Here is a 576,716-nt window from a genome sequence, read left to right on the forward strand (position 1 = left end):
ACCTTTCTCATAAGACAGTTCTGTCTGTACTTAAATAGTTGAGATTATAACACCCTCACTTTCAAGATAAATTCCAGGGTATTTTATCTCCTAATTTCCAGATTTTTTTTTTTAAATTGTGTAAGCACATAGAGGACCTCATATCAGGTAAAGTTTCTAAAGTTTACTTCGAGCTACCTCTCTTATATGATTTTTTGATTTTTGCATGGGCAATCCCAGATCGGCTTCTTAATTGTCAACTCCACTTGGAATTGTTCCAGTGTTTGCCAGTGTTCTATTATGTTCTTTTCCACTTGTCCAGCTTAATGACAGCTGTTTTTCTTCAAAAAAATAACGTTTGGGTAAGGCCCGAGTTGGGATGACATTTTCTCTTAATATAATTTGCATTCTTAAAATCAAACACATTACCAGCAGATTGGCTTAATTGAACACATGCATGTATGTGTAAGAAACCATGTCTTTCTTTCCTTGATCTAAAGTTTTGTATTTCACCACACTGGCCAACTCCCAAAAATTTAACTGAAATCAAAGAATTGATTCATTCTAAGATGGCTGGAGATATGTATATATATTCATCTCTATCTATCTTCCTCCTGTGCTTTTTCCCATATCACACAAAACACAAACACAGATACAGTCTGAGTTTACTTGATTCCTCCAGTCCTCAGGTTGACTAGATGACTGAGGAAAATTTGAAAGACAAGAGATCTATCTACAGTCTTTCCTAACTTCCTAGTCCCTTTAGCAGATTTTTCCATGAGGATTTTTCTTCCTTTTTTCCTTGAGGAAGCCAACTCCTGTGGGCTACAAAACACTTATTTCACCCTGTGTCTCTAAAAGATAAGAACATTTGATAAACATAATCACACTACCATTACCACATCAAAAAAAAAAAGTTATTTTTTAAGAGCAAACATCGAGGCAGTGTTCCTAATGGTTTCATAAAGTCAAATGTTTGACTTTTTAAAACAAATTCAAAATGCAAAGAAGTTCCACACCTTGTAATTGGTTATCATGTCTTTTAAGTCTTTTTAAATTATAGATTTTCTCTCCATCTCTTTCTTTCCTTGAAACTTATTAAAGAAACTCAGTTGTTTGTTGAGCAGCATTTCCCATGGCTGAATTTTGCAGAATATATCTTCCTGGTGCAGGTCAACATTCACAGGATTCTCAGATTCAGTTGGAGGCACGTTTATCTACACTTTAAGTCATCAAGTAATTTGAATATATTAATATAAATCCCATATGCTCTTTTCCCCCCAGAAATACTCCAGATGATTCCTCAAATAACCTTTCATTCAGTAAGTTCCCCGTTGTAAATTTCCAGTTGGGTAATTTTCTTTATGTTTGATGGGTGCGCACAACGAAGAAAAGGCGGGGCGGGGAAATCTTTCTGAAATTCTTTAAATATATCCATTAGAGGGCGACATTGCCTTTAATATTACATTTACCCAATAAAGTTTTAAATTGCATAAAATTTACTTTTGTATTTTTGACAAGTTGGACCTCATTGCCTACTTTAACTTCTAATCTCACGTCTGTAAAGTGTGACTGTGTTCTCCTTTGTTAATTTGATCTCTGCTGACTTGTGTCTTTGATATTACAGTACTTCCATCTTTGACTCTGTTCCCAATTCTAACCATCGGGCGGCGATGTTGCATAAATAAAGACCCGTGGAAAGGCAAAATTAGGCGAAATTGCCAAATAAAAAGCAGTTTCGCCGGGGGTAAAGGCCATTAATTTCAGAAGGAAAGAGACAAACCAGACATTTCTAGTTCATATCCAACTCACAGCCCAAGGTCAGAACTGTGTAAAATGCAACACAAAGGAGCCATTCAGGAGTCGGGGAGGCTGACTTGAGAAGAGCGAACGCACAATCCCCGCTTTGAGTCTGCGGTTCCCGTGGAGGGGGCACAGGTCCGTTCGCGCACGTGCGTGTGAGTAGCCACAGGGCAGCGGCGGGACGTGCCTGGACCGGGCATGGGAGTGCTGAACTTACAGAGCTCTGGCGGACCGCTTGGGGACACCCGCCCCGCGGTAAGTTGGCACTGGCGCTGCCTGGAGGTCAGCCACTCATTGTACCCCGGCGGAACTGGGTCCCGCGGGGGCATACGGCTCGCCCACCAGCACGCGTTAGGAGGCGAACACCTGCATCCAGCTAGGTGTTCCGAGCGGAACCCAGGGCTAGGGACCGCTCTGCCACCTTCTTCTCATTCTTCCTGTAAGAACACTCTCTACCTCGGACAAAAAGGATCCACCTGACAGCAAGTGGTATCGTCACACAGCGGTAACAGAAAACTCATGGATACTCTCGAGAATCTGACAAAAGTTGGGGCCTCCTCCCCATAGTAGCACTCAGAAAAGGGCAGGTGAAACTACAAATGGGCGGAGGCACTCACAGGCTTTCTGGGGCCCGTCCATTGATCAGATCCCAGGTTAAGAAATTCTGTCCTGATTGGAGCCTAGACAGCCGCGCAAAGAAGCCAGACGGACTTGGGAAGAGAGGCAGGGACGTCCCTCCTCCCTCCAAACACAGCCAGCGTTTCATTTCGGATTGCGGGAGGGGCCTGGCCGAAGGTGGAGGAGAGGTGGAGCGCCTGGCTGGGGCCCTCCCCATTCTCCTGGCCCCCACCCCGGAACGCCTGGCTGAGAAGGGTTCCAAAGCGAGCAGCGAACGCCCAAAGCCTGGGCTGCGGGAAGGTGGCAGCGCTCTGTAGCTTTTCCTTTGCATTTTTCTTTAAATCGTGAGCTCCGGAGCTATGGTTTCGACCGCTGCTTTCCCGTCTCCACCTCCACCTCCCAGTTCGCTGGCTCGCCCTTCCCCCTCCCCCACCCCACCCCCACCCCCCACCCCCCACCCCCCACCCCCCACCCCCCCAACCCACCCCCCACCCCCCCAACCCACCCCCCATCCCCCCAACCCACCCCCCACCCCCACCCCCCCACCCCCCATCCCCACCTCCATCTCCACCCCCATCCCAGCCGCGTGCCCGGCCCTCCGCCTCCAGCCCCGCCTCCGCCGCCGCGGGGTTTCACCCAAGGCAAAGTGAAATCTGCATAGTGACCGCCCCCTCGAAGATCATTGGTGCATCCCCGCCCATCGCGGCCGGTGATTGGTGAGCTGCCCGAGGTTATTTGCATGTCGGACGCAGCCTGGTACCCAGCTGTGCCGCCGGCCGGCGCCGAGCAGAAGTTTGCCGAGCGCTTTCTCGCCGGCTGGTCCCGGACTCGCGCTGCGCCCTGCGCCCTTCGCCGCCGCCCTGTTCTCCCGGGAGTCCTTCTCTGTGGAGGACTGACGCTCCGCTTGTGGGAATTAGAGGTAGACAAGGGGGAGTGCCGAGGGGGAGCGGCGAGGATCTTTCCAGTGACAGCTTCGAGTCGGGACGCCAGGAGCGTGGGGCTCCGGCTGGCCACGGATCTCGCCCGCCTTCCCGCGGCCTCCGGGCTGGCAATGCGGCCGCCGAGCCCCGCGGCACAGAGAGGAAAGAGGGTGGCTCGGAGAGCCTAGAGCTTGTTTCTGCCCACTTGGGGAAGAGCGCATGGAGTTGTGAGCGCCCCTCGCTCGCTCGGCGACGCCGCCCGCGGCAGGCTCCCCATGGCCGGGACGTACAGCTCGACTCTGAAGACGCTGGAGGACTTGACCTTGGACTCCGGGTATGGGGCCGGGGACTCGTGCCGCTCGCTCAGCCTCTCGTCCTCCAAGTCCAACTCGCAGGCGCTCAACTCTTCGGCGCAGCAGCACCGCGGGGCGGCCTGGTGGTGCTACTCCGGCTCCATGAACAGCCGCCACAACAGCTGGGACACGGTGAACACGGTGCTGCCCGAGGACCCCGAAGTGGCCGACCTCTTCTCGCGCTGCCCGCGGCTCCCGGAGCTGGAGGAGTTCCCCTGGACCGAGGGAGACGTGGCCCGGGTGCTCCGCAAAGGTGCGGGCGGTCGGCGGCTGCCCCAGTTCTCCGCCGAGGCGGTGAGGCGCCTGGCCGGGCTGCTCCGTAGGGCTCTGATCCGCGTGGCCCGCGAGGCGCAGCGCCTGAGCGTGCTGCACGCCAAGTGCACCCGCTTTGAGGTGCAGAGCGCCGTGCGCCTGGTGCACAGCTGGGCTCTGGCGGAGAGCTGCGCGCTGGCAGCCGTCAAGGCGCTGTCCCTGTACAGCATGAGCGCCGGAGACGGGCTGCGCCGGGGCAAGTCCGCGCGCTGCGGCCTCACCTTCTCAGTGGGCCGCTTTTTCCGCTGGATGGTGGACACCCGAATCTCCGTACGCATCCATGAGTACGCGGCCATCTCGCTCACCGCCTGTATGGAGAACCTGGTGGAGGAGATCCGAGCCAGGGTGATGGCCAGCCAGAGCCCTGATGGCGGAGGGGCCGGAGGCGGGGAGGTGTCTGCTGAGGCCCTGGAGATGGTCATCAACAACGACGCCGAGCTCTGGGGCGTCTTGCAGCCCTATGAGCATCTCATCTGCGGCAAGAACGCCAATGGTAAGCGCGCGGGCCTCGGACTGGCAGACTGGGTAGGCAAGAAATCCCGCCCTGGGCTACTGGGGGAGTGAATTTCCTGAGACAAAGCTGGTGGCTGTGCCAGTACTTTGGGAGAAAGCGTTGGGTCTGAGGATAGGGTTCATTAAATGTCACTTGTCAGAGATTGTTCTAAGGGTAACTGACTTTTGGAGGGCAAACTCGTGAATGATCTACATCCTGTGCTGCGTGGCATTGTTACTATCTGCGGGCCGTTCATTGATTGGGTGAGATTGAATCTCTTGACCAAGCCATTCCTGAACCTCTCTTGAAGTGAAACTTACTGCCCCGTGGCTCTTTGCCGTGCTTAACTAGATCTCTAGTTGCTGTCTTTTCCCAACAGCTGGGCAGATTGACTGATTCTGCCCCCTAGTTTTCCCCAGCCCAATAGCAGCAGCCAAAGGGTCCCAGCTTAAAGACCTGAGCCTTGGATAAGTGAGATGAGGGGAGGGGAGTGGGAAGCCCGAGATCTGGCGCTGCGCCTTGTGCTTTGCTGGGCTGAAGGATGCTGTCAGGCGCTAGAGGGGTGGTGGCGCGCTCTTAACTATATGTGCCCAGGAATGATGAAACCTGGGGACCCCCGATTCCCCTTCCCGGAAGGGTACAGGTTGTCTCCTGGGACCTGATTTTCCAAGCTGTCACCAACCAAGTGAGCCATTGCTTAAAACCTTGCATTGTATTAAATGTTCTTTCCTGAAAAGAGTGATGGCCCATCAGGGGGAAGAGATCCAGGGATAGGTAACGGCTTGGGGTCAAGTCTGGGAAAGGAACCATTGGGTGGTTGCACTTCTCTGAAGATGGCATGGATTTAGTGCAAAGGATGGAAGCAAAGCACTTGACCTTTTCCCTGACAATGTTAGGGGGTGTGACATTGCATTCAACTCCAAACTACCTACAATACTTCAGTTTCAGGAATCAGCACCATAAACTGTTCAGAATGGTATTATGGTTAAACAGTCTTACAATCTGATTGGAAGGCCACCTGGGGGGCAGCTTTCACTGGCAAATAAGCAGGCAGTGGTAGAGGTCAGGTGGGGACTGGAAAGGGATAAAAGAAGTCAAAACGTGGTTTAACATAATCATAATAGCTGAAATGTAAAATAACACTTAATGTGTCATCATTGTTCTTAGCACTTTAACTCAAGTACTCCTAGCAAGCCTATTAGGTAGGTACTTACTGTTTAGTATTATGCCCATTTTACAGATAAGGAAACCAAGGTTCCCAGAAGTTATATAATCTGCCCAACATTACATAGATGTTAAATGGCAAAACTGGAATTTGAATCCGGTTTGAATACAGGTAGGCCCCTTTAAGGTTTTAGCCGCTGGTGGAGAAGCAGCAGCTTTGTTTTTCTGGGGGTTTGTTGTTGTTGTTGTTGTTGTTGTTGTTTGTTTTTCCTACTGAACTGTAGCTCTCAGATCTTATGCTTTGTTTTTGATTGGTCCAGTTTTCAAGGAGAACAGTTGACATGTTAGGACCATTTTGAAGATACTCTGTACCAAGCATGGGTTACTTTGACATTATTGGTTTTGTTCTTAAATTCTGACACTGCCAAAGGAGATGCCAGGAATTGAAGAGCATCTGCTTCTTAATTTTCTTCCTCTTAGGTCAGAGCTAAGGTCAGTCCCGAATCTCAGTTGATGATGTCACAGCTGCTTGTTGTGCCTCACCCTCCAGGTTTGTGGCATCAACGCTGGGAACAGCAGCTCCAGGGCAGGAAGTGGAGGGCCAGGGGATTTCCATCCAGTGGTCATAACTGAGGGAAAGAGTTCAGTACTTTTGGCTAAGCGGAGGCCCAAACTGAACTCAAAGAAGTAAAGGCTCGTAGAAAAGACTGAAGACCTAACCCTATAAGCCAAACAAGAATAAGGGTGGAACCGTAGATGCAAAACAAAACAAAAAACATATCTTTCATGCAGAACAGGTGCATTGAGAAGCTTCTCCCAGCTTTTCTAACTGCAAATTGAAGCAAGGAAGACCATCTCCCTGCCCAGGACACCCTGAAGATGCGAAGTGGCCTGAAGCTGCTAGAAAACAGATTCCTTCTGCTAAAGGGCTTCCAATAAAAGAACTATTCCTTATCTAGGGTCAGCATTCCTTGGGATTTCCTTTATAAGTTGGTCTTTTGACCACCGCCTCCACCCACCCCCCGCCTTTTGTTTTTTTAAGATAGAAACAGGGTTTCGCTATGTTGCCCAGGCTGGTTTCAAACTCCTGGGCTCAAGCAGTCCTCCTGCCTCGGCCTCTCAAAATGTTGGGATTACAGGCGCGAGCCACCCCACCCAGCCACGACCCCATGTTTTAACCTTCTCCTTGCCCCCTCCCCTTTCCAAACAATCCTCCTTAATCCTTGGTAGTCAAGACAGCAGGATTCTCTGTGGCAGACAACAAAGCTCCCTGGATGCTCAGAGCCAAAGTGTCTCCCTCTGTACATTCTCAGGTCTCCAGGGAACTCTCTTGCAGGCGAGGTGACCATTCACTTCCACTTAGCAACTGGATGCTCATTTTTTATACATGAAAACCGGGGGGTGGCCACATTAAACAATAACCAGGCTGATTTATTAAGTCCCTTTAGACAAAGTAAAATGAATGTTTAGTAAAGGGGCAATGAATTACTTATGCCTGAAAGCTGGTTCAGAGGGAAGCATAAACTGCTTAGGAACAAAATGGAGTGGTCCAAACCTTTGTTATATTAAAATTACCCCAAGGCCAGCAAGGTTACAGTTTACACAGCTGAAGACCAACTGGGGAATGACTGCGTATGGGAGGGAGAGTGCTGGTTAGAATTCTTGTCCTGCTGGTCTTCCCTTTAAATTATATATTTATTGTTGTTATGCCTGCTAATTATACAGCATGGGCACACGCATTTGACTCAGCTATATAGGGCTTTTAAACTTAATGTCTTCCAACCAAGAATTTAAGGGCCCTAATCCATCTATTCCTGTCCATTACTCAGAATGCAGGACAAATATGGTTTTGCTCAGCACAAGATGGGTAATAAAAGTTCTGCAGTGTTTATAAAACATGATCCCAGCTCTGTAGAGCAGCAGGAGTTATATATTGTTGTTCATTTGGTATTGATGTCCCCAATCCCATGGCAATGCCATTAAATGATGATATCTTCATGACTTCCTTACGGGAGGTAGAGAAACCAATTTAATAGAGTAGTATTTATGAACAGGGAGTTTGCAGAAAATAGAAACTTTTTGCGTCCACGTGTCTCCCTCCCTACTCTCCTCTCTCTGCTCTCTCCCTCCCCTCCCCCATCACTCCCCATATGTGAGTTTGATGCTGAGCATCACTACTAGGTTTCTTCTTGGTCATTTTTCTTACTAAGCGTTTGTGAGTGTGGCGTTTTAGAAAATCCTCCTCAATTTCTAGATTCTTGATTAAGTGATAGGATATTGGTGAGAATATCCTTGCTCCAAAGAATTACCCAGGGTGTACAAAAGGATTGCTCTCGCCTAGTGGTAACATGCACAAGATTCACCACGAGGGTTTGAAGCCTACCTTTGCCATTTTTAAAATTTTATTTTGTTATTTGTTTATTTATTTTGAGACAGGGTCTTGCTGTGTCGCCCAGGCTGGAGTGCAGTGGTACAATCATAGTTCACTGCAACCGTGAACTCCTGGGTTCTAAGGGATCCTCCTGCCTCAGCCTCCCAAGTAGCTGGGACTGTAGGCACATGCCACCACACCCAGCTAATTTTTTTAATTTTATTTTTGTAGAGACGGGGTCTTGCTATGTTGCCCAGGCTGGCCTTAAACTCCTGGGCTCAAGCGATTCTCCAGCTTCAGCCTCCCAGAGTGCTGGGATTACAGGCATGACCCATCAGGACTGGCCATACATACCTTTGCCATTCACATGAGCGGCCTGGCGCAATTTTCTTAACCATTCTAACCTTCAATTTTGTCATCTGCATAATGGGAACTAGTAAGAGCATCTAGCTTATATGGTTGGTATGAGAATTAAATGAGACAATAGATTTAAAGATCTTAGCACATAGTAAATGTTCAATAAATAGTAAATTCATTCAACAATTATTGAGCACTGACCCTGTACCCACCACTGTTAAAAGTGCTGTGGACTAAGTGATGAGCAAGAAGAAAAGCTGTCCTCTCATGAAGTTTATAATCCAGTGGAGGAAATGAGAAAACGTGAATAAGTAAGGATTTTCTCTTCGTAGTGAATGTTGTTTAAAATATATTTTTTTTTAAAGGGCAGGGTAATGGGATGGTGTGACGGGGCTAATTTAAATGACAGTCAAGGAATGCTTCTCTGAAGGTTTATTAGTAATCGCCAGTAACATCAATACTGCTAAGGACCTTTAGGCCAAAAATAGTGACTGAGGACTTTTCTGAATGATTCAGTTATTCACCAGCTGAGAGAAGTCTCAACATCTCACTTAGCGCTGATAAAGAAAAGGGCTGCGTGTAGAGCAGGGATAAAACCTCTTTGGGTTGTAGGATTTATTTAGCGATGAGATTTAGGATGAATTTCTACTGAGAGAATCAGCTGAAGCAGCAAGAGTTGATTGGGCTTCTTACGTGTTGTTTAATCGCTTTCCACACCTGCGTAGTCTGAAGGATGAAGGCAGCTTCCCATCTCTTTAACCATTTTCTTAAAGCCAAGAGAGTTGGTAAAACTGAAACAGAGCAAGCTTTGGAAACGAAATTTTTTTTTTCTTGCATGCCTGAGAAGGGCAACCCTGGCCTTAAGTAGTAAGAGGAACAAGGTAGAGTTGTTCCACTTGCTCCTTCTGAAAGCTCTACCTGACTCCCCGAACTGGAAGAGTCACCCCTTTGTGATGTTTCCTTAGCACCCAGGGCATATTCTTAAATCATTTCCTGCTTATGTGTGTCTCTCCCATCCAACTGTGGACTCGTAGGCATTGTTGTCTTCCCTGTACCTCTCACAGTGTCTACAATACGTGCTCTATAAATGCTAGGCAAAGGATAGATCCTACCATACAGGTTTAAAGTTTGTACTTGAATTCCTTTGACACATCAGAAGAACCGTCCCCCATTTCTACCAAGGCAGAAAATTTCCAAGTTGTTCTTAATGCACAGAGTCAGCATTTTGGGGCTACCTTCAACCTTTGGGTACTCTGATTTCTAGCAGGGTTCCCAAGTCTGGCTTTGATGTGCAAGATGTGAGCTGGGGGAGTTTTCAGGTTAGGAGAATGTCTTCAGTGTATGATACCCAAAGAGGAAGGGCTTCACAACAGACGTCTAGTAGAGCAGGCTTCAGATAAGTCAACAGGATTGAGTTGAAAGCTTCTTTAAGAATGGAAATACCGGCCCGGCGTGGTGGCTCATGCCTGTAATCCCAGCACTTTGGGAGGCCGAGGCGGGCGGATCACGAGGTCAGGAGATCAAGACCACAGTGAAACCCCGTCTCTACTAAAAATACAAAAAATTAGCCGGGCGTGGTGGCGACGCCTGTAGTCCCAGCTACTCGGGAGGCTGAGGCAGGAGAATGGTGTGAACTCGGGAGGCGGAGCTTGCAGTGAGCAGAGATCCGGCCACTGCACTCCAGCCTGGGCGACAAAGCGAGACTCCGTCTCTAAAAATAAAAATAAAAATAAAAAAATAAGAATGGAAATACCAATCGCCCCCTTGCCAACAGAGCTGCCCCAGAGGACACTTTATGTTGATGACTGTTGCTCGGAAGAGTTTACATCTGTGTCCCACTCCGTCTGCCTCCGGTCTGAGGATTGAACCAAGGTAATCAATTGCCAAGACATTCCTGGGTTGGCATCCCAAGAATGGGAAGTTCTGAAACAAACCAGAGACACTTCGTTGCACATCCTCAGCTTTGTCCTTATCCCACCTCACCACCAGTATTCATCCTTTGTCCGACAGGACAGTGGGTAGATGCTTCGCCTCTATTTCTACTCTTCTGCAGCTGTAGTAGTAGGTCTGACTTTTCTGCAACACCTCACGCTTATTCTCGTCTGTGAGCTTTCTAGGTCCCCATAAGAATCCTGTGAATGTGTGTCCTTTCACTGAGAGGTCTCCGTGAGTCCAGAATTCACAGCTCAATAATAACTAAGCTCAATAATGACTAAGTCCCATTTTGCTCAAGCCCCAAGTCTGTGCTTTTCCTATAAAGAATTACAGAATCCAAGGTAGCAAATACAGGTCAGTACTTGGCTCCCTTCAAATGGCAGCTGGGTCAAACTCGTAGCAAGAACAACACTTGTTATAGGTCTTGTTTGTTAATGGCCTGTGATGTCCAGACACTTTACATTTGTTAGGCCAGTGAGTGTTCGTGACCACAGTGAAAGAGCAGGCACTGACACCCAGGGGTGTATCTTCCTCCAAAGGATGCTGTTACTCTGTTTAAATGCTGCTTGCTGGCTCTCCCCACCCTAAAGGTGCCATTGATTTTACAGAGCCGTTATTGCTGCTCCTGGGGGTGGAAGAAGGGGGCACACAGAGCTCTGCTGCCCAGGGAGAGCCTTTATAAGTGTCACCTGCTGGTGACCAATAAGCTCAGCTGAATAGAGAAGCTGCAGAGTCCACTGCGATGCTCTTCTAAAGGAGGGGTGAGTCAGCTCAGCAAAGGTGAATACATGAAGGAGGGAAGGCACCAAGAGGGATTTGAGTCTAAGTCACTGGTCTCGGGGAGCTTGGTGCACCTGTCCCGGAGTTGGCAGAAGAGCCTTTACGAAGCGGGCTTTGATTTCCTCCGAGTCCCCCATGGTGTCCAGCTGCTGACTCCATCTCAGTGTTTAAAGCACAGGGAGAGAATGAGTCAGCGATGTAGCAAAGTGCTGAAGGGCCCAGGCTTTGGTGTCTGAATTGAGTCCCAAATTGATTTGCCTCTTACTGACCTAGGCCTTCAAGCAAGTCACACTAAGTTTCTATTTCCTCTACCGTAAAATGAGAGGCTTATACACATGCGGTTGTGCCTTGTGCATACTCAGTGCCCTAGGATGTGAGAGATGCAGCCAGGCTTGCTGGTGAGAGCCAGCACGGGGTGGAGCTGCCTGGCTGTAATTCCTCATAACCTCACTTGGGAGCTGTGTGACCCTGGGCAACTTGTTTCACTTCCGTGCCTTAGTTTCTTCCTGGATCACAGGGCACTATTGACATTTTGGACTGGATCATGTTTTGTCACAGGGCTCTCTTGGGCGTTGTAGGATGCTTCATAGCCACCACCAGTTGAGGCCATCAAAAATGTCTCCAGACTTTTCCAGATGTTCCCTGGGGAGCAAATTCACCCTTGCTGTGAAACACCACTCTATAAGATAGGACTGAAAATAGTACCCAACTCATAGGATGGTTGTGAGGATTTCATAGTAGTCTCTGTGAGGAACTTTGTGTTATACCTGACACATAAAATATTCTAATTGTTTTTAACAAACTTGTGTTGGATGCAGTAATTGTGTTCATTTTTGCCAAAGTCTCTAGTGCAAGGAGGGTCATGACCCAGATCTCAGGGAGATGGGTATTACTCACAAGGCTTTCCTTGGTGGCTAACAGTTTGTTTGTGGAGGTAGGAGGAAGTTATGGAATCTGGAAAAAGCACCCTTGCACCTTGCTCAGTTGCAGCTCAATGGTCCCCAACAACAAGTGGTCTGGCAGTGGGCAAAGAGATCAGATCTCTCCCTCTGAGCTCAGGCCCACCTCTGCCAGAATGACAGCGACAGTGCACATTCAAAGCTCCAGGCCCCCAGAGAGAAATTCTGCTGTGGATATTGGACCCTGCTTGTGGCAGCCGCCAAATCCTCAGCCACAGATCATAGCAGGTGTTTTCTGTTTTGCTAGCCTGTCATGTAAACACACTTTGTGGTCTTCTTGCTTGTTTTAAAAAAGGCTTAAGTGGTTTTGCAGCTTTGGTTGTATACTTGGAGCTGCATGCAGGATTGGGAGGAGTGACATAAGGAACACAGCCCAAGTACTCCCAAGGAATGCCACGCCAGCATTATTAATCAGCTGCTCACTGAGTGCCAGCTACATCCGAGGCAATGGAGACAGATTAGCAGGGGACAAGAATCTTGCCTGTTCAGAGTTTAGAAGCATTCAGAATCTAGTAGGGAAAGCAAAGCATATGTACAGATAGTTACAAAGAAGTTTGTAATCACTGCCTTCAAACAAAGAGGGGAGCAATGGCAATAGACTCCACTGTCTAGTCTACATTGCTGGTTCCCCATCGTGGGTGCTTTTCAGGAGCTGTTTCATTTAATCCTCCCAGCCCCTCTGGAAGGTAGATATAACTTCCGTCCCATAGCTGGGGACCTTAAAGGTTCTGGTGATTAGAAAGCTTAAAGGGAAGAGATGACTCCTGGCTGGCTGCGTGGAAGGAAGTCAGGGTTTCTTTGTGGAGGATGTGGCAGGTGTGCCAGTGATTTGGGCAGGTAGAGCTGCAACTGCGGAGGCGGAAAGGGATGCAGAGCCTCCAGAGGCTTCCAGGCAGAGGGAACAGTGTGAGCAAAGACCTGGAAGCCAACGCGTATGTGTTGGAGAACAGCAAGTTCTCCTGTTTGGGTGGAAGGTTCAGATACATGACAAGCAGGAACAGTGGAGATAACACAGGAAAAAGGAAAGCTTTCCCACATCTTTTATCCAGATGTTAAGAAGCCTGCCAGAGTACAGGACGAGAGTTTTCCAAAACTTATTTTCATAATTCAGAAATTGAGTGTGTCTTCTCCCTAGCTCATCTTAACCATGGCCTCAGACCTCCAATTACTCCTCTTGGTGATTGAAAGCTTGACCTCAAAAATGCACCCGTCTGCTGTCCTAGCAGTAAAAGCATTAAAAGAACCTTAACCGAGCAAACTTGGGTTGAGAGAGGATGAAGAACAAGGCTTTTATCAACCCTTCTTTTCTTGTTGAATTTGGCTCTGACTTTGCATTTCTTCCATGGCCCTGAACGTAGCATTTCAGTCCAAAGCAATCCCAGTACAGAATGAAGGTCAAGACTGGCAAACGTGTTAAATGAGGCCATTGGATTGACTCTTGCCAAAGCAGGATTCTTAATTGTGGAAGGAGAGAGCAGCATAAAACAGGGTGAGAGAAGATGGTCCCAGAACTTTTTTTGTTTTTTGCTTTTAAGTCTGACTGATATTTACAATATTCAACTTCCAGTTTAGGGTTTATTATTTTGGACAATGAAAGCTCAATTCTCAGAGATGCTGACATTTTAATTCTTAGTTAATGTGTTTCCAGAGCATTGATAATAAAGATTTCAAGCATATTAAGTGCTTAATATTGTGGAACCACCTTATAGCTAATTGTCATCTGAATTGGAGTCCCTAAGGTGCAGCTGAATTCTGCTGACAATAATAAAATGTGATAGGTCATCAATGGCTTAGCTAATAACTCAGGTGTTGGTCTTTTTTGTGACTCCAGTGTCATGAAGGGAAGGAATTTTCTTGTCACTTGACAAAGAGAAACGTCATGAACATATTGCAAAAATACATACACAGTCATTTGTAGTGACTTGAGGCCCATAGTTCTCTTTCTTTACTTTTTTTTTTTTTTTTTTTTTTGACACGAAGTCTCACTCTGCCAGCCAGGTTGGAGTGCAGTGGTGTGATCTCAGCTCACTGCAGCCTCCACCTCCCAGGTTCAAGCAATTCTCCTGCCTCAGCCTCTCAATTAGCTGAGATTATAGGCAGGTGCCACCACACCTGGCTAATTTTCAAATTTTCAGTAGAGACAGCGTTTTACTATGTTGGCCAGGCTGGTCTCGAACTCCTGACCTCAAGTGATCTGCCCGCCTTGGCCTCCCAAAGTGCTGGGATTACAGGTGTGGCCACTGTGCCTGGCCCATGGTTTGCTTTCTAAAAGTAAGCTGAGGAGAGTCAGGCCCATGATGGAAAAATTAAATAGGAAAACTAAACTTGGAAGTCTGGACCTATAAGGTTAGAGTTGACAAGACATTAAACTGGACCTCAAAGAGTTTGAAATGGGCCTCTCAGTGCATGAAAACCCTCCCTACAGTTGAAGCCAAGCTTTTATTGAAACTTTTACAACTTTTTTTAGTCTGTACCTTTAAAAATATGAAAATTAGTATTTGCTATGAGGAGAGCTATTAATAAACACAAGCCTGAGGCTCACATACCAAGCGGGTGTACATGCACAAGCATCCGGAACAATCCAGTACAGAGATGTGAGGATTTGGATCCAGAAAATCCTGGGGTAGAGCTTGCCCTGTCTGTGACCTGGCGTGAATCCTTCCATCTCTTGGATCTGTTTCCTTATCTGTGGTGTGGAGAGGTGGAACTCGATTCCCCAAGGGCCTTTCTGTCTCCGATAATGTTTCTAGATCCCACATGGACACTGTGCAGTCATTTTCCTAATGTCGAGCCCTAGAATTAGTATCCTTGGGAAAGAAACAGCCCAGGATGGTGCTGGACGAGCTCTCCGAAGACCTGGCTTGGTAATAGGGCTGGACACTGTCTTTTTAATATTAAGATTAACTGCGATTACTGTACTTGGGGGTTTTCCTGTGCCCCTTTCCCCAGAAAAATGAGTGCTACATGCTTTTGACCGACCTCATGCTTCAGTGCTTGACAGCTGCGTCCAGGCCCTGGCAGGCCGGCACTGTGGTGAGATCCAGCTCCGAGGTGACTTCATACAGCCTGTGCTTGAAGCCTGCCTACCCAGACTTGGGTATTTATAGCAGGGGAGCAGCTAGAAAAAAAAAAATTAAATATGCTACACCCTTCTTTATACGATGTGGGACAGAGACAGGCATTGTGAGGAATTTCGAAGGCAGAGCTGTATAATCCAGCAGGATATTTTTAAATGCTGTTTGTTGCCGTTGGCAGGGCCGGTGTTTCAAAGAGGAGGGAAAAAGAGTAACTGAGGATGACAGGCTGCCAGGAATGCTGAAGGCCGAGACATGGAGCTCCATGCTCCGAGGTACACAGGCTCTGAACCCTGATCTACTTCACAGTCACATAGCTTGAACGGGGCTTGGGCAGGTCAGTATGAGAGGCTAGGGAAATGGGGTGGCTTGCCTGTCTCTCTTCCCCAACCAGCCCATCCACCCTTCAGATCCCAAGTTGAAAATCGATGAAACCTTCTGGACAGGCAGAATATACGGCAAAAAAAAAAAAAAAGAGTTGCTTTTGTGAAAGCCAGGGACCTGGTTTTTTCTTCTTCAACCCATCTCGGCAGCTGAGTAATTAAAGTCATACATGGGGACACAATTTGGAAGCAAGTTGCTTGCAGCTGTTCTTCTGGACTTAATCAGCTTGAGTACCAGCTGGGCAGGCCAGGACTATGCTGGGACCCAATTCAGTAGCAGGTGAGAAGGCCTTAGGGGTAGGGCTGCCTCTGAGAAGGCATTGCAACGTCCCCCACCTGTCCAATGGGTGCTTGTAAAGTATCCTAACTAGTGTTTTCTACCACCACAAACACTGTTCTTTGAGGAGACAAATGATGTTGGAGGGGGTGGGGAGTCTGAGGACTGGGTAGGGGAGAGGCCGGGAGTTCTGTTTGGGGTACATCCATTTGTTCATCCAACAAATATTTATTGAGGACTGTGTACTGAGCACTGTTCCAGGAGCTGGTGATGCAACAAATAAATAAAAGGGGCCTGAAGGAGGGCAGGGTGCAGTCCCTGTGGATAACGAGGCAGAGCGAGGGGAATCACATGAGGCCAGCCTGGCTGGAGAAGACAGCTCCAGGCAGAGGGAATAGCAAACGTTCCTGGTGGGTTCGAGGAGCACCAAGGAGAAGCTCCTTGCATGTGGCTGGGGTGAGTGAAGCAGGAGATGTGGTTGGGAGAGGAAATGGTGGGGTGGTTAGTGGGGTAGACCATTGGGTAATCATTCATTGACTTTTAGTTCTGAGTAAGCTGAAAGGCATTGGAGGGACTCAAGCGCAGAGTGACTTGATCTGATTTGTATTTCCGCAAGGTCACTCTCTCTATTGTGTTGGAAATTGACTTTAGTATCAAGTGTGGAAGCAGCAGGACCAGCCACTGGCATTTGCCAACAGCTTGGATGTGTGAGGTATAAGAGCGGAATCAAGGGTGACACCAAGTTGCTATGGTCTGAGCAACTGGAAGGAGAGAGTGACCATTGACGGAAGTGGGGAAAGCGATGTATGGAAGAAGCAGGACTGCAGCAAAGATCCCAGTGTGGTTTTAGTTGTCTGTCTCAAGTCACATACAGATATCAAATAGGTTGGGCTGGGCACAGTGACTCACACCTGTAATCCTAGCCCCTTGGGAGGCCGAGGCAGGTGGATGGCTTGAGTCCAGGAGTTCGAGATCAGACCAGGCAACACAGTCAAGCCTTTGTTTCTACAAAAAAATACAAAAACTAGCTAGGTATAATGGCACACATCTGTGATCCCGGCTACTTGGGAGGCTGAGGTGAGAGGATTGCTTAAGCCCAGGAGGCAGAGGCTGCAGTAAGCCAGTATCACACCACTGCACTCCAGCCTGGGCAACAGAGTGAGACCCTGTCTCCAAAAAAAAAATAGGAAGTTGGCTGGGAGACAGGCCACCTTGAAGTTCATTAGTCATATGATGGATTGAAACATCGCCCTTCTTTGCCCTTCCAGAGGGTGGGCTCATTATAGCAGGGCTGCATAGAGATTCAGACAATAGAGATTTAATTTTCAGTCTTACAATCTTTGGCTGATGGCCATAAGAGCCCCTAAATTTTGCTTTCCAGCTTTTTTATAGGCAGCCAGCAGCCTTTAATAAAGATCATCAACTCTGTTGTTTCCTGTCATTAAAATGGGGCCTGTTTAATTAGTCCTATTGTTCTGTGGATCATTGTGACTTTGCGTCTGTGTCCTTCAATGCTGGGAAAGCAAGACTCCATTTTTCAGGCAGCTTTGGATTCCTGGAGGTCAAGTCTGGGTCTAAAATTTGGCCAGAAAAAGAACGCTCTTAGGTGATTTGAGAAGGCATGGGGCCTGGAGTGGTGTCTGAATGGTTTGGGAGTGTCCAAGTGCCTGTTGGATGCTTTGACCTCTGCTTCTCAGCAGGGGCAGGGTGCACAGGGGGTCTAAGAGATGGGGTCTGAAGGAGTTGTCACTGTCTGATTGCCAGCTAGATAGCTGGTGTCTCTGCCCTCAGTTTTCCTCTTCTGTTAAATGGGGTTGCCATAGTTTCTAGCTCATAAGGTTGTTGTTTCAGTGATTTTCAATCCTAGATTCACATTAGTATTACTTGGATAGCTTAAAAATAAAAGTGTCTGCCAGGTGTGGTGGCTCAAGCCTGTAATCCCAACACTTTGGGAGGCCAAAGCAGGCAGATCACCTGAGGTCAGTAGTTCGCAACCAGCTTGGCCAACATGGTGAAACCCATCTCTACTAAAAATACGAAAATGAGGCAGGTGTGGTGGCAGGCACCTGTAATCCCAGCTACTTGGGAGGCTGAGACAGGAGAACTACTTGACCCTGGGAGGCGGAGGTTGCAGTGAGCGCAGATCACACCACTGTACTCCAGCCTGAGCAATAGAGCAAGACTCCGTCTCAAAAGAAAAAAAGTGAGTGTATGTGTGTCTGTCTGTCTTAAGGCCCTACCTCCAGATATTCTGAAATAAATGGTCTGGCATGAGGCCCAGACCATGTGGGTAGCATTCCTGGGAGAGCCTGGTATGTAGTGAGGATGCAGACATTAACTATTATTAGTGGTAAAAGATCCTTGTTCTGGAGTATGTCTTTTTGCCCCACCTAGGATGGTGACTTTCCTTTACTTCACAGCCACAGCGGCTTTGGCTCACTCATCTGGAGGGATCACCAAAGAACACTCCAGAGAAGCTTGAATTGTTAGGTTTACATGAAAAAGGCAGGGCTAGATCTAAAATGGGAGCAACATATTAGCCCAGAGTGGTGGCGCACACCTGTAATCCCAGCTACTCGGGAGGCTGAGGCAGCAGGATCACTTGAACCCAGGATGCAGAGGTTGCAGTGAGCTAAGATCGCACTACTGCCCTCCAGCCTGGGCGACAGAGTGAGACTCCATCTCAAAAAATGAATGAATGAATAAATAAATGAAATGGGAGTGACACCATATGGTATTATTTACCGCACTGGCAAATGAAGTGAATACTGTGATTCCCATCTTTAAGAGGAGGAAACAAAGTCACAGAGAGGTTCGGTAGCTTGCTCACGGTCATGCAGGTGACAAGTGGTGGAGACTGTAATCAAATCCAGGCAGCTTTACCCCTGATTCTCTACTCTTCAACCTTGCATGTTCCCTCCCCAGCCAGAGAAGCCAAGAGACTGAATTCTCAACTCTGATACCCAGCACAGACCTACCCTGGGTCAAACTTTTACAAAGCACCAGGCCCCGGCCCGTGTGCTTCACATGTATTATATCATGTGATTCTTACCATCATATATACTCTATTCCCATTTTGCTGCTGAAAAAACCGAGGCTCAGAGAAGTTCAGGTGACATAGCTAGTCAGTGACACAGCCGGGCTCTTTGAGCTCTGAAGTCCTCATTTGCCCTGTGGCCTCCTGACCTCAGGAGTGGCCTGGGTGGGGACAAAGCACATGCAGTGATTTCCTGAGCAAAGAAATGAATGGGTTGGCCCAAGAGGACAAGAGGAACTGAAGCGAGGCCAAAGCACCCCTCGCTGCGTCTCAACAACCAAGCTACCGGGGGGCTGAAAATAGTAACATCGCCCAGTGGGGTGGCCAGCCAGCTGGGCCTGAGACCTGTGGGGTAGGTATTTGTTTCTCTGCGTGTTTAAAGATAATACCCTATGAAGCACATTGCTTCTCTTCTGTTAGTGTGAATGAAATTGCCTCTGAAATGTTGTGTGTGTGGGTTGCTTAAAATAGCTCAAGAGGAAGAATGTTTGGAAGCTGTTAGCTCCTTGAGTCTATTTCCTTGATTTATGATACCTCGGAGAGTGTAGGACCTCTTCTTGTTTACCCTTCTGGCTTTTCCTTTCTACCATGTTTGAGTGTCCTTGTGTCATCATAAGCCAAAGGCATTTGTCACCAGAAAATGTAGCGACCTTTCCTAAGTAATTTAATGGGGGACGCTTTACACGTTTAATCTTTTTCCTTTAAAAGGGGGGAAAATGGGGAGAGGTCATTTGTTTTGGAAATGGCCATTTCTCTCTTCCAGCTGAAAACGTTCCAAGATCAGAGCAATGGCATTTACTTGGGAGTAAGAAAAATTTATTTTATTTTTCCTTTCACACTGAGGCCTGGCCTGGGAAGTCATGAGTTTTTGTAGAACTTTTTCATCTTGTGGTGCTCAGGAGACCTGACAAGCTGTGAGTGAGAGGAGCCACAGAGCTGCTCTGTTCAGTATGGCGGCCACTTGCCACATGTGTATATTTAAATGTATTAAAATTTAATAAGGTTAAAAAAAATCATTTCCTCAGTCATGCAAGTCACATTTCTTGTGCTCCCTCGTCATAAGTGGCGAGTGGCTACCATATTGGACAATGCAGATATAGAACATTTCCATCATCGCAGACAGTTCTGTGCAACAACACAGCCATTAGAGTGGGTCAGCGGTGGGTCACTTGGGGCCAGCTTTCTGGGTTTTCACAGGTCTAAAAATTTTAACCATTCCCCAGCTTCTCAGAAGCCCTCTGTTTGCAGAAACAAGAAGATTCATGGAAGTGGAGATTAAGGCCATTGATTCTTGTGGCTCTAACCTCTGGACCTTTGACACAAGGTTGGGTTTTATGATTTCCAAGCTGCATGGCCTCGGGCAAGTCACTTAGCCCCTCTCAAGTTGTTTCCTTGTCAGCGAAATGGTGTTTTTAAAAATACCTCCCAGGGATGATGTGACTATTTAAACAAAATAATAAAATGTATATAAAACAGTTAGCATAAGGCTTAACACATAGTAAGAACTTAGATGTGTTACAATGTTTTACCTGCATTTTCTTCTTCGAGCCACACAGTATCCTGCAGAGGTAGATGCAGTTGCTGATTTCAAGATGATGGAAGGGGCTTTGAGGAGTGCTATTGCTGCTATCACTGCCACCGTACTGTTGCTTGGTTCTGCTTTTTTCCTAGGCTTGGGTTCTGTGTTTTTCCTCTAAGGCTCATCTTTTCTACTGAGCTTGTTGATTGGCTTCTTGTCATAAATCAGAGGATGTTTGTTTGTTTGAACTAGGAGCTCTTCTGAGCCTTCATCCAGGGACTGTTTCTTCCACCATGGGAGGTGAGCTCTCTTCGGAGGTGTTTGCCTAAAGCTGGCCTATTGGTATCTACTTGGAAAGCTGCCACCAGGAAAGCTACTGCCGGAATCTGAGGCTCCTCGAAACTTGAGGTTAAAGTTTTTAGTGCTTCACATGCCCTGTGGTCCTTTGGCATCCTTTGCCATGAGGACTGAGTCTAACAGAGCCTTCAGTGAAATCTTAGCCAAGGGTGGCTTTGGGAGGAGTATCTTTGAGAAGAGTAGGACCAAGAGAGGCCTCTCTTGAGCTGGAGAAAGGATCCTTCTGAAAAGATATTTGGTCACACCTGGGTCCTGGGTTCGCACCTTGACTCCACCACTCACTTGGCTAGATCATGTAGCTAATTATTTAACTTTGCAATATCTCAATTTTCTCATCTGCAAAATAGAGATTATACTAAAACTACCTGGCAGCCTGGTTGTGCGAATTAAATGGGATGATGCTAAGTAAAGCATTCAGCCCAGCACATGGCAGGTAGCAGCCACCAGCTATGAGCTACTGTTGCCGTCTTCATCATTGTTGCTTCCCAGCAATGGCATTTGGTACATTTTTTTATGTGTTGTTCGCGTTTTCTCCTTGAGAATGTATTATCTGTCTAGTCAGAAAAAGCGACCCAGAAGGGGTTTAGTGTGTAAAGTGAGTGTCTAAGTTAAACTTGCATATTATGGACTCTATGTGGTCTTTTTATTCTTCCTTCTTCCCTTCCTTTTTTTTTTTTTTTTTTTTTTTTTGGAGGATAGTGGGGCTAAAAATTATGACTGTGCAGTTGTCATAAAGCATGACTGTGCAGTTGTCATTTTGGTACCCCACATGGTGACCAGCCTGCCGCCTTCCTGCTGGTTCCAGCTGTATAACAAGCACTACCCAATCAAACAGTATAATCAGAGCTGGATTATTTCTATAGGATTAATTTGTGGTGTGAAGTGCTCATGTATTTATGCAATTGCCACTCATTTGCCGGCATCCAAAATGTGCTAAATCTGCCACTAGTGATGAAATCCAAATAACTTGGAACCATATGTAGGGAATCCAGTAATTTTCATCACCATTGTTACAAGAGAGGAGTTTAAAGTGGGGGAATCCAAATGGCACCAAAAAATGATGATATCCCTACTTTCCAGGGATGGTTCTACTCAGAGAGGCACCAATCTCAAAGAGAAAACAGGAAGGACACAAGGCCAGGATATTGCATGACTGTGTTGCCATTGGTGTAACTGGGTCCTCACTGAGGGCCCCCCCTCCCCATGAACCACACCATCATCTTTTGTGAGACTTCTCTGGCACTGACAGATCACTCGTAGTTAATGGGTAACTCGGACTCTTCTTGCCAAATAGTTGCTTTGTTTGTCATCTGTGCTGTGGTCGCCTTCATTGTCCCCACAGCCCTTCAGGCCTCAGAAGGATGTGCTGTGGGGTGGGGTGTGGCAACCTGTAGCATAAGCCCACATACTTCTTCCCCTTTCCCTTAAGTCACTCCTTGCCGGAGCTGGCTGGTTGCAGAAACATCTTGAAGCACTTTAAAAATTGATTCTGGACTGGGTGCAGTGGCTCATACCTGTAATCCTAGCACTTTGGGAGGCCTAGGTGGGAGGATCACTTGTGGCCAGGCGTTCGAGACCAGCCTGGTCAACATGATGAGAAATGATGTTTTAAAAAATACCTCCCAGGGATGATGTGACTATTTAAACAAAATAGCAAAATGTATATAAAACAGTTCACATAAGGCTTGACACATAGTAAGAACTTAGATGTGTTACAATGTTTTACCTGCATTTTCTCCTTTGAACCACACAGTATCCTGCAGAGGTAGATACTGTTGCTGATTTCAAGATGATGGAGGGGGCTTTAGGGAGTGCTATTGCTACCCTCACTGCCACTGTTCCTGCTGTTGATATTCCTAGGCTATGGTTCTGCTTTTTTCCTCCAAGGCTGGTGAGACCCTGTCTCTCTATAAAAGTAATAGTAATAAATAAGTTTTTAAGATAAGATTCATATTCTGGAACCCACTCTGAATCTATTAAGTGAAAACCTATAAAAGTGGGGCTAAGACATCTGTTTTTTTGTTTTGTTTTGAGAGGGAGTCTCCCTCTGTCACCCAGGCTGGAGTACAGTGGCACGATCTCAGCTCACTGCAAGCCCTGCCCCTGTTCCAGCGATTCTTCCACCTCAGCCTCCCAAGAAGCTGGGACTACCCCCACGCCCAGCTAGTTTTTTGTTTGTTTGTTTGTTTTTGTTTTTGTTTTTGTTTTGTATTTTTAGTGGAGGTGGGGTTTCACCATGTTGGCCATGCTGGTCTCAAACTCCTGACCTCAAGTGATCCACCCGCCTCGGCCTCCCAAAGTGCCAGGGTTACAGGCGTGAGCCACCGTTCCTGGCCAGAACACCTGTTGTTGTTGTTTTTTGAGAAGTAGTCTCACTCTGTCGCCCAGACTGGAGTGCAGTGGTGCAATCTCAGCTCACTGCAACTTCCACCTCCTGAGTTCAAGCAATTCTCCTGCTTCAGCCTCCTGAGTAGCTGGGATTACAGGCGTGCGCCACCACATCCAGCTAATTTTTGTACTTTTAGTGGAGACGGGGTTTTGCCATGTTGGCCAGGCTGGTCTTGAACTCCTGACCTCAAGTGATCCACCCTCCTCAGCCTCCCAAAGAGCTGGGATCACAGGGGTGAGCCACCATGCCTGGCCAACATTTGTATTTTTAAAGCAGCTCTTGTGGCAATTCCAGATAAACGGGCAGGTTTGTGAATTCCATCTACATCACTGGGAGGTGGGTTTTATTCTGCGCTCCCCTCAGAGTATATATGGGGCAAAGGACCCTCTTGACGATGTACAGTATGGGAAAGGCCGGGCAGAGAGCAGGCTGATCTTTAAGGATCTTCTCTGTGGGTGGTAAGGTGGAGATCATGGTTAGGGTGATTTGAATAGGGGGAGGTGGGGAGAGGTGTTAGAAAAGATGACCAATGTTTATTGGATGCTCTGTCATTTAATCTTTCCAACCAAATATGATGAGTTGGTGGTGATAAAAATACAGGTTGATATTTGCCAAATGCCTACTATGAGGTGACCAGGACACTAGTGATTTGTATGCAGTATCTTGTGGAATCCTCACTACAGCCTATGAGCTGTAGGTCACATTATTTATCCTCATTTTACAAATGAGGAAACCGAGGCCTTGAGATAGTTGAAATGTCTTGCTCGAGGTCGCACATACACAGCAAGTAGCAGAGCCAGCATTTGAGATTAGTACTGTCAGACTTCAAAGCCCACGTTTTCCATGCTGAAAGTTTTAATCAAAAGCATGAGGCTATTGGGTCAAATAAGAATCCTGCATTATAAGTAACAGTGTCAGAATTTTTTTGAGAAAGCTGCTTGTGCCATCTTTCCTCAAGGTACTGCCCTTTGGCCCTTCCAGTCCTGGCTTTGAGAACCTTGTTATTTCCTCAGGCTGAGACCAGCCGCCAGTCAGCTGTGCCCGTCCTTGAGGCTGTCCATGTTATGGTCTGCTCTTCTTCCTCCTCAACCCCTGCCTCCTTCCCTGTACAGCCCCTGCATGCAACTCTTCTCCCCAGACAGAGGCCCAGAATCGGGGCCTTCCTTAACAAATAAGCCAGGTTCCAGGAGTGCTGCAGTTACCACCCAGGTGCAAGCCCAGCACAGGCCTCCTCTCAGCCAGCACTCGTCCGAATCCACTCACCCACTCAGGTGGTTGTCCTCCTCGGTGAACTGGGAAGCAGTAGGGCCTTGTGATTGATGGTGTGGATATGAAGCTGGACCGCCTGGGTTCAAATCTTGGATCCACTTCTTCTTTGCTTCCACAAATTGCAATCCACAAATTGCTTCATATCTCGGTGCCTCAGTTTACTTGTCTGTAAGATACTTACCTCATATGTTTACTTGTCTGTAAGATGCTTACCTCATATGATAGTTGTGGACAAGATTACATGAAGTACACCTCCTAAAATGCTTGGAACAGGGCCTGGCGCATGAGTCTCCAGTATGTTAGTCATGATGATGGTGATGATGATTACCAGTTGGGGGGTTAGCTCTGGCTACCCTTCCCTTGGCATGGGGAGGGAGTCCACCCATATGTGAGCATTAACCCTGAGTCTTACAGTAGGGAAATAAGGGCTTTGGAAGCAAACCTGGGTCTAACTCCAGGTAAGCCGCTTTGTTTTTGGTTTTGGTTTTTGGTTTTGGTTTTGGTTTTGAGACAGGCCCTCCCTCTGTCGCCTAGGCTGGAGTATAGTGGTGCAATCATGGCTCATGACAACCTCAGACTCCTGACCTCAAGTGGTCTTTCCACCTCAGCCTCCCAAATAGCTGGGACAACAGGCACAAGTCACCATGCCCAGATAATTTTTTAAAATTTTTTAAAAATTTTTTGTAGAGATAAGATCTCACTATGTTGGCCAGGCTAGTCTTGAACTCCTGGCCTCAAGCAATCCTTCTGCCTCAGCTTCCCAAAACGCTGTGCCTGGTCTGGCTGCTTTTTTAATGTGATGCTGGGCGAGTACCTCAACCTATTTGTTTTTTAATCTATAAACTGGGAATGACAGCAGTACCTGCCTTATGGGGTTGTAAAGGTGAAATGCAAAAGTGTAAACAATGCTTCTCATAAGGTGCATGGGCTCAGCTGACATTGAATGAATAGGAGGAAAAATGTGAGTTGAATAAGCTTTAGTAATAAGTGAAAAAAAGTAAGCTCAAAATATTATATACAGCATGATACAACGTAGATAAAGTCAAAAACAAATATTGGATGGCAGGAATAGTCAGGTTCTGGGACAGCTGGAGACAGTGGTGGTTACTGGAATAACTTTACCAAAGGAAAGCTATTTAGTGAACTGTACTCTCCGGTAGAGTTGGCCAATGTGCTTTGTAACAGAGCCAGACTGGTTTCCTATCTCCCAGGACTTTGCTCTTCAGTTAAAACGTTGTCAATCCCAAAGACTTTTCAACTGCAGGATCATCAGGTTCAGATGAGTCTCACGTGGCCACTGCACCTCCAGATATATGCTCTCAAACCGTGTGGCCTGATGAAACTGTGGGACCATTTGGACCTCAAGATGAGAGGTTCCAGCTTCCTGGGAACGTAGGTTGTGATTGTCACCTCAATGGGACTGCTTCACAGAAGAAAAGCCTGGTTTCTAGCAGAAACTTCATCAAGTGAAAGACACGAGTTTGTGATGACACAATATGTGAATGAATTTCAGGGTAATGATGCACCTGTTGAACAAGAAATTAACAGTGCAGAAACTTAACTTTGAAAGTGCCAGAGTAGGGTGTGCAATACAAACATGTCCAGAATTGCGGCGAAAAGATTTTGAATCACTGTTTCCAGAAGTAGCTAATAGCAAAGTAATCATTCTGACTGTAACACAGAAAGCTAAGAATGATATGACTGTTTAGAGTGAAGAAGTAGAAACTGAAAGAGAAGTGCTCTTAGAAAAGTTCATCAATGCTGCTGAGGAAATTTGCTGTGCTCTTTTAGCTGAGGGATATTGGGCTGACTTTACTGACCCATCATTTGGTTTGGCATTTTTTGGACCATATACAAACAACACTCTTTTCGAAACCCTTGAATGCTAACAACATTTAGGATTCTGTTGATGACCTTGAATGCTATAAAGTGATTCATTATAGTCTCTGGGGTACCCGTGTAGTTGTAGGAAGCATCTTCACTAATGCAACACCAGACAGCCATATTATGAAGAAATTAAATGGAAATTAGCAAAAATGTCCATTCATGTGCTGTATTATTTGTATGTAATATTTGGGTTGATGTATAAATACCGTCAGACTAAAGTTTTTAAAATATACTTATTTCTAAGTATTTCAGCATTTATGAATTTACAACACTGGCAAGTGATTTAGGATTTTAAAATTGCAAATGTTCATTATTCATATCATTGAATACATGTTGAGCACATCCACATTGTATAGGATGTGGTAATTAGCTTGTAACCAGGGTATTATCTGTTATTGTTATTTCTCCCCTTTACTGGAAAAAGTCCTCAATTTTAAATACTTTCTTCCAAAAATAAATCACACATTTGGTTACGAAAAAAAAAAAACCCGAAATATTAAGATGTGCTGACGGAGTACATTACAGGCACAGTAAATACCATATAAGAGAGAAAGTGAGGAGATGGTAAACACAGATAACGGTTATGCGTCATGGGAAGAGGGAAAGGGAAGGATTAGGGGAGGGAGGGTCATATGGTTTAGATGCATGTAGATGGTTGCCAAGGCTCTAGCTTTTGTTTGGGAGTTGAGTTCACATTATAACTAATTAAAAATGGTCATGAACCAAGGATTATGATAAATCCAATTTGTGCACCTGAGGTTAAAAAATTAGTGGGTTCTCAATAGGTGGTAGCTATTTATTATCCCATGAACCACCTGAACCATGCCACAGGCCACCATTCATACCCTTTCTGATTGCCTCTCATTGATGCAAAATGCTCTGAGAAGTGAGTTTTTCTCCTCCAGCCACAGTGGCTTTCACATGGAGAACACAGCACAGTAGGGATATTTAAGTTGCCTGGATTCTTAGGTTGGGGCAGGTCTTAGGCATAAGCTCCCGTATGTGTCTAAAATAGTTGAACAAAGACAGGGTTGTTTTTGTCCTTACTGTGCCAGATGTAAAGGCTTTCATTAGAGTCACCTTAGGAGTATTCATGTTAGCCAGGAGATTTTCCTTCCGAGAGAAGGAAACATTTGGGTTGGATCTGATGGTGTTTGCCTTGGTGTGATTTTAGACCTTTCTGTTTCCATCGTCACCACTCAGCATCATGACTTTTGCCTATGCCTTTTTTTTTTTCACCTATGGCTCCCTTCCTTTAGTGGAAAGGGGAGGCACCGAGATGTTTGAGACACCTCAGTCGTGTGCTTGCAGATCCACGTATCCTCGTGTGCTGCCCCTGTCTCCTGAATTTGACAAAGTAGAGGAGACAAGAACATAGGTTTTGGAATTATGGAGACCTGGGTTCAATTTTGGGGTCTTCACTGTGTGATATGAGGTGGAGGCATTGCTTGTTTTTCCTCTATCTTATTATTTTATTGTATTTTATTTTTTGAGACAGTCTCACTCTTGTCGCCCAGGCTGGAGTGCAGTGGCACGATCTCGGCTCACTGCAACCTCTGCCTCCCGGGTTCAAGCGATTTTCCTGCCTCAGCCTCCCGAGTATTACAGGGATTACAGGTGAGCACCACGACACCCAGCTAATTTGTTTATTTTAAGTAGAGACAGGGTTTTGCCATGTTGGCCAGGCTGGTCTTGAACTCCTAACCTCAAGTGATCTGCCCACCTTGGCCTCCCAAAGTGCTGAAATTCCAGGCTCGAGCCACCATACCCAGCCTGTTTTTCCTTTATTTTATTTTTAGTTTTTGGGAATTTTGTTTGTTTTGTTTTGTTTCTCCTTTATTATAGATTAGGATGCATAAAGTCCAGAGTCTTAAATACACAGCTTGATGAATTTTTGCCCAGACATGCCCCTATGTAACTTACCCAGGTCAAGATCAAGATTTAAAACACTCCTGCTTAGGAGACACCCTCATGGCCATTCCTTGTTAGTGTCTACCCCACATAACTATTATTCTGACTCTTGCCACCTTCAATTGCTTTTGCCTGTTCTTGAACTTCTGGGGGTAGGTAAATTATTAAACCTTTCTGAGCCTCGGTTTATTTTTTAAAGTGATAGTACTTGTGCTATAGGGTTGAATTAGGAGAATCAACTGAGACAACACATGTAAAATCATTCGAGAAATATTTGTAAAACCCTTAATGCTTAATAAGGTAAAGCTGTTTATGGATGGCCACTGTTAACCTCAAAGTTTTTGCCTGTGTCTCACCCAGACAAAGCAGGCATTTCCCCAGTGCTCACAATAATTCATGTTCCTGTGCTCTCCATTTCCTTCCATGTCCTGTGACTCCCTGAATGCACTTCAGAGACTGTTCCATCAGTGGCTTTCAGGATTTTTTTTTTTTTTTTTAACTGAAACCAGTTCTTCTTGCTTAATAAGGCAGAGGAAATGGGCAGGAAAGCAGAGTTCTGCTGCCTTTGCCTCTTTTTCAAAGAGGGTCTGTTTGCTCTATTAGCAAAATCAACAGAGGCATTGCTGGACAGCGGGCTGGGCTGGACCAACTCCCCTGGGCTGGGGGGGTCCCTGGATGCTGGGTTTGCTGAGGGCCAGGAGTGGGTCACTGTGTGCTTTCAAAAGCAGCAGGAGGAGCCAGTTTTCCTTCTCAAAAAACCCAACCAAAATATCTACCCCTGTGATTGGCTAAAATTATCCAATTATAACTTAATTCCCTTAGGTGGAGGGTAGATGGGTGCATAATAGCCTGAGTGTGAGTGTGGGGGTTACATTTTTGGAGGGAATAATTTTGCATGTAGGATTCTATTTGACCTTAGTCTGAATGATGAATAGTGTAGCCTTTCCTTAAGGTAGGTCTTCATGGAGGAGAAGGGAGAACTGTGCAGTGGGTAGGTGGCAGTGAAGATGCAGGAGGCTGGGACAGGTTAGAGGGTGAATGCTCCAAATTTGTGATGTGGTCTAGGGCTAGGTCTGCCTACAGCCACATCACGTGCACTTACAGATGCCTCCTTTATGTCAAGCGCTGCATCAGAATAGAGGTGAAAAGTTACAGTCCTGCCCTTCAGGAGCTCTAGGTCAGAGAGCAAGAATCAAACAGGCAGTTGTAATACAGGCTATCGCATACTATACTGAGAAGACCATGGCCACAAAATCAGATTGGGGGCAAGGAGTTGTCACAGTCCCAGAGGTGGTCATTTGTGTTGAGATCTGAAAGATAAATAGAAGTTAGCCCTCAGGCTTGTAAAACCTGTGACTCATATCACCATATCCTTGGGACTCTTACCAGGAAATACATTTCCAAGGATAACTTCTGCTCACTCCACAAATGAGGTTTGGCTTTTACTGAACTACTTAACACTTTTGCTAGCGGCAAAGCTGGGTTTTTTAATGTTTCTTTTTCCCGCAGTCTTGCAACCCTTCTACCCCATGCAATGTGATCTTGAATACGCGGATCTTCTGGCTCTGCGAAAGACTATCATTGCCTTCTGGGTGAGTGAAGGAGGCTGGATGGGAAGATTTATTTATCAACTGAAGACTTTATTAGTAAGAGTTTATGAGTAAGAGAGTAACCTCTTTACAGAGCCAGAAGAGAGAGATGTTTGTTATGGAAGAGATACCCACTTGGCATCCCTCACATGGCCAGTCATGGTGTATGGGGCCAGCATGCCAAATTGCTCCAGTTACCATGGGACCCAGACTTAGACCGGAAATCATGGTAGGATGGGAAGGAGTCCAAAATACACATGGCTGGTGTATAGGCTACAGTTAGAAAAGAGAATAAGAGAACAGTGTATCTATTTTCCTGAAGGAGTATTGTAACCTCAGATGGGGTTGTTTTTCCACAACTCCTTACTCCTTGCATTTTATGGTCCTGATTTTTCAAGCTTTAATTTTTTCCATGTTAAGCAATACTTACGTGAGTTGAAGTGACCCTTTTATATGTTTGTGGTAAGCACTTTTTAGGCTTGTCGTGTATGCTTTTTAAAATGCCTCCAAACCGAAAAGGAGCCAAAGTCCCTTCAATCAGGAGGACTTTATTCTTCAACACCTGGAAGGAATATCTTTTTGGTTTTGCCACAGCTGTGTCTTTCCTGCAAGCGGCCCATTCGAAACCCAGCACTCCCTCATTTTATGGGATGTGCTGGTGGAACATAGGAGGGGGTCCACTGGAAGGCTAGATTTCTTGGAAGTCTCTGCTGCCAAGCTCAGCAACTGAAATTTCTCATTCATAAAGAAGCACATTTGCATCCTGCCCATGAAGTTGTTAAATGAAACTGGAAAATCAGGAAGGGGATCTTACTTGTACTTTTGCAGATGTAGCTCTGGAAAAGTTCCGAAGGGATCTAACTGCATGCACACAGCTTGGGAACAGTTCCAGGCCTCCAGGGGAACATTTAACAGGTCGCTATTGATAGCATTTTCCATGAACCACCCGAACATATTTCTTGGGAGTATTCGAAACTGTTGATGAAATGACAGTTATAGCATGGGGTTTGCACCCCTATGCCTCATTGACAACTATCTTTCTCTGCTGGATTGGGTATAATTTATCAATTGAATTTATTTCATACGTTTACTACCTTTACCCCACACTATGATGTTATAACCATGGCCAGTTTAGGAATGAGAGGTGATGACAATAATCCCTAATATAGGTACAGTTTCTGATGCTTTTTACAAAGAACTTTCACATTCTTTCTCATTTGATCTCAAAGCTATTATAGCTACCATTTATTGTGTCTTTCTATATATTAGGCGCCTTGCTAAACACTTTAGAAACTTTACCTTATTTAATTCTTAAAATAACCCTGTGAAACAATACTCTGATTTGTTCCCATTTTACAGAGGACGAAACTGAGGGTCAGAGAGATTGGGCCTCTTGACCCAAATCCTAATCTTGGATCTAGGGTAGACTAGAGATTTGAACCTAGATCTACCCAACTCAAAGCCCAAAATACCAGGCAGTGGTGGCTCCTAGTCTCCCTGTGTTAGAGGCAGGGGGCTTGGTTTTTCCTATAGAAGAAAATGAAGTGCAGAAGGGTTTACTTGGGGTTCCATGGTTACAAGAGTGATCCAGCAGGGACCGGAAGTCAGGAATCCTGTGAGATCAGTGCTTTGTCATTACCCAAGACCTGTTTATCTAAGCAGTATTCCCTGAGTGAAGTCCCTGGCACTTCCCAGCCAGCAACCACTTGGTCAGAAATAGCCAGTCCTGGACTCATACTTGGGCACAGAGATGGGAAGGAGTTCTGGGAATCCAGTGCATCATTCTCATTTCCTAAGTAATTTATAGCTAAAAAACCACAAAGTTGCTTCTAAGTACACTTCGGTTTACCATTTCTGTGTCAGGACTCTTTGCAGGCTACAGACACAGTTCAACCATTTGAAGCAGAGGAAATTTACTGGCTTGTTTAAAAGTCCCAAAGTAGGGTTGGCTTCAGGTACACTTTGATTCAGAGGTTCACTGGTACCTTTGGGACCCTGTTTCTTTTGCTTACTCTTCCTTCTGGATTCTGCTCCTGGGTGGGCTCCATTATCTGGCAGCCTTTCTCCTGTGGTTATAAAGTGGCTGCAGCAGCCTCAGCTTTGAAGCTGAGTAGGAAAGGGGACCAGTTGGCTTCTTCTGATAGCTCAAAGATTCTGGACTTCAGTCTTATTGTCTATGATTGGCCTGGCCTAGGTCATGTGCCTCATCATTGAACCAGTCCTTGTAGTCCATCGCCACATGCTCCACCCCATGCTGAGAGGGAAGGTTGGGAGCCCTCATGGCCTGAGAACTGTAGGTGGGCTGTGGATAGAAGAGGAAGATTGGATGCTGTGGAGACAAGATGCTGGGTGATCTGGACAGGGCGGGTAGAGTGGGAAGTGGGAAAGGAGATGGATCTGGAAGGAAAAGTGGAATGGAAAAATCAGTCTTCTAGAGAAACACATCTTCACATTAAGTAGGGCAAGGGTAACTTCTGTATTTGAAGAGTTTCAACAGACCATTAATGAGAGTATCTTGCTGCTGTTAGAACAATTATTTGTTATATTCACTGACTTCAGTGTTTATTTGTTCTAATGAAACCTTTCCTCTCTGAAAGAGAAGCACTTCTTTAGAGTGTGTCTTAAATATTCAGATTACAGGTTTGAAGGAGAGAGCCATTTAGGTGCTGAATAGCTTGCAGGCTGGGTTTATTGCTGTCTTAATGGGATCTTAAATTGTGCCAGTTGAATTAAAATGTTAATTCTCTTCTAGTCTATCTCTGATCCAGTGCTACCTTGACATACTTGAAGTTTTAGTTAGACTGTTTGGTCTAAACTGAGTGTTGACAATTATTATTGAAAAGTTCATCTTAAAGATTTTTGCTTGTAATAAGCTGCAGATGCAAATAGAAGGTGTGACCATATGAGAGGCCACGTGTTTTCAGGATTCTGGATGGCTAAGTGGCCAATTTGCTTTCCAATTCAGAACTAAACCAGACAAGGAGGGGTGTTATAAAATGTTTCTTTTGAAGTACCTACAGCTAACTAGATCCAGATAGTGTGAATGTTGAGAGCCAGTAAGGGTTCCTTGAATGCCTGCCCTGTGGCCTGCATCTCTAGAGGCATCATGGAGAACAAAAAGGTGGTTTCTGCTCTGGAGGAATGAATGATCCTGTTGCAGTAATAACAGAAACTGTTTATTCAGCACTTACTAGCTCAGGTACAGCGCTAAGAACTTTGCATACGTTGTCTCATTTAATCCTCATCACACCAGTAGAAGGGCAGATACTATTCTCCTCAATTTTCAGAGGAAGCAGCAGAGGCTTGGAGAGGTTAAGCAGCCTGCCTCCAGTCCCCAAGCAAATGAGCATCAAAGCCAGCCTCACACCAGGCTCTCTCCAGCTGCAAAGCCTGAATCCCTCACTCTGATGCTGTGGATAGAGACTGTCATTGCAGGATTTCTCGCAGTCAAAAAAGCAAGTACTCCCTTGATAAAAGATTTCATCACTCTTAAAACTGGAAGCCTGGGAAGAAGGAAGATTGCGTGAATGCTGAGGCCAGTGTCTTTCCAGAAGGGGGGATACTGAGTGGGCCTCCTTCCAACCTGTCTGACCCACGTGGTCTCTCCATCTGTCTGACTTTGACTGCCAATCCAGCCTGTCTGCAGTCTGGACAGCAGGACCAGTCCTAGCACAAACCAAATCTTTATTCTGGAGTTGGACAGAGTCAGAATTGCTTAGGGCTGATGAGGCCACCTTAATCTCAATATTTTCACACGCTGTGCTAGATGACACATTTCAGAGCGCAGGCAGAATGAGGGTTGGAAATGTGAAACAGCCAGCGAGGAGCTGGGTCTGGGAGTGAGACAGCAGACAGAGTGCATTCTAACCATGTACGCGCGGCTGCCGGGGGCTTGTTTAAACCAGATTCTGCCAAGGTCATAGAAGCAGAAAACATGATCCAGAACTCCTCCTCCCAGGCAGGATAATTTGGTTTCTAAAGTTTTTTCTCTATAGTTTCTTTTGGGAGAAATATATCTGGGAAAGGGGGAAGAGTGAAAATAAGGGAATTTTCTTTCAAATCCTTAGGAACATACATATAGAGTCCCATGTATAGGACGATGCTATAGAGTTGACAGTTTACCCCCAAGGAAGGAGTATGTAATCCTGGGCTGAGGATGACTTTTTCCAACAAGGTCCCTGACTCCTGTCACTTTTGGGGTTGCTTTCCTTCAAAAGCTAATTGAGAGTGGAAAGGCACCGGGGGCGAGTGAAGATAACCAAATGTGCCTGAGGCCTGGGAGTGAGAGCCTGCTACTGGGCCCCTGCTACTGGGCCCTCAAGTGGCTAGGGGTGTGAATTCCTAGGGTGGGACACAGAGGATCATCTTCTTTGATGTTTATATAAAAAGTAGGATTGCAATGTCCCTCTTTATCCCTAGTAATCTTTGCTGTGAAGTCTACTTTATCTGATATTAGAGTCACTCCAGCTTTCTTTTGATACGTTTGCATAATGTGTTTTTCCATACATTTAATTTTAACTAGCCTCTATTGTATTCCAAGTGAGTTTCTTGTATGCAGCAAATAGTCACATTTTGTTGTTTATCTATTCTCATAATCCATTATCTCCTAACTGGTATGTTTTCTATTATTTTATTTTATTTTTGAGATGGAGTCTTTCTTTGTCGCCCAGGCTATAGTGTAGTGGTGCAATCTCGGCTCACTGCAACCTCCACCTCCTGGATTTAAGTGATTCTCCTGTCTCAGCCTCCCAGGTGGCTAGGATTACGGGAACCCACCACCATGCCCAAATACAAAATAATTTTTGCATTTTTAGTAGAGACAGGATTTCACCATGTTGCCCAGGCTGATCTTGATCTCCTGACCTCAAATGCTCTGCCTGCCTCAGCCTCCCAAAGTGCTGGGATTATAGGCATGAGACAATGCACCCAGCCCTAACTGGTATGTTTAGAACACTTACATTTAGCCTAATTCTTTATATATTTGGATCTAGGTTCTATTATTTTATTATTTGTTTCTGCTTGTTCTGTTTTTTGCTCCTCTTTTTCCCCTTTCCTGCCTTTAGATTTTTTTTTTTTTTTTTTTTTTTTGAGACGGAGTCTCACTGTGTGGCCCAGGCTAGAGTGCAGTGGCCCGATCTCGGCTCACTGCAAGCTCCATCTCCCGGGTTCGCCATTCTCCCGCCTCAGCCTCCGCGTAGCTGGGACTACAGGCGCCCGCCACCACGCCCGGCTAGTTTTTTGTATTTTTTTAGTAGAGACGGGGTTTCACCATGTTAGCCAGGATGGTCTCGATCTTCTGACCTCGTGATCCACCCGCCTCGGCCTCCCAAAGTGCTGGGATTACAGGCTTGAGCCACCGCGCCCGGCCCTTTAGATTATTTAAACTTTTTTTTTCGAGACAGGGTCTCACTCTGACGCCCAGGCTAGAGAATACAATAGTGTGATCTCGGCTCACTGCAACCTCCACCTCCCAGATTCAAGTGATTCTTGTACATCAGCCTCCCAGGTAGCTGGGACTACAGGCACGTGCCCCCACACCTAACTAATTTTTGTATTAGTATTTTTAGTAGAGATGGGGTCTCACCATGTTGGGCAGGCTGGTCTTGAACTCTTGGCCTCAAGTGATCCACCTGCCTTGGCTCCTCAAAGTGTTGGGATTACAAGTGTGAGCCACTGTACCTGGCCAGAACATTTTTTAGTATTCTGTTTTAATGTATCTATTATGGGTTTTGACTATATCTCTGTGGTTTTTTTGGTGGGTGGTCTAAGGATTAAAAACTACAAACTTAAGTTTCCATTGTCAACTTAAAATTGGTATTTTCCTAGACGTTTAAGTGGAATGTATAGAAAGCTCACCACTATCCCTTTACCCTTTGTATAAAATCTAACATTGTAGGAGACTGTGCTAGCCTGTCAGAGTACAGAGAGAAGAGAAAGACCTGGAAGGAATTAAGAGTTGAATTAAGAAAGAATTAAGGTTTTACCTCATTCTTTCATTCATTTAGTAAACATTTATCCAGCTTTTTTATTTGAGACTGTCTCGCTGTGTCACCCAGGCTGGAGTGCAGTAGTACAATCTCAGCTTACTGCAACCTCCACCTCCTGGATTCAAGTGACTCTCCTGCCTCAGCCTTCCAAGTAGCTGGGATTATGGGTGTGTGCCACCACGCCTGGCTAATTTTTGCATTTTTAGTAGAGATGAGGTTTTGCTGTTTTGGCCAGGCTGGTCTCAAACTCCTGGCCACAAGTGATCTATCTGCCTCAACCTCCCAAAGTGCTGGGATTACAGGCATGAGTCACTGCACCTGGCCTATCCAGCATTTGACCAGGCAGCAGAATCCTCTCTCTCCTGGGCTGGCTAATCTATAGATCAATACAGTAGTAAGAGTAGTAATAGTAATAGCTGACTTCATTAAGCATTTACTATGTGCCATGCACTGTTCTAGGTTCTTACAGGCAGTATATTGCCATTTCAACAATGCTATGATGTTGGTGCTATGATTATCTGCACCTTAGAAGTGAGGAAACTAGGGAACAGAGAGCTTAACTTGCCTAAGGTCACATAGCCAGCAAATGGCAGAACTGTGGACCCACTGATTTTCAATCCTGCATTATCACAGGACCTCCATGGGGAAATAACACATACTGGAAGGTATAGTACTGGTTCTGTCTTGGAGAGCATTTATTCTCCACCACATTCAGACCTTCCTCTGATAGGAGCCACTGATGGACCACTTAAGAGGCTCTTATTTTTCCTATCCTCCTGTAAATATTCATAGGATATCTTCTTTGTGCCAGGGATTATGCACATAATACCAGAGCTCTAAGAACTATGACTTTGAATCTGAAGTTAAAACTGGAAAGAGTCCAGGTATGGTGGCTCTTACCTGTAATCCCAACACTTTGAGGGGGCCGAGGCAAGAGGATTGCTTGAAGCCAGGAGTTTGAGACCAGCCCAGGCTACATCAACAACAAAAAAGGACAAACCAGAACAAGAACTGGAAAGCACTCTGTGACCGAATCAGTGCACTTTTCAGATGTGGACTTTGAGGTGGAGGGAGGTGATGCAGCCTGCCACGGGCACTCCAGTAGAGGCTGAGCCTGCCTGGACGTAGGCCCCTGACTCCTGCTTTGGTGTCTTTGTGCCTCTTTGTGTTGTCTTGGCAGAAGTGTAGGGGAAGCTAAAGAGTAGCAGAGCTGGAAATTCTGATCTGTAACTGACAGGGACAGCCAGCGGTCCCCACAGAGGAGCCCCTACTTGCATGCCAAGCCTCAGAAGGCTTTGGCAGCTGGGCTGTGCTATTTAATAACCTCCTGGAGGCTGATCCAGTGGTCTGGCAGCATTACTGACCAATGCTGAGGTTTATTTGTAGGCTTGGGTTTTGCATTTCCTGAAGAGGCAGGAGTAGACCCTAGGAAGAACTGTTGGAAAGGTAGCTCAGTCTAACTGGCACCTGTTTTTTAACAGCATGACTTATTGTGGGAATGACAAGTAGATATCACCTCATGGACCAAGCCCGGTCAGTCATCACTGTCTGGAGCACTGTGGTGAATTCAGCCTCAGAAGAAAGAATTCAGAAATCCATTGATGATGCCTATCATGGGCCCAGGAATAGGGGCTGGAAACTTGTCTGGCAGTTATTTACCACTAGTGTGAGGGTTAAAGTAAGCCTGGGATTTTAATTGTAGCACAATAATATCTGTCCTCATGGGACTGTTGTGCGGACTAAATAAGAATTTATGTAAAGTAGCTGGGCATGGTGGTTCATGACTAATCCTGGCACTTTGGGAGGCTGAGGCAGGTGGATCACTTGAGGTCAGGAGTTCGAGACCAGCCTGGCCAACATGATAAAACCCTGTCTCTACTAAAAATACAAAAATTAACCAGGTGTGGTGGTGGACACCTATAATCCCAGCTACTTGGGAGGCTGAGGCAGCATTGTTTGAACCCAGGAGGCAGAGGATGCATTGAACCAAGATCATACCATGGCACTCCAGCCTGGGCAACAGAGTGAGACTCCATCTCAAAAAAAAAAAGGAATTTACGATGATGTAAAGTGCTCATTAGCTTGTAGTCATTTGTTTTGCTTTGTGTTGGTAAGGGCTGTTCAGAAGAAAGAAAGTTCAGTTTATTCATTCAAATATTTGAGTGCCCTCCATACACCTGGTACTAATTTGGCCCTGGAGAAAGATTGTGCATGCTATACTAGGTCACTCTTCTCGTGGAGATTGTTCTACGTGGAAGACATAGACAATAATTAGTAAATAAACAAGCAGGATGAATTCACATAGTGATAATGGTATTGAAGAACAACAAAAATTAGGCTAATACGAGAGAGGATTATGCAGGGGGAGGAAGCCCCTGTGACAGGGTGACATTTGAACAGAGGAGCCGATAGTGCAAAGATCTTGGAAAGGGAAGAACAAATGCGAAAGACTCCAGGAGAAACAGCCTTAAAGTATAGTGAGCTTACAGAAGGCAGGCCAGAGATACCATGCCCTAGTTGCTAAATGCTTTTAAAGCTTTTATTATAAAAATTTAAAAACATTTAAGAAGTATATAGGCTTGTGTAATAACCTCTGTATATCCATCACATAGATTGAGCTGTTAACTCCGTTTTGACGCTTGCTATCTGCGCCTCCCTTTTCTGGCTGTACTTGGTTAAAGCAAATCCCAGACATCATGACATTTTATCCCTAAATACTTCAGTATGTATCCTTTAAAAAATAAGCATTTGCGGCCAGGCGCAGTGACTCACGCCTGTAATTCCAGCACTTTGGGAGGCTGAGGCAGGCGGATCACTTGAGGTCAGGAGTTCGAGACCAGCCTGGCCAACATGGTGAAACCCCGTCTCTACTAAAAACACAAAAATTAGCCGGGTGTGGTGGCAGGCACTTGAAATCCCAGCTACTCAGGGAGCTAAGGTACAAGAATTGCTTGAACCCGGGAGGGAGAGGTTGCAGTGAGCTGACATCGTGCCACTGTACTCCAGCCTGGGCGACAGAGTGAGATTCAGTCTCATACATACATACATACATACATACATACATACATACATACATACATAAGCAAGTAAGCATTTGTTCCCATCTAGGCAACATGGCGAAACCCCATCTCTACAAAAAAAATACAAAAATTGGCTGGGTGGGGTGGTACGCATCTCTGGTCCCAGCTACTGGGAGGGTGGGGGGCTGAAGTTGGAGGATCACTTGAGCCCAGGAGGCAGAGGTTGCTGTGAGCCAAGATTGCACCACTGCATTCCAGCCTGGGTGACAGAGAGAAAAAAGCGTTTCCTTACAACCTAATGTAGTTTCTTGCTTTAATTCTCACAATGCCATTGTCATGATTAATAATTTCTTCTTTTTCTTTCTTTTATTTATTTATTTATTTAATTGAGATGGAGTCTCTCTGTGTCACCTAGGCTGGAGTGCAGTGGTGCAATCTCAGCTCACTGCAACTTCTGCCACCCAGGTTCAAGTGATTGTCCTGCCTCAGCCTTCCGAGTAGCTGGGATTACAGGTGCATGCCACCATGCCCAGCTAATTTTTGTATTTTATTAGACACGGGGTTTCACCATGTTGGCCAGACTGGTCTCAAACTCCTGACCTCAAGTGATCTATCCTCCTCAACCTCCCAAAGCGCAATTAATAATTTCTTAACACAACGTAGTACTTACTCAATGTTACCTGCTTGCCTCAAAAATATAAATTAGTTTGAATCAGATTCCAAACAAGGTCTGTGTGTTGCATCTGGTTATTATCCAGATCATGTGCTTTCATGATGAAGAAGGTATTTGACATCAGACTCATCTTATTTGGATGGGTTTTGCATGCCTTTCTGGCCAGGTATGTAGCTTAGATTGTTAGAAGCCCTGAAGGGCTGTGAAACCCTGTCGATACTGTCAGGTTATTTCCCAGAGGGATATTCAGAAATCCTCTGCCCTGCCTTCATTATTGCTAGCAAAACTGTGGCTCTTTCAGTGTCAGAAGCAATGGGTGTATAAGTTTGGGCTTTCTCTGCTGGCTCAGAGGTGAGTCCCGACTGTCCTGAATGCTGTCATGATTCTAGCCCCTTGAAAGTGATTGATTTCAGAACAGGCATGTGACCCAGTTCAGACCATCAAGGCCTGAGGGAAGGATGCTAGGTGGAGCTTCTCTGGAAGGATTTCTTTACCCTCGGTTTGGGGTCTTCTCTTAAGACTTTTGAATGGCATATGCGAACATCATGTCTAGAGCTGCGGCAGCTGCCATCTCATGACTGCAGGGAAAATCAGGCAAAACCCAACATCTTGATGCAGGCTGAGGTGGGAGAAAGGACATGACTTGGGTCCTTGGTGACACTGTTGAGTCACAGAACCAACCAACCCTGAAACTACCCTACCCAAGTCTTCTTATAGGAGACAATCACGCCCTGGCTGTTTAAGCCACTTTTTGTTGCTTTTTGTTGTTGGCTTTGCATCCGGGTGCATCCCAATGATACATACACTCAATTCACAGGCATCTTTCTGGATAAAGCAATATTGTCTCTAATAGGTTTTCATTTTCTTTGAGATAGAAAAGAAGTAGTAACCTTTAAAGTCTATCCTTACTCTCTTGCTTAAACCAGTTTTTTTTTTTTTCCAATTGGTCGGTGAAATGTTTCTCCTTTTTCCTGTTGAACTTCAGTTGAACATAGCACACTCTCATGAGTTGTCTAGAAACATTTAAGAAGCTTTGGCTTCTGTGGAATAAGAAATACGCAGCTGTTCATTCTCCCTTGCAATGACTTGACCCAAAGTAAAACATCCTTGTTTGTTTGTTTGTTTTTGAGATGGAGTTTTGCTCTTGTTGCCCAGGCTGGAGTGCAGTGGTGAGATCTCAACTCACTGCAACCTCCGCCTCCTGGATTCAAGCAATTCTTCTGCCTCAGCCTCCCGAGTAGCTGGGATTATAGGCGCCTGCTACCATGCCTAGCTAATTTTGTACTTTTAGTAGAGACAGGGTTTCTCCATGTTGGCCAGGCTGGTCTTGAACTTCTGATCTCAGGTGATCTGCCCACCTCAGCCTCCCAAAGTGGTGGGATTACAGGTGTGAGCCACCATGCCTAGCCAGTAAAACACCTTTAAATGGCGCAAAGTAAAATTTGTGGAAGATTTTGGTGCACATTGGCTGAAAGAAAGATACAAATGGTGTTGGGGAAGATTGGCAAGCTTGAATGTGCTGCTTGCTAACCAGACGTAAGGCATTCTCAGTAGTGAGCTGAGCTTTTCCAGGGGACATAAAGTTAGTCTGGTATGTTCTAGAGAGTTCCACAGACCTCTAATGTGGACACACATTAGAGTCCTGCCTGTGGGGTAAGTCTTCAGTGAAGGTTAGGCAAGAGAATTCAAGAGGCAGCCAGCCCACCCTGGCACCTTGGGCTTCCAAGCTCTACTTTGCTTTGGAGAAGAGATTCTGCCGTGGTGAGGTATGTCCATCCAAGTGACTTTTGTCATAAATCTCTGTACACCGGTGGAGGCACTGAAATGGTCTACAGCTGAAATGGCCTTTTCAGCTCGGAGATCATCCAGGGATAAGGTTTTAATCATCAACCAGACTGCTTCGGCCACTGAGTACATTTTTTAGGACCCTGCCTTCTGACTTTGATTCCCCAGGAAATACAAAGTATTCAAATGTTAGCCCAAGGGTAGCATCCTTAAGAAATAAAATCTGCTCTTTTCTCAGAAACCTGAGTGCCTTCCAAAGCCAGAACTAAAATTATATTTGGGTCATCTGTGCACATATTTGGGGGAGACATAAATCGTATGCAGCTCTGTTAGAGATCTCAGGGAGTGAGCTGTGTGTTAAGACTAAAATAAAATTAAGTAACGTGTGCTAAGGGATTAGTATGTTCCAAGTACTGAACTAAATGCTTTATACTCACTAGCTCATTTTAATACACCTGCTCTCTAAAAAGTGGCCAGACATGGTGGTCATGCCTGTAATCCCAGTACTTTGGAAGGCTGAGGTGGGTGAATCACCTGAGGTCAGGAGTTCAAGGCCAGCCTGGCCGACATGGTGAAACCCCATCTCTATTAAAAATACAAAAATTAGCTGGGCGTGGTGGTACATGCCTATAGTCCAACCTACTTAGGTTGAACCCAGGAGGCAGAGGTTGCAGTGAGCAGAGATCATGCCCCTGAACTCTAGCCTGGGTGACAGAGCAAGACTTCATATAAAATAAGATAAATATAAAATAGTTGTGGTATCTCATTGTCCAGGTGATAAGAGAGAGGCTGGGAGGGGTTAAATAACTTACCACACATTGTGAAGAGTGACAGTGGGAAGCTCACACTCAGGTCTGGCCAACTCCACAGTCCGCCTTGATAATGACTTCAGAGGTGACAGACAGCACTGCATGTACTTGGTGTATGTTGGCTGTTCCTTTTTTGTCCCAAACCTGTCCTTGACTTGGAGCTATCTCACACCTAGGTTTCTCCTTCACTGCTGCCTAGATACTGGCCAGCACAGGCATCAGCTGGTCCTGATGGGACCTGCCCCTTTATGATAAAGCCAAAAGAGGCCCCGCTAAGCTTTGGGGTCTCTTCTGACTTTATCATAAAGGGGCAGGTCTCTGTGACCTTCTTCACCTGGCTGTATAGTGACCACCTGAAGTCGGTGGGGTTGTGGGGAAGAAGTCCTGAGCCAAGGCTTCTTGTGTGTCAGATCCAGGAAGCATTTTCTTTCATTTCATTGCCTTGCCCTGGGTCATCTGTTCTAGAGTTCGAGGTGGTGTCTACTCCAGTGCTGTCCCTGTTACTCTGTAGGGCTGACCAGATGTTATCCCCCAGCTCCAGGGGCCTTGGCCATCATCCTTGCTAAGACAGTGCCAGTCTCTGGCTCCAGGATTTCAGGCTGGGAAGAGGTGCTTTTGACATTACAGCTGACTCAGGGTAATAACTGGGCAGTTCCTTTGAAAGGCATGCAAGCTTCCTTCCTTAGCCCTGAGATGACACTTCTTGGTATTTCTCCATCAAAACATCTTGTTTCTCCAAACAGTGGGGTTTATAGATTACTTGGACTAGTGGTTAAGCTGCCCAAGGATGACCTGAGAGCAGCAGCATGCTGGATCCTTATCACATTGTGGGTCACCTCCTGACTCAGAACATTGAGTTCTGACTCCCCAGCTGGCATTAAATGGAAAATAATCCCCTGGACTCTTGGACTGTGTACTTACTGGCTGATTCACAGTCCTGTAAAACCACCTTCTTTCAACTGCCTAGAAATCTAAGTTGGAATTTTGATTATGACATCGTTGTATATTTAATAGCTGAGACTCAGGTCTGTCCTGGCCCTGCCACGAGCCAACTGAGTGTCCTTAGACCGGTCCCTTGGTCCCTCAGACCCCATGCTTCCTCCTTGGGAAAGTGTTGGGGATGACTTTTCTAAATGATCTCTGGGTTGCCTTTAAAATAAGTCATTCCTTGGGATCATGTCTTTTGCAGTAACATGGGTGGAGCTGGAGGCCATTACCCTAACTGAACTAACTCAGAAGCAGAAAATCATGTATCACATGTTCTCACTCAAAAATGGGAGCTAAACAATGGGTATGCATGGACATAAAGATGGGAAAAATAGACACTGGGAATTACAAAAAGCGGAGCTAGGCATGGTGACTCATGCCTATAAATCCTAGCGCTTTGGGAGTCTGAGGCAGATGGATCACCTGAGGTCAGGAGTTTGAGACCAGCCTAGCCAACATGGCGAAACCTTGTCTCTACTAAAAATACAAAAAAATTAGCTGGCCATGGTGGCACATGCCTGAAGTCCTAGCTACTTGGGAGGCCGAGGCAGGAGAATTACTTGAACCCAGGAGCTGGAGGTTGCAGTGAGCCAAGATTGCGCCACTGCACTCCACCCGGCCTGGGTGACAGAGCGAGACTATGTCTCATAAAAAAAGGTGGGCAAGGGGGTCTTGGGGAGGGCAGGAGTTGGGGTGAGGGTTGAAAAGTTACCTGTTAGGTAAAGTGTTCACTATTCGAATGACAGGTATGCTAGAAGCCCAATCCCCACATTATGTGTGTGATACCCATGTAATGAACATGCACATGTATCCCCAAATCTGAAATAAATTTTTTTTAAGCCATTTTTTAAATTTTATTTTTACGTGAGACAGGGTTTTGCTCTGTCGACTTGGCTGGAATGTGGCGACAACATCTTGGTGCACTGCAACCTCGGCCTCTCGGGCTCAAGTGATCCTCCCACCTCATCCTCTCGAGTAGCTGGGACTACAGGCACCTAATTTTTGTGTTTTTTTTGTACAGATGGAGTCTTGTCATGTGACCCAGGCTGGTCTCGAACTCCTATACTCAAGCAATCCTCCTGCCTCAGCCTCCCAGACTGCTGGGATTATAGGTGTAAGCCACCATGCCTGGCCCATTGCTAATTTCATTGGCCAAGGGTTTCTCTTACTATGATTGCACTCCCATTGCCAGTGCCCCCTTGTTGAGCAGTCTGTGGGCCGAGCATAATCAAGGGAAAAATACAAGCTGTGAGAGAGGCGACAAACCCCAGCTCCCTTGCTCAGGAAGATTAGAGTCTCCAGGGTAGAAAGCCTGTAAACAGTATACTAATGATTGTGATGAGGATCTGAACAGAGGGCAGTGGAATCAGAGGGCAAGATTGCCTAAGCCAGGCTCATCAGGCACATCTAGAATACAAACAGATGGCAAAGGTAACATGTTTAACTTGCCCAAGAGAGGCCGTGTCTTTATTAAACATCCAAAAACCTATGGCGTGAAGTACCAGGGGTTCTTGCGTGTGTCTCTGGTTGGAATTGTTCTAGTTCTGTTGGTTTCGTAGTCAGTTACCTATGAGCGGAGCAGAATCAAACAGGCTTTGTGCCTCTCCCGCCCTGAGTACCTCAGGCACGGTAGTTTTGAAGCAGACACTGCTGGGGCCAGAGTGTTTCGTCCAGATCTTTCTGTTCTTTCCCATGTGCCTCCCCGGGCTTCCCCAGTGAGGTCATTAGTGTGTCCAGGGTAAGAACTGTATCACAAGCTTCCCACAAATCTTCCGTGCTACCACTGTCTCGGGCACACACAGGTCCTTTGTATACCCTTAATGTAGTCAATTAGGACAGGCCCAGCCAAGCTTTATTTATTCTTGGAAACTCTGTGTGTGCAGTTGTTATTGTTGTGCTTTTTATCACATTCAAGTACACACTGTATTTTTTTTTTTTTTAAAGACCATATTCTGGGGCTCATAGATTATCTTAATGCTGGGCTTCAGCAGCACCAGTGGCAACAGTAACTTGGCCTTGCTATTTCCACTGCTCAGCCTGGTAGTTGATGATGAAATATTTGCGGCAAACACATGTTTGCCACTCAGTCACTGACAAGCCTGTGGGTTTTGGGGTAGCAAAAGAGCAGAGTGCAGGAGACGATCCAGTGAGTATCTCTTACCTCCCAGAGGAGCAGAAGGCTCAGCCCATCCACTCTGATTATAGTCAGCTGGGCTGGACTGAAGTTGAGTCTAAAATGAAATCATTGCTGAAAGGCAAGTGCCGACCTACTGTGAGGAGTTCCTGTGTATCCAGAGGGCCCTGGTTTGCTGGTGGTTGAAAGAGAGGATGAAAGGGAGCCGTTTGCGACTTTTGCAGTGTCCGTGTGATCAGTGCCACTCTGATGGCTAGAATCTGGGACTGACCACAAAACACAGGCTCACGTTGGGTGCCGTCAGTGAGGGCTGTCTCCCCTCCTCCTCGGCATTTTTAGCCTTGTTCTAGCAGCCCTGGCTACTTGATCCCAAAGTTAGTTCTTGTCATGTCAAGTGTTGGATGAAACAAAGCAACACATTTTTTCTTTTGTTCTTAACATTTTAACTGCAAACGTTTAATCAGCAGTTTGACGATGACTGATTAGAAATTGCCACATAAGCTCACCTTGAAGTAGTTATGCTAAGCTACCTCCACTGTGAAGGGTAGATGCCCGGCACCTGGCTGGCACAGGTGTTGGGAATTCTGTGTGTCAGAAGCACTGAGATCCTGCCATGAAAGGCAGCCGGAAACCTGGAGGGTGGCTGCTCGTGTCATTTCTGATAGGAAAAGGGAAGTTGAATTTAAGGAGACCTGCGCATTTCAGAACTATACTTACCACAGTAAAGCCTCCGGGCCACGGCTAGCCAGAATGTGCCCTTCTCTCCCTGCCCATGGCTGCCCAGCGCCGAGGGTGAGCTATGATTGAGGCAGGGGAGGAGGGATGGAGGAGACAAGCACTGGATGCCAGGAGAGGAGAATGGGAACCCAGAACACATCCCTGGAATCAGTCTAATTGTTTCCATTCCTCCTCATGAATGATTGGGGCCTGTACTCCCCAAAGCTTTTTAGCTGACCGAATACAGCTCTGCTTTGTCTCAAGAGTCTCCCAAAGATGGGCTTCTAAACCTCAGAGAGCCAAGCCCCAGACCCTCAGAGCCCTGGGTCAGGATGGCCCCAGACACAGGTTATTTCAAATAGACTCATTTCTCCCCATCAGCTGAAACCAGTCAGCCTGAACTGGGTGTGTTTATTCAGTGAAACCCAGGAACCTCAGTGCCCTGGTTTTAATCAGGAGACTTGCTCTGTGGTAACTGGGGCTCCTCGACCAAGGGTCTGGTCCCAGTTAGTTTCCAAATGCCAGGCGAGCTTGTTTCCACAGACAGTGTCTGTGCTCACGTGACCTCATGCAAATGCACACCGTCCAGAAGGCAGGCTCGCGCGAGTGCAGGCCTCTTTTTAATATGGAATTTTGAGCTCTTCTGGTGAGGATTTTTCCAGTCTTTGTTTTTTGAAAGGAGGGTAAGATAATCTGCAGCGGCCTTTCTGGAGAAGTCATTTGGAGAGTTGGGCTGGAGCTTGGCAACATGGAAACCATTAGGGCCATCATGGGGGCTGACTGTGCCTTGTAAGTGTGGCATCACCCTCAGCCTCTCAGACAGGGTTAGCCTCATGGACACTCAGCCTGTGCTGTCACACGGGGTCCCCCACTCAGAAGGGCTCCACACTTGACTTGATGATCAGCTATCCCTGCCTTGAAATTCTTAATTTTTGAACAAGGAGCCTCCCATTTTCATTTTGATCTGGACGCTGAAAATTAGCCAGTCCTTCTAAGAGGATCCATACAGCAGCATCAGAAACCTGGGGGAGGTTGAGCTCTGCCACCCACCAGTCATGAGCCCTTGGTCTGAGGGGACACTGACCTCCTAACCTCAGTGTCCTTCTCTTAAAGGAGAGCCATAAGCACCTCTCCCTTGCGGCTGTGTGCAGAGAAGAAATGATCATGCCCCTGTGGCACCTAGCGCAGGTGTGTCACATGGTAGGTCCTTAAAACACACACATCTATTTGGCTTTTCTAGTCATTCCTTTCTTCATGCGACAAATACTGTTGAACATGGACTATGTGCCAAGTGCCGACTCAGCCTTAGAGTACAGATACCCTAGTAAGTAAAACAGACCCGGTCTCACCTTCATCGAGGTTACAGTCTAATCTCAGACCCGCTTAGTGAACAGGTTGCAGAAGCCTCTTCTCTGTGTCAGCATATCTGGGAAGAAGCAGCCTCAAGTCTGGTGAGACCAGCTGCTCTGGAAGATCTCTAGGGCATGCGACATGGTCATCTGTCTAGCCTTCCACATGGCCCTTGAGGGTTTGGGGATGCTGGAGATCAAGGAATTAAAGCCACATGCATGGGAGTATCTCAGGTAGTAGTTTCCCTCATCACTCTGTGACCAGCATCAGCCCCTCCCCTTTGCTGTTGTAAATTTTGGGACCTCAAGCCCCCTCGGTTTCCAGAGCATGTTTATCCATTCACCACATAACAGGCAGCACCCACACCCTAGCACCGTGTGGGAACCGGGTCGTGGCCTCCAACCTGCCCCACCTTGGAGGAGAACTCAGCCTTAACGTCAGCAGTGCTGGGGGAAGTCCCTTGCTGAGGACAGTGAGGATGCCTTTTACACAGAAAATCTATGATTTCTTATTACTCATTATAGGGGTGGTAAGAAATAGTAGTAAAAATAGCTGGACATAATGAGTGTGTGTTCATCATCAGACACTGAGTGCTTCACACAGATCCACTTGTTTCTCCATAGAGTTGCAAAGTCCTGTCATAACCTCTATTTGACAGATGAAGAAACTGAGTCAGGTGCGCCCTCCCGGTGGCATCTCTCCCACTTTCGTGGCATGACTGATATCACCGTCTACATGAAATGTGTGTTGTAACAACTCCACCTCTCAGGGCGTTTGAGATATTCTCCAGACATCCTCCTTGTCCGATGGTCTGGGTTACAATGACTGGGCTGTGTATGAGGCCAAAAGAGCCTCTGCATCTCCAGGGAGCCTGGGCCCCAAGGGGCAGGAGGTGGCACTCTCTGGGGGGCCTGATGGTGGTGCAGGTTGCTGCTGGAGTGCTGGCTTGCCTTCTCAGGCAGGTGGCTTGTAAGGAGCTACCATACACTTAAAAGAATGTGGTCAGACCACATCCTACCCGGGAGACCGCTGAGGTGCTCGGGAGCCAGCCCAATGGGACGCTCTGTCTGTCCGGGAGCCAGCCTTTCAGAGCCAGCGCCAGAAGCGGTTGGGGTGTCTGGTCATTCTGTTACTCCTCTTTCCACTGCTAGCTGCTCTCCAGCTGCTGACCTAATTCCAGGGAAGGTTCCAGAACCCCTTGAGCAAGAAAATGCACATGGGCTCCTGTATAAATTGTTCCACTGACAGTGAGCTATTGTTAACTCTTTCAGTTCCTGGACCATTTGTAAATCAAGAATACAGATTTAATTTTAGTGCATGTAGTTTCACTTGCTAAGAAATTGGGCCTTTTCTGTTCTTTCTTTTTTCTCTCTCTTTCTTTTAATAACATGGTTTTAGAATCATTTAGGCCTGTGTTTCAGGCCCCAGCTCTGCCACTTGCTAGCTTTGTAACCTAACACCAGTTACCCCTTCTGAGGCGATTTCTCCTATAAAATGAGAATAGTAGCCCAGCATAGTGGCACGCGCCTGTAATCCCAGCACTTCGGAAGGCTGAGGTGAGAAGCTTGCCTGAGCCCAGGAGGTCAAGGCTGCAATGAGCCATAATTGCACCCCTGCACTCCAACCTGGGTGACAGAGTGAGACCCTGCCTCCAAAAAGAGAATAGTAGAACCTCATACACAGTATTGTTCAGAGGACTGGGATTATTTTCTCTTAGACCAGCTGAGAGATGAAAGAACAAATGGGAACTCTGAGGACTGCAAACCAATCTGACCCTGAAAACAATTTAGAGAATAACCTTTTTGATCCAGAAATAATAAGGTACTGAATGCTCTCCTGGGCACAAAAGCCAGAAACTGGGTTCCGAAGCTGCGTATCCCTGTCAAGCCCTGTGGAATGGCCATCAATGTGCTTTCATCTTGTTTATCCCTTATAATTCTCAAGGTGACCCCCACAGCAGTCACCACCCTGGGTTTATAGTGCAGAAAACTCACCAATTTGAGCCTGAATCTTCTTGTCCTAAGTCCAACATCACTTGCCTCGTAGAGACCCTCTGAAATGAATGGACAAGGTGTGTTTTCTTGGGATTCCAGTGTTTAACCAAAAAGGGACCGTTTAGGGGTATCTGGAGATGCTGTGTCAGGTTGAAGATCCCTTTCCAGGCAGAACCACCTGCTGTTCCATTGACTGGCTGGCTGGCTGGCTGGCTTGCTTGCTTGCTTGCTTGCTTTTGTGTGTGTGTGTGTGTGTGTGTGTGTGTGTGTGTGTGTGTGTGTGTGTGTGTGATGGATTCTTGCTCTGTCGCCCAGGCTGGAGTGCAGTGGTGCAGTGTCAGTCCACTGCAACCTCCACCTCCTGGGTTCAAGCGATTCTCCTGCCTCAGCCTCCTGAGTAGCTGGGATTACAGGCGTGTGCCACCATGACCTGCAAATTTTTGTATTTTTAGTAGACACGAGGTTTCACCATGTTGGCCAGGCTGGTCTCCAACTCCTGACCTCAGGTGCTCCACCCACCTTGGCCTCCCAAAGTGCTGGGATTACAGGTGTGAGCCACCACACCCGGCCCCCACTGGCTTTCTCTGAATGAACAGGTCATTAGAAGTCCTGCTCCAGCAGAGTGGTTGTTGATTGCTCACCTGTAGCACTTGTTCCATCCTTTGCTGTAGGCTTTATCTCAAAAGAGAAAAGGTGTGATAATTACCCTAGGGAAGAATACTAGTAACTGGGGCTGAGCTTAAATAAGTGCCTCCCGTATAAATGGACACCTTCTTTTCAAAAAAGATTTTATACTCGGCCCTGGAGAACAACCTCAGCTTATCTCTGAAAGTAATATGTGTTCTCTCTCTCCTTCTCTCAAAATATTAGCAGCGGCTTCAGCATTTCTATTTACATGAGGCGCTCTGCCTTAATCTGGTTTTGGGAGTGGCCGAGGGACTTGTTTGAAGAACCCTTATATGCTGCAAGATGAGATGTTTTAGAGTGAGCTTATTCGGTTTGGTTTGGAGCTGAGGGTAATGATGAGGACAGCTGAGGCCTATCCCAGCCACTCTGGTGTTCTCAGGACTAAACATCACCTTTGGTATTTTTAGATTTCTCGCCAGCAGATAAATTTAGAAGCACTTGCAATGTGCTTTTCTGGGTCTGCAGCATGGAAGTGTTATGTTCCTGTCCAGCTTCACCTCACAGGTGGCGGCTCTTAGCGGGTCAGGCAGCCCTTCCGGGGCCTGACAAGCCAGGGTGTGTGTGAGGCCTGTCAGGGTCCCCTAGAACGAGATGCAGCGTCCTGGAGCCAGCGAAAGCCAGAGCACTGAGGAGCCGCCTTTTCTCCAAAGGCCAAGAAGGTCAGAAACTGAGGGCAGTGGAAGGGGTCAGGCTGTGCGTAGGGGCCCCTTCAACATGGAGAAACAGCGTCTCTCTGTGGTTTCCCCAGGACCGGCGCCAGTTTAACTGGTATCCTCCATCAGGACCTTGGCTGAAGAGAGGGACCACCGGGGAAATTGCTTCCCTTCCAAAAATAGCACAAACGCACACATTTACTCTCACAGCCATGTTTGAGTGTGTCATGTGGGGAGCTGTGCGAGGGACTAAGGATATGAGATGTAGGTGACCGTCAGTGGATTAGTGAAGGAGACGCACATTAAACAGCATAACCTCCATGCAGTCCACCCATAGAGGAGAGCCATGTGCCTTCTTAAACAGGGGCCTGTGACCCAGTTGGGTAGGAGGACTTGACTAGCAGAGGGAGGGTGCTGCGGGGGTGAGGGAGGTACAGGGAAAGGGAACAGCATGTGTGAGGGCCCTGAGGCTGAAAAGAACAGGAACTTAAAGGCTGGAGGGATGCAGCAGAGGTTGATGTGGTCAGAACTGTGCTCTGAAAGGAGGGCTTGCTCTGGCTGGAGAGAGAGGGGTGTGAGGAGGAAACCCGCAAGGGCGCCATGGAGTACTCCAGGGAAGAGGCGAGGCAAGGCAAGCTTGGGGACGTGAGGGTGGCTGTAGAGGAAAGCAGCAGTGACAGATTTGGAAGTTGATTCGCAACTTGGAGGGTTGCAGGGAGGGGTAGGTGAATGGGGACTCACATTTCTGGCCCTCACAGCAGGGTAGATGCTGGAGCTTCAGTGGAGAGAGGGAGGGACACAGGACAGGGGCCAAGTTTGGGGTATCTGTGGAATAATAAAGTGGTAAAGTAAAAATTGGATACTGGATCTGAAGATAAGGATTTGAAAGTCATCTGCATATGGATGAGGGATTACTTGTCGAGCCCTTCCTGGGCTCTCAGTGCTTTCCTCCCTGGGCTCATGACATTGATGAGCAGGAGACATACATACTCCGTACTGCGCTCCTCCCCCTTTTAGACACAGTGCGGTTGCTCAATATAATAGAAGTTACTATCACTGTTACTCAATGTCAAGGTCAAGCCCACGTGATCACTAGGCCACTGTCAGGAGTGATCCAGGTTTCCTGACACCTGAAGTTAATATAGTTAAGGAAAAGAATCCAAAATTACAAATGCACAATGAGATGGAAAAGGGAACATTTATTTAAAATAAGAAAAAATTTTTAAAGCTGACACATATCACAAATCAATAACTTTAACTGCCTTACACACCTTGACAATACTATTTTCCCCATCTTTTTTTTTTTTTTTTTTTGACTCTGATCACCTCTTCCTATGACAATGATTCTGTACTGTTTTCTAAAGGAACAATTCAGTCTTCCCTTTAAAATAGTTAACCAAAAGTTTTTCTTTTCTCCAGTGGTTTTGAAATTTTCTTTTAACTTAATAACTCACTATTAGTGATATCAAGTATTAGGATTATTGTCAAATTTGGGGGAATTGTGGCCACGTTTCTTTCATTTCTGAGTAGTGAGATTTGGAAGAACTTTCCACAAGCCTAGCTTCTGACTCCGTCAGTCATGAGTTTCGTTTCTCCTCTGCTCCCAGCAGCGCCTCTGGTGTTGAGCACGGTAATGCCCGTTCGTATCTTGATATAACCTCTGACCTGAACCCTTGTGTCATAACATATTTTGCAATAGGAGTCCTTCTGGATGTCATTGGTATAAGGGATTGTTAGTGATATATTAACTCTAAGTGGACGTGACTGCTAACCACTGAGCCCAGCTGACTGTATCCCCAACTCAATTTACTTCATCAAGGTCCCCAAAATGCCCACCCGATGCATGGGGGCATGTGGTCAGTTGCAGTGGAAAGAGACAATGGTATCAACTGACAGTGACTAATCTTACTTTGGCAAACACACACGTCCGTGTGAACACATTGCCAGGCTCCCTCCAGAAGTTTTGGAATCAACCTGTACAAGTAGAGGCTGCCTGAAGTTTACGCTACTTTGGCTTCGTAGTAATCTGCCTCTGCTGAAATCTCAGCCCATCAGACCACAGAGGCATTCAGGATTGCAGCACATTCGTGCCTTGTAAGTGCCAAAACACTGTCATTGCAATAAAATTTTAACTCTTCAAGACCAAAGCATTTGAAAAGCATTTCACACAGTTTCCTATTTTCTTTTTTTTCTTTCTTTTTTTTTTTTTTTTTTTTGAGACAGTTTCCTCTCGTTGCCTAGGCTGGAGTGCAATGGCATGATCTCAGCTCACTGCAACTTCCACCTCTTGGGTTCAAGCAATTCTCCTGCCTTAGCCTCCTGAGTAGCTGGGATTACAGGCGCCTGCTACCCACGCCCAGCTAATTTTTGTATTTTTAGTATAGATAGGGTTTCACCATGTTGGCCAGGCTGGTCTTGAACTCCTGACCTAAGGTGATCCACCCCCCTCGGCTTCTCAAAGTACTGGGATTACAGGTGTGAGCCATTGTACCCGGCCAGTTTCCTGTTTTCTTAAACAGAGCTGAGTAGATCTGACTATGTTCTTGATGACTCGAGATCCATGAGTGTTCTTACAGTGCTTGTGCCCTCAGGGAGTGACTCCAAGATGTGATGAACGTTGGTCCCAATGTTAAACGGCCCCACACTACAGTGTTAAGTTTTTATGCCTGCTTTTTGTGTTATAAATTTTTAAGCCCTTCTAACGCTGTTAGCTGTCATTTCTTGCTGCTTTGAACAAGCTGTGGCCTGAGAAATAAAATCCTCCAGCTTCCTTTAGTCAGTAGGCTGTTTTGAGGACTTGTTATGTGTCAGGTGATGGGCTGGAAATGTACACATAGTAGCAATGACTAATAATCACAAACATCCATTGAGTGCTTCCCCTGTATCCCGTATTCTAAGCTCGTCACATGTGTCCACTCATGTAATCCTCACAGTAACATAGAAGGTCGGCACTACTGTTGTTATCCCCATTTTGCAGATGAGAAGGCCCAGACACAGAAGTGAAGTAACTTGTCCATGGTCACAGAGCAAGAGGGGACAGGGCTAGGATTTGATCCCAGGCAGTCTGGCCCCAGAGTCACACTCTTAACCACTGAGCTCCATGGCTTTTCAATGTGTAATCTCTCATCTCACAAAATCCCTAAAGGAAGTGAAAAGACTGTATTTTCAGAAAAAGGAAATGGAGGCTTGGAGAAGTTCAGTAACTTGCTGAAAGGGTGCTGATTCCAAAAAAATCCACCTTTTTGATTTCACCATATTGTGACTTAGAGAGTCATCTAGCCGGGCACGGTGGCTCACACCTGTAATCCCAGCACTTTGGGAGGCCGAGGCAGGCAGTCACGAGGTCAGGAGTTCAAGACTAGCCTGACCAACATGGTGAAACCCTGTCTCTACTAAAAATACAAAAATTCACTGGGCATGGTGGCGCGTGCCTGTAATCCCAGCCATGTGGGAGGCGGAGGCAGGACAATCACTTGAACCCAGGAGATGGAGGTTGCAGTGAGCAGAGATCACGCCAGCCTGGGCAACAGAGTGAGACTCCATCTCAAAAGAAAAAAGAGAGCCATCTAACTATGGGGCCAGACTGAAACCATTAATATAAGAATCAGACCAAGAGAGCACAATCTGTGTCCCCAGGGAAATTACACTTTGGAAAACGTGTGAAAGGAAAGAATTTGTAGTGCCCTGTCTCAGGAGAGCCATGAACAGGATCTATGGCGTTTCTGTTGACCGCTCAAACTCTTTCCTTCATTTCCTGCTCATTGGCTGCATTCTGGATGGTGGAGACTGCTGAAGAGCTGGGTACTGGGGGTGTGAGCTGTTCTCCAAGCATGTTAGATGTCGTGGTAATACAGGTTATGCATATGAGGAGGCGGGGAAAGATGTAGGGCTAAACATGGGATCTTGTTGGGAGAACGTGGCTGGTTGCTTCTCAGTTCTGATCTCACAGGTGCTTTAGAGAAGTGACCTAATTGTGCTGGACTCCTCCTTTTTGTGACCTAGCAACCTGTTACCTTCGGGGAGCACTGAGAGCACTGGTTGCTGTTCAACAGTTCTCACAATACCAGGAGGGAGGGCTCTCATCCATAGCAGCATAGGCCTGCAGGAGCCTAGGTGACTTGGGTTGTCCTTATGCCTTAGGATACCAGCATCTAACAGAGGAATTCATTCAGGGAGGTGTGCAGGGAAGTCTACCCTACTACACACAGTGGCCCTTTACTGAGTCGTCTTAAAGTTCGTCTGCTTTCCTTTTTTTTTCTTTTTTTAAGTCTCCTGACATGGTGCTAGCTGTCATTGCTTGCTATGGCTGGAAAACCAGTAAGCAAGCTTTACTTTAGTCCAGAGGCATATTTAAGTGCCTGCTATGTGTTGAACTCATCAGAACTTTCACACAGCAGAATTTCCCAAATAACTTCTTCGAAAAATTCTATAAAGTAATATTTGTCTATAAAAAGGAAAAGATAAGAAAGTGATGTACCTTCCAGTCTTTCTTTTCTATGTTTTACCTGTTTATTGTTTTTTAGAGACAGGGTCTCACTCTGTCACCCAGGCTGGAGTGCAGTGGTTCAGTCATGGCTCACTGCAGCCTCACACTCCTGGGCTCAAGCCATCCTCCCACCTCAGCCTCCTGGGTAGCTGGGACTACAGGCACGCACCACCACATCTAGCTTGGAATGTCTTTTTAAAAAACAACTTTCCAGTCCAGGTGCAGTGGCCCACGCCTGTAATCCCAGCACTTTGGGAGCCCTAGGCAGGCAGATCACCTGAAGTCGGGGGTTCGAGACCAGCCTGACGAACATGGTAAAACCCCATCTCTACTAAAAACACAAAAATGAACCAGGCGTGGTGTTGCATGCCTATAATCCCAGAGACTCAGGAGGATGAGGCAGGAGAATCTCTGGAACCTGGGAAGCAGAGGTTGCAGTGAGCCGAGATTGTGCCACTGCTCTCCAACCTAGATGACAGAGCAAGACTCCGTCTCAAAAAAAAAAAGCAGCTTTCCAGGTGTCTAGTGGGAGCCATTTGCTTCAAGCTTTGTCCTCCCCTGTTGGGTCTACAATGTTGTATAAGGAGAAAATTAGTTTAGAGTCATGGTGCTGAGACCTGTAAATACCTAACTGCATTCTTAGAGAATATGACTATTAACTTCCTGTTCTTAGAGAATGGACTTTGGTATGTTTTAGAATTTTTTTTTTATACGAACAAATGAATTGAATCTAAATTGGATCATTTTATTTAGCTGAGGTTTTGCTGACTCTTAATATTATTAAGAGTTAATATAATGATGTGGCGTGATATTAGATAACATTACTGTGTCAGTATTAACTTTCTTGACAATGGCAATGTGACATAGAAGAATGTCTTTTGTCTTAGGTGATACATGTTGAAATATTGATAGAGGAAGCCACGTGTTTGCAACTTTCGAATTGTTCAGAAAATAAAAGGTGTTAACAATTGGTAAGTGTAGGTAAAGGATATATGAGTATTTATTGTGTTATCCTTTCTATTTCTCTAAGTTTGAATATGTTGAGAATGAAGGTTTAGAGGGAGGAAAAAGTAAAATTCTACTCCCTTGTCCTCTCTTAACTGTCTCTCTCTGAAGGTGGAAATCATCATGAATGAAATATATTAAGATATCAGATCTTTTGCCTCTGGTTCCCTTACTCCACACATTTCCTGTCAAGCTCCAAAGCCACCTGTGGAATGTTTATTCAATGCGCAAGATGATTTTCTGCCAGGAAGGTGAAACCTCAATAATCGCTCCGTTGACTGGCTATTTCAGTTTGCTGGGAGGCCCATGTGGTGTTACTGCCGCTCTGGTGATACCTTCATGCGTAGTGAATGTTTCAAACTGCAAGATTCTCCTCTTTGAGGAGAGAAGTGTGCCCAGGTATCAGAGCGAATGTGTGCATGCAGGAGCAAGCCTGTCCCGTAAAGCCACTGCCGTTTACACATTTAGGAAAACACTGCCGAGAATAAGCATATGGCCTGTGCAAGGTCTCTCAGGCATGTGCTGATGAGTTTAGTATGGAGACCTAGCTTAACGTTTTGATTTGAAGCTGGGGATGTGAGAGCCTCCCAACTGTAGAGCAACTGTACCTATGTGGGGTCTTCATTCAGAGCCCATGTTTTCTTTAGCCTGAGATGTGTGCCCCGATGTGGAAGGTGCTTGTCCACATAGAAGCAGACACAGAGGAATATTACCTTGCTTAGGTGTTAGGCTTGGATGTCAGCACAAATTGCACGTGGCCAGAATAACTCCTGAAGACACTTTGAATGGCCCATGAATTACGCTGACAGGCGCCTGGGAACTGAGGCTGGCAGAGGAAACACGTTCACTCTGGGTATATGCCCTTGGAAAAGACTGGCAGCCAAAACTCCTACGCCACGTCAGCCAGGGCCACTGTGGCTTTTGGTTGGTGAAGAGCCCTCTGCAGTGGACTGCCCGAGTTTGAATCCTGGCCCCACCACTCCTACCTGTATGTCCATGAACAAACTACTTAACTCCTCTTAGTCTCTCTCACTTCCTTCCCCTCCCCACCCCTCCCCTTCCCTTCCCTCCCCTCTTTTTCCTCCTCTCCCCTCCCCTCTTTTTCCTCCTCTCCCCTCCCCTCCTTTTCCCTGCTCTCCCCTCCCCTCCTTTTCCCTGCTCTCCCCTCCCCTCCTTTTCCCTCCTCTTCCCTCCCCTCCTTTTCCCTCCTCTCCCCTCCCCTCCTTTTCCCTCCTCTCCCCTCCCCTCCTTTTCTCTCCTCTCCCCTCCCCTCCTTTTCCCTCCTCTCCCCTCTCCTCCCCTCCCCTCTCCTCCCCTCCCCTCTCCTCCCCTCCCCTCTCCTCCCCTCCCCTCCCCTCCCCTCTCCTCCCCTCCCCTCTCCTCCCCTCCCCTCTCCTCCCCTCCCCTCCCCTCCCCTCTCCTCCCCTCCCCTCTCCTCCCCTCCTCTCCCCTCGCCTCCCCTCTCCTCCCCTCCTCTCCCCTCGCCTCCCCTCATCTTCCCTCCTCTCCCCTCTCCTCCCCTCCCCTCTCCTCCCCTCCCCTCTCCTCCCCTCCCCTCTCCTCCCCTCCTCTCCCCTCGCCTCCCCTCATCTTCCCTCCCTTTCCGTCCCCTTATCTCCCCTCCCTTTCCGTCCCCTCCCCTCCCTTGCCCTCCTCCTCCTACTCTTCTCTTTCTTTTCTCATGTGGTTTGCCTCCCCATATTGCTTAGGCTGGTCTCCAACTCTTGGGCTCAAGCAATCCACCTGTCTTGGCTTCCTGAAGTGTTGGATTACAGGTGTGAGCCCCTACGCCCAGTCTCTGTGTCTGTTTTCATCTGTGAAATGGGAATGATACTTAGCTCATGGGTTATTCAGAAGATTAAATGCATTCATTTGTAGGAAGCACTTGTAACAGTATTGGCACGTAATTACTTAAATACAATAACTGCCAGGTGCAATGGCTTACACCTGTAATCCCAGCCCTTAGGGAGGCAGAGGCCAGAGAAGTTTGAGGTCAGAAGTAGCTTGAGCTCAGGAGTTCAAGGCCTGCCTGGGCAATATAGTGAGATCCTGTTCTCCATAAAAAGAAAAAATAAAGACAACAACAAAAAAATACAATAATCTTTTATCCACAAAGCATACGTTGGACCTCTGGTGTATGCCTGAAACTGCGATAGGACTGAGCTCTAGATATGCCATGTTTTTTCCTGTACACCAATGGGCAGATAGCATATACAGCATGGACCAGTTGGACAAAGGGATGATTCAGTCCTGGGCACCGCAGAGCAGGACTGGGCAAGATTTCATCATGCTACTCAGAGCGGCACTCAATTTAAAACTTAGGAACTGTTTATTTCTGTATATTTCCCATTTAATATTTCCAGACCATAGCTGACCTCAGGTAACTGAAACCACAGAAAGTACCCGTAGTTGAGTCCAGGCGCGGTGGCTCACGCCTGTAATCCCAGCACTCTGGGAGGCCGAGGCGGGTAGATTACCTGAGGTCAGAAGTTTGAGACCAGCCTGGCCAACATGGTGAAATCCCGTCTCTACTACAAATACAAAAATTAGCCGGGCAAGGAGGCACACATCTGTAATCCCAGATACTCGGGAAGTTGAGGCAGGAAAATTGCTTGAGCCCAGGAGACAGAGGCTGCAGTGAGCTGAGATCACACCACTGCACTCCAGCCTGGCCTACAGAGCGAGACTCTGTCTCAAAAAAAAAAAAAAAAAGTACCCATAGTTCTTTGTGGATGGGGGGACAGCTGTATAAGAATTTATGACTATTTTTTTTTTCATTTAAGTTAAATGCATTCAAAGTGTGGCTCTACTATAAAGGGTAAAAAGTGTGCATTAGAATTGGCAGTTAAAGAAGAAAACATTTGATTTCTTCCTCCTGTGGGTAGAAGCCTCTACGTGATGCTGCTCTTGTATTCCTTGCAATTGATTAAGAGTGCCTTAGATGTGGGAAAGCTGTTTCTGATCCTCTTATCAGAGTGTAAAGTGAAACATGCTTGACTGGTTAATAAAAACAGAAGACAGTTAGAAAACCTCTGTAGGCTGTGCGATGGAGTGGTCCAGAATTGCAGCCGGTGGTCGGTGTGCTGGCCTGTGGTTGGGTGCTGCTCTAGGAAGTGCTCAGCACAGGAAGTGACCTTTCTATTTCTTCCTAGCCTTCCTGTAGCTCTCTCTCATGACCAACGAAGTGAGCTGACCACTGCCATCTTCCTCAATACCATAAATCCAACAGCACGGTGGCAAGTGGGAGAGGCTAATTGTGCGGTCTCTTTGGTTCCTACCTGAGAAAGTGTTCTGTGGTCTCTGCCTAAAATCAAAGGCCTGAAGGACAGGAATGTTGAGAAGGAAAGCCATCAGGAATAAATCTGCCAGAGCCAGGAAATTGGGTTGGAGGTGTCTTATCAGGTCCTTATCTTAACCCTGCCCTCCCAGTGAAGCACCAACTACCCTAGATAGAGATCTGGTTCCCATTTACAACTGGGGACTTTGCAGCCCCAGACCCCTGAGTAGCTCACAATCCCCTGGTGAATCTGGGTAATGAACTAAACTGCTAGGAATGCCCCAGCTTCCCTTCTGACTGGGCCTTTGATTATGTCACCTAAACCTAATACCCCTCACAAGCGCTAACGAGGCTGTGGTCCGGCGGGAGTGAGGCTCCTTGGCCTTAGCTGATCACAGGAACATCATTTTTTGCTTGCTGCCTTTGAGGTATTTTTTAAAGCCACAAACACTGACTCATTCAAGGGTCACAGCCTCAATGACCAACAAAGTGTTGAGAGAAATAGCAGGCCCAGGTCAACCCTTGGTTTCAGGTCTTGGCAGTGTTTCTGGCTGCAGCGTGAGCCCCTCTGTGGTCTGGGGAGTGAGCGGGCCTTCTCACACCAGAGGCTCAGGGCAAGAATTCCCGCTCTCAAGTTTCCCAAGTAGAGTATTCCTTGATGAATTAGAATCTGACCAGTCATGAGTTTCAGATAGGAAGAGGTAACAGTTTAATTTTAGTAGCGATGCTAGGGAAAGATTAAAATCCTGTCTACATCTGAGAATGGTTAAATAAATCATAGCACTTGGATATGGTGAAATGTATGCAGCCCTCATTAAACATTACATCTTTGAAGGAAATGTAATAGCATACGAAAATACTCATGAAATATCCAGTTGTGGGGAAGAGAGTGGAGACGAGAAACTAGCTGTATTATGGTCCAGTTCTGTAAAAGCATACACATATGTGAGGAGTAGAAGTATACCAGGGTGTTACCTAGTGATTATCTTGGGGGTGTACACACATGTGATTTTTATCATCTATGTATTTTCTATTATTTGCCAAATGTTATACCCTGACATGTATTGTTTGTGATGTTTATTTTTTTTTTTTTACACAGAGTCTCACTCTGTTGCCCAGGCTAGAGTGCAGTGGCACCATCTTGGCCTCACTGCAGCCTAAACCTGTGGGCACAAGCAATCCTTTTGCTTTGGGCTCCCAAGTAGCTAAGACCACAGACATACTCCACCACACCCGGCTAATTTTTGTGTTTTTTTGTACATATGTAGTTTTGTCCAATAATTGTCCAGGCTGGTCTCGAACTCTTGGGCTCAAGCCATCCTCCCGTCTTGGCCTGCCAAGGTGTTGGGATCACAGGCACGAGCTGCTGCATCTGGCCTATATTATGTTTAAATGTTTTTTTATGTTAAGCCTCCCATAGCAAGAGGAAACTGAAGAGTTCTAAATACTCAAAGGTGGATCCATCTCTGGGCCACAGGCAGAGGGGGATGCTAAAACGTGTTATTCAGAGAACAAAATTCAACAGCATTTATCTATTCTCTTCTTTCAGTGTTGAGGCTAGGCCTTCATGCTTTGTTGGTAGATCTGATTGCCCCAATTTATGTAAGCTCATTGTTTATGCTAGCTTTTTGTTTGGCAGGAAAATTACATATTCATTGATTTGGATTTTTTTTTTAAATCTTGTTTATAGTCAAGTGATCATTCGAAATATCTAGTTCAAGTACACAGGGCCTTATCTGCTATCCCAGGACCTGAAAACACAGGTTTTTTTCTTTAATTCATTTGATGGCAAGATGATGTTCTTTGAAAAACACTAACTATGGGAAAAGAAGGAAGCGCTGTTTAGAAGCATGTGGGCAGCTCCCTTCTCTGACTTCCTTCCTAACTGCAAGTGACCCAGGTGGACCAAGATGCTGTTAGAGGCCTTCAAGGCTGAAAGTCCATTTTCTGTAACAGCTTTGGGGCTGGAAGGCTAACCAGCCACAGAAACATCTGGCAATCAGACAGAAAGACATGAGACCACAAAGATGTCAATAAAGCTTTTTATCCTCTGCTTCCCCCAGCCTCCTTATTAATGGCAAATATTGAAGACAATTATATCTACCCACAGGAACTAGATGGATCCTCCTCTGCCCTCCACACCAGCCCCCCCAAGAAATTGGGTGGATGAATGTATCAGTAAAGTTAACCCAACTGGGAAGGAGTTTATGATTCGCTTTCACTTCATGAAAAACAAATCCAAAATGCAGAGCAAAGGAAAGAAAACAAAAGGGGAAGCATTTACAGTCCTTAGCGGGTTGCTTCAACCTAAAACCCCTTCTCATTGGTTATCTTTATTGAGTACCAAGACTTGGAGCGCCTCCCCCACGCCCCAGTGTTCTTTTTTTAAAAGAACAGAAGATGAAAACACTATGAGATGTATGAGCCCTGATTATGCCCAATTACATTTGGCAAGCCTAAGACAAAAATTAATGGGACCAGATTATTCTTCTGCGTGAGATGTGGTATTGCCCAGCCTAACTATTTTAGCTCTTGCCATGCTGTAGATCGTCAAACAAATTAATAGCATGCTAATGGGTGCCTTTCAGGCTTCTCGTTTATATTAATGAGTTCCACTCCATCCGATAACCGGTGATTTATAGCACTGGAACTTGCAGCCTGGCTGTAAAGATGGTCTTTTGTCACTCTTTCTGGGGTGGAGCAGCCAGCCTAACAAGCTAAATGGTAGGGTTTTGTAATTGAATTCTAAAATGTGAAAACGCCTGCTGCAAGGACATTTCATTCTGATCATGGCTTTGGAAATTGAAAGGCCTTCAGTACGTCTCCCACTACCCAACGCTGAATGCAGTCTGATTTGGGTTTCCACAACTTGTGAAGCAAGGGTGTGACAAGATTCTTAATGGAGGGTATTCATGCTGAGCTAGCGTGGCAGTTAGATTCAGCGGGCTGTAAAATAGCTCCTCTAAAGAAAACAATATATTCTTAAGAGCCATAAAAGAGACCCCTTCCTCACCTTGAAGGTATTCCCGCCCCTCACCTTCCCCCCACCAAGCGTAGGAGGCAGAGAGCTCTGACTCTGTGCCAGGCACTGTGCTAACTACTTTATTCTTGACTCCTTCAGTCCTCTGTGTGCCTTTATGAAGGAGGCAGCCGTGTTACTCCCATTTGACAGAGATGAAACTGGAGCACAGAGAGGTGAACTAGCTGACTCATTCTGAGAGTGGTGGAGCAAGGCTGCCAGCCCAGGCAACGTTCTGCTCCTTTCCAGCTCACCCGCTGCTTCTGGCTTTGTAGCCCTCTTATTTCTAATGTAAGAGCAGTGCACACTGGGAGCCCCAGATGAGCAAACTCCAAATGCCTTGGCTACGAGGGCCCCGAGAGTAGTTGCTGTCAGTTGAGCCTGGGAAAAGAAGAGCCAGTTAACAAATGAAAAAGTCCGTCCCCCTGAAGGTTTCCGTGAGGGTTCATGTGCTCGTCTAAAATGTCCCATCAGGAGTGGTGGGCTGGCAGGCTCCTAATGGAGCAGGACAGGCCGAGCTGCCACCTCCAGCAGCCTGCAGCCTCCTTGGGCTTTGCAAACAACCGCCTCCATTGTTTTCTGGGAGGAGTATACGACCATGGCTTTCCAAACGCGCAGTTCCTCCAAATAAGGGAACCTGATACCCTTGGAGATCTTGGCTTAAACATCAGAGGAACGTCTTGCTTAAATGATTATTTTTTTAAAAAACATCAATTTGGATTTCATTTTCTTTGGTCCATGACCATCGTGTATAGCTGTGTCCCAGAAATGATCCAAAGACAGCTTATTTTTCATAAGCAACAGTCTGGAAACTTAATTGATATGCCATTCCTGCCCCCTAGTCCAAACCCCTGCCCAATCTATCCTTTTTACCCACTTTGACTTTGATTCTTTTAGTTCTTCCTATTTTACAATCACCAACCATTCCAGAAAAACATCTGCTAAAAAGATCCATTCCCTGTAGTGGGAATTAAGTACATATTTTAACTTCAGACAATTTTACTTAATGTTTTCTACATTGCATGGAGCAGAGGATTAATGCAGACGTCCCTGAAAAGCTCCTATGAAACCTTAAGCTGTGTCTTCAATCATTCAAACTGTTCAAGGGCTGGAATTTGAAAGAGGGTGAGGAAGTACAAAGAATGAAATTAGATAAGGGATCTTTATTAATTTAAACATCTACGCAGGCCCGGTTGTACATAGGAAACACTGAACTCTTTTGCTTTGGTGTCCCCAGGCCCACCAGTTTTTTATCAGAAGATCACAAATAAAATGACTTTTAAAAGTAATCGGTTTAAGCCGGGTGCTGTGGCTCACACCTGTAATCCTAGCACTTTGGGAGGCCGAGGCGGGCAGATCACTGGAGGCCGGGGGTTTGAGACCAGCCTGGTCAGCGTGGTGAAACCCCATCTCTACTAAAATACAAAAATTAGCCAGGCGTGGTGTTCTATGCCTGTGGTCCTAGCTCCTGGGGAGGCTGAGGCACAAGAATCCATTTGAACCCAAGAGGTGGAGGTTGCAGTGAGCTGAGATCATGCCACTACACACTAGCCTGGGCAACAGAGTCTCAAAAACATTTTTTTTGAAATTTTTTTTAATTTAAAATAAAAAAAAGTAATTGGTTTAAAAAAAAGAAGAAACAAGACCATTCCTCACCGCCACCCCAAGTTTCTTTCTATAATTTTTTGCATTTTGAAATCAGAAATTAAGGCCATAGTTTTGTGCTAAGGCTATGCCATGAATGATTGAATCTGGTTGGTAATTGGCAATGAAATGTGGACATGGATTTTGTGGTGTGTATTGGAGTAGTTGATAGCCAAGAGTCCTGGGTCTGGTTCCATTTCATACTCACCAAGTGAGATCTTGGGCAAGTCAGTTTGGTTTCTCTGAGTGTCTTAGTCTATGCTGTTGTAACAGAACACCTGAGACTGGGTAATTTATTTAAAACAAAAAAAACAAAACAAAACAAAAAAACAGACATTCATTTCTCACATTTCAGGAGGCTAGGAAGTCCAAGATCAAGGTGCCAGCTTGTTTAGCTGTCTGATGAGGTCTGCACCCTCCAGAGGGGAATTACAGTGTTTGTATATGGTAGAAGGCAGAAAGGCAGGATAGCTGAATGGCCCTGGGAAGCCTCTTTTCAAAGGGCCTTAATCCTCTTCAAAAGGGAGGAGCTTTCATGGCATAATCACCTCTTAAAGACCCCACCCTTTAATACCATCACATCGGCAACACCTGGAATTTTTTTTTTTTTTTTTTTTTTTTTGAGATGGAGTTTCACTCTTGTTGCCCAGCCTGGAGGTCAATGGCATGATCTCAGCTCACTGCAACCTCCACCTCCCAGGTTCAAGCAATTCTTCTGCCTCAGCCTCCTGAGTAGCTGGGATTACAAGTATGCGCCACTACGCCCGGCTAATTTTGTATTTTTAGTAGAGACAGGGTCAAACTCCTGACCTCAGGTGATCCACATGCCTCAGCCTCCCGAAGTGCTGGGATTACAGGTGTGAGTCACCACGCCCAGCCAACACCTGAATTTTGGAGGGGACACATTAAAACCATAACACTGAGTCTGAGCGAGATGATAAAAATTGGATAGATTGTCTGGGTTTATCCAGCTCGGAAATCCTCCAGTAGGGATATGTTTTTGTTTCACGATATTCTATGCGAAAGCACATTAGAAGAAGTTCACCAGAATTTGGCTGGTATTCTTTAGGTTAACCACTTAAAAAATATGTAGTTGAGAAGACTGGAGAGAAAGCAAGCTCTAGGTACAAAGACTAAAGAGAAGCAGGTGACCTTAAGGAAAAGCAAATCATTCATAAAATCCGTGGAACACCTACTGTGTGCCAGGTACCAGGCTAGGAAGTGGGGATATAAAATGAATGCGGACCGCCTACTGTGTGCCAGGCACCAGGCTAGGAAGTGGGAATATAAAATGAATGTGGAACACCTACTGTGTGCCAGGTACCAGGCTAGGAAGTGGGGATATAAAATGAATGTGGAACACCTACTGTGTGCCAGGTACCAGGCTAGGAAGTGGGGATATAAAATGAATGCGGACCGCCTACTGTGTGCCAGGCACCAGGCTAGGAAGTGGGGATATAAAATGAATGTGGAACACCTACTGTGTGCCAGGTACCAGGCTAGGAAGTGGGGATATAAAATGAACACGTACAGAAAGTGCCAAGACTAAATCTAGATTGCCTTAATGAAATGCTTTTAAAACGTGTTCCTTTTCACCGTAAGTCCTTTTCTGGCTACACTGTATGTACAAATAAAAGCCTCACTTGTTGAAAGTCTTCTTAAAACTCATGAATAGGATAGGTGGTAAATTTCTCTAGGTCTTCGAGCAAGTCACAGGTCAGAGCTGTGCGGAAGTCAGGCCTTTTTAAAGCAAAACATTTTCTTCTCCATCGTGCCCTAACTGAAACCCGAAGCCTGGAAGACATCACTGTCCCTACAGCCTTCTCCAACTGTGGCGATTTATTTCTGCAAGGTCTAGATATGGGCCAGGACCCTCCTTATTGCCATTTCCAGACCATTTCTCTGTTTACTCGTTTAAAAGAAATACAGTCTTTTTGAAGCGTACAGTATTTCAGATTATGCCACCGGCTGTCTCTCCTTATTTCAGTGGTATGCAGGTCTTAGGTTCCCGTCCCTGCCCCTTCCTGGAAGATGCTGGCCTCTGCCTCACTGCCTTGCTTTGCACAACTCCCACCTCATTCTTGGCAATGTCAACATCCACAGAGCACACTGGTCTTGTGATTCCTTGACCTACTGACTTCCAATGGTCCTGTCCTTTATCTGACCTCAGCTACCTGCCCTCAGGGTTATACCTTGGGCCTCGTGACCAGTAACTGCATCATCTCTGAAATTATATTATTAAGCTTCCTTCTCTCTGACTACCATTCCCATCTTTCCAGCTTAATTTTCTTGGTCCCAACACTCTAGTGGGATCTTCCACTATCCATGAACTCTCATCCTCCTCCTTCTTTCCTTCCCCTCCTTAGATTTTATGCCCCATCACACTGCCTTGCCTTTCATTCTCTTTCACCGTTTCTGGAAAATCCTAACCCTAGTTAAACCCAAGTCTGCCCTCTCCCTGCTGGCACCAAGGGAGCTCAGTGTGGCTGGAGAATAGGCACACACCAAGCTGATTGGATTCACTTTATTTTCATTTACTTCTTTAGAGACAAGGTCTTTTTTTTTTTTTTTTTTTTTTTTTTGGCGGAGTCTCGCTCTGTGGCCCAGGCTGGAGTGCAGTGGCCGGATCTCAGCTCACTGCAAGCTCCGCCTCCCGGGTTCACGCCATTCTCCTGCCTCAGCCTCCCGAGTAGCTGGGACTACAGGCGCCCGCTACCTCGCCCGGCTAGATTTTTGTATTTTTTAGTAGAGATGGGGTTTCACTGTGTTAGCCAGGATGGTCTTGATCTCCTGACCTCGTGATCCGCCCGTCTCGGCCTCCCAAAGTGCTGGGATTACAGGCTTGAGCCACCGCGCCCAGCCTAGAGACAAGGTCTTGCTCTCTCGCCCAGGCTGGAGTACAGTGGCATGATCATAGCTTCCTGCAGCCTTGATCTTCTGGGTTCAAGCAATACTCCCGCCTTAGCCTCCTAAGTAGCCGGGACTACAGGTGCACATCACCATGCCTGACTATGAATTCACTTTCAATTTTTAGCCTGTTATGGACTGAACACTTGTGTCACCCCCAATGTGATGGTATTTGGAGATGGGACCTTTGGAAGTGATTAGGTCATGAGGGTGGAGCTCTTATGAAAGGAATTAGTGCCCTTATAAAAGGGACCCCCAGTGGCTCCCTAGCCCTCTTTCTGCCATGTGAGGACACAGTGAGATGCTGGCAGTCTGCAACCCAGAAGAGGTCCCTCACCAGAACCCAGCCATGCTGGCACCCTGATCTCAGACTTCCAGCCTCCGGAGTGGTGAGAAATAAACTTCTGTTGTTTATAAACTGCCCAGCCTGGGACACTGGTTATAGCAGCCTGGGCTGACTAAGGCATGGTCATGGTCACAGTCACACAAGAGAGCTTTCTGCTTTGCCTGACCATGCCATTCATTCCATAGCCAGCTCACTGTATTTTCCCACACCTCTTCTTTCTGAAACCTTAAAAGCCTGCCATCCCTTCACATTCAACTGAAAATATATTACAGAAGCAATCAGAAGAATTTCCTTCTATTACCTTTCCCAAATAGAGCACTCTTCCTGCATCTGTCTCCATATACCCTGTCAGCCCTCCAGCAGTGCCTCGTTCCTCCTCCTGTCTCTGGCCAACCCCCAACTTGTACGTCAGGGTCCCACCACCTCTAGCCTCCACCTCTAGCCTGTGGAAGATCATTGCTCCTGTACTTCTCCTCTCTCTGCTGGATCATTCTCATCAGCAACAAATATGCTATCTTATATAAGAATATTTTTATTTCAATTTTTTTTTTTTTTTTTGAGACAGAGTCTTGCTTTGTCGTCCAGGCAGGCTGGAGTGCAGTGGCGCCATCTCGGCTCACTGCAAGCTCCGCCTCCCAGGTTCATGCCATTCTCCTGCCTTGGCCTCCCTAGTAGCTGGGACTACAGGCGCCCACCACTATGCCTGGCTAATATTTTGTATTTTTTGGTAGAGACAGGGTTTCACTGTATTAGCCAGGATGGTGTCAATTTCCTGACCTCGTGATCCACCCGCTTCAGCCTCCCAGAGTGCTGGGATTACAGGTATGAGCCACTGTGCCCAGCCTTATTTTTAATTTTTAAGGATAGGATCTTGCTCTGTTGTCCAGACGAAAATGCAGTGATGCAATCACGGTTCGCTACAGCCTCAATCCTAGGCTCAAGTGATTCTCCCACCTCAGCCTCCCAAGTAGCTAGGACTACAGGCTTGCACCCCCATGCCTGGCTAATGTTTAAATTGTTTTTGTAGAGGCCGGGCATGGTGGCTTATGCCTGTAATCCCAGCACTTTGGGAGGCCAAGGCAGGTGGATCATGAGGTCAGGAGTCGGAGACTAGCCTGGCCAACATGGTGAAACCCTGTCTCTACTAAAAACAAACAAACAAAAAAAGCTGGGCGTGGTTCAGGCACCTGTAATCCCAGCTACTCGGGAGGCTGAGGCAAGAGATTCGCTTGAACCCGGGAGGCGGAGGTTGCAGTGAGCCAAGATTGCGCCATTGCACTCCATCCTGGGCAACAGAGTGAGACTCAGTCTCAAAAAAACAAACAAACAAACAAAAAACCTGTTTTTGTAGAGACACGAGGACTCACTATGTTGCCCAGGCTGGTATCGAACTCCTGGCCTCAAGGGGTCTTCCTGCTTCAGTCTCCCAAAGTGCTGAGGTTACAGGCGTGAACCACCACACCTGGCGAGAACCATCTTCAAAAGTCTTTTCACTTGGCCTCGTGTGCATTGTCTTTCAATTTCCATGTTCTGACTCATAGCGATACTCCTGGGAAGCATTGGCCATAGTCAGCACCATCATTTTCCCACTGATTCTCTCCTGCCAGCAACAATCAAGGTCTCATCGCCACTGCTCCTTTGAAGTCGCTCTTCTGAGGGTATCAACAAGTTGTGTATTGTCAGACTCAAAGGCCCATTGTCACTTCTTCTTTCTTGATCTCTCTCTTTTCTTTTTGACAGGGTCTCGCTCTGTCACCCAGGCTGGAGTGCAGTGGCGCAATCACTGTTCACTGCAGCCTCAACACCCCCAGGCTCAAGTGACCCTCCCACCTCAGCCTCCCAAGTGAGTGGACTACCGCCTTCCACCACTCCTGGCTGACTTTTTAAATTTTTTGTAGAGATTTTGCCATGTTACCCAGGCTGATCTCAAACTCCTGGGCTCAAGGGATCTGCCCACCTTTGCCTCACTTAAAGGCTTGAGTCACTTGTACCCTACCATTTTCTTCTTTTAACATTTATTTTGACTTTTCAGATGTATAGAATGTTGCAAGAATAGAACAAAGAATTTTTATACTTCATTTACCCAGATCCCCAAATATTAACATTTTACTGACCAGCCTGGCCAACATGGTGAAACCCCGTCTCTATTAAAAATACAAAAGATTAGCCGGGCATGGTGGCGTGCACCTGTAATCCGAGCTACTTGGGAGGCTGAGGCAGGAGAATCACTTGAACCCAGGAGGCAGAGGTTGCAGTGAGCCGAGATCGCACTATTGCACTCCAGCCTGGGCAACAGAGGAAGACTCCATCTTGAGAAAAAAAAAGAAGAAAAAAAAAATTTTACTCTGTTTGCCTTACCGTTAACCCAGTCTCTGTCACAGGTGTGTGTGTGTCCACATGTGCAAATTTTCTTCTGCACCTTGGAAGGGCATCTCAGCAGCATTTGACACAGCTGGTCACTCATTGCTTCCCCAAACAGTTCCTGCACTTGGCGCCTGGGGCATGACACCCTTGACTCTCATCTTTCCTCAATGGCTTCTCCTTCTCAGCCCCTTTTAAGAGTTCTTCCTTCTCCTTAGGGTTGAGAGAGCTCTCTAGGCCCACCTTCGGGCCTCTCCACCCTGCAGCCTCTTCTTCATCTGCTCCAGTTCCCCAGGTGACCCCATCTGGCTCTGAGAGTCACGTCGCAAGCACTACCAGCCAGGACGCTGCCCTCAGCCCTGACTCTCCTCCAGCCTCCTCATGTTCCATCAGGTGTCCCCTGCCCAGAATTGCAGTCCTAGTCTCACCTCCCCTGCTTCTCTCCCAGGCGCCCCCCTACATCAGTAAATGGCAGGATTAATAGTTACTCTGCTGAAAACCTAGCAGCTATCCTCGATTCTTCTTTCTCACACACCATACCCAGGCTGTGAGCCAGCCTGCCAACTCTGCCCTCAGAAAACACTGTTTCCACTGCTGTTGCTCTAGTCTGAGGCACAACCCTCACCCTTCCACTGCATCCATGACCTCCTAACCTGTCTGCTTGACCCCACTCTTGCTCCTCAAAACCAGAGCCAGGTTTTAAAAGTTCAGCTCTTACCATGCCACTGGTTCGTTACACTTAGAGTAAAATCCAAGGCCCTTCCACAGTAGACCAAGTCATTTGTGATTTGGCCCCTACCTTCCTCAATGACTCCGTTATTACCACCCCTTGGGGGTTTGTACCTGCTGTTACCTTACCCAGGTGGCCCCATCACAGGCTCCCTGACTTAGTGCAAGTCTCTGCTTCATTGCCACCTCCTCCAAGAAGCCCTCCCTGACCTCCCTATGAGGGAGCTCCGCTCCCCTGTCCCTCTCCATTCGCTCTCCTGGCTTGACTTTTCTTCCTATCAACAACTGCTATCTGCCATACCTGTATTTTCTTATTGTCTATCTTCCACCCACTAGAATATAACATCCTTAAGGCGGGACTTTGGTCTGTTTCATATCAAGTAAATACCTTGCCGCATAAGAAGTATTTCTTAAATATTTGTTAAATGGACAAGCCAGTAGGCAAAGGCAAGATGACTGACTGGATTCTGACCACAGTAGAGACCAGTGGCCCTGGCCAGCCTCCACATGGTCTGCGAACGCTGCCATCTTCACAGACCATGACTAAAAGAACCCAAGGAAAACTAGCTGTTTTGAGGCCAAGGCCAACATCTTAACACTTTGCAAAGTAGGAAAGATCATCTTTGTGCCATAAGGCATGTAGCTTCTGCAGCTGTTTTAGAAGTTTCCGAGTGAGTCTTTGCTAAATCACTCTCAGTCCTCTCAGAGAACACTGTGGCTTTTCCTTCCCTCATTACTGGGGGAGGGAGTGGGGTATAGGATGAACAGAAGGAATTCAGCCTTGGATCCAGGGGACTTAGGCCAGTGTCTCAAGCAGAATGAAATACACTATATGCTTGACTTAAGGTCTATTTAGATTTGCTCCTCCCTTCCCTAGTTCAGTAGATCTCGAAAATATATGGGCTAGGGTCAGGACTTGGCAAATTAGTATATATGGCTTATGTTTTAAATGTGTAAATCAGTTGCATTCAGGTTCCTAGTGCATTCGTTTAAACGATACCTTTGTATTATTGGTGTAAGTCACTCTAAAAGCCAAAAAAAACACCCTCCTATTAGCTACAAGCAGGGATGTTTCTTTTCAGACCCCTTTGCCCAACCAAAAGCAGCCCATATATGTTAAATTTTAAAAAATTTTAAAAATAAACATATCAGCCCGGGCGTGGTGGCTCACGCCTGTAATCCCAGCACTTTGGGAGGCTGAGGTAGGTGGATCACCTGGGATCAGGAGTTCGAAACCAGCCTGGCCAACATGGTGAAACCCCGACTCTACTAAAACTACAAAAATTATCAGGGCGTGGTGGCAGGTGCCTGTAATCCCAGCTACTCGGGAGGCTGAGGCAGGAGAATCGCTTGAACCCAAGAGGCGGAAGTTGCAGTGAGCCGAGATCGCACCATTGCACTCCAACATGGGCAACAAGAGCAAAACTCCATCTCAAAAAATAAAAATAAACATATCAGTTGGAGGGATAGTTTTCAGTCCTGTGCCCCACTCCCAAGAACCCTGTGCCACCTCTGTTCTACTCTGTGATCTTGGAGACTAGAATTGCCGGTTTTACAGCCCATGTGTTCTGCTGACAGACGGGTCTTCAGCTTTCCCTCCTCCGCATTAGGAAGGTGCTTACAGACCCCTGCATCCCGGTGGGAGAGGCTGGCCGGGAAGCAAAAGCTGGTCCACTTGGGATGAAGACATCAAAGCTGATTCTGATCCAATTAGAAAACGAGACTATTGTCCCCTTCATTCCCAAAGTTATCAGGCTGTTACGAACACTTAGCCAGTTTCCTTGGGGATTGCTATGGCATTGACTTAGATCTGAAGCTCATTGATATTCACACATAATGACAAACCCCGTTCCCCCATATGTGCAGGGAGCCTGGGAAGCCTGGGAGCCACTTGCTCTGTTTCCTCTGGCAGATGAAGACTTTCAGATTTGCACAGTGGCTGTAAAATGCTATTTTTCCTCAGTTGGTCTTAAATGAATGTTAGTCTCTTGTGTCTCAGAAAGAAGAATGTGAGCACTTTATTGGGAAAAAAATTTATAACTGTTTCCATTTATAGCACTTCAGAGAATGAACATGAGAAATCGTTTAAGCTGGTAATTTTAGCTATTAGTCCTGTCTGTGGAAATCCCGGAGACACTTATCCATCCGTGTTCAAGACAAAATGATTCCCTCCTCTGCAGCACACACTTTTCTTTTGTTCCATGGTGTTTCTGCCTCTGGTTTTTCTTTCTTTCTTTGTTTTTCTTTTTTCACCTTTTATAGAGACAAGGATTTTGCTGTATTGCCCAGGCTGGTCTTGAACTCCTGGCCTCAAGCGATCCTCCCACCTTGGCCTCCCGAAATGCTGGGATTACAGCTGTGAGCCACAGCACCTGGCGCTCTGGTTTTTCTTGAAGCCATCCTGCCCTTGATGTCTCTACATGATTTTCATATCTGCCATATGTGGTTAATGAGCTTCTTAAACTCTCTGCTCTCTTCGATTACTATCACCTATTACAGAGAAGAACCGCACATTTAAAGTTTACCAGATATTTTCCTGGAGTTACTGGGATTGGCATGGACTGCTGAGGCCAGGGAGGAATTAGATACAATCTTGGCAAAAGGAACTTTCGGCCTTCTCTGCTCCATGGCCACAAGGTAAACCTTAAGTCCAGCTACAGTTTTGACAATGCAAATTATTCATGGGATCATGCAAGGCAAGACAGCTACTTTGACACAAATGTAATCTAGAAAGACATTTGCTGTATTTCTGTTTCTTCTATACTTCACCATTTGATTATTTCGCATCCAAAATTCCATCCTAAGGCCAATACAACTGATTTGCCGCAATTTAGGAATCCCTTTCAAATGTCTTCAGGGACTAGGTCATTTATCTATGTTAATTTGTTTTAAAGAAGTTGTTGGAGGTGAAATAACTGGAAATTGTGTAGGACAATTGGGAAGAGGGAGGACTGTAGTTAGTTCCAGGCCTTGCCTAAAAGCTACTCAAATATAAACCTTAAAAAGGCTGTGTGGCCAGGCGCGGTGGCTCACGCCTGTAATCCCAGCTCTCAGGGAGGCAGAGGTGGGAGGATAGTTTGAGCCCAGGAGTTCGAGACCTACCTGGGTAATATAGCGAGACCCCGTTCTCCACAAAAAGGAAAAAAAAAAAAAAAAAAGGCTGTGTGGATCAACCAACGCACATCTGATGAGGCCCAGGAGCTGGTTCTTTCTGGGGTACTCTTTGCCTAGAAGGGTGTGTTTTTATCATCTCTCAGGATTTGTTTACCTGTCCCCAGGCCTCCTTTGTTCTGGCCTGAGGGTCTTGTGCTCAGGGCAAGACCCAGCCTGCCTAAGGCGGGTGTCTCATGCATTGACTCTGAACTCCAGAAGAAGCCATATTTGGATGGGAAGGAAGACTTGAGGTCAGGGTAGCTTCAAGTTATGACCTGAGCAGAGCTGGTTTGTGGGCTCATGAGAAATGCCATTAGTTTCCTCCCTACAGTCCTGGAGTCAGGCCTGGGTAAATTCCAACTCAGCTGCTTACAAGTTGTGTAGCTTTAGGAGGCATATTGCGTGGCCTCTCTAAGCCTCATTTTCTACCTTTGAGAATGGGATAATGGTAATTGAGTTGTCATGAGATTAAATAAAACAATGTAGGTCAAGCACTTAGCACGGTGCCCAGTGCATGGTAAGCACGACATTAGCATTAACCATGGCTGTTGGGACTTAGAGGCTGTAGATGTGCCTTGGCGAACTCCTGAAATTAATTGCAAAATGCTGTGTTGATGTGTACTTTGTTTCTTCCTGCTCTATTACCCTTCATCAGATTCTAAGTTTGGACCACGATAGAATAGGAACTTGGATGTTAAGGGAAGCTGAGTAAGTTGTTACAGAACTCAGATGTTTGAGAACTGACAATCAGGTCCTCCTGGACCTAGAAAGTTTAAGAGTTCTGTTAGATAGCTCTTGCCGCCCCTGTCAGAACTTAACTGATCATAGATTTATGTTATTGACCCACTTTCTTCAAGGGCAGAGGCAGTTTTGCAGGCAGTGCTGATGCCAGAATTGGAAAAGCAGATTCTCATTTAACAAACACGACCTCAGTAAAAACAGCCATGTTGTTGGTCTCCATTTGAAGGCAGAGGTGGGGATTGGAAGTATGTGATTAATAAACCCAGAGGGACGGTGAAGGTCATTGCTGATGTTATGACCAGATGCAGGAACGTCCAGAGGAAGACTGTGCTTCGTATCAGGGCCGTAGAGTGTTTCCATGTATCTTCTGTCGCAGCCCCTATGCCTTCCTTGTGCACCCAGGAGTGATTTCTGCAACAACATAGAGGTCTGGCCTGCAAGAGAGGGACCTTGGAAACGTGGTTGAGGGTCATCCTTCATTGTCATCTCTCTGTGGGCCTGTGAGCTCCCTAACTGCCCCCTCCCGCCCCTATCCTCCTCCTGGGCCAAAAACGACCAAGAGACTAATGAGGCGATGGAAGAATCACACTCTGTCTGTTCTGGGCCCTATCTGTTCCGTTACAATTTTTTCAGACCTGATTTCAAGTGCTCAGAAAACTTGCAAGGGGCACATGGCTTCTAGGGGACCCGGCTATTGGAAATCTTTGATTGTTCTTGTGCTTAGGATAACTCTGAAGAGTGATCTTTTGTTTGTTTTCCTTGTTTACGCAATGGGGTGTTTTTAGGTGCTTGAATAGAAATTGGTGAAGAAAAAGTAAGATGGATAAAAGGATGGATAGAAGAACAGACCTAGCTAAGTAGATAAGACAAGTATAGCAAAATGTAAATGAAAGGCTATAGTCTAAATAGTGGTTATAAAGGTCTTCACTGTAAAAAAAGCTTTCAACTTACTGGCTTTTTTCTGGAGTATGTGAAAAGAAATGCTTTCAACTTTCCTGTATGTCTGCAATTTTTAATAATAAAATATTGGGGGAAATGAGCTGAAATATCTGGAAAACTAAAACTTAGATAATGGCTAGAGAAAATTGTCATGGATTTGGGTTTCAACATACCACTCCCGGCCCCATTATTATCCCCATCGTGTTCAGGCTCTCTCTTCCTCATGGCTTATTCATTCGGTCTTGAGCATCTCTGGCCATCACGTTCTAAGTGATGTGGATACAGTGGAGGAGCAGGGTGGCTCTCTGACTGTGGAGCATCCTTTCACTTTTCTAGGGGAGTGGAGACAGACAAGCAATAGTGAGATGTTCCACAAAAAAGAAAAAAAAATACCGTGGAAACAGAGTGAGGAGAGGGTTCGGCCGCCTTACAGAGAGGGCTCAGGAAAGGCCTCTCCAAGGTCAAATAGAAGAGGACCCTTGAAGTCAAGTAATACCTGGGGAAGCCCTAGCTTGTGTAGAGAGGCTCTGTATGTCATGCAGAAAACTGTCTTCAAAAATTGGAAGAATTCTGAAGAAGTGGCTCTATTTGGTGCTCATTCATAATTGCAGAATTGCTCCGGCTGTATAAAGAGGAGATCTTTTTTTTTTTTTTTTTTTTTTTTTTTTTAAAGCAGAGTCTTGCTCTGTCACCCAGGCTGGTGTGCTGTTAGCTCACTACAGCCTCCACCTCCCACATTTAAGCAATTCTTCCACCTCAGAGCCCTGAGTAGCTGGGACTACAGGCGCACGTCACTACGCCTGGCTAATTTTTGTATTTTTAGTAGAGGTGGGATTTTGCCATGTTGGCCAGGCTGCTCTCAGGCTGGTCTCAAACTCCTGGCCTCCCAAAGTGCTAGGATTACAGGCATGAGCCACCACACCTAGCCAAGAGATCTCTTCTTTTACTGTATATATTTTTTAAATTGTCATACAGTAAGTTTGACTTTTAGAGGTGTGTATACAGTCCTATGAGTCTTTTTTTTTTTTAAATAAAGATGGGGTCTTGCTATGTTGCCCAGGCTGGTCTTGAACTCCTGGGCTCAAGCAATCCTCCCACCTCAGCCTCCCAAAGTGCTGGGATTACAGGCATGAGCCACGACAGCACCCAGACCAAGTCCTATGAGTTAACACATGTATTCATTTGTGCAACCACCACCATGATGAGGAGGCAGAACAGTTCCATCCCTCCAGAGCTCCCTCCTGCTATGCTTGATAGTCACACCCTTCCCTCCCCCAGCCCCAGCAACCACCAATCTGTTCTCCATGGTGGTAGTTCTGTCTTGTGTGAATATCATATAAATGGAGTCATGCGGTATGTAAGCTTTTGAGGCTGGTTTCTTTCACTCAGCATAATATCCATGAATATGTTTCTAAGTCTCCAAGGGGAGACATGTTGAGAGTCCTAGCTAAAAGGCTTTTGTTTTGCTGGGAATGATGAGAGGAGCAGAAACAGCATGAAAGTGGTGATGGATGGTAAGAACCAAAAACAGGAATGGGAGATCTAGAGGTGGATGCTGGAAGAAGGATGCTGGGGAAGGAACCTAGGCACAGAAAGAGGGATCTTTTAAAAAATATTTTGAGGCTGGGTGTGGTGGCTCATGCCTATAATCCCAGCACTTTGGGAGGCCAAGCCAGGTGGATTGCTTGAGGCCAGGAGTTCAAGACCAGCCTGGACAAGATGGTGAAACCCTGTCTCTAGTAAAAATACAAAAATTAACTGGGTGTGGTGGCAGGCACCTGTAATCCCAGCTACTTGGGAGGCTAAGGCAGGAGAATCGGTTGAACTGGGGAGGCAGAGGTCGCAGTGAGCCGAGATTGCGCTATTACACTCCAGCCTGGATAACAGAGCGAGACTCCGTCTCAATAATAATAATAATGAAGTAGGGTCTCACAGTGATGCCCAGGCTGGTCTTGAACTCCTGGCTCCAAACGATCCTCCTGACTCTGCCTCCCAAAGTGCTGGGATTACAGGTGTGAGCCATCACCCAGCCTAAAATTTTTATTTACTAATTTTTTTTTTTTTTTTTTGAGATAGGGTCCTTTCTATGTTGCCCAGGCTGGCCTCAAACTCCTGGGCTCAGTCATCCTGCCTCTGCCTCCCAAGTAGTTGAGACTACAGGCGATTATAATGTTTCCTTCTATAAATGTGCAATGTAAATCTCTTTTGTTTTCCCCAACTGTAGTATTGGGTCATTGAGTTGAATTTATGTGGGAGATGTACCAAGAGACTCCTTTCCCAAGTGCAAGCAGGCCCAGGACAGAGGCTGCCCGTCAAGTTTAGACCATCCCAGTTACAGACACAAGATGCAGGAGGGGAACTTTTAGCTTAGTAATAGAAGAAACAACGGAGTAAAAGGATCATAGAAGGGCTTGCCTCTCAGTAACCTGGGTGTCTCTTCCCAAAAAGCAGTCAGAAGCACCCAGTCAATTGAGATGCCATAGAGGCCCATGCTGGGAGAGCAGTTGGAGAGCACTACCCAGTTCTTAAAAAGACTGAAATCCCTCAGTGAATCTAGCATTTTGTGCACGTGTGACAGGGTTCCAGGGTAGAGCAGCAGGTCCCTGTGTTCCCAGCTGTGGTATCTTAAGGATGAACCCTCGCCTGGCCTCCCTAAGATTGCACGTGTAGAATGGCCTTGTAAACTACAAACCTTTTGAGGTGTTTTTATTATTACTGTCCATTTCTGCACCTTCGTGGTTAAGAAGCCTGCAAGATAATTAAAAGAGGGGGGAAAAAGGGTCACTCTGTTTTCCGTTGGCAAGGATGCATTGCCATGTTCCTCTGGTTACCGCCACAGCAAAGCATGCACCAGGTCCTGCTACATAATGATGAATCCTCAGGGACCCCCGATAGTGATCGATAGCACCCGCCTAGCTCTGGGGCTTGCATAATGAGCTGCATAGCCCTGCCAGAGTCATGAGCCAGCCTCGGGGAAACCTCCCCTCCCCCACTGTCCACTTGTACAGCAAATGTCCCCCTCCCCACCCGTCCCCTCGGTTGGGTTTCCCTTTGATTGGCAGAGGCCCTGTGATTTCCGCCTAGATTGCCTGACAGACCCTCCGCCTGGTCTAATTATGCCAGGGCTGTTCTCGGGCCACAGCGACCCCAGGAAGGCTTTATCAGATTGTCCAACTGACCGTGACCAGATCTCTAGCACCTGCCTCTTTTGCTGACTGAGGATGGAAGGTGTTTATACACAGCGGAGCTGGCGGCTGATTGACTGGCCAGGCTCCTGGGCTGAGGACAGCCAGTCTGAGTGTCAGTGATGAAAAATGGGGTCTGCCTCTCCACCCAGCCTCATTAACACCCCTCCGGCTCCAGGCGGTATCAGGTGGGGTGTGTGCAGGCACACAGCCTGCTGCCAGTATTCAGGGCCTCCTGACAGATTTCTGGCTGCAGTGCTGGACTTGGGTCCATCTCTTACCATTTTAATTTATTTACAAATAGTTATTTATTTTATAAATGTTCCTATGTATGTTTAAGCCCTCCGCTTTCTCCATCTTTCTGGTTACAGTTACCCATTCCCTGCTTCTTGTTCATCCGTCACCAATTCACCCTAAGTATGACCTCCTTACGTCTGTCTTCCACTCTCACACCTTTTCTTCCAACGTCAGCTTTCATGGAAGCCAGTCAATAATTACTCTTTGGAGGCTGATTTATTAGTGTGATTAAAGTTCTGTTTCTGAATAGAATCTTTGGTGTTGCCTGCCTTTTCCAGGTACCCACGGGTGATTCTGGTTATACAAAGAGGTCCTGTAAGGGAGCTCAGACATTGGGACCAAGGCTTCTGGTCACTGTGGCAAATGGCCCATTTTGATAAGAACATTAAATCATCCAGATCCGTTAGGGCTCCACGGGGGTCATTTGCTCATTAATCACCAGTGGCCTGAGAACCAAAGCTGAGCCATCTCTGCCCTACAGGATGATGCGATGTGGCCCATTGTCTCAGTTCAGCTCAGCATCCCTGGGCCGAGCCCAGTCCTTCTATCTGAGACGTGGATCGGGCCTTACTGCTCAGAGTGAGGTCTCTGCAGCAGCAGCAGCATCGGCATCACCTGGGGGCTTGTTAGAATGCAGACTCTCAGGCCCCACCACAGACCTGCTGTATCAGAGCCCTGTTTGGACAAGATCCCAGGGATTCATGTGCGTGGCACAGTTTGAGATGCTCTGCATCTGGACATTATCAATCCAGGTAGGGAAGCCCTCCTTTAAATTCACCAAGAAGTCAGAGAACTCAGCAACTTACTTCCATAAAACTGGCTACTGAGGCATTCTCCCTTCCTTCTGGCTTTAAGAAGGATCTTATTAGGAGATAAGAAAGCCAGTTGGAAGCCTGGTTGCTGAGAGTGAGGAACCAAATGTGGCCCCTAGGACTAAGTTTCCTGGCAACTGCATCTCCTTATTCCTGGGGAAATATTTTGCAGTTGAAAGACCACCTACAAAAATAGTGCCCTCAAGGGTCACCTTGTGATGCTCCCCTCTATGCTGGCTGGCATTTAGTTATAATGTTCTGTCTGACCCATGTTCTAAATTGCCTTTGATTAAATTTGGAACTCGGAAGCTTAGATTTATGAGATTGTGTTTTTCCTCAATATATACTTTGATACTTGCTAAATGGATATATGCTGCTTCTTTAATCAAGACTTTTTTATAGGCCAGGTGCGGTGGCTCACACCTGTAATCCCAGCACTTTAGGAGGCTGAGGCAGGCAGATCACTTGAGGTCAGGAGTTCGAGACCAGCCTGGCCAACATGGTGAAACCCCATCTCTACTAAAAATACAAAAATTAGTTGAGTGTGGTGGCATGTGCCTGTAGTCCCAGCTGCTCGGGAGGCTGAGACATGAGAATCACTTGAACCCAGGAGGCGGAGGTTGTAGTGAGCCGAGATCATGCCACTGCACTCCAGCCTGGGCGACAAAGTGAGACTCCATCTCAAAAAAAGAAAAAGACTTTTTTTTACAAATTTTATAACTTGTATTTTATAATACATTCAACATAGACAAACTTAAAAAATATGGATAATGAAAAGCACATTACAAGGCCAGGCATGGTGGCTCCTGCCTGTAATCCCAGAATTTTGGGAGGCCGAGGTGGGTGAATCACCTGAGGTCAGGAGTTCGAGACCAGTTTGGCCAACATGGTGAAACCCCATCTCTACTAAAAAATAATAATAATAAAATAAATAAACAAATAAATAAATTACCCAGGTGTGGTGGTGTATGCCTGTAATCCCAGCTACTTGGAAGGCTGAGGCAGGCGAATTACTTGAACCTGGGAGATGGAGGGTACAGTGAGCTGAGACTGCGCCACTGCACTCCAGCCTGGGCAACAGAGTGAGATTCCGTCTCAAGAAAAAAAAGAAAAAAGAAAAGTACGTTACATTAATCTATAATCTCACTGTTTGGAGTTTGTGTCAAGATGTTGATGTGCGTATAGATATTTTCTTTACAAAAATGTGATCTCACTTTCAATACTATTTTAAAACCTGCTTTTCATTCAATGTATTATAAATATCTTTCCAAATCAATAAATACACCTCTTCTACATGTTCATTTTTAATGCCCTACAAGGTATTTCATTATATGAAATGTTCTATATTACAATGGTCTGAATGTTTGTGTCCCCTCCCCACCCCAGATTCATATGTTGAAACCTAATCAGCAATGGGATTATATTAGGAAGTGGGACCTTTGGGAAGAGGCCCCAGAGACCTGCCTCGGCTCCTCCATAATGTGAGGATACAGCGAGAAAGTGCCATCTATGAACCAGAAAGCAGGCCCTCACTGGACACTTACCTCCCTCGATCTTGTACTTCCCAGTCTCCAGAACCATGAGAGATGAATTTCTGTTGTTTCTAAGCCTAGACCTACATTATGGTATTTTGCTAGAACAGCTCAGATGAACTAAGACATATATAATGGACTTATGTAATCCATCACATATTACTAGGCATTTTGATTTATAGTTTATTTGTCCTCTGTTATATCAGCACTGCTGTGAACTTCATCTGTACCAAAATATTTCCATACGGTCTCAATGACTTGTTTGGGATAATTTTTTGAATAATATAAAACTGTGACATTCGAATAAGAGAAGAGGCACAGTGTTCCAAGAGCTAGAAGGTGAAGGTAAGCCTTGCTTCCATCCTGCGATGTAGCTTTGTGTCTGTGAACAGCAACTTCAGATGAATAAACTGTCAACATACTGGAACTCGGTGGTACAGCTTCCTTGTGGGGATGACTCTTGGGAATCATCAGGATTTTCTGAAGAAAACAAATAATTTGGGTTCTGGCTTTCATTGCCCGGCCCAGCGGGAGTCCCCGAAGGGCTGTGCTAGAATTTCAGAGCTTGGTTGGCACAGCGTCGGTGATGGTTACAGGATTGTCTAGACAAAAGGGCCCAGGGGAGGCACAGAGGCTCTGTCAGTGGGTGGAAGGGATGATGCTGTGTGTACGTATTGAGCCACACCCTGGATTTCAGTAGGAGCCAGAATAATTCTGAGGCTTGGGTGTGGGCAGCTGTGCTAAACAGGGAACTTGGGGTGGTTTCAAGCCAGTACAGAGCTAGGACCCGAGATCTAAGATTGGAGCGGACACACACGGAGAAGCAGATAGCAGAACCAGGATCAACTGTCTGAGTGGGAAGGTCTTAGAGGACCCTGGCTAGGTGTTCACCAGGAAGATGTCCACACCTGGGCACTGGATGGAAGTGCATGTTCCTGGGCCAGGAGGGACCATGGTGGGTGTCCTGCTTGCTGAGACAGTGGTTTGGGTGGAGGTTCCCATTCCTGGAATGCTTAGAACTTTGCTGCTTGGCCCAGTATGTTCTGGGCTCTCCCATTTAAGGCAACTATGACCACTTTCAATGCCACCACCTCCTCCTAGCTTGAAACGACCTCCCCTGCTTTGCTCTATCTGTGCCACAATTAGGGAGCTTCCCATTTTCTTCATTATACGGTGGGTAGTTATATACGTATCTTAGGAAAAGTAGTATGGTGTGAGGAAAGCACCCAAGGATTTTGAGTCCACTGCTTCTTCACTTAATGTTCTGGCTCCTCCAATTACTGCCTCACCCTTGGGTAAGCTAATTAACTTCTCTGAGCTTGAGCATCCGCATTTATTAAACAGGGATTAGATACCTACCTCGAAGGGTGGTTATAAGGATTAGAAGTAATGACATATAAAGTACCCCTCCCACACTTTAGTGTCTGGCCAGATGGTGAGTGTTTAGATTGTCCATTATTGAGGACTTAATGTGGTCTAGTCTGTAAGGGTTGACAGATAATTGTGGCAGATCCTCCAGACATGCTCATTATGTTAGCAGTAGGGGCCCTGAGGTCAAAAGGCTTAGGACAGCTAACCTGTCTCCCAGACCTGGGAGGGCAAGAGAGAGAAAGAGGGGCTTCAGGGCAGTTGTCAGAGCTAGGAAGGTGCTGAGTCACCACAGGCATCAGAGGAGGACTTTCTGAATGGGTACAGTGAGGACCGGGTGGTGCTCTCTCCTCAAACCTACCTGTTGGGAACCAGATCAGCCCAGCAGGCCGGTAGCAGAGCCATGGCCTGGGAAGCTGGGTCAGCCTCACTGTCTTAGCTCCAGACTCACCCACTCCCTTCTTTGCAGTGCTGTGCTGTGTAGTAGTAAAGCCTCCACACGCTGGGTCCCATCCCTGCTCCATTCTTCCTGCTTGTGGGACCTCAGGCAAGCCCCCAACTACCTTGTGACTCAATGTTCTCATCTGTACAATAGAGATTATGGCACCTATCGCATAGTGTCCTTGTGAGGATCAAATGTTTATGAAAAGCATTTAGAGGCTAGGCATGGTGGCTTACACCTGTAATCCCAGCACTTTGGGAGGCTGAGGCAGGTGGATCACGTGAGGTTAGGAGTTTAAGACCAGCCTGACCAACATGGTGAAACGCTGTCTCTGGCCGGGCGTGGTGGCATACACCTGTAGTCCCAGCTACTTGGGAGGCTGAGTCAGGAGAATCGCTTGAACCCGGGAGGTCGAGGTTGCAGTGAGCTGAGATCGCGCCATTGCACTCCAGCCTGGGTGACAAGAGTAAAACTCCATCTCAAAAGAAAAGAAAAGAAAAGCATTTAGAATAGTCACTGGCTGTAAAAGTTATTTTCTCTATAAGTGTTAGTGAGTGCCTTCTGGAATTTAGATCTTTATGTCTCGGGCCTTTCATCTCAACATCTGATTTCTTCTTGAGAATAGAATCCCTGGTCCGACTTCAAGTCTGGTCCATTTAACCCCCACTGTACATAGTATAAAGTTAACAATTCATAAAGAAGTGTCAGACAGATAGGTTGGGGAAGCTCAGGCTATGACACTAAATAGATCTGAGTTCAGATTCTGGCTTTGCCCCTGACTGTCTCTGGATCTTTAACTTCACTGGCCTCATTTCCTCATCTGTATAATGGAATAAAATAGTAGAGTCTCTATAGGGTCACAGTGAGGATTAAAGTAAAGAACAGACCGGGCATGGCAGCTCACTCTATAATCCCAGCACTTTGGGAGCCTGAGGCAGAAGGATGGCTTGAGCCCAGGGGTTCAAGACCAGCCTCAGCAACATAGCAAGACCCCATCTCTTTAAAAAGATAAATATAAATATGTAAAGAACACATTGCAAAGCATGTGGCAGTAGTGAGCTTTCAGGAACTGGTGGTGCTAATGAATAAATAGCACCTTAGTAATACTCATTCTATCTCACTCACAAACTGGACAGTTCATGCATTTGCTCAGGTTTCATTTTGAAGTAAGAGGATGGTTTGTTTCTGCTTAGTTTTCCCCAGTGACTGAGGACCCTAGGAAGAAAACGAAACACCTGTGCATACACATTATACCCATGGAGTTGCATTTCTGTATGTACTTTTCACAGGCCATTATCAGACATTACACTGCCCCAGAGGTTAATTGTAGTCTCCAGAGTCCATTGAACTTCCACAGTGGCTGGGATCTTTGGCCACTTTCCCAGCCTGTTTATGGGGAGCCTGACTTGAAGCACATCTCCTAAGTGTTTTCCAAGTTGGCGCTGAGTCTCTCTGACTTGGAAATGCCAGCACACAGCTTTGTGTGTGCAATGATTTAGCTCTTATGAAGGCGCCAGTGAAATGCCCACTCCTACCCGGGTGTTGGACATTTTGGAGACCTAGAAAGAAGCAAGCAGTGTTATTGACAAGCGCAGGTCCTGTAGGGAACTGTGGGAAGTTAGGTGTGATTCTGTCCCTTGTGCCCCAACAAGGACTGGTGAGGACACTCAGCCATTCCCAGCACATTGTATAGCCTTATTTTTTCTATCAAGGATTAGGGTGATAATGATTAACCAGAGGACTTAGGGTCAACTAATCCCCAAAGTGGTTCTCAGAATACTATGAAAATGTAGCACAGGAAAAGGTTCCATGGCCAAATATATTTAGAAAGTGCAATGCACTGTCTTTCCTTCTTGGCATTTTATAATATACAATTTGCATATTCAAGGCCCTGAGAAGTCCTGCAGTAAGGAAACAAACTCAATCATGTTAAATCCAGCAGCACTCAAATCGAATTCCCATGAGCACCTTTCTCCTTTTAACATCCCCAGGAGCTAGGAAAAACATTGAAGAAATTCTGGATTATCTAATTATCCCCAAAGTTAAAAAATAAAAAAATAGAAATAATTTTTTAACTTTTTTTTTTTTTAGTTTTTTGTATTATATCCTGCTCCTTCTGCAGATCGCAAACGTTTATAACAAGTGATATGAGAATATTAAGAAAAGAGACTCTGAGACAGGTGCGGTGGCTCACACCTGTAATCCCAGCACTTTGGGAGGCTGAGGCGGGCAGATCACAAGGCCAGAAGTTTGAGACCAGCCTGGCCAACATAGCGAAACCCTGTCTCTACTAAAAATACAAAACTTAGCCAGGTGTGGTGGCAGGCGCCTGTAATGCCAGCTACTCAGGAGGCTGAGGCAGGAGAATCACTTGAACACAGGAAGTGGAGGTTGCAGTGAGCTGAGATTGTGCCATTGTACTCCAGCCTGGGCAATAAGAGCAAGACTCCATCTCAAAAAAAAAAAAAAAAGAGAATCTGTTGTTTTGTTTTGTTTTGTTTTGTTTTTGAGACAGAGTCTCGCTCTGTCACCCAGGCTGGAGTGCAGTGCTCACCGCAACCTCTGCCTCCTGGGTTCAAGTGATTCTCCTGCCTCAGCCTCCCGAGTAGCTGGGATTACAGGTGTGCACCACTACACCTGGCTAATTTTTGTATTTTCAGTGGAGATGGGATTTCACCATATTGGCCAGGCTGGTCTGGAACTCCTGACCTCAAGTGATCCACCCACTTTGGCCTCCCAAAGTGCTGGGATTGCAGGCATGAGCCACCGTGCCTGGCCAAATCTGTTTTGTTTGTTTGTTTGTTTGTTCCAAATAAGACATTTAGGAAATGAAATGAAAAGCATTTGATAACTTGTTTTGTAGCCACTCACTTTTAGATTTTATCATGAAGAATTGCATGTCTTACCCAATCCACTACCATCTTGAAATACCAGAGTCATGACATGCTAAAAGCTACCTGTAGGGGCTAAGACCAGAACTTGAGTAACAAAGGTAAAATTTGAAATTTCAAAGATGTTGTTTATGAGACCCTAGATTAACTGGGTTTACATCCAAATAGTTTCATTTGAACTTTTAAATACATACTTCTGGCCGGGCACGGTGGCTTATGCCTGTAATCCCAGCACTTTGGGAGGCCAAGTCGGGTAGATCACCTGAGGTCAGGAGTTCAAGACCAGCCTGGCCACCATGGTGAAACCTTGTTTCTATGAAAAATACAAAAATTAGCTGGGTGTGGTGGTGGGTGACTGTAATCCCAGCACTTTGGGAGGCCAAGTCGGGTAGATCACCTGAGGTCAGGAGTTCAAGACCAGCCTGGCCACCATGGTGAAACCTTGTTTCTATGAAAAATACAAAAATTAGCTGGGTGTGGTGGTGGGTGACTGTAATCCCAGCTACTCAGAAGGCTGAGGCAGGAGAATCACTTGAACCCGGGAGTTGGAGATTATAGTAAGCCAAGATCACACCATTGCACTCCAGCCTGGGGCAACAGAGCAAGACTCCATCTCAAATACATACATACATACTTCTCAGCCAAGTGGGCACCTACTGTTCTGCTAAGGGATGGAGACATGGACCTACAAGTTCGCATTCTCTTGGATCTGAGAGGTTATTAGGTCACGTCTGAAGCCTCCACGCCAGCTAAACAAGGAACAGTGGATCAGTGGCGCACCTTGTTTATTATTGTAGTGCCCCAGTTGTCCATCCCTCTCTCCCCTTGTCTTCTGTGACTGGTCAAGCTAATTTGATTTGACGTCCTGGCATTCGAGATTTGTCAAGTATCGTAACCTTAAGCAGTACTAATATTGAAACCCATGCTTGAAATTTATGTAATCCAGATGTGCATGCCAATAAAGCAGAGATGAAATGGCAGGCCTGGGTGGGGGAGGGCCGGGCTGGGTGGGGAGTGTGTGTGGGGAAGAATTCTGTGGCCCTGTGTTTTTTCCACATGGTATATATAGCCAAGTAGGATTTTAGGAATTAATATTTTCCCTTAAGAATAGTAACTGGATTATGAAGTATAGCTTCAAGTGAGTACCAGTATTGGTTTTTATTTATAGCCAAGAATAACTGATGAAGTTTTGAGGAGAAGGAAGGCAATCTATTTTGAGTGCTTTTTAAAACTTTTAAATTGGTTAGGACCCTTCAACAGTGTGATCTTGGGACTTATTAGTCACACCAAACCAGAACTTTTTTTTTTAACCAAACAAGAAGCACTGGTGAACCAGGATTTGTGACATGGCTCTCTGATGTTGAATTTTTTCTATTTGAGGATATCATTAGAAGTCCCCCCTAAGACACAAAGACTGTGACCCCTGAGTTGTCAGTTCAAAGCCCTCCCACACTGGTAATACCCAAATGCCGTTTCTATTTTCTGAGAGCTCAATGAGTAGGTGGATTAAATGTGAAAAGGTTTCTGTTCAGGTATTTGACAGTGGCCTTGATTGGAGCCTCTCTACCCTCCAGCAATGGCCCTGTTGTGTGACTTCCAGCATGACAGCTGTCTTCTCAGGCCATGACCTCTTCCACCTGTAGGATCCAGGACTGTGGCCAGCTGACCCAATGAGAATAGTACAAGTGCTTTATCTCACAGGGAGTTCTGAGTCAAAAAGTTTGGTGTTCTTGACATGAAAGATTGGCAGAGTGTATTATTATTCCTTAGTGTTCTGTGCATAATTAACAACCACCCTTAACTAGACCTGGTAGCCCAGGGAAACTGGTCAGACCAGCTAGTGAAAGCAGGTGGAAAATGATCTTGAGGGAAGCACAGAGTCGAGATCCACGTGAGTAGAGGTGACTTGTAGTGGATTAGAGTGCTCATAAAAACCGTGGTTGCAGTTGGTGCCAGTGTCATCAGTGGCTATTTCTAGGCAGGATATCAAGGGTCAGCTTGCTACTTTAGCCCCCTCTTAAGGCAGGATACAAAAAAAAGAGAGAGCCCTGTATTCAGGGGAGGCATGTGGTCTTCCGTGGTCCCCTACTTCCCCTGCCCTCAACATCTCTGGAGAACGTCGAGTGTGTGTGGCTTCTACAGCAGGGCTGGATGTCTTTCCCTGGGGTAGGAGGGGCATTTACCTGCTTTTCTTTAGCCATCATTAATAGGGCTCATTCCAGGAGGGGAGGAGAATGGTGCCTGTAACTTAGACTCCCCAGCACAGCCTTGGCCTGCAGGTTTCAGCCCTGTTCCGAGTCAGGGCTTGCTTAAGGAATGCTGTCATGGATCCAAGCCAAATAGATTCCAAATGATGGAATCTGATGTTTCCTGTGGAGTTTGGGGAAGGGAGTCAATGTGGTGTGGGCTGAGGTCCCTGTAGTTTACCTCAGAAATAGTCAAGATGCAGGGAGCTGAATGAGGACTCTTGAGGCAGCTTTGCCAGCCTGGAGCACAGGTGAGTCACTACCACCTCAGAAACGTCCTTCAGAGGCCAGGATCCAGGCCCCAGGCAGGAGTCAGAGCATCCAGGCTGCTGGTCCGGTTCTCTCCACTGACGTCATCACCCTTGCTTAGTCTGGAATGGCTGGCAGCCTCTGCTTGAGGATGAGAGCTAGCTGGAAGCGGAAAAGCAGGAAATGTTTCCAGATTGGAAACTCAAGGCATGTTTGCGCAATACTGCACTGGGCCAAGCCTGTATGGCTGGCCTGCATGGCTAATAGGATCCCAGGTCTGAAACAGGGTTCTGCAGAACCATTGGTCTGACCTCATACCTCCCAACCAGAAACAAGGATATCTTCTTGGCCAAGAAAAAAATGACCTGTATTTTTCTTTTCTTTTTTAATGTTATCCAGCTGAGGTGTGCCTTTAAAAAAATGTGTGTGTGTGTGTGTGTGTGTGTGTGTGTGTGTGTGTGTGTGTGTGTATTCCAATCCACTACTTTAATGCAGGGATACAAAGATCATATTAGAAGGGCTATAACCAGAAATGAGCCAACTAAAGGAATCATAGCATTAAAAAAGGGCAAACTGAGAGTCCAGGTGAGAGGAACTGCAGTCTCTGGCGATGGAGCGATGGAGTGCAGCCTGGTGGTTTAGAGCTCCAATGTGGAGGCCCATCAGCCTGGGTTTGAATCCTGGCTCTGTGGCTTACTAGCTGTGCCCTTGGCTTCTGTCATCTTCTGTTCTTTTACTTATTGGAAGAAAGGGTGATAGTGCCACATCATGAATTAGTCTAAGACTTGAGTGTATTTCCACACAAAGTAAGTGCTTAGTAAGTGGTAGCTGTTATCACAGTTAAATGTCATTATTTCTGAGGCAGGGTCTCACTTGTTATAATTATTGTTATTCCTTCCCTCCAGCCTGTTTTAGAGTGATGTCTATGATGCAGTCAAAGGTGTCTGAGTTCATTTCACTTTCCTAGATCATTGCCCCAATACTAGTGCATAAGGGAATGCAAGGTTTTAGGAACTTTGACCTTGAAACCAGATTGTGTAGTCACCATCACTTCTCTCTGGGAGGCTGTTGTCAGATCAGGCCCCGTTCCATCCCTCTCCTCGGAGGTCTGCCAGCGTTCCTCAGCCGTGAAGCCCATCAAGGGGCCACAGTTCAGATGGAGGAGGAGTCTCTAAGAGGAAGACAGAGTGCCTGGGGATGCTGTTGTCTGGGGTCACATGCTGGCTTCGTCCACTGGAGAAGTGAGCAGAACCAGGTCACTGTATCCCTTCTGCATCCCCTGCCAGCTTACTCTCTGAAGCAGCAAGCCTGGAGTCAGTCAAGGTTCCCCAAGAGAGAGACCCCGGGCCTTCCAAGAGCAGGCCTGGACAGCCTGGAGTTTTCTCTCAAAATCGTAACATGGGTTTATTCCAAACCAAAGCAACGAAAGTAGACCCCTGGTGTATCCTTGGCTCACTTCCATAAAGCATCACAACCATTAACCAAAGGACAAGAAGGCCTGAGCCCTGTGACGGAAGTCAGGCTGAGATTTTCCTCACTCCCCTCCCTTTCTGAGACCCAGGAATAGTCAAAATAGTAAACATAATAATAGCTAAAAATTAAAAAAAAAATTTTTTTTTAATTTAACAAAAGCTAAAAATCATGGAGTGTTTGCTACATGTCAGGACAGTTTCAGTACTTTATATATATTAAGTTATTCAATCCTTCTGCCCTATAAGAAACGCTATTATTGTTTCCCTTTTACAGATAAGGAGACTAGAGCACAGAGCAGTTATGTAACTTGCTTAAGGTCACACAGCTAATAGTGGCCATGCCAGCTTTAGAACTCAGATAGTCTGGAATTAGAAGCTGCACACTTAACCACAGCTCTGAACTGCATCTCACGATAGTTATCAAGTTGTTACAATTATAAAAACAAACGATGTATATGATAAGATGACATCAAACTATACATACACATTATTCCAGTGTGTATGGTTTTTTAAGTTTTGCTATTACACTCTACTTGTGTGAGATTTAACCATCTGGGACAAAGTGGGCAAAGAATATACGGGACCTTTCTGTATTCTTTTTTTTTTTTTTTTTTTTTTGTAGCTTCCTGTGAATCTATAATTATTTCCGAATAAGAAGTCAAAACAAAAGCAAACCACAATAAACAGTGTATTGAATTCTTATTGTATGCCAAGCACTGTGATAAACATTTGACATTTATTCTTTTATTTATTCCTAACAGCAACCCATTAAGATGTGGGTACTATTATTGCCTTTAGTTTCAGATGAGGAAACTGAGGGTTGGCAAGTTAAATAAGTTGGATACCATCAATAGGAAGTGGTATGACCACTGGATAGTACCCACCTAGATTTATTACAAACATCAAATGAGGAAAAGCCCCTGGTATCTGGACGCTCTGTAAATGTTGATTTCCATGTGTTTGCTCGGCAAGCACAGAGCCCTGCTAGGTGCCACCACACAGTCTAGCATTAGCCAGTCCAAGCCTGTGCTGGTTTGGCTCACAGGATGCTAGGGATATAAGGACAAGTACGACATGTTTCCACCATCAAGGAGCATATAGTGGGGGGACAGTGACTTCCCTGGTTCCAAAGGCACGTTGTATGCATGTATTTGAGACAGGGTCTCACTCTGTTGCCCAAGCTGGAGTGCAGTGGCACAATCACAGCTCATTCAGCCTCAACCTTCTGGGCCCAAGCAATCCTCCTACCTCAGCCTCCCCAGAAGCTGGGACCACAGGTGTGTGCCACCATACCCAGCGAATTATTTTTTGTAGCGATGGAGTCTCCCTGTGTTGCCCAGGCTAGTCTCAAACTCCTGGGCTCAAGCAATCCTCCCATCTTGGCCTTCCAAAGTGCTGGGATTATAGGCGTGAGCCACCAGGCCTTGCTAGTTGTATGTATTTACATGAACCCAGAGGAAGTACCCTCCTACCTCAGAGCTCCCTCCCCTGAAGCCAGAGTCTGGATGGTTGGACCCAAGCCAGGCACCTTCCTGGGACTCAAGGACACGGTGAGGGTTTGAAAGAGGGAGCATTATCAATCACCATGTTGGATGGCATCAGTGATTATTATCTTCATTTCCATCAAAGGTGTCTTGTGAAAGGGTATCGTCAAGTTCAATTTAGTCTGAATCAGGACATGGCAAGGACTTATTTTCTATTTCTGCCCTGGGCTGAACCTGTCTTGAATAATTCAGTGTTCATCATCTACTTCTAAACACCGAGCTTCCTGCACCTCCCCACCACCGCCCATCCCTATACAACTTCATCCAGGGTCATGTGGCTGCTTGTCTCGTCTCCATCAGAAACCCACCCATCCCCACCTCTGGCTGCTAGTAAATGAGTGTTTTCAGGAAAGAGAATCAACTTTGTGTATGTAGTACAAGGTATCAGCTGCCTAAAGTCAAGAGGCAGCCCTCAGGGCAGAAGGCTGCACATAGTAGCCTAGGGATGTCTTTTAACCTAGCACTCTAAAAAAGCGAAGAAAACCCAAAACTTGACCATATGCTATCATCTAAAACTTGGGAGAGTTCCTGATCTGGCAGCAGCTGGCTAGAGCTGAATAGCTTCTGCACCCTCTAGATAGGCAAATGCTGTCCCCATTCCCCAAACTCCACTTGTTTACCTTGCATGCCTGGCCCCCGAGAGCATTTAGTTGTCCACCTCTGACGTGGAGGAAGGAAAGCCCTCAGACTGGACACAGTGGCGCACACCTGTAATCCCAGCACTTTGGGAGGCTGAGGCGGGCAGATCACCTGAGGTTGGGAGTTCCAGAACAGCCTGGCCAACATGGTGAAACCCCATCTTTACTAAAAATACAAAAATTAGCTAGGTGTGGTGGTAGGCACCTGTAATTCCTGCTACTCGGGAGGCTGAAGCAGGAGAATAGTTTGAACCCGGGAGGTGGAGGTTGCAATGAGCCGAGATTGTGACACTGCACTCCAGCCTGGGCAACTGAATGAGACTCCATCTCAAAAAAAAAAAAAAAAAAAAGGGAAGGAAAACCGTCCACAGTGGTGAACAGATTACATGCTTTAGAAGGGACGTGGGCCATGTTTGGTCCTGAAACCATGCAGGAAGCGCCCTACCCACCCTTCCGAGGCCAGTGTTACATCTAGTCCTCTTGGTCGGGGAGCTGGGATTCTAGAGGAGAATTCTCAGCGCTGCATCAACACCCTGACTGCAGCAGGATTTCTGAAAGAGCCGTCGGGAGAATGACTTGCTGACTTGTATTGTGCATCCGTGCATGAAGCATCCTTGAGAAAGGAGCTGGTCTGGAGTGTTTCTGGGTGATGATGGTCACCAGATAAGGAGCCAGAAGATGTAAGTTTCAGTCTGGCTGTACCACTTGCTAAGTGGGCATTTGACTTGTATGATTTTCTTATCTGTAAAATGGGGATAATGTCCACTGTGCCTACCAACAGGGTGGATGAGAGGATCGAGTCACGTGATTGTAGGAAAATGTTACGAATTGTGGAGCTGTATTGAAAAATTAGGTGGTGTGACAGCTATGGTAGCTTGTGGAAGCACACACAACCTCTCTGAGTGTGGACATCAGGAGTTGACAAGCTGGGGACAGTGGGCCAAATCCCGTCCACTGCGAATGGTTTTTATATTTTGAAATGGTTGAAAGATAATCAAAAGATAAACGATGTTCCATGGCACAGGGCATTTGTGTGGCGTTCACATTTCTCTGTCCACACATGAAGGCTCGTTGGTACACAGCGTCACCATTTGGTTGCGAGTTGTCTGTGGCTGCTCTTGCTCTACAGCAGACGAGGTGGGGAGTTGCGACAGAGACCACATGGTCCACAAAGCAGAAAGTGTTTGCTCCCTGACCCTTGGAGAAAGCTCACCAAGCTCTGGCCTAGGTCATGGAGGGGCAGCAGCTGAATCCCCTCCCTTCTTTTCCTTTGTTTCTTCTGCCACCTAGATGCAGGTGCTGCTGCAAATGGGTGGTCCAGACAAGGAATATCTTCAGATCTCAGACCACAGAGGCAAATCCGCTGTGACCCACAGCAAATTTGTCCTAAACAACAAAGCCAGGAATTTCTCCCAGTTTAATTCCTATCGAGCGCTTCCATCCTCTGGGCTCCGGCTTAGAGGCACTTCCCGATGAAAACCACAGCACGTTTTTGTAAAACCAATCACCCTTTTAGCAACAACCACAAGAAGAGAAGGGGCCGTTCCTGTCACAGTGGGCATTTCTCCATCGTGTTCACCACCCCAGGGGCCTGGTCGGTGGTGCTTCCTGTCCTTGGCCACAAACTGGCAAGAAACACAAAGGGCAACTGCTGTTCTGATAAGGCTGAGGGCGGCACCAGCGCTGAATTATGTCCCCCAAAAGATATGTTGAAGTCTTAACCCCTAGGACTTCAGAATGTCACTTTATTTGGAAATAAGTAGGTGTGGATGTAGTTTGTTAAGATGAGGCCCTACCGGGATAGGATGGGCCCCCGATGGGCCCCCCGTCCAACATGCGTGGTGTCCTTACAGTAAGAAGGGCATTTGAATACAGGGTCAGGCACACGTGGAGGATGCATGGGATGTGGAGGGCTGTGTCTAGCAGATGAGGAAGCTGGGAGGAGGCAACGGAAAACCTACCAGGGTCTCAGAGGAAACAGGGCCCTGCCGACACCTTGATTTCAGACTTCTTGCCTCCAGGAGTATAGCAGAATAAAGTTCTGCTATTTAAAGCCTCCCAATTCATGGTACTTTGTTACAGAAGCCCCAGGAAACTCATGCAGTGGCTGGCCCACCCTGCTGGTGCAGCATTCCAATACCTTTCCAGCACCTGGCATTATCCCTGTTCTGCAAATAAGGCGGTAAAGGCATGGCAGGTTCCAATAACTGCCTGAGGTTTTGGCTAGTGGCAGAGCAGGATTCAAACCCAGGCCCTCTGATTCCACGCTGCTGCAATGGATGATCTGGGAAATGGCATCCGTCCTGTCCCTATCCGTAGCATCCACTAAGAGGAGACAGCAGGTTCTCAGACCGATGGCATCTTCTGCTTCGTATTCCTCATTCCAGGAGCTCTGAGGAAGTTATTTTTTTACTGTGAGCATCTGAACTTATTCACTTGAGTTCTCAAATATGTACAAGGAAAAAGTCAGGCCAGACATAGTGGCTCACGCCTGTAATCCCAGCACTTTGAGAATCCAAGAGAACCCAAGACAGGTGGATCACTTTGAGCCCAAGAGTTCAAGACCAGCCTGGGCAACATGGCGAAAACCTGTTTCTCCAAAAAAATTAAAAAGTTAGCCGAGCATGCTGGCTGGTGCCTATAGTCCCAGCTACTCAGGAGACTGAGGCTGGAGAATCACTTCAGCCCGGGAAGCGGAGGTTGTGGGGAGCCGAGATTAAGCCACTGCACTCCAGCCTGGGCAACAGAGCCAGACCCTGTCTAAAAAAAGAAATCTTAACATAGGGAGCATGTTGTGCATACATTTGTGCATTATTTACAATAAAAATTGAAGAGGAGTGAACTCTCATTTTCTTAGCCACTTACAGTGCATCTAAAGAATGTGCTTAAGAGATCCTTGGGGAGGTACCCCAAATAAAACCCCCGTCTACAAGGCAATTTAATAAGGGAAGTCTCCAGTGGCCTCCTGGAAAGCATAAGAACACTGATACTTCCTTCTCAGATAGCACCTGGTTGGCCAAGCCCTTGTGTAGCAAACATAAATGAAATCCGCACTGAAAACTGGAGATGGTGCACTTTCCCCCACTAGAGTGATTCCTTTTCAACTTTCAGCTCAGCCACTGGAGAAGAAACTCAGGTTGCAAGTGAAATCTTACCATTCAAAGTCTAGGATTTTTTTTGTTTGTTTGAAAGATTGCCTTTTCTCTGTGTTACAAGTATTTTCAAACACGCAGACATGTATTCAGGGCCCGGGTTTAGGGTTTCTCAACTACGGGGATGGAAATGTGGGATGGAGGCAGGGAGTGATGCCATTAGGATGAGGAAGAGGCCACAGCTGGGGTCCAGGAAGGAGAATGCCAGGGACTTGCAGAAGGTCAGCAAGACTGAGCCCCAGTGGGGTGCTCCTGGCCGGTGGAGTCTGTCCCTGTCTGCCATGGTGACCCAGGTTTCTCCATGGAATTCCACCAGCATTGGCTTGCTCTTCTGAGGGCCGCCACCTCTCGAGCACCCAGAAGTTGAATGCCTGGCCTCAGCTCCAGAGGACTTAGCCGTCGTGACACATGGCTGGCAGAGTCCGACGTGCACGTCTGCTGCTGCCAATAAAGATAATTGTTTCTTTCTCTGAACAGTGTCCATTTACACTGAGAGAATTTTCCTCTCCTGCCTCCACCAGCACTTCCCGCCCCGCCTCTCCCTCCCCCACCGCCCCACAAAAAGGAAAAAGCTTTTGGGGAATTTGTTTTTAGTGGGCTCGCTCAAAAGGAGCTTTATGTTTATTTTCTGAGTGGCCTCTGGACTGTTGTGTCCATTTATCATACCTCCCCTTCCCCTCCCACCCACTGGCCCCCATCTCTCTTCTACTCTGAAAACCTAAACTTCATCAAACTGTTCCTAACGACTACCACATGTCTACAGAGGGCACAGGGGGTGGGGGAGGGGGATCTGGGACGTGAAGAAACCCTCCAAGGAGCACAGTAGCGTATTAAAATTCAATGGCTTAGTCATCAGTTTTCAGCCCAAGCACTGAAGAAAAATAAATGAATGTTCTGTAACAGTCTTGTGGATCTCGGAGGAAGGGGGTGGCAGGGGAGGGAGAGGAGAGGAGATGTTGTGGTTTTTAGATAGAGGAGTTCATGCTGTAGAGAACAATTAAAGCCTTTGCTCAGAAATAACAAGACACACTACTGTTTTCCGAGGAGTGCATAGTGTCGGGGCTGGCAGGGATTGGTCTGATTGGCCAGCTCTGCTCACGGATGAGGAAACTGAGGCCCAGGCCAGGGATGTGACTTCTTTAGAGTCATATAAGTAAAGGCCAGGTGCAGTGGCTTATGCCTGTAATCCCAGCACTTCGGGAGGCTGAGGCAGGAAGATTGCTTGAGCCCAGGAGTTCGAGACCAGCCTGGGCAATATAGTGAGACCCTATACCTCCAAAAAAATTTTAAAAATTAGCTGGGCATGGTGGCGTGTGCCTGGAGTCCCAGCTACTTGAGAGGCTGAGGTGGAAGGATTGCTTGAGTGCAGGAGTTTGAGGTTACGATGAGCTATGATTGCACCACTGCACTCCAGCCTGGGTGACAGAGTAAGACCCTGTCTCTAAATAAGTAGATACATAAATAACAAAAATTAATTTGTGGTAGAGATGGGACTGGATCCCCTCAGTCATTCTTTCCTCCTGACTCAGGCAGATCTGCTTGGAGTTTCTGATGGTGTTTTGTTTTGTTTTGTTTTTTGAGATGGAGTCTTGCTCTTTTCTCCCAGGCTGGAGTGCAGTGGCGCGATCTCAGCTCACTGTAACCTCTGCCTCTGGGGTTCAAGTGATTCTCCTGCCTCAACCTCCTGTGTAGCTGGAGTTACAGGCACCTGCCACCATGCCCAGCTAATTTTTGTATTTTTAGTAGAGACAGGGTTTCACCATGTTGGCCAGGCTGGTCTCAAACTCCTGACCTCAGATGATCCATCTGCCTTGGCCTCCTAAAGTGTTGGGATTACAGGTGTGAGCCACCATGCCTGGCCTTTTTTTTTTTTTTTTTTTTTTTGAGACAGAGTTCGCTCTTGCTGCCCAGGCTGGAGTGCAATGGCATGATCTTGGCTCACTGCAACCTCCACCTCCTGGGTTCAAGCGATTCTCCTGTCTCAGTCTCCCAAGTAGCTGGGATTACAGGCATGCACCACCATGCCTGGCTAATTTTGTATTTTTAGTAGAGATGGGGTTTCTCCATGTTGGTCAGGCTGGTCTCGAACTCCCAACCTCAGGTGATCTGCCCACCTCAGCCTCCCAAAGTGCTGGGATTACAGGCATGAGCCACCGCGCCCAGCCTATTCTTATGGGTTTTAAGAGCATCACCTCTTGGGCTGAGAACTGCCATGGTGTCCCCAGAGTACCCCATTGAGGGTACCTGCTTCAGTGACATTGCAGCAATGCTGGTGGGCCTTTCTCCACCCGTCCTCTCCCCCAGCTAAGCCGGGGAAAGGGCCTGGGTGTTTGCGAGTTGTCCATGCTCAGGCGTCAAGGACTCGAAGACTTGCCTCTGGAACTTACTGCTTCGGTTCTATTTTTCCTTGTATCCCTGCATCTTCCTTAGGAAGCATAGACCAGACTGCCCTTTCCTTTGCTTGTTTTTAGATGAAGCAACTGAGTCATGAGGAAGTGAGAGGACTTGGTAAAGTCCTGAGTTGATAGTGAAAGAAATGGCTCTGCAGTGCACATCTCCCCTTTCCCTGTCCTCCATGCTGATTAAGATCCCCCTTTTTGGTGACCAAGGATATTGAATAGGAGAGAGATTGTGAAATCTTTGAGCTCGAAGTTTTAGAGGAGAGTGAAGCCAAGCCCCTGTCTGAGGATGAGGAAGCGGGGTCAGGATGAGGAGGGGTCTGGCCAGGGCCAGCAGGCAGTACAGGCTCGGGCCAGCAGAAATGCAGTGTTCACCCTGGACTAGCTGTGGGACACACTTCGAACAGTTTGATGTCCCAGGAGGGATTGAGGTGTGGCCAGTCCATGCCACCCACCACTAGTCCCAGAACAGGGAGAGCATTGTAGTTGACTATTATATTGGCTTTGAGTATCCGTTTGGGCTTCTTTGATCAGCTTGGGAGAAAACTGAAAGAAAAAGGTAGACAAAGTAACCACCCAACTCAGCTAAATTGCTGGCAGCAAAAAGTCTAACAAAATCAGATTTTCTGAGCAAGTTTGAAAGGTCTCCCTCCAGTAGCTGGGCAAATTCCCATGGATCTGGGCCACGAAGCATCATTTCCAAAGGCATCGGTCTGCTCTTGCTTCCTCTGTGTTATGGCAGAAATGCTGGCTGTATCCAGACCTCTGACCGTTCTTCTTCCTGTCCACAGCACAGAGACACATCGCCTTGTGCCTGATGTGCTGCCATTGAATTGTAGGGGTGATGTGAATTGAAGAGTCCATCTCACAGAGGAAGAAACTGAGGCCAAGAGAGCTAGGGAGACCCTGCTTTGAACTCTCAGGCTCGAGCCTGCTCACTGAACTCCCTATTCAGGGCTTCCCTTCAAGCTGCTTCTAGAAGATCAGATGTGTTTGGAGACTCCCCTGATGGCCCTCAAACTCTCTCCCTTCTTCTCCTGCTAGAGAAGCCTGGTAATAAGGCCTATGTTACTTCCCTTAGGGAAGGCATCGGGAAACTTACCCTGGAAGACCACTGATCTCACAGAGCAAAGCCAGCCAAACGTCAGACTCCATAAAGACGTCAGCATATTAAGGAGAACTGCCTGGGCCTGTGGCACTCACACACACCAGCCTTGTTAGCAGATGGCTTTATATTCTCCCTCCCATGCCCCAAATTGCAACCTACATGGCAGATACCAGTGGGGGACTGGGGTCGGGCCTGAGGACAGTGTTGCGCGTGCCTGACGTGTGTTGTGTGTCGCTTTGTGGACTAGGAGATAGGGCTCCTGGGGGTAGGTCAGTCCATTCATCCTTGTTTCCCTACTGTGCCTAGAATTGAGCTGTGTCCCCAGAGGGTGCCTACAACATGCCTGGGGAATGAGTCCTATGCCGATAATGGAAATTCTTAACCCACTGCTGCACCTGGCTGACTTTCCAGCCTCTATAAGAATGAGTCAGCCACCTGCAGGAGAGCCTCAGGGAAGAGCCCAGCGCTTCCAATCCAGATAAGCTTTGGCTACCTGGGCCTGTGACAAGTGACAATAAAAGGAAAGCCTGAGCAGACCTGTGTTTATAAGCATGAGGGAGGGGGCTGCACTCAGAGGTGTGCTAATTAAAAGCTGAGAACCTGCAAAAGAACTTATGTTTAAACCACACCTCCTCTCTCCATCCACCCTGCCTTATCCTGCTGGTTGCTATTGTTGCAATAAAAAGCCAATTTTATTTCCCTCACGGAGCCTTTGTTAATGAATTTCTAACCAGAACCTAAAGTTAGGGAATGTGAAGGGGAAGCGTGGCCCTCATGCAAGTGCGTGCACACATATGGACGCTCATATGTAAGACCAAACACTCCCTGGTTCCTCTCTGTGCCCCCCCAACCCCCACCAAAAGCAGCATTTCTTGAGAGATGGACCCTTAACCTCAGTGTATCCAAGGCCCAAAGGGCCTAATGAAAACCAGAGCCACCACCAAAGCATTTCTGATGCTAAACCGGCCCCCGGAGTCCTTTAGCATCAGGGCCCTGGGCTGCAAGTGAGCTCAGTTCAAAACAAATCTGGGGCCCATTATCTCCCTGGCCTGATTTTGTCTCCTGTGGCTGCCCTATTAGTCCTTTCCTGGCATGATGACATGTTCCGTCGGGTCCTTCTCCTTTGTCCAATTTCCAGGGCAGTGTTTAGGCAGCTCGAAGTAGAGCGCAGTGCTGGGTACCGACCCCTGGGCACCTGAGGGTTTGCAGGTGAAATCGCCCACAAGAGGTGGCAGGAAGTAGGATGGTGTTGACCTGGCAAGCTCTGGTGGAAGCCCTTGAGAAAACAGTATTGCATTATTGTCACCATTAATAATGGCCCTTTATTTGAGCTTTGCTAGGACAATGCTCTAAACAAAGCTGAGAGGAAGAAACAGTCCCTGCTTGTAATGTGGGGCCTTGTAATTTATCAAGGCTAATGGAGGAAGAAAAATCCACTGGGGAAAGATTGTGGGGGTGGGCTGGAGATAGATTTGATTGTTGCTGGAGGTGTAATTGGACGATACCCACAGCCTAGCTATGCATCCCCATTTGCTTTGTTGCAACAGGACTGTGTTTCTAGCCCCTCCTTTGTCTTGTCTAGTTCCACTGGATCTGAGTCCTGTGAAGGCAGATTGAGGTCTAAGTCCTGGATCTGATGTAGCAGCATGACCTCAAGCAGGTTCCTTTACTTCTGAGCCTCAGGTTCCTCATTTGCAGGGGAGGTACCCAGATTGGAAATCATGAGAGTCCAAGCCCCTTAAATTGCTAAAGGAATAATAGTTGCCAAAAATAGATGACAGAAGTATTGAGGAACGAGGACTTGCTAGAAATGTCTTTGCGTTCCTTAGAGGATCCAAATCCCATGCTTGGACCTAACTGAGGCCACCATTTACTGAGAGTACCAGGCATCAAACCGGTTGCATCTCTGGACATCATTTACTTCTCTATCAAAGGACTGTGGCAAGAATGATTGCCTCCCGCCTTTTCCACATGAGGATGTGAGTCAGTGTTGTTTTCTTGTTGGGTGCCGGACTCACTGTACCAGGGGTATGGTGGCATTTCTGGGCTGGAAGTCCTCTGTGAAAATCAGCACCCCACCCTGCCAAGTCGGAGGTCCTGCCGTCCTCCAGAAGTGCTGGCAGCCAGGAGCTGCAGCTGTGTTGCAACAAGTCTGATTTAATTTGGGGGGTGGTACAGAGACACCACTGTGATGTTTGTTCAAAGCCAGAAGAATACAGCTTATTCACCAAACTGTGAAACTGGCTATGCCTTGGGTGGGGGAAGCCAGAGGAAGATGTGTGATAGCGTTTTTTAAAAGAGTAAAAATGGTGATAATTATAAATTCACTATAATACCCATTATTGCATGAGGTCTAAGTGGATTAACTCACTGCAGCTAAGTCAGCATCAGATTTTCTTAAGGCCTCTTCCCTTCCGGGGTTTATAATTCTGTTCTTATCTCTCTATTAATTTATAAGGTGAGAAGCCAATCATTGTCTTTTGTAATCCTTGTTATCACCCCCTTGGTTCCTCAGAAGTAAAAATCAGGCCAAAAAAAAAAAGTAGTTTTTTATATAATGCAATTAGAATAAACCCAAAAATGTCAGTAAATAAGAGGATTTCTATAAGTTAAATTTTCTTTCAAATGTATGAAAAAAAAAACAGACTATCTTGTGGAATCCCATTGTAAATAGTTTTGTCAGGTGAGGATGTGTCCATATATTTGTCTTTGAGGTAAGCCTGGATCTTTCCTGTCCACAGCTGTGACACTGTGTACTCAAGCTGATACATCGGTCACTCTAGCAGCATTTCTGTTTTTTATATTAACTTATATCCTTTCTCTATGAAATTTTCCGGGTTATTAAACCTAGGTGAGCGTGATTGAGACAGATGTGACAGTGCCTTCCAAAGTGCCTTTTTTTTTTTTTTTTTTTTTTTTGAGACGGAGTCTCGCTCTCTAGCCCAGGCTGGAGTGCAGTGGCGCGATCTCGGCTCACTGCAAGCTCCGCCTCCCAGCTCACGCCATTCTCCTGCCTCAGCCTCCTGAGTAGCTGGGACTACAGGCGCCCGCCACCTCGCCCGGCTAGTTTTTTGTATTTTTAGTAGAGACGGGGTTTCACCGTGTTAGCCAGGATGGTCTCCATCTTCTGATCCCGTGATCCGCCCGCCTCGGCCTCCCAAAGTGCTGGGATTACAGGCGTGAGCTACTGCGCCCGGCTTTTGTTTTTGGTTTTGGTTTTGGTTTTGTTTTTTTTTGCTTTTTTTGGTGGGGAGATGGAGTCTTGCGCTGTTGCCCAGGCTGGAGTGCAGTGGTACCATCTCCGCTCACTACAACCTCCGCCTCCCAGGTTCAAGTGATTCTTCCGCGTCAGCCTCCCAGGTAGCTGGGATTACAGGCACCCCCCCAACCACGCCCGGCTAATTTTTTGTACTTTTAGTAGAGACAGGGTTTCCCCATATTGGCCAGGGTGGTCTTAAACTCCTGGCCTCAGGTGAGCCACCACACCCAGCCTTACAAAGTGTCATTTAGATGTAAAAATGCTACACACCCCACAGGACAAGGACGTGTGGCTGTACAGTAGGGTGGAAGAAAGCCTGGAATTGAAATGGAGTCTCAGTTTGCCCTCGGCTCTGCCCTCACCTTTTGCATGACCCTGGGCAGGACATTTAGTCTCCATGGGCTTCCATATTCGCATCTGTAAAATGAGGGGTACCGATTAGATGCTTTAAGAAAACCTGTGAGATAAGCGTTTCAGAATTCTTCCAATGGTGCTATCCCGGACCAAATGTCCGTTTAAGAAAAGCTATTAATCCCTTATCAATACAATTTATCCTTTGAAGGAGGTATGGCCGTGTGTTTCTAGACAACATCCCGAGGAGTAACTCTATCTGGGGATTCCACTGCCTTTTCAGAGCCCTGCACTGCAGTGTGCGCTGACATGTCCTCTTCAGAGACCCCTCATTGAATTACACCATGATCAGCGGTTAGGACCTTGCGTATTTATTATTCAGGAGGCAGTACACCGCCCTCTGCCCCACAGAGTGCAGGTACTTTATCAGCTAGGATCAGATGGGTTATTGAATTCAGAAAATCTTCATTTTGTATTCAGCTTGCTTCTCCCTGTTCCACTTGATCACGTTCCTCATCGACTGTCAGGGCCCTTGGGGATTTCACGGCGAGAAGCCTCCCAGCGCTGGACGGTGGGTACAATTCCCTTCTCTTTGTACTTAGGCAAGGCACCCAGGAAAGCAATTATTCCAGAGCCTTACTTTACATTTAGTAGAGATTTTCTTTTTTTAAGTTCATTTAGGCCAGGCGTAATGGCTCATGCCTGTAATCCCGGCACTTTGAGAGGCCAAGGCAGGCGGATTGCTTGAGCCCAGGAGTTTGAGACCAGCCTGAGCAACATGGCAAAACCCCATCTCTAGAAAAAAATACAATAAAAAGTAAGCCAAGTGTGGTGGTGTGCACCTGTGATCTCAGCTCCTCGGGAGGCTAAGGTAGGAGGATTGCTGGAGCCCAGGAGGTCGAGGTTGCAGTGAGCTGTGATTATGCCACTACGCTTCATCCTGGGTAACAGAGACCCTGTCTCAAATAATACTAATAATAATAATAAAGTTTATTTAGGGGAAGGTCTCTAGGGATTTGTTGACTAGTCCTAGTTTTCTAGGGGTGCTAAGCGTTTGAGGACAGCTATGAATGTGACCCGACCAGTTTTGAAAAGCCATTGCTCGGTTATATTTCTGATTAATGTAACCAGTCACCTTTCTGTAAAGCTGCAGACCAGATCCCAGCTCCTGAAAGAGAGAGAAAGAGACAGTGATACCCCACAGATCTGAATGTCAAGGAAAGCTTGAACTTCTATATCACCCAGAGGAGAAATACCTTTCTATTTCTGAGAAGTAGGGGAGCTGAGTAGGGAAGGATTTCCATAGAGTTCTGCATTTCCTCTCCATTCTCCCCTACCCCACAAAACAAAAATCTGTTCATCGTTTGCAAGTTTCTGTGGTGGTTCTTACCTATTCCCCAAACTACTTATAAGAGCTTAGAGTTGCTGGGTCCATTTCCTCCCTTATCTTTCCTGCTTTATTCCTGCTATAAAATCACCACACTTAATTCAAACCAGAGTTGTTGGATCTGCCCTGCCCAGCCTCTTCAGACTTGGTAGTGCTGACTAGCAAGAGCCCAGGCCAGACACATGAGCTTATGACCTCACTGTGGAGGACAGGCAGAGAGCAGAGGGCGGACTAGGGTGAAGAGACAGACCGGGGCTATTAGACCAAAATGCTAACAAGCCTGACCCCAAGAACAATTGCAATGGTAACAGTAACAAGAGCAAAATACCAGCAAACATATATTGAACACTTAGACTTCACCAGGCAAATAAATGTTCAATCCTCACACATAGCATAATGTGAGCAGAACAGCAGGTGAAAAACAACCAGGTATATAAAGTGATAAGCCCCACCACTACCACACTTCCCTAACAAGAGCAGGCACTTCTGGCTGGGTGCAGTGGCTCACGCCTGTAATCCCAGCACTTTGGGAGGCCAAGGCAAGTAGATCACCTGAGGTCAGGAGTTCAAGACCAGCCTGGCCAACATGATGAAACCCCATCTCTACTAAAAATACAAAAATTAGCTGGGCATGGTGGCAGGTGCCTGTAATCCCAGCTACTCAGGAGGCTGAGGCAGGAGAATTGCTTGAGCCCGGAGGTGGAGGTTGAAGTCAGCTGAGATCGCCCCATTGTACTCCAGCCTAGGCAACAAGACCAAGACTCCGTCTCAAAAAAAAAAAAAAAAATGAACAGCCACTTCTGTAGTGCTCCCTAGGCACTAGGCACAGTTCTAAGGATTGTACATATTTTAACTCACAACTCTACGAGGCAGTTCCTACTGCTGTTTCTATTTGATAGATGGCACCAAAGCACTGAGAGGGTAAGTAACTTGCCTAAAGCAACACAGGATTGTCTTCAGTCTACTATTGTGTCACTAATTCCATCTTTGTAAATCTTTGACAGGGGCATTTCTCATCTGTAAGACAGGTGTGATGGTACCCCCTTCTACCCCTCTCTCATCCTGAGGATTAAAGGGGAAAAAATAATGAAGTGGGATAGATATTTATAAATTGTCATTCCATATTCAAATGACCTGTGGGGAAGGCCTGTGAGGGATACACAATAATAGTGGAGAACTATTGGGATGAGTGACACAAAGTTTATAGGCCAACATGACAATCTATACAGTATGCCCTGGGATCCTTAATCCTGAGATTTCTATGGGGACAAAGCAGATTGGGGTTACTGAGGCGGGTCCTGACAGTGGAGTTGCAGGGGTCGTTAGAGAGCTGCCTGAAGGCTCTGCTGCCCCTGCCTGGGCCATGCCTCCTTGAGTGACTCTGGGCTGGGGACTCAGGGAGACTGGAGCAGCATGGCCTGTGACTGATTGGGATGTGCTTTGGAGGAACTGGGTGGGTCCGTGTGATTATTAACAACCCCTAGGTAGAGAATATCTCAAGGCCAGGTGCAGTGGCTCATGCCTGTAATCCCTAGACTTTGGGACGGTAAGGTAGGTGGATTGCGTGAGCCCAGGAGTTTCAGACCATTGAGACCATTCTGGGCAACATAGCAAGACCCTATCTCTACAAAAATAAAAATAAATTAGCCAGATGTGGTGGCGTACGCCTGTAGCCCCAGTTACTCAGGAGGCTGACACAGGATAATTGCCTGAGTCCAGGAGGTTGAAGCTACAGTGAAGCTACAGTGAGCCATGTTTGCACCACTGCACTCCAGCCTGGGCAACAGAGCAAAATCCTGTGTCAAAAAAAGAAAAAAAAGTCATTCCTCAGTCATATTAGCTGCATTTCAAATGCTCGATGATTGTGTGGGTTAGTTGTGTTGGACAGCACAGATACGGAGCATTGTCACACCATTACAGAAAGTTCTAGAGCCTACCTGATTCATCTGAGTATATGATGGCAAGTCTTCTCTTTCCTCAGCTGGGTTCTGTGCCCCTTTCTAGTGTAAAAACTCTCTTCCGGCCGGGCGCGGTGGCTCAAGCCTGTAATCCCAGCACTTTGGGAGGCCGAGGCGGGTGGATCACGAGGTCAGGAGATCGAGACTATCCTGGCTAACATGGTGAAACCCCGTCTCTACTAAAAATACAAAAAACTAGCCGGGCGTGGTGGTGGGCACCTGTAGTCTCAGCTACTTGGGAGGCTGAGGCGGGAGAATGGCGTGAACCCGGGAGGCGGAGCTTGCAGTGAGCCGAGATCACGCCACTGCACTCCAGCCTGGGAGACACAGCGAGACTCCGTCTCAAAAAAAAAAAAAAAGAAAACTCTCTTCCACTTTCACCTCTTAGAGGCCTCCTGGAGATGTGGCGCTCTGGGTGGCTTTTGATAAGTACCAATCCTAAATGCTGCAGTCACTTTTTCTTCCTTCTCTGTTGCCATTGAGCCACGTCTTCCTGAGCCCCTTGTGACTCTTGGGTCCATTTTCTTTTCATTTTTTCCTCCATGGTGTTCAGAATGGACAAGTCAGAATTCAGAAGTTGGTCTTGAGACCTATCTTCATAACAAGCCCACCTCATCAGACCATAGGCCAGCTGCTGTTTGTACTAACACTTGGGGTCATTTCATGTGTGAGGAATAATGAAGTTGCATTGTATATTCAGAACTTTAAAACTTCTTAAATAAGTTTGTGTTTTACCAGCTAAGCTGCTCAGAAGGCATTTGACTACCATGAGTGGCTCTGTGTCTGGGTGAGCCCTGGTCGGGTAGCAGTCCAAAGCAACTCAAGAAATCTTGGGCTGGAGACAGGGCAAACTCTGTCTCATCCTTGCAGCTGCACAGCTGCGACAGTCCACAAAACAGAATTCACCAGTGAGTTTTTTTAGGATGTCATTTTCCTCTTGGATAGCATGTGGCTCTCCATCCATCCCCTCCGGAGTGAAAGAGCGAGAGTGTTGAGATAAGAGACTGGGAAAATAGACTTCATGAACCATTTTTCACTTGGGAAAGAAAAAAGTCATTGGCGATTTTGCCATGAGTGTTTGGAACCTGACACCAACCTCGTTCTCCCCCGAGCCCCCAAATGTCACACTGTACAGGTTGCCGACACCACGTCTCATTAGCGACTTGATTTCACCCCCCCACCCTGCCTCCTTTTCCCAAACAAACCGCCTACAACTGGAAGGTCAGAACCCCGGACAACTTTTTACACAGCCACCATATGGTGTTTGCTTTAGCACGGATCCACAAATGATGTGTTATTCCAGTGGAGGTGCAGAAAATTGTATGACAAAACCGGGTTTGTTTCTTTGCTAGAAACCCAGGGCTGAAATACTGCAGTATTCCTTCAAGACTGACTCAGAAGACGAAAGGGAGCCTTTCCCAGAATTAGGGAGCATTCACCAGGGACCAGAAGCGGGGCGGGGGAAAAGACAACATTGCACTGGTCACTAGTGGCTGGGCCAGTCGGTTTATTTTCTGTCTGTGTTTTATTAAGTTTATGTTTTCCATCTGACTGTTCCTCGTGTGATTTATTTCTGTCTCTAGGTGCTCCCCGCCCCCCAAAAGTAGATGATAAACCGACTGCAGTGTGGACGGCACAGTTGCTGAGACTCTTTGGTTGGATTTTATGCAGGAACAGAAATAGGTGCTGGGCTAGTGCCAGGGTGTTTTGTGAGGACTTAATCCCCACCTAGTGGGTTCTGCACCATTTCGGACTGAATGCTGAGAACTGGGCTGGGTAGTGATGCCCGAAAGGAAATGATCAGGAGTTGGGTTTTACTTAAGAAGACATTTGGAATGTCCTTGAGGCCATTGTGGGATCACATTTCTCCCCCTCTATTTTTATGGCTCCTCGGATAAGACTGGTAGAGGAGGGGGAAAAAAGGTATTTAATTTCTGGACAGGCGAGGTGGCTCACGCCTGTAATCCCAGCACTTTGGGAGGCCAAGGGTGTGTGGATCACTTGAGCTCAGCAATTCAAGACCAGCCTGTGCAGCATGGCGAAACCCTGTCTCTACAAAAATATAAAAGGTAGCCAAGTGTAGTGGCACGTGCCTGTAGTCCCAGCTACTTGGGAGGCTGAGACACAAGAATTGCTTGAAGTTGGGAGGTGGAGGTTGCAGTGAACCGAGATTGTGCCACTACACTCCAGCCTGCACAACAGAGCGAGACCATGTCACAAAAAAAAAAAAAAAAAAAAGTATTTAATGTCTGACTCACTTTTCTAATTTTTTTTTTTTTTTTTTTTTTTTTTTTTTTTGAGACGGAGTCTGGCTCTGTTGCCCGGGCTGGAGTGCAGTGGCCGGATCTCAGCTCACTGCAAGCTCCGCCCCCCGGGTTTACGCCATTCTCCTGCCTCAGCCTCCCGAGTAGCTGGGACTACAGGCGCCCGCCGCCTCGCCCGGCTAGTTTTTTTTTTTTTGTATTTTTTAGTAGAGACGGGGTTTCACCGTGTTCGCCAGGATGGTCTCGATCTCCTGACCTAGTGATCCGCCCGTCTCGGCCTCCCAAAGTGCTGGGATTACAGGCTTGAGCCACCGCGCCCGGCCCCACTTTTCTAATTTTTACAAAAATAACTTAGAACCACAGAGCAGCTTAGAGGATTTTGAATCCTGAGCACTTTGTCCTTTTTGGTCTGAGGAGATCCCTGCCCCGGACAGACGGACATTCTGCTGAGTGCATTCCTTCCTTTTACTTCCCAAAGTGGAGGAGGGGAAAGGTGAGAAAGTGACATGGATCCTGATAGGGCTCCCGGGCAGGACAATTACTTCAGGCCCTAAGGCTAGAGATCAAATTTAGGAGAAGATCATGCAATGGAAATAGTTTGGGAGTTTAGAGAGTGACTTTCAGTTTTCTCATCTGTAAATGGCATAAATTTGCTGTTTGCTTGTTGTGAACATTGAATGATATGGTATGTATGGAAGTAATTTGTGCAAAATATGGCTTTATGCCTTTGTTGTCCAGTATAGTACCCACTAACCATATATAGCTATTTACATTTAAATTAAAATAAAATCAAGGCTGGGCATGGTAGCTCGCATCTGTAATCCCAGAGGTGTGAGGCTGGCAGATCACTTGAGGTCAGGAGTTCAAGACCAGCCTGGCCAACATGGTGGAAACCCTGTCTCTATTAAAAATACAAAAATTAGTCAGGTGTAGTCGTGGGTGCCTGTAATTCCAGCTACTCGGGAGACTGAGTCAGGAGAATCTCTTGAACCCGGGAGGTGGATGTTGCAGTGAGCCGAGACAATGCCACTGCACTCCAGCCTGGGTGATAGAGCGAGACTCTGTCTCAAAAAATAAAAAAAGAAAAAGAAAAAGTCAAAGTTTAAAAAAAGTTTCTAATATTCACTGGCCTTATTTTAAGTGCCCAAAAACCACACGTGGCTAGTGGCTACCATATTCAACAGTACCACCATACATGAATGTAAGGAAACAGGTTTTAATAAAAGCTTCCATTGCCCGGGCACAGTGGCTGTCAAATCCCAGTACTTTAGGAGGCTGAGGTGGGAGGATCACTTGAGCCCAGGAGTTCGAGACCAGTCTGGGAAATATGGTGAAACTTCCTCTCTACAAAAAAGAAAATACAAAAATTAGCCAGGTGTGGTGGCACAAGTCCCAGCTACTTGGGAGGCTGAGGTGGTAGGATCATTTAAGCCTGGGAGGTCGAGGCTGCACTGAGCTGTGATCACGCCACTGCACTCCAGTCTGGGTGATAAAGTGAGAGTCTGTCTCAAAAAAAAAATCAGAAAGCTTCCCTTATTTCTGGGTGTCAGAAAGAACAGGAGCTTATGAGTTTACAGTCATGCAAGAGATTCTGCAGGAGAAATGGGGGTAACAATACCTTCCTTATAGTGTTGTTGTGAGGATTTAATAAAATAGTGTCTGCGAAGCATTTGACTCAGTATCTGGCCTTGATAAGTGCTCAAATGACTTAGGTCGTTTAAGTCATGACTTATTAAGCTGTGGGTACTGTTACACAGTCCCTGCTACACCACATAGGAAACTACAAATCTACATGGCCAGTGCTCTCACGGTCCCCCCGGAGAGGGACCAGCGAACTTCACTAAGGGAGGATTGGAGCAGGCAACATGGTAGTTTTAAGCCCAAGGGCCAAACAAGGAAGTTTTGTCTTCAGTGCCCTGCATACCAAAGAAAGATCCCTTCCTTGGGAGAATGAAGAGTTTTGCTCCCTTCCAGCAGGTAATGAAGGAGTAGGGGATGCTGTGTCCAGGCAGGAAGAAGCAGCGACAACTACGGACATTTTGCTTCCTCTGTGGCTCCCTGGTAGGTTCCCCTGAATTATTATCATTATTATTATTATTATTATTATTATTATTATTATTATTATTATTTTGAGACGGAGTTTCTCTCTATCGCCCAGGCTAGAGTGCAATGGCACTATCTTGGCTCACTGCAACCTCCACCTCCCGGGGTCAAGGGATTCTTCTGCCTCAGCTTCCCGAGTAGCTGGGATTATAGGCACATGTCACGATGCCTGGCTAATTTTTGTATTTTTAGTAGAGATGGGGTTTCACTCTGCGGGCTGGGCTGATCTTGAACTCCTGATCTTGTGATCTGCCTGCTTCGGCCTCCCAAAGTGCTGGGATGAATTTAATTAATTTAATGAGTGGGGCCGGCTTCTCAGCACTGTGCAGGTCTGTCTGCAACAGGGCAGGGGCCACGGGAGTTGCCCACAGGCACGGTGCTCCCTGTCACTCTGAAGGAAGAAGAGAGAAGAATCCCAGGCCTCTAGTGTGTTTCTTGGCCCAGGTGAGGCCTTTGGGCCTGTGGAGACAGCAAGTGACCCAGGGACAGGTGTGAGATGGGAGAAAGGGGCAGGGATTCTCCCAGGCTCTCCCGTACTTTCCACCTGGAGGAGCTGGGGCTTCCGAAGTGGCGTAGAGCAGCCTTGTCATCATCTGGGAGGAGACCTGAGGAGATCACTGGACTGGGCCTTTCCCAGGTGGAGATGGGGATTTGCTGGAAAACGGAGGAGGGGACCTGGGGGCTAGCACAAGTAGGTTTTTCCACCAAGGGCAGCTACCAAAGCAGCTCTTCCTCCTGGGGGTGGAGGGGTGGAATCGGGCCTGAGCCACATGCGAGCCAGGTGACAGCCACCTGGGTTAGGCAGGAGAGCCCCGGGTGTCCAGGCTCCCAGGAGGTCCCCCAGCCTCCTCTGGTCCAGCTGGGAGTCCAGTTGGCCCCGGCACTAGGTTAGGGAGGTCTCTGGTGGTTGCACGTTATAAAAACCTGTTTGAGTAGAAGGTGGAAAATTAAACAGGAGAGGATTATTTGAAGCAAGGGAACCCCAGAACAGGAGAGCTTCTGAGCCTCAGGAAGGTGCTGGACCAGGACCAGGAACATCTCTCCCCATCCCCGTCCTGGCCCCGCCCTTCCCCCTATTCTCTCTCCCTGCTCTCCTCTCTTTCAGGCAGGTTGGAGGGTTGGGCGAGTGGCACAGGAGATGCCCTAGCACAGGTTAGGAATCTAGTCTTTCTCTTAGGGTCATGCCAGTGGTGGTGGGGAGGTCATGATGTCCAGTTGGCACTCTCCCCCTGTGACTGAGGAGGGCTGGTTAAGCAGTGGTCATTATCAGCTGCCGGGATTCTCCAAAGACACCTCTTCCTAAAGGGAAGTCAGCCCCAAGCAAGGGGAGAGATGCGGCCCATCCAAAGAAGGGGCTGATAGGAAGTCAGGGGAGATGCGAGGGTTCAGGAAGAGGCTCATGCATCTGGCCTCCTCGCTGTCCCTCCTGCCAGGGCGTTCCCAGGCATGGAGTCGTGGGGCTCTGGCCAGCGCTGGTGTGGGGGCTCATGCTGTGGCAGGTGACTTCCTTTCAGCTCAGCCTCATGAACCCCTGCAGCCCTGAACTCGGAACCACCATCCGGGCCTTGCCATGAGTTTTGCAGCTTTCATGAAACTTGCCTCTTCCCTTGGGTTGCAAGCCCCTGGGTGGAGGGGATGGGAGTGGAGTGGGGCTGACTTTGGCGGCTTAGATCCCTGAGTGCCCTAAACACGGTGATTCCCAGGATGGGACTGGGTGAGGAAAGTCTCTCCTCCACTGGCTGCAGATTTCCAGGGAGCACAAGAGGAAAACAATACCAGGAACGATTTGGATCTTTTTCTATCGTTCAGTCTCGTGTTTTTTCTCGTCTGCGGTGAATCACTCCACAGGTCATTGTAGATAGCCTCACATTCTGCTTTAGTTGTTTCCTGAGGAACAGTTGTGTCCTCCATTCCATTTTAACTTTCTTTGCTGTAATTCCTTATATCTGTGTAGTGCTCTGACTTGAAGAACATACTCACCTGTTGCATTGCACCCAGTCCCAGAAAATAAAAGAAAGTTCAGGGGTCTTACTCAAATGCATGTCAGAAAATGAGATAACGTAAGTAAAGAACCCTCCATGTACTCTCTTATAGCTCAGAGTGCGTGGTTTCCCCCAGCACAGCTGACATCCTGCTGGGCATGGCATGGACACCAGTCAACAGTGACCTAGGGGAAGGAGGAGGACAGGGTCCCTTTATCAGAGCCAGCCACCCCAGCATTTCACTGGTGCTGTGTCAGGGGCTGTGTTTCTGGCTGTATTTCTCTGTGTGGTCCCCCTTTGGAGATGAGCCCTGCCTCTTCCCCTGGGGCTCTCACTCAGCCAGAGCACAATCGGTGTCAGCGCTGTCTGAGCAGGCTCCTTGCCTGTCACTAAGGCATGATTCACAGCAGAGTGATGCCCTCTGAAGTCAGGGTGCAGAGCCCACACCCATGGGCAGCCTCACCCGCTCTATTTTGGGGTTGGTTGTCACAGAATACGGGAGGAACCATTCTCCTTGCCTCTGAGCGGCTCCTCCCACTTCCCCTTTACGACAGCCAGGCCAGCCCCTATTAAGAAGCCAGGGTAGAAGATTTATCTCTTATCCCACCAGCTTCTACCTGCCAGCTCCATGGGTGTAGCTTGAGAGATCAGAAGGAGGAGTAAACATAGGGGGTAAAAACACATGTTCGATGGCAAAGAGACCCGGATGTGAGTCTTGCTTTGCCTTTAGCCGTGCTTCCTTGGGCAAGTTACTTAACCTCTCTGAACCTCGGTTTTCTCATATGTCAAATGGCAATGAGGGTTTCTACTCCGCTAGTTATTCTGAGGATTAAACGAGCAGAAGGTAATTTGCCAACTGCCTTACACACCGGGTAGGATCTCAGTAATGGCAACTTCAACTTTATTAAGGGGAGCAGAGCATTTGTAGCTGCAGAAAGAAGTTTGGGGTTGGTGTTGTCTCTCCTAATTAGGGAGAGAAACTTAGTCAAGGCTTCTGAGGATTGGCAGGAATTGGTCTGGAGACTAGAATGATGAAGCGGCTTTCTGCCATGTCTGTTCACTTTCCACGAGCATCGCTCCTCTTTCAGGATGAAGTCTCATCTGTTTCTGCAGAAAATTTATCCTAGGGTTCGTTTGAAAAATTGTCGCAGTTGGCCAAAACCCTGCCATTTGATGTCAATACATTCCAGTTGTTTTCTCCCATGAGAAACTAAGCTATTTGGGCAAGGAAGGAAGAGATTTCAAGATTCACATTTGTCATCACTTTGCTGAACAGGTATTTCTTGCATATGCACGACAGGCCAGACATTGTCATGGGTGCTGAGGATCATTCCCTGGCCCTACGGATTACAGTCTGGTTGCACTAGAGGACTCTTATGGCCCTTTAAGAAGACCTGGGGAGTCTTCATTTGCCCCTGCTCTTGCACTGAAACCTTCAGTGTCTCCTTATTGCCAGAAGATACAAGGTCCTTAATGCCTAGATACCCTCAGCCTCCACCTACCTTGCCAGCCTTCCCTCCTCTGCGCTGTTAGAACACTCAGCTCTCCAAGACCCCTGTTCTTTTAGTTCCAAGGCAGCTTGTGCTTTTCTGCCTTTGCTCCTCCCTGGGATCCCAACTCCTATCTATCTTTGCCTGAGTTTCCCAGATCTATCTTCCAGGACCAGCTCAAGGTGTCACCAGGTCCCCAGGGACACTTTTATAGCCACTGAGCCCCATCGGGGTTAGTCTGCCAGAGCCATGTAGACCACTCTATACCAGCAAGGTCTCATTTCACAGCCAGGCTGCAAGCTTTGTGAGAACAGGACTGTGATCTGGGCTTCTTCAGCCCTCCTGATGTTATCGTGATGGATGCTGAAGAAATATTTACTTAGCTAGGCATGGTGGCACACCTGTAGTCCCAGCTACTCAGAAGCTGTGGCAGAAGGATTGCTTGAACCCAAGAGGTCAAGGCTACAGTGAACTATGATTAGATGACACCACTGCACTCCAGCCTGGGCAACAGAGCAAGACTCTAACAACAAAGACAAGACATTTAGTACATTTACTTACCTGGGACAAAGCTCCGAGTTAGATGTTCAAGTGGTATAGTGGGGTCAAGCTCAAATGACCTTCCCCCTTCTGGAAGGTCATGAAATGACCTGCCAGGTGGCCTGCCATCTTGTAAACCTTCTAGGCCCTGTAGTATTAGAGGATATTCCCCAAGTTTTTTCTACTATTTGAGAAGCCTTGGTGGGGATATTCCTGTCAAAGCTACTTTACAGTTGTTGCTTTTGTAGAACCTGCAGCCAGCTATGGATATTTTTATGTGAAGTTATTATTTCACCACTTCTTGCCAACTTTTTCATTAACACCTATATCATCCTACACTGACCACAGTTGCAGTTCAGGGCCAGGTTCTGAGGCTTGTCCTTAAAGGCATGAGCTTCAGTCATTGTTTCAGTGGTGGTCCCATTGGCCCCAGCTCCCCTCAAGGCTGCACATTCACGGGGGTGCAAGTCATGACCACTGGCAAATCCATGTTGTGAGTGTCTTTCATTTTGTTTGTTTGACACAGTTTCACACTTGTTGCCCAGGCTGGAGTGCAATGGCATGATCTCGGCTCATCGCAACATCTGTCTCCCAGGTTCAAGCGATTCTCTTGCCTCAGCCTCCTGAGTAGCTGGGATTACAGGCATGCACCACCATGCCCAGCTAATTTTGTATTTTTAGTAGAAACGGGGTTTCTCCATGTTGGTCAGGCTAGTCTTGCATTCCCTACCTCAGGTGATCCCTCTGCCTTGGCTTCCCAAAGTGCTGGGATTACAGGCGTGAGCCACTGTGCCCGGTGCAAGTGTCTTTCTATTTATGCAGTGTGTGATAGTTTTCCTGTGTTTACTAGACATCAGATCCCGACTGCTTCCATAGATTTGGCAGTTGAAATACCCCCAACCTCAATGTGTCCTGCTTTAAAAAGTTGTATGTTTGTGTTCACTTATGAAAACCACACTTGTGAACTAATTTACTTATTTTACATTCTTAAGGAAGCTGAGGGGAGGGTGTTATGACCACATCAAAGGCCCAAACAGTACCTTTGGTTTTCCTCTGAAGGCAGAATCACCTCTGAAATGGATCCGGCTGCAATTCACTTTACTTTCTGCTTTTTAAATTCCTACTTTCAGTAATAGCCTTCCTAGTTTCTAGGAATGTAGAATGGAAATAAAGTCATAATTAAAGGCAGTAAGGAAGTTTGTTTGTTTGTTTGTTTATTTGTTTTTAAATAGGAAACTGGCAGTTAACCCTTTAAAAAATGAACAGAGGCCAGGTGCAGTGGCTGCTCACACCTAGTACTTTTGGAGGCTGAGATGGGAGGATCACTTGAGGCCAGGAGCTTGAGACCAGCCTGGGCAACAAATGAGATTCCTCCACCTCTACAAAAAAATTTAAAATGTGCTGGGCATGACAGTGCACGCCTATAGCCCTAGCTACTGGGGAAGCTAAGGTTGGGAGGATCACTTGAGCCCAAAGGCTGCAGTGAGCTATGATTATGCCGTTGCACTCCAGCCTGGGTGACAGGGCAAGACCCTGTTTTTCTAAAAAAAAAAAAAAATATATATATATATATATATATATATGAGATAGATAGATAGATAGATACATACATACATACATACATACATACATACATACATACATAGACAGACTACATGATTGCTACCTGGTGTTCCCTTTGGGTTTTCCCACAGTGGATCCATAAGCTGAGCAAGGACCTTGCCCACCAGGTGTAGCTATTCTTCCTCCCTGTGCTTGTGTAATACACTGAGCATATACATGCCTTCTTCCTCGAGTTAAGACATAAATGCCCAACAGATATGTGTTTTTCTCCTTTATGCCTCTGAACCGATTTCCTCATGTACAAAATGGTGCCGATAATTGCTTTTCTCATAGAGTTGTTAGGTTTAAATGAAATGGTACATGTGAAGTGCTTAGCAGGGTATGTGATTTGTAGTCAATGTACAGTCTGTATCAGCTATTGCTACAATTGGTGGTGTCATTGGTTTGCTAAGATTTCTTGGCCTGCTCTTTGGCCCTACCTGGGCCTTGACTCCTCAATACATGTAGAGATGCTCTTTGACTTAAGATGGGGTTATGTCCAAATAAGCCCATTGTAAATTGAAAATATAAATCAAAATGGATGTATTTATTTATCTATATATTTATTTATTTATTTTTGAGATGGAGTTTTGCTCTTTGTTGCCTGGGCTGGAGTGCAATGGCACAATCTCTGCTCACTGCAACGTCCGCCTCCTGGGTTCAAGTGATTCTCCTGCCTCAGCCTCCCAAGTAGCTGGGATTACAGGCATTCACCACCACGCCTGGTTATTTTTCTATTTTTTTAGTGGAGATGGGGTTTCTCCATGTTGGTCAGGCTGGTCTTGAACTCCCGACCTCAGGTGATCTGCCCACCTCGGCCTCCCAAAGCGCTGGGATTACAGGCGTGAGCCACCGCGCCTGGCCCAAAATGCACTGAATACGCCTAACCTGCTGAATATCATAGCTTAGCCTAGCTTACCTTAAACATGCTCAGAACATTTATATTAGCCTACAATTGGACAAGATCATCTATCCCAAAACCTATGTTATAATAAAGTATTGAGTATCTCATGTAAACTACTGAAAGTGAAACAGAATGGTGGTGTGGGTACTTGAAGTACTGCTGCTACTGAATGTGTGTGACTTTCCCACCACTGTAAAATCAAACATCGTAAGTCAGGGACCAGCTGTTTCCAGCATTCCTCCTTCACAGCGTTGGGAGGGGGTGGTGCTGGCATGAGAAGTAAGCTGAGGAACCTGTAGCAGTGGCATCCACGGCTCCACCAGCCAACAGGCCAAGACAGCTGCACACCAGAGGCCTTGGCCCAGCTTAAGAAATGGAACTTCTGGGGGCCGGGTGCAGTGGCTCACGCCTATAATCCCAGCACTTTGGAAGGCCGAGGCAGGTGGATCACCTGAGGTCGGGAGTTCAAGACCAGCCTGACCAACATGGAGAATCCCCATCTCTACTAAAAATAAAAAATTAGCCGGGCGTGGTGGTGCATGCCTGCAATCCTAGCTACTCGGGAGGCTGAGGCAGGAGAATTGCTTGAACCGGGAAGACAGAGATTGTGGTGAGCCAAGATCGTGCCATTGCACTCCAGCCTGGGTGATAAGAGTTAAACTCCATCTCAAAAAAAAAAAGAAACGGAACTTCTGGCAAAAAGTGATTTGTTGAGCATTCTGAGGCTCAATACAAAGAAACTCAATTGTGTAGGTATGAACTTTGGGAAAAAACACCTAAAGAAGTAAAGTGAGGTTTTCTGTTGTGGTAGGGTTCAAAGCAAGTTGAAATGGTGGTGTTCAAATATCAAGAAAAACGTCTGGGGAGACAAGATTTATCTTTTTTTTTTTTTTTTTTTCTCTTTTTGAGATGGAGTTTCCCTCTTGTTGCCCAGGCTGCAGTGCAATGGTGTGATCTCGGCTCACTGCAACCTCCGCCTCCTGGGTTCAAGCGATTCTCCTGCCTCAGCCTCCCAAGTAGTTGGGATTACAGGGGTGCACCACTACACCCAGCTAATTTTGTATTTTTAGTAGAGACAGGGTTTCTCCATGTTGGTCAGGCTGGTCTTGAACTCCCGACCTCAGGTGATCCACCTGCCTCGGCTTCCCAAAGTGCTGGGATTACAGGCAAGAACCACCGCACCCAGCCCAAGATGTGTCATTTTAAAACCAAACAAAAAAAGCCTTTATGTCGAAGTTTGGATAAAAACCTATCCAACCTTGGCTACTTTTGTTGAACTCATTTAGGAAACTCACAGAATTGCCTGACAGGATTTTGTTGTTGCTTTTTTGTTTGGCGGAAGAGTCTCCCTTTGAATTGAATTCTCTTTGAGGAAGAGAGAAAAGGAATGAGAGTGAGGTGTGTCCCGGCTGATCCAGCAGGCCCCACGCCCCTCGTATCCTTATAGGGGCTTGTGCCAGGCATTGGCCCAAATGTTTTAGGAGCTGGCAGCAAAGCAAATCCCTGAGTGACAGACATTTGTGGCCCCAGGATGAGGAGGGCCTCTCTCCCCTGCTGGGGCCCATGTGTTTCCATGGCTGCAGCTTCAAGTCCTGGGTTTATTCCTCAGTTTACCAGTTAGTCTAGAATGGCACAGTGACTCCAGATACTTTGACAGCTTTGGATTGGAGCTGGTGAGACGGGTTTTTACCTGTACTGGTGTGGAGGCAGCCCACCAAAGAACTTCCATTTCGCTTTATTGTGAAACACCACGCTTTGGAAGGGACCCCAGGGTACATCAGAGTGTATGAGCCCCAGGAGGAGGCTATGCCGTGGTCTGGAAGGTGGCAGCACCACGCTTTGGAAGGGACCCCAGAGTACATCAGAGTGTATGAGCCCCAGGAGGAGGCTGTGCCGTGGTCTGGAAGGTGGCAGCACCACGCTTTGGAAGGGACCCCAGAGTACATCAGAGTGTATGAGCCCCAGGAGGAGGCTGTGCCGTGGTCTGGAAGGTGGCAGCACCACGCTTTGGAAGGGACCCCAGAGTACATCAGAGTGTATGAGCCCCAGGAGGAGGCTGTGCCGTGGTGTGGAAGGTGGCAGCCCGGTGAGCCACCCAGACACCAGCTCCTGCTCATCTCTCGCCTTCCCTCACCTCATTTGGATCAAAGGAGAAAAGCAACTCCACAAAAATCAACGCAACTAGAGATCAATTGCTATGCCAGACCCAGTTAGCCTGGTGAGTGCCTCAGGTGTCTCCACACCTCAGATAATTGAGAATTAGGCCTCAGGACTTGCACAGCCAAGCACTGCCTGAGGTTGGGCTGCAGTCTGCTTCCATAGAAAGATGCCAGAAGTGGATAACCTGGTCCTGGGTGGTTTGCTGCAGGGGGTGATTTCCTCCATGGGGAAAACCAGAGAATCCACAGCCCTCTGCCTACAAGGAAAGTTCAGTGGGGAGGAGATTGTGCTGGTCCTCAGCTCTCACCAGGATGGCAGTGTGGTGAGGTAAGCACACCACAGCAGCCTGGAGAGGAAACGGTGTTGAGCCTGAGCCCTTCTGACCTTGGAAGTTTGGGTTTTAATGTGTGTGAAGTAGAGATGAGCCGTGTGTCAGAGGCTGTTATCAGCCATTATGATGACAGTAGCCGGCATTTATGGAGGACTTGTGTTCCAGATCCTAAGGCAAGTGCTTTATGGGGATTTATTCATTTAGTGTTTAAAACAATCTTTTTCTTGTTTTGAAAATTTTTTGAGATAGGGTCTCGCTCTGTCATCCAGGCTGGAGTGCAGTGGCGTGATCTCTGCTTACTCCAGCCTTGACTTCCCGGGCTCAGGCAACCCATCCTCTTCAGCCTCCAGAGTAGCTGGGACCACAGGCACACACGACCAAGCCTGGCTAATTTTTGTATTTTTAGTAGAGACGTGGTTCTGCCCTGTAACCCAGGCTGGTCTTGAACTCCTGGGCTCAAGTGATCCACCCTCCTCGGCCTCCCAAAGTGCTGGGATTACAACAATCTTATAATGGACCCTAGAATTGCAGTTTGATAGATGAGGACATTGAGGCCTAAAGCAGTTAAGCAAAGTGTCCAGAGTCAAACAGCGAGTACAGTGGCGGTCAGGAGAGTGAATATTTAGAACAATCCAGGCCAACAACTCTAAACCCAGCTCTTATTCACTATGAGGAGGAGTAAATAAAATTAAATGAAATGATCTTCATAAAAGGCTTAATACAGGCAAGTAAGTGCTCACTCAGTTACAATGAGATTCCCTGTTTTCTGCGTGTTTTATTGTCCTGCATTTTGTGCTAGGGGCCCTGATGTGGATTATTCCAGTCACATGCTAAAAATGTGCAGGGTTTTCAGTCTCTTTGTGTTGCGGTGAAACTGCTGCGGATCTGCTTTTCCCACTGCCGGTCAGCCTGGGCCTGCTTCCATTTTCACTTTGAGTTTTCAAAGGTCAGGGGAGTCCTGATAGATCGCCCTCTTATCTGCTAAGTGTTTTAGAGTGGCTTATTCATTTAACAACTGAAAGCGATTTTTTTTTTTTTTTTTAAGAAGAAACAATTACCTCCCTTGGTCAGCAGCTACATCTCCAGATGTCAGCATCTCCCTCCCAGGGCAGGTTTGGCCTGCTGAGTCCAGGCTGGCTGTTAAGAGAACAGGCGAGCCCAGGGCTAGCGCAGGGCCCGGCTCGGGACAGGCACTGAAAGAAATAGTGGTTTGTGAATTTCAGCAGGGGAGCTGTTTTGCAGTTCTGGACTTCAGAGCCAAAGCTTCCAATTCCTATCCTTTCTCCAGACAGGTCCCCTGCTCTTCAAGAGAACTAAGGGATCTTGGCCACAGTCAGGTGGCGCTTTCCCAGACAGCTTTTTTATAAGCCTGTGGAATGCCCTCTGCTGAGTCACCACGCTGATACCCAGGGCTGGGGTGTGTCTGTGAAGAACCCTGCTCTAGACATTCAGGGCCCGGTCCTGGGTCTGGGTGGGTATCTGACCTTAGGTCTAACCATAGGCTTCGAGCTTTTATCTTTCACTGAGTCTGTGCCAAGCACATTCCGTAAATGATCTCACTGACTTTTCAAGAAAGCTAAGAGAATCAGTATTGTTGTTCCCATTTTCACAGATAAATCTGTAAAATCACATAAGACTAGGACATATTTCCTAGGATTATCCTTGCAGATCAAAGTTGATATCAAATAGATGTCAGGAGCAAGGGTGCTTGCAGTGTCCGTGATTTCTGTTGTTGGAGGAAGGGCAGGGTTATGGATGAGGAATGTGGGGTTTAGTAGGGTTAAGTGATTTGCCAGAGGCTGGGTGTGGTGGCTTATGCCTGTAATCCCAGCTACTCGGGAGGCTGAGGCAGGACAATCACTTGAACCAGGGAGGCAGAGTTCAAGTGAGCTAAGATCATGCCACTGCACTCCAGGCTGGGTGACAGAGTGAGACTCCATATATATATGTGTGTGTGTGTATGTGTGTGTGTGTGTGTGTGTGTGTATTTGCCAGAGTTTTATATATATATTAGCCAGAGGTCAACAGGCTAGTCTTTAGTCCTTGGGCAGAAGCAAGATTTGAAATGGGTTGTGTGTTCTCACACCTCTCTTCCCTGGTCAGTGTAAAGAACCCTCTCCCCACCTACAGTGTTCTTAAGAAGCCACGGTTATCTTGGGTGTGATGCTCTTTGGAAGCTAGAAAGTTCCACCAGCAAGCATTTCCTCCTGGAGTCCTCAGCCTCCTTATCAGGCTCCCAGATGCAGACTGTCAGTGGGGTGGGCAGGGCTGTGGAGGGGAGAGATCCTGTCGCAAGAGACACCCAACTTCCTCCCAGCTTTGGTTTACCTCAAGCCTGGCCTGAGGTGAAGTCCTCATTAGGTTACCTCCCGCCTAGCTGTAACTGGGTAAGTTGTTGGACTTCTCTAAGGTTCAGCTCCCTGTTCTGGAAAATGAAGACAAGGATTGCGCCTGTCCTGTGGAGATTTTGAGGATTAGCTGAGGCAATGCCCGCATGAGCCATTTAGCTTGATGCCACATAAGTGCCCAGGAGACATCATCCTGTGGTGATTAGTTAGACTGTCACACACCCTTATGACCAGGAAGACCCCACCTGGTCATTCTTTTCCCCACAATCCTCTTCTCCCCTAGGACACCAATGCCTCTTCTTCCCTCAGAGTTATTGCAGTTACAATTATTCCAGAACTTTCTCACAGCATTCCTACCTCTCCCACCTCCCTCCATCCCCGGGCAAAAATGCTATGGTGCAGCAGCCACTCAGCTCTGTGGGGTGGTGCGTGCAGGGGCGCATGACAAGCATGAGGTAAGTGCTGGATCACCATCCTCCCTGCCCCTCCTGCGGCTATGTGTCAGACACTGTGTGCCAAGCTCCCTTCAGCCACTATCTCACGTAAAGCTCAGACCCCACGATTTCCGCAGTCCTAGAGTAGTCTGGGTGTCCTCGTGGTGAGAACTGGCTGTCCTCCTGGGCCCTTGCTCCCACCCTCCTGACTTCTTGGTTCAGTGATATTTCTTAGATCAGGAGGGTGTGGCTAGGTCTGACTCAGGGGTGACCCAGAGGCACTTCACAGATCTGCGGCAGAAGGCGTCATCGCAAGCATGAGCGAATCCTGACTTTATTTATAAAAGGCAAAAGTCCACTCTTCTGTGCAGTTGTTGTGGGGCCCCAGAAGTGAGGGGAACTCCAGAGCACCGTTGAGGTGGGCGGTGGAGAGAGATTTCCAATGCAGGGCCTGGGCCGTCTCCTCGCAGCTTCTGCATTTTGCTGCTTTCATTTGTTGAAGCAAACAAGGGGCCGGGAGGCTCAATCAACCTGTGTAACTTTCACAGACTCCTCAGCAGAGTCAACGTGTTCCCAGTAGCCTTTGGGGTCTGTGGCCTGTTTCTGACTTAAACTCAGCCTTAGATTCTAAATTCTTGACATGGTTCAGCAATGGTGAAGGGGGGAAAACATTTACATGAAAAGGTAACCAATTTTACATTCTATCTAAAGATGAATACAAGATGGGGATTATCTTTTTAACTTTTGAAAACAGTTGAGATGGGGGTCTCACCATCTTGCCCAGGCTGGTCTTGATTTCCTGGGCTCAAGCGATCCTCCTGCCTCGTCTTCCCAAAGTGCTGTGATTACAGGCGTGAGCCATCATGGCCAGCCAGTCTTTTAATAATAATAATAATAATAAAGTATCAGCATTCGAGCTCTGGATGTGGGAAATGCAAAACAGTCCTGCTGGGTCATCACCTCACACCTGGACTCTTGGGAGAGATACCCTGTGGATCATTACATCTTTTCAATTCCTTCCACTCCTCAATTTCCTCACCCCATTTGTGGTACTCGAGTAGCAGAGATGTCCTCTGGCTGGAAATCCAGAGGAGGAGGCGGGCACCCCGGACTATCCCTGGCTAAATGTCACCTCCTCTCCCCACCCCCTTTCCCGGTTCTCCAGATACAAGGGATGTTTAACGACATTCTCCTTTTCCCTCTTCTCGGCCTTGGAAGCAGTGATATTAACTCACTCAGTCCTCACAACTTTCCATGAAGAAGATTACTGTAATCTGTCATTCCCACTGTACAGATGAGGAAACTGAGGCAAAATAAATTATTTGCCCAAAGCCGCACAGTAACTGCTAGAGCTGGGACTGGAACTCAAACCACCATGCCCTAATGCAACTCAAACAGAAAAAGGGCAGCTTGACTAAAAAGTCTCCTGTTTCCTCTCTCCCTTGCCCTAAAAACCCTGTGAACTCAGCCTCTGAAGATTTCAGCCCTTCTCTCAGGTGTGAGAATTTGACAAAAGAGGAAGAAAAATAACCTAAAAAGGGGGGAGGGCCAGGCACACTGGCTCACACCTGTAATCCCAGCACTTTAGGAAGCCAAGGCGGGCAGATCATCTGAGGTCAGGAGTTCGAGACCAGCCTGGCCAACATGATGAAACCCCCTCTCCACTAAAAATTTAAAAAATTAGCTGGGTGTGATGGTGGATGCCTGTAATCCCATCTATTCAGGAGGCTGAGGCGGGAGAATCACTTGAACCTGGGAGGTAGAGGTTGCGGTGAGCCGAGATCACACCACTGCACTTCAGCCTGGGTGACAGAGTGAGACCCCGTCTCAAAAAAACTGGGGAGGAGAATGAAGATTTCAGCCCAAGTGCTCAGGAGCAGGGGCCTCTGATAGAACTGGGCACTGGAGGTGAGCCACCCAGACGTCAATTATTAGGAGATCCACTCTGCTTCTGGCTTTCCCAGTGCCGACGAGTGGGATCCTTGTCAGGCAGCAGGGCAGCACTGAAGGAAGCAAAGCCCTTTCTTGGGGGCCTTAGTGAGTGAAGCCATAGCTTGTGCAGTGGCTGGGTGGATCGCTCAAGGCTCCCTGGAATTGCAGCCTCCAGCTTTGAGCTGCTCCTGCTGGCAGCTTCACCGCCGGCCGATGGAGTCGGCTCATCAAATGGAAAAGTTTCGGAGACTGTGGGAAGGAGGGCATTCTTTGCGAGCTCTCTTGGCTTCACGCTTTAAAGAGGGCAGTGGGGGAAACCCACACACAACCTTTTTCTTCTCATCCGTTCTCAGAAACCCAGGGAAAAAAAAAATGGGCTGAATGAGTAGCATTTGTGGTTATGATGATTTTCATATGAATTGTCAAATCTTCTGTGTCCATTAACTATCCTTTGTGGTGAGGAAATCGATTGTGGAACTGAAATAAGAAACTCCACCTGACTATTAAGTGATAATTCAGTCCCCAGCCTCTTGGCTCTTTATCCAGTATTTAGGGGAAAAATGCCTCTGTGGAGACAGATGCCTTGCTTTTTTTTTGGGAAGACAGTCCATTTGAATGAACTAAAATGTTTTCCTGCCAGGAGTGGGTCTCCAGTGGATCCTTGTCAAGAGGTGGGGGAGGGGCAGAGTGACAGCTGCAGTTGGCCCCCTAAATGTCAGTGTTCCCTGTAGATTCTTGTCAAAGGGCTTACTTCGTACTGTGGTACAAGTCAGGGCTACAGAGAAAGGCCTGCCTTGCAGTCTGTTTGCCTAGCTGTGTCTTGCTTGCAGAAAGCCCCGGGTAGGGGTAGAAAAAAGGCAGAGACAGGCCGGGCGGTGACTCAGACCTGTAATCCCAGAACTTTGGGAGGCTGAGATGGGAAGATCACTTGAGCTCAGGAGTTTGAGACCAGTCTGGGCAACATAGCAAGACCTCACCTCTACTAAAAATACAAAAATAGCCGGGGCATGGTGGCACATGTCCCAGCTACTCAGGAGGCTGAGGTAGGAGGATTGCTTGAGCCCAGGAGTTCAAGGTGAGCCATGCTCATAATACCACTGCACTCCAGCATGGGGCCCCTGTCTCCAAAAACAAATAAAAATTTTTTTTAAAGGCAGCAGCATCAGCGAAGCCTTGGTTGGCTCAGCCTCAGGGTGGACCGCATTATCCATCCCTGACAAGCTCAGAGGTGGGCACACAAACCCAGGTGCTACATAAAGGCCAAGACAGTGGATCATCCACTCAGAGCCCACTTCACCTCCCACCCCTGGTCCTTATCAGGTGTTGTCGTCCCACAGACACTTACTGGGTACCTCCTGGGTCCCAGGCAGTCCTGGCTCTCATGGAGCTTCTAGTCCAGTAGGGAAAACAGATGTCAGAGATTACAAAAGAATGTGGGCTGGGCGTGGTGGCTCATGCCTGTAATCCCAGCACTTTGGGAGGCCGACATGGGCAGATTATGAGGTTAGGAGATCGAGACCACCCTGGCTAACATGGTGAAACCCCATCTCTACTAAGAATACAAAAAATTAGCCGAGTGTGGCAGCACGCACCCGTAGTCGCAGCTACTCAGGAGGCAGGAGAGTTGCTTGAACCCAGGAGGCAGAGGTTGCAGTGAGCCGAGATTGTGCCACTGCACTCCAGCCTGGGCGACAGAGCTAGACTCCGTCTCAAAAAAAGAAAAAAAAAAGAATGTGATGATTAATGGATCAAACACAAGGAAAGAATAGTCTTGGGAAAGAGCGAGGCTTGAATCCCAGCTCAGGCTGTGAGCTCAGGCCAATCACTCTGCTTCCATGTCTTGGTTTCATCATTTATAAAGTGGCTGTTGCAAGACTTAATGGCTCATGTATGTTGAGTACTTGGCGCGTGGCAGGTACTGGATTGGTATTTTTCAAATGCACATGAATAAGTCATGGCACATCTCCATTCAACAAATATTTATTGAGCACCTGCTGCATCCCAGGTACTGTGCTAGATACTAAGAATATAGCAATGAATAAAACAGACAAAAGCCCTGCCCTCATGGAGATTACATACTATTTGGGAAGACAGCCAATAAAATAGAATGAATCATATATTTGATGATTAGTATTATGGAGAAGTTATTGCAGACTTCTGATTAGGGAGAGCTGGAAGTGGGCAAATACAGGTCAGAGATTTGGGAAAAGCCCTGCAGGTCGTGAGGGACCTAACCATGCAGATGCTGGAAGAAAGGAACACTTGAGGAAAAGTAACAATAAGTTCAAAGGCCCTGTGGCTAGCATGTTTGGAACAGCAAGGAGGCAGCTAGTGTGATGTAGCCAGAGAGCCTGGGAGTATAGGAGGTAATATAGGGCTTGGAAGCTCATTTAAAGATTTTTTTAAATTTATTTAATTTTGTGGGTATATAGCAGGTATATTTATTTATGAGGTACATGAGATATTTTGATACAGGCATACAATGAATAATCACACATCAGGGCAAATGGGGTATCAATTTAAAGACTTAAGAGTGTGGTCCAGGGTGGAGGTGGGTGGCCTAGCGTTTTGTTTGTTTTTGAGTGGAGTTTCGCTCTTATTGCCCAGGCTGGAGTACAATGGTGCGATCTTGGCCCACTGCAACTTCCACCTCCCACCTCCCAGGTTCAAGCGATTCTCCTGCCTCAGCCTCTCGAGTAGCTGGGATAACAGGCACCCGCCACCACGCCCAGCTAATTTTTGTATTTTTAGTAGAGACAGGGTTTCACCATGTTAGTCAGGCTGGTCTCAAACTCCTGACCTCAGGTGATCGGCCCGCCTCGGCCTCCCAAAGAGCTCTCCAAAGGGTTCACAGGAGTGAGCCTGGCCTTTAGTGGGTTCTTACTGAAGCCAGACTGAACTGGGAAATGTCCAGATTTATACAAATAATGATTTGGAAAGTGAGACTACCCTTTAAGAAGACCATATTCTGATCATAATCATAAATCTGACAAATTAATTTATGGAGATAACAGGAAAACAATTTGAAATCAGAATATCCAGGGAAGGCCAGGCACAGTAGCTCACACCTGAAATCCCAGCACTTTGGGAGGCTGAGGCAGGAGAATCACTTGAACCTGGGAGGTGGAGGTTGCAGTGAGCTGAGATGGCGCCGCTGCACTCCAGCCTGGGCAACAGAGCGAGACTCTGTCTAAAAAAAAAAAAAAGAAAAAAGAATATCCAGGAAAATCGCGAGGACGCAGCTGTGGTAATCAGTTTGAAAGCCCCCAGTATGGAATGTTTACTGTGTATCTTGTAGCATATTAGCATATTTAGTCTTCATAACAACCTGATAGAGGTGGGTACTGTGGGCTCCATTTTACAGATGAGAAAACCTCAACACACACAGAGGAGTTCGGTAACTTGTCCAAGATGATTCAGAGGTACATGTTCTGTCCCCAGAGCCTCTACTCTTGGCCACGACTCCATAAAATACTTGTAAACAGCTTCCTTCCCTTGTACAGTTTACATGATTTTGTCTTTTTGCATACATTCAACTTTCTCATAAACTTGAGGTTCACCAAGGGGAGATTATTATTTCCCCACAGATAATAGCTGCCAAAACACAGTCCGAATCCCTGAGGGTTCCCAGATGGCTGGGCACACCCAAACTGCAGAGGCTGTCTGGAATGATTAGGACAGAGGAAGGTGCTAATCTATCAAGGAGCGCAGCTTTGCAGCTGATGTGATTTCGTTTATCTACCCTCCTCGGTTCTTTGTCTCTTTATCCTCCTGTCTCCCTCCCGGCCTGGCTAACAGGCCTGATGTATCGGCATCTCAATCACTTGTGCCTCCCCAGGAGATCAAGGCCTGGCCTTGGGCCCTGAGGCCTCCCGGAGTAAATCAGTAGATTGAGGGGAGGGGGTGCCGGGGAGGCATCAAAAGAGAATGGGGTCCTCTGGCTTCAAGCTACCTAAACTCTGCTGCTTAAAATGCTGCTGTAAGGGAAAACTGGAGGCACAGGGTCCTTCTCCAGCCCTAGAAATAACCTCTCTGAAACCCGTCGAGTGACCCAACCCCAATCAGAAAGAATTTTTTGTCTTAAAAGGTTCATTAAAGAGTCCTGTGTTTTCTGCCCTGTGCCTTCCGGAGGTAGAAGACAAGTGTGAATTCTGTACACTTCTACAACAAGAGCAAAGGAAGGGGGAAATTTCCATATTTTCTCAGCTATTTCAAAACATTTTTTTTTTACCTTTCATATGAAGTGACTGTTCCAAATGACCTCTTCTTTCCAGGGAAAAAGACTCTATTTTAATACTTTTTCTCCCCCCACCTCTTTCTCCAGCCCTCTTTTTTCTATTTTTAATCTCCCTCTCCTGACAAGAATTTCCACGGACTTCCCACTTGGCCTCTACCCTTCTCTTCCTTGCAGAGGTGTCCCCACCAGCCTGCGCCCAATGTCAACGATGGCTGTCCACCCCAGCACCCAGCAGCGTCTCTCCCCGTCTGGTGCCCAGCCTGCTTCTGAGTGTGGGCAGCAGGGAAGCTAGGCGCTGTGCTTGCCCAGACCACACAGCTGTCTCTGTTCAGGGTTTTGCTGCCTGAAAGTTTGTTTCAAGGAGGAACAGGCTCCGCTCTGCCTTCCCAGCTTGGTCTCCTTACCTGGGGCACAAAGACTGTTCAATTAGCTAGTGCTGACCTCCTGCAGCTAATTAGTGCCTCTAGCGTGGATCAGAAAAAGCTCTGCAAAGTGGCAATTAGTGATGGATCGCTTGTTGCTACTTCATAGGAGTGGTATCAGCAGGATTCATGGCTTGTGGCTTAAAAGCCAGAAGGAGATCCCCAATCAGGTCCTGGATGGCTCCGATAGGCAAATCCTCTTAGGAAGGTGGGATCACAGGCACCAATTCCTTTTGATCTCCCCCACTCCCCTTCCTGTGGGGCTTATTGAACAAAGGCTAATTCAGTATTGGGGATGTAGCAGTTTATTGTGGGGTTCAAGATCCTTGTCATCTCTGATGATAACAGAGAGAACCCTTTTATTGAACTCTTGCTATGTGTCAGGCATTGAGTTTAGTGCTTTATGTGATATGTGCATAACCACTACAGAGAAGAAACCATATGCACTTTACAGATGAAGAAACTGAGGTCTAGAGGTTAAGCACTTATCAAGGGTTGTGGTCAGATATTTGGCTGATGGCATTCATTTCTTTTCTAGAAATGTCTTGAGCATCTATGTGGCTGACATTTTTTAGGCAATCCCTGCCATGCAGAGCTTGCATTTTAGAGGGGGTGGGGGCACCAGATACTGAGCAAGTAAGCAAATTAATAAACACAGCAATCTCTGTATAAGTGCTTCAGGGAAACTAAAAGGGCCCTCTTCTGTGGCAGAGCCGGGATTCCCAGTCTCTGAGGTTAAGCAGGAGCAGGTAGCGTTACCCTGTAAGCTGGGAGTCGCAACAGGCAATTAGTTACCTGACTGTCCCAGTGCTTGGCATTGCCTGGTAGCCCTGCCTTTTCATAAGGAAAAGATTCTGCACGAAACACTTTGCCTAGGTTTTATGAGAGGCAGAGCCAGAGCTGGCATCCAAGGTGTTCCCACAATGCTGGACTTTGAGGCACAGGAGAGGTTTTATGAGAGGCAGAGCCAAAGCTGGCAACCGAGGTGTTCCCACAGTGCTGGGTTTTGAGGCACAGGAGAGAACTGCATGTCTCCTCTGGGCGGTAGAACCAGCCCTGGTGCCTCCCTTGCCCAGCCTCACCCCGGGTGTGAGTAGTTAGTCTTGTTATCAGTGAGAGTAACCCAGGAATCTCCCTAATGGGGAAATCCCAGGTAATTTACCGTGGCTCTGATATTCTGGTTACAGCCTCTGCTCTAGAAAGGCCAGGGAGGGGAGAATCTAAAAGTTCTCCATTTCTCGCTTGAGATGGGATCCCCCCATGCTTTCCTTAGGCCTCCTTGAGTAAGGTGTCTGCAAATAGCTTCTCAGCATGACTTCACCCGGAAGCTCATCTGAGTGACTCACAGCTTGCTTTAGGCACCTCCTCCGGGGAGAAGCTCCTACCCCTGCCCCCACCCCAACAGGGGAGGGAAGGGGAGAAGGGAAAACCCCTAAATGAGCCACGGAGAAGGCCTTGCCAGAGCACTGTGGAAAATACCTGCAGCCCAGCTCGGCCCTGTTCAGGTGCCCTGGGACGGATGGTTTCTCTAGTCTCCTGAGAGGGATCAAGCTGACAATTCAAATATGGGGGAATGATGGCCCCGGAAACTGTGTAGGTCTTAAAAAGAAATATATATCCAAACACACTGACCTGAAAAGATGTCCACAAAATAGAGGATTCAGCATTAGGTGAAAAATAATTTCATTATGATCCTGTTTTTAAAATTCAGTTTGTGATTTTAAAAAATTGATAGGTTAGTACATGTATTTATACATGTACTATTTGTACTAAAAGCCTATTTGAAGAAAAATTATACTATATTAATAATAATTATCTCCAGAAGGTAGTATTAAAATAAACTTTATTCATTATTCCTTTCTGATTTTTAAAAAATAACCATAATTATCTTTATAATAAGAAAAAAGGTGGGCCAGGTACAGTGGTTCATGCCTATAATCCCAGCACTTTGCAAGGCCAAGGCAGATTGCTTGAGCCCAGGATTTCAAGACCAGCCTGAGCAACATGGTGAGACCTTGTCTCTACAAAAAATTTTTAGAAACTTAGCCAAGTGTAGTAGTGAATCCCTATGGTCCCAGCTACTTGGGAGGCTGAGGCAGGAGGATTGCTTGAGCCCAGGAGTTAAACGCTGCAGTGACCTGGGAGGCAGAGGCTGCAGTGAGCCAAGGTCACGCCACTGCACTCCAGCCTGGGCAACAGGGAGACTCTGTCTCAAAAAAAAAAAAAAAAAAAAAATGCTGCAATGAGCCATGATCATGCCACTTCCCTTCTGCCTGGGTAATAGAGCAAGACCCTGTCTCAAAAAGAAAGGGTTGTTTTTTGTTTTGTTTTGTCTTCAAAAAGATAAAAAGAAAAATCCTCATGTACCAAACCCAGGTGTCCTAATTGTGTCCATATTATTAAATGCCTAACTTCTCAATGATGGACCATTAAATGCAGGAAGTGACTGAGATGGACTTGACATTCACTCAGCAAACTGCTACCTCCCTAGCCACCGGAGGACCAAACCACTGTGACAGAGTGTCTCCCTTCACTGGCTCCCAGCACGATGGAGGGGGTAGTATGTTTTGCAGGGTGTTTGGAGTTTTGGGGGGAGGTTAGGGGGCTTTTTGAGACAGAGTCTCCTTCTGTCACCCAGGCCGGAGTACAGTGGTGTGATCATGACTCACTGCAGCCCTGACCTCACAGGTTCAAAAGATTCTCCCACCTCAGCCTCCCAAGAAGCTGGGACCATTACATCTGGTTGATTTTATTTAATTATTTATTTATTATGGTTTTTGTTTTTTGTTTTTTTTTTAAAAACGGAGTTTCACTCTTGTTGCCCAGGCTAGAGTGCAATGGCACGATCTCAGCTCACTGCAACCTCCACCTCCCAGGTTCAAGTGATTCTCCTGCTTCAGCCTCCCAAGTAGCTGAGATTACAGGCATGCGCCACCACGCCCGGCTAATTTTTTTTGTATTTTTTAGTAGAGACGGGGTTTCTCCATGTTGGTCAGGCTGGTCTCGAACTCCCGACCTCAGGTGATCCACCCTCCTTGGCCTCCTGAAGTGCTGCGATTACAGGCATGAGCCACCGTGCCCGGCCTGTTATGTATTTTTTTTTTTTTTTTTTTTTAAGAGACAGAGTCCCACTATGTTGCCCAAACTGGTCTCAGTGATCCTCCCACCTTGGCCTCCCAAAGTTCTGAGATTACAAGTGGGAGCCACGATGCCCCCTGACCAACCACCGCCCCCTACCCAAGGCCAATGGCTCAATAAATACTTTGCAAACAAATGGATATGTAAATGAGTAGATACCGAGTGGTCTGTGAGAGAAGGCTGCAGTCTGTAGTGGGGCTTCAAAAGGGAGAGGTCCCTTACTGGGGATTAGGATAGGCCTCGTGATATGGTGCTTCTGGGATACTCCTTTTCTTTAGGATTTAAATGTCTCATTTAAGAAATTTTTTTTTTTTTTTTTTTTTTTTTGAGACGGAGTCTCGCGCTGTCACCCAGGCTGGAGTGCAGTGGCCGGATCTCAGCTCACTGCAAGCTCCGCCTCCCGGGTTCATGCCATTCTCCTGCCTCTGCCTCCCGAGTAGCTGGGACTACAGGCGTCCGCCACCTCGGCCGGCTAGTTTTTTTGTATTTTTTAGTAGAGACGGGGTTTCACCGTGTTAACCAGGATGGTCTCGATCTCCTGACCTCGTGATCCGCCCGTCTCGGCCTCCCAAAGTGCTGGGATTACAGGCTTGAGCCACCGCGCCCGGCCCTTTTTTTTTTTTTTTAAAGACAGAGTCTCCCTCTGTTGCCCAGGCTGGAGTGCAGTGGTGCAATCTCAGCTCACTGCAGCCTCGGCCTCCCAGGTTCAAGCGCTTCTCATGCCTCAGCCTCCCGAGTAGCTGGCACTACGGGCGTGCACCACTATGCCCTGCTAACTTTTTGTATTTTTAGTAGAGATGGGGTTTCACCATGTTGGCCAGGCTGGTCTTGAACTCCTGACCTCTAATGATCCACCCTCCTCGGCCTCCCCAAGTGCTGGGAATACAGGCATGAGCCACCACTCCCAGCATAAGAACAATTTTAGATTTACATGAAGGTTGCAAGAGTATTACAGAAACTTTCCAGATACCCCACACTGTTTCCCCTATTAACATTATTAACTAAAGTTCATACTTCTTTAGGATTTCCTTAGTTTTTACCTAATGTCCTTTTTCTGTCTCAGAATCCCATGCCATATTTAGTTGTTATATGTCCTTAGATTCTTCTTGACTGTGACAAGACTTTCTTTGTTCTTGGTGAGCTTGGTAGTTTGGAGGAGAGCTGATCAGATAATTTGCAGAGTGTCTTTCAGTCTAGTGTTTTTCTCATGACTAGTGTGGGGTTATAGGGTTTTTTGGGGGGAAGTCCACGGAGGTAAAATGGCATACTCATCATATCAAGAATACACACTATCGGCCTGGTGCGGGGCTCACCCGTCTCTACTAAAAATACAAAAAATTAGCTGGGCATGGTGGCATGCACCTGTAATCCCAGTTCCTTGGGAGGCTGAGGCAGGAGAATCGCTTGAACCCAGGAGGCGGAGTTTGCAGTGAACTGAGATCGCGCCATTGCACTCCAGCCTGGGCGACTGAGTGAAACTTCGTCTCAGAAAAAAGAAGAAGAAGAAGAAGAATACACACTATCAACATGACTTGTCACTGATGATGTTAACCTTAACCACCCAATAATGTTTGTCTGCTTTCTCTACTGTCAGGTATTATTCCCCACTCCTGCCCCTCAGGCCATTTCCACACTGTAGTCTTTAGAGTGAAGTCACTGTGTACATTCCACAGCTAAGGGATGGGAAGTTATGCTCTACCTCCTGCGGGGGGAGGGGGGCATCTGTTAATAATAGGTTAATTGGAAGATTGATTGGTTTATTCTCCCCTAGTGATTTTTTCAATCATTTAGTATGGATATATGGGTATTTATGTTATACTTTGGGTCATTATGCAATGTTGTGTTATTTATTTTGTTATGCAAGTTGTTCCGGCTTTGCCCATTGAGACCCTTTTCAGTTGGCTCCCATCTCATCATTTTAGGATTCTTTGAGCACTCTTACTTTCTGGTACCACAAGATGCTCCAAGCTCATTTTCTGTATTCAGGCCCCGTTCCTAAAGTCAGTTTCTCGAAGGAGCTCTGGTTCCTTTTATTGAAGAATGCTATTAGAATCTAGGATCTGCTGTGTGCGGTGGCTCATGCCTGTAATCCCAGCACTTTGGGAGGCCAAGGTGGGAGGACTGCCTGAAGCCAGGAGTTCAAGACCAGCATAGGCAACAAAGTGAGACCCTGTCTCTACAAAAAAGAAAAAGGAAAAAAGAAACCAGAATCTAGGCACTGGATATACTCATTGTTACTGGAGTGTCTGGGACATTCCTTTTGAAAGAAGGTTTTCAGAAACTAGGGAAAGAATTTGCAGATTGTACCGAGATTTGATGATGGAAATAAGAGGAAAAGGGCTGGAAGAGGCACTCTAAGCCTCTTGTCATATCAACAACTTCAGGCAGACACCATGGAAGGTCCTGTGGTGTCTGCCTGGTGGGAGGGGTATTATAAACGTCAAGTAAATGGCCACAGATGCTTTAGGAAGGGGCCCTCAGCATTTAGGGACTGTAAGGGGGCAACTCTCCCCATCGTCAACTTACCAGAACCTTCCCTGTCCACGCCCTTGTTCCAGGTACCATTTTTGAGTCCATCCTGTGTTCCAGGCACTGCCCTAGGCTCTCACACAACCCTCAGGGCTCCCTGAAAGTTATTGTAGGTATTGTTGGCCCCGTCTTACTGCAGAAAGGCTGAGGACTTGTCTGGGTCAGTGACTAACCCCTCATTCAAACCCCTGTACAACCCTCAAATTCTCCCTCACTGAGCTGACTGCTGCTTAGTGTGATTTGGGAACTTGTTAGCTTCAAAATGCAACGTTCCCCCTTTGATAGAGATGTGGATGTCAGTGCAGGCAAAGACTGTGGTGTTCCCAAGGTCACCGGTTCCCCTTCTCTGCCTTCTCTGATCTGAGCAGTCATCACAGGGAACTCTAAAGAGGCAGGGTGTGTTCACACGTGCTTGTGCGAGAGCTCAGTGCGTATGCCTCCTCCCACCCTACAGGCTTTCCGGGAACTTCAACAGAGAACTCTTGCCCATTGCCTGGCAGGTAGCTGTATCCGACCTGGGGCCCTGCTGCTGAGAACTGAACAACAGTGAGCTTCAGAAGAGAGGAATGTGAACATATCTAGAAGAGCCATAGGAAAGTGGCTGGCAAAACTGAAACCAGTGGCAAGAACTGGGTAGACATTTAAATGCCCGTTCCAAAGATAGCTAATGCCATAAGAAAATGCTGTTTGGTGTAATAAGTGAAATGAAACAACACTGTAGGTTTAAAAATAAATAAATTGATACCTGTTTATTTAACAGGTATCAATACTTCTCTCTAAGTGATGGGATTGTGGGTAATTTTTATTTTCTACCTTGCATTTGACTGTATTTTTTATATTTTTCTGTAGAAAACATGCATTAATTATTCTTAAAGTGCTAAAGTAATTTAATGTGAAACTAGTGAGAGAGCTTCATCCTTAAGGGTCATCCTAACTTCGTGTTCAATGTGCTTCCATTTTATATTTTTATGTGCCTCTTCCACGGCCTTTGTGGTTGCACTTCTTTTAAGGAAACCCATTCTAGCATAGAAGTCACTGCCAATTTGGTAGCAAAGAATAAATAATTTCCTTAAAGAGTGATCACTTAATGAGATACCACTTTCTTTCTTTCTTTTCTTCCCCCCTCGCCCCCGAGACGGAGTCTTGCTCTGTTGCCCAGGCTGGAGTGCAGTGGTGGATCTTGGCTCACTGCAACCTCCGCCATGCCAGGTTTAAGCAATTCTCCTGCCTCAGCCTCCCTAGTAGCTGGGATCACAGGTGCCTGCCACCACACCCAGCTAATTTTTGTATTTTTAGTAGAGATGTGGTTTCACCATGTTGGCCAGGCTGGTCTCGAACTCCTGACCTAAAGTGATCTGCCCACCTCGGCCTCCCAAAGTCCTGGGATTACAGGCATGAGCCACTGCACCTGGCCCCTGAGACACCACTTTCTTAGGAGGACTATAACCAAAGAGACAGATAATAAGTGTTGGTGAGGATGTAGAGAAATTGGAGCCTTCATATACCACTGGTAGGAACACAAAATGGTGAAGTCACTGTGGAAAACAAGCATGGTGGTTCCTCAAAAAGTCAAACATAGGCTGGGCGTGGTGGCACATGCCTGTAATCTCAGCATTTTGGGAGACTGAAGCAGGCGATCACCTGAGGTCAGGAGGTCGAGACCAGCCTGGCCAACATGGTGAAATCTCTACTAAAAATATAAAAACTATCTGGGTGTGGTAGTGGGCACCTGTAATTCCAGCTACTCTGGAGGCTGAGGCAGGAGAATTACCTGAACCCAGGAAGCAGAGGTTGCAGTGAGCCAAGATCGTGCTACTGCACTCCATCCTGGGTGACAGAGCAAGATCCTGTCTCAAGAAAAAAAAAAAGTCAAACATAGAGGCTGAGGAGGGAGTATCGCTTGAGCCCAGGAGGTTAAGGCTGTAGTGAGCCAAGATTACACCACTGCACTCTGGCCTGGGCAACAAAGTGAGACCTTGTCTCCAAAAAAAAAAAAACAAAAAAGTAGGCCGAGTGTCGTGGCTCACACCTGTAATCCCAGCACTTTGGGAGGCCGAGGCAGGCAGATGGCCTGAGGTCAGGAGTTTGAGACCAGACTGGCCAACATTGCAAAACCCCATCTCTACTTAAAATACAAAAATTAGGCCGGGCGCGGTGGCTCAAGCCTGTAATCCCAGCACTTTGGGAGGCCGAGGCGAGCGGATCACAAGGTCAGGAGATCAAGACCATCCTGGCTAACACCGTGAAACCCCGTCTCTACTAAAAAAATACAAAAAACTAGCCAGGCGAGGTGGCGGGCGCCTGTAGTCCCAGCTACTCGGGAGGCTGAGGCAGGAGAATGGCGTGAACCGGGGGGGCGGAGCTTGCAGTGAGCCGAGATCGCGCCAGTGCACTCCAGCCTGGGGCACAGAGCAAGACTCCGTCTCAAAAAAAAAATAAAATAAAATAAAATAAAATACAAAAATTAGCCAGCTATGGTGGCACGTGTCTGTCATCCCAGATATTCAGGTGACTGAGGCAGGAGAATTGCTTGAACCCGGGAGGCAGAGGTTGCAGTGAGCCGAGATGGTGCCATTGCACTCCAGCCTGGGAAACAAAAGCAAAGCTCCATCTCAGAAAAGAAAAAAAAGGAAGAAAAAATAAAGTTATGATTACCACACAACCCAGCAATTCCACTCATATATACCAAGATAAATGAAAATGAATGTTCACACAAAAACTTGTACGTGACTAGCAGCATTGTTTATGGTAGCCAAAAGGTAGAAACAATCCAAATATTCATCAGTAATTGAATAAACACAATGTGGTATATCCATGCAATAGAATATCATTCACCCACAAAAAGGAGTATAGTGCTGATAAATGCTACAACATGCATGGACCTTAAAAACATTATGCCACGTAAAAGAAGCCAGACACAAAAAGCCACATCTTGTGGGATTCCATTTATGTGAAATGTCCAGGAAAGGCAAATTCGTAGAGACAGAAAATAGCTTAGTGCTTTCTAAGAACAGAAAGAAATGGATAATGGTGAGAGACTGATGACTTCCAATGGGTACAGTTTCTTTTTTTTTTTTTTTTTTTTTGAGACAGAGTCTCACTCTGTCACCTAGGCTGGAGTGCAGTGGTGCAATCTGGGCTCACTGCAACCTACGCTTCCTGGGTTCAAGTGATTCTTCTGCCTCAGTCTCCCGAGTAGCTGGGATTACAGGTGTGTGCCACCATACCCGACTATTTTTTGTATTTTTAGTAGAGATGGGATTTCACCATGTTGGTGGCCAGGCTGGTCTCTAACTCTTTTTTTTTTTTTTTTTTTTTTTTTTTTGGAAACGGAGTCTCTCAGGCTGCAGTGCAGTGGTGCCATCTTGGCTCACTGCAACCTCCACCTCCTGGGTTCAAGCGATTCTCCTGCCTCAGGACAGTAGCTGGGACTACAGGCGCACACCACCACACCATGCTAATTTTTGTATTTTTAGTAGAGATGGGGTTTCGCCATGTTGGTCAGCCTGGTCACCAACTCCTGACCTGAAGTGATCCACCTGCCTCAGCCTCCCAAAGTGCTGGGATAACAGGTGTGAGCTGCCATAGCCATACCATACCAAACATTTTCTTTTTGGGGTGATGAAAATGTTCTGAAATTAAATAGTGGTTATGGTTTCATAACTCTGATATACTAAAAATAGCAAATGAAATGTTTTAAAAGGGTAAATTTTATAGTATGTGAATTACATCTCATTTTTTAAAAACAGCCTACTTGGACTCATGAACGCTGAGCCCAGTTTCTCTGTACTGGAGTTGTGAGGAGCATGGTCCTGCTCTGTGGCCTTGGGCAAGTTGCTTAACTTCTTAGGTTATTGTCCGTGTTTTATGGTAAAGCGGTGATACCATCAGGTCACAGAGTCCTTAGGCAGTTTGTACTGACCCTGCCTGGAGTCTGCGCTTGTTCATTGCTCCTTAAGGAGGCAGCTTCCTCGTTTGTGTGATGGGATCTTGGTTTTGCTTTCTATTCCCATAGGAGAGCTCCTCTTAAAACATCCCTTCCAGGAGACTGGGCTCTGGATCAAGGAGGGACAGTGGTGGCCCATCCTGCCAAGTCATTCCCAATGTTTATTTGAGGCAATAAAAGCCAAATAGGTAGTGGCTTCCTCTTTTTTGCTTTTTTGTGGGTTTTTTTGTTTGTTTGCTTGTTTTTGTGGTTTTTGTTTTGTTTTGTTTTGTTTTTTTAATATGGACTCTCACCCTTTCACCTGGAGTTGGAGAGTAGTGGTGCGATCTTGGCTCACTGCAGTCTCTGCCTCCCAGGCTCAAGCGCTCCTCCCACCTCAGCCTCCCAAGTAGCTGGCACTACAGGCGTGCACAACACCCGGCTAATTTTTTGTATTTTTGGTAGAGACAGGGTTTCACCATGTTGCCCAGACTGCTCTCAAACTCCTAAGCTCAGGCAATCCACCCACCTCAGCTTCCCCAAGTGCTGGGATTACAGTGGCTTCTTCTGTAGTGGCTTCTTCTAAAACCTATAGTTAATTGAAATGTCAGGGGACTTCTAAGCTCAAAGCACTCATGTAACACAGGTTCTTATTTTTCAGATACTTTCTTCTTTCTCCTTTTCTCTGCCCACCCCACCAGCCCTTTCTTTTTATTTTATTTATTTATTTTTTTTGAGATGGAGTTTCGCTCTTATTACCCAGGCTAGGGTGCAATGGCACGATCTCCGCTCACTGCAACCTCTGCCTCCCTGGTTCAAGCGATTCTCCTGCCTCAGCCTCCTGAGTAGCTGGGATTACAGGCATGTGCCACCACGCCCGGCTAATTTTGTATTTTTAGTAGAGACAGGGTTTCTCCATGTTGTTCAGGCTGATCTCGAACTCCTGACCTCAGGTGATCTGCCCACCTTGGCCTCCCAAAGTGCTGGGATTACAGGCATGAGCCACTGCACCCGGCTAGCCCTTTCTTTTTAAGGGAAGGGAAGAGGCAAGCTAGAACCCAAGAGGGTGGGCTCTGCAGTCTGCAAGCCCCAGTGGAGTCTGAGCTGTTGTTTATAGCCGGCGACTTCAGCCATAACAGTGGCGGGGTCTTGCAGCATGACAGTTTAATGCTTTGCTCCCCGGGCCGGCTTTTGGCCCAGGACCAGAGCCAGAGCTGGAGACCAGGCTGACAAGGCCACTCTTTCCCTTTTGCTCTAACTCGTCAGAGCAGCCAGCCTCTGCCCTCTGCCCTCCCTGACGGCCACCTCCTCATTAGCTGAGCAATTGGAGGAGATGGGTGTCATGAATACATTGCTTTTCCTTTAACTTGTAATGCCATCTGAAGTCAGAACTATTATTCTAGTTTGTTTTAATACTGAGAATATCTCAGTATCTCAGTTTTTACTGCATACCTCAAGTTTAGATTTAAAGCTAAAATAAATCCACATTCTCTGAACATGGATTTTTTTTATACTTATTAAGCACCTACCATGTTCTTGGAACTGTGTGAACTGCAGAGATGATAGCAAGAAGGAAATACGAAGAAAAATATAGTTTTTGCCCTTCCTTAGCCAAAAGCCTCATTAAAAAAGATCACCACTATCTCAAATCATTCCTTCCTCAAGCCTGAGAACTAGAGGAGAGGGGCAGAGTTCAGTGGTGATTAGAGACAGTGGTGCCTTCTGTCTTTTGTGTGCCCAGTATCCAGAAAGGGGTACACTGGACTTGGTGACCCACGCCTGTAATCTCAACACTTTGGGATGCTGAGGTGGGAGGATCGCTTGAGGTTAGGAGTTTGAGACCAGCCTGGGTAGCAGGACAAGAGCCCATTGCTATGAAAATTAAAATTAGGCTGGGCATGGTGGCCTGCTCCTATAATCCCAGCACTTTGGGAGGCTGAAGCAAGAGGACTGCATGAGTCCAGGAGTTGAGTCCAGGGCAATATAGTGAGATCTCATCTCTACAAAAAAATAAACAAAATTAACTGGGTATGGTGGCATATACTTGTAGTTTTCAGCTACTCAGGAGGCTGAGCCCAGAAGTCAAGGCTGCAGTGAGCAGATTGTGCCAAAGCACTCCAGCTTGGGCAACAGAGCAAGACCCTAACTCAAAATAAACAAAAACAGAAAGAAGGGCATGATCCTCCTAGTCTCTTCTGAACCACTCAGGATGGACACAAACACAGCATACCCTGAAGTTGTACGTGAGGTCCTGGACTCCTGGATTTAAGAGGGTAGTGAACAGGCTGAGACTGGAGCTGGGTTTACAGGGTGTAGACACAGTACCAGAGAATGGAAGCTGCAAAAAGACAGAAATAAGGAGAACTTTCTAGTAGTTTTCTTCACCCTCTGGCAGTTGGCTTGAGGGGTGGACAGTCAGATCTCACTGGAGGCAACATAATGTTACAGCTCTGATGTAACTGGAGGCATGCTGGCGGTTCAGCAATTTGAGTAATGAGCCTGATGCCAGGGCGCTGGAGATCCCTGTCCTCTGTGCTCCAATCCCCCAGGCCTGCTGCCTGCAAGGCCCAAGCTGCAAAGCCGGGGCGATGGTTCCCAGAGCTAGAGCATGGGCCACCCAGGCAGGAGCAACACCCCATGCAGAGATAGGGTCAGTCTGCTCAAAGCATGAGTGACTGTGTGTGTGGTTGGGAGGGAGGTAGCAACGGCCTCTGCTCCTAATGATGATTACGGGGCAAATGTAAATGGCATGGGTGGTGCAGGGGAGACTTCAAATCAAGAACTAAGAAAAGGCTTAGGGGAGCAGGAGAGGGGAGGATTTTGGGATACAGGCTTCTTCTCTGTCAACTGTGCTGTGCAGATCCAGGAAAGATCCAGGCCAGCTGTCCTGGAAGGACCAATGGGGCTGCCTCTTTGGGACGCTGCCACCTCCGCTGCAGTCGGGAGGGCTGAGGAAACAGGTTCTGCTGAAACAGGCTGATTCACTGTTTCCACTCGGTCCTCGGCTGTGTTGGTGGGCAGATCACACGCCAGCCTCGTAAACTCACTCTCCGCTTGTCCATGTGACGTTTATAGCCCCACAGGGAGCTGGCTTTTTAATGAGCCTAATTTGAGACTGTAAGTAGGAGTTTGTAAAACAAACAGCGAGGGGCTTTGGGCCAAAGCCCGAAGTTTCAGTTTAAATACACAGGGTCACATTAGGGCTGTGCAGACAGGCCGAGACTCCTCTGTGCCCAGGGCAGCGAGAAGAAGGTGCTCCCCAGGGAAAGGCCCACCCTCCCAGGAGAGCTTGCTGCAGGCTCTGTCGTTCCCCCAGAAACTGCGGAGACTTAGTGGGAGACCTTCCTATTTTGGTTCTTTGTGCAAAGCACTTGAGAGCCCTAGTTTTCCCGTAGGGAGGCAAGGACTCCTTCGGGGTAGGCCTATGTGCGAGCCCAGGGTTAGAAGTCAGTACACCAAGGTCTCCAAGTGCCTTTCTGCAAAGCACAGCCCCACATCTAGCCTTAAGAGGCTTCTGGGAGGGGAAGTCTGTTATCCACAGGCACTGCATATGAAACTCAGCATCTCCTGTAGTTTGATTTCATTTTTGAGAGCTGGTTTTCAAATTAAGATTAAGCTGGAGGGTGCCTGTTGTGAGGCCTGTTAAGGTAACCTCTTTCTACAGGGCACCAGGTGGAAGCGGAGGCTCCTCAGTTCCCACTCGGATGCTTAGGGCTCTGTAAACCAAAAATAAAATTCTAAGGCACCCCCAGCCATCTGAATGGACTTCCTCCTCAGCCAGGGCACTCTTAAAATTTAACCTGAAAGACAAGTTTGGGCCATGAATGGAAGTGGGGTTGGACATGCCTCATGATACCTCTCTGGCATTAATACCAACACAGTCCTTAAGTCTGAGAAGAAGCATTTATCATCTATTCTCTTTGAAGCCTGCTACCTGGAGGCTTCATCTGCATAATAAAACTCTGGTCACCACAACCTCTTATGCAACCCAGACATTCCTTTCTGTTGATAACCCTTTCAACCAATTGCCAATCAGAAAATTTTCAAATCTACCTAAAACCTGGAATCCCCACCCCTCACTTCAAGTTGTCCCACCTTTCCAGACTGAAGCAATGTTGTTGTTTTTGTTTGTTTGTTTGTTTGTTTGTTTTGAGGCAGAGTCTCACACTGTCACCCTGGCCGGAAATGCAATGGCATGATCTTGGCTCACTGCAACCTCCGCCTCCTGGGTTCAAGCTATTCTCCTCCCTCAGCCTCCCAAGTAGCTGGGACTACAGGCGTGCACCACCACAGCAGGCTAATTTTTGTATTTTTAGTAGAGCTGGGGTTTCATCATGTTGGCCAGGCTGGTCTCAAACTCCTGACCTCAGGTGATCTGCCCGCCTCAGCCTCCCAAAGTGCTAGGATTACAGGTGTGAGCCACTGAGCCTGGCCAAATCAAATACATTAAAAAATAAAAATACATTGGGGCTGGGTGCAGTGGCTCAGGCTGTAATCCCAGCACTTGAGAGGGACCCAGTAGGAGGTAATTGAATCATGGGGGTAACCATCATATCGAGTGAGTTCTCATGAGATCCGATGGTTTTATAAGAGGCCTTTCCCCCTTTCCTTGGTACTCCTCCTTTCTGCTGCCATGTAAAGTATAGCCTTGAGGAAGTGTAAGTCAATTACGCCTCTTTCCTTTATAAATTACCCAGTCTTGGGTATTTCTTCGTAGCAGCGTGAGAACGGACTAATTCTACGCCATCTCAAAAAAAAAAAAAAAAAATTAAAAGTACAGATGCCTACTCAAAGGTATAGACGCACATTCAGAAGTCTAATGGTATATTATGCCATCATGTTGGTGGTGATTATCTCAGGATGGTAAAATCGTGATGATTTTTATGTTCCTCTTTTTGCCTGTGAGATTTTTTTTTTTTTTTTTTTTTTGAGACAGAGTTTTGCTCTTGTTGCCCAGGCTGGAGTGCAATAGCACCATCTTGGGTCATCGCAACCTCTGCTTCCTGGGTTCAAGCGATTCCCCTGTCTTAGCCTCCTGAGTAGCTGGGATTACAGGCATGCGCCACCATACCCGGCAAATTTTGTATTTTTAGTAGAGACAGGGTTTCTCCATGTTGGTCAGGCTGGTGTCAAACTCTCGACCTCAGATGATCCACCCACCTTGGCCTCCCAAAGTGCTGCAATTACAGGTGTGAGCCACCGTGGGCGGCCTTTGTTTTTGAGATGGAGTCTTCCTTTGTTGCCCAGGCTGGAGTGCAGTGGCGCGATCTCAGCTCAGTGCAACCTCCGCCTCCCAGGCTCAAGTGATTCTTCTGTCTTAGCCTCCCAAGTAGATGAGAATACAGGAGTGTGCCACCATGCCCAGCTAATTTTTGTATTTTTAATAAAGACAGGGTTTTGCCATGTTGATCAGGCTATTCTCAAATTCCTGATCTCAGGTGATCCACCCACCTCAGCCTCCCAGAGTGCTGGGATTATAGGCATGAGCCACTGCACCCAGCCAATTTTTTTAATTAAAATGAACAGTGAGTGGGTGCGACCCCACAGATTGCCTAGCAGCAGGTGAATGTTCGACCAGAGGATTGCTCCATGACGGGAGCTTTGAGCCCCCATGTTCAAGCTGAAAGAGGGCTAGATTTGCCGTCGCCGCCTCAAGCCCTCAGGGGACTTGGCCAGAGCCACTCTCTTTTCCGTAGTCTGAGGGGCATGGGCACAACCATACAGGCTGACAGTGTATTCTGAGCAGTCACGTCAGCCTGCTCCTTGGAGACTTGGGGAATCACTTCTGTGACTTAAGTCACAGAAAACCTGACCTTTGGGGGCGGAACTGTGTACCCCTCAAGATTCCTATGCTGAAATTCCAACTCCCAGTACCTGAGAGAGTGACTGTATTTGGAGATGAGGTCTTTAAAGAGGTAATGAAGTTAAAGTGTGGTCATGAGGGTAGGCCTTAATTCAGTATGGCCGATGTCCTTATAAGAGGAGATTGGCCAGGCGCAGTGGCTCATCCCAGCACTGTGGGAGGCCAAGGCGGGTGAATCGTGAGGCCAAGAGTTCAAGACCAGCCTGGCCAACATGGTGAAACCCCATCTCTACTAAAAATATGCAAAAATTAGCCGGGCATGGTAGCATGTGCTTGTAGTCCCAGCTACTCGGGAGGCTGAGGCAGGAGGATCACCTGAACCTGGGAGGCAGAGGTTGCAGTGAGCTGAGATCGTGCCACTGCACTTCAGCCTAGGCAACAGAGTGAGACTCCATCTCAAAAAAAAAAAGGAGATTAGGACACAGATAGGCACAGAGAAAGACCATGTGAAGACGTAGACAGAGAACAGGCCACCTACAAGTCAAGGAGGAAGGCCTCGTGAGAAACCCCTGCCAACACCTTGATCTAGAACTTCAGGCCTCTAGAACAGTGAGAAAATAAATGTCTGTTGTTTAAGCCACCCAGTCTGTGGTATTTTGTTATGGCAGCCCTAGCAAATTGATAGACAGACCAACAGGGGGTTATTTATTTATTTATTTATGCAACAAGAAGTTCAGGGACAGGCAGTGTCCGGTGTCATTTAGCTGCTAGTTGAGACTGCAAGAGTGCCAGGCTCTTTCTGCCTTTTGCTCTGCCATCCTCAGCACGTTGGCTCTGGCCTCACTCCCTGAGAACAGCTTCAGCCGTAGCAGGTTCCTGCCTCCTGGTTACACAGTGGCTGGCGCTGCACCTTCTTCAAACTGTGTCACAGTCAAGGCAATAAGAAGAGCAAAAGCCCTGCCAGCCAGACAGCTGATTATCCTCTTTGATCAGGAGAAGTAGTGTTTTCCAGAAACCCAAAGTTTTGAATTGATGTCTCGTTGTCCAGAACTGTGTGGCGCGGCCACAAGAAAGCCTGGGAAGATGTCTACGAGGGCTCCTGGCGTATTGCATGGCCACTCTAGACAGAACAGCATATCAGCCAGGAAGGAGAAGGAATGGAACTGAGTAGGTCACTGAGAGGTCAGCCCAGTTTCAAGTGTCCAGTGATCGTTTTCTTTCTTCTTTGCAGGGAAAGATCATAGTGTCCTCCAAGATTCTGGGAATGACATAGTGACCTCTGGCAGGGATGTACCCGTCTGGGAATGAGTGTCCTACTGGGACAATAAATTAGCTTCCTTCCTTATACCTCCTCCCCCTCCTTCAGTCCCTCTGGTATTTGCATATTGTTGCTCAGCCATGAGATCGCCAGGGAGTGTTTGCTTCTCATAAAGTCTGTAAAATCCCTTTGGAGTTCTTGGAGTAAATGGGGGCTTTCTGAAACATCCTGTTATTTTTCCTCCCTTGCTGATGATAACAGCACATAGCAGAAGTTCTCTTTTCAGGCTGTCCTTCCAAATTTCTACTACAGCCATGCATTGCTTAATGACAGGGATAGGCTCCGAGAAATGCATGGGTAGGTGATTTTGTTGTGGGAACATCACAGAGTGTACTTACGCAAGCCTAGATGGTATAGCCTCCTACACACCTAGGCTATATCATATAGCCAAGTGCTCCTGGGCTACAAAGCTGGACAGCAAGTTACTGTACTGAATACTGTAGACAATTGTAACACAGTGGTACATATTCGTGTATCTAAATATAGATAAGGTAATGCATTGCACCATGATCTTATGTTGGCTACAATATCGCTAGGTGACAGAATTTCTCTTTTTTGTTTGTTTGTTTGTTTGTTAGTTTTTGGAGACAGGGTCTTGCTCTGTTGTCCAGGCTGGAGTACAGCGGCGTGATCATGGCTCACTGTAGCCTCAACCTTCTGGGCCCAAGCAATCCTCCCTCCTCAGCCTCCCACAGCTGGGACCACAGCTGCATGCCACCATACCTGGCTAATTTTTAAATTTTTTGTAGAGATAGGGTCTTGCCATGTTGCCCAGGCTGGTTTTGAACTCCTGGACTCAAGCAATCCTCCTGCCTTGGTCTCTCAAAGGGCTAGGATTATAGGTGTGAGCCACCATGCCTGGCTGGTGATACAATTTTTCAGCTCCATTATAACTTTATGGGACTACCATCTTATATGCCATCTGTCACTAACCAAAATGTCATGCAGCACATGACTATGCCTACTACAGACTCCTCCTCTAGTATTTATCATGGTCTACTTAAACTATTTTTGTACATGTTTTCCCACTGTCCAGATCAGAAAACTGGGTCTTACTCACCTCTGTATTCCTAGCACTAAGCTTGGTGTAATTAGTAGGCATATGATGAATGTGTGGATAAGTGAATGAATGATGAGAACAGCATGGTAAATTTCCCTAGACAAATAGATCAATGGAACAGAATAGAGAGCCTAGAAATAGACCTACATAAACATAGTCGACTGATCTTGACAAAGGAACAAAGGCAAACAATGGACCAAAGATAGTCTTTTTTTTTTTTTTTTTTTTTTTTTGAGATGGAGTTTCATTCTTGTTGCGCAGGCTGGAGTGCAATGGCACGATCTCAGCTCACTGCCACCTCCACCTCCCGGGTTCAAGTGATTCTCCTGCCTCAGCCTCCCGAGTAGCTGGGAATACAGGCATGCACCACCACCCCTAGCTAATTTTGTATTTTTAGTAGAGATGGGGTTTCTCCATGTTAGGCTGATCTCGAACTCCCGACCTCAGGTGATCCACCTGCCTCAGCCTCCCAAAGTGGTGGGATTACAGGCATGAGCCTCTGCGCCCAGCCAAAGATAGTCTTTTTAACAAATGGTGCTAGAACAACCATACATCCATATGCAAAATAATAACAGTAATAATAAATGTAGACACAGACCTTATACCCTTCCCAGAATTAACTCAAATGGATCAGAGACCTAAATGTAAAACACAAAACTGTAAAACTCCTAGAAATAACACGGGAAAAAATCTAGATGATCTTGGGTTTGATGATGACGTTTTAGATATGACACCAGACACCAGAAGCATAATCCAGGAAAGGAAGAATCAATAAGCTGCACTTCATCAAAATTAGTTTCTACTCTGTATGAGACACTGTCAAGAGACTGAAAAGACAAGCCACAGACTGGGAGAAAATATTTGCAGCAAAAGACTCATCTGATAAAGGACTGCTACCTAAAATAATATGCAAAGAACTTTTAAAACTCAACAATAAGAAAACAACCAACCAATTTAAAAATGAATCAAAGATCTTGACATCTCACCAAAGATGATATGCAAATGGTAACTAAATTTGTGAAAAAGTGTTCAACATCATTTGTCATTAGGGAATTGCAGGTTATGACGATGATATTAGGAGATACCACCACACACCTATTAGAGTGGCCAGAATCCAGAACACTGATACCACCAAATGCTGGTGAGGATGTGGAACAACAGGAACTCTCATGCATTGCTGGTGGGAACGCAAAATGGTTCAACCACTTTGGAAGATAATTTGGCAGTTCCTTACTTACTCCTGAGTATATGCTACCAATACAATTTAACAACTGCACTCCTTGGTACTTGCTCAAAGGAGTTAAAAACTTGTATCTGCTGGGCACGGTGGCTCACGCCTGTAATCCCAACACTTTGGGAGGCCGGGGCGGGCAGATCATTTCAGGTTTGAGTTCAAGACCAACCTGGCCAACATAGAGAAACCCCGTCTCTACTAAAAACACAAAAATTAGCTGGGCATGGTGGCAGGTGCCTGTAATGCCAGCTACTCAGGAGGCTGAGGCAGATGAATCACTTGAACCCGGGAAGCGGAGATTGCAGTGAGCCAGGATCACACCACTGCACTCCAGCCCGGGTGACAGAGTGAGACTCTGTCCGAAAAAACAACAGCAGCAACAAAACAACTTATATCTACACAAAAACCTGTGCACAGTTATTTATAGCAGCTTTATTAAGAATTGCCAAACTCGGAAGCAACTTGAGATGTCCTTCAGTATGTGAATAGATAAATTGTGGTACATCCAGACAATGGAATATTATTAGAGCTAAAAAGAAATGAGCTGATGATGCACGACAGGCAAACCTCAAAATTAGGACTTATCCCAGGAGGGTTCTTGGCTTCATCTAGGAAATAATTCAAGGGTGAGCCAGTGGTGTTAAATAGCTTTTATTGAAGTGGCAGTTTACAGTAGCAGCAAAGGTACTGTATATACCTTGTGGGTCAGGGGTATCCCATAGGCAGTGTGCCCAGAATAGCAGCTTAGAGGCAGTTCCGTACTACTGGTACAGTAATATTTATACCCACTTTTAATTATATGCAAATTAAGGGGTGGTTCATGCAGAAATTTCTAGGATGAGGCTGGTAACTTCCAGGTCATCAGGTCATTGCCATGGAAAGAGGCAGGAACATCTAGGAACATTGTCATGGAAATGGTAAACCAACCATGGCACATTGGTGGGCATGTCTTAATGGAAAGCTGCTTCTGCCCAGGACCTGTTTTAGCTAGTCCTCAATTTGGTCCAAAGTCCAAGCCCTGCCTCTGGAATATCAAACCATGCAGAGATGTGGAGGAAACTTAAATGTATATTTCTTTTCTTTTTTCTTTTTTTCTTTTTGAGATGGAATTTCGCTCTTGTTGCCCAGGCTGGAGTGCAACAGCATGATCTCAGCTCACTGCAACCTCCGCCTCCTGGGTTCAAGTGATTCTCCTGCCTCAGCCTCCTGAGTAGCTGGGATCACAGGCACCTGCCATGATGCCCGGCTAATTTTTGTATTTTTAGTAGAGATAGGGTTTCACCATGTTGACCAGACTGCTCTTGAACACCTGGCCTCAAGTGATCCACCTGGCTCGGCCTCCCAAAGTGCTGGGATTACAGGTGTGAGCCACTGCACCCGGCCTTCAATGTCTATTTCTAAGTAAGGGAAGCCAATCGGAAAGGACCATGTATAGTATGATTCCAACCATATGACATTCTTGAAAAGACAAAACCATGGAGACAGTAAAGAGATCAGTGATTGCCAGGGGTTGGGCAGGGAGGGATGAATAGGTGGAGCACAGAGGATTTTCAGAGCAGACTGATATCTGCTCATCATCAACTGAGGTGTCCCTTCTTCCGGGAAGCCTTCCTTGACCACTAAGCCTGGGTAGTCTGGCTTGGAGATCCTTAGTTTGGACTCCTTGTGCTGACTGCATCACAGCCCTTTGTATCCAATATTTATTTGGCTGGCATACAGTCTTCCCTCCTCCACTAGACTGCCAACTTCATGAGGGTAGGGACCTTTATTCGCTTTTATATCCCCAGAGTATAGCCGCTTCTGGTGTATTATTCGGTAATCATTACACAGTTGTTGAATAAATGAGTGAATGAATGCAGAATAAATGAGCCATCTGTGGTGAGTAAAGCACTTTTTTTTTTTTTTTAAATCATTACGGACCCTAGTGGCCTTTAAGAAAATAACAGAATCAGTGGCCTTGGGTCCATCCCTCCCTCCTAATAGTGATAATAACTTTTATATAGCATCTGATGGCTTTGTCTTGAAGCCATCAGCCCTGGGAATCAGGCTATTAATAAAAATATTTTTATTTACTATATTCTTTACTGTGTGCCAAGCCTTTTGCTAAGTGCTTATTTACATAACCTATTTTAATGCTCAATCTTGTGAATTAGGAAGTATCATTAGGCCTATTATCCAGAGAAGCAAATTGTGGCTCAGAGAGGTTAAGTAACTAGTCCAGAGTCACACAGTAAGTGGCAGAGCTGGGTTTTGAACCTCATCACTCTGACTCATGCCCTTAAATTGTCTGAAGAGTCTAATGGTCAATCCCTTTTGGAATTGGAACCAAAGCTGATTGAAGCAGGTTATGTTTATAAGCAGGACTCCAGTGCAGTAAATCTCTGATGAATATTCTCTGATGAATATACTCATGTTCTATTAATAAACATCTTGGCCATCTGCCCTGGGCCTTGTGATGTTTGCATCTTTTCCTTAAACTCTCAAGGAGTGACTTGTGTTTGTGCTCTTTTGATCTCTTTCTTCCTCTGTGAGCTGGCACTGAGAGGCCACGCCCACTGCCCTCTTTCTCTCCCTGGCAGCACTGATCCCTAGCAGGGGAAGGATGCAGCTCAGCTGTCACTCCCTGCGCCCACTTTGCCTCCTCTCCCTCCCTCACCCCCTGCCCAGCATTGGCAGCAACCAGCCTCCTTTCCCACCAGTGGCGATTCGGCCACTGTAGCTGTGGAATGATCACGCAGGCTCAGAGCAGTAGGTAATGGCAGGGCAGAGCATCAGTAAGATGCCACAGAAAGTCCCACTGGTGACGCAGTGCCTGAGTCATCACCACCTGGGGCCAGGTGAAGGGGCCGGCTGAGAGATACTTGGAATGAGGCATGCAGACAATGTCTCATCTACTGGTTAGCAATTTAGAATGGGTTCTCCCTGAGTTTCTTCCAAAAGCAGTATCCCATCATTTTTTGGTAAAATTTCTGTAAAACAACCAGGTTTTCCTTTCATGTACCTTTTTTTTTTTAAACCTCTGTGAGCTCATAATGGTTGTAATATTTGTTTTGTTAAAAAGTATAGGCCGGGCGCGGTGGCTCAAGCCTGTAATCCCAGCACTTTGGGAGGCCGAGACAGGTGGATCACGAGGTCAGGAGATCGAGACCATCCTGGCTAACACAGTGAAACCCCGTCTCTACTAAAAAATACAAAAAACTAGCCGGGCGAGGTGGCGGGTGCCTGTAGTCCCAGCTACTCAGGAGGCTGAGGCAGGAGAATGGCGTGAACCTGGGAGGCGGAGCTTGCAGTGAGCTGAGATCCGGCCACTGCACTCCAGCCTGGGCGACAGAGCGAGACTCCGTCTCAAAAAAAAAAAAAAAAAAAAAAAAAGTATGAAGAATAATGGGAGAAGAATCATCTAAAAGTATACCATGAATTCTAGTCTCTTTATAGGTAACAAGATAATAGCGATAGTTTTGGATGGGTGCAGTGGCCCACACCTGTAATCCCAGCACTTTGGGAGGCTGAGGTGGGAGAATGGTATGAGCCCAGCAGGTGAAGGTTGCAGTGAGCTGAGATTGCACCACTGCACTCCAGCCTGAGAGACAGAGCAAGAACCTGACTTAAAAAAAAATAAAAAATAAAGTGGTATTTTTAACATTCACTTTTTTCTTTATCTAAAAATTTAATTTCAGATAAATGTTATATCATAATTCAAATTATGGGTGTTCTTTTGCTCAGAAGAAACATTTTGTCACCTTCCTCTGCCTCTAATTACATCTCATCCCCTCTCTCATATTTCTGAAAACAGTCATTGTTCCTGTGCCAGTATGCCATATTCATTATAAAAAGTTTAGAAAGCACAGTAGGCCAGAAAGCATTTTTATGACCCTAGCACAAAGCGAACCACTCTTTCTTTGGTGGCTGTTGGGAAGAAGGCTGATATTTAGGGTACTGAGTCTACGCCTGCTTCATCTCCATCCTTATTTTCTCCATTTACTCTGTGTGTGTGTGTGTGTGTGTGTGTGTGTGTGTTGAATGTGCTGCCTTAATAGAAAAGTGGCTCTGTGTTGTCGTTGGCTCACAGGAATTAGTGTGCTCACCCACTGTGGGTCAAGGACAGCGTATGACAAAGGACCGTGGTCATGGGGCGGACTGTTCTTTTCAAAGAGGTGGTAGTTCCAAGACTCGTGCTCCCTGGGTCACTAAGTTCTTGATGTGTTACATCAATGCTTTGGAGAGAGGCCACCCAGAATCTCTTAAAAAGTATTCTAAATAACACAGAGATCTTTTTCCACAGGAAAAAACTTGGTAGCTTGAATGTTAGTTTTCTGCCCCACACTGCCCAATGTTGTGACTATTGCACTGGTTTTTCCAGGGTTCACCTTTAGGTTTAATTTCCTGAAATTGATCTGTTCGGTTACGCTGGCTTTTTTACTGTTTTGCAAAGAGGAGAAATGGCAGTGAACAGACGGCATTTTATTAGGTTTTTGCTTCAAAAAAATTAAAGGGCAAGGCAGGATCTCTGCTAGTTTTTTACAGGCACCTAATAGGCATCATCTGGGTCTGTGTCAGAACTGATATTTACCTTAGATGAATCACCAAAATGCCAGTGAGCCAGTATTCCCGCTGGGGATTCCAAATTTGCCACACTTGTGGGGCTGTCTAGTTTTGTTTGTTTGTTTTTGAGACTGCGTCTCACTCTGTCGCCCAGGCTGGAGTGGCAGCAATCTCGGCTCACTGCAAGCTCCGCCTCCCTGGTTCAAGTGATTCTCCTGCCTCAGCCTCCTGAGCAGCTGGGACTACAGGCGCCTGCCACCATGCCCAGCTAATTTTTGTATTTTTAGTAGAGATGCAGGATATCACCATGTTAGCCAGGCTGGTCTCGAACTCCTGACCTCAAGTGATCCACCTGCCTTGGCCTCCCAAAGTGCTGGGCTTGCAGGCGTGAGCCACTGTGCCTTGTCAGGGCTGTCGAGTTTTATGGTGGTTCCTCCATCCCTCTAAATTCTCACCCTGCTGGAGCCCCTCTGAGAATTGGAGGAGCCAGCTGGAGGGGAGAGAGGCAGCTCCCACACCAACTCCACAGCAGGTGCACCCCCAGCAGGCCCAAAGGATTCCAAGGGGAAGTGAATCCAGCCCGGTATTCAGGGTGAGGTTTGCTTTGTACCACTCTTTTGTAGGAAAATTGGGGTTGCTGGCCCTGAGCACATCACCCTTTGCCAGCCTTTTATCTCACCCTGGGTTCTGTGGCCACCAGCTTCTTAGGCAGTTGTAAGTATGTGTTATTATTTCACTGTTTAACAGTGAGCTCCTGGGCCCCGGGCCTGACTTCACCAGAAGACCACCTTTTGCCAGTGGTGTTCTGATAACTTAGCCAGAATGAAGTGTTAACTGGAGCATAATTGTTATTTGCTTTTAATTTCCTGACCTTAGAAAAAGAAGGAAAGCACAGTGCTAATGGGTTGGTGAGTGCTGAAGGAAGTGTGCTGTCTCTGAGTTGGCGCGGGGAGAGCCTGGTGTTCTCCTTCTTTAGACTGAGCCAGTGTGGACTCCAGTATCAGAATCCCACCTTTGCCATTTTCTAGCTGTGGACCTCAGTCAAGTGACTCAGCCCATCTAAACTTCAGTGTCCCTCGCTGGCAAATGGAGTTAGTAATAGTACTCTACTGCGAGGGTCTTTTTGGGGTTTCAAATGCTCGTTCATCCAATCCCTGGCAGAAAGGACCTACTCAGTGCATGGTAGTCCATGTCCATTTATTAGCCATGGTTAAAACCTGCTTCTCTGGCTGGGTGCAGTGGCTCTTGCCTGTAATCCCAGTACTTTGGGAGGTCGAGGCAGGTGGATCACTTGAGATCAGGAGTCCAAGACCAGCCTGGCCAACATGGTGAAACCCCGTCTCTACTAAAAATACAAAAATTAGCCAAGCATGGTGGCGGGTGCCTGTAATCCCAGCTACTCGGGAGGCTCAGGCAGGAGAATAACTTCAACCCGGGAGGAGGAGGTTGCGGTGAGCTGAGATTGCGCCACTGCACTCCAGCCTGAATGACGGAGTAAGACCCTGTCTCGATAAATAAAACCTGCTTCTCAAACTCCCCCTTATCTTTCCCTGTCTCCCAGCATTTTCTCCCCATTTGAACTTTTGGGCCTCACAGTATCATGGTCATGTCTTGAGATGGGTTTTGCCCAAGTATTAGGTGATCTTTTGATTTTTTTTTTTTTTTGAGACAGGGTCTCACTCTGTTACCCAAGCTCTGTCACCCAGGCTGGAGTGCAGTGGCGCAATCTCAACTCACTGCAACCTCTGCCTTACAGGTTCAAGCAATTCTCCTGCCTCAGCCTCATGAGTAGCTGGGATTACAGGCACGTACCACCATCCCAACTAATTTTTGTGTTTTTAGTAGAGACAGGGTTTCACCATGTTGGCCAGGCTGATCGCAAACGCCTGATCTCGGGTGATTCTCCTGCCTTGGCCTCCCAAAGTGCTGGAATTACAGGTGTGAGCCCCCGTGCCTGGCCTGATTATTCCTGATGAATCACTTTACGTGGATGATTGACAGCTCCTGGGGCATATTCCATTCCACTTCAGGTTTTTCCTCTTATTTCCTTCATCTTGCTCTTGTCTCAACACCCATCCCCCCAGCTTGTCTGAACTTAGAATGTCATGTGGAATACTATTCAGTGAAGGGTCTGGGGGCTTTTTTTTTAAAGAATTGACTGTCCTGGCTGGGATGGTGGCTCACACCTATAATCCCAGCATTTTGGGAAGCTGAGGCGGGCAGATCGCTTCAGCCCAGGAGTTCTAGACCTGCCTGGACAAGATGACAAAACTCCATCTCTCCAAAAAATACAAAAATTAGCTGGACATGGCAATGTGCACCTGTACCCCAGCTACTCAGGAGGCAGAGATGGGAGGATTGCTTGAGCCCAGAAGGTTGAGGCCGCAGTGAGCTGTAATCCCATCACTGCACTCCAGCTTGGGTGACAGAATAAAACCCTGTCTCAAAACAAAAAGAAAGAATTGACTGTCCTTACACCCCATTTGGGTCTCCCTGAAAACTATTCCTGCTTCAACTTTTCTGCACTTTGTTCTGGCATGACTAATATATAACAACTGGGCGTTAAGTGTACTATATATAAAATTCCCGATCAGAGAATGGAAACACTTAAAAATAAAAAAATTTTAAAAAGGGTTGGCTTATGTGGGCTATTTGGAAACCATTCAGTGGGGCAGTATAATTTTTATTTTCAGAAGCTTATGGATTGCACCCCACCCAAGCTTCCCGCGCGCCTAAGGCTGGCAGAAGACGCCCTGCCAAGTTTCCTTGCAAGGGCAGTAAAGAAGTAATCCTCTGCCCTCTGGTTTTCCTTTCAAAGGAACTGGGGACAGGCAGTGGTCTTGGCTGCCTTGGCCATGAGCTTTCCTGAGCCGGGTAGCTGGTGGTCTAGTGGGGCCATTGGTGGCAGGTGCACAGATGGTGCTACACTCACTGTCCCGTTGCCCCAGAAAGAACATTTACAAGTCTGGGGAGAGCACTGGTAATGGTTGCTGAGTTTGGAGGACAGTTACGTTACAGTCTTGGTGGCTTTTTGATGAATGGTCAGAAAAACTTAACTAGAAACCTATCCGATTTTACACAGAAAGGACACCTTTTTTTACATTTAAAGTTGTGTGTGTGGGGGGGGGGAAAGTGGTGGTGTCACAGCTCTGGAGGAAATTAAACCACGGGAAATAGTAATAACAAGGTCTCTGTGTTCCCACTGTTGACAATTCACAAGTTAAATGGTGGAATGAGAAGGGATAAAAAGGATTTCAGGGGTGCACTTGAGTGCTGTCGCACACATAGGGGTCAGAGTCTAGAATCCCAGTGCTAGGAGGACTTGAGAAGCCATAGATTCCACCCCCATGGTTTACAGAGAAGGGAATGAAATCCCCATCAATTTGGCCTTTGGCCTAAGCTCTGCTTCTAAAAACTCTTTAGAAGTCTGGCTTGTCATCCCAAAGTGCAGTCCACCAGCTTCTGTCAGCTTGGAAGAGACAGCGCCTCTGCAAGCTGCAACTCAGCTCACTTCCTGGTTGGCAACTGGCAAGAAGGCGGCTTCCCAGTCTTCTGAGAACTGGGTTTCCCTTCTAACTCAGTGGCACCCTCTCTGGGCCCTGGTGAAGAATCACTTAGAAAAGAAGCAGGCTGCTCTCCTCCAGAGTTCCACCCATAGCCCTACCATTGACCCTACTCCCACCCCTACCCCTCACCCCCACCCCTCAAACCCACCTCTACCCCTCACCCATATCCTCGTCCCAACCCCACCACCCTCCACACCCACCCCCATCCCCACCCCTACCCCTCACCCCCATCCCCACCCCTACCCCTCACCCCCACCCCTCAAACCCACCTCTACCCCTCACCCATATCCTCGTCCCAACCCCACCACCCTCCACACCCACCCCCATCCCCACCCCTACCCCTCACCCCCATCCCCACCCCTACCCCTCACCCCCATCCCCACCCCTACCCCTCACCCCCATCCCCACCCCTACCCCTCACCCCCATCCCCACCCCTAACTACCCCTCACCCCCATCCCCACCCCTAACTACCCCTCACCCCCATCCCCACCCCTAACTACCCCTCACCCCCATCCCCACCCCTACCCCTCACCCCATCCCTCACCCCCATCCTCAACCCTACCCCTCACCCCCATCCCCACCCCACCCCTCACCCCCATCCTCAACCCTACCCCTCACCCCCATCCCCACCCCACCCCTCACCCCCATCCCCACCCCACCCCTCAACCCCATCCCTCACCCCATCCCCACCCCTACCCCTCACCCCCATCCATACCCCTACCCCTCACCCCCATCCATACCCCTACCCCTCACCCCCACCCCTCACCCCCATCCCTCACCCCCATCCCCACCCCTACCCCTCACCCCCATCCCTCACCCCCATCCCCACCCCTACCCCTCACCCCCATCCCTCACCCCCATCCCCACCCCTACCCCTCACCCCCATCCCTCACCCCCATCCCCACCCCTACCCCTCACCCCCATCCCCACCCCTACCCCTCACCCCCATCCCTCACCCCCATCCCTCACCCCCATCCCCACCCCTACCCCTCACCCCCATCCCTCACCCCCATCCCCACCCCTACCCCTCACCCCCATCCCTCACCCCCATCCCCACCCCTACCCCTCACCCCCATCCCTCACCCCCATCCCTCACCCCTACCCCTCACCCCCATCCCTCACCCCTACCCCTCACCCCCATCCCTCACCCCCATCCCCACCCCTACCCCTCACCCCCATCCCTCACCCCCATCCCCACCCCTACCCCTCACCCCCATCCCCACCCCTACCCCTCACCCCCATCCCTCACCCCCATCCCCACCCCTACCCCTCACCCCCATCCCCACCCCTACCCCTCACCCCCATCCCCACCCCTACCCCTCACCCCCATCCCCACCCCTACCCCTCACCCCCATCCCTCACCCCCATCCCCACCCCTACCCCTCACCCCATCCCTCACCCCCATCCCCACCCCTACCCCTCACCCCATCCCTCACCCCATCCTTGCTCCTACCCCTACCTTCCACCCCCACCACCACCCCTACCCTCCACCCCCACCCCACCCCTACCCTCCACCCCCACCCCACCCCTACCCTCCACCCCCACCCCACCCCTACCCTCCACCCCACCCCTACCCTCCACCCCACCCCTACCCTCCACCCCCACCCCACCCCTACCCTCCACCCCCACCCCACCCCTACCCTCCACCCCCACCCCACCCCTCCCCTACCCTCCACCCCCACCCCACCCCTCCCCTCCACCCCTACCCCTACCCCCACCCCACCCCTCCCCTCCACCCCTACCCCTACCTCCACCCCTACCCCTACCCCCACCCCACCCCCCCCTCCACCCCTACCCCTACCCCCACCCCACCCCACCCCCTCCCCTCCACCCCTACCCCTCCCCTCCACCCCTACCCCTACCCCTCTCCCTCTACCCTTACCCTTCTGGGCTAGAGCAGAGCAGAGTGAAAAGTAGCTTAGAGAAGCGAGGATCAGGTGTGCACAGGGTTCCTAACTCTGCTGATATCCTGGGAGGTGCTGGGAAATTTGCCAGTTTACTGGCAGAATTACTCTCCTCCCTAAATTTCAAAAAGCAGAGAAAGACATTATCTATTCTCTTTCTTTGGGGGGAAAAAAAAGGGTTTTTTTTTTTGGAGCTCACTCTGTTGCCCAGGCTGGCGTGCAGTGGCACGTTCTCATCACTGTAACCTCCACCAGGTTCAAGCAATTCTCCCTCACCTCAGCCTCCTGAGTAGATGGAATTACAGGTGTGCACCACCATGCCTGGCTAATTTTTGTATTTTTAGTAGAGATGGTGTTTCATCTTGATGGCCAGGCAGGTCTCAAACTCCTGGCCTCAAGTGATTCACATGTCTCTGCCTCCCAAAGTGCTGGGATTATAGGCCTGAGCCACCACGCCCAGCCAGGATGCTAACTGTTCTTAAAGGATAGTTACATATGCAAAAGAGTTCGGACTTCTTCGTGAGGCTGACAGGGAGTCATTGAAGAGTACAGAGCCAGAGCAAGGTGACCAGAGTAAGGGGGGGGGTAAGCCCGGAGGCAGGGGATGGGTGGGGGGCAGGGGAAGATGGGGGCCTGACTGGGGTGGTGGCAGTGGAGGATTTTTGAGATATGTTGGTGGTAAAAGCAGCAAGGCTTGCGGTTGATGAGAAGTGGATGAGAAGGGAGAGAGCTGATTAGGGTGACTCACAGTTCTCTCCTTGGGAAACCGGGTGGCCACGGTGCTGTACTCAGAGTGTTGGAAGAGGAGGTGGAGGCTTGAGGAACAAGATAATGAGTCTGAGATTCAAGAGTTGGGCAACCAGAAAGAGAAAAATTGAGCGATGGAAGATTAGGGCTCTGTGTAGAGACTGAGGAACATCGAGGCTTCAGTACAGTCCGCAGCCCATTGGAGTGGAACACTGAGCAGAAATGCTGAAATGTTTTAGAAGAGGGAGGCAAAGGATCACTCAGTCATGCTCACCGCTTCACACTCCGAGATTCACTCACGGCCATGGGCACAGGGTGGTGCCTGTGGGTCCCTCCGGGTCCCTCCATGGCTTTTACCGGCTTCCAAAGCCATTGTCCCTATTCCCTCTAATAAAGGAATAAAGGGAAATGTTTCCGCACGCTTTCTTCTCCATCATGACAGAAAGGAAGAATTTTTTTCTAAGGATTTTACTAAATAGAAAAAAATAGATGCCCTTTCCTTTTTTTTTTTTTTTTTAAACTCCTTTTCCCTAGAATGATCTTGCCCTGAGCCCGTTATCCTAGAGCTGGGAATTTGTGTGGGGAAAGGAAGACATCGAGGTGTTAAAAGAACGTAAAGAAAATATTTTCCATCTCTGATGAGAAGTGCGGAGGAATGAGCTGATATGGGAGAATTTAGAATTGATGTAGAGAAGGCTTTCTTACAGAGCGGATTTGGAAGACAAGCTGTGGAACTGCATTCTGCGAAGATCAGAGGGAGTCCGACAGCTTTTTGTCTATAGAGTTTCATGGGAGGCCTCTAGGGACCCTTGGCAGGAGGTGTCTGGAGACCCATGAAAGGGAAAGTCCTATTTCTGGGTGTTACTTTGAATTTCCTCGTCTTAAACCTCAGGCCCAAACAAAACCCCTTTCCTCTCCAGTATCCTGGCCACTGCCTAGCTCGAGAAAGGACAAGGTGAGCAAAGTTAGAATGTCATTTATTTCAGCAGCTTGAGAATGAAGAGATTGAAACTCTAGTCCCCGTTCCGTTTCTGACCCTCAGTGACCTTGGACAAGCCACTAAACTTTTTCAGGCCTCAGTTTCCTCAGCTGTAAAATGGGTGGAAATCGTACCGCCTGCGGTTCTGGGGTGTTAAATGAGATAATGCATGTAAGTGCCTGGCACATAGTAAGCCCTCAATAGAAGTCAGCTGTGGTTGTTACTGATCATAACTGTCCTACCTCCCTTGCTGGAAGAACAAATTGCTCTATGAAAAAGGCATTTAAAAGCAAAAGGTACTAGGCAAAAGCTGTGATGCTATCAATTACTATTATTAATAATAGGTTCCTAATTACTTTTGCCACGGTATTAAGTGAAGGCCTCTTTGGGTGGGTGATGACTGGGAAAATGGGAACTACTATTAATGGAGCTGCCAGCTCCTGTTACTAGCTCCATTGACATAATATTTCTCTCTGGGAATCCTTTGACAAATCAGCTGAATTTCCTAGTCCCTTACCCTAAGCTCTGTAAATTTGATCCACATGTCTCCAGTGTTGTTTCTGTAGATTAATAATGGAGAAAGGAGGAGGAGTCAGGCCTGCACTGGGCTCTCCCAGCTGTTCGGCAGGGTGGGTTTCGGCCTGTAGTTGGGGTGGTTTTCCCTTCTGTTTTACTTGTTTTAATGCTTATGGCCAGCTCTCCCCAATGTGTTTGGTTACTCAGCTGTCAGGGAGAGTTTCTGCTTTAGGGCCTGGGGCCCTGGCAGGGGACTGCAGGGAAGAGCCCAATCACGAACTCTTCCTCCTCCTCCAACAGAAACAAAGCTTGGAGGAAGTGCTTTGAAGCAGTGCTTTGCTAAGTCAGCGCTGGATGTGATGAGAGGGGTCGCTGCCATCCAGGAGAGGCAAAGGGAGATGGAGAGGGAGCCTCCACCACATCAGCCGGGAGAGTGGGGAGACTGGGTCGGGGCAAGGTCGAGCTAGGCGGGCAGGACTGACCATCAGCTGAACCTGCAGAACGGTCAGAGAACACACTGAGGCCCTGGGCTGGAGGAAGACCGCTGTGTGCATTTGCTCAAGAAAGAGAAACACGTGGGGTTCAGCATGAGGCTGTCCATGAGTGAAAAGGGCAGTAATAATACAGCCATATTGTCATATGCACCAGCCCCACATAAGGACAGCCACGAGTGAGCTGTAGTGGTGTGTTCACTGGACTCTGAGCTCACACAGGAGTTAAGTATATGCATTGTAGAGCCAGTCCATCCCAGATTTGAATCCTAGCTCTACCGCTTACCTGAGCAATTATTCAAAGTCTCTGAATGGCAATAGCCCAATATCTCAAATGGAAGCCAGCAGTACCCATCTCATAGGGTTTTTTGTTTTTGGTTTTTTGTTTTGAGCCACGGTCTCACTCTGTTGCCAGGCTGGAGTGCAGTGGCGTGATCTCGGCTCACTGCAAACTCTGCCTCCCAGGTTCAAGCAATGCTCCTGCCTCAGCCTCCCGAGTAGCTGGGATTACAGCTGCCTGCCACCACACCTGGCTAATTTTTGTATTTTTAGTAGAGACAGGGTTTCTCCATGTTGGCCAGGCTGGTCTCAAACCCCTGACCTCAAGTGATTCACCCGCCTCAGCCTCCCAAAGTGCTGGGATTACATGCGTGAGCCACCACACCTGGCCCTTATAGGGTTGTTGAAAGAATAAATGAGATAATGTAAATGAAGCCTATGTTCCCAGCACAAAGTAAAAATAATAGCAACAGCACTTGGTAGAGCACGTACTCTGAGCCAGGCATTGGTCCAAGCATTGACTCCCAGTTACTCAGTTAATCCTCATGGCAGCCCTGTGAGCTAGGTACTCTAGTTATCTCTAGTTAACAGATGATGAACTGATGAAGAGTCTAAGTAACCTGACCAAGATCACACCACTGGTTAAGTGATAGCCAGAATTACGAACCCCAACTTCTGCTCCAGAGCCCTGTCTGCTGTATCTGTTGCTGCTGTTGTCCTTGTTACATCACACGTGTTTAGGGACTTCTAACCCAGACTTGGCCACATCCCCGTGCTCTCCAGTTATCTCAAGGAATTTTCAGAGATTTTATCCAAAAGTGATTAAATTCCTGTGGATATTTTTCTTTAAAAAAAAAGGGTTTGTGGGTAAGTGTTGGAAAAAGAAGATCTGTCCATCAAAGAAACAGTGGTTACCAAAAGTTGGGAATCCCTATCTAGGTTCTGACTGCAACTAGAATCTCTGTGGCCACATACTCTTAAGAGCCAACATGTAATTTTAAACCAGTCTGATTTCGCTTTTCTGGTGCTTTCTAAGAAGCCGCATAGTGAGTTGGAGAAATTTACAGGCTGTCACCCTCTGGGATTGATTCTGACAGTTCTGCTCCACTGCTGTTGAAGTGTTAATGAAAAACATTAATTGGACTTGGCCCGTGGCTAGGACACATCCCCTTCTTGAAGTGGAGAAGGCAGCATCCCTTTCAAATGGTTGCTCCCAGCATGGGGAAAGGAGAGGACTCAGGGCAGCACTGCCCTTCAGGAAGTCAGGATGGGCATTTACATCTGACTCGGCCATCCCTGAGCTGCATGAAAACAAAGCCAGGTCTCTTTGTCACCCCAGAACCCTAAGTGTAGCACAATACCTGGGCCGAGTCGGGCACTCTGTAAATATTCAGCGAGTGAGTGAATGAACGCTTGTGTGATCCAGGAGCCCAAGCAGGCCAGTTTCTTGGGTACCTCCAAGAAAGGATGATCTCCACATGCTTATAACCACAGCTACGAATGAGCTACTTCTCATTCTGGCCCCTATAGCACCGTCCACAGTCAACGTTCCCACGTCCTCAAGGCTCAGAGAGATTTTGCCTGCTGAACCTCTCTGTCAAGAGCAGGGCAGCAGGGCTGAGCCCTGCCCGCAGCAGGCTGGGGCCCACTGAGCTTCCCCTCCTTCCTAAGTGTGACCTGTCTGCCTTCTTTCCCCATAGGTGTCCTCTCCCTCCCCGCGTACTTCAGCCCCTACAACGGCGGGTCCCTGGGCCATGACGAGCGAGCCGACGCCTATGCCCAGCTGGAGCTCCGGACCCTGGAGCAGTCCCTCCTGGCCACCTGCGTGGGCAGCATCTCGGAGCTGAGTAAGTGTCGCCTCAGTGTCTAGCTGGATGGTAGAGCAACAGCAAGGCCCCAGGGTTGGGGGAAGGCAGGGAGAGCTTGCCTTCTAGGCTCTGGCCTCCTCCCCCTCCCCCTCCCCCCTCCCCTCCCCCTCCCCCCTCCCCTCCCCCTCCCCCCTCCTCCCCCTCCCCCCTCCCCTCCCCTCCCCCTCCCCTCCCCTCCCCCTCCCCCTCCTCCTCCTCCTCCCCCTCCCCCTCTCCCTCCCCTCCCCCCTCCCCTCCCCCCTCCCCTCCCCCTCCCCCCTCCCCCCTCCCCCCTCCCCCTCCTCCTCCTCCCCTCCCCCTCCTCCTCCTCCTCCCCCTCCTCCTCCTCCCCCCCCTCCTCTTCCTCCTCCTCCTCCTCCTCCCGCCTGGCCTTCCCTGAAAGCTAGATCTTTCTAGGCCAGAGGTTGCAAATACACAAATCTGGATTTCTGGTTTCTCTTTAAAAAACAAATGATCTAGCAACATGGCACCCCATTCCTGCATAGCAGTGACCCACAGGAGCTAAGTAGCAGCAAAGTGGGTGGCATGTGTTCCCCACTTTGCCACAGACCTGGGTTTCACCTGGGGTGGGGTGGGGGGGGCTGTTTCATTAATTTCACCTGCCTGGCCCCACAGGCTCTGAATTCACAGCTGGTGCTCTTTCTCGAAAGAAAGCACCTGCAAAGCCTCAGTATAATAAAAGGAAGATAACAGCAGAGCGCCTCTGGCTGAAGGCAGGTGTGGCTGGGTGGTGTCTCCCAGGACTCAGGGCTCTATGGCACACACTTGGAACTTGATGTGGCTCTTTACCGTTGACAGCTGCTTCCAGGGTGTTAGGAGAGGTGAAATCCGTGCTGGCTCCTGAGCTCCCCCTCTCATTACCCATTTGATTTGAGAAATCTGACTACATCCTCTGCTGCCTTCATTCCCCCTCGCTCTGTTGAGATCACCCAGCGGAGGGCAGTGACACAGCAGGGGTCACTGCACACAGCATGGGCACACCTGGAGTTTCCCTCTGCTCCGGCCTTCTCCATTTGTGATTCCCTCAAATCTTCCGACCCCTGCACAATCAACGGCAATGGCAAACCTCTGTTTCTTCAGGACGCGGCTTTCTCCTTCCCTGCATTCTTCTGCCTCCTCCCCAGACAGGAAATGAAGGTGCCTGGTTCAAGGTCACAGAGCAGAGCTGCAGTAGGGCTGGGAGAGAAAGCAGGATTTCTGACTCCGTGTCTCCTGGTGACATTACAGTAGGCAGGGCCAGGATGTTGTTGCCTGGGTCCCCTGAGGGACCCCACAGGAAGTGGGTTCTGGTGTATGGCTTCATCTCCATCCCTGAGAAGTGTCTCCCGGACAATGGGCTGTCTTGGGCCCTTGCACAGTCATGCTTTGGTGAGTTCTCGTGCCTTGCAAACAGTAAGGGACACAGCCCTAAGTCCACTGGAGAGCACCTTGGTTTTACTTTATACTTGAACATTAAGCGAGCGCCTTCTGTGTGCAAGGCACCGTTGTGAAGCACCATCTTCACTTTATCTCGTTTGTTCCTCAGAACAACTCAGCAAGGTATGTCCTGATGAGAGAACTGAGGCTTAGAGACGAAAAGTGATTTTCTCCATGTCACATGGATCAGAGCTGGGGGCTTGACTCGACGTGTCTAGGGCTGTTGGCCCCTAGATAAGACTAGCAGCCCAGCCACCGGCTCCTTGGGGCAGCTGAGATCAAGATTGGGGCTGATCCTTTTCCTCTTCTCATGGTGGCCCTATGCCCATTACAACCCCAGCCCAGCCTAAGGGAGGAGCATTCAGAGGCCTCCCCCAGGGAAGGGCTTGACATCATTCTGCCATTACCGTCAGCCAAGGGGCCAAGACCTGTTGGCTCTACCATTTACAATGATCCTGAGTTTTAGTTTGCCCCTTTCACCAACTCCACTGCTACCAACCAAGCCCAAGCTGACCATTTACTTTGTTTTGTTTTGTTTTTGAGATGGAGTCTCGCTCTGTCACCCAAGCTTGGAGTGTGGTGGCACAATCTTGGCTCACTGCAACCTTCGCCTCCAGGTTCAAGAGATTCTCCTGCCTCTACCTCCCTAGTAGCCGGAATTATAGGTGTGCACCACCACGCCCAGCTAATTTTTGTATTTTTAGTAGAGACAGGGTTTCACCACGTTGGCCAGGCTGGTCTCAAACTCCTCACCTCAAGTGATTCTCCCACTTTGGCCTCCCAAAGTGCTAGGATTATAGGCATAAGCCATCGCACCCAGCCCCAAGCTGCCCATTTAAAGCTTAAATTGGGTTGTGTCACTCATCTGCTCAATATCTATTCCCTCTATCCCCCGACAATGGCTTCCCGGCTCACTCGGTAAAATCCAAAATCCTCACTCTGGCCCAGGATCCATATATGATCTGACTTCATCGCTTCATCCTCTTCTCTGTGGACTGCACTCCAGCTGCCTGGCCGCCTGGCTAAGGACCCTCCCACTCCAGAGCCTTCACACTGGCTTTCCCTCTGCCTGCAACACTTTCCCCTTGTGATACCCAAATACATTGGTCCTTCACATTTCCAAGCCTCTGCCCAAATGGCACCTTCTCATTCAGGCCTTCTATGAGTACCACGCTGTCATTCCACTGTCTTCCCTCTTGTGGCTTTGACTTTATTAAAGCACTGATCACCACCTGACATGTACTATATATTTACTTACGAATAGTTTATCATCTCTCTCCTCTGACTAGAAGAGTTGGCTTCATGAGATTGGAAACGTTATCCCCTTTGTCCACGGCTGTATCCTCATTGCTTAGGACAGTACCTGGTACAGAGAACAGTTCCTGAGTATGCATGTACATGTGTTAGGAGGAATGAAGTCTATCCCACCAAATGTTTTCTCCTAAAACTCGCCTAGGATTGGTCCACATCCTGGCCCAGCCACTCCTCAGGGCCAAGGGAAGAAACCTCCTCACAGCATCTTTTCACAGACCAGAGAACAGGCTGTGTCATGTGCCAGGTTGCCCTGTTCCTCCCTCTGAAACCAGGGCTTTTGCTAACCTGCTGTGGAGGAGGGAGGAGACAGAGGTGGAGGCCGATATTGCAATTTTTCTCCCTGAGACTAAAGAACTTAATGAGGCTAGTGATACTTGGCACTGAACCCCTTGGACCTCAGAGTGTTCCCCGGGTTTACATGCATTAACTCCCTGAGCCTCGCCAACATCAGCCTGCCAGATAGATAGGGTGAGAAGTTTCACTCTTGTATGAGATCCAGCTTCACAGGGAGTTTTGGGACTTGTGCTTTTGCTCTGTCCCTCTCTACCCACAAAAATTTTAAAGGGAGAGAATACAAAATAAAACAAAACACTTCTTTTTGAAGGGAGCCAGATGTTCTAGGCCTTATTTTGAAGACGGTGTTGAATTCCAGACTCTCTCCCGCTGTTTTTATTTGATGGCTCATAATGAGAGGTGGAAGGACCAGAGTGAAACCTAGCACCTCTAATCAAGTCTTTCATGGTTAACAAGTGGGGGAGGACTTGTTTTTCCTTGCCTGGGGGGTGTTTCTGGGCTTCAGACTAAGGTTTCATTGAGTGTAGGATCAACTGATCCTCAAGTACAAGGAAGTTTCAGAGGAAGCTCTGAGTCCTCACCGTGCTTAAACCAAGAGACCAGCCCAGCCTGGATCAGGCCTTCTCACACTAGCCATGGTGAAGGACCGGAGATTGTATTCCCCACACTGTGCTGCAGAATGAAACCTTTATAATGTACCATCAAAATAAATGTCTAGAACAAGGAAATAAGATAGGTGAAATGCAAGCCCAATTTTTAAAATTATTTTATTAGCTATACATAAAATTACTGTCAAATTTCTATGTAAGTTTTTAAAAATTCACTCTTCACTTCTGAAATTAACTTGCTGCAAACCAGTAAGTTTGGGGACCTGTCCCGGTTCACAGACCACACTTCTAGTAGCAGCCGTGCGATGGTCAAGAGCATGCGTTTGGGAAGCAGGGACCCCAGTGCAAGTCCTGGCTGACTGACTGACTAGTTATGGCACCGGGACAGGTCATTTCACTCCTGCAAGCTTGCTTCCTTGTCTGTAGAGTAGAAAGACCCTCCCTTACAGGGTGGCTGAAAAAGTTGAAGGAAATTTTGTCTATCTTTTCATGTCTGTCACGAAGCCTAGAAAATATAAAGTGGCAGGAAGCAAAAGTCACCCTAGGAGAAGGTTCAAAGCAAGCTGCTTTCTTTGCCCATAAATGGGTTGCCACGCAGTGTAAGTTTTTAGACGTCGTGGTCAGAGTTCTCTGCAGCCATTTGTCTTTCTGGTCTGAGAGAAACTGGCCACAGCAGGGCTTGGATCAAAGAAGCCGGTGACCTCCATCTCCAGCTGCCTTCATGGTTTTCTGAACTTTTGGGTTATCTCCTTCTGTTTGGATGGGAGATTCCATTTCTTTCTTGATTTTCTTGTCTACATGAAGCAGGAAGTACACTGCCAAAGGGTTCTCCACCCATAACAATAAAACAACAATAAAAAATAAAGATAATGACTTCTACCTTGTCGAGCCTTTGAAATGATATTTCAACAAGGTTTCCCTTTGATGCTATCACAGACTCTTTGATTTCTCCTCCTTGTGGTCCTGTGGTTCTGCCAAAAGTTATGACATTTAGACCTGGAGAAACGGGAGCCAGGTTTCAACTTATTAGCAGTCAACGTAGCTGTACAACTGGCTGCTGTGAGGTGGGTTGGCTGGTGGTTGTGATGCCAGTTTCAACCACCCATGGAGCCCAAGGGCAGGGTTGGGATCTGGCATTTCAGGGCACAAACTCCTCCTGTCCTGGGAAATGTGGGGCAGAGTTTGACGGCAGGCAGTGGTCCTGGAAGGAAGAGTGCACAGGAGGCGGCCTGTAGGATAGAGGAATAATCATAATAAGACATTAATCATAACAGTGCTATGTTCAGCCCTACCAAGTGCTTACTCTGTGCCAGGCATGATGTTAAGTGCTTTACATTTATTGTTTCTTTGAACCCTCAAAATCGGTAGGGTAGATACTATTGTTTCCATTTTACAGATGAGGAAACTGAGGTTCTGATAACTAAGTAAGGGATTTCTCTTTCTCTGTAAGGAATCACCAGGGGTAGGGCTGAAGCTGACCTCCAGGGGAACCTCCCTGAGTTCTCAGGCCTAAGGGAACATGGGCTGGAATGAACAGTAACAGGCCCTGATTTGAGGCCACCTGTGTCTGACTTGAATCAAGCTATCAGTTCACCTGGTGATTTTCAAACCTGAGTGGACATTAGAATCACTGAGGGAACATCTACAAACTAGAGATGCCCAGGTCCAGCGGCAGACCAATGAAATCAGGGTCACAGGGATGGAAACCAGGTGTCAGCAACTCACTGCCCTCTTGGCCCTAGGGTTTGTCAGGAGCACCCAGGCAGCTGAACTCCAACTGTAGGGATGAGCAGTCAAGAGCAGGGAGGAGTGAGGAACCAGGGATGGTGGTGGAGGATGACAAAGAAGACTTTCCTGGTGGGGATCTCAAACTCCAGGGGTGTCATTTGTCCCTGCCTGGAAGCCAAACACCATCACCGCGGCTGTCAAGGGAGAATTTAGCAGCTAATGAGCTCAAATCAAGCCTCAGCAGAAGTTGTATTTTAAAAAGAAATGAATGCGTAAGGTTAATTCTTCTCCAAATATTTGCTGAGCACCTAGTACGTAACAGACCCAGTGCAGGGCCCTGGGACACAACAGAACAGAACAGCAGATTCCCAGAAGCAGCATGAAGGTTAATTGAATACATGAATGAACTGGTTCTGCCATGCATTTCATGACACTTCACTGGCCAAATTAAAACCTGTTCATTTCTTCCACCTTAGGGTTAGCTGTGCCCACCCGTGGAGGGGCTCTCTCTAAGGAATCACCAGGGGTGAGGCTGAAGCTGACCCCGAAGGAGCCGCTTTTCTTAGAGCGGAGGTGCCTGCAGGTGCCGGGGCTCCTTCAGCCCATCCTTTCTCAGCATTGTGGCCTCACACAATGTTGAGCCGTTTCCTGTCTGGGACTGGTGAGATACTGAAAATACTTGAGTTGGGTAGAAACACACTACAGGATATGGGGACCTAAGGATCCCACGGACTCCATCAGGGCAGGCTGCAGCCCAGCTCACAGTGAAGTCCATGGACTTTGGAGTCGAACAGACCTGAATTCAAGTCTAGATGCTACCATTTTCTAGCCATACAGCCATGGCTAGTTAACTCAACCTGCGGGCTCTGAGGTGTCCCTGTGGCCAGGAGAATGAATACATGGGGTCAGGAAATGTTTATCAGATAAGCCTTAAGTTTCTTTTTTTTTTTTTTTTTTTTTTTGAGATGAAGTCTCACTCTGTCACCCAGACTGGAGTGCAGTGGCACGATCTCTGCTCACTGTCACCTCCGCCTCCCGGGTTAAAGCGATTCTCCTGCCTCAGCCTCCTGAATAGCTGGGGCTACAGGTGCCTGCCACTACGCCTGACTATTTTTTGTATTTTAAGTAGAAACAGGGTTTCACTATGTTGGCCAGGCTGGTCTCGAACTCCTGACCTCAAGTGATCCGACCACCTTGGCCTCCCAAAGTGCTGGGATTACAGGCGTGAGACACTGTGCCCGGCCATAAGCCTCAAGTTCTTCATCTGTAAAATGGAAATAATACCTGCTAGCACTGTAAGGATCAAATTAAATCATATTTCTGGGGAATTGCATACTTTGTACATAATGAGTCCTCAACAGGTGATGATGGTGGTTGTAATTGGTGCTGAGTCAGAGGGACCTTCTCTGCTGAAATACTTTGGGTTTTGTACAAGACAGTGCACAGGAGAATTGCCACAGAGCCTGGCCCTGGCTGGTAGAGGCTGGGAAAAGAGACCCAGAGAGATTCCCTCGGTCAAAGATCTGGGGAGAGGCCCATGGGGGTGGCGGAGAGAGTGGAGATGTCGAAAAAGAAACCACATTACCCTAAGTTCTGGAGGAGACAGGCCCTGCCAAGTATTTAATTCAGCAAGAGTGAAATGAAAGGGAAACGAAATTGCTATTGTGCATCTGGGTGACAGTTTCCACCTCCACCTGTTGGCTGCAGGGCAAACAGTAATTGCGCACTAAGGCAAGGGAGCTTCAGCCAGGAGCATCCTTGGAAGAATGCGGGCTGTAAACTCAGACTTTGTCTTCTTTTTTCTCTTCCTCCCCTCTGCCCTGCCCCCTACCAGGTGACTTGGTCTCCCGTGCCATGCACCACATGCAGGGGCGCCACCCCCTGTGCCCGGGTGCCAGCCCCGCCCGCCAGGCCCGCCAGCCGCCACAGCCCATCACTTGGTCCCCCGACGCCCTCCACACGCTCTACTACTTCCTGCGGTGTCCACAGATGGAGTCCATGGAGAACCCCAACCTGGACCCCCCGAGAATGACCCTGAACAATGAACGGTAGGGATCTTCCTTGGGCTGAGCACCTGGTGGGACGTGCGCCCAAACGTGCATTGACCGACTGACTGACACTCACTGACGACTGACCGACAGGGCGAGAAAGGGGCCCTGGAGCTATGCTGTGCCTGTGAGGAGGTGGCCCAGGAATTCCAATGGATGAAGGCCTGCACTGGTGTGCAGTGGGATTTTTTTTTTTCCCCTGAGCTGATGCAGCATGGGGCCACTGAGGCTTGGAACCTGTGCTTCAGCCTCTGTGCCCAGTCTGGCGCGAGCTCACTGGGCTGTCCGAAATTCAGCTGCCTTGTTATAAAATTAGATAGTCACACCCACCTAGAAAGGTTAGTACTCTGAGAAAAAGCATGTAGGATGGGGGCTGGGTGGGAACTGGCCCTTGGCCATTGGTAGCTGTCACCTCTTTTCATGGGGTTATCCCATTCAAAAGTGATCAAATGATCATTGTTGGCGTCATGGTTATGAGGGGTCTTGGGTGTGTTTTGCCCTCATCCATTTGTTTAGCAGAAGAGACCATCGTGACCCTGGCAGCTCTCTGATCTCCAGCAGGTTAGTGGTTGGATAGCCCCTGGACCCACACCTGTGGGCTCCTAGTCAGTTACTTTCACTAGAGGGTCCCAACACTTTCCTAGCTGGGAGCAGGGCTGCAAAGAACAGATGTGCAGGTTGTGTACTGCACAATGGAACCCAGTGAGGAACATGAGTAGGGGATGCACGTGGGGCCATGTCAGCCTGAGGACAGGATACCTTTTCTAATTAGTTTTCTCCGAGGACTGCCTTTTTGAAATTTTCTACCTGGAAAATATGCTTTTTTATAACTTACCCCAAACGTTGTATGTGCTGGCATGAGCCTCACATGGAGGCCACTGCATGGCGACTTAAGGTACGGTCTGTCCGTGGGCTCAAGAGTTGTGTTTTGAGGGTCCAGGAAGTGGGAAAGGCTTGCCCTTGGTTTGGGAAGCCCATCTGCACACATTTCACCACACAGTCAGGCCCAGGAAAGGCAGAGCCCATGGGACTTGGTGCCCCACCTGGAGGGAGACAATCTGAGACCTCAATATTGGAAGTCCTGGAGGCTCTGCAGTCCCCTTGCCCGGCTGCCCGCTGTCTTTCAGGGGCGTGGAGTCTCATCCGCTCTATGATCCACAGCTGGCTCCACAGCCCGGTCTGCTTCCTCAGTGCCCCAGAAAACAAAGGCACTAAGGTGGATTTACTGAGTGTTTACTATGTGCTAGGCACTGGGCTGAGCACTTTGCAGGCAGATGCTCACTTAATCCACACACTACCAAGAAAGAGGTGCTCTTCAAGCCCCTTTACACATGAGAAAGTGGAGGCACGGAGGGACTCACTGGCCCCACCACACAGGCTGTGCTCCTCATAACCACTACACTGTATCTCCTGTCCCTAAGAGGAATGTAAAACAGCAGTGGCCCAGTACATGCGTAGTAGAGTCCCAGTAAATAGTACCATTGCTGTTATCAGTACTAGTATCCTTATGTCATCATTGTTGTATTTCTCTGGGAGCTGGAGGGCGAATGCAAGTCTGAGGAGGGCCACCCTGGGCCTGACACAGAAAGACGGCTGCAGGTGGAGCCCTGGGCATCCTGAAAGACGCCTTTGGCTTGAGCTGGGGCCAAAGCACAGGCCCTAAGCCCCAGCTGTTCCTGCTTGGCGGAAAAGTGCTGTGGTTGAAGGAGTCAGCGTGGAAGGGAAAAGGGCAGGAAGACATCTGGGAAGGAGGAGGTAGGAGGCTTGCTTGCTGTTTGGTAAGGTGCTGGGCTGAGGCCGGGCCACCCATGCAGAAGTGACTGGGAGAAGAGGACAGGAGCCTTCTTCAGGCCTGTTGCCCCGACTGCTGGGCCCTCAGGCTGTCATGGCTATAGGCCCAGGGGCAGGCATTCCTCTGCTGGCACTTTCCCCCGCCCCCTTGGGCATCTTTGTCATGTGCTGTGGCTTTCCCCAGCAGGGTTCCCAGCCCCCAGTACTCTAACACACAGAATCCGGGTTTCTTCGTGATCTGAGTTGCACAGCTCTATGTGGTTATAACAGCTGAGCTTGCATGGTAATAGACATACGGGCATGTGTTTAGATAACCACTTATTTAAAAACCACACTATCTGTAGCACAAATAAATTGGTAGCAAAGATATTTTTCCATGAATCATTTCAAATGAATATCAGACACATGGGGAATTGGAACCCCCATTAGAAAAAAAAAGGAACCAAAATTTTTTAAGTTTTGACACGGAAAGGAGGACACCCTAAAAATACCTGCGGGAGCCGACAGCCCGACGGCTCGCCGGTGGCCTGACTCCTGTCGCTGAGCAGATCTGCTGCCCTCTGGCTCACTGACAGGGAAGGCCCTGGAGGCTGTGGGGATCCTTCCTGGGAGCACTGAGCTCACAGCATTACTGCAGGCTGGGCTGGGCCGATGTCCCATCAAGGCCCCAGCACCCTGATACCCTCACCAGAGCTCTGGGGAAAACCTCTCCTGATGCAAATAGTAGCTGGAGTTTGCTAGGGTGCCAGAGTGACAGAGCTTTGCTTTTGTGAGTTTGGGGATGTGCGCTGTCTGTCTATCTCTGTCTCTTGCTCCACTTCATCCTCTTAAAGCCCCGTCCTCTGTCCCACCTGGAAGCCTGGGGGACTGAGTTCACCCGACCAGAATTGGACGGAGCCCCTGATTTCAGTGTGACCGTGGTTGTCTGGCTGTAGAGGCTGTCTGTTTGGGGATTGGTGGCTCCCTGGGTTTGTTTGGGATTAAGTAACCTCCTCTACTGCCTTCCACACATGGGAGAAGGAGCTCAGTTTGGTGACATGGGTTTGGCAGCATGACAGCATTGATGGAACCACTCAAGTCTGTACTCATATTTCTGCTTTAAAGAAAGGTACCCTGATTCCTTCAATTAGGGGCTACGTCTGACCACATCCATGCCGACAAAGGGAAGGGATGTGTGTTCATCTCTTTCGTGTGGAGCTCACTGTGGTGTTCCCTGCTAAGCCACCTGCTGCTTCTGCGGTGTTCGGTGGGGACTTCATATCTTTCCGTAAGAGGCCGCCTCCCCAGAGCTCTCTGCTCTGGTCCGGGAGGAGAGACAGCAGGAGGGGACAGAAGCAGCAGGAACTCAGAGTGGCGAGCGGGCAGCTTTGCAGCGAATGAGAGGCCTCTAACCTCCTTTCTTCCACTGCTGCAGCGAGCCTGGTGCATCAAGAAACAGTACAGGCTTTGGGGCAGAGGCCTGGGCTCAGAGCCACACAGGCCCTTCCATGCCTCAGGCTCCTCACCGATCAAATGGGGCTAAGTAATTCTATCCAGTGGGACAAAGTGAGATAACATACGCCCTTCCTTTAAAGCCCATTTCTACCTACTTCTACGCCCAAAGAACATCAGCAAGTTTGGTGCTGTCATTACCTCCATTTTACAAGTGAGGACAGGCCGGGCGCGGTGGCTCAAGCCTGTAATCCCAGCACTTTGGGAGGCCGAGACGGGCGGATCATGAGGTCAGGAGATCGAGACCATCCTGGCTGACACGGTGAAACCCCGTCTCTACTAAAAAATACAAAAAACTAGCCGGGCGAGGTGGCGGGCGCCTGTAGTCCCAGATACTCGGGAGGCTGAGGCAGGAGAATGGCGTGAACCCGGGATGTGGAGCTTGCAGTGAGCCGAGATCTGGCCACTGCACTCCAGCCTGGGCGGCAGAGCGAGACTCCGTCTCAAAAAAAAAAAAAAAAAAAAAAACAAGTGAGGACAAGAGGGTGCAGGGTACCTGGCTGATAAGTGGCGAGGCCAGGATTCAAACCTGAGGTCTCTCTCCTCAAGGCCATTGCCTTTCCCCGTGCCAGGCTGTGGCTTCCCAGCTGGCTGCCGAGACCTGATCCTACAGCTCTGAGGCGTGCTGGGTGGGCCCTGGCCTTTGGGGCCACCTTCTCTGGGGCCACTCCAGCCCCACCCCCTCGCTATCCTGGGAGAGCTCTGCAGCTGGAGCCTCCCTGCACCCTCCCAGGGTGCCTTTCTCACTGGCAGCTTTGCATCCCAGGCACCAGCCAGGCACAAGGCAGGGTCTAAAACACAGAATTAGTCACAGCTGCTGCCCTGCAGGGTGTGTCATCACCCAAGATCAAGCTCAGAAAGTGAAAGAGCCTCCTGTCAGGGATCCAGGTTGCCCAGGGAGATCGGGAGCCTCCTTCCTCTGAGGTCTGGAGGAGAATGGACAACCATCTGGTTAGACGTGGCCCTTGCTGGTTGTGCCTGAGGGCAGAGGGATGGGCTAGCTGGAACAGAATCTTTGGCAGAGGGTATACCTCCTTGGCCATCACCCTCCTGGGGAATGAGAGGTCTGGGGCGGTAGGGATAAAGACTACGCAGACACGTAGGAAGGCAGGAGGGCTGCCAGCTGCCAGCAAATTGCTGGAAGGCAGCGTCATCAAGCAGAGGAGACAGAGGGAGACATGCAGTCAGAGGTGCAGAGGGCCTGAGGTCGACAGGAGGTGGCCATTTCTCCGCATCAGAACCTGGGCTGCTGGAGGGCTTGTGGTCCCCCAGGCATCCTTCCAGACTGCATCTACTGTGAGCAGCAGCAAAGCAGCCAGACCCTTGAGGAGTGGCCAGGCAGAGAGAGTGGGAATGGCAGAGGGCCGCTGGTCCACAGAGCGGTCCGCTGGCTAAACCTCAGGCCCTGGCCCCTTGCCGCCTCCTCCCCAGCCCTGCACAGCACGTCTCCGCCTCTGTGGCGGGAGGCAGACTCAGAAGGTTTGGAGCCTGCTGGTATCCAGGACACAGAAATAGGAGGCATGTGGGACCCTTCCCAGAGTTCTGAACTGGGGTTGGGCCTAGAAACATCTGGTATCGTGACTTTGTAGCCAGCCAAAATAGCCCCATCTGAGGAGGGCCCTGCTATTCAAAGGTGTGCATTTGAGATCTACCTTGCCACTTTTCATAACCTTCAACCACTCATTTAACCTCTTCAAGGCTCTTAATCATCTGTAAGGTATGAGGACCCAATGAGTTAACATATTTTTTGGGTTTTCTTGGAAACAGGGTCTCGCTCTGTCTCCCAGCCTGGAGTGCTGTGGCACAATCTCAGCTCACTGCCTCCTTGACATCCTGGACTCAAGCAATCCTCCCACCTCAGCCTCCCAAGTAGCTGGGACCACAGGTGTGCTCCATCACACACTTTGCCTTGGCCTCCCAAAGTACTGGGATTATAACCATGAGCCACTGCACCTGGCCACTACATACTTTAGAACAGGGCCTAGGACACACTGAGTAGCTATTCTTATGATTATCAACACGATGGTTTTTATCAGGCAGGGTAGCAGCATAGACAGAGTCCAAGTGGCTAGAGGAAGCAAGGTACCCCGGAGAGACGGGCGACGGGGAGGAGCAGAGCAAGGGAACACGGGCACCGTGGTGCAGGACGGAGCACAGAAGTGGATGGACCTTGTGAGCCAAGACACACAGTGCTGAGCTTGTGGCTGAGAAGGTCCTGTCCCCAGTGGTCCAGCTGTTTGTGATTGGCTGGGTTTCATTTGTCCTCCTTCCCACACTTCCCTTCTTGGGGCCTGAACCCTTCTGAGAATAAGGGCAGCAGAGGGTCCAGATGCTTGATGCTCCTTTAAAGGTCTGCCCTGGAGAAATCTGATATGTAGTTCTGCACCCCCCAGACAGGTTCAGGAGAGACGAGACCGGGGTGCTAATATGACACTAATCTTGCTCTCCAACTTCCATAGAGCTCTTTTTGCTGGGGCTTCCAAGACCTACTCAGAGGTTGAAGCTCTTGTCCAGGTGAGATCCTGGCAGAAGATAAATGTGTGTCCGGCCCAGCTCTTGGCTTCCCTGTTCCATATCAGGCTAGACAGAGTTTCAAAGAGCTGGAGCCAGCAAACGTGTCAGAGCTCTGGGTTCCAGCCACTTTGTTGGAAACACATACCTGGGGTTTTTTTTTTTTTCTTTAAGAGACTGGCTCATTCTGTCACCCAGGCTGGAATATAGTGGTGCAGTCATGGCTCATTGCAACCTTGAACTCCTGGGTGCAAGTGATCCTCCCACCTCAGCCTCCTGAATAGCTGGGACTATAGATGCATGCCACCATGCCACCTGGGGCTTCTGATGGTGACCAAGGGATGGAGGGTGCCATGAGCCTCTTGGGTCATCCCAGAAATGTTATCTTGGCTACCTTCTAGGAGGATGACCATGTCAACTCATCTTCCTGGGCCTCAGTTTCCTCATCAGTAAAATGGTGAAGATAGTAATATGGCTCCTATGGCTAAATGAGATAATACAGTAAAGCACTTAGCTCAATGCCAGGCACATAAAAACTGCTTATTGAATGGTGTCTCCTCCTCATTATAATGGCTGTAAACACATTAGATGGCATGTTTGACACTCAGAGCAGGATCTTTTTATTGAGGTAGCATGACATTTCCTAAAATGTGATTCTCAAGTGATATCTGGGTCAGTAATACTACTACTAATACAGTTACTAACACTACTACTGATGATATTACTACTAATTAACCACTACCACTATGACTAATAATAATAAAATTACTAAGATTACTGCTACTACCAGCATTACCACTACTGCTAGTTATAGCAAGCATTATAGAGCACGCATTTACAGATACTGTCTTTTTTTTTTTTTTTTTTTTTTTTGGTGAGCAACATGGCTGTTTATTTCACCTGGGTACAGGCGGACCTGGGTACACCTGGGTACAGAGTCCGAAAAGAGAGTCAGCAAAGGGTGGTGGATTATCATTAGTTCTTATAGGTTTGGGGATAGGCAGTGGAGTTAGGAGCAATGTTTTGCGGGCAGCGGCTAGATCTCACAAAGTACATTCTCAAGGGTGGGGAGAATGACAAAGAACCTTCTTAAGGGTGGGGGAGATTACAAAGTACATTGATCAGTTAAGGTAGGGCAGAAACAAATTACAATGGTGGAATGTCATCAGTTAAAGCTATTTTCACTTCTTTTGTGGATCTTCAGTTGCTTCAGGCCATCTGGATGTATACGTGCAGGTCACTGGGGATATGATGGCTTAGTCTGGGCTCAGAGGCCTGACATTCCTGTCTTCCTCCACTGTAAGAGTTACCCGAAGCTCCGCGTCCGTGATGGTCCAGGGGGTTTCCGAGGCGATCGGGCAGCATCAGTCTTCAGCCGCTAAGCCAAGAAGATCTGATTTAAAATTGGTGAGATGTTCCTTGGGCTGGTTGGTCTGAGGACCCAAGGTCCAGGTCATAGGTGGACCTCTTCATGGAGTGAGGGTGAGGACAGGGGACTGGTCTCCCAAAGGAGTCCCGCTGACCCGGGTCTTCGGCACCAAATGTCTCACGTGTCCGTGTGAAGAGACCCCCAAACAGGCTTTGTGTGAGCAACATGGCTGTTTATTTCATCCGGGTGCAGGCGGGCTGAGTCTGAAAGGAGAGTCAGCCCAGATACTGTCTTAAGTGCTTGACTTACTAACTCCTATTTCTCCCTGGACTCCTGCGGATCCATGGAGAAGGGCTCTAGGAGAAGGATAAAGAGTCTTCAGTATGAGGAGGGAGACAAAAGCAAGATGGAAGTAAACAAATGAGCAAAACCCACCGGACAGTGCAGGAGGAAGCTCAGGTGCATGATGGTACATGAGGTCAGCCCTCAGGCTCTGAAGCCTGCCTGGATTCCAGTCCCAGCCCTGCCACTCACAAGCTGGGCGGCCTCGGGTATGTCATTTACCCTCTGCGTCTCAGTCTCTTCTTCTTTTTTCTTTTTTTCTTGGGAGAGGGGAGTGGGCGGGGGCGGGGGCCGGATGGAGTCACACTCTGGGAGTCACACAGCCTGGGAGTCACCCAGGCTGGAGTGCAGTGGCACTATCTTGACTCACTGCAGCCTCCACCTCCCAGGTTCAAGCGATTCGCCTGCCTCAGCCTCCCGAGTAGCCGGGATTACAGGCACGTGCCACCATGCCTGGCTAATTTTTGTTATTTTAGTAGAGACAGGGTTTTGCCATGCTGGCCAGGCTGGTCTCGAACTCCTGTCCTCAAGTGATCCGCCTTCCTAGGCCTCCCAAAGTGATGGGATTACAGACATGAGCCCCTGCATGCAGCCCAGTCTCTTCTTAATAGGGGATTAATAGTGCCAACTTCATAGGGGTGTTGTGGGGATCAATTGAGTTAATCTATGTAAGGCACTTAACATAGTGCCTGGTACACAGTAAGCAGCAGCAGCACATTTAAGAGGATTCTGAGAAGGCTGGAGTAGGTGGGGGACATGTCGGAGCAGACCTGGGATTTTTAACTGGGCCTTAAAGGACAGCCACAGGAGACTGGGAGAGGTAAATGGCATGGGCAGCAAAAGTCACAAAAGGACTTTTGTTGTTTCAGAGCACGAATTTTATAACAGAAATGAATCTACACTTTAAAAACATAAAAACTAATTGGGTGGTGGTGGTTGTTGAGACGGGGTCTCACTCTGTCACCCAGGCTGGGGTGCAGTGGCGTGATCACAGATTACTGCAATGTCAACCTCCTGGGCTCAGGCAATCCTCCCACCTCCGCCTCCTGAGTAGCTGGGACTACAGGCCCACTCCACCATGCCTGGCTAATTTCTTTATTTTTTGTAGAAACAGGGTTTTGCCATGTCACCCAGACTGGTCTTGAATTCCTGGAGTCAAGGGATCTGCCAGTGTCAGCCTCCCAAAGTGCTGGTGTTATAGATGTGAGCCACAGTGCCCAGCATTTTTTATTATATATGTTTTTCTTTTCTTCTCTTCCCTTCTCTTCTCTTTTTTCTTCTCTTCTCTTTTCTTTTCTTTTCTTTTCTTTTCTTTTCTTTTCTTTTGGCTAGTCAAGTGAAACAGTGGGAGTGCAGAAGGAACAAGGAAATCTGTAACTGGTTGTGATCGATTAATTGTAGAAACCGCTGCACTCAGAGCAGCAGTTGGTTTTTTAAGTCATCACTGATTGTTGTTTATCTAGGCAAATGCTTCAAGGTCAAGCTGGAGGTCAGTGGTTTCCCAATGGAGAAAGAAGTGCATCCTCCAAGTGGCTGTGGGATGAGGATCAAACCCCAGCTCTTGTCCTCTGGCTCTATGATCCAAGCAAATCACCTTACCTCTCAGAGTCTGGCTTCCTCCCGCATAAGGTGGAGATCTGAACTGTGCCCGCTTCCTCGAGTGGGGAAATGCCCTGACGCGAGTGAGGTACCACATCGAGGCGCCGCTTTGTTCCATTCCAGATGCAGCAGGGAGAATGTTTCCCTCAGACAGCACTTTACATGAAGAGGACGTGCCCACAGATAGGCCGTGTGTTCAGGCTGAAGAAGTGGGCTCGTGAATCTTTTGCTCAGCTTGCGAAAGTGTTTTCTTATCAAATAATAGAGATGATGGCAGTGCTGGCTTTATGCTCCTGACTTCTGGGTTCCTTAAATACCATTTCAAGATTTGCAATGTTAAGCTCTTTTCTCTCTTTTCCGCTCCCACTTTTTGTGCATTAAATTTCCATCTGTTTACCCGAAATGGAAGTAAATGAAATAAGAATAGCTGTTGGGTGAATTAAGTACTTGTTTCCGTGTATTCCCCAGGCTGGCACATCCACTAGCCTCGGAAGTGACTTGTTCACAGTCTACGGTGCACACAGGGAGCTCCCCTCCACTGCCAGGAACCCCCCTCACTGTACCCTCTTTTTGTTTCCTTCAGAGCACCTTTCTCTACCTGAAGTCACCTTGCTCGTGTCTGTTCCCTCCCCACCCCCCCGGAATGTAAGCGCCCTCCGTTTGCCCTGTTCCTGCTGTGTCCTCAGCACAGTCCCAGGCATGCAGAGTAGGCAGTTAAATATTTTGTTAAGTTAATGAAATAGGTGGTAGAACTAATGGTTGGGTTCTTTGGAGTTTAAAAGGCCATGATATGGGGTCCCAGCTCTGCCATTTACTAGCTGTGTGACTTTGGACAAGTTATATGATTTGCCAAGTCTCAGTTTCCCTCACTTGAAATAGAAAATGACTTGAAATACTTTCAGAATGTTTTGTGAGGGGTGAATAAGGCAGCTACATGTTAAGGATGTGGCAGAGAAGAAGGTGTTTGTGCATGGCAGCTGCTATTATCACCGTTACCACAAGCCTATGTGAAGGCCAAAAAGACCAAGTTGTGTTCAGTGAACAAGCAATCCAAAAACATTAGTAACAGCAAAAATCATATCTTCTCAACATGCATGTCTTCTCTCCTCATCCATCCCTCCCTCCCTCCCTCAGTCCCTGCTCTTCTGTCCATCTTAACTCAACCCTCACAGTAGCTGGGAGCCAGGTGTGTGAGAAAGATGAGAGGCTCACTTCACACCTGTAATCCTAGCACTTTGGGAGGCCGAGATGGGAGGATCACTTTAGGCTAGGAGTTCAAGACAAGCCTGGGCAAAATAGTGAGACCCCATCTCTACAAAAATAAAAATACAAATTAGCTGGGCATGGTGGTGCATGCCTGTAGTCCTAGCTACTCAGGAGACTGAGTGGGAGAATCTCTTGAGCCCAAGAGTTGGAGACTGCTGTGAGCTGTGGATCTCACCACTGCACTCAGCCTGGGCGGCAACACCCCATCTCACCAAAAAAAAAAAAAAAAAAAAAAACAGAGAAGGTAATTAGGAAGACCACACCACAGAGGGCTTGTTAAATGAGGCCCATTTTGGACAGGGACATCTACAAAATTTAGCCTTATCACAACCAAGGAATTCAAAGAACTCTACAAACTGGATTCCATTTACCTATGGGAGCAAAGACGAAGCCACCTATCGGCCACTCTTTAAAGCTGGTGGTGTCCCTGGCCCCACACCTGCTGGTTTAGCCATAGCGCCTATGTAGAATGCGCTGCGGTTGCTGAAGGCTAAACTTGGGAGAGACCTGATCCATCGTTACATGGGCTGGAAGCATCTAGACAAAGTTTTACAGTTTACAGAGCTTGTTTAGTACACGGCTCTCTAACAGGCTCTTACGGTAGCTCTTGGAGGAAACTATTACATTCCCATTTCTAGCGAGCAGACTGAGGCCTTGAGGAGGTCCGAGGTGTGCCCACCATCACAGCTGGTAAGAGACAGATCTCAGCTCAGGAATGGAGGTCGGTTGTATGAATTCCCATTGCTCAGAGTGGTAAATCCCTTCCCCTCCCAGAAGGGAGAGGGTGAGACCCCGGAGCTGGGGACCTCGCTCAGTACCTCCTTTCCCAGAGTGGCGTGGGCAGCTTGCTCTCAGCTACTTGGGGCCTCTTTCTCAGCAGGCTTGCATTGCAGGCTCTGGGAGGCCAGCCTCGGGGTGGGCGTCTGCCCGGCATCCGAGAAGGAGCGAGCCAGGGATTCGGGGCAGGAAGTGTCAGTGCCACATAACAGGGATAGAGACAGGACAGGATCCCGGCCCGGCCTCTGACAGGCACCCCCCAGGGCTGGCTGTTGTATGGGACTTCCTGTCCTATTGTTGGACCCACCAGTCCTCACAGAAAAGAAGACTGGGAACTGCTGGCCCGGGGAGCTTCATTCATTTGGAGTGTTTTTGTAACACGGGCAGCAACAATCCCCTTTGTCTGCCGTCTTGCCAGGATTCTCAATGCAGGGAATTCCCAACTCTAAAGGGAATTGATTTTGCTTTCTTAAAGAGGCCTGCTTCCGAGGCGAAGCTGGAGAGCATGCAGACCCTCAGGATGGGGGGAGGGCAGGAGCTGGGTGGTATCTGGAGCCAAGCCGGGCCGGTTCCTGACTTGCTCTTACTCGCCTGCCAGGCAGCTCGTGGGATTTCTGTCCTCTTGCAAGACCAGCCGCCGTGACAGCTGTCTGTGACTTGCCCCTCCCCACTTTTGCTGCTTTAATATTTGTGGATTTGGGTGGAAAGGGCTCTTAAGGTACCTGGGGTGCACCCCCTGAGGCACTGGGGCCCAGCCTTCTGTTCCCAGCCGAGTTCAGGGCCTAATGAGGCTGTGAGAGCAAAAGCTCGAGGTTGGGCAAAGCGGTGGTAGGGACCCCAAGATGAGCATTTCTCCATCACGCCTCCTTCCAGCTTTCCACCCACCAGGGCTCAGAGCATTTCATGCCTGCAGTTTGGTATCCTGAAAGACCCCCAGGGCGGTTTGGGGATTTTTGTTGTTGTTTATAATTGACATATAATAACTGTATGTTTCTGGGCTACAGTGTGATGGTTAAATACATGTATACATTCTATAATGATCAAATTAGGGTCCTTAGCTTGTCCGTCGCCTCAAACCTTCATCAGTGCTTTAGAAAAGATCCTCTTTTCTGGCTGTCTTGAAGCATATAATACATTGTTATTAACTATAGTCATCATACTGTGTAAGGGAATACCAGGACTTATTTTTCCAATCTAACTATAACTCTGTACCTGTTGCCCCACATCTCCCCACAGCCCCACCCCAGCCGCCGTGACTACTCAGAATGGTTGGGTTTTTTTAGAGCCAGACTGATAACCATTGGCTAGCTATGTCACCTTGGATATGTGTCCTGGCCTCTCAAAGGCTGTTTCTGCATTTGTAAAATGCAGTATATCTCCCTTGCAGGGTGGCTGTTTCAGAGGTAACTTAGGCAACATGGCCTCGCGCCCACCTGGCACACAGTAGGCCCTCAGCACATCTCAGCAAGGTGGCTTTGCTGCTCGGAAGGCAATGCCAGTTTTCCCTGCAGCTGCCCTTGGGATGTGGACACACAAAGCAGGGTCAGGCCCTTTCCTCCGAGCTTGCACCTGTCTCTCTGGCTGCGCTGGAGTGCACCACCCCTCCATGACCCCCATCCCATCAACAGCTCACATCAAAACACTGCTTGCCAGTCAAGAATTCCACTCTCATATCGGGCTTCAAGAGCCCTCATGCCTCTGCTTCTTCCTAGAAGTTTCTAGAAACTCTTCAGCTGACAGTCCGAATGGTTCTTCTTTCTGCCTTAGACTGTGAGAGTTGGGGAAGGTGAGTGCTGTGTGATTACAGTTAGCGAAATCCAAACAGGATTACCTATCCCAGGAGCCTAAACAAAAGTCTTCCATCCCTGGCCCACAGCCCAGCAGACAGGATAAACCTCGGGGTCCTCTCAGGTCTGCCTTGTTGGCAGAGGCCGATGGGTGGTGGCGGGTGGCCTCGGGAGGGAGGTATGTTTGAGCAGGTTGGAGGTCCCCGCCTGTCTGGCTTCCATGTGGTGAAAGAGCTCGTGGTCTCTGGGGAGCCACCACAAACACCGCGCATGGGAGAAGAAAGTGGGTCCCTGGCACATGGCTGCAGTGAGCCCCATGGGTGGGGCGTGGCCAGTAGGCCTGGGAGCTGCTTCCCAGTGAGGTGGAGAGATGGCGGCTTTCATACTTGCCACCCAAAGGTGTGGGAAGCACTGAGGCACGGGCCTGCTGGACCAGCTGCCTGCCCTTGTGCTGGGGCAGCCATGCTGGGGAGTTCTGGCCTGAGAAATGAGGCAGATGTCCTGGCCCTTGCAGGGCTAGGAGCCCTCCCTACTGTGTGGGAAAGGGTGGAGGGGTGGAGGCCTGCACGCAGTCTCCGCTGGAATCTGTACCATCTCACCCACATGAGATGCCGCCCTGGAACCAGGCCCGGTTCCCAAGGACAGATGGCTGTGTACCCTCCACCGAGGCTCGGGCACGGTGACATCTGCAGAACCACAGCCACCTTTTCCTATTTCTGGTGACAGCTCCATCCCTACATCCTAGCTGCCTTCCCAGAAGCCGCCTTGGCCCCAGGCTGCCGTGCTTCCCCCAGGACGTTGTTGCATTTGGAACACTCTCCTGTGAAATGGCTGTCTTTTTACTGGGGAAATTATTTCCTTTTTTTTTCTGAAAAGAACTCTTTGCCAATACCCAAGCCAACTCAAGCTTCTAGGAATGAAAGACGAAGCAGTTCCCCCTTTTGTGAGAGTGCTCTGGAGCCCTTCATGAACAGTTTGGGAGGCCGGGCGCGGCGGCTCGTGTCTGCGCAACATAGACCTGTCTCTACAAAAACAAAACAAAAAAAAAACACTTTTTAAAAGTTAGCCAGGCATGGTGGTTGAGGTGGGAGGATCGCTTAAGCCCAGCAAGCAGGTTGGGGCTGCAGTGACCCTTGATCACACCACTGCACTCCAGCCTGGGCAAGAGGGAGACTCCCCCTGTTTTTTTGTTTGGTTGGTTGTTTAAAAAACAAAACATCCTAGAGTAACAGCAGCCCCTGAAACCATGTTAGCAGCTGGAGGACTTTGCCTCCAGGAGTGAGAAATGTGCCTTGTGTTTATAAATTCAAAAGTGGAGTTTCTAACACCGGCTTCTGTGCGGAGAGATGGGGAAACATCGGTGAGCAAAAATGCCTCTGCCTTCAGAGAAGATATAGTCCAGAGGAGAGACCGCACAAAACCATCCCAACCAAGTCATTGCAAATTGGACGAGTGCTGTGCAGGCACCAAGGCAGGGCTGAGTGCCGGAGGGCAGAGGGAGGCCTGCTTCCGAGGGGATGAGCAGGAGCACTTCCCCCTGCCTGCAGACAGCATGAGCCCGGCAGCAGGCCACCGCGGGCAGTCTCTCTAGCCAAGGGCAGTACGGTGACCATATGTTCTGGTGTGCCCAGCCCAGTTCTAGTTTATACCCAGTAGTCCCAGTGCTGGCGGCAGCTCTCTTTTTCCCTCTCAAAAGTCATCCAGCTGGGCACGGTGGCTCATGCTTGCCATCCCAGCACTTTGGGACGCCAAGGTAGGCAGATGGCTTGAGTCCAGGAGTTCAAGACCAGCCTGGGCAACATGGTGAAACCCCGCCTTACAAAGAAACACAAAAATTAGCCGGGTCTGGTGGCACACACCTGTAGTTCCAGCTACTTGGGAGGATGAGGCAAGAGAATCACATGAGCAGAGGAGGTTGAGGCTACAGTGAGATGTAATTGTGCCACTTCACCTCCAGCCTGGGTGACAGAACAAGACCCTGACTCAAAGGAAAAAAAGTCATCCAGTTTGCGTGACAAATTGTGATTACTGTACCTAATATTCGTCATCCCTAAGATGAAGGAGATGGGTCAGTGCCAGGTGAAGAATCTGAGTGGCTGTGGAATGTCGTCTTCAGAAGCTTAGACTCAGGGACACTGCCCAGGTTCATATCCCAGCTCTGCTCCTTGGCAGGTGCATGACATGGGGCGAGTGACCTCAGCTCTCTGGCCCTCAGTTTCCCCATGTATAAAATGGGAATAATAATAGTACCTGCTACATCAGGTGGCTCTGAGGAGCAGATAAATCACTAGACGTCCAGGGCACTGTGGCAGCTGCTTAGTAAATGCTCTGGAAATGTTAGCTGTTTGCGTTTTTCTATTACTCCTGGAGGCCCTGATTGTCACACGGTGGACCTCCCATCTCACTCCTAACAGAAACCCTCAGGCTCCCGTGGAGACCTGAAGGGCAACCCCTGGGGAGAAGCAAGGGAAGTCACCCAGAGCTAGTCATGACTTGGTTGGCTCTAAATTTCTGTCCCTACGTGTATCTGGGCAAGCTTCATCTAGTGCCTCTAATCTGTACCAGATGAGTTTTAATAGGAAAAGTGTATTCCCACCCACCCCCCACCCCGCCGCCCCAGACAGCCCAATGCCCCACCTCAAGCCGAAGTCACCTGGGCACAAGTGGAGATTCTCCGTGGGCTCAGCTGTGGTTCAGAGGCAGCCTGGCTGCTGGCGGAGATGAGGCTGGGGGTCCAAAGAGGGAACCATGCCCAACTCTGCCTCCAAGCTGCGCCAAACCATTCTGGTTTACCCAGCAATTCTAGAAAAATAATGAGTCCAAGATGTGAGCTGGACTAGAAATGTTTCTTTTGTGCAGAGTGAAATCTGACTTAGCAGGACAATGTTGGTTTTATCCTACATGGATGTTTTGGCTTGGTGTTAGGCCGTGGTGGCTGTGTGGAAATCTCAGGGAAGCTATGGTGAGGGCCTCGTTGCCGGCCCTGCAGAGCCAGCCCTGACCTTCCCCAAGAAGTCTGTTTGTGGAGCCGTCACTTGCTTAGGAAAAGCTTGGCATCTTTGCAAGTTCCTGACGGTGCCACTTGGCACCCCCAGCCCCAGCCCAGACAAGACAGGGAGGGGCGTGGGAGCAGTGTGTTTCACGGCATGATCCATGAGAAGGGGTGAGTCCAGGTGGATGTGACCCCATTCAACCCCAGTGCTTGGCTCTGACTCCCACTGAAGGTGGGGCAAAGCTAATAGAAGAATTTAGGGCTGAAGGTGGGAACCAGTGGGGCCACCCTCTCCCTTGATCATCATCTCTGGCCTGTCCTTTCCTGGACTCCAAGGGTGCTTGCAGGTGGGGCGGGTCACAGCTTGCGGGTGATGGGGAGCTCTCTTGGGAGCAAGCTTGTGGCACAGTGTACCTCCCAGCCCTGGGAGCTGGGCCTGCACCCCATAACGTTGTGTGCTCACACCCACCCTGTCTTCCCAGAGTTAAGCTTGGGCCTGGTCTCGAGGCCCTTCTTAGCTTGTGGGTGTGTCCAGGGTCTGCCTGAGTCTTTGTGTCCAGCTACTTCTGGGTGGATGGAGCAGGGCACAAACCTGCTGGCCTCATATGCTCGGCCTGCCAGGATGGGAGCAGAGACCCGAGGCTTGTGCTTGGGGCTCAGGTCATGTGGCCTCTGGTTACAGGCCTGTGCCCCATCTGCCAACCTGACTCACTCTGAGGCCCCTGCCCACCCCGGGGAAGAACAGAGCCTGCTTTGAGCTGGAAACTGGAGGGGTTTCCTGTTCCATGTTGTTAAGACACCGCTTATAGGACTGTAATCCCAATAAATCATATGCTTGCTGAGTGCAACAGGGTTTTTTTGGTTTTTTTGTTTTTTGTTTTTTTTCTCCAGGCTACAGGGACCTCTTAAAACCAAGGCCTTGGCCAGGCACGGTGGCTCACGCCCATAATCCCAGCACTTTGGGAGGCCGAGGCGGACTGATCAGGAGGTCAAGAGTTCGAGACCATCCTGGCCAACATGGGGGAACCCCCGTCTCTACTAAAAATACAAAAATTTGCTGGGCATGGTGGTGTGTGCCTGTAGTCCCAGCTACTCAGGAGGCTGAGGCAGGAGAATCACTTGCACCCGGGAGGCGGAGGTTGCAGTGAGCCAAGATTGTGCCACCTCACTCCGGCCTGGGTGACAGAGCAAGACTCCGTCTCAAAACAAAGGCCTTAAGAAGTTTGTACTCTTTCATTTTTTAAAGGGCAAAAAATAGCTTTCTCAGTCCCAGTTCCATTGAGGGGCCTTAGGCGACCCTTGGATTGAACAGTCAGGCTCACCTGTATGATTAGCTTAAAGGCAGATGAGAGAGACTGTTATGGCACCTGGGTCTAGCATCCCTATTGCAGCTGAACTGGCCGTGTAACCGTGAGCAAGGCACTTCGCCTCTCTGGGTTTCCTTTTCCTCCTCTAGCAATGAGAGGAGGTGGCCAGGGAGTTCCCATGCTCCTCGTGTAAAAAGACCCATTTCCATTGGTCTATTTCATGTGCTCCCCTTTATGTACACAAAGACAAATGCTACCAGAAAGCCACTGACCTTTTTAAGTGGCTTTGTCCATCTCTGGGATTTGTCTGCATGTATGTATGTGACGGTATTTAGGTTAAGGCTTTGGGCTGTTTGCAGCATTTGAGGGGTTGCTGATCCCTTGAAGTAATTCTCTGCTCACCCACCCTTGCCACCACACATGTTCATGACCCAAGGCCTCTGGGTCTGTGTTCCTTGCTGTTGCCCCTTCCCCTGTGTGAGTTTTTTCACTGCCAAGGCCAAGAGGCTGCACTGCCAGAAACAGTTTCCAGCTCACACTCGACATAGTGGTTGCATTTGTTTTCTCTGTTTTATGAGCCGGGATGGAGTGGGTGGTGGGCAGCCTGCTGGCAGACTTTTGCAGGCTTTACATGTTTATACTTGCTATAGGGGGAGGGCAAAGAGTTGGCTGGACTTTCAGAAGGCTGGAGCTGAGGCATTTAATAGAACCAGATCCTAGAGCCCTTTTTGCTATTATACATTTTCTCTGTCAACAGACACTAAACTAGTCATAATAGTTAACATTTATGGAGAAGTTACCATATTCCACATACGGTGCTAAGTATTTTACATACATGCTTCCAGCTGTTTTGTGAGGTGGTCCTATTATTTATACCCATTTTGCTGATGGAACAACTGAGACCAGGAGAGGTGAAGTAACTTGCATAGACCCCACAGCTGAACTCATTGGGAATACACTGGATTCCAACCCAGGCCATCTCCCTCGGGAGTCCTTGCTCTTGGTGACCATGCAATAAGTACAATTACTATCATATGGAGTCTGTGAAATAAAAGCAAAAGGGCTCTCATAATGAAAGGAGTTAAAAACCACGAACTTTAGCAATTTATTCTTTAATACAAAATATGGCCCACAGAGGATGACGATCTGCCCAAGGTTATAGAGTAAGTCCAGTTGTAGCAAAGAAACTAGGACTTTCTCCCAGTGAGGATGCCACAGGGAAGGGTCTAGCACCCTCGGATCCCTTTGCCAGGAGCATGCATGCAAGCCATACGCCACTCTAGGACTCACCAGCCTGTCTGCCACCAGGGCGAAATGCCAGCTCCATGCCAGTGCCACCTGCCAGCCCCTAGCAGTGTTGTCCTAGCCATCAGCTGTGGTCTTCCACAGCAACGGTCTTCAAAGTGTGGTCCAGGGACCCCTGAGGTCCCAGGGACTCTTGCCAGGAGTCCACATGGCCAACACTATTTTCATAACAAGAAGTTATTTGCCTTTTCATTCTTGTTTTCTCACAAATATCCAGGAGACTTTTCTAGAAGCTGTGTGGCATCATGATATCATCACTCTGATGGCAATGGGACATGAGCTTATGTGTTCATGTGTTTAACATTTTCCCAGTTTTAATTTCTGATACAGCCAATATCCGTAGAATAACACACATAAACAAAAGCTCTTTGAGGTCCTCAGTAATTTTTTTTTTTTTTTCCGAGACGGAGTTTCGCTCTGTCACCCAGGCTGGAGTGCAGTGGCATGGCGTGATCTCGGCTCACTGCAACCTCCACCTCCTGGGTTCAAGCAATTATCCTGCCTCAGCCTCCTGAGTAGCTGGGACTACAGGTGTGTGCCACCACGCCCAGCTAATTTTTGTATTTTTAGTAGAGATGAGGTTTTGCCAAGTTGGTCTGGCTAGTCTCAAACTCCTGACCTCCAGTGATCTGCCCACTTCAGCCTTCCAAAGTGCTGGGATTACAAGCACGAGCTGCCGTGCCCGACCAATTTTTAAGAGTATATATAGGGTCCTGAGACCAGGGAAAAAATTGACAACCACTACTCTGAGGTATCAGATCCAGCTAAGGAAAAATTCAGCGGGCAGAAAGGCTGAACAAAGGGAGCTTTTTCAGCCCCGATCCAGTCTCCTGGCTCTGGCCCTGCAGATACCTGCATTCGGGCATGGAACGGCCAAGCTCAGCCTATGGGAAATGCAACAAGCAGGAAAAGAGAACTTCTTTGGGATCTTGAGGACAGTGCACACATCAGTCATTCTCAGCCTTGCTCCTTCAGGCCCTTTCACCCAGGAGTTCTGACACAGCCATGCTGTTGCAGATGGGAGTTTTTAGAGGGGTTTTCCAGAACGGCCAGACATGCATGTCCAGCTTGTCTCAGCCTGCCCAGCAGACTCCATGGAATTACCAGGAAGGAAACGGTAGCCTGGAACCCACAGGCCATGGAAGGCATGTTCCTGAGAAAGTCCATGAATTACTTCTCTTTTTACCTTCCCATAGATCCCAGGCCGGGGAGGTGGGTGGGCCAAGGAGAAAGGCCTGAAGGGGTCAGTCTGGGGGCCGACACAGCCTTGTTTGTACATGTGGACACCAGCCACCTCCCCAGAGGCAGAGGGCTCATCTAGATTTCTGTATATTGAAAGTATTGATCAGTTTTCAATTCAAGAAGCAGAAAGCATTCTAGTTATTGTAAGCAGGAGATGATTCAATACAGGGAGTTGGGAGTTCACACAATCATTGGAGGAGCTCGCGGAGCAGGGTGTAGGCTGAGCATCCAGGAATTATGAACTAGCCCATTAGGGGAGCTGCTCCCTCTGAGACAGCGCCTGGAACTGTGAGTTTGAACAACACCTCTGGAGCTGCAGTTCAGGAGTAAAGCTGGAATCAAGAAGGCATTGCAGCCAGGCATGGTGGCTCATGCCTGTAATCCCAGCATTTTGGGGGACGAGGTTGGCAGATCGCTTGAGCTTCAAAGTTCAAGACCAGCCTGGGCAACATGGTGAAACCCCATCTCTGCTAAAAATACAAAAAATTATTCAGGCATGGTGGTGCATGTCTGTGGTCCCAGCAACTTGGGAGGCTGAGGTGGGAGGTTAAAAAAAAAAAAAAGGCTTTGCTATTGCTTTTATCATTTTGCCATCACTACCACTGCCTCTGAAGCCTCAGATAGTTAGAAACTGGACTGGAATGTTCTATAGGAAAAAAAAAAAAGACCTCAGTTTTCATGACCTGGTTTGCTAGCAAAAACAGACAAAGGGAACACAAAGGTGGCCTCTGCCTCCCATTCACTTACCACATCTCATGCAGCATATCTTACTGATAAAACCTAATTTCCAGAATCCCAGCTGCAAAGGAGTCTGGGAAATGCAGTTTTTAATTTTCCACCTCGCTAGCCAAGATGGTAAAGTGAGGGCTAAATGAGCCAATCCCCAGTGTATACCCACCAGGATTATCAATACTGCGTTTTCTCAAGTGCTGAGTTCTAAGGAGCATGAGGCAGGGGGATGAACCAAGATGCCACCTGATTAGACTTCATGATTTCCCGAATTCCCTCTTGGATTTCCCCTAGTGCAGCTAGGAGATGCCCTCTTAGAGATTTAGTAGCCACACGTGGTGCTTTGTCTTGGCTGTTGGCCACAATAGGGAAGAATGGCTGGCAAATCCACAGATTATCTTTTTGTTTACACTTCAGTCTCCAACACTGATAGTTGAAATAAAGGCTTTTCCTGCAATCAGAAGGACTGATATACAGAAGCATGTCTCTAAGCTTGCCTTCTAGCCCTGTAATATAAGAATTGTGAAATATAAAAATATTTGGGGGGAATTGGGCATTTATGTTTAAGGGAACTCTTATAAACAGAGGGATAATTCATGAAGAGATTGTTGTTTCTTCCTAGACTACACAAGTTCCCCCCATAGAATCCCAGCTTCCTACTCGAATGAGTCAACACTAGGCTCTTGAAAATTACACACCATTCTTTTGTGGTCAGAAACATGACTTGGTCCTTAACTGAAAACCTGGGTACACTATAGTAAGTTACTGATGTTCATCCATACTTTTAGTCACTCAGCAGACCTTTCTTCTTTTTTTTTTTTTTTCTTTTTTTTTTGAGACGGAGTCTCGCTCTGTCGCCCAGGCTGGAGTGCAGAGTGCAGTGGCCGGATCTCAGCTCACTGCAAGCTCCACTTCCCAGGTTTACGCCATTCTCCTGCCTCAGCCTCCCGAGTAGCTGGAACTACAGGCGCCCGCCACCTCGCCCGGCTAGTTTTTTGTATTTTTTAGTAGAGACGGGGTTTCACCGTGTTAGCCAGGATGGTCTCGATCTCCTGACCTCGTGATCCACCCGTCTCGTCCTCCCAAAGTGCTGGGATTACAGGCTTGAGCCACCGCGCCCGGCCCAGCAGAACTTTCTTCTAATAATTTTTTTTTTTTCAAGACAGGGTCTCTCTCTGTCTCCCAGGCTGCAATGGAGTGGTGTGATCATAGCTTACTGTAGCCTCCAACTCTTGGGCTCAAGCTATCTTCCTGCCTCAGCATCCCAAGTAGCTGGGACTACAGACATGTGCCACCAGGCCTGGCTTCAGTGAACATTTATTGAGGACCTGCCATGTGAGGCCCCAGACTGGGCATATTTTGGAGAATACAGAGATGAGGAAGTCATTGTTCCTGTCCTTAGAAGGAACAGTCTGGTTAGGAAGATGAGATGCATTCATGGCTATTGCTGTAAAGGAGAGTTCTGAGTGATTTCAGACCAGGAAGATATTTCTTCTTTTTTTTTTTTTTGTAGGGGGTGGGTGGCCGGGGACGGAGTCTCGCTCTGTCACCCTGGCTGGAGTGCAGTGGCATGATCTCGGCTCACTGTGATCTCCGCCTTGCGGATTTAAGCAATTCTTCTGCCTCAGCTTCCCGAGTAGCTGGGACTACAGGTGAGCACCACCATGCCCGGCTAATTTTTATATTTTTAGTAGAGATGGGGTTTCACCATATTGGCCAGACTGGTCTCGAACTCCTGACCTTGTGATCCGCCCACCTCAGCCTACCAAAGTACTGGGATTACAGGCATGAGCCACTGCACCCAGCCCCCGTTTTTTTTTTGGTGGGGGGAAGAGAATCTGGGAAGGCTTCTGAAGCAGGTGGCATTGGAATGGAGTCTTGAAGGATAAATAGGATCTAGACAAGCAGGGGTGAGAGCTGTTCATTCTCACGTGGAGATGGGAGCAGGCAGGGTGGGCTTGAGGTGCATGAGTGCTGGTGGTGTGTCCTGGTGACGGGGGTGAGCCAGGGCGGGAGATAGGGTGAGGTGAAGTTCTGGGAGGCTTTCAGGGCCAGAGATAGCGAGGCTTTACTGGCCTGTGGCCCTTCCCTTCATACGGATTGGTGCGCTCAGTGGACCAGTTAAGTGGCTCAAACCTAGGAATAGTTTTGGAAGTGACAGAACCAGAACATTAGAATACCTTCCCAAAGGAAAGACCTTCAAGATCACTTCTGATTACAGAAAATCCCTGACTTGCGATGGTGCAACTTACAATTTTTCAGCTTTACAGTGGTGTGAAAGCGACATGCATTTAGTAGAAACTACTTAGAGTACGCACACAACCATTCTGTGTTTCACTGTCAGTGCAGGATTCAGTAGTTACACTGATGTTCAACACTATTATAAGATAGGTTTTGGGTTATATAATCTTGCCTAACTGTAGGCTAATGGAGGTGTTCTGAGCATGTTTAAGGTAAGCTGTTCAGTAGGTGAGGTGTATTCAATGCATTTTCGCTGAGGATATTTTCAACTTACAGTGGGTTTATTGGGAAGTAACCCCATCCTAAGTCAAGGAGCATTTACATTTTGTTGGCTAGTTTTTAAAATAAAAGCATTCTTTGCCCTCAAGGAGAGAAACTTTTAGAATTCTGGAGATGACCTGAGCTTTTGGAGACCTGAGATAGGGGTTCCGAGGGCAGCCCAGGATGACTCCCTGGAGGCGGCTTACTTCCTAGCTGAGGAGAGAGAATGGACATCTTTTTCCTGGCCAGAGCACTTAGCGGCATGTCAAGGGGAGAGACCGCAGTGACCGCACCGGCTGGACACTCCAAGAGCCCCGAGGGAGCTGGGGTGGCCGGAGGCCTGGCCGCCTGCCCCTGGCTGCCTGCCCGCTCCCTGGCTTAGTTTGAAAGGAAGGACAAGAGTGGCATCGGGAGGGGCTGGGAACAGGCAGGAGCCGGGAGGCTGACTTCTGGGCTGTCATCAGGGAGAACAGCATGAGTGAGGGGCAGGGCTCCAGGGCTGCCTTGTTCCTGTGACAGTGCAGGGAAAGATCTCCATCCATTCTGGGCAGAGCAGGTGGGTGTCCCACTAAGTCATGAAGCTACAGGCTGCCATCCGGGCCCCTCCGCGGCGGGGAGGTCTGTTGGACGGCGAAGTGGTCTCCTGAGGGGGCTTCAACACGGAGCCTTGCCAGAGCTGGCAGAGGACAGAAACGCGCCCCCGCCGCCCTGACTGAATCTGAGCCGCTGGCCGCGGGCAGGGGCGGGCGCCGCCTGCGCCGCAGTCAGGTCCCAGCACAGGCTGTGCACGTGGCGTCCCCTGGTGGCGCAGAGCGGGCTAAGCCTGCCGCCGCCTCTCCTTGCTTTTGTGGGCTCTTAGTGATTCTCGGACCCGCTAGGACCATTCCTCTCTGTGGGACCTGAGGCCGCTACTCTTCTTTTTTTTTTTTTTTTTTTTTTTTTTTTTTTGAGACAGAGGCCCGCTGTGTCGCCCAGGCTGGAGTGCAGTGGCCAGATCTCAGCTCACTGCAAGCTCCACATCGCGGGTTCACGCCATTCTCCTGCCTCAGCCTCCCAAGTAGCTGGGACTACAGGCGCCCGCCTCCACGCCCGGCTAATTTTTTGTATTTTTTAGTAGAAACGGGGTTTCACCGTGTTAGCCAGGATGATCTCGATCTCCTGACCTCGTGATCCGCCCGTCTCGGCCCCCCAAAGTGCTGAGATTACAGGTGAGCCACTGAGCCCGGCGGAGGCCACTACTCTTCCCTGAGTACCAAACTGGGGGCAACCGTGGCCTGGCACAGGAAGTGGTGTCAGCCCACCTCGGCCTAGGTGCCAGGTGAGGAAGCAGTGGTCATTAATGTTGCACAACAGCGTAATATGCGTCGTCCCATTTGGCCTCATGACAGCCTCGATAAGGAGGTATCACATGCGTGTTGCAGATGGAGAAACAGACTCGTGTGTGCTTGTTAGAGGGGATGGTGACCTGATGCTGCTGGTGGCAGCCCTGGGTTTGGACCTGGGTCTGTGAGACTCTTAGCTGTGCAGCTTCTCCCCTCTGCAGAGAACACTTGGGGACCCTGACTGAACTCTTTGGAGGGGACAAGGTCCCCAATTCCACACACTGGGGAACCATTCCTTCCCTGGGCCACCTGAGGGCCCTCAGGTTCTGCTAATGGTTCATGACAGAAATTCCTTCTGTGCATTGCAGGTTCAGTCTGGGTCTCTGTGAGCAGAAGGAGTAGGTCCCCTGCAAGGGGTGATCAGCCTTGGTGGCCGCCTGTGAGCATGTGTGTGCTTGAGGGGTCCCCTGCTGCCTTTCAGGGAGCACTCTCCCTAGGCCTGACCCTCTCTCTGCTGCCCTGCAGGGACCCCCACCCACCGCCTGACCCTCTCTCTGCTGCCCCACAGGCCCTTCATGCTGCTGCCACCCCTCATGGAGTGGATGCGCGTGGCCATCACCTACGCAGAGCACCGCCGCAGCCTCACCGTGGACAGCGGCGACATCCGGCAGGCGGCCCGGCTGCTGCTGCCTGGTCTGGACTGTGAACCTCGGCAGCTCAAGTATGAACCAGGGAGGAGGGAGGACCCCGGCATCCACGTCCTGCCCCCAGCGGCTCCCCTCTGCTAGCTTCTTCCCCAGGTGGCTGGGAGGGGGTCAGAGAGCAGGGGCTGCAGCACATTTGAGCTGCTCTAAGGGTGTCGTCTGCAAAGGCCAAGGCTGAGTATGGGAACAGATCGATTGCAGACCTTTGCTGCCGTCTGGAAACGTCTCCTGCAGCTGCTGGTCTGCTACACAGAGGACACACACATTGGGAATGGGGCAGGAGAGCCCACACATCTGACTCTGGGATACTTGGGGGCTGAGGGGCAGAAGTGGGCCCATTCTTTCCTCTGTTCCTGTCATTGACACCACGTGGAGCCCTTCCTGGGTGCAGGTGCTGAGCCCTTCCTCTTTATGTGTATTATCTTAGTCCTCCTGACAAGTGTAGAGAAGAGGCAATCGTGCCCGTCTTACAGATGAAGAAGCTGAAGGTCAGAGGGGAACAGTAGCTTGCCCACAGATACTCAGTTAGTGCTTTACTGTGTCCAGATTTGAACCCAGGTCCATACGGCCTCCAAGCCTGTGCTCCTAATTTCCTTGCCTAAGTGCCTCTCACAGTACACTCATTTGCTGAGGAGCTTTTCTAGAGAAGCTTCCCTGGCCATCCTCGGCCCGTGAGAGCCTTTTATCTACTTTATTTTAAAATTTTAAAAAATATATATATATATTTTTTTGAGACAGAGTTTCGCTCTGTTGCCCAGGCTGGAGTGCAATGGCGCGATCTCAGCTCACTGCAACCTCTGCCTCCCGGGTTCAAGCGATTCTCCTGCCTCAGCCTCCCAAATAGCTGGGCTTACAGGCATGCACCATCACGTCTGGGTAATTTTGTATTTTTAGTAGAGATGGGGTTTTACCATGTTGGTCAGGCTGGTCTCAAACTCCTGACCCCAGGTGATCCACCGAACTCCGCCTCCCAAAGTGCTGGGATTACAGGCATGAGCCACCGCACCTGGCCTTATATCTTTTTTTAACCCTCTGCCCAAACCCAGGCCTCTGTCTTCATGCAGAAGGCCCAAACCCCATTCTAGGACATGAACTTTCTACATTTTGGCCCAACCAAGGCTCCAGGCCAAAGCTGCCAACTGGACGTCCGTGATGTGACCCCTATAACACAGGCATTATCTGTGACTTTCCATGTAGGTTGCATTGTTTGCAAATGGGAGTCTATGCCACTCTCTGCCATCTGTTTGGTACTTCTGGGCCTCACCAGGAAGTCTTAAAGAGAGAGAACACAGAGCTAAACACTAGAACCTGGCCAGGGTGACCATTTACAGGCTGAGTGCAGCCTGCTCGACGCAAACAGTATACAACCAAGTGCTATGGCACGAGTCTGGGTGGGAGCTGCTTCCTGCTCGGGGCAGCCCCATAACAGATTGTTTTACATGAGTCTTTGTTTTCTGCCAGTTGAAGCAATGAGGGCTCAGAACACTTACTTACTTACTTATTGATCGATTGATTGATTGAGATGGAGTCTTGCTCTGTTGCCCAGGCTGGAGTGCAGTGGCCCAATCTTGGCTCACTGCAACCTCCGCCTCCTGGGTTCAATTGATTCTCCTCCCTCAGCCTCCTGATTAGCTGGGATTACAGGCACATGCTACCATGCCTGGCTAATTTTTGTATTTTGAGTGGAGACGGGGTTTCATCACGTTGACTAGGCTAGTCTTAAACTCCTGACTGACCTCAAGTGATTCACCTGCCTTGGCCTCCCAAAGTGCTGGTATTACAGGTGTGAGCCACTGCACCTGGCCCCCAAGCAATTTTTTAATGTACTTATAGAAAAGCAGAAATGTGTGCCCTTCATGTCACAGAACATGATGGGGACAGTAATTGCTGATCTGATCATAACTCCCTGGCCCTTCTCCCCACCCATCCTCATCCTCACTCTACATGTAAGCCTCACGCATCTGTGTCACATCATTGAAAGTTGCTGTCTGCATACAGTCACATGCACCTTTGGGTCTCTTCTGGGCAGACCTGAACACTGTTTCAGTTCCTTCCGGAGGCTGGATGCCCGAGCAGCTACTGAAAAATTCAACCAGGACCTGGGTTTCCGCATGCTCAACTGTGGGAGGACGGACCTCATCAACCAAGCCATTGAGGCCTTGGGGCCAGATGGGGTTAACACCATGGATGACCAGGTACGTCCTGAGAGCTCCACTAAGACAGGCGCGAGGACCAGAGTTGGGAATTCTCAGCTCCCAGCCTTGGCGGCCCTCTGTCTTAACCCTGAGACTTGCTCAGCTCTGTGCTTCGAAGAGGCGGGCTACCTCCCCGAACCCTGCCTGCCCCCTGCCTGGTCACATGGAGTGTCAGCTTGGAGACTTCTAGTACCCCTTGGAAAAACTTTGTCATGTGGCTTCCACTTCCCTGGCTGGACAGCTGGCCACTGTTTCAGGTGGTGCAAGGCTAGGAATGAGTTCAGGAGAGTGAGCTTCATCTCCAGCTAGGAACCCGGTCGCTAACCCTGTAGTATGGCCTATTGTGGGCCGACTACTTGCTGGGGGCATAGAAACCCCTGTCCTCATGGAGCCACCATTTTAGTGGGGGAGACAGATAATAAGAAACACAGACATGTAAAATGTAGAGGATGTTCATTTAAAGTGCTGAGGACTAAAATGAAGCATGAAAATGGGTAGGAAATGTTGGAGGTGATGTAGTTTTACATAGGCTTTAACTTGAGTTTCGCATCTGTTTTTTTACTTTTGCTGTGAACAGCTAACATTTATATAGCATTTGCTATGTTCGAGGCATTGTTCTAAGTGCTTCACGTAGATTAACTCATTTCATCTTGACAGCAGCCCTGTGATGGTGATGGAGCATATTATTTTCCCCATTGTATAGATGAGGAAATTGACGGACAGAGAGGTTGCTTTACCTAAGGTCATACCACTAGTAAGGAGCAGAGCTGGGTGGAGAATCTGAGCAGCCAGACCCAGTCCCTCAACCACTATGGAATATCCTGTGTGTTTATTTGACACTGTACTGAGAGCACTTACCGTGTGCGGAAGGGCAGTGTGGGGTCTGGAAGGCCACACAGAGCGTGGGGAGTTAGATGACAGTGGCGAGTTAAGGCAGCGTTCTCAGATGAGGTGACGGCACAGTGCAGCGTGTGATGAAACTCTGGGCAGACCGTGAGGCCAGGGTGGACTCTGACAGATGGGACGGGCTGCCAGGGGAAGCTTCCTGCTGGAGGCGGTTGAGCCCAGCCTGGGGGAGGGCAGCATGGGGATGGAGCAGAGAGGAGTCGGGAAGGGATTCCAGGGAAACGGACATAAGGAGCGTGGGGTGGGGCAGTCAGGGTGTGGACCCGGGCCGGGGGTTGGGGAAGGACCACAGGCCCAGCGCTGGGCTTCCGGAGGGCAGTGGCAGGTGACAGGCTGCTGTGGGATCTCGTGGGAGCCTCTCCGTCCACACAGGCTCCAGGGCCTTGTGGGAGCTTTTGTCCCGGTGGAGTCTTCCTTCTTCAACAGCACAGTGTGGAAGCCGTGGACTTTAGCTTCAGACTGACCTAGGATTTAGTGACTGTGAGAGCTATAGCATCTTGAACAAGTTACTCTGCCTCCCCGAGGTGCTTCCGTTTCCTCCCCTCTAAGGTGGGGGATGATAGCACCTGCCACATAGGGTTAGGGGGACGTCTGCATCCAGCACATAGTCAGCACTCAGCAAATGTTCATTCCGGTTTTATTGCCAATACGATGATTATTGTAGTCGTATTACTGTCAATACGATGACGATGCCTGAAATCTGCAGGCCAGCCTGGTTTTATTTGGCCTCTTTATATGTCTGGAGTGTGTGGGGACAGGGACAAGGGAAAAAGCAGTGTCTCCTCGCAGAGCCCATCATTTGGTTTAAACTCCAAATTGTGTACAGATGTGTGGAGAAAAAAAAGTAAGTCAAGTCTGTCCACAGGGAGATGAAACAAAGCCAGATTTTTATTCTGTGGTGTTGGCCTTTGTCTAAGTGCTCAATCCTGTTTGTTCCCTAAACCTTAGTATTTATAGAACAATCTGTGGGTAAACAGCCCTCTCACCCCATGATTAATCTCAGGCCATTGCTTTATCTCTGGCCACTAGGCAAGGATTTATGAGGTAAGGAGATCTTGTCTACACACAAATATTCTAATAAATAACATCACGGGGCACCAGGCAAACACTTGCTGGGATCCAGCCGTGGAATAAACAGTTTGCACTGCCTTTGCTGTTGCCAGTCACAGAGGATTCCCAGCCAGGGAGGCGGCCCCGCCAACTGCCCACCTAACCCAGGGAAACAGTAGGACTCAGCTTGCAGGAACGCTCTGAACTGCTCAGTAGCAGAAGACATTGAAGTCAAATGCCTCCTTTACCATCTCGTGAGACGGCGCAAACTCGGGCTTCACAGCTTATGGAGGCCTGGGTCCTGCCCCGAGTTCAACCTCTTGCTAGTTGTGTGACTTTGGGCAGTTAATTCCCCTTCTCCGCTCCTCAGTTGTAAAATGGGGAGAATGGGAATATTACGATGGTGGAGGGAGATGCTGCATGCTAATCACTAGCATGGTGATCTCCACGCACAGGGCCTGGGTGAGGCTGTATGGCATAGTAGCCGTGAGAGTGTTGTTGTGTTGTTGGTATTTTAATTAGGTAGCTCTTAATCAAGGTGAGCTCATTCTGAACTAAGCACTTTATACATATTAATCCACACTCTACAACAACCCTTTGAGGGAGATAAGATACTGCTCTGGTTCCCCATTTACAGATGAAGAAACTGAGGCACAGAGAGGGCAAATGACTTGTACAAAGTTTACAGCTCCTCATGGTAGAGGAGGCCTTGGCACCGAGCCTGGCTGCACAGCCTGTGCTGGGCCCCGCTCCAGTGTCCTGCAGTGCTCCTGGCAATGCCCCCACTCACCTTCCCCATGCCCTATGCCCAGCAGCCCAAAGGAAGCACAAAGCCTGGGGGAGCACAGGATGCTCGGCTGGGGTGGCAGGGGGCCTGATCTGTGGTTTCTGGGGCAGAGGCCTGTGGGTATGTGGTGTTGTGTTCTGTTTGCAAACAGTTCAGCATGTGCATTTGATTTGCTCAGGGTATGACGCCGCTAATGTATGCCTGCGCTGCTGGGGACGAAGCGATGGTCCAGATGTTGATTGATGCCGGGGCAAACTTGGACATCCAGGTGAGGAAGCCCCACAGAGCTGCACCCAGGTCCTAGGCCAGCAAGGATCACTCCGAAGTCTCCAGCAAACATGCTGGGCGTGATGTTTTGGGCAATTGAGTAGATGTGCAAGACTGGAAAGACAAGATAGATGCACAGAGGCCACCATTAGCACAGGGAAGTCTCCTCAAGATTTGGGCTTTCTGTCTGAGAGGAAGTGGACTGAGGCGGGAGTTGAGTGGAGAGATGGGCTGTGATTCTGTTTTCATCGTATCTTTCTCCTTTTACCAGCCTAATCTCCAGCCATTCCTTCCATCCCCAAATACTTCTAGCTCTGCCTCCCTCTGAAGCATAAAGCACTCCCAATCTGCCCTCTTTTGCCCAGGGCGGACATTGCTAGTTAAACACCTATCCTCTCTTTTTGAGCATTGTCCACTTTGTGCTACAGGCAAACATTACCAATCGAATGCTGAAAGCACTTGTTAACTCCTGTTCACCATCCCTGCAGGGTACTCCCTTCACTCGGGTGCCCAGAAAACACAGATGATTTGTGGTATTTTCCAGGTTCCAAGCAACTCTCCCAGGCATCCTTCCATCCACCCCGACAGCCGGCACTGGACCTCACTGACATTTGCTGTGCTGCATGGACACATCTCTGTGGTCCAGGTGAGCTCCTGCCAGGTGACCACCATGCCCCCCAGCTTACCAGGTGAGCTGGGCCCCAAGCACGGCCCCAGCCTCAGCTGAGTGGGCAGGTGCCCTGAATGAGAGATCCCAAAGGCACTGCTTAAGGCCAGCTCACCCGATCAATAGGGCAGTGGCCCACCCGAGTTGCCTCAAGGAAAGGGATTAGTGCAAGGACATGTGTAATTTTAGGAAACAAGACCCAGGTCCAGGCAGCATTAGGGTCCTGTCATGCCCTTCCGGCATCTCTCTCTCTCTCTCGTGTTGGGCACACCGGGGGCTGTCCCAGCCCCACTCAGCTTTCTCGCCTCCAGACACCTTTCTGACCCTTCCCTTTTCTCCTCCCTTGTGAATTCCACCACAGGGCCAGCTCTATATCATGGGGTCTGTGCAATCCTGTCCCCTCCCTACTTCCTTAGGATTCAGATTGGCACGGCTCATCTGTCGAGCCAAGCCACAGGTTGCCCACCTCGGCCCAGGTAGCTGTGCTGGCGTGGGGAGAGGTGGTGGTTCTAGAAGCAGAAGCTGTGGGCAGAGCAGCTCCCCATGCCAGCGGGAGCTCCAGCCACATGCACTTACTCCCAGGTCCTCAGATCGCTGGCACACGCAGGGTTTCATGGCACCCCTTCCAGGGAGTTGGCGTGACACCCTCGCTCCCCACTAGGTTGCAAGGCCTCTGAGGGCAGGGATTGTGTCTGGCTGATTCATGGCCCTAGCCTATAGCAAGGACTCCGGGAGTGGCCATTACCCAGTGGCCACCACATCCTGCCGCCTTTGCCTTATATGGACCAGAGCAAAATCCCAAGCTCAGTTCAGACTGGGTCCACGGGGCTGTGCCCTGAGCCTGCCTGAACCCGTGCCTAGTTTTGCCCCAGTGAGCAGGCCCCCACCTCCACTGCCTTGGCACTGGTGCAGGGAGTTGGGCCATGACTGATTTCTGACTGCTGTGTCTCCAGTGATGGCTGTCCCCCATGCCACACAGTCCAGAGAGGTCAGCTCGAACTCCACTCCTGGTCTCCAGGCAAAGGGCAGTTGGGCTACCCTAGGCTGCCATGCATGCTTGGAGGAAGGTTTGGTCTTTAGGAGCCCGGGAGGGCTGGAAGATTGCTCCCTCCAGAGCAGCTGGTCAGGGAAGGTGGAACGGGAGCTGAAAGTCACCAGTTGGAGTAACGCAGACCCTACTTCTGCCCCAAGGCAGAGCCAGGACCGGCTCATCTGGAACTGCCTGGTGTCTGTTAACTCTGCCCCATCTGTCCCCTGTCAAAGCCCGCCCTTGCTAGCATGGGGAGAGGCCCTCTGCTGTCCTAGACTGGAACTTCCTGCTCCAGCCCCACCACCTGCCGTCCTGGGGTACCTGCTGTGCCTCTCCAACGAGAAGCCTAAGGGAAGCAGGCCTCTCTTCCCATTCTGTGGATGAGGAAGACTGAGGCTCCGGGAATGGAAGTACCTGCCTGGGGTTACTCATTGGCCAGTGGCCAGCACTGACACCCTGCTCCTTCTGACTCCAGCACGTGCTGCCACCCAGAGCCACAGTTTACCCCATAGATTGGGGGCAGCATTTTCTGTGCTGTTCATCCACATGCATTCTCGGAAAGGTGGCTGCAGTCAGTTCACAGGAAAACATTTGAAAGACAGAAAAAGCTCAGAGGTCCTCACAGCTTAGGGGCTTGGTCCTGGGCCACAATAATGGAGTTGAAGATTCTAGAAACTTAGCCCTGAGGATAACCTGGAGTTCTAAAGTTCCAGTTCCTCAGCTGCTGGGGTGAACCGCATCTTGGTCACATGCCTGGAGAGAAGTAAAGGCCCTGTTCGCAAAGCACCCTGGCCCTTCCCAGGTGCTCCCTGCCATGCTGAGCAGTGCCCTCCTCCTCTGTGCCCCTGGCAGTTGCTGCTGGACGCTGGTGCCAATGTGGAGGGCTCGGCAGTGAACGGCGGTGAGGACAGCTACGCGGAGACGCCCCTGCAGCTGGCCTCTGCGGCAGGTAGGCACCTGCTACCCGGAGGCTCTGTCTACCCTTCCCTGTAGTGCCCTCCAGCCTGGCCAGGCGTGTAGCTGGACGTGCAGGGGTCTCTGTAGCACACACAGACCCTGTGTGGGGGCCTTAAAACCCCTTCTCTGGGCCACTGGGGGGCTTCCCCTGGCCCTACCCATCAGTTTCTGTTGGGCTCAGCATCTGGCAGGACCCAGCAGGGCAGGGAGGCCCTTCCCTCTGGAGACCCAGGGAGGGGGCACAGGGGCAGGGCACAGCCAGCCTTCTTCCTCTCCCTCCACTTCATCTGCCACATGCAGATAAGCGTGGGGTTTACTGATTTATTCCAGCACTCAGAGCTGCGAGAATCCCGCTCTCCCTTCCCTTTCGCCTCAGCTGCCCTGGCGGCCACCATCTCAGTGTCCTCCGTGCTGCCCGCCTTCTCTTTCAGGGAACTACGAGCTGGTCAGTTTGTTGCTGAGCCGAGGCGCTGACCCCCTCCTCAGCATGCTCGAGGCCCACGGCATGGGTTCCTCCCTCCATGAGGACATGAACTGCTTCAGCCACTCAGCTGCCCACGGCCACAGGTACCTGCCCGGGATTCCCACCCTGTGTGACATGAGGGCACTGAAATAAGCTCATGGGAGCAGAAGAGCTAGGCCCAGAGACCTTTCCCAAAACAGGGGGCCTGTGTGCTCATAAACCAGAAACATGGGGGAGTTTAGCACAGGGGCCGGAGACGGGGGAGGACCCACAGCTGGTTCCTGGCAGACCTGGGACTGAAGCCTGGGCCTCCCGACGCCAAGGGCAGACCGTCCCGTTTCCCAGTGAGAGGCCACTCTGCAGCTGCCAGAGCCCACTCAGGACCACGCGGCTTCCCATGCCTGCTGGTGGTCCTCCAGTGCCCAAGCGGCCTTGGGCGTCCAAACAGCACATGGCTGAGCTGTGCAGAGGCTCCTGGTGCAAAATTGCACCCTACCCCAGGTGCAGATGGTAGAGCTTGCTTTGTGGGGACCAGGCCTGCCCAAGGGTGTGGCGGGACAGCAGCAGGCTGAAGTCAGGGGCAGCATGGAGGGGCAAGAGGGAGACCAGACAAGGGGTTATTACAGGGCAGAAACAGGGCCCGGAAAAGCAGGGCTGGCAGGCAGGACACTTACTTCCAGTTCCCCGACACCATTCTTGTCACCAGGCTCATGCTCTGGCTGGGGTCCCCTGCCCTAGAATGCTTTTTTCTCCAGCTGTCTCCAGCCCACCCCCACGTTCACCCACCTCAGCCGCCCTCACCCTCCAGGCACCATCTTCCACATCGCCACCTCTAGGCCACTCCACCCCGCCCAGTGCCTGTATCCCCCATAGAGGCCTCTTCACACTGTGTGGAGACTGCCTGCCTGCTCATCCGCCTGTCACTCTGAGCACAGGACTCTTGGGACAGGCACCGTGGCTAGTTCACCTTCACGTGCCAGTGCCCGGCCCAAACAAGGTGCTCTGTAAACTGCCTGAGCTAGCAAGTCCAGGAGCCCTTGGCAGGGACCTTGGGTCCTTGGAAGGGCACCTCCAGGCCATGAGCTTGGCAGGTATGAGGAGGGTCTGCGGGGTGGCCGTGAAGAAATCAGCCCCCGGGAACCTTGCAGCCCCACCCATACTGCATCCATCCCAGAGCCCCAGGCCACAGGACACGACAGAATGAGCCTGGGTCTTGGAACCAGAAGTCCTGGGTCTGTACCCCCACCCGGAGTGGCCTTGAGCAAGACAGATCCATTGCCTGTGACGGTGATGTGTGTAGGCTCTCATGAGGCGAAAAGCAGCAGCAGGGGGAAGCGTCCTCCGTGGGGTCTAATATTCTGTGTCTTCATTCGTAAATATGAACAAATTCTACGTGACATCCATCTCCAGTTCATCCTTATCAACATGAAGGGACCAAATGAGTACTTACCGGGCTCTTCCTGTGTTTTAGACACTTTCACGTGCATAGTCAGCTGCTATCTAGACAGACCTGCCGTGTTTCAGGCTCTGCATTTAAACCCTTTACATCAGCCTCACATGAGCCCCAGGAAAGTGTGATATAATGACACCCTGCAATACAGATACCAAAGCAGTCAGGGCTCAGAGAGGTAGAGTGACCTGGCTAAGGTCACACAGCCAGGATGGCAGAGCTCGCTCAGCCCCGAAGCCTATGACTTCTCGGCAATACCGGGATGGTAGAAGGGTGGGTTCCCCTGCACCCTGCCCTGCCTCTCGGAGGTGTATGGGGATCGGTGACCCTGGGACCCCTGGCCTACCTAGAGGAGGAAGACCATGAAACTCTGAGCCCTCGGATGCCCTAGAGCAGCCCATCGGGGCAGGGGGGTACTGGAGGACAGCTCAGGTGGGCACTGCCTATGGGACCTCAGCCCTCACCTTCATTCATCCCTGGGCCCGCAGGAACGTCCTGAGGAAGCTCCTGACGCAGCCGCAGCAGGCTAAAGCGGACGTGCTGTCCCTGGAGGAGATCCTGGCCGAGGGTGTGGAGGAGAGCGACGCGTCGAGCCAGGGCAGCGGCAGCGAGGGGCCTGTGCGGCTGAGCCGGACCCGCACCAAGGCCCTGCAGGAGGCCATGTACTACAGCGCCGAGCACGGCTATGTGGACATCACCATGGAGCTGAGGGCGCTGGGTGAGGCCTCGCGGGCGTGCACACGCATGTCCATGCATGCATATGGACACACACGGTCACTCCCAGGTGCTCTTCAGCAGGCCTGAGAGGGCCAGGGCCCGCAGGGACAGACAAGCCCCAGGGCAGCTGAGCACAGACAGGGTGGAGGCTGGGACCCCCCAGCTACACAGCCAGGTCAGGAGGGGCCCTGGGTCTCAGACAGTGCTCAACAGTGCCATGTCTTGGGGTCATGGCCCAGCCCTCTGCCCTTGGGTCCTCCACCCTGCCTGGCTGGAGCTTCGCTGCCCCTTCCCCAGTCACAGCCCAGGGATGTGGAGCGCTGGGAGCCTCTGCAGCCCCGGGACTCCATGCTGTGAGACGGCAATCCTGTCACTTGGTTGACCTTGCACTCCTTGGGTCTGCGAGTCTGTGGACTTTTGGTGTCCTCCAGGGAGGCTAGTCAGACAAACTTAGGTCAGGTCCTGTGTTAGCTGCACACCACGTCCTCTCTCCAAGCCTCAATTGCTGCCTCTGTGAGTTTGGTGCTAATGATCCTTATCTAAGAATGGGGTGACATCATCTAAAGTACAAGGCACAGTGGCCACTGTGAGCACTTGGTGGATGATAGCACTGTCACTGTCATCACAGGGCCACAACCCCCCAGGGCTGGGCCAAGACAGCAGTGAGTCAGCCTCAGTGTTCTTCACTGGGAAACGGAGACGTCACCCCCACCTGCAGTCAGTAACCCAAGGGTAGTACCACCACCACACTGCTGTCCATGTGTCGCTGGGGAATGCCATCAGTTCTTTAATCCACAGTGAGGCTGGGGTAAGAAGCTCTCTCTCTAATCACCAGGGATATGACTAGTTTGTTTTTTTTTTTTTTTTTTTTTTTGAGACAGAGTCTCGCTCTACCGCCCAGGCTGGAGTGCAGTGGCCGGATCTCAGCTCACTGCAAGCTCCGCCTCCCGGGTTCACGCCATTCTCCTGCCTCAGCCTCCCGAGTAGCTGGGACTACAGGCGCCCGCCACCTCGCCCGGCTAGTTTTTTGTATTTTTTAGTAGAGACGGGGTTTCACCGTGTTAGCCAGGATGGTCTCGATCTCCTGACCTCGTGATCCGCCCGTCTCGGCCTCCCAAAGTGCTGGGATTACAGGCTTGAGCCACCGCGCCCGGCCATGACTAGTTTTTTACGTCACGAACTTCCCACAGCAATTTTAAGTTATGGCCCCGCTGACACACGCTGGGGACCTGGTAAAACAGTCATTATGTGCCCGGGATGTGCAGCGACATTCCAGTGATCTGTGTGCTGGGAGAGCGCCTTGTGATAGGACCAGGTTCATTTTGAGCTTCCGTGCAGGCAAGGAGGCCTGTGTGTCCTGGAGTGCCTGGCATATTCTCTGGCCATCCAAGCCCTCCTGGCCACCCCTCCACAACTATGAGACCTCTCTAGCAAGTCATTTTTGAGCGCAATAAGCAACAAGGCTACTATGGGTGCTGGGCCCACGCTTCAAAATCCCCAGGCTGGGCCATCAACTTTCAGAGCTTGAGTTCCCTGCATTTGGGCCGAAGCCACTCCTCCACCTCATCTCATGAGAACCTGAAACTCCACTCTGACCTGCCAGCAAGCCCTATTAGAATGAATTAAAGCTTTCCTTCCATGGCCATCCTGAGAGGGCCACTCAGCGCACAGGAAGGGGGCAGGCGGGAGGGGGTGGGCGGGGTGCTCTGCAGACAGCAGGGGCATCCTGGGAGAGTCTGCCCAGAAAAGGCTGTGGTCTGTGCCGGGAGCGCTTAGCTGTGGTGCGTGACTGCCTGCCCTTCCCTGCCTGGGCCAGGAGTCCCCTGGAAGCTGCACATCTGGATCGAGTCTCTGAGGACCTCCTTCTCGCAGTCGCGGTACTCGGTGGTGCAGAGCCTCCTGCGGGACTTCAGCTCCATCAAAGAGGAGGAGTACAACGAGGAGCTGGTGACCGAGGGCTTGCAGCTCATGTTTGACATCCTCAAGACCAGCAAAGTGAGTGTGGCCAGTGGCTGGTTCCCAAGCCCACGGCCCAGACTCAGACCATGGGACACACAGACGGACACACAGGCAGACATGGACAGACTCAGGGACCTCCCCACCCAACACACACACGCCCACACACCTGCCCCCAGCACCCAGGGACCCCCCCCCACCCAACACACACCCACACGCCTGTCCCCAGCACCCAGGGACCTCCCCCCGACCCAACACACACACGCCCACACGCCTGTCCCCAGCACCCAGGGACCACCCCACCCAACACACACACACACGCCCACACGCCTGTCCCCAGCACCCAGGGACCCCCCCACCCAACACACACACACACGCCCACACGCCTGTCCCCAGCACCCAGGGACCCCCCCCACCCAACACACACACACACACACACACACACATATGCTCACCCCCAGCACCCAGGGACTCCCCCACCCCAACACACACACACACACCCTCTCACACACAGAGCACCCAGAGTTAGACCTGCACTGCCTGGCTGTAGAGGGCAGAGGCCATGGATGTGTCTGGGTTGGAACCTGGCCAAAAAAGCCATTTGGGGAATCACTGATGAAGGAACAGGCATCTCTTGCCAAGCCACATCTAGCAGGAACAAAAGACAGCGGCTGCACTAATCCTGGCCTGGACTTTTGAAATTAGCCTAATATATCTACATCTGTGAACAGCCAGCCACAGCAGGCAGCTCACAGGCCCTCTCTCCCCTCCCCACAGAACGACTCCGTCATCCAGCAACTGGCTGCCATCTTCACCCACTGCTATGGCAGCAGCCCCATCCCCAGCATCCCAGAGGTCCGGAAGACCCTGCCAGCCAGGCTAGGTGAACGCCCGCCCCCCGCGCCCCGCATTGCCACACGCCCTCCCCCTCTTCCCTTTCCTGCCCCCTCCCCACTTTGTTGTCTTTCCATTTCCAAGTGTCAAGGTTCCAGCCTCAGTTTCTCTGTTCCTCACCCCTATGTCCCACCCCCAACCCCAGACACGCACCTCACAGCACACACAAGCAACCCCCAGCAGGGGACTCCTCGGCCATATCCCTCTGTCTCCCCGCTTTCCACAGATCCACACTTTTTGAACAATAAGGAGATGTCGGATGTGACCTTCCTAGTGGAAGGAAAGCTGTTTTATGCACATAAAGTCCTGCTGGTGACAGCTTCTAACAGGTAGGCAGCCTCAGATAACAAACTCCCAGCCCATGGCACAGAAGCACCTTGTTTCAGATTCGAGGTGACAGAGAGTGACTCGCTGGGGCTGTACCCTACAGCCTGTGCCCCTCAGACTGCGGTCACGTGGCAGCAGAGCCCCACTCGCCCCACAGCGGGGCAAGGCAGGGTGGACCCGGGGCAGCAGGGAAGGGGGTCTCTGAGGTGGTGTTCTTTCTGGCCGAGTTATTGCTTTGATTATTAGCAAACATATTCTGGAATGAAGAGTCAGCATTCTGGCCACAGGAGTCAGGTCGCTTGTATGGTGGGTGGTGAGAACAGAATCGGGCTCAGCCCAGATGTCTTCCTAAGATTGTGTAAAATGGCACTTGCTGAAAATTATTTTAGGAGCACAGCAGTAATTTTTAAAATGCTCCGTCTCATGGTAGCCAGTCAGGTGACAAATGGTGCCATCGCCACACAGTGGTGGAGTAAAAGGTTCAAAATCCGCCTTGCTTTGTCTCCTTTACTCCAGGTTCAAGACACTAATGACCAATAAATCAGAACAGGATGGCGACAGCAGCAAGACCATTGAGATCAGCGACATGAAGTACCATATTTTTCAGGTGTGTGGGTCTTGGTGCCGCCCTCTTCTCGGAGGGATGACCCTCCCCCAGGAGCTCACCTTTGTGGGCAGCTGTGCGTAGGCTGACATTGTCCACTCTATTCCCAGTGCCTTCTGTATTTTGTTGAATCAGTAGAGCATCCAGGTCTTTCCCTGTGCAGAGGCAGCCATCCCATTGTGGGGCTGCAGCTTCAGAGCCTGTTGCATGGGTACTGAGCTCTCACCGCTAGACAGGTGGTCTGGGCAGCCTGCAGACAGACGTGCAAGGACAGATACAGGCCACACAGCCGTGGAGTGAGTCCTTGTTATCAGGGTGGGCCCCCAACCAATGGGCATTACTGAGACCTTGTTGGAAATGCAGAGCCCCAGGCCCCGCCCCAGCCCTCCTGCATCTTCACAAGATCCCCAGGTGGCCATGTGCTCAGTACAGTTTGAGCAGTGCTGCTGGAGGCTATGGAGGCTGTCACTTCTCCCAAGCATGGAACCCCAGTCACAGTGGTCAAGCATGTGGCTGTGAGGCGCACATCCTGACTGTAGAAGATCAAAGTCAGGTCTTTCGGGCTCTAAGCTTTGTAAAACATACAAGGCTACGTACTAGAAACTCCAGTCAGGGCAGACAAGGTCCAGAGGAAGAGACCTGGCTGGGATCTCAGCTGAACCCCACTGAGAGGAGCTTTCTAGAAAGTAGCAACTGCAGGTCTCCAGGCCGTGTGGTGGGCTCAGGGCTGGAAGAGCTCACCCTTATGGGCTGGGACTGAGGCCAGGAGGCAGCTGGCGGGTGGGTCTAGGGCCTTGCCCTGCACAGGAGTGGTTTGTGATATAATAGGAGAGATTGCAAACCCCAAAGAGTCTCACAGAAGCACATGGGGCCACCTCTAAAATGGCTTTTTTTTTTTTTTTTTGACAGTCTCACTCTGTCGCCTAGGCTGGAGTGCAATGGCACAATCTCAGCTCAATGCAACCTCTGCTGCCCGGGTTCAAGTGATTCTCTTGCCTCAGCCTCATGAGTAGCTGGGATTTACAGGCACCTGCCACCGCGCCTGGCTAATTTTTGTATTTTTAGTAGAGACAGGGTTTCACCATCTTGGTCAGGCTGGTCTCGAACTCCTGACCTTGTGATCCACCCGCATCGGCCTCCCAAAGTGCTGGGATTACAGGCGTGAGCCACCACACCTGGCCTAAAATGGCTTTTTCTTTCTCATGCCCTCTCTAGTCACTTATCCCCATGCTTATGTAGCATTTAGACATTTTGGGGTGAATACCACAGCAAACAGGACAGAGACGCTGCCCTCAAGGTTTTAAGCAGTAGGATGAGCTCACCATCACTAACACTTAGGCAGGCAGGGTTCTAAGTGCTTTGCTTGGTTTCTATTGAAGCCTCCACAGCACAGATCCAGGGAGGTGTAGGTATGTTATCGCCTCTTGATAGAGGAGGAGTCAGAGGCATGGAGAAGTTGAGTAACTTGCTCAAGATCACATAGCTGGGAAGTGATGGAGCCAGAATTCAAACCCAGGATGTGCCAAATGGCCAAGTTTGCATTTGCAGCAGTAAGAAGGGATGGAAGGGGGCATGGCCGCCTCCAGAGGACCCGTTAGGGGCTGCTGAGGAATCCAACTGAGTGACAGTGGTGACCTGGCTTGGCAGTGGCTGGGGGGATGGAGGGAAATGGACCAGGGAAGAGCGGATGGGACTTGGAACTTGGTAACTGACGGATGTGGGAGGAGGGGAGGCCCAGGATTCTGGCATAGGCCACAGAGTGGTGGCATCTCCCCTTCCCTCTTTTCCCACCCCTTAATCCAACTCACTGGAGAATGGGCAGCTTTAGGAACATGTCCAGGTGAGTGGAGCGGGAGGTGGAGTCATGCTCAGATCAGGCAGGAGGCAGGTCCTAGAGGGACTGCAGGAATCGCTGGAGACTGGGGGGCACACATGTGGCCACGGGTGACCACGGCCTATAAGGGGATGTGTGCAGGCTTGGTCGCCTGTGCTCACCCACCAGGCCAAGGGAGGGCATCTGTCGCAGAACAGGCTCAGCAGCCCCTTGGCACCTCCCGGGGTTGCTGGGAGGGCAAATAGGGGACAGGCTTCAGCTCCACAGCACACATGTGCCTTCCCCTGGGCCTCTTGCCAAGTTCTGGCCGACTGTTCTAACCAGGCCCAGGGCACTGGCCCCGTGGGTCCCCTGGATACAGAACTTCGCCATATCCGGGGCATCATTTCAGATGGGGCTTCCAGACCTCAGCTCTGGCTTTCCGGGGCTTCCCTGGAGGGGTCAGGCTGGAGCCATTAATCTGGGGTCAGGGTTCCCTAACAAAGCCTGAAAGTTTTCCAGCAGCCCCCAAATATCTCACTGGCTCTCATGTTGGCGGGGTGGGGTGGGGGTGTGTGGATCATTATTTTGTTTTCTGGAGGAGGAAACAGAGGCCCAAGGACTTCTAGGCAGTACTGTCAGATAGAGTGTGAGGCATACATTGTAATTTAAAATTTACTACTAGTCACATAAAAAAGAGCAGGTGAAATTGACTTTAGTATTTTTGAACTTACAGTATAGCCAAAATATTATTTCAACATGTAATCAATGTAAAAGTTACTGACAGCTGGGCACAGTAGCTCACGCCTGTAATCCCAGCACTCTGGGAGGCCGAGGTGGGCGGACCACCTGAGGTCAGGAGTTTGAGACCAGCCTGACCAACGTGGAGAAACCCTGTCTCTACTAAAAATACAAAATTAATCCCAGCTACTCAGGAGGCTGAGGCAGGAAGATCACTCGAACCCTGGAGGTGGAGGTTGCGGTGAGCCAAGATTGTGCCACTGCACTCCATCCTGGGCAACAAGAGCGAAACTCCGTCTCAAAACAAAACAAAACAAAACAAAAAAGTTACTGAGCATATAGCCCAGAGGGCCCGAACCCTGCCCTTCCAACATGGTTTCTGCAGTCTCAGCTTCCAGGTGGCCCACTTAGGACAGAAGGAAACCCTGCTGCCCTTCTACAGCTGGTCCTGTCTGGGGCCCTTCCTCAAGCAGCCTGTCTAGCCCCGCAGGCTGCCTGGCTCCAGGAGGCACATGACCTGTATCCTGCTAGGGACTGCCAGGCTGTGCAAAATTCACCCACGTCTGCCTGCTGGCTGCCCAGCTCCCACAGCAAGGCTCCAGGTGAGCCATTCTGATCTGACTTCTGTGGCCTCATATGCATTCAAGTGGCCTCAGGGAGATCCATGTGCCATGGATCCCAAGACTGGGCCTTGCCAAAACCGAATCCTAAAATGCAGCAGGAGGTGGCCTTCCAGGCCAGGAAGGGAGCTGCAGCCAAAGGTGGCTGGTAGGCCTGGCCCCAGGGGCTGCCCCGAGGCCATCCCTTAGCAAAGAATCCCAGAAGGAAGATCTGACCTGCCTGCCTGGTCCCCCAACTCCAACCCTGTATGAGGGGCATTCCAGGCACTGCTCCTGCTGGTGCCACACCTTGCTGAGCACTCATTCAGTGCCCTGCATGGGGAGGGCAGAGGGACGCGGGCATGGCTTGCCCAAGGCACACACTGTCTGGAGGGAGCAGACGGATACTTACTTACTATGCAATCATGAGCTCGCCATCCAGGCTCCAGCAGGGGCTGCAGAAGGCCGTGGGAGCTTCCCAGACCTCTAGAGGTGGGGAGAGGCTGACATCTCCAGGGTGGGCCTTGGCCAACGTCTCCTGATGCCTGAACGAGGCTGGCAGGCCCATCTCCCGACTTCTCTCCCTGCAGTTGGGCCTTCTCCTAGACCCTCTGGTGCCTCTGCAGCCTCACGGCCGGTCTTGACAGAGCCCGACTATGCCGGCTGGAGCCGTGTTTACTTACACACTTGCCAGCTCCTTGCTGGGGCCGTTTCTTCAGCCAGCCAGAAAGAATTGTTTTTCTTTTTCCAACTGGGAACCTCACTAGGCTCCAGCGTGATGGCTGCGTTTGTAACTGAAACCTCAGCAGAACTAAATAGTTCCTAGTCCTGGACCACCTCATCTGGGAGCCCAAGGCGGGGCTCAACCTGTCGAGGGGAGCTCCGGGCCTATGGGCCTGGGCTCTGCGCTTTCTTTTTGAGGGAGCACACCTGAGACAGAGTCCGGATGGACTCTCACCTCTACATTGGAGTCCTTGTACAGACAGGGGAAGGCAGGAGACAGCATCCTCCAACATCCCTTCAGAGACCCCCCCACTGCTACTCCCTGTGTAGAATCTAGATCACACCAGCAATGAGTCACGTGGGGCCAGGCATGCCGCGAGTCCTGCTGCAGGCATCGGGGAGCTGAGGGACTTGAGCCAAGTCATCTTCCTTCCCTGGGCCTCAGTTTCCCCAACTGCGGATAGGAACTTCCCTCCTGGGCTCACGGTGTTCTTATGAGGATTGTAGGGAAACATTCCGCGGAGGGAGCTTGTCATCCAGGCAGGGACTCAGGAGAGAGTGTCTTGGAGGTGGCTTCTAGAGGTGGCGTTCCCGGGAAAACACAAGTCGCAGCCTGAGCAGGAGAGGGAGGGAGAGACAGAGCTGGGGCTCTGCAGAGGGACAGGCCCCTGGAGGTGGCAGCTGGAGCAGTACCCTGTGGGGCCGGCAAGGACTTTCATGCCTCAGGTCCACGTGGCATTCACCCGGGCCTCTTCCCACCACAGATGATGATGCAGTATCTGTACTACGGAGGAACAGAATCCATGGAGATCCCCACCGCTGACATCCTGGAGGTGAGACTCGGGAGAGGAGGAGGGGGCCTGTGCCAGGGTCCCCGGCTGCTCGGTCTCCCATTTACCCCCTTCACAGAGGTAAGGTGCCTCTTCCTCTCCATCTCACTGGAAGAGTGATTCCCAGAAACAGGAACTGTGCACACCGCTGAGCCCAGCCTCAGTGCGTGCCCCAGCGGGGATGGTTAGGTCCAGGCGGATCGGAAGGTAGTAGGGCCTGAGGGCGGAGGCAGCAGGGCACATGGCACTCAGGAGCTTTCTGTTCCATGCTGTCTGGGCTACTGGTCTGGCCATGGGTCCCCAAGACCTGCTCTGCCTCCCTACCAGCTGCTGTCAGCTGCCAGCCTGTTCCAGCTGGATGCCCTGCAGAGGCACTGCGAGATCCTATGCTCCCAGACCCTCAGCGTGGAGAGCGCCGTGAACACCTACAAATATGCCAAGGTGAGGGCCAAGGATGCCTGCTGGCCACCTCCCACCACATGCTCTGCTCCACGGGGGCCTCGGCCGTGTGGCCACACTGGGGATGAGCTAGGAGATGCGAGTGGCCAGGCTGCTTGAGGGCAGAGTAGAGGCTGAGGGAGGGTAGGCAACTCTCTGTAGCCTGGGGGCACTGCTGCCCACCGGCCACATGGTAGCTTGGGAGGGGAGCTTCTGAGCCAGGTGCATCCTGGTTCACATTCCAGCTCTGCCACCTGGGTAAGTTGCTGAGCCTCTGAGTAAAATCAAAGCCATAGGTATTTACTTTTCTCCCCTACCTGTGCCTCCCCAGCTGCCCCATCTCAACAAGCGACATGGTCACTGCTCAGTTGCTCAGACTCAAAACTTAGGAACCATATTTGATTTGTAAAATCCCACCCCAAATGCAAGCCATGTACCTCTGAAACACACCAGCAGTTTCTCCACTTCCCTTCATCTCTACTGCCCTCACCTTGCCCTAAGCCACCACCATCATTCTCTTGGACAATGGCATTGGCCCAGCCTCCCTACTTTCTGGCCTTAGCCTTGCAATCCACAAGGTTCTTTTAAAAGTTCAAAAACCATGGCCAGGCACAGTGGCTCACACCTGTAATCCCAGTACTTCGGGAGGATGAGCCAGGAGGACCAGGAGTTTAGACCAGCCTGTGAAACATGGCAAGACCCTGCCTCTACAAACTAGCTGAGTGTCCTGGCGTGTACCTGTGGTCCCAGTTGCTCAGGAGGCTGAGGCAGGAGGACCACTTGAGCCCAGGAGGTTGAGACTGTAGTGAGCTGTGATCATGCCACTGCACTCCAGCCTGGGCGACAGAGTGAGACTTTGTCTCAACACACTCCCCCCGCCCCCCAAGAAAGTACAAAGACTGTGTTACTCCCATACTTAATCCCACCAAAGGTTTTCCACCTGCTGCAGGCTAAATAATAGCCAGCCCTTATCATGCCTTCCAAGGCCCCCAAGGTCCTGCCCACATCTCCCTTCACTCCCCCATGCTTCCTTCTCAGCGTGCCCAGACCCCAGGGCTTTTGTGACGCTTCCCTTTTCCTGTAAAGCTCTTTCCCGCCCTTCATCTTCATCAGCTGGTGTCCCCAGGCCTCCCCTGGCCTCTCACACACCATCCGGTCACGTTGACTTTACCTCCTTCACAGTCTCTAGCACCGTCTGCAGTTACCTTGTCTTTGGTTCCTCAGATTCTGTCTCCCCCAAAATAGGACATCTGCAGCACTGCAGAGACCTTGACCTCTGAACTGAAAACCCAGAGCGGCCCCTTGATATTTGTTGAGTGACATCCTTATCCAGCATTTACCATGTGCACACTCACATGCCAGGCCTGGTGCTGAGCCCTGGACACCCAGTGGTGGACAGTCCCTGTTCTTGCCCTTAGGAAGGGAACTTCCAATCCAACAGGGATGACTGCCACTTAACAGGGCAGCATGACAGTATGACACAGGCAGGAAAATGACGGGGGCTGGAACAGTTCAGATATAGCAGAGGTGGCCTCAGGATGCAGGGACAGGGAACGCCTCCCCTGGCCAGGGTGGGGCTTAAGCAGGGCCGTGGCCATGGGTAGGCAGTATTTGGGGGTGAGGGTGAGTGGGGCTGTACTAAGGACATGAGCTTCGCCCCTCCTCTCTCTGCCCTACAGATCCACAATGCCCCAGAACTGGCCCTGTTCTGTGAGGGCTTCTTTCTCAAGCACATGAAGGCCCTGCTGGAGCAGGATGCCTTCCGGCAGCTCATCTACGGCCGCAGCAGCAAAGTGCAGGGCCTGGATCCGCTGCAGGACCTGCAGAACACCCTGGCGGAGCGCGTGCACTCTGTCTACATCACCTCCCGGGTGTGAGGCGGGGGGCGGAGGCTGCCAGCACCAGGGCCTGTGGAGATGCCAGGGCCCACCAGGTCAGGCTATGGTTGTAGGCCCTCTTGGAGCCAGGGTCACGGGGCTGTTTCCTCCTCCTTCCCCAGATGCCCCACCTGTCACCAGACAGCGCACCCTCATCTCCTCTGCTCTAGAGCTGTTTGATAGGCAAAGGAGAGATGTAGCCAACTGGTGGCCCTCCTCCCTATCCCAGTCTGCCCCTCAAGGGCAGCCATGCACTCCCCCTGCGTGTCGCTCTCCCCTCCTGCAGGTCAGCAGCTGGTCCTGATCCACCTCTGCCCAGGCCCTCCTAGGGCCTCAGTAAATTCAGACCATCCCAACTGGGGCTCTTGGGGGTGCGGGAATCCTTATGAATGTATAGAATGCATACTGCCTAGGCCCCCGATCGTCTATAGTAATTCAAAAGCTGGTATTTTTCTTCCTAAATGTCACATAGCAAAGGCTGCCCAAATCCCTGAACTTTTTCCTCAAAGGTTTGACAGGCTTGATGTGGGCATCCAGTGGCCTGACCCCCCCGTCACCATGACTGCTGCCACCCAGAGTCCCCCCATTGTCTTTGGTGCCTGGGCTTCCAGAGTACCTCCCATCAGGACTATTGGCTTGCTCAGTTAGCAGCAGAGGGCATTTCCTCAGCTGATGGTTTCTGCGCTAAGTCTGGCATGGAGGGGTAGGGGATGGGGTACTGTGTAGGAATGGCCTCAGCTCTTGTTTTGCTGTGGTTTTAGGGGCCAAAGTAAATGCGTGGATTCTGGAACCTCAGGCCTAAACTAGGTTGCCTTTGTGGGGCCAGGAAGCAGAGCCCCCTGGTCAAGTCTCTTCGCTCCTTTAATGGAGGATTGAGAGCTGGGCAAACACTTCCCACTGGGAACTGTGGCTCTTGGAGATAAAGGACGGGTCATTGATGGAAAATAAGGGCCAAGAGAAGAGGCCTTTCTGTTGTGTCCCCTCCCGGCCTTGCCCTCGAATTCTGCAGGCTCCAGGCTCCCCTGACACCTGTCGTATTTATGGACCAGACACTGGGGCAGCATCAGGCACGGCCTGTCTGGAGGCACCTTAGAAACTATTTATTCACCAAAAGCCCTGGGCAATTCAGGAGGTGTCACTCAGGTCACCCTGAACAGCCCCCAAGGGCTTGCAATCCTGGAAAATATTTTGACTAGCTGCTTGGCTGGATGTACAAAGAAATAGGCATTATTTTATTGCTGTAATATTGTATGATACTTTAACTGTACAATAATGTTGTCACCTACTGTAAATGTACTATGGTTTTATTAACAATAAATACTCATTAACAATGACCTTGGCCTCACTGCTCTGGAAGAGGGTTACTCAGAGTTCAGAACTGGGGAGGAGCCCTTAGGACCAGGGAGAGATCCCAGAGCTGACTCTCTTACTCAGGTCTCCTGCCTCTCAGAGCCAAGACCCTACCAAAGCCATTGCTGTGGCCACCCAGCACTCGCCTCTCTCCATGCCTCACCGGCCCTCGCTCATATTTAAGCACGTATGTGCCACTGAGCTGGACAGGCACCAAATGACTGAGGAATATGACACCACCAGGCTTTCCTTATCTCCACTCCCACCCCCTCCACAGCCCTTTATGTGGGAGCTATTTTGGGGGATGTCTTCAGAGGTGTTTGCAAACCCTGGCACATCCCCAAATGGCAGAGCCCAGCAAAGTGGCGGTAGGGCCTCCTTCACCCAGGCCCGACCTGGCCTGATTTGAGGGACCTGTCCCTGGGTGAGTGCTAAGCTGGCTGTGCCACCACAAGGCCACTAGCAGAGGTAATGGAGGGAGATGGTGAGGCGCCGACTCAGACCCAACAGTGTTCTGGGGCCATGGCTGTAGTTTTAGGTGCAAAGTTCAGGCACAAATACAAGTTTTTAAAACATTCCCTGCCAATTAGCTGGGCATAGTGGTGCACATCTGTATTCCCAGCTGCTCAGGAGGCTGAGGTGGGAGGATCACAGAGCCCAGGAGTTCAAGGCTGCAGTGAGCTATGATCACTCCTGCACCTCAGCCTGGACAACAAAGCAAGACTCTCTCAAAAAAAAGTCGCCTGCCTGCAGAGGCAGGTATAGAAATTCCTAAGGTCACTGGGAACCTGAAGCAAAGTGGCTGTGGGCCAGTGACTGGCCATGACTCAGGAGTTAGGGGAATGACATAAAGATCCCAGTCCCTGGGAAGGCCCAATTCCAGCAGGGGCTGCGCAGGAAGCTCGAGGCCCAGCCTGGGGCCCTGGGGTCGCACAGACCCATGGTGCCCTCTGGGGGCCACTGGGAGGGGGCGCACTCCCCCACACCATCTTTCTTTTTTTTTTTTTTTTTTTGAGACAGAGTCTCGCTCTGTCACCCAGGCTGGAGTGCAGTGGCCGGATCTCAGCTCACTGCAAGCTCTGCCTCCCGGGTTTACGCCATTCTCCCGCCTCAGCCTCCCGAGTAGCTGGGACTACAGGCGCCTGCCACCACGCCCGGCTAGTTTTTTGTATTTTTTTTAGTAGAGGCGGGGTTTCACCACGCTAGCCAGGATGGTCTCGATCTCCTGACCTCATGATCCGCCCGTCTCGGCCTCCCAAAGTGCTGGGATTACAGGCTTGAGCCACCGCGCCCGGCCCCCACACCATCTTTCTATGCTGTGGCCAAGAAGGTGGTAGAGCAGGCCGCCTCTCCCCAGCACTTGTCATACAAAGTGGCTACCCTTCACAGGTCTGTGTCCAGCGTCCCCACAAGTTGCCCCATCCCTGCAGGACATGCCTCGGTCAGTACCCAGTCTAGAAAGCAAGATCTAGTTGCATTCTGGCTCCAGACGAGGGATCAGCCCTTTCCTCTCCTGAGAGGGTGAGTGGGGGGTTGAGAGAAAGTGGAGGTGGGAGAGAGGGAGCGGGTCCCTTGGAGCCTGTGGGTAGCAGGAATACATTTTTGAATAAACATTAAAAATTAAAATAATTACCAAAAAAAAAAAAATCAGACATGCTTCCAAGGGGCTAGGACCCAAACGGAAATGATCACTTACCTGGGCAGCTGGACCTCCTAATTCGGGGCCACTGCTCACTGCCTGCCTACTCCGCCTGCTATGAGCAGCCACAGGCGGGCTCGGGGGAGTTACCTTCTCACTGGAGCCCTTGAGTACCCAGGTGCTGAGCGCATGGGTTGCATCCACAGGGATTTCACTCCGCTTCAGCAGGTCCACAGGCAATCATAAGCTGGCGCCTTCGCCGTCTCCAGAGAAAGCGCCTCTCCAGAGGTGGCGGGTGCCAGTCTGCTCCTGCACCGACAGGGGTAACACTGAGATTGTCTTTTTTGAGGCTGTCTGGTTTCTTTCCTGCATTCAAATCTTCTCCTGAAGCTTTCCTTTCCTTTCTGCTCTCCGCCTGGAAGGCCAGTTATCCTTTTCCACATCAGTCCCCAAGCCAGATGCGAGGTGGCTAGAGCTTTCTCCTCAACAGAACCAGCCCGAGCAGGAAGCCCCAGCCTCTCCCTTTCAGGCTGCCTTTCATGTCCCGTTTGCAGGATCCAGATGAGGTTTAACTCGAACCAATTGTTTGTAGAATCAAGGGCATGCCCCTTCAGGGACAATCCCCTGAAATTGTCTATTCAAGCCCAAGAGGCTTCCAACCCCACCCCCTCCTCTAGGCCTGCAGAATGGCTGCGGGTGGGCCTCAGATAATGAGTCCACATTTTTCCAAGGTGACGGTCACTTATTTCTGCCCCTCCCCCACCTCCCAGCCTCAGCGGCCCCCTTTGTGTCCCGTCTCCTGGTCACTCTGGAGTCCTCTGGGACTGCCGGGCCAGATGAGCAGTGGAAGCACTGAAGCAGGCCGGCATCAGCTCCGCCTGGTGAGGGGGCATGGGGGGCGACCATTCAGTGACATTCTTTGTTCAGGCTTCTTCAGCCTCTTCCCCTTCTGGTGACAGCATTCATGGCTGGCCTATCTGAATTCATTTCGCAAGTGACATTTCCTAAGACAGCCAAGCTTTACAGATGTCACTCTGTCTGGGGGCCAGATGGTGAAGTGTAGGGGAGCATGCCTTTTCAGGTTTGAAGGAGAACCCAAGATCATGACCACAAAATGCAAAGACCCAGGCGTGTGTTTAGGAACACACACTTTGCAAATAAAGAGGCCTTGTCCAAGGATACAGAGATATTACACTCAGCCAGACAAGTCTGACTGCAAAATGCATGCTCTCTGCTGCCCAAGTGAGACGCCTTTTCTAGCTTAGGTTGTGGTTTTGGAACATGGCCAGTCCTGGCCAAGTGTGGTGGCTCATGCCTCTAATCCCAATACTCTGGGAGGCCCTGGCAGATCACTTGAGGCCAGAGTTCCAGACCAACCTGGGCAACATATTGAGACTCCATCTCTAGATAATTTCAAAAATTAGGCAGGTGTGGTGGTGAGCACCTTCCCTCAGCTTGGAAGGCTGAGGTGGGAGAATGCCTTCAGCCCGAGTTCAAGGCTGCAATGAGCTATGACTGAGCCACCGCACTCCAGCTTGGGCAACAGAACAAGACCCTGTCTGTTTTTAAAACACCACCACAGCCAGTCCTTATTGAGTATTCTCAGAGCTGGCATGTAACTGAACTTGAACAGCTCCTCTAGTTAGATCTGATGAGTGCCCAGAACCCAGAGAGATTGAGCAGGCCCTTGCTCTGTGCCAGGCACTGTTCTAAATGCTTTCCATTCTACCTCACCCACTCCTCACCACAACCCCATGACAGGGGTGCTATTCCTACCGCTCACACTTTGCAGAAGTGGACCTGAAGGGCAGGTAGGATCAAGTAACCTGCCCAAGGCCACGGTGAGGGTCAGGGCAGAGCAGTCTGCCTCCAGAGCCCTCTCACCTTGCACCCAAAGCAGAGCCAGCTGGGGAGACTTTGGGGGTAGAGACACTAAACAAAAGCTTCCTTACCTGTAGGATGATATGCCTGGACAACTTGCACAGTCCCATCCAGCTCTGACCATTTGAGAATGTGACTCTGCTTTTGGTCACGCTCTAAGAAAACCCTCTTTGAAAGGCAGGCTTAGGCACCCACCTGAGAAAATAAATAAAAATTATTTTCATGCCCTCTCCCCACCGCCAGCAAAATTTCCTACAGACCTAACAGAGGTCTGTGGCCAGGAAACTTCAGTTCCAAGAAATGAAAGGTCCCTAGCTCACGTCCCGACAGCCTCGGTGACAAGGCTCAGCAGTGCTAGGGTCACGCACAGAACCTGCTCTTCTCCCTCTGGGAACGAGTCCCGGGAGCTGCATATGAAATACCCTTAGGCTGAGAAGTTACCGTTTCCTTCCCTGTCCTTCTCTGAACCTAGACAACACATCAGGCTGCAGATTCATTAGCCTGGATACCATTAAACAAACATACCGAAGTATGTGTAAAGCTCTGTAATCTCTGTTCTCAACAAATAGAAGGGACCAAGTGACCTGGAAGGAGCTGGGAAGGAAATGAGGCAGTTCTAGCTGGCTTCCAGCCACCACACCAAGCCCCTCGAGGTGACCACAACCACCTGCCACTTCTCCCGCAGACCTCTGGGCTGGGAAGCCCTAGATACACTGCTCACCTCCGGCCTTGATACCAACGCCTTCCAAATTCCACCAGGCAGCCAAGACCGACCAGAAGAAACTTCCACGTGTGTGGATTTCAGAACGCTCACAGGCAGCTGGTCTTTCTAGAATATTATTTATTAAAAATAGATTCTCTATCCCTCCCCTCACCCCTGCGAGCAAAATGGACTTTCCCAACATCTTTTCCCAAATGGATGAGATAACAGGTCTTGAGGACGCAGATGTGGCATCCTACACAAACTACAGGCTCAGGTGTTTCTGGGACAGTGGCTCTGCTGGAGCCAAGAGTGGAACAGCACAAGACAGCATCAGCAAACCCCGGTGCACCTAACTGCGTGCTGCCAGGGATGCCGGGACGGACTGGAGGTCCTCCTGCTCCAGGCACAAGGCCACAAAGAGAGACCCAGCGGCCCAGCAGCAGCCCCCTGGGCACCACCAGAAAGCGATGTACTTAAGGGCCTCAGGAGAACGAGAGGCAACATGGCTTCCACGTGTGCGGGTATGAGCCTAAAAAGCTGGCCCAAAGCAAAATATGAACTTATAGGAAAGGAGGGCCCTGGACTGGTTGGGGAGAGAGAGACTCCTAGCAATTCTAGGTGGCAGTGCCCAGCCGTCAAGTTCTAAGGAGACCCATTTGGGAGTGACTCTGCCTTCAGCCAGGTTGAGCTCACAGACTGACATAGGCCTGGAGGCTGAATCCGCAGCCAGTTTGCAGGTGTGCCGGGGACTCTTGTTGCTTATAACAGTCCAGCCAGAGAGGGTTCAGGAAGTGAGAGTATCTTCCCATGATCAAACACTGATGCCAAAGTTTCTCTTCACTATTTCTTCCGCTTCAGTTTCATATCTTTTTTGTTCTTTGTATCTCTATTCTTCTTCAACTTCTTGCTCTGTTTGGGTTCTTGTTTGGCTTCCAACTTCCTTTTCTTGTCACTAGAGAAAAATCAAAAATAGAAAGAATGAAATATGTACAGATCTGAACATCTGAGACTGCTTGGTTTTAAGCTTGCTTTGCTTTGTGAAAAAGGGTTTCCACCGTTTGAAACTTGATGTAAGGACACCCGATTGGACATAAATGTTCTCTGCAAACCTATTAGGGGGCAGGCATTGTGCTGGGGCTGGGGACACACCACACAGACCAGTTCCTGCCCTGACCCAGCTCTTAGTCTGTGGAAGAACAAATCTTGATCTTAACACCTGAAATCCGGGTTCTCCTCAGAGCTCGGTACGCTGTGCTCCCCTCTCCCAAGACAGATCTAAGGCACCACAAGGATTCCCCACCACCACTCTCCACTCACCACTCACCACTCTCACCACCACTGCAGCGATTCTGGAAACCAGACATATTCATCCCAATGACCCTGAAGACAGTCCTTAATACAAGGCATGAGACTCCAAGGAAAACCCTGCCATAATAGTAGCCATGATGTGCTACTATTATTTTATTTATCTTATATGAGAAGAAGAAATCGAAAACAACAGGTGACACCCTGTGACCAGTTCCTGGATTCTTCATTGATATACTGGCACAGGAATCACTCAGCAAACGGCCACCTGCCATTAAGAAACATAGGTTTAATTTTGCTCTGGGAACAAATACTTCCCTACAAGGAGACAGAGAAGAGTTCAGTCCAGATACCATTAAGGTTGTATGAATGAAGTACCTCTCAAAGGAAGAAAAAGAAATGCCTCAGAGTATTTAATGATAGCTACCAGCATTTTTAGCTCACAAAGTTCAAGCTTTCACATTTACTCAGAGCCATCAAGCACATCAACAACCACACAGCACTGGCTGGTTGGACTCAAGAGGCTTCTCACTACCAGCAATGGCCAAACAAATGGCAGGAAAGGCCAAGTTCTGCAGAGTGAGGAGCTGAGGCTGTCTCCACAGCAAGCACGCTCTCCAGCCTTTTTTTCCAGTGAAAGCCACCGAGTTCAAGGCCAAAGCCATCATGGGCCCTGTGCTACATTTCCCATACTGTACAAACCAGAGACAGGTCACACCGACAGTGGGCTTCTGTACTGCACCACAGAGCATCTGGGAAATGAGGCCAGCATCGATGCTGGATCCTTCAAGATGCCACAGTGACTAATGGAGACTCTGGAAGATAGTATCTGATTTCTGGGATCTATAGTTCCCAGAGACACAAGGTTTCCTCTTTCCAAATGTTTCCAAAATATAAGCTTTTAAGGAAACCAGTAACTAGGGGACTGCCAAAATCTCACCCTCCCCATCAACCCCCAAATCAGCTGTGAAAGTCTCAATTCCAGAGGCTCTGGGCAGGGAAGGCCTCATTGTATTCCCAGGGAAAACTGATGAAGGTTCCAGCCTAAGTTATTTACAAATGCACCACTCTGCAGATAAGAAGCTTGGAGTGAAGATTTTCAAAGAGTGGTCTAAGGACTGCTGGGGTCCCTAAGACCCTTTCAGGTGTCCACAAGGTCAAAATGTACTTCTATTAGTATGAAAATAGTTATTTGCCTTTTTTCATTTTCATTCTCTCACAAATATTCAGTTTTCCAGAGAGTATAAGATATGACAGCACAAGGGTGTCAGTGAAGACACAGACATGAGTATCCAGCTGCCTTCTATTAAGCCAGATATTGAAGAGATTTGCAAAAATGTATATGTAAAACAATGCCACTCTTCACCACAATTTTTATGAGAGTGTTTTTCCAAACAACTGAATCCATTATTACTGTGAACAAATGAATATTTTTTAAATTTCTCAGTTTTTCATTTATTTTCTTTTTAAGATTTTTTTGGGGAAACAGGGCCACTATGTTGCACAGGTTGGTCTTGAACTCCTGGGCTCAAGCGATCCTCCTGCCTCGGTCTCCCAAAGTGCTGAGATCACAGGCATCAGCCACCGTACCTGACCAGTTTTTCATTTCTAATATGGGAAATTACAATAGATATAACCAACAAAAGTCCTCTGGGGGCCTTAATTGTTTTTAAGAGATAAAGGAACTCAAAGACCCAAAACCTTGAGAACTGCTGGCTCAAAGGAAAGACAATGTAACAGTTAAACCTATGGCCTTGCAGTAGAGAAACTTGGACTTGATTCTAGCTCCAGCTCTCACTAGCTGTGTGCTTCTTGGGAATTTACTTAACCCCGTAGAGCCTTGGTTACTTCATCTGAAAGCAATGACAGTAATAAAACAGCCCCCTCATGCTGTCATCCTGAGGGCTGAATGATGAAAGCCCACAGGCAAGACTCAGCCAGTGGCAGCTTCTGGACTGTTCCCTCAAGCCCTTCTCTCTGATAGGCCCAGCGCCCTGGCAAGGCTGACGAATACAAACAGTGAAGAGATCCATGCCTAAGAGATGGCCCTCCTGGTCTGTGGGAGATGCACTGCAAGGGTAATGGCCAAGGGACTCTCAAAGGGAAGAACCATGACTTTTCTGTCAAAGCTTTTGCTCCAACCTCCTATTTTCTAGTCAAAGTTAAAGAGAAGCAGAGAGGCCAGAATGCCTCTTCCACCAGATGCAGTTCAGACCTTGGGCCCTCACCTTTTCAGGCTGATGATCGAGGCGTTCGGCCCAGCTTTGTTCAAAACTTCATTCCACTCTTCATCGTCCCCACGGATTACGTATCTTAAAAAAACAGAAGGGCACTATCAAAGCCTGCTTGAAAGAAGACGGGACTGCTTAAGAGAAAATACAACAGTGACAACATTCTTATCAGACCTTTCCTGTCATGAAAGCCAGGCTGAGCAGTGTCAGCATTTGAACAGCAGAAAGGACAAAGGGGACGAGCATGCAGGAGGGCCAAGAGATGAGGCGCTTAGCTCTATGGACAGAAGCTCCACAGGAGCGAGGGTCACCAGGTCTGCTGGCGGGGGTCAGTGAGGACAGTCCTGCACAGAAGGCGCCTGCCTGGCTTCTCCCACATGACTCTCATTAACACCCCCCAAAGCAGCTTCCTGTCGTCCCCACAATCTTCTCACTCACTCCCACCTCCAAGCGTTTGTCCACAAGCCCTTGAACTGTGTCTCTTCCCTCCTTCCCTTCTCTTTTCGATTTAGCAGTCCTGGCAAATCAAGATTTTGATATTATAAAGCTGAGGGCAGAAACTACAGCTTGATTCTCTGACCAAGGACTCCTGGCCACCTCCATCTCACACACCCAGCAGCCACCATCACTGATGACCCAGAAACAGGACTACAGGTCACAGAGGCTCAAAGGCCACGAATTCTGGAGTTATTGTTCACATCAATCCAGGCGGTGGAGGGAGAGGCAGCACCACTACAGCTGAAGCTCAGAAGGGACTAGGATCCCCAGACGGTTTCAGAGCAAGGGTTTTGCTTGTTTGGTTGGTTTTAGCAGTAGAATCCTTTCTTCAAACAAAGTCACGTGTAAAAGCCAAATAGAGTAAAGTAACCATTAAAGTGCATGCTCATCCAATCAGCACCCCCACTCCTGGAAGGACCCGAGGTGTGACCTGGAGCCTTGGGGATCGGAGAACGCAATTTGAAAGTCAAAGTGGCCGCACTGGTCTCGGGAACCCAACTCTTCCAAAATTATACAAACAGGCAATTAGAAGGTCAAGTAGAACTGTTAGCACTCCTAACACTGATCCCATGAAAGACACTTCCCAGGGCACCTGGGATATGATTAGAAGAAACGTGTAGGCAGATTCTTAGGGCCCCAGAAGCCAAGGCAAAGTCTCTGCTTCCCACAAGCCTTACTCAGATAGGTCCATGCTCTTCAGCTTCCCCACTTCTTTCTTGTGTTTCTCCTGAAATTCCTTTGCTGCTTCATCCTGTGGTTAAGGACCCATACAGAGACTAAGTCAGAGTCAAGGACTGAACCAAACACAGGAAAAGGGGAAGCTGGGGTGGAATAGCACAATGATGAGAAAACATTTCCTTCTCTTCCGTCCACCTGCAAAAACCTTGTAGGCAGCTCTGATTATTTTAAGGTAGCTCTGTCTATAAAATATGTATTTAAGAAGTCACCAAAAAAGACAAAACATTTACAACAGATGCTGGAATCCTGCATTCATAACATACACACACAACCAATGGCAGGCACAACTCTAGGCCTGTGTGTGCTCAGACAATGCTGGGTCCATTTGCCCAGTTAAACCTATGGAATAGCACTTAGCTCAATGAGTGCAGAGGACTCTTTCTAAAGGGGAAGGGAAGACAGTCTGCATTCACAGCCTAAGGCAACTGATGGAAAAGCCAGGACTCCTGAGGCCTTGAGTAGGGACATACCAGGTCATCACTGAGGGTCTTCATTGTGGGCTCCATGACCACATCCTTTACTGCCACCATCTGCTCCTCAATGGCCTTTTCCTGAACTTCATTAAACAGCTACAAAAGACGACCACAGAGAAGCAGAAGATGAAGGAACAGCAGGCGCCCAGTCACCCGTGACCCAGACGCTTGGTGTCTTATAGAAAGGTGTGCATTTTGAAGACATAAAGCAACACTCTACAGTTTAGGAATATGGATATTCGCAAGAAGAGTTGAAGAACACAGACTGGATATGTACCAAATTCCTAACAGGGATGCCTCTGGGAGAGGACACACACAACTTCACAGATTTTTCAGAGCTGAAGTCCCGGATTTGTGTGTGTGACGAGATGCAGCAAACACAGCTAAATGCTAACATGTGTTCATCTCGGGAGCAGGGAGTGGGTTCACTGCACTATGTGAGAGAGATCAAGCCCCTGCCCTCGGGTCGAGGTTACCTTCACAACTTTGCGGATGATCCGGTTGAAAAGTCCCATCAACTGGCCTGAGGGCAGCTCAATCTCCTTTTCCAGCTGGTCCACAGACTTATGCTGCAGGCCAATCCCCAAGAGAAGAGCCTAAAGGATGGAAAATCTGCTGGGTGGGCCTCTAGGACAGGCCCTTGCCCATTAAAATGGCGCCAAGAACTAGGGTACTCTCTTGCCCAAAGCTATTGGTACAAAGGCAGACTAGCACTGTGTATATTGGCATCTTCTCTCTCATCCTGTTACTGAGACCACCAAGAAATGCTGTCTTCCTTAAATCCCCAAAGTAACTTTTATCCTGACAAATACCTGCTTCACAACTACAATAAAAGTTTGGGATGTTCCTGAACCTCTGCTAAGGTGGAGTTAAGTGTCAAGGCAACGTAGCGGGGTGGAAGCTGCAGCTCTCTCACTTCGTATGGCTGGGCACGTTACTCGACTTCAGAGCCCAGGTTTCCTGACCTGTAGAATGAGGAGACCACTACCCACCTATCAGATCTATGAGGAACTAAAGGCACACAATTATGTCCAAGGGCCCAACCCAACACCCAGCAAACAAACAGCTCCACAATCCTCGCTTCTCCTCCTCCACGCAAGCAGCAGGTAGCCTACCGACTGAGCCGCGGACAGGGCCAGGTCCCCCAGCTGGTTCAGGAAATAGATGCGGGAGATGGCCGGGATCATGTCCATGATGAGGTGATAGTCCACCATGTTCCGTGAATACATCTCCAGCCGCTTCAGGTCATAGGGGAGGAAGAGTGCTTCCAGCTCCTCCCGGCTCAGGGCTGACCACAGGACACAGAGCCAGACAGGTTAGGTCACCTGGCACCCTCAAGAGATAGCACACAGCCGCCAGGCGGCACCCTAACACACAGAAGCATCTAACAGGGCCTGACAGCCATACCACACAGCCCTGGCCCAGAGGGGCACCAAACCTGCTCCTGCCATAGAAGGGGCGGCTCCGGGCCATGTGCAGGGAGGGGACGGCTGCCACAGGACCCTTGCTCAGTTCCCATACTCAACACATGGACCAAGGAAAAGCTCCCTGTGGCCTAGGGTTAGGGGAACACAACTACACTCTTTCTCTGCTTTGTCACTTCATTCGGTGTCACAGAATGTGTGTAACCTCTGCCCAGCTCAAGATATACAGATTTCTCCATCAAAATATAAGTGGCAAAAAAGTATATACACACACATATACACATATATATGCATGTTATACCTACATACTTATGTATAAAATATGCAATAAAACTAATCTCTTACACATTTTTTGTTTTTTAAATATTCAAATAGAATCTGTATGCACAAAGCACTTCTGTGTGCTGTTGGCTACAGAAGGCTAGCAGCATGTTCTTATTACAATTTCATGAATGAGGAAAGTAAACCTCACTCCCCTAGAGCACAGATGTAAATCGGCCTCCATAACAAACCAGCTACATGAACTAAATGGACACCTCTGACGTCAAATTGCACAGCCAGAGTCTTACCATGAAAATGAAAGACAACACAGCCTGGGACAGAGCAGAGGCCTGGCAAGTGGGTGGTGGCCAGCAAGTGACTGCAGGCTAGAACCAGGCCCTCAATTTCCAGCCCACACCCTTCCTAGGACACCACACCCACCTCCGACACAGCCAAGCCACTCCCAACCCTCCTCCCTGTCCCGGCCCGGCTCACCCGGCTGGGCTGGCTTCCCCATGTTCCTGTTCTGAATGATGTTCAGAGCCAGGGAAGGAGAGAAGGTGCTGAACTGGTAGGACAGCAAGGCTAGGAACCGTCGTCGGAAATCTGTGGGGTGCCATCACGCAGAGTTAGAGGTCTGGAGGCATCCCCGGCAGCCCCCGATCACCTCATTGTCTCCCCAGAACCCCCACTCCTCAGTCACCTTTCCAGAAGGCTGCAAGCCAGCCTCCCTGGTCAGCCTCGTCCTCATCAGTGAGTGTCTTCAGCATGATGCACGAGTGCTCTCCGGTCAGGTCATTCTGGACAACATAGAGGTTCAACTGGCACCAAGAACCCCGTTTTTTGAACAACCCATCATTGATGAAGGGTAAACACTCAGAGAAGAAAGGCTTGGTGCTTCCGCAGGCCTCTCCTTCTACCTGGGCTGGGAGAGGCACCCTTCTCAAACATAGCCCTCGCCTTCACCTTCCTCATATCACCTCAATTCACATGCAAGGGCTGTAAAGATCACTGTCCTGCAATCTCCTCAAAAGCGTCACAGACACAGAGCAGAGGTGCTCACTCTTCCAGGCCTGCCTCTTGCTCGGGACCTGCGGGAGAGAAATACCTGTTCCTCTCAGGTGGATGCTGAACTCAGTCATTAGGGCTTAAGCTCCACACAATCCAGTCTACATGGGTTTGGTGCCTCACAGCAGGAACTCCAGGGACAAAACCTATATCTCAGTGCTGGCAGCCAGTCTGCAAGTGCAGGCTTCTTTAGGTGCTAAAATTGCGACTGTTTTTGTTTTTTTTTTTTTTTTTTGAGACAGAGTCTTGCTCTGTCGTCCAGGCTGGAGTGCAGTGGCGCGATATCGGCTCACTGCAAGCTCCGCCTCCCGGGTTCACGCCATTCTCCTACCTCAGCCTCCAGAGTAGCTGGGACTACAGGCGCCCGCCACCACGCCCGGCTAATTTCTTTTTGTATTTTTAGTAGAGACAGGGTTTCACCGTGTTAGCCAGGATGGTCTCGATCTCCTGACCTCGTGATCCGCCCGCCTCGGCCTCCCAATTGCGACTGTTTTTACATTTTCTACTACATAACAACAAAGCCCATACCATAAAAACACCACTATCAAGTCACAAATGAACAGCGCACAGTACAAGACCACATGGACACACCACAGACCACACGGCAGCTCACTAGCCTGCGTTCTCCTTGCAGCTGATGGCCGAATTTACATCCCCAGCCTCCACCAAACGCACCGACAGAGAACCAACCCATCTCTGCGGCTCCCTGCCTGCACGGAAGCAGCCCAACACCCAGCGGTCCTCACCAGTCCCACTTTAAATCCTCGGACGGACACTGGACACTAGCCTCGGATACTGGCTTTGCCCTAAACCTCCAACACTTCCCTCTCAGCTGATGGACTCCCCTCATCTGGGAAGACAGAAGCACTCAGAAGAGAACGTCATCATCCTCCCAACCCCAAATCAGCCAGCCAACTGATGCCTTCCATTCCCATGCTCTCTGCCTTCCCTGGGTCCGAAGGATGAAGTAGGTGGTCACCTCCCTTCCTGAGTCTCGAGTCCCACCCACCACTTCCTCAACGCCTGCACTCTGGCAGTCAGCCCCCCTCACCTATACCACTACTTGCAAAATCGAACCCAGCAGCAAACAAACATTCTCTAGAATCTCCCATCTGACAATCCCCCTTTAGCTTCCATTTCCCTCCAGCGACCTTGTTTCTCTGCTCCCTTTCGCTTCCTGAAAGAGTCGCCTGTTCCCCTTCTAGTTCTTCACCTCCTCTTCCCTCTGGCCAGGCCAAAGCCTCCACTCCACTGCCGCTGCTTCAATGCAGCTCACTGCTGCTGATGAATCCAATGGCCAGCTGTCCTCATCCTCCTCATCCTCTCTACAGGGCTGACTCCCATTCCCACTTCTTCACCTCGACGTGGACATACCCCGACTTTCTCCTGCGCATCAGGGCTGTTCCTTCTCAGTCCTGTATGTGCTGTGTCCTCCTCCTCATTCCTCTAAATGTTAGGGTCCAAGGAGTCACCCTCATGTCCTTTCACTGGCTCCAGATATTTTTCTTTCACTCAACAAAAGCATTTACTGAACACATACTACACAGCAATTGCTACTCTAAGTGCAAAGAATACAGCAAGGAACAAAACAGACAAGAGCTCCGTGCCCTCGTGCAGTGCATTTTATTATGAGTATGCTGATGGCTCCCAAAGCTCCATCTCTAGCCCCAAACTTCCCTACCTCCATATTACTATAGTCAAATAAATGCCTAGTCCACATTTCCACTTGGATGTCCAATAGGCATCTCACATTAATGTCAAAAAAGAACTCCCACTCTTCCCTCCAAATCTGCTCCTTCTGCAGTGAGTCCCACCTCCGACAGCACCTCCAACACCCAGTTTCTCAAGCCAAAACTCTAGGAATTACCCTTGATCCTCCTGTCCACTCTCCTTCCTCAGAATCTGATGAACAAGTCCACGTGCACCTCTGCCATTTTATGACTAAGCACAAGGCATGCACCATGTAGTCGGGGAAGAAATGTGTGATGACATGGCTCATCCCTGAGGATGGCTGTTTCCGTGTCCATCAGAATAAACCTCTTCAGAGGCACAGCCACCTGCTCAGAGCGACACAGCAGGGATGCACTAGGGCTCTTTGCAAGGACAGGCCTGTCACCTACCACAACGGCAAACCTAAACCTCTCCTCTGCTGGATGCCTCACTCACCGGGGTCTGTCTCAGATAAACAGGAACAAATCCAGCTCGTTTCCAGAACCTGCAAAGATACAAAGACAGTAGGTACTGTGTGTGTGGTCTCTGGGGAGCGGCTGACAGACACACAAGGGCAAGCACCAGGAGAGCAGGCCACGAACAGCAGGCTAGCACAGGCACCAGCTACCAACAGACACACAGCCCACAGAACTCTTCTTTCTCAATGCCAAGGAGTGATGCTGAGGAAGGAGGGCAGGCACTTACTTGAGGAGCCTGGGGGTCAAGCCATAGGAAACACCCAGGTAATCCAGGCGCTCAGCGGGCCTCTCATTCAATTTGAGGAGTAAAGGAGGCAGGTCCTTCCGGGGAGTGATGACCTCTTCCAGCAAGCTGACAGCCTGTGAAGATGCCAAGGAGAGAACACAGTCCACTCGACACAGGGAGAGAGACATTGTCAAGCAACCCTGCCACAGCTCACTCTGGACTTAGCACAACAAAAACTGGGAGAGGTTTCTTGGTTTGTTGCTGTGGTTGTCAAACTATGGGAACACCACAGTCAAGCAATCATTCCCACGTACACAAAATACCTCAACATGCATGGAGTCACACTGCTCTGGACCTCCAGAATGCAGGAAGACAGCCACAGAGTTTAGGAATGACTGACAGACGCCGGGAGTGGTGGCTCATGCCTGTAATCCCAGCACTTTGGGAGACCGAGGCAGGCGGATCACCTGAGGTCAGGAGTTCGAGACTGGCCTAGCCAACATGGCAAAACCCCATCTCTACTAAAAATACAAAAATTAGCCAGACGTAGTGGTGTGTGCTTGTAGTCCCAGTTACTCAGAAGGCTGAGGCAGGACAACTGCTTGAACCTGGGAGGCAGAGGTTGCAGTGAGCTGAAATCATGCCATTGCACTCCAGCCTGGGAGACAGAGTAAGACTCCATCTCTTTGAAAAAAAAGAAAAGAAAAAAGAAAAAAGAAATGCCCGACAGATTTACAAAGGGACAGACAGGTTCCTATGATCCAGCATGAAGTCCAGGTTCTATCACCTGACAGCCTTGGGAAGTGACAAACCTCTGAGCTTGAACTTTTTTTTTTCATTGCTTGAGACAGGGTCTGGCTCTGTCACCCAGGCTGGAGTCCAGTGGCAAGATCACGGCTCAATGCAGCTTCAACCTCTGGGGTTCAAGCAATCTTCCCACCTCAGCCTCCCAAGTAGCCAGGACTACAGGTGTGTGCCACCACGCTCAGCTAATTTTTGTATTTTTTTTGTAGAGACGGAGTTTTGCCATGTTGCCCAGCTGCTTCGACTTAAATAAAAGCCCCTTGCCCAGCTCCCAAATAGACATACTATGAAAATCAATGAATGCACATGAAAGGCTGTCACAGTTACTAGTATCAGTCATTCTTATCAAGGAATGACAGAACTTCCCTTAGTCTGAGTGTAGGATGAAAGAGATTATAGAGCAGTGATTCTCCAACTTGAACAAGCATCAGAATCACCTGAGAATCTTGTTAAACTACAGATTACAGGGTCTACCCCAGAGTTTCTGATTCAGTAGGTCTGGAATGAGGCTCAAGAATTTACATTTTTAACAAGCTGCCAGATGATCCCAATGATACTTATCTGAGGATCTCAAGTGTTCGGTTGGAGAAAGCAGCAGTAGAAGAAAACGAGAGAGGGGCCCAAAGCTCTGGACTGGTTTTTGTTGATGCCCCTAAAAACCCAGAGAATTATCCTCCCAAGAAGCAGGACGCAGAAAGTTCGTCAAAAGACGCTTACCTCACTGCTTACGGTGTGAATTTCCTGTGGTGTCTCAAGGACCTTTTCCTCCAGACAAGGAAACCTGCCTTCGTAGTACATCTGCAGCAGCTGCAGAGCACGGGTGCCATAGCCCATCTAGGAGTAAACATGAAGGGGAAGAGGCAGAGGGAAGAGAGCTGCTCTCAGTCTAAGCCATGGTGACTCCCCTGTATTGCTTCTAGAGAACCTTCCCTCCCCATCAAACTGCACAGGGCAAGAGAACCAATGAAGTTCCTCAATCAGGTCCTAAAGCAGAGACGCTTAAGACTGAAAGCAGTGTGACCCGAGTTCTTAACACTGGTCTAGCCCATCGAGAATAGCCACTTGACGGTAAGGATGGCTGTGGTTTCTGGTCTCCAGATGGGCAAGCCCAAAAGAGAGGCAGTTTGCGTACCACTGCCTGAAAAGGAAGCTTCTACGGCCAATTACCCAGTGAGGTGTTCTAAGAAGGTAATTTTGGTATGCGGGTCTGGTTCACAAGTCCTTGCTCTCACAAAGGAAGAGTGGGCATATGCCATCATCCTGTCCACCTGCCCACCCCGAACCCTGGCTAAATTCTCCAGAGCAGGGAAGTACCTACACTTCACTTGCTTCTGCTTGACCATCTTCTTATTCCAACCACCAAGCACCCCCCGCCCTAAAGTGCCGCCAGCAACACGGCTTCAGGGGAGCCTGAGGACACATTACCCCTTGATAATCCGGGTGAACAGCAATGCGAACGACCCTTCCACCAGAAAGACCACCAAAGTCTGGATCTTGGAACTGTGTGGGAGACACAAACCAATAACTTAGCAACACAGACATCTTCAGACACCGCCAGCTTCCCTCAGACATGCCAGGGAAAGCCCATCACCTGTTCTGACACTGTCCATGGAATCAGGTCCCCTGAAGCCTTCTTGCCTCGAGACAGACTGTTCAAGATGGACTGGCGAGAAATCTCCCCTTCGAGGCACACCTGTTGGGGAAGCAGGACAGTGCAGGAAGAAAGGCCAGCTCTGATACACAGCCCACTCACAGAATAAAGCTTGCTTCTCCGACTAGGCCAGTTGTTTCCACACCCGTGTTCAGGTTTAACCCTGACACTGACTGACACATCCATTCCTAACAGGAGCTTAACTACCATGCCCCATGTTACAAGACAGAAGACAGCCTCCTGACCCAAAAAGTAACAGCCACATTGGAAGAGAGTCTCTATGCATGTTGTGAGTGTGCCAATGTCATCAAGACACAGGATGCTCATGAGGCTCTGCACAGAACAGCACAAGTTCAAAACAACTCAAATGTCTAGCAAGTGAATGGCTGAACAAATCATGGTACATGCATATAATGAAATACTACACAGCTTTTAAAACTTATGAGTATTTTAACACTGCCTAAAAGTAAAAGCAGATTACTAAATACTGCGTTCCCATGTATATGAAAAGGAAAAGTGATACAGAAATGCATAAATACATCCATGCTAGGCATTAAAAATTGGTTCCCCAATCTGTAGCCTCTAATGCAAAAAGCACCATGTATTGCTTTTGTAATAAAGGGAGAAAACAAACAAGTCTGTTTGTGGAAGAAGCTGTGAGTCAAAATAAGAGAGTGGTCGATTCTGGCTTTTCCCCGTCCACGAACAGCGGAGCTTTGGGTGTCTAGTGGCACTGACCTCTTCCAGTGCACCCTAGTCACCTGTCTCAGCAGACCCAGCCCCTTGGTTCCAGACTAGGACTCCACAGTTTCAAAACTCCCACAATGCAGTTATTGAGCCACTAATTCCTGATGCATCAGTGGTTCCCCAAATCACTGCCACAAGGATGCCTCTGCTCCTATACCTGGATAACAGCAAGCACTTCTGGAAGGGCATTCTGGGTGGGGGGCACGGGAGGCAAAAGGCAGAAGAGATGGTGAGCAGGTGCATCGGAGAGCATCTGGAGATCATTGGGAGAGTTCTGTGGAAGCCAAACACGGGTCAGTGAGAAGCACTCTTCCTCTTGCCCTTAACATAAGGTTCGATTCAAAACCACAGGATGACTGCAGTATTGCCTTCTCAAAGCCAAGTGAGGAGCTCCAGCAAAGCACTCTTCTAGTATTTTGGCAAGTCTGAGACTCTTCATAACAAGTTAAGTCAAACTTAGCCCCAAACGCCTACTGTCCTCTCATCCCAAGCACTGAGGCTGGACAGCAGAAGAGAATTTATTTAGCACTACTTATTTCACAGCTAGGAAGTGAACTTTTTACAGATAAGAGGCTGCTATTTCAGGAAAAACTGTCACCACTTCTAACGCCAACTCTTCAAGCCTTCCGTTACAGGCTGTTCATAAAAATACTACCTAGACATTCAAAAAGTATCCGGCCATTGCACTCCAGCCTGGGCGACAGAGCGAGACTTCGTCTCAAAAAAAAAAAAAAAAAAAAAAAGTATCCTTTCTAACCAACCCTTTCGTTTTTAAGAGTCTCAGATATTCTAAACTCTCAAATGCACTGTTTCATAAAAATAGCCCAGAGCTACAAAGCTGGTCTCAGGTCAAACTGCACCACCGGGCCACAACTGCAATGTCACCTCATCCTATCAGTTTAGTAGGCAGGCAAGAAATGAAAGCAGCCCTTTAAAAATGGGCACGGCTTTCCACCCTGTCCAGCTACTGCATGGAGCTCCACGCTCTATACCTACACACAGCAAGATCGGTGGACCTCATCAATGTCCCAATGGAACAGTCACCTAAGCCACTAGGTAATAAAAGATGTAAATCAGGTAAAAGGGGACTGCGAAATGCTGAAGCTCCCTGCTGACATTCACACAAGGGCTAGCTGCAGTTACCTTGTAGTGAGAAGCCACGTAGAGGGCCATAAGCCGCTGGAGGAAAACTTCAGAGGCCTTGTGGTAGCAAAAGAGAGTATCTCTATTAACGTAGTAGCTGGGTCTGGAGTTAAGAAACCAAAACAAAACAAGCAGCCCAAGACTGGTCATACTACTCTCTGGAGGCAGAACAAATTTCCCTAGATGGGAACAGGAGCTCAGTGTCCTAAGCAGAAACACATAAAAGAAGGAAGAAGAGGGCCGGGAGTGGTGGCTCACACTGGTAATCCCAGCACTTTGGGAGGCTGAGGCAGGCGGATCACAAGGTCAGGAGTTCAAGACCAGCCTGACCAACATGGTGAAATCCATCTCTATTAAAAATATAAAAATTAGCCAGGCGTGGTGGCGTACGCCTGTAATTCCAGCTACTCGAGAGGCTGAGGCATGAGAACTGCTTGAACCCGGGAGGCAGAGATTACAGTGAGCCAATATCACGCCACTGCACTCCAGCCTGGTAACAGAGCGAGACTCTGTCTCAAAAAAAAAAAAAAAAGAAGGAAGAAGAGAAAAAGGAAATTGAAAATGTTCAACTTTCCCCTTTCTCTAGAGCAGCATCCTATGAAACAAAGGGCCCAAATCCTTTGAATTCTTACACCGCCCCTCTCCTTTTCACAGGGCCAGTGAAACCTAGAGGAGGATACAGTTCACAAGCTTCAGGCAAGGGGCAGCCTGAGACTATCCGAGTGATGTTGAGGCAATCCAAGCACAGCAAGTCATTCAGCCACTTCTCCACTGCGTCCCCAGGGGCGTAACGGATTGACTCCTGGAGGGAAACCTCATGCAGTGTCCGCGCTGCTCCCCACAATCACACACAAAAAAGAAGAAACAATGATTAAATATGTATTGTCTAAACAAGCAAGGAAAAATGTTTCACTTCATATTTGTCCCATGGTGGCCAGAGACGTGTGGTAAGAATTTAAACTGGGTGGTTTAAAATTGTTTTTGGTGGATATTCAACTTGCCACGATACCAACTTCAAAGGGATCTCAACGCAACCATGCCGAGACAAGGACACACAAGGACCCCGCCATCAGAAGGCCCTAGTCTGGCTCCCATCTGGTCACTGGCCGAGAAAAGCTACTTCTTCTCTTGGGGACTCAACCTCCTAGCCTGATGGTGGGAAGGTTTGGTGCTGCCCATGATGTCACAGGGGAAGCGAGGATCGGCAAGTCTGAAGGGCCTTGCTGTGAACCGCGGGGCCCAGGTCAGGTTCTGGGGTACCTGATGCCAATCTGGCTGTCGTCGTGGTCTTATTCTCAGCGGTGGTGCTGACCTGGCTCTGGGCGCTCTGTTGACGGAGCTGCTGAATTAGCTTGAGGGACAGTGACCGGCCAGTGCCCTCATAGCTAGAAGCAAAGGCAAAAGGAATCAGGCATGAGGTACCAAACCACTGTCTAGGAGGGGACAGAGAGCTGCTTTCCTCCACCTGCTGAAACATCAGATCCCTGCTTCCCCCAGGACAGCCTTCCTCATCTCTGAACTTCCAGCACAGCAGGCACCTGTCCAGAGGCGGCAGGGTGGCACGGTGGCTCAGCGAGGGGCCACCCAGGCCTGGGCTCACATCCTGGCTCATCTACTTAGTATCTTTGAGCAAGGAGTTCAATCTCTTTTAGCCTCATCTTCAAGGGGGGATTATTCTATACACTTCACAGGACTGTGATGTGAACTTAAAAAATAAGGACTGGAAAAAGGGTGTAAGTAAAGCCTTTGGCATAAAGGCTTTAGGCAGTTTTAGTGAAGCTGGAACAAAGTTAAATGGTCAACTAACGGAGCTGCTTTTGGAAGTATGGTGCATAAGGAAATGAACTGAGAACATTTCCAGTTTGGGTAATAAAACAAATCCACCACCTCAGAAATTCTTTTCATTACTATGCCCACTTAAAAGGTGACATAAAACAGCTAAAAAATGTTGGGAAAAAATTAAATCACCTATAATCTGATAACTCAATCAGCCTTCATTGCTGAGTTTCTTCTCCTTGTCTTTAGTCACAAGCATATGTGACCACAGGGTATACAGAGCACTTTTTTTCATTACCTCATTTCATAGTACTCATTATTATATTCAAAGACTGTAAAATACCTCCTCTTACTCAAATTATAAAAGCTAGAATGAGTGTTTTATTCCCACTCTCCACCCCACATAACAAAGCTCTCCCAAAGGTATTCCATTTACTTATTTAAGAAAATAGAGCTGGGCGCAGTGGCTCACGCCTGTAATCCCAACACTTTGGGAGGCCGAGACGGGCGGATCATGAGGTCAGGAGATCGAGACCATCCTGGCTAACACAGTGAAACCCCGTCTCTACTAAAAATACATTAAAAAAAAATTAGCCGGGCGCGGTGGCGGGCGCCTGTAGTCCCAGCTACATGGGAGGCTGAGGCAGGAGAATGGTGTGAACCCAGCTACACGGGAGGCTGAGGCAGGAGAATGGTGTGAACCCGGGAAGCGGAGCTTGCAGTGAGTGGAGATCGCACCACTGCACTCCAGCCTGGGCGACAGAACAAAAAAAAAAAGAAAATAGAGTAAGCACAAGCAACAAAACTTAAAAACTTTTGTCGTCAAAGGACATTATAATAAAGACAGTGGCCAGGTGCAGTGGCTCATGCCTATAATTCCAGCACTTTGGGAGGCGGGCATATCACCTGAGATCAGGAGTTTGAGACCAGCCTGACCAACATAGTGAAATCCTGTCTCTACTAAAAATACAAAAGTTAGCCGGGCATGGTGGTACACACCTGTAATCCCAGCTACTCAAGAGGCTGAGGCAAGAGAATCGCTTGAATCTGGGAGGTGAAGGTTGCAGTGAGCCAAGATTATGCTACTGCGCTCCAGACTGGGCAACAGAGTGAGAGTCTGTCTCATAAAAAAAAAAAAGAAGAAGAAAAAGAAAAAAGAAAGAAAGTGAAAAAACCCATAGAATGGGAGAAAATTTTTGTAAATCACATCTGATAAGGGACCTGCTATCAAGAAGATATAAAGAACCCTTACAAATCATTAATAAAAAAGACAACCCAATGAGAGAGATGAACAGAGGATATGAATAGACATTTCTCCAAAGAAGATACATGAGTGGCCAACACGCACATGAAAAGATGCTAACATCATTAGTCACCAGGAAATGCAAATGAAAATTATAATGAGAGGTCACTTCACACCTATTAGAATGACTATAATCACAATGAAACATAAAAAGTGTGTGCGATGATACAGAAAAGTCAGAACCCTCACACACTGCTGGTGGGAATGTAGAATGTGCAACTGCTTTGGAAGAGTCTGCCAGCTCCTCACATGGTCAAACATAGAGTTAGCCCAGTAGTTTCACTCCTAGGTGTATCCCTAAGAGAACTGAAAAACATGTCCACGCAAAAATCTGCACGCTAACGTTCAAAGCAAGATTATTAATAATAGCCAAGAGGGAGAAATAACCCAAATGTCCACCAACAGATAAAAGGAAAAATAAAATGTGGTATATCCATACAATAGAATACTATTCAACCACAAAAAGGAATGAAATACTGATATACGCTGCAAGTCAGTCATGGAAGACCACATATTTTATAATTCCATTTATATGAAATGTCCAAAATAGGCAAATCTATGGCTAAAGAAAATAGATTAGTGACTCCCTGGGGTTGGGGGCTGTGGAGGAACTGGAAGAGGATGCACAGGCTTTCTTTATGGGGTGATAAAAATGTTCTAAAATTGGTTGTGAGCATGGTTGTACAACTCTGTGAACATACTAAAAACCATTAAATTACATATTTTAAATGGATAGATAGTACAGTATGTGAATTATATCTTAATAAAGCTGTTCGAAAAATAAAAACCCATTTTATTTCAGTATTTTCAGTGTAAGCAAAACAGTCACAATAAATCTGCATACAGAATAATCTCTTTAAGATGTGATTTCCATACAGAAATCTTCCCAATATTGGAGATAGATATTTAACGACCTCAAAAGATTTCACAATACATTGTTATATTCAAAAAGCAAATTAAAAATGTTTTTGTTCAAATGAAAAAAGTAAATGCAGAGAAAATGTACACCAAAATTCTAACAAAATCTATCTCCAGATGGTTAAATTACAGGTGATTTTTCTTTCTTTTCTTTCTTTTTTTTTTTTTTTTTGAGACAGAGTCTCGCTCTGTCGCCCAGGCTGGAGTGCGGTGAGGCAATCTCGGCCTCACTGCAGCCTCCGCCACCTGGATTTAAGCAATTCTTCTGCCTCAGCCTCCTGAGTAGCTGGGATTACAGGCACGCGCCACCACACCCAGCTATTTTTTTGTATTTTTAGTAGAGACGGGGTTTCACCATGTTGGTCAGGCTGGTCTCGAACTCCTGACCTTGTGATCCGCCTGCCTCGGCCTCCCAATGTGCTGGGATTACAGGCGTGAGCCACCGCACCTGGCTACAGGTGATTTTTCTTTTGCTTACCTGTTGTAATTTTTCAATAGCAAACACTAAATATTTCAAATTTAAAAATTAAATATTTCAAATTAAAAAAAACACTCATGTCATTATGAGCTTGCTTTTTTACGATAACTATAGTACTTTAATACTATATTTTCTAAGATATAAGGTATTGGTATCGCCATCCATGTATTTTTCAACATTTTCTCACACAGACAGAAGCAGACACTCAGCACATAAGACTATAATTCTTTAGTCTTATGCTGCCCATTTCATGTCGGGCCAGAGACATGTAACAGTTCATTAAGAGACCAGTTTCCATTTGCAGAAGGCCAGTAGAGAGCGAAGCAGCCCCAAACACTCAGAGACTCTGAGAATCAGACTTAGCTGTCCAGGCCCAGGCCACATCCGCTACATGTCCCTGAATCTGCAAGAGCCTGCCACGGGAGTAAGGACTCCTGCTTACGGTGCCTTACCCGTTGATGGTGGATGCCATGAAAACAAGGTAGGGGCCAAGGAGGCTCTTCACCAAGGGGAGGGGGATGGCGGCGGCTTCATCAATCACAACTAGTTCAGCCTGGCCCAGTTTCACAGCATCTGCAGGATGTATATACTGTGGGGAAGGAAAATTTAGATTATTAGCATAGCGAACTCATGTCACAGCTGCGATTACTGGTGACTCATCATAAAGGCTGTTCTCTTTCCTCTCTCTGCCTGTTTCCTTCTCTCCTCTCATTCCTCCTTTCTACTTTTTCCTGGCAGGGCAAAAATGGGATGGGGTTGGAGTCAGACACCTGGGTTCAGAGAGTTCAGCCCCTGATCATGTGACCTTGGACAAGTCACTTAATCCCACAGTGCCTCAGACTCCTCCTCCTGTAAAGTGAAGGAAATACCTATCTTATGGCTGCTTGAGGGAAAAATAAAGCAGGTATGTAAAAATGCCCTGCCCAGTGCCTGACTCACAGTGCTGATAGATAGATGGTGGCTCCCTTTCCTTTCTCTCCTTTGTCTCCTCGTGTTTTCCCCCAGCCTCAGATAAGGGAAGCCGATGAGCTCAAGGCACAGCTCGACCCCAGTGGTGGCTATAAAGGAAGATGTCGGATTTCTCATGCCAGGCACTGTGGTCCCTGCTCTGATGGCATGATTATAAAGGCCAAGTCTCCCTGCTGACAGACATTTCTAGAACTTGTTATTTTCTTAATACATGCACACTTACTTATCTTTATGCATACAAACAACCTCTTCAGTTTCTTCAGGGCTTCCTGCTAAGTTTAAAGTGATTTGAAACGCAATGAAGAGGTATCTTATAGGAAACCCGAATAACCAATTAACATAAACAAAGATATTCAACCTCACCAATAATCAGTGAAATGCTAAAGACAGCAGGGAGATACCATTTCCCAAAACTTAAATAGCTGTAAAACGTCCAGAGTTGGTGAGCTCTTAGAGAAATTAAAACTCAAATGAATGCTGGCATGGGGGTAAATTGGTATAAACACTATGAAAGAGAATTTGGCAAATTTTAAGAAAGCTGGAAAACTACAAACTCCTAAAACCCAACAATTCCACTTTGAGAAACATACATGTAAATATAATTTACTTATATAACACCTAAAGATGAATCAACCAGATCTACAAGCTTTAATCTGCATAGATCTTGAAAACAAATGTTAGAAAAGGAAAGATGAAGGAGAACAAGTATAGTATGTTACGGTAACCTATGGACAGATAATTATGTAGTAAAAATAGAAACACATTAACTGAAAGGACACATACCAGTATCAGAAATGAGTCACCCCTGGGGAGGGACAGAAGGGAATAGGATGGAAAGGGGTTGAGGGACTTCAACTGTATTTGTGATGTTTTAGTTCTTTAAAACAAAAATCTAAGTGACATTTAAAATATGAAACAAACACAGCAAACATCAAAATGCCAACAATACTTAAACCTGAGTGTTGGGCACCTGAATGTTATATTGGTCTCTGCACTCTCCTATACATTTGAACTATTTCATTACAAATAAGATGTTCTAACTGCTTTGCTACAAGTTGATGAGCCAGGGAGGCGGCAACCTCAACCATTTCTTTTTTTTATTTTTTGAGACAAAGCCTCACTCTGTCGCCCAGGCTGGAGTGCAGTGGAATGATCTCGGCTCATTGCAACCTCTGCCTCCAGGGTTCAACCAATTCTCGGGTTCAACCAATTATCCTGCCTTGGCCTCCCGAGTAGCTGGGATTACAGGCGCATGCCACCATGCCTGGCTAATTTTTTTTAATTTTAGTAGAGACGGGATTTTACTACGTTGGCCGGGATGGTCTCCAACTCCTGACCTCAAGTGATTCGCCCACCTCAGCCTCCCAAAGCACTGGGATTACAGCCATGAGCCACCGTGCCCGGCCAACCCCACTCATTGCTAGCAGCAGAATGTACATCCTCAACAGGGCCCCAGATCTTAGATTTTTCAAGGGAAAAACTAAACAAGCATCTCATAAAAGCAGCAGAAAGCAGCCCCCCAAGGGAGGTGAAGCCAACTTTTATCTAATATTCTTCTTTTTCTCAATGTTGAGACCAAAGAGAGGCCTGAAAGGAACACAAATGGAATCTCATAAAGTAAGGTCACCTCCTCTGTGCTCACACTGGAGACAAAAGAACTCTGGTAATATGAGAGAGTATTTGATTACAAATTCAAGAAGGAGCAAGGCCCGAGGCAGGGCATTTCAAGGAAATGTTTTCCTTCTTCGGTTTGTGTATTTTTCTTGAGTTTTAACAGGTCTCCGTGTTCTCATTGCCTGCAGCCTGACCCTCACCAACAGCAGCCTGTCCTCCTCCCAGCTGGGAGAATCAAGCAAAAGTGAGAAGAAATATACAGAATGAAGAGATTCTAGAAAGAGACTAGTAAGAAAAAATTAAGGTAAAGGGCATAAACACTTAATATTGTTTATAATCTGGCCTCTGATACAAAGGTATAACTTATTTGACATGCATATACATATGCTTTGACAGGCATAAAATGCTAGGGTACAAACTGCCAAATTCACCTGGCTCACTTCCCAACCCAATTCCAAAAACAATCAATGAACTTCCTCCAGTAAGAGCCCATTAGTCTCAGTCCATCTGTAAGCCCGTCACCTCATGCCTCTCCTAGAGATTTAGCAAAACTGCAGCCTTTGGACAAGTGCAGACCATTCAGGCTTACAGAGTGCTGGAGATTTTTAGAACTTTCGGGAAAACACTGTTTAAAAAAGAAAATAGGCCACTGGCTAAACCACAAAGATTCAGAGCACATTTTGCAAAGTTCTTTTTTTCATTTAAGCTGTAAGGTTATTGTTCTAGTTACAGATGCAACATTTCAAAAACTGCAATAACTAAGCAAAGTTAGAACTGATGTCAGAAGAAAGATTCTCTTTTAATTAATCAGTATACTTTCCACCCCACTTATTCCATATTCAAAGGACAAAAACACAACTTTTCAATCTAACTACATATATTTGTTAGTTTGCTGAATGTTTTTCTTTAGAAGAGGCTGAAAATCTGGAACAGGTTTAGCAAACACCACCATTGTCTAAAAGAGATGCAATTACACAAGACATGCATGTCTATAACAGGAAACATCTTAGAGCCAGTAAAATACAGCAAGACACTGGCCCTGCACATCAGGGTCTGAGAACAAGCCTCACCTGAATAGTCTGCCTGTGTTCTCGAAATACATTCACTCTGATCACTGCTTTGTTAAATTCAGGATTTAGAGACTGGATAATCTCATAATCCAGATGTTCCTGGTGGGGAGTCAAACCAATGACAAACTTTAGAAACAAGTTTTAGAAACTAAATATTATGAAAGTAAGCAAGCATTCTAAAGACCTCACTTGGATTTAAACCCAGCACTGTATCAAAATAAAAATCCTTTTTTTTTTTTTTTTTTGAGATGGAGTTTTGAGCCCAGGCTGGAGTACAATGGCATGATCTCAGCTCACTGCAACCTCTGCCCACCCCGGGTTCAAGCGATTCTCCTGCCTCAGCCTCCCAAGTAGCTGGGATTACAGGCATGTGCCACCACGCCCAGCTAATTTTGTATTTTTAGTAGAGATGGGGTTTCTCTATGTTGGTCAGGCTGGTCTCGAACTCCTGACCTCAGGTGATCCGCCCACCTCGGCCTCCCAAAGTACTGGGATTACAGGCGTGAGCCACCACGCCTGGTCCAAAATAAAAATTCTTAATCCAAATTTCCTACCTGATATTGCAGAGCATCAAATCCTTTAAATACAAATTCAAACAGAGTATGGAGGTTATCAGGGCTTGGGGAGGTAACAAAGATATTGGAGTACCTACAGAACAAAATAAAAGAAGGATTTTTAAGAAATTAGGAACATTTTAAAGAAACAATTTAAAAAAGAAAATATTTTTGTTTGCTCCTGTCCCAAAGGTGATAACCAGAGGTAACAGCAAGGGAAAAAGTCAGGACACCTTTTAGGAAGGAAAGCAAAGCAACTCCAGACATTTAGCTACCAACATCTGTGACAGCAAATTGCTTAGAAGCACTGTGGAGACAACGCCCTCAGTGTGCAGAACAGACAGACTGCTCCCCAATCCAGGGCACTGCTACAGTAAGTAGTTTCACGTCCATCACTAGCTGTGCTGAGACTTTCAAATGGTGAAGCTGGAGAGCTCAATCGGTGCTCAGGCCAAGGCCAAAGCTAACCTCCAAGTTAGCTTTGCCTTGCTGAGTATAAAGGATGCTAACAGCAGATACTAATGGCTAAGAGGCTGACAGTTAGAGCTAGAGCAGCACGAAGAACGAAGGATAAGGAGTCAGGAGCTAAGCTCAAGCCCCAGCTCTACCAGCACTGACTTGCTGGAGGATCTTGGGTAAATCACTGGAACTCCCCAAACCTGGGTTGATTCATCTATAAAATGCCCACAGAGCTCTAAAGAGCACCAAGGAAGATAATGCACAAAAGCAAACACAGTAAGTTCTAGGTGCATTATTATGGCTGAGAAGTTGGAAGAACATACTCTACTGGCAGTTGCATGTATCTTCCATACCCAACAGAAAAGAACAGAAAGTAACATCACACCTAAAACCAGCTCCTCAGAAGCCAAAGAAAGCTTCTCTTAATCAAAATCATTAAAATGTCAAACTTGTACTTTTCTCAGTCAGCAAGGCTGGTCACACATATTCTCATGCCCTGAGAGGTGTAAAGTTTCTTACTCCCATTTCTTTGCTTCTGCATGTTTGTTCAACTGTAAATAGTGATTACAAAGGCCCTGGTATATATGTGTCTATGTTTCCACACAAGTAAACATGCACCTTTAGGGTGGGTTGGGGAAACACTGCTGCTGTTTCCCGGCAGGAAATCAAGACCTAGAGAAATCACACACAGAACCCACTCAGAACTCAGAACTAGGAACGTCAGATACCAGTCCTCTGACCCCAACCCTGCACACTACCCCCACAGCGCCCAGAGTTCCTAAAGATGGGGGATCAAATCCCCTTACCCAAATGCCACCGCCCCAGCAATCGCCAATCCCAGGGCTGCAGATTTTCCCCGTCCTCGGGCAGCTGTGAGTGCAACAGTACTCCTCAGGGTCTTTTCAGAGATGCCCTCAATAAATTTCAAGACCGCTTTGGCCTGTGGAAAGAGAGACACGTTAGGTGAACTCCAAGAAAGGTCCAAGTTTCTGCCATTCACCACCATCACTGTGGAGAAGTGAGGTTGATGCCAGGCTAAATAAGAGGGCGGCAGTTCTTGCAGGCCAGAGAGCACTGCTCAGCACCTGGACTTCTCACTCCCTTGGTCATCTCCTGTCAGTCTCAAGGCCTACCGTACCAATTATTAATAGATGCTGATAATTCAAATTTACAGCTTCAGTCTGGAGCACTTCCCTGCACACCAGACTTTTTTTTTTTTTTCTTAGATGGAGTTGCGTTCTTGTTGCCCAGGCTGGAGTGCAGTGGTGCGATCTCAGCTCACTGCAACCTCCGCCTCACAAGTTCAAGCGATTTTTCTGCCTCAGCCTCCTAACTGGGATTACAGGTGCATGCCACCAAGCCCGGCTAATTTTTATATTTTTAGTAGAGATGGGGTTTCGCCATGTTGGCCAGGCTGGTCTCGAACTCCTGACCTCAGGTGATCTGCCCACCTTGGCCTCCCAAAGTGCTGGGATTAACAGGCGTGAGCCATGGCGCCTGGCCCACACCAGACTTTTTTTTTTTTTTTTTTTTTTTTGAGACAGAGTCTCGCTCTGTCACCAGGGGCTGGAGTGCAGTGGTGCAACCTCCACCTCCTGGGTTCACTTCAACCTCCACCTCCTCAGCTCACTTCAACCTCCACCTCCTGGGTTCAAGCGATTCTCCTGCCTCACCCCTCCCAAGTAGCTAGGATTACAGGCACACACCACCACACCCAGCTAATTTTTGTATTTTTAGTAGAGACAGAGTTTCACCATGTTGACCAGGATGGTCTCCATCTCTTGACCTCGTTCGTGATCCACCCACCTCAGTGTTCCAAAGTGATGGGATTACAGATGAGAGCCACCACACCCAGCTGGCCCACACCAAACTTTTATACACATGCAACTGCTTCCTGCACATTCCCATTTGTACACTACAGATCTCAAACTTGAAACTGAACGCCTAAAGTTGCCCCAAACCTCCTCCACCTAGTCTTTCCATCTCAGTTAACTGTTCAACTGCTTGGGCCAAAGTCTCCTCAGTTCTTCCCTGATAACTTGATTCGTCAGCAAATCCTGTTACCTCCAAAACATATATAAAATCCTACCATTCCTTACACCACTATCCTCCTCTACTGCTCTGTGCAAAGCCACCACCCTATCCTTCTTCCATCATGACAGCAGCCTCCTGACTAGTCTTCCTACTGCCATCCTCACCCCACCAGTCTATCTGCAACACGGCAGCCAGAGGATCCTCTTAAAAAGAAGTCTGGGGATGCCTCTGGCAGCTATGCTGAGAGGAGACTATGGACATAAAAGCTTCCACTGCTCCCATCTCTTATAGAGTAAGTGCCAAAGCCCTGCCAGTAGCCTGAAAGATCCTCCAAAAATCTCCTCCTCCATACCCACTCACCCTGCTTCAGCCCCTCAGCCTCCCTGCCAGGCCTGGAACACAGAGGGACATCCCTACCCCAGGCCCACGCACGTGCTGCTCCCTCTGCCTGAAGCACTGGCTCCCCAAGAGCCACAGGGCTTGTTTCCTCACCTCACCTCACCTCCTTCATGGCTTGGCTCCAAAATCACCTCCTGCATGAGGCCACCCCTGCCCCCTGTATGTAGAACCGCAGCACCCTACCCTCAGCTGTCATGCCCTATCCCTCTTTGCAACGTTTTCTTTTTTCCCCATTGTACACAGCATCTTCTGCTTCACCACATGATCTGCTCATGTCTTTCATTTACTGACTGTCTCATCTCACTAGGAGGCAAGCTCCATGAAGCAGGCGCATCCCTCTTGCCTACTGCTGGGCCCCAGTGCCTAGAGGAGAACCTAGAAGCAAAAGCAAGGTGCCAGTGACACAGAAGGACAGGAGCCACTAACTACTTACGGCCCAAACTGTGCTCCTCAGCTGGATCTGTGCTGGGAATATGTCTTTGAGGGTGGGAAGAAGGCCAGATGGTCCTGAGGAAGTTTGCCTAAGCAATGATGCTAAGAAGACACTGAAGAGACACAGGCCAAGGTAGATGGAAGGGGAGAGGCTTCAGGAAGCCAGAGTTTCTCCAGATGAAAACACTCAAAGGGAATCCAGGTCCTACTTAACTGGGCCTTGCCTGAAGGCTATATTTTACCCTTTTGTTTTATATTATGGAAGTTATAAACTCTGAAAAATCCAATGACATAACAGAAAGGTACCAAATCTAGACTAAAACGCATCCTAAAATGAAGAACCAATATAAAAAAGGCCAAAATCCAACTAAAAAGTGGGCAGAGGAAATAAGCAGACTGGCTGACCAAAAAAAAAAAAAAAAAAAAGAAAAAAACCAACAGCAACAACAACAAAACAACAGATGACCAATAATTGTATGAAGGAGGTATCCTCCTCTCTCCTATATGTCTCATATCAGATTGGAAAAAACTTACAAGTTTAATAGGAATCACTGTTGCAAGGGTGTAGGGAAAAAGGCATTTCCACACACTGGATAGTTCCATCAACTGGTACAACACCCATTTGAATACACACAACCTCTGATCCAGCAATTTCTCTTCTGGAAACGTATCCTAAACACAGTGCCCACAGACTTACCTGTAAGAATCCCCTAAGAGCACTGTTTCTAATAGTGGAAATGCTGGAATCAATCCAAATGTCTAACAGTGGACCACTTACACTCTGTAGCATGACCCCTTTGCATTTAATTCATTTATGTGCATGAAAAAAGAGGCAGCAGGATACATAATAAACTGTTAACAGCAGCTGTTTCTGCAGAGTAAAACTGCCAAGTGGAAACACCACTTCTTATTTCTTTATGTACTCTTTTTCTATTAACTTTTTGTTTTTTTTGTCATAGGCCATTTGTTTTCTTATAACACTACTTAACTAGAATCAGTCTCTCCTGCTTTATCCTATCGCTCACTCCTTCTCTTTTGGATACAGAGGGTACCAGGAAGTGAATCAAAAAAGCCTAGGGCCTGCAGCCAGAGCTGCATAAAGAGCTATGTAGCTGCTGATCATATTTCCAGAATGAAAAGAGAAGCCAGCCTGCTGGAACTCAGCCCTAAGTGGGAGGTGTCACTGCAGCTATCTTCCTTCTCAAGGGCAGCAACCCATGTTGCTCATTTGGCTCAAGCTGACCTAGAACCCTGAACACACCTGACAGTTCAAAGACCTCTGGGCTGTACCCAGTCAGTTCCCATCATGGCCCAGGAACTACCAGGGAAGCCAAGTTTACCAGTGCAGACCACCTCGGTGAGCACAGAAATGCATCCTGGCAGCTCTCACCCAGCCTGCTATTTGCACTGAAAGACCAGGTACATATCACCCCAGAGGGCCCGGCCCTCATCAGGCCTCACACTGGAACCAGGGTAAATACCAGACTAGGGGCCTCAAGTTCTCCTCTCACTTCTGAATAAGCTGTAGGCAAAACCTTTATATTATCAAAACTTAACTGAAATCGAAGAACACAGGTATATTGCCCACTCTTGGAAAAAGTGGTGAGAGCATTCCTCTTTCAATGTAACCTGTCCAGATGTAGTGGATCATGCCTATAATCTCAGCACCTTAGGAGGTTGAGGCAGGAGGACTGCTTGAGGCCAGGGGTTCGAAGTTACGGTGAGCCATGATCATGCCACTGCATTCCAGCTTGGGTGACAGAGCGAGACTCCGTCTTTTAAAAAATAATAATTCATCTGCTCCATCTGTCCCCTGACTGGAGGGGGTAATCCCTAGACTTCTTCTGTGAACCCAGACAACATGAAATAGCCCTACTGTTGCTGAGCACACACGAGTATGAGCAAGGGGAAAAGCCCCCTTCTCCAAGGAGGGTCTGAGTCTTGGGTCAACGTACCTCGGCTTCTGTTGCGCTCCGTATGCTATATTCTACCTTTGTGTTGGAAGTTCTGAGCACTACACTCACCTGGTCTAGAGTCTTACAGCAGTCCACCAACACACCCACAGGCTGGGTGTCCTGCAAGCTCTCCTTCAACTCCCTCAGCTCCAGATCGGAAGGACCAAGACTCTCATCCTACCAGAGAGAGGAGAAGGGGAAGGTCTGTCACTGCCACAGGAAGAACAACAGAGAAAACACAGCCTCCCCCAGATTCCTGGACCCCAGCACAGACTCACCGGAGTCTGGGGAGGCAGGGCCTCAATGGTGGCAACATGGGAGGAGATGGGCAGGATATTGAGCTGGTCATCAATGACGAGACACTTCTTACAAGAGGCCAGAGAGAGAAGAAACCTGAGAAACAAAACCGCTGCAATGAAGTGTTGGGGAGGGCATGCAATGTCTACACAGAGTATAACTTTTTTTCAAAAAATCTTTTGGCCCCAAGTGTCTCTAAGAAAGCCAGAAAAAGCTAAAACCCAGTTGGAGAGCAGCGTGAGATGATTCAGCACCTCCTCCACAAGGCACCTGAACATACTTTAAACAGCAAATCAGAAAACCGAGAGCTCATCCCAGGAGATCAATTATAAGCCCTCCTGTTGTGCATGATTGCCGCTATTCCCTACGCCATGGGGCCCTCCCCTCATCCTCCCAGGCTTGCTCTTTAGCACTAAGGTGTTTCAGGCTATCCTTAAATGGGGAATTCCAAACCCAACCCCATATGATCACCAGTCACACAGGGAAAAAACACAAATGAATTCACCTTCTGTCACTAGGAAAAAGAAATAAAAGGAACAAGGGGAAAGGAAAGCTCCCCAAAGAAATACAATACAAACGTTCTTGCATGCAGGGAAAAAAAATGTGTTTGACTATAAAATTCAAACATCCTCCCACTGCAAGAAAAAGATTTCACAGGCTTCTGTTGTATTCAGTAGCACACAGCTGCTCCTCCTGATCCGCTCATTCTACTGAGTTAGTGCATCACAGATGGTTAAAATAAGAAAGGCCCCCAGGGTTCATCAGGGCTCGGATTTCTACACCTCAGCACTACTGACATTTCGGACCAGATAATTCTTTGGTGTGGACCTGTCCTGTGCACCACCGGTTGTTCAGCAACATCCCTGGCCTCTACCCACTGGATGCCCACGGCACCCACCACTACCTCCCAAAGTCATTACAATCAAAACATTTCCAGACATTGCCCAACGTCCCCAGGGGGCCAAATGGCTCCATATGAGAACCACTGATTTAGATCAAATTTTCCTAAGGCGTTTCACAGGGTGCTAACTGGTGTTCCCATCCCGCCAAAAAAAACTGTGGTAAGATAAATTTGGGAAACAATCAGTTAAACAGGTCCCTGCTGCTGCAAGACTTTTCAGAGATTACAACAGGCTAGGGTAAATCTTCATAAAGGAAAAACAGTATCTGTGTTTCCCAGACATATATGGCCAAACTCTCCTCATACGGTCCCTCTCAAAAAACTAGTGTTCTATGGCCGGGCACAGTGGCTCACGCCTGTAATCCCAGCACTTTGGGAGGCTGAAGAGAAGATCACTTGAGGTCAGGAGTTCGACACCAGCCTGGCCAACATAGTAAAACCCCCACCTCTACTAAAAATACAAAAAATGGTCAGGAGCAGTGGCTCATCCCAGCACTTTGGGAGACGGAGCTGGGGCAGATCATTTGAGGTCAGGAGATCAGGACCAGCCTGGCCAACATGGTGAAACCTTGTCTCTACTAAAAATACAAAAATTAGTCAGGCATGGTGGTGGGCTCCTGTAATCCCGGCTACTTGGGAGGCTGAGGTACAAGAATCGCTTGAACCCGGGAGACAGAGGTTGCCCTGCGCCAAGATCGTGCCACTGTACTCCAGCCTGGGTATCAGAGCGAGACTCTGTCTCAAAAAAATAATAATAATAATACAAAAAATTAGCCGAGTGTGGTGGCAGGCACCTATAATCCCAGCTACTCGGGAGGCTGATACAGGAGAATCACTCGACCCAGGAGGCAGAGGTTGCAGTAAGCCAAGATCGCGCCACTACACTCCAGCCTGGGCAACACAGTGAGACTCCGTCTCAAAATAAATAAACAAATAAATAAATATTTAATTTCAGATAACAAATTGTGTATCATATTTGAAATTATGGGTGATCCTTTGCTCAGAAGAAACATTTTGTCGCCTTTTTCTGCCTCTAATTACATCTCACCCCTCCCATATTTTTCTTATCATTTTTACTACGCGAAATATGTCATATCCATAATAAAAAGTTTGGAAAAACTAGTGTTCTATGAAATATCTTCTGGGAAAGAGTGATCCAGAAAAATCACTCCTTTAAAAGATGAGTAAGCTAAGAGCCAGAGAGAGTAACTTGGTTTAACTGAACTGTCAGGGGCAGCAGCAAAACAAAATTGAGGTTTCCTGGCTCCAACTTTCTACCACATTTCACTGCTTCCAGTTAGTCTCACAACTGCTGCTGCTGTCAAGAATTTCATCATTTTTGGAATCGTGTACTACTTTCCCCAATGCAAAAGCAAAGCTTTCAGCTGAGTCCAAGATAAAAATATCCTTCCCAACGTAGCTGCCCCACAATTGGGAGGAACTATAGACCTACCTTTCATTAAATCTTCCCACCACATCCTGATGGGCCTCAGTTCTGTACCTGGAATGCACATCCTAACAAAGAAAGACAACATCCATTAACAAAGGCATGCAAACAGTGCTGAGGACCAGGGTCCAAATACAACGCTCTATCCAAGGAGACATGGGCAATCTTGCTGGAAACAAAATCACTCCCACACACCCTGCTGTGCCAAATGGTATTTGCTAAAACTGGGATCAGACACTGAATGCAATGTTGCTTATTAAAATCTTTCACTTTTCCACATTTTTTTCTAGCATCCTAAGTTATATTCATTTATTTCATAAAACTGGCATGCTGTGTGCCAGATATGCTGTGTATACACTAGTGAACAAAGCATGACCTCTGTTCTCATGGCACTTGGAGTGTAATGGAGGGAGGAAGAAAAATGAGTAGAAAAATACCCATTTTGGCAAATGCTACATGTGAAATACAGACTGCACAGATAGCAAGTGGGGGTCACTTATGTAGGGTAGTGAGGGAGAGCCTCTCCGAGATAAGCTGAGGCCTGAAGAATAAGTAGGTAGCCATGTAAGAGAGAGAGGAAGAACAAACTGATATGAACACAAAGTCATTCATTCACTCTCAAATATCTAAGGAATGCTTACCAAATGCCAGGCATTCTTCTTTTTTTTTTTTTGAGACGGAGTCTCGCTCTGTCACCCAGGCTGGAGTGCAGTGGCCAGATCTCAGCTCACTGCAAGCTCCGCCTCCCGGGTTCACGCCATTCTCCTGCCTTAGCCTCCCGAGTAGCTGGGAATACAGGCGCCCGCCACCTCGCCTGGCTAGTTTTTTGTATTTTTTAGTAGAGACGGGGTTTCACCGTGTTAGCCAGGATGGTCTCGATCTCCTGACCTCATGATCCACCCGTCTCAGCCTCCCAAAGTGCTGGGATTACAGGCTTGAGCCACCGTGCCCGGCCTGCCAGGCACTCTTGTAAGATCTGGAAAGGCAACAGCAAAGAAAACTAGCTCTCTGTTCCAATCAAATTTATTTTTTTTTTTTTTTTTTTACTTTTTGAGATGGAGTCTTGCCCTGTCACCCAGGCTGGAGTGCAGTGGCCTGACCTCAGCTCACTGCAACCTCCACCTCCTGAGTTCAAGTGATTCTCCCGCCTCAGCCTCCCTAGTAGCTGGAATTACAGGTGTGCGTCACCATACGTGGTTAATTTTTTTTGTATTTTTGGTAGAGATGAGGTTTCACCATGTTGGCCAGGCTGGTCTCAAACTCTTGACCTCAGGTGATCCACCCATCTCAGGCTCCCAAAGTGCTGGGATTACAGGCATGAGCCACTGTGCCTAGCCCTCCGATAAAATTTACAGACTAGTACAGAAGGACAGACTAATAATAATAATAATAATAATAATAATAATAATAACAACAACAACTTTAGGTAACTGTCAAGTGCTCTGAAGAAAAATAAAGCCGGTTAAGGAGTGACAGGCAGAGCTGCCTACTGTAAACAGGGTGTGAGGAAAGACCACACGGATGAGGTGATATCTGAGCAGGGACTTGAATGCAATGAGGAAGTGAGCCAGGCAGAGGTCCAGAGGAAGCACATTCCAGTGGGAACTGCAAGTGTCAAGGCTCTAGCATGAGTGTGTGCTGGGCATGTCTGAGGACGTTCGAGGAGGCCAAAAGGGCTGTAGTGCAAGTGATGATGGGAGAAGTAATGACAGGAAACAGCCCCTAAGATTTGAGGCAAGTTCATTTCATCAGACCAAGTCCAATCCGACCACCATTACAGAGCTGCTGGGCATGGGCATGACTTTAAAACTTGCCTCTGAACACAACTTGGCAACACTGATAGAGAGAGGAGACCAGCTCTGCATCAGGTGAGACACATCCCTAACTCTTCACCATGTCCTCAGTGTCTTTTGCTTTGGGAGAACAGAGTATCTGCTGGAGTTGAAATTCTTGCCAAACTGGGAGTACAACTAGCAAATGTTCCTTAGTCATCCATTAGGATAAGGGCCAGTGAGGAGTCTACACATGGTCCTTTTTTTTTGCAATACACAAATTTAGGCACTGGCATTGCTCCTTATACAGTATCATTCCAGAAAATTTAACTACATAAAAGCTGCATCATATCTGAATCTCACTAATGTAGAATTTGCAAATGCCTGAAAACAAAGGTGAAATTCAGAGATTCCTAGGCACACTCAGGGACCCTGAGATTTAACTGCAGTGACTTTTTCACTAGTTAAAATCAAAGAGCTCTTAGCCCTGAGGCTGTGCTGGCTACTCACTGGAGCTGCCCAACAGGAATTCTTTAAAGAAAGCAGAACACAGCAAAAACAGATGTACTTGAACCCTCACAATTAAGTTAAAAACAGATGCTTACCATGGTCATTGTGTACAATTGCTTGAGTGAGTTCATGGTCCGTAGGAGGATGACCACTAGCCCACCACCTTCCACTGTTTCTACGGTCCTGGCCAGCAAGTTTGGAGTTAAGGCTTCGAAATCCTGGAAGAAGGGGCGTGAGAAAGGGTATTCATGCGAATACCAACCCAAGGGGCTTTTTTTTTTTTGAGATGGAGTCTCGCTCTGTCACCCAAGCTGCAATGCAGTGGTACAATCTTGGCTCACCACCCACCTGGGCCTCCCAAAATGCTGGGATTACAGGTGAGCCACCGCACCTGGCCCAACCCAAGGGACTCTTAACCAAAGCAAGGTGATAAGGCAAAAAGACGACTTCGCAGCATAAAGCCAAGACCGTACTTCTTCCCACCTTGACTTCCCAGGATACACACACAGGGCGCACCACAGAAGAGGACCAAGCCCTCGAATATATGAATACCTGGTTTTATATGCCAAAAATGGGTCTCTTATTAGAGACATTGTTAGTTTTATATGTCAAAAACCTCTCTGATAAACTCTTATTTGGAAACAAATTTTCCAGCCTTCATTGATTCACACTTGAATTTCAGAAACATCTTACATTTTCTGACATTTATAGCCCAAACCTGTTTGACAAAACTATACCACATGGGGGAGCTGCTGCTCCCAGGAGTCATTACTCAGGCAACTGATCAAGGCAGCAAGCAGAAGACCACTCCCTACAAATCAGTGATCAGCCAGGGCATTCCCCTGAGTAAAGGTGAAAATGAGGCAAAACGCCCTCTTTTTTGACCTCCAACGTGGGAAGCAAGCCAGGAGTACAGGAGACAACCCATGTTTTGTGAGGTATGTAACTCGACATAATAAAGGGCACAGTCGTAGGTGTATATGATAAACACATTGAATGTGGGGATTTGTGCTTAATTTTGTCTTGTCTTTTTTGGGAGAATGGGGAAGGGAGGTGGCACGGGAGTCAAAGAAACAAAGAATAAAACAAAGACCACCAGAGCTTACACGCACATGCATACACACACACACACACACACAAAGTGAAACTTAGTCTATTAACTTGCCAGGCAAGAGAATACATACCAGTGCAGAAATTCACCAAGTAGTCTCTGAGAGATAAAGTGAGGGGTTTTTAAGGGCTAGAAACGGGGAGAGGGGCCTTCATGGTGGGTATGCTACTCAGGCACTCTGGACAGGACATTTAAGTGCATTGGTCTGTATTCCAGTTGGAAAACAAGTCCTATTGCTCACTGGACAAGAAAGTCTTTGGTGAACGCCAATAAGGACCTGGGGTCCTAGAGGCACGCAAAGTCTCTGGCATTTGCTTTATCAGCTTTAGCTAGTTAGAACCAGTTATAACAATGCATCACTTCAGTTCCGGTGTCTCTAGACAAGTGCTGATTTAAGTAGAAAATTCTCTTTTTATATGGGGTAAGTGACCAAGTGTACTTTGGAAAGTGGCCGGGATTTCCACTAATAATGCTTGGGGATAGGGAATATGGGACTTCTCCTCTCCTTACTGTACATTTGTTTCCAGTGGAAAGTCAGGCAGCCCAAGCAACCCTCAAGACTCTGCCTTCAATCAGAGGCTAGAGGAAATCACCCACCTGCAGCACACACATGCCGAAGGTATTGCCCAGGATCTTGTGGGTCTCATTGTAGTAGCAGTAGCGAATGTTTGTGGCTGCTATGAAGAGTTCAAAGGGGTCATCCTGCTTTATGTTCAACGTTCCATTCTTTATTTTCTTCTGCAGCTGTCGCATTCTTTTCTTCCGGTGACTGCAATCACACGCCCCCAATCCCATGAGAGCCAGTTAACCAGAGAGGCTAAAGAGTTGGAACCAGGGGACGGGCTCAGTCATCACCCACTTAGACTTTCAGAGCGAGTAGGGAACTTGAAAGTGTGAGGCCCACTTCAGGTGGAGGGCAGTGGAGAGGCATTAGAGTGCTTAAGGGCTTGGTGTAAGAGTGATAAGTCTATGTGTGAACACTGCTATTTTGCTCTGTGACCTCGAGCAAATACTTTGCTTTAAAAGTTGGGTAACAGGGTAGCTAACCCTCACATTTGGCCAAAGCCAGAGCTTGAAACCAAACCTGAGTGGCCTCATTATCTCAGTCATAAGCCAATGCTTCAACTACACTGTGCTGTTCCCCAGAGATCCTGGGAAAGACAAGGTGATGGCACATTACTTTATTCATCCTTCCTAGAGGACTTCCTTCCCGAGAATGTGGGATTATGTCTTCGAGGGCAGGTCTTATATAAGACAATAATGATATAGGACACAGGGATCAGAATGGAATCTGGACATCTCTAAGGAATCCCTGAATTATTTTTGGTCTTAAAAACCCTGCATATCCAGCTGCTATTTACCTTTCCTTTACCAAAAGAGAGAACTAGAATGTTCTAGAATGGAGGATTACAGCTGATCAAAATTTTACCATAGTTGTCTAACTTAATAGCTAGAACAAAGGCCCTTCCTCCTGTGGGCCTCCATTTCCTCATCTATGAACCAAGGCAGTGGGTGAGTTTATCTCCACTGTTCCTTCTGGCTCAGGCCTTAAGCCCATGACTTACAAGCAGGCATTAGCTTGAACATAATGCTCCACCACAGCAAGGCAGGGGTAGGGCGGAAGAGCTATAAGAGGTACAAAAATATATTTTTAGAAGTGAAGCCAGCTGGTTTAAATTCAAAAAGCAAATCTGCCCAGAAGACTCTGAATTGCCTAATTCCACACCCGTCTCACATTTGCCAAATGAAAAATATTGAAAACCAGAAGCCCTAAAAACTTAAAATTCTGGGATAGGCAGCAGGCCTTATTCTCAATCTGTATTAAAAATGCCTACCTCTCAAAATATGAGACTATATACAACAGAATACCAATTATGGTTCAAAACTACATACCAGTAATAAACATATAGATGCTGACAATGCCTAGACACTGAAATGCTTTTTATTTTCATCTTTGGGTTTTCTGCACTTTTCACATTTCAACAATAAGGCTCTTATGATTGTCTGGTTTCCTTTAGGCAGAATCCCTTTACTTTAAAACCACAGGACAGGGGCAAGTTTGGCCTCTGGAACTAATTTCAGTTAAAATAATTTTAGAGCCTGTTAACAATACATCCAACTTAATGTATACTGAGTACCTATGACAAACATGCTAAAACAGTTGAAAACATGAAAAGACAAAGATAAATAGGAGAGGGCTCCTAACTGAATGAGCTTATCACCTGAAAGTTAAAAAAAAAAAAAAAAAAAAAAAAAGATAAAAGAAAAAAAAATGAAATTAAGTCACAGTATGTACATGACTCTACCCCAAAGCAAGAGCATCCAGTGACAAACATTATAGGAGAAGGACAAGTGCAGAGGAAGGTAGAGGAACCATCAGGTATGACTGGGGGGGCTCAGGAAAAGCTTCATGGAGGAGGCAGGCCCTGAGAAACAGGGAGGATTTCAGTAGGTGATATCAGGGAGGTGGACGTGGCATTCCAAGCAGAGGAGACAGCATGAGCAAAGAAAAGCAGGGAGGTTACTCACAGCATAAAGCAGCCAGAGCTGGAGACAGGCTTTCAGAGTCAGATCGGAGATGAGCACATTTGGAAATTAGAAGAGGCTCAAAGACAGAATCGCATATGCCAGCTAGGTTTAGAGTAAGGAGACAAGATCCAGGGAAAGAGAAGAGCTCCGGAAGGTAGTCTCAGTAAAGACACCGAAGCCAAAAAACGAGACTATTTCTGAGATGATGCCATGGTGGTTATCTGCCAAGGAACAGCACTCCCCATCCCATCCCAAACTTCTCCAAACACAAAGTTGTAGGTAGAACTTCCAACTTCCTATTATACTATGACCAACCCCACCCTCCCTCCTCTGGCCAGGAATAGGCATCTTTCCACCAGAATTTTGGGAAAAAGTCTGATTTCCACATGGCTGGGCCTGAAACAAGGAAAACTCCAGTGTTGTTTCTACTAGGGGGACAACAGAAAACAGAAAGCTGGTCTGCAGTGAGAAAGCTGGTCTGCATAGAGCAGATATGCTGAGATGACAAACTGAGCCGGGAACATTAGCACTCTGGCTCTAGATCACCCGTGAGTAGGGCTGAAATATTATCCCCTTGGATTCCAGGAAATATCCCATATACCTCAGTGAAATCCCTTTGTGCCAAACTGTATTTGTGTTGAAAGTTTGTTATCTGTGACTAAAAGTCTTGACTACCACAGCTTCAAATAGCCTACTGTCAATACAGCAGTGAACTGGCAGAAGAAGAGGCAGAGCTCTGAAAAGGAGGAGAGAGAGAGAGAAAAGTTGATGCATTGGGCATCAATCTGCTGGGGATGTCTAATGGCACAATTTGATCACAATTATAGAAGCAGAAACCAGACTGCAAAAGTGGCCACTAAATGCAAAAGATTTCTGTTTTAAGGTATATGGCAATAAAAATGGGAGGAAATGCTAATCTGAGAGAGAAATCTGGGTATGTAAGTAATCAGCTTTTGATAATAGAAAAATCTGAGCATGTTTACAGGAAGGAGAAAGTTTCCAAAGGGTATGGGGTGACCAGTAGAGGAAAGACAATAAGGTCCTGAAAGAGGTGAGGGAGGAGACACAGGGTACATAAAGGGGTTTTCCTTGGACATGGGATGAGATATATCCCCCTCCATGAAAGAAGGGGAGAAAAAAAGATATAGTGAAAAGGTAGAATAAATTTGAGGTAAGAAAGACAGTTTGAAGGAACTTGCAATGAGATGGGCTTAACCGGCCTAGAAAAGCAGGAAGGAAAACCATACGCAGAAGGCAAGGCATTGGATTCGTGACTTAAAAAGCATGAAAATGATTTGAAACTTATTTTCAGGAATGAAGAAAGGATATCAGCTCCATTTGTCCTCAGAGATAGCACCTCCACTAAAGACCCACAAAAAATATGTCAAGGAATCATTTCCTGGCATTTAACTAATGAGCAGGAATCGTAAGTTGGATAAAACACATGAAGAGCCCAGCTTACCTGCTAAACCCCAGCTCTTTCTTATAACACCACAGCACTGAAGGCCGAGCCTTCACAGTTGCTTTGGATAACATGTGATGAAGTATTACCACCTGCCAAACAAAAAAGTCACAGAATTTCAGGCACAAAAGAGACTTTAGAGACTGCCAGGCTTAAGACCTCATTTGACAGATATGGAAACTAAATTGAGGGCCAGGGAAGGGAAGTGCCCAAGGTCCCAAGGCGACCAATGACCAGGTTTGGACTAGAAGCCACGTCACATACAGTTAACCTTGTGGTCAACCCACCACCCCAGGCTTCAAAAGGTATTAGCTTGTCTGCTAATCAATCTAAATACAGAGAATTCACCCCTTCCAGGAAATAAAGGTTCCCACTAGGCATCTTACCAGCCAAAGAGATCTTAATGCCATTATATCCTGAAACACCAGAGTGCTTAAACATGCTGAGTCTTTTGGACAAGAGAAAAAGTAATTCAGGAAACATTTACCGGGTCATACCTGATCTTTTCCTCGATCCCCGACTACAACAAAGAGAGATCTTTGCCGCTCAGCTACCCCATTCTCAATGAGAATCCGGATTCGGTTATCCACCTTTTTCCGATGCATGGTGAAAAATTATTACTAAAAGAGAAAGAAATGCAACTGGCCATGTGCACTAGACTGTCTAAGGAACATTAGCTGGCTGCCTCTTGTGGGGCCAGGGACTGTGCTAGGCATATCTATAAATATTGTCTTACTTAACCCTCTAAGAGCTCCATAGGGAAGACATCAGTCTCTAGTTTTAAACTCAGGAAACCTTGGGCTTGGGAGGTGAGAAAACCTCCCCTCAGCCTGGGAAGCCTGTAATTCACCTCTATTAAAGACTTTTTAAAAATCAGAAACTTGTATATTCAAAAAAGTAGGAGAATGACTAAAATACATAGGGTATATCCAAATATCCAAAGCATTTTGTTTGTTTTTGAGACGGAGTCTCACTCTGTTGCCAGGCTGGAGTGCAGTGGCATGATCTTGGCTTCCTGCAACCTCTGCCTCCTGGGTTCAACCAATCCTCCTGCCTCAGCCTCCCGAGTAGCTGGGACTACAGGCGCACGCTGGCCAGGATGGTCTTGATCTCTTGACCTCCCAATCCGCCCGCCTCAGCCTCCCAAAGTGCTGGGATTACAGGCGTGAGCCACCACACACAGCCAAGCATTTTTAATAACTAAGGATATGGATATAGATGTTTATGACAGAATCATGACAGAATAAAGTATCATAACATTTCTAATGCATACACATAACAGAGGGGAAAAAAAAAGACTGGAAGGAAGTATCAAAGTATAAAGTAGCTACTTCTAGATGGTGGGACTTTTGTTGTTTTGTTTTTGTGGAGTCTTAAAAAATTCACGTGTTACTAATAAAGTCAGGGAAATCAATAACTATCAATGAATAATTCCATGATGTAATGTGTCCAAATGTTTCCTCATTTTAAAACTATACTGAAGCCTTTGTACAGACCTCAAAAGTTCTCGCCGGGTGTGGTGGTTCACGCCTGTAAGCCCAGCACTTTGGAAGGCCGAGGCGGGTGGATCACCTGAAGTCAGGAATTCGAGACCAACCTGGCCAACATGGCGAAACCCCATCTCTACCAAAAACACAAAACTTAGCAGGGAGTGGTGGTGGAGCTGTAGGAGAGGCTGAGGCAAGAGAATCACTTGAAACCGGGAGGCGGAAGTTGCAGTGAGCCGAGATCGTGTGCCATTGCACTCCAACCTAGGCGACAGAGCGAGACTCCGTCTCAAAAAAAAAAAAAAAAAAAAAAAATAGTTCCTTGATTACCTACAGTAAAATATTGCATCATCACAATAAAAACGTCAGAAATATCACTCTAAAAGTAACATGCTACTTCGATGTAAAAGTGACATGCTACTTAGAAATTCCGGTACCTACTGCATTACAAACATCAAGTTCATTTACTGAAGCTTACCACACTTTTTTTTTTTTTTTTTTTTTCTTTTGAGACGGAGTCTCGCTCTGTCGCCCAGGCTGGAGTGCAGTGGCCGCATCTCAGCTCACTGCAAGCTCCGCCTCCCGGGTCTACGCCATTCTCCTGCCTCAGCCTCCCGAGTAGCTGGGACTACAGGCGCCCGCCACCTCACCCGGCTAGTTTTTTGTATTTTTTAGTAGAGACGGGGTTTCACTGTATTAGCCAGGCTGGTCTCGATCTCCTGACCTTGTGATCCGCCCGTCTCGGCCTCCCAAAGTGCTGGGATTACAGGCTTGAGCCACCGCGCCCGGCCTAGCTTACCACACTTTAACTGTCCCTTCTAACCTTCCAATCCAAACACAGATTTTAGCATATGTCTTATTATAAAACACTAAATCACTGTCAAGGACCCCAATTTATAAGTAAAGGAGAAAGTATAAAGAATTCAAATACCCCAAGGCAGAAAAACGAGAGACAGAATTCACACTCAAGTCTTCCCGACTCCAAAACCTGAGCTCTTCCCAGTTCACCAATCTTCTCAACTTGTAAACCCTGTGTTGCCGGCCACATAAAGATCCCGCAAAAATCAATCAACAACTAATTAATGGGGGCTGCCTTTTGCTCTAACTACTGTGGGAGCCCCAGAAGTAGTACCACAAGGCCCTTGACTTCAAGCTTGCATTCTTCGTGAAGAAGGTATTTAAAAGAATGAGATGAGGAACAAGAACCAGGTAAAATTAGATGTAAAAAAAACAGCTATAGTGCGGGGTCAGATGAAGGAAGCGCTGAGATTACTATAGGCTGAAGCTGTCATGGAAGGCCTGGATGGGGAAGGCCTTGAAGGAGATGATTATTTTTCACTCACTCATTCATTTATCTATCTACACATAACATCTAGGTGGCAGGCACCACTTTAGGTGCACTGGCAAACAAAACCAAATCCTGAATGTGATTGCTGAATAAAAAGTATAAAGGAATGTGCACAGTGAAGGATTTAAGAACGTGGAAGGATCTGGAATCAGATTACCTAAGTTTAAAGCTTAGAGCTGCCGCCGGGCACTGCGGGCAAGCTCCACGGAAAGCAAGTGTTGTCACCCACCCATTCAACCCGACTCCCCAGTTACAGGCACTTAGCGGGTGAGTATCAAGCCACGCAATCCCCGAGGATGCTCGAGAAGCACGCGCCCAGAGCGGCTGCGTATTGGAGAGGTGATTCTGTTATCTAGGAGCGCCCCAAAAGAGGGGTGGAGGACAGTCGGCGTAGGCCAGGTATCCGTCCGGATGCAGAGCCTTCATCCTGAGGCCGGTCCCCTCTCGGGACAGGAAGAACACAGACACCGATCTTGGCATCCATACGCGGCCATCCCGCGTTGGGTACCTGCGTCCCGAGCCCGGCGGATCCCAGCCAGTGGAGAAGCAGAAGCACGTGGGAGCACGGAACAACTCCGAAAGAGAAGGCACAACTAACTGCCCCTAGCGGATGCCTGGTGACCGGGTCTCGGACTTGGCCTGGCTCCGCGGCACGCGCCGCTCTCAGGCACTGGTACACTGCACGTGCGCAAGCGCATTACAGTCGCAGCGATGGCGAGCGAGAAGGGACCTTCCTCAAGGCTGTCGCTGAGTAATGACGTAAGCCACCGGAGGCGGAGCTGGGGTCTAGATGTCCACTGCGGTTGCGCATTTTAGTCTCACAGCTCGCGGTAGCTGGGGTATTGGGTGCGGTTTGCCTCTTCACGCTCATCATATCCGAACTAAGGTACCTTGGCTGAGAAGGGCAAAATAGATGTCCGCACCCCCAGGGCCTGCCCACTAGGTCCAGGGTTTTCAGCGTCAGCCTGGGTACGCGAGACGCGACGGATCCAGCTATCTGTGCTCAATTTAACCGATCCCCGTAAGTTGAGGAAACTCGGCCGACAGACCTATTTTATTGGTCTCGCTTGTCCCTCCACCCCCACAGTACTGATCTTACAGATGGGAATCCTGTAATCTACCCATGACTGCGGCCTCTGTACTTTGCAGGCTCCCATTAGGCCTGCAAAGTCAAATGAAATTACTCCCCCTGGGCTTCCAGTAAACTCCAAGAACATGACTACAAGGACAACCTATACATAGCGTGTTGCATTCTTGACTTTGGGGCAGATCGCTGAACTTCAAAAAGCATTATCAACTGCTTGATGTTTCCTCCTGGATACCGCAGATGTCTGAATGCAAACCCCTTCCCCAGATAAGACACTTCCAATTTTAATGTCATCAGCAGCACCACCCATTTAATCCAACATTCATCATGAAATTTTTTAGTTCATTCAGCAAAATGTCAATATGCCCATGCACTATTCTGCTCACAAGGGATAGTGACCAAAATGTTACTGCCCCTCGTGGTTAATTCTAGGTTGTTTTAAATGCTATTAAGCAAAAGTATCCAGTGAGTGAAGTAACTAAGGGCACTATTTTAGAAGCGAACACGGAAGGCCTCTGACGGGGGACGGGGTGACACTGGATGAAACAAGGACCTAAAATTTATAAAGAATAAGCCCTGACAGTATCTGAGTGAAATGCTCCCCCATGCCAAAGATGTACATACAAAAGCTCCAAGATGGGGAAGAAGTCCTGGCAAAGCAGTCTGTGGCCAAAGCAGTGGGCAAGTGAAGGACCAGATTTAGAATTTAATTCTAGTCATCATGAGAAACCACTGGAGTTTGTGGGGGACAGGGAAATGAGAAAATGTGCTTTGCCCTCTTAAAAGGCTCTTAGCCAAAAAACTAAACCACAGGAAGGCAACGGTAGAAAACGGGAGAACAATTATAAGCTATTGTAGTCACCTGTGCTAGGATGGTAGTCGTGGCAGTGGTTAAAAGTATTAGATAACTGGATATTCAAGTTAAACTACGTGAACTCACTTAAGGATTAGATACAGGGTATAAAAGTAAATTGAAGATGGCACCCAAAACATTTGCTCTGAGCAACTGGTGTTGGGTAATCAAGGAGTTGACTTGGAATACTGAGAGTCTGACATCCAAGGCCTGGAGAAATCAGCAAAGGATACCGAGTCGTGACCAGTGAGATAGGGTATCTACAGAATCCATTCACCACCACCACCCCATCTCCACCTTAAGTTGGAATCCATTATTTCTCACATGGACCACTCCAACAAGCCTCCGTACCATCTCTTGGTCCGTATGTTGTTCTCAGCATTGCATTGAATGTTATTTAAATGGCAACTTTATTAAGTGGGCCACCATCCCCACCCCAAACAACAGGTTTTTTTTTTTTTTTTTTTTTTTTGAGACGAAGTCTCGCTCTGTCACCCAGGATGGAGTGCAGTGGCGCCATCTCTGCTCACTGCAACCTACCAGGTTCAAGCGATTCTTCTGCCTCAGCCTCCCGAATTGCTGGGACTACAGGCGCATGCCACCACGCCCGGCTAGTTTCAGTATTTTTAGTAGAGACGGGATTTCACCATATTGGCCAGGCTGGTCTCAAACTCCTGACCTCATGATCCCCCTGCCTCAGCCTCCCGAAGTGCTGGGATTTCAGGCAAGAGCCACCACACCCGGCCCAACACACAGCTTTAAAACCTTCAATAGTTTGCAACTGTTTTTAAGAGACAAAACATTTTGCAACTGTTCTTAGACAAAACATGAAATGCAACTATTACGCTGTCCACAGTAGTCTTTACCTGTTTCTCTAACCTGTAACTCTGCTAGTCCTTTGTCTTTCCACTTGATCCTGGTACTTTCAGTCACTGGTGATCAGACGTTTAGATATGTTCTTCTCTCTCTTTCTTTTGACTAGTCTACTACCCCTTACCCTTCAAATCTACTCAATTACCCCTTTCAGTTGTCTCCCCTGATCATTTTAACTAGGATATACACTCTCCGTCATGGCTTTAGTATCTACCACATTGCTCCAACATGGCATTTGCTACACTTTGGTGTCACATCAGTGTCTTTGATTAGACAGTTCAATGAAAGCAGAAACCACAGTGATTTTTGTTACCACTAAATGCCTAGTGCTTGGCATGATGCTGGGCAAAGGATACCCTAATTTGCTGAATAAACCCTTAATTCAGTGGCTTAATACAGTGTGTCTGCCTATTAAACACAGTACTTAAAGTTAGTATTTCCAAATGAGCAATACACGAATGCCTTTGCTAGATGATCAGGAACAAACTGCTGATCTTCCACTGCCTATACTCAAAACAGCCGTACTGCTCACGTAACTGGATTAGCTTCAGAACAGCTTGTTAAAGTAGGATATTAGTAGTAGAGGCTGAGAAGTGTATTAGAAGATGAGGCTATCAGATTTCTTATATAAACCTTTTCCTCTCCTCATACCAGTAGCAATTCTTCACTTATAGCTTTTGCTGGATGGTTTTTAACAACTTAAGCAGACTTCGTTCAAGGACAGTGAGAAAACCAGGCTTTCATAGAATTTAATCTAATGTAATTTTAAACATTCACTAGTCTTTTCCAGAACTTTTGTAGAATTCAAAATGGAAAAAGGTATGAGCCTTAACAATTTACTTTCATTTTCCTGAGGGGTTTTCCTCCCCATTAACTCCATAAAAAGGACAAGATGAAGGGCAATACTGATTCTGTGAAATCTAACTTACAATCAATTAAAACTTAGAATGCTTAACAAGAACTCAAGTGGAATGCAGATTCCGAGCTTAAAGATGAAATGAAGGGTTTGAATTCGGCACTTACCTGCATTCCATTTCCTCTAGTTATATTACTGAAAATATAATGAACAAATGTCCTAAAACACTTAGGAAGCTGACTGCTCAACTAGCTGTTAACTGATCACCTCAGTTAATCAACCTTCTGAGAATAAGCACACATTCTATGTCTCCTTTAAGTGGAAAAGTCTCCCACATAAGAGTTGCATATAAAAGGAGACAAAAGAACTGTAGAAGCTAACTGATTAGAAATATTTAAAGGATATTTAATATCAAGGTACAATGATTGAAAAAAACTTTTCTGTATTTTTTAGGAATTATTAGGATCTGGAAATAAAACTGCCCTAATCAAGGTAATCAATGACATTCTACCTTTTTAAGTTTTAAAAAAGAAGTTTCATATCCACATGAGATGATTTATATTGTGCATATACAAAAGTATTTTATATGTGAGCTTGCTACACCAAGAGGCTACAGTGACACGTGTGACAATCGTTTCCTTGAAACTCTACTAAAATATGCATTTGACCAAACAAAAGGCCTTCTGCAGCTAGGACAAGCAATCACATATTATACAGAATACTTAGAACCAAGATTCAGATCTTAATGAGACTTATTGAAAGGTTCTCTACCCCATGAGGCACCCCTTTAAAAATATGGTCTGAGTAGACATAAAAGATACACATTTAAACTGTGATGGTAAAATAACCAAAAAAAGAAAAATTATAGTTTAAAAAAAGAAACAATTCTTTGAAAAAACATACATAGAATAGTCAAACTATGAACACCTTTACACATTCACATCTGCACTAATGCATAGAAGTTCAAAACCTAGAAGGCATTTCTTCCCCATCCCTTCTCTGAAACTGATTCATAGAGGTCACTGTGTGAAGAACTTACTTCAATCCTGATTGTAAATATCATGAAATTATTTTCTACATAGATAGCAAATTTAGTTTTATATATAGGATTGCAAGCATACATCATCTAGGGATTACCCAGTAAACCACAAATATTTTATCCATTCCCCTAAGATACAGATAACATATGGTTGTGGTACATCCCAGGCAGATGTCATTTAAAGCACGCAAGGGGAGGTGCTAGCAAAAAAATACTCATTTGCCAAAGTAACAGGTTAACCCTTCCAATATGATGTACCACAACCACACATGAGAAAAGTCAAGAACTTATTTTATTTTATTTTAAAATAAACATTGAAGATTCCCCATTTCCCACCACCCTACAAAACTTTTGAATGTGGAATGTTCAACAGCCTATCCATTTTGGTAGGTTACAAAACCAGCAAAAACTCCAGTTGTCTAATGATGAATGTTTGAGAATAGTTTTGTTTTTAAATAGCTGAGCACCTACTGGAAAAATTCCTGGGCTAAATGCTGAAAATAAAATTTAATTTCTGCACAGAAAACACCATTAACTTAGTAGCCTTTGCTTAAAGGTGGGCTTAATTCTCCATGAAGTCAGAATGAGATAATAAGCAGCATTAAGTTCATAGGCACACAGAACTAGTGCTCAAACTGCTAGCACAAATTCCAACAGAGTACATAAGGCTAAGTCACTACTCAAGTGTCCATTTCCATCAAATTTAGAGACTCTCCCTATGCATCTAAGGAAAGGAATTATCACTTTGAATATAAATGCCTCCAGGAGAAAAGGAGAATTCAGGTAAGGTTAAATTAGACAAAAGATAATAAGTGCAAGTACTAGAGAAATGTTGCTGGAGATAACCATAAAATTTGTGACACTAACGTGGTATGGGGGTGAATCACATAAGCTGCTAGCTGTTGAACACCAGTGTTTCAAGATACAACTTTTATAAACATGTTTTATTTGTTTTGCTTATACCATCAGAACTGAAACTACCGTCTGTGATTTCCCTGAAACAGGGAAATCAATCTAAAACACATACTGGTGCCTTTCAAAAGATAGCAATTGAAAAGGGTGGTAGCAGCAGGCATTTGGTATCTTTTCCTTTTAAAAAAAAAGCTTTCAAGCTGAAGGAAAAACATGTGACCAAGAGTGTTATGATTATCCACTAGAGATTTCATCAGTACCTGTACCAATTTAGGTGACAATACAGCAAAATCCAAGGATTAGTGACAGACAATGTACATGTCATAAGGAATGATAGTACCAATCCTTACAAAAGTCATTGTCTCAAAAAAACTGTTAAGTGTTCAAAAAGGTATCTAAATATTTCACATTAAGTACAGAAGCGGCCATCCAGATTACATCCCATATTTGTTGCATATTTTTCAAAAAGTGCCAATCAAAGCCTAATTTTGCATCTTGGCTTTGTCTTATACAGTATCAGCTGTTAAAAGCATTTTACATGTGTTTTTAACCACAGTTGTTTGGCCAGATGAACAGTGCTGTGTCAAAGCTGGTAGCCAGCCTTATAGGTGTGATTAGGACCCATGCATAATTTGGTATGCATCTGAACGTTCAGTGCTCCAATTTGACTGGAAAAGCTGTGAAATGCAGTTGTTCTGCCAAACCACACTCCACTCCTTTCATCTTCCTTTCTAGGGAAATATTTTAGTTGTCAGTTACCATTGAATAACTCAAGGGCTGATTTGTAGATTTTATCCAATGTCGAAAAAGTCAATCTTGCCTTTATCAAGCCACTTCAAATAACTATGGAGATTATTATCACCCTGTAAAGTATATTGTTTTACTCCTAAGCAAGGGTGAGGAATCTGAGTATCATGTGCAAGGCTCAAGATGACGCTTAGGACAGAACATGCAGAGTAAAAATAGTTTCCTTCCATATCCAGGTAATAGAAAGCTGACAATTGTAGTCCTGTCTTTATGGGATGAAAACAGTCCCTTTACAATAAGTTTCCTGAAAGGGAGAACAAATAGATAATAACTCTTCTGGTAACATATTATGGTACACTGGCCAGTGTGTTTTTGGCGATTAAACATAATCCTGTGAATCAGATTAATTCACTTGCTGAGTGTTCATTTGCGGCATCCCTCTGTTGGGTCTTGGGGGCCCTCCACGACCTAGAAGACAAAAATGGCATTTGATTTTTCTTTCAAATATTATTTGTTTTGCCTTCAAGCAGATTTTCATCTGAAGTCAAGAAGCATGTGGGCATCCTGTCACCACATTATTAGGCTTAAGAGGTCAATTCTTCAGTGTTCAAGTTTCCCCTGTCCTGGAAGTTGTCATGCGCAAATTTGCTCATGTTCTCTTAGCTAAAAGAAGAGTAGAGCTAATGGAGTATTCCACCAGTACTCATTCATTCATTCATTCAACAAGTATTTATTGAGTGCCTACTATGTGCCAGGCACCGTCATCAAGCGTTGGGAATAGATACAGCAGAGAAGACAGACAAGGTACCTGCTCTCATGGAGCTTACATTCTAGTGTACACTCTAGCTTACATTTCAGTAGTAAGTAACATCATACTATCAAAATTAATAAAAGCACCAGAATGAAAACAGACCTTATTACCTAAACTGTTAAAAAGAAACTACATAACATTCAAAATTGTATAATGACTTTTAACAGATAAAATAACTTTTCGCATGCTGTTAAAACAGATTTTTAGCTATCAGTTTGAACTCAGCTTTCATCGAATATGCTACAAAGTGGGAAAGAAGAACATAACCCACATTCACATGCAAATATCCTTTGATATTTCTAGTCAAGTCAGTAATTCCCAAGTGATCCATTAATTTTTAGAAAAATGTACCTTTTTCCTGGCCAGTTTCTACTAGCATTCAAATCAAAGTACTTTGTAATTCCTCCTTAACACACATTTTATACATGTTATGGCCAATAGAGGAAACCTATTTGATGTTTAACCTCCCTCAAATCAGAGAACCATTTAGAATTTCAGACTACATGAAATGCTAGCTCTAATTGTTAAATAGGTTAACTTCCTGACAGAATGGGAAGTAGTTTTCCCATAGTAAAAGAAAAACAAAAAACTCTCCAAACCTGTAATTTTTTTTTAGTTCAATAAGTTAGGAATTTGGGGGTTTTGTTTAAAAGTCAGAAATAACTTGATATTTATATACTAATAGAGGTCCAAAAGGCATTGCAAATTCCATTAGTTCTATTACTTCTAAATGGTTCTCTAAATGTTAACTATGGCTTATCCGGCCATTAAAGGGTGTCTGGCCTTAAAATATAATAGGCATGTTTCCAAAAAATGAAAGAGGAATAATAAATTTATATAAATGTTCAATCTCATTCCAAAAATGTCTTACAAAAATGTTTCAGTAAGTACTTCCTAAAAACATTTAGCAGGTTTTAGGACCTGAAAAATAATTTTCAGTTGGAAAAACACTTTTTCTGAGGAAGAGAATATGTTCTAGTTTTCAAGACAGTTTATATAGTAACAGGGAAAGTCATTCAAAAATTAAAATTTGGGTCCAAGATTAAGTTTTAGAAACAGAGCATTTCATTTAATCCCTAGCAACAAGTCTGGAAAGGATAAATGTATTCCTAACATGCAGACTATGAACAGCTCTTCCAAGGCCAGAACAGAAGCTCCACTTAGGAGCTAGGATCACCACCACAAAATATTACCTCGTGGGGCTCCCCGTGGTCCACTCTGCCCAGAGCCTCGCTTGAAATTCTGCTGATATCCATCCTAAAAGACAAGCTAGTTAGTATTGAAAAGGTACTTTTTAAAAAATGCTTACCCATCTATTCTTTCAGTCTAACACTCAATACAGAATTCTTCCTTAATCTTTTAGACACTTCAGTGTATCATGGCTACACCTTATTCTGTAATTGTTGTACTTCTATTCTCAAGAACATTCAGTGAAATATATTTCTCTGCTCTTGGAAATCACTGTCTTTAACAGGCTTTACTAAAGGAGTACTTATGTTATGAGTGCTAAAAGCTTTTGTTTCAACAAAGTGTCTTGGACACCACAAAGTTAATGCCAAATTAGTTATTTAGGTTCATTAAGCAACTACACTAAGTCACTTTCATTGGTATACTTAGTTCAGGTTTACACTTTAGAACTGCTTTACCTACCCGTTGATAGCCAGAGTAATCCCGGGGAGCACTGAACTGAGACTGTGTATAACCACTGTTTGGAGTGTTAGAGAATGAAGGGCGGTAACCATCATATCCTCCTAAAATTTAGGACAAGAAAAGAAATAATTTTCTTATCTTCACAAGGAATTTTTACTTTTATTAATGAAGATGGCAAGAACTAGAAAATTGTAAGCCAGGCTAATCAAATTAATTTCCAATTTCCTATCTTGATCCAATCTGTTTATAAATTTCTATAAGTACTAACGGCCCCTCAGAAGATAAACTTTTAACCCATCTATGCATGTAAACACACATCTATACAAACATAATAAACAATCCCCATAAGTTTTGGTAATGTGGAAAATACTTATCCTCCAGGAGACAGTGGTAGACATTAATTTGACATAACCAAATGAACAAAAATTCCATGATTTGTTATTTAAATAACAAATTATACCAAATACACAAATTATACCAATTGTATCAAAATATATACATTTAGTTTAAATTGTACATAAAAGGCTAATACAGATACATCCTTTCAAAAAACTGTGTGATAATATTGTACAAATCAAAAACTAATTTGAACTAGTAAAAGGTCATAGAACTTCCTTTTTAAATTTTTTTTTTACCTCTGAATCCATTGGCAGGGCCCCGGTATCCATTCATCAAGCCTCTAGCACCACGGGAGCCTCCACGAGACACACCACGACTATTGTAATAGGGCTGATTGCTACGTGGAAATCCAGTGTTCTGCTGAGGAGGCTGCTGGTGGTTACCAGTCACTTGATGGGACTGGTCCGGGGAACCATGGTAAGTGCCAACCACTGTAATTTAAAAAAGAAAGAAAAGGGTATATATATACACAGCTCATTACCGTTTGTTCTCCCATGCACTTTCTAGTTTAAGTGTCTTACACAGTCTCCTTGAAGTTTAATCCTTAAATAAATGTGCATACAATGATAAGGAAAACTAAACATGAATAAAGTCTCTTACCTTTCTCCTACCCTTAGACTAAGCTAATGGGGGTAAAATTCTCCAACCACAATTCCAAACCTTTGAAAGCAGGGTGCATGATTGATCCTTCCAAACAAATTATTTGAAAGGCTATATTAACATCTTCTGAAAGGCATCTACTTTTTAGCACAAGAGACCCAAAATAACTCAAAAGATTTACTCTTAGTACATTACCATATTTTGTACCATGTAATTACTTATTTTCATTATAAAGCTCCTTAGTGGTAGAAATTTTCTTATTTTAAATATCCTTTGGTACTTAGTAAAACATACAAAACCACTCTCTCATATTTAAGGAGCTATATGGTAGAATATGTCATCAATTACATAGTTTAATCAGCAGAGGCCTTCAATTTATAGCCCTTAATGCCAAATTCCATTTCAAGGTATTTAAAATGGCAAGTACAGCCAATTTAGAAAACAATCACATGGTACTCACATTGGCACTCAACCCACTTGAAGCTAAGGTTCTAGAACATACACACTAACATATATACAAGCTCCATCCACAATGGAGAGAGTTCTAGAATCTAGAAATTTTCAAAAATTAACTACTACTGAACAATGTATATAATTCAAAGAGGAGAAAAAAATAGGGTGCTAAAAGTACCTCTGGGAGGTGAGAAAGGCAACAGAACAAAGGAAAGCCCACACACTAACAACAAGGGTCAAAGGTGCTGGCCAACCCAAATCTCCTCTTTTGGGGCAGAGAGAAAAGCAGCTGTATGACTCTTAAAAATCTTTACTTGACCTATTTTTACATCCTTAAGAAACTCCAAATACATTAATAGTTGTTAGAATCCTATTTTAGATGAAAGCACTAGGGAATACCTAAGGAAAAGAGAGAGCCATGGCTCCTCCTGAATTACTTAATAAACCAACTACATCAGTGTCATCTTTTTATACAGATTGCCTTTTATTATATTCCCAAAATTTAAAATTATAAGTGAATGACAAATACACATAACATTTGCCATGTAAAATGGTTCATTTGTATCCATGTACAAAGTATCCAAAAGAACTCAATTTTAGAATCACTTTTTATCAATAACAGCTTGTAATCTTGATCAAATCTTTCTGTAAGAAATTCATAGCAAGGCTGAGTGCAGTGGCTCACGCTGGCAATCCCAGCACTTTGGGAGACCAAGGTGAGCAGACTGCTTGAGCTCAGGAGTTTGAGACCAGCTGGGCAACACAGTGAGACCCCATCTCCACAATAACAACAACAAAAATACAAAAACTCAGCTAGGCATGGTGGTGCATGCCTGTGGTCCCAGCTACTTGGGAGGCTGAGGTGGGAGGATGGCTTAAGCCTGGAAGGCAGAGGTTGTAGTGAGTCGAGATGGTACCACTGCACTCCAGCCTGGGAGACAAGAGCCAGACTCTGTCTCAAAAAAGGAAAGGAAGAAGGAAAGAAAGAAAGGAAGCAACTCACAGCAACAACTTAAGTGTGATCTTTATTTAATTTTTACTTTTAAGACAAGGTCTAGCTCTCTCACCCAGTGTTGCTGTTGGAGTTCAGTCAAATAATCATGGCTCACTGCAACCTTGAACTCCTGGGCTTAAGTGATCCTCCAGCCTCAGCCTCCTGAGGAGCTCCGACTACAGGCATTCACCACCTCACCCTGCTAATTTCTGTATTTACTTTATAGAGGTGGGGCTCTCACTATGTTGCCCAGGTTGGCCTCAAACTCCTGGTCTTAAGCGGGCCTCCCAAAGAGCTGGGATTACTGGCGTGAGCCACCACACCCAGTCTTCATTTTATTTTAAAATACCCACATTCCTACTTAAATTTTGGTAAAGTATAAACGTGTAGGCCATTTTAAAAAGCCAAAGATTCTTTTGTCATGTTGTTCCTGATTAGACACTAATTCAAATTAAAACACAATTTCTAGAATGATGGGACATACTGAAATGATTTGTTCAACAAATATCAGGCCAGGCATGGTGGCTCACGCCTGTAATCCCAGCACTTTGGAAGGCTGAGGCGGGTAGATCACCTGAGGCCTGAGGCAGGAGGCCAAGGCAGGAGAATCGCTTGAACCCAAGCGATTGAACCCAAGATGCAGAGGTTGCAGTGAGCCGAGATCGTGTCATTGCACTGGACAATGGCCCACAATGTATACATGTTATTTCATCATGAACACCTGGCCTCAAGCAATCCTCCCACCTCAGCCTCAAATGTAGCTGGGATTATAGGTGCCAGCCATGAAGCCTGCCCACAATGTACACACATTTCAACACATCATGCCATATGTGATAAATACACATATATATAGTTTCTATTTCTCAATTAAAAATAAATAAATGAACTTTTAAAAACAAAAATAGAAAAGTAATCCATGTACTTATCAGTGGGAGAAAGTTTTCGGCAAGAACTTGTAAAGGAAGTATGAAGGCCCTGAGATTAAAAGAGAACTTGTTGTGTGTGTGACTGGTGTGAGTGTAATCCTAGCACTTTGGGAGGCCGAGGCAGGCAGATCACTTAAGCCCAGACCAGGAGTTCGAGACCAGCCTGGACAATATGGTGAAATCCTGTCTCTACCAACAATACAAACATACAAAAATAAAAAAAATAAAATAAATAAAAATTTAGCCAGGCATGGTGGCACATGCCTGTGGTACCAGCTACTTGGGAGACTGAGGCAGGAGGATCCCTTGAACCCAGAGGCAGAGGTTACAGTGAGCCATGGTGATCGCACCACTAGTTTTTATCATTCAGAAGCTGAGCGTAGTATAACTGGTAACTTCTATCAGAGTACGGAAGATTTGAACTTCATATTAGAGATACTGAATACTACAGGACATGTAAGAATTTACTACTGAAAAATCTAATGCTGATCCAAGTTTACCAAGAAATTGAATGATTAGAAAATTGTACAACTTTTCAAACTTGGGCTGACAAAATCAAAGTATTAACTACTCTGATTGCTGGTTTGTTGTGGGATTCCAATTAAATTCCGAGGAATTAAAGAACCAAAGACCTAAAGAAGACATTAAAAGACCTAGAAGACTTAAAACCATCTGGCTGGGTATGGTGGCTTATGCCTATAATCCCAATGCGTTGAAAGGCAGAGGTGGGAGGACTGCTGGAGGCCCTGAATTTGAGAAAATCCTGCAGTCCCAGCTACTTGTGGGGCTGAGACAGGAAGATCACTTGAGCCCCCGAGTTAAAGGGTCCAGTACATGATTACACCGCTGCACTCCAGCCTGGTCAACAGAGACCCAATTTCTTAAAAGAAATCTGGCCGGGCGCGGTGGCTCAAGCCTGTAATCCCAGCACTTTGGGAGGCCGAGACGGGCGGATCACGAGGTCAGGAGATCGAGACCATCCTGGCTAACACAGTGAAACCCCGTCTCTACTAAAAAATACAAAAAACTAGCCGGGCGAGGTGGCGGGCGCCTGTAGTCCCAGCTACTCAGGAGGCTGAGGCAGGAGAATGGCGTAAACCCGGGGGGCGGAGCTTGCAGTGAGCCGAGATCCGGCCACTGCACTCCAGCCTGGGCAACAGAGCGAGACTCCGCCTCAAAAAAAAAAAAAAAAAAATCTAAAGTATCTCTATCGAGCTAGACAAGGTATTTCATGCCCATAATCCCACCACTCTGGGAGACAGAGGCAGTAAGTTCGCTCAAGGCCAGGAATTGGAGACCAGCCTGGCATCATAGTAAGCTCCTGGAGACCCTGTCTCTACAAAAAAATAAATAAATAAAATTAGCCAGGTGTGGTGGTAAGCACCTGTAGTCCCAACTACTCAGGAGGCTGAGGGACAAGGATCATTGAGCCCAGGAGTTTGAGGCTACAGTGAGTTATGCTAGCATCACTGCACTCCAGCCTGGGCAACAAAGTGAGAACCTGTCTCAAATAAATGTCTCTGTCTACATTACTATTGTGACAGGTATGGTAACTAGCCAAATTATGAACCTTACTTGACAAAATAGATTATGTTTCAACCCAGTCCACGAAATGCAGCCACCATGAGTTTTTTCTTAACTTTGTCTGACTCAATGCCAGATATCATGCTAAAAGCCTTCAGTCAATTAACAATTAAAAGTATAGTTTATCACCAGGCACAATGGCTCACGCCTTTAATTCCAGCACTTTGGGAGGCCGAGGTGGGCAGATCACGTGAGCTCAGAAGTTTGAGGCAAGCCTGGGCAACATGGTGAAACCCCAACTCTACCAAAAATACAAAAAATTAGCTGGGCGTGGTGGCACATGCGTGTATTCCCAAGCTACTTGGGAGGCTAAGGTAGGGAGGATTGCTTGTGCCCAGGAGTCAGAGGTTGCAGTGAGCCGAGATCACAGCACTGCACTCCAGCCTGGGTGACAGAGTGAGACCCCATCTCAAAAAAAAAAAAAAAAAAGTATAGTTTATGGTAATTCAAGTAACAAATTTAATTCCATATAAATTATACAATGCAATAGGGATATTATATAAGTTCAGTGACAAAAGGAAAATGGGTATAAAGCCTCCAAAACTTGCACATAATTCACATATCAAAGTACAGATTCAATTTAACTCATGATCTGAAATGAAAAATTTATATGGTTTACTACTAAAACAGAAACTCTTGACACCACCACTCTGAAGTCTAAACTGTCCTAACACTGTCAATAACTGTGCTGGAAAGCAAGGAGCCAATGAGGTGACACTGGATTTCGTACCTGTTTGAAGCTGTTCTTGCTGAAGCTCTGTTTGTTCTACTTGGTGAGGCTGACTAGAAAAGCTCTGGTTATAACTGGCCTGGTACTGATTTTGCTGTTTTAAAGTTTCTGGTTCATTAACAGGAGGAACTGGGGCATTCATATTGAACACCTGTTAGTAAATAAAGTAAATGATTAGTTCATCCTTTTATTCTCTGCTTTATAACATGGCCAAACTCAATGGTGGTTTTACCTCAGACATAAATAAAGACATCACAGAAGTCTCAAACACAAAAACATCACACACACACACACACACAAAAATCTCTCCAAGTGCTTCAATATGGAAAAAGACATATATATTGTATAGTACTTAAAGGGGAGTATGATAACATGCTGTGAAATGGAAGTAGGGAATTAAAAAAAATAAAAAGACATACAATCAGCAGCCTTGGAAACACTTTTACATATATGAGAAATCTTTTTAAAAGACAAACTCTGGCTGGGCACAGTGGCTCACGTAATTCCAGCACTTTGGGAGGCTGAGGCAGGCAGATCATCTGAAGCCAAAAGTTCAAGACCAGCCTGACCAACATGCTGAAACCCCATCTCTACTAAAAACACAAAAATTAGCTGGGCATGGTGGCTTATGCCTGTAGTGCCAGCTATTCCAGAGGCTGAGGCATGAGAATCGCTTGAACCCAGGAGGTAGATATTGCAGTGAGGTGAGATCACGCCACTACACTCCAGCCTGGGCGACAGAGCAAGACTTTGTCTCAAAATATAAATAAATAAATAAATAACAAAATCTCCTGATGCAGTATCACTTACAGAAATTTATTCTATGAACTTTAACAAGGTTGAATGTTTTTTTCATTTTTATTGACATTTTAATCAAGTTAAATATTTTAATATTTAATCTTATGAACTTTCCTCTGAGCACTGATTTAGCTGAACCCCACAGATTACAGTATTATTATTATTTTCTAGAAATTCTCTAAAGGTGCTTGCTCAAGAATCGAGGTAAAGCATAACATCTGAAACTTAAAAATACTTCAGTAAAATAAAAGATTAAGCAAACAGGGCAACTATTAAATCTAGGTAATGATTATGTGGATGTTATATTAGTCTATTTCTCTGAATGTTTAAACTTTTGGTTAACCAAATCAAAAGGGTAAAACTACAAATTAAGATGATGCAGGCACATCACTCATAAGGCTAAAATTTATCTCTAGAATATCCATTAATATCAGTTAATCTCTGGAATAATCAGTTTATGTTCAATTAAATATACCCTACAGTTACAAAAGATGCAGACTCAAGCACAGTTAAATGAAGACCTTTAAAAAAGAAAAGAAAATCTACCATGATTCACATTACACACTAGGCAATTAATGTTAATTTGCTTACCGTTTGCATGGATTGGAATGGAGCTGCATTTACATTGATTCCACTGCTATGCAAAGGTTTGCTCGTCCCAGCCTGAAATACTTGAGGCTGAGACGCAGCAGGAAGGGATGATGATGCTGTAGTCTGGTCTGTATTTAATGAGATTGTTGCCTAAACACAAAGTGAATAGATGCACTTTAGAGGTAAACTAAACTTAGCCAAACAAAAAGTGAATAGATGTACTAAAGTGGTAAATTAATCTCAAACTTATGTGTATTAACAAACTCAAATATTTCATGAAAGCAAAGTAGGTCCAAAAAGAAGAAGAATGTTATTAATGGTAATGTACCTCTGTCCAATTCATGAGTAAGTGCCTCATCAAATGTATGTGGCCTGGTAACAGAACTTGCCTGAATCTGATCAATTGGTTCCTTCTGTGGTCGTTGCTCTGTAGCATGAGAAGGCTGGTACAAGGGCTGAGATGCTGTGTACCCCTCACTTGTGGATGATACCAAAGGAACCTAGACATAAGTAAAGAAATAAAAGCTTTTTCCTGCTTACAAAACTGACTGTTAAAAAAACAAGTTACCTGTAAGACACATAAGGCTAAGAAAGGCTAAGAAACAGATACAACTGCTAAAAAAGGGAGAAATTAATACTATCATCTTTTTAAATCTGTATAAAACCTAAAAATTGCAAAAAACATATACATTTTTGAAGCTTGATGTTAAATAAACCCAAGTCTCGTTATAAAGACCCTCTACAAGTACTTCTAAGATGGAGAAATCTGCACTAAATTTTAGAATTATGTCTAAACTATGTCTTCTGAAATTCTCAGTTCTAAATTTAAAAAGTTTATTTCATTATAATACATTATTTAAAATGCAAGACTTAAGAAAAACTTAAAAAGTCATCAAGAGGAAAAATGAACCTAAACATAAAGGCTGACAGCTATCCACAACAATAAATTTGTTGAATTCCAACAGAAGACTTGGCCACTGATGAAATTCATACTTTCTTTCATAAGCTAAGAAAGAAACCAAGGAACCAATTAAAACAAAAGTGAAAAAATATTTTTAAATTATTTTTTAAAAATAGAGATGGTGTCTCGCTACACTGCCCAGACTGGTCTTGAACTTCTGACCTCAAGTGATCCTCCCATCTCAGCCTCCTGAAGTACTAGGATTATAGGCATGAGCCACCTCACCTGGCCCTGAAGAAAATAGTTTTACCACTCTTACCTGTGTAGCTTCTGGTTGTACAGGAACTTGATTAGGCTGAGCAAGTCTAGATTCAGAATGAACTGCAAAGGTGACCAAAATATTTTTGTCATGCAAAATTAAAATTTTTAGAGAGACACGTCTAAATACCTTTTATTTCACTATTAAAGGCTTTTGGCGGGGGAGGGGGGGAGGGGCAGGATCTCGCTCTGTCACCCAGGCTAGAGTACAGGGATGTGATCTCAGCTCACTGTAACCTCTGCCTCCCAGGCTCAAGTGATCCTCCCACCTCAGCCTCCCAAGCAGCTGTGACTACAGGTGTGTGCCACCACACTCGGATAATTTTTGTATTTTTAGTAGAGACAGGGTTTCGCCATGTTGCCCAGGCTGGTCTCAAACTCCTAGGCTCAAGCAATCTGCCCGCCTCAGCCTCCCAAAGTGCTGGGATTACAGGGATGAACCACCATGCCCGGCAATTAAAGGTAAATCAAAGGCAATTAAAGGTAAACCATAAATAAACTTTTTAGCAATCATGAAAATAAATTGGGAAATGCAGATAAAATTTTAGCTTTCAAGTGAGCATTTTGGTTTACTGGCAGTGATAATTATTTAATAGTTTACTTTCACAATTGGTTTCATCTTGTTTTTTCCAAGAGTAAAGTAAAATGTTGTAATAGAATGCACTAAAAAATAATCAGTGCCATGAGAAAAACTTTTAAAGCTGTACAATAAAGTAGCATTATTCATACTCCAGACCTCAGACAGACAGTATTCTATTTTTATCTTTTGTTTCTTCTGAAACAGGGTCTCACTGTGTTGCCCAGGCTGGAGTGCAGTGGCGCCATCATAGCTAACTGTAGTCTCAAACTCTGGGCACAAGAAATCCTCCCACCTTGGCTTCTTGAGTAGCTGGGACTACAGGTGCATGACACCCTGCCGACCTAACTTTTTTTATTTGACTAATTTTTAATTTTTGTACAGGCAAGGTCTATGTTGCCCAGGCTGGTCTCAAACTCCTGGGCTCAAGTGATCCTTCCTCCTCAGCCTCCCAAAGTACTGAGATTACAGGCGTGAGCTACCATACCCAGCTCAATATATCTTAACCAACTTTCAATTAATTTCAAATGTTTCTAGAGAAAAGAAAATTTAAAATATGTACTTTTTGGCCAGGCACAGTGGCTCACGCTTGTAATCCCAGCACTTCGGGAGGTCAAGGCAGGTAGATCACGAGGTCAAGAGTTTGAGACCATCCTGGCCAACATGGTGAAACCCTGTCCCTACTAAAATACAAAAATTAACGAGGCACCTGTACTTCCAGCTACTTGGAAGGCTGAGGCAGGAAAATCGCTCGAACCCAGGAGGCGGGGGTTGCAGTAAGCCAAGCCAAGAACACGCCACTGCACTCCAGCCTGGTGACAGAGCGAGACTCCATCTCTAAATAAATAATACATACTTTTTAAGAGCCTATATTCAACTCAGCATGCATCTTAACAATTCCTATCATTCTCCCACCTCCCTTCCCAACAATGATTAAACAGATAATCAAAATGACGATCTTCGGTTAGTCATTAAGAAAGCACCCATTTTCACTGGAGAGTCTAATGGACTCAGCATTATGTAAATATCTAAATAGCCTTACAGGTTTTATCAGTGCTACCTATACTGACTTTCACACAATTTCCCAGCTGAGAAAACGACTTATTATCTTCCTTTGGTAGAGCTCAGAAAATGAACACTAAAAAAACCATGACTGCTCTCTTGTAGGTGTCACCTTTGATTTCTTTTCTAACTCTTGGTAGAAATGTGACAGATATGAGCTCCCTTTACTTCAGAAAAATCCTAACTACCTTACACCAAATTAAGTGTCATTAAACATACTTTTACTCAGCAACTTCTTTTATGATATTTAAGATCATGCAACATTAAATAGGTTATTTTACTTGGTTCCACTTTTGTGCAACTAACACTGATGTGTTCTGGGAAAAACCAGGATGACTTACAATCACTAATAGTCCTGCAGAGAAGGTCCACTTAACCCAATGGAAGGCACCAACTCTATTTAGTGCTACTACTTCAAATAATGGTGTAAGTCCAGAAAGAGTCTGAAACTATCTTGTGGTTTCTCTCTTCCCTTTGCCTCTTACCCACTTCATTGCTGTGTATTTTTTTTAAGGTAATAAAATCCAGAAATTCTCCTAGAAAGCTATAAGCATTCAAAGAAAGACATCTCTATTATTTTTACTCCTAAATTTGGAAATTTTAAAAGCCAAGCAAAATTTCACTTGTTAAAGTTACAAAAACAGGCAAAACTGGTCTATTATAGTTACAAGTACAGAAGTGATTGCTATCGCTAGGGGCGAGGATAACTAGTGATTGAAAGGAAACACAATGTAGGTTTCTGGGGTACTGGTAATGTTTCTTTTTTTTTTTTTTTTTTGAGACAGAGTCTCGCTCTGTCACCCAGGCTGGAGTGCAGTGGCCGGATCTCAGCTCACTACAAGCTCTGCCTCCCAGGTTTACGCCATTCTCCTGCCTCAGCCTCCCAAATAGCTGGGACTACAGGCGCCCGCCACCTCGCCCGGCTAGTTTTTTGTATTTTTAGTAGAGACGGGGTTTCACCGTGTTAGCCAGGCTGGTCTCGATCTCCTGACCTCGTGATCCGCCTGTCTCGGCCTCCCAAAGTGCTGGGATTACAGGCTTGAGCCACCGTACCCGGCCTATGTTTCATTTCTTAATCTAGGTGCAGGTGTTTTCAGTTTATAAAAACTCATTAAACTTGCATATATTTTTCTATGTCTACATGGCAATAAAAAGTTCAAAAATAAACAATTATGGAACTACATTTTTAATTCAAATTATAGGAACGATAACATTCTTTTTATCAAATTAAAAGACCTAAGTCAAAATTAAAGTCATTAAAATAAAATTAATTTTCACAAACTTTATAAAACCTGAAAAGTACTGGCCTTATACTTCTCTCACATAAAAATGTACCACTACTAACCTGGAGGGCAAACCAGCTGGGGCATGTCCATGTTTTGTGTTGGATTCATAGGCTGTGCAGATACAATGGCAGGATCGAGTGTCTGGTTTTCAAAATCCAGCATTGAATCCTACAGGTTGAGTTAGGATAGAATAAAGTCAAATAATATAAACACTTAAAGTTTCTGTTACAGTGTTTGACTAAAATGAACATACCTGTATGAAATTATAGGGACCCTGCATTTGTGCCATAAGATCTTGTACTCGCTGTCTTCTCACAAGGGGATCTGCCTGAGCCACTGGAGTCAACGAGTGGGGCTCTGGTACAGAAGGGGATGCAGCCTGAGGTTGCTGCTGGAGTGAATTTACCACCTAAGGTAGAAAAAACAGGATGAGAAACAACAGGAGAGCAAAAAAGCTCCACTCACTACCATCATGATGTGTCCCCCAAACTACATATACCATCTAATACTATAAACAGAACAGGCTTTAATGCAGTTACACAAATGGACTACATTTATGCCAAATTTAACATTCTGAAAAATATCGTCACTTCTACAGTGTTTCAGTTCCATAGGACCACTATGTAGCATTTCAGGTTGGTTGACTGATTGATTGATTAATTTTTATTTTTGAGATGGAATCTAGCTCTGTAGCCCAGGCTGGAGAGCAGTGGCAGGATCTCGGCTCACTGTAGCCTCTATCTCCCAGGTTCAAGCAATTTTCCTGCCTCAGCCTCTCAAGTAGCTGGGATTACAGGCACCCACCACCACGCCCAGCTAATTTTTGTATTTTTAGTAGAGACAGGGTTTCACACCATGTTGGCCAGGCTGGTCTCCAACTCTTGGCCTCATGTGATCCACCTGCCTCAGCCCCACAAAGTGCTGGGATTACAGGCATGAGCCACCATGCCCGGCCAGGAGAATGGTCTTGATAGAAGAATAACATATTAAAAAGAAAAGCATATTACCCTCAGCTTACAGCTATTTTCCTGCACTTTGGGGGTGTAAAGAAAGACATCTAAAAGAGGATCAAAAGGAAGGCCAGGACCCATTGGTAAGGTTTTTTTGGACTGTATCTTACAGGTAACAAGGCATCACTGAGAGCCTCAAGTACAAGTAACTTAAAGCTAACTTTTCCAATAAAATTAAGTTGTGACAATGAATAGGATGGTCCAGAGGCAGTCAGAGAGGAGTAATATGAAGAGAGTCACTGAACTAGACATGAGGACCCAAAAAAAAATCATCGTATCAGTTGAGAGACAGCATTAGAAAACACTAGAGGAGCCGGGCGCGGTGGCTCAAGCCTGTAATCCCAGCACTTTGGGAGGCCGAGACGGGTGGATCACGAGGTCAGGAGATCGAGACCATCCTGGCTAACATGGTGAAACCCCGTCTCTACTAAAAAATACAAAAAACTAGCCGGGCGCGGTGGCGGGCGCCTGTAGTCCCAGCTACTCGGGAGGCTGAGGCAGGAGAATGGCGTGAACCCAGGAGGCGGAGCTTGCAGTGAGCTGAGATCCGGCCACTGCACTCCAGCTTGGGCGACAGAGCGAGACTCCATCTCAAAAAAAAAAAAAAAAAAAAAAAAAAGAAAACACTAGAGGAAGTCTACAGCCTGGTGACCAAACAGCATTAGGGTAAAGGAGTACAAGATGATACCCCAAAACACAGATCAGTGTAGGAGCCCTGATTTTTACAAAGCAACCTAATTTCAGTAAGAGACAAATCATGGTAACAGATTAATTCACATATAACTTTGTATAAAATAATTTTTTTACATTGGTTCAGCAAAACAGTGATCCTATTAAACATCCACAGAGATAAACATTCATTTTTTCGAAGTAACAGTCTGGTGTAATGAGTTTGTTATTATAATAAATGTACTAATAATGCAAAAAACAATCTTAATTTGTTCTCAGTAGAGATAAAAATTACTAAGTGAAGACAAAGACAACAACCTTGCAATACAGAGAACTCTTACCTCAACCGTTTCAACTGTCCACTCATCTACCTGCTCCTTTTCACCACTGGTGAACTGTGTTTCTGCCATGAACTGTCTATTTACATACTGCAAAGCAAAGTAAATGTTTGAGACATTTGTTTGAAAGGCAGCAAAGTAAAGGAAGCATTAAATTAAAATCATACCTCTGTTGATTCAACTTCACTTTGCTCAGTGTACTCTTCTGCTGGCTCAGGTTCTAAGAGGTTAAAAAATGGTGCAAAACAAAAGGATTTTTAGGTCAGTAATACTACTCTACTCTGCGTGATATTGGTAGATAACATGTCATCATACATTTGTCCAAACCCAGAGAATTACAACACTAAGAGTAAACCCAAATGTAAACTATGGACTTTGGGTGATAATAATGTGTCAATGTGGGTTTATCAATTGTTAACAAATGTACCACTCTGGTCAGGTGGATGCTGACAATGAGGGAGGCTGTGCCTCAGTGAGGGTAGAAAAGTAAATGGGAAATGGCTACACCTTCTGTTCAGTTTTGCTGTGAGCCTAAAACTGCTCTAAAAAATAAAGTCGGCTGGGCACAGTGGCTCATGCCTATAATCCCAGCACTTTGGAAGACCAAGATGGGTGCACACCTGAGGTCAAGAGTTCGAGACCAACCTGGCCAATCTGGTGAAACCCCATCTCTACTAAAAAATTGGCCAGGCATGGTACTGGACGCCTGTAATCCCAGTTACTCAGGAGGCTGAGGCAGGAGAATCGCTTGAACCCGGGAGGCGGAGGCTGCAGTGAGCCGAGATCAGGCCATTGCGCTCCAGCCTGGGAAACAAGAACAAAACTCCATCTCAAAAAATAAATAAATAAATATAAATAAAGTCTATTTTTAGAAATGATACCATAAAGTACAATAAATCTTTTTTAAAGTTAAGAATTCAACTAGGCCAGGCGCGGTGGCTCACGCCTGTAATCCCAGCATTTTGGGAGGCCGGGACAGGCGGATCACCTGAGGTCAGGAGCTTGAGACTAGCCTGGCCAACGTGGTGAAACCCCGTCTCTACTAAAAATACAAAAATTAGCCAGACGTGGTGGTGTGTGCCTGTAATACCAGTTACTGGGAAGGCTGAGGCACGAGAATCACTTGAACCCGGGAGGCAGAGGTTGCAGCAAGCTGAGATCGCGCCACTACACTCCAGCCTGGGTGACAGAGTGAGACTCAGTGCCCAAAAAAAGAATTTAACTTAAGGCCAGGTATGGTGGCTCACGCCTATAATCTCAGGACTTTGGGAGGCCAACGCAGGCGGATCACTTGAGGTCAGGAGCTCGAGACCAGCCTGGCCGATATGGTCAAACCCTATCTCTACTAAAGATATAAATGGTCAGCCAAGCGTGGTGTTGTGCACCTGTAATCCCAGCTACTCAAGAGGCTAAGGCAGGAGAATTGCTTGACCCTTGGAAGTAGAAACTGCAGTAAGCCAAGATCATGCCACTACACTCCAGCCTGGGCAACAGAGCTAGACTCTGACTCAAAAAAAAAAAAACAAGGCTGGGCGCAGTGGCTCACGCCTTTAATCCCAGCACTTTGGGAGGCCAAGGCGGGTGGATACCTGAGGTCAGGAGTTCGACATCAGCCTGACCAACATGGTGAAACCCCATCTCTACTGAAAATACAAAAATTAGCCTGGCGTGGTGGTGTGCGCCTGTAGTCCCTGCTACTCAGGAGCCTGAGGCAGGATAATCGCTTGAACCCGGGAGGCAAGAGGTTGCAGTGAGCCAGGATCACGCCACTGCACTCCAGCCTGGATGACAGACAGAGACTGTCTCAAAAAAAAAAAAAAAAAATTTCAACTTAAATTCCGAACAAAGTAAATAGTTCACCATCACATAATCTAAATTTACTTACAAACTTATTTATAAATTAACAGTGTTTTATATTTTAGAAAGTTTTCTTTACCATTTATTCCAGAATTAATTACTTTAGGTTCAACAGTAGCTATTTCAGATCATGTATAACGCAAATAAAGAGCTACTATATTAAAAGCCCTCTTTCTTCTCATAAGTAATAGTATAAAGCAGCATACAGATTAAAAATCTTACTTAGTAAAGTTGTAAGAGGGGGAAAAAGATTGCCTTATATTAATCTCCAACTATTAATCCTACCAATGTACAATCTTCCCTTCTAGTTTCAACCTACTAGCTACCCGTTACCAAGTGCTTACCGTGTGCCAGGCACTATATACACACTTGACATATTTTCTTTTTGAGACGGAGTCTTGCTCTATCACCCAGGCTGGAGTGCAGTGGCAAGATCTTGGCTCACTGCAAGCTCCGCCTCCCGGGTTCACGCCATTCTCCTGCCTCAGCCTCCCGAGTAGCTGGGACTACAGGCGCCCGCCACCACGCCCGGCTAATTTTTTGTATTTTTAGTAGAGACGGTGTTTCACCATGTTAGCCAGGATGGTCTCGATCTCCTGACCTCTCGCCCGCCTCGGCCTCCCAAAGTGCTGGGATTACAGGCATGAGCCACCGCACCCGGCCTCGACATATTTTCTAAATAGGGAATCTGAGGTACAAGAGTTTTACTAACTTGCCCAAAGTTACAAAGCTAGTAAATGTTGAAGCCAAGATTTAAATTCAGGCACTCTGATTCTAGCAAAATTTATACTCCGATGTTTCCTTGTATTCAGAATTTCACTCATCAATGTAAGAGTTACCATAAAAGTATTCACAGTTCGGTGTCTAGCTATATAATTAGTGTTGTGTCCCATGATAAAATTAACTGGAAAAGACTCCTTGCCTTGGAGGAATTTATAGTTCAAGATTATGGAGTTATAATCTCCCCATGATTAAAACAAAACAAAAGCAACTCATACTATTCATCCAATGCACTGGCATGGTAAACAGCAAATCTGGGCATTTCAGACAGAAACCTATTTGAAAATCCTTGTTAACAGGTGGCCCTCACCCATACTCCTGCCCATCAATACTACTGCAAAAGAACTATCAGTTTGTAATAGTGATCAAGACTAGTAAGACAAATGACTGATAATGAATACTGGTAGGAATTACTCAATAATCTCTCTTAACAGTTTGTCATGCTTAAAGTCTCTTTAAAAATAAAATCTAGTGTACATATATGAAAACTAAGTACATATATAAACTTGTAGCAAAATCAAATAAAACCAGAACCCTAAACTAAAGTTCATATCCACCTAATACTCACCAGCTTCAGGTACCTGGTCTTCAACTGCAGGTGCTGAGGCTGCCTCTTCTTCCTCACACAACCCATTCTGGTGGTTGTGTGTGCTATCAAAGTAGTTTGACTGAAAAACACGCTCAACAATTTCCTTCAGAACTTTATCTAAGAAAAAGAGCATGAATTATAATGTAAGACTTATCTGAGGATGCCTGGCTTGAAGAAGATCCAACATTCTATAAAATATTGTGATTAAAAAACAACCATTACTAAAACACATATACACATAAAAAGATTACATTTCACCAAGAACAGAAATGTATTACAGAATGATAGGGAACAAGAAGAATGTACTTATATTAAACTTTACGGGGTTTTTTGTTTGTTTTTGGATACAATCTTGCTCTGAAACCCAGGTTGGAGTGCAGTGGCGTTATCTCAGCTCACTGCAACCTCTGCCTCCCAGATTCATGCAATTCTTGTTCCTCAGCCTCCCAAGTAGCTGAGATTACAGGTGCGTACCACCATGTTCAGCCAATTTTTGTATTTTTAGTAGAGGCGGGGTTTCACCATGTTGCCCTGTGAAGGTCTGACCTCAGGTGATCTGCCCACCTCGGCTTCCCAAATGGCTGGGATTAACAGGCATGAGCCACCGTGCCTGGCCTGAACTTTATGTATTTTAAGTAAATTAGTCAGGGGGAAAAAGATGACATTTAACATTTATTCACTCAAAAAGTATTTATTCAGCACCTATTACATATTAGGCAATATGCTAGGCACTAGGAAAACAAAAAGGTATGTAAAGACACAGTATCTCCCCTCAATAAGCTTATGGTCTAACAGAGGTGGTATCAAATACAACTACAAAAAACTTACATCTGTGAAAAGTACTACACAGAAGTACAATGGATTGGACCCAATCAGAGTGAGGCCACAAAAGGCTTTCCTAGGTAAGTGCTACAAGAGTTGAAATCTAGAAGAGTAGAGGGGTGAAAGTGTTTCAAGATGGAGGAAAGAGCATTACAAAGTCCTATACAAAGGATGTCAAATACAAGAAAAGGAAAGGAAGCCACTATGGCTAAAATACAGGGAACAAAGAAAAAGCATAGGGAAAGATGTGGCTGCAGAAACTGGTAAAAAACAGACCATGAATGTCCTTGAAGTTAAGGACAAACTTATATAAATAAAACTGAGATGAAGCCACTAAAGATTTTAAAGAGGCAGAGGGGTGGACTCAGTTAAGCAACTGCGTCAGACAAGAGAAAGGCATAAAAGTAGAAGAGAAAGAAGTAGACAATCGAAAGATATTTAAAAACAAAAACTATCAGAATCTGGTGTACCAGGATATTTAAAAACAGTGCAGGGCAGAGGGGGAGACGTATAAAGAGTTATTACTTTCAATTTCCTTGGCTTGTATATTATTAATAGTTATACAGTAGGGCCACTCCCTGATAGGTCACTGTAAAGAAAAATAAAATTTTGAGGACTATACTGTATCAAAAGCTTTGGGAAATTAATCCTAATAAACTACCAACAACTCTAGATAATGAACGCTTCATATGTTTTCCTTATTTCACTTCAGCAGCTCCTGGCTCAAAACTGTTTTCAAGAAGTTATAGATACAAATCAAATGCACATAAAAACACTAATTTGGGTATATTAGTACCTTTCCATTATAAAGATTAGTACCTTTCCATTGTAAAGATGTCACATTCCTATGATGTGGGAATAAGATTAGGTAGAAAATAACCAGCCGGGCGCGGTGGCTCAAGCCTGTAATCCCAGCACTTTGGGAGGCTGAGACGGGCGGATCACAAGGTCAGGAGATCGAGACCATCCTGGCTAACACGGTGAAACCCCGTCTCTACTAAAAAAAAATACGAAAAACTAGCTAGGCGAGGTGGCGGGCGCCTGTAGTCCCAGCTACTCGGGAGGCTGAGGCAGGAGAATGGCGTAAACCTGGGAGGCGGAGCTTGCAGTGAGCTGAGATCTGGCCACTGCACTCCAGCCTAGGCGACAGAGCCAGACTCCGTCTCAAAAAAAAAAAAAAAAAAAAAAAAAAAAGAAAATAACCCCAAAACAAGCTATAAGCTTAAAGGTTTAGTAACACCTTTGTTACTCAGCAATGTTCATGAAAATTTGATGAAGCTTGACCTAAAACTACTTTTTTAAGCTAACAAGCTTATACATATAGAACTTGCAGAACTAAAAGCAAAAAGGTAAACACATATTTTACAAAGAAATACAGACCAGAGTAAAAGTTAACGAACCAAGAAAATTATTTCTTAAATGAAGAAAGGACAGACAAGCACTGGTACCCTTAAAGCAAATATACTCTTCTAAATTTTGCCAATTAAAGCTCATACCATTTTGGTGACTAAAGCTTATAATTCAATCTGATTTCTTTTCAACCAACAGCTAAAAATGCATAAATACAGATGCTTTCATTTTATGTTCAAAAATCTACCTTCCTAATTCAACCTTACAAATCGCAAAGATAAGAATCTATTCCCTGGTTTCACAAAAGGCTAAAACGTAAATTCCTAGTTTACTGAAGGAGTGAAACATGAATGTCCGTTTTTTAAAAAATCAGTTCACAGTTGCATGTTTGAGAATAAGGAGCTCACACAGAAAACTAGACCAAGTATCAGAATATTTTAAATACAGAAAAAAACTAACATCCTCAAATTAGCAGATGTCTAAGACAAACTAAAGAAAAACTAAGGCAATAACCATGAGCAAAATGTATGAAATTCAATAATTGTTTCATGAAACTTCAGCCATAAAACAAACAGTCCCCATCTATTACTAAAAGCTGTGGAAACTCAATCTGATGTTAATCTGTCTACCTCAAACATAATTAAGTTACATACAAGACCATGTGAAGTTAGGACTATCATACTCCCAGTTTCAGTTGTTTGTTGCTTGTGTTCTAATTTCCACATTACAGATTAAACATATAAAGAAACAAAAAAGAAACCAAGCAGTAAATAGCAGATGAATGTTACATATACACTTCTAAATTTTATTCAATTAATATTAATTTTAAATAGGAAAACTAGCTGGGCGCAGTGGCTCACACCTGTAATCCCAGCACTTTGGGAGGCCCAGGCAGGTGAATCATTTACGGTAAGGAGTTCGAGACCAGTCTAGCCAACATGGCGAAACCCTGTCTCTACTAAAAATACAAAAATTAGCCAGGCGTGGTGGCGCATGTCTGTAATCCCAGCTACTTGGGAGGCTGAGGTGATAGAATCACTTGAACCCAGTAGGCGGAGGTTGCAATGAGCTGAGAGCACGCCACTACACTCCAGCCTGGGTAACAGAGTAGACTCCGTCTCAAAAAAAAAAAAAAAAAAAACTAATTTTTTTTCTCTCAAGTGAACTATAAACATAGGAAAATTAATTTTTAAAGATTCCTAGTTATAAAATCAAAGTTATCAGTGATACTCACAGGTGGTTCCACATACAGGTTTTTCCTTCCCTTCCAGCAGGTCCCACAGGTGAATGGAGGCATGTTCATACTGTTCATTCAACCTTTTAATAGTAAATAGCTAATTAATAACCTTTCAGTTGTCAACTTAAATACTCAGAAGTTTCTATTATCAAATACCACTAATACCTCAAGCTCATGTCCCGTTCAGGGTCTACTAGCTTATAGAATTCATCCAACAATGACAGCTCCTCTTCGGACAATATTGGCACTCCATTCAAACCTTGTTTCAGGTCAGTCCGCACTTCATCATCTCCCAATTTGTCCAAAACATATTGTAGCTCAAGTACAGTTTTTAAACGTTTCTGTTCAGCTTCTTCTCTCATAAGCTGCTCCCGACGTGCTGTCTTCTTTATTGTTTTCTGAATCTGCAAAACGATATCAATGTAAAACACCAAAATGAGTTCTATAAAACTTAGTTCAATCCATTTCAGGTTCAGCTTAAATAAGGCATGTTTTACTCAATGAGTGAGATATGACCCCAGTACACAAAAGGATGATTCCTGACTTACAAATACAGTTTTAAACATAATCTATTTTAAGCAATTGTTAAAAATTCAGAACAGCTCTTTCCCTAGAAGGTATTTTACTACTGAAATATTACTGATGAAACAATGTGTTTGGGGCTTCTTTCAAAATAATCTAGAGGGCAAAAGGAGCAAAGAAATGAATGTGGATTTATGTGAAATACAACCGACCATGAGATGATAAATAAACAAGTTCGGTACAGGTACAAAGAGTTTCACTGTACTGTTTTCTTTAGTTAGGTATATATGTCTGAAGTTTTTCATTATGCATATAAAAGGTAAAAATTTTATGAAGTTAGAAATTATACAGAAATTTAAAGGCCTAGGCCAATTAAAAAAGAAACCCAACCACAGCAACAATAAAAATCTTACCTCAATCTAGCTCCTCTATGGACAAATAACCCAAAGTTCTAACTCTGAGTATCTACTAATGACTCACAAGGAAATGCCAAAAACCCACAAGTGCCCCTTTGCCCCCAAATAATCTGCTGCCAGTCTCAGAAAGACATTCCATTCTATTGAAAAGAGTGCCTAATTTTTTTTTTTCTTTTTTTTTTTTTTTTTTTTTTTGAGACGGAGTCTCGCTCTGCCGCCCAGGCTGGAGTGCAGTGGCCGGATCTCAGCTCACTGCAAGCTCCGCCTCCCGGGTTCACGCCATTCTCCTGCCTCAGCCTCCCGAGTAGGTGGGACTACAGGCGCCCGCCACCGCGCCCGGCTAGTTTTTTGTATTTTTTAGTAGAGACGGGGTTTCACCGTGTTAGCCAGGATGGTCTCGATCTCCTGACCTCGTGATCCGCCCGTCTCGGCCTCCCAAAGTGCTGGGATTACAGGCTTGAGCCACCGCGCCCGGCCCTAATTTTTTTTATGAATAAGATGATGCTGGTGGAGAAAAACAGCTAAAGCTAAGTCTGAATGTATTTTCCCCACATTCCTTTTTTTCTTCCCTAGAAAGGCTGAAAGGAAAACATCAGCCAAACTCAATTATTTCTCTCCCTCTCTCGTGTATCTAACATCAGGCTGGGGACAGAGGAAGGCCAGTCTTTTCAAGAGGAATGGCAATGTTTTCCTTTCCACTTTTTCTCCTTTCTCAAGCCTCACTAGGATGAACCAAGACACAGAAAACCAAAATGGGGACATATGAAACCTATATTAAAGGGAAAAATGGGGAAGGACACCTGGGAGGAATGATGAAGGCTGCAATAACAAGACAAATCTATAATGGCAACAAAGCGTGCAGAATAAATATCTTAGCAATAAATGGCAAGTGACAGCTACAGTGAGCTGAGATCATGCTACTGCTTCAGCCTGGGTGAAACAGTGAGACTGTCTCAAAAAAAAAAAAAAGTATTCTTTTTTAAAAAATAATTTAATAAAAATTTTTTGAGGCAAGGTCTATGTTTCCAAGGCAGTCTTGGGTCTTGAACTCCTGGCCTCAAGCAATCCTCTCACCTCAGCCTCCTAAAATACTAGTATTACAGGTATGAGCCACCATGACCAGCCAGGAAGGTGTTTTTTGTTTTGTTTTGTTTTGTTTTTGAGATGGAGTCTCACTCTTGCCCAGGAGTGCAGTGGCACAATCTTGGATCACTGACACATCAACCTCCTGAGTTCAAGCAATTCTCCTGCCTCAGCCTCCTGGGATTACAGGTGTGTGTTCCCTCGCCCGGCTAATTTTTGTATTTTTAGCAGAGACAGGGTTTCACTACGTTGGCCAGGCTAGTCTTCAACTCCTAACCTCAGGTGATCCATCCGTGGGGTTACAGGCGTAAGCAACCACACCCTGCGCAGGAAGGTCTTTATAGGTAGGTGGAGGCAGGAAACATAAGAAGACGGGCAGGAATGTAAAAGGAAGTTAACAAAGCAAAAGAAGTTAAGAAAGCTATTCTGTATGAAATGAACAGTTCAAGAAGGAAAAAGGCGAAAAGGTAGGCTGCAGTCAGGCTAAAGAAGTTCTTGAATGCTGAACAAAAAGCATGTTTAATAATTGTGGAAAGTATACCAAAGGATCAAAGATAAATAAAAGCTCTGCTAACGAAGTCAAAGCTCAGAGAAAAGTCCTGAAAATACCAAAGTGTTACAAGAGGAGCAAAAAAGGATACAGGTATTTTCATTACACAGTGATAGTAACTTCCAAAATAGATGTTACATTAAACTGTATAGCAATCCTGCTTCTATTTTAAAAAAGAAAAAGAAATTGGGCAGGGTTCATCAAGCTAAGTGGAATAAATCTCTCCTTTGGTGCTATGGTCTGAATGCACCCCCAAAAATTCAAGTGTTGGAAACTTAACCCTCCCAATGCAATAGTGTTGGGAGGCTGGGCCTTTTGGGAGCTATTTAGAATGAATTAATACTACTATAAAAAGAGCTTGCAGGAGTATGATCACTCTCTCTTGCCCTTAAGCCCTCTACCATGTGAGGACACAGTAATGCAGCAAGATGCTGGTACCTTGATCTTGGACTTCCCAGCATCCAGAAGTGTGAGAAACAAATTTATGTTCTTTATATAAATTATCCAGTCTCAGGCATTCCATTATAGTAACACAAAGTTGACTAAGACACTACGTACAAAATTAAATTACTTTTTTTGTTTCCAGGCAAAGATTTTCCTTCCCTAATCAGATATAATAAGTAATTCTAAGATTAAGTACTTGAAGCTAGGCACATTGGCTCACGCCTGTAATCCCAACACTTTGGGAGGCTGAGGCAGGCCAATCACCTGAGGGGTCAGGAGTTTGAGACAAGCCTGGCCGACGTGGCGAAACCCCGTCCCTACTAAAAATTTAAAAATTAGACGGGCATGGTGGTGCTCGCTGGTCTGTAGTCCCAGTTACTCGGGAGGCAGAGGTTGCAGCAAGCTAAGATAGCGGCACTGCACTCCAGCCTGGTCAACAGAGCAACGCTCTATCTCAAAACAAAACAAACAAACAAAGGATTAAGTGCTTGAAATATATTAGTTATGCATCAAATACTGTTCTAAGCACAACCCTATGAGGTAGGTACAATTATTATCACCATTTTACAGATTAGAAAACCAAGGCACTGATGGCCTCTGCCCATCAGCCCCCTTTCTATCCTATTGGATCTGTTACTCTGGAAAACCTTGACTAATACAAGAACAGTGAAATTAAGTAACTCATTCATGGTCATACTACTAAGTCAAGTCACAAAATTAGGATTCAACTGGGCAGTCTGCTTCTAGAATCACATCTCTTTATCCCTACACTGCATTGTCTCATATAATAAACTGTTTTTTTTGTTTCAGCAAATTAGAGGAAACTTTATATAGTCACACATTACTTAACAAGGATACATTCTGAGAAATATGTCAGTAGGGAATTTCATCATTGTGCAAACATGGAGTGTACTTAGACAACCTAGATAGTACAATCCACTACACACCTAGGCTATATGGTTTAGCATATTAGCTCCTAGACTACAAATGTGTACAGCATGTTACTGTACTGACTACTGTAGGCAACTGTAACACAGTAGTAACTATTTGTATATCTAAACATACAATAGGTACAATAAAAATACAGTATTATAATGTTACGGGACCACCATCATATATGTGGTCCACAGTTGACTGAAACATCATTATGGAGTATATGCCTGTATTTCAATGTTATTAGCCTTCTCCAAAGAAGATGACACTTATTCAGATGGCTTAATTTTCTGGCCTCAACAAATTATCTGACTTTGCTTGCATTTAACTTTTGTCCTTATTCCCAAAGGTTTTTGTTTTGGATCGAGTGCTGATACAGGAGCACATCAGTTTGCCATACCCCTTAAGGTTCCTAAAGCAGAGAATATTACCAATTATATAAATGAGCCTCTTTATTTTCTGACTGTTAAATTGTGAGTCATTAGACATAAGGAACATGATAAATAAAAAACATTTCTTTATTTATGGCTAACGACTATCTTATTTATATGTATTTGCAGAGCTAACATGTTAAACCAATGAGACCTTTAGCATTAGTTACAACACGTTTGTCAAATTTCAAACTTGGTCCTTTTAAAATTTTTTTTTAATTTAATGGGTTTTTTTTTAGAGATGGGGTTTTATCACGTTGCCCAGGCTGAAGTGCAGTGGCTATTCACAGGAGTGATCATATGCACAGCGGCCGTGAACTCTTGGCCTCAACCTATTGAGGAGCTAGGGCTACAAACACATGCCACCGCCCTCAGTTTCAAACTTAGTATTTTTAAAAGACATCTTTCAGGTGTTACGCTAAACTTTACAGAATGTGAAGGCATCTTAGATATAACTGGATACAACTATCTCACCTTGCAGACAGCTTATCAATAGTAATGGAAGGACTAAAACCCAAAGAAACAACAAAAGTATTTCATAAATATATATACTTTCTTTTACTTACATCCTGACTTAGTGCCATGAAACTCCTCTGTAATTCTTTTGCAAACTCCAAATTATTTGTGACTTCCTGGTACTTAGAAACGGCATCCTAAAAAGACAAACAACCCAACTTTACTGTAAAGACAAAACACCACAAAATTAATTTTTCTATTTAAAATAGTAAGCATTAGGTCTAAAAAAAATATATAACATATTTACCAGCTGGTCTTGATTAAGCCTTTCCCCTTTGTTCATTCGTTCCTGGTAATCATCAAGCTTACCCTATATTAAAAGAAAAAAAGAATTACATTCCGTATTGAAGGTATATACCAGCTTAAGCATGCTTGACAAAACCCACACAATCCTCTTAAGTTTGTCTCAAATTTTGCCTTAAATAAACTTTTAAGATATATTCCAGTCTAAGTACATTAAAAAAAAAATTTTTTTTTTTTTTTTTTTGAGACAGTTTCACTCTTGTCACCCAGGCTAGAGTGCAATGGCACCATCTTGTCTCAATGCAACCTCTGCCTCCCATGTTCAAGCTATTCTACTGCATCAGCCCCTAAAGTAGCTGGGATTACAGGCACTCACCATCATGCGCAGCTAATTTTTTTGTATTTTTTGTAGAGACAGGGTTTCACCACGTGGTCAGGCTGGTCTCGAACTCCTGACCTCAGGTGATCCACCTGCCTCAGCCTCCCAAAGTGCTAGGATTACAGGCATAAGCCACCATGCCCAGCCTAAGTACATAAAACTTTTTAGATCTACTCCAACCATTGCTGAATGATATCAAAGACTGTATTGTAAATCAATGACACAACATTATTCCTTCCTACAAGAAAGAGTATTAGATGGACTAGGCATATGGCTCCCACCCACATGGCTAAGGGCCACAATTTGGTTAGGATCCTGCCTATATCAGGTGAGCATATCAGACATTTATCAGGTTAAATTTTTGTCTCTCCCTCTCCCCATAAGAAGAATTCATGTGACTAGGTGATATAAGAGTATTATTAGGCCAAACACAGTGACTCACGCCTGTAATCCCAGCACTTTGGGAGGCCAAGGTGGGCAGATCACCTGAGGTCAGGAGTTCAACACCAGTCTGACCAACATGGAGAAACCTCATCTCTACTAAAAATACAAAATTAGCTGGGCATGGTGGTGCATGCCTGTAATCCCAGCTACTCAGGAGGCTGAGGCAGGAGAATCACTTGAACCCAGGAGGTGGAGGCTGCGGTGAGCCGAGATCGCGCCATTGCACTCCAGCCTGGGCCACAAGAGCGAAATTTCATCTCAAAAAGAAGAAAAGAGTACTTTTTTCGGGCCAGGCGCAGTGGCTCCCGCCTATAATCCTAGCACTCTGTAAGGCCAAGGTGGGTGGATAACCTGAGGTCAGAAGTTTAAGACCAGCCTGGCCAACATGATGAAACCCCATCTCTACCAAAAAATACAAAAATTAGCTAGGTATGGTAGTGCAAGTCTGTAGTCCCAGCTACTTGGGAAGCTGAGGTGGGAGAATCGCTTGAACCCTGGAGGTGAAGGTTGCAGTTAGCTGAAATAATGCCACTGAACTCCAGCCTGGGCGACAGAGTGAGACGCTGCTCCCCACCCCGATTTAAAAAAAAAAAAGGTATTTTTCTGAATAAACTCATGGGCATATTGTCTTCAATGTACTTCATCCATTTATCTTGAACAAGATAGCTACCAGCTCACTAGTACACAAGTCAACAGCTTTGCTTTACTAGTTCAAGGGTGAGGATAGAAAACTAACATCTGGTTTAAGATCACGTTTTCTTGCTAAGATTAAAACTTTGCAGGTTTCCTGGGCTACTACTATTAGATAAGACCCCACAGATATTCAGGTAATGCAACACAGTCACAAACTGTTACTATTGTAAAGGTCAGAGGACAGGGAATGAGGATAAATCTAAATTAACAGGACAATACTTAATCCCAGAAAATTATGAACATACATAGATCCTTACCCCCTTACCAATAATAAAATTGTGAAACAAAGTACAAAGTTAAATTCTAATAAAGGGCATTCAGAAACCACAGAAGCCAGTTTAAAAGCAATGGTAATAAGTTTTGTTTTTTTTCTTTTTTTTTTTTTTTAGGTCAAATGATCTATTTTCTTTGTACCATAAACAAATGTCAACTTGCCTAGACATTCTACCCCAGATTGAAAACCCTACCACAATTCCTTCATAACACTGGAGGTAAATAAAACCAAGATAATCACTAAGACATTAAAGGCTTTTAAAAGTATTCAATTTTATTATTAGATGAACTATTTCACACAAGCCAGCCTCCAAATAAACAGGTATAAAATTTCAGTCTACTGATTTGAGAAAAAAAAGAAAGATTTTTTTACACTGATATGACAGATCTGACCACAGGTGCAGAAGATGTGTCCAATTACCTCACGATACTCTGAGGATCAACAGACAGTTCATTCTGTTTTTAAAAAGGGAAGACTCATAAGCTTGGGAAGCTAAAAAAAAAAAAAAGTTTTAAAATAAAAAAATTTTATTTTTTTAAAGGGTTGGCTATTTTTCTTTTAAGAAATAAAAAACTAGACTGGGCCCAGTGGCTCACGCCTGCAATCCCAGCATTTGGGGAGGCCAACGTTGGCAGATGACAAGGTCAGGAGTTCAAGACCAGCCTGGCCAATATGGTGAAACCCTGTCTCTACCAAAAATGCAAAAATTAGCCAGGCGTGGTGGCACGCACCTGTAATCCCAGCTACTCGGAAGGCTGAGGCAGGAGAATCGCTTGAACCCAGGAGGCAAAGGTTGCAGTGAGCCGAGATCACACCACTGCACTCCAGCCTGGGACAAAGCGAGACTCCGTCTTTAAAAAAAGAAAAAACGAAGTAAGATTTGAATTTATGATTTAGGATATTCCAAATAATAGTATTATAATCACAATTCCTCTATTTAAAAATATACAAACAGAAAATACACAAAGAGGAGGGCTTAAAGTTCAGTGCTAGTACACAGTTCATTAGTACTGAACAAAAGAAACACTGTTATTAACTTATACCTGGTATTTATCACCTTCCTTTTCTTCTATAGTATTGTACATTTAAGAAAATTGTTGCTCAATCTAGAAATACACCATACATCTCTCATGGGGTAGAGTTTATATATCTAACCAAAATGGACATAGAATCAAATTCCTAAAAAATGCTTGTGTAGAGATGAAAATAAATAAAAAAAGATAAACAATAAAAAAGGTAAGAATGGTACCTGAGTGATAAAATTATAGGTGGAGTTGTGTTCCTTTTGCTTTGTTTTATATGCTTAACTACTCTGCAATGAACATATAGTTTGTACAATGAAAATAAGAATTCCATGCAATATAAAAGACATTAAAATTGACAGACTTCAGTACATTGTCAGGACTCTCACCAATAACAATCCTTAATTATGAACCTATACTACTCTTATAGTAGGACAAGTTATCCTATAGTAGAAAACCTCCAATTTTCTACACAATAACAAATTTAGAATTCATCCAAAGTGAGAGCTATGGCAGATTACATTTTCCAAAGATAGCTACAAAATCTGCATGCAGTCTCACATACTGTTCTACAATGTGACCTTGACACTACTCCATTAACGACTAGTCCACTTCCCCTGCCACTGCACCTGAGTGAGACTGTATAAGTGATGCTGTATGATTTCCAAGGCTGAGTCATAAAAGCAATCCATCTCTGCCTTGTTTGCTGATGATCCAAACACTTGTATGTGGAGCCTTGAGCCATCATACAAACACAGTAACTCTGAGACTGCCACATGATAAGGAAGCCATGCCATGAAGAAAGGCCTCATAGCTTCTGATCAGCAATCCCTGTGGTTCTACTCATTTTAGTCCAAGCAACAAACGTATGAATGAACAAGTCTTAGTCTTCCCACATGAGGCCCCTGGTGTCATCGAACAGAAACATCAAAACTCCTGTGTACCCCGTCTGAATCCCTGACAGGCAGAATCTTTGCGCATAAGAAAATCATGGTTTTAATTCCTTAAAGGATTAATCTGTTACACGGCAATAACCGGAACAAGGTTAAAGAGGAAATGAAAAAGAAAGGCAAACAGCCAGTATGTGAAACTCAGCTTCATAGTACACCTCTTCATGGAACATTACAACAAAAGAAAGTATGCAAAAAGAACTCTGCATAGCCAAAATAAAGATCTATGCATTATGGCCAGGCATGGTTGCTCACACCTGCAATCCCAGCACTTTGGGAGGCCAAGGCAGGAGGATCACTTGAGGCCAGGAGTTCAAGACCAGCCTGGACAACATAGTGAGAACCTGTCTCTATAAAAAATTTTAAAATTATCAAGGCGTAGAAATTTTTTAACTTAGTGCCTATGGTCCTAGCCACCTGGGAGGCTGAGACAGGACGATCACGAGACTAGGAGTTGGAAGTCGTGATGAGCACGACTGCCCTCTAGCCTGGGTGACAGTGCAGTATCTTGGCTAAAACAACAACAACAACAAAAAAAAAAAAACTGTGCATTTTTATTAAAGCTCATACGCCTATTTACTCTGATTTAGTAATACTATTAACATGATTCTTGTTTTTCAATCCAAGAACTGGATTTTTAAAAGGTGAAGAATTTAAGGAGTTTACTGTAAAGAAAGAAGTATGTAAATCATAACTGAACAATCTCAAGAATCTTTTACAGAATTTTCAAAGAGAAAACCACAGTTCCTTATACCCACCAAATTGAATTACCCAATCAAAAAAACGTAGTAAATCAAAGGTACCCGACGCCATGGCTCACACCTGTAATCCCAACAATTTGGGAGGCCAAGGCAGGTGGATCACTTGAGGTCAGGAGTTCAAGACCATCTTGGCCAACAAGACAAAATCTCGTCTCTCCTAAAACTACAAAAATTAGCCAGGCGTGGTGGCACAAACCTGTAATCCCAGCTACTCAGGAGGCTGAGGCACGAGAATCACTTGAACCCAGGAGGTGCAGACTACAATGAATCGAGATTGTGTTACTACATTCCAGCCTGGGCAACACAGTAAGACTGTCTTTAAAAAAAAAAAAAAAAAAAAAAAAAGGCTGGGTGTGGTGGCTCACGCCTGTAATGCCAGCACTTTGGGAGGCTGAGGCAGGTGGATCACGAGGTCAAGAGTTGGAGACCAGCCTGGCCAACATGATGAAACCCTATCTCTACTGGGAAAAAATACATATATATACACAAAAATTAGCCAGGCACGGTGGCGCATGCTTGTAGTCCCAGCTACTCGGGAGGCTGACGCAGGAGAATCACTTGAACCCAGGAGGTGGAGGTTGCCGTGAGCCAAGATCATGCTACTGCACTCCAGCCTGGACAACAGAGTGAGACTCTGTCTCAAAAAAAAATAAATAAGGTGGCCGGGTGCAGTGGCTCACGCCTGTAATTTCAGCACTTTGGGAGGCTGAGGCAGGCGGATCACAAGGTCAGGAGTTCGAGACCAGCCTGGCCAATATGGTGAAACCTTGTCTCTACTAAAAATACAAAAATTAGCTGGGCATGGTGGGGGGCACCTGTAGTCCCAGCTACTCAGGAGGCTGAGGCAGAAGAATTGTTTGAACCTGGAAGGCAAAGGTTGCAGTGAGCCAAGATCGTACCACTGCACTCCAGCCTGGGTGACAGCAAGAATCTGTCTCAAAAATAATAATAAAAAATAAATAAATAAAAATAAATTTAAAACGTACAGAAACTATAGGTCTTGGCCGAGAACAGTGGCTCACGCCTATAATCCTAGCACTTTAGCACTTCGAGAGGCCAAGGTGAGCAAACCATCTGAGCTCAAGAATAGGAGTTCGACACCAGCCCGGGCAACATGGCAAAACCCTGTCTCTGCAAAAAATACAAAAATTAGCCGGGCGTGGTGGCGCGCACCTGCAGTCCCAGGAGGTGCAGGTAGGAGGATCACAGAGTCTGGTGAGGTTGAGGCTGTAGTGAGTAGCCTCAACCCCTGATCACGCTACCACACTCCAATCTGACCAAGAGTGACAACAAAAGAAACGACAGGTCATATATATAACATTTTTCTAACCACGATAAAAAAAGAAAGTTTCATCATAGCATTACACATGTTCTTCCATGGCTGTTAACACTTTCTACACTACTATTATAAATATCCTATCCCCTGTCCTTGCCTAAGCTTCAGGAAATCAGGATCCTAAGTCTGATCAAAGTTTCTAAGAAATAGCACTCATCGGCCAGGCGCGGTGGCCCAAGCCTGTAATCCCAGCACTTTGCGAGGCCGAGACGGGCGGATCACGAGGTCACAAGATCAAGACCATCCTAGCTAACATGGTGAAACCCCGTCTCTACTAAAAAATACAAAAAACTAGCCAGGCAGGGTGACGGGCGCCTGTAGTCCCAGCTACTTGGGAGGCTGAGGCAGGAGAATGGCATAAACCCGGGAGGCGGAGCTTGCAGTGAGCTGAGATCTGGCCACTGCACTCCAGCCTGGGCGACAGAGGGAGACTCCATCTCAAAAAAAAAAAAAAAAAGAAATAGCACTCATCTGAGGAAATACCAAAACTTGTTAAGAAAACTGCAGGATGACAATAAAAACTTAATTAAAAGGCACTAGTTTTTCCCTTATCAGTAAAATATAGGATTTCCTGATCTCTCAGCTATTCAGGTACACAAAGAACTTTATCACCATGGAATCTGATCTGGTAGGGACTTTGTTTTACTATTATATATAATCAGATCTCTGCAGAGCAGAGACCCTATGTTGGTTTAGGTCAGTGATTTTTAAAACTATGGGCCCCAAACCAGCAACATAGCATCAACTGGCAACTTGTTAGAAACACAAATTCTCCGGCACTACCCCAGACCTACTGCATCAGAAACTCAGTGGGGGTTGGGGGAACCCAGCAATTTATAGTTTATTGAGTCTTCTGGGTGATTCTGATGCATGCTTAAGTTTGAGAAACACTCATCTCATTCAAATACATTGTAATTAACTTGTAATAGCCCAGTAGAACCTGGAAGTAAATTATTCTGAATCAAACATATGATATGATTAGTGACCTTAAAAACCATTATATGGCAGCTTTAATTTGGAAGTTGTTTAATAAACTTTAAAGCTGAAACTTTAAAACAACCCAGAAAACTTGAACTGTGGTTGGGTTTCTAGACCAGCTTACGAATCTAACTTAGTAACTATTTCATAAAGAAAACACCCGTGGCCGGGCGCGGTGGCTCAAGCCTGTAATCCCAGCACTTTGGGAGGCCGAGACAGGCGGATCACGAAGTCAAGAGATCGAGACCATCCTGGCTAACACGGTGAAACCCCGTCTCTACTAAAAAAATACAAAAAACTAGCCAGGCGAGGTGGCTGGGGCAGAATGGCGTAAACCCGGGAGGCGGAGCTTGCAGTGAGCTGAGATCCGGCCACTGCGCTCCAGCCTGGGCCACAGAGCGAGACTCCGTCTCAAAAAAAAAAAAGAGAATACCCATTTATGATCTGAACACCCTTAGGGGTTTTACCATCTTTGAAAAGCAGAGGTGAGAGAGAAAATTAAGGTTTACCATCTTCCATTTATAAATAGTATTTTTGTCAAATCTTGCATTCTTACCTGACACCTCAGAAGTTAAACTAAGCGGTAAATGCCAAAATGTACACTATAAACAGAAAGCCTCTTACGACAATTGGTCTAATTTTCTACTTTTCAAAATGAAAGTAGCTATTACAATAGCTATAAAGATTACTATAGCTAGAATCTCAGGTCACTCAAGTGGCCTTCCATGATAAGGAAAAGGATATGGTATCTGTACTTCTCCAAATACAATTTGCCTAATCTCTGAAAGCACAGACTACTCAAGAAAAAAATGATGCCATCTTAAGTGGATTCATTCCTATTGTCACTTCCTATTCAAATGGCTTACATTAAAGTCCAACTAGAAAATGTGTCTACTGGTGTTAAAATTTATAGCATGAACTAAGTGAATATACAACAAATGGCTTGTCACATTGACAGATCCAACATTATACTAAGAACAGAATGGTAAAGATAGGAGTAATAAAGGTCTCCAGACAGCTTTATTCTTTCTTAGGCTGGAACATGGCTAACACATAATAGGTAACAATAAATTGGTCAACTACTCATGAAACACATAAAATAAATATTAAGCATTTTTCCTAGAGAATGAAACCATTTTCCTAGCATAAAAATGTATCTTCAGGCCGGGCACGGTGACTCACACCTGTAATCCCAGCACTTTGGGAGGCCGAGACAGGTGGATCACCTGAGGTCAGGAGTTCAAGACCAGCCTGACCAACATGAAGAAACCCCGTCTCTCTATCCTGGCTAACATGGGAAACCCCGTCTCTACTAAAAATACAAAAAACTAGCCGGGCGTGGTGGCGGGCGCCTGTAGTCTCAGCTACTTGGGAGGCTGAGGCGAGAGAATGGCGTGAACCCGGGAGGCGGAGCTTGCAGTGAGCCGAGATCAGCCACTGTACTCCAGCCCCCATGGGAGACATAGCGAGACTCCATCTCAAAAAAAAAAAAAAAAAGAAACCCCGTCTCTACTAAAAATACAAAACTAGCCAGGCATGGCAGCACATGCCTATAAACCCAGCTACTCAGGAGGCTGAGGCAGGAGTATCGCTTGAACCCGGGAGATGGAGGTCGCGGTGAGCCAAGATCACACCATTGCACTTCAGCCTGGGCAATAAGAGCAAAACTCTGTCTCAAAAAAACAAAAAACAAAAAACACTATCTTCATCAGAAAGCCTACTACGTTACAATGTTGATAACACAAACCTGCCCTCTTAGATCCTTTCTATCTTGAAATTCAATTTAGAGTTCCTTTTCAGCTACTGAGTATCCTAAGTGTATTAAAAATCCATTTATAGACACATATGAGCAAGATAAATATCAGTCCATTTCCCAGATTACCCAGAGTCTTTAAGGGGGAATCATGGGATAGACAGGTGTGACCACACCCAGTAGAGTCATGTGGTACTGGGAAATAATTATCCCAACAAGTGCTATCCAGTCTCACTTTATTTCCTGTTTCTTTACTGCTTTTAATAGTTGACAGTATTCACTATGTAACAGACATTCAAATGTAAAAGGTAGCTAACCCTATCAGGGAGGCACTACTATCAATCATATTTCACCTAACTGCAAATTGAAAGACACAGTTAAATAACTTATCTAAGTGAGGTCTTAAATCCCAGAAAAATCATTTGTGCCTTAACAACCCTCCCTCTTAGAACATCATTCTGGATTCCAGCTGTTGCTACATTCCCGCTCTGCCTCTGCTGCTGCTGCTGCTGTCTTCTTCCTTTCTCCAATCAGATTATTATGTTGCTGAATCGCAGTACATCTAGATCTTCCATTCTTCCCAAGGAGTTTTTCATTACCACCAAAGTTACTTTCTTGAAATGGATTTTTAAAATTAAGTTCAGTACAGTGCCATTAGGGTGCCAGAAGAGGGATATCCATGATAGATGCCCTCCTGGGCTTTGCTTCTTTATTGTTATAGCCAACAAATTCCATAAATAAAAAATTTAAGAAGAAATTTTTAATTATGCAATTAAAAATAAATAGCAAGAGAGATGATAAACTCCAAAAAACCCTAAAAATTCTTCAACTAAACAATTATAAATAGTTGGAAGAAAGATTAGGAGGAAACATCTGAAAAAAAACAACTTGGCTATCCAGGAAAACTATGTAATTCCTATTCTCAACTAAGGAGATCTCTAAACTGAGAGGGAATACTTAAAAATGAACCCTAAAATAACCAAAGTAGTTAAGAGCATCTAGCTATATTTTATGTATCCAGGCCAAATAAATCACCTCTAGAGTACTGCACCAACTTTTGCAAAAACAAAATATTTCTTTTCCTCTCAACTTTCTATAATCTTTAGCAGTTTTCCTTTTTTTTTTTTTGAGAGGGAGTCTTGCTCTGTTGCCCAGGCTGGAGTGCAGTGGTGCAATCTCAGCTCACTGGAAGCTCCACCTCCCAGGTTCACGCCATTCTCCTGCCTCAGCCTCCCAAGTAGCTGGGACTACAGGCGCCCGCCAAATTTTTGTATTTTTAGTAGAGACGGGGTTTCACCATGTTGGCCAGGCTGGTCTTGAACTCCTGACATCAGGTGATCTGCCCGCCTCAGCCTCCCAAAAGTGTTAGGATTACAGGCATGAGCCATTGTGCCCAGCCGGTAAGGATATACTTCTAATACCAAGAACTTAAGAGTGGCACACCAATGAAACAAACTTTCATTGAGAAATGAGCATTCCACAAGGCCCTAGAAGACTGGGTAAAGCAGAAGCTGAATGAACACCTGTTGGGAATGCTGGATTTCTGAATGCTAAGAATGGCGTAAGAATGCTAACCTAGGCCGGGCGCAGTGGCTCACACCTATAATCTCAACACTTTGGGAGGCCAAAGTGGACGAATCACCTGAGGTCAGGAGTTGGAGACCAGCCTGAGCAACATGATGAAACCTGGTCTCTACTAAAAATACAAAAGATTAGCCAGGTGTGGTGGTGGGAGCCTGTAATACCAGCTACTTGGGGAGGCTGAGGCAGGAGAATCGCTTGCACCCGGGAGGCAGAGGTTGCAGTGAGCTGAGATCGCGCCATTGCACTCTAGCCTGGGCAAAACTCCATCTCAAAAAAAAAAAAAAAAAAAAAAAAAAAAAAAAAAAGGATGCTACCTAAGGTTCCATTGTAAGATAATTTTTCAAGCAGGTTAAGTATCCAGGAGTTAAGTTTGACAAGCCATTTGTCCAATTTTTTTAAAAAAGATAAAAGCCAATCCTGTAAAAACCCTTATTCCTTGTCCAAGGTTATAATTAGGCAGGTAAGTCTGAGTGAACTGAAGCAGCTGACTAGCAGGATAAAGAAATGTTAACAAGTTCCAGCATCACCTACTTTGAACTACATTCTTTTTTTTTTTTTTTTTTTTTTTTGAGACAGAGTCTCGCTCTGTCGCCCAGGCTGGAGTACAGTGGCCGGATCTCAGCTCACTGCAGGCTCCGCCTCCCAGGTTTATGCCATTCTCCTGCCTCAGCCTCCCAAGTAGCTGGGACTACAGGCGCCCACCATCTCACCCGGCTAGTTTTTTGTATTTTTTAGTAGAGACGGGGTTTCACCGTGTTAGCCAGGATGGTCTTGATCTTGTGACCTCGTGATCCACCCGTCTCGGCCTCCCAAAGTGCTGGGATTACAGGCTTGAGCCACCTGAACTACATTCTTAAAAAGTCTAAAGTTTGTGGATTTGAAAAGCAAATTATCATAAATAATCTTACCGGGCATCTTTCAAATTAGTTGCTTTAACCAAGCTATTCCTTAGCATAAGTCTCTACAACTTATTTCTATTAATATATTCCTTGGGAGTTAAATATAAAAAGATTACATCCCCACCATCATTGTTTTAATACTTTTTCATTTTCTAGAACAGCACAGACTCCTGCTACATGAGCAAGCTTTCAGCATTTGGATCATCTGTAGATTGTAGTGTGTTCTTTCTACTGTCCTTTTAAAAACTGAGGAAACTTTTGCTTACTATATTTCCTGTCCACAATGTAAAAAGAAGTTCAATGTAAATCAAAGTGTAGGCCCAAAGGGTTTTTTAATGACTAAAGTATATTTCAGTTATTTCTATGTTTGGATAACAGTATTGAGGTGGGCCAGGCACAGTGGGTCATCCCTGTAATCTCAACACTTTGGGAGGCTGAGGCAAGAGGATCGCTTGAGGCTAAGAGTTCAAAGTTGGAGTGAGCTATGATTGCCCTACTGTACTCCAGCCTGGGTGATAGAGTGAGACCCTGTCTCTAAAAAATAAAATTTAAATTATTTTTAGAACAGTATTGAGAATGCAATGAAATTTCCAATAATGTACAATGGTTCTAATAATAAAAATTATCTGTGTTCTCCTAAAACCATTTACATATCTTGCTTGTGCTATGCAGCTTTTTTTATTTTTTTATTTTTATTTTTTTTGAGATTGGAGTATCACTCTGTCGCCCAGGCTAAAGTACAGTGGCACGATCTTGGCTCACTGCAACATCCGCCTCCTGGGTTCAAGCAATTCTCCTGTCTCAGCCTCCCAAGTAGCAGGAACTACAGTTGCACGCCACAGTGGCTGGCTAATTTTTTGTATTTTTAGTAGAGTCAGGGTTTCACCATGTTGGCCAGCCTGTCTCAAACTCCTGACCTCAGGTGATCCACCTGCCTCGGCCTCCCAAAGTGCTGAGATTACAGGCGTGAGCCACCATGCCCAGCCTGCTACCTAGCTTTAAAAAAAAAAAAAAGTGTTCTAATTGCCTACTCATCAACTCTATGCACCTGTAAAAACTAAAAAGAAAACCCTTCAGGAGCCGGGCACGGTGGCTCACGCCTGTAATTCCAGCACTTTGGGAGGCCGAGGCAGGCGGATCACGAGGTCAGGAGATCGAGACCATCCTGGCTAACACGGTGAAACTCCCATCTCTACTAAAAATACAAAAAATTAGCCGGGCGTGGTGGCGGGCACCTGGGCGACAGAGCAAGACTCCGTCTCAAAAAAAAAAAAAAAAAAAAAAATAGAAAGAAAGAAAAAAAGAAAACCCTTCAGGAAAAAAATCAATTTCAATAAAAAACACTGCAAGTAAATAGTTTCATGCAAAAAGCATTTCCTCCCTAATCGCATGGATTAATCCATTTTAACAGGATTGTTAATGAAGCTACAGATATTTCTATGTAAAGATTTGGCCAAACTAGCAAGTACTTATTCAGCATATACCATGTGTGAGAAAGCACAGCAGACTGATGTTAATAGTCTCTGCCCACAAAGAACTTATTACCAATTTAGAAAAACACGTAAGGTTAACAACACAAGGCAATATAAAAAATGTCAAGAACTTTGGAAGGCTGAGGCAGGCAGATCACAAGGTCAGGAGTTCAAGACCAGCCTGGCCAACATGGTGAAACCCCGTCTCTAATAAAAATACAAAAAATTAGCCAGGTATGGTGGCACGCACCTGTAGTCCCAGCTACTCAGGAGGCTGAGGCAATAGAATCACTTGAACCTAGGAGGCAGAGGTTGCAGTAAGCCAAGACCGCACCACTGTACTCCAGCCTGGGCGACAGAGCGAAACTCCGTCTCAAAAAAAAAAAAAAAAAAAGTCAAGAAGTGTACAGACAATAGGTAACAGGGAAGTTAAAGGAAACAAACTACTTTAGCTGAGCATGGTCAAGAAGCACACCCTCCCCTTTCCTCAGGAAGTTTGAATTTTGAACTCTACCCAGTAAAGTATCTTTCATCCACGTTTTTGTACTCACAGTCTATCTAACAAAAGCACTGTAGTAGAGCTAGTGAAAGAAAGAAATGAACTAAAACCAAACAATTCACAGTTCCAACTTTGGCTGTTCTGCTACTCTTCTCACTCTTCTGTACTGTATACACACACACCATTCATTTCCCCCAGAAAAAGGAACCAATTACCAAAAAATACCCAGAAGCTTGGAATACAGTAATTTGGATGAAAGGTTGTCATACTTCTTATTTCTCTCTACTGGTAATGCTTTCTCCAGATTTTTCTGGTCTACAACATACCAAGCTTGAGCAGAGTCTGACAAATGTACATAGGCAGCTAAACGTAGAGAAAAACTTAAAGAGTTTAAAATTTAATAAAAGTTTATTTCATTACAATATGGATGTACCAATGATACCTGACACACCGGGATTTTACCTTACCAATATTCTCAGAACCCCATTACCTGGACAATACAAACACAAAGTTTAACAATGAGACATTAATAAAGGTCTAATAATAAAAAAATGGAAAGCATTTTTCTTTTGCATTCAGTTTTTTAAAACAGAAAAACTAAAGATTTGAAGCAAAAGGCTTTACTTGGTTCTACATAATTAAACATCAAAATTACACTTAGGCCATGGAATATTACAAAGTCTAATTACTCCCATAAAACATTATTTAAGAGGCCGGTTTTGGTGGCTCACGTAAACCTGTAATCCCAGCACTTTGGGAGGCCAAGGCGTGCAGATCACTTGAGGTCGGGAGTTCGAGGCCAGCATGGTCAACATGTCGAAACCCCGTCTCTGCTAAAAATACAAAAATTAGCCAGGCGTGGTGGCATGCACCTGTAAATCTCAGCTACTCAGGAGGCTGAGGCACAAGAACCACTTGAACCCAGGAGGCAGAGGTTGCAGTGAGCTGAGATTGCACCACTGCACTCCAGCCCTGGGCGACAGAGCAAAATTCTGTTTCAAAAAAAACTGGGAGAAACGTTGGAAATCACCCATTCCAACCTAACTCATTCCATATAAACATCTCAATTTTGTCTTCTATAAAATGAATTGGACTAAATTCTAAGGTGGTTTAAGCTCCAAAAAAAACTCTTACACCAGACGTGGTGGCTCATGCCTGTAATCCCAACATTTTGGAGGCTGAAGCAGGTGGATCGCTTCAGGTCAGGCGTTTTGAGACCAGCCTGGCGAACATGGTGAAACCCCATCTCTACTAAAAACACAAAAAATTAAGCCAGGCGTGGTGGTGGGCACCTGTAATCCCAGCTACTCAGGAGGCTAAGGCAGGAGAAAAGCTTGAACCTGGGAGTGGGAGGTTGTAGTGAGCCGAGGTCGCACCATTGCACTCCAGCCTGGGCAACGAGATCAAAACTTGTCTCAAATGATGATAATAAATAAAAATAAAAAATCTTTTAAATTTTATAACAGTATAAGATTACAACTATGACTAAGTTGCTGTAAGTTTAACCTTCTGCAAAAGTAAAAGTATTACAAAAATTAACACTTTTACTAAAGGAAAAGTATTAGTTTTTCTAGAAGATGAAATAGTACTAGTCTTCATCTAGCCCTAAATGTAAACTAGGAAATTAATCACATAAAATTTTGGCAAATTGTATGCTTAATCTGTAAGTCACACAAAATATATTCTCATTCAAATATTTGCCACATGGGTAGTATCCTAAACAAATTTGGCCAGGTTAAAACAATACATTTTCAATGTAATACGCTTCTACTCTCAACCTAGAAAAAGATACCCATTATCACTTGGGGGAATTCACAGCTTTACCTTTTTAAATACTTCCCAGTGCTACACATAAAAACACACAGTCAAGCAAACGGAAACAAATTAAGCATTACAGCTTTTTTCTGTGACAAGCTGAATGCAAAATAATCTTGCCCTCTGCATTGCAGAAGGATAGTTCTTGCAACCCATGGAGAAGCAAACACATCAAGAGATCTTAAATGTCAAAGAAGGCTTCAGGTAATAGCCTCAAGGAAAGATTTTACTTATAAAATAGTTAAGAATGTTTTTATTTTAAAATATTGAACACCTAAGTTCTGCACAACAGCTGCAACAAAAATTCTAAGCACAGACACACTGCAACATTCTAGAAAGAAATGTTACCCTCACAACAACAGCATTCTTTTTAAATACTACTAACTGTAAAAATGAAGTGCAGAAAGCCTTCAGGAAGAAGTATAAAAAACACTACACTTCTGGCTATCAGTTTTGGTCACATACTGGTTAAAAAGCTGTCAGGCTATTTTAGCATTTTACGCAAGTGAACATTAGTTAATCTTTCACCTACCAAAGTCACTAGAATCTAAACCTATTATATTCACAAAGAATATAACAATTTTAAATGTCATCTATTAAAACATCCTTTATTCCATATCACAAGTGATTACATCTAATAAAATCAAATGAGGTCTCTCTTCAGTTAAAATTAAGACTTAGTTTTGAAGTATCTTGCATAGCCTAGGGCCCAGTTCAGCACCAATGAAATGATAAAGAAAACTAGGCAGTTAATCACTCAATTCAATACTACCTGTAAGATTTGCAAATGGAGTTTTACACTTGATTCTCTTTAACAGAGCTGTATTTCTTCTCTTTGATAAACATTCATGTGCTCTTTTTTTTTTTTTTTTTTTTCTTGAGATGGAGTTTCGCTCTTATGGCCCAGGCTGGAGTGCAAAGGCGCCATCTCAGCTTACCGCAACCTCCGCCTCCTGGGTTCAAGCGATTCTCCTGCCTCAGCCTCCCGAGTAACTGGGAATACAGGCATGTGCCACCACGCTCGGCTAATTTTGTATTTTTAGTAGAGACAGGGTTTCTTCCATGTTGGTCAGGCTGGTATTCAACTCCCGACCTCAGGTGATCCACCCACCTCGGCCTCCCAAAGTGCTGAGATTACAGGCGTGAGCCATCGCACCCAGCCCTCATGTACTCTTTGTAAGCCTGAATTTAAAAACCTACCAAGCCTTTTTGTTGCATTACATAATAGGATCATATTTCATCAACGTTAAGCATGCATTCTCATTGAGCAGATGCTTAGCTTTTTCTTTAATGGCTCAAATTATTAGAAAATAAACAACTTTGTTTTTTAAAATACAGTAAAATTATTTCAATTATCTGTTTTAATTTAAGCAATACTACATATCCATAGTCATTTCTGCCAGGATACGTGATTTTAAAATCCATAAAAAAAGCATTTTGGTCCAGAAGGCTCCGATAATAGGTCAAGATTGAAATATAGCTCAAATGTAAGTTGCTAAATGGATTGAAGTCAAAACAAATCCAATTGTAAACAGTACCTCACTTTACTCCACAAGGGTTTCTAAAGAGGAATTCAAAACTGATTTGTAAAGCAATCCTATTTTAGTGCATTAGAAATGCTCACTTATAGTTAAAAACAGTTAAGTCTTCTCACAAGTAAATCATCTAAATATAAAAAGGATTTAAACTAAAAACCAGATGTGCTTAAATTTAGGGAAAATCCAAATGCCCTGAGTTTTTCAAAAGGCAAAATATATAGTTTTAATAGCAATTAAGTCAACATCAATACTGCCAACTTAACTACTTACGTGGGTACAGTTCCATCTGTGGCTTACAGAAAAGTCTCAAGACTTAACTGTAACTTAGGACCTTTTTACTGCTATCTACCACTTAAAACACTGAGACAACAGGAAAAAAAAGTTACTCTGTGCAGTTTGCTAAATCTCCATTATTAACATGGCAATCTTTCAGTATGGATTAGCCTAGTTAATTATGTAATAATTACATTATTTTCTCCTTTATAACTTGAGGGGAGGCCGGGCATGGTGGCTCACACCTGTAATCCCAGCACTTTGGAAGGTGGACACGGGTGGATCACTTGAGGTCAGGAGTTCGAGATCAGCCTAGCCAACGTGGTGAAACGCTGTCTCTACTAAAAATACAAAAAATCTGACTGCACGCGGTGGGTCACGCCTGTAATCCCAGCACTTTGGGAGGCCGAGGCGGGTGGATCACCTGAGGTCAGGAGTTCTAGACCAATCTGGCCAACAAGGTAAAACCTGTCTCTATTAAAAATACAAAAATTAGCTGGGAGTAGTGGCAGGCGCCTGTAACCCTAGCTACTTGGGGGGGCCGAGCAGGAGAATCACTTGAACCTGGGAGGCGGAGGTTGTAGTGAGCCCAGATCAAGCCGTAGCACTCCAGACTGGGGGACAAGAGCGAGACTTCTCAAAGGAAAAAAAAATTGCCTGGGGTGGTGGTGCACACTTGTAATCACAGCTACTTAGAAGGCTGAGGCAAGAAGATCACTTGAACCCGGGAGGTGGAGGTTGCAGGAAGCCGAGATCGTCCCACTGCACTCCAGCCTGTGCAACAGAGCGAGATTCATCTCAAAAAATAAAAAAAACTTGAGGGTAGGGTATGACAGAGTATAGTAATTCACATGCACCTATACACATTTAATGACCAGTCACGGTTCAAGTCCTCAGGAGGGGCTTATAAACTAGATTTATATTTTTTTTTCAGAAGTACGTGAACACTAGATTCTAAAAGCCACCTCACAACTAGATTGGCTGCCAGTCAGCACCTACCTTTATATTAACTTCTTTGAGGAGTTATCTTTCAGTCATTAATGTCTCTACACTTTATATCACTAATCATTAATGTTCATAATTAGTATTAATACATTATTAATGTTCATAATTAATATTTACATTCAGATTACTATCCTAGAAGAAAATATTTCAAAGAACTTCTGAAGAATCAAAAATTCAAGTAGCAGCCAGATCAGTAGGCTTGCTTACTGCATTAAAATTTTAAAAAGAGGCCGGGCACAGGGGCTCACACCTGTAATCCCAGCACTTTGGGAAACCAAGGAAGACGGATCATGAGGTCAAGAGATCGAGACAATCCTGGCCAACATGGTTAAACCCTGTCTCTACTAAAAATACAAAAAATTAGCTGGGCATGGTGGCAGGCATCTGTACTCCCAGCTACTTGGGAGGCTGAGGGAGGAGAATCACTTGAACCCGGGAGACAGAGGTTGCAGTGAACTGAGATTGCGCCATTGCACTCCAGCCTGGGCAAAAAGATCGAAATTCCGTCTCAAAAAAAAAAAAAATTTAAGAAGATACCCAAGTTAGTCTCAATTTCAACAGGATAAACTAAATCATGTGTCAGACTCAGAAGATACTGGCCTTGGGCATGCTTATTCCACTCAACATTTGAATGTAGCTACCTCACAGCTTACAGTGAAAAAAAATACTTTTGTTACTTTGTTAATGTAACTACATCTACTATTCCAAATACCTATAACAAAACACACATTTATCAAAATAAATGATTGGAAAAAAAAGATAGAAATCCCAAGATTAGAACATCTCTCAATTTCAAATAAAGTCCATGAAATTCAAGTAAAACTCCCAACCTTTAATACTGAAGAGGAGACAGGAAGTATCAAATCTAAATGTTTTAAAACTCTCCCAAAATGTAAAATATATCAGTAAATACGTAAAACTAATAAGACCTAAACATCGCCAGTTTTCTTCAACTTATTTCCCACAGCCCAAGTTTTAGCCAGTTACTATATCAGCACCTAAGTAACGCTATTAGGTATCTGGCTACATAAACACTGCAAAATGATTTCCTGGAAATTCAAGATGTTATAAAAATGTTTTCCTAGAGGCAGACAGTAGAAGTTATCAAACTTTCATTTTACAAGGTAAAATTCAAGTTAACATGATAGTCACAGACGTAATTACCTCGTTTTCACAAACGACTAATTTGTTTCTCCCCTTCCACCTCTGATCTTACTCATTTTAATTATTCACTCTGCCCAGACCTTTTCTCTACATACATACACACGCCCCTCTAAACAGAGTTTACACTGTCCTGCGATGAAAGCATAAAACAAAAGGCTGACTTGCAGATGAAGATATACCTCAGTAGTGTGATCTACAAGGACTAAATATTGAATCCAAAAAATCGTGGGTGTGGCTCGATTTTTCTTTTTAGAGGGGGGCCTAAGGAGGCCAGTCCGGGCGGCTGCCTGGTCTCTGCCCTCCCCCTCTGCTTTCGCTTTGTGCTCACAATGCAGCTCCAGTAAAGCGCTTCCCTCTCCCCGCAGCCGCCGCCATGTTAGACGCTCTCTCCATGTGCCCCGAGTCCCAGCCATCCTCTCCAGTCTCCCCAGGACCCAGCCCCCAACGAATCTAAATCCTGGCAGTCCCCCGCCCCTTCAGAGTCCCCTAGGAACAAAAAGTCGCTGCAGAAAATCATCTCGCGATTGAGCTGAGCGTGAGGCTCGGGGGGACACCTAAACAATTGAAACAAAGAGGGAAACGCAGGGGAGCCCATCGCATGGGGGCGGGGGTAGCAAATCGAAGATCCATTCAAAATGGGCCTGCCGGAAAGGCAGTTCTGCCTTAAGATTCTAAACACACTTCTCTCCCACGGAAGAAAAGGGGACGCTCGACAGGTCTCAAATGCATGGTAACCGAGCGGACAGACCGCAAGGCTACAGGACACAGGCCGCCCCAACTCCACGAGGCGCTTGGTTGAGCCCGGAGCCCCCCGCGCAGGGACCTCTTCATTTTGGGCCCTCGTCAGAGAAATCGGGTCTCGGAGACGGAGAGAAGGGCATCATACAGTGATGTCCTGACGACAGGCCCCCACCCTCACATGTCCCACTCCCAAAGGCCAAAAGCCAGACCCACAGCGGAAGAGTAATGAAGAGGCCTGGGGGACAGTGCCGCGTCCGAGTCAGGTGACAAGTGCCTCCTCCAGGAGCCCGTTTTCTGGGCACGAAGCTCCCGCTGAACGTGGAGACGGGACGTGGGGACCAGGGGGTGGGAGGAGGGGACCTAGTAACGCTCCCGAGACGGAAAGAAGCGCAGACTCCAGCGACCAGGGTCGGAGCGGGCGCAGAGCCCGGCCGCAGCCACCCCTCCCTTCCCCGCCAACTCCTGGCACCTTTTTCTTCTCCAGGTTCCGAAGTTTCTTGTCGATCACCCCGAGAATCTGCTTCATGGCCTCGGTCTGGACAGCGCCGGTGCCGGTTGCGGGGTGCTGAGAAGCCGGCGCGGCGGCCCCGGCTCCTGCGGCAGCCTCACTCCCGGAGGAACCCGACGGCGGAGGCGGTCCGGACGACTTGCTGCCGCTCCCGCTGTGGCTGGTGGCCGAGGGCATCTTCAGACCGCGAGGGGAGAGAAGAAAAAGCGGGAGGAAGGACAAGAGCGGCGAGTCAGGAGACGGACGGGGCGAGACGCGGGACAAAACGCGCAGCGGGCGGGAGCCTACGCGAACGGGTGGGGGAGGGGGCGCGGCGCGCCTCGAGGGCAGGAAGAGTGCGCGGGCGCGCGCGCGACCCGCCAGCGGGGCGCCCGGCCGGGCCTCGCACCGCCCCCCGACCCGCCCCTCCCCCGCGGAGCCGCCGGCTCGGCCTACCAGCCCCGCGGCTCCGAGGCTCGCGCCGGGGGCGGGGCATCGCCGCGCCGGCCGCCAACGGCCAGTGCAACGGTCCCCAGCTGGGAGGGCCGGCTTTCGCCGGCTTCCAGGGAAGGGAGGAAAGAGGCCGCGTCTTGGGGGCAGAGAAGGGCATGGGAAATGGCCGGGGTGGGGTGGGGGGACTTGGGGGCAAGCCCCTCGGAAGCTCCAGCAGGTCCGGAGATAAAGGACACTCGGGCGCAGCGGCCCTCTTCCCCTGCAGCGGCTCGGTCCCGGGTGGCGCTCACCGTGCGCGCGCGGAGGCCGCTGGAGATCACGAGTGGGCAGCTGAGGGGGCAAGGGTGGCAGTGCCTTCCGGGCAGTGTCGCGCGCTCCGTGGGCGCAAGCCGCTTCGCCCTGTCCCGCTTCACCGAGAGCCGCTCCTAGTGAGGCGAGAGCCGGGAGCGGGAGGAACTTAGCCAGCCAGCAGCCCTCTGGGGCGCGGGGGGCGGGAGAAGCGGAGAGCGGGGGCCTTCGCGGCCGCTCGGGCTGCCCGGCGCGAACGCCTGCCTGGAAGAGGCAGCCTGCTAGCCTCTCTGCTGTCCCCTGGCCCCTGCGCTGTGGGGCGCCTCCTGGACGCAGGTGGGGATGGCCCCGCCAAGGCCGAGGGAAAGGCGCCTTGAGTTTTGAGAGCAATCAACGCTAGGGTCCTTCAGGCGAAATCGTTTGACGCCCAAGCGGGGACAATAGGTGTCAAGCAGCTGGGTCTGGAGCTGGCAACTGCCCCTTGAAGAGCCCTTATTTGGTGGGGGTGGGGGTTGGGGGGCAAAGGTTTCTGCAAGTAAGGGGTGCGTGGGGTGGGTGGTGCAATCCCGGCTTCTAGAATTCCTTCTGTATGCAGAGCGAGCAAACTCCATACCCCATAACGTCTTTTGAAAACAAGACAACTCGCCGCTTCCCCACCAAACAATCACCCAGTAACCTAGGAGTTCTCTGTAGAACGTGTCGGACACGGTCATGGTTGGTGGCTTTTTAAATCCTAAAGCTCTGGCCTCAGAGTCTTCAGCTACCCTATGATGTTATCTATCCAGTAGGCCTGAGTATTACGAATTATTAGACTTTTGTTTCCTTTTGTTTCAGGTTTACCTAACACTGTAAAGGGAATGTTCAATGAAATACAAAGAAAACGATTACTTTTTTTTTCCAAGAGAATTATTCCAGCCTTGGAGTGGAATGGGTGTGGACAGTGAGCAGAGAAACAAGAAACCAAGTTCTGGAAGGAAATAAAATGAATATAATCAGTGGAAAATTCAGCAACGCAATATTGTGCGACAACAGTAAATGACCAATTTATAATTTAAATTCTATGAAAAAGAGATTTAGAAGAGAGTTCTACCAAGCCCACTGTTGCCTAGGGAATGAAATGAGTAACGCTGGCTGGCAACAGTGCATCCGGAGGGAGCCTGGAGAAACAACAGCAGCCTCCGACCTCAAGATAGCCTGGTTAGCTGCAAAGTCTGTTATATATTCATTGGAGTATTTATTGTGCACCTTACTGTGTGCTGGGAACTCTTAAGTGCTAGGGATTATGAGCAAAACATATTTACATGGAGCTTACATTCTAAGTAAGGGGAAGACAAGTAAGTATATGGCAGATAGTGAAATGGTAGAGAAAAGAAAAAACGGTGGTCAGGGAAAGCCTTACTGACATTTGAGCTAGTACTGAAGGAAGCGAGGAAGAAGGCTAAGTAGCTACCTTGGAGGAAAAATCTTTCAGGTAGAGGAAACACCAAGTACTAAGATCTAAGAAGGCGTGTGCTTGCTGGGTTCAAGGAACAGCATGGAAGCCATAGTGGCAAGAGCAGAGAGTAGGAGATGAGATCAAACATATAAAAGGGGGCTGGTTGGCCCGGCACGGTGGCTCATTCCTGTAATCCCAGCACTTTGGAAGGCCGAGGTGGGCGGATCACGAGGTCAAGAGATCGAGACCATCCTGGCGAACACGGTGAAACCCCATCTCTACTGAAAATACAAAAAAATTAGCCAGATGTGGTGGCGGGCGCCTGTAGTCCCAGTTTCTAGGGAGGCTGAGGCAGGAGAATGGCGTGAACCCGGGAGGCCGCGGAGCTTGCAGTAAGTGGAGATCGCGCCACTGCACTCCAGCCTGGGCGACAGAGCGAGACTCCGTCTCAAAAAAAAAAAAGGGGGGGGGGCGGGGGGAACTGGTCTTGTAGGGCCTGAAAGACCGTGGTAAGGACTTTGGCTTTTGCTGCATTCGATGGGGAGTACTAGTTTCAAAATTTAGTCACCTAAACCATGCTTAGCACCACGCTGAGCAATTATGCCAGGCCTAGAGGCTGGAAAGGGAGATGATAATCCTTTAGCTCCTTGCAGCTCAAAGTTTATTCAGCCCAACCTCTCTCACTACCACTGTCACTACTATCTTGGACTCCATAGCAGGCTTAACTGAATCTGTATTTTTAACAAGATCTTCAGGAGATTTGTGTGTACATTAAAGTTTCAAAAATCACTGCTTTTTTCCTCAGAACCTGACCAATGTCTAAAGTTTTATTGGGACACATCCACATCCATCTACATCCATTCTATGACTGCCTTTCTGCCATAGCAAGGCAGAGTTGAGTAGTTGGTGTGCAACAGACAGTAAGGTGTGCAAAACCTAGAATACTATCTCTTCCTTTACAAAAAAAGTGTTTGCCAATCCCTGGTTTAAAACTACAAATGGGACCAGGTAAAGGGGCTCACGCCTGTAATTCCAGCACTTTGGGAAGCCAAGGCTAGCAGATCACTTGAGGTCAGGAGTTCGAAACCAACCTGGCCAACATGGCAAATCCTGTCTCTACTAAAAACACAAAAAAATTTGCTGGGTGTGGTGGCGCATGCCTATAATTACAGCTACTCAGGAGGTTGAGGCACGAGAACCCGGGAGGCAGAGGCTGCAGTGAGCCAAGATCGTGCCACTGCATTCCAGCTTGTACAATGGAGTGAGGCTGTCTCAAAAAAAAAAAAAAAAAAGCAAAAAACAACTACAAATGGTACACATCTGTCACAGTTCAACAGAATGCCCTGTTCATAGTAGTCACTCAGCAGATTCATGCTGATGCCATATCTCAAATGTTGCTGATCACTGTACCACAAGAGAACTCAGGAATATCTCAGTCAATTAAATGCTTTAGACAGGTAGATATGCATCACATCTGCTTAAATTCATTGGCCAGAAAGAGTCACATGACCCTATCTAACCATAAGGGAGTCAAGAGATAGTATTCTATCAGATACCGGGTAGCAAGCAGGTGAACCAGAAATATTTGGTGAATATATGTAGCTGTCACGCTTTCACTTCCTATGTCATCCCAATCCCATTTCACTGGTGTTCTGACATTCTGTGGTTGTCTGTTCAGGTCAGCAAGTCCAGAAAGACCAATAAATTTAAGGCAAAGCTGTGTCCCAAAGCTGACTTCCTGCCCAGCTCAATGCCAAGGTCTCAGTCATTCAAATTTGTCTATTTCCTGCTTGACCAAAAGAGGACTGAAGCTATGTTTATGTGAATTTTAAATACTCATTTTTTAAACCCTTTTTTCTAATACAGAGCTATGCAGTAGCTTGAGGTCATTGTATCATAGAAGAAATAAAGAGTTCCCAGAAAACACAGTGGAAGAGCAGAATATGTTTATAAATGGTTTATAAATTTAAAAACCCTGGTATACTTTAATATATGCCAATATTAAATACATTAACATAAAGTAAATACAACAATATGCATAATACATTTCAATAACGCAAATCTTTCAAGCTGACATTTGCTTGTTCCTTTCATTAGACCCCAGCACTTTGAAGTCTCCACAGTTGAAGTGAATAATTAAACTATCCTGATCATTTTAGCAAAATAATTCAACTGCTTCAACTTGAATCATCCAATAAGCTAATGCTAAGCTTATTTGTAGCAAAAGAGGGGACTCTTCATCTGAATTACATGAACTGCCTCTTTGCTTCAGGTTGACAGAAACCTGACCAGAGTGTGAACTACACTGTTCACATAGCTAAGGCTCTTAAAGTCTTTTAAATTTGTTTTTCAATCATTTTACAAGTCAATAATAGACATTTCTATCATAATTTTTCCAGTACAGTCTTTTTTATTATAAGTCAATCAATGATTGTTTGTCTATGTGTCCATAAACCACCACTAAACTGTAAGCTTTTCAAAGAAAAAGAGCAGTCGTTTTTTCATCTCTGGATCCTCATAAGTAATAGCATGCCCAGCACAACTATTTTGTTACTAAGTATTGCCTACTGTATTAACATTTCAGTGCGGTTATAATATTATTATTACTATTGGTCCATACTGTTTCTGAATTCTTACATTGTGGTCATCAGCTGAGATAACATCCTTTTCCGCTTATATTTTCCTATGTCCACCTTTTCTTACTTGTAATATTATAGAAGTAGAACTTCATGCCGGACGCGGTGGCTCACGCCTGTAATCCCAGCACTTTGGGAGGCCAAGGCGGGCGGATCACGAGGTCAGGAGATCAAGACCATCCTGGCTAACACAGTGAAACCCCATCTCTACTAAAAACACAAAAAAACTAGCCAGGCATGGTGGCAGGCGCCTTTAGTCCCAGCTACTTGGGAGGCTGAGGCAGGAGAATGGCATGAACCTGGGAGGCGGAGCTTGCAGTGAGCCGAGATCGTGCCACTGCACTCCAGTCTGAGCAACAGAGTGAGACTCTGTCTCAAAAAAAAAAAAACAGAAAAAAAAAGAAATAGAACTTCATGTTTTGTAGAGGTACAATATGTTCAGAATAGTTATTTCAGATTTCACGAAATACTGTTGTTTGTTATTGAACACTCTTAGAAGCTACACACTTGACTCAACGTAAAAGCAAAAACAGTGGTATGTGCTTGTTATCCCAGCTACTTGGGAGGCTGAGGTGAGAGCATTAGTTGAGCCCAGGAGTTCGAGGCTGCAGTGAGCTATGATCATGTCACTACACTCCAGCCTGGGCAACAAAGTGAAACCCAGAATCTAAAAAATAAAAATAAAAATTTTATTTTTATTTTATTTTACTTATTTATTTTTTTGAGATGGAGTTTCATTCTATTGCCCAGGCTGGAGTGCAGTGGCAAGATCTCGGCTCACTGCAATCTCCACCTCCCGGATTCAAGCTGTTCTCCTGCCTCAGCCTCCTGAGTAGCTGGGATTACAGGTGTCCGCCATCATGCCTGGCTAATTTTTGTATTTTTGGTAGAGGCAGGATTTCACCATGTTGGACAGGGTGGTCTTGAACTCCTGAGCTCAGGCAGTCCACCTGCCTTGGCCTCCCAAAGTGCTGGGATTACAGGCCTGAGCCATTGTGCCCGGCCTAAAGATAAAAATTTTTAAAAAGCAAAAACACTTTGGCCACAGGCACTAAAATCTTTCATATAGTTACTTACATGAATTGTATGTTGTCTTAACATCATGTTTCTCTTTCAGTGGTTCCCAACCTGTGGTGATTTTGTCCCTTGGGGACACTTGGCAATGTCTAGAAGTACTTAGTTGTCACAACTTGAGGGGAAGATGTTAATTGCATCCAGTATGTAGAGGCCAAAGATGCTTTTAAACATCTTACAATGCACAAAACAACACACAATTATTCAGACCAAAACGTCAATAATGCCAAGTTTGGGAAAAGCTATTCTATTTTATGAGAGAAAAAATGTAGTCACTGGCTGGGCATAGTGGCTCATGCCTGTAATTCCAGCACTTTGGGAGGCCAAAGCGGATGGATCACCTGAGGTCAAGAGTTTGAGACCAGCCTGGTCAACATGGTGAAACCCTGTTTCTACTAAACATACAAAAACTAGCCAGGCATGGTGGCGGGTGCCTGTAATCCCAGCTACTCAGGAGGCTGAGGAAGGAGAATTGCTTGAAGGAGGCGGAGGTTGCAGTGAGCTGAGATCACGCCACTGCACTCCAGCCTGGGTGACAGGGCAAGACTGTGTCTCCAAAAAAACAAAACAACTTGTTCTAGTACTTTACAAGTAAAACTACTCTGATGACACTGGCCCCCCAAATAAAAAATGCGTTTAGAAATGCATTATGCAGCCCGGTGAGGTGGCTCATGCCTGTAATCCCAGCACTTTGGGAGGCTGAGGCAGGCGAATCACCTGAGGTTAGGAGTTCAAGACCAGTCTGGCTAATGTGGCGAAACCCCGTCTCTACTAAAAAAATGCAAAAATTAGGCGGGCTTGCAGCATGCCTGTAATCCTAGCTATTCAGGAGGCTGAGGCAGGAGAATCGCTTGAACCCAGGAGGTGGAGGTTGCAGTGAGCTGAGATCATGCCACTGCACTCCAGCCTGGGCAACAGAGCGAGACTCTGTCAAAAAAAAAAAAATTAAGAAAAAGAAAAAGAAAGAAAGAAAGAGAGAGAGAGGGAGGGAGGGAGGGAGGGAGAGAGGGAGGGAGGCAGGGGAAGGGGAAAGGAGAGGAGAGGGGAGGGGAGGGGAGGGGAGGGAAGGGAAGGGAAGGGAAGGGAAGGGAAGGGAAGGGAAGGGAAGGGAAGGGAAGGGAAGAGAAGGGAAGGGAAGAAGGAAGGAAGGAAAGGAAAGAAGACAAGAAAGAAAAGAACTGCATTATGCATGTTGCCAAGATGCAAGTTGATCTGTTCACAGGGTGATCTTGCATCTTGGCAACATGAATAATCATGGTCATTTCAGGCAATAAAGTATTCTATGTATCAATCCTCCTACTAATACATACAACCACTGTGAACAGTAATTTGAGAAAAATAACTTCCTTCAAGGTAACAACTAACTGCTCCACGAATTTTGGAAGGAATAAAACTTTATGTGTCTCAGTTAATACATACTAGAGGAATATAAGTATAAAAGTAATCAGCTTATTCAAGATTGTTCCTGTAGCTGGTCAGGATAGTATTATTTCAAGAATAATTTTCACACCTAACAGCACAACTGCCCCTATATTAGTGGTTTACTGTTTGTGTGTTGATAACTTTTTTTTTTTATCTTGAGAGCCTGAGAACTTGATTTAAAGGTTTCCTAAGCACCAAATCGCTAGAGACATGAAAAATGTCATGAGAAAATGTAGGTCCCGTGCTTTTTTTTTTCTTGCATAGATTTTCAGTGGATGTAGAATTTGCAAAGGAGAGAGCCCTGCCCCCCACCCCAATTCTCGTCCTTGATTCAGCGCTTCCTAAAGTAGGCAAGGACCACCAATTTCAAAATGACCTGAGGTACTTATCAAAATGAAAATTCCTAGACTCCACCCCAGACATTGTCTCTACATCCCAGAATCTGAAACCTAGGAACATCCATTTAAAAAACCAAACTCCCCTTTGCACATTCAAGCTTGTGAATCTCTGCTCTATAGACGTAGAGTGTATATACTACTCATTTTCACAAAAATAAGTGCCAAAAATGTTCCAAAAAATTCTTCTTTTCATGGTATCTTCCTATCTTGCTTCCCAGGTAGGGAAGCAAGTGTCTTACTTGCTTCAGTGTCTTACTTGTGACAGTGTCTTAAGTAGGGCATGTTGATAGATGGAAAAGGACAGCAAACTCGAGGTGTTGATTCAGGAAGAAGCAAAAGGATTCCAAGATGGAAGAGAAAATGTCGAGAGAAATATGCCGAGAGAAGAATCCAGGCAGAATGGAATCCAGGCAGAATGGTGAATGGAAGGTTAGGGTGACCAAGAGAAAGGAAGGATGACTCAGCAAGTCTGTAGTTTCCGCTCTTGTATAGTACATTATACTTGAAAAGCCGAAGGCTTTTCAAGAATTAGAGCAATGGTGCTAAAACTTCGGGGAGAGTCAGAATGGCCTGGAGGGCTTACTAAAGCGCTGCTGGCTGGGCCCCGCTGGCTGAAAGGCTAATAGAGACTCTGAGGGCTGGCTGATCATTTGAGTTTCTGACAAGCCCTCTTGCAATGCTGGTATGGCAGATCTAGGGAAATTATTGGAACAAGGAAAAAACTAAGGGTAAGAAGAAATTTTAAAAAGTAATCAAAGGATGAGTTCATGTCCTTTGTAGAGACAAGGATGAAGCTGGAAACCATCATCCTCAGCAAACTATCACAAGGACAAAAAACCAAACACCGCATGTTCTCACTCATAGGTGGGAATTGAACAATGAGATCACTAGGACACATGAAGGGGAACATCACACACACGGTCCTGTCGTGGGGTGGGGGAGGGGGGAGGGTTAGCATTAGGAGATATACCTAATGTAAATGACGAGTTAATGGGTGCAGCACACCAACATGGCACATGTATACATATGTAACAAACATGCACGTTGTGCACATGTACCCTAGAACTTAAAGTAAAATTAAAAAAAAAAGAGTAATCAAAGGCGGCCAGGTGCCGTGGCTCACGCCTGTGATCCTAGCACTTTGGGAGGCTGAGGCAGGCAGATCATCTGAGGTCACGGGTTTGAAGACCAACATGGTGAAACCACCTCTCTACTAAAAATACGAACATTAGCCGGGCGTGGTGGCTCATGCCTGTAATTCTAGTTAGTCAGGAGGCTGAGGCAGGAGAGTTTCTTGAACCCAGGAGGGGGAGGTTGCAGTGAGCCGAGATTGCACCACTGCAGTCCAGCCTGGGCAACAAAGACTCCGTCTCAAAAAAAAAAAAAAAGGGTCATAAAAATTACAGTAGTATACTGTAATATATATGTTTCCTGCTGCTACTTTTTGTTTTGTATTTTCCTCTTAAAGAGGCCAGAAGATGGCCCAGCGCCGTGGCTCACACCTGTAATCCCAGCACTTTGGGAGGCCGAGGCAGGCAGATCACCTGAGGTCAGGAGTTCGAGACCAGACTGGCCAACATGGTGAAACCCCGTCTCTACTAAAAATACAAAAATTAGCCAGGCATGGTGGCAGGCGCCTGTAATCCCAGCTACTCGGGAGGCTGAGGCAGGAAAACCATTTGAACCCGGGAGGCAGAGGTTGCAGTGAGCCAAGATTGCGCCACTGCACTCCAGCCTGGGGGACAAGAGTGAGACTTCGTCTCCAAAAAAAAGGGGGCAGAAGAGAAAAAATAGAAGGGGATATTGGATAGGCTAGTCATACCCTATTTAGACTTTGCCTACAGAGGACAATGAAAGAAGGCAGCAACCTTTTCTCCGGACCCTCCTTGTCTAAACCAAATGCAGATCTGGCAGCCCTGTAGTACAACAAGATCATATTCCTTGGCGTTCTTTAGAGCTAGAGCTGGTGGTGCTTCTCCTCGTGAATGCTGTGCTAACGTCCACCTAAAGCAGAAAGAACACCGTTCTTTAGGATAGCTAGGGCTGATTTGATGACAGAAAAAGAAATGATGGTGTGACAAGGAATGCGTTTATGCAGCCTTTTCACAGAAAAAAAAAAGTATAAATTATAATTAAATATTTTTAAACCTTCATTTTTTAAAAATTGCAAGAGTAATACAAGTTTATTGCAAATAATTTAGGTAAGTAAATTATGCAAAAGCAAAACAACAGCTCAGTGTGTTGTAGAACTTTTATTGGGCTCTAATTTACCTATCATAAAATTAACCCATTTAAGGTGTACAATTAACTGGTTTTTAGTATATTTGATATTTGAGAGTAATGCAACCATTGCCATTACCTAATTTTAGGACATTTTTATCACCCCAGGAAGTAACATGTACCTCATTAGCAGTCATTCCCCATTTACCCCTCCTCCTAGCCCCTGGCTGCTCCTAATCTACTTTCTCTACGAAATTGCCTATTCTGGATGTTTTAGATAGATGGAACCCTACAATATAGGGCCTTTTGTGCCTGGCTTGTTTCACTTATCATAGTATTTTTAAGATTCATCCTTGTTTTGGCATGAATTTCATTCCTTTTTATGGCTGAATAATATTCCACTGAATAGATATACTACAGTTTGTTTGTCTATTCATCCACTGATAGACACTTGGGTTGTTTTCCACTTCTTGGTTGTTGTGAATAATGCTGTTGTGAATATTTGATATGGTTTAAATTTGTGTCCCCACCCAAATCTTATGTCAAATTGTGATCCCCAATGTTGGAGAAGGGGCCTGGTGGGTGGGAGGTGATTGGATCATAAGGGCAGACTTCTCTCTTGCTGCTGTTGTGATAGTGAGTGAGTTTCCACGAGATCTGGTTGTTTAAAAGTGTGTAGCACTTCCACCTTCGCTGTGTCTCTCCTGCTTCACCATGTGAAGATTGTGCCTGCTTCCCCTTTGCCTTCTGCCATGATGGTAAATTTCCTGAGGACTCCCCCAGCCTGTGGAACAGTAAGCCAATTAAACCTCTTTTCTTTATAAATTACCCAGGTTCAGGTGGTTCCTTTTTTTTTTTTTTTTTAAGACAGAGTCTTACTCTGTCACCAGCCTGTAATGCAGTGGCACAATCTTGGCTAACTGCAACCTCTGCCTCCTGGGTTCAAGTGATTCTTCTACCTCAGCCTCCCGATTAGCTGGGACTACAGGCATACGCCACCACACTCAGCTAATTTTTTTGTATTTTTAGTAGAGATGGGGTTTCACCATGTTGGCCAGGATGGTCTTGATCTGTTGACCTGATGATCCACCTGCCTTGGCCTCCCAAAGTGTTGGGGTTACAGGCGTGAGCCACCATACCCGGCCTCAGGTAGTTCTCTATAGCAATGAGAGAACAAACTAATGCAACATTCATGTACAGATTTTTTGTATGAACACATGTTTTCAATTCACTAGGTATATACCTACAGTAGATTGCTAGGTTATATGGTAACTCTATGTGTAATGTTTTTGTTTTTGTTTTGAGATGGAGTCTCACTCTTGCCCAGGCTGGAGTGCAGTGGCGTAATCTCATCTCTCTGCTACCTCCACCTCCCGGGTTCAAGAGGTTCTCCTGCCTCAGGCTCCAAAGTAGCTGGGACTATAGGTGCGCACCACCATGCCCAGCTAATTTTTTTTGTATTTTCAGTAGAGATGGGGTTTCATCATGTTGGCCACATTGGCCTCAATCTCCTGACCTCATGATCTGCCCGCTTCAGCCTCCCAAAGTGCTGGGATTGCAGGTGTGAGCCACTGTGCCTGGCCTACATGTAATGTTTTGAGCAACTGCCTAAGTGTTTTCCAAAGTGGCTGCACCATATTCAGCTTTGTATGAGGTTTCAGTTTCTTCACATCCTCATCAAACACTTGTTATTAACCATGTTTGTTTGTTTGTTTGTTGTTTTTGAGATGGAGTCTTGCTTTTTCGCCTAGGCTGGAGTGCAATGGCACAATCTCAGCTCACTGCAACCTCCGCCTCCCAGGTTCAAGCTATTCTTCCGCCCCAGTCTCCCAAGTAGCTGGGATTACAGGCACCTGCTATCATGCCTGTCTAATTTTTGCATTTTTTGTAGAGACGGGGTTTCACCATGTTGGCCAGGCTGGTCTTGAACTCCTGACCTCAGGTGATCTGCCTGCCTCAGCCTCCCAAAGTGCTGGGATTACAGGCATGAGCCACCATGCCCTGCCCTTAGCCATGTTTTTAATTATAGCTATGCTAGCGAATGTGTCTCAGAAGCGGTACCTTCTTGGGGCTTTATTTATTTATTCATTTATTTATTGAGACGGAGTCTTGCTCTGTCGCCCAGGCTGGGGTGCAGTGGCCGGATCTCAGCTCACTGCAAGCTCTGCCTCCCGGGTTTACGCCATTCTCCTGCCTCAGCCTCCCGAGTAGCTGGGACTACAGGCGCCCGCCACCTCGCCCAGCTAGTTTTTTGTATTTTTTAGTAGAAACGGGGTTTCACCGTGTTAGCCAGGATGGTCTCGATCTCCTGACCTTGTGATCCGCCTGTCTCAGCCTCCCAAAGTGCTGGGATTTCTTGGGGCTCTATTTGCATAACTGGTTGTCTTTAGACAAGGATTAGATTATTCCACTCTTTGTGGGATTTACGAATGATTTTGCCAGAAAGTGGGGGAAATGGAATTATATTTCGAGGGCTCTTTTACCTTTATGATTAGTACCGTCACAGCTCTAATGTCTACACTGCCAGGCAATGCTATGAAGTACTCAGATGACAAGGCCTTGGGAAGAAAGTATCGGAAGACTAATACTGGCAGTGAGTGGACACTCAGGCATGTCTGTTGACTGGGATTTGATGATGATTAAACTTAGGCAAGGTCGATTTTTATGTACCGGAAATGTTTGATTTTAGCTTTCGGAAGACTTCTCAGTCCCTCATTACTTCTGCAACAAGCACTTAGCACCTTGTGCATGGCAGGCACTATCTGTGTTTATTCACATGTTGAATAAGACATAATCCTATGGCCTCCAGAAAATTAGTATTAAGAAGGGTAGTCAAATATATAAAGAGATAAAATTTAATGTAATATATTTCAGTGAGTTACTACTATACAGTCACCAAAATGGCTAAAATTTAAAAACTGAAATGGGCCAGGCACATTGGCTTATGCCTGTAATCCCAGTACTTTGAGAGGCCAATGCGGGCAGATGGCCTGAACTCAGGAATTAAAGACCAGCTTGGGCAACATGGCAAAACCCCATCTCTACAAAAACCACAAAAATTACCTGGGCGTGGCCGGGCGCGGTGGCTCAAGCCTGTAATCCCAGCACTTTGGGAGGCCGAGACGGGCGGATCACAAGGTCAGGAGATTGAGACCATCCTGGCTAATCCGGTGAAACCCCGTCTCTACTGAAAAATACAAAAAACTAGCCAGGCGAGTGGCGGGCGCCTGTAGTCCCAGCTACTCCGGAGGCTGAGGCAGGAGAATGGCGTGAACCCGGGAGGCGGAGCTTGCAGTGAGCTGAGATCCGGCCACTGCACTCCAGCCTGGGCGACAGAGTGAGACTCCGTCTCAAAAAAAAAAAAAAAAGAAAAAATTACCTGGGCGTGGTGGCACACGCCTGTAGTCCCAGCTTCTTGGGGGGCTGAGGGGAGAAGATCTCTTGAGCCTGGAAGGTTGAGGCTGCAGTGAGCCATGTTCATGCCACTGCACTCCAGCCAGGGTGACAAAGCAAGACCCTGTCTTAGAAACAAAAGAAAACAAAACAAAAACAAAGCAAAACCTGAAATAAACAAGGAACGGCAAGAATGCAGAACAACTGGAAATTCCACGCACTGCAGATGGGAGTATAAATTGGCCCAGACAGCCGTGCGCAGTGGCTCACGCCTGTAATCCTAACACTTTGGGAGGCCGAGGCGGATGGATTGCCTGAGCTCAGGAGTTTGAGACCAGCCTGGGCAACACGGCATAACCCGTCTTTACTAAAATACAAAAAATTAGACGGGCATGTCTCGGGAGCCTGAGACAGGAGAATCACTTGAACCTGGGAGGTGGAGGTTGCAGTGAGCCGAGATCACACCACTGCACTCCAGCCTGGGTGACAGAGCGACACTCTGTCTCAAAAAAATAAAAAAATAAAAATAAATAAATAAATTGACCCAGCCATTTTAGAACAGTATTTGTCAGTATCTCCTAAAGCCGAGTATTCACATACCCTATAACTCAGAAATTCTGCTTTAGGCATATACTAATAGAAAAGCATAGATATGGTAATTGAGAGACATATACAGGCATGTTCATGGCAGCATTGTTCTTAGTAATCAAAAATGGAAACAACCCAAATTTCTATCAATAGTAGAAAAAGATAAATATATGATGTATTTAATACATATAGCAGTGAAAACGAACAAACCACTGCTACTAGCAACCACATGGATGAATTCAACACACATAGTGTTGAATCAAAGAAACTGCACACAAAAGTATGGAACAATAAAAACAAACTAATCTATGGTAAAATAAATCAGAACAGTAATTACCTTTGTCATTAGGTAATGACTGGGATGTAGCATAAGAGAGGCTTTTGAGGTCCTGGCAATATTCTTTTTATTTTATTTTTTATTTTTTATTTATTTTTTATTTTTTTTTTTTTTTGAGACGGAGTCTCGCTCTGCCGCCCAGGCTGGAGTGCAGTGGCCGGATCTCAGCTCACTGCAAGCTCCGCCTCCCGGGTTCACGCCATTCTCCTGCCTCAGCCTCCCGAGTAGTTGGGACTACAGGCGCCCGCCACCTCGCCCGGCTAGTTTTTTGTATTTTTTTAGTAGAGACGGGGTTTCACCGTGTTAGCCAGGATGGTCTCGATCTCCTGACCTCGTGATCCGCCCGTCTCGGCCTCCCAAAGTGCTGGGATTACAGGCTTGAGCCACCGCGCCCGGCCTCTATTTATTTATTTATTTATTTATTTATTTATTTATTTATTTGAGACAGGGTCTCACTCTGTTACCCAGGTTGGAGTGCAGTGGTGCAATTATGGCTCACTGCAGCCTAGATCTCTCTGGGCTCAAGTGATCCTCCCACCTCAGCTTCCCAAGTAGCTGGGACCACAGGCGTGCGCCACCATGCCCGGCTAATTTTAGTTTGTTTGTTTATTTGTTTGTTTTTTGAAATGGAGTTTCACTCTTGTTGCCCAGGCTGGAGTGCGATGGCGCAATCTACAACCTCTGCCTCCCGGGTTCAAGCGATTCTCCTGCCTCAGCCTCCCAAGTAGCTGGAATTACAGCCGCCACCACGCCAGGCTAATTTTTTGTATTTTTAATAGAGACAGGGTTTCACCATGTTGGCCAGGCTTGTCTTGAACTCCTGACCTCAGGTGATCCGCCCCCCTCAGCCTCCCAAAGTGCTGGGATTACAGGCATGAGCCACCATGCCCGGCCGAATGCAATACTTTGAAAGAAATATATGTATGTATATTTTTCCTAGCTCTAGAATTGAAACACTCTTGGGCCCCTAGATAATCAAAATACTTTCTTTCATTGAATAAAGATTACCCTAGGCTATTTGGTAGACATCTGTGCCTAGTCACAGCACATCATAACCTCAATGTATAAGGACTACATGAGGATGGAAGAACACATAGAATCAGGTATTCTACTGACAGTCGCAGCAGGCAAAAAGAATATGAGCAAATTTCCCAGTTCCACTTATCAAGACAATCTGTACCTTTGGAATCTGAAGTTACCACACAAGGGAGACAAGTTGAAGGCTCCAAGTCATCTGATTTGAGCGTTGAAAGGAATGTGACCTCATTTTGAACCCCAGGAGAATGAAAAAGGATATATTGGTCTAATCAGATTTGCATTTTTAAAAGATAACTCTGGCTGCTTTACAAAAAAATAGATTGGAGAGAGGCAAATATGGATGCAAGAATTCAAGAGGCCACCATAATCATAGGGTCGATGGTGGCTTGAGCAAAGTACTGGCAGGGCATATGGAGAGATTTTAATGGATTTAATATTCATTACATATATTTTAGAGGTAGAATAAATAGAACATGGTAATTGATTGAATATGAGAGGGCAGTAAGGGAGACAGAGGAGTCACAGATGACTCTTAGTTTTCTAGATTCATGCATCTGGGTGGATAGTAGAACCATCCTGGTAGAAGGACTAGAAGGGCAGCTAAGAGATGGGAAGTTCAATTTTATTTTTATTTATTATTTATTTATTTATTTATTTATTTATTTATTTATTTATTTTGAGAGGGAGTTTTACTCTTTTTGCCCAGACTGGAGTGCAATGGCACCATCTCAGCTCACTGCAACCTTTGCCTCCCGGGTTCAAGGGATTCTCTCTTCCTCAGCCTCCCGAGTAGCTGGGATTATAGGTGCTCGCCACCACACCCAGCTATTTTTTTGTATTTTCAGTAGAGACAGGGTTTTACCATGTATGCCAGGCTGGTCTTAGAACTCCTGACCTCAGGTGATCCTACCTGCCTTGGCCTCCCAAAGTGCTGGGATTATAGGCTTGAGCCACCGCACCCAGCCAGGAAGTTCAATTGTATGCATGTTAAGTTTGCGGGAGTTACAAGACAGCCAAATGAATGCACTAAGCAGACATTTAAGTCCTGTCTGCAGTTCAGAGAAGTCTTGGATTCAATGTGGAATTCATTCACATATTGTTAGTCATTGAAGCCATGATGTGAGAATAGTGAGATCTACTGAGATATCAAAGCGAACAGGACTGAGGGCAATACCAACATTTTAAAGGTTATATGGATGGGGAAAGTCAGTCTAGGAAACTGAGAAGTAGAGGGAAAAATATCAAGAGAGTATGGCATCACGGAAATCAAAGGAAGAGAGTGTTTTAAAGAGTTGACTATGTTAAATGATTCTGAGTAGTCAAGATGGAGATTGGAAAATTTGCTGAGTTTTGCCAGGGTGGGCTACACTAAAAATATTTAACAACTGCTATGGCTTGAACACCAACCAATCAGAATGAACAGTAGCCTGACGCGGGACAGGATGAGGCAGGCCTGTGGTGGGTGGCATTGGCTCTTTAGTTGCTAGACGATGGGAAGCTATGGAGGAAGGTCTGAGGCAGTGACCAGAGAGGAGGTACTGAGGGGACTTGGGGTGGCAGCTCTTTTTAAAACTGGCGCAAAATATTTCAATAATTTAACAGGAAGTACAGGCATACTTGTGACATGACTGAATGTTTTCTGTGTTTTTAGCAGCAAGAGATCATTGGGAAGCCCAGTGAGAGTTCAGTCAGTGGAATGGCAGGAACCAAAGCCAGGTTTAAGTAGGCTGGGGAGGTGATGAGAGAGTAGAGAGAATGAATGTAGACAACTCTTCCAAGATGTTTGACTTTGGGACAGACAGGGTGATGGCTGGAGGCAGAGGTAGGGGAAATTACTTATTGGTTTTAACATGCTGATGGAGACTTGAGCATGCGTAAATGGTAAGCACAAACAGAGGGTTCAGCCACACTTAGAAGGAGGGATCCCACTTTAGTATGAAATGGACCTGAAGAAAATAATTTATAGGCATTTATAGGTATGGTGGTTGGAAATTGAAGGAATTCCTGCACAACAGATTCTTTTTTCCCCCCACTGTGAATTAAGAGGTGAAAGTTATTTCATGGATATGAGAGGGGATGTAAAGAATCAGAGGTTTCGTAAAAGTAAGCAGGTAAGTGGGTCGGGCCTGATAATTTACATTACAAATTCCCAGGTAATGTTGGATGCTGCTGGTCCAGGTACTGCACGTTCAGAGAAAAGTACAAGGAGAGCATATGGTTAAAAGTGTAGGGTTGGCTGGGCGCGGTGGCTCAGGCCTGTAATTCCACTACTTTGGGAGGCCGAGGCTGGTGTATCACCTGAGGTCGGGAGCTCAAGACCAGCCTAGACAACATAGCGAAACCCCATCTCTACTAAAAATACACAAATTAGCCAGGTGTAGTGGTATGTGCCCATAGTTCCAGCTACTTGGGAGGCTGAGGCAGGAGAATCGCTTGAACCCAGGAGGCGAAGGTTACAGTGAGCCAAGATCATGCCACTGCACTCCAGCCTGGGAGATAGAGCGAAACCTCATCTAAAAAAAAAAAGTGTTGGGTTACCTCCCTAGCCCACACCTTCAGCTTCCAGCTGGACCACACCCATGTTCTGTTCACTGTGTCTCAGCCCCATCCATGCCTCCCCCACAGGCTATTTCCTGCATAGTAGCCAGAGTGCTCTTTTCAAAGTAAAGTCAGACCAATTCAATCAGCTGATTAAAACTCTTCAATGGCTTTCCATAGCCCATAGAAAGAAGTCCCAAGTGTAAAGTACAAGTTCTGGAGTTTGAAGGCCCGAGAACCAGGAGCTCTGCTGTCCAAAGGCAGGAAAGATGGATGTCCTAGCTCAAAATGATAGAGAATGGGCCGGGCATGGTGGCTCACGCCTGTAATCCCAGCACTTTGGGAGATGGAGGCAGGCGGATCACCAGAAGTCAGGAGTTCAAGACCAGCCTGAACAACATGGTGAAACCCTGTCTCTACTGAAAATACAAAAGTAGCCAGGCGTGGCTGGGTGTGGCTGGGCGTGGTGGCTCACACCTGTAATACCAGCACTTTGGGAGGCTGAGGCAGGCGGATCACATGGTCAGGAGATCGAGATCATCCCAGCGAACACGGTGAAACTCTGTCTCTACTAAAAATACAAAAAAAATTAGCTGGGAGTGGCACCTCTAGTCCCAGCTACTTGGGTGACTGAGGCAGAAGAATGGCATGAACCCAGAGGGCAGAGCTTGCAGTGAGCAGAGATCACGCCACCGCACTCCAGCCTGGGCAACAGAGCGAGACTCCGTCTCAAAAAAAAAAAATTAGCCAGGCATGGTGGCACATGCCTGTAATCCCAGCTACTTGGGAGGCTGAGGCAGGAGAATCGCTTGAACCTGGGAGGCAGAGGTTGCAGTGAGCCGATCATGCCATTGCACTCCCACCTGGGAAACAAGAGCAAAACTCTGTCTCAAAAGAAAAAAAGAGAGAGAGAGAGAATGAATAATTTGCTCATCCTCCTCCTTAAAAAATTTTTAAAAATTAAAAATTTTTTTCACATATATATGGGGTCTTGCTATGTTGCCCAGCCTGGTCTCAAATTTCTGGCCTCAAGCAATCCTCCCACGTTGGCCTCCCAAGTGCTGGGATTACAGGTGTAAGCCACTACATCCAGCACTTCCTCCACCTTGTTTTTCTATTTGGGCCCTCAAGAGATTGATTGATGCCCCTCCACATTGGTGAGGGCTGATCTTCTTTACTCAGTCTCTGATTCAAATGCTAATCTCCTCTTGGAACATCCTCACAGACACACCCAGAAATAATGCTTTATCAACTACCTGGGTGTCCCTTAGCGCAGTCAAGTTAACATATAAAATTAACCATCATGGGGCATGAGCCTCAAAGGAGTGGGAGTTTTTACAAGAGAGTAGAGAAGAAGTAATGATCTAGAAATAGTGACGAGGAGAAGGGAGGACAAGAACCTGTCCTGTAGTGGATAGTTGCGAGCACAGATTTGGCATCACAGAAGGCTGCTACAGAAGAGATCAGGCTTTAAGCCTGGGCATGGTGGCTAATGCCTGTAATCCCAACACTTTGGGAGGCCAAGGTGGGCAGATCAGTTGTGTTTAGGAGTTTGAGACCAGCCTGGGAAACATAGCAAGTCCTCATCTCTACTAAAAAAGTTTTAAAAATTAACTGAGTGTGGCGGTGCATGCCTGTAGTCCCAGTTACTTAGAAGGCTGAGGTGGGAGGATTGCTTGAGCCTAGAGATTGAGGCTGCAGTGAGCCATGATCGAGCCACTGTACTCCAGCCCGAGTGACAGAGGGAGATCCTACCTAAAAAGAGAGAGAGAGAGATCAGGTTCTAATTAATGGAATGAATTATGGAGAACGTCCCCAGAAGAGATGTGTAAGACATAGAGGAATTTGTTAATCACAGAGCAGGTGCTTCAGAGGCTACACTGGAGAGCTGGGAGTGGATGAGTGGAGAGCTGGGAGTGGGCGGGTACATTCCAACAGTGGGGAACTGAGGAACAAGGAAATGTGGAGTACTATGGGGATGATGATGTAGTTGCAGTCATTCTCAAACTTTAATATGTATTAGAATGGCAAAGAGGGCTTGTGAAAACACATAGCACTAGGCCCCAGCCCCAGAATTTCTGATTGAGTAGATTTGGGGCTGGCCTGAGAATATGTATTACAGGTTCTCAAGTGATATGGATGCTGCTGGTCCAAGGGCCACACTTTCATACCACTGATGTAATGGAAGACCAGTGACAAATGTGGCAATAGAAACAGGGATGAAAGGTCAGAGTGGATCACTCTAAGCCATCTCCTGAAGGATGTCAGGCTCTAGCCTAATGGACAGAGGGCTTGGCTCCATTCATTGCAGGTGGTAGCAACTTGACATCTGTGGCCTCAGTCCATTAAGTTGGGGCAATAGCGAGAGTTTGGTCTTAATTTCAATAGTGTCAGCTTAGTTCCAGATAATACACCATGGGGAACAGAAATCTGCTACTATGGAGGAACTATGACACATCTGCTTCAGGGACCTAACACAAAGCAGTGGTGTCTTGTGAACTGGAGGATATTTATACTGAGTCCAGTGGAATCAGAGACCAGATTAAAGCTGCATGCTGGTAGGATTGTTGGTGCTTGAATTTTGAAGTCTCAGCAGTGATATAATCAGATGTCTGGCTCCACTGACAAGCAGCGATGGTGCTTGAAGCAATCAAGGGCTGCCAGGCAATAGACAACTTGATCAGAACCCAGAGCTGCCAATAACTCTTAGGTCTCGGACTTCACATGCTGGATCATAAAAATGAAGTCACAACTATGCCAATACACCTTATCTTGATGCTCAAAGACCTTACTGGATTGACTAGCAGGGATTCCAATCATTTCCAGTGTTTTCTCTGAAAATATTTGGAAAGGGGTTGTAGAACTGAAATTTGGGATGCTCTTACAAGAATAATCTCATTGATACTTGGCTTGAATTCTGGGAAAGCTCCAAACCCTGACTTACTTTCTTTGAAGGTGGGATGGTATCACTCAGGTTTCCCTCTTTCCTAACATTTGTGAAATTCCCAGGAAAAATTATACATGCCCATGAATCACTTGTGGCCATCGTTTGCTGCTAGCCTGCTAGTAGAGGGACAAGTCATGTGTGCCCTTTCAAGAAGAAGCACCAATGGGAGTCAGGATCATGCTGGAGGTTCAATCCTAACAGAATGTTAGAACTGCAGTAGGAAAGAGGTGGCATTTGGAATCAGCCAACTCTCTGAGCACTGCAGGTAGAATCTTCTTCTGGCACCAATGTCCTAGAGGGGTACAAAGAACTCTACAAGATCTTCCGAGGAGGCTAATGAGCCAAAGTCGATACTAACTTAACCTATTAGTCCCCATGAAGAGAGCAAAACTTGGGACAATTCTCCCTGTTCTCATTTTGTGTGCACATTAATTTAAAAAGAAAAAAAACACATACATGGTCTTGCCATGTTGCCCAGGCTGGTCTTGAACTCCTGGGCTCAGGCAGTCCTCCCGCCTTGGCTTCCCAAAGTACTAGGATTACAGGCACGAGTCACTTACCCAGCCCGCATGTTAAATTTTTTTAAAGAAGAAAAGAACAGGCTGGGCGCGGTGGCTCTTGCCTGTAATCCCAGCACTTTGGGAGGCTGAGGTAGGTGGATCACCTGAGGCCAGGAGTTCAAGACCAGCCTGGCCAACATGGTGAAACCCCATCTCTACTAAAAATACAAAAAACTAGCCTGGCGTGGTGGCGGGCACCTGTAATTTCAGCTGGTCGGGAGGCTGAGGCAGGAGAATTGCTTGAACCCAGGGGGTGGAGGTTGCAGTGAGCCAAGATGGTGCCCTTGCACTCCAGCCTGGGTGACAAGAGCAAGACTCTGTCAAAAAAAAAAAAAAAAAAAAAAAGAGAGAGAAAAGAACAAAACCAACTTCACTTCTGTTACTTCTCAAGATGAGACTAGATTTTTGTTGGGCCTTCCCCTTTAATTGGCTATGGAAAAAACAGTGGGGCCACCCACAAATACCTGTGTGTAACCTTGCTCGGGGCTAGTGCAGGGCAAGCCCTTACAGAGCCAGGGACCTACCAGGACATGAAATACTGTCTCGTGAGTCACAGAAGGTCTAAAAGTATAGTACTATGTACCCTCTGGACATGCTCAAGTTAATTGGAAATTAGGGCAAGTAAGCAGAGCTTGGCAACAGAATTTGAATATGCTCCCAGAGGTTCTCCACTGTGGAGTTTAGGGGATTGGGCATCCATTCATTTAAATAAATATTTATGGGCACAATCAGAATCACCAGGAGCACTTTTTTCCCCCCAAAATACACATATCTTTGTAAGTTTGCTTTGCATAGTCCTTCAGAAGCTATTTATTTCTTCCTACACGCTATGCCTGAAATTCAAGTAATATAAAAAAGATGAATGATGGCACCCATGTAGGATTACATGTCAAAATGGATTGTTATTCCCAAGTCTCAGGTAACTAATAAAACATCCTCAATAGATTCTCTGCAGAAATCATTAATAAAGCAATTGCTAATTTTAGAGAAAAAAGAAATAAACCCAGTAAGGTCAAGTACCTTCTTACAATAATTATGGCCACCATTTACTGACCACCTACTCTGTGCCAAGCACATCTTATATGTTTTCTTTTCCATCCTATTCTTTTTTTTTTTTTTGAGAAAGAGTCTCACTCTGTCACCCAGGCTGGAGTACAGTGACATGATCTCGGCTCACTGCAGCCTCGACCTCCTGGACCCAAGCAGTTCTCCCACCTCAGCCACCTAACTAGCTGGGACCACAGGCCTGCCACCACACCTGGCTGATTTTTTGTGGTTTTGGTAGAGACGGGTTCTTGCCATGTTGCCTAGGCTGAGCTTGAACTTCTGAACTCAAGTGATTCACCTGCCTCGGTCTCCCAAAGTGCTGGGATTACAGACGTGAGCCACCATGCCCGACTAATATGTTTTTATTTAATCTGTACAATGACCCAGTGAGTCGGGTTACTCTCTCTCCATTTTACCAATAAGATTGCATGGAGACTTGGAGAGTTTACATGTTCGGCTTGGTTTACATGATCTAGAGCTACAGTTTAGATCAGAGTGGACTGAGACTTTGTCTGATGTTGGGCCTAAAATTTAGAGGGACAAGAAAACAATTATTTAAAAATACTACATTTTAAAGTGGCTTCTTCCTTTAGGAAACATTTTCCACCTTTATATCCCTACCTCTGGCTTTGGTAGCAAGCTTTCATGTATACTGGGACATCGCCCCTTGGCAACCTGCTGAGATCTGACTATGTGAGGACCCTCACTGCCTTTCCACTTCTGCCTTAAGATAAATGTTATGCTCTTTGTCATGGTGCTGGATTTGAGCCCAACTGAATGTTGATCTTTTTTTTTTTTTTTTTTTTTTGAGACGGAGTCTCGCTCTGTCACCCAGGCTAGAGTGCAGTGGCACGATCTCAGCTCACTGCAACCTCTGCCTCCCGGGTTCAAGCGATTCTCCTCTCAGCCTCCTGAGTAGCTGCGATTACACGCACCCACCACCACACCCAGCTAATTTTTGTGTTTTTAGTAGAGATGGGGTTTCACTGTGTTGGCGAGGCTGGTCTCGAACTCCTGACCTCATGATCCGCCCGCCTCGGCCTCCCAAGGTGCTGGGATTACAAGCGTGAGCCACTGCACCCCGGCCTGAATGTTGGTCTTTAAAGACCAAGCAAACTATCTTTTCCTCCTCTTCCTTTTCTTCCTCTTCCCCCTCCTTTTAAAAAGTTAAACTGCTACTTCTTGTAGAAAACAAATCTCATCTAACATAGAAACTTCACTTAGAGCCAAAAGCCTTCTAGAACTTAGGGCCTTAACACAGCTTGGCTCTCAAAGCTTTGGAGCTGGAAGCCAGAGTGAAGTGCCTGAGACTGGACATCTGCTCTTGGATGCTGCCTGTTCACTCAGCTGAAACTGAGTTCTGTGAAGAGAAGTTTCTGCTCAACAGTGTCACCCTGGCACTCGGCCTCTGTGCCTGCTGAAACTCTGGCGGGCTACAGTCTGGACTAGGGCTGTTGGTCATTTCCTTAAGGTGCTGTAAGCCAAGATCACCCTGGATTCCCTCTGCACAGCTTCTCAGCATCAACTCTTGAAGCCTCCCTTCAAGGGCATTGAGGCAGGGCCTTCTGGTAGACCCAGAACCTTCAGTTTCCTTTGTGTGAGGCAGAAGTGAGCCCACTGGTTCAGGCTCTTCAGGCTCTTCCTATCATTATGGGGAGTGTCTTTTCTTTTCTTTTCTTTTCTTTTTTTTTGTCTTTCCTATCATAAGCGCTTTGTAAGGGTCACCCAAGTCCACCCTGGCAGGTTCCATTAACTTTCAGTTTCAGACTACAAAGGTTAAAAACTTGATCTTTTCCAGAAGATTTCAACTCCAGGAAGGTATATTGAGATGACGTAAGACCAACGGTGCTGGTGAATGTTTAACAACCAGCTCTCTGGGGGAAAGGTGTGTGCACGTGTGTGATATTGTGAAATACATATTTGGTCATCATCCCTATTTTCTGGCACAGAAGTCCTAAAACCTTTGTAAATAGGGGTGCTAGGAGAATCTTCTGTTTTGCTATTTGGTCTTCGACCCCAGTTCCTGACACAGAGCTCCTAAGACATTTGCTATTTCCTGAATAATAATAGCATCTTTCATTTGAATGAGGTGACTCTTGGTGGGGCTCCTGGATAGCCTTGGGATGGGGGCTGGTTGCCAGGGGAACCAATCATGTGATTAGAGTACTGAAATCTTCAGGCTGACTCCCTGATCTCTGGGGAGAGGAGAGGAGAGGAGCTGAAGACTGAGCAGATCATCAATGGCAAGGCTTTAACCAGTCATATTGACGAAATGAAGCCTCCATAAAAACCCAAAAGGACTGGTGTTGGAGAGCTACCAGGTTGCAAACACATCTGTGTGCCAGGAGAATGGTGCATGCACTGACCCTCCATGGGGACAGAAGCCCCTGAGCTTGGGACCCCGCCAGACCTCACTCTATGTGTCTCTCTTCTGTCTCTTCACCTGTCTCCTTTATTATATTATTTGTTAATAAACATAAGTAAAGTGTTTCCCTGAGTTCAGTGAGCGGCTCTAGCAAATTAATTGAAACTGAGGAGGGGGCTGTGGGAACCCTGATGTATAGCTGGTCAGTCAGAAGCACAGTCGCAACCTGTGATTGTGACTGGCTGCTGAAGTAGGGGGCAGTCTTGTGGGATGGAGACCTCAACCTAAGGGAGCTGATGCTAACTCCAGGTAGACGGTGTCAAAAGTGAATTGAATTAGAGGACACACAGCTAGTGTCTGTTGGAAGATCTGCCAGATAATTGCTTGGTGTGTGAGGAAAAAAAATCCCACACATGTGGTGTCAGAAATGTTGAATGACTGTATGAAAGCAGAGAATAGGAAAAACTGTTTGTTTCTACATGCGTGTGTGTATATGTGTATGTATGTTTAGCTTGCATTTTAATGTAATGAATAATACACAACTTACAAAAAGATATAGAATACTTTTTAATTTTGTTTTTTGTTTGTTTTGCTTGTTTGTTTTTTTGAGACAGAGTCTTATTCTGTCCCCCAACCTAGAGTAGAATGGCACCATCTCGGCTCACTGCAACATCTGCCTCCTAGGTTCAAGTGATTCTCGTGCCTCAGGCTCCCAAGTAGCTGGGATTAGAGGTGCATGCCACCATGCCCAGCTAACTTTTTGTACTTTTAGTAGAGATGTGGTTTTGCCATGTTGGCCAGGCTGGTCTCGAACTCCTGGCCTCAAGTGATCCGCCTGCCTTGGCATCCCAAAGTACTGGGATTATAGGCGTGAGCCACTGCACCCGGCCAATATTTTTTATTTTGAATTATATATAGCCAATTGATTGTCACAAAATGCTTTTGTTGATTTTTGCCTCTTATATCCATGGTTAACCCATGGTTGTAACTGACAAACAAGAGTAGTTCTGACGTGAATGTTGGTTAATGTTTTCCTTACCACTAATCAGTGAGAAGAAAATGAAGCAATAATGATGTCAGAACTTCACTTGTTTATCAATACATGAGTGACTTCTTTACTGAGTGAGATAATATATTTGGAATATTGGAAGAACATTTCTTCAATTTTATGTGCTGTTCACAATGTAATTGTTAGAGACACTACACTACATTATTTACATTTTCTACGTCACTTTCTTAAGAATAGACAATAAATCAAACCATAATTGGTAGTGTTTGCTGATTTCCCTGGTGTAAATATACTCCCACCACAGCCAATTGTAAGCTAACAACGAGATGTCAATGAATGAACAGTGGGAAGAAATGTGCCATAGAACACTATTATGAAGTTTTGTACTATTACAGATAAAATAGATGTAAATAACCTTAAGAACATAGGTATTAGCAGAATGTATTTAATAGATAATTAGAAAGCAATGCATTTTGAATATATGTGACCTTTTGTTTTAAGTATAACTTATTTAATGGCAAGTTTACATAATTTAATTTTTAATAACTTCTATTTAACAATTGGCTTGCAAATTTCCTAAAAATTTAACAATTGATTCTAACACGCCAGTAAAAATTGGCCTCTTCAACACCACTGGGTAAATCAAACAGCAGGCAATACCTTCAGTTCAGTGTTATTCTCAGTCATCGGGATCATATACATATTTCCTATTTTAAGTATCTGTGATGGCCATTAGTGTTATTCCTATGAAGTATTTCTAGTTCTCCACCTTATGAATGGAGAAATATGATAAAATTGTACTTTCCTGATTCTTTGGAGTTAATGGTGGCCAAAAAGACTTGTTTTAGCCAAGGAAATGTGAGCAGAAATAGCATATGTCACTTTAGGGTGAGAGCTGAAGAACTAGGGTTTGCTTTGGCACTCTCTCTTTTCCTCTACCACAGTACCAGCAGTGCTGGCATTCCATTTAGTGGCTTCTCCATTGGTGTGGGCCCCAGAGAGAGCAGGACCTGAAGCAGACTCCCTCAGCTAACCCAAAGTGAATAGGTAGTATGAGTGAGAAATCAAACTATTGTTTTCAGTCACTGAGATTTCTGGAATTGGTTTTTTTTTTTTTTTTTTTTTTTTTTGAGATGAAGTCTCTCTTGTCCCCAGGCTAGAATGTGATGGCACAATCTCGGCTCACTGCAACCTCCACCTCTCGGGTTCAAGCGATTCTCCTGCCCCAGCCTCCCGAGTAGCTGGGATTAAAGGCGCCTGCCACCACACCCAGCTAATTTTCGTGTTTTTAGTAAGATGGGGTTTCACCATGTTGGCCAGGCTGGTCTCAAACTCGTGACCTCAGGTGATCCACCCGCCTCGGCATCCCAAAGTGCTGGGATTACAGGCGTAAGCCACTGCGCCCGGCTGGAATTGTTACATGACCTCAGAGCATCCTAGCTGATACGGTACCTAATATTTAAGAGAACTGGCATATTAGAGAATCTCACAAATTAGCTTATTTTACCTGAAATATGCAATTTATTTTAGACTAATTTTAAGCTGCAGGATGTAAAATAGTTTTTAACAGAATTAGACTCTTTACAAGAGAAGCTGATTTACCACATTAATGGATTTGATGTGTTACATGTATAAGAACTACTTAAGTGCTTAAAAAGATTTTACAAGTATGAGTTGTAAGTCTATCCTGTAAATTACTTGAAGTGCTTGCTGATGGGAGGTATTATGCAAAGTTATTTCAAAATATGTAAATGGATTTAATTACTACATTTGTAAATGATACTAGTTATTTGGGAAAATTTCATCTGGTAAGCTTTAAATAACTAAATACCAAAAAACATTACTTGATTTATAGCTAAAACAAGATTTATAAGTTAAACATAAACTTAAGAAAAAATATGCGTTAATTTATACGTTTTATAAATTGAATACTAATTTAGAGCCCAAGTAACCGTGAGTAGTTCTTTTCAAGCAAAATTAACCTCTTTGGTCATTTTTAAAATTTCAGTTAATGGGCTGGGCACGGTGACTCATACCTGTAGTCTCAGCACTTTGGGAGACTGAGGCAGGAGGATCACTTGAGTTCAGAAGTTCAAGACCAGCCTGGGTAAAATGGCAAAACTCCATCTTTACAAAAAATTAGCCAGGCATGGTGGCACATGTCTGTAGTCCCAATTACTTGAGAGGCTGAAGTGGGAGGATCACCTGAACCTGGGAGGTTGAGGCTGCAGTGAGCCATGATCGCATCACTGCACTCCAGCCTGGGTGACAGAGTGAGACCCTGTCTCAAAAAAACAAAACAAAACCAACCAAACAAACAAATAAACAAAAAACAACAACAAAACCCCTCAGTGAGTGGCCATTTTTCACATTTCAAGATATAGTGAAAAGACTGTTCAACTAAAACTTGAGACCAGAATTTTATTTCCGATCTATCCAACAAGTAGTTAAGGCCCTCAAAGAAGTTTTTAAATCTTTTAGAATCATGTCAAATGAGAATGTTGGCTGGATAATCTCTCTGATTACATTTTTATGATGCCTTCTCTTTTGGTTATCTACTGTTGCATAAAAAATTATCGCAAAATTTGATGGCTTAGAACAACTTTTTTTTTTTTTTTTTTTTTTTTTTTTTGAGATGGAGTCTCGCTCTGTCACCCAGGCTGGAGTGTAGTGGCACCATCTCAGCTCACTGCAACCTTTGCCTCCTGGGTTCAAGCTATTTTTCTGCCTCAGCCTCCTGAGTAGCTGGGACTACAGGTGCAAGCTACCACGCCTGGCTAATTTTGTATTTTGATAGAGATGGGGTGTCACCATATTGGCCAGGCTGGTCTCAAACTCCTGGATCTCATGATCTTCCTGCCTCGGCCTCCCAAAGTGCTGGGATTACAGGCATGAGCCACTGTGCCTGGCTGGCTTAGAACAACTTTTAAAAAAGTCTCACAAAAATTAGCCAGGTGTGGTGGCACATTCTCAAAAAAACAAAACAAAACCAAACAAAAAAACCCTCACAATTCTGTGGGTTGACTGGGCTCAGCTGCATGGTTCTTCTGCCTCTTGTGATGTCATCTGGAACTGCAATCATTTGGAGGCTCAATCAGGTTAAAATGTCTGATAGGGCTCACTCACATGCTTGGCACCCTAGTAAGGATGGTTGGGATATTGGGCTCAGCTGGAATGTTGGGAGAACTGGCCCTCTTTCTCTACAGTCTCAGAGCTTCTCTCTCCCCATGTGGTCTCTCCAACAGAGCAACCAGACTTCTTTTCATGGTGACTCAAGAGTCCTCAACGTGCAGTGCAATGCAGAAACTGGCAGACTTTCTCAAGGCTTAGGCTCAGAACTGAGACAACCTCACACTATTACTGCATTCTATTGGTTAAAGCAAGTAGCAGGGTCAGCCCAGATTGATTGTGAGAGGAGACTGCACAAGGGTGTGGCTACTAGGAGGTGGAGTTTATTTCAGTCATCTTTGGAAAATGACTACCAAACCTTCAAATATGAATATTCTATGGATTAATTTCCATCTAATCTCTACTCTTATCAATACTCCTTTCCTACTCTAGCAGAGGAAGCATTTCACATATATAGTGTATGATTTTCACATTTTCTTTTAGTAGGATTAGAGTGAAATATATCTGTGCATTTGAGTGAAATATATCTGTGCATTTGTGTATTTACATGTGCCAAAAGCAGAGTGGAAAGATATACTCTAAAATTTAATTTCATTTATTTGTGATTTTGTATTTACAGGTGATCTATTTTGTGGGGTACCAGAAGGGCTTTAAGAATAATATAAAAAGTAAAAAGATTTAAGAATAAGATATATAGGCTGGGTGTAGTGGCTCACGCCTGTAATCACAGCACTTTGGGAGGCTGAGGCAGGTGGATCACCTGAGGTCAGGAGTTTGAGACCAGCCTGGCCAACGTGGTGAATACCGTCTCTACTAAAAATACAAAAAATTACCCAGGCATGGTGGTGGGTACCTGTAATTCCAGCTACTCAGGAGGCTGTGGCAGGAGAATTGCTTGAATCTAGGAGGCGGAGGTTGCTGTGAGTCATGGTTGTGCCATTGCTCTCCAGCCTGGGCAACAAGACTGAAACTCCATCTCAAAAAAATAAAAAATAAAAAAAAAAGATACGTAAATGTGTGTGCACACATGTGTAGGTGTATATCTACATATTGTGATAAAAAGATTGTTTCACCCAAAGGAGCTTCACTTGTTTCAGTTTCTGGAATTGCCTTTGAAGCTGACTCCTTGGTTTTGGGATGCTCACCACAATGGACACCTTATTCATTTATATACAAGGTAGTAATATTCACCCGTTAATCTTGAAGAAAGCTGTACAACTCACCTTAAGTTTGCATGCTGATGCTACGCACTGAGATTTTTGTATTCTGTTTAGTAATGCAAATTGAGCTTTCCTTTAGCCAGCCTGCATGCCTTTGAAGAGGTGAAGAAATGGCTTTCTAAAATTTTAGTGATTTAGATTAGATGATTTAGCAACTATAGGGAAGCACTGTAAACTATCGTGATTGCCTCCTTGCATAGTGAGGTCTGTCTTTAACTCTGAGAATTCAAGGGTGATAACTGTTCCTGCTTGGGGCAAACGCTTTTATGTTGAGCAAGGGGTGAATGCTAAATGTTTTTCTGACCAGTTACTCCCACAGGTAATTGCTGAGGGACGTGGTGATGGCAGCTGTGAATCACTAGTTCCTAGGACTGACCAGGTAGCTGGGTTTCAGGGGTGATGACGTGCAACAGGCCCAACAGCCATCACAGAGAATGGGCATCCATGAGATTCTAAGAACCTCAGGACAAAAAGAGACTTCCTGGAAGTCCAAGTCCTTCATATCTGACTATAAGAGATATGACCTATGTTATACTCCAAACTAGTGAAATGGAATATTTCCATCCTTTTAAGACTTATGCTTTTTTATTATTAATTTTTTTTTTCTTTTGAGACAAAATCTTGCTCTTGTCGCCCAGGCTGGAGTACAATGGTGTGATCTTGGCTCACTGCAACATCTGCCTCCCAGGTTCAAGTGATTCTCCTGCCTCAGCTTCCTGAGTAGCTGGGATTACAGGCACCTGCCACCATGCCCGGCTAATTTTTGTAGGTTTAGTAGAAACAAGGTTTCACCGTGTTGCCCAGGCTGGTCTCGAACTCCTGACCTCAGGCGATCTGCCTGCCTCGGCCTCCCAAAGTGCTGGGATTACAGGCATGAGCCACCACACCTGGCCTAAAATTGTTTTATTTCAATAAAGCACCAACAGAATTCCATTTGCAATGGTATAGTGTGTATATCTTTGTAATTAACAATACCAAGTAGATAGATAGGCTTGCTTCACATTTTAAAACATTATTTATTTTGAAATTATTAAAGAGTCACAGGAAGTTGCAAAAATAGTACAGAGAGATCCCTTGTATTCTTTATTGTTTGTTTGTTTCCCATGTACCCTTTACTCAGTTTATCCCTTGGTAACATCTTACATGACTATATTGGTATTTTTCAAATTCTCTATAATATTTTATAATAGAAAAAGAAAGTCTTTTTCCAGTTATTGAAGGTTTTTTTTTTTTTTTTTTGAGACGGAGTCTCACTCTGTCACCCAGGCTGGAGTGCAGTGGCCGGATCTCAGCTCACTGCAAGCTCTGCCTCCCGGGTTCACGCCATTCTCCTGCCTCAGCCTCCCGAGTAGCTGGGACTACAGGCGCCCGCCGCCTCGCCCGGCTAGTTTTTTGTATTTTTTAGTAGAGACGGGGTTTCACCGTGTTAGCCAGGATGGTCTCGATCTCCTGACCTCGTGATCCGCCCGTCTCGGCCTCCCAAAGTGCTGGGATTACAGGCTTGAGCCACCGTGCCCGGCCTGAAGGTTTTTTTTTAACCTTTTGTTCTGAATTAGGTCTCTATCCTTGTTATACATATTTCATCTAATCTAACTCTCTATGCGTATCACCAAGGGTGATATTCAAAATATTTAAAGATATTGAAAAATTAGTTCTGCTTTGAGTATGTCCAGTCGGAATACAGCCTGGTCCCAAGAACTAAAACGGAGCCCTGTGCATTCATGCTTCAGCTCTTTCCTCTCTAGATCATGAAGATATCTGGGAAAGGGAGGTAGGGAAGGTGGCTCTTGATCAACAGTATGGACATATTTCAGTATCTGGACCATCATGCAGCTGTGCTGGAGAGCACCAGCTCCTATCAGCCCATATTTTCCTGTAATGCATTCATCACATTGCTTTGTATTTATTGGATAATCCTTATTTGCCTCCTAAACATATTATCAGCTCTTTGAAAGCAAAGGCATATGCTTAATTTACCTCTAGAGCTCAGCATTGTGCCTTACTGAATATGTGACAAATTATTATTATTATTATTATTATTATTATTATTATTCTTATCATCATCATTTTGAGACGGAGTCTCGCTCTGTCGCCCAGGCTGGAGTTCAGTGGCATGATCTCAGCTCACTGCAACCTCAGTCTCCTGGGTTCAAGTGATTCTCCTGCCTCAGCCTCCTGAGTAGCTGGGATTACAGGCACGTGCCACCACACCCGGCTAATTTTTGTATTTTTAGTAGAGACGGGGGTTTTACCATGTTGGCCAGGCTGGTCTTGAACTCCTGACCTCGTGATCCGCCTGCCTTGGCCTCCCAAAGTGCTGGGATTACAGACGTGAGCCAGGGCGCCCAGCCTTGACAAATTATTAATACATAAATGAAATGTAAGTTCTAGTCCTAAGCATGTCCTTAAACTAGCTGTGTGACCCTAGGCAGGTAGCTCCCTCTGCTCTCAGGATCCTCTTCTGTCAAACAAGATTATTAAAATTTTTGGTCCCTTTGAGCTCCAAAGCTTCATAAGGAGTTTGCAAGAGTTTCAAGAATTGCAATACTAATGGAAAAACCAGTGGTAAAATGAGAAAATTAAATCTTGGCAAATATCTGACTATTATATGCAAAATACATAATTTTTAAAAGTCTGGTGGGAAAGAAAAATGACTAAACAATCTTGCTTATGAAGAAATCAGTCTCGTGAAGACCATCTTCTATAATACTGTGATACAGGAGATAATGAAATAAGTGCTATAGGTACTATAATATTATAATAAGGGCTACAATAGGTACACAAATAAGGCATTTCAGAAGTGCATAGAAAGGAGCAATGCACTTTAATTGCCATCTAATTGTGACATTTGTAACCAATTTCTTCCTCAAATTCCAGGATTTAACTAATAAAGATTGATAATACGGTATTGATAATATGGTATTGATAATTTAAGGCCATCGTTATTCCTGATACATGATTTTTTTTTTTTTTTTTTTTTTTTTGAGACGGAGTCTCGCTGTTGCCCAGGCTGCAGTGCAGTGGCGCGATCTCGGCTCACTGCAAGCTCCGCCTCCCGGGCTCACGCCATTCTCCTGCCTCAGCCTCCGGAGTAGCTGGGACTACAGGCGCCCGCCACCACGCCCGGAGAATTTTTTGTATTTTTAGTGGAGACGAGGTTTCACCGTGTTAGCCAGGATGGTCTCAATGTCCTGACCTCGTGATCCGCCCGCCTCGGCCTCCCAAAGTGCTGGGATTACAGGCCTGAGCCACCGCGCCTGGCCGGTAAGTTATCTTTAAATATTATTACAGTAGCTATCATCCTTTGAGCTGCTATTATCAACTGTTTGATAATATTTATGTGCATTGGGTTAAGAAATTTAAACATATCTCAGTAAATTTTCACCACAATCCCACAAAGTAGGTATATTAATTTTACAGGTGAGGAAATCAATCAAGTAATTTACCTGAGGTCATACAGTTAGTAAGTGGTCATGCCCAGATTCAAATGAGGTTTGTCAACTCCAAAGCTCTTGCTTTTTTTTTCTTTGTACATACAGAAAGAAAGTATAAAGCATTTGCCCTTAACTGCCATTTAAAAATAATGCACATCACACCACTTTTAGTGACAAATATAAGATCATGTAACTTTCACCATTATCAATAACAGAAAAGTAATATTAGTAAGTGGGGTGTCCTGGTGCAAATTTTCCAGGATCATGAACCATTTGTCAGATTTTTACCCAGTATGCGATTTTATTATTTATTTTATTTTATTTTTCTCCACCTGGCACTGAATTTGCACAGATTTTATTAAATACAGCACTTCAAAAATGTGAATTTAGTTTGGGCATAATTTTCCCAAGAAATGCCAGTCAAAAATATTTTTTACCAGTTCTTGTGTGCCAGTTGCAGATTTAACGCCTCACAGCTCCAAATTCAACCTTTTTGCCTGTTCTGTGAAAATAGGCCTGGGCCTTTAAATATTTGTCCTTTGCCAGTTGACACTGAAGTTTGTCAGTAGAGGGAGCTGGAGAGACATTGCAGGAAAAAAGGATTTTATTTCTTGGTTCCTGCAGCATGCTTGAGTTCCTGTGTAGCTTCCTCCAATACCAGGCCCCTTAGGCAGCACACGTCACTTCCCTGGAGGCCAGCTCCTATTGCATGAGGTGCTTCTCTAGTGTCCTGCCCTTGAAGTGCATGGCAGCTCAGCAGCCAGGTTCCCCTGGTATCCTCCTCAGTGGTTCTATAGTGGCATGCACTCCAGGGAGCAGATTTCCAGCATGCTTTACTAATATAGCACCATGATGGACTTCTAAGTCATCTAATGAGCCATGGCCAAGCCCTCCAATAAGATCTGGATCTCAACTTTGGGGGCTATGGGGAATGGCTATTAGATGTACTGTTATATGTTAGACCTGTGTGTGTGTGTGTATATGCATATATATCTGTGATTTCCTATATTCTTTAGATTTCTCTTTTTACTAATGAATCCCTAGTTACTCCAATCTCCTGTATATAGTTCATCATTATTTCTTTTTCTTTCTTTTTGAAATGGAGTTTTGCTCTTTTTGCCTAGGCTGGAGTACAATGGTGTTACCTTGGCTCACTGCAACCTCTGCCTCCCAGGTTCAAGTGATTCTCCTGCCTCAGCCTCCTGAGTAGCTGGGATTACAGGCATGCACTACACCTGGCTAATTTTGCATTTTTAGTAGAGACAGGGTCTCACCATTTTGGCCAGACTGGTCTTGAACTCCTGACCTCTCAGGTGATCTGCCCACCTCGGCCTCCCAAAGTGCTGGGATTACAGGTGTAAGCCGCGGCACCTGGCCTTTTTTTTTTTTTTTTTTTTTTTTGAGGCAGAGTCTCATTCTGTCTCCCCAGCTGGAATGCAGTGGCACGATCCCAGCTCACTGCAACCTCTGCCTCCTGGGTTCGAGCAATTCTCCTGCCTCAGCCTCCAGAGTAGCTGTGACTATAGATGTGTGCCACCATGCCCAGCTAATTTTTTTTTTTAATAGTATTTTTATTAGAGACAGGGGTTTGCCTTTGGCCAGGCTGGTCTTGAACCCCTGACCTCAGGTGATCCACCCGCCTTGGCCTCCCAAAGTGCTGGGATTATAGGTGTAAGTCGCCACACCTGGCCATATTTCTATTAAGCTTTCCCTGCTGTAATTCCTATTTGGTTTCCCTCTCCTGATTACACCCAGGCTGATATACCTTGGTAAAAATCACAACTTACACCCTACTCTCTTACTTCTCAGTCAACTCAAAAAAGATAAACAAATGCAATGCATTTTAATTTCCTTTTGACATCTGAATTGTCCTGGAGTTTTACCTCCTCCATTTTGCTCCCCCTACCACGAAATCCTTCTTGATATGCCCTATATTTCAGCTTCAGAGACTATGATGCTATTCTATAAACAGACTGTGTTCTTGCCCATTCTCATAGACCCCAGTTCTTCTGCCCATAATCTGTCCTTCCTGTAATGTTCTTTTTTATTTTATTTTTTATTTTCTTTATTTTTGAGATGGAGTTTTGTTCTCGTTGCCCAGGCTGGAGTGCAATGGCGCCATCTCGGCTCACTGCAACCTCCACTGCCCAGGTTCAAGCGATTCTCCTGCCTCAGCCTCCCGAGTAGCTGGGATTACAGGCACGTGCCACCACGCCCAGCTAATTTTGTATTTTTAGTAGAGACGGGGTTTCACCATGTTGGTCAGGCTGGTCTCAAACTCCCGACCTCAGGTGATCTGCCCACCTCAGCCTCCCAAAGTGCTGGGATTACAGGCGTGAGCCACCGTGCCCGGCCCCTGTAATGTTCTTAAAGGATGCCTACTTACCTTCAAGATCCAACTCCAGTGTTATCTTTGCGAAGCTTCTTTGGCAGAGTTTTTCACAGACCTCTGTTTTAGCAGTTAGCACATGGTATTTTATTTTCTCCAACAGACTAAAAGCTCCTTGAAGACAAGGACTGTGTCCTGTTTATTTTTATACTCCGAACTCCTAGAACAGTGCCCAACACAAGTAGGAAATCAATAAATGTTTGTCAAATAAATGTGTCTACATATGATGCAAGAGATGGAAAATTTTCAAAGCCATTATTATTTACGATAATCGGCTATGACACAACTCAGCAACTCCTTTCTGACCATGTTATGAAAGTTATGGCAACTCAGGTTGGGCGCGGTGGCTCACGGCTGTAATCCCAGCACTTTGGGAGGCCAAGGCAGGCGGATCATGAGGTAAGGAATTCGAGACCAGCCTGACCAACGTGATGAAACCACGTCTCTACTAAAAATACAAAAATTATCCGGGCGTGGTGACATGCACCTGTAATCCCAGCTACTCAGGAGGCTGAGGCAGGGGAATCACTTGAACCAGGGAGGCGGAGGTTGCAGTGAGCCGAGATCGCACTACTGCACTCCAGCCTGGGCGACAGAGTAAGACTCCGTCTCAAAAAAAAAAAAAAAAAAAGTTATGGCAACTCAGAGAATCAATTCTGCTCTTGCAATTATTAGGACCTCCAGAGTCTGACTTATTCTGATCAGCTTAAAACCAGAATAGTCTCAAGTTTCTGTCCCTGGACCAACAAGGCAAGATGCTATTCCCAGCCTCAAGGTCTTATCTCAGTTCCTTACCTAGGGATACTATATTGAGAACCAGGTGTCTTTAGTTAGCCAGTCTAGGGAGATCTTGGTGAGTTAACTACTGTCTTTTTTTTTTTTTTTTTTTTGAGACAGGGCCTCACTTTGTCGTCCAGGTTGGAGTGTAGTGGTACGAACATGGCTCACTGCAGCCTCAAACTCCCAGGCTCAAGTGATCCTCCTGCCTCAGCCCGCCGAGTAGCTGGGACTACAGGCACGAGCCACCACACCCGGCTAATTTTTCTATGATTTGTAGAGATGGGGTTTTGCCCTATTTCCCAGGCTGGTTTTGAACTCCTGACCTCAGGTGATCCACGCACCTCAGCCTCCCAAAGTGTTGGGATTACAGGCGTGAGCCACCGTGTCCAGCCTTAACTATCTTTTTAAACTTTACCTTTCTCACCTATACCTAACTCATGGAGGATGATTACATGAGACAATGCAAATAAAGCTTGCGTGGTGCCTGACACCAAATGATCATTCAAATATTAGGTGCTAATAACATTCCCTTGTGCCCAGGGGTGCCAGAATTCCAACAGATCCTCCTTGCTCTTTTTCCTGGTTTGGAGATGGATCCCAGCCTGGGCATTCTGATAGTGCATTCCTGGCAGCTTTGGAGATCTGGACAGCAGTCTTACCGATTCTCTGCTACATAATGCCCAATTTATGATTTGGGCATCTCCAGTTCATCTCCTTGGAGCCCCTCTCATGCCACATCTCAGATTCATCTCTGTAAACCCACAGGTTTTGTAGGTCATTCAGGATCCCTCAAGTCTCTCTCTGTCTCCTTTACCAGCTCTTGGCCTGCCCCACCCTGTCTTCTCTCACCACAGCTGATCACAGTCCAGCACATACAATGACAATCCAAAAGGAACAAAAGCAGAAGAAATTTCAGATCTTTTCCTCCCCAAAGCAGAACTTGTTGGGAAATTTCTAATCAGAAATAAATGATCCTGGGTTTTCAATATAATTGACGCGGAAGTAAGTGTGCTGCTAACCAGTATTTGTTTTTCTATTTTCGTTGCCTGGAGAGGAGGAAACATTGGCCAGAGCTTTTCTATGCCTCGGAGACTTTGGACCAGCCTCTCTGGCTTCCTCCACTGATAACTGACTTTCAACATGGCCCTGAAAGAGTTTAAGTCCTAGCCCTGTCTCTTATCAGCTGTGTGAGCACGGGCAAGTTTCTTAACTCCTCTAATTCTTAATGTTTCCATCTATAAAATAAGATGGTCATAAGAGTGGTGGCTACTGGAAGAAAATTAGGCCGGGCGTGGTGGCTCACACCTGTAATCCCAGCACTTTGGGAGGCAGAGGTGGGTGGATCACCTGAGGTTGGGAGTTTGAGACCAGCCTGACCAACATGGAGAAACTCCATCTATTAAAAATACACAAAAATTAGCCGGGTGTGGTGGTGCATGCCTGTAATCCCAGCTACTCGGGAGGCTGAGGCAGGAGAATCGCTGGAACCTGGGAGGTGGAGGTTGCCATGAGGCAAGATCGCACCATTGCACTCCAGCCTGGACAACAAGAGCAAAACTCCATCTCATAAATAAATAAATAGATAGATAGATAGATAGATAGATAGATAGATAGAAAATAAAATTAGATGATACACAGAAATTACTCAGTAAAGTACCTGGTACAGAATAAGCACCCAATTGAGAGTTAGATCTCTCTCTTTTTTTTAAATTGAGCCCAAATGGTCCAGAAATTAAAAAAAAAAAAAAAAAAGGAAGACACTGCCATCACGGTGGGATGCTTATATAGACCTACAGGAAAATGTCTTTCTGGAGGCCTGTGGCAAAGGTGGGTTTTGAATAACCGTGTGACCTTTTTAGGTACCTTATGGATACTCAGAAGCTCCAGACTCATAAACTCAGGCATCTTTTTTTTCTTTACTGACAGACATTACTGAGTGTTTCCAAATTGTGGTGAAATTTACCACTTTAACTATTTTTATCTTGGGCCATATTTAGCACTGTCCACAACTCTTGTAAAATGATCATGGATTAGTTAGGACTCCTTATATTTCAAAATATAGAAAATTCATTTAAAAAAAGAGGGGAATGATGGGTTTATTTAACTGAAAGTGACTTTACATATAATTTGATCCAACAGCTCAAGTGATTTCAACTAAGGACTTGTTTCACTCCATATTTTTTCTCTGCTCCCTGCTCAACTGGTTTTATTCTCCACAAAGTGGATTCCTGGCAGCCCCAGGCACCCCACTCTTGGTAATAAAATGGCTACCAACCAGGTCATACCTCTAGTCCTTATGGCCACATTTTAGGGAAGAGAGTGAGTGTCTTGTGGAACTCTCACCCCCTCAGAGGTCCCAATATCTCCTTCCATTGAGTTGTCTTAGATTGCATTGTTTGCTTATTTTGGAAAGACCATGGTGACCAAGGGGGCTAGTGTATAGTGACTGGCTTAAGCCAATTACAGCCCATCCTAGGATTAGAGCAGGGGCCAGTTGCACCTAAACCACATGGTTGACCATGGGGGTAGGGTGCTTCCCTCGAAACGAAACTGGGGCTGTTACCAGGAGAGGAAATGCCCACCAAAAACACTTCATCCTCGTCCCCAGCCCAGGAGCTCCCATCCACCATCCCAAATAGCATAATTTCGTATGTTTTCTCCTCTTTAGCCATATTCTAACACACTTTTTTTCCCTCGCTGGTGTTCTGATCTCATTCTCCACTGCTATTCATATAATGACAAGAAGATGAGACAGGGATGGTCACTGATCCTCAGAGTTTAAGTTTTCAAAGTACTCCAGAATGAAGGGGCTCTTTAATGAATTTGAATATAGCTGGAATTGTCAATGCTTCCCCACAAAAGTTGAGTCACCATGTACATGAAACTCAACTTTGAAAACTCACTGCCTGAGGCTGGGCATGGTAGCTCACACCTGTAATCCCAGCACTTTGGGAAGCCAAGGCAGGTGGATCACTTGAGGGCAGGAGTTTGAGTCCAGCCTGGCCAACATGGCAAAACCCTATCTCTACTAAAAATACAAAAATTAGCTGGGCATGGTGGTACATGTCTATAATCCCAGTTACTTGGGAGTCTGAGGCACGAGAATCTCTTGAACCCTGGAAGGTTGAGGTGAGCCGAGATCCACCACTGTACTCCTGCCTGGGTGATAGAGTGAGACTTGGTCTCCAAAACAACAAAAACAAAAAACAAAAAACCTCACTGCCTGTCTGCCTGTAAAACAAGAAAAGTCAACTTTAGAATTTAAAGTCAACTTCAGATGTTAGACAAGCAAAGCCTGATGACATATGGCCTTAACCTTGTTGCACACCAGTTTAGTGTCCTAAAACACCAAAATGTTTTAGAGAAAACATTTTGAATTTTTACTTAAGAATGTATATATACTATTACATAAATTAAGCTCATCTTCTGCTAATTATTTCAAATCCACAGATTTCTCCAGAACAAGGGACTTTTGTTTTTAGCTTCTCTGACACACTTTTCTCATGCTGTTTATTTGAGTTGTGGTGCTTGCTTCTTAAAACCAGATAACTAAAATATATAACAATTAGGCATTTGCAAGAAAAGAATACGTCTATATTGATTTCTAGAATTATCACATTTAAAATGGAAACAAATGGACATAATCAGTATTGATAACATCATTGCAAAAAGTTATTTACTTAGTCTTTTAAAAAGTTGAGTGCTCAGCCAGGCGTGGTGGCTCACACCTGTAATCGTAGCACTTTGGGAGGCCAAGGCAGGCGGATCATGAGGTCAGGAGATGGAGACCGTCCTGGCTAACAAGGTGAAACCCCGTCTCTACTAAAAAAAAAAACAACAAAAAATTAGCCGGGTGTGGTGGTGGGCGCCTGTAGTCTCAGCTACTTGGGAGGCTGAGGCAGGAGAATGGTGTGAATCCGGGAAGCAGAGCTTGCAGTGAGCCAAGTTCATGCCACTGCACTCCAGCCTGGGTGGCAGAGTGAGACTCCGTCTCAAAAAAAAAAAAAAGAGTTCAGTGCTCATGGCCAGGCACAGTGGCTCACGCCTGTAATTCCAGCACTTTGGGAGGCCAAGGTGGGCAAATCACCTGAGGTCAGGAGTTCGAGACCAGCCTGGCCAACGTGGCAAAATCTCGTCTCTACTAAAAAAACAAAAATTAGCTGGGCGTGGTGGCAGACGCCTGTAATCCCAGCCACTCGGGAGGCTGAAGCAAGAGAATTGCTTGAACCCAGGAGGTTGCAGTGAGCCGAGATCACGCCATTGCACTCCAGCCTGGGCAACAAGGGTGAAACTCCGTCTCAAAAAAAAAAAAAAAAAAAAAAAAAAAAGAAGTTGAGTGCTCATTTCTGCTGCTTTTTCTGTTAACCACACTTGAGGTGGAAGATCTGCCATTTATACTGTGTGGCTATAACTGAGACATAATTACGTAATTGCCCACTGGTGACGGCATACTTTAGTTATAGGCAAAGCATCCAAAGGAAACTAAAAACATCTCAAGTACTAGTTGCACAAAACCTAAACAAATGACAGTATTACTACTTAAATTGCTGAAGTTTAAGTATCTCAAATAATGTACGAATCAGAAATACATGGCATCTTACGCTTTAACGTTTTGTTACTTTGTGGGATGTTTTAAATCTAGCCTATCTGATTTCTGTCTTTCAATAATTAAAGGGTAAGGCCTTATTAAAAGACACATAATTGTATGTGTATACAGACACACAGACACACGCACATGATACATATACATACATATGTCATATATTTATACATTCTCTTTTATTGTTTTTTTTCCCTCTCATATATAACAACTAGAAGTTAACATTTTTTGAAATTTTTTTCTTTTCTCTTTTTTATTTTGAGACAGGGTCTCTCTGTCATCCAGGGTGGAGTACAGCAGCGTGATCATAGCTCACTGCAGCCCCCAACTCCTGGGCTCAAGTGAACCTCCTGCTTCAGCCTCTCGTGTAGTCAAGACCTCAGGTGAGTGCCACCATGCTTGACTAATTTTTAAAAAATGTTTTTTGTAGAGATGAGGTCTTCCTATGTTACCCAGGCTGGTCTTGAACTCCCAGCCTCAAGCGATCCTCTCGCCTCAGCCTCCCAAAGCACTGGGATTACAGGTCTGAGCCATTGTACCCAACTAAGATGTTTATTTTGGCTAAAGCTGACAAATGAAGAAATGCATAAAGTTTCTTTTACTTTTAAAAATTTGATTCTTAAAAAATAGACTTATTGACATATAAGGGATGTATAGTAGGCTGCACATATTTAAAATGTTCCATTTGTAAGTTTTGACATATGTATGCACCCATGAAACCATCACCAACAATCAAGATAGTGAATAGATGCATTGCTCTCAAAAGTTTCCTCATGCCCCTTTTGTAAGTGCCCCCATGGCCCCCACCCTCTTCACAAGCATCCGTGATCTGCCTGCCACTATAGACAGAAAGTTTTTCATATAAATGGAATCATACAGTGTGTACTTTTTTATGTCTGGCTTCATTCACTCAGCATAATTATTTTGAGATTTATCCATGTTGTTGCATATATTAGTAGTTTTATTACTGAGTAATAAGGGATATAGAGTTTTAATAGCTGATCTTAAAATTCATAAAATAGAAGTTTGTTAATTCTATTAATCTTTTTTTTTTTTTGAGACGGAGTCTCACTCTGTTGCTCAGGCTGGAGTGCAGTGGCGCGATCTTGGCTCACTGCAACCTCCCCATCCCAGATTCAAGAGATTTTTCCTGCCTCAGCCTCCTGAGTATCTGGGATTACAAGTGAGCCACCAAGCCCAGCTAATCTTTGTATTTTTAGTAGAGACAGGGTTTTCACCATGTTGGCCAGGCTGGTCTTGAACTCCTGACCTCGTGATTTGCCCGCCTCAGCCTCCCAAAGTGCTAGGATTACAGGCATGAGCCACCGCGCCTGGCTCTATTTAATCTTTTACTTGAACATGATGATAGAGGGGATTTTTGTCAGAAGTGGTAGGTCTGAAATTCACTAGACATGAGGCCTTATAATTCTGCTGCTCCTCTGGGGGTTACCAGGTTTCCCCATGACCTTAAGTCTCTAGCACAAGATTGTCCAACTTGAAGCCCATGGGCAGCACGTGTCCCAGGACAACTTTGAATGAGGCCCAACACAAATTTGTAAACTTTCTTAAAACATTATGAGATGTTTTTGGTATTTTTTTTTTTTATAGCTCATCAGCTATCATTAGTGTTAGTGTATTTTATGTGTGGCCTAAGACAATGCTTCTTCTTCCAGTGTGGCCCAGCGAAGCTAAAAGATTAGACACCTCTGCTCTAGCAGTTCAATTAGGTTATATTCATATTACAAATTGCATGTGTTAGGAGACAGTTTGGCATTGATTTGAAGTGTGGAAACAGGATTTCTTTTCTCTTTTTTGTGAGACGGAGTCTCACTCTGTTGCCCAGGCTGGAGTGCAGTGGTGTCATCTTGGCCCACTGCGACCTCTGCCTCCCAGGTTCAAGTGATTCTCCTGCCTCAGCCTCCCGAGTAGCTGGGATTATAGCCACGCACCACCATGCCTGGCTAATTTTTTTGTATTTTTTAGTAGAGATGGGGTTTCATCAGGTTGGCCAGGCTGGTCTCGAACTCCTGACCTCAGGTGATCCACCTGCCTCGACCTCCCAAAGTGCTGGGATTACGGGTGTGAGCCACCACACCTGGCTGGGCAGAAGCATTCTTGAAGTTTAGGTTTCTGAGCTGCTCTCAAGCATCAAAGGGCTGCAATCAGCTTGCTACGGTGGAGGAAGGTCATCTACCTCATCACAGAAGCTGGTGGGACACTGGTGGGGTTGAACTGCTGGTAACCCCACCTCTACTCTACTAAAAATACAAAAATTAGCCGGTGTGGTGGCACATGTCTGTAATGCCAGCTACTATGGAGGCCGAGGCAGGAGAATTGCTTGACCCCAGGTGGTGGAGTTTGCAGTGAGCCAAGATCATGCCATTGCACCCAGCCTGGTTGATGGAGTGAGACTTTGTCTCAAAAAAAAAAAAAAAAAACCACCACCACCAACAACAACAAAAGGCCAGGTGCGGTGGCTCATGCCTGTAATCCCAGCACTTTGGGAGGCTGAGGTGGCTGGATCATGAGGTGAGAAGTTTCAGACCAGCCTGACCAACATGGTGAAACTCTGTCTCCACTAAAAATACAAAAATTAGCTGGGTGCAGTGGTGCGCACCTATAATCCCAGCTACTCAGGAGGCCGAGGCAGGAGAATCGATTGAACCTGGGGGGGCGGAGGTTGCAGTGAGCCAAGATTGTGCCACTGCACTCCAGTCTGGGTGACAGAGCGAGACTCCATCTCAAAAAAAAAAAAAAAAAAAAAAAGAATGTCTTTGCCCAGCCCAGCTGAGCTACCAAATTTAATGGGCGTGCCTGCTCTCCTAGTTACCTGTGAACAGCCTTCAAGGTGTCTCTTTCCTAAACAGAAACCCAAATGGACAATAGAGCAAAAGATTCTTGCTGAAACCTAGAGAGGAAACACTGGGACCCATATTTAAACATTTGGTTTATCCCCCTCTCTTTATCCTTCCTCCCACAATACCTCTGAGGCCAGGAAGGGGTAGCATTGTCCTCCTTCTTCTTCCTATATGGAACTCTACAGTTCACTAGTCTGGACCTTGATAAATAAAGATAGAGGTAAAGAAAGATCTGCAGTCCTGTCTTGCTAGAGTAGTGCCTGAAAATCCTATTTTTGAGTGTCAGAAGCTGGATTTCCTCTTTGCATTCCTCTGTAACACTTTTAATCTCCCCAGGAAAAAGGATGCTTCAGGAAGACAAGGGTGGAAGTCATGTGTTCTGACAAGCTAAATATAAAAGCACATGAGTAATTTTCAAACAACCAGTATTACCTCCATTTCACTTGTCATCAGCATTTCCTAATTAATACCCACTTACTCAGACTTACAATAAAATTACAGCTGCCCCAAAGCCAGGCACCTCCATAATTGATCCTCTCTCCACTACAATGGTGATAATAGCTAACATTTATGAACATTTACAATGTACTATGCAGGTTATCTCATTTAATTCTCATAATGACCCTGTGTTGTAAATACTACTATTACATCCATTGTATTGATGAGGGAACAGCCTTTGCGAGGTGACCTGCTCAAGGTTACATACATAGTGAGTGATAGAGGAGGAATCTGATGTTTCGTTTTTAGCTTCCAGCTGCTTCCTTCCTAGTTTTTACCTACTAGTGTCCACTGCTTCCCATTTGACCACCATATACACAATGGTTAGATCTTTAGACTGAACCTACCAATTTAACCCAAATGGAGTATAAGCAGTTTTTCCAAGACCTTTTCTACCAATTGAACTTAATTGAGATGTACAATAAAATCTGAGAGGATATATTTATGGCAAAACTACAGTTGGCTAACTTAGAAGTTATTGCTTCTAGAAATCTTGGCAGTAGTGATAGCTTAATTACCTTAAGTGAAGACAGTAGTTTAAAAACAGGCCAGGTGCGTTGGCTCATGCCTATAATCGCAGCACTTTGGGAGGCCGAGGCAGGTGGATCACCTGAGGGCAAGAGTTTGAGACCAGCCTGACCAACATGACAAAACTCCATCTCTACTAAAAATACAAAAATTAGCTGGGCGTGGTGGCGGGCACCTGTAATCCCAACTACTCGGGAGGCTGAGGCAGGGGAATCACTTAAACCTGGGAGGCGGAGGTTGCAGAGAGCTGAGATCATGCCATTGCACTCCAGCTTGAGCAACAGAGTGAGACTCCGTCTCAAATACAAAAAACAAAAACAACAGTCAATGCTGCAATAAGAACAATGCAATGTACCTTGGCTTTAAAGCCAAAGCATGTTGCAATTAAGTTATAGATTAATAAATCATTGTTCTAACCTTTATTTTCCCTTTGCCCTAATTCCTCATCTGTATTTTATCCTTTTATATTTAATGATTTTTTAAAGCTTCTGCAAATACTGTTGGGAATGAGGTAGGAAGAGTTGGTAAATGAATGAATGAGTGAATTAATCACTGCATTTAAAGGGTTAAATAATAATAAATTTTGTATGCCACTTCGTAGTCTTGTACACATTTTTACCATTAACTGTGAAATTTCAGAGACCAATTCTGCACTTACCTTTGTCTCACCAGGACCTGACACAATTCATTCATTCGATAAATGTGTTTGGAACTTCAGAAAAAGTGGTAGTACAAAGAGCTTGTCTTCAAAGTGCTTATAATGCATTGGCTAATGCCAGGTCTATTGGAAGAACTCAGTGAATATTTGCAAAATAAATCTCTCTTCATCTCCACAAAAGAACCTTGTGTGAAAAATTATTTCTAGTTTTCAGAAAGATGTAGAGAAACCATATGTCCTGTTCGTGGTGGCATACTGGAAAGAGATGTGGCCAGATATTCGAATCCAGGTATTTGAACCCCAAAGTCCTTGCTCTTTCTACCACATTAACAAAAACCACACAAGACAGGTGGACACAGGTTTTTTCCATCTGTCTGGCATTTCTGTGGGTACCCACCGAAATGGGTGCCGAGGGAGGATGCAGGTGAAGCACACCTTCCCAATCAGAGGCCTGCATGCTCCTAGGCATGAAATATCCAGAAATGGGCACATTACTCATGTCAAGCCAATAGCAATAACTGTCTGCCCCCAAACTTGGCAAGGATGTATTATTTCTTGTGACTCTGTGGGTCAACAGGGTGTTCTTCTGCCCTGTGTGGTGTTGGCTGGATTTACTCACAGCTGCATTCAGCTGGCAGCTGGGCTGAGATGGAAGGTCCGGGACTCTGATGCTGAGGTGCCTCGATTTTCCTTCACGGGCCTCCTTCCATGTGGCATCTCATCCTGCAGGGCCTCTCTGTGGGGCCTCTCTCCAGTGACGTAGCCTGGACTTCTTTACAGCATGGCAGTTAGGTTCCTAGACAGCAAAGCAAAGGCTACTTGTCTTTCAAAGGCCTGGCTTCAGAAGTTCCAGAATGCGCATTGGTCAAAGAAACCGTCTCAGATTCAGGAGGAAAGGAAATAAACGCCACCTCTGGATGGGAGGAGTAGCATGCTCACACAACAAAGGGAAGAACTGTTCGCAGGGAATCTACCCCGGAGCCCTCTCCAGGGCAATTGTAACACCCATTTTCCTGGGAATCACAGAGGCTAAGAATCACACACACCCAGAACCGCTAGGGCCATCTTTGCAGCCACATGGACAAAGCCTGCTTGAGGATGAAGCCATTCCAGAGGAAAGCAGAGCCAAGAGGTGGAGAAAAAAATGGTGAAACTCAGTTTTCCTCTCAGGTGGAACAGAGAGGTGGCATAGCTAGTAATTAAGAGTATAAGATTTGGAGTGATATGGCCCTTAGTTCTCATCCTGGCTAATTATTAGTCATATGACTTTGGGTAAGTTATATAATATCTCCAAGCCTCAGACCTATCATCTGTACACTATGGATGAAAATAGTACCTGCCTCACATAGGATTGTTGTGAGGATTAAGTGTGATAACTTTTGTAATGAGTTTAGCAAAGTGCTGGACATAGCCTAAGCTCTCAGTAAATGACTGTTGCATATACTGAGATAAATTTAGAACCTCTTTCCCACAGACATTCTCCTTCCCGTTCTGGACCTCAGAGGTCCCAATCCAAGTAGAAACTTGGAAAATCTTTAACATATAGCAGAATATATTATACACCAGAAGTCTTCTAATTAACACATTCCTTTTTTTTTTTTTTTTAACTTTTTAATGTTTTAAAATTTTTATAGAGACAGGGTCTTGTTATGTTGCTCAGGCTGGTCTTGAACTCCTGGCCTCAAGCAATCCTCCCACCTTGGCCTCCCAAAGTGTTGGGATTACAGATGTGAGCCACTACACTGAACCAGTTAACACATTCTTTTTCTTTTTTTTCTTTTCAAGACAGGGTCTCACTCTATCACCCAGGTTAGTGTGCAGTGGCACGATCTTGGCTCACTGCAACCTCTACATCCTGGGTACAAGTGATCCTCCCACCTCAGTCTCCCAAGTGGCTGAGACCACAGGCACAGACCACCATGCCTAGCTAATTTTTTTTTCTTTTTTGTATTTTTTTTGTAGAGATGGAGTCTCACCATGTTGCCCAGGCTGGAACACATTCTTATTTCTACTTTAAATATATGAAGCCAAAAATAACCAACGCCTGACTTTAATTGCGGGAAAAGAATAGTCAGTAGATTTTATGCTATTCTTAGGAAACGTAAGCTCTACACTAGGCAACTTTGATAGACTGAAGAACAATGCTCCATTTCCACGGGCAAGAAAGTGGCACCATTTGCACCTGTTACATTTCATTTATTCCCGTAAAACTGAGTCCGAATTGTACATAGTTGCTCCTTAGAGGTCATACAGATCCAAGTTTCAGGTCTCCTTGATAAGCTAAAGGTCACTTTTACTTTATCATGAATGTATGACATTATTAGTCCATTTTCACATTGCTATAAAGAAATACCCAAGACTGGATAATTTATAAAGGAAAGAGGTTTAATTGACTTGCCGTTCCACATGTCTGGGGAGGCCTCAGGAAACTTACAGTCATGGCAGAAGGTGGAGGGGTTGCAAGCACCTCCTTCACAAGGAGTCAGGAAAGAGAAGAGCCAAGGAGCGACTTCCAAACATTTATAAAACATCAGATCTTGTGAGAACTCACTCACTATCATGAGAACAGCATGGGAGAAACCACCCCCATGATCCAATCACCACCCTCCCTCGACACGTGGGGGTTACAAATCGTGATGAGATTTGGGTGGGCGCACAGAGCCAAACCATATCAGACACGGAATACTTTCATCTTTTATGCATGACACGTTTATGCATCTCTGTTAATTTGTAAAGTGACTATATGTTTCTTTTGTTATTTACTGGAATCATAGCCCAATTCTGTGTTTGTACATAGCAGATTATTCTGTGACTCTCAGGGGTCAACCTTGCATCATTCTCTCTCTCTCTTTTATTTTGGTAAAATATACATAACGTAACTTACCATCAGTAACATCTAGTATATTCATGTTGTGTAACCCTCACCTCTATCTAGTTCCAGAATACATTTTCTCTTGTTTATCCTTCTGCCCGCGCCCCCACCCCATTCTCCTTCTTTATCAAGTGTTAGAACCAAGTTCCTTGGTTACCTCAGTTTATAGACTGGCCAGAGAGGGAACTAAAAGAGATTACTTGAAGCCATGTGACCTAATCAGACTGGTTTGACAAGGCTGATGGCATCTGTTGTGACTGCCAGCAGAGGACAGGGCTCTGCTGCCTGGAAATGCCACATGGCAGCACCTATTTGCAAAGGGACTGGCCCACAAAAGCACCAATTTTGTCTTTGGTTAATTGGGTAATGCGTATCATCTTTCCTGACATTATTCTAGAATTTTTAAAAAGTCAATATTCGGTAAAATACATTGTTGTTTTTAGATGACTGACAATCTTTGTAGAACCATGCTATAATTGTTAGCAGTATTAGCAGAAAACAACACTCATTAAGCGTTTCATCTGGTGGGCACTGTGCTGCTGTTTCTGTCTTTTGAGATGGGGTCTTTCTGTCTTGCCCAGGCTGGTCTTGAACTCCTGGACTCAAGCTATCCTCCTGCCCCAGCCTCCCCCACAGCTGGGATTACAGGCACATGCCACTGAGCCCGGCTTGATTTCTTTTTAAAATTAATTTAATTTTTCTTTTTTTGAGACAGAGTCTTGCTCTGTCACGTAGGCTGGAGTACAATGGCACAATCTCGGCTCATTGCAACCTCCGCCTCCAGGATCAAGCGATTCTCCTGCCTCAGCCTCCCAAGTAGCTGGGATTATAGGCACATGCTGCCACGCCTGGCTAATTTTTTTTGTATTTTAGTAGAGACAAGGTTTCACTGTGCTGCCTAGGCTGGTCTCGAACTCCTGAACTTAGGCAATCCACCTTCCTCAGCCTCCCAAAGTGCTGGGATTATAGATATGAGCCAACGCGCCCGGCCCTTGATTTCTTTTTTTTTTTCCACATAGACTTCTGTGTGCAAGGAGAACCCAGCTTGATTTATTACCATCCCAGCAGGGAAGGCCCCTTCATTAGCCTCATCTTACAGATGAAAAAAATGAAGGCTCAATTTTTCTAAGAACATCTTAGCTGCTATGTTTTACAGTCAGGATTCGAAATCTGGTTTGTTTGACCCTAGAGCCCAGGCTCCTAACTAATGGTAAATGAAACCATTTTTATTCCACAACAGAAAGTCCAATGTAACAGATATGTGAGAAATGCAGTCTGAGACTCAAGAGCAAAAGGCATCGTCAAAGAAGCTGCCCGAACAAGTGAAACAGACCGTACAGAATGGCAAACTAACATTTCTTTTTGTTTTGTTTTGAGACAGAGTCTCACTCTGTTGCCCAGTCTGGAGTGCAGTGGCATGATCTTGGTTCACTGCAACCTCCACCTCCCAGGTTCAAGCAATTCTCCTGCAGAGAATTCTGAATTCTCCTCCTTACAGGCACCTGCCGCCATGCCCAGCTAATTTTTGAATTTTTAGTAGAGACAGAGTTTCACCATGTTTGGCCAGGCTGGTCTCAAACTCTACTGAAACTCAAACTCAAACTCAAACTCAAACTCAAACTCTACTCTCAAACTCTACTCAAACTCAAACTCACATCATCTGCCTGCCTGGGCCTCCCGAAGTGCTGTGATTACAGGTGTGAGCCACTGTGCTGGCCACAAAGGAATTTTTCTTCTTCTTCTTCTTTTTTTTTTTTTTTTTTTGAGACAGAGTCTCGCTCTGTCACCCAGGCTTGAGTACAGTGGTGTGATCTTGGCTCACTGCAACCTCCATCTCCTGGATTTGAATGATTCTCCTGCCTCAGCCTCCTGAGGGGCTGGGATTACAGGCATTCACCATCCACACCCAGCTAATTTTTGTATTTTTAGTAGAGGCGGGGTTTCTCCACATTGCTCAGGCTGGTCTCAAACTCCTGAGCTCAAGTGATCCACCTGCCTTGGCCTTTCAAAATGCTGGGATTACAAGTGAGAGCCACTGCACCTGGCCCCTTTTTCATTCCTGATATTGTTAATATCTTTTTGATATATCTCACTAGAAGATTATCTAGTATATTAATCTTTTCAAATAAACAAGCTTTTGGTGGTGTTGTTGGTTTTCTTATTTGTTTGTGTTCCATTTTGTTAATTTCTTTGCCTATCTTTAGTCTTTCTTTCCTTTTCTTTTTTGGTATACACACTGTGGTTTTTTCCAACATCTTTAATTGCATGATAAATTAATTTTAATCCTTTTTTCCCCAAATATATGCATTTAAGGTTATACATTTCTCTTCAAAAACTACTTTAGGCCGGGTGTGGTGGCTCACTCCTGTAATCCCAGCACTTTGGGAGGCTGAGGTGGGCGGATTACGAGGTCAAGAGATCGAGACCATCCTGGGCAACATGGTGAAACCCCGTCTCTACTAAAAATACAAAAATTACCCAGGCATGGTGCTGTGCACCTGTGGTCCCAGCTACTCTGGAGGCTGAGGCAGGATAATCATTTGAACCCAGGAGGCAGAGGTTGCAGTGAGCCGAGATCGCACCACTGCACTCCAGCCTGGGCAACAGAATGAGATTCCATCTCAAAACAAAAAACAAAAAACTACTTTAGTTGTTTTGATATATAGTGTTTGGTTGTCACTTAGTCATAAATATTTAATAAGTTTCCTAATAATTTCTTAATTGGTGTATTTACTTAGAAAAGTGTTTTAAATTTTCTAACTATATTGGGAGTATAGTACGATAGGTTGATTGGTTATGTTTCTGCTAAAGGATTTTTAATTTCATTGTATTTTAGACAGATAATGTAGTTTGAATCATATAAATTATTTTGTTTATTGAAATGTCTCTATTACTTATGTTGGTGTCAGTTTTTATAAATGTTCCATGTGTGCTTGAAAAGAATATATAATACTGAAACACTGAGTACAGAGTTCTGTATAAGTTATTTGATTACATTTGTTTAAATTTTAAGCATTCTTATTTTTCTTTTGTCTTCTTTAGCAACTTCTGAATGAAGTATATTAATATTTCCCAGCTATGATTGGGAATTACTTATTTTTGTAATTATGTCCATTTTTGCTATAAATGTCTTGAGGCCATGTTGATAGTTACTTACAAGTTTGAGAATGCTTATAAATAACTGTCTAGTAAATTACTCATCTTATAATTCCATAACCATCCTCTCTCTAGTGATGCTTTATTTTTTAAAGTCTATTTTGTGTGACAATAATGTAGCTACGTTAAATTTCTTTTAGTTAGTTTTGGTTCAAGAATTAGTTTTATTTAGTTTACCTAGGTGGTTTTCATCTTTTTAAAATGATATCTCTTGTAAGCAGCAAATATCTTTTTCTTCTTTTAAAAAAGCAATTTCAGAATCTCTGCATCACAGCTGGTGAATTTAGTCCTTTTACATTTATTATTATTTTTGATGTGTATTGGCTTATTTCTACCATCTTCTTTTTTCTTTTTTTTTTTTTTTGAGACGGAGTCTCGCTCTGCTGCCCGGGCTGGAGCGCAGTGGCCGGATCTCAGCTCACTGCAAGCTCCGCCTCCCGGGTTTATGCCATTCTTCTGCCTCAGCCTCCTGAGTAGCTGGGACTACAGGCGCCCGCCACCTCGCCCGGCTAGTTTTTTGTAATTTTTAGTAGAGACGGGGTTTCACCGGGTTAGCCAGGATGGTCTCGATCTCCTGACCTCGTGATCCGCCCATCTCGGCCTCCCACTTATTTTTTTTCTTACTAATGTTTGGTTACTTCTTTTCACTCAGTTCCTGTCTTCTATTGAGTTTACTGAGTTTTCTGTATTTTCTTCTGCTTATTTGAAAGTTACATATTCTATTTCCATTCTTATATTGATTATTCAGTGAAGGGTGTAACTACCCTAACAAAGTTTCAAGTTAATCAATGGCTTTCTCTTCATCCTAGACAATATAAGGACTGCAAAATGCCTTATCTGCAATTAACTTTCTTTCTTCCAAGTATTTGTTGTTTAGTATTATAGCTCCACTTTTTTTCATAAACTGTCCTCTTTCTACAATTGTTATTGTTTTTCCTAATTTATAAGAAAATTGAGAATCTGAAAGGTCAAATGACTTGTCTGAGCTCACACATCTAACAAGTGGCAAAATCCATCTAGAACTCACCTGTATCTGGGGATGAAGCATCTGTAGACTTGAATTCACTGGGATATGCTGACCATTTCACCATATGGATAATTTTTCTATTATCAGATTTATTACTATTGGGAATCCCCAAATATCTCAGTGGTAAACCATATATAATGGGAGTTTTGCTCTTAGTTTTGGCCGTATATTGATAATTGACTGTTTAGCTGGGCATAATAGTGTATGCCTTTAGTCCCAGCCACTTGGGAGGCTGATGTAGGGGGACTACTTGAGTCCAGGAGTGTGAGAACAGCCTGGGCAAGATAGTGAGACCTTGTTTCTAAAAAAATAAAAGAAAAAAAATTGACTCCTTGTGGACCTTACGTTCCCCAGTGTGCTTACACAATCTCATTATTACTCTAAAGAAGTGACAAATGACAGGCAATATGCTGAGAGTAGATTAATGATACAACATATAGGAGATCACTCCCTCTTTCCCTATGTAAGATGGTTATTATACAAAGAGAACCATCCTTCAGATTTCTTATTTGAAATTTCAGTCTATAGGTTCACCCATCTATCCTTTGATATGGGACAGTTTTATAGCTAATGCAGGAATTGTAATTACACAAATTTCTAGTCTACTGCTTCAGCCTTCCAATCATGTTTCTTACTTAATAAGGTTGAGATCCCAAGTGAAGCAGTTTGTGGACAGCTCACCACCACCTATTGTTATTCTAAGAAAGCTAACAAAGCCCATTGAAGATGAAGAGTATCACATTGTCATCTCTGTTCATGAAAGACAGCCCAATTTTCACATGGGAAACAAATAATGTATTTGAGGACAAAATGTTGGTGAAATAGTTTGGCCGAGTAAATGTTCCTGCAGCGATTATTGCCTCATCACTCAAAGGTGAAAGAACAGGGGAAAAATGGCACAGATTGCATCCACCAGGTAACAGATGAGAGAAAGAAGAATATAGTTCAGAAGTTAGCAAGTACCAATATAGTCTTCTGTAGACCCTGAAAAATGATTATTGCAATCATATCGAGCACTCAACCCCCAGCCTCCATTTGTAAAACAAATCATGATATGATTTAGTACAATTTAGATGGATTCAGGAAGAACTATTTGGACAACACATTCTTGGCTGGCACTGGAAGGAAAGAACCAGCCAGGCATTGTGGCTCACACTTGTAATCCCAGCACTTTGGGAGGCTGAGGCAGGCAGATCACTTGAGGTCAGGAGTTTGAGACCAGCCTGGCCAACATGGTGAAACCCTGTCTCTACTGAAAATAGAAAAATTAGCCAGGCATGGTGGCTGATGCCTGTAATCACAGCTACTCAGGAGGCTGAGGCTGGAGAATCGCTTGAACCCGGGAGGCAGAGCTTGCAATGAGCCAAGATTGCACCACTGTACTCCAGCCTGGGCGACAGAGCAAGACTCTGTCTCAAAAAAAACCCAAAAAACAAAAAAAAAAAAACCAGACCAAGGATGGAATAAGTGCTAAGTGTCTCCCTGTGTCAGGCCGTGTGCTAAGCACTTTACATGCATTATGTTAAATTTTCTCATAGTCTTTTGAGGAAGGTTTTAATATCCTTTATTTATAGGATATATTGAAGCTCAGAGACTTGAGGTGACATCTAAATTCACATAGCTAATAAGTGGAAGAGCTGGGATTTGAACCAAGTTCAGCTGGGCTAGCAGTCCATATTGCTTTTAAATAAAATGATGTGTGTCATTTAGCAGTTTAAAGGGTTAAGGGTGTGATTACAAGGTATTCATACTGGATCTGTTTCTTTCCCACCTCCCTGAGCCACTAGAAGAGGAATTAAAGACAGGTATTTTTTCCCCTGATTTCACTGTGCAGTTCTGCTAGACTCCATCTCCCTCTCCACTATACAGTTAACACCATTTTAAAAAGTTCTGTAGCCCCCTTTCACCAGGTGTCAGTCTTTTTTGTTTTGTTTTGTTTTGTTTGCTCGCTCTGTCACCCAGGCTGGAGTGCAGTGGCACGATCTCAGCTCACTGCAACCTCTGCCTCCCAGATTCAAGTGATTTTCTTGCCTCAGCCTCCCAAGTAGCTGGGATTACAGGCGTGTGCCACTATGCCTGGCTAATTTTTGTATTTTTACTAGGGATGGGGTTTCACTATGTTGGCTAGGCTGGTCTCGAACTCCTGACCTTAAGTGATCTGCCCGCCTTGGCTTCCCAAAGAGCTAGGATTACAGGCATGAGTCACCACACCTGGCCTCACCAGGTCGCAGTCTTGAACCTCTTGCCCAACCCATTTCAAAGGCTGTGGACTGATCTGAACTTCAACTTCTCCCTGCCCCACCACCCCCATACTCTCAGGTTGCTATGTTCACTGCTTTTCTCCAGTTTCTTATCCCCCTCTGCTCCCCTGGACAGCCTGTGTGCCAGACACAGCTTTCCTGGTTAAGGGCATGATTCCTATCTCCTCCCTGGCTGTCTTGCCCCTTAGGCCACTCCGACTCCACTTCATTCCCAGGATAACACCCCCTTCCCCTCCCATCCCAATGCCATACAGTCTCCACCCCTCCTTCTTTTAGTTTCTGACGTTCACGAGTAAGAAATGCACCAAGCAGCTTCTATGTGCCAGGCACTAATCCACACATTTGCACCAGGGATGCAAATATGAACAAGTAGATCATTCTGCAATGAAGGAGGCCAACAGAGTTCTGAAACAATGAGACAAGTGTTCGAATACAGGCATGCACGGCATGTCCGTGTCATGATAACAGTGAGACAGTCTCTTCTGATGCCAAAGTGGAGACTGGTGGAGGCTTCCCAGATAAGGTGAAAACTTACCTGAATCTAGGAGAATGAGTAGGAGTTTCCATAATTTCCCACCAGCTGGGTTGCTATGGTTATAGCTATAGTAGGCAACTGAAATTTAAGGAGTAGGGGTAGCAGGAGAGGTGAGAAGGTAAAAGGGAGGGTACTTTAGGACTTTTCCTATCCTCTATACAATCCTTTAAGGTTAAGGAAAAAATTATATTCTGGACTAGAGTTTCATTCTTCTGCTAACAGGGAGAAATTCCTTCTCTTCTTTCCATTTTGCAAAAATAAAATAGTGAGGGGGAGAAGAAGTTATTACGTTAATAATTACCTTTCCCGTAATAACTACTCATTTTAAAAGGTGGTTACCGCGTGTTAGAGACTGCGCTGTGTGCTCTCTTACTGGATACAATGTTCTTAGTCTGTTCTGGAATTGCATTGTTTGGGGTTCCACCTGCTGGTAAGAGCTGGAAGTTCAGAAGTTCAATCACCTTGTCCGTGGGGTTCCATCCTCCTTGCCTTTTGTTGTCCTTAGGGCTCAAGAGCCCTAGGTGAAGCCCGAGGTGAAGCTCAGGCTGGTTTGGACCTATTTCAGTGGGTTGACTGCAGCGAAGGGCCTGAGTGCTGCAGAAACTGGCCGTGGCGTGTCGGGCAGTGGTCAAATCCAGGCCCCGGTTCTCTGCTTCTGTAGCAACCACAGTTGCTAGAGTGGAATCTGCCGCAGATGGGGGTACGGGGCTCCGAGGATGGGTTGCACTTCCCTTGGGGTTACGCTCACGGAGGCAGCCCACAGCTCAAACGTCCAAGGTTTATATTTAATTCCTTCATGAAGCTCCAGGTGGGGAGAAACAGCAGATCCGGTGCGGATGTGCACCCCAACCCTTCAACTGAGAAGGGAGCCAGAGCAAAGTGCAGAGGTGGGGCTTCAGCTCCCCAGTTCAGGGAAAGGGGATGCCTGTGTTCTGCTCAATTAAGAGGCCTCTTGTCATTGCTAAGCCGAGCCTCTAGGATTAGATTACTAAGGTAATCAGCTTATTTTGCAAATTCATGGTGTTAAGGGATAGACTAGAGCCAGTTCCAGCATTCAGGACTTAAAGAACAGAGAATCACCGTCTACACTCTTCCCCTGGTGTATTGCCAAGGATGGCCACAAGGTCTGTATATCTTTACCCACCTGGACTTGTTGCCTTCTCCTGTCTCTGGATTCTTTCTGGGTTGCCCACGTTCACCCCAATATATCTAACTCCAAATCCCAGTGAGAAGGTTTGGGACTAGGAAAAGGCGTTAGTCGTCCCCACCAGAAGATCTCTGGGCTCACTCTGCAAACTTGCCCTTAACTCCCTTCCCAGAGCCCTGCATACTGAAGGGAACCTCCTTCACTCAATTAAGCCTCAGGCCCCTAGATGTTTCCTTAGTGTTCCTTGGTGGACAGGTCTATGCGGCCTCATCCCCCAAAGTCCAAAGAAACTTGGAGAGGCTGAAGAAAGAGGCTGACAAATCCAGTTCCTTAGAAAGAAACATTTAGGGCTGGTGGCTCTAAATGGTGGCTCACACCTGTAATCCCAGCACTTTGGGAGGCTGAGGCAGGCAGATCACCTGATATCAGGAGTTCAAGACCAGCTTGACCAACATGTCGAAACCCCATCTCTACTAAACATACAAAAATTAGTGGGGCATGGTGGTGTGCACCTGTAATCCCACCTACTTGAAAGGCTGAGGCAGGAGAATCTCTTGAACCAGGGAGGCGGAGGCAGCAGTGAGCTGAGATCATGCCGCTACACTCCAGCCTGGACCATAGAGTGAGACTCTGTCTCAAAAAAAGAAAAAAAAAAGGAAAGAGAAAGAAAGAAAGAAGGAAGGAAGGAAGGAGAGAGAGAGAGAGAGAGAGAGAGAGAGAGAGAGAGAGAGAGAGAGAGAAAGAAAGAAAGAAAGAAAGAAAGAAAGAAAGAAAGAGAGAGAGAGAGAAAGAAAAGAAAGAAAGAAAAGAAAGAAAGAAAAAAGAATTTAGGGACTTGCCAACAGAAGCCATGTCTGTGTCTTGGGTGTAGGTGAGACAAGATGGTGGATCCTTGCGTCCTCACCCTCCAGACCCAGGGCTTATGCATTCAGGGAAAGGGTGTTCGTGCTTCAGAAAAAATATGTACGACAAATGAAGTACAATTACATCAAGGTTTTTTTTAAAAATAGTTAATAATAATCCATTTTATATTTCAAAAAAGCTAGAAGATTTGAAATGTTCCCAACACAAAGAAATGATAAATTTCAAGGTGATAGATATGCTAAATACCCTGCTTTGATCATTACACATTGCATTCATGTAGCAAAACATCACATGTAACCCATAAATATTTACAAATGTCATATATCAATATATGAACAGTTAGAAGGCAAAATCAAGATTGTTAGATATTTTCATATTACATCTTAAGAGAAGAACTCTTTGAAATGACAATGTCTCCTTTTTCTCAATTCTTATAATACCTTCAAAATTACTAGGCCAATTTAAGAAAACCTCATAGTCAGATTCACATTTTATTTTCTGGCTATTTCAGGCAAAGGAGAGGTTTGATTTAACTTAGCCACATGATTTACTTATGAATCAACAAAGTTGTTTTAACCTAAGGGCAGGATTTACAGTAAGTAGGTGCTCTCACACAAAGAACAATAGACAAACAAAACTTTTAGAGGCTTTCCTGGAACTGGGGTTAATCAGAAGTCAACATGGTGCAATAAGGAGTCAACTCCAAAAAGGCATTGCTTCGGCCTCCACATTTAAGGAAGGAAGACTCTAAAGATATCTTCAGGCCAGGCACAGTGGCTCGTGCCTGTTATCCCAGCAATTTGAGAGGCTGAGGCGAGCGGATCACTTGAGGTCAGAAGTTCTAGACCAGCCTGGCCAATATGGTGAAACCCCGTGTCTACTAAAAATACAATTACATTATACAATACATTATACAAATACAATACATTAGCTGGGCGTGATGGCACGTGCCTGTAGTCTCGGCTACTCGGGAGGCTGAGGCAGGAGAATGGCTTGAACCTGGGAGGCGGAGGTTGCAGTGAGCTGAGATTGCACCACTGCACTCCAGCCTGGGTGATGGAGTGAGCAAAAAAATACAAAATAAATTTTTTAAAAAAGATACATTTAAAGGTAATCTACAGGCTGGATGAGGTGGCTTATGCCTGTAATCTCAGCACTTTGGGAGGCCCAAGTGGGCGGATCACTTGATCTTGGGAATTCTAGACCAGCCTGGGCAACATGGCAAGACCCCTGTCTCTACAAAAAATACAAAAATTAGCTGGATATGGTGGCATGCACCTGTAATCCCAGCTACTCAGGAGGCTGAAGCAAGAAGAGTACCTGAGCCTGGCAGGTGAAGGTTGCAGTGAGCCAAGATAGAGCCACTGCACTCCAGCCTGAGTGACACAGTGAGACCCCGTCTCAAAACAAGAACAAAGGTAACCTATATTAAACTGCTGGCAGCTTCCTTTGCTGAATAAGAAAGAAAAAAAAATCTGTTACACACAGATTATCTCATATGATCTTCACAATAATTCTGTGAAGTAGGCATTATTGTTATTCTCATTTTATAGTTAAGAATACTAAGGCTTAGTGGCATAAAGTAATTGCCCACGTTTTCAGTGGTCAGTAGCAGAGTGGCAAATCAAAATCAGTTCTATCGGACTGAAAGCTCTCACACATGCTGCCTCACTTCCATGGAAAGAGCCCCCTGTCCTCAATGAGTAATATTCACTTAAGAATAAAGGATATATTACAAAGAATGCCAAAATCAAGGATGGGTTTCATATTAACTCACTGATATTATTTATGTTTGGATTTGTCCTCTGTGTTTGTGATGGGCTGAATTGTGTGCTTCTCCCTCCCAATTGCTTTGTTGAAGTCCTAAACCCCAATACTGAACAATGTGACTGTATTTGGAGACAGGGTCTTTAAAGAGGTAATTAAGGTAAAATGAGGCCATATGTATGGGCCCTAATCCAATCCAATGGCTGGTGTCTTTATAAGAAGAGATTAGGTTCGGCTGGGCGTGGTGGCTCACGCCTATAATCCCAGCAATTGGGGAGGTGGAGGCTGGTGGATCACCTGAGGTCAGGAGCTTGAGACCAGCTTGACCAACATGGTGAAACCCTGTCTGTACTAAAAATACAAAAATTAGCTGGGCGTGGCTGCGGGCACCTGTAGTCCCAGCTACTCAGGAGGCTGAGGCACGAGAATTGCTTGAACCTGAAGGCGGTGGTTGCAGTGAGCCGAGATTGCATCACTGAACTCCAGCCTGGGTGACAGAGTAAGATTCCATCTCAAAAAAACAAAAGAAGAGGAGATCAGGACACAGATGTGCACAGAGGGAAGACCATGTGAAGTTGTAGGGAGAAAACGACTGTTATAAACTGCATGTTTGCATTCCCTCCCAGGTTCGTTCGTTCGTTCTTTCTTTCTTTCTTTCTTTCTTTCTTTCTTTCTCTTCCTTCCTTCCCTCCTTCCCTCCCTCCTTCCTTCCTTCCTTTCTTTCTTCCTTCCTTCCTTCCTTCCTTCCTTTCTTTCTTTCTTTCTTTCTTTCTCTTTCTTTCTTTCTTTCTTTCTTTCTTTCTTTCTTTCTTTCTGTCTCTCTCTCTCTCTCTCTCTCTCTCTCTCTCTCTCTCTCTCTCTCCCTCTCTCTTTCTTTCTTTCTTTTTTGATATAGGGTCTCACTCTGTTTCCCAGGCTGGAGTACAGTGGCATGGTCACAGTTCACTGCAGCCCCAACTTCCTAGGCTCAAGTGATGCTCCTACCTCAGCCTCCCAAGTAGATGGGTCTACAGGCATGCACTACTATGCCCAGCTATTTAAACATTTTTTTTTTGTAGGGATGGGGTCTCGCTATGTTGCCCAGGTTGGTTTTGAACTCCTGGGCTTAAGCAATCCCCTGGCCTTGGCCTCTCAAAGTGCTGGGATTACAGGTATGAGGCACTGCACCTGGCCTCCCCTCAGATTCTTATATTGGACCCTAACCCCTACTGGGATGGCATTAGGAAGGGAACTTTGGCAGGTAATTCAATCATAAGCGTGGAGCTCTCATGCTGGGACTGGTGCTCCTATGAGAAGAGAGAGCTCGCTTCCTCTCTGTCTGCTTTCTGCCATGTGAAGATATAATGAGAAGATGACCACCTGTAAACCAGGAAGCAGGTCCTCACCAGACACTGGGTTTGGTAGTGTCATGATCTTGGACTTGCCAGCCTCCAGAATTGTGAGAAATAAATGTTTGTTGTTCACGCCAACCAGTTATGGTAATTTGTGGTAGCAGCTTGAACTAAGAAAATAACCATTTACGAGCCAAGGAAATAGGCCTTAGCATGAAACCAAACCTGCTAATGACTTGAGTTTGGCCATCTAGCCTCTAGAACTGCAAGGAAACAGATTTCTGTTGTTTAAACCACCTAGTCTGTGCTACTTTGTTATGACAACCCTAGTAAACTAATCTTGTACTTGTAGCTCTTGCTACTAATAATATTTCCCATGAAATCAACAAAATAGTTTTGCATGAAGAATAAGCAGGGCCTGGCTGCTCACGCCTGTAATCCCAGCACTTCGGGAGGCTGAGGCAGGTGGATCAGTTGAGGTCAGGGGTTCGAAACCAACTTTGCCAACATGGTGAAATCCTGCCTCTACTAAAAAAATAAGAAAATCACCTGGGTATGGTGGCCTGCACTTGTAATTCCAGTTACTTCGGAGGCTGAGACAGGAGAATCGCTTGAAACCTTGAGGCAGAGGTTGCAGTGAGCCAAGATTGCACTACAGCCTGGGCAACAGAGCAAGACTCTGTCTCAAAAAACAAAAAAACAAACAAACAAAAAGAATAAGCAGGTCCTGTGATATTTCCTTTACAGAATTGCTGTCTCCAAGAGTATTTTTTCCTAGGTGCAAGGAGGAGAGACTGGAAAATAGGAAGTGTGATTAACGTAAAGAAAGAAGCATCCTGAATGTTTTCTTTTCCACTGTGATCTCATGTTTAGCTACCATTTAAAGCCTGAAAGTAGCTGTCTTTACTGAACACTGTGAATGTGAGATGCTTTACACACATTTAACCGCCACAGCTATTCTGTGAGGTGACTGCTACTCTCATTTTGCAGATGAGGAAACTGAGCCATCAGGCAGGAGAAAAGCAATCTGTGGTATTTTACAGAGTAAGTGGCGGTAAAGACCCATGCTTTTCACTATATGATTTTGACTGCTGTGATTCACTGCCCTCTTTCTCTACTGCTTCTTAAACTTTCCAAGTTAAGTCTTACAAATAAAGGAATAGAGAGAAAGGCTGGGTCTTGCCACTCAACATGTGGTCTTTGGACCAACAACAGATATTACGTGGGACTCATTAGAACTGCAAAGTTGCAGCCTTAGCCCAGCCATCCTGAATCAGGATCTGCAAGTGTAGGTGCGACTCCACAGGCCTCACATCTGTGGAGCTGGCCCTGCCCACAGGAGAGACATCTGCACGTGAAAGCATGAGAAGCATTGTCCTAAAGGACTTTGTGATGCAACCTTTCACCAACGGGATGGCTTTAGTTTTATCTTTTTGCTTTTTTATCTCAAAATATTTTACAATGTTTTATTTATACTCCTTAATACAGCCATTGGTCTTACTACGAAATAACATTTCCCCCAAAAAACCTTGAAGGAAAACTGATATGGTTTGGCTCTGTGTCCCCTCCCAAATCTCATCTCGAACTGTAATCCCCATATGTCAAGGCAGGGACCTGGTGGAAGGTGATTGGATCATGGGGGCAGTTTCTCCCAAGATGTTCCTGTGACAGTATGTGTGAGTTTTCATGAGATCTGAAGCTGTAAAAGTGTTTGGCATTTTCCCCTGTCTTCTTTTTCTCACTTGCTGCCATGTAAGACGTGCCTTGCTTTCCCTTCACCTTCTGCCATGATTGTACGTTTCCTGAGGCCTCCCCATCTATACAGACTTGTGAGTCAATTAAACCTCTTTTCTTTATAAATTACCCAGTCTTGGATATGTCTTTATAGTAAGGTGAAAATGGACTAATACATACTCCTAGATGATGCACTGTGTTTACCTGCAGTATCAGTACCTATGGGATTCTGCTTATTCCAGGAAGTCCACACATCCTAGTGTGGAAAACCTGGGCTTAGCCCATCCTAAGTGTAGACTGAAGACCCCTTGAGTAGATGCTTTTGACAGAATCACCTCCATATGGGTTTCGTGTCCTATTTATCCAAGAAGTTGAGACATTCATGCAATGTCTCCTTAAACTCCTTTATTTATGTTCTCCAAATCTCAGTCTTCTCATCTATAAAATGGGAAGAATAGCACCTATCATAGAGGTATGTTGTGAAGTTTAAACAAATAATACATAAGGCCGGGCATGGTGGCTCACGCTTGTAATCCCAGCACTTTGGGAAGCTGAGGCAGGTGGATTGCTTGAGTCTAAGAGTTCAAGACCAGCCTGGGTGACGTGGTGAAACCCTGTCTCTATTTAAAAAAAAAAAAAAAAAAAAAAACTAGCCAGGCGTGGTGGCACATGCCTGTAGTGCCAGCTACTCGGGGTGGTGAGGCTGAAGTGAGAGGATCGCTTGAGCCCTGGAGGCAGAGGTTACAGTGAGCTGAGATTGTGCCATGGCACTACAGCCTGGGTGACGGAGTGAGAGCTTGTCTTGAAAAAAAAAAAAAAAACAGAAAAGTTTAGAGTCTGGTGAAGATGACTTTTATATTTTTCAGTGAGAGAAACTATTTCTATAAAGAACTCTAAGGTCACTGGGAGGAGTAACAGCAGCAGCATTGACAAGAGGGTCTCTTATACCAAGTCACCTTTGTGGGTTGCATATTAAAGAATCAGAGCTGGGCAGCACTGTGGATGCCCCTCAAGCCTCAAGGGGGCGCTCTAAGCTTCAGTTCTAGGGACTTGGCAAGAGCATCCCGACAGGGTTTTTCATTTGACTACAAGCAGAGGCAGGGGAATTTTGCAGAAAAGGAGGTAGGTGGGCTGTGCTTAGGAAAACTGGATTTTCTGCTAGTCTGGGCAGGTGGAAGCTTGAGAGGTGCATTTGGGAACATTTTTGGGAAAATATTTTTTACCTCTCAAATTCTACAAGTGAAAAGGTAACTTAAATATATGTATATATTTTGGTTATATACATTAAACACGCTATTGTAAAAATTTCAAATATTAGAGAAAGTATAGCTTTGAAGGTGAAAGTCCGCCACTATGGCCCTTCCACTTAAAGAAGAAAAAAGTCTGTTAAGTGTTAAGCGTATTTGCTATGACTAAATTAACTACTCAGCTAAATCACTATATGTATACAAGAACACATGCATATATGTTTTTATATAAATATAAATGCTGACATTTATTTTTTATTTATTTTTTGAGGCATGGTCTCACTCTGTCGCCCAGGCTGGAGTGCAGTGGTGCCATCTTGGCTCACTGCAACCTCTACCTACTGTGTTCAAGTGATTCTTGTGCCTCAGCCTCCCGAGTAGCTGGGACTACAGGCATGTGCCACCACGCCTGGCTAATTTTTGAATTTTTGGTAGAGACAGAGTTTCGCCATGTTGGCCAGGCTGGTCTCGAACTCCTGACCTCAAGTGGTCCTCCTGCCTCGGTCTCCCAAAGTGCTAGAATTACAGGTGTGAGCCACCATGCCTGACCATGAATGCTGACATTTAACTTCACAAGGCTAACTTGAGCTGTGAAGCAAACTGGAAAATTTGTGTTGTGTGGCCCAGGACATGCTCTTCCCATGAGCAAGTAGCACGAAAAGCAAATTGTCAGAAACTTTGTTGAGTGTGGAAACAAAACAAAGGGAGGAAATTAATCTTCTGAAATGTCTCTCAACTAAAAGACTACCCTTCTCTTACTCCCCCTCCAGCACATCAGGGAACTAGTTTCTTACAGCACACATTTGGGAAAATGTGGACTTTTTGTTTCTCATTTTTAGGTTTTCTTTTTTTTTTTTTTTTTTTTTTTTGAGACGGAGTCTCGCTCTGTCGCCGGGGCTGGAGCGCAGTGGCCGGATCTCAGCTCACTGCAAGCTCCGCCTCCCGGGTTTACGCCATTCTCCTGCCTCAGCCTCCTGTGTAGCTGGGACTCCAGGCGCCCGCCACCTCGCCCGGCTAGTTTTTTGTATTTTTTTAGTAGAGACGGGGTTTCACCGTGTTCGCCAGGATGGTCTCGATCTCCTGACCTCGTGATCCGCCCGTCTCGGCCTCCCAAAGTGCTGGGATTACAGGCTTGAGCCACCGCGCCCGGCCTTAGGTTTTCTTAAAGCAGAAATTATAGTTAGGTTATGTAGTCTTTTAAATTATTTACATTTGAGTGAAAGTTAATATTTTTCTTTAACCTACCTATGGGTCCTTTGAAAAGATGTTTAATGACTATTTAAGGTGACTAAAACTGTCATATTAATTTTTTACTCCAAAGATAGTAGTAAGAGGGAAATTTCCAGTGGCAGTTATTTAAAATAAATTGACAAGTCAAAAATATAATGTATTAATACTATTATCTAATAATTAATTATTAATTATCTAATATATTTTGGCTTGTCAATTAATTTTAACAATTAATATTAATAAATATAAAAGTAAACTCTAGCCAGCCATGGCGGTGCACACCTACAGTCCCAGCTACTCAGGAGGCTGATGCAGGAGCCCAGGAGTCCAAGACTATTGTGAGCTATGATCACCCTTATGAATAGCCACTGCACTCCAGCCTGGGCAACATAGGGGGATCCCACCTCAGAAAATAAATGTAAATCCTCGCCATTAGCTATGACTATAAATATCTAAAGCACTTCTTTAAAAATAATCATTATTCCTGTATCTTTTATATATGTAAACCTAACAATGTGGGTTATGATTACTTTTAGGCACATAATACATGAATAGGTGACAGACGGAACATCTGGTACCAAAGTATTCTTCATCTCATCCACCAGAGGGTACTTGAGAGTTATTCAATAAAAGAACTTGGGAGAGCAAATTTAAAAATTTAAACTAGAAACCACAGTCCTAGAGTGATATATACACACACACTTCTGGTACATTATTAACCAAATTCATTTTGCTAAAAGATAGCCACATTTTTTTCCCACTAAATTATAGAATTCGGATACTCTTCCATTTGCTTTTTGTTTACTTGTTTTTAATTTTTTTTTCTTTTTTTCAGAGACAGGGTCTCACTGTGTGTTGCCCAGGCAGGTCTCGAACTTCTGGACTCAAGTGATCCTCCTGCCTTGGCCTTCCAAAGTGTAATCCCAAAATGCCAGGATTACAGGTATGAACTGCCATGCCTGGCCAAGTTAGAATCTCATTTGTATTCTTATACTCACTTTTGAAAATTTTTTGAATCTAACCTAGGTTGGGGGCGGGAGTACTGTGTATTTCACACACTATATTAAATGTGTTTTTCTAGTGAAAATTGTGGTACTTACATTTACTAGAAAAGGCTAGTAATTTTATTACTGTAATTCCATAATTGTTTCTCCATTGTATAATTAGCATATCATTTAATTGGATTCACCTGAATAGTCTCATGAACGATGCAGCATGTTATTTTTCTTTCATTAGGTTCATCTTCCACTTTTCTTTCCCATTCCATGTTCCAGTAAGAGCAAATTACTGTACTGTACATTAAAACTAAAAATTAGGCCAGGTGTGGTGGCTCACGCCTATAATCCCAGCACTTTGGGAGGCTGTGGTGGGCAGATCACAAAGTCAGGAGTTTGAGACCAGCCTGACTAACATGGTGAAATCCCGTTTTTACTAAAAATACAAAAGTTAACCAGGCATGGTAGTGTGCACCTGTAATCCCAGCTACTCAGGAGGCTGAGACAGGAGAATCACTTGGACCCGGGAGGCGGAGGTTGCAGTGAGCTGAGATCACACCACTGCATTCCAGCCTGGGCGACAGAACAAGACTCCGTCTTAAAAACAAAACAAAACACACACACACACACACACACACACACACACACACACACACAATAGAAATAGCCCAAATGACCAACAGCAGGGAATAGGAAAGCCAACAGTGGTGTTATGGCAATGGATATTTATATTGATCTATTAATAATACTATGTATACATCATAACACTGATGCAATAGCAGCTACACAGGAGGCTGAGGTGGGAGGATCTCTTGAGGCCAGGAGTTCGAGACTGCAGTGAGCTATGATGGTGCCACTGCACTCCAGCCTGGGTGACAGAGCAAGACCTCGTCTCTAAAAAATAAATAAATAAAAAAGTTAATTAATAGTACAATTGCAGCTGGGCGCAGTGGCTCACGCCTGTAATCCCAGCACTTTGGAAAGCTGAGGCTGGCGGATCACTTGAGGTCAGAAGCCCACGATGAGCCTGGCCAACATGGTAAAACCCCGTCTCTACTAAAAATACAAAAGTTAGTCTGGGCGTAGTGGCGGGCACCTGTAATCCCAGCTACTTGGGAGCCTGAGGCAGGAGAATTGCTTGAGCCTGGGAAGCAGAGGTTGCAGTGAGCTGAGATCATGCCACTGCACTCCAGCCTGGGCAACAGAGTGAGACTCTGTCTCAAAAAAAAAAAAAACAAAAAACAAAAAACGAATGCAATAGTACTAGGAATTCATTCACCAAAATGTACTGATATCCACTCAGCATCAGTCCCTGTGCTTTGTGATGATGAACAAAAAAAGATTCCTAGTTCTTAAAGATTTTATGGAACAAAAATAAACTCCTAGCTCTTAAGGAGTATATAATTTGGTGTGTGGGGGTGTGTGAATGCACTCATAATCAACTATTTAGAGGGTAAGGGTTGTGAGCATGGGCTTTGGAGTCAGAAATGCAGGTTCTCCTACTCATTTGTTATATGACCTGGGGCAAATTCTTTCACCCGTCTCTGAGCCTTGGTTTTCTCATCTGTTAAATAAGAATAATAACCTACCTTGATTTTGTTGTGAGAATTAAGCAAGATAATAAATGTAAAGCACTCGACACTTAGTATTGTGTAATAGGCTCAGCACATCGCATTCATTCATTGTATTCATTATTATTGGTGCTGTCTTTGTGAAGTAGGGAATAGGGCTTCGGACCATTGTGTAATATCATGCTTGACAGACTATTCCAGGCGGCCACCATTGGGATGAGATGGATGCATTGTTCCAGGGCCAGACAATTTCTCTGGTCACGTGAGCTTCAGCCACATCCTGACAGTCCAGTTTTATGGATAGCCTAGTGGTTTTGGCTGCTTAGCATGCGGAAAATCACAAAAAAGGAACCTTCTGCATGGGCAACATAGTGAGACCCCCATCCCTAAAAAACAAAACAAAAAAACTAGCCAGGTGTGGTGACATGCGCCTATGGTCCCAGCTACTGGGGAGGCTGAAGTGGGAGGATTGCTTCAGCCCAGGAGGTCAAGGCTGCAGTGAGCTGTGATCATGCCAATGCATTCTAGCCTGGACAACAGAGCAAGACTCTGTCTCAAAAAAAAATTTACAAAAGAAAGAAATAATCTCACTTCCCTTGGAGTGGTTTGAGTTTCTTTTTTGCTTTAGTTGCTTCAAGACCCAGTGGTCGAAGTGGGCCTATTCAGGTGAATACTTCTTTTTTTTCTTTCTTATTTTTCTTTTTTTCTTTTCTTTTTTTTTTTTTCTTTTTTATTGAGACGGAGTCTCACTCTGTCACCCAGGTTGGAGTGCAGTGGCGTGATCTTGGCTCACTGCAACCTCCACCTCCCAGGTAACAGCGATTATCCCACCTCAGCCTCCTGAGTAGCTAGGTGCCACCACGCCTGGCTAATTTTTTTATTTGTAGTAGCGACGGGGTTTGGCCATGTTGGCCAGGCTGGTCTCAAACTTGTGATCTTAAGTGATCTGCCCTCCTGGGCCTCCCAAAGTCCTGGGATTACAGGTGTGAGCCACTGTGCCTGGCCTCAGGTGAAGCCTTCTTATAGTTTAGAGGGCCAGTTTAGACTGTTGTACCCTGTGGGCTAACTGACCTCAGACAGAACTCTCTTCACAGAGAAATAGGTCTGGGGTCCAAGATGGCAGAGGAGGTGTCTGTCAAGCAAGGCTTTGAGCACTGCTGAAATACAGGCAACCCGCTGAGCCAACAGTCAAATGGGGAGCGGGCGTCAAAAACCAGACAATGCAATCCACATGGGTCACCAAGTCAGGGTAGGCAGAAGCTGTGCTGAAATCCGACGTGTAGAGCAGCGGTTGAATCCAGGGAGGTGCGTGCAAGCCACAGTGTGTGCCTCTGCTTTCCAGCTATTATTCTCAATCCCAGGAGTTTACATGCCAATGAGACTAGGTGAGTAAATAAGTTAATTTCACACGCTGCTGAGTCCTATAAAGAAAGATAGCATAGGATAACAAGTGGAGAGTTCCTAGGAAAGCTCTTTTAGTCAAGGTGGTATTCTAGGCAGGAAGAACAGCAAGGGTAGAGGCCCTTAGCCAGGAATGACAGAAGGCAGCTGTTGTAGCTGGAGTATAGTGAACAAAGAGGAAGAAGGAAATGACTGGAAAGGTAGGCGGGACCATATCACATAGGATTTTGTAAGCCGTGACAAAGAGGCAGGGTTTATCAACATAATGAGAAGCTACCGGAGGTTTTAAATAGGGAAGCGGGCTTGGCATGATCCCAATTACACCTTGGAAAATCACTCTGGCTGCTATGTGGAGGATGTATTATAGTTAAGACAAGAGTTATGGTCATGAGACTAGTTAGGAGGTAATTGAAACAGTTCAGGCAACAAATGGTGGTTGTTTGGGATAAGATGGGAGCAGTTGTCACAGAAGGAAGTTGGATTCAAGATCTCTTATGGAGAGTGATCTGATAGCGTTTACTGACGCATTGGAATTGGAACACAAGGGGAAGAAAAATAAGGGGACTCTTGGGTTTGGGGCCTGGGCAAATGTGTGGGCAGTGGTGCCATCTACTCGGGTGGCACAGGATTGAAGGGGAGTGGATTTGGGGGAAAGACCATAGCTTTATTTTGACACTGTTGAGTTTGAAGCACATGCTAGGCATCCTTCTAAGTGCAGATGTGAAGTGGACAATGGTAGTAGTATCTGTGTCTGGGTTCAGGGATGAGTTCTGGACTACAGAGAAGTGTTTGAGAGGCACTGGTGTTCGCAAGGCATCTGTGAAAGGTATTTAAAGCAGGCATTGAGGTTAGGTGAAACTTGGGAGTAGCACCCATAGAGAAGAGCTTCGAGGTGGTTCATACCTGTAATCCCAGCACTTTGGGAGGCTGAGGCGGACGGATCCCTTGAGCTCAGGAGTTTGAGACCAGCCTGGCCAACGTGGTGAAACCCCATCTCTATTAAAAATACAAAAATACTTTTGTATTTTTTTTGCAGCCATAAAAAAGAATGAGTTCATGTCCTTTTCAGGGACATAGATGAAACTGGAAGCCATCATTCTCAGCAAACTAACACAGGAACAGAAAACCAAACACCACATGTTCTCACTCATAAGTGGGAGTTGAGGCAGGGTGCAATGGCTCACACCTGTAATCCTAGCACTTTGGGAGGCCAAGGCGGGTGGATCACCTGAGGTCGGGAGTTCAAGACCAGCCTGACCAACATGGAGAAACCCTGTCTCTACTAAAAATACAAAATTAGCCAGGCATGGTGGCGCATGCCTGTAATCTCAGCTACTCGGGAGCCTGAGGCAGGAGAATCGCTTGAACCCGGGAGGCGGAGGTTGCGGTGAGCCGAGATCGCGCCATCGCACTCCAGCCTGGGCAAAAAGAGCGAAACTCCGTCTCAAAAAAAAAAAAAAAAAAAAGTGGGAGTTGAGCAATGAGAACACATGGACACAGGGAGGGAAACAACACACACCAGAGCCTGTCAGGGGGTGGGGGGCAAGGGGAGGGAGAGCACTAGGAGAAATACCTAATGCTGCAGGGCTTAAAACCAAGATGATGGGTTGATAGGTGCAGCAAACCACCATGGCACATGTATACCTATGTAACAAACCTGCATGTTCTGCACATGTATCCCAGAACTTAAAGTAAAATAAAAATTAAAAAAATACAAAAATTGACCAGGCATGGTGGCACATGCCTGTAGTCTCAGGTACTTGGGAGGCTGAGGCAGGAGAATCACTTAAACCTGGGAGGCAGAGATTGAAGTGAGCTGAGATTGCACCACTGCATTCCAGCCTGGGTGACAGAGTGAGAGACTCCGTCTCAAAAAATAAAAATAAATACATTTAAAAAAAAGAAAGAGAAGAGTTTTGAGGATGGAGACTGGAGCACTCCGACATTTAGAGGGCTGGTGGTGAATGAGGAGGAGACAACCAGCAGATGAAGGAGGTATAAAGTAAGGTAGGAAAAGGCCAAGCAAGCAGGAGTTCATGGAGCCCTCAGGAGGAATACATTTCAGGAAGAAGAAGATCAAGCAAGGGGCTGCCAGTAAGGCAATTAAGATGAAGACAGAGGCGTGGCCTTTGGCACCTTGATTAGAGCTGTTTTAGTGGAATAGCGGGTAGCTGGGGCACAGAAGCCTCATCTGAGTAGGCTGAGAAAAGGAAAAGGATGGGAGGTGAGATATAAGCAACTCTTTCAGAGCTTTTTTGTGCAAAGGAGCAGTGTAGGGAACAGATAGATGGTCCAGATAATTTTTTTCTTTTTTCTTTTTTTAAACAAGATCTCTCTCTGTCACCCAGGCTAGAGTATAGTTGTGTGATCACAGTTAACTGCAACCTCTGCCTCCCAGGCTCAAATCATCCTCCCACCTCAGCCTCCCAAGAAGCTGGGACCACAGGTGCCTGCCACCATGCCCGGCTAGTATTTTGTATTTTTGGTAGAGATGGGGTTTTGTCATGTTGCCCAGGCTGGTCTTGAATTCCAGAGCTCAAGTGATCCTCCCACCTTGGCCTCCCAAAGTGCTGGGATTATAGAGGTCAGCCATCATGCCTGGTCCTAGATAACTTTTAAGAGATGTTTGTATACAGATAGCAATGATACAGAGGAGAAAGAGGACTTGAACCCTGCAGGAGATAAAAAGATAACCTGTAGAAATAAAATCCTTGAGTAAGTGATGACAGATGGGGTCCTGGGCACAGGACCTGGTTGCTTTTTTCCCCATCCTAACAGGAGGGAAGGCAGAGTGTGTGCTGCAGATCCAGGTGCTTCTCTCCTGATGGCATTGGTCTTGTGGGTCCCTAGCTAGACCACCCTCAGCTTTCGTAACAGAAGGAAACTACGGGTGATATTTATGCATGCAGGAAAAGTCTTGGATCAAGGAAGAAGTACAGATTGCTGTCTCAAATTAGACACAAATTCTCAAGTGCTGGGCCCACTGAAAATCTATGTGTCAAATACCCATCTCTCCTCTCCAACCCTGAAGTTGTATTTGTACTTAAACCAAGCTGGTGGGTGGGTCTCACCTCTTTGGACCAAGCTTTCTTACAGGTGAGAGCCACTGCACCTAGCCCATGGGCTAGAGGTTTTATAAATAAAACTTCTTTGCCTGGAGAGCTTTGAGGGGTTCCTTTATTCAGATTTCCAAATTGGTACAGATTAGTCTGAAATTTTGTTTTAGTTTTTATTTTACAGAGACAGAATCTTACTATGCTGCCCAGAATCTTACTATGCTGCCACTTCAGCCTCCTGAAGTGCTGGGATTACAAGCATGAGCCACCATCCCCAGCCCAATCTAAAATTTTGAGGGAACATAGCTTGGTGCTGCTACGATGGAGCTTCTGCTACTCATCCTGTTCTGTTTTAGTGCAAATTAGTAGAAACAGTTTAGAGGTTCTAAGAAAAGTAGTGGTGGGGGAAAAGTAGGATGATTGAAATAGCATTTCAATTAGATGAATTGGGCTAGTTATTTAAAGATATAACTTGTAAAAAAAATAGTTATAATAGCTACAACTTACTGGATGCCTACCATGGGCTAGAGGGTTTTGTTTGTTTGTTCTTTTTTTAAAAATCATTTTTGGCCAGGTGTGGTGACTCATGCCTGTAATCCCAGCAGTCTGGGAGGCCAAAGCAGGCAGATCGCCTGAGGTCAGGAGTTTGAGACCAGCTTGGCCAACATGGTGAAACCCCGTATCTACCAAAAATGCAAAAATTAGCCAGTCATGGTGGCGGGCACATGTAATTCCAGTACTTGGGAGGTTGAGGCAGAAGAATTGCTTGAACCTGGGAGCTGGAGGTTGCAGTGAGTCAATATTGCGCCACTGCATTCCAGTCTGGGCAACAGACTGAGACTCCATCTCAAAAAAAAAAAGAAAAATTAAAAATTTTTTTTAATTAAAAAAAAAGTAGAGACAGGGTCTTGCTGTGTTGCCCAGGCTGGTCTTGAACTCCTGGCCTCAAGATCCTCCTACCTCAGCCTCCCAAAATGCTAGGATTACAGGGGTGAGCCACTATGCCCAGCCCATGGGCTAGAGGTTTTAGAAATGAAACAAAACAACAACTATCGACATTGGAGTCTTTTTCCTCCTGCTGTGCATTGAAAAAAGGATTTGGGTTCTGGGACCCATCCATGTGGGCCTTTGGATGCAATACAGTTACACAAATATTTCTTTCTTTACTTCCCTGAAAGCTAGGTATTAGTGTCACCACTAATTTTTGCAGATGGGGTGACTAAAGTTTACAGAGGTTGTATACCTGATCCAATTGAGTAATGCAACCAGAATTTGAATCTAGGGCTATCCAACTCTAAAATTCATGCTGGAGCTACTCTGCATAGATCATACAGGTAGGGTGCAGTGATCAAGCATGTGGACTGTGGTGGAAGAGGGATTGGGACTTGAGTTATACTCCACCATTTACTAGCTCTATTGTCTTGGGCCAGTTACTCAACATCTAGCAGTCTATGTTTCTTTATCTGTAAAACGGGGGTAGAAATAGCCCCTCCCTCATGGGTTGCTCTGAGGATTATGTGAGACAGTGTATGTGAGACATATAGCTCAGACCTGACAAAGGGAAGAGGTCCAATAAATGTTGGTTATTATTATAAGATACCACGCTGGCCTCTGTCTCAACCAGTCTCACTGCTTGCACCAGAAACTTACATCCTGTCTTGGAAATGTCTCACATAATAGATTGTATCCGCTTAACTTACTCTGTCCTGTGCTTCCAACACCAGGCATCTAAGAAATGCTTCGGATGATGATATTACCCAACTGCATGAGTGGGTTTGATAGCTTTTCCAAAGGGCTGGTATTTCAGTTGTGCAACTGTAACTGCTCCATGGCAATAGAAAAGATTTATTTTTTGGACCAGAATCAACCCTCAGCTCCATTTCTCAAACTCCAGCTACATCACAGGATGTCAGCGTCATGCAATATTAACGGTTGGTCAAAGGTGCTAGTGCCATTTTGCAGACGTAATGAAGAACCCATATTGTCTAAGATTGTTTTGCTATGCCTTCTGCCCTAAGCCCTGCTCAACCTTTGAGACCAGGCTGGTGGGGAAATTTAGCTACAAACTCACCTAGAAGGCAGTGGAAGGGCAAAAAACTTGTTTATTCAGCTTTACAGGAGTCTGGTTAAAAGGTACCACACAGTCAAGGAAAGGGCCAAGTCACCACCTTTCCTTAGACCTAAGGAGGCAAAGAAAAAGATCTCTCAGAATTTTTTTTTTTTTTTTTTTTTTTTTTTTTTTTTTTTGAGACAGAGTTTTGCTCTTGTTGCCCAGGCTGGAGTACAATGGCACCATCTCGGCTCACCGTAACCTCTGCCTCCTGCGTTCAAACGATTCTCCTGCCTCAACCTCCCGAGTAGCTGGGATTACAGGTGTGCACCACCACCCCTGGCTAATTTTTTGTATTTTTAGTAGAGAGAGGGTTTCTCCATGTTGGCCAGGCTGGTCTCGATCTCCCAACCTTAGGTGATCCTCCTGCCTTGGCCTCCCAAACTGCTGGGATTACAGGCGTGAGCCACCGAGCCTGGCTTTTTTTTTTTTTTTAAGACTAAGCACAACAATGCTGGGTGTGGTGGCTCACACCTGTAATTCCAGCACTTTGGGGGGCCAAAGCCCGCAGATCGCTTGAGCTTAGGAGTTTGAGACCAGCCTGGGCAACATGGTGAAACCCTGTCTTTATCAAAAATACAACAACAAAAAAAAAAGCACAATGAAGTAGTTTTCAAATGTGGATGATGGCCTGGCTCCTAAAGAGGAATCCAGAGTGAGGCAGGGGAAGAGAAAAAGGAGGAATTTTCTCTTAGAAGGCCACGGCTATCAGTGAAGTAAGCAGTCAGGTTAATCATTTTAAACTGGTTTGTGGGACCAGATTTCTGACCTGAAGGGTGAAGAACTGTGTGCTTGCTTTAGTTGGGGTCTCTTCTAACCAGTTTGTCCTTGCTAACATTGAAGAAACTGAGTCAGCCTTTTCATGCTTTAAGAACCACTTCTTCAGGGGACTTTCTCATGTCCTGAAGCTCAGAGTGTACTCATTCTTCTTTACATCTTAGTGACATCAAGATATGAAGTCAGACAGGCCTGGTTTAAACAAAGGTCCATCTGCCTTGGTGCTTCAGACAAGTTATCTGACCTCAGTTTCCTCATCTGTAAAATCCAATTAATAAAATAACCTACTTGGATAATGTATGTGTAATGGAAAATAAAAATAGTGTATTAAACCAAACTGACTACAGCCACTTCTGCCTTTTAAGGGAGGTAGACACACTTCATATCAGCGAGGAAATTCATTTTTCGTTTGTGCCCTTCCCCAGAAGTGATAGAGAGTACACATGACACAGAAGCACTCAGGGAGGGAGAGGGGGAGAGAGAAAGAGAAAGCGAGAGGATGTGTGCATGCACTAGCGTGAGATCAGGTAGATCTGCTACTTAACAGAGCACAGCCATGGTGTTTGGATGTATTGAGGAGGGGCGGCAGTACAATATATGCTTAGAAGCTGGAAAGAGCTGAATTGCTCCATCCAGCAAAATAAAAGGCACCAGTGAGCCCTTAATAAATGGCAGCCAGTAGCCAATGAGATAGCAAAGCTATCTTGTTGGCCAAGTGTAATATCTCTCCATGGAGGAACAGTGTCAGTGTCCTCTCTCTCTCTCTCTCTCTGTGTGTGTGTGTGTGTGTGTGTGTATGTGTGTGTGTTGGGGAATGGAGGTAGATGGCACATAGGGATGTAATGGGATCAAATTCTAGCTCCATCAGGTTTATTTCTCTGTTTCTTCAAGTTATTTACTTATTTATTTAGATGGAGTCTCGATCTGTTGCCCAGACTGGAGAGCAGTGGTGCAATTTCAGCTCACTGCAACCTCCGGCTCCCAGGTTCAAACAATTCTCCTGCCTCAGCCTCCCGAGTAGCTGGGATTACAGGTGCGCACCTCCATGCATAGCTAATTTTTGTATTTTTGGTAGAGATAGGGTTTTGCCATCTTGGCCGGTCTGATCTTGAACTCCTCACCTCAGGTGATCCACCTGCCTGAGCATCCCAAAGTGCTAGGATTACAGGCGTGAGCCGCTATGCCTGGCCTTTCATCTTCAAATTGGGGCAAGAAAATGCTACCTTGTCTTATAAGATTTACATGAAGTTTAGATGAAATAGTCTAGGCAATTTGTAATTCGGGCATTTAGTTATTCTTCATTAAATGTTAGCTCTTAGGAGTGTAGATGGTCCCTGACTTATGATGGTTCCACTTAGAATTTTTCAGCTTTGCAGTGGCGTGAAAGTGATACACGTTCAGCAGCAACCATCCTTCAAGTACCCAGGCAACCATTCTGTTTTTCACTTTTGGTAATGTTAAAATGGAAATGAGATAGTCAACACTTTATTATAAAATAGGCTTCATGTTAGATGCTATTGCTTAACTGTAGGCTGATTTAAGTGTTCTGAGCATGTCTGAGTAGACGAGGCTAAGCTATGATGTTCAGTAGCTTAGATGTACTAAATGCGTATTTATTTAGTTATTTATTTTGAGACGGAGTCTCGCTCTGTTGCCCAGGCTGGAGTGCAGTGGCGCCATCTTGATTCACTGCAAGCTCCACCTCCCGGGTTCATGCCATTCTCCTGCCTCAGCCTCCCGAGTAGCTGGGACTACAGGTGTCCACCACCATGCCTGGCTAATTTTTTTTGTGTTTTTAGTAGAGACGGGGTTTCACCATGTTAGCCAGGATGGTCTCGATCGTCTGACCTCGTGATCTGCCCGCCTCAGCCTCACAAAGTGCTGGGATTAAAGGCCTGAGCCACCGTGCCCGGCCTTAAATGCATTTTTGACTTAGGATATTTTCAACTTAGTTTATCAAGATGTAACCCCATTGTAAGTAAGAAACATTTGCATTCCACAATAATAGTCATATGAAGATGGTATACTGTCCTAAAACAAGGGCTTTGTGGTTTTATTTTTAAATTTTTTAAATTTTTAATTTTTTTTGAGATGGAGTCTTGCTGTGTCACCCAGGCTGGAGTGCAGTGGCATGATCTTGGCTCACTGCAACCTCTGCCTCCAGGGTTCAAGCGATTCTTCTGTCTCAGCCTCCCGACTAGCTGGGATTACAGGTGCATGCCACCATACCCGGCTAATTTTTGTATTTTTGGTAGAAATGGGGTTTTACCATTTTGATGAGGCTGGTCTCGAACTCCTGACCTCAGGTGATCTGCCCATCTCAGCCTCCTAAAGTGCTGGGATTACAGGCATGAGCCACCATGCCCGGCCGTTGGTTTTATATTAAAATTGACATGTGCTGTATGTTTACGGCAGAAAACTTGAAAAGCAGAGCACAGAGAACCACCACTCCAACAAAAGGATCGCGGCTGCTAACATTTTGGTTTGTGTCTTTTTGTTTTTTATTCTCCCAAGTATATGTACATCTTTTTCTATCTTTTCAAAATGTGATACTGTTCTACAGTATGCTTCCCCCTCCCTGCTTTTTTCAACTTAGTAATAGACTGTGAACCTTTCCCATGGATGAATTGCTTCTTAAAATAGATGTTCCATTGAAAGTAGCCATATCCTAGGCTAGTGGTTTAGTTACTATTCTTTTATATATTTTTTAAAGGTGCTGATGCCTATGGCCGCCCAAATCTGCAAAATTCTGCACATTGCATTTCCTTCTTGGAAAATTAGCATGTGCACGTTAGCAAGTAGCAAGCTCTGCGAAGCCCTTTTAAACAAGCCCCTCGACTTTGATTAGATCATTATTTTCCAAACTGATTTAACACTGGAGCCACTTATTCTCATAACTCCTGTTAATGTCTTGGGACTCATTTGGGGAAACACTGTTGCAGGCTGAAGCTTCTTTAAGAGGAAGAAGAAGGTCTTGTGCGTTTTTGTTGTTTCCACACTGCCTTACGACTGGGTTTTAAAGAAATTATGGAAAATGGGATTGGATTGATGAATCACTTCTAACCAACAGCCTCACACGTGTGACTTGAGGGCCAAGGTTAGAGGCTGGGGCTGCACTCCAGAGTGCCTCTTGGTGTAAAGCTAATTGGTCCCTTTGGGGATGAACCTGTGAACTTGGCCTCGTTAGTGCCGGCACGGAACAGCTGAGTTGGTTGATCTGGTGCCATGAAATTGTTCTCTCACCCAGATTCTCATGCTGTCCTCCAGGTGGCAATGCTGGTTTATCAACCTTCTGAGATAGCACCTGATACTTGGGCCGAGCAAAGATGGAAACAGAAGGGAAGCAGATGAGGATGAGGAATGGAGTTGGGAGTGGAGTGATTATTGAAAATTAGAAGACACACTGTCAGGTTTGCAGTTGATATGAAGCTGGCATGCAGTCTCATACGTTGGGTGTCCAGACTCAGATTTTAAAGAATCTCAATGAATATTACTAGCATTTATTGAGCACCAACTATGGGGCTTACAACATGCCAGATCATTTCATTCACTGTTTCTTTTAATGCCCTCAACAGACCTATGAGGTAGGTCCTGGAGGTTGAAATAATGGAGCTGGAAATTGGACCTTGATTCCTAAGGCCTGGTATTGTATATGAGAGCTTTGCTAGATTGAAATAAGAGGATATTTACCAGGGATGAAACATGCAAAATGTTTATCTATCTATCTATCTATCTAATCTATCTCTCATCTATCTCTCATTTCATTAGTGTAGGATGGGCCTGATTATTAATTAATTATTAATTTCATGAAATTAATACTGGTTTTTTTTTTTAAGTTAGCCACCTGCTAAATAAATCAGTTACAGTTCTGGACTGCATCCTTTAAACGACAACACTCATGTCAGAATAGTGGAGATGTTTATTTCCTAGCTCTTCTTTTTATTCTGGTGGCCACTATGCAAGATAAACATGGCCACACTGAATGATCCCGGTGTGGCCGGCTTAAAGTCTAATTGTAGCACTGAGTGGTTCTACTCAGTATAACTGTATCTGTATTACACTTGTCACCTAGGAAATGTTGAAATTATTTCCCTAAATGCCTCATTCTCCCAGTGGACCCTGCATTTCTTGAGGGAAGAAACCATGCCCTTCATTTCTGCATTCATAGGGCCTAGCAAAGTACCCAGTACATATTAATAGTAAGTCATTAGTAAAGCTTTTTTTTTTTTTTTTTTTTTTTTGAGAGAGAGTCTGGCTCTGTGGCCCAGGCTGGAATGCAGTGGCACGATCTTGGCTCACTGCAACCTCTGCCAGGCTTAAGAGATCCTCCTGCCTCAGCCTCCCGAGTAGCTGGGACTACAGGCACATGCCACCACACCCGGCTAATTTTTGTATTTTTAGTAGAGACGGGGTTTTTGCCATGTTGCCCAGGTCAGTCTCAAACTCCTGAGCTCAAGCGATCTGCCTACCTTGGCCTCCCAAAATGCTGGGACTACAGGCCGAGCCACCGCACCTAGTCAGTAAAGTTTAAATGAATGAGTGAGTGAGTAAATGAAAGCTGTCTCCTGCAGAAATGTAATCAGAATATGAACTGAGGAAGGAACTGAGGAAGCTTAGTCCAGCCTAGAAGAAAGAAGACCTGAAGGAGCTACAACTATCTTGCAAGATGTAAAAGGCTGTTGTAGGCATGAGGTTGTGGTGCAAGTTTGTGCGTCTTCAAGTGGAAGGCCAAGGAAGGCCAGTCTCTTAAACAAAAAATAATCTAACAGCAATGGCCTTTCCATCTCCTGAACCAGAGGTGGGATGGCCGTCAGGTGGCAATGTGGGAGAAGGGGTTTCTGCATCATGTGTCAGGCTGAACAAGAGGCCGCTCAGGCATGCAGCCGTCTTGTCACCACTTTGTGCCAGTGCCCAGAATAATGCTGGCCACATAGAAGGCACTTGATAAATATTTACCGAAGAAGTGAATAAACAGTCTTCTACTAATTGAAGATTCATTCAACTAACTTTTTTTTTTTTTTTTTTTTTTTGAGACGGAGTCTCGCTGTGTCGCCCAGGCTGGGGTGCAGTGGCGTGATCTTGGCTCACTGCAAGCTCCGCCTCCCGGCTTCACGCCATTCTCCTGCCTCAGCCTCCGAGTAGCTGGGACTACAGGCGCCCGCCACCACGCCCGGCTAGTTTTTTGTATTTTTAGTAGAGACGGGGTTTCACCATATTAGCCAGGGATGGTCTCGATCTCCTGACCTTGTGATCTACCCGCCTCGGCCTCCCAAAGTGCTGGGATTACAGGCTTGAGCCACCGCGCCCGGCCTCAACTAACATTTATTAAATTTTCCTGTGTGCTAGGTCTGTGCTCGGCTGCAGAGGCTGTTTCAGGTGAAAGGAGGACTCAGTCCCATCCTGAGGGGGAGTGTGTCATCCTGGTTGGAGCACCAGGTGGGGCCAGACTGTCTGGGTTTGAAATCCAGCCCTGCCAATTACTTTACTTTGTTATGCCTCTGTTTCCTCAACTATAAAATGGGGGTGAAATAGCATTCACCCGAAGGAATTATTTTGATAACTAAGTGAATTAACACTTGGCATTAACCACTCAAATGTTCATCATGATTATCATGGTACAGCCTTTCCAGCAGGGCCACAAGTAAGTTACTATTATGTAATGGATGCTTTGATGGGCACATCCAGACTGGCATATGTGAGCACCTGGACAGGTTAATACATAGAAACTTTATCGAATCAATGTGCTGTAAATCTTTATTCAGCTTTGGGTTTTTCGTAACAGCGTCTCGCTCTGTCATCTAGGCTGGAGTGCAGTGGTGCCATCATGGCTCACTGCAGACTCGACATCCTAGACTCAAGCGATCCTCCCTCTTCAGCTTCACAGGTAACTGGGACCACAGGCATGTGCCACCACATCTGGCTAATTTTTAAAATTTTGGCATAGACAAGGTCTCGTTATGTTGCCCAGGCTGGTCTTGAACTCCCAGCTCAAGCAGTCCTTCCACCTTAGCCTTCCAAAATGTTGAGACTACAGGCATGAGCCACCACCCTTGGCCATTTATTCAGTTTTTGTTACAGAAGAGGCTGAGCACTTGGGGAGGTAGGACTGCTGCTCACCCACCAGAGTTTTTTGGTGGTACTTTCCCTTCCTCTAGAGCTTTCTAGCATGTACGCTAGACATATATATTATAACATATGTTGGGACCCTGTCAGGAGGGAAGGATGAAGAAAGGAGGCCTGTTGATGTCAACACTCAGCCTGACATCCAAAGGTCTGAGCAATTCCACTCTGGCCCCAAACTCACATTCCTCACTGGACCAAACAACCACTCTATAGTAAAACAGGGGTGACACCCTTGGAGAGCATGCCCCTTGGGGCACATTACCCCCAACCTTGAGGGACTTATCAGCATATTATTTCTAACCACATAGTGTATTATCCTGAGTGGTTCTAGGAGATAAAATTTTTCTAATCTTGTTACACCTCCTATGATTTTTATTCCCACTTGTAGATTTCTGCCCCAGGTGGTTGATCAGCTCGTCACCCCTTAACCCGTCTCTGCTCATGGGGGCTGTACAGAGTGCCCTGAGGCTGGCTTAAAGGGTACCTGGTCCTGAATTGGAGGGTCAGGAAGACTAAAGGATATGTAGGAGTTAGCTATGCAAGCAGTTGGCAGGAATGCAATAGCGTGTGCAAAGACCTGAGGTCAGTGGAGCATGGCACATTCAGGGGAATGGAAGTAGTTTATTGTGGCTGGCACATAGGGCATAGGGTGTGCACATGGGGAGGGAGAATGAGGAAGAGGCTGGAGAGGTGTGCAGGGTCAAGCTTGGGAAGGGCCGTGGGAGTTGTGTTAAGGACTTTAAGCTTGATCCTGAGCCCCAGTAGGTATCTCTGAAGGGTTTTAAGGAAGGTGGTGAATGGAACAGGTTTGCATTTTAGAAACAGCATCCCAGCTGGAGAAGGGATCAAGAAGGATGGGTGTGTGTATGTGTGTGTGGGTGCGTGTGCATGTGCGTGTGTGCACACTCCACCACCAATGTGCGGGGGAAGGGATGGTGTGGTAGCTAGGGTTGGATGCAGGGAGAAGAGTTAGGAGGGTGTTGCAATACCTCCTGGAAGAGATGAGGGGACACTGAACTAAGAAAGCCACAGCATCGTGAATGGAGAGAGCTGTAAACACATTTGGGAAGAACTAACAACCTCTGGCTACAGGCTGGAAGCTGCGGATAATATTTGGGGAGTTCTCTGGTTCTTAATGACAGTATGTGCAAGATATTAGGCCAAAACCAAAGGGACAAAAATGTTCCATGTGAATGCCTGACCCCTCCTTCGTGACTAGAAGTATTGTACATACAATTTCTTTCTCTCGTCCTCCTTTTTAATTTTCTTTCTAAAATGTCTCCTTATATAGACTACAGTAAAGAGCTTGGGTGTGAGTCAGGCTGTCATTAATCACAGCAGTAAGGTTTATTAGGGTGTGTATTTTAACTTATTTGAACCACATTTATTTATTCAATTGTAAATAGGGAAACTGGGTGTGGTTGTGTTCACCTGTAGTCCAGGCTAATCGAGAGGCTGAGGTGGGAGAATTGCTTGAGCCCAGAAGTTCAAGGCTGCAGTGCTTTATAGTTGTGCCTGTGAGTAGTCATTGTACTCCAGCCTGGACAACATAGCGAGCCTCCATCTCTAAAAAAATAAAACTAAAAATTTATCAAATTGTACACTTTATTTTTTTATTCAAATTGTACACCTTAAATATGTGCAGTTATTGCATGTCAATTAGATCTCAATAAAACTGTTTTATTTATTTATTTTTTGAGATGTAGTCTTATTCTGTCACCCAGGATGGAATGCAGTGGCCAATCTTGGCTCACTGCAACCTCTGCCTCCTGGGTTCAATTGATTCTCCTACCCCAGCCTGCCAAGTTGCTGGGATTACAGGTGCCCGCCACCATGCCCGGCTTACTTTTATATTTTTAGTAGCAATGGGGAGACGGGGATTTGCCATGTTGGACAGGCTGGTCTCAAACTCCTGACCTCAGGTGATCTACTTACCTTGACCTCCCAAAGTGCTGGGATTACAGGCTTGAGCCACTGTGCCTGGCCTCTATAAAGCTGTTTTAGAAAATTATAAATGGGGCCGGGCGCGGTGGCTCAAGCCTGTAATCCCAGCACTTTGGGAGGCCGAGATGGGCGGATCACGAGGTCAGGAGATCGAGACCATCCTGACTAACACAGTGAAACCCCGTCTCTACTAAAAATACAAAAACTAGCCGGGCGAGGTGGCGGGCGCCTGTAGTCCCAGCTACTCGGGAGGCTGAGGCAGGAGAATGGCGTAAACCTGGGAGGCGGAGCTTGCAGTGAGCTGAGATCCGGCCACTGCACTCCAGCCTGGGTGACAGAGCGAGACTCGGTCTCAAAAAAAAAAAAAAAAAAAAATTATAAATGGGGATAGTCATACCTACCTCATAGCATTAGGATTATGATTCGATGTGGGTTTTTTTGTTTGGACCCAGACCTGAATTTCTTGCTGATGGAGGATGGGACATGGCACCACCCTACACCCATGTACCCAAGCCGAAACCCCATGATTCCCCCTTCCTTTACCACTACCCCCACGTGAATCACTGTCACTTGTTACTTTGATGGCTGCAGTAGCTTCTTTCTTTTACATTTAATTATTTATTTATTTATCTTTTTCATTTTTTAAAATTTCTACCCCAGAAAATCCTTAATGCACCAGCCTCTTCTGTGCTATTCTGCTTCCACTTTCCTCCTTCTATGACCCTTTTTCCCTTTCCCCCATAGAGCAGTAAGGTGACCTATTTTGTCATTTCAGTTCGTTGTTTTTGTTTGTTTGTTTGTTTTTGAGATGGAGTTTCACTCATCACCCAGGTTGGAGTTCAATGGTACGATCTTGGCTCACTGCAACCTCCGTCTCCCGGGTTCAGGCAATTCTCTTGCCTCAGCCTCCCGAATAGCTGGGATTATAGGCATGCATCACCACGCCCGAATAAGTTTGTGTTTTTGGTAAGACAGGGTTTACCATGTTGGCCAAGCTGGTCTCGAACCCCTGACCTCAGGTGATCTGCCTGTCTTGGCCTCCCAAAGTGCTGGCACTATAGGCGTGAGCCATTGTGCCCTGCCTGGTTGGTTGTTTTTGTAACAACTTTATTGAGATATAATTCACATATTATAAAATGCACCCATTTAAAGCATTCTTGAGTATACTCACGGAGTTGTACAACCATTACTACGATCTAATTTTACATTTCAATAGCCCCAAAAAGGAACCCCATACTCATTAGCTCCTTATTCCTCCTTCTCCCCAGAAGGAGAGCAACAGCTAATCTATTTTCTCTTAGTTCTGGCAACAACTAATCTATTTTCTTTCTCTATGGATTTGCCTATTCTGGATATTTCATGTAAATGCAATCATACAAAACTGACTTCTTTCAATTAGCATAATACTTTTAAGGTTCATGTATGTTGTAGCATGTATCAGGATTCTATTCATTTTCACAGCCAAATAATATTACATTGCATGCATATAATGCATTTTGTTTACCATTCATCAGCTGATGAATCCTTGAGTTTTTTTCTGCTTTTTGGCTCTTATGAATGATGCTGCTATGAACATTTGTGTACAATATTTTATATGGACTTAGGTTTTCAGTTCTTTCAGGTACATACTTAGAAGTGGAATTGCTGGGTCATGTAATAACTCCATGTTTAACATTTTTTATGGGCTGTCAAATTGTTTTCCAAAGTGGCTGCATCATTTTACAACCTGCCAGCAACCCACCAATTTCCCCACATCCTTGCCAACAGTTGTTATGGTCTGTCTTTTTGAACATAGTCATCCTAGTGGATATGAAGGGGTATCATTGTGGTTTTGATTTGCATTTCTTTAATGATTAGTGATGTTGAGCATCTTTTCATGTGCTTATTGGTCATTTTTATATTTTCTTTGGAGAAATGTCTCTTCATGTTCTTTGCCCATTTGAAAAGTTGGGTTGCCTTTTTATTATTGAGGGTAGGCGTTCTTTATATATTCTGCATACAAGTCCCTTATCAGATATATGATTTGCAGATATTATCTCCCATTCTTATGGGTATGTTTTTACTTTCTTAGTAGTGTGCACTGACGCACAAACATTTTTAATTTTTTGAGAACTCCAATATATCTTTTTCTTCTTTTGTTGCCTGTGCTTTGGTGTTGTATCTAAGAAACCATCACCTGAACCAAGGCCACAAAGATTTATTTCTACGTTTTCTTCTAAATATTTTATAGTTTTAGGTCTATGTATTTGTCTACTTGGTTATTGCCTCTTCCACTCATTTAAGCCCCATGAAGACCAGGGCCATGTCTATCTTACACCTACTATAGTGTCTGGCACATAATAGGTGCTCAGTAAATTTTTTTTAAAAGAGCATCGTAAATGTTTCTTCTGTTCCCAGCATCCTTTTCGCTTTTTGCTGATTCTGGTACCCCCACTTGATATCACCTTTTGCCTGGATTTTCTTCCATTTCCGTTTTTCATGAAATATGAAACCATGGAGTAGAACATCCATTTTTGCTCTTTTTGGTTTTCTTTTCTTTCCCCTTCTTATTGCTTTTAGCATGTAAAAAGCAGTGTTAGGATTCAGTTCTCCAGCCCACAACAATTTTATTTTTCTTTTCTGAAACCTCAATGGCAGCTCAACACGGTGTTTTCTTGGTCTTGTGTTTTCCTATGAGTAAGACTTTTCTCGTCAATGAAAATATAGGCTCTCTAAGAACAGAAGTTCTCTTCTAACCCAGAGAGTGGTTGGTTGAGTTCCGGACAAGTAAATCTCAATAAACACTAGGGGGTTGGTCAGCAGCCCTTTTAAAAATCCAATAAGACTCAGGCATGCTATGCTTAAAATGTCATAAATTCCGAATCAGTGGATTCTGAAATTGTTAGTACCCTATAGCATGCAAAATTTAATTAACCAAGCACTTTTTGTGAGGAAATTTTATTAGAAGTAATCACATAATACTACTGGCCTTTATCACATAACATTATTGGCCATTACTTTCAATGGCAAAAACCGCAATTACTTTTGCACCGACCTAAGAATAATATGTGTTCTCAAAAATCCTGCAGAATAATTTCTTCCGGGTGCCTCTGTTTAAACAGAGAAACGGGGCCCTTTGTTTGGTGTCATATCTCTGCACACATTTCTGCCTCATATCAATTCAGCAGGATTATAATCATAAAAAAGAAACACACCTTCATCTTAATGTTAAACTCTGCTCCCCCTGCTGTTAGAAATTCTTTTGATGAAGACCACAGCCAGAAACATGGCTAAAGACCATTTTACCTGAAAGCCTCTCAGTCTGGATTAATTTTTTTTTTTTTTCAGTTTGCCATCTTGCTTAGCATTTATAGATATCCCAATACCTGAGAAGTAAGCTCAAAAGATGATTGAAACTTTTGATCCAAGAAATAACTCACACATTTGTTTTGCTTTGCTCTAATCTTCAGAGCTGTGCATCATGCTGACAAGTCCTCGATTTTTAAAAAACACATTTTCCTTTGGGCTTTCCCCCACTTTCATCGTGGTAATATTTTCTCCTATCTTCCATCTGCTAAAAAAGTAGGTTTAACAGTCTAATCAGCTTTTACCAACTTTTCTGCAAGAACAAGGCAGAAAATATGAAGATACACATCAAGAATTGTTATTATTGTTTATGTAGTGGTGATATATAGTTCCACCGGGCTTCGTGTTTTACATGGCCACTTTGAAAACACAGAATGCTGCTCAGGCACCAGCGATTTGTTTCTGAGCCCTGTGCTTGGATATTTCTAACAAATATTATTCTGTCTCTGATTTTATGATATCAACAAGATACCAAAGCAATAAAATATTTCCAGACTCCTCATGTTAAGTCTATATTGTCAAACAAAGATAATGGCCCTGAACTTCAAGAACGGTAGGTACACAAAACATTAGGCATAAAATAGCTAAATTTTTGTAAATCATAATAGTTATGATGATAGTTTTATGCATGGGACAATGTCAGGAAAGATGTATATAAACATATTAAGCCATATTATTTCTTAATAAAGAAATCATAGGTTATTTTAATTTTCTTTGTCTTTTTTTTTTTTCCTTATCTGTATTAATTTTTCTCCATGAGTGAATATTACTTTTGAATTTAAGAAGATATTTTTCTTTTTTTTTTTTCAGACAGGGTCTCACTCTGGTCCACTAGGATGGAGTGCAGTGATGTGATCACAGATTATTGCAGCCTCAACCTCCTGGGCTCAGGTAATCCTCCCACCTCAGCCCCCTAAGTAGCTGGGACTGCAGGCATGTGCCACCACTCCTGGCTAATTTTTTGTATTTTTGGTAGAGATGGGGTTTCATAATGTGGGCCAGGCTGGTCTTGAACTCTTGGGCTCAAGTGATCCACTTGCCTTGGCTTCCCCAAATGCTGGGATTACAGGTGTGAGCCACCATGCCTGACCAAAAAAGATCTTTTTCAAAGAAGAGTACATAGGAAGAGTTGATAAAACTAAAGAAAAATAGAAAAATTAGCATTCTTTAATGGAAAATAGAGTGGCTTCTGAGAAAGTGAAAAATCTGGTGAACTTCTATTAATTTCTGAGTTCCTATTGTGTACATTTTCTGTTAGCTTTAATGAAAGCACTGACTACCTGTTATCTATCCCCATCCTTGTATCTAAGCCAACATATCTACTTGCCAGATATGTTACCAAGAGAAGCAAGTAGCAGACTCTTTTCCAGTGGGAAAATAGGTTTCTCATTTGATTCGCAATTGGCTCCCACTCCAATCCTATTTCCACCTGGCTCCTGATTCCTGGCTTTTTCTCCTGTCTTTGATTACAGGCTCATGTCTGTAATCCCAGCACTTTGGGAGGCCAAGGCAGGAGGACCACTTGAGGTGAGGAGTTTGAGACCAGCCTGGTCAATATGGTGAAACCCTGGCTCTACTAAAAATACAACAATTAGCTGGGGGTGGTAGTGGGTGCCTGGAATCCCAGCTACTTGGGAGGCTGAGGCAGGAGAACTTCTTGGATTTGGGAGGTTTAGGTTGCAGTAAGCTGAGATGACACCACTGCATTCCAGTCTGGGCAACAGAGAGAGACTCTATCTCAAACAAACAAACAAACACCTGTGATTCCCTCATGACACTCTAAAGACTTGGTCTGAAGTCAACCTGCCAGCTCTCAAGAGTGGTGACTTCTTTCAGCCCACAATCCCATGTCCTAGCTGTCATGTCCTCTAGAACCCCTCTAAGCCATTTTCCCCTCTTCCTTGTCTCAAGATCATTAAGGAAGACAAGATTGAGAGCCCCCTCTTTATTATAATAACTCACCATCTCACCTCTTAGGGCTTCATCTTGCAGTGTTATTTGGGAACAGAAGACCTTATGTGAAGTGGCAGAGAAGGACCCAAAGATACACAGTTGTGGTGTTGAGAGTAGTGGCTTTGGGTCAAATATCTGGGAGAGATTCGAATACATGAATCAGAATGGCCACATCCACTGTTTATGGCTGGTGTTTGTCCTGACTGGTTAGTACCCATACCTTATCAGTTGTTAAGTATTTTGATATTCTCAAGGTAAAGTTTTAGTGTTGTAAATTGACAGTACTTACATGAGACTTGAACTTGAGTGTGACTTAGGGCCCACCATTTACCTTCTCTAAGCCTTGGTTTACACTTTGGAAAAATGGAGATACTAATCCTGCTGTGTCCACGTCAAAGAGTTAGTGTGATGATCCAATTGTCATAGCGGGTGCAGAAGTTCTCTGTAAACTGTGAGAGACTGTGCACAGGCCAGGGATGATGATAAAAATGATCGATAATGATGATAGCAATGTTGATGGTGAAGGTCAAGGTAATGGTGATAATAAAGAATATACAGAAGACAAACTTGGGAACACCATGGACGATTCTTTTTCAGTTCAAGATGCTACAGACATTGCTCCCTGGCTCCCAATTCACAGTAACAGTTAGACAGAAGCATATAAACTGGCAGCGTCAACCCTCTCTGGTTTACGCTCCTGTGGCTCCCAGGTTGTTCACTGGCCTAGTGCTGATAGGCACTTCCCTTTGTCTGTGGGCATTCATTCCATGATTTATTTCACTTCCTAGCTGGGAAACCCTTCTATCGTATAATTCCCAACACCTGGGACAGCTCTTGATGTCCGTTTAATGATCTGCTAGGAACTAGAGCCAGCAAAATGAAAGTGTGGAATTATTCCACTGGGCTTCTGCACCCCACCGCGGCAGAGCCGGAGCTGGATTTTCATGTGCCTCTTTCTGAGATGTGTTCTGTGATCCCAAAACCACTCTGCAAATGTCTTGGGTGAGCTGTTGGTTGTGGCCAGATGGAATTAATAAGTGGCTCCAGGCCGGGCGTGGTGGCTTACGCCTATAATCCCAGCACTTTGGGAGGCTGAAGCAGGTGGATCACTTGAGCTCAGGAGTTTGAGACCGGCCTGGCCAACATGGCAAAACTCTTAATCTACCAAAAATACAAAAATTAGCTGGGTGTGGTAGCGGGTGCCTGTAATCCCAGCTCGTTGGGAGGCTGAGGGAGGAGAACCTGGGAGGTGGAGGTTGCAGTGAACCAAGATTGTGCCACTACACTCCAGCCTGGGCAACAGAGGAGTCTCAAAAAAAAAAAAAAAAAAAAAAAAAAGAGGGGGGTGGCTCCATTCCTCTCTCCTGCACTTCCTTTCTTGTCCTTGCCTGGCACCCCTCTCCCCTCTCTTTACGAAGACTTTGGGTCTTCATGCAGTCATATAGGATGCTTCTGGCTGACCTTGGCAAGATCCCCCGACCCTGACCGTGTAGAAAGGTACAGAAAGCACCATGGAGTCTGTTAAATAGAGAAAACACATGCTCACAGGATAATTGGCCCCCATAATTCATTCAAAGCAATGGCGGTGTGGCAGAGAAGTTTAAATCCTGTGGCCTTGGAGGGCAAAGCACACTCCAGAAAGGTTTCCCTTTCCCTTTGTAAATTGCGAAATAAACGCACTTCCTGCAGCGGAGTTCCCCTCTTTGTGAGGCCTTTGCTGTTCCTACACATGCCGTAAATGGACTCTGGGATTTGCTTCTCTCTTTCCCCATGCTTTGGGCTCAGGTCCTAAAAAGTTACACAGCGACAAGGTAGTGGGGAGAAGATAAGGTGAGCCAAACCTTAAACACTCCTGAAGCCTTCTCATATACAAGGAGAGATCAGGGCCTCAGGGCAGGGTCAGGGGTGGGGTGGAGGGGTCAGTCATTTCCCAGCAGCCTCATATTCACAAAATATTCCAAATTTGACGTTATACGTTATCTCTGAGTAAGCGTTGGCATATAGCCACAACAATACAACAACAGACTTTAACCATCAGATGGGTTGTGGTGGTTCACACCTATAATCCCAGCACTTTGGGAGGCCAAGGCAGGCAGATCACTTGCGGTCAGGAGTTCAAGGTCAGTCTGGCCAGCATGGTGAAACTCAGTCTCTACTAAAAACACAAAAATTAGCCAGGCATGGTGGTGCATGCCTGTGGTCCCAGCTACTCAGGGGGCTGAGGCACAAGTATCACTTGAACTTGGGAGGCGAAGGTTGCAGTGAGCCGAGACTGCCCCTCTGCACTCCAGCCTGGGCAACAGAGCAAGACTTCATCTCAAAAAAAAAAAAAAAAGAAAAAAAAAGAATTTAACTGTTAGAGCATCACAATTTCTGTTTGACCCAGTTTTGGCATTTTCTAATATGTAGTTATGCACGTAATAATGACACTTTGGTCAGTGACGGACAGTGGTCCCATACTGTTCTAATGGAGCTGAAAAATTCCCATCACCTAGTGATGTCTTGATGATCCTGACTGTGTAAGCCTAGGCTAATCATGTATTTGTGTCTTTGTTTTTTTTTAATTTTTAAATTTTTTTAATTATACATTTTTTAAGGACAAGGTGTTGCTCTGTTGCCCAGGCTGGAGTACAGTGGTGACATCATAGCTCACTCCAGCCTTGAACTCCTGGGCTCCAGCGATCGTCCAGCCTCAGCCTTCCAAGTAGCTGGGACTACAGGCAAGCACCACCATGCCCAGCTAACTTTTACAAAATTTCTGTAGAGCCTGTGTCTCGCTGTGTTGCTCAAGCTGGCCTCGATCTCCTGGACTCAAGTGATCCTCCCTTCTCAGCCTCCCAGGTTACTGGGATTACAGGCATGAGCCACCATGCCCAGCTCTGTGTCTTGTTAACAAAAAGGTTTAAAAAGTAAAAAATTTAAAAATAGAAAAAAGCTTATAGAATAAGAACATAAAGAAAATGTTTTTGTATACCCGTACAAATATTTTTGTAAGCTAAATGTTATTACACAAGAGCCAAAAAGTTTAAAAAATCTAAAAGTTTATAAAGTAAAAGAGGTATAGCAAGCTAAGCTTAATTTATTATTGAAGATAGAAAAGTATTATTATTATGTATTTTATTTTATTTTTTAGAGACGAGATCTCATTATGTTGCCCAGGCTGGTCTCAAATTCCTGAGCTCAAGTGATCCGCCCGCCTTGGTCCCCCAAAGTGCTGGGATTACAGGCATGAGCCACCGTGCCCGGCCTGCTATCTTCACAGTCCTATAAAGTTGGTACTGTTATCAGCCCCATTGCACAGATGAGGAAACTGAGGTCTTCCTCAAGGTCACATACCTAGAAAGTAGTGAAGCTGAGGTGCAAATCCAGGTTGTTCTAAGCATCTTTCTATCCTTCCATTATTGACAACACAGTCCATCATTGTATAGCTATCCCTGCTTGTTATGGTGCACTGGGCACCTCAGACCATCTTCCCAGGGGCCCCACCTCCTCCCTGGACCCCTCCCTGGGATGTAACCACAGGAACTCTCAGGAGCTTAGGCTTACGTCTGAGATAGGATCCTCTGAAATATGCTCCTGAGGAAGTCCAAGGCATCTGATGCCTTGATTGCCCCGGTGACATCAAGTTTCAGTTAGTCTGACCAGCCTGAGCAAATTTCTTTGTTCTAGTCACCTCTGCTTCCATCAAAAATAACAAGTTGCTGAGAAGCTAGACTTCAGCCCTCCTGCTCAGATGAGTGAACTCTGAATCTGCACTCAGAGCAGGCCCCCAAGTTTAAAGAAGCCCTCGTGTTCTGTATTTTGACAGGTCAAGAAATCTAATCCATTTATTTTGAAAACCCAGTAAGCCCAGCCAATATGGGATATTCAGAGAGGCCAGAATTTTGCTTTTGGTCAGAAGGTCAGTGCTGTCATAAAATAGCGGCTAAAGGAAGTGAAACAAAACATAGTTTATCGTAGGGCTATAATTCCCAAACATTCTTTAAAAATACATTTTCAGTTAAAATAAAACAAAACAAAAACACAGCATATTGAATTGGCGGAAATTGCCACCACTCTACACTCTCTTTGTTCCGAGGACTTATTCAATTTTGTATCCCTAGTTCTCAGAGCAGTGACAGGCACATAGTAAATGCTCAATAAATGTTAGATACGTGAGACTCAAAATAGTTTACTTTGCTATTTAATATTTTTTCCCAGGTAGTAGTTTCTCTTGTTCCCAGTGGTGTTTAAATCGTCCTTAAGAAAATAACATCTGAATTTAGTGCTCTGGGGTTTTGGAATTGAGTGTCAGGATAAGTAAGTTTGATTCTTCTTGGCACCTTGAATTATGTTATTGATGATACAGATAACAGGGTCATACGATCAGATTCTCTAAAGATAACGCATTTGACCCTTTCAACTTTGTGAAAGGGGCATGAGAGATGTTACTATTTTTATGTTACCTCCAGGAAGGGTGCATAGGTACAGATCATTATTTAATGGAAAATAACACGCCTGATGTTCAGAAGACGGTGCAAGGCCTTCTTTTGTTTTCCCTCCAAGTCGCTTTTCAGTCCCTGTAATGTCCCCTTTGGATGAGTATCCAGGTGTCTCTCTTTTTGGGTCTTCCCTCCCTCTTTTCTTTTTCTTTTTTTAAACAGAGTCTCACTCTGTCGCCCAGGCTGGAGTGCTGTGGTGTGATCTCAACTCACTGCAACCTCTGCCTCTCAGGTTCGAGCGATTCTCCTGGTCAGCCTCCTGAGTAGCTGGGACTACAGGCACCCACCACCATGCCGGGCTAATTTTTGTATTTTTTGTAGAGACATGGTTTCACCATGTCACTCAGGCTGGTCTTAAACTCTGGGACTCCAAGAGATCTACCCACCTTGGCCTCCCAAAGTGCTGGGATTACAGGTGTGAGGCACCATGCCCGGCCTCCCGTCTCTCTTCTCCTACCTCCCACAATCTCCTCAATCCTTTCTACCCCCTCCCTCTGAGCTCCATCCTGTAGAATTACCAGAAGACCCTCAGGGTTCTAAGCATGGCTCCCAGCTTCACCATGGGGGGATGATGGCAGGCCCTCATCCTGCGTCCAAAGATTTGATTCGTATTCAGAGGGAGCAAGCTGATACCTGAGACAGGAGCTGACTCTTGGAGACTTGAGGGAGGCCCAGTTATTAGAGGTTCTTTTCTCTGCCTGAATTGTGAACCAACTGATAAATAAGATGAAGAGCCAGCTGATGGAGGCTGGGTTTCACCTGAGTAAGAGAGTGGATTTTGGAGAATACCTTATAGGCAAATAGGGCCCCTAATACAGAATCCTAGAATTAGGCAGACTTACTCATACTGAACTGCAGGAGGCTGCCTTTCATCAGGGCAGAGCTTGTGCCTCGTGTGGACAGGTAGCACCCAAAGGGAAAGGGAGGAAAAGGCACTCTCTTATGAATGCCCAGTTTCTCCCTCCAAACCCATCAGTCATAAGGTACTTTTCCCATCAAGGGAGGAATGAGTAAGGAGTAGGGAGAGGCTAGGAGTGTTACTCTTAGAGATGTGTCTTTCCATGAGGAATCTTCAAGAAGAGGAGTATTTCCCTTTGACACATCATGTGACTTAGTAAGTAATGCTTAAAAATAAACAATTTTTTGCATAAAATCAGAATTTCTGACTTTTTTCACAAAGCCGGAAGGATCTGTCAGCACTGAGCCTGTGCTCCCACGTGGCACCAATCTTGCGCCCACCCCTCTCAGCAGGCGTGTGTGATCTTGCTCATCAAGGCCCTATTGTATAGATCTGGCTCTCTGATTGCGCTTATTTCTATTACCTGTCTGTTCCGTCAGGGCGTTTCAGTTTGCTGCCTCTGCTTTAAGTCTAGAGTGGAGTAGCTACAGGACCAACAGACCTGTCTCTTGTTGCTATTGCCCACTCCTCCTCATCATTGTCTCCTTTGGATGTGTTATTAGCTTAACAAAGTTTCAGTGTTTTTATTCTGTCTTACTAGAGTTCTCTTCTATACCAGATACTTTGTGTTGGGAGAAGATTAAGGAGGTGAAGGAAAAAGAAAATCCTGTTCTACTCGCCTATTAAATAAAGGAAAAAATGGAAGCCGGGAGATTAGGGAACTGACCAAGGAGTAGCGCAGAAGGAAGACACCCGTGCGGTCCTTTGCCGTCCTCTCTCCCACGCTGCAGCAGTGGCGATTTTTGCTTCGCTGGACTCCACGGATCCAGACGAACAACAGATCTGCACATCTGAATGTGAGTTTCTGAAGCATACTTTGCCTCCTTAGGGTGAAAAATTCAGCAGAAGCTCTGAGCTGATTGGACTCAGAGCTGAAGAGGAGTGGTAATAACAAGAGGAGATGTCAAGAACCTGTTTCTATAGCCTTACTGACACCACTCCTCTGTTTCTTCTAGATGGGCAAAGGGGTTAATTCAGGGAAGGAGCAGGGCAGTATGAAGCAAGCCAGACCTCCTTGACACATTTCCCCTGTCACCCCACCCATTATCTGTAGACATACTTGGACCTCCCTCAGAGACTTGGCATAAATCAGAGGGGAAGGTGGTTGCTAGGATAAATGGATGAACGGATAGACGTGTAGACCAATGGACTGATGGTTAATCCCAGAAAGTTTTGCAATGATAGTCTATGTGTTCGCAGCAGAAAACATTTTTTTTTTTTCCTTTTTTTGAGACAGTCTTGCTTTGTCACCCAGGCTGAAATGCAGTGACGCAATTTTGGCTTACTGCAACCTCCGCCTCCTAGGTTCAAGGGATTCTCCTGCCTCAGCCTCCTAAGTAGCTGGGACCACAGGCGTGCACTGCCACGCCCTGCTAATTTTTGTATTTTCAGTGGAGACAGGGTTCTACCATGTTGGCCAGGCTGGTCTCAAACTCCTGATCTCAGGTGATCCACCCACCCTGCCTCCCACAGTGCTGGGATTACAGGCGTGAGCCACGGAGCCCAGCCCAGAAAACATTTTGATTTGTTCTTAGAGTCCTATTTTTAACACCTAAGGTTCATATATCAAGGCTGGAAAAAACTTTCTGTCTTCAATAAGAAGGAAGTATTAATACAATGGAGATTAACAGTATGGGTTTAAGGTGTTATTTGCTTCTTTTTAAAAATATGTATAGAACAGCTGAAGTGTGTCATTTGCTTCTTTTTAATATCTCCGAGCTTCCATTTCTTCATGTATAAAATAATAACAGTAACTTTCTCAAAGACGATTGCTATTAGAATTGACTAAAATACTTTTTGGAAAATACCAATAACTCAGTGCCTGGCAGACAGGAAGCACTCAGGAAATGATAACTCAAATTCAATAGAAAGAATTTTGTTTTGGCCGGGCGTGGTGGCTCATGCCTGGAGGCCGAGGCGTGCTGATCGCTTGAGCTCAGGAGTTTGAGACTAGCCTGGGCAACATGGCAAAAACCTGTCTCTACAAAAAATTAGCCAGGCATGGTGGCTCACGTCTATAATCCCAGCTTCTTGGGGGGCTGAGGCGGAAGGATCGCCTGAGCCCCAGAGGTCAAGGCTGCAGTGAGCCAAGATCGCGTCACTGCACTCCAGCCTGGGTGACAGAGTGAGACCTTGTCTCAAAAAATAGATAAAAAATAAAAATAAAAGAATTCTGTTTCACATTAAGCACTTATTACATGCTTAGCTCTATCACGAGAATTAGCGTGTGGTGGTGGGTACGAACAAAATCTGGGGGGAATGGGCATCTGCAGGGTATGGTGATGAGACAAAATACAAGGACATACTGATGTAATAATAATTAAGCACCCTGATGTGCACTCTGGTGGGTGGCTGGAAGAGGAAAGCGCTCCTGTGGCAGCAGCTGTTGAGAAAGGGATTGAGTAGGAGGAAGGAAAGGGGATGGGGGTGAGGGGATTCCAGGTAAGGAATGACACACACAAAGGGAGGAAAGCAGGCATGACTGTGCTGTTTGCTGGCCACAGCAAGGGAGGAGATGGATAGAGTTATAGCTGCTTGTCCATTTTTAAAAAAAATTTTGGCCGGGCGCTGTGGTTTACGCCTGTAATCCCAGCACTTTGGGAGGCCGAGGCGGGCGGATCACGAGGTCAGGAGATCGAGACTATCCTGGCTAACACGGTGAAACCCTGTCTCTACTAAAAATACAAAAAAATTAGCCGGGCGTGGTGGCAGGTGCCTGTAGTCCCAGCTACACAGGAGGCTGAGGTGGGAGAACGGCATGAACCTGGGGAGGCGGAGCTTGCAGTGAGTTGGGATCGTGCCACTGCACTCCAGCCTGGGTGACAGAGCGAGACTCCATCTCAAAAAAAAAAAAAAAGAAAATTTAAAAAAATTTTTAATTTTTGTGGGTATATTGTACGTATATATGTTTATGAGGCACATGAGATGTTTTGATTCAGGCATGCAGTGCACAATAATCACATCATGGAGAATGGGGTATCCATCCCCTTAAGCATTTATCCTTTGTGATACAAACTATTTAATTAGGTATTTGTTTGTTTGAGATGGAGTCTTGCTAAGTCACGTGCCACTATGCCTGGCTAATTTCTTGTATTTTTAGTAGAGACAGGGTTTCGCCATGTTGGCCAGATTGGTCTCAAACTCCTGGCCTCAAGTGATCCACTCATCTTGGCCTCCCAAAGTTCTGGGATTGCAGGTGTAAGCCACTTCTCCGGGGCAGATCTCATTCTTTTTTATGGATGAATAATACTCCATTGTGTGTAAGTACCACATTTTCTTTATCCATTCATCTGTTGATGGACAGTTAAGTTGCTTCCAAATCTAGGCTATTGTGAACAGTGCTGCAACAAACATGAGAGTGCAGTATATCTCTTTGATATACTGATTTCCTTTCTTTGGGGTATATACCCTGCAGTGGTATTACTGAATCACATGTATCTCTATTTTCAGTTTTTTGAGGAACCTCCAAACGGTTCTCCATAGTAACTGAACTATTTACATTTCTACCAACGGTGTACAAGGGTTCCCTTTTCTCCATATCCTCACCAGCATTTGTTATTGCCTGACTTTAGTATAAAAGTCATTTTAACTGGGGTGAGATAATACTTCATTGTAGTCTTGGTTTGCATTTCTCTGATAATCAGTGATGTTGAGCACCTTTTCTTATGCCTGTTTGCCATTTGTATGTCTTTTTTTTTTTTTTTTTTTTTTTGAGAACTGTATTCAAATCTTTTGCCTCTTTTTTGATCAGATTATTACATTGTTTCCTATAGAGTTGTTTGAGCTCCTTTTATATTCTGGCTAGTAATCCCTTGTCAGATGGGTAGTTTGCAAATATTTTCTCCCAATCTGTGGGTTATCTCTTCAGTTTGTTGATTGTATCCTTTGCTGTGCAGAAGCTTTTTAACTTGATGTGATTTCATTTGTCCATTTTTGCTTTGGTTGCCTGTGCTTGTGGGATATTGCTCAAGAAATTTTTGCCCAGACCTATGTCCCAGAGATTTTCCCCAATGTTTTCTTGTATTAGTTTTATGATCTGAGGTCTTAGATTTAAGTCTTTAATCCATTTTGATGTGGTTTTTTGGTACAGTAAGAGATAGGGGTGTAGTTTCATTCTTTTACACATGGAGATCCCGTTTTCCCAGCACCATTTATTGAAGAGACTGCCTTTTCCCCAGTGTATGTTGTTGGCGCCTTTGTTGAAAATTATTTCACTGTAGGTGTGTGGGCTTGATTCTGGGTTCTTTGCTCTGTTCTGTTGGTCTGTGTGTCTGTTTTTATGCCAGTACCATGCTGTTTTGGTTACTGAAGCTCTGTAGTATAATATGAAGTCAGGTAATGTGATTCCTCCAGATTTGTTCTTTTTGCTTGGGATAGTTTTGTCTATTCTGGGTGTTTTGTGGTTCCATATACATTTAGGATGCTTTTTCCTATTTCTGTGAAGAATGCCATTGGTATTTTGATAGAGATTGCATTGAATCTGTAGATTGCTTTTGGAAGTATGGACATTTTAACAATTTTGATTCTTCCAATCCATGAACATGGAATATTTTTCCATGTTGGGGAGTCCTCTTCAATTTCTTTCATCAGTCTTTTATAGTTTTCATTACATTTTTTATCTTTATTTTTATTTATTTATTTATTTGAGACAGGGTCTCGCTTTGTCATCCAGGCTGGAGTACAGTGGCACGATCTCAGCTCACTGCAACTTTGGCCTCCCAGGTTCAAACAATTCTCCTGTCTCAGCCTCCTGAGTAGCTGGGACTACAGGCACACGCCAACATGCCTGGCTAATTTTTGTATTTTTAGTAGAGATGGGGTTTCACCATATTGGTCTGGCTGGTATCAAACTCCTGACCTCAGGTGATCCACCTGCCATGCCCTCCCAAAGTGCTGGGATTACAGGCGTGAGCCACCATGCCCAGCCTATAGTTTTCATTATGGAGATCTTTCACATCTTTGGTGAATTCCTAGGTACTTAATTTTATATGTGGCTACTGTAAATGGGTTACTTTTAAAATTTCTTTTTCAGATTGTTCATTGTTGGCATACAGAAATGCTACTGATTTTTGTATGTTGCTTTTGTATCCTGCAACTGTACTGAATTTGTTTATCAGTTCTAATAGATTTTTAGTGGAGTCTTCAGGTTTTTAGACTAAAGACTCCACCAAAAATCATATATCATTCTGTTGATATGATATATCACTAATTGATTTGTGTATGTTGAACCATCCTTGCATCCCAGGGATAAATCCCACTTGGTCATGATGAATGATGTTTCTAATGTATTGCTGAATTTAGTATCCTTGAATTTTGTTGAGGATTTTTGCATGAAGATTCATCAGAGATATTGGATTGTCATTTTCTTTTTTTGACATGTCTTTGATTTTGGTATCAGAGTAATACTGGCCTTGTAGAATGAGTTTGGAAGTAGTCCCTCCTCTATTTTTCAGAGTAGTTGGGTAGAACTGGTATCAGTTCTTCTTTAAATGGTAGAATTCAGCAGTGAAGTCATCGTAGGCTTTTTTATGGCTTTGATCTTGTTACAGTTGCATGGAGGTTGCAGTGGGTGATCTTGGCTCACTGGAACCTCCACATCTCGGGTTCAAGTGATTCTCCTGCCTCAGCCTTCCAGGAAGCTGGTATTACAGGCTCACACCACCACCCCTGGCTAATTTTTGTATTTTTAGTAGAGACGGGGTTTCACCATGTTGGGCAGGCTGGTCTCGAACTCCTGAGCTCAAGTAACCTGCCCACCTCAGCCTCCCAAAGGGCTGGGATTATAGGCATGAGTCACTGTGCCTGGTCTGTTCAGGCTTTTTATTTCTTCCTGGTTTAAATCTTGATAGATTGTATGTGTCTACGAAGTTGTCCATGTCTTCTAGATTTTTCTGTTCATTTCTCTTTAACCCACATGCGGGAAACTTTTCCTAAGAAGCAGCCTCCTCACTAGGTGCTTCTCACTGAGTCCTGCCACCTGCTGACATTTTATCTGGCTTAATCGCTTAAACCTTTCTGAGCCTCAGTTTCTCCTCTGTAAAACAGGAAGAATTCTATCCATTTCGTTTGATATTGTGATGCTAATGTAATTGCAAACATGGAGGTCTGTGTAAATCGTAAAGCACTGTACAAATGCAGGTTCCAGTTGTTGATGGCTTCTCATCTAGGAGTGGCAGGGAATTGTTTAAAACATGAAGCAAATAATTCCCCTGCTTAAAATCCAGGCCTCTTACTATGGCCTACTAGACCTTATACAACCTGACCCCAGGTGCCTACTCCAGCCTCATACTTCTCTCTCCTTTGTTCACCATCTTTCAGTCACACTGGCCTTTCTGTTCTACCAAGGGCTAAGCCATTCCTACTTCAGTGCCTTTGCACTGTCTGTTACCTCTCCCAGGAGTCCATGACTGGCTCCCTGTTTTAATTTAGGCCTCATCTGTGATGCCATCTTCTCAAAGAGCAAGTCCTGGGCCATCTGATCCAAGGTTCTGTCTACCCCATTCCAGCCCCCACTCAACTTGTTTCATTTTCCCCGTGGAGTTGATCACTATCTGAATGTGCCTTGATCATTTGTCATTTACTTGCTCTTTGGCCATTTCCCTCTCCCCTCAACATAAGTTCCTTCCAAAAGGATTTGGTGAGTTTTGGTCACTGCTCTACCAGTGTATCGAATAGTGCCTGTCACTAAGAGGTGATCCAGAAATATTTACTGGGCAAGTTTAACTACAGCCCCCGTCACCTCCCAAAACTTTTCAACAAAAGCTAACAAAGTTTCATTCATGTGAAAAATGTTTATAAGTCACCACAGACTTCTAAAATGGGAGAGTTTTGAATTATGTCACACTCATTTAACTCCTGCTACATTTAAGAATCAGGAATCCTGAGTCAGAATATGACCAAGAAGGAGCCAACATAACAAGTTGGCCTGTCCATGGTAACACCAGTCAAAGCAAAAGGCCTCAAGCTCACCGTTGCAGGGGCAGACAAGGACGGGGCCGTTGGCATTTAAGAGGAAAATGGTGAGCGGCAAGTGGGACTCTTAGGGCAACAAAGCCAAGGGGGTCCAAGGAGGCCTTTGCTGGAATTGACAGACAGTGGCTGTTTAGTGAGGTAATTTGTGCCTGGCTGGCTCTGCCCACAGAGATGTCTGTCGGAGGGAGGTGTTGGCAGATCCACGATGTCCCATGGCTTGGCAAACTGCTGCCACTGCTTAATGAGCCAGTCAGCCATTAAAGTGCCTCCCGTACAATGGCAGCATTTGTAAAGTGAGCAGCTGAAGGAACATTCTGGAGAGCAGGGGAGTTGAGTGTTGACCAAAATCCTCCATGTCCTGCCCACTCCCCTCAGCTCTTTGCCCTTAACTCCTAACTCTCTCCTCTTGTTCAGTCTTGCTCCAGCAGGGCTGGTGTCCTTACCTTCCCTCCAACCAACCAAGCCCATACCTATCTCATGGCCTCTGTACTGGCTACTCCCTCTGCCTGGAACTCTCCCCCTCAGACGCTTGCCTGGCTGACTTCTTGACTTAATTTATGTTTTTGCTTCAATGTGACCTCTACAGAGAGGCCTTTTTAGCCTCTCTAAAAACAACCTGTCTAAAAAGAGTACCTTCCCTCTAGCCACACTCAAGTTTCTTTCCCTCATTTATTTCTCTTCAAATAAACCTGACAGTTGATGGTAATCTATTTGCTTAGTTGCTTATAGGTGATCTCCAATCCACCTGCCACTCTGCTACTCCCCACAGTCTAGTGTAAGCTTCTGGAGGCTGGGGACCAGGTTTGTCCTGCTTAGTGCTGTATGCCTGCGTAAATCGTAAAGCACTCTACAAATGCAGGTTCCAGTTGTTGATTGCTTCTCACCTAGCAGTGGCAGGGAATTGTTTAAAACATGAAGCAAATCATTCCCCTGCTTAAAATCCAGGCCTCTTACTGTGGCCTACTAGACCTTATACAACCTGACCCCAGGTGCCTACTCCAGCCTCATACTTCTCTCTCCTTGTCTCCCCGTCCTTGTCTGCCCCTGCAACGGTGAGCTTGAGGCATTTTGCTTTGACTGGTGTTACTGTGGACAGGCCAACTTGTTATGTTGGCTCCTTCTTGGTCATGCCTAACTCAGAATATCAATCACAAGTATCAGTTGAATTTGTTGAACAAGTGAATGAATGAATGAATGAGATAAAGTGCAGAGCAGGATGGGCTGGGTAATGGGGGGCACTGAATACCATAAGTGGGTACAAACGGGCAAGGGGTTTTAAGAATTTGTTAGGACCCAGGCACAGCCACATCCCACGCTATATACGTGTGTGTGTGTGTGTGTGTGTGTGTATATATATACTTTTCCCTTTAGAAAAAGTAGATGAGATTTTGATAATTGTCACCTTTACTTATGACACAAATGTTCTCACTTATAAGTGGGAGCTAAATAATGAGAACACATGGACACAAAGAGGGAAACAGCAGACACTGGGGCCTATGTGAGGGTGGAAAGTGGGAGAAGAGAGAATCAGAAAAAAAAAAAAACATCGGCCAGAAAAAAAAAAAAACAATTGCGGTTGCTGAAGCCTGTAATCCCAGCACTTAGGGAGGCCGAGATGGGTGGATCACGAGGTCAGGAGATCAAGACCATCCTGGCTAACAGGGTGAAACCCCATCTCTACTAAAAATTACAAAAAACTAGCCGGGTGAGGTGGCGGGCACCTGTAGTCCCAGCTACTTGGGAGGCTGAGGCAGGAGAATGGTGTAAACCCAGGAGACAGAGCTTGCAGTGAGCTGAGATCCGTCCACTGCACTCCAGCCTGGGTGACAGAGCGAGACTCTGTCTCAAAAAAAAAAAAAAAGAAAGAAAAAAAAATCTGTTAGGTATAGGCCTAGTACTTGGGTGACAAAATAATCTGTACAAAAAACCCCCATGACATGAGCTTACCTCTATAACAAACCTGCACATGTACCCCTGAACCTAAAATTAAAGTTAAAAAATTACTTGCTTACAAATACATTTATTTTACCATTGGCTAGAATGATGCAACAGTCACCATGCACATTCAGATATTCTTTCAAAGTGATTTTAAAAACTCTAAAATTGCCGGGTGCAGTGGCTCACTCCTGCAATCCCAGCACTTTGGGAGGCCGAGGTGGGTGGATCATGAGGTCAGGAGTTCGAGACCAGCCTGACCAACATGGTGAAACCCCATCTCAACTAAAAATACAAAAATTAGCTGGGCGTGATGGCGTGTGCCTGTAATCCCAGCTACTCAGGAGGCTGAGGCAGGGCCTCAGGAGGTGGAGGTTGCAGTGAGCTGAGATCGCGCCACTGCACTCCAGCCTGGGTGACAGAGGGAGACTCCGTCTCGAAACAAAACAAAAATCCTAAAATTATTTTCTGTTGAGATGAAATTACGAAGTTTAACAAATTAATTTTTAAGGCATTGTTGGAATATTTATTAATTTCAATTCTTCTTTTCATATTTTGGTATCAGTTAAAACATATTTTTCATACCTAAAGCTTTATGCTGGGACTTAATCCGAAAAAGCATGTAAGCCCTGGGCTTTGTGCCTAAAGCCTCTGGTGACTGAGGGGGCCTGGGGAGGGAAGACCTGAGTTTGGGGAAGATCCTGACTGGTGATCAGGAGGGTCTGCAGCTATGGGAACCCCTCAGGTGATATCACCTCCACCCACAGGGAGGAAGCTGGGGGTCTGGCAGTAGGTACTGGCAGCAGGAATGAAGGGAGGGAGATGAATGCAGAAAAGAGTCCAAAGACAGGGACACTTCCAATCTAGGAGATCAAGGAACTCTAGGAGAACAAAAGGATGTTTGGTTTCAAATCCCGGGGGGGGTGGGGTTAGGGGGAAGAGGATGGGTGGAGCTTGGGATATATTCATGAGAAGGGCTGGGGCGTCATTTTCCTTATCTGTAAAGGGGATATATGACGGCTCTCTGGAGAAACAGAACTAATAGAAGATCTATCTATCGATCGATCGAATGAGATAAAGGCCTGAAAAGAATAAATATAGTGCTGTCCTCATGATAGTGGGTGAGTTCTTGAGCGATCTGTTTTTTTTAAAATATGTGTGGCAACCTCCCCGTGGCCTCTGCTCTGGCCGTGTGACATGGTATATATTGAGGTCTGAACAGAATAGATGTAGATATCTATACACATTGAAGGCAGACAGGCAAACGTTTCCTGTTGCTCTGAGGATGGTCCATCTTTTTGTTCTCTTGCGGCCTTCAACTGATTGGATGAGGCACGCTCACAATTTGCTTTACTTAGTCTACCAACTTAAATGTTAATCTCACCTAGAAATACCCTCACAGACACACTCGGAATAATGTTTGACCAAATATCTGAGTACCCTGTGGCCCAGTCAAGTTGACACATAAAATTAACTCTCGGCCAGGCGCAGTGGCTCACGCCTGTAATCCCAACACTTTGGGAGGCCTAGGCAGGCAGATCATGAGATCAGGAAATCGAGACCATCCTGGCTAACAAAGTAAAACCCCGTTTCTACTAAAAATACAAAAAAAGTAGCCAGGCATGGTGGCAGGTGCCTGTAGTCCCAGCTACTCAGGAGGCTGAGGCAGAATGCTGTGAACCTGGGAGGCGGAGTTTGCAGTGAGCCGAGATCATGCCACTGCACTCCAGCCTGGGCGACACTGTGAGACTCCATCTCAAAAAAAAAAAAAAAAAAAAAAAAAAAAAAAAAAAAATTAACTCTCATGGTTGTTGGGGATGGAGTAATATCACCTATCATGTAGCATTGTGAGAATTAACTATGGGTGTTAAATACTTAGCACGGCATCTGGTACATAATGAGGGCTCAACAACTGGTCACTGTGGTTATTAATTTTATTAAAACAGAAATTTCTGGAAGGTGATTCCCCTACTAAGATATGAAAGCATATTTACAACAGTGCAGTGCCTTTTCTGTGTAAACACAGAATAAATATTTGTTGGATTGTTGAGTTTACAGAAAGTCATGTCAAAAGTTGAAAAGCTTACATTTTCCTTCCTGGGATACTGACATTGCTCCAATTAATTAATCGTGTGGGCCACGAGCAAGCCCAGTTCTCACAGGGCCCTAAAAAAAGCACGAGATAATCATTACTTTGGGCCCTCTAGTGCAAACCTCAACTCAGGAAAGCACCAGGCCCAGGGAAAAATGTGGCAAAGTTGTTGAACTCCATGTTTGATTACAGGCCTCTCACAGCCGATAAGATGCAGAGCTTATTCCAGGACTATAGGACTCAAAGAGCAAGATTTTACCCACTATACTTCCTTTCCATGATATAAACTTAGTTTTGTCAGTTCTCTCACCCATCAAACTAGGAGAACAATATCCATCTTTTCCACTCCTTTGAGGGCATTCCGAGGACCAAAAAATTATGCACATGAAGCATTATATAAACTCTGGAGAGGTACATAGCTAAGAGATTTCATTTAGAGTATTATTCTAATCAAGGGCAACGTGGTCAACACACGCATACATTCCTGCATTCATGTAACTTTATTAAGCACCTACTATGTGCTGAGGACCATGCTAGGCCCCTAGGCAGTGTGGAGTGGGGGCTGGGGAGTAAACATGACACCTACTCTCTCCTTGGGTGCTGTCTCAGCAAGGCCTTCCCACAGTCCTGGATGGGATTCTTAGCAAATCACTCCTCTAGAACTTTACTCCCTTTCTTTATAACATTTGATTTCGTTTGTTGTTCTGTACATACTTTAGTAATTCTTTAATTAATGTATGCCTCCACCACTTAGATCTTAAGCTCAGCCAGGGCAGGAATCTGCAATCTACCTGGTTTTCTCACCATGATAGCCCCATGCCTACCACAGTGCCTGGCACACAGTAGGAACTCAGACACAAGTTGTTGAATGAATATATGGATGGATGGATGGATAGATGGATGGCTAGGTGGATGGCTGAACAAATGCTTTCTAAGTGCTCAGGATGTAAAAAGCTAGACAAAGTGACTTAAGGCTCAAACATGCGTGATAGTCATGACCGTTCAATATGACTTCGGACCAAGGAATTTGGACTGAAATTCTCATTAGAGAGCAACTAAAAGCGAAAGTCAGCTATTCCCTTTGAACTAGGTACAACAAAGTTGGGACTGGATATTATCTTCTGAAGCAGCTAACTGTTACATGAAGACAAGGGAGTGGGAGGTCTCCTGGGCCCAAATCAAATGCGTCAAAGACCATGGTGTCCCTTCCCCAGATCTCAGATGCTCACACAACATGGCCCGAGAGATTAGTACTGGTCTTCCTGTGGCTCCCTGATGCTGCTATCCAGCTGTTATCTGGCCCAACCTGCTGCCAGGCCTTGGGAAGGCTGAGCCACAGCCCTGCCTCAGAGGGGCCCTGTCATCTTTCCATGAAAGCTACCTCCAGTACTTCTAGTGAAGGAAATGTTCTGCCAGCTAGCTACAGGGCGCTGGGGCGTGCTTAATCTCCAGAACCACCTCTCATTAATCAGCCACCTCCAACCATTTTGGTGCCATAGGGGTGGAGATTCACCCCCATAACAAAATATCTGAAACTTGCAAAGTGTTTCCTGTTAAACGAATGAGTCTTCTGATTTCTTTGATCTCACCCTCCCACCAGAGAGAAATTGATAAATGGGGACATGTTCCAATGAGGGTGACCAGCCTCATGGACTGGACTCACAAGCATTCTGGATGGAGACATCTCGGAAGGCATATACCAATTATCTTGCGATATTTGACGAGTTTCCACACAGAAGCAATGTTAGACCTAAATTTCCTATGGTTCTGGAGAGCACAGCAGAAACTAAATGATGGCTCCAGAGAGACAGCCTTTAATTCAATGAAAAGAAGAAATCTCTATCAACCAGAATGATCTGAAAATGAAATGGACTACCTAGTTGAGTAGTGAGTCTCCTGTCCAAGCCTTGCCTGGGTATGAGTTGTATATTTCATTCTGTTACACATATAATAAGGGACATTTCATAGGTGGGCTATTCCTGAGGAAGGTCTGGACACTGAGAAGTAGGGAAAAGGGATACTCTAATACAACATAAAAATTAAACATCATTAGTAGCTCACTATGTGGGTAATGAGCACTTCCATGTACCAGCACAACAATCCTGTGCAGTGAGTCCTATAATTACCACCATGGTACAGGCAAGGAGACTGAGATGGAGACAGGTGCATAACTTGCTCAAGGTTGCACAGCAAGGAGGTGCAGAGCTGGGATTCAAATCCTAGCAGCCAAACTACCACCCATTATGCTAGAGTACCCGCTCCATTACTACTTCCTGTCTACCTCCCCAGTCCATTCTATTATAGCATAAAACGACTAGAACTGGAAAAAGATTTCTGGCCAGGCACAGTGGCTCACGCCTGTAAATGCCAGCACTTTGGCACTTTGGGAGGCCAAGACAAGTGGATTGCTTAAGCCCAACAGTTTGAGACCAGCCTGGGCAACATAGTGAAACCTTGTGTCTACAAAATAATAATAATAATAATAATGATAAAAAGGCCAGGCACAGTGGCTCACACCTGTCATCCTAGCTCTCTGGGAGGTTGAGGCAGGTGGATCACTTGAGGTCAGGAGTTCGAGACCAGCCTGGCCAACATGGTGAAACCTCGTCTTTACTAAAAATACAAAAATTAGCTGGGCGTAGTGGCGCACACCTGTCGTCCCAGCTACTCAGGAGGCTGAGGCACAAGAATCGCTTGAACCCAGGTAGTGGAGGTTGCAGTGAGCCAAGATCCTGCCACTGCATTCCAGCCTGGGTGACAGTGAGACACTGTCAAAAAAAAAAAAAAAAAAAAAATTCTACCAAGAAAATTCATCAGAATGGGCCCCAAACTCAGAATAGTAGCTAACAATTAAAAAAGATCTAAATCAGGGGAAATGACCATGCTTGAGTACAATTTGCAAATCACCTTGAGAGAGGGACTATGTCTTCCACCAAATCGAGAGCCAATTTTAAAACACCCACATCCTCTGGGCCTCTCCCTCCTCCCCAAAGGTTCTTCTGGCCTTGCCCAGGCAAAAATCCCTTTGCCTTCATTTGCATTGTTCTTGGGAGGGGGAGAGTGAGCCAGCTCTGAAGTCACTCCTCTGAGAAGAGAGCCAGAATCACACCACAGTCAGCATGACCAGCGTGACCAGCGTGACCTTCATGGGAATTTGGCTGAAGTGTCCAAAATGAGTCAAATGAATTAATCACCTCTTCCCCTGGAGAATGCAGACACTTGATCCTTCACAAAGAAATGAGGATGCCCCACCCTGTGGCAAGAAATGAGGGCACTAGTTACCAAAGGAAAATAGAAAAATGGGAAGAACAGTGTTTTTTTTTTTTTTTTTTTTTTTTTTGAGACGGAGTCTCGCTCTGTAGCCCAGGCTGGAGTGCAGTGGCCGGATCTCAGCTCACTGCAAGCTCCGCCTCCCGGGTTCACGCCATTCTCCGGCCTCAGCCTCCCGAGTAGCTGGGACTACAGGCGCCCGCCACCTCGCCCGGCTAGTTTTTTGTATTTCTTAGTAGAGACGGGGTTTCACCGTGTTATCCAGGATGGTCTCGATCTCCTGACCTCGTGATCCACCCGTCTCGGCCTCCCAAAGTGCTGGGATTACAGGCTTGAGCCACCGCGCCCGGCCAAGAACAGTGTTTTAAAGTGCATCTACCTTGTTTGACCCTGAGCTTGGGTGGCAGAGCCAGGTGGGTCTGCCAGGTCACCATCATTTGTCAAACTACATTCGCCCTGGACATTCAGGGAGGCCCTGAAACCAAAACAGCGTCTCCCAACAGCATCTGGAGGACCACAAAGAATTTCTGTGGGAGTAGGTCCTTTTCTCCAGTGTTTCTCTATGCCCTGCAAAGCAGTTGATTGTAAGGATCCTAGGCTCTGTTTTTTTTTTTTTTTTTTTTCAGGGATAGGGGTCTCACTCTGTCTCCAAGGCTGGAGTGCAGATGCAATCATAGCTCACTGCAGCCTCAAAATCCTGGGCTCAGGGGACCCTCCTGCCTCAGTCTTCCAAGTAGCTGGGACTACAGGTACGCACCACCATGCCCAGCTATTTTAAAAAATTTTTGGAGAGACGGGGTCTCACTATATTGCCCAGGCTGATCTTGAACTCCTGGCTACAAGGTACCCTCCCACCTCAGCCTCCCAAAATGCTGGGATTACAGGTGTGAGCCACTGCCCTCTGCCAAGGATCTGAGGTTCGTGAATATCCCAGAGCCCTGGTACCATCTAGAGGTGGCACTGTATGACCTTTTTCTAACTCCTTCTTTGAGCCACCTCACGAAGTGCCTACTTACTTGTGGTTTCCATTCTAGACTGCAGGGGTCCTACCCAATCCCACAACATCAGTTTTCCATCAAGGGATCTGAGGGTGACCTGGATAGTCATGATTTTTATTTAGCAGGACAGTGAAAATAATTTTCATCTCAATGAAATTTTAAGACCAAGCAGATTGTGCATAGCCGTCCTTGGCCTCCTGGGACCCCAGGCCACTGTGGCCCCGCTAGCAGGGAGGAGAGGATGACTTTGCAACATAAGGGCTATTCGTCATTAGAACAACAAGGCCAGCAGCAGCATGGCTCTGGCCTTATCGGAGCAGGAGGCCTTGCTGGATTCTATTAATTGCCGAATGCTGTTGGGTTTGGCAGATACAGGAAGCAGTTTACATGGCTACACAGTGCCCTGGCTCACAGTGTCTCTGAAATGGTATTATTGTAGCGGGATAATTGTGATTAGGGACAGTTCCCCGAGGAAGACCAGGCCTTTGATGATTGAGTCACTTCCTCTCCACTCTACTTCAGTGTGATAGCGTGGCTCGCCCCACAGACACACACACCCTTTGCTGGCTAGAGAGCCCTGAGTCCCACAGCAGGGTTCCCAAACCAAGAGCCAAGAGCTGCATCAGAGCCAGGATCCTTGGAGAAATGGAAGCAGGCCAGAGACCACCCCCCACCATTTTTTTTTTTTTTAGGTCATGATGACAAGCAACCTGGTTAATGATCTCAGTTGTAAATGTGTCCCCAACTCCTACGGGGCATGTGCTTTGGAACTGGGGGAACCAGGCTCTATGTTTACTGGCTGTGTGACTTTGAGAAGTCCATTCTTTGAGCCTCAGTTTCCCCATCTGTAAAGTGAGGATGATAAGAGAATCTACCTCAAATGATCATTGTGAGGGTTAAATGGAATTACTTTAATGTTTGCAAACACCTAATAAATGGTAACTATTTTATTATTATTGCCATTGTTGTTATTGCCATAATTACTGCCCCCAAGCCTAAGCCCTAATTTCCTGAAGGCTGGATCGAGGTGCCTCCACTTGGTGGAAATGCAGCCACCTCAGAGATGAAGGCTGGGGAGGCATGAAGCTGGCCTAATGAGAAGGCCTGGAGTAGAGCCACATCCCAGTCTCAGCTTCCTCAGGGGCCATTCCCCAGGCCTGAGCTCCCCAGGAATCGGAGCCCATGTCTGTCTCTGTGCACTTGGCAGGCAGTCTCCAGTCCTGCTGCGTACTGCCGTATCACCCACTCTGCCCAAGGGCTTTTTGTTTGTTTGTTTGTTGAGACAGTTTCACTCTGTCACCCAGGCTGGAGTACAGTGGTGCGATCTTGGCTCACTGCAAACTCCACCTCTGGGGTTCAAGCGATTCTTGTGCCTCAGCCTCCCTAGTAGCTGGGATTACAGGCGTGTGCTACCACGCCCAGCTAATTTTTGTATTATTAGTAGAGACAGGGTTTCACCATGTTGGCCAGGCTGGTCTTGAACTCCTGATCTCAAGTGATCCACCCACCTTGGCCTCCCAAAGTGCTGGGATTATAGGTGTGAGCCACTACACTTAGCCTGTCCTAGGGTTTTTATCCAGGACAGCCCCTCATGAGCTACACTGAATCATGTGTATTTCAGCCTCAGTCAGGCTTCTGGGAGGAAAACACCCATCTGTGCTACTGGGTGGAAAGAGCATTTGCCTAGACAAAGGACTCTGCCCTATTACTGGAACCCCTGAGTGGGCCCTGCAACTGCCTTGAGGTGTGAGTGGGGCTGGGGTGAAGCAGGGTGGGGTTGGCCTGCCTCGCCCCCTGCCTTGCAGAGGTTGGAACCAAAATAGAGTGGCTGGCAGCACATGTGAGCTCAGAGTCAGAAGTCTTGGGCTCATACCTACCACTTACTAGTTGTGTGCACTTAGGAAAGTCACTTTTCCTCTCAGAGCCTCAGTTTCTTCATCTGGTAAATGGGGATAAAAATACCTCTCTCAGAGCACTGTGGTCAGGATGAAATTAGATCTGTATGCAAAACACTTAGTGTAGTCACTAACATGTAGAAAATGTGCAATAAGGCCGGGCGCGGTGGCTCAAGCCTGTAATCCCAGCACTTTGGGAGGCCGAGACGGGCGGATCACAAGGTCAGGAGATCGAGACCATCCTGGCTAACATGGTGAAACCCCGTCTCTACTAAAAATACAAAAAAAAAAACTAGCCGGGCGAGGTGGCGGGCGCCTGTAGTCCCAGCTACTTGGGAGGCTGAGGCAGGAGAATGGCGTAAACCCGGGAGGCGGAGCTTGCAGTGAGCTGAGATCCGGCCACTGCAGTCCAGCCTGGGCGACAGAGCGAGACTCTGTCTCAAAAAAAAAAAAAAAAAAAAAAAAAAAAAAGAAAATGTGCAATAAATGGTAGCAAAAGGAGGTAAGTCCGCCAAAGAGAGCACGAAACACCACTGATAGGCTCTCAGCCCCAGAGAGGGCAGATCTCGCACTGCCCCAGAAATGCTTCTGGGACCCAATGTGTTTCAGGAACTGTCTGCCAGAACCAGCGTCCCCAGACATTGGGAATATTCAGCAAGCTCTGTAAGGGCAGAGACCATGTTGATTTTGTCCTATGTCCAGTACCAGTGTATCAGTTTCTTATGGCTGCTGTAACAAATGACCACAAACTTAGGAGCTTAAAACAGTGCAAGATGGCTGGGCGCAGTGGCTCACGTGTGTAGTCCCAGCACTTTGGGAGGCCAAGGCCGGTGGATCACCTTAGGTCAAGAGTTCAAGACCGGCCTGCCCAACATGATGAAACTCTGTTTCTACAAAAAGCACAAAAATTAGTTGGGCGTGGTGGCAGGTGCCTGTAATCCCAGCTACTTGGGAAGCTGAGGCAAGAGAATCGCTTGAACCCAGGATGTGGAGGTTGCAGTGAGCAGAGATTGTGCCATTGCACTCCAGTCTGGGCAACAAGAGTGAAACTCTGTCTCAAACGAACAAACAAACAAAAAACCCTATGCAAATGTATTATGTTACAGTTCTACAGGTCAGAGTCTAAAATGGGTGTCATGGGGCTAACATCAAGGTGTCGACAGGCTGCATTCCTCTGGAGCCTCTGGGAGGGAATCCAGGGCTATCTGAACTCCTTGGGTCCTTGCTATTATATAACATAGCATATCCACAGGTTCTGTGGATTGGAATATGAACGTTTTGGGAAAGCCATTATTTTGCCCCTTCCTCCATCTTCAAAGTCAGCAGTATGTATCTTCCAACTACACTCTGATTCTTGCTTATAAGGACCCTTGTGATTGTACTGGGCCCACCTGGATGATCCAGGCGGCTCTCCCCATCTCAAGGCCAGCTGGTTAGCAACCTGGTTCTATGTGTAAATTTCTCCCTCACTGTTGTATAACGTAACATATCCACAGGCTCTGGGGATTGGGATTGAAATTTTGAGGGAACCATTATTTTGCCTACCACACCTAGTATGAAGGAAAGCAGAGAAAATGCCACATCAGAATACTGACTGTGCACTAATTTTGAACTGAGCTTCCTGCCAAGGAAGGCCAGAGGATCTCACAGTCTACGCCAGGACACAAAGCATTCACTTGTGAGGACAGTCATGAGCACATTACAAGCTGTTACGACTTAGAGAGTGCTGACAGTTACAGAAGTCCTTAGAACACAAAGAATCTCTGGCCAGTGCTCAATAAATCATTATATTTATTCAACAAATATTCTGAGCATCAGTTAGGTGCTAAGTGCCAAGGAGGCAGAGATGAGTAAGATTACTATCCCTGCCCTCGAGGAACTTGTAGGCTCAGGTAAACCTCCTGGAAGAGGTAAGGATGGAGCCAGGATTGAACACAGGGGGAGGTACAGATGAGGGGAGAGCATGATGGTTGTGTGTAGTATGCATGGTGACTTCAAGTGCAAAATCTGCAGCCAGGACTGCCTGGGTCTGGAGTCTGGCTGGGCCGTACACTGACTGTGTGACCTTTGGCAAGTTTCTTAGCTCTCCTATGCCCCAGTGGTCTCATTTAAAAGTGGTAATAATAATAGTAGTATTGTCACAGGGTCATTTTGAGGATTACAGGATTTAATATACATGAAGTGCTTACAGCAGTGCCTGGCACATTGCAAGCGCCATGTAAGTGTTAACTAATATATGATTATCTCCCTTTTATCCTTTTCTCAGTCTTACAATAGCAAGGGAGTGAGGGATATTTCAGCAGGTCCTGGAAAGGGGACAGTTATGACAGCTCATGGTCTCTGGTAAGAATGTTAGGGGTAGAATTTTCTGTTTTCAAATCTCCCAGCCGGGTGCCATGGCTCATGCCTGTAATCAAGCACTTTGGGAGACTGGGGTAAGTGGATCACTTGAGCCCCGGAGATCAAAAGCAGCTTGGGCAACATGGTGAAACCCCATCTCTACTAAAAATACAAGAAATTAGCTGGGCGTGGTGGCATGCACCTGTAATCCCGGCTACCTGGGAGGCTGAGATGGGAAGAGAGCTTAAATTCGGGAGGCAGAGGTTGCAGTGAGCCTTGATCACACCACTGCATTCCGGCCTGGGTGATGGAGTGAGACCCTGTCTAAAACAACAACAACAGGCCAGGCACGGTGGCTCACGCCTGTAATCCCAGCACTTTGGGAGGCTGAGGCGGGCGGATCACGAGGTCAGGAGTTCCAGACCATCCTGGCTAACATGGTGAAACCCCGTCTCTACTAAAAATGCGAAAAATTAGCCGGGTGTGGCGGCGTGCGCCTGTAGTCCCAGCTACTCGGGAGGCTGAGGCAGGAGAATGGCATGAACCTGGGAGGCGGAGCTTGCAGTGAGCTGAGATTGTGCCACTGCACTTCAGCCTGGGAGACAGAGCGAGACTCCATCTCAAAAAAAAAAAAAAAAACAACAACCACTACCACCTAAAATGGGAAGGAAAAAGCAGTTTTAACTTTTGGCTGTTGGGTAACAAATTGTCTTCATGCAGATTTCCTTATGATCCTCTCATATACACAGACCAAGAGACACCGAGTTTGATCTGAGCAGCTACGACTTGCCCCAAGTAGACCCAACCTTACGGTTGTGATGTGCGGGGGTTGTTCTGGGTTGGGGAGAATCAGGAGAGCCAGGAGCTCCGAGCCCAGGCTGGAGGAGGGGGTCCAGATTCCCTGGGATTATGTCCCCTTCAGCCACTGGAATCTTTTACCAAACAGATCTGGAAACATCATTCTGGTCCTAAGTACTCACTCCTCCTTAAGCTCAGGGCTAATGGTTGATGAGTGAGCAAACGTCTCTGTTATCACAGAGGGCTAAAACTGGATTTGTTTAAAGCGTTTTCTCTTTGGAGGTGCAGTAATTGCTCTCCGATCAGACAGGAAGTCCTATTGCTCGAAAGGAGCCACTGTTATCAAGAGAAAACACATCAGCGCCCGTCCTCTCGGGAAGGGAATTGTGAGTAATCAACAAGGCTCCTCTCCAGCTGGCCATGGGGCCTTTGTTCAGACACGACAGGTCAGGGAAAGTTTGAGCAGGCAGTGCTTTTAAGGGGCGGTGGCAATTCCAGTTCTTTCTCTTCCTATTTTCCTTCCCAGGGGACAGGCTTTCCCCAGGGAAAGGGGCTAACCTGGTACATTGTTCTGAAGCCATCAGACAAATCTGATTACATCACTCTCCCACTTGAAACTCTTCAAGGGCACCCTCGTTGCCTTCAGGATCAAGTCCCATTCCTTAATCTGGTCTATGAGGCCCTTTATCACTGGGGCTTGAGGGCACACCTCTCCCTCCTGCTGTATCTATCATCACTCCCAACCAGCTCTCTTCCTGGTCCCCAGTCCGCTCAGTGCCTCTCGTCATGCCTGGAGCACCATCTCTACACGCTGTGGTGTGCCGGGTCTAAGACACTGCCCATCCATTCAGATCACACGTGCAGACATGAGAGGGAAGCCTTGTAAAAGTGGAGAAATGAATGAGACAGACCTAACTGTGGCAAACTTCTGCAAACCAACCTCCAAAACCCTAGTGGCTGATCTCAGCAAGGCTTTTTGTGTGTTATTATTCTAGTCTGTATGCTTCTTGAGGATAGGAGAAACTTCCAAGACCTCCATGTCACTCACCAGAAGATACTACTGAAGGTAATAATAAGACTGACAGTAGATGTTTTGTAAGTGCTACAACTAGTAAGTATCATTCACTGAGCGTGTTCCATAAGCAAGCTATACTGAAGACTTCACGTGTGTGCCTTATTTAATCCTCGCAATGACTCTATAAGGTAGGTTTTTTTCTTTTTTCTTTTCTTTTCTTTTCTTTTCCTTTTGACAGGGTCTTGCTCCGTCAACCAGGCTGGAGTGAAGTGATGTGATCATGGCTCACTATAGCCTCAGTCTCTCTGACTCAAATGATCCTCCCACCTCAGCCTTCCAAGTAGCTGGGACCACAGGTGCGTGCCACACACACTTAGCTAATTTAAAATTTTTTGTTTTGTTTTGTTTTAGAGATAGGGTCTCACTCTTTTGCCCACGCTGGTCTTGAACTCCTGGATTCAAGCAATGAGTTAGGCAAATATCCCCATTTTATAGATGAGGAAGTTAGGGCTTACCAAGGTAACCATTTGCTCAGGGTTGTGCTGCTGGCAATGGTGGAACAAATACACATATCCAGGTTTGTCTAAGCCCAGACCCACCTAGAAGTTGAATAGCAGACCCATACTGCTTCCTACGTGTAGACACACGCGTGGAGGGTCCAGGAGGCGGAGCTGCTGCAGGGCTGGGAGGCCCCAGGAAAGGCAGGACAGACATGATCAGGGTAGGGTGTCTTTTGTTTGGCTTTACTTCAAACAAAGACAGCAGCAGGGAAACTGAAGCCCCCAACTTCCCTTCTCTGAAGACCAAAGCAAGGCCAAAAATAGGAGAGACAGGAAACATTTGATCCCAAAGTGTCAAACAAACATAAATATCCTGCCAACTTTGCCATCAGGGAATGTGCGAGAACAGCTGCCACGCAGGGGCTACTTAAGAGGTCGGCCTGCCGGGCTGTGCCCAGCCAGGCCCTCTCAAGTTGCCATGGGTCTGGGGTCTGTTGTCACATGGAACAGCAGGGCATCCAGGATGCTTAGAGATTGCTGTTGCCAAAAGAATGCACCTTGCTGCCCTGCAATGACAGGAGGCCCCAGCTGCTGGCTCCACAATCCATCACTGTGTGCTCCAAGGCCCGGCCTCCCGCAAGCTGCTTCCGGATGACAGAATGCAGCAGAGAGGCTAAAGTAGTTCTGTCTCTGGAAGACACTGGACTCCTCTGATAGCCCACTTTGGCTCAAGGACTCTCTGATGGCCTTTCTGAGCCTTCCTTAGACTGCAGTACAGTCTAAGTTGCCTCCATTTCACTCCTTCTCGCTCTTGTTCACTCAGAGTCAGACCTGCCTCATGGGGCCTCCGAGGCTCTCTCAGCTTTTCCCAGCTCCCTCACCATTTTTCTCACAGGCATTTCTTCTTGTTAAGTCCTCTCATGTTCAATCCTTTCCTGGGATCTGCTTCTTGGAGAGAGGCACTAACTCCGAGAACACCTAGTGATTGCCTCATTTTATAGTTGAGAAAACAGAAGCTCAGAGAGGCAAAGGGGTCTTTGAGATGTCATACAGTAAACTCACGCAGGGCAGGAAATGGGTCTCCCAGCTTGCAGGCTAGACCCACTTCCTTTACATCACCTGTGTTTGGAATGGGGTAAAGGGTGGGTGAGAAGTGATAAGCCATGTGTGAGCGTTTCTTCAAAGTAAGGCCCCTCACACATTCACTTGTAGCTTCCTCTAGATTCAGAGCCACAGAAGGCAAAGACAGTGTCTGCCTTATTCACCCATTTGTCCCAGACACTCTAGTCTCCAAATCTTGGGCCCTTGCCCTCACTGCTGCCTGACATAATCCATACGACGCACCATTCACATGAGAAGGGTTTTTATTGCTTTTGCAACTGGGGAAAGGCAAAGTAGAGAGACACACACCCCCAAATGAGTGTGTGGAGAGCACCTCAGAAGATGGCTAGGAAGGGGTAGGGATCTTCCCAATGGGAGAAAAGCCAGCATCTGCATTTGCCCAGGGACCTCTTCCTGCTGGGGCCTTTGCTGACCTGTCAGTTAGGAGGTCTACTAATTTCTTCTGCACCTGGCTAGGAGCGGGGGCATGGCTTCCATCATGCTAATTGCCACCATCTCCCCAGTGACACTGAGCTCAGTTCCTGATAAGGTGCTTCCTTAATAGTCTCCCATTTCCCTGCTGACACCAGAAAATAGGCCTGACTTGGCAGTGCGTTACAGCACTGAGTGAGGCAGAGCTGTCACACCCAGCCTCGCAGCCTGAACCATTAGTGGACCTGGAATCAATAGCGTTCAGACAACCCTTGTTTCCCTGAAAGCATTCGCTTGGCACGTTTGCTGTTTATCAGGCAGTTCCTTTCTCAAATGTCCCACGGTCTGTGGCCCTGGCACCCAAGACTCTCCTCCTTTCAGAAAGTGCTGAGGGGACTTTGCAAGTTTCAGGCCGCATCAGCTTTCTCTCTTTGGAACAAAAGGAGAAGAAGAAGATTTGTGTTTGTCAGCACCAGCTTGTAAGTAACGACAGTTTTGGTTACAGTTTGTTGGTTGCAGGCAACAGAAATAAACTGTGATAGACTTAAGCAAAGTGAGACTTAAAGGAGTGTCTCTTTGGAACTCAATAGTGGGCTAGATCAGTACCAGCCAAGCTTCTTAAGATTCAAGTTCAAGGGAGTTCAATATCAAGTTCAAGTTCAAATTCAATATCAGTTGGGTCTAGTTTCAGTCACTTGCCTACCTTTTCGTCAAGGGAGGTTGGGGCAACTATATGGTCTGTATCTAGCAAAGGTGAGTGATGATACCAGAAAGAGGAGAGAACAGATGAGGGTCTGGTCAAAATAATAGAAGCTCACTAGGTAGACAGCTGAGAATGTAGACTCAAAGGAGGTGCTGATGGCCTGGTGTATGGTAACTCAGGCCCTCTCTGGCCTTCTGACTTCTCTTCCAGACCTGTGTGAGGAGTAAATGATATACTCTGTGGAATGGGCCCAGCACTGAATACATGCTCAGTAAGCAATAGCTAGTCGCCTTGGTGCCTGAATTACTGCTTTTGTAGCATAATTTTAAACACTAGACAAAGTTAAAGCACGTGGTGGAAAGCTGGAGGCATGATCTGATTATTGTCTTGAAATCCATGAAGAATTCTGCTAAGTGTTGTGACCAGCACTTTAAAAAATAAATAAATAAATAAAGATTGCTGCTAATTTTCACAAGTAATAGGAACAACCTGAGATTTTTGAAGACTTGGGTGAAACACTAAGGAAGAACTTGCAGTCTCTGAAAAGAATCATAGAAGAGCATTGTGGGCCCTGCTTCTCAGCAGATATTGTTGAACAAAACAGAATTTTATCCTCTTGGGATACCTTAGCCCTCTGGCAGCACCATCATACAGAATTTGTACTAACTGCTTGTTTAACAGCCTGGATCACCTTCTAGACTACCAGCTCCTTGAAGACAGAGGATAGGGGCTGACATCTGCTCACTGCTATATTTTTGGGGTCCCACACAGGGTATGGGACACAGATGTGCTCAGAAAATATTTGCTGAATGAATAACAGAGGGTTGATGACCTTTCAAAATCACTGGTTTTTGCAAAGCGTTACTCCAGCCACCGCAACCACATCTACCTATAGAAACAAAATAAAATCAACACGGTGGCACTTCTGGGGCTGCGGAGCTGACCCCATAAGGTTTTCTTATCTTAAGCCTTATACTGCTTATTGAAGTGGAGGGGAGAGAGAATGGAGGTGCTACCAGGGCAACTCATGACAGAGGTGGGGCCTGGAGGAGAGGAAATGGAGAACAGAGGGCGGGAATGTTAACAGGAAATTCCTGTGGGGATCCAGGGGGCGGGACTATTGCCAGGAACTTCATTTAGTTCTGACCTGGAACTGTGGACCAGGGTCTCTTCCTGACTCAAATGCCCATAGGCTGGAGGGAGGGAGGGAGTGAGTCTGACCCTATGCCACCCTCTTCCCCTGCCAAAAATGTTCAATAGCAATGCAGGACATGTCAAAGGCCATTCTTGACTAAAGGCCATGCACAGGTTGAGGGAATAAATGCTATAGGCGTTCAGATGCACAGGAGATCACTGTGGCCGGAAGTGGTCAGAGATGTCTTTATGGTAAGAAGCGGGGTTCAGGTTGGCCTTATATGATGGGATAGATTTGCATATGTGGAGAAAAAGGAGCACAGGCAGGAGAGACAGCCCGAACAAAGCACAAAAGTAGAAAAGTACAGTGTGTGCCTCTGAGGCCGGAGGTTCTTGGCAAACTCAGGAAAATGAGTAGTCAGAGAAAAGGTGAGACGGGGAGGCTGGGGTCAAGCCCAAGAGATCCATTAATGTCAAGTTAAATTGTTTCTTATTCATACATGTTGGATACAGTGAGTTCTAGATTTCTCTTCAAAGAATCAGTATGTCAGTATGTTCAGTTCTTTGTCCTCCATTTTAAAGTTTAACTTCCTCATAGTTTCAGTAAACAACCTTTTCCACCACTTTTAATCAGTAGTTCACATCTGTTCCCCTGGTCACCTGCTCCATCCTGACTCATCCCAGTCACCTGCTTTGACCTGAGTGACCCCTGGTCACCTGCTCTGACCTAAGTCACCTTTAGTTACCTGTTCCATAACTGTCCCACCAAACTGCTCACCCCGCCACTCTGGCTCTATGCCTACTCTCTTTAAAATAGCCAATCGGAATTAGCTTAGACTGTGCAGTCCAACCCTAGCCAATAGGGGAACCACACAACAGTAGGGGCTACCTGCTTTAGAAATAAGAACTCTGTCCCCTCCCTTGTTCAGGTGTGCTTTTGCCATTACTCCATCCACGAGTCGCACCCCTCTATAGAAGCAAAAATTGCCTTGCTGAGAAAATTAAATTTATGTTCAAGTGCTATTTCTTTGTGGCACCGAGGAACAAGCATTTTGTTTCTAACAATCATATATTTATAAGTACTACTTACATATGAAGTAATGAACAAATTAATAACTCATTATAAAAAAGAACAGAGGGTGAACAGGAAGGAAGGAGATGGCTCCTCTGCTGTTTGAATAATTCTGTCCAATCCAGCAAGGACAAAAGGCTTTAATAGTCAGCCTCCCAGGTGCTCCCCTCAATGCCTCTGGGCTGGGAAGAACCTGTGAGCTGCCATCCACAACTCTGGCAGAGGAGGTGGCCAAGCTCAGACAAAATGCGCAGGAGCTTCTGGGGCAGTGTTAGCATTGAGTGAAAATCTCTAGAGATCTTCTCTCTCCTATCAGCCAATAAAGGGGTTCAACCAAGTGGGTTAACCTGGTAACTTAAGTAAAATAGGCTATTTCTCTTGGGCAAATTTTTGGAGAGGCTGAGAAGATCCCTGCCTCCAAACTGCCCACACCATTCCTTGATCCAGTGGGGTAATGCCTGGAATTTCATAATCACAGCTTCATGTCTTAGCTAGAAGCTGTGATTGCTAGCATTGAAAGCTGTTATCAGACTGTTCTATTCTACCCAACTGTAAATGAAGAATCTGAAAGCAGGTTTTGACAGGAAGGCTGGAGAGGGAAAGAAAGATGTAATCTGAGTACTTGAGGTGGAAGATTGTCAGGGTCACAGGGAGTAGGGGAGACAGCAATGAGAAGAAGAGCTGGAATCGAGACAAACATTGCCAAGGGCAATTTTGCTGAGTTCTAGCAAGGAATCCTAACACCAGCCAGAGTGTCCAGTTATTAACAAAAATGTTTCATATATTCGGTCCGATTATGGCATCAGCCAGATGATTTAAATGACTGCATTAGGCAGCTAAATCCATAATCGTTGGCCCTGCTAACACATAGGGGAGCTTGGCTAATCTTAACATTAGCAGGTTGCAGCGCCTCGTCAACAGCTGCCTGCTACAGAGTGTGACTGATGCTGTTCTCAAGATCCCAAGGAGGCCCAGGGAGTTCAGGAGGATGGAAGTGTTCATTCTTACTATAAAATCCCCTGAGAACAGCAGGCTGTTTAAAGGATCAGTGTGTGGGCCATTTTTCTTCTGAGGAACTTGCCTTACAGTCTCATGCTGCATATTTCCCAGTCATAATAGTTTGGAGAAAAATATTGCTAAATGGCTGCATAAACAATTTTAATTGGCCTGGGCTCCCAAAATGTGCTATTTTTGTTCTGCTGCCAAGCTTGCTTTTTTACTAGCTAATTATGCCCAGCATTTAACTTTCGGCAAAAAAACAGGAAATAGGGCATTCATTACTCGAGTGACAACTTTTCAACAAGCCCACATTTCAACATCCATTGTGTAATTTCCTCTCCCGAGCTTACAGTTAGTTGTTCCACCAGGCCTTTGGAAACAAACAGCTCCTTCAGTGGGGGCTGGTAGGGGCTTTGTTCAGATCTAAATGCTCTCCTATCTCCAACGCAGGCAGAGACACAGGCTTCCATGAGCCACCAGTGCCTATGGGGTGGGTCTCTTTCCTTGTTTGGGCTCCTCGCAGAAATCCCCCAGCTGGGGTTTCTGCTAGTCTCAATTAGCTGCCAGATTGGGCTCTATCGTCAGAAGCTGGGCTGTGCAGCTGGGGAGTCAGGCGACACTCAGAGGGATGCTGTCTTGTCCCTTGAGGAATCCTAAAAGACAGTCAATCCACTTTGTTAGGCATTAACTCCTAGAAAGCGCTATAAAGCCATGTCTTACTATATGATCTATTTTAAATTTATTATATGAAAACATTGTATTGTAAAGTATATCAAATACCTAGAAAGTACACAGCTTATTAAGTGTATAGCTCATGAATTTTCCTTCTTTCTTTTCTTTGAGGGGTCTCTGTCGCAGGCTGGAGTGCAGTGGCATGATCTCGGCTCACTAGACCTCTGCCCCAGGGGTTCAAACGCTTTTCATGCCTTAGCCTCCTGCACAGCTGGGACTACAGGTGCCTGCCACCTTGTCTGGCTAATTTTTGTATTTTTAGTAGAGATGGGGTTTCACCATGCTAGCCAGGCTGGTCTCGAACTCCTGATCTCAAGTGATCCACCCGCCTCGGCCTCTCAAAGTGCTGGTATTACAGGCATGAGCCACTGTGCCTGGCCTCATGAGTTTTCATAAAGCAAATACCATGTAACTACCATCCAGATCAAGAACAGGTTATTACCAGCACCCCAGAACCTCCAGCACTCCAAGAGGAACTCCAAGAGAGTTCCTCTCGCCTCCCCAGAGTAACTCCTATCCAGACTTCTAATACTATAGTTTAGTTTTGGGTGTTTAAACTTTATATAAATGGAAGCATATAATATAGTTTATGAGTAGGTATATATTTTAATATTTGGCTTATTTTGTTCCACTTTGTTTTGTTGCTTATAACTATACTTCATTCATTTACATTATTACAGAGGATTCTCTGTATGCATATAACACAAGTTATCAATTTTATTATAAATGGACATTATGAATTTTATTATAAATGCACATATGGATTGTTTCCAGTTTGTGGCTGTTCTGTTTGTTTTTGTTTTTGTTTTTTTGAGAGAAAGAGTCTTGCTCTGTGGCCCAGGCTGGAATGCAGTGGCACAATCATAGCTCACTGCAGCCTCCAACTCTTGGGCTCAAGGCATCCTCCCATCTCAGCCTCCCAAGTAGCTACTACTACAGGTGTATGCCACCATACCTAGCTAATTTTTTGTGTTTTGTAGAGATGGGGTCTCACTATGTTGCCCAGGCTGGTCTCAATCTCCTGGCCTCAAGCAATCCTTCTGCCTTGGTCTCCTAAAGTGCTGGGATTATAGGTGTGAGCTACCACATCTGGCCTGTGGCTGTTCTAAATAATGCTGCCACAAAAAATTCCTGTGTTTGTATTTTAGAGTACATGCACACACATTTCTGTTGAGTGTCAACTAAAAGTGGGCTGTGTTATGCACACTCAATTTTTACAGCTTCAGCCAAAGTATTTTCAAAAGGTTGTATATGAGTTGCCATTGCTCCACTTCCTCACCAGCACTTGGTATTGTCAGTCTTTTTAATGTTAGCCATTTGGGTGGGTGTGTAGTGGTATCTCAGGGTTATTTTGATTTGCTCATCCTTGACTATTAATGAGGATAAACACTTCATCTGTTTATTCATGACTGGATTTAGAATATGATGAAGGTTGAAGAACCCAATGGTTGAAGTCAGGAAAATAATACTTTAATGGAAGAGGAGATTGCCTAACCTTCCACCTTCCTGAAGTTCTGGTATTGACCAATAAGGAATTATAGAACCCTCATGCTGCACTTACAGCTGTGCTGGGCAATGTGGGAGAATAAAAAAGTCCATTGCCCTATGTGCAGTTCCTTGCTCTTCTCTCTAAGCAACGTATCATCAGCATCTTTCTATGTCATTAAATATCCTACAATGTCATATTTAATAGCTACATTGTATTCAATCATGTAAAGGTATTATTTATTTAGCCAATCTTCTATGGGTCCAATTTTTCACTACTATTCACAATAATATGCTGAAAATTCTTGTGGCTAAATCTTTGGCCACATCTGAGATTATTTGTGAAAGCCAGCACATTTCAAAACTATGACACTTTGGGGGAAACTGGAGAGCACATAGGGACATATTCTTAATTAGTTACTATGGAGACTGATGCTTCATTTTTTTTTTCTTCCTTTTATGAGCCTACCTTTACCAAAACTTGGTGGCATTCCTGAGGGTGAGCTAAATGAATTGAAGGTGATAACAGTATCAGGGTGAATCCAGGCACTCCAGTTCCTGCTTTGGCACCTTATTATGAAACTAATAATAATCATCATTGCTATTTATTGAGCACTTATTATGTGGGAAGCCATGTGTTAGGCACTTTATAACAGATGTTACCATTTAATCTTTACAACCTTATCATATGGATGCTATTACTGTTCTCACTTTTTAGGTGAAGAATCTGAGGCTTAGAAAGGTTGAGAACTTGCCCAAGGTCATCCAGCAGTGGTAGAGAAGGAATTGAAACCCAGATGTCTCACTCTATAGCTCCAATTCTTAACCAGTATGCTAATGGTTCTCAACCTGTGTACTTTGGCATTCTGGAGTACTGCAAACCTTTTCTGGGCATGCTTCTAAATTTTATGTATCGAATGTATTCTGCCACTGGGTGGGAAATGCTATGTGGCAGACTGATCTCCAAAGTGGCTCTCCTTTCCTTTCCCCTATTCCCAGCTCCTCCCATTGAGAGGTAAAGACTGCATCCCCACCCCTGGAACAGGGGCTGACCTGATTTGTCTTGGCCGATAGAAAGCGGTGGAAAGGACAGTGGTGCCAGTTCCGAGCCCAGCTCTCTCTTGCTCCTGTCCTGGTGTTTCTGTGGGTCCTTGCTCCCAGAGCTCCCAAGATGGTGGCGGGCCACTTCCAAAATGGTGGCAAGCCTCGTATTCTCAGACCCGGGGTTCTTGGCCTCACAGATTCCAAGGAATGGAATCTTGGGCTGTGTGGTGAGTGTTATAGCTCTGTTAGAAGCCGTGGGTCATGGAAGAGAACCGTGGAACCCAGTGACCAGGGTTCAGCTCGATTAGGACAAACCCAGGCACTTAGCCCTGCAGGAACAATGGCAAGCCTTTAGTCCTATGGGGAGTGTCAATGGGCGCCTCGCTGGATCCGGAGCACAGCGGACACCCGGCTGGATCCGGAGGGATGGAAGTCAGCGGCAGGTCTGCGATGGTGGCAAACAGCAGTGGTGGACTGAGGGAAAGCTCAGCTCCAGCTATAACAAAACATGGACGAGAAGAGTGCAGTTGCAAGATTTAATAGAGTGAAATAGAGTGAAAACAGAGCTCCCACATAAGGAGAGGGGACCCAAAGGGGGTTGCCGGGTGGAATGCCTGGGTTTATATCCTGATCCTTGCCCCTCCCGCTGTGCTCTCAGGCAATAGATGATTGGCTATTTCTTTACCTCCTGTTTTTGCCTAATTAGCATTTTAGTGAGCTCTCTGATTGGTCGGGTGTGGGCTAAGTTACAAGCCCCGTGTTTAAAGGTGGATGCAGTCACCATCCCAGTTAGGCTTAGGGATTCTTAGTCCGCCTAGGAAATGCAGCTAGTCCTGCCTCTCAGTGCAGATGAGACATCAGGAGCAAAGCCAGGTCAAGGCCCCAGATATGTGAGACAGCCCAGCGCAGCCAAGATCAGCCAAGCTCCCTAAGCCAACCGTCAGTTGACTGTAGATGCATATGTGACCACTCTTAAGCCCAGTGAAACTGCCTGGCTGACCTGCAGACTCGTGAACAGAATGTTAACTCTTAGATGTTCCTGAAGTGCTGTGTTATTTGTTTTGCAGCACGATTGTGATGATAGGTAATACATACTGCTGTGGCTATGTCTAATGTAGGGACTACTACCTGGTGGGTCATGAAATGCTGGATAGACTTGGGCACGACTTGGCCTCAGCACAGTGAAATGTCATGTTACCACTTTAGAAAGTGTCTGTTTATAGAAACACGATGTTCCACGAGCATATGGGGACACGGTTTTATTCAACAGCCAGACTTGTGCTGTTGGGCCACTCGTGAATAGTGTGATGTCACCATCCCTTGCTAAGTAAACTTTAAAGGGGCTGAGAGAAATAAAGTTTCATTTTGGTCACAAGTTACATGTCATGTTGTTCGTGTGCTGGTTACACTAGTTGAGTTGGATTTCTGTCTCTGCAACCCAGAGTCCAGGTTCCACAGGTGGGAGCATTTGAAAGACTTCAGTGGCTCCCCTGCCAGTTAATGCTCTTGGCTCTTCTGTGACTGACATGGGGCCGAGAAAGGACACTCCCAGGGCAGGCTGGTTGTTTCCTATTTCAGCCTCCTCATCTTATATGAGGGCCTCCTCCCGGAGCTGGCCCATGTGTAGACCAAAAGAGGCAATGTTTCTTTGCAACAGGCCACCTTTGCCAACACCCCTAGGCTCCCAGCCTCTAGAAACTACAGACTGCACTGGCATTTCACTATCCCCCACTGTCACACCAGCTAAACAATGCTCCATACTCTTGGACTTTTTCTTATTCCTTTATACACTTCTGTTTCAGTTATATATTATTACCATGTAACAAATTGCCCCAAACTTAATGACATGAAACAAGCACCATTTTTTTTCTGTTCATGTATTCTGCAGATCAGGAATTTGGAGAGGACATGGGGCAATGGCTTGTCGCTGCCGTCAGCTGTCTAGGGCTTCAACTGGGAAGGCTTGAATAACAGGGACTGCAATCATCTGGAATCTTCTTCTTCCACATGTGCCGTGTCCCTGGGCTGGCTTGGGCTCAGCTGGAACTGTTGGCAGGATGTCCACAGCATGGTGGCCTCAGGGTAGTCAGACCTTTTTTTTTTTTTTTTTTTTTTGAGACAGAGTCTTGCTCTGTTGCCCGGGCTGGAGTACAGTGGCATGATCTTGGCTCACTGCAACTTCTGCCTCCTGGGTTCAAGCAATTCTCCTGCCTCCTTAGTAGCTTGGATGACAGGCTCCTACCATCATGCCTGGCTAATTTTTATATTTTTAGTAGAGATGGGGTTTTGCTGTGTTGGCCAGGCTGGTCTCAAACTCCTGAACTCAAGTGATCTGCCCGCCTCGGCCTCCCAAAGTGTTGGGATTAAAGGCCTGAGCCACCGCACCTGGCCAGACTTGTTACATGGTGGCACGATGCTCCAAGAATGAATGTTCTAGCAGTACAAGGTGAATGCTGTGTGGCCTTTTATGTCCTATCCTTGGAACTCATATATTCCTTCACATCTCTTTTACTCTATTGGTTAAGATGGCCACAAACCTGCCCAGTTTCAAGGGGGAGGGATGTAGACCTCATTTCTTGAGCAGACAATTATTAAAGAATTTGCAGCCATGTTTTACTGCCATATCTTAAATGTATCTATCCATTTTTCCCAGCTATTAAGATCCTTTATTTTGTGTAAGAATTTTTTCATGGCAAACAAAAAACAACTCAAGCTAGCTTGGGGGCAAAAAAGGCATGGATCATTTATTATAAGGATGCAGCATTATCTCACAGAACACTCCCAAAAATGTCACGTAAGTCCTAACGTGTGCTCAGCGCCAGTGGGTACTGAGGGGTTAATGAGGCCAGGTCTTCCCTGCTGATGCATCAGCACACCTGGGCAGTGTTGCCATTGCTCCAGATGCCCTCAGGTGGTGCCACTAATGGGAGGGACTGGAGCACGGCAGCAGGCCTGTCACAGAGCGGCTGAAGAGGCCACAGTACAGAGCTGCTTGTGCGGCTCCCAGGTGGGGGCTAGAAAGCTGGAGATCTAGGGAGGGCTGTTTGGAGCAGTATTCTTCCATCCCTACAAATTCCATCCCCACAGAAGGAATTCCCATTTCTTTCTAGAGGGTAAGCTTCTTAGATCTTTCTTCCTCTTCTGTCAGGCTGCCTCTGGCTATCGCAGCCTGGTAGATTTAGTCATTCATTGGTTTCTTGGGTGTGCCTCGCACTGAGGCAGTGAACAAGACATTCAAGATCCCGATAAGATGGAAAAATGCTCTGACCTGGGATCCGGCAGCCCTGACTTTGTTACTTTCCAAGTGACTCTGGAGAGTTAAATCAGGGCCTTGACCTTGAAGGATCTCTAAGATCCCTTCAGAACCCCCAGAAGAAAGATGATTCTGGCATATCGAGAACTCCTAAAATTTCAATCCTCGACCTCAAGTTTATTTTCTGTCTTCTGCCTTACTGCTGGCTGGCTTACTCTCGCTGTAATTTATTTAACTGAGCCGTGCTGAGCAGTTTGGAACTGAGTTTGCATGAGTCACTGTCCATAAAATCAAGTTAAGTGGATTTCATTCCACACGGCGCACCTGTGTATATACACGGGGAGAAAAAGCTGGATTTTCTTGGCTCTTCCAGCCCACTGTTAGAATTGCTTCTTTACGGATACAGCATTCACCCAGTATTTATAGTCCATTGTTATAACAGCCTCCTTTGGAGAGCTGAAAGTAAAGTGTTGGATGCAATTTTTCCTACAGATCATTTTATATAGCTGTCCTATTTCTCTATCTAGCTGGAAAAGCTGACATTGATTTTCTCTATTTTATTGCAGTTGGCAAATATCAGATTCAACTTCATTCAGTCATTCAACGAATTTTTACTGAGTGTTATGTGAAGTCATACTGAGCTAGGTATAGGGGTGGAGGTTAAGGGAAAGTATCATACTCTTCAAAGACCCTACAAGCGGTGTGAAGTGTTAAGTAACAACTCAAAGGTTAAACAATGCAAGAGAAAGTAGCTAGGCAGAAAATGGGAAATTCAGTGTGTTCGGTGGAAGGAGAAGCCAACCAAGGTGTGTGACCTGGGGAGGATTATGGAGAGTCTGGGAGTGATGTTGAGCTTGTGAGGCCGATTTCTGTTTGCACCACTGCCCACATCTCCCCTCTCCCCATCCCCATCTGATATAACCTGCACAAGAATCATTTCAGTTCACTATTTTGTAAAAGGGCATGATCAGAAAAAAAGAGTTGGAGTAAAGATGAGCATTTCTAGGAAGAAATGCCCGAAGGGTCTGCTCTGGTGCTTGTGAAAATATATTTTGGAGCCAGAGTGAGGGATTATAAAGGGATTTATTTCATTTTGTAACTCAGCCAAAAGCTCAGGCAGACTGACTAAAATGGTGGTTTGGGGGACTGGCTATATGGATCTTTGTTCTTATTTTCTATCCTGTTAGAAAATGTGCAATCTTTACTCTGCCACAGAAGAAACATTGCATGGTTTTTCTGACCGTTTTGAAGTGTTTTGAAAATTCTATTCCATTTACCCTTTCTGAGACTCTGGGAGACCTATTAGGGGGTCAGGGAGGGGCATGGTGGGGACTTACCCCTCCACTGATGCTATTTTCATGGACATAGGGTCCTTTTGAGAAAATTGAGTTGCTTTAAAAGACTTTAAGTTTTGGATGCAGCTGTGTTTGTATCCAGGACACAAGCAAAATTTGGTTTGCTTAATAGATTCTGTGGGTTATGCTGTGTTGGGACAAGATATGCCCACATTTTCCCAGCAACGGTTTGGGAAGCTTTAATGTCCACATGGTGCATTAGGCTGAGTGATGTCTGCCTCCAAAGCCCCTGGATAGCACCACCTCTGCCCTTGAGGAGCAATGATTCAGTAAGCAGTGCTGTCCAGCAGAAATATAATGTGAGTTACACATGCAATAGAAAAACTTCTGTAGCCACGTGAAAAAGTAAAAAGAAACAGGCGGGATTAGTTTTAATCATGTATTTATTTAACTCGATATATCTAAAATATTATTTCAGTATACAATCAATATAAAATGATTAATGACCTATTTTACCTTCTTTTTTTCATACTAGGTCTTCAAAGTCTGATGTGTGTTTTACACCATAGCATATCTCAATTCAGACTAGCCACATCTTAAGTGCTTCATAGCTACATGTGGCTAGTGACCACCGTATTAGACAGCACAGGTCTAGAGTTCTCTACCAGTCCTTCCTGATCCCTTGGATCCCTGGAGGGCCTCTTGTTTTAACCTTTGTAGGCAACAAAGAGCCCGACCCTTTGGATTTGACTAGAAATCGCTCACAACTTAATCCTCCAGCGATGTAATTCTCTTCGTTACTCCCAGTGATGGAGTCTGGTGAATTTCCAGGGCCTTCCATTATGGCACCATCAGTACCCACCCCTGTTTATGCCACATTTACACCTTCTCTGTTCCTTTCTCTAGCCCTTGCTAACCATTAATTTGCTTTCTATCTCTGTGAATTTGCCCTCTTCTGGATAATTTCATAGAAATGGAATCATGCGATATGTGACATTTTGTCTCTGGCTTCTGAGACTTAGCATAATGTTTTCAAGGTTCATCTATGCTGTGGCATCTATCAATACTTTATTCCTTTTTATTACGGAATAATATTTCATTTTACAGACATACCACAGTTTGTTTATTCATCTGTTGATGGACATTCAGATTGTTTCTACCTTTGGGCTGTTGTGAATACTGATGCTATGAACACTGTTGTACAAGTTTTGTTTGAATACCTGTTTTAACTTCTTTGGGGCATATACCTGCTAGTAGACTGAGTGGGTCAGATGTTAATTCTATGTTTAACTGTTTGAGGACTGGCCAGGCCAATCTGTTTTCCAGAGTGACTGAACCATTTTACATTTCCACCAGCAATGTATGGAGGTTTCAACTAATTTCACCACATCTCTGCTAACTCTTTGGTTTCCATTTCTTGTTTTGTTTTTTTAAATGTTAATTATAGCTACCCTAGTGAGTATGAAGTGGTATCTTATTGTGTGTTTTTTTTTAATGCCTTTTTAAGTTTTTTATTTTATTTTATATTATACTTTAAGTTCTGGGATACATGTGCAGAACGTGTATGTTTGATAAATAGGTACACATGTGCCATGGTGGTTTGCTGCACCCATCAACCCGTCATCTACATTAGCAATTTCTCCTAATGCTATCCCTTCCCTAGCCCCCACGCCCCAATAGGCCCCCGTGTGTGATGTTCCCCTCCCTGTGTCCATGTGTTCTCATTGTTCAACACCCACTTATGAGTGAGAACATATTGTGCTTTTTTTAATTGGTAAACTTAATTTTTTTAGAGCAGTTTTAGTTTTACATAAAAATTATGTGGAAAGTACAGAGAGTGCCCAAATAACCACTGTCCCCACACATGCATGACCTCTCCACTGCTGACATATGCACCAAAAGTGATACATTTGTTGCACTTGATGAATCTATATTGACACAGCATAATCAACCAAAGCCTATAGTTCACATTCAGGTTCAGTCTTGGTGTGGGATATTCTATGAGTTTTGACAAATATAGAATAATTTGTATTCATCATTGTAGCATCATACAGAATAGTTTCATTGCCTTAAAAATCCTCTGTGCTCTGTCTCATTGTGGTTTCGATTTGCATTTCCCTAATGACTAATGGCCTTCAGCATATGTCTAGCGGTTTTTAAACAGTGCCTTGAGAAGCCCCCTGAGGGGCCGCTGTGGAGAGGAAGAGACAGCTGAGCGGCAGCAATGGTGTGCAAGACTTCCACCCACTCCCCCACCACAATCACGCCACTTGCATCTATTTGACATGTTTGACTTCTCATGAAATATTCCATTTGAGTAAATGGTTCTGAGGCTTTCATAAGTTTGGCAGTCACTTACTTGGGCTTGTATTTTCCGCATCTTCACTTGGCTAGTGAGACTGGAAACTTGCACCACCAAGAGTGGAACCCCGTTTTTCTGACTTCTGGTTCCATTCTCTTCCAACCGTACTGCCCTGTCAGTAAAAACAACAACAATAATGAAATAATGACAATGACCATGTATTAAATGGTTATTTTACAGCAGGCACTATGGTAAGCACTGTCATGTAACCCTCTCATAACTTTGCGAGGGTCATGCATTTTGAGACACCAATCACATTTAGAAATCTTCACCATAGGCTGGGCACAGTAGCTTACGCCCGTCATCCCAGCACTTTGGAAGGCCAGGGCAGGGAGATTGCTGGAGCTCAGAAGTTCAAGACCACCCTGGGCAACATGGTGAAACCCCATCTCCACAAGAAATATGAAAATTAGCTGGGCATCGTGGCATCTGCCTGTAGTCCCAGCTACTCTGGAGGCTAAGGTGGGAGGATCACTTAAGCTTGGAAGGTTGAGGCTGCAGTGAACCGAGATCACACCACTGCACTGTAGCCTGGGTGATAGAGTGAGACCCTGTTTCAAAAAGAAAAAAGAAAAATCTTCACCATCACCTGCAAGACCCCTCTCCAACTTCATGCTGCTCCTCTTCCACTCAATGACTCTACCCCAGCTCCACGACATTTCTGCTGTCCCTTGTGAAGATCCGCATGTTCCCAGTCTCAAGACCTTCTCGTCACTCTGCTCTCCTGTCCTCCTTCACGATAAACCCTTATATTGTATAGTTTTCGTGGATCTTTCAATAACAGATTATTGAGTTTTCTCAAAAGCACCTGTAGTAGGAATTTATACCTTCTTTTGAAATTAAGAATGCCAAGTCTTGGTTAAGTAAAATCAGTTGCTCAAGGTCACACATTCCCACATTTATATGCTCATTCATTTTTTTGAAAAAAATGTTTTTAAACTTATATTTTGTGCCAGGAACTTAGATAGGTGTTATGTGGGATAAGAAGATAAAACATTAAAACAAACAAACAAAAAAACCCCTGTCCTCAAGAAACTTACAGATTAATAGGAGGGGTGAGATAGGAAAATAAATATCTATAATACAAGGTAAGAATTTGAAGTGCTGTATACAGTAATCATGCACATGTGCAAAGATTCCATTAGAACTAGATTCAGTTGCATACCAAGGAAAATTCCAGTAACAGAGGTTTCTGACTCTGGGGCCATCAAAGATCCAAGCTCTTTCTTTCCTTTGCTCAACCATCTTGAGCAGAAGGAAGTGGAATGTGCAGAATGGAAATGTGGTTTCCATTTGAATGGTTCAAGATGGCACTGGACCCCTAGCCACTCTGCGTGCATTCCCAGCAGTAGAAGCAGGAAGGGGAGGGCAAAAACAGAGCACTGCCTGGCTGAGTCAGTTCTCTCTAAGCAGCCTTCCTCGAGGTCCCACTTACATTTCTACTTAGTTTTCGCTGGCTGATGTATTCACCTGGCCTCAGTAAATTGCAAAAGAAGCTGGAAAATGAAATTTTTTTAGCTTATCTTTTGTCACACCTAGTAAAATTGGGGTTTCATTCCAAAGAATAAGAGGAGAATGGATATTTGAAGACACTGAGCTGTCTATCACAGACATTTATTTGAAGCACTTTTTAATGTTAAAAATGTGGAAATAACATAAATATCTAAAATCATGATTGGCTCAATAAATTAATTGATTTATTAATATGCATGCTTAAATATTACATTTTAAAAGAACGTTTAATGACATAGGAAATGTTTATGATATGTTATACATGTTAAGTGAAAATAATAATTACTACTATTCTAAGAAAACAAGATATTATGTAAGAACCATAAAAAAGGAACAGCTACATCTTGATATAAAAAATTCATAGTACTGTGGTTATCTTTTTTTGTTTTTTTTTTCAGACAGAGTTTCACTCTGTCGCCCAGGCTGCACTGCAGTGGTGTGATTTCGGCTCACTGCAAACTCTGCCTCCTGGGTTCAAGTGATTCTCTTGCCTAAGCATCCCAAGTAGCTGGGATTACAGGTGCCTGCCACCATGCCTGGCTAATTTTTGTATTTTTAGTAGAGATGGGGTTTCATCATGTTGGCCAGGCTGGTCTCGAACTCCTGACCTCACGTGATCCACCTGCCTTGGCCTCTCAAAGTAGAGGGATTACAGGCGTGAGTCACTGTGCCCAGCCAGTTGTGGTTATCTTTAAAAAAAGAGTTCTTGGCCAGGCACAGTGGCTCACTCCTGTAATCCCAGCACTTTGGGAGGCAGAGGTGGGTAGATCACCAGGTCAGGAGTTCAAGACCAGCCTGGCCAATATAGTGAAACCCTGTCTCTACTAAAAATACCAAAAATTAGCCGGGCATGCTGGCAGGCACCTGTAATCCTAGCTACTCAGGAGGCTGAGGCAGGAGAATCGCTTGAATTGGGAGGTGGAGGTTGCAGCGAGCCGAGATTGTGCCACTACACACCAGCCCCTGCGGCAGTGCGAGACTCCGTCTAAAAAAAAAAAAAAAAAGAGTTCTTATCATTTACAGATATATTTATGGATGAAATAATATGATGTCTAGAATTTGCTCTATAGTAGAGGAGAAAGAGCGAGGGAGGGGAGTACAGGTGAAACGAGAATGGCCATCTGTTGATAATTATTGAAGCTGTGAATGGATAAATGGAAATGTATGGTTTCATTTTCTTTTATGCATGTCTGAAAAGTTTCATAAGAAATGATTTTTTAAAAAATGGATTAAGTACCAATCACTCATCTTCTGTCTCATTTATAAATGGACTAATAATACCTATCCCACAGGAAGACTGGAGATTAAACAAAATGATAGAGTATGTGAAAATACTTTGAGATGAATAAAGGTGGTCAGAAATGCCTGTTCCTCCCATTGGGGGAGGCTGGCATAAAGCAAGATTAGGGTGAGAAGCCAGGATCTCTGACTTTTTATTCTGGGGTCTGCACTCCCCATCTTGCCTTCCTTCCTCATTCCCCCAAGGGTGGCAGGGAGTGCCAGGATGGCTGGATGCAATGCACAGCCAATGGTGAGGCAGGTTCCATTATCAGGCCTCTCAGGCTTCTGACGCCACTCTTATGGGTACTGACAAGGCTACTGTATGCAAACAGGCTGCCCTCACTGCAGCAGGCTGGGTCACAGTCAAGGTGCTCCATTAACTGGCTATATGGTCTCAGGCAAATGAGAGCTTCAGTGCCCTTTCTATTCAAGGAAGGGATTAGATCCATTGGTTTCCAAAGAATCTTTCAACACTGATTTTCTCAAGGACCCCAATTCTTTGGTTCTAGGACCCTCTGTCCTGGATGTTTTTAGAAGACAAATATTAATAATATTAGTAAGAACAACTAGCATTTATTGAGTGCTAACTATTAATAAGGCATAAGACTAAGTACTTTATAAGCTTTAATTTATTTAATTCTTACAACATTTATGAGGTAGGCTGTATTAGTCTGTTTTCATGCTGCTGATAAAGACATACCCGAGACTGGGCAATTTACAAAAGAAAGAGGTTTAATGGACTCACAGTTCCACATGGCTGGGGAGGTTTCACAATCATGGAGGAAGGTGAAAGGCAGGTCTCACATGGCAGCAGACAAGAGAAGAGAGCTTGTGCAGGGAAACTCCCCTTTATAAAACCATCAGATCTCATGAGACTTATTCACTATCACGAGAATAGCACGGGAAAGACCCACCCCCATGATTCAATTACTCCCACTGGGTCCCTCCCACAACACGTGGGAATTGTGGGAGCTACAACTGAAGATGAGATTTGGTGGGGACACAGCCAAACCATGTCACAGGTCTACTATTATCTCCCTTTCATACATGAAAGGTAGGCTCAGAAAGGGTAAACTGATCAAGGTCACAGAGCTGGGTTTCAAACTCAAGCAGTCTGGCTCCAGAGTCCAACAGGCAGGAGAAAGTAGTGGACTGCATGGCATAATTGCAGCTCTGTTCAGAAGGCTCGATCCATCTGACTGTTTTCACACTAAATTCTGGAGGCACTGACAAAGCTGAGTCTGTGAAACTCAGGAAAGAAGACCCCAGTACTTCTCCCAAGGAAAGAGAAACCATTCTAGACGTTCATTGTGCAGATCAGAAGGAATGGGCTTTCTTTCTTTAATTTTTTTTAAATTTTTAAATTTTTTAATTTTTTTTTGAGACAGAGTCTTGCTCTGTCACCCAAACTGGAGTGCAGTGGTGCAATCTCAGCTCACTGCTAGCTCCGCCTCCCGGGTTCACGCCATTCTCCTGCCTCAGCCTCCTGAGTAGCTGGGACTACAGACACCCGCCACTGCACCCAGCTAATTTTTTGTATTTTTAGTAGAGATGGGGTTTCACCGTGTTAGCCAGGATGGTCTCGATCTCCTGACCTCGTGATCTGCCCGTCTCGGCCTCCCAAAGTGCTGGGATTACAGGCGTGAGCCACCGTGCCCGGCAGGAATGGGCTTTCAATGCCCTACTTGGGTTCAGGAGACACTAGACTGATGGTCAGTGGCATGGACCAGTTTGGCCTTCTGTGCTCTTTACAGCTGTTCTTTTGATTAGTCTATGCCTATGACATGCCAGTCATTAAATATTTCTCATGTCACCCTGGATAGAGAGAAGAATGCCTTGTTTGTAAGGAGTTAGAAGTTGAACAATCTTCTCAGAGGAGCCTGGGGATATTCTTGGAAAACAATAGCTCCCTGGCTTGGGCACATAAACAGGCTACGTGCTTGATGGTCCTTCAAAGTCCTGCATGGACCCCAGGATCTCATAAATACTCATATGTACTGCCGGATTGGCTGCTCTCGTTTGGAAAACAAACAAACAAACAAACAAACAACTCTTAATATCAGAAGTGTTCCTTAGTAGAAACATGTGTTTGCCAGTCCTGCTTCACCACTCCCTTCCTCAGTAACTCCCCACCTTGCTATTCCTCTCTTCCCACTTACATTCTTGGTGAGACTTTCCATCGGGCACTTCTCCCCGAGGGCCAAGGGAAGGCCATGACTGGAACCCAGTGAGGCTGCTCAGATGTTGGCTCGGAATACGAATCTTGAATCAGAAGACACAAAGACAGAAAGCAGCACAGACACATCCCTAAACAGCACCTATCAGAAAGCAGCCCTGGTTGCTAATATACGACCCAGCTATTTGGCTTTTTTCTTCAATTACACCCTATAAACTGGCATTATTTTTGTTTTCTAAAGTTATCCAGAGTCCATTTCTGTTTTCTGCAATCCAAAACTCCCCAACTCATATAGGGTTCAATATCTAATGTCAGTGTTTTTTTTCTTAGAAGCTTTTAATCCTAAAAGACAGATCTTTCCTTCCCGGCCCAGCCTCCCCCAACCCCAGGACCTAAGTCCTTTCTCTTTCATTTCCTTCCAGAGCTTCCTGAGCCAGGGCGGAAAAGGGCTCTTGTCAATGTGCTAAGCTTTACCTCGAGGGATGAGTGAAGACACCCTTTAAATTACCTATAAAACTCTTTGATTCACTCAGCAGAGGTTGCCATGGGCAATTTGCTAAGCTTATTGATTATTTTCTGTTTAAATTAAAGTTTGATGTCCTGGAACAGGCTGTGCAGTGCATGGAGTTAATGGAAAAGGTTGAGATCCAGGGAGAGACACTCGCTGGGGAAATGGAGGGTATTCAAGGGGAAAACAGGGAGTCTATGAAGAGGAGATTGTCGGCACCAAGTTGTAGTAAATACGATGGCAATAAAAAAGATAGAGAAAGGAATTCTTTTATGGAGAACGGCAGCTTCCCAGACATTTAAAGCCTCAGGGAGACAGTGGAAAAAAATGTATTCATTCTACAAATATTTGTTGAATGCCTATGATATGTCAGACACTGTGCTGGGCACTGGGGAACAATAGTGAAGGCACCATCCTTGACTCTCAGCTCTAAATCAGTGGTTCTCACAGTGTAGTCCCTGGTGCCACTGAATCCCCATTGCCTGGGACGGATGTTGGCCCCACCCTAGACCTACTGAATCAAACTCTGGAAGAGGGGCTCTGTCCCTTTCAGAGGAACCTGGTGCATGCTATAGTTTGAGAACCACTGCTCCAGATCTCAAGCCTCTGAGGAGTAAACCCAGGCTTCTGAGGAGTAAACCCAGGCTCCTGAGAACCAGGAGCTCAGTTTGAGTCAGTGTCATTATCACCAACATCTGTTGAGCATTTATCATTGCCAGGTATTATGCTAAGCATGACATGGGTTCTTTCTTCCCCCTTTTTTTTTTTTTTTTTTTTTTTTGGTGACAGAGTCTTACTCTGTTGCCCAGGTTGGAGTGCAGTGGCATGATCTCAGTTCACTGCAACCTCCACTTCCCAGGTTCAAGTGATTCTCCTGCCTCAGCCTCCCAGGTAGCTAGGATTACAAGCGCCCACCACAACGCCCAGCTAATTTTTTGTATTTTTGGTAGAGACGGGGGTTTCACCATGTTGGCTAGGCTGGTCTCGAATTCCTGACCTTAGATGATCTGCCCGCCTCGGCCTCCCAAAATGCTGGGATTACAGGCAAGAGCCACCGCACCCGGCCCGACATGGGTAATTTCATTGCATTCTTACAACAACCCTTCAGATGGAGGATGAAATGGAGGCACGCTGGAAGCAGGTGGGTTAGGTAGAATTCAAACACAAGAGTTTAAGTGTTCTGTCTAACATCTCCCAAACACCAACCTCCCACAAGTTCTGTGACTCTTTCTGCCCCAGTTAAAGCTGACCTTCAGATTGACACAGAACCATGGTTTCCCCCAGATGAGCTCTATTGTGAGGCTGGATTTATTTATTTATTGAGACAGGGTCTCACTCCTGTTGCCCAGGCTGGAGTGCAGTGATACAATCACAGCTTACTATAACTTCAACTTCCCCAGGCTCAGGTGATCCTCCCAACTCAGCCTCCTGAGTGACTGAGACTACAGGTATATGCCACCACACCTGGCTTATTTTTTGTATTTTTTTGTAGAGACAGGGTTTTGCCAAGTTGCCTAGGATGGTTTTGAACTCCTGGGCTCAGGTGATCCACCCGTCTTGGCCTCCCAAAGTGCTAGGATTACAGATGTGAGCCCCTGTGCCTGGCAAGGTTGGGTTTTAGATTCTTGAGGAAGAAAGAGGAAGTAAAAGGGCAGGAAGTGTAGAATAGACTAGGAAGGAGACAGAGGAAACGTCGGCGGTGAGAAGGCAGGCCAACAGTTCCACCTGCACAGTTATCTTCATCTTCATGGGAAGCTAGAATTCAAAATCACCATAGACTGATTAGGTATGGAAAAATCTCATCAATTCAGTCAAAAAGGGTTTTCACATCCTGAGGCCTAAATGTCAAGCTGTTTAAATCTTCCACTTGCAGTGTGTAACAGTTTTGTATTGCTGCAGTAACAAAATCAGTATTCATTTGCCATGGCTGTTGTAACAAATTACCATAAACTTTGTGGCTTAAAACATTACAGTTTTATTCTCTTATAGTTCTGGAGGTCAGAAGTCTAAAATTAAGGTGTTGGCAGCACTACATTTCTTCTGAAGACTTCAGGGGAATATCTATCTCCTCCTGTTTTCCAGCTTGCATTTTCCAGAGGTTTCTTGCATTCCTTGGCTTGTGGCCCATCTTTCCATCTTTAAAGCCAGCAGCTTCTTCTCTCCTATCTGACATCGCTTCTGTTCTTATAGCTCTCTCTACTCATAGACTTCCGTCTCCCTCTTATAGGGACCCTTGTGATTACATTGGACCCAACTAAATACTCCAGGAGAAGCTTCCCATCTCCAGATCCTAATTTAGTCACACCAGCAAGGTTGTTTTGCCATCTAAGGTAACAAATGTATAGCTTCTAGGGATTAGCAGGTAAACGTCTTTGGGAAGGGTAACTCTATTCTGTTTGTCATACTCTGTGTCCTTAGGAAAGTCATTTTTCTTTTGGAAAGCTTCCATTTCTAAAAAAAAACCCAAAAAACAAAAAACAAGTGGGGGGGGGATTAGAATACTTCCTGGTCCTAATCTTATAGAAATATGTACATCATTTCAATTACAGATGTAAACACTATTGTTGCCTCAGTGTCCTCATTTGACAAATGGGATAAGAGTGATAAACATCACTCTTCCTCATTCGGTTAAAAATCTGTATTGCTTACCTACTCTGTGCAATTGTTGTGTTCATATTCCGTTGGAAAGGCTCCAACCCAGTGCTAAAGAAAAAAAAAAAAAACCACTCAGCAAAAGGTAGCTGTATAAGTTAGATGTTATAGCCTTAACTATGTGTCAGCAACAGACAGAGATGAGGCCAATTCTCTTGAGGAACCAACCATCTGATGACTCATATCATCATGCAGTGTTTGGAAGCAAAGCAATAAGCTCAGGTCTCAAGATGCTTCGGTGATCATGAACTTGAGGGCCTGTCCACTGAGCTGAGGTGTCAAAACGAGCCTCAGTATTTCCTGTGGTAGGTGACAGGCTGAGGCTGTCACCACCAGAGGCTGTTGCTGCCATTCCCCTGCAACCGCGTTTGTTGATGATCAGGGGAACAAAAAGCAGCAGCCGTGTCCACCAGAAGAGAGACATTAAAGTTGATTAAGTGACTGGGCCAATTAGCGTCTGGCTTCATGCAGTGTGGAGTTAATTAGCCTCTACAAAACAACAACAGCTGCCTTGATGGTAGGGCAGGAGGCCCAGCGGAGAGGAGCCACGGGAAGAGAAGTGATAGACCTAGTGCTTAATAACTTGGCTGCAGTGGGCCCTGCTCCACTAAAATGTAGAACAAAGCCCAGGGCAAACTTTCTTGCCTGCTTCCAGACCGTGCATGGGGTGGAGAGCCACAGCCCCCGCCCCTTAGGGAGAGGCCAAACTCAGACCTCAGACTTGTATTTCTTTTTGAGACTAAGTCTAGCACAGCTTAGTTTGCATTCTAACAAAAATCGCTGCTGTACACACCGTCTTGATCCTTAACTCCCTAATTCACAGTTTCTTAATGGTGATATTTTTTCCTTATTACAAAAGTAATACATACTTATTGGGGGGCATTTGAAAAGTACAGAAAAATACCTAGAAAAAACAGAATCCCTTGATCCTGAAATAGATTCATTCATTAATCATTTATTGTTTACCTACTAAATACCACTGCTGTTCAAGGTGTTCAGACAAAGCATATATCAGTTTAGTTTTTTTCTCCATGCAAATATATATGCTGTTTCACAAATTGAACTCAGTGTGCATGATCTTTATCCGCTTTTTAGCAATGTGTCACCATTTTTCCTATCTTTCCTATCCTTTCCTATATTTTTTTAACTACTTAGCCTCTATGGTTCCACTAATTACACATCATTGTATTGTGCATTTACTTATGCCTTCTGCCTCCTCTTTTAACGAAGTTCGTCAGGTTAGAGACAACACCTTTTTTACCACTAAATCCTCAATAGCTCAGAGCCTAGATCAAAGCTGAGCATGTGGTGGGCACTCACTAGAAATGCGATAAATGAGTAAGCAAATGAGTGAACGAATTTAGCCAGTCCTTTCTTGTGGGCCACTGAGGTTGTTTCTACTTCTTTACCATTGAAAAAAGCTGTTGTACCAATTAAGATTGGATTCAAATACAAGTGACAGAAACTCCGCCAAAGCAGTGTTTTAGACAAGATAGAAGTTTCTTTCTTTTCTTTTCTTTTCTTTTTTTTTTTTACAAAAGCCAGGAAATTAAGGCCAGGTGCCATGGTTCATGCCTGTAATCCCAGCCCTTTGGGAGGCTGAGGCAGGAGGATTGCTTGAGTCCAGCCTGGGCAACATAGTGAGACCTTGTCTCTACAAAAAATAAAAAATTATTTGGGCATGGTGGTGCACGCCTGTAGTCCCAGCTCCTTGGGAGGCCAAGGTGGGAGGATTGCTTGAAGCTAGGAAGTCGAGGTTGCAGTGAGCCGAGATTGTGCCACTGCACTCAGCCTTGGTGACAGAGTGAGACCCTGTCTTGAAAAAAAAAAAAGGCCAAAAATTAGTCCAGGGCTTGCATGATGCTTTGCTATTCATCGGTGTAGATGCCATTTTCAAACATCACCTCATTGTTCAAATGGCTGCTAAAGCTTCCAAGCAACAACACAGAAGGGAAAGGAGAAGGCCATGGACCTTTCCTAGAAGTTCCAGATACCACCTCTGCTTGCGTCCTTATTAATGAGGATTTAGTCACATGACGGTATTAACCGCAAGGGAGTCTGGGAAATGTGGTCTTAATTATATAGCTAATACCCCAGAGGTACAGTAAATTAGGAAGAAGGGGAAGAAAATTGGGGGATCATTAGCTGAGATGGCTCTTTGACCCCTGGGTTGACTCCAACTTCTAGTTAGCCCTTCTGTAATGAGGGCGTCTGGATATCTGTCCGGTCAGCCTGGCTTATTGGACTCAGGCCTGGGACCAGTGTACTGGAAGAGTTTTAGTGCCTTCATCTCCCTGCTGTAAACTTCATCTTGCCAGTTGACTTAGTCATTGCCAAAGATTGACTCAATAAAGATGCCCCATTTCCCAGAGGATGGTTTTCTAATTAGTGTGAAGAGAAAGTTCCAGCTGTGAGGACAGAAATCTGAGTTTCTGAAATGCAATGATTATTAGTAACAATCAATCAAACAGCTTCACAGGACAATGGAGAAAAAGCCAGCTCTCAAGGATGCTATGTGGAGCAAGGATGATGGCTGCCTGGAACAGGAGGCAGTGTGGCTCAACTGCAATGTGGCCAAGCCCCTGAGACAGAGGGAGACTTTGTAACAAGGTTTTACTGCCTGCAGGAAAAATCCTGCCAAAACGCATTCGGGAACGTGCGGGGAGACGTGTATTCATTATTATGCCCCTAGCAGCTATCGCAGGAAACCATCTGGGCTCAGTTGGCCTATAAATTTGCAACTTGCAGTTGGGTGGGCTACAGGGAATCGGCCAAGCAGGAAGTCAAGGTGTGAAGTGGATCTGGCAGGTTCTATACACAGGGCTAGCTCAGAAAGTTGCCACTCCTCGCAGTTATTTTTCCTTTTAATTTTTTATTGTGAAAAAAATCACACATAGAGAAAAGTACATAAAACATAGATGTACACTTTAACAAATTATCATAAAGTGAATACAGATGCTATAGTCACCCGGGTCAAGAAATAGGACATTGTCAGCTCACTAGAAGCTTCCTATGTGCCCATTTAAACACAACACCCCTTTTCCTCCCAAAGATCACAATCCTGATTTTAAGTATAACTTCCTTGCCCCATTTGACTGTTTTGCCATTTAAGTGCTCACCTCAAAACAATAGTTTGTCTATTTTTGAACTGTATATTGTTGTACAGAATCATAGAGTTCATATTCTTTTGTGTCTGGATTTATTTGTTTATTGATTTTTTTAAGAGATAGGATCTTGCTCTGTTGCCCAGGCTGGAGTGCGGTAGTGTGAACATAGCTCCCTGCAACTCGAAATCCTGGGCTCAAGTGATCTTCCCACCTCAGTCTCCTGAGGAATTGGGACTCCAGGTGTATGCCACCACATCTAGCTATTTTTAAAATTTTTTGTAGAGATGGGGTCTTGCTATGTTGCCCTAGGCTGGACTTGGACTTCTGGCCTCAAGTGATCCTCCTGCCTCAGCCTCCTGAATGGATTTTTTTTGGGGCTCAACATTCTTTAAAAGGTTTATCCATATAAACATTTAAAAGGTTTATCCATATTATCATAATATGAGCATAAAGCCTACTTTATGTATTTTCATTACTGAATATTATTTAGTTTACCTATTTTACTGCTTTTAGACATTTTGCTGTTCCTGGACATTTGGATTGTTTTCAGTCTGGGTTTATTACAAATAATGCTGCTATGAACATTCTTGTACATACAGGCTTTTGCACATATGTCTCTGTTTGAGAACCACATCTGTAATTCTCAAACTTCAGTGTGCATAAAAATAGCTGGTGAGCTTGCAAAGATAGAGATTCCTGTTTGTTTGTTTTTTCCTAGTGATCCTGATTGAGTCAGTCTAGGGTGGGGCCCTTAAGTTTTCATTTCTAACAAATTGTTACTGAGCTACCAATCCCTGGACCACCGCTTGAGTAATATTACAGAGCAGGGGTTGCCAAACTACCTCCCATAACCCAGAATGGGCCCACTACCTCTTTTGTACAGTCTGTGCACTAAGCATGATTTTTACATTTTTTAATGGTTGGAAAAATCCAAAAAAGATACATTATATGAAATTAATTATATAAAATTCAGGGCTGGGCGCAGTGGTTCACACCTCTAATCCCAGCACTTTGGGAGGCTGAGAGGGGAGGATCACTTTAGTCTAAGAGTTCGAAACTAGCGTGGGCAACATAGTGAGACCCCCATCTCTCCAAAAAAAATGTTTTTAAAAAGTAGCTGCATGTGGTGGTGTGTGCCTGTAGTTCCAGCTACTCAGGAGGCTGAGGTGGGACGATCACTTGAGGCTAGGAGGTCAAGGCTACAGTAAGCTGTGCTTGCGCCACTGCACCCCAGCCTGGATGACAGAGCAAGACCCTGTCTCAAAATAACAATAAAAATAAAAAATCTCAAATTTTGGTGTCCATAATTAAACTTTCAGTGCACACAGCCACGCCGGTTTCTTTCTGCATGGTCTGTGGCCACTTTCTTGCTCAGCAGAGCTGAGTAGTTGCAGCAGAGACCACATAGCCTGCAAAGCCTAAAATTCTGACTTTTTAATCTTTTACAGGAAAAGTTTTCTAATGCTTGATTTAGAATATATGCTTTTGAGTTGGTATTACTGTGTCATAGGATAGGCATTTCTAACAGTTTTAATAGTAGATAATGTCAGCTCTTCAAAGCGGCTGTGCCCCTCTGCCTTCCCATTGGCAGTGAACGAAAGTTCCTATTGCTTCACATTCTTACCAACAGTTGGTTTTGCCAGATTTTAGGCTGGATGTGGTGGTTCATGCCTGTAATCCCAGCACTTTATTTATTTTTATTTTATTATTATTATTAATTGTATTTATTTATTTATTTATTTATTTATTTCGAGATGGAGTTACACTCTTGTTGCCCAGGCTGGAGTGCAATGGCATGATCTCGGCTCACTGCAACCTCCACCTCCTGGATTCAAGTGATTCTTCTGCCTCAGCCTCTCGAGTAGCTGGGATTACAGACACCTGCCACCACGCCCAGCTAATTTTGTATTTTTAGTAGAGATGGGGTTTCATCATGTTGGCCAGGCTGGTCTCGAACTCCTGACCTCAGGTGATCCACCCGCCTGGGCCTCCCAAAGTGCTGGGATTACAGGCTTGAGCCAGTATTATTTATAATAAGGGACATTGAAAACAAATGTCAGGCAATAGAGGGATGGATAAGAAAATTATGGTTATGTTCAGATGATAAGATACAGTACAGTTATGAAAAGAAAGATTACAGAAATATGAATAAATGATTTTAATATAATTTTAAGTGAAAAAGAATAGAATGTAATACTACAGAAAAAAATTATATCTGTGGGAAAAAATAGATTCGTTGGAAAAAAGTACTGGAAGGAATATACTGTAGTGGTAATAGTTGTTATGAATATAGGTGAATTTTTCTTTTTTTCTGTTTTCCAAACTTTAAAATGTGTTTATATAAATTTATAGTAAAGATATAAGTGAGAAATCACTTCCTATTGCTGACTGTCTTCTGTTTTTCGAAGTACATGCAATGTGTCGGTCAATATGATAAATGCTTTACATGTGTGATCTCATTTAATCCTCAGAACCCTTATGGGGTAGTGTTTTAGGTTATTATCTTCTTATGAATAAGAGGAGGAGAAGGAAGCTTGGAGAGGGGAAAGAACTTGCCTCAAGGCACGCAGTGGGAGGCAGAGTTGGGGTGTGGATGTGAATCCGCCAGGCACCACAGCCTGCGATCTTAACCCCTGAGTGAGCTCGCTTCCACTTGCTACAGAACGGTGGAGTCTTTCCGGGGGAAGTGGGTTCAAGGATGGCTTAAGTGCTATTCTGCCTAGAAGAAAGCAGGTCATTTAGTCTCTAGACCCCTCCAGTCTTCTGACTCTGATTCTCGGCCCCATCCAACACTAACTAACTGGGTGATCTTAGATAGCATACCTATTCCTGCAAAACCTCGGCGGCTTCTTCTGTCAAATGCAATAAATAGACCTCTCCTCATAGCTTGTTGCGTTGATTAATGAGATTATATATAATCCCACATCCTACAAAAAGGAGACGCTTTGTGAATTTATTTTTCTCTACCCAAGGACACAGGAAACTTTAAAACGCCCCAGCCTTTTCCTGTCACTTGGCCTCTGGTTATTGTCCTGGGTGTAATGGGGTGGAAAACTCTATACACGGCTCCCTCTGACAGTGAATTTCTAATCTCAGAAAACTTAATGGTTTTTGTCAACCTGATTGTCCAGTGAGAGCGGATTAGGAGAATGACTTCCCTTGTCACTAGAAAGTTGACTTGCTTCACAGCATTTTTCCTGATGCCAGTGGGAGGCATGATCGATACAACACAGACCTAAATACTTACCTGTGGTTTCGGAAGCTGAGGACAAAGGTTGGGAGTTCCATTTAAGTGCCTTCAGCCATTTCCAACTAGACCCAGGCGTGATGTGCATTAAGCGGTTCAGGCTGGTGACCCAGAGCTCCACGGTCTGAGGGGCAAACCAGAAATCTAGCAGTTGCTTCTTCCTGACCAGCGATGCGGAGGCCTCTTGGCTCAGGCTGGATTTGTCTTCCCTGCTCCAGTTTTCGCGTCTGCAGAAGAAAGGCCCATTAGTTACTGTCTGTGCTGCGAGGGAAGGATGGCCTTGCTGGTTTCTATATCAGGACTTACCAGAAACAGTGCACGGCAGCAAAAATGGACAGGGACTGCTAATGGAAACTTGGTTCCAAATCCCCTTACACACAGCTAGCCCAAGGCCTGGAGGCCACACGTTGCCTGGGGCAGCTCTTGCGCCAGGCTAGACTCTGCGGCAGATGAAACTGAGAGACAGACTTCAATGTCCACCAGAATTAACTCCTGCCACATCCAGGGTGGCCCCCTCTGTCCTGGATGGCAAAACAAAGCCCTATTTTACTGAGGCATTTAAAATCATGTTGCTTCCTTGGAGAGGCCTTCCCGGGCTTTTTAGGCTAGGTCAGGTCCCCCGCTAGCACTTTCTCTTCACTATAGTCATTATGATTGGAAACAAATCATGATCTATATCCATTAGACCATAAGCTCCATGAAGGCAAGGGTCTTTGCTCGCCTCATTCACTGCTGATCAAAGCATATAAACATATTCAGGACCATAGTATGTGCTCCATAAATATTTGTTGTATGCAGGGTGTTAGTCTGTTCTCACGTTGCTATAAAGAAATCCTGGAGACTGGGTAATTTATAAGGAACAGAGGCTTAAATTGCCCCACAGTTCCACAGGCTGTACAGGAAGCATGATGCTGGCGTCCGCTTGGCTTCTGGGGAGGCCTCAGGAAACTTACAATCATGGTGGAAGGCGAGGGGGAAGCAGGCTTGTCTTACGTGGCCAGAGCAGCAGCAAGAGAGAGAGGGCGGAGTTCTCACAAGAACTCACTATTGCCACGATAGCACCGAGGTAGATGGTGTTAAGCCATGAGAAATCCCCCCCATAATCCAATCACCTCCCACCAGGCCCCACCTCCAGCATTGGGGATTACAATTTGACATGAGATTTGGGTGGGGACACAGATCCAAACCATATCACATATTAATTAATAAACCTGTATAATTACTTGTTTATGGTCGGTCTCTCCTATTTGAGTAGAAGCCCTATGGGAGAAGGAACTGTGTCTTATTCATCCTGTATCCCTAGCACCCAGACAATGCCTGGCATGTAGCAGGTACATCATAAACATTAGAGGAACAGTAAAGTACTTAGAATTTTTATGTTGAATTAATGTAAAATTAATAGTATGAATTTTAGTTATTTAAGTACTAACACTACAATAGAGTTATTTTAGAAAAAGAGAGTAAAAGACCCATCTTCCACTAATGTCACCACTCTTCTACAGCTACTTTAGTTACTCTGATATTTTCTTTTTCAAAGTTTTTCATTTGTATATTTTACACATAATTTTAATTGTTTTTTTTTAAGTACACATGTGCACTCACAGGTACACACACACACACAGAAACACACATCAACAACCACCCAGGTGGCAGGGAGTTTTGTGGATTTAAGGGCAGGAAGGGAGGCCTGGTTGAATCATGTCTTTCTTACTGTTATAATTAATTATTGGCCCTACAATGGAATTGATAACATCATGGGAACCGTGACTGAGAAGTATTGCTCTCTAAATGTTCACCCTGGGGTCAAGGCAAACCTGGCTTTGGAAAAAAATGCGCAGGTTAGAAATAATCCACAGGAAAATGCTTTATTTTTATGCTCAGAAATCAGGGAAATGTGCTATGGCCACATCTCAACATAAACCACTTACATAAACTGCAGTGGACTTAGTGGTTCAGGATGCATTCCTCAGCCTTTTTTATTTGGATCATTATGTGGAAATCAACCCGGTTTCTGTCTTTAAGCCCCTAGTGACTTGGTGCCAATAGCGACTTCTACTGTGCTTATAAAAGTGAGGGAACCACCATATAATTGAAAAAACAAATCTAATCAAAATTCTGGTCTGCTATATTCAAAATACAATGCTAAAGGCTAGGAGGGAAAGGGGTCTACGCCCCGTAGGAGACAGCCTGTAGTAGTAGAAAGCCTCTTAGCTAACAAAGAGACCTTGTGCAAATTTCTTGTTGATAAATAAGGTCGGCAGAAAGTTGAGTGGACAAATGACTCATCTACTGGTGCGGGACCACTTCTGGGGTTGGATAGTGGCTCTGTGTTAATTAGAGGTAAAGAGGTATACCTTGATCTTGCTCTTTTGTCTTTTTTTTTTTTTTTTTTTTTGCCTTTTTCTGACCTGGGATAGAAAACAGGAGTAAGGGGTGAGGAGGGAGCCAATCTGAGGTCATTAACACAGCACTCCTCTGGGAGATGGTTTACATGGCAGGCAGAGGGACCGGGTGTTAGTTCTAGCTCTGAGCTCACCTTCGTGTATCAACCCTTCTCGGTCCGAGGGGTGATGATGACCTCATGCCACCTTCACAGACTTGTAAGGACTGAATCAAACCCTGGCTATAAAAGCACTCTGAAAAGCACATAAGCAAATGTTTTTAAGTGAGAAGTGAGGTGCCAATGTTGCAAGAGGAAGTCATACTATTGAAAAGCCCTCATGAGGACTTTTAACATCCAAGTTCCAGCAGCCTTATAGGAGATTCGTAAGTTGAGGGCTCAGGGATTTTTGCATTCTGGAGGCACCAAGAGATAAAGAGAGTATTTTTTTTTTTAAGCATACAAAGGAATGCAAAAGTTAACAGGTACTTGATAATAGCTGAGTTTAGTGCGAAAAAACAGTATATGTTTCTACTTCCTGAAATTTTCCTTTCTATGATATTTATGTATTTATAAAACAAAAATGGTAAAAGAAGATGGCTAGTCATACAAACATTCTAAGAAAGTTTTCTAAGGCTAAAGAGTGATCTAATAAACAACATATTTTAACAGGCTCTATTTGTTTTTACCTTATGAATTCACTTATCCATTTAATAAATATGTATTGAGTGTCCACCTAAAGATATAAGAAGGAAATGATTCACTTCTCTAGGGTGAGGATTATACTCTCAAATCTGTTGGGCATTGCAAAGACACAGAAGAGACTAAAAAAATTGCAAGCTCAAAGTGCCATTCAAATTCAGAAAGGAAACACCACATGGTGTAGTGGGGACTAATAGTTGCTCACCAAATCCATATTTTCCTGTCCTTCCTGGGCACAAAGATAAACTACGTTTCTCAGACTCTCTTCCTTTTTTTTTTTTTTTGAATAGATGAGGTCTCGCTCTGTTGCCTAGGCTGGAGTGCAGCGGTGCAGTCATAGCTCACTGCTGCCTCAAGCCATCCTCCTTCCTCAGCCTCCAGAGTCGCTGGGATTACAGGTATGAGCCACCACAGCTGGCTCCGACTCTCTTGCATTTAGCTACAGGTGCGTAACTGAATTCTAGCCAGTTGCACGAGATTGGAAGTTTTGTTCATCACTTTCAAGTCTGGCCCATAAAGGTTTCCCACGCACTGCTCCTGCGTGCTCCTTCCCCATCCAACTGGCTGGAATCGAGAGGACCTCACATGTTGAAGACGGCAGAGCCTCCCTCTCCCTGGATCTTTAAACAGTTACACAGGAGAAGCCCTGCCCTGCCAACTGTTCACCAATCCAGTACTATTAGGGGAACAAGAGGTGAACTTCAAGTACGTGGAGTCATTACATATTTTGGGATCCCTTGTTTAAGCAGCTATTCTAATTTAACTAAGATAGCAACTAATTCTTCAACTTTTACATCTGTAAGACGGAAGGAATGAGGGGTAGTAACAGATATTTAACAGCAATGGATGCTTTTGGTATTTGTCATAGACAAAAAAGTTCAAAGGATTTGGGATTCTTTTTTTTTTTTTTTTTTTTTTTTTTGAGACGGAGTCTCGCTCTGTCGCCCAGGCTGGAGTGCAGTGGCCCGATCTCCGCTCACTGCAAGCTCCGCTGCCTCCCGGGTTCACGCCATTCTCCTGCCTCAGCCTCCCGAGAAGCTGAGACTACAGGCGCCCGCCACCACTCCCGGCTAATTTTTTTTTTTTTTTTTTTTGTATTTTTAGTAGAGATGGGGTTTCACCGTGTTTGCCAGGATGGTCTCCATCTCCTGACCTCATGATCCGCCCACCTCAGCCTCCCAAAGTGCTGGGATTACAGGTGTGAGCCACCGTGCCCCGCCGGGATTCTTTTAATGATTGTTCCAGGGGCTGTCTTCTGGGACAATTGGTAGGATCATCTTTACACTTTTCTTTGCCTTGGTTCTTCCATAGCAAGATAGCAAGATAGCAAGATAGATAGATAGATAGATAGATAGATAGATAGATAGATAGATAGATAGATTGATGATAGATTTTTTTTGAAGGTAAAGTATAACCATTATGCTCTCTAAAATGGTGGCAACCAATTGAACTCCTCAATGGCAGATGGAAATATTAAAGCAGGATATAAGGCATCAGGAAGAACCTGGTTTTCTGTATCCCTGGTCATTGCTCTGCCAACTCACTCCTGCCCAGGTATTTACAGTAATGTCAGGCATCCTTAGCCTGAGCCTTATCCAGACACGTGGCCGATGGTATCATGGCTTCATGGGACCACAGGAACTTACTCTTTATCAATGAGCACATGAGGTCTGGAATTAGGCTATTTTCAGCTGCTTTAGCCTTTGGTTAGGATGCTGTTGGTTAACAGTGATAGACAACTCATATCAAGCTGATTTAAGCTAATAGAGAATTTATTGATCCATGTAACTGAAAACTCCAGGGTCAGGGGCTGGCTCCAGGCACAGCTGGATTCAAAGGCTCCAACAATGTCATTAGGATCTTTGTCCTGTGTCTCCAACAATGTCATTGGTCTTTCTGGGCCTCTCCTCCTTGCCCTGCTGTCTTTCATCTTTCAGTCTTGGCTCCATACGGTGGCAAGATAGCTGCAGCAACATCAGCTACCTAAGGTGACCCTTCTCTGAACCAATCCCAGTGGCCTGGGAGGCACCAAGCTTTGATTAGCCAGGCCTGGTCACTTGGTCTACTCTGGAAGTTGGATGTGGGAACTCCACCAAGAACACAGGGACTAAGAGTAAGGAAGGAATGGCTTCCCAAGGGTGCCAAGGAGCCAACCACACTGAGTACCAAGAAGTGAGTGGGTGCTATGTTCAGGTTGTAGCTTTGTGCTGCACCTTTACACCTCCCTAGCCCTTCTAAATCCTGGGAAGGTGGACTCGAGTCCTTATTCAGAACTCCAGCAGCAGGCTACAAATCCTGTCCCGCTTGCCTGAGCCTTTTCAGCCCCTTCACTCAAGGCTAGTTTCCAGATTACCCTAACTTGGAACTGGTGCCATGCCCTGCAGGAGATGGGAGAGGGCAGAGGGCTACTTTGAGCTTTTAGATAGAATTTCTTTTTTTTTTAATTTTAATTATCATTTTTTTGAGACGGAGTCTTGCTCTGTCTCCCAGGCTGGGGTGCAACGGTGTGATCTCGGCTCACTGCAACCTCTGTCTCTTGGGTTCAAGTGATTCTCCTGCCTCAGCCTCCTGAGTAGCTGGGAGTACAGCCGCATGCCACCAGGCCTGGCTAATTTTTGTATTTTTAGTAGAGATGCGGTTTCACCATGTTGGCTAGACTAGTCTTGAACTCCCGACCTACCTTGATCCTCCCACCTCGGCCTCCCAAAGTGCCAGGATTACTGGCGTGAGCCACTGAGCCTGGCCTTAGGTAGAATTTCTGCCTATGGATCTCACTTTTCTCTGCATTAATACTTACTTCTCTGCTTTCTGACTCTGCTGCCATCTATTCCCCCATACAACTTCCTGCCCTATTGGGCTTCCTGCATTAGGTTGGGCTCCTTGGTTATTGTCACCTGGCTAAATTGCACCTGGGTTTTACTCACACTCCTTTTGACCTAACTGTCAAGTTCTCAAGAGAGAAGGTCCCATCTCTTTGGTTTTATCTCAGTGAATCCTTACAACACCACCATGAAATGGGCATATAATTCCTACCTTTTACAGGAAACAGAATAGAGGCATGGCAAGCTAAAATAACGAGTCCATGGTTACACATCTAGCAAGGGACAGAACTAGGATTCAAACATAGCCGGTCCGACACTAGGGGCTGTGCTCCTAACTTCTACATGATAGTGCTCAGTTTTAGGAGGAGAGGCTCAGGTCTTACAAAGGGCTTGACAAGAGTTGGGGAACAGTCCCACTATGCCAAACCAAAACAGAACCATCACCAGGAGTTGGCAATGGGTTATCAGGCTGTCCTAACCTAGAGATTAGGCTCAACCAATGTCACCAACAGGGAGGAGCTCAGACCAGGAAAGAAGGGCTCAGAATCTAATTGCTAAGGTCAGAATAACAAGTGCAGTTACCCGAATCTGGGGAGGGCAGGGCTGAAGGGAAAGGTGATCTGCCAGGAGGCAATTGACCTGGCCCCTTAAATGCAGGTGTTTCCTTCCTCAAGTGCATATCTTGGCTCGTAATTCAACCCTTTTATATTCATAGAATCTGGACCTCAAAACATTGAACAGGGATGTTTACTGTGGGTTGGGAAGGGGGACAGAGGTGGAGAGCTGGAGTTCAAAAACCGAATGAAGATGTGTTCTGAGCTGAATACCCCCAGTAGGGCCACACGATACCCAGGGGACTCACTAGGAGATTTAAGGCATGTACAGAGGTAAGAGAAAATGAGAAACAAGAACATGAAAACTAGAAGAGGAAGGAAGACAACGCCAAAAACAGAGAAAACCGAGGCCACTCTAGCGGGAGGTCAGAGACTTGTGCTTTGGCAATGACTGGTGTTGCCCCACAGCGTTGCTCCTCAGAAACCTACACCAGGGTTGGAGGGAGCCATGGGTGGACCGGCTGTACCTGATAACTTGTGCTTCCTTCCCCCAGTTTTCCCGTTCTCGTTAATGAGTTTTGAGTATAAAATGTGTCTCCCCAGGCTAGAAGAGCTTCAGTAACAAGATGTCCATAGTTAGTTGACACTCAAGCTAAAAGCCTCTTGCAGAAAGGAATTTGTTTTAATGTCATCATAAAACTTCCCAGCTCACCTAGGCCTGCCGTGGAAATGGTACCTCCAAGGACAGAGAGGAGATCAGAGCATCTGACCTGAAGCTGAGGCATAAGGGAAAGTTGGGGATACACAATCCTCTCCCAGCCAGAGTCAAACTTGCCTTTCTGCAACATCCAATTTTACAAGAAGCGATGGACTGAGAGTAGGAGAGGAAAAAGAGAGTTCAAACAAGGTCCCCTGACCCGCCCAACCCTGTCCAGAGGAATGAAGCCTGAGAAAGCCTCCCAGAGACCGGTCCTCAATTTCGCCTTGACCTTCTCTGGGTTTATCCGTGTGCAGCAGGGGCAGCTGCCCCGAACGAACCCTCTGCCTAATTTGAGCTCTTCATCCTCCATTCTGCCTCAGTTAAACAAATGCAGGTCTGCCAGACCATTTCCATAGACCACTCGCTCACATGAGAGGCATTCCAGCATCTGGGCCCTGGAGTCAGGAAGAGCTCTGTCCAAATGTCACTGTGCCATTTCCTAGCTGAGTCACCCTGGATGACTGCCCATCCCTGCGCCTCTGTTCTCTCAGCAGTGAGTTGGGGAAAATTGTACTCATCTAGAAGGGCTCAGAGAAACAACAGGCAGAGAGTGCTCAAGGCATTGTGATGAAAAATATTGCCGAGTTATTAAACATTAAATTATCAAAACTATTAATCGCATTAAAATATCATGACACGCTTATCTGACGCAAGGTCTTAATGATAGGGTTCAAGAGACTTTTCCTCCCAGAGGTATAGCTTTGAGGGGCTTTTGTACACTGGCCCTAGAGACACAGAGGTGAATAAGACAGCTACCAGCTCTCAAAGGCACACAGTGAGCAGGGGCCACAAGACAGCCTAACACTCGACTAGAATCAGTGCTAAACGTACTACGACAGATAAATGTACAGTGTGCTCTCAAGAGATAACAGTGCCCACCTAGGAAACTTAGGGAGCTGTCATGTGATCTGGGCCTGGAAGAGCGAGCTGGATTTGATTGGATGGATTGTTCTTGATAGAGGAATGACATTTCAGGAAGAGGGAACAGCAGGAGCAAAAAGTATGATGATTGGATTCCACCTGGGATATTGGGAACGCACGAGAAGGACTAGAGAATGCAGTCCGTTATGTGGGAGATGAGAAAGGTAAGCTAGTTAAGACTCGGAAGTGGCTAATACAACTGAAAGTGGTCCCACAGGACAATGGGAGAACTTTCAGTGACGATGGAAATGTTCTACATCTGCCTGTCCAGTATGGTAGCCACTGGCCCCATGTGGCTATTGAGCACTTTATTTATTTATTTTTATTTTTTGAGACAGAGTCTCGCTCTGTCACCCAGACTGGAGTGCAGTGGTACGATCTCGGCTCACTGCAACCTCTGCCTCCCGAGTTCAAGAGATTCTCCTGACTCAGCCTCCTGAGTAGCTGGGATTACAGGTGCATGCCACCATGCCCAGCTAATTTTTGTATTTTTAGTAAGGGCGGGCTCGTCTCGAACTCCTGACCTCAAGTGATCCGCCCGCCTCCACCTCCCAAAGTGTTGGGATTACAGGCGTGAGCCACCGTGCCTGGCCTATTGATCACTTTACAGTAAGCTAGTAAGACTGAGCTGTGAAATTTTAGTTTTATTTAATTTTAATTAGTTTGAATGTAGATTTCGATAGCCACATATGGCTAGTGGCTACCATTCTGGACAGCATAGTCACAGAACATATGACAATGACTCAAGGCCCTCATCTTGCAGTCCCATCCTCAGCCGATAAAATGGGAGCCCCCGCCCAAGCTGCTGCTGTAGTTGTGCAGCAGGGCAGATGAGTTCTGGGCTGAAATATAATTTATTTCCTGCTTGCTAAGCCACGCACTCCAATGTGGCAGTGTCTGCCCAGAGGAAGAGGCAGCCTTTTCTAATTCTTACAGAGGCATCATGTGGGCTAGCAGTAGCCCTGCTTCCTCTGAAGTTTGTTGCTCAGTGATCTGTCTGCATGTAGAGTCAGGTTTCCTTTCATCTCCTGCTTCCAGGAGTCACTGGGCCAGGCAAGCGTACCTGGAACACGACCCAGGTGGAATGTGCTGGGCACTGACTGTTAGTGATGCTCCCACAATGTGAGAAGGCCGGCTCCTCAGTATGGCTGTCAGTGTAAAGTTCTATTGTGCAGCCCAAATTCTGCCCACAGGCAGATCCTTTGGCCTAAACTTGAGGAGGAGGTAATCACCTCTACTTTGACCACAGGTTGAAAGGGCAGTCATTATTTAGCTTTGCCAGCAAAAGAGCACATATTATAGTTTAATTCTCACTTGGCTTCCTGGTCTATTTCTCAGTTGTTTCTAATACAAAGAGGAAAGGTAAAGTCATGATACGTTTTTTGGAACCTCCTACCTCCCAGCAAAAAGGACATGCACACACTTTCCAGTCTTGAATGCAAAAGCAGTGACATATTCACGAGCCAACAAGTACACACATGACACTACTGCTCTAAAACACAGGCACAAACTGTCGAGAGTTGGAAGGAAGACTGAATTCTAAAATCTCATCGTAAGATGAGGAGACTTGAGTCTCAGAGAAGTTTGATGATCCGCTCAAGCCAGGTAGGAGCCAGATATGGCTGGATCTCATTTCTCCTGAGTCAATCCATACCTAATTATGAAAATCAAAGGTTGCAAACTGGTAACCATTAGTTAAAATCAGCCTGCTGATTTTTAATTTTTTGTCCTCAATGTTGGCTCGTGCACAACTTAAAAAATATTTTTGCCAGCCTGGCCAATAAAGCAAGCCCCATCGCTACAAAAAAAAAGCGAAAGATTTTTTAAAAAATTAGCCAGGCATGATGACTTAGGCATGATGACTTGCATCTGTAGTCTCAGGTAATAAGAAGGATGAGGCCGAGGATTGCTTGAGCCAGGAGTTGTAGTGTATGGTGAGCTATGATCGCACCACTGCACTCCAGCTTAGGTGACAGGGCGAGACCCTGTCTCAAAAACAAAATAGAAAAAATATTATTTGCCTTTACTTAAAAGACGAAAAAATTCACTTTGAAATCCAAATTAGTGAACATTTCTGGGCCTGTAAATCTACATGGCTGAAGGGGCTGAAGCAACGTCGTGCCTGATCCTACCATAGAGAGGATAAAGGGGAGGAAAGAGGGATGGGGATCATTTCGGACGTTGATAATTCAAGCAGTCAAGCTGGATCACAAAGTAATATATGCTGCTTTCAAAATGTCTAGTACATGATTCATTATTGCTTATTATGAGGACTTAAGAGTTTCAGCCTGTAGAAGTTTAAATAAAATACAGATCTGAGAGATCATGCAGTCGAGCCAGTTCATTTTACAGATGAGCACCACAGGCCCCAAACCACACAAGCCTTCAGATAAAACCAGGGTCGCAGAGGTAGTAACCAGGCAGGAGTTGGTGGATTCCCCTGGCTCCTGCACTATGGGGTGCTAGATCCGTCACATTCCCCACCCCTCTACAGTTTTGGGAGCAAATCCCAGGAATGTTTCTTGTGGATTCACATGTATCAAGGATACTCATTTCTACACCAAAGGCATTGATGCCCCACCTGGCACATAATAGCCACTCAATAAATGTGTTAGATGAATGAATGAATGAATGAATGAGTGAATGTGTAAGTGTGAATGACCTCAAAGGTAAGTGATGCTGCCCAAACCAAAGTCACCGAAACTGGCCCTTAGGGCACCATCCTCTGAAGCCACCAGTGCCATCATCTTTATTCACAGTCAAGCAGCTGGCCCCAGAGCTTTCTGTCGTGCTATTCCCCGGATATCTCAGTGAAAAGTCTTTGATTCAATTTTCACTCCCTCTCTTATCATAGCTGTCTTGCTCTAGGACTCCACTGGGGGTCCGAGAGCTGTTCTCCCTCTGCTATTTCCTGTTGTTCTTGAATAAAACAAACGCCCCTTCAACTTTGCTTCTCCATGGGACACATTGTTCTCTGAGAGGCTCCTTGATCCGGCAAGTAATTAGGTCTGGGAGGGGAGGGCGTCCTATTGTCTTCCAGACTGGTTCAGACATGTCTAGACCCAGCTTAAACTACCTTGTCTGTGACACAAGGATGGTAACATGTTGGAAAGAAAATGAGACAAGCACTTTGCTGCTGTCTGGTAGAGCAGGTGGGGCCCCTGTTTAACATTTGCTGATCTCCACTTAAGAGCAGGACATCATTAGCCTTAGTCGCCATCCTGAAATGGGCTCTGTCACTTGGATAGCCTTTGTCAGCTGAAAGCTTTCTCTCCATAAACATCAACAGACTGGAAACCCAGGGAAAACTTCGTTTTTAATATTTAAAAATTAAGTCTCCACATGCACTCTGGGACACAGGGGCAATAAATTACAACTTGCTATGTGCCAGAGATTATACTAATTGTATATCTGATCAAATTCTCACAACAGCCTTAAGAGGGTTTTGTAATCCTCGTTTGCAGATGAAAAGTGGAGGAGGAGAGAGTAAGTGGCTTGCCTGAGTAAGGGCCAAGACAGAATTCAAACCCAGATTTTTCTCGTCACAAAGCTAGTATCCTGGCGGGGCATGGTGGCTCATGCCTGTAATCCCAGCACTTTGGGAGGCTGAGGCAGGCAGATCACTTGAGGTCCGGAATTTGAGACCAGCCTGGCCAATGTGGATAAACCCCGTCTCTACTAAAAATACAAAAATTAGCCAGCATGGCGGCGGGTGCCTGTTATCCCAGCTATGCGGGAGGCTGAGGCAGTAGACTCGCTTGAACCCAGGAGGCAGAGGTTGCAGCAAGCGGAGATCACGCCACTGCACCCCAGCCTGGGCGACAGACTGAGACTCTGTCAAAAAAAAAAAAAAAAAAAAAAAAGAAGCTAGTATCCTTCTCTTAGTGTTGCCCCCTACAGAGGAATTTTTTTTTTCTTTTAAAGCACCCTACATCACATAATGTCAGCTGTACTTTTCTGTGATATTAACACTGGGATCCTGTAAAACACTATATTCTGACCATAGTCTGACACTCTACGTAACGCACGTACGATTAGCCGAGAAAACATAGTGTTTGAACCTCCTTTGCAGAGAGGAAATTCTCACAACTCCAAAGCAATGGTCAGCCCAAGGCCAATGCCATCTGATCACCCAGCCCAAGGCTCAGCCTAAAACCTTCTAGAGGGTCTCACTCTAAAGATAACCCAAAGGTCTCACAGCTTCCTGGTTGCGAAACACAGCAACAGTAGCAGGAATTGAGCCCTAAAGATCATTTGGGTAGAAATGAGGAAGGAAATGGCATGTTAAATGATGATTCTTCCCTAACTTGCCTTGTTCTTTCTAGATGTGGCTCAAGAACTTGTAGAGTTATGGTAGGATAATTCGACTGATCAAATGTTGAAAGTTTCCTATCGATTTCAAGGCTGTTCAAATCTCTATGTACTCTGAGGCCTCAGGCGTAACAGAATTCCTCAGAGATTCATGTTTCTATAGATGCTGGGCTGGGCTGACACAGATAACCCCTCAGGAGGTCTTTCCGAACCGCCGTATAAACTGTCCTAGGTCCAGCAATAAAGCAAGTGTGTCATTGTAGTTCTCTGCCCTTCAGAAGATCTGATCTTAATACTCTTCTCTTTTTGTACCTCTCTGATTTCATCAAATTTGTTGCCATTCTGCGTGTTTCTCCTTCTCTCCCTGACCTTTTTCTACTTCAGATAAAAGAACTTCCCTCTTTTTCCCACGTCTGGATTTGCACCCTGGAGGACAACGCAAGGTTAACTTCCCTCCCACCTCCTCTTGTAGGCACACAGGGTGCCCCTTCGCCAGCGAAATCTCCGCCCCCGAGAGCCTATCACAATTTCAGGCCGATGAATTGTAGTAGGAGACATGGTTTAGTTTGATGTGGTTAAGTCAGTCATCATGGCATCTTCATACCCTCAGCCCCAAACCGCTCTCCTGCTCATCACCCTCACTTTCATTTCTTTGGATTATCTTTCATCGGTTTACCACCAGTCTTCACAGCCTCACCCAAGGCTGAAGCAGGGCTAGCAGGGTGGTGCGTTTCCTTCCCTGGTTGAGCTGGTGACTGCTGTGGGTAAGCAGGTCCAATGTGAACTCTACAGGAGCAAGAGAAAGAGAAAGCAAGAGTGAGCAGGCTGCAAAGACTGTTGCTTCATGGTTTCCCCTAAGCCCCAGAAATAGAAAGGCAGACTTCCGACTGGCAGAGACCGTATGCTAACCACCAGACCATACTGCCAGATAAGAAAATGTTCAATTGTGTCATACTTCCCTCATCAGCTCCAGTGTCTGAAAATGGCCCTGAATTTCAGAGAGCCTTACCATGACCCGGAGATTTAGAGAGGATCGAAGAGGGAGGACCAAAGGAATCAGGCATCTTCTCTCTCTCGTTTCTGGGGTAAATTTCTTTTCAACCACAGAAGTAAAGGAAAGAAAAAAATCACGACAGATGAGTTATGAGCTAACTTTCTGATCTGCACGTGTAAGAGAAAGAAATGAACTGGATGTCATTAGACATTGAGAAAGGGAATCTGCAAGCTAGCAATGTGTCTTTGGCCTTTTCCATTTAATTTACACGTGTTCATTTATGAGTACCTACTGTGTGCCAGGCATGATGCTTGGTGCTGCCAATTCAAAGAGAAATAAATCACCTCCTCGCAAAGTGAGAAGGCACAACTAGATTCGGATTCACCTAGATTCCGACTCTTGTGCTCAGGCCACCACCACCACGGAAATAATTTTGCTTGGCTCTCCCGGAGCAGCCGCGGCAGGCATGTATGTTGTCAGCCGCTGCAGGAAGAGTGATGGCCCGGGTGTTGACAGGCTCCTAATTGGAAGGTAGGAGGTGCCGCCAGAGATCAGCTATAAAAGATATCTTTGAACTGGGGTGGGCTGCTAATGCTTGGAAGAGACTTGTGGGTGAGGCCCGGTGAGATGTCACCTTGGAATAGGGCCTTGCCCAGCAGACAGACATGCATGCGGGGGAGGGAGCTGACAGACAGGGGCGCGTGGGGAAGCAGCCATTCCAGAGAACGGCAACAGAGATTGCAAACCAGGACTTCAGGACTCAGAGGGGGAGAAGGAAAGGAGAGCCTGTAATGGCCCCAAAGCCCAGAGTCAGAGGCAGGGCCAGGAGAGCAGCTGATAAGAACTTTACGGTAAGGACAAAAGAGAAGAGAGCTGGAGTCCCCTTTTATTCAGCTCATGAAGACCCAACTTCGGTGCACTTATAACTGTTCAGACCCTGAAGAGTTCAAAAAACAACCATATTAGGAGAATTCCATGTTTAATCAAGAGATGATCAGATCCGGCCGGGCGCGGTGGCTCACGCCTGTAATCCCAGCACTTTGGGAGGCCGAGGTGGGCGGATCACGAAGTCAGGAGATAGAGACCATCCTGGCTAATATGGTGAAATCCCGTCTCTATAAAAAAAATACAAAAAATTAGCCAGGCGTGGTGACAGGTGCCAGTAGTCCCAGTTACTCTGGAGGCTGAAGCAGGAGAATGGCATGAACTGGGAGGTGGAGCTTGCAGTGAGCCGAGATTGTGCCACTGCACTCCAGCCTGGGGGACTGAGCGAGACTCCATCTCAAAAAAAAAAAAAAAAAAAAAAAAAATGATCAGATCCATGCACCAAAATTATTGCTGGGTAAGACAATACTGTATGTGTTACATGGCATTGGAACTTAGGAAAGCTCTTTCCTTGTGTTGTCTAATTTAATCCACTCAACAACCCTGCAAAGTGGATACCATTGTCCCTGATTTTTTATGAACGAGGGGGCCGAGGTGCTGAGAAGCTGTGTACTTTATTTGAGTTTGTCTGGCTAGTCAGTGGCTGAGCCAAATTCCAATCCAGGTCATGTGAGCCTCTGAACTTTCTGATACAACCTGCAGCCTCTCTTAACTGGGATAATACAGTAATGCATTGTGCAAGAAGGAGAAGTAAATATAGGCTGATGGTGTAGGCGAGAAGTTTCAAAGGGGGAAGGCCTAGGAGGGAGAGGGAGCTATGTGTGAACAGAAACAAAGACGGCTTCTTGGAATTGGAAGGTCTCTTGGAATTCGTCCAAACTGAGGATCACATGTCTCCACGTTCTGAGTAGGAGGATGAGGGTCTGAGTTAGGATTTGGGCCCTGTAGGGCTTGCTGAGGACATCCCCTGATGGCTAGGATTCCACACAGAGCACATCTGGTGTGACAGAGCTCACTGCAAGGGTGAAGGCTCCGCCCTATCAGATAGACAACCAGGCCACCGAGAGGCCCAGCCCTGCAAACCCTGGATTTGCAACATCCTCAAAGAACAGCAACGGGCCTTGAGCAGAATTGAGAAGGAAATACCCCCACCTGCCCTCAGCCTTGAAGTGGGCTTTGCTATTCACAAGGGCCCGTGGGTGTCCTGGCAGAGAGGAGATGGCACAGGCACCAGGTGCTAGGGTGCCAGGGCCTCCCGAGAAGGAACAGGTGCAAAGCAGGCAATTAGCCCAGAAGGTATCCGTGGGGCAGGCAGCCTAGATCTGATGGGGGAAGCCACCAGGATTACATCATCTGCGGTGAGTAGGCTTCATTAATTCTCCGATGAATGGAGGATTGAAAGGGAACTTTTTTCGTCTTCAAGGAGCCAGAAGAAGTGGTAATTAAATCGGTCTTTTAAAATAAAAAGACTCCGAAGGGGTACAAGCCTTCAAGCTTCCCCTATGGTGTTCCGGGCACTCTGGCTTCTCTTTTGGAGGGAGGAAGAGCCTATTCATAGGCTGTGACTTGGAGAGGCCCCACGGTGAGTCAGGCGCTTGCTGTGTGAGCCGCTGGTTGCTAATGTCTTCGGGAACTGCTAATTTACCCATTTAATTTGTTCCTGTACACTCGCCACAAAGGGAGACCACTCAATTATTCTGATCCAAAAGAGAGGCTTGTGTTTACCATGATCTCCCCAGCAACTGTGTGAGTGTGTGTGCATGTGTGTGTGTGTTTGCCTAACAACCTTAGGCAATGAAGAAGAGGTGGGGCTGCTGTCCTTGTTAGCATTTTCAAACACATTCCAGTTCTGAGTTGAGGGCAAAGATTGTAATGGGGTGCTTCAGAGAAGCCTTGGCTCCCAAGGAGGTTATAACTTCAAGGGGTGTTTTTAAAAAACCAAGGTGGATGGGGAAAGTGGCTACAAGTTCCTTCTACCACAGAGGATCAATGAAGGGGAACAAACATTTGGGAGTATCTACTTTGTGCCAGGTACTGTGCTTGGGTTTTACACATCTTATCTTGTTGACTTTGCATAACTCCCCTTTGAAGCAGATATTATTCCAGATTCTTGCCCTAATGGTTCAGCTTAAAGAAAACCTGTACTTCTTTAGATTGCCCTGAAAGGGTGACTCTTCTGTGAAGCCTTTTCTGTCTTTATCTGTTAAAATTAATTAAGCTCTTGTTTGTGCTCCCAGAAAATCACTTTAGACCTTAGAAAGATGGCAGTCTCAGTTTTCTCATCTGTAATATAGGGGTACCCATAGGGTCATTGTGAGAAATAATAGAAATAAATCATGGAAGTGCTTGGATAGTAGCTGACACTTAGCCCTCATCAGTCATCATTGTCATTGTTAATAAGAGTAATAATAAGATCACTTATTATAATTACTCACCTCTAAGTTTTTAAAAAACTTACAGGCTCACACCTGTAATCCTAGCACTTTGGGAGGCTGAGGCAGGTGGATCGCCTGAGGTCAGGAGTTCAAGACCAGCTTGGGCAACATGGTGAAACCCTGTCTCTGCTAAAAATATGAAAATTAGCCGGACGTGGTGGCAGGCACCTGTAATCGCAGCTACTCGGGAGGCTGAGAGAAGAGAATAGCTGAATCTGGGAGGCGGAGGTTGCAGTGAGCCAAGATGTCACTATTGCACTCCAGCCTGGATGACGAGAAACTCCGTCTCATAAAAACAGAAACAAAAACATAAAAACTTATATAAATTTATGGGGAACAAGCACGATTTTGTGACATGCGTAAATTGCATAGTCGTGAAGTCAGGGCTTCTAAGGTATCTATCACCAGAATAACACACATTGTACCCATTAATTAATTTCTCATCATCCTCCCCCCACCCTTCTGAGTCTCCAGTGTCTATCATTCCACGCCCTATGGCCATGTGTACACATTATTTAGCTCCCACTTATGAGTGAAAAATGTGATATTTGTCTTTCTGTGTCTGACTTTTTTGACTTAAGATAGCAGCTTCCGGTTCTACCCATGCGGCCTCTAGAGACATGATTTCATTCTTTTTTATGGCTGAATAGTATTCCATTGCGCATGTATACACCACAGTTTTAAATCCAATCATCCATTGATGGGCACTTAGGTTGATTCCACGTCTTTGCTATTGTGAATAGTGCTACAATAAACCTACAAGTTCAGGTATCTAATACTTTCTTTTCCTTTGGATGGATACCCAGTAGTGGGATTGCTGGATCGAATGGTAGTTCTAATTTTAGTTCTCTGACAAATCTCCATACTGTTCTTCCTGGAGACTGTACTAATTTACATTCCCACCAACAGCATTTAAGAGTTCTCTTTTCTCCGCATCGCCACTCGGTTGTAAGTTCCTTGAGTGTAGGGATCATCTCTCTTTTCTTCATTGCTTTGTAACAAGAGCCTAGGAGTGTTTTCATAAGTGTTATAAATTTTATAAGCCTTGCACATGGCAAGTTCTTGTTTTCTAGCTGACGGATGAATGAATAATGAGTGAAGGATGCCTCCTCCTCAATGCTGTGAGCTTCTGAGAATGGACCCTTGTCTGACCTGCTTCTGTATCGCTAGTGTTACTGCTTTGTCTGGCACAACAGAACTGCTCAGCGATTCTGTTGAACAGATGCACAGGACAGTCAGATGCTGCTACCCGGCCCATATCTGGCCTGGAGAGTCTGGCTGCCAGCTCATCTCCGTGCTCTGGTCTGGCTATGGTTAGCTGCCACAACAGGAAGTCAGAGAGTGTGTCCTGGACACTTCACCCCTAGCTGGTGAGCTCCCTAAGGGTACGGATGGTGTCTTGTTTATTTTTAAATCCTTAGTGCCCAGCACAGCGCCTGGCACACAGAAGATGCTCAAATGTCTACCCCTAGCCTCTGAGGTCCCACTGCAGTCAAAGAAGAGCAGAGTTCCAAATGAACTTGTCATCTCTCCCCTATTACCCAAATCCGTTCAATTTCCCCATTTCTGTTTGTTAAAGATCCATTTTCGGCTGGACGTGGTGGCTCATGCCTGTAATCCCAGCACTTTGGGAGGCCGAGGCAGGTGGATCATGAGGTCAGGAGATCGAGACCATCCTAGCTAACATGGTGAAACCTTGTCTCTACTAAAAATACAAAAAATTAGCCAGGCGTAGTGGTGGGCGCCTGTGGTCCCAGCTACTCGGGAGGCTGAGGCAGAAGAATGGCATGAACCCGGGAGGTGGAGCTTGTAGCGAGCCGAGATTGGGCCACTGCACTCCAGCCTGGGCGACAGAGCGAGACTCCGCCTCAAAAAAAAAAAAAAAAAAAAAAAAAAGGCCGGGCGCGGTGGCTCAAGCCTGTAATCCCAGCACTTTGGGAGGCCGAGGCGGGCGGATCACAAGGTCAGGAGATCGAGACCACAGTGAAACCCCGTCTCTACTAAAAATACAAAAAATTAGCCGGGCGCGGTGGCGGGCGCCTGTAGTCCCAGCTACTCAGGAGGCTGAGGCAGGAGAATGGCGGGAACCCAGGAGGCGGAGCTTGCAGTGAGCCGAGATCCCGCCACTGCACTCCAGCCTGGGCGACAGCGTGAGACTCCGTCTCAAAAAAAAAAAAAAAAAAAAAAAAAAAAAAAAGATCAATTTTCTCAGTTACAAAGATCCAAGCCTCGAGGGTATTCTACCCTAACGGAAATAGCACAGGGTTTGTAGTCAGACTTGAACCCTGGCTTTGGCAACTACTAGCTGTCCTGCCTGGAGAAGTTGCTTACCCTTTCTGAGCCTCAGTTTTCCCTTTCATCGAATCAGGATGATAATACACACTTCATTCATCCACTCAGCAAGCGTTTACTGGGCGCCCCATACACAGCAGGAACTGTTCTAGGCACTGCAGATACGAAGACTTCAACAAAACAAACATTGCTCTTGCCTGAAAGGAGCTTACAAACTTGAGAGGGTGAGACAGACATCAATCAAATAAGCAAGCACACATATTGTATGCCAGATGGCAATACATGCAAGGGAGAAAAGTAACACAGACAGAGTGAGGGAAAATGGAATGTGCTGGCCTGGGTTATTAGTGTCTTACTCAGGTGATGAAGGAAGACCTTTCCAGTAAGAAGAACTCACATCTGCAGAAGAATGTTCCTGGAAGAAGGAGAAGCGCAAAGGCCCTAAAGCAAGAGTTTGAAGAATGACAAGGGGGCCTGTGTGGCTGAAGCAGAGGGAGGGAAGGAGAAAGGGAGTGTAAGAGAAGGCGACACAGAGAGGGCTGGGGCCAGATATGCAGGGCCTTATAGGACTTCGGCTTTTTACTCTGGCCAAGAAGGAAGCCTTGGGAAGGCTTCAAGCAGAGGAGTGAGACAATCTGATGCAGTTTATGAAAGGATCCCCCTGGCAGCGGCACAGAGTATGGCCCCTGGCCTGTGTGGATGAGGCAGAAGCATAAGACGGGCCATTTGCATCCCACAAATGACCTCAGTGTGAGGGATGAGCGAGATCATATACGAATGCACTTGTATGAGTATGGCACAGAGCAAGTGCTCAAGCCATGGCAGCTTCTATCAATAGCCCTGCAGCTGCCTGGCTATAGCTTCCTTGTCTGCTGCAGACAAGTCTTGGCCAGTCACATGGGTCCCTCTGTCATTGCCCACTCAGTCACTCCCATTGCCCCTAACTCCTTTCTTCAACCCTTCACTGGTGGTTAAGCTCCTAGCACAGTAGCCTCACCTCCAGGCTCTCCCCACCCCAACCCAACCCAAATGCAACTCCACTCACATCCTTCCGCTGTTCAAGAGTCTTCCATGGACTAAAGGCTCATTAAATCCACATTCTTGGCTGGGTGCAGTGGCTCACACCTGTAATCCCATCACTTTGGGAGGCCGAGGCAGGCAGATGGCTTGAGCCCAGGAGTTTGAGATCAGCCTGGGCAACATGGCAAAACCCCATCTCTACCAAAAAAAAAAAAAAAAAAAAAAAAAAAAAATTAGCCAGGTGTGGTGGTGCACAGAGCTACTTGGGAGGTTGAGTTGGGAGGATCACCTGAACTCAGAAGGTCAAGGCTGCAGTGAACCACAATAGCCCCACTGCACTCCAGCCTGAGCAACAGAGCAAGACCCTGTCTCAAAAAACTAAAACTAAAACTAACTAACTAACTAAATAAACAAACAAACAAATAAATAAATCCACAGTCTTGGAGACTAGCAACTAAGGCCTTCCACAATAAGATACTGCATGTACGTTGCCCACCCATATTCAACTGCTATCCCAAACATATTGAATACTTGTGGAGAAATATGGGTGGGTGCAATATGTCACTCCTAGCAGAATCACTGAGGAAACTGACCACACTCACCATGGAAAATTCATGGTAATGGGTCCTTCCCTCAGTTTCCCCAATCTCGCAATATGCCCTAACCATGGTGGACATGTATTCCTGTCTGTCACTGGCTTACTTCTCCCACCAGGCTACAGCAAACTCCACAATGATATATATTCTCTTAAAGCTACAAAATGGCTTGTGGTTTCCAAATCAGTTTTCTCTTACTGCTCTTATCTCCCTTGATACTTGCCCCTGTGGGCCCCTCATCCATAATAAAATGCCCTTGTTTTACATTTACTAGTTCTGACAAGAGTCCCAGGTTCCAAGCCATGGATTGCCTTATGGGATTGCTCCTCCTGTTCCTCCGATCCTTCATTCCTCTGTCCTTTTCCAGTGTATCCACAATTCACAAAGCATCGGTGTCAAACCAATGGCAATAATAAGTGGGACCTTCTGGCTATGGATGGAACAGTGAAGTCCTTGACAACAAGTTTCTACCAGCCTGGAAATGAGGCTCTCCCATCCCCTAACACATCTACCAGTTGTGATGGATTTAAAGGCTGGCTACTGTGGAGCTTGTTCCATAGGGAATAGAAGTATTGGCCCCTGAACTGACACCTACCACCATGTGGATCTCGGAGGAAGATGAAAGAGCCCCCCAATATTAGTGTTCTAAAATAGCAATGGCCGGCGCTGTCTATTCCCCACCACGGATGCCAAAGCACGGAGAGCCACTCACAGCTGTGGGATACAGATGCCCCTGTCATTAGAAAAGGCCAGCCCTAAATGCTATTACAGACTCTAAAAACTGAAAATGTTATTGTGGAAACTTTTGGTTTTTGACAGCTTGCTATGCCTGATATGGCTAGTGACCTGGGACACAGTTTCCCTACTCAGTGCTGGGACACCTGGGCAATACTGCACCTGCAGTGTCATCCCTATCTGTTTGGAATATATAATTCTTCTACAACACCCGGGGCCAGGAATATCACATCATCCTGAGCAGCCATCAGGACAAACAGAAAGGAATGTGGTCCTGCATGTTTAGTCCCACCTCCCCCACAAACTACCTTTATCATAGTAATGATGCCCAATTGGCAGCCCAGGGCATGTGGTGCCCTCCAGCACCCCTTTTAAATGTGCCCTCAAGCACTCCTTCTGCTTTGTGCATCTTTGTGACATCCTTCCAGATGTCAGCCTATACCTCCATGACCCAAATCTGACTTAAGAGTTGTGGTCAGGCATGGTGGCTCCTGCCTGTAATCCCCGCACTTTGGGAGGCCAAGGCTGATGGATCACCCGAAGTCAGGAGTTTGAGACCAGCCTGGCCAACATGGTGAAACCCCGTCTCTACTAAAAATACAAAAAAATTAGCCAGGCTTGGTGGCAGGCATCTGCAATCCCAGCTACTTGGGAGGCTAAGGCAGGAGAATTGCTTGAACCTGGGAGGCAGAGGCTGCAATAAGCCAAGATTGTGCCATGGCACTCCAGCCTGGGTGACAAGAGCGAAACTCCAGCTAAAAAAAAAAAAAAAAAAAAAAAAAATTGTACCAGCCCAGGGAGACAATGGCCACATTGCAGGTAATGACCACATCCCAGCCAACCACTACATCCTGGAGGCTGCCCACCAGTAACCCACATCATCTACCAAGGGACCCCCCTGCTGGAGCACAAACAGCTTCCCTTGGGGGATCCCTTAATCAGCATTTGTCACATACCTGAAAAGGGTGGCCACCAGACAGGCCACCAAAGTTATAACTCTCTCCTCCCACTTCCTCCCCATTGGGCACAATAAACCTCATTGCTATTGTGGCCGAACTTCCCCTCCTGGGCCTCCCAAAGCAATTCTACTGCCTAAGGCTATCTCCAGGCTAACTTGTATGTACACGTAGATAAAGCCACATCCCAGTGGCTGGACCTCATGCACTGTTGGGCCTCCAATCTGCCCCCATAAGCAGGCCACTCCCTTATTTGCACCACAAAACCACCAACACCAAACACTTCTGGTCTAGGCTCCTAGGTCTTGCCCTGTCCTATGCTGGCTCAGATGTTATCCAGTCTGGTCCCTGGCTCATGAGTCCAGATCATGCATCTATCCAAATGTACAAATACATGCCTATGTTTGTATCTTCCTAGGTCCACATAGCACAACCGGTGTCATGGCTCACCCCAGATATTAAAGGAACATGAGAGATTGGAAGCCCCAGAGGGAACCTGCTTCACCTGTTCCACTCCTAGATAACTTCCTCCTGACATCCCAACTACCTAAACTCACCGGCACACTGTTAACTCTGACAACCCCCTTCACATTTTTGTAACTGTTCTGCAGTTTAACCCTGCTGGTCACAGTCCCTAGTCAGAGGTGATGGGCCGTCTTCCTACCCATTGTCCTGGGTGTAAGCATGACCTGGGGCTAGAAGAGTGGGAGTAAGGTCTTACCATATGATCACACCAGGAAAACTAGCAGATACATTAGAGAAAGGTCCGAGGTTCTATCAGCCCTTGTAGCACAAAAATCAGCAGCACTGGAAGCTTTCACTGAAGGGCAAAAACACCTAACTGCCAGGGTGGCAGATAAGAGACTAGTTCCAGATGACATGCCAGCTTCCCAGAAGGAGTATACGCTCTCAGAGGACATAGTGTATCCTGCTGGATGTGGATAAATATTGCAGGCAAAGTAATCCAAATAGCCCAACGGATGTGCCACCAAACCGAAACCAAATTCTACATGTGGTACTCTGAACTCCCTAGGACTTGGATGTCCCCTATAGCCTGGGGTGACCTTGTTTTAGGAGGCCCTCCTGCCCACAAGTAGACTTACATACTGCACTGGCTATGTAAAATTGGTACAGCCTGTATACGAGTATATTAGCTCTTGGCATGGTGAACCAAACGTTAGGGAGTGAATTTTGAAGAAATTGAGTTGAGTGCAAAAAGTTGCTCCCAGCAAAATGTCATTTGGCCAAACAATTAACACCCACTGGGGCAGAAACCATCAGGGCACCCCCGCCCCTCACCACCCACTCAGCCCCACTCACCTCTGCAGCACCTAGTAATCACATGCAAGAAAACTCACCCTTGCTCTTTCTGATTGACCACCCCCAGCCTGACCCCCACCAGAGCAGATCACTTAAGATTAATCTCCCCCCATACCTCCTCTCGGCATTATTCAACAGGTGGGCTCCTGTCCTATATCTACCTAGGTCCCCAGCACCAGGCTCTCTCTCTTCCCCAGAGGTCAGGGAGCCCTCTTCTCAGTGGGGCCCTCCACCAGGGGCTCCCCTCGCTGCCTATGCCTGCAAAAGTAATAAACCTTTGAATTGCCTGTGATCACTGGGTCAGGTGTGGTGCATTTCGGCATCCAATGCCTTCAAATGGGAGTGAACAGCAGATCTGGTTCCTTTCACTGGAATATTGTTATGGGCCAATTCTGCAGCCATTTGGCTTCATTACTACCTGTGAACTGCACCTCCAGCTCCTCCAACTGACTCCATACCCAGACCCTTACTTGGGCTGTTTCCCACCAGACACACCTGCTCTGCTTAAGAAAACCATTATTGAAATCACTGGCTGTTAATTCCTACTCCATCCTTAGTAGCTCTGTGATCTGGAGCAAGTTCTGTAGCCTTTCTGTGACTCAGTTTCATCACCCATAACATTATGATTACAATACTTACTTCATTAGGGTGTTGCAAGGGCCTAAAAAAAGCACTCTATGTAAAGCTCATAGTACAAGCCTGAAAACAAAGGAAGTTTCCAGATAATTGCTCATCAAGGGGCAACTCGATTTTCTGCTTCCTCCAGAAAGCCTTCCATGCTGATGTCCACTCTGATCGCTCCCTAATCCAATCTGATTGCAGTTTTGGTCAGCACCTCACTGTTGACCGTGGATGTCTTCTCCATTACAAACGTGTTCATTTTGACTTCCAAGTAAGAGATAAAGGTCTTGGAAAGAAGTGATTGTATTTTACCTGGCTCTCCTACTGACTTGCTGTGTCATCTTCCTCTTATTTTGGGGGGACTGAGTTTCTTTCTCTCGGATGGCAAATACATGGCATATGTGCCAACATTTTCCCATGCCGAAATCTCAGGACACACACCAGTGTTCTGCTCTTCTCTCCAGAACCTGGGTCCAGACTCACAATTCTTCCTAACACAATACTTTGGACAGTGTCTACTAACTTATCTAATAAATATGTATTGAGTACTTCCTAGGTACCATCCCTGTTAGTCAGTTGCTAGAAATTAAAACTTTGGACATCTTGTATCTGCACTTATGGAACTCATCCCTTAGTGGAGAAGAAAGACAATATGCAAATACACAAATAAGAAAATATCAAGTAGTGACAAATATAATGATGAAAATTAAATAGCGGTGTGTTAGTGCCCGGGAGGAGGCTATTTTTTAGATCAGGAAAGGCCTTCTGAGGTTTCTCCCTTGATCTGGGAGATTGGGTATGGGCCTAAGAATATGTATTCCTAACATGCAAACGTAGGAAATTTGGGAAACACTGGCATAGTGGATGAGATGAGGGCATAGAGTCAGAAGACCTAGGTCTAAATTCCAGTATGACACTGGGAAAGTTATTGAAACTTCTCTCTCAGTTTCCTTCTCTGTAACATTGGAATAATACTACTGATCTCAGGAGGTTTTTTTTTTTTTTTTTGAGACGGAGTCTCGCTCTGTCGCCCAGGCTGGAGTGCAGTGGCCGGATCTCAGCTCACTGCAAGCTCCGCCTCCCGGGTTCACGCCATTCTCCTGCCTCAGCCTCCCGAGTAGCTGGGACTACAGGTGCCCGCCACCTCGCCCAGCTAGTTTTTTGTATTTTTTAGTAGAGACGGGATTTCATCGTATTAGCCAGGATGGTCTTGATCTCCTGACCTCGTGATCCACCCGTCTCGGCCTCCCAAAGTGCTGGGATTACAGGCTTGAGCCACCGCGCCCAGCCAGGAGGTATTTTTTTTTTAATCAGAATTGAATAAGATCAAGCATTTAAAATGTCTGGCACATAATAAGTGCTCAATAAAAGGTAGGTATTATTTGCAGCAATTAGGTCTATCTATTTATAACCATAATGTTTTGTTTGAATCACTCAAGAGACAAATCCAATAAATGCCACAGGTAATACGGTATCTGTATGTTGGCTTTTGCCTCATGAAAGCTCTTCGTCTTGAAAAATACTCAAGACATGCCTGTGAGCAAGAATGCCCAAGTCTAAGGAATAAGGGTCACACAGTTCTCTAGTTTAGGCATGTTTCAGATTTGGAGGGGCTTTGGCCTCATTTCCTCTCCTATCAAATGGGCACCAGGCTACCTGCCCTTTTTCACTCATGGGGGATTTCTGAGACTCAGAGGGATAAGAGATTTGCAAAGCATGAGACACAAACAGTCGCAGACACAGACGAACACTCACTTTCTCAGACCGGCAGGCGCGTGCAATGGCAAGGCCACCTGACACACCAGTCCTGTTCATTTGGAAAAGGGACGACTCCTTTGCATTCACAAGCTGGGCTGGTACATGAAGAATAAGAAAAAAAAAAGAAGTCAGCAGGAAGCAGCCTCTTCAACCAGCAAAGAAACCGTTAGAATCCATCCCTGAGCCCTGATGCCAAAGTTCCGCCTGCCCCACCCGTCACACTATCAAGGACACCCGCCTGCTATCAGAAAGCCCTGGGGGTCTTTTTCCCTAGTTTATCAAGGACCTGTGGAAACATTTCTCTAACTGAAGATAAGAATTCTTTTTTTTTTTTTTTCTCTCTCTCTCTCTCTCTTTCTCCTTTCTACTTCTAGCCGTCTAAACCAGAGGGCTCCTCTCATTTTCTTTCAGTAACAACTGCTCTGAAAAGAAGGTATTTTTCAACCTGGACTTGAAGTAACTAGTGGAGAGGCAGGTAAGGTGGGTTTAATTAATTCATTTGTTCATTCCTTCATTCCTTCCATTATTGTATGCTTACTGCATGCCAGAGACTGAGCTAAGAAGGCTCTTGGATGGGCAGAATGAGCTTGCAGTCTTTGGGGAAGCCAGACTGCACTTAACAATTACAAAATGTGGAATTGTAAATTGTGATCTGAACTTGGAGTGAGAGCATACATATTTAAGCTGAAAGACAGTATGTATAATAATTTTTTAGATTTGGCTCTTGCCCTCCAAGTGGACGTTTTCAGGGTTAAAAAGATGCCTCGGGGCCCAGATGACTTGCTACCATTCCGTGCCAGCCCCGTCTCCTATCCCAAGTCACAACTGCTTGACCCTTGTGAAGCAGAGAATGGAGATGACTTATTGGAGTGATAGAGAGGCTAGCATAAACCTGCCAAGACCTCGTTCAAGATTCAGTTCATTTTGCAAAAGTTGCCAGATAAAAGATATTTCCAGATGGAGGGCCACGCAGGAAATACAAATGGAATATTTGTTAATAGCTCTTCCTTTGTGAGATATGACCCAAGGCGGCCTTCTGCAATGTGATGGGAAGCACTGTAGCTTGAAAGCGTGAGAGGAGTCAGCAGGCCCACGGCGGTCTCGAAGTCTTTGGAAAGGGGCTCTGGCCTGAGCAGGCATTAAAGATGCTCTGTTTATCCGAGACGCCGCCTTTTCCACCACCGCCACCCCAAATGGAGCTGGGACCTGCTACACTCTAAGTATTGGATTCTCAGAGAGGAGGGCAGATATCTAGAAGAATGTTGAGTTCCTTAATGCTGTGGCTTTGCGTAATAACCACCTGCACTCTTTTTTCCTGTCCTTGGAGCCAAATGGGCTTCTGTAAAGAAGTCTAGCCAGAAGTCAGGGATGAGCACTATTCGAAAAGGCCTAAGTGGGCCGGGATTGCCATTGAGTGCACTGAAGAATGTGTTGGAGCTCATGAGACTGGCTTCCCCCTAACACTCAGTTGTCGAATGGGTCCACAGATGAACTGAGAGGATCATGAGCTCCCTGGAACCATATGTAAAATTCTGCATGCAGGAACAGAGTTGCGCCTAGGGAATGGTCTTTAACTTTTGTCAGATTTTTTTGGGGAGGTGTGGGGGTTAAATACACATATCATAAAATTTAACATTTAACCACTCCCAAGGGTACAGTTCAGTGGCATTAATCACATAAATATTGTTGGGTGACCATCACCACTATCTAGCTCTAGAACTTTTTAATCTTTTCCAACTGAAATGTCTTGCCCATTAAACAATAACTGTCCCCTCCCCTGAGCTTCTGGCAGCCACCAGTCAACTTTTTGTCTCTATGACTTTGTTTACTCTAAGAACTTCACAAAAGTAGAGTCATACAGTCTTTGTCCTCTCAGGACTGCCTTATATCACTTAATGTCTTCAAGTTTCATTCATGTTGTAGCTTATGTCAGAATTTCCTCTTTTTTTTTTTTTTTTTTTGAGACGGAGTCTCGCTTTGTCACCCAGGCTGGAGTGCAGTGGCCGGATCTCGGCTCACTGCAGGCTCCGCCTCCCGGGTTCACGCCATTCTCCTGCCTCAGCCTCCCAGTAGCTGGGACTACAGGCGCCGGCCACCGTGCCCGGCTAATTTTTTGTATTTTTAGTAGAGACGGGGTTTCACCGTGTTAGGCAGGATGGTCTCGATCTCCTGACCTCGTGATCCACCCGCCTCGGCCTCCCAAAGTGCTGGGATTACAGGCGTGAGCCTCCGCACCCGGCCTCCTTTCTCTTTCAGGTGGAATCATGTGTGTGTGTGTGTGTGTGTATACATATATATCATATATATACACACACATATATGTGTATATATATAATAGTATGTATATATCACTTTAAAAAATCCATCTGTTGATAGACACTTTGTTGCTTCCACTTTTTGGCTATTGTGAGTAATATTGCTGTGAATATGGGTGTACAAATATTTGTTTGAGTTGCTGTTTTCAATTCTTTTGGGTGTATGTCCAGAATGGAACTGCTAGATCATACAGTAATTCTGTTTTTACTTTTTTTGAGGAATTGCCATACTGTTTTCAATAATGGCTGCACCATTTTACATCCCCACCAGGATACACAAGTGCTCCAAACCCTCTAGATCCTCACCAGTACTTGTTAACACTTGTGCATTAGCCATCCTAATGGGTGCGGAGTAGTATCTCATTATGGTTTTGATTTGCATCTCTAATAATTAGTGATGTAGAACATCTTTTCATGAGCTTGTGGGCCATTTGTATGTCTTCTTTGCAGAAATGGATATTCAAATTCTTTGCCCATTTTGAAACTGGATTGTTTAAATCCAGACAGAGCCTGTCTCACTCTTTCAACCAGGCTGGAAGCGTGATCTTGGCTCTATCGCCCAGGCAGTGGCACGATCTCAGCTCACTGCAACATCTGTCTTCCTTCCTGAGCTTAAGCGATTCTCCTGCCTCAGCCTCCTGAGTAGCTGCGATTATAGGCACACACCATCACGCCTGGCTAATTTTTTTTTTTTTTTAAGTAGAGACGGGGGTTTCACCATGTTGGCCAAGCTGGTCTTGAACTCCTGACCTCAGGTGATCCACCCACCTCAGCCTCCCAAAGTGCTGGGATTATAGGCGTGAGCCACAGTGCCCGGCCTGTGTGTTCTAGATCTTAATCTCTTATCAGATATATGACTTATATATTCTTCCATTCTGTGGGGGTTGCCCTTTCACTCTGTTGATGGTGTCTTTTGATACACCAAAGTTTTAAATTTTGATGTAGTCCAATTTACCTATTTCTAATTTTGTTGCCTGTGCCTTTAGTGTCATATCCAAGAAATCTTGCTAAATCCAATGTCATAAAGCTGTTCCCCTAGGTTGTCTTTAAGAATGTTACAGTTTTAGTTACCAGGTTTTTAAAAGGTTTGTGATAATGCATGCTCTGTCTTCAATAATGATTCTGGGGAGGACTTCCTCACCAAAGCAACAACACTCAGGGCTTTGTAAATATCAGTGTGAATCTAGGAACTGGGCAATTGATGACATGAATGTGATATTTGAAGGCTTCAATTCAAAAGGAATGATTAAGTATCTCCATATTTCTATCAGTATCCTGGGAGCTAGTGAAGATGAAAACCATGGTCTCTCTTCTCTAGGGACTTAAGGCAAGATGTTGCAGGCACACACGTGAAATTATTGCATTGCAAGGCAGAATCCAATGAGGCACCTAGCTAGGCACTAGGACCAAGGACTATAAGAACTCAGAAAGGGATCACCACCATGAGCTTCAGGGGACAGAGAAACCTTCAGGGTAAAGATGTAGCTTGATCTGGGTCCACATTGGACAAGATTTGGAGAAGCAGAGAAGACTGGAGAGGATTTTATACTAACTGCAATAATCTTTGCCATGTACTCAGCACCTACTATGTTCCAAGCACTGTGCTCTGCCCACTGCATACATTATCTCAATGACTACTCCTAACCCTACATTTATCATTGTCTATTTGATCATTGCAAGCACTGAAGCTCAGAGATTTTCCTAAGATGACCCAGATAGTAAGTTGTAAAGCAGAGACTTGAAGCCAGGTTTATTTATCTCAAAGCCTCTACTCTTAATCACTCTACTATTGTAGTACCAAAGCTTTAACACAGGGAGAAAGCAGACATCCCCGACAGAGAGAAAAGAATAACACAGTGCACATAAATGGCAGAGGCAGGATATTTAAGATCAGAGAGGAGAACAGGCTGGATGGGAAGGTTCAGGGTCCAGGACTGTGGGATATAAAGTTGGATCAATGGAGTGAGCAGGATTACAGGGTGCCTTTAATGGAAGCATGGGAAATGTGGTCTTGACCTGCTAGAATGACAGAATCACACATAGAATTTCAGCTCTAACCTTCCAGTCTGCCTCTTTTCTCTATAAAATGAGAAAATTGAGGTCTCAAGAGGTTAAGCAACTTGTGGATGGTCATAGACGATAGGGAACCATTGCAAATTCTTGAGCATGGTGTTGACGGGGAAGAAAACAGTATTCCAGATCAGTTAGTGTGGCAATAAAACACATGACGGGTGACTGAAGGGAAGCAGCAAAAACTGGCAGAAAAAAACAAGCAGCTCTTCCTCTGTTTTTTGCCAAAGGATACCTCCCTCAACAATGGGTGTTTCTAGGGAGCATCATAGACGAGATTCCAGCTCTACTCCTTCTTGCTGAGGTTTGTCGCTTAAGCATCTGGAGACAGGTTGGGCACGGTGGCTCACACCTGTAATCCTAGCACTTTGGGAGGCCAAGGCGGGTAGATCACCTGAGGTCAGGAGTTCAAGACCAGCCTGACCAATATGGTGGAATCCTGTCTACTAAAAATACAAAAATTAGCCAGGTGTGGTGGTGGGCACCTATAGTCCCAGCTACTCAGGAGGCTGAGACAGGAGAATCACTTGAAACCAGGAGGCAGAGGTTGCAGTGAGCCGAGATCGCGCCACTGCACTCCAGTCTGGGTAACAGAGCGTAACACGGTCTCAAAAGAAAAAAAAAAAGAATCGGGAGACAGCTTGTAGGGGCAAGTGCCATCAGAAAGGTCAGAGTCACCTTCCCCTGCCAGGCTCAGCGCCCTTTGATGGCCCAAATGACAGAAAACACAGCTTCCCCAGCAGCGGCCTGTCCCCATCCTTCCCACTTCCTCCAATAGAAAGCCTGTCTGGGGTGCAATGTCTCAGATCAGTGACACGTGACTCTGAAGAGCCAATGGCCAGGAATGGCTTCTGGCACCTTCTTCATGTTGCCTTCCTGAATGTGAGCCTCGGCCAGGCCTCTGTGAACCTAACTCACCTGTCCCGTGGAGGCCAACATACTGGGAGAGGTAAGACAAGACACTCTGTTCCCCAGGCAAGAATGTTGACCCTACCTTGCTTGAACTAAGCCCTTGTAGGGCAGAACTCCAGTTATCCATCTATGTCTATCCAAGAAAGCCCTGCCCTGGCTGACTATTGTCCTCTGAGGTTCTCTTTGCTTAATTAATTCTAATAATAGCTGCCATCCGTTGAGCACTTATTCCATGTTGATCACTGGGCTCAGCATTTGGCATGCATGATCTCATTTTATTCCTACAACCCATAATGAAGATATTATTATCCTTGTTTTGCACATGATGAGACTGAGGTTCAGGACTGTTTAATTTGCCTAAAACCACATACTTAAAGGAGCCAAGACTCAAACACAAGGCTTTCTCTCTCCAAAGCCTTTGCTTTTACTCATATGATTGACTGCATTCTACACTTCAGTCCTTGGAGAGGGTATAGGTTCTGCAGTGGAGAGTCAGGCTTCAAAGAGTGGCCTTGTGGCTTCTAGACACCACCGTTTCTCTGTTCCTGGGAGCCAAAAGCCTGATCTCTTTCCCAAACCAAACTCTTGGGCCCAAATACAAATGGTATCTGGACCCTTATTCTTCTCCCAGTAATGATGCTCAAGAAAAACAAAGGACCTTGAAGTTCCTTCTCCACTTTCACCCAGGGGGCATCATGCAGGCATGCTTTGGCCAAGCGGAATGGTGCTGCCATTTGTACTGTCATTCTTTTAATGAATACTTATTGAGGGCCAGCCACAGTTAGGCACATTCTAGGTGCTGAAGACACAACTGGGAACAAGTCAGAAAGAATTTCTACCCTCCCAGAGTTTACATTCTAGCTGGGAGGAAAGGCCAAAACAAAACACACACCAAAACCCTGCACGTACATCTGTAGTAAAGAGCAGGCAGTGGTAATGCTAGGAAGAAAAACAAAGCAGGATAACAGGGATGGAGAGTGAGGAGAAACAGGATCTTATAAAGCCCCTCTGAGGATGAAATATTGAACAGAGACCTGAATGAAGTACATGGGAACCATGGGGTGATCCAGGGGAAGAGCATTGCAAGCAGAGAGAAGGGCAAGTGCAAAAGTCTTACAGTAGGAGTAAGCTTGGTCTGTTTTAAGGACTAGGAAGAAGGCCAGTGTGGTTCAAGCAGACAGAGTGAAGGGGCATGCTGGAGAAAAGGACAGGGTGGGCAGTAGAAGCCAGATAATAGGGCCTTCCAGGCCACAGTGAGTTTGGATCTCAAATATGCTGTGCTGGGGACCCAGGCACTGTGGTGTGTCACTCAGGTGTGGTACCTCTGCATAGCTACAGAAAGGAGAGAGACTGTATAAACAAAGAGCATAAAGACAGCTCAGTGAGTCAGCCCACCTGGCTCTGACTCCCACCTTGAACTTGAAGCAGCAAATGAAGTCCAGGGTTTGGTACCCAAGAGGGAAGGTGGGGAAGGTCTGACGATTGCCTGAGGCGGAAGAAGGAACTGTTGACCCTGTATGTCTCATTTACCTTCTCCATCAAAGGGTTTGAATTATCAATGGGTGCTCAAACATTTTTTTGAGACAGAGTTTCACTCTCGTCACCCAGGCTGGAGTGCAATGGCACGATCTCAGTTCACTGCAACCTCTGCCTCCCGGGTTCAAGCGATTCTCCTGCCACAGCCTCCCGAGTAGCTGGGAATACAGGTGCTGGCCACCTTGCCTAGCTAGTTTTTGTATTTTTAGTAGAGATAGCGTTTCATCATGCTGGCCAGGCTGGTCTTGAACTCCTGACCGCAGGTGATCCACCTGCCTCAGCCTCCGAAAGTACCGGGATTATAGGCGTGAGCCACCGTGCCCAGCTGCCCAAACATTTTACAATTAGAATCTCTTTTTATAAGCAAAATTTTCCACATAAGCTGACAGTGTGCCACTTTCCTCTGTGATCTGCTTCATTTCACAGATTCCTTAGAACAGCTCCATGAGACAGGTACTCTGAATACTCCCACTTTACAGATGGGGAAGCTCAAATGCAGAGAGGTTGGGCAACACGCCCAAGGTCAATGAACGCAGAACTGCTGCAGTGGGAGCGGGGTGGGTGACACCCACTAGGGAGGCGCTTTCAAACTCCTACTGCTCCAAGGAGCAAGCTAGAAAATCCCATTTCTCAGGCCCCTTCCACTAGGACACACTATGAGCTTAACACTGCTAAGAACTCACTGAGAAATGGTGACATTTGGGGGCGGCTCCTTCAGTGCTTTGTTTGGCTTCTTTTTAAAATTATAAATGGTGGTTTGAAAGTTGTTGGAAGGGGGAAAATCAGATGAAGAATCAGGGATGTGGCTGAAGCAGTCAGTGTAGCAGAGAAGCAATGTAGCTGTCAGCAGCCTACCCAGGCCCCCAAATGGGCACAGCCCTGCATTTCTGGCCTGAGGCCTGCCAAGGTCTTAGGTGAACTTCAGCGCTTTCTACAGCACCCCTGTCTCAGCACTCTTTTGCGGATGTCCTGATTGGCTGGGAGATTGTTGTTTCCTGATACAGTGGTGATTACTTCTGAAAGATGGGGTAATACCAACAGCTATCATTTCTGACCATTTACTGTGCAGCATCACTGTGCAAAGCATTTTTATACATATCCTATTGAATCCTCTCAAAACTCCTGTGAGGCAAGCAGGCACCCCAGTGGCCTCATCCTAGTTCTGGCCCTGGTGACATTATGATTGCCTCCATCCTCCACTTGACAGGTACAGAAACTGAGGTTCCGGGAGGTGAAGTAAATTCCCCCAGATCACACAGCTAGCAAACAGCTGAGCTTCTACGCTCATCCTAAGACTCAGTTGAAATGGATTTTTTAAAAGATGTATTTTGGGCTCTTCACTATACAGAAAACCGAATTTGCCTATCACTAAGGTCACTAACAGGCCTAACATCTGTGAAAACTCATCTATCAGCTGGTCCTGAAATGTTCTGAAATGAGTCTGAGTGCAAGATGCCTGTGACAACTGAATAGTTTAAAAAATTCTCCATGGGAGCTGAACCCCTATTAAGACAGATCTTTATTTTTGTTCCTGAATGCCACATTTAGAAACAAAATGTCATATTTTAATATAGGAATGTCACAAGTGACAAAGCATATGTTGCAACTTGGCTTCTAATGGTTGTAAAAAAAAAAAAAAATGTAACCTTAGTCACTTGAATCTGCTCTTCCCTAGAAAACAATTGTAAATGTAATAAGCGACAAGAATAGAAAATGCCCACAGGGGGAAAAAATGATCCATCTGGGGTCAGAGCCATGATGTAGATTGATTCATTCTTCTAGCATTCTTATTCAGGAAGGAAAACTTGAACATTTTCTAGACTTTAGAATATTGAAGATTTGCAAGGAGTTGGGGGAAAGGGAAAAGGAATGAAATTTCAGTCCCACTGGCAGGGATCAAATAGAGATTTCCTCAACTTTTAAAGAACCGTTTTACATGTCCCAATCACCTCACAGTTCCTGAGTCTCTCTTCTGCATAAGGCATGTACTAGTTGTTATGGGAGGATACAATAAGGTCATGATTGCTTTAAAATTATTCATAATAAGAACGCATTTTGAGACTTGATTCTAACTGTTAAACTTAAATTTGAGCAATTTAATTGCCCATTGAATAGGAATGAAATCCCACCGGCAGGCAGTTATTTCTTACAACCACTGTGTGTGAAATTGAAATCTTAAGATACCATTTCAAATATTCACCTTCTCTAAGGAAGTTCTCCCCAAAGAGTTGTGCAAGATAAGAAACTGACCCAAAGTCATATGCAGTAATCTCTTTTTCTTTACACTCTCAGGTCAAAGTAGAAGCATATTATTAAAAAGAAACTTTATGCCCTGAAGTTGGCTGTTCCGAGGTTACCTCTTGGAACCCAAGGATATATTTATTTTAACAACTGACTTAAGCCCCATGCAGAACTGTAACAAGGAAAGTAATAATTTATCAGATTAAATAAAAACAAGGAGATGTGGCCAGGCACGGTGGCTCACGCCTGGAATCCCAGCACTTTGGGAGGCCGAGGCAGGTGGATCGCCTTAGGTCAGGAGTTTGAGACCAGCCTGGCCAACATGGCGAAACCTCATCTCCACTAAAAATACAAAAAATTAGCTGGGCGTGGTGGTGGGCACCTGTAATCCCAGCTACTTGGGAGGCTGAGGCAGGGAGAATTGCTTGAACCCAGGAGGCGGAAGTTGCAGTGAGCTGAGATTGCACCATTGCACTCCAGCCTGGGCATCAGAGAGAGACTCCATCTCAAAAAACAAACAAACAAACAACACCCAAGCAGATGCAAACAGGTCATTTAGTCACCACTATAATGACCATGAAAATAGAAAACACTTACATGTTTTATTTAGGAGAAGGGGGTGAGGTGAAGGGATCCTGTTTCCTGCTTTTACAACACAGGAAATAGTTTCCAAATTTGGGTGGGCAAGTCTTATTTTAAACCCCCATTTCGGCCGGGCGCGGTGGCTCAAGCCTGTAATCCCAGCACTTTGGGAGGCCGAGGCGGGTGGATCACGAGGTGAGAAGATCGAGACTATCCTGGCTAACATGGTGAAACCCCGTCTCTACTAAAAATACAAAAAATTAGCCGGGCACGGTGGTGGGCGCCTGTAGTCCCAGCTACTTGGGAGGCTGAGGCGGGAGAATGGCGTGAACCCGGGAGGCGGAGCTTGCAGTGAGCCGAGATCACGCCACTGCACTCCAGCCTGGGAGACACAGCGAGACTCCGTCTCAAAAAAAAAAAAAAAAAAAAAAACCCATTTCACCTTTAAATTTAATGTCAAGCTCTTTTAAAATTATCTTCATGATGCCCTTTGCCATAACATAGCAGCTGCCATTTATGAGTGCTTACTATATACCAGTTGCTTTTCATGCAAGCAACCTCATATCTGTTATTACCCCCATGCCATTACAAATCTATGTGCCACCCTTTTGTGCACTACTCATATAATCCCCGCAATAACTTAGGCAATAGGATCTGTCATCTCCATTTTACAGATGAGGATACTGGGAGTTTATTTTATTTGTTTGTTTGTTTATCTGTTTATTTATTTTGAGACAGAGTCTCGCTGTGTCACCCAGGCTGGAGTGCAGTGGCAGTCTTGGCTCACTGCAACCTTCGCCTCCCGGGGTTCAAGCAATTCTCCTGTCTCAGCCGCCCGAGTAGCTGGGGTTACAGGCATGTCCCACCACACCCGGCTAATTTTTGTATGTTTAGTAGAGATGGGGTTTCGCCATGTTGGGCAGGCCAGTCACGAACTCCTGACCTCAAGTGATCCGCTCACCTTGGCCTCTCAAAGTGCTGGGATTCCAGGTGTGAGTCACTGAGCCTGGCCAGGATACTGGGAGTTTAAATTCCTGCTGTGAGCCCAGGTTCACACAGGTGGTCAAGGGTGGGCTAGAATCCAGGTAGCCTGACTCCAGAGCTACTACCACATACTGCCTCCTCAGATTAAATAATTTTCCTAGGCCATGCTAGCTGATACGTTTCAAGAGTCTAAATCAAACCCAGGCAGTTGGGTTCCAAAATTCCAGCATTTAACCACCACATTGACTGGTTAAAGTAGGTAAACTGTTCATCACAACCTATATGTTTATTTTCATTTCTGTTAGAAATGAAAGTAGTGTGGTAGTGTGGTAGGTTACATATTTATCACATAGTTTCGGCTTGCCTAAAATTCTAAGAATTTTATTTTTTAGATTAAAAACAAGGGTCTATTGGGAAAAAAAAAAAAAAACTTTTTTTTTTTTTTTTTTTTTGAGACAGGGTCTCACTCTGTTCCCCAGACTGGAGGGCAGTGGTGCGATCATGGCTCACTGCAGCCTCAACGTCCTGGGCTCAAGCAATCCTCCCACCTCTGCCTCCTGAGTAGCTAGGATTTCAGGGAAGCACCACCACACCCAGCTAATTATTTTTCTTTTTTCTTTTTTGTAGGAATGGGGGCTCACTGTGTTGCTCAGGCTAGCCTGGGCCTCCCAGAGTGCTGGGATTACAGGCATGAGCCACCAAGCACAGCCGTAAAAAAGTCTTTTTGTATACTGAAGGCTCCACTTGGACAAAAATTTGCTCTTAAGGCTTTCTTTGAGATACACACACACACACACACACACACACACACACACACACAGCTTTTGATTATACCCATGAGGGACCCAAGCCTTGGGACACAGGGACCAGAAAATGACAAAAGCATGTAGGCAGTAGTAAACTATGGTTATACTTGTAACAAGTCATGAAGCTTTGGCTCTGAACAGGGAAAATGAAGCACTCAGGGATTCACTTCTGACTTCAACTACCATCTTTCAGGGTGAGCTCATCCAGGCCCATGTGCCATCTTGAAAATGGGAACAAAAATGTATGCCTATGATCCAGACTGATCATATAAAACTATGGATCCTGAAAGTACGTTCCCTCTTTGCAAGCCTTAGTGACTGGCATCACGCACAAATAGGCCTTTCAGTTTCTGAACGCAGATATTTTCAAGGACCTCTGAGGCCCAGGAGAGACAAACGTTTTCTCCATGGAAGGGCAGACTATTGGCCTCCCCTCTCTTACCCTCTGTGTTCCTACCTCTTTCTAGAAGGAGGCTGAGAGGGGAAGCCTGAAACCCCAAATCAAGTCCGCCTTCTTTCTCTGTGCCTGACCCAGGGCAAAATAATCTCCCTAATACTGTTCTGGATCACTGGAAAAACACTTTCTCTGGTCGGGGTACTACTGGCACTTTACATGGGGGGCAGTTTAACCGCAGGAGTCCGCTCTCTGAAAGGTGCTGAGGGAGGGGATTCTGACACCAGCCGACTGAGAGGAGCCCTGGCCCCACGAAGTCCCTCCCAGCCACCCTCCCTCTGGGATTAGCTGCCCTGACTCTGCTCAGGCGTCCCCAGCCCGTGCAGTCCCGGCTCGCGCACCACCATCGCCTCTGCAGAGCGCGGCCGCAGCCTGGAGCCCGCAGCCGGTAGCCCGCAGAGCCGCGCTGTCCGGGGCATCCCGGTGCTCGGCGTCCGTGGACCTGGGATCTCGAACCTGGGACGGGCTCAAAATCCACTCGGAACACTTGCATTTCTGTAGGTGCTTATTTCACATTCTTGTTTTTTCTTGCTTGCTCGAGCTGTTCGTGGGTTACTTTCTGCCTTAGTTAAACCAAAAGGGAAAGGCTGAAGGGGGGAAGCCCTGAAGAATTATTTAGTGGCTGCCCAGCCTCCTCTCCAAGGAGAGGTGTTAGCTGAGCGGATCTCCCCGTCCCCGACACTGGCCCCTTTAAGAAGCCAAGTCAGTCCTGATGCTGCTGTTTGTATTGCTAATCCCCAGGAGCCCCGTTTAAAAAAAAAAAAAAAAAAAAACAGAAGAAGAAAAAAGGGGAGGTGGGGGAACCGGGCAGCTGTCTCTTTAAATGTGATTTCCTTCTATTGTATTTGAATCGTGATCAGGAAAAAGGAAATGAAACCAGAGACAGAGGGAAGCTGAGCGAAAATAGACCTTCCCGAGAGAGGAGGAAGCCCGGGGAGAGACGCACAGTCCCCTCCCCGCCCCCAGGCCGCCGCCCCCGTTCTGCCCTCCGCGGCGAGCAGCGCCCGCTACCCGGGCCGAAGGTGCGAGGGGCTCGGGGCGGCCGGGCGGGCGTGCACCATCCCCGCGGGCGGCGCGGAGCCGGCGACAGCGCGCGAGAGGGACCGGGCGGCGGAGGCGGCGGGACCGGGATGGAAGGTTAAGTCCTGAGCAGCAGCAGCAGCTGCAGCCGCCCGGGGCCAGGCTGCGCGCCCCGGCCCCCGCCTCGGCCGCGGCGCGCCCGCAGCCCGGTGATTCGCTCTCTCTCTTTGGCATTTGAAGGGAGCGCGGTGACTGTCCTTGAGCGCGGAGGGGCGAGCTCGCCGCCGGAGCGCCGGAGCAAGCGGAGGCGCAGGAGCGGCGGCGGCGGCGCCCGAGCACCCGAGGGGGTCCGAGCCCCGGCAGCCGGCCAGCCCCGCGCCACAAAGGGAGCGCCCCTGCCGCCCGGCACGCCGCCTCCCTCCCCAATGTCCTCGGCCATCGAAAGGAAGAGCCTGGACCCTTCAGAGTAAGTGCGGCGCCCCTGCCCCTGCCACCCCCGGTGTCCACGGCCTCGCGTCCCGGAGCGGCTGGGGGACCCGGGCGGCCCTCGAGGGGACTCCAGGTGCGCGCCTGCGGCGTGCTCTTGGCCCCCTGTGCGGAGCGCTGGGCTCCCTCTTCCTCCCGGGTGACTTCGGGGGCGCTGGGAGAGGGACTGGGCGGTGGGCGGCAGGGAGAGGGGTCGGCTCGGCGCCTCTGCGGGCCACTCCAGGCTATCAGGACGCTGCCTAAAGCCACCGCGGGCCAGAAAGTTTGCACGGGAGCAGGCACAAGGGGAGCCTGGCGGCGTGCAGGTGCAGTCGGGAGAGCGTTCCGTGCTTGACTCGGCTCCCTTCTCACCTCTCCTTCTCGGCCCTTTCTCTTTGTCCATTTGGTCTTGGAAAGGGGAACATTCCAAGTGGAGGCCTCCAGGGTCCCCAGCGGCCGCCTTCCCGGTCCGCAGGTGGAGCCGCTGCCAGCCGCGCGGGTAACGGGCGGGTGAGGGGTCCGACCGTCCACCTCGGAGCTGGCTCTGGGCCTCCGGGGCTTTCTAGAGCAGCGAAATCCGGAGTAAATCTGAGTACGTGTAGCCCTCCTCGGGGTCCACCGATGGGGGCCTGTGAACCTCGAAAGTTAATGCACCATTTTGTGTACAGGTGAATTCTTCTAGGGAGTAGAGTCTCGTAGTTTCTAGCATAGTCTCAAAAGGGTTTGGGGTCAGGGAACCAGAGCTCTAATGAGCATTGACCGCATCTGTTTTCTGAGCCTCGTACTGGTTTGGAATGTTTTTCTATCTCTCACCAATTCTTTAGTGTTAACATGGGTAGCAAGGGGTGTTTAAGATATCATTTTCCTGTCAACGCAAATGCCCTTTTAAGAGTCATTAGCTGTCTGGTTTTGAGAATTTTTATTCCTTTGAAGTCCCCCTCTAATCCTTTGAAGGGATTTGTTACACAAGACCAAAGGAGCTGGTTAATGACTTGTCCATTTGTGCTTTTAAGAGACATTTGTTTTGTTTTTTCTTTTCCTGGTTTAAAAGAATTGTGCTTTCCTGCTTGAAATACCGCACACACACACACATACACCCTTCAATTTCGGCTTTCTATGGTGTTTATTTACCTGGGTTTTACCCTCAGTTAGCAGCATAAAAGCTCAGCATGTTCTCATAAAACACAGGAAGTACCACCATCCAATGAGAATATAAACATCACTATTCCGTCTTGAAGGTTAAGACACCAGTTCTGTAATGAGCTAGGTTTGTTGTAGCAAAAACCCCCACTTCCTTCAACAAATTCTCAGGAGAAAAATAACATTTCTTTTTAAAAGTATGTTTATGTCAACAATGGGTTTAAAGGGTGGTTTGATCACTTTTTAAAAAATAAACTTAAAATTACAACTGAGCTTTGAGTTTCAGAGACTGGGCAAGATCATAGTAACACAATAAGGGAGTGAATTGGATGAATTGGTGCCTCATGCCTTTTTGATCAGCAGAATTTAGTCACTAATCCTTTCAATAGAAGGTAAATCTGAAGGTTTCATTTCCCTGAAGGAAGTTTGCGTCTTTCAAAGTTTGTGCTTTTTCACTGAGGTTAGAAAACTGAAACATCCTAACTTCCTAACACAGCAGGTATCTACTGCTGGAGGCTCACCAGCTCCTTCCTTCACTTCACTATTTGCCCAGCGAAGATAGTTTCTGATCAAAGAGGGACAAGCTAGTTGAGAAATTGCAGCAGCACATTCTCCACCCCCTTAGAAATTGTTATGATTATCCCAGAAATCCAGGCTGAAATGATACTCAGGTGTAATATTCAAGATAAGGGTCTGGGAGAATATAAAATATTAATTTGAGGGTGAATCAATCTCATTCATTGTCTTGGATTGCCCACTAAGTATAATGTGATATTATCAATTAATTATAGAAAGACAGAGCCAATATCTTATACTTTACTTCTCCATCTCATCTCAGGCCATCACCATAACTCTTTTACTTTACGTTCCTCCTGTTGTCCAGTATCCTACTAGATGCTTCATTGTGTACTTCCTCAAAGCCGACTTGGGTCATTACAATCAGCATCTCCAAATTACAGATGGAGACTTGCCTAGCTATATGCAAATGAAACATTTGGACAGAAAGCCAGCCAGAATTCATGAACACAGAGATTCCCTTGCTATGCCACTGGTGGCCCCCACTGCCTCCCCTGTGAGTAACAAGAGCAGTTCATTTGAATTCCAGGCAGTTTTGCACCAGCTAAGGGCAAATTATCCTCTTTCACAGTCCTTTGGCAGCATCTGCATCGGGACATCCAATGTCTGTCGAGGTCCCATGAGTGGTTTTGAAAGCCCAGAGTAAGACCATGGGCTGTGGAAAGAGAAGAGATGCAATTCCGAGTTGATACACATAAAAACGCTAGGGTATTACTTATTAGAAGGGAAAATGGCAGTCCTTATATACAATCTGTAGAAACAAAGGAAAGAAAGCAAGGCTTCAGTGAATGAAACCCTGTCTCTACTAAAAATACAAAAAATTAGCTGGGCCTGGTGGCGGATGCCTGTAATCCCAGCTACTTGGGAGGCTGAGGCAGGAGAATGGCGCGAACCCAGGAGGTGGAGCTTGCAGTGAGCCGAGATCGTGCCACTGCACTCCAGCCTGGGCAACAAATTTGTAGCAAGACTCTGTCTCAAAAAAAAAAAAAAAAAAAAAAAAAAAAGAAACTATAGTTTTGATTTTTTTGAGCTAGGGTCTCACTGTGTTGTCTAGGCTAGAGTGCAGTGCTCACTGCAGCCTCAACTTCCTGTACTGAGGTGATCCTCCCACCTCAGCCTCCTGGGTAGCTGGGACTACAGGCTCATGCCACCAAGCCTGGGCAATTTTTTATATTTTTTGTAGAGACAAGATTTTGCCATGTTGCCCGGGCTGGCCTCAAACTCCTGGGCTCAAGTGATCCTCCTGCCTTGGCCTCCCAAAGTGCTGGGATTACAAACGTGAGCCACTATGCCTGGCCATTTTTCTTTTTTCCCAGATAAACTAACTTGAACTTCACATTTTCTTGTTCCAAAGATGATAATCTCATGAAGTGCTATTACACTGTATCTAGAAAGTGTGGGCATGGCTTTAACACTTCTAAATATTCACAAGAAAGGCTTCATTCTTCACATGACAGAATCCTCTGAAGTTGTCAAGAGTGTTATAGACATTGAGCCACCTAGCCTCCTGTCCCCAAGTATAATGACTGCTGGGCTTTGTGGGCTCAGACCAATTAGGACACAAGGTCACCTGGTAAGTTAGTACTAGTTAGAAATAGGAGACGTGGATTTATACCTGCAGGGCACCCAGGAGGAAACTCCCTTTGGGAATTTTACAGTTGGAAGAAGGTCTGGTTTTTGAAACATAATAGATTTTTAAGAAATAGATTTGTGTTTAAGGTTCCAGAGAACACTTGCTAATTATTACAAATCAACAAGTATTAAGTGTTTCCTGTGTCCCATTTGGGGGACACTAGAATAATTCCTTCCACTCGTTTATTTTCTTTTAGCAAAATTATTTATTTTTAAATGTTAAAAAAGTACTCAGATTCCAGTGAAGCAAAGTGAACAAGAGATACTATGCATGGCACATTAATGAAAGAACGCGTGTCACAGCCTATTAACAATTGCTGGATTGAGATGTCAATGACTGTTTAATTGCCTTCCACTCTCTTTGAAATAATCATTGCCCCCACTTCATTTTCTTCCTCAAATCAACTTTATCCGAATCAGCTTTACTGTTATAAAAATGTTCAGGTAAGGAAAGAAAGGCCTATTTGATGTTCTTCATAAGTGTAACAATGGCCTTACAATATGGGATTTTCCTCCAAGTATTCCTTCAGTAGGAAGAATGGAAAATGGAATTTCTGTAAAAGAGTAAAACTAGGAGAATTCCTATTATATCCTGATGGAATTTTTATTTTGGAAAGAGAAAGCAGCCTAAAATAATTTTTGGTCTCATTCTTCTTTCTTCCTCACCTCTGCTTTTGTGCGGGTGGGAAGGGCTGGAGGGAGGATGGCACTTTATTCAACAGGGGATTTGCAGATTCTTAGCTCTCTGGGTCGTCCGCTGCCCTGGTGGTGAGCGACTCTCTTAGTCCAGGGTGCCGCCTCTGAGGTTAGGCAGTGCCCTTGGGTCCAGGGTATAGGAGGAGGAAAATGAGGGAAATCTGTGAAGACAGAGAGGGAGAGTCAGCGGGGAGAGAGGGAAAAAGCAGAAGGAGACCAGAGGTGCCCAGGTAGTGCTGGGCATGGGCCAGGGGCACAGTGCCACCTGCAGTTGCCTTTGATGCCTCTTGGTGCCTTGTGTTGACTTCTTAGAGATCTAGGGAGTAAGGTCTGGCTCTCTCCCGTCTTAACCCAAGGTTGGTTGGGATTCTGCAATCTGGCCAAGGGATGTGTTGTCCTGTCCCTTCTCCCTTAGGTCACCAAAAGGCAGTCAGGTGAGGTACCCTGTCTGGCCCAAAATGATCTGGGACCCCCGGTGCTGGTCTCACCCTGGTGAGGCTGTCCCTGATGCTTGGCCTTCTCTCCAGGGAACCAGTGGATGAGGTGCTGCAGATCCCCCCGTCCCTGCTGACATGCGGCGGCTGCCAGCAGAATATCGGGGACCGCTACTTCCTGAAGGCCATCGACCAGTACTGGCACGAGGACTGCCTGAGCTGCGACCTCTGTGGCTGCCGGCTGGGCGAGGTGGGGCGGCGCCTCTACTACAAACTGGGCCGGAAGCTCTGCCGGAGAGACTATCTCAGGTACTCTCCGCGGCACTCCACTGGGGCCCTCGGAAGGGAGGCTGGGGGGTCCTTGGACATCTGCAGTCTGTGCATGTTGCCCCCGACCCTGTTCCAGGCTTAGACACCACCTATAGAAAGAGGTCAGGCTGCAGAAACTGAGTCTCAGCTCCCCTGCCGAGAAGCAGAGGGCATTTCTTCCTGTTTGAGAAGCATATTTTCAGGGTTACGTTCCTATGTGGTAAAATACTAATATCTTTAAAGGCAAGAGAATTGTAACCCCAAAATTCAGAGTTGTTCCCTTGGGGAGCGGGAGAAGCCAGGGGATGGGGTTGAGGAGGAGTACGCACGGAGGATCAGAGGAACTGGGAGTGTTTCTAACTTAGGAGGTGGGCTCTGAGGACCTCATTTGAATGCTTCAGAACACACACACACACACACACACACACACACACACACACACACACACACATATATATGTTATAAATATTCTTTTGTATGACTCCAGTATTATATGATGAGAAATTTAACAATAGAAAGCATGTGGAGCTCCAAGCATTGACTCATAGCAGAAAGGCGGTCTTTGAAGAACAGAAGGCAAAGGCCCTGCAGGCAGTTGGAGGTTCGAGTCCCAACACCGTTGCTTCCTAGTGGCCTTGGGAAAGTTACTTAACCTTCCTAAGACTCGATTTCCTCATCTGTAAAATGGGGATCATAATAGCACCTACCTCTAAGGATGTGGGGAGGATTTGATGGAATAATGCAGATAAACTACTTGACTCGGTATGGATCAAATAGATGTTAGCTGCTCTTATAACTTATCCTTATGACGTAATCATTATTTTCCAATCTAATGAGCAAAGGGATGGAAGAATGGAAGGGTAAAATAGGAACTCGACCACGCCAAGTAAAACAGGAGCTGAGGACATCTCCCATGCTTCCGTTGGCCATCCGAATTTTCCAGCACTCTGTGAATGCCTTTGCCTAGAATGTACTAGCGTTTCTAGTTTTCGAGGAGCTGCTGTGGAGGTAACTCTCTGTGCCCTCTACTGTCAGATCTGCTCAACTGTGTAGCTGTCAGGATTTCTCCGTCTTCCTGGAGCAGAGGGTCTATGAGGCATGCTTCCCTGATGCACCCAGACCATCCAACCCATGGAAGCTTGTTGAGACCTCAGCGCCCTTGGCTGCTGGGCCAGCTTTTCCCCTCGAACCTGCCCTCGGAGCATTTGACGTTACAGAAACAAAACCAAACCGAAAAACTGCAGGCAGTTTCACAGTGAAGGAGGCTTTACCTAAAGACTGATGGAAGAAGCCTTTTGTCCTTCTTGAATTCCCAGATAAAGTCCTTGCAGTCCTTGCAGATATGGTGGTTCCGAGAAAATAAGTAGGGTTTTGCAATGATCATGCTTATAATTTTGGTCAGTTTTCCTTTTTTTAAGTCCCAAAAAATAGAACTGGGATAAATACAGACCTGGTTTTGCTCACTCCCACTTTGCCAAGTCAGTGAGAAGGCAGACGGGTAAATGAATCCCATCGGACCCTTGACTCCATCCCTGTCAAATCATTTGAATCTTATTAAATGAAGTGCAGATTGAGTAAGGTCAGAAGAGCCCCGGCTTCTCCCTATCTCTACCGTTTTATATAACATTCAGGAATAAAACCATTGCTGCCTGGGCTTGTTAATCCTTTCCATTTTCAAAAAGGAGAGGAAGGAAAAAAAAAAAAACAGTCTGGGAGAACCCAATGTTAATTAACTTGTGTCTTGGTGACATGAAATAATTCTTCTCCCTGCCACATTCCTAGGCAACATGTTAATTAACTCTGCGTTAGTGCAGGCATTTCCAGCCATCCTTTAACATTTATATTATTGTTATTAAAATGGGCAGCAGAGAGCTTAAGATGGGACACCTCTTGACAGAGGAGAAAAATTGTCTTTTGCTTCAGGGATGGTCCTTTAGCCAAGATCTTGTTTACTTGCATTCTTGGTATATCTGGCAGGATCTTTGAACAGGCAAGTTGGAAGAGTGACTGTAATGGGGTTGAATTCTAATTCACCCCTAGGATAACTTGTCCCCATGAGGATTTCCAGTGGCTGAGTTGCCTGTTACAGTTCTTTTCCGACATTTCGCTTCAAATATTCATGAGACCCCCATGCGGAACCTCAACTCTGCTGTGTTGTTGGGAACCTGGGAGCAACTGTTCATGTCTGTGCTGAGCCAGATCTCCTTGGATCCCTTTTCACTAATTCTAGTGTGCTGGGAGTGGTGGGGTGGTGGTGATGGCAGTGGTTTTGCTTTTAACAGCCAGCACCTGAATCTGTTAGAGCCTGAAGTATGCCTGCCCCCGCTACACCCCCAACGGACCTTAACCAGTGACAGACATGGTAGGAGTACCAAGCCCTGCAGCCTTGCCTGAAGCCAGGCATGACTTATATTCCAGAGTCCCTCCCCTCTGAGGGACTTTGCCTGAGGTTACAACTTGGCTTGGCCTCCTCCCCTTCCCTCCAGCCTCCCCTGCTGCCTTCCAGGTTTTTCCTGAGAATGCATCATTCATAAATCACTGGCACATAAATCCTTGCCTCAGGGGCCACTTCTGGCATATCCAGCCTAGGATACCAATTCTTGGTGCCAGAGGTTAATGTTCAAGTAAGGTGTCAATTCCTGGCTTATTTTTTGCTAATACTAGAATCTCAGAATCCCAGAGCTGGAAAGGGCTACAAGGGCCTTCTCTTTCAGTTCCCTTGCTTTACGGCTTAAGTCACGGAAGCCTGTGCAGGGGACTCCGTTTGCTCAGGTCACCTGGTAAGTTAGAGGTGATGCTGGGACCTGAACTTGTCTCTCACATATTCGTCCTTTGTCCTTCCCTTCATTAGCTGCCTGATGTGGATTGTAATTTACCCCCTGACTTCCCTTTAATAAGCTCCCTCCTTCCTTAAGGATCGCCCACCCCAGGCGGTTGGATTCATGCCATGCACACTGTTTTCTCAGTCGTTCATCCTTGCTCAGGCCCAAACTTAACTTACAGAACAGTCAGGAAACCAGAACTGTCTTTCCACTCCGTGACCTCCAATGTGGCGGTTACCTGCCGCTCCACCATCTGCTACGTTGGGATAAAATGTTCTCCCCCAGTAATGAGTTTGCTCCCAGGCGGTGCTTTGGAAACACTCGGAAATCTTCAAATGGAAAGCAGGATTCGGAGGAAAATTAGCTGGCCCTGGCCCGAACAATGAGCTCTCCACTCATGGACCACCTCTTCTCAATTCCATTAATTTTGCCCAAATATTGCAAAATGTGTCAACTGCCCTTACGTCTCCTACAACCTCTCAGAATGTACCAATTGATTCTCTGATATCCTGAAATCAATCAGAACTTCCAGTAAGAGCAAGCACTCACCTAAAACTGTCCTAAAGGTTTTATGTAGAAACCACCTGCTAATATGCTATGTTTTCAGCCACGAGTGAAAATTACTTCCTGCAGCAAGACTGGTGCAGCTGGGAATACACCCAAAATGTGTTAAAACATAAGCAGCGTTGGCTTAGCCCTTGACCATGGGTGCCCTGACATGCTTCGTTCGGTTGTTCTAACAGCTGAGTGGGGTGGAGCCTATGATGGCTGCTGTTTCACTGAGGCTTAGAATCAGAGGTCTCTCCAGGGTCACTCAGGGCTGGACCAGGACATTGAAGCTGGGTCTACTCTGCTTCCGGTACTTGTGTTACTGCACTTTTGCTGTTGATTCTCAAATGTCAGCCTGCATCCAGTCCCCCGGAAGTGTTCGTTAACACAGACTACTGGGCCTTCTCCCCAGGGTGTTTCAGTTGGGTAGGGAGAGAGGAGGGCTGAGAATTTGTTGGGTTTTTTTTTTTTTTTTTGAGTCAAGGTCTGGCTCTGTGACCCAGGCTGGAGTGCAGTGGCATGATCTCGGCTCACTGCAACCTCTACTTCCCGGGCTAAAGCCTCCCACCTCAGCCTCCCAAGTATTAATAGCTGAGACTAGAGGCATGCACCACCACACCCGGCTAATTTTTGTATTTTTTGTAGAGACAGAGTTTCACCATGTTGCCCAGGGCGGTCTCAAACTTGTGAGCTCAAGTGATCTGCCTGCCTCAGCCTCCCAAAGTGCTGGGATTACAGGTGTGAGTCACTGCGCCCAGCCTGAGAAATTGTATTTCTAACAGGTTCCCAGGCAGTGCTGATGCTGCTGGTCCCAGGACCAACACTTTGAGAACCACTGCACTGAGCCCTGCCATGTTCTATCTCCCACCTTGACACTGAATACTGCCTGAAATAAGTGACTGATCAACTGAGGCTTGGCAGAGTCTTGGTTTAAATGTCAGAAAAAAAGTTTCACTTTTGATTCATGACAATGGGGCAGCAAGGGCCGTGAATTAAGATCTTCCATTCATGGCGGAGAGATGCTGTTTGTCCTCTATATCTCAGAGGCGCGATTAGCTGTACTGCGTGATTTCTGTGGAAGTCCCTGTCTCCCAGCAGCTGGGGCCACAGCGAATAAGCAGGTGGAGATGTGCTTTGCAGCTTACGGAGGTATTCAAGGTCAGCTCTCCCCATGGGTAGAATCCGTGGCTGTTGATATGATAGAGTTTGGGAGCCTCAGAAGAATGCCCATTTTATTGCATTCCTGGTCAGTACCCTCTCAGAGGGACCCTTAGGGTCTCCTTCCAGCTGCTCTTCTGAAATGAGGATTCCCCTGGGAGGGGACAGGTAATACTTGCCTAACTCCTTATCATAGATCACATCAGCTGAGAGTCTCGCCCACAGAGGAGCAGCCAGGGGGCAGCCCAGGGGAATGGTGAGCAGTTGCTGCAGACGGCGAGAGGGCTCAGAAAAGGGAGGAGTTACGCCAGATCCAAATGCCAGTTTCATCTGAGTTCCCTCTGCCTGCTCGGAAAGACCGCACTAGCCGGCCCTCCTTCTGGAGCTGTCCTTTCCTGGCTTCCTGACATCCTGAAAGTTCGGCCTCCTTTCTAGGGCTCATCCCTGAGCCCTGTCTTCCAGGATTGTCCCTTTCACTGTCTTCTTAGCTTTTCTTTCTTTTGCCCCAGGCTTTTTGGGCAAGACGGTCTCTGCGCATCCTGTGACAAACGGATTCGTGCCTATGAGATGACGATGCGGGTGAAAGACAAAGTGTATCACCTGGAATGTTTCAAATGTGCCGCCTGTCAGAAGCATTTCTGTGTAGGTGACAGATACCTCCTCATCAACTCCGACATAGTGTGCGAACAGGACATCTACGAGTGGACTAAGATCAATGGGATGATATAGGCCCGAGTCCCCGGGCATCTTTAGAGAGGTGTCCACTGAAGACACCGTCTCCATGGCATCTTCGTCTTCACTCTTAGGCACTTTGGGGGTTTGAGGGTGGGGTAAGGGTTTTCTTAGGGGATGGTAGACCTTTATTGGGTACCAAGGCATAGCATCCAAGTGGCATAATTCAAGGGCTGGCACTTCAAGGTGACAGAGGACCAGCCCTTAAGGGAGAGCTCGCGGCCACAGCCATCTGTGGTAACTGACATGATTAGCAGAAGACAGGAACATTTAGGGGCAAGCAGGCACTGTGTGGTCATGATGGAATTTCATATCCACAGATAGGGAGTTGTTGTGTAAAGACTTGTTGTGACTTTGATGCTTGCAAACTAGAGATGTGCAATTGATTTCTTTTCTTCCTGGGTTTTGTAACACCCCTGTTTCAACGACTGTCCTCCACACAAGGGAAGGACAGAAAGAAGTGGCCATTCTTTTTTTCTTGGCCTCCTTCCCAGGGCCTTAAGCTTTGGACCCAAGGAAAACTGCATGGAGACACATTTTGGTTGAGAATGGAAACCACAACTTTTAACCAAACAATTATTTAAAGCAATGCTGATGAACCACTGTTTTTAGACACCTTCATTTCGAGGTGAGGAGCTCCACAGATTGTTTCTATACAAATATAAATCTTAAGAAAAAAGTTGTTCAACTATTTTATTATCCTAGATTATATCAAAGTATTTGTCGTGTGTAGAAAAAAAAACCCAGCTCTGCAGGCTTAATAAAAATGACAGACTGAAATGCAGTGTTGTTTATTTGATTATGACTTATAATTTGGGATGGCGGGGAAATGCTCTGCTTTTTGTATTGTAAAGGAGAAGTAAATAAGCAATTTACTCTTAGGTCAAATAAAAACTTCCATGGATTGCAAGGTTTTGTATGAGGCAGGCACATTTCTATATTACTGGCAATTATGTAACAGGTCATCATGTAGCTCAGAGGAATGTAGAATAATTAAATTGTTATTGTAAAATATGCATTTCACTTCAGCATTGTATGGAGTGAGTGGAAGGCAAGATCATTGCCTTTGGGAAGCTTGTAACCTAGAAAGGACACAAATACATAAAGCAGATTCCCTTTGGGAGAGAAGGTAATTACCTAGTTTGAAATGTGGCAAAGATGCTGAGCTTGACACTTCGATTTTCCAAGACGGGCGTCTCAGGGTGTTTTATGACAAGTGGTTAAGAGGACCTTTACTTTGAGGATTTAAAGCAGGCACCTTGGTTTGTGTGTTTGCCTTCACCCGAGTCAGGCCGCCCCCATGAACTGATGCAGAGCGCCACCTGCTGGTCATCACCTCGAAGCGCGCTAGCCCAAGAGGGTCCCAATGAAGGACAAACCTAGATGAAGAAGAAGCTTTTCAATGATTTCCTTAGAGTACTGGGAAATGCAAGAAGTCTAAATGCGTTTAGTTATTAAGACACAAGAAACATGCAGCTAAGGCTACAGTTAACTATAAGATTCCTTTAAAATCTTCCTAAGGTTTGTGATCTTTTTTTAAAAAAAATTTTTTTAAATCCCAGGACAGAGAGACAAATGATTTTTTTTTCTTCTAGTGAGAAATAACGAAGTCACGGCTCTCTTGGTCTGTAAAATGCTAAAAGTGGTTGGGAAATCTGACTGCGTAAGGTGGCCTATTTAAAACAAATCCAGTTACGTTGCATTCCAGCTCACCTGGTGGAAAGGCGCTATCAGAGACGGGATGTTTGTTCTGAGTCAATAGTTCTCAGACTCTCTGGGGACCAGCAGAATCCACATCACCTGGGAACATACTATAATAATATAATAAAGAAACAGGGCCGGGCGCGGTGGCTCAAGCCTGTAATCCCAGCACTTTGGGAGGCCGAGGCGGGCGGATCACAAGGTCAGGAGATCGAGACCACAGTGAAACCCCGTCTCTACTAAAAATACAAAAAAAAATTAGCCGGGCGCGGTGGCGGGCGCCTGTAGTCCTAGCTACTCAGGAGGCTGAGCCAGGAGAATGGCGTGAACCCAGGAGGCGGAGCTTGCAGTGAGCCGAGATCGCGCCACTGCACTCCAGCCTGGGCAACAGCGTGAGACTCTGTCTCAAAAAAAAAAAAAAAAAAAAAAAAAGAAACAGGTTCATGGGCTCCACCCCAGACACCCTAAATCAGAAAATCTGGGGATGGGGTTCAGCAATTTGTGGGGTGTTTGTTTTGAGATAAGATCTCTGTGTCCCGAGGCTAGAGTGCAGTGTCATGATCCTGGCTCGCTGCGGCCTTGACTTCTTGGGCTCAAGCAATCCTCCCACCTCAGCCTCTGTAGTAGCTGAGACTACAGGCCCACACCACCACGCCCTGCTAATTTTTGGATTTTTGGTAGAGATTGGGTTTCCCCATGTTGCTCAGGCTGGTCTTGAACTCCTGGACTCAAGTGATCTACCTGCCTTGGCCTCCCAAAGTGTTGGGTTACAGGCACGAGCCACCGTGTCCCACCTGTATTTTAATAAGCCTTAAAGATGATTCTGACACATGCTCAAGTTTGAGAATGGCTATTCGAAAACAGCTCCCAGTTAGGAAAATAAAGCATTCTAAGTTATTAATATTTGATGCAAAGGTTAATCACGGAAACTCTTCCACATGTAGACACTGTCTACCCTTGGTCCCTAAACTGAAAACTTTCGCCTACATTCGTCACTCATTTGTTCTGCACATCATCTTCAAAATCGATCACAATTTAATTCACCATTTTAAACTATATTTACAGTAATAATAATAATGGTAATAGATTCTATCTGTGCAATCATCTTATAAGTAGCATTAAGTAAAAATACAAATGATCATTGCGTTGGAAATGTAAACTTTATTCTTAATCCCCATCGTAGCACAACACACATTAAGATTCAGGAAATCAGCCAATATTTTTGTCATGCTCAACAAAGCAATAATTGACCTTTTCCATTTGTCAATGGCACCGTCTTGCAGAACTGTGGATGCGCAGGCAGTCTTTGTAGCATATCACCTCGGGGGCCCAAATATCTAACCCACAACTGACTTAAGAGGAAAGACGTGTAAAGAGACTCAGAGGGACCAGCTCCCAAGGTCTACCCTGGTGGTTCTTGCATGAATGTGTTACCGTGTGTGCTCTAGACCCAGGGTCAGGAGAACTGACAATCTGCTCTCTTCCCTGGTCCGTGCCTTCATTAAAGCAGTTGGCTGGAACATTTTTCTTCCTCTTATCTCTTGAATGTCTTTTACTGCAAACCAGCTTCCTTTTATTGCTGCTTCTAAGACAACTACTACTTTTCGGGAAAACTTGGAGTCCTACAAAGTTAAAATAGAACAAGCATCTAGGAGCTTTATCATCTGAAGACTTGGATTTGAATTCCAGTGACATGACTTTAATTGCTTAATAACCATTTACACAGCACTTGCCATTTGCCAGGCCCTCTTCTAGTTTTACATATATTAACTCCTTGAGGCCACATAACCTGCCTCGGTGGCAGTTTCTACTGCTTATCACCTGCATTGTGCTGCCAAGGAAAATGAAGCACAGATGGTTAAGAAACTTTCTAAGGTCCTGCGGCTGAGAAGTGACAGAAGTCGCTTTAACCAAGGTGCTTCACCCTGCGCCCTGCTGCTCTCTCGAAGTCTCACCTCACTGAACAGCAGGTTTCCCATCTGCAAAAGAGGGAGCATGAACACCTTCCATCCCAGATTATTTGGGGATATTTGAGTTTAGTCTAGGCAGAAATGTAAACAAAGCACAACGATACAGGATTAGCACCTCAATAAAGCAATGTAAAAAGTGCTCTGGAAACGCAGATAAGGGAACAATTAAATTGGCCCAAGCCTGTCTGTCTGGAGTAAAGAGGAAGTGACATTTGAAATGGCCTTGGACTTGGAAGAGCAAAGACTTGGGGACCTTGACTTGCAGCATGAGTATTTCAGTGAGCCCAGTTTGTGTACAGGCATTGGCTGGAGGCCAGCCGGTGAAGGGCTTAAATTTTGATGCTGTCACTTTCTGGTGGGGTGCCCTTAATTTCCAGTTTCTACAAGATCTGGGTCCTGTGGACATTGCTGACCTGTGACTTGACCTTGGACCCTCAGCTCAAGCCCCTCCTCTTCCAGGTAGCCCCCTCAATCTCCAATTTACAGCTACTCATCCAATCATTCTCAAACTTCAGTACTAGAAATCTTCTAATTAATAGGAGAAACTATGAAGATGCTGGCTCCTGGACCAAACTGCAAATCTGCAGAATCAAGATCTCTTGGATGGGACCCAGGAATCTACACAGTCATCAGGAAACTCCTCTTCCTTTGTTGCTGCTAAACCCTGAACCCTGAGTTCCACAAACTCAGGGACAGTCTCTGGTTTACCCTTTCCAGACTGTAGCACCTGCCTGGCACATAGTGCCCAAGATACTTCCCTCCTTCCTTCCTTCCTTCCTTCCTTCCTTCCTTCCTTCCTTCCTTCCTTCCTTCCTTCCTTCCTTCCTTCCTTCCTTCCTTCCTTCCCTTCCTTTCTTTTCCCTTCCTTCCTTCCTTCCCTTCCTTTCTTTTTCTTTCCTTCCTTCCCTTCTCTTTTTTTCCTTCTCTTCCTTTCCCCCTTCCCTTCCCTCTCTCTCTTTCTCTCTTTCTTTCTTCCTCTTTTTTTTTTTTTTGAGACAGGGTCTTGCTATGTCACCCAGGCTAGTTTCGAACCCCTGGGCTCAAGCGATCCTCCTGCCTAGCCTCCCAAAGTGTTGGGATTACAGGTCTGAGCCACCATGGCTAGCCTGATTGTTATATTTTCTTTGTTTTATTTAAAACTTTGTTCTCTAGTTCTTTCTTTTCTTTTCTTTTCCTTTCTTTTCTTTTTTTGGTGGAGTCTCACTCTGTGGCCCAGCCTGGAGTACAGTGGCATGATCTTGGCTCACTGCAACCTCCACCTCCTGGATTCAAGAGATTTCTTCTGCCTCAGCCTCCCGACTAGCTGGGATAACAGGCATGCACCACCACACTTGGCTAATTTTTGTATTTTTTTGTAAAGATAGGGTTTCACCAGGCTGGTCTCGAACTCCTGACCTCAGGTGATCTGCCCACCTCGGCCTCCCAAAGTGCTGGGATTACAGGCATGAGCCACCACTCCCCACCTATTCTCTACTTTAAAACCTGATTTGAGAAGAAGGCCTTTTCTGAAACTAGCCTGTAAGTTCTTTATCATCGCCAACAGCATTTAGGCCAGTGTCACGCATGTGGAAAAGAAGGAACAAATATTTATGGCATGAGTAGCTAAGACAGAGGGCCAGTAAGTAAATAAATAAGGAAGATGAGGTTTTCTATAATTTTAAGACTAAATGGTAAATCAAAATCGAAGTAGGGAGTAAAACCCAGGAATTTGCAGGGAAGGGGCAAGGAAGATAGAAGTTAAGCCTGCAGCATCCTGTTATGCCAGAAAGTAAGGAAATAGTAAAAACTAAATAAATAAATGAAATGAAAAAAATGATGTAAACATGTCATAAAGACAAAGGAGCCAGCTTAAAGAGGCTCTCAATAGCCAAATCTAAGACAATTTGATTATCAAAACAATTAAGGACAGTAATGAATTAAGGATAGTAATGAGTTTTAAGCATGGCAGGGGGCAGAATTCATGAGTTTATACCAGTGATAAATGAGGGAGAAGGAAGGACTCATGTTTACAGCAGAATCTTGAATGCCAACTGGTAAATGGGAAGACAGCATGAGAGCTGGAAAAATCGTTTTGCAACTGTGACAGTTAAGATAGAATCAAGCAAGCATTATCAATAAATGGTAAATTTCAACAGAGAAACAAAGAGCAAGATATGGATATTTGGATGGTCTTCAAGTACCTTCCCATATATTCCTCACTAGTTATAAGAAGGAAAAATGCTAATTACACAGTAGAGAAATTGAATAGCACCTTGACCAGGTGATCTACGTGGGGCAGATGAGCATCCCAGGCCTCCAGATATGATATCCTGAAAAGGACACAGGATCACTCTTTTTAATAGTTCTGCTGAGAATATATAACGTGTCTCATTATGAGACAAATTATTAGACGAACCCAAAATGATGAACATTCTAGTTTTAAAAGTTGGTGGGGGGGGAGTGTGGACTCTATTCTTTGAAAATGTTCGTGTCATGAATAAAGAAAGCTGTGGGAATGTTTCAGGTTAAAGAAGGCTAAGGAGACCTGACAACTAAATCCAACACCTGGCCCTGTACTCAATCCAGTGCTGGAGGGAAAAAATTCTACGAAGGGCTTCATTGGGTCAAGTGATAAAGTCAGAGTATGAATGAATAGATTAGTTAAAAAGTATTAGGTGTTGAAATGATACAATTACAAAAAAAAAAAAGTATTAGGTGTTAATGAAAATGTTACTGAAATTGGTAATTGTACTGTGTTTATGTGAGAGAATGTCCCTATTATTAGGAAATGCACACTGAAATATTTAAGAGTCAAGTGATAGAGGCAGGAAGCAGAGAAATTCTAGGCAGACAGGGGTGGGTCCCTGGGAAAACCCCACCTTCCAGCCGAAAACCCTGCAACCCTCTGCCCAAAGTGAGAACTTCTATCCCCGTTTGCCCACTCTCTCCCCATTGGTTCTTTCTGATTAATGTCTTTTTACCAATTCAATGTTGCCTTTTCCAAAACTCCCTATGGCCCACCCCACCGCCCGCCATCCTGTGCCTGTATAGACCCCATACTCAGTCAGTAGAGGAGAGAAGCAGCTTGACTGGGGAGAGGCGACTTGACTTCAGAGGGAGAGCTGGACTTCAGAGGAGAGATGGCTTACCTTCAGAGAAGAGCCAGCTAGAGAAGGCCAGATTTCAGGGAAGATTATCTGCCCATCCCAGCCCCTCTCCAGCTCCCCTCTCCACTGAGAGCCATCTCCATCAATAAATACAATTCTCCACCTCCACGCAAGTGTCCGTGCGACCTCATTCTCAGATGCTGAACAAGAGCTCCAGACCCACTGAGTGAGGGTACCCAAAAAAGGCTGTCACACTGGCCCTTTGCCCTCACTGGTGGAGGCAGCCTCCCCATGCAATGAGGCAAGAGGCCCACTGAGCTGATAACACACCATAGTCCACAGATGCTGGAGCTAAGAGAGCATTGTAGCATGCCCTCTGGGGCTTCGGGGGTCACAGGCACCCCCACCTGGGCACTGCTGCAGGGCCTGCAGGGAAGTTGCTCCTGCGGGTGCCCAAAGCAGCCGGCCAGATCCTGCCCTCGTTCACCCACCCGCTCCCCCTAACAAGAGCCTGAGCATGGAGAACCGAGTGAACAGGGCACGCCTGTCGCAAGTCTGATGAAGGAGTGGAGAAAAACTCCTGCATCAAAGAGCTGTTATATATGTAACTTAAATAGTTGAGAAAAAAGGTGTGTGTGTGTGTGTGTGTGTGTGTGTGTGTGTGTGTGTGTGTGTGTGTGTTTCAAGACAGGGAGAGAGAGATAGAGAGGAGAGAAAGAGAGAGGAGAAATGATAAAACAAATGAGATTAACATATTAACAATAGGTGAGTCTAGGTAAAGGCTGTACTGGTATACTTTTTATTCTTGCAACTTTTCTGTAAGTTTGAAACTATTTCCAAATAAAAAGGTATTTTTTTAAAAAAAACCTCACAAATCTTGACTTTTTCTTGTTTTGGGCTTTATGGTTTGATTAGGAGAAGAACAAGGCAGATAAAGAGAGGAGAAAATATAGTCTAGAATTCAGTAATGTACTACTGTTCATTTGTCACAACTTTAATGCACTTTTGACCTTACAAATAAAGAAAGTACCTCAAGCAAGTAATTCCCCTCTCCACACCCACTCCCCCATAATGCGAAGAATGTGTTTAGAAGGTTCACTTAGTGCTTATTTCGGAAGCACGTTTTTTCTCAACCTTATAAAATGAGATTACCAGAAACTCTGCATTTCCTTTGTAATTAGGATCAAGATGTAATCATCTGGCCCTGAAATGTGTGTATTATAGGGGCAGGAATCTAAGCTATAATGTTTTGTATGTACATCTAAGAATTGAGTTAAAAGATGTTTCAAAGCCCTGAAGTCACTTCCATTCTTTACCAGTGACCATGTATTAATTCTCCCGGAAAATCATCATTTCTCTGAGTTAATAGAATCTTTGAAGCTAAATCAAGTCAATTTCCATTGTCACATTGTGATGCTTTTGAACTGGGCTCACTGAATTATCCTGTTTGATGACCACTTTAAAGATGGCTTTGTTGTGAGCCTCAGCAAACCCACAGCAGCATGTCTGTGTCAGGCTCCCCACCCCACCCCATTCATTCTAATTACTTGATGAGCAGCTCAAGGCAAATGCCCCCCTGTAATTACATCCCAGGCAAAATAGATATATAGTAGGTAAAATAGCCTGTGTGATGTGACAGAAAGAACACTGAAATCAGGAAACCTGATTTTGCCACTAATTACTGGTGTGTCTTTAGGTAGGTCTGTTTCCTCGTTTGCAAACTGAGGAGCTTACAGTAGATGATCTCTAGGAATTTGGTCCTCAGACTTTGCTTTACAGACACGTAAGTATGGAGTTTGGGAGGAAGCATTTGTGGTAGCCATTCCCCAAGGTGACCCCAGTGATTCTTGCGTCCTGGCTTCACCTCCTGTGTTGTCTCCATCCACATAGAATAGGGCTAACTTGTCTAACCAATAGGATATTGCAGAAATGATGGAATGTGACTTCTGAGGTTAGATCCTAAAATACTTTGTTGCTTCCACCTTGCTGTCTCTTGGATCGCTTGTTCTGGAGAAAACAAAACAAAACAAAACAAAACAGCTGTCATGCCTTGAAGTTGTTCAGAGCGCTCTACTGGGAGCTCCATGTGGTGAAGAGGAACTGAGGCCTCCTGCCACCAGCCAGCATTCATTTGCCCATCTTGTAAATGAGCCACCTTGAAAGCAGAGCCTCTGGCCCAGTCAAAGCCTCAGACAACTGCAGTCCCAGCTTATATCTTGAATATAACCTCTTGAAAAACCCTCAAGCCGGAATCAGTCAACAAAGCTGTTCCTCAATTTCTGACCTACAGAAGTGATACAAGATAAATAATTGCTGTTTTAAGCCACTGAGTTTTGGGGCAATGTGTTATGCAACAAGCTATAATTAAAAGATATTTAGGAGCTTTTTTTTTTTTTTTTTTCCAGGAGATACGGTATACTGGAATACACTTAGAAATTTTTACAGCAATTCGAAGGAGTAATTTTACATCTGTTGAACCCAGATTTGAAAATTGGGGCTTTTATTTTGTATGCGTTTTAAAATTCTTATTTTTCCAGTCATCCACTTTTTATTATATTGTACAAAAGTATCAATCCACGGTAGACTGAAAGTTAAAAACTCCAGAGTTTGAAAAGCACTGATCAGAATAATACAATCTTAGTGGAAAGCTGAAAAAGTTTTTGAACTTATCCAGCCCAACCTCTCACTCAGTGAATGGAACTTGTCTCTTACAGTTTTCTAGCAATAGAATTCTGATTCTTGGCGGCACTATCATCATCAATGTTATTAGACATGACTTTACTGAGCATTTGCCAGGCAGATGCACTATCCTAAGTATTTTATGGTCTTTACAACAACCCCACACAGCAAATATTTCTATCTGAATTTTACAGAAGAGGAAACTGAGGCTTGGGATAAAGCCGAGACTTTAATTAATCTAGCTCATCTCATCCTAGACTATATTGCCTCTAGCTTCATTAATTTGTTTATCTCTCAAAACTTCATTTTATATAACCAAATAACATATATTTTTTCGGACTGCTGGAAGTTACTTTCCCATTTATTTTAAGGAAAAAGAGACAGAAGTCAAATCCTAGGTCAGGTGTCGTGGCCCACGCCTGTAATTCCAGCACTTTGGGAGGCTGAGGTGGGAGGATCGCATGAGCCCAAGAGTTCAAAATGAACCTGTGGAACATAGCGAGATTCCTGTCTCTACAAAAAATAAAATAAGGGCTGAGTGCCGTGGCTCATGCCTGTAATCCCAGCACTTTGGGAGGCCGAGAGAGGTGGATCACGAGGTCAGGAGTCCAAGACCAGCCTGGCAAAATGCTGAAACCCCGTCTCTACTAAAAATACAAAAATCAGCCGGACATAGTGGCACACACCTGTAATCCCATACTCAGGAGGCTGAGGCAGGAGACTCGCTTGACCCCCAGCGGCAGAGGTTGCAGTGAGCTGAGATTGTGCCACTGAACTCCTGCCCGAGCGACAGAGCAATACTCCGTCTCAATAATAATAATAATAATAATAATAAATAAAAAATAAAATAAAATAGTTAGCCGGACCTGGTGGCACACACCTGTGGTCCCAGCTACTTGAGGGACTGGGGGGAGGGGAGGCTGAGGTGGGAAGATCACTTAAGCCTGAGAGGTCAAGGCTGCAGTGAACCAAGATTGTGTCACTGCATTGCAGCCTGGATGACATAGCAAGACCCTGTGTAAAAAAAAAAAAAAAAATTAATATAGCCAATGTAAACAAAATGTTAAAAGCATTTACCAACAATAAATGTTTCATTGCATTTAATGTTACCTAACAGAATGGGAGGGAGTGTAAATGTATAAGAGTCATCTTTGGAGACAAACGGATGTGGTTCTAGTTGGTCTTCTCATTTGTAAATGAAGATAATATACTTACATTAGCATATCATTGTAAAAATTATGGGTAATCTACATGAAGCAGTGAGAACAGTTGCTGGCATTCATGCTTGCACGCACTCAGTAAATATGTATTGAGCATTTCCTAGGGGCCAGGCACTGTTCTTAGTAATGGAAATACGGTGGTGAGCAAGACAGCAAGGTCCCTGTTACCCCAGCCCTTACATTCTAGTGGGAGGAAACACGATAAATAAGTACACAAATAAATGAACAGGTTTATTTCAGAGAGTGATCAATGAATTAGGATAAAATAGAACAATGTGATAGAATGTCAAGAGATGCAGAGAGATGTTGTCATTTTGGAGGAGGGAGGGAGGCAGTGGTCAGGAAGAGCCTTTGTGAGGCAGTGACTTTGAGCTAAGACCGAATGTCAGGAAAGATTCAGTCATACAGGCATTCAGAAATGGAGGAAACAGGCAAGTGAAAGTCTGAAGCCAAGAACCCACTTGTCGCGCTCGAAGAACATCAAAAAGTCCAAAGTAGCTGGAGGAAAGGTGATACATGTGGCCAAATCGTATAGGATCTTACAAGGCTGAAGATGAGCTCAGATCTTATTCTAACTGCAGTGGCAAGACTTTGGGATATTTTAGGCAGGAGAGACATACATACTCTGATTAGTGTGTTGAAAGATCACTCTAACTGTGTGTGCATGGAGGACCCTAGAGAGATGAGCTGGGAGGCTATTGCATAATCCAGATGAGTGATGATGGTGGCTTGAATTAAGGTGTTAAAATGGGGATAGAGAAAACTAGTCAAGCGTATTTGACCATTTTTGCATTGCTATAAGGAAATACTTGAGACTGAGTAACTTATAAAGAAAAGAGGCTTAATTGGCTCACAGTTCAGCAGGCTGTACAGGAAGCATGGTGGCCTCTGCTTCCGGGGAGGCCTCAGGGAGCTTTTACTCACCGTGGAAGGTAAAAGGGAAGCGAGGCATTTCACATGGCCAGAGCAGGAGGAAGGTGGGGGGAGGTGCTATATACTTCTAAATGACTGGATCTTGTGAGAACTCTATCGTGAGATCAGCATCAAAGGGGTGGTGCTAAACCATTCAAGAAGTAATCCCAGCTACTCATGATCCAATCACCTCCCACCAGGCCTGACCTCCAACAGCGGGGTTTGCAATTGAACAAGAGATTTGGGTGAGGAAACAGATCCAACCTATATCAACAGGTTCCAGATATATTTCAAAGGTAGCTAAAATGACTTCGCTGGCACTAAAAGAAGTTTTTGTTTTTACTACTAATAATAGGGACTTTTTAAACCATCTTGTGCATGATTTTTGTTGAAGCAATATTGTCTTAGTTGTTTAGTGCAACACAATTTGCTGTGGTCTCTAAGGTTTTACTTGCTTAGTGTGATCAGGGGAAATGAGTTATTGAGAAAAGAAAAAAATTCATTTGAATATGTGATTAAAGAGAAAAGATGGCTGGGCACAGTGCCTCATGCCTGTAATCCCAGCAGTTTGGGAGGCCAAGGCGGGCGGATCACTTGAGGTCAGGAGTTTGAGACAAGCCTGGCCAAGATGGTGAAGCACGGTCTCTATAAAAAATACAAAACTAGCCAAGCAAGGTGGTAGGTGCCTGTAATCCCAGCTACTCAGAGGCTAAGGCAGAAGAATTATTTGAACCCAGGAGATGGAGGTTGCAGTGAGCCCAGATCATGCCGTTGCACTCTAGCCTGGGTGACAGAGCAAGACTCTGTCTCAAAACACGAGAGAGAGAAAAAAGATAGTCGGTCTTAACTGCTGGGCAACTGGGGTCATTAGAAAGGAATGTAAATCTTCTGATTCTACTTACCATGGCTTATAATGAAACCCAGATGAACAGGAAGGCACAAACCCAGCATCACCCGACAGGGGAAGGTGAAATAAGTCAGATCCAGCTGTGCACAAAGATGAAGTAAAACCTAAGCTGGAGAATGTGTAGTTTGGGCAAAATGGAAGCCTAAGATAACCACAACACCTATTAATGATGAATAAAATGTATCCAAAGATATCTAGATGCAAAACTGAGCTGCAGGAAAAACAAATATAGAAAATATCAGGTCCAGAAATAAATAGAGGTGAGAAATATTGCGTAAAGCTGGCACTGAGATCCGCTGGGGAGTTACTGGCCACTACCATCTGGCTCCATGCGGGGAGAATACATTGAGGATTGTTGTGAATGGGTGGTTAGAAGTGAGAATCCTACATAAGGCAGAGCTAGCAAAGGGCTACATCCACAGTGAAGGGGTGGACTGGGAAAAAAAATCTATCCACAGGCACAGAGCGATGTCAAGGAAGTTTGCAACCTCTATCTAGATTCTGGATGACAGAAAACAAAAGTTTTCCCTGAGAATGCAAAACCTCAAGACACCACTTATACAGTTCTGAATGTACAATAAATGCACAGCCTGGGAATCACCACGCCCAACCCAATAAATTATTTATAAAAATTGACATTAAGCTGTGATTTCCTCTGTCTCAATAGGAAGAGGCAAACACAATTATGAACTTTACCAAAATTTTAAAATGTTGCTCTTGCAAAGACACCATCAAGAAAAAGAAATGGCAAGGTAATAGACTGGGAGAAAATACCTGCAAAACATGTGTCTGAAAAAAGACTTGTACTTGTATCCTGAAAAGAATAATTACATCTCAGTAATAGAAAACAAATCAATTAAAATGGGGAAATGATTTGAATAGATGCTTCACTAAAGAAGATATACAAACAGAAGACTGTATCTGTTTTTTTCCTTTTTATGGCAAACTACAACATGAATTTTCCTGACAAATACAACATGAGTGGGTCTCAAAAGCATTGCACTAAGTGACAGCAGCCAGTTAGGCACGCTACACACTGCATGATTCCATTCATATGAAATTCTAGAAAAGGGGAAACTACAGTGACCAAAAACAAATCAGTGATTGTCAAAAGCTAGAGATAAGGGTTGGACGGGGCTGTTTTGTATGGTGACTGTGGTTATGATTACATAACTGTGAATTTGTTAAAACTCATTGAATTGAATGTTTAAAATGGGTAGATTTTATCATATGTAAATTATACCTCAATAAAGCTTATTGTTAAAAAACTCATGGTCTCTTACTGGACAGAGCTAAAAATATGTAAACACAGTTTTCTGTACCCTTTGGCCATAAACAACAGCTGTGTGACAATGGACAATTTACCTTCTTTGGGTCTCGTCTCCTCAGGTGTAATGTGGGGATAATAACAGAATATCACATATTGTTATGAGGACCAAATTAAACAACACAGTATATATAAAGCACTTTGCACTGTGCCTAGCAGGCTATCCAATCACCAATACAGGGACACTTTCTTTTCTTTTTTGTGTAATTTAAAAAATACTTTTATAAAAATTAGAAACAAGATCTTGCTATGTTGTCCAGGCGGGTCTCAAACCCCTGAGCTCAAGCAGTCCTCCCATCTCAGCCTCCCAAAGTGCTGGGATTACAGGCATGAGCCACCCTGTGCCTCGCCCTCAGGGACACTTTCTAGGCCTCTTGCCTTTGTTCAGACTCACTTAAGAGCCTTCTCAACAGCCTCAAAACTCATTCGATGACCTCCTGGTCTGGGTTGGCTTCCCTCATAGTTTCCTTGCAGGGAGATTTCCCTAGGAGGGCCCAGTTGCCTGGGTAATCATTTTGTTGTTGTTTGTTTGTTTTGTAGGGTTTTTGTTTTTGTTTTTGAGACGGAGTCTCGCTCTGTCACCCAGGCTGCAGTGTGCAGTGGCGCGATCTCGGCTCACTGCAACCTCTGCCTCCCAGGTTCAAGCAGTCCTCCCACATCAGTCTCCCGAGTAACTACCAGTTGCCTGGATGATTTAATTTCAGAATGTTGACATCGCATTCTGGGCTATAATTTAACCTTGCATGAATTTGGTTTGTATGGGTTGCCCTCCCATAGCCTGTCTTCTCTGGGACACTGAGAAGATCATACATCTAGACTTGCAAGGCTAAGAACCTGACTCCCTAGATTGTGTGGAACAAGAGAGGCCCAGCTGAGTAGATTCTCCCTTGGCATCATTTCTGGATCACTGTGGTCTAGCGGTAATACAAGATGGTAGCAGTAACTGTCCGAGGGCTGACCTACACATTACTTTTGGTCTTTAAAAGTATTTTTGGGTACAAGAAGAACAGTTTACCTTGCTTGGGACACACACACACACACACACACACATACACACACACACACGAAAAAGAGAGAGAAAGAGAAACCCTAAATAAATATGATTTCATTTTCTTGAAGAAACTGTTCAGCATTGGAATAGGCATAACTCTGGATTCTTTTGAGTGGCGATTCTGTTTTATACATGATTTTCTCTTTTTCTGTTCCATGGGGAATTCCTTACCTTGAAGTGAAATGGACATTTTGGTTGAATTCTCATTCTCAGTGACAGCAAGTAGGAAAGAGAGAATACGTTCTCTACTGGTGTTTCCCACTCATTTGCGTAACTTGGCACATACAGAATGGAATGCAGCAGTATGGTGGGGAAGGTGCTGGGGCCCCATAGCCTTGCCAAGGGTGTCGATGATTTAGGCTCACTGTAACCACTTCTGGGCACACCAGGATTCCCCTGTGCACCAGTGGGTTGCTCTGGCTCCAGGAGCAATAGCTACAAAAGAAGCAATTGCTAATTAGGAAGGAATCCTGTTCTCCATGCAGGCAGGTTGCAATCCTAACTCTGTAGCAAGAAAGAAACCTTCAAGTTCATCCAGACAGGTCAGTATGAACCTGTGCCCACGTTTCTAGACAGTTTTCATGAAAGTGAACAGATACCACTGCTGAATTTATCTGTGCTCCTTGGACACTGGCTTTTTGTCCAAGGTTTTACCCTGAATTCATGAATCTAGGAGAAAATCTGGATCTAGGGGCATGCCGTTGATGATTTTTTATCCATTCTTTATCCCTTTTTGACTGTCTGTCCAAGGTACTTCGGTAGCAGAAACAGGACATATTATACATTATTTCTTAGCAATTGTAAAGCTAGAAGAATAATTTGTATCTGTCTACATATCTCACAGGTTTGTTGTGAGACTAAATGAAGCATTGGAACCATACCTGTTACATAGTAAATACTATGTAATTGGTTGCCATTACTATTTACATGTTCACATTCTGAGAACTAAGTATTTATGACGTTAAGAAAAAGTCAAAATGTTGTTTGCCAAATTCATTTTAACGGACTGTGACTTTTGTAGGAAAGGTGGTGTCAAAATATCTGGGAATTTTGCCAGTGCAACCATCAGTAATAAATTATAAAATCAGATAACAGAATCAGGGAATTGGGAATCTGGAGAGGAAAGCCCAACACTTTTCCTTTTCTAGATGGAAAAAAAGGAGATCCAGAGATAGCAAGCCGCAACAACAAATCTGAAATCACAACTAAGAGCTCACAGTTCTTGTCTAGAGCTCTTCTCCAGAATGCTATGGCCTAGACAAAAAAAAAAAAAAAAAAAAAAAAAAAAAAAAGACTTAAAAAAATAAAGTGCTGACAGGGCACGGTGGCTCACGCCTGTAATCTCAGTACTTTATAGACTGGGGCAGGCTGATCACCTGAGGTCAGGGGTTCGAGGCCAGCCTGGTTCCAACATGGCAAAACCCCGTCTTTACTAAAAATACAAAAATTAGCCAGGCATGGTGGTGGGTGCCTGTAATCCCACCTACCCAGGAGGCTGAGGCGGGATAATTGCTTGAACCTGGGAGGCGGAGGTTGCAGTGAGCCAAGATTGTGCCATTGGACTCCAGCCTGGGCGACAGAGCGAGGCTCCGTCTCAATAAATAAATAAATAAATAAATAAATAAATAAATAAATAAGTGCTTCAGAGAAGCTAAATGCTCTACCAACAAGAGCACTATATTTGGGCAAATGAAGTCAGAATCTGCTTATCAGTTCCTCTAATGGAAGCGACAACCAGCACAAGCAAAATCCCTTACGATTTGGAAGATAAAACAACCCAGTGCTCACCAGATCTCCTGTTATTCCTGATGGAACCCTCCCAGCTATTACACCTTGGAAAAATATTAACATGTTCAGCCAACAAGGACAAATTTTAAAGCAAAGAAAGCAAGTGATACTGTATGTTGCAATGCCACCCAATATTCAAATTGTACCCTCCTGAGCTGTGTCTAATGTCAGCATCATTTTTTTAAAGAGACATATCAGTTTCCGTCAAGGTTTTTATTTCACTTTCCCCATTCTTCACTGCCTGAACTAGGGCAAAAGAAAGGAAGAATTACCAGCTACATTACTTTTTAATTTAATGCCCTTGAGTAAGGGCAGTAGCAGCGAGGCATAATAGAGATTTCAGGGGGACGGCAAAGGGAGAACAGTTGTTCGCACAACCTCTTCCATGGATGCTGGTTGCAGCAGCTGTCTCTGCCATCATTCTTGCAAGGTAATGCCTTGCTTCCCATTGTCATTGTATCTCAGAATCAAATTATTTGAATTCCAGACACATCGACAGCACACTGAAGGGCCCCTGCCAATTTTTGCAGCTCGCTTGGAAAAGAGCATCATGAAGCATTACTCATTTATACGACTCCCAGGCTCCTGTTGTAAATCCAGCGTGCAGGACTGCCTCCAGGTGCACCCCTTCAGCTCAGCTCTCTAATCCTGTAACCCTTTAGAAGAAGCTGGTGCACCGCATCCCCGTGCCAGGCCTTCCCCCTCTTGAAGCCTGTGTTTGGTGGATGGAGTCCTGGCTGCCAGAGCTGACCTGGAGACAGAAACCAGCTAATTCTTCTGTCAGGTCTAGGGGTGAAAAACCCCAGGCACAATACAGTGAGTTGTCCTCACAGCTACCCCTCCAACATTTTTATACAGGCGAAGTCTGGTTAAAATCCACATCTGTCCTACAATAGTGAAGTTGCTGATAATAGCACATCTCTTGTTGGAAGATGAGGGATCTAGTTAGCAAAAGTGTTTATGAAGAATTTTTCTATCACTTAGAAAAAAACTCACAAAATAAATGAAAAAAGAATATGTGTAGCATAATCTCAAATGTTATATATGTTTTAAATACACATGTAAGTATACACATACAAACATATATATGTATATACATTATATTTAGAGAGATATAGATATTTTTTGAGACAGGGTCTCGCTGTGTTGCCCAGGCTGAAGTACAGTGACACAATCATGACTCACTGCAGCCTAGGTTGCTCCCCAGGCTCAAGTGATCCTCCCATTTCAGCCTCCCAAGTAACTGGCACTACAGGCATGCACCACCACACCCAGCTAATTTTTTTTTTTTTGTAGAGAGAGGGTTTCACCATGTTTTCCAGGCTGATCTTGAACTCTTGGGCTCAAGCAATCTGTCTGCATTGGCCTCCCAAAGTGCTGGAATTGCAGGCGTGAGCCACCATGCACCCAGCCACAAACATTTAACTAGAAGAAAAAACAACAAAAATGGACAGTGATTATTTTATTTTTCTTCTTTACTTTTTTCTATATTTTTCTAAAACAAGCAGGTACTACTTGTCAGGAAAATAAATGCTGTTTATAAAGATAATGTCCATCAAGAGTGTTTTAAACGAAGAACGGTTTTCAAAAGATTCTCTACACAGTCAGTTTTTATCCCCAGCCTGGTAAGTGAAGGGCCCCCATCCACTGTCCCCTGGTTAGAAGAGTTTTCCCAAGGGTTTCTTTTAACACGAGTCTGGGGTTAGGAGAATTTTGTCCAGCAGGAACAAGAGTGACCTTATTAGTCCAGTCAGATTCTCTTACTAATTGAGCTACACAGAGATCAGTAGTAGAGGCAGAAAAAGAAAGGAAAGGGAAAGGAGGAGGGAGAGGATGGGTTATTTGAATGGCTGGAGTGCAGACTACTGGGGAGGGGATAAAGAAGCTTTATATTCACGTAATAGCTGGAGCTGCCTTAGACCCTGGACAAGCTTCCAATTCCAGGATTCTATGCCATGCAGGTCCATAGTTCCTATTTTTCCCGTGAAGACTTGGTAATTGGTCTTCCTGGCAGATCCACGGCCAAGAATCCTGTTTTCCTTGGTCCCACAGGTAACCTTTTAACAATCTATCTGGTGGCCCATTAAAATTCCCTTCTGGGTCGGACTATATTTGGATTATTTGAACCAGCTGAGCAATTTCAGGATATGAAGAGCTTGAGACCAGGCAGGTAAGTTCCATGGGTAATTTCATTCTTTATTTAGTACACTACCCAAACCAGGGCTATCATCAGCCTATATGGCATTTCGTACAAATTTGAAAACGCTATTCTTTCCTCAAGTTAAAAAGTTAAATTATTTATTTCTCAATAATAACAATGACTAATGACAGTAATTCCATGTAAATTAGGTAAGCAAATAATTAGTTATAAAATATTGAAAAAGGCCGGGCGCGGTGGCTCAAGCCTGTAATCCCAGCACTTTGGGAGGCCGAGGCGGGTGGATCACGAGGTCAGGAGATCGAGACTATCCTGGCTAACATGGTGAAACCCCGTCTCTACTAAAAATACAAAAAACTAGCTGGGCGTGGTGGCGGGCGCCTGTAGTCTCAGCTACTCGGGAGGCTGAGGCGGGAGAATGGCGTGAACCCGGGAGGCGGAGCTTGCAGTGAGCCGAGATCACGCCACTGCACTCCAGCCTGGGAGACACAGCGAGACTCCGTCTCAAAAAAAAAAAAAAAAAAAAAAAAAAAAATTGAAAAATTCAAACGATTCATTATCATATTAAGAACTCAAAGTCACTTGGATCTAATAATTTGTTGTAAAGAAGGCATCCTTGTGGATGTAAAATTCTGTTTGACAGTTTCGATGCTTACTTGTTTTATAGCTCATATTTTACGGAAGTGATCATCAGATTGGTAGACTTTTCTTATTGAGTGTAGGCCTTACGTTGGTTGGTTTGTTTTGTTTCTGATACAGGGTCTTGCTCTGTCCCCAGGCTGCAATGCAGTGGCACAATCACGGCTCATTGCAGGCTTGACCTACTGGGCTCAAGAGATCCTCCCACCTCAGCCTCCCAGGTAGCTGGGATTACAGGTGTGCACCACCAGAACCAGTTTTTTGTTTGTTTGTTTGTTTGTTTTAGATGGGTTTTTGTAGAGACACGTTTGCTCAGGCTGGTCTTAAACTCTTGAGCTCAAACAATTTGCCCGCCTGTCTCCCAAAGTGCTGGGATTACAGGCGTGAGCTCACGGCACCTGGCCTACATTGGTTATAACATATTTCAATTGTTTGTTTGTTTGTTTATAGAGACGGGGTCTCTCTGTGTTGCCTGACTGGATATGAACTTCTGGTCTCAAGTGATCCTCCCCTCTCTGCCTCCCCAGTAACTGGGACTGCTGGCACACGACACTGTACCCAGCTTAATATATTTAATTTTGATAAGCCACATTCTCCACTGATATTGCTATTGGCAAAATTAGTTGTATCTTGAAAGGCACAAAGTTATTTGGAAATGGATCTAGTAAGTTATTTTAACAAAGACTTTGCAATATTTTAGTGAAAGAACATTAGATTTTAAAAGACAACTTCAGGTTTTTAGGGCTTCATACGTTGATGAATGATCTATAAAAGTCTTTAATACGCTTGTCAGTCAATTTCTTTTTTTTTGTTTTTGTTTTTGAGAGGGATCTGTCGCTCAGGCTGGAGTGCAGTGGCGCGATCTTGGCTCACTACAAGCTCTGCCTCCCGGGTTCATGCCATTCTCCTGCCTCAGCCTCCCGATTAGCTGGGACAACAGGTGCCTGTCACCAAGCCCGGCTAATTTTTTGTATTTTTAGTGGAGATGAGGTTTCACCATGTTAGCCAGATGGTCTTGATCTCCTGACCTCGTGATCTGCCCGCCTCGGCCTCCCAAAGTGCTGGGATTACAGACATGAGCCACCGCACCTGGCCAACAATCAATTTCAATTATACATTTTTAACACAGCCTTGGTGCTTCATATTTACAGCAATTCTTCAAATCACATGAGATATCTGGAACCTTGCTACTCCACATATCCAGCATCAGAGCATCTTCAGGGGCTTGTTAGGAATGCAGAATTTCAGGTCCCAACCCAGAGGTACTGAATCCGAACTTGCATTTTAATAAGATCCCCCATGTTCTATATGCACAGGAACATTTGAGAAATACTAATCTAAGACACAGAAAAGACCATGTATTCCTTCTGCAATATAAATCTTTCCTTTTAAGAAAATATGACTGTAACCAATATAGAGAAAAATAGAAATAAATTTGGGATCACAGGTGGATTGACTGTAGAAATGACATTTGAAATTAATCTTCCTGGCTGGGTGCAGTGGCTCACACCTGTAATCCCAGCACTTTGGGAGGCTGAGGCAAGCGGATTTTCACCTGAGGTCAGGAGTTCAAGACCAGCCTGGCCAACATGGTAAACTCCATCTCTACTAAGAATAGGAAAATTAGCTGGGTTTGGTGGTGCACTCCTGTAATCCCAGCTACTCGGGAGGCTGAGGTGGAAGAATCCCTTGAGCCCAGTAAGCCCAGATTGCGCCACTGCACTCCACCCTAGGTGACAGAGTGAGACTGGGTCTCAAAAAAAAAAAAAAAAAAAGAAAGGAAAAAAATAAATTAATCCTCCTCTTCTTTCCAGTATTTTTATATTGGAGAAATTGGGCTTAATGTTGAGAAACTCTGCAATTTGTTTATCAGTAATAATATCTTTGTGTGAATATCGTAAGTTAATTTTTCATAAAACATTTTCTAAGCCCATAATGTTATGCTTTCAAGGGAATTATATATATTGACTTTGGGTTCCTGTCTAATTTTGCGTATAACATTAACTTTATCTTTACTCCTAATTTGTGCTGAATAATGCATTTTAAAGAAGATATTTTCAGTATACTTCTGACTTGCATTTTAGAATCTACATTTTTATTCATATCATCAACATGCATTGCATACTCTCTCTAATGAAGTTTTAGTAGCAAGACGGCATCTACTCAAGTTTCCCATCCTATATTCAACAATGATTTAAAATTTTATGTTCCATAAATGCCTTTACAATATATTCCAACATTTAGTTGAAGCAAAAAGAGTTAATTATATCATATTTACAAGAAAAAAACAAACAACCCCATTGAAAAGTGGGCAAAGGATATGAACAGACACTTCTCAAAAAAAGACATTGATGCATCCAACAAACATATGAAGGAAAGCTCAACATCACTGATCATCAGAGAAATGCAAATCAAAACCAAAATGAGATACTATTTCACACCAGTCAGAATGGCAATTACTAAAAAGTCAGGAAACATGTGCTGGTGAGGCTATGGAGAAATAGGAATGCTTTTACACTGTTGATGGGAATGTAGATTCATTTGACCATGGTGGAAGACAGTATGGCGATTCCTCAAGGATCTAGAACCAGAAACACAATTTGACCCAGCAATCCCTTTACTGGGTATATATCCAAAGGAATGTAAATCATTCTGCTATAAAGACACATGCACACGTATGTTTACTGCAACACTATTTACAATAGCAAAAACATGGAACCAACACAAATGCCCATTAATGAGAGACTGGATAAAGAAAATGGGGTACATATACACTATGGGATACTATGCAGCCGTGAAAAGGAATGAGATCATGTCCTTTGCAGGAATATGGATGAAGCTGGAAGCCATCATTCTCAGCAAACTAACACAGGAACAGAAAACCAAACACCACATGTTCTCACTCATAAGTAGGAGTTGAACATTGAGAACACATGGACACAGAGAGGGGAACGATACACACCAGGGCCTGTTTGAGGGTGGAGGGTGAGGGGAGGGAACTTAGAGGACGGGTCAATAGGTGCAGCAAACCACCATGGCACATGTATACCTGTGTAACAAACCTACACGTTCTGCACATGTATCCCTTTTTTTTTTTTTAGAAAAAAAAAAAAAAGAAAAAAGAGTAGTTATATAATTTCTCAGATGACATAAAAAATCTAGTGCTGTAAAATAGATACTTGCTACATCATTCAATATCAAATGTAAAGACACATAACAAAAAGTATAAAATGGTCTAGAATTTTTTTTAGGATCTTCTGTTGCAATCCATTATGATTTCCACGCATACTTTTGGCATTGCTGTATGTAACTTTTCTTTACATTCAGTTTTGTAAGTAGTCTTCTAAAAGTTTTTACATGCTTTCTTTTGTTTTGTCATCTACTGGACAACCTCCCTCACCCAAACATCCACATATGAAATGCTTGCTTTTTGGAAATCCACAGTTCTAATATGTGTTCTACCTGGCTTATACCAGAGACTGTATTTAAAATAGTAAAGATAATATTTATCATTTCTCATCTTTTTCAAAATTAGTTCATTCATTACCTCTGCTATCAGTTTAACTATTTGGTTTTGTATTTTATTCCTTAAAATTGTGTAACATTATTTGGTATCAGTGTGCCATATGTTACTGAATTTTTGATAGTTTTTGCTAAGGAAGACAATTTTTCCTTCCTTCCTTCCTTCCTTCGTTTTTCCTTCCTTCCTTCCTTCTTGCTTTCCTTTCCTTTCTTTCTTCTTTCCTTCTTTGTCTTTTTTTTTTTTTTTTTTTTGGAGACGGAGTCTGGCTCTGTCGACCAGGCTGGAGTGCAGTGGCCGGATCTCAGCTCACTGCAAGCTCCGCCTCCCAGGTTCACGCTGTTCTCCTGCCTCAGCCTCCCGAGTAGCTGGGACTACAGGCGCCCGCCACCTCACCTGGCTAGTTTTTTGTATTTTTTTTTAGTAGAGACGGGGTTTCACTGTGTTAGCCAGGATGGTCTCGATATACTGACCTCGTGATCCACCCGTCTCGGCCTTCCAAAGTGCTGGGATTACAGGCTTGCGCCACAGCGCCCGGCCCTTTTTTTTTTTTTTTTTTTTTTTGAGACTGAGTTTCACTCTGTTGCCCAGGCTGGAGTGCTGGGCTCACTGCAACCTTCATCTCCCGAGTTCAAGGAATTCTTCTGCTGCTCAGCCTTCCGAGTAGCTGGGACTACAGGCACACGCCACCATGACTGGCTAATTTTGTACTTTTAGTAGAGATGGGGTTTCCTTATGTTGGCCAGGCTGGACTCAAAGTCCTGACCTCAAGTGATCCGCCCACCTTGGCCTCCCAAAGTGCTGAGATACAGGCGGGAGCCATCATGCCCCACCGGAAGACAATTTTCATCACTGCACTAGTAGTTTCCTGGATAATCCTCTCCCTAGATGTTGCTTTGTCAAAGCTGAGTCATGTATATTATGTGCACATGATATTGCTTCTCATTATCATAGCGTCTTTGTTTATCACTTAATATATTACATATATTTCAAATCTTTGAATTCTTAACACTGTTGAAGTGCATTTACCCTCTGTTTATTAGTATTATGTGATAAGTACTGCCAACCCATTCTCACATCTTTATTCTTCAGTTGATACATTTTTTTCATCCCTGAAGAATTTGCAATATAGAGAAAACACAGAAACCATTAAGGTAGAATAAGGGGCGTGGTCAGTTTATCATTAGGAAGAATTTATGAATAAGTAATTTCTGAAAACTTCCTACCTGTACTGATAGCAGTTAAATATAACGAAAAGTTAAATTTCTTATGTATACATTTTGTAGACAAATTTCAACTGGAGTATTCTGTGGACAAAAATTCAAATTACATAGCCAAGTACCTGGATGGGGAAAAGAAAATCTAGTTTAATGTTTTCTTTTTCTCTTCCAGTTTTTCCTCAAGTTACGTCTGATGTAAATATTGAAATTAAATTCACATCCTAATTTAGCAGTTTTGCCCCCGATTTTATCTTCTTCAAAAATATATTCAGTAGTCTAATTGATTGTCTTTGATTTCCTTCCATGTTTTCTGATTCTGAAATTAATTTTAGAAACTCCTTTGTAGTATGTGAGCAAAAAAATCAATGGTATTTTATCTCGGAACTTACATGTACATAACATACAAAATATAGAACTAACAAACTGCTAAATATTATCAAGCATTAATATTTTTATTAACAGGATATGCACAAGCGATTTCCATTATAGAATTAGCCAGATCACAGTGGTAATCTCTAATTTATGTGCATGTAATTCATTTTGTGGATCTTTTGCGTGTATGTCATTTGATGGTGATCAATCGAATAGTGAAAGTTCTTGTAGATTTAAATGAGGAATTCAGGAATACCTTTTGGGTGCAACGAACACAGCAGATAATGAGAAATGCAGTATGAAATATTAATTAGCCAGAGCTCTAATAACAATAGGGATTAAAACAAAATTTTAAACACTCACCTACCAATTAGATAAAGTGATTCCTTGTTTAGAAGTAAAAGTTATTTTCAGATGATGTTAGACATGTTGTTGATTTTGAATATTGACCCATTTTTCCTTTGTAAATGGACACCGAACAAAATGCAGTAAACGTCTTAAAACAAGACACTTTACTGCCATCTGCCGGGAAGTTGTAAGAAATATATAAATCATCAATCTTTCCAATAAACAAAATAAAAATAAACGTATAAAAATTATCGGAATAATAAAGGGTCTCTGATGTGAACGGCACCTTGTTGAATGAGGAGTGCTTGTGCAGTGCCCAACGTAGATCACCGTGCCTAGATTTTACTATAGTTGCTTTCGATTCTCTGTCAGAGGAGAGAAATTCCAATTGAAAAAACATTCTTGAGGTCCAGTCTGGTGTTGCTCATTCATACTATTGGCAGAAAAACAGGGGAGGGGCCACAGTCTATAATTCAACTTCTGCAGAAGGCTGTCTACTCTCCCGAGTCACACTGGGAGCTGGAGATTTTCATCACTTGCCCCAGGACAGAGGGCAGAGCTGTACGTAGAATCTTCTCAAGGCTAAATCCATTGACTCTGCAGAAAGTGGGAGGCTGGGCGCGGTGGCTCACGCCTGTAATCCCAGCACTTTGGGAGGCCGAGGTGGGTGGATCACGAGGTCAGGAGATCGAGACCATGGTGAAACCCCGTCTCTATTAAAAATACAAAAAAAATTAGCCGGGCGTGGTGGCGGGCGCCTGTAGTCCCAGCTACTCAGGAGGCTGAGGCAGGAGAATGGTGTGAACCTGGGAGGCGGAGCTTGCAGTGAGCCGAGATCGCGCCACTGCACTCCAGCCTGGGCGACAGAGCAAGTGGGAGAAAGGGAGGAGTTATAAACCCAGGCAAACCTTTTAAGGGAAAAAAGACTTGTCCCTTAAATTAGGGAGCTTTCAGATGAACCAGGAGGATCCCTAAACAAAAGAACTTTAAGTGGAGGTAGGGGAAGGAGCTTTACACATTTTGATTATAATTCTTCAGTGCAAACTCACAGCTTCTTACTAGAAAACAGTGACATGAGCTCTGGCATGCTTTGCTTACAAACAATGGCCAAGAATCCATTACTATTTTCTATTCTCAGAAGACAAATTCTCAGATGGAAAGGTGGTAAGACGTTACCTTTATACAACCTCAGGTACTTGAAGTCAATCTTAAATGAGTCTGTATTTCTTGTGATGCAAATAGCAAAACTTAATATTAAGCCAATAACTAATGCAGGGCTGAATGTATTCCATTACCTCAGACAGTACCTGGCCCACAAGAGGCACTATCCCAAAGTGCTAAGTGAGCAATGGTGACATAGAATTGGGGAAACCAGAGAAGGCTTCCAGGAGGAGGCGTTAGATCTTGACAAGGGGGCAGAATTGAGTTAGATCTCGACAAAGGAGCAGAACATTAGCAGGCAGAGATAGTGACCAAAGGCCGCCCAGGTGTAGATAGCCCTATGAAAAGCAAGACTCATAAAGCGGACAAAGAACTCAAAGCATCAAGTGGACACTGGAGACGGGAGAATGTCAGGACAGCATGGTGACAGTGTATAGTGAGGAAGCTGAGATGTGGCAGGGGCCACAGTTTTGACACTATGCATGGAAGCCAATTTGCAAGGGAGAATAATGATTGAATGGGAGAGGAGGGAAGGAAAACTGGAGAGGAGGAGGTTAGTTAAGCTACTCTCTCTCTCTCTTAACTTTTCACTAAAGTAATATATATATGTATATATTTCAAAGCACACATAAATATATATAGCTTGATGAATAACTGATTTATTTACTTGTAACAGCATAGATTAGTTTTCAGACCTACTTTTTTGAAAAGGAGTTTTAAAAGATGGTAAAAGGAGAGAAATGGGATGGTAGCTTGAGTGGAAACATTAATGTAAAGAAAATTTTAGGGCTGGGCATGGTGGCTCACACCTGTAATCCCAGCACTTTGGGAGGCCGAGGCAACTGCACTCCAGTCACCCAGGTTGGAGTGCAACGGCGCGATCTCAGCTCACTGCAACCTCTGCCTCCTAGGTTCAAGCGATTCACCTGCCTCAGCCTCCCAAGTAGATGAGATTACAGGCATCTACCACCACGCCCGGCTAATTTTTGTATTTTTTAGTAGAGACGGGGTTTCACCATGTTAGCCAGGCTGGTCTCGAACTCCTGACCTTGTGATCCACCTGCCTCGGCCTCCCAAAGTGCTGAGATTACAGGCACAAGCCACTGCGCCCAGCCCATAGGCAGTTAATTGTGAGCATTAACACTGACTCAGACACACTCCATAAGGTGTTACATGGTAATTCATTTATTCCCCATAATAATGAGAAAGGCAATATTTATACACCCATTTTACAGATAAAGAAATTAGCTGTGGGACTTATGGAAGTTAACTTTTTGATGTTTCAGTTTCCTTATCTATAAAATGCTAGCTTTTAGAACATTAAGAAGGTTCATAGAGCCCATTCATTAATTCAGCATATTTTACTGAGCCCCTACTATGTGCCAGGCACTATTCTAGGCACTGGAGAAACAACAGGAAAAATGTTTTATTAGAAATACATTACATATATATATACACACACACACACGCACACACACATATAGTTGGTGCAAAGGTAATTGCAGTTTCAGACCATGAATTTGAAATCATTATAATTTGGCTCAAACACATCTTCATTCGTAAAAATAGGAACCATTACAATCAACACATTTTTGCCAATGAGAAATAAGTTTGTTTATTGCTGTACTGTAAAAATCTATACTTCAAGATTTGAACTCTTGGAAAGCATTTTCTGCATCCTGCTGGTTGTGGAAGGGTTTTCCTTGCAACAAGTTGTCAAGTTGCTTGAAGAAGTGGTAGTCAGTTGGCCAGAGGTCAGGTGAATATGGCCGATAAGGCAAAACTTGTAGCCCAATTCCTTCAACTTTTGAAGTGTTGGTTGCGCGACGTAGGGTTGGGCGTTGTCGTGGAGAGGAATTGGCTCTTTCTGTTGACCCATGCGGGCTGCAGGCATTGCAGTTTCCGGTGCATCTCATCGATTTGCTAAGCATACTTCTCAGATGTAATGGTTTCGCTGGGATTCAGAAAGCTGTAGTGGATCAGACCAGCAGCAGCCCACCAAACAGTGACCATGACCTTTTTTTTGGTGCGAGTTTGGCTTTGGGAAGAGCTTTGGAGCTTTTTCTGGGTCCAATCACGGAGCTGGTCATCCCCGGTTGTTGTATAAAATCCACTTTCTGTCGCACATCACAATCCGATTGAAAAATGGTTTATTGCTGTTGCGTAGAATAAACGAAGACGACACTTCAAAACGATGATTTTTAAACTTTTGCTGAGCTCATGAGGCACCCACTTACTGAGCTTTTTCATCTTTCCAATTTGCTTTCAGTGCCGAACGACAGTACAATGGTCGACACTGAGTTTTCCAGCAACTTCTTGTGCAGTTGTAAGAGGATCAGCTTCAATGATTGCTCTCAGTTGGTCGTTGTCACCACTTCTGCCGGCTGGCCACTACACTGCTCATCTTCAAGGCTCTTGTCTCCTTTGCAGAACTTCTTGCACCACCACTGCACTGTATGTTGGTTAGCAGTTCCCGGGCCAAATGCATTGCTGATGTTGCATGTTGTCTCTGCTTCTTACAACCCATTTTGAACTCAAATAAGAAAACCACTCGAATTTGCTTTTTGTCTAACATCATTTCCATAGTCTAAAATAAACATAAATAAACAGTAAGTAATAAGTCATTAGCAAAAAAACATAAAGCGAGAAATGCCCATTAAAATGATGTATAAGATAACCACATTTATTTACATTCTTAAATGTAAATAATTTAAGAATTATGTTCTTAACTTTATCTTTTCTTGCCTTATGTTTTATCCCAATATCAAACGGCAAATTCTAACAACGCAAAAACCACAATTACTTTTGTAACAACCTAATATCTCTATATATACACATAAATAATTTGCTATATAATTTGATTTTTTTTTTTTTTTTTGAGACAGAGTCTTGCTCTGTCACCCAGGCTGGAGTGCAGTGGTGCAATCTCCACTCACTGCAACCTCTGCCTCCTGGGTTCAAGAGATTCTCCTGCCTCAGCCTCCTGAGTAGCTGGGATTATAGGCATGCACCACCACGCTTGGCTAATTTTTGTATTTTTAGTAAAGACGGTGTTTTGCCATGTTCACCAGGCTGGTCTCAAACTCCTGACCTCAGGTGATCCACCTGCCCCAGCCTCCCAAGGTGCTGGGATTACAGGTGTGAGCCACCACGCCCGGCCTAATTTGATTTTTTAAAAACCCAAATATAAGCTTCATATTTATTTCTGCAAAATTCTCTACTGGACTACACAGTGTCAATTACAGCCTAAACTTCAGCTGAAAAGCTAGAGTCTTCAGAGATTCCCCCAGGGGCCATGGAGGATGGGCTGTGGAGGGTCCCTGATTTCCTCTGCTCTTCCAGAGAAGAGCCACCTGCTAGTCCTCTCCCACTGAGAGAGAGATTGGGCTTCCATGGAGGGCAGAAGGCAGAGGGGCCACAAGAGATAACTTCCTGAGCACCTCCGTCTCTAACTTCCTTCCTACATTGTCCTCTCTGAGCCTCATACAGCCAGGAGTGGTGAGTCAAGCAGGTGCTATTGTGCCTGATTCACAAGAGAAGGTACTGAGTTATAACAAGGTGAAGGGTCAATTTCTAGGTGCTTCTCAAACTGTAATGAACATGGGGATCACCTGAGGATCTTGCTAAACTGCAGATTCTGATTCAGTGGTTTAGGTGTGGGACCTAAGATTCTGTATTACTAAGAAACTCTCAGGTGATGCTGGAGACCACGAGCCTCTCTGTGAAACAGCAGGTGAGGTGCTTTAGGGCCAGTTCTCTGGATAGAGGTGGGAGTTGCAATCACGTTGCCCCTAGCTCCTCCTGCTGCTACATTTGGCCACTCCTATTTGGAAGCTGGGAGAGGATTATCCTATTGCAGTCCTGTGTCTAGAAGGGGAAGGTAATTCATGTACCCTGCTCCTTCCCCAGGCAGAACTCAGAGTTCTTTGTGTCTTGTCTGCTCCTCAGCTGAACTTTTTGGCTCTTTCTTTTTCTAAACTTGAATCATCACAATAACAAATACAACAGCAAGAAAATAGCATTGACTCCTATTGGAGTCCTGTATACCTGGGATCACCTGATTTTAAATCGGGCTCAGGTGAGGCAACTTGGTATCATGGAAAGCTTTTAGTCTCTAGAGTTAGACACCTGGGTCCAAATCCTGGTTCTGCCTCTTACAAAATATAAATAGAAGGAAAATATACTTAATTTCTTGGCTGGGTGCAGTGGCTCATGCCTGTAAGCCCAGCACATTAGGAGGCTGAGGCTGGTGGATCATTTAAGTCCAGGAGTTCAAGACCAGTCTGTCCAACATGGCGAAACCCCGTCTCTACTAAAAATACAAAAATTAGCCGGGTGTGATAGTGCATGCCTGTAGTCCCAGCTACTCGGGAGACTGATGCATGAGAATGCTTGAGCCTGGTAGGTGGAGGTTGCAGTGAGCTGAGATCGCACCACTGCACTCCAGCCTGGATGAGAGAGCGAGACTTTGTCTCTAGATAAATAATAAATTGGGCTCGGCTAAAGTGGCAGACTTCCATCCTGACCTTTACTCTGCCCAATAACCCTACCGGAGGGCAGCCCATTTCAGGTTATCCTGCAGTATCACCAGAAGCATTATGCTCAGTCTGCAATTCCAAGTTATTCCAAAGGTAAGTCAGTCTGATGTTCTGGGAAGAGAAACTGAAAAGCCAGCACTTAGGGGAACTTTGGCCTCCAGGGCATCCCTGTATTCAGTGATGGGTGGCATGGTGGGGCGGTGGGGGATGATGGGAACTCAGTTGGGTCTGAGGACAGAACCTCCCTACCCCTTAAGGTTAAGATAGCCAGAACAGAACACTGCCAGCCAACATATGCTGCCAAATCTCCTTTCCCAGGCAGCCCACACCAACCTCTTCCTGGAGTCAATGTTTCCTATGGAGAATGGATTAAATAAGAATCTCCTTGAATTCATCAGAGAGCCCTGAACTCTGATGTCCTGTTGGTCCTGATCTTGACTCTACCTCTCTCCTTGAGGGAACTGGTATTCTATGGCTAGGACAGACTGGAATCTGAGACTGGGCACATCTGGGGCTCCAATCCACATGAAGGGAGAGAATACAAGATAAGAAGCAAGTATAAATTGCCATGTCCAGAACAAAATCAAAGCCAGACTTTCTGGGGTGGAAGGTGCAGGAGAAACTTGTAAAGGGGAGGCCAAACCTAGAGCTGACCCTCATATTCATGGATTTGCCTTTGTGTTTTCTCGTTGGTTTTCCTGCCACCACCATTTTGGCCACACGGGGGCACTGCTTACCCTTGCTATTCTCTTAACTCCTTCTAAGGAGTCTGCCTCAAGACTGGAAAGTTCGAATAGCACCTTAGCAAATGCCGAGATGACGTGTAAACTAAAAGCAACATGGGTTATAAGCATGGCCATGAAGATGCAGAGATCACAGGGTCCAGAGAAAAGGTGAAGCTTGCTTTAAGACTCCTGTAGTCCATATGAAGATTCTGCTGCTTCAATCAAATCCAAAAGTGTAAAAGAAGCCCAGCAGACAGTGATTAAGGGACCAGACCCTGGAACCAGACTGTGCGTGAGGGTTCATGCCCCAGCTCTGATAGTTGTGTGACCCTTGGCAAACACCTTATCTCTGGGGACCTCAATTCCTCATCACAAGGATGATACCAATGCGCACAGGATGAGGTTGTTACAGAGATTAAGTGAGCTCATCTATGTAAAGCACTCACAAGTCTTCGTCTCACAGCAGGTGCTAAGTAAGCTATTTTATTATGATTATGATTATTGTTATTGTTATTATTACGAAGGACATGCTAGGGGAGAAAAGAAATGGAACACCCCTGTAGATATGCAAGAAATGAGGTAAGAAGGGAGTACTCAGAGGAATGAAGGGAGAGTGAAAAATTAAATATGGGGTGGGGAGGGGGCCGGAGAGAAGCCCTTCAGGTAAGTGAGACAGGCAGGGAAAGAGAGAATATGCCCTTCGCCCCCAGCAAGAGCTCCACACTTTAGAGAACTTGGCTCTAGCTCTGCTGGGGACTCCCACCTTCCCACTGGATGGAAAATCCTGGGGGCCCAGGGATGTGCTCTCTCAGCCAGTGTCCCTCCTGCTGGCTGCTAAAGACTCTGGAATTCTCTGTCCAGATGCTGCGGGGAGCTGTCCTCTTCTGGTCACATCCTTCCAAGGGCGGACAGACCCCCAGGAGAGCCCACCCTTAGGGTGTGGTGTGGACAGAGCTTTAACGCGGGGGCCCAGGTGTCTACTGTGCGTTTTGGAGGCCACCATAATGCTGCTTGGGGCTGGCAACTGGAGAGAGTGGGGCGGGGGTTGGGGATCCCTGTGGAAGGGAGGTGTCTCTGGGTGGGAGGAGGACGGTCGGAGGACGGTCTTCCCCTCCCTTTGAGGTCCTGCCTGATAACCGCTCTGCGCTGACCACAGGACCATGTTCCTCCACGGGCAATGTCCCAGTCGAGTCTGGGTCCCCAGAGCTCCCCCATTAACCCAGTTGCGACCCTGAAAGCACCGGACCTCAATTCCCCTTGGTGGAACTCGGGAACACGAAGGGAAATGAATGCGGAGAAAACCGGGATCCAGGTAGTCTGATTTCCAAAGAGCCGTTCCCTCGCTGCGGCTGGGAGTTCCGCCCAGGTGTCCGCGGGTCCAGGTGTGGCGGCCGCCTCCACCCCCCGCCTTGGGAGGCGCTGGGACCTGGCTCGGGCCCGCCTGCCCGCGCTGACAGGGACTGGCGGCTTTCGACACTTGGCTCTTTGGAGGCGCGGTGTGGGGAGCCCCTGGGCTGCAGGGTCCCCGCGAGCCGAGCCGAGCCGGGTCGCCGAGGGGGAGGAACCGACGCCCCGCCTTCGGGACATCGCCGGCCACTTCGTCCCGCGCGAAGGCGAGGAAAGGAGGAGGGATAGGAGGGCGCGGTGGAGGCAGCGACGAGGGGCCTGGCTTGATGCCTTCGGGGGCACCCGGGGAGAGGGCTGGTAATATTAGGTGATGCCTGGGGAAGGGGGACCCAAGCCCGGGCCCAGAATTCTCCCCCGCCCCGCTGCGGGGCTCCAGGCTGGCTATTGAGGCGCCTCCCGCGGACCTCGCGGGATCCCAGGGCGGGGTTTCCTCCAGCCGCTGCTCAGGAATGGGGGGGTCCTCCAACCTGGAGAGGAGAACAAGATCCAGCGAGCCCCGCAGAGTAGCAAAGGAGGCCCCTTCCCAAATGCAACGCAGAGAGGGCTTGCTCTCTGCACGGAGTCAGACAGATCCTGGATTTGACGCTATCTTGAAATGAACGTATTACCCACACTAATAGAAGACCATGTTTTACTTGGCTACATTTACCCAGTAAGAGCCGTACAGTTTAGCTGAAAGATAGTGGAATATGTAGCTAATAGTCCAGGATTCGGGTTTTGGCACCTTTTCTTATAACATATGTGCAGTTTAAGTCTGTGAGCCTTGTTTTGACAGTGATGATGATGAGGATTAATAATAGTTATCAATAATAGTATATAGCAGCTCCTTTTATTGAGCACTTACTGTGGACCAAGCTCTGTGTTGAGCACTTTACAAACACTAATTTTTTCACTGAACTCTTAAAATATCCCTATAAGATTTATTCAGGGACTTTTAGCTTTTTTTTTTTAAAAAAAGTCATCTTTTCATCATGTGATATATATTATACACCATTATATATGCATATGTACATACATTTGGTTGGTATTTCATGATGATTGTGGAAACCCCACAGCTTAGAGCTCAGCTTCCCATTGTCTCACTTGGGGAGGCAGCAGGGTGCCACAGAAAGAACTTTAGAGTCAGACAGACCTAGTCAATCAGCCCCTCTGAGATTGTTTCAATACCTATAAAGCGAGTTGAATGTGGCTCCAATGTGAATTGGGGAACTTTCAAAAAATTTTCTTCTTAACAGACTGGGGCCTGGCCTCAAGGCTGTTTTGGTTAATATTCCTTCCCCTCCATCCTTTATACTGGACATCAGTACAGTCTCCATCATCCTGAACCCCCTGTCTAAAGATCTTAGGAGGGATTGTTTTTCTTAAGATGATCTGGAAGCCTGCAATGCAGGGTGTCAATTTCTTCTGGGGAAGCCTCTTGTCTTCAAGATAAAATGATATCTAGTCACCGAGGAACAGTTTAAAGATATTTTCAAATAAAGCAGAGAAGTTCTAATAATATTAGCAGTATGAAGATAAGTTAGAGCAATAAAGGCCTTTTTTGGAAGTACCAGCATAGAAAATAAAGTCTCTGAGGAAGTGACTAGACAGAGATGCAATCACGAGGCTTGAAGAATCAACCAAATGCAAGTAGAAAATCTGCAGATTAAAAACACAGGAAAAGAGAGAGAAGAAGATACCAGGAGAAAGAGATTGGAAATAGCTCAACATTTGACAAGGTCTTTTGTAAAACACGAAGAGGAGAAAGAGTCCTGAATGAAGCAAACCAGAGCTAGAGAAGCTTAAAGCTGGATTTTCTTTTGTTCAGAAAATGTAAGCTTGACTTCAAAAAGACAGATGATGGATGTCTCTCAGAGACAATCGCTAACAGTGCTTGAATCTGATGAAGAACAACTGATACGGAAATTGAGCAATGAGGTTGTTGGTGGGCGTTGTGAGTCAGAACAGCAAATACAACAGCAGGAAACTTGTCAGGTTCTCTTTCCCCATGCAAGTGCCCAAGCTTTGATTCAAATTAATCTTGGCATTTCAGCAACATTTAGAGGTATTTTATGAGCCAGAGCAAAAAGTGAGGGATCTGAGAAAAAAGATGATTTGGGGGAAAAAAAGAGCAGATGCTCATGACAAATGTTGATGAGGATGTTAAGAAATTGGAACCCTTATACATTACTGATCAGATTGTAAAATGGTGCAACCATTTGGAAAACAGATTTTTGGTGTCTTGGAAAGTTAAATATTGAGTTGCTATGTGATCCAGCAATTTTACTCATAGGCACATACCCAAGATAATTAAAAACATATGTCCACACAAAAACTTGAACATAAATATTCATAGCAGCACTATTCCTAATAATCAAAAGGTAGAAACAACCTAAATGTCCATCAATGAATGAGTGGATAAACAAAATGTGGCATATCTATACAATGAAATATTATTTGGCAATAAAAATGAATGAAGTACTGAATATGCTACAACAGGAATAAGCCTTGAAAACATAAGTAAAAGAAGTCAGGCACAAAAGGCCACCTATTGTATGATTCCATTTATACGAAGAGTCCATAATAGGCAAATCTAGAGAGACAAAGAGTAGTAAAATATACTGCTGGGCCATGGCAGGGGCTGAAGCAAAACTCATTTTTCTTTGTAACTCAGATACTCTTTGGGAGAGGCTTTGGGTAAGATAAGTTCTGAAGACAAGAGCAGCCTCTGGGGACCGAGCTGTTCCCCGGGACATGGCAGTTACAATGACTCTTCACAAGATTTGATCCAATTCATCTTAGCCCTCAAAGGGAGGAATGGGTGTGTTGAACATTCATAACATTTTTAGTTTGTGTTCTTTTTCATCAAAGCTTACTTCCAGAAAGAGAGAGAAGTCAGCACATAGGCAGGTCCTCTCAGTTTTTGATAGTTTCTGGAACTCTGCCCACTCAGGGATGGACATATCATTTGTGTACTCATTGTTCATGCTACTCCAGCACCCACACATATAATTTCCATGAGAGCTGGGACTTTGTCCATTTTGTTCACAGCTATATACAGAGCACTGACTGGCATGTAAGAGGTACTCAACATTCATTTTTAAACCTAGAGGTTGATTATATAGGCCCATTTTGTGGTTCCCAAAAGACACACATTATTTTGCATGCAGATTTATTTTTTTAACTGTATCTTCAAATATACAGTAAAGGTCTTACATCATGAAAGGGTCATGGGTACTATTGTGACTATCAAGATGTGTAGGGTTGAGGCCTGGGCTGGGATTTGGATCCTGTGGAATAAGAACATCTATCTGTGGGAATCCATCTGAGGCTATTGGCCAGCAGCCCAGAGCCACAATTTCAAAATAAAGAAGGAACACAAGAAATACCCTCATACATTTGTATAACCATGTGCTGTTATCAGTCAGATTAGAATCAGTGCTCAAAGGTAAAGATAAATGAATCTCCACTAAACATCATCCTTATTTTCTAATCAGATAAGGAAAAATCACTGGCCAAGGAGTGATATTCTAGGGCCACCTCCACATTGCTGAGTGACACCAAGCAAATTCTAGAACTTTGGGAATCCTTAACGCCCCCCATGTCCCCTGCCTCCCTCTCTCCCATTGTTAGTAAGGGGTTAATGATGCCTTCCTTCACCCTAGAATTCGAAGAGCTCTAGTAAGAGTTCCTTTCTAGAATTGAAAGATCTGAATCAACATGAGACACCACCATTGCATGGGACTGAGATGGGATGTATTCAGTTTAAGGCCAGCATTTGCAGGGATCCCCTATATGTTGAAGTAGACCCTGCTTATAGGAAGACCAACGTGACCTACTCAAGGTGCCTTTTGGTCTGTTTTTTAGGCCATTCTTGCATTGCTACAAAGAAACACCTAAGGCTGAGTAATTTATAAGGAAAAGAGGTTTAATTGGCTCAAAGTTCTGCAGGCTGTACTGGAAGTATGGTGCCAGGCATCTGCTTGGCTTCTGATGAGGTCTCAGAAAGCTTACAGTCATGCTGGAAGGCAAAGGGGGTGCTAGCACGTCACATGGTGAAAGCAGGAGAAAGAGAGAGGAAGAGAGAGCCAGAGAGGAAGAAAGAGAGAGAGAGAATGTCACAAAACTCTTGAACAACCAGATCTTGTGTGAAATCAGAGCAAGAACTCAGTTATCACCAAGGAGATGACCCAAGCCATTCATGAGAAACCATCCCCATCATCCAAACACCTTCCACCAGGCACACCTTCAACATTGGGGATTAAATTTCTTTTTGTTTGTTTGTTTATTTATTTATTTATTTTGAGATGAAGTCTCATACTTTGTCACCCAGGCTAGAGTGCAGTGGCATGATCTTGGCTCTCTGCAACCTCCACCTCCGGGCTCAAGTGATTCTCCTGCCTCAGCCTCCCAAGTAGCTGGGATTATAGGCGTGCACCACCACGCTTGGCTAATTTTTCTATTATTAGTAGAGATGGGGTTTCACCATGTTGGCCAGAGCTGGTCTTAAACTCTTGACCTCAAGTGATCCACCCACCTCAGCCTCCCAAAGTGCTGGGATTACAGGCATGAGCCACTGCGCCCAGCTGGGGATTACATTTCAACATCAGATTTAGGCAAGACAAATATCCAAACTATATCATTCTGCTGCTGGCTCTTTCCAAATCGTATATCCATCTCACATTGCAATATACAATCATGCCTTCCCAGCAATCCCCCCAAAGTCTTAGCTCATTCAGCATTAACTCAGAAGTCCAAAGTTCAAAGTCTCACCCGAGATAAGGCAAATCCCTTCTACCTATGAGCCTGTAAAATAAAAATACAAGTTAGTTACTTTCCAGATGCAATGTGGGGTATAGGTATTGGGTAAATATTCCCATTCAAAAATGGAGAAATTGGCCAAAAGAAAGGAGCTACACTAACCCCTCTAATTCCAGGACTTCGGGAGGCTGAGGCAGATGGATCACTTGAGGTCAGGAGTTCAAGACCAGCCTGGCCACCATGGTGAAACTCTGTCTCTACTAAAAATACAAAAATTAGCCAGGTGTGATGGTGAGCGCCTGTAATCCCACCTACTTGGGAGGCTGAGTCATGAGAATCACTTGAACCTGGGAGGCGGAGATTGCAGTCACCCAAGATCACACCACTGTATTCCAGCCTGGGAGACAAAGTGAGACTCTGTCTCAAAAAAAAAAAAGGTGGGAGTGCTACAGGCCTCACACAAGTGGATCTATTCTTGACCATTAACTGCGATGGATAGTGAGTAGCAGAGATTTCAGAAACTCACCTTCATGTCCTGTTCTTCCAGGGGAAGTGGGCCAGGAAGGGAAACACAGGCCAGGATACTGGCAGCCAGAGCTCAACTGGTCACCTGTTTTCTGATTATCATACTTCGGACCTGAGCAATTGCCTTTCACTTTGTGGACTCCTGTGCCTAAGCTATGATCCAAGGAGGTGGTATGCTACCTTTTCTATCGAAGTTGCTTAAAAATCATTTTCTTTCCATTATAAACTATGTCAAATAGAGAGCTAGGAAAAAATACTAAAGTTGCCCATTGGATTTAACACACATTAACATTTTGAAATGTTTGCATCAGAAGTTTCTCTTTGTTGGGAACAGGCCCCCAAATCTGACCATAAACTGGCCCCAAAACTGGCCATAAACAAAATCTCTGCAGCACTGTGACATGCTCGTGATGGCCATGATGCCCACACTGGAAGGTTGTGGGTTTACCGGAATGAGGGCAAGGAACACCTGGCCCACCCAGGGCTGAAAACCGCTTAAAGGCCTTCTTAAACCACAAACAATAGCATGAGTGATCTGTGCCCTAAGGACATGCTCCTGCTGCAGATAACTAGCCAGAGCCCATCCCTTTATTTCACCCACCCCTTTGTTTCCCCTAAGGAATACTTTTAGTTAATCTATAATCTATAGAAACAATGCTTATCACTGGCTTGCTGTCAATAATATGTGAGTAAATCTCTGTTCCAGGCTTTCAGCTCTTAAGACTGTAAGACCCCTGAGTTTCCCCTCCACACTCTGTATTTCTGTGTGTTTGTCTTTAATTCCTCTAGCGCCGCTGGGTTAGGGTCTCCACGGCCGAGCTGGTCTCAGCACTCTTTCTCTCATAAGTAAAGCACTAAGGATATAGCTATGGCCCACAATCTCAAGTATCCCTGCCTGCACCATTATCCTCAGAGGAAACCACGTTAATGGAATTGGTGATTGACTGCCATGGATGTTATACTTGTCTATAAAGATGAGAAGCCAACAGTAGTATATCGTGTGGCTTTCTGTGTTTTAATTTTCACAAAGGAGTCCAGGCAACATGGTTAAACCCTGTCTCTACAAAAAATACAAAATTAGCTGGGTGTGATGGTGCATGCCTGTAGTCCCAGCTACTTGAGAGGCTGAGGCAGGAGGATTTCTTGAGCCCAGGAGGCTGTGGCTGCAGTAAACCATGATTGCACCACTGTACTCCAGCCTAGGCAACAGAGAGAGACTGTCTCAAAAAAAAATTTTTTTTTCACAAAGAACATCATACTCTACATATCCATTTCAGAAGTGCTTTTTAATGAGGCCCCAGGCTACTTCACTTGTTTGGATGTCTATTTCCAAAGTTGTATAAATATGGACATTAGGAAAGAGTATAGTAAATGACCAGGTCAATGATTTCCTACAGCAAGAAATTTATTTTCCATGATTTTTGTCCCCTAAATGCAATTTGAATGGCAGAAAACCTGGATTGAGTTTGGTTTGTCCATGTCTTTTGTCCATAATCCTGGAAGATTCTGCAGGATGCTGTGCAACCCTGAACAGACTAGAAAGAACCAGCCTCGTCCTTTAATAGGGAAGAAATAGGCCCTAAGAAGAGAAATTTCTTGCTCAAGGTCACAAATCAGTCAATGAAAAAATAGGAACACATATTCCATCATTCATTCATTTATTTAACAAACCTTTATAGTGTCCATTGTGTGCCATGAGCACAGCCACCTGAAAAATATCAGGGAATTAAAAGAAGAATATTCCTGTCTTTTTTGTACTTAAATTCTAGTGGGCAGGAACACACCATAAACTAAAAATGTCATAAATCACTTAATATTAGAAGAGGTAAGTGCTATGAAGGGAAGAAGAATTAAGTCAAGGTTAGTGCATGTGGGCCTGGAAGTGGAGGCAGTTTGCAGAATTAAATATTACAATCAAGGTAGACTTCATTGAGATTGTTACATTTGAGCAAAGAGTAAGAAAGAGAGAACATTCCAGGCAGAAAGCACAGCCAGAGCAAAGGCCCTAAGGCAGGAGTTTGCTGGGAAGTTGTAGGAACAACAAAGAGAACAATGTCGCTAGAGTGGAGCACATGAGTAAGTGAATGAGTGGGTGAGTGAGTGAGTGGGTGAGTGAGTGGGTGAATGAATGAGTGGGTGAGTGAGTGAGTGGGTGAATGAATGAGTGGGTGAGTGAGTGAGTGGGTGGGTGAGTAAGTGGGTGGGTAGGTGGATGAGTGAGTGAGTGGGGGGGTGGGTGAGTGGATGAGTGAGTGAGTAGGGGGGTGGGTGAGTGAGTGGGTAGGTGAGTGAGTGGGTGAGTGGATGAGTGAGTGAGTTGGTGGGTGAGTGAGTGGGTGGGTGAGTGGATGAGTGAGTAGGGGGGTGAGTGGGTGGGTGAGTGAGTGGGTGGGTGAGTGAGTGAGTGGATGAGTGGGTGAGTGAGTGAGTGGGTGGGTAAGTGGATGAGTGAGTGAGTGGGTGGGTGAGTGAGTGGGTGAGTGAGTGGGTTGTTGAGTGAGTGGGTAAGAAGGTGAGTGGGTGAGTGAGTGGGTGGGTGGGTGAGGAGTTGGTGAGTGGGTGAGTGAGATAAGTGGGTGAGTGAGTGTGTGTGTGTGAGCTGATGGGTGAGTGGGTGAGTGGGTGTGTGTTTGAGTGGGTGAATGGGTGGGTGAGTGAATGGGTGAGTGAGTGGGTGAGTGAATGAGGAGGTGAGTTGGTGAATGGATAAATGGGTGAGTGTGTGAGTGAGTGAGTGAGTGAGTGGGTGAGTGAGTGAGTTGGTGGGTGGGATGATGGGTGAGTTAGTGAATGGGTGAGTGGGTGTGTGTGAGAGTGGGTGATGAGTTAGTGGGTCAGTGTGTGTGTATGTGTGTGAGTGGGTGAGTGGGTGATGAGTGGGTGAGTGGGTGAGTGGATCTGTGTGTGAGTGGGTAAGTGGGTGGGTGAGTAGGTGAGTGGGTGAATGGGTAAATGAGTGTGTGGGTGAGTGAGTTAGTGGGTGAGTTAGTGAATGGGTGAGTGGGTGTGTGTGTGAGTGGGTGATGAGTTGGTGAGTGGGTGTGAGTGGGTGTGTGTGTGAGTGGGTGATGAGTTAGGTGAGTGGGTGTGAGTGTGAGTGGGTGATGAGTGACTGAGTGGGTGTGTGTGTGAGTGGGTAATGACTGAGTGGATGAGTGTGTGTGTGAGTGGGTGTGTGGGTGAGTGGGTAATGACTGAATGAGTGTGTGTGTGAGTGGTTGTGTGAGTGAGTGGGTGCGGATAAAAAAAGAATCCTAAAAGCAGCAAGAGAGAAAAAAACAAATAGCATAAAATGGAGCTTCTGGCAGCAGACATTTCAGTGGAAACCTTACAGGCCAGGAGAGAGTGGCATGACATATTTAAAGTGCTAAAGGAAAAAAGCTTCTACTCTGGAATAGTATATCTGGCAGAAATATCCTTCAAACATAAAGGAGAAATAGACTTTCCCTGACAAACAAAAGCTGAAGGATTTTAGCAACACCAGACCTGTCCTACAAGGAATGCTAAAGGGAATACTTCAATCAGAAAGAAAAGGACATTAATGGGTAATAACTAATAACCTGAAGGTATGAAACTCACTGGTAATAGTAAGTACACAGGAAAACACAGAATATTATGAAACTGACTGTGGTCTGTAAACTACTGTTATCCTAAGTAGAAAGACTAAGCAATGAACTAATCAAAAATAATAATTACAACAACTTTTCAACAACTTTTCAAGACATAGACAGTATAATAAGATATAAATAGAAACAACAAAAAGTTAAAAAGTGGTGAGACAAAATGAGGCCACAGCATTTGTATTAGGTTTTTTTTTTTTGGGGGGGGGTGCTTTTTTGTTTGTTTGTTTGTTTATTTTGAGATGGAGTCTTGCTCTGTCACCCAGCCTGGAGTGCAGTGGCAGGATCTTGGCTCACTGCAACCTCTGCCTCCCAGGTTCAAGCGATTCTCCTTCCTCAGCCTCCTGAGTAGCTGGGATTACAAATGTGCGCCACCACATCTGGCTAACTTTTGTATTTTAAGTAGAAATGGGGTTTCACATGTTGGCCAGGCTGATCTCGAACTCCTGACTTTGGTGATCTGCCCGCCTCGGCCTCCCAAAGTGTTGGGATTACAGGTATGAGCCACTGCACCTGGCCATGCTTGTTTGTTTGTTTATGCAAATAGTGTTAAGTCATTATCAGCTCAAAATAATGGGTTATAAAATAGTATTTGCAAGCTTCATGGTAATCTCAAAGCAAAAAACATACACCAGATACACAAAAAATGAAAAACCAAGAAACTAAATCATATCACCAGAGAAAAACACCTTCACTAAAGGAAGACAGAAAGGAAAGAACAAAGAAAGAGAAGACCACAGAACAACAAGAAAACAAATAACAAAGTGGCAAGAGTAAGCCCTTACATATCAATAATGACATTGAATGTAAATAGACTAAACTCTCCAATCAAAAGCCATAGAGTGGCTGAATAAATGAAAAACCAAGACCCATTGTTCTGGTGCCTACAAAAAACACACTTCACCTACAAAGACACACATAGACTGAAAATAAAGGGAAGGAAAAAATATTCCATGCCAATGGAAACCCAAAAAAGCAGGAATAGCTATACTTTTATCAGACAAAATAGATTTTAAGACAAAAACAATAAGAAGGACGAAGAAGGTCACTATATAATGATAAAGAGCTCAATTCGCCACGAAGATATAACAATTTTAAATATGTGTGCACTCAACATTGGAGCACCTAGATATATAAAATAAATATTATTAGAGCCAAAGACAGAGATAGGCCCCAATACGATAATAGCTGGAGACTTCAACACCCCACTTTCAGCATTGGGCAGATCTTCAGACACAAAATCAACAATGAAACATCAAACTTAATCTGCACTATAGACAAAATGGATCTAATAGAGCTTTATGGAGCATTTCATCCAATGGCTTCAGATACACATTCTTTTCCTTAGCACATGGATTATTCTCAAGGATTGACCATACGTAAGGTCACAAAACAAGTCTTAAAACATTCAAAAAAATTGAAATAACATCAAGCATCTTTTCTGACCACAATGGAATAAAACTAGAAATCAACAAGAGGAATTTTGGAAAGTATGCAAATAAATGGAAATTAAACAATATGCTCCTGAATGATCAGTGGGTCAATGAAGAAATTAAGGAGGAAACTGAAAAATTTCTTGAAACAAATGTTAATGGAAACACAACATCCCAAAACCTATGGGATACAGCAAAAGCAGTACAAAGAGGGAAGTTTATAGCTATAAATGCCTACATCAAAAAAGAGAAAAAACTTCAAATAAACAATCTAATGATGCATCTTAAAGAACTAGAAAAGCAAGAGCAATCCAAACCCAAAATTAGTAGAACAAAAATAAAGATCAGAACAGAAATAAATGATATTGAAATGAAGAAAACAATACAAAAGATCCATGAAAAAAAGCCGCATTTGTTTTTGAAAAGCTAAACAAAATCGACAGTCCTTTAGCCAGACTAAGAAAAAAAGAGAGAATATCCAAATAAATAAAATCAGAACTGAAAAAGGAGACATTACAACTGATACTGCAGAAATTCAAAGGATCATTAGTGGCTAATATGAGCAACTATATGCCTACAAATTGGAAAATCTAAAAGAAATGGACAAATTCCTAGACACATACAACCTACCAATATTGAACCAGAAAGATATAAAAAACCTGAAACAACTAATAACAAGTAATGAGATCAAAGTTGTAATGAAATCTCCCAGTAAAGAAAAGCCCAGGACTCAGTGGCTTCACTGCTGAATTGTACCAAACATTTAAAGAAGAACTGATACCAGCCAGGTGTAATGGCTCATGCCTGTAATCCCAGCACTTTGGAAGGCAGAGGCAAGTGGATCACTTAAGGTCAGGAGTTCGAGACCAGCCTGGCCAACAAGGTGAAATTCCGTCTCTACCAAAAAAATATAAAAATTAGCGAAGTGTGGTGGCACATGTCTGTAGTCCCAGCTACTAGGGAGCCAGAGGTGGGAGAATTGCTTGAACCTGGGAGGTGTAGGCAGAGGTTGCAGTGAGCCAAGATCATGGCACTGCACGTGATAAGGGTGCATACTTTCACAGCTGTTATTCAACATAGTACTGGAAGTCCTAGCTAGAGCAATCAGACAAGAGAAATAAATAAAGGAATGTAAAGTGTCAAATTATCCTTCTTTGTGGATGATATAATCTTACATTCGAAAAAACCTAAAGACTCCACAAAAAACTATTAGAACTGATAAACAAATTCAGTAAAGTTGCAGATATAAAATCAACATACAAAAATCAGTAGCATGTCTATATGCCAACAGTGAACAATCTGAAAAAGAATTTTTAAAGTAATCCCATTTTCAATAGCCACACATAAAACTAAATACCTAGGAATTAACCAAACAAGTGAAAGATCTCTGTAATGAAAACCATGAAGCACTGATGAAAGCAATTGAAGAGGACCCCCCAAAATGGAAAGATATTCCATGTTCACGGATTGGAAAAATCAATATCATTCAAATGTCCATGTTACCAAAAGCAATCTATAGATTAAATGCAATCCCTATCAAAATACCAATGACATTCTTCACTGAAATAGAAAAAAAAAAAAAAAATCCTAAAGTTTATATGGAACCACAAAATACCCAGAATGCCAAAGCTAGTCCAAGATAAAGAATGAAACTGGAGGAATCACATTACCTGACTTCATATTATACTGCAGAGCTATAGTAAACAAAACAACTAGCATAAAAACAGACACACAGACCAATCGAATAGAATAGAGAACCCAGAAACAAATCCACACACCTACAGTGAACTCATTTTTGACAAAGGTCCCAGGAACATACACCGGGGAAAAGACATTCTTTTCAGTGAATGATGCTGGGAAAGCTGGATATCCATAGGCAGAAGAATGAAACTAGACCCATATCTCCTGCCATATACGAAAATCAAATCAAAATGGATTAAATACTTAAATCTAAGACCTGAACCTATGAAACTACTACAAGAAAATGTTGGGGAAAATCTCCAGGACATTGGTCTGGGCAAAAATTTCTTGAGCAATACCCCACAAGCAAAGACAACCAAAGCAAAAATGGACAAATGGGATCACGTCAAGTTAAAAAACTTCTGCACAGCAAAGGAAACAATCAACAAAGTGAAAAGACAACCCACAGATTGGAAGAAAATATTTGCAAACTACCCATCTGACAAGGGATTAATATCCAGAATATTTAGGAAGGTCAAACAATGCTGGAGAAAAAAAATCTAATAATCTGATCAAAAATAGGCAAAAGATGTGAATAGACGTTTCTCAGAAAAAGACATACAAATGGCAAACAGGCATATGAAAACGTGCTCCACATCATTGATCATCAGAGAAACGCAAATCAAGACTACAATGAGATGTTATCTCACCCCAGTTAAAATGGCTTTTATACAAAAGACAGACAATAACAAATGCTGGTGAGGATGTGGAGAAAAGGGAACCCCTGTACACTGTTGGTGGGAATGTAAATTAGTACAATCACTATGGGGAACAGTTTGGAGGTTCCTCAAAAAACTAAAAATAGAGCTACCATATGGTTCAGCAATCCCACTGCTGGGTATATACCCCAAAGAAAGGAAATCAGTATATTGAAGAGGTATCTGCACTGTCACGTTTATTGTTGCACCGTTCACAGTAGCCAAGATTTGGAAGCAACCTAAGTGTCCATCAACAGATGAATGGATAAAGAAAATGTGGTGCATATACACGGCAGAGTACTATTCAGCCATAAAAAAGAATGAGATCCAGTCATTTGCAACAACATGGATGGAATTGGAGATCATTATGTTAAGTGAAATAAGCAAGGCACAGAAAAATAAACATCACATGTTCTCACTTATTTGTGAGATCCAAAAATAAAAAACAATTGAACTCATGGAGAGAGAAAGTAGAAAGATAATTACCAGAGGCTAGGAAGGATAGTGAGAGTAGGTAGGGATGGTTAATGGGTACAAAAAATAGTTTAAAAGAATGAATAAGACCTAGTGTTTAATAGCACAACAGGGTGACTAGAGTCAATAATAATTTAATTGTACATTTAAAAATAACTGAAAGAGCATAATTAGACTGTTTGTAACACAAAGGATAAATGCTTGTGGGGATGGATACCCCATTCTCATGATATGATTATTATTCACTGCATGCCTGTATAAAAACATCTCCTGACCTTGTAAATACATATATGGGGTGACACCTATAATGTACCCACACAAATTAAAAAATAAAAATAAGGGGAAGGTAGGGCGGCCATCGTGATGGTCAAGCAGTGATGGGCTGGGGACAGGGTGACAGTTGGCAGTTGGAATGAGGGAACCGTGAGGAATCTGAGACGTTGGAAGACAGCCCTGACCAGAGAGGGTGGGATATGAGAGACAGAGGTCAGGTGGCATGAGGCAAGGGAAGAATTTCAGAGGCAGGAAGAAAGTACACATAATAGGTCCCTGAGCAAAAACAGAAATGGGAAGGGAATATGATCTGAAAGAGAGTTTCATCTGCCTTTACGATGCCCGAGGCAGAGAGTGGCACACGAGGACAGGGTCTTGTCTTCTGGTGGCTTATGGTCTAATACAGGACACAGCAAGCTCACAAGAAACTGCCTCGTAGGGCTGAGTGAGATTCGCTGACAGAGCTGCAGAATCACATTCCTCAAAGACAGACGAAGGAGCTTGACGTAAGTTTGGATTCTCTGGTCCTGAGATGAAGACGGGTGTCAGGAGGAGGTGGCCAGCAAGTCTGGGGAGTTTAGGGCAAACTCAGAAGGGCAAGGTGAGTCAGGCACCGAGATGTATGAAATAAACACATCAAGTTGTGTGAATAAATGATCAGGGAAAGAGAGAGTTGCTTGAGGAGGAAACAGAAGCCAAAAACCCTGGATCACTCAGACAACTGGAGACAGCATGGGGGCTTGAGCCAAACTGCTGGGATTTGTTCTGCGCCTTGTTGCTTGTGTGTTCCTGGGCCATTATTACCTTCCCTGTGTCTTAATACCTCCATCTGTTAAGTGGGTACTATTATAGTATCTATAGCAAAAGCTCTATAAATTGATAAAGTAAAATGAGGGGATGTTGCTTGGTTCATAGAAAGGGTTCCATCGATGTTAGCCGGCCTCAGTGCATTAAGAGGGATAAAAGAGAGGCTGTAAGTCACACTGAACTAGTGCCGCATCACTGAAATTCTGGTAGGGAGAGGACTTTAAGAAGCAGAATGGGGTCAGGATGACCATGGGGAACACATAGTGTGCACATGAATGCTTTATTTCATTAATTCTATGCAACTCTGTGCGAGGAACTACTATCTGCCCAGGTTTACAGATGGGGAAACCGAGGCTCATAAACAGAAAGTGACTGGCACCAGGTGGCTTAGCCAGACACATGCACAGCTGGAATTTGAATCTACAACTGTACAGTCCTACAACCCATGTACCCACGCTGCCCTTTAGGAGCCACCCAGCAGCATGAGGGGAAGGAACAGGCTGGCCCTGGCAGTGTGGGGCTGCAGCCAGGTGTGCAGATCAAGTAGGCAGAGAAGAAACGATGTGGCAGATGTAGGTCACTCATCTTGAGACCTCTGGTCAAGAATGAACTGAGGGGCCGGGCATGGTGGCTCAAGCCTGTAATCCCAGCACTTTGGGAGGCCGAGGCAGGCGGATTATCTGAGGTCAGGAGTTCAAGACCAGCCTGACCAACATGGAGAAAACCCATCTCTACTAAATATACAAAATTAGCCAGACGTGGTGGCACATGCCTGTAATCCCAGCTACTCAGGAGGCTGAAGCAGGAGAATCACTTGAACTCGGGAGGCGGAGGTTGCAGTGAGCCAAGATCATGCCATTGCACTCCAGCCTGGGCAACAAGAGTGAGACTCCATCTCAAAAAAAAAAAAAAAAGAAAAGAAAAGGAATAAGGCAACAACTTGGGGGCATGAATGGGTCACCTAGCAGTTTTTTTCAGAGGGGCATGCAGGACATGTTTTCAAGCAGGGCAGAAATGGAGAAGAAGAGGCTGGGGGTATAACCGATGGAAAAAGGGCCTTGGGGGAGTGAGAAGTGCTGAAATTGGGTCACATTCGAAGGCAATTTGTTTTGGACAACAGGAAGAGAATGGCTACAATGGGAGGGAGTTTATTACTGTGTGAAAGGAAGTAAAGGGTGGCCACATGCCCCTGCTCACTCTGTGGGAAGAAAAGCTGAACTCCACCTTGGCACACGTGTCTGGTGAGCTGGGAGGGCACACTCGATCGGAAACCAGAACATTTGCGCGAGGGCTGGGGGTGTCTTAGAGAAAGCAAGTTGGGTCCCTGCTGAGGATCACACCAGCCTGAGCTCCAACCATCCACACACCCACCCAGGCACTCCATAAATTGTTAGGACTAACCAGAGAGTCAAAATTACGCAAAGCAAGAGATGCTGTCTTCGCTGATGCGGCTCACAGGCTGTGGGAGAGACTGGCATGTGCAGTTACTGCGGGAAGACGCTGTAACTGGTGATGTGAATGAGGCCGTGGAAGCCCTGAGGAGGAGTCCCAGTGCAAAAGTGACATCTAAGCTCAGGGCTGCAGGAAGGGCCAGAGGGAGGAGCAGAGGCAAGAGTGTTAGGCAGGGCAAGTGGCTTCTGCAAGCGACTGGAGGAGCAGGGCACAATACCTTCCAGGAGCTGAATGGTGTTCACAGCCCCTGGAGCACAGGCCGCGGTGCGGACAGGTGGCAACTTGCACTTCATCCTTATGTGGCTGAAGGGCCATCGATGTCTTTTGAGCAGGGAGAGGCCTGAGGGGATTTGGAGAGCTGCCTGTTTCCTCTGCCCTGCAGGATGGGATTGACAGTGCCCCTGGCTGAGGAAGGAGGGCACAAGGACGCTGTGGCCGTCAGGCCAGGTGAGAGGGGACCTCGGCAGCAATCACAGAGTGGGATGGCAGGCTCACAAAATAATCCAGAGAAGGGCTTGGGGGTCTTGGCAATGGTGAGGACGAAGGTGTACACCAGTGAGAGGGTCACACTGGGGAAGGTATGATGGGGTGCTTTTATGTGAGGAAAGGGGAGAAACCTGGTTTTGAAACCGGATTTTGATGTGCGTGTGAGATGTCTGTGCGGTCACATCCAGCAGGCAGCCAGCCTGTGGGATGGTGGTTTGGAAGAGATGTGGGAAGGAGTCAATGACTTGGGAGGTGTCAGCACAAAATCGAAGTCTCAACTCTAGGTGCTGTGTGGGTGAGTCTGTCTCATCACCCCAGGAATGGGAAGACTGCTCTGCTGGGTGAAATGAAAAGGGCAAGGTTTGGTTTTGATTTTTTTTTTTTTTTTTTTTTTGAGACGGAGTCTCGCTCTGTCGCCGGGGCTGGAGCGCAGTGGCCGGATCTCAGCTCACTGCAAGCTCCGCCTCCCGGGTTTACGCCATTCTCCTGCCTCAGCCTCCTGTGTAGCTGGGACTACAGGCGCCCGCCACCTCGCCCGGCTAGTTTTTTGTATTTTTTTAGTAGAGACGGGGTTTCACCGTGTTCGCCAGGATGGTCTCGATCTCCTGACCTCGTGATCCGCCCGTCTCAGCCTCCCAAAGTGCTGGGATTACAGGCTTGAGCCACCGCGCCCGGCCTGGTTTTGATTTTTAAGGTGGGCAAGAGTTGAGCTGATTACTTGAGCTTGAGACACTGATGGAATTGTCTGGAGCTTATTGAGACACTGTGGGAAGGCATCCACAGAAAGGGGTGCAACCCCGAAAGAGGGAGGGGATAGGTAGTGGACACACATCTCTGAGAAGTCTGGATTCACATGCAAGGATCCACCTTGGGCAGGGGAAGGGGGAAAGGAGCAGGGGTGGAGGTCTGAGGCAATAAATAGCTGCTGTACAGGTGAGAAGAGCTGGGGCGGACCTTGGAGAGAGCACCAGGAGATGCAGGGGGTGGGCTTGGAGCCTGTCACTCTACAGGGGAAGAAGAGGGTCATTTTTGATGGTTTTTGTCCACAGGACTCTGCACTTTAGGTGCAGGAGAGGAGGTGACAGGAAGCTGAGGCTTGGCTGACCACATGCAAAGGCATGACTTCCGCCCTGCAATTCAGAGGCATCCATGGACAGAGAAGTGGACCTGGAGGACAGTGGGGCAGCTCTGCAGGCGTCTCTGCGCAGAGCCTCAGGGGTTTGGGCAGACCTTTCTGAACCTGTTGATGGAAGTCTGAGGAGGAGCCTGGGCGGAACTCTACCCCCCTTCATCCTGGGGGCCACAAGGCCAGGCTCTGATGGCTGGCCTTTTGACTAGAAGAGCAGAAAAGTACCTGGGAGGTCCATTGCAGCAGCAGCCAAGATGAGTAAGAGCAGATGTGTCCGTGAGAACATCTGAGATGCCCATGAGGGCCTCCCCGGTGGCTCCAGGTAACTTTGCAGGAGGAGGAGCCAGGGAAAGTGGAGGGACCACAGGAGCTCAGACCCCAGCTCAGTGCTGCCCGGGGATGCTCCGGTCAACATTCGTGCACATGAACTGCCTGTAATGCCACACTCACTCCCAAGCCAGACCCACCGTTTCCAGAGCACCTTATAGACTGGAAGCACTTGCCCCCAAACTTCATCCTTCATGCTCATAACGACCCCATGGAAGGGGGTGCTTTGATGCCTTGTAAATGAGGAAAGAGAGTTGGAGAACTTAGGGAATTTTTCTAACATCACACAACTCAGGTCAGGAATCCAACCTGAATTTATTCTCACATCTTTTCATATTGCATGCTATTTAAGTTCCATGGCCCTTTGTTATAATCAATCTTTACTGTACACCCACAGCTCCCTTCTTCAGGCTTACTCAGTAAATGGCAAGCCCAGCCAAGATCAACTGTTTGCCTACTACTCCCACCTTCAGAAACATGGCTGGCCATGGCTGGAAAACAAAAGCAAACCTCCATTGCGATGGTCAAATTCATGGCCTTTAACCTCAAGTCAGTCCAGTGAGGCTCTGGTGCTGTCTGGCCCATTCACTCTCCCACTACTGCGGATAACTATTTCATACCTTCTCCTCTGCTTCACACTCCTGGAAGGATCCAGGACCCCAGCGTGCAGCAAGGTTATGGTGGGAAAGCCCCGTTTCTGACCATCAGAGATGGTGCCTGAGGTCTGGGTATTGGTACCAGCCACCCCTCCGCCCAGTTCCCAGGGATCAGCTAAATATGCAAATTCCCTAGGATTTGGCAATGAATGACTCCCCGGATACTAACTCACATATTTAACGTGCTCTTTGGGAGGGATGGCATTTTGAGGAAGGGTTCATTAGCGCCGTGTTCTTCTGAGTGGGCAGGGTTAGGCGACCCACAATGCCTGTGCTCTATGTTGCTCTTCCCTGTCCTGTCTCTCTGTCTGCATCAGAAAGAAGATATGCAACTAACACAAGGCTAGGAACGTGTCACCTGGCTGCTTCTCACCTGGGAGGGGTGAGGGGACTTTGGGTGAAACTTGGGGAGATTCACTGCAGCTCCCACTTCTCCTGGGACGCACCAGGCCAGCAGCACCGCCGTCTGTTTTACCCGGGTTCCATGCACTACCTCTACACAATGAGCACCAAGCAGAGATGTCACATGAGTGAAAGAGTGATGTCAGTTGAGCAAGATAACTCCTTTAAACCTCACTGCTCCTGCCACCCTGTCGAGGGCCACAGAGCAGAGAGGTCAATGGGGCTCCAGTCTCTCCCTACCTCATGACCGTGGTCCTGTGGTTTGCAGGCTTCTTTGTGAACCAGTAATTATTTAGGGAGCTTAAAAATGTTAGAAAAATTTTATTTAAAAGCATTAGATTTTTAGTAACATTCTAGCTCCATAACTATCTAAATGGCTCCTGGAAACAAGCAGACATTTCTTTCTTAGGCTCTAAGTTGAGGTGACCTTCCTTAGTGGTGAATACCGTTTGTTAAAACCAGAAATCTCGGAGTTGACTCTGGCAGGTTGAGTGTCCATGCAGGCACCAGGGAAGGCAGATGGTACATATCTGAGTCCAAGTAAGACCCAAGTAAGAGTCCCTTAAGGGTGAGACACAACAGGAATCAAAGCTGAAGAAGTGACAGATGTCTATGAAGTCCCCTTGGTGGAAGGGTTGGTCCCAGTGGATGAGGCTGGAGTTGGCATCCTTCTCACAGGGAGACCAGGCTGGGTATTCTGCCTGAGTCAGCCTGTCGGATGCTCTGGCTACACATACACTCCATAGCCCTGGGAAAACCCAAGTACACAGGCTGAGCCACAGGAAGATTCTAGTCCAGGAGCTGCTGGACCAGGGTGGGGGACAGAGGCAGGGAGAGGCAGACATTCAGGGCATAGAAGAACTACGTCCTGAGTGCTTCTAAGAGCTAGGAAGCAGTGCTCGCATCAAAGCTGACTTCTCTGCACAGCCACTGTTGAAGACCCAGAGGAGCAGAGCAAGAACCACGTCTAAGCACCAAGACTTCTCTCTGGTCTCAGGCCCCAGGCAGCGTGACCTTCTGTCCTGTCTCCGTGCCTGTCAGGCCAATTCCCTCCTCTTAGTTCTGGTCATGAGGGGCCCTTGCACTTCCAACCCTCCCCACCCATCACCCTTATCATTCCACTTCTGGAAATCTCTCTCATGAACTTCCCAAGCCCCCACCTGCTTGCTAGGACCCCCCAATATCAGGCTGCTTTCTGGGAGCCGATTGCTTTCTCAAAGCCCTGGCGCTCTGCGAGTTGCAGACCTGGGAAGTGAAGCAGAAGCTTCACAGGATACCCTGAGCACTGTGCAGGGACAGAGGCTGCAGCCCCACCTTGTGGACTTCTGGCTTGGCCCAGCCCTACACAGTCTCAGGTCATGTAGCCTGGAGTTTCTGTAACAATGGTACCGAGTCTAAGGTTCTAAGCAGACACTGCTGCCCCTTCATGCTGCTCAAATAAACGGGGAAAAGGATGTGAATCAAGAGTTTCAAGGTGAATGGGGCGTGTCAGGGAGTGGGAAGGTGTGGGTGGCAGACCTAGGGACCATTTTTCCTCTCCACTCTCTGAAATGACTTTCACACCTTTTTATCTCTTCTCATACCTCCAACAGCCCTGCCTCTCCTTACTCTCAGCTGCTACACTGCTTCCTGTTTAACTGAGAAAACATGTAAACTACCCCAGATTTTATTAATAGCCATTCTTCCTCTAAAGCGCTGGACCCCACCCTACTTCCCACTCAAGGACATCCCCCCTGTAATTGACCTCTATCCACCTGCATCATTAGTTTTTCCCTCTCTATGGGATCATTTTTGAGCAAATCATGCTGGGATGGTGAACTTTTAAAAATCAGCTCGACCGAGCTATAATTTGTATATAAAATGCACTCATTTAAGATGTGAAGTTAGATGAGTTTGACGAATGTATACACCTGTGTAGTCACCACCACAGCCATCACATTGTATAAATTCCCATCACCCTCAAAAGGTTTCCCATGGCTGAGTGGCATTCCCTTGTGTGGCTACAGCACAGTTTGTTTATTCATTTGCCTATTGGTGTGCAATTGTGTGGTTTCTACTTTTTGGCTATTATGAATAAAAAGTGCAGTGAACATTGATCGATGAGTCTTTGTGTGGACATATGTTACCATTTCTCTTGAGTAAATACAAGTGGAATAAGTGAGCTATGTGATATGTTTAATTTTATGAGAAACTTCCAAACTGTTCTTCACTTTACATTTCAAAAGCAGTCTCTGAGAATTCCAGATACCACCACCCTTGGTATTATCAGGTTTTTCCCCCTAACATTAGTCATTCGATTTTGTGCTTGTGTGTGGAGGAATGTTAATTTTGGTTTTAATTTGCATTTCTCTGGTGACTGATGTTGAACCTCTTGTGTTTATTGGCTATCCATATATCTTGTTTTGTGAAGTATATGCATATCTTTTGCTTACTGTATTATAGTTTTCTACATATCACCACACATTTCTCAGCCTAAACCAAAAACTAAAGCGCACTTCTTGTCTCTCAGTTTCCATGGCCTTCTGCTCCAAGTTTCACAAGTCTGCAATCAAGGTGTCAGCCTGGGCTACGGTGTGATCTGAGACTCAGGTCTTCTTCCAAACACATGTGCTTGTTGAAAGAATTCATGTCTCTGCAGCTATAGAACTCATGGTGGCTTGTTTCCAGGCCAACAGGGGAGCTTCTCTTCTGCTTCAAGAGTTTAAAATTCTTCTTACCATGCCCATTTTTGTATTGGGTGGTTTGTCTCCTTACTGAGTTGGATGAGTACTTTATAAATTCTAGGTACAAGCCCTATGCAACTGTATGTATTGCAAATATTTTCTCCCAGGCTATAACTTGCCATTTCATTTCATTTATTTATTTATATTTATTTTTTATTTTTTATTTTTTTTGAGACGGAGTCTCGCTCTGTCGCCCAGGCTGGAGCGCAGTGGCTGGATCTCAGCTCACTGCAAGCTCCGCCTCCCGGGTTTATGCCATTCTCCTGCCTCAGCCTCCAGAGTAGCTGGGATTACAGGCGCCCGCCACCTCGGCCGGCTAGTTTTTTGTATTTTTAGTGGAGACGGGGTTTCACCGTGTTAGCCAGGATGGTCTCGATCTCCTGACCTCGTGATCTGCCTGTCTCGGCCTCCCAAAGTGCTGGGATTACAGGCTTGAGCCACCGCGCCCGGCAATTTCATTTTCTTAATGGAGTGTTGGCAGAAGAGAAATGTTTGATTTAAATGAAGTCTAACTTCTCAACTATTTTTTTGTATGGTTCATGCTTCTTATTCCTACACAAGAAACATTTGCCTATCCAAAGGCTACAATATTTTCTCCTATATTTTCTCCTAGACGTTTGATAACCTTAGCTCTTATATTTAGTTCTCTGACCCATTTTACGTCAACTTTTGTGTATGATGTGAGATAAGAGCTGAGATTCAATTATCCCCCCAAATTGATATCCCATTTTACCACACCATCTGTTGAAAATACCATTTCCCCTGTTGAATTACTTTGGCACCTTAATTGAAAAAAATAAATTGACCACACATAAATGGCTCTAATTCTAGATGCTCTATTGTTGTATTGGTTTATATTTCTCTACTTATATCTACAGTAATTATGTGATTGTTACATATTTATATTAAGTCTTAAAATTGAATAAATTCTATCCTTCAGCATTTTGTTATTTTTCAAAATTGTTTAGGCTATTCTATGGCACAAAGGTCATATTTTTATGTAAATTTCAGCTTGCCAACTTCTAAAAAAAGTAAGCGTGCTGGGTTTGCACTGAATACATAACGCAATTTGGGAAGAAATGCCATTTAGTGATATTGAATCTTCTGATCCATAAATCTAGTATATATCTCCATTTTCCTCCAACATTGTGTTGTAGTTTTTGGTGTCCATGTTTGCACATATTTCATTAAAATTTCACTGAATATATATCATAGTTTTGGATGCTGTTATAAATGGCATTTAAAAATTTCATTTTCAGGCCAGGCATGGTGGCTTACGCCTGTAATCCCAGCACTTTGAGAGGCAGAGACAGGCGGATCACTTGAGGTCAGGAGTTCAAGACCAGCCTGGCCAACATAATGAAACCTTGTCTCCACAAAAATACAAAAATTAGAAGGGCATGATGGTGGGCACCTGTAATCCCAGCTACTTGGGAGGCTGAGGCAGGAGAATTGCTTGAACCCGGGAGGTGGAGGTTGCATGTGAGCTGAGATGGTGCCATTGTACTCCAGCCTGGGTGACAAAGCGAGATTCCATCTCAAAAAAAATTTTTTTTCATTTTCAATTATTCATTGCTAGTATATAAAAGTATAATCAGTTTTTGTATAGTGATCTTGTATTTTGTGACTTAGCTAAATTTACTTAATAGTCCAGGAGATTTTTTAAAAGATTCTTTATGATTTTCTATAAACATGATCATGTCATCAGCAAATAAAATTTGGTTCCTTCTTTTCCTATCTATATGCCGTTTTGCACTTGCTGAGACTTCCAACACAATGTTAAATAAAACTAGTGAGACCAGACACCCTCCCCTTGTTTCCATTACGAAAGAGAAGGTACTCAGTTATACAGTATTCAGAAAGTACTCAGTATTCAGTGTATGTATATATGTATATTTAGTGTGTATATATATGTATCCAGTGGATTTTATATATATAATATATAGTATATCTAAATATAGTATATCATACTATTAAGTATGATGCTGTAGGTTTTTCATACATGCTCCTGATAAGGAAAAGGCTGAGAAAATTCCCTTAAATTCCAAGTCTGCTGAGATTTTTTTTTTTTTTATCATTAATGCATATTAAATTTTGTCAAATATTTTTCTGTATATATTTAGATTATTATATGGTTTTTCTTTTTTAAAAAAGTATAATGAATTACATTGATTGATTTTTGAATATTAAGCCAACCTTGGATTCCTGGAATTAATTCTAGTTGACCATGACATATTTGTGTGTGTGTGTAATATATATATACACATATATATAGTGTGTGTGTATATGTATATTTAGTGTGTGTATGTATACACAGTACATTTTATATACATATCTAAATAATATATACATGTTTTATATATATAAATACACATACATATATACATATAAAGTCTTCAATTTGCATTGTTCCAATATGTACACATTTCAGTCACCATGGGCTAAATAAATAACACCAAGTTTACCCAAAAATACAGTTCAAATCTCAAATCTCAGTTATCAAGGGATATTAACTGTAAGTAGTTGCATAAAGTGCAAACTTCACTGCTGGCTCCTCAGTCCAAAAGTCACTATATCAGTGACAGATGTGCATCATGATCAGTGACCAATCATGCCACTTCTTTCAAAGCCTCTCTGATTTCTTACTGCACATCTCTCACTCAGTTCACACACAGATAGCAAAATATGTTGTTGTGTTGCCTCCCCGTCTCCCAGTGATAAACTCGTGGCATTCTATAAACAGGTAATCAAAATGAAAAGTGAGAAGGGTGGAGGTGAAATCTGAGTCAAACCTAAACACAGTTAAAGATTAAATAGTTGACCATGGGAATGCTGATGCTGCTGTCGTTTGAAACTACATCTGCAGCCAGAGGAACTTAGCGAAGGCAAACTTACTAACATAAAGGTATAAGCAGTTATGACAAAAAAGATGATGTCTCAGGGAAGTGTCTGTACTTAACTTTCCCTACTTTCTCATTTCCTGTGCACTATTTTTTTCATTTGTTTTACTGTGATATATATAATACATACGTATACCAACGTAACAACGTAATGTGCTCAGTTCAGAAAATTATAAAGTGAACATCCTCCTCCCTCCTGCCCCGCAGATGTACCCATCACTCTAGAAGTTGTGTGAAATGTTTCCATGCTTTTTTTTAACATTGTTTTACTACACAGGAATTCATTCCTAAAAAATTTTTATCTTTTTCTCTTGCCTCACTTTTACTTTATGCAACTATCATTTTTCATGTCTATATTATATTTTTGAGATTGTGTCTACATTGATTTATAGAACTGCGGTTCCTTCATTTCCCCTGCAGTACTGCATTGTTTTATGACTGTATTATACACAGCATGGATTAATCCTAGTCATGATGTAGAGCAACAGGATCTTATGAATGTAAGATGTAGAGCATGATGTAGAGCAACAGGATCTTATCACAAGAAATGACATACTGTGTGGTTCCATTTATATGCTCAAGGATATGCAAAACGAATCTGTGGGAATAGAGGTCAGATCAGTGGTTCTCTTGGGTGTGGGGGGGCGTGTAATGGAATGGGAAGGGGCACCTTTGAAAGTGTTGGAAATGTTCTAAATCTTGAACTGGATGGTGATAGCCCAAACATAATTATATTGAAGATCTGCAAATAATCACATTTACATGTTTAACAAAAAAAGCTTAAAAAATAAATACATGAAAATATCGAGTTTATAAACAAGTATTAATATAAGCAAATATAAACAATTATTTATAAATTATTTCTGGAGTTTATAAACCAACACCTATGGCAACTTAGAGATATTTTCAATACATGAATGCTGAGCTCTGAATTTTTCCCAGTTGTTGCCATTCCACTAGGCATGTTTTACGAAAAAAGTGAAGTGACACTGTATATAGGGGTTTATAAGATTAGCTACTTAATATTTTTTAAAGATAGGCTTTCATGAGTTCAGCTGTGTTTTTCACTGAGAAATCTAGACATGCATGAACATAGGAGAAAGTGGCTTGCCAGGCAGGGCAGGATGGGGGCTGTGTTTAAACCTGCATGCCCATGTTGCCTGATCAAAATCCTTCACAGATGATTTCTTCTTGAGAATCTGGTCTTTCTCATGGCGGCCACCTTAGTCCTAGGGGAAAAGGATAGGATTTTTTGTCTTTCTATCTCATGAATTCTTTGGTTTCACATCAAATTATTCTTACTGCTGAAATCCTACACCTGTTAAAACCTTATAGGTGAGGTGATAAAAAGTAAGAAATAAGATCTGAGCTGGAATTCTGGCCTGGTCTTTTACTGGCACTTAGAACCAGGCCTGGCAAACGGGGAATATATGAGAAGGAATAGCTACTCATATTATCATTATTGCTTTTATTATTGCACCTGTTCTTGATGATTTTATAGTTTTTTGGCTCTAAGAACACTGTAAAGTGTTTAGAAGCCCAATAAAAAGCATTGATAAATACAATACAAAACATCCAAAAACCTTGCCCTGTATTGGAGTAACTCTCTCATGCCTAATGGTTCTGGGACTCCAGCTCCTCTTCTGTACATGCTCCAAAAGAGCAAACAGCATGTCCGCTCAGAGCTTCCTTAGGGGAAAGGGACACCTTTCTCTGCTGGATTGGCTGGGCATGTAGATGGGATCATCCCTGCCAGCCATTTCCTCTTTAATTCAGAAGGCTCCGGTGAACCACAAAAGAGAGAGTGGACATGATGCTTTGAAAAGTGTGTATTGCCTTGCAGACAGAGGCTAGCATCCATTTAGCTACTCTCATTTCTCCCCATCCCAACCATATAAAGACGCTGGGATCTGCCAGGATGTTTAGGAACAAATTATTACCCTTCCATTCTTAGGGAGGCCCCAGTGAAAAAGGCCTCTTCCAGAAATGCCCAGCATCAGGAACAAGCACTCTTCTAAAAACACGCAGTACTGGGGAACAAGGCCTCTTCCAGGAACACCCAGCATTGGGAACACGGTGCGCCTGTGTGTGGCCGGGTGCCATGGAAGAAGGACAAAGGCAACCCTCTCCAGTGCCATGTGGTATTAAATGCAGAAGAGGCTTTACTGGAGAGAATCCTACAAGAGGAGAAGTGCAGTGTCCATGAACCTCAGATCCATCCTCCCACAGAGAGGCAGGCAGAGCAGGGCGGCGATGGGCTGGATGTGTCACAGACAACTCCGTGGAATCGCAAAGCACTCAAGACGTACAGGGTGGGGGGCGGGCTAACGCAGTGCTTCTAGAGCTTTCTCAGGTCGGGGTTTTTGGGACTCCCAAAGAATGTCCTGCCTGGAGAAAGAGGAGAAGAGAGAGAGGGATGTCTCGATGTCTCTTCACTCTGAACACCACTATCCCGTGGGGTCGTGATGTTCCCCTAAACTGTCAGACCTAGAAGCGCCCCCAATATGGAGTCCCTGCTGCTCACCAAACTTCCATTCCCAATCTTTTCTCCGGTCCTGTCCTCCTCAACAGTCCACTGTTAAGGGCAATCTTCTACTTCAGTATTGCATTCTACTCCACAAATACCTCTGAACACCTTCCAAAAGTCACCTCTTTTCTGTGTTGGGAGGATCTGGAAAGCATGATCCTAAAGTAGCCCCGGGTGCTGCCCCCAGGGGTGTCTTTCTAAGGTCTAGCTTACTCCCAAGTGCCCCTCCTAGGCTCAGATACCTCCCGTGCTTCATGCATCCAGGTCGAGATCTAGAACATTCCATAAAGGGTCTTGGTTCCTCTGTCTGGGAGTCAAGGTACATACCCAGGTGTTGTGCCCTCTTCTGTCTCCACAGTGTTAACTCCCTGTGCTCTCTGGCCCTCATCTTCCCCCACTCACACCCGTGGCCCCATGAACACCCATTACTTATCCTGATCCTCTGGTTTGAAATGCGGCCCCCACCGTTCATGGGTCATTGAAATCCAACCAATCTCCTCCTCCTGCCTCATCTCCAGGAAGCCCTCCTTCACTGGACTGTGGCTGTCCTCACTACCTCACTGTCCCCATCCTCCGGTTTCCAGGCATTGAACCTCCTGCACACGTGGTTGGGAGGTTCTCCAGTTGATTCCTGCAGGCCAGTTCTGAATTCTCCTGTCAGCCAGGAGCAACTTGAGCCAGGAGGGACTGCACCGTTCTGCGCTTGGAGGGGAGGGAAGTGGTCCCTGGTATCCTCTGATGCCCAGGCCCAGCCGAAATATGGAAAACCAAGTGCTACGGGCGAAGGAAACTGGGCCGATTGTCAGAGTCCTGGGTTCTGCTGCTGTCTTCCAAGCACCCCTAAGCCTACTGTTTCTATCTCTGGGCCTCAGTTCCTGAAGCTGCAAAATGGAAACAGATGGGCTGGGCTGGGTGATTCCTAAAAGCCTTTACAGTTTTCACAGATGAGTCTTCTCCGAGTGGTTTTCAACATTGTGTATCAGGCTCACCTGAGGAACTTTTAAATAATGGCGATGTCCACGCCCCGCTCTCGAGGACAGAAGATGGCAATTGAAGTGAGCCCACCACCTGCAATTTTCTAAAAGCTCATCAGGTGACTCCAAAGTGCAGACTCAGCTTGTATGGAGAGGAGGGCCGCTGACTAGGACCTGTTTGTTTTCAGACAAAGCGATGGATTCATGCTGCCCCCTGGTGGTCAGACTGCTCACTTCAGGCAGTTCCACATCTTAGGATCTTGCGGCGGGGCAGGAAAAATGTACCCAATGAATAAGGATGAAAAGAAAAAGAAAGGAAGGGAAGAACACTACCTGGCTTCTCCATGACCCAAGGATTCACAGACTCGTGAGTATTCCCCTTCCCCACTGTTCCCTATAATAAAGTTTATATTATTTATCATAAATCAAGAGACTGAGTCCTGGGGGCAGTCATATCTGCCTTTGAAACCAACCCACCGCGGCCGGGCGCAGGGGCTCAAGCCTGTAATCCCAGCACTTTGGGAGGCCGAGACGGGAGGATCACGAGGTCAGGAGATTGAGACCATCCTGGCTAACACGGTGAAACCCGGTCTCTACTAAAAAAATACAAAAAAATAGGCGGGCGCCGGGAGGCGGAGCTTGCAGTGAGCTGAGATCCGGCCACTGCACTCCAGCCCAACCCACTAGTCCCATCAACAGTTTTGGGTGTTTTTTGTTTTTTGTTTTGGATAAACATAGAAATTGACCCTTATGACCTTAAAGCTTGAAACTTATATTTGTTTTTATCAGAGTTTCAGAGTTTCTTCCTCCAGGAAAGGACCACCAGGTCTCTCAAAAAAAAAAAAAAAAAAAAGCATCAAAGATCTGAAACTCACCAGATCATTGCATCCACACAATGAAACTCCAGGCCCCTCATTCATCGTGATTGCTTCCTGACCCTTTCCGAGTTCCTGTTTTCTCATACACTTACATTTCTTCCCTGCTGTATAAACTCCTAACTTTAGCTGGTCAGGGAGATGAGTTTGAGACTACTCTCCCAGGGAGATGATTTGAGACTGACCTCCCATCTCCTCTGCTGCAGCACCCAATTAAAGCCTTCTTTTTTGGCAATAATTGTTGGGTCAGTGATTGGCTTTCTGTGCTGTGAGCAGCAGGACCTAGACCAAACCCCTGGTGTTTCAGTAACACATCAGGCGTGAAAAAGCTCCCTCTGGATCCACAGGCTGGGTGTAAGGGGAATTCAGAAGGTGACAGGCTTGGGGGAGCTTCTGAGACAGCAAAGCCAAGCAGGACACTTGAGATAGTGAGATGTTAAGTATCTGGAAAAATGAGTGCCCAGTGCTAGGTTTATCCCTATTCACGAGTCACCATGACATTGGGTAAGCTCATTTCGCTGAGCCTCAGTGAGTGCTGCTCACTATTCTGAACACCAAATGTGTTCCTGGACAAAGTCTGTCAAGGGCCGCAGAGATTTAACTGATTCCACACTAGCCAAACTCCCACCCATTCCACATGGAGTAGAGCTTCCCAAACCTGGTTGGAAGTCTGCAAAAACTGGGGAGCTCATTTTTTAAACATAATATAAGAGAATGTGTTCAAAGTATCATTTTATCATCACAATACAATCTATGTAATATGTTACTTACAAGAAAAATGAATTTAAAAAAGCAGTTATGTCTCAAAGGCTACAGTTTCAGTACAAGATTTGGTTCCATAGTGTAGTGGTTATCACATCTGCTTTACACGCAGAAGGTCCTGGGTTCGAGCCCCAGTGGAACCATGGTTGCAAGGTGGCTCTTTTGGCCGGGCGCAGTGGTTCAAGCCTGTAATCCCAGCACTTTGGGAGGCCGAGACGGGCGGATCACGAGGTCAGGAGATCGAGACCATCCTGGCTAACCCCGTGAAACCCCATATCTACTAAAAAACCAAAAAAATCCAGGCGTAGTGGCGGGCGCCTGTAGTCCCATCTACTCAAGAGGCTGAGGCAGGAGAATGGCGTGAACCCAGGAGGCGGAGCTTGCAGTGAGCCGAGATCCGGCCACTGCACTCCAGCCTGGGCGACAGAGCGAGTCTCCGTCTCAAAAAAAAAAAAAAAAAAAAAAGGTTCGGGGGAGTGGAAGTAAGGGGTAGGCTGGATAGCTCTCCACTGTGCGGTGGCCCACAAGGACCACATGGAGCGTGTCTGTTTCTGTGGGTGAGACCAGGTTGGGCAGTCTCCGGCATCAGCATTTAATTATGCCAAGACTTGCTGTGTCAGGCCCCAGATCAGGGGAGACTATGTGTAGGATATTTGGACGACCTCACACATGGCCCAAGCACTTTCTAACCTGTGTCTGGTAACACCCCTTCACCTGCTTAATTCCAGCATCCCTCAGATCTCACCTCAAACATTACTTTCTTGGGGAGGCCTTCCTTCACATTCCAATCGAGTCAAACACTCCAGTTCAAATGTTCTCAAAATGTTCCATTTCCCCTTCAGAGATCACAGTTTTAATTCATTTTAAGAATTGTTTTGAGTCACTATCTCTCAAATGAATGTGAGACTTTGACAGAGGGGACTGCTTCTGTATCTCCAGCAACCAGCACAGCACCTGGCCCCTTTGCAAAGGGCTCAGTAAATTGCTGAATGAGTGAATCCCATCTTCAAGATAAATAGCTCTTTTCTGATTGTTCCTTATTTATTTGTTATCCTAAATTTTCCTACCATTCATTAAAGTGAAAGTTAATGACCACATTTTAATGTGGTCAGTATAGCCACATTTTATTTCAAAAAAAGAAATACTTTATTTCTTAAGATAACTTGAGAACAGGTTATTCATACATTAGAAATAGGGCTAGGGGCCATGGGTCATGCCTGTAATCCCAGCACTTTGGGAGGCTGAGGTGGGAGGATTGCTTGAGGCCAGGAGTTTGAGACCAGCCTGGGCACAAAGTGAGACCGATGTCTCTTTAAAAAAAAAAAAATTAGCTGGGTGTAGTGGTGCTTGCCTGCAGTGGCACACCTTTAAACCCTGCCCTGTCTGGCTAAAGTATTTCATGAAGCCCGGAGTCCAGATACTTGGAGGGCTGAGGTAAGAAGATCACTTGAGCCCAGGAGTTCGAGGCTCCAGTGAGTGATGCTTGTGCCACTGTACTCCAGTCTAGGTGACAGAGTGAAACCTTGTCTCAGAAAAAAAAAAAGAAAGAAAGAAAGGAAAGAAAGAAAAAGAAATAGCTGCAGATTATTGATCTCCACCTTTTTGCAATAATATTTTATTTTAGCATTCTTCTCCTTGCTGCCCATGTACCCATTGGCTTTTCAGCTTTGTTTTTGAGAGAAATACGAACACACACCCCACCACTTGAGTGGTAGTATACTCACTATACAGGCCAAAGGTAATGTTTAGCTTCATAAAATTCCATCTGAACATCAACAATCATTGTCCGAAACTCACAGTCAAGAACTGTGATCGTCTGCCTTCCACTGGTTGGGCTGATTCTAACAAGACCTTTGCTACTTAAAATAGGATCCCAGCATCAGGAACACATTGGCATCACCTTGGAGGTTATTTTAAATGCAGAATCTCAGGCCCCACCCCAGACCAAAAAATTAGAATATGTGCTTTAATAAGATACCTCAGTGATACATATGCACGGAAAAGTTTCAGAAAGCTGGATTATCAAGCTGTTCAAAGTCCGTGGTCCTTCTGAGTAAAGGAGAACCTGGAAAAACTTTTCTCTTACAACTCTTCATGAAATCTTGACTAAATGTGAGAAGGCTAAGGGAAGGTTTAGTTAGTAATTTTCCAAGTAATCATGTTTGACAAGGCTGTATACTGCTTACAAAATTCGCATTGGTCTTACTCCCCTGATGAATGCCACATACTCACTTCTCTTTGTCTGTTTCATGTTTGCATAGGTCCAGCAAAGGGATGTTTGGTTCGTCAGTATCACTGAGCTGTGGCCATGTTTAGAGGCTCATTCCTAGAAAAATCAATTAACTTTCAATTAAAAATTAGCTTTCATTGCAAACAAAACAAAACCACCTTTAAACCTTGACCTGTCTGGCTAAAGCATTTCATGAAGCCGTGGAAAACCACAGGGCAAAGGATAAAGG

At 45.7% G+C, this 576,716-nt stretch overlaps 4 protein-coding genes, 4 long non-coding RNA genes, 1 other non-coding gene and 1 pseudogene across 14 annotated transcripts; 7 read left to right on the plus strand and 3 right to left on the minus strand.

Annotated features, from left to right (window-relative positions):
* Nucleotides 1-3,188: 3,188 nt before the first annotated feature.
* ABTB2 (ankyrin repeat and BTB domain containing 2) lies at nucleotides 3,189-217,147 on the plus strand. Its single transcript, XM_015114548.3, has 17 exons — nucleotides 3,189-4,478; nucleotides 161,911-162,057; nucleotides 169,273-169,486; nucleotides 194,387-194,539; nucleotides 196,552-196,717; nucleotides 199,639-199,728; nucleotides 200,272-200,373; nucleotides 202,277-202,373; nucleotides 202,813-202,948; nucleotides 204,783-205,012; nucleotides 206,828-207,006; nucleotides 207,745-207,850; nucleotides 208,088-208,190; nucleotides 208,705-208,795; nucleotides 213,433-213,501; nucleotides 213,826-213,939; nucleotides 215,616-217,147. The coding sequence occupies exons 1-17, from the start codon at nucleotides 3,596-3,598 to the stop codon at nucleotides 215,811-215,813; spliced, it is 3,078 nt and encodes a 1,025-aa protein (XP_014970034.2). The 5' UTR covers nucleotides 3,189-3,595; the 3' UTR covers nucleotides 215,814-217,147.
* LOC106993293 (cobalamin trafficking protein CblD pseudogene) lies at nucleotides 14,828-26,515 on the plus strand (annotated as a pseudogene).
* On the minus strand, nucleotides 208,679-217,275 carry LOC114672283 (uncharacterized). Its single transcript, XR_003722580.2, has 2 exons — nucleotides 212,358-217,275; nucleotides 208,679-209,042 (listed from the first exon to the last, which is right to left on the minus strand). It is a non-coding gene; the product is annotated as an uncharacterized LOC114672283 (long non-coding RNA).
* Nucleotides 217,276-221,506: 4,231 nt separating this feature from the next.
* On the minus strand, nucleotides 221,507-263,670 carry NAT10 (N-acetyltransferase 10). 3 transcript variants are annotated; one of them, XM_001115721.5, is made up of 29 exons: nucleotides 263,478-263,670; nucleotides 260,632-260,754; nucleotides 260,135-260,226; nucleotides 256,741-256,912; nucleotides 255,128-255,250; nucleotides 252,757-252,818; nucleotides 250,384-250,498; nucleotides 250,175-250,282; nucleotides 246,092-246,225; nucleotides 244,827-244,920; nucleotides 244,273-244,371; nucleotides 241,072-241,208; nucleotides 237,405-237,529; nucleotides 236,825-236,975; nucleotides 236,145-236,241; nucleotides 235,159-235,275; nucleotides 234,195-234,296; nucleotides 234,029-234,103; nucleotides 233,321-233,437; nucleotides 231,800-231,933; nucleotides 231,551-231,599; nucleotides 229,020-229,116; nucleotides 228,812-228,922; nucleotides 227,747-227,919; nucleotides 227,108-227,227; nucleotides 226,629-226,727; nucleotides 226,098-226,171; nucleotides 224,920-225,003; nucleotides 221,507-222,338 (listed from the first exon to the last, which is right to left on the minus strand). In XM_001115721.5, the coding sequence occupies exons 2-29, from the start codon at nucleotides 260,737-260,739 to the stop codon at nucleotides 222,227-222,229; spliced, it is 3,081 nt and encodes a 1,026-aa protein (XP_001115721.3). In that variant the 5' UTR covers nucleotides 260,740-260,754; nucleotides 263,478-263,670; the 3' UTR covers nucleotides 221,507-222,226. The 3 variants fall into 3 exon arrangements, with proteins under 3 accessions (XP_001115721.3, XP_014970035.2, XP_014970036.2); XM_015114549.3 differs by having other exon boundaries at nucleotides 263,199-263,670; XM_015114550.3 differs by having other exon boundaries at nucleotides 262,553-263,670.
* Nucleotides 263,671-267,951: 4,281 nt separating this feature from the next.
* Nucleotides 267,952-317,804, minus strand: CAPRIN1 (cell cycle associated protein 1). Its single transcript, XM_015114551.3, has 19 exons — nucleotides 317,617-317,804; nucleotides 316,856-317,071; nucleotides 296,811-296,873; nucleotides 296,614-296,700; nucleotides 291,834-292,072; nucleotides 291,666-291,748; nucleotides 288,239-288,376; nucleotides 285,201-285,253; nucleotides 285,037-285,123; nucleotides 283,270-283,425; nucleotides 283,076-283,184; nucleotides 280,093-280,154; nucleotides 279,262-279,372; nucleotides 278,873-279,022; nucleotides 277,484-277,634; nucleotides 272,433-272,627; nucleotides 271,798-271,898; nucleotides 271,341-271,404; nucleotides 267,952-269,804 (listed from the first exon to the last, which is right to left on the minus strand). Exons 2-19 carry the CDS (start codon nucleotides 317,069-317,071, stop codon nucleotides 269,740-269,742), a joined length of 2,130 nt encoding a protein of 709 aa, XP_014970037.2. The 5' UTR covers nucleotides 317,617-317,804; the 3' UTR covers nucleotides 267,952-269,739.
* A 40-nt stretch (nucleotides 317,805-317,844) lies between these two features.
* Nucleotides 317,845-319,856, plus strand: LOC114672284 (uncharacterized). Of its 2 annotated transcripts, none has more exons than XR_013403955.1 (2): nucleotides 317,845-317,950; nucleotides 318,449-318,617. It is a non-coding gene; the product is annotated as an uncharacterized LOC114672284 (long non-coding RNA). The 2 variants fall into 2 exon arrangements; XR_003722581.2 differs by lacking the exon at nucleotides 317,845-317,950 and adding an exon at nucleotides 318,088-318,328 and having other exon boundaries at nucleotides 318,449-319,856.
* Nucleotides 319,857-500,796: 180,940 nt separating this feature from the next.
* On the plus strand, nucleotides 500,797-512,785 carry LMO2 (LIM domain only 2). 3 transcript variants are annotated; one of them, XM_077961088.1, is made up of 5 exons: nucleotides 500,797-500,969; nucleotides 501,333-501,609; nucleotides 501,733-501,958; nucleotides 506,529-506,744; nucleotides 511,783-512,785. In XM_077961088.1, exons 2-5 carry the CDS (start codon nucleotides 501,603-501,605, stop codon nucleotides 512,000-512,002), a joined length of 669 nt encoding a protein of 222 aa, XP_077817214.1. In that variant the 5' UTR covers nucleotides 500,797-500,969; nucleotides 501,333-501,602; the 3' UTR covers nucleotides 512,003-512,785.
* A 17,366-nt stretch (nucleotides 512,786-530,151) lies between these two features.
* On the plus strand, nucleotides 530,152-540,470 carry LOC114672285 (uncharacterized). Its single transcript, XR_013403956.1, has 3 exons — nucleotides 530,152-530,271; nucleotides 530,699-530,816; nucleotides 540,334-540,470. It is a non-coding gene; the product is annotated as an uncharacterized LOC114672285 (long non-coding RNA).
* Nucleotides 540,471-541,859: 1,389 nt separating this feature from the next.
* Nucleotides 541,860-543,822, plus strand: LOC114672286 (uncharacterized). The gene is made up of 2 exons (XR_003722583.2): nucleotides 541,860-542,695; nucleotides 542,921-543,822. It is a non-coding gene; the product is annotated as an uncharacterized LOC114672286 (long non-coding RNA).
* Nucleotides 543,823-574,327: 30,505 nt separating this feature from the next.
* Nucleotides 574,328-574,400, plus strand: TRNAV-UAC (transfer RNA valine (anticodon UAC)). The gene has a single exon. It is a non-coding gene; the product is annotated as a tRNA-Val (tRNA).
* The last annotated feature ends 2,316 nt before the right edge of the window (nucleotides 574,401-576,716 follow it).

The sequence above is a fragment of the Macaca mulatta genome, chromosome 14, assembly GCF_049350105.2.
Source record: "Macaca mulatta isolate MMU2019108-1 chromosome 14, T2T-MMU8v2.0, whole genome shotgun sequence".
Lineage (NCBI taxonomy): Eukaryota > Metazoa > Chordata > Mammalia > Primates > Cercopithecidae > Macaca > Macaca mulatta.

Coding starts and splice junctions, on each gene's coding strand:
- ABTB2 (XM_015114548.3), top strand. CDS start 3,596: ATGGCCGGGACGTACAGCTCGACTCTGAAGACGCTGGAGGACTTGACC. Junction 208,191..208,704: donor CTGGTGACAGCTTCTAACAG/GTAGGCAGCCTC, acceptor CCTTTACTCCAG/GTTCAAGACACTAATGACCA. Junction 213,940..215,615: donor ACACCTACAAATATGCCAAG/GTGAGGGCCAAG, acceptor TCTGCCCTACAG/ATCCACAATGCCCCAGAACT.
- NAT10 (XM_001115721.5), bottom strand. CDS start 260,739: ATGCATCGGAAAAAGGTGGATAACCGAATCCGGATTCTCATTGAGAAT. Junction 256,913..260,134: donor AAAGAGCTGGGGTTTAGCAG/GTAAGCTGGGCT, acceptor GTGTGATTGCAG/TCACCGGAAGAAAAGAATGC. Junction 234,297..235,158: donor AAGTGCTTGCTGTTATCCAG/GTATAGGAGCAG, acceptor CTTCCCCAACAG/GTGTGCCTCGAAGGGGAGAT.
- CAPRIN1 (XM_015114551.3), bottom strand. CDS start 317,071: ATGCCCTCGGCCACCAGCCACAGCGGGAGCGGCAGCAAGTCGTCCGGA. Junction 288,377..291,665: donor ACCTGTATGTGGAACCACCT/GTGAGTATCACT, acceptor TCTTTTTCTTAG/ATAAAGTTCTGAAGGAAATT. Junction 285,124..285,200: donor GTGAAGTTGAATCAACAGAG/GTATGATTTTAA, acceptor TTTGCTTTGCAG/TATGTAAATAGACAGTTCAT.
- LMO2 (XM_077961088.1), top strand. Junction 501,959..506,528: donor AAGAGCCTGGACCCTTCAGA/GTAAGTGCGGCG, acceptor CCTTCTCTCCAG/GGAACCAGTGGATGAGGTGC. Junction 506,745..511,782: donor TGCCGGAGAGACTATCTCAG/GTACTCTCCGCG, acceptor CTTTTGCCCCAG/GCTTTTTGGGCAAGACGGTC.